The sequence below is a fragment of the Pezoporus occidentalis genome, unplaced genomic scaffold (assembly GCF_034315485.1).
Source record: "Pezoporus occidentalis ecotype Australia unplaced genomic scaffold, CSIRO_AGI_Poc_V1 ctg13, whole genome shotgun sequence".
Lineage (NCBI taxonomy): Eukaryota > Metazoa > Chordata > Aves > Psittaciformes > Psittacidae > Pezoporus > Pezoporus occidentalis.
The window spans coordinates 7,604,423-8,122,521 of record NW_026913103.1 but is presented as its reverse complement, the minus strand read 5'-3'; the positions used below and the strand labels follow the sequence as shown (position 1 = coordinate 8,122,521).

At 39.6% G+C, this 518,099-nt stretch overlaps 6 protein-coding genes and 1 long non-coding RNA gene across 21 annotated transcripts; 4 read left to right on the top strand and 3 right to left on the bottom strand.

Annotated features, from left to right (window-relative positions):
* Positions 1 to 14,564: 14,564 nt before the first annotated feature.
* Positions 14,565 to 17,416, bottom strand: PRSS35 (serine protease 35). The gene has a single exon (XM_062608288.1). The coding sequence runs from the start codon at positions 16,422 to 16,424 to the stop codon at positions 15,183 to 15,185; it is 1,242 nt and encodes a 413-aa protein (XP_062464272.1). The 5' UTR covers positions 16,425 to 17,416; the 3' UTR covers positions 14,565 to 15,182.
* Positions 17,417 to 59,121: 41,705 nt separating this feature from the next.
* ME1 (malic enzyme 1) lies at positions 59,122 to 231,296 on the top strand. Its single transcript, XM_062608286.1, has 14 exons — positions 59,122 to 59,456; positions 99,315 to 99,448; positions 106,074 to 106,223; positions 130,157 to 130,232; positions 131,377 to 131,538; positions 156,487 to 156,590; positions 194,408 to 194,517; positions 203,147 to 203,244; positions 204,878 to 204,991; positions 217,659 to 217,764; positions 220,521 to 220,663; positions 222,449 to 222,622; positions 228,682 to 228,780; positions 230,969 to 231,296. The coding sequence occupies exons 1-14, from the start codon at positions 59,355 to 59,357 to the stop codon at positions 231,119 to 231,121; spliced, it is 1,725 nt and encodes a 574-aa protein (XP_062464270.1). The 5' UTR covers positions 59,122 to 59,354; the 3' UTR covers positions 231,122 to 231,296.
* Positions 231,297 to 234,825: 3,529 nt separating this feature from the next.
* Positions 234,826 to 238,704, bottom strand: RWDD2A (RWD domain containing 2A). Its single transcript, XM_062608287.1, is given in 5 exon segments — positions 234,826 to 236,135; positions 236,138 to 236,237; positions 236,240 to 236,398; positions 238,238 to 238,464; positions 238,636 to 238,704. Coding segments are annotated over 4 exon segments (876 nt in total). The 5' UTR covers positions 238,388 to 238,464; positions 238,636 to 238,704; the 3' UTR covers positions 234,826 to 235,668.
* Positions 238,705 to 239,079: 375 nt separating this feature from the next.
* On the top strand, positions 239,080 to 249,175 carry PGM3 (phosphoglucomutase 3). 2 transcript variants are annotated; one of them, XM_062608284.1, is made up of 13 exons: positions 239,080 to 239,163; positions 240,049 to 240,254; positions 241,292 to 241,476; positions 241,982 to 242,049; positions 242,357 to 242,490; positions 242,647 to 242,842; positions 243,543 to 243,700; positions 244,694 to 244,777; positions 245,458 to 245,556; positions 245,868 to 245,984; positions 246,699 to 246,821; positions 247,606 to 247,779; positions 248,518 to 249,175. In XM_062608284.1, the coding sequence occupies exons 2-13, from the start codon at positions 240,051 to 240,053 to the stop codon at positions 248,602 to 248,604; spliced, it is 1,629 nt and encodes a 542-aa protein (XP_062464268.1). In that variant the 5' UTR covers positions 239,080 to 239,163; positions 240,049 to 240,050; the 3' UTR covers positions 248,605 to 249,175. The 2 variants fall into 2 exon arrangements, with proteins under 2 accessions (XP_062464268.1, XP_062464269.1); XM_062608285.1 differs by having other exon boundaries at positions 239,114 to 239,135.
* On the top strand, positions 239,785 to 249,685 carry LOC134158405 (uncharacterized). The gene is made up of 2 exons (XR_009962754.1): positions 239,785 to 239,911; positions 249,428 to 249,685. It is a non-coding gene; the product is annotated as an uncharacterized LOC134158405 (long non-coding RNA).
* On the bottom strand, positions 249,677 to 312,693 carry DOP1A (DOP1 leucine zipper like protein A). Of its 8 annotated transcripts, none has more exons than XM_062608275.1 (39): positions 312,571 to 312,693; positions 299,467 to 299,658; positions 297,974 to 298,155; positions 296,002 to 296,172; positions 294,220 to 294,409; positions 293,534 to 293,632; positions 292,289 to 292,388; positions 290,899 to 291,008; positions 288,461 to 288,569; positions 286,635 to 286,755; positions 285,881 to 286,000; positions 283,022 to 283,136; positions 282,547 to 282,576; positions 281,908 to 282,141; positions 278,671 to 279,295; positions 277,102 to 277,376; positions 276,339 to 276,491; positions 272,406 to 272,506; positions 270,882 to 271,141; positions 268,208 to 270,215; positions 267,986 to 268,097; positions 266,909 to 267,085; positions 265,154 to 265,279; positions 264,698 to 264,832; positions 264,177 to 264,232; positions 263,571 to 263,675; positions 262,855 to 262,921; positions 262,416 to 262,560; positions 261,885 to 261,964; positions 261,221 to 261,330; positions 260,897 to 261,046; positions 259,715 to 259,776; positions 258,728 to 258,880; positions 257,377 to 257,513; positions 256,550 to 256,605; positions 255,609 to 255,773; positions 254,020 to 254,149; positions 251,974 to 252,033; positions 249,677 to 250,269 (listed from the first exon to the last, which is right to left on the bottom strand). In XM_062608275.1, the coding sequence occupies exons 2-39, from the start codon at positions 299,602 to 299,604 to the stop codon at positions 249,967 to 249,969; spliced, it is 7,470 nt and encodes a 2,489-aa protein (XP_062464259.1). In that variant the 5' UTR covers positions 299,605 to 299,658; positions 312,571 to 312,693; the 3' UTR covers positions 249,677 to 249,966. The 8 variants fall into 8 exon arrangements, with proteins under 8 accessions (XP_062464259.1, XP_062464261.1, XP_062464260.1 ...); XM_062608277.1 differs by having other exon boundaries at positions 290,899 to 290,981; XM_062608276.1 differs by lacking the exon at positions 312,571 to 312,693 and adding an exon at positions 311,841 to 312,047.
* A 4,022-nt stretch (positions 312,694 to 316,715) lies between these two features.
* Positions 316,716 to 402,299, top strand: UBE3D (ubiquitin protein ligase E3D). Of its 7 annotated transcripts, none has more exons than XM_062608274.1 (10): positions 316,716 to 316,858; positions 317,391 to 317,590; positions 319,651 to 319,741; positions 323,535 to 323,766; positions 329,621 to 329,690; positions 332,118 to 332,187; positions 332,990 to 333,098; positions 337,833 to 338,002; positions 369,198 to 369,336; positions 373,514 to 373,775. In XM_062608274.1, the coding sequence occupies exons 1-10, from the start codon at positions 316,797 to 316,799 to the stop codon at positions 373,562 to 373,564; spliced, it is 1,194 nt and encodes a 397-aa protein (XP_062464258.1). In that variant the 5' UTR covers positions 316,716 to 316,796; the 3' UTR covers positions 373,565 to 373,775. The 7 variants fall into 7 exon arrangements, with proteins under 7 accessions (XP_062464258.1, XP_062464252.1, XP_062464254.1 ...); XM_062608268.1 differs by lacking the exon at positions 373,514 to 373,775 and adding an exon at positions 400,638 to 402,299 and having other exon boundaries at positions 316,741 to 316,858; XM_062608270.1 differs by lacking the exon at positions 373,514 to 373,775 and adding an exon at positions 389,668 to 389,871 and having other exon boundaries at positions 316,741 to 316,858.
* The last annotated feature ends 115,800 nt before the right edge of the window (positions 402,300 to 518,099 follow it).

Below are 518,099 nucleotides of genomic sequence, written 5' to 3'. Positions count from 1 at the left end.
AAACAATGTGGGTAGTAAAAGCCTTGCTTTAGCCAACTGAAAGAGCAGCTTCAGAACCTTGACATTTGGCTTTATTTCAAAGAATCAAGGAGGAGGATAGATAATTTCTCTTTTGAAATATGGGAAAAAACAAGTTTAGTAGATCAGCAAGGGAAGAAATGGGGAACAATTAGTAGTATTGAGACCAGTTTACAGGTAGCTTATTATACAAATTCTATCTTAGGTATTAGAGCATCTTTGAATCTATTGATTAATGAACCTGTGCACAAAGTATCTTCTGTTGTTCACAGGGCTTCAGCCACTTGGAGATTTCAGTCTTTCCACTTTCATAGGAGAGCCAAATTGTAGGAGCTATTTCTGTGGGCACACCTTTGGGATAGAGCACACCATTCCCTTTGTGCTTGGAAGAAGATGTTTCCGGCAGTGTATTGAAATCACCACTTCCCAGCTCACCTCTACCCCATCACAACGGTATCTCGTACCTGTCTGGCATCCCTGCTGCTCAGGCATGAACAAACACAATGGGCCTTTCTCAGCCCCGCACTTTGTGGGATTTTAAATATGTATTTAAATATATAAATTTAGCTCTTCTCATTTTAAGTATTTGTTTAAATATACAAATAAGCATATACAATTATACATATATATAAATGTGCAGGCAGCTAGAGACTTTGCCTTGCTGCCTGGGTCCTGTGCCACCACCAGAACAGTTCACTTTGTGTTTCTTCCTGCAAACCTTTGCAGCAGCGTGACTGAAACACTTTCCCATCCCTCCATACACTGCTCTCATTTCAGAAGTGGGATTGATAGAAATCTAGCTGCTTACCTCTTTATGCTCTCTTGAAGATCTGGTTATGCAGAATTTGCTTATAAAGTCCCTGGATCCAAGGCAAGTCATGCAGGAAGTTTGCTTCTTTCTCAAAATATTTGACTGCCTGTGATGTCTGTAGGATTGCTAAAACGATTTACTCTCTAATGGATGGTCCAGGCCCAGACAGGGAGAGAGGCAAGGCAGCATTCATTACAATGTAGCTAATTTTTAATTGACACAAAAGCTGCATGAACTCTAATTGCATGCATACTACCCAACAGTTCTGGTTTTGTGCATGGGCTGTTTTTAAGCATCCTCTTAAACCTATGTGAAATTAAATTAGGCTACTTATTTGGCTAATAATTATTTTTCTCTAAAACTTCCCTTTATATTTTAAAATGCAGATGTAATCACCTTTTTACTACCATAGTTCTTGTACAGACTAGAGTAAGTTGATTCCCATTTATTAACAGAGACCATACAAAAGATACTATTCTTATTCATAATAATGTGAATAAATTGCAGAGTGTCAGTAAGCAGATTTTCTATTTAAATGCTCAGCTATTGTTTAGGATTGTAAAAAGTAATTATAAAACTAACGTGTATGTGTGTAAGTCTGTAATGCTCCCCACACTTTTTAGTCTGAGCTACTACTAGGTAAACTTATTTCTCCTGAGCAGCTCTATAACCATGTTGTTGGAGTACAGCTAATACTAATTTCCTTGTTTGCTTAAGCTTTCCTGGTTTCTCCAGAACCTGTTATGTTCAGTTATCCAGAAAAGATGTGCACCTCATGGTTTCTGAGTGAAGTCTTTATCTTCTGAAGATTTCAAAACATAGCCTCACAGATTATATTCTTGATGGTTAGTAAGGTGTAACATTAGGTTGTGGTACATATATCTTGCACATATGTAATCAGTACAGTTAAATGTAGTTTAGAAAAAGGTTAGACTGTTCTGTCCACCCAAAATACAGTATTTCATGTCCAGGGTTTCAGGATCCTAGCAAACATTTGTTGTAATAAAGTAGCTTATATATCTGTTAAAATATTTTGCTTCTTTTGACGTTTGGCTTCATGACTGATCGTCAAAATTGACTCTAATCCCACTCTGCCATTTCGCCTGGCTTCTGGGTTTTTCAGGCAGCTCCTTTTTTTATTTGTATTTTGCCAGCAGATGTTGATGGCTGGATTTGGGCTGTTTGTGCTTTTAACAGCTTTTAGAAATACCTCAAAGAATTTGCTAATGTATCCCTTACAACCTCCATCTCTCCTTAGATGAGGAGTTTATATTGGTAAATGGGCAAATCATCTATATTTCATTCAAAAGCAATTTTTAGAGAAACGAAGAATAATTACAAGCCCTGGGAGCTGCAGTGATACTTATGCCAGGCTGTATCCCATTGACACGTTCTGTCATTAGGAAGGAAAATCCCCATTTCAAACCCGCAATGTTGTCTTTGCTGTTCCTTTACCCCTTTGGGGCTAACACAGGAACAGCCTTTACCTATCAAGTAAAACAATTCCTACCAATGTAGTATTGCAAGTGGTTGGTCTGGAAATCTTAAAATTAAGTAGCTGCTCTCGTGTCAGGTGTTTACAGTGCAGTTTGCATGAGGAGCCTGTTGTGGATGTGCTTCTTTGACTCACTGGCCTTTAAATTAGCCGCCAGGCTTACAGAATATTCTTTATCTAGCTGTACAGCTCAGCTTCCAGCAGGCTTTGCCATCTGAGACTGAACTTACAGTGGCTGGAAACTAGCTGGTAAGTCCAGTATTCCGATAGATCTGTCAGAGACAGAGGAGAGATGCAACTAAAATAAAATCATTTTCCCCTAGCCAAATTGAAAAGCTAAGCTGGTTCAATCTGTGCTGTACTGGAACAGAGTCTTGTGTGAAATATAATATTTTTCTCTTGGCCAAAGCATTTTATTGGCAATATGAAAGTTCTGTATAAGCATGCACGCTGCTTCACTTAAAATTTGGCTCTCTGCAACAGACAAACAAGACCAACACAGCTTGCTGCACTCCACTGCAAAGGCAATACATTCAGAGCATGTGAAATTTCCACTTTAAGACTACTGGGCAGAGTCAGAAGATAGAAATCACAGAAAATAGAGAGCCATCCATTCTATTCCCCTGCTCCAAAGCCAAAATTGTATAATTCCCAACAGATTTTTCTCAAAGACCTCAATCACAAAGCAGCCTTCCCAAATAACCGATGCAGGACATCACCACCTTCACTCTGAGAAGGCTCCTGTTACTCTATTACCTGATTCCTTTCACTGCGCATTGAACTGTTACTTCTTTTGCCCTTGGGGATACTCCCTTTGTTCTTTGCAGCAGCAAAGATGATATTTGGACAGTTGCCATGGTCATTCTTCTGTTTTATGCCTTCTGTCTTTAATCCATCCTTGCCAGTCAAGTTTTGTAGATGTCTGATCAATCTTCATTTTCTCTGCCCTCTCTTCAATTGGCCCACACTTGTGTGAAGAGCAGCATCCAAAACAGGACACAGCAGGAGAGTGAAGGCACGCTTATGCTGTATGTAACAGAAATACCATGTCCCCGGGCTTGTGAGACAGGCTTCCAGTAACAGATCCAATCATGGCATCTGCACTTTCCCCAGCACGGTTGCATGATTGGGCCATGGTCAGCCTTTGCTTCTCTATGCACTCAAAGCCTCCCTGAAAAGCTGTGGTTTAAGCAATTGCCCTTCAGCATACATTTGTGCATAGAGTGTAGCCATTTGGGGGAAACAGAGAAAAACGGGAATAAAAGTTTTGGCAATTTAAATAATTTCAGTTTTGAGCATTATGGTTTGGCTCTGTAACATTAATAAGATTCAGTGCACTGCTAAATCTTTTCAGCATGGGAATATATTTGGGGAGGATGAGGGAGGCCATGGGCTGAATGTCTCTCCACACCCTTCCTTTCAGGTCGTTGGATATCTGTGTGCATGGGGAGTTTTCCTGGGAGAACATGGTGGAGATGGCAGGAGATGGGACTGTCCATCCTCCCTCAGCCCTTTGAATGCAGGGTCCTCAAATTCTGTTTCTCCCACATGCATCTTGTGCAGGGGCCATGCAGGAGATACAAAAACAAGAAGCAGCTGCAAGTCACGGAGGGATGAGGGAGGAGACAGCGCAGTATGTGGGCATAAATTCAAGTTCCAGACGCTGTGACTGTGTCATTAACTTCTCTTCAGTTACTCTTTGTGCATCCCATTTACAGTCATACTACTATGTCTATGCGGTACATAGCTATATGTAAGTATATTCGCTGACATGCCATATATATGTATGTACATATATATACACACACCTATATATGCTTTTTATATGTGTACACATGTACACATGATACACTAGGCATCCAATTTTCAGCAGGGTCTGTGAAAACTGCAACTGGAAGTTCTTCGTAACACAGCTGCTATGTACGTATTGGAAAACATAAAATACCTTGTTTGGTAACCCTGGCTGTTCTTTGCCTGAACAGTGCTGGTATATCAGCAGTTTATTTGGGTTACAAGTTTGAGTTTGATACAAAAGCACATGGAGCAGCACATTTGGTGTGTGATGACACACTGTACAGGTGGGGGTCAGCAGCAGGGTCCTTGTTTGCAAGGTGGTAAATGTGTCCAACTTGTGGAATCTCCCCATGAATGTAGCTGGAAATAGCAGAAGGGAGAGTTTTAGGTGTCTCTTGAATAAAGGTTGTGGTAACATTAACAGATCCAGAGCACAGGTTTCTTTTCCTTGTTGCCTGTACCACATTCACATGCTGTGGATGTGTAAGGAGCAACAGGGAGAATCAGAATACAGCTACCAGCTGTAATCAGGATGTGATGCAAGTCTGAACTGCTCTTCTCTCATGACAAGTTTTGTGGGTCTTAATGGCTATAATATCTGGATGTTGTTTAAATATCTGCCAAAGACGGACGACAGGATGACCATGAGCCAACACTGTGCCCTTGTGGCTAAGAAGGCCAATGGCATCCTGGGGTGTATTAGAAGGGCGGTGGTTAGTAGGTCTCCTCCTTCCCCTCTACTCTGCCCTGGTGAGACCCCATCTGGAATATTGTGTCCAGTTCTGGGCCCCTCAGTTCTGCTGGAGAGAGTCTGAAGATGATGAAGGGAGTGGAGCATCTCCCTTATGAGGAAAGACTGAGGGAGCTGGGTCTCTATAGTTTGGAGGAGACTGAGGGGTGACCTTATTAGTGTCTATAAATATATAAAGGGGGAGTGTCACGAGGATGAGCCAGGCTCTACTCAGTGGCAAACAATGATAGGACAAGGGGTAATGGGTACAAACTGGAACACAAGAGGTTCCACTCTCTTCTTCTCAGTGAGGGTGACGGAACACTGTGCCCAGGGAGGTTGTGGAGTCTCCTCTGGAGACATTCAAAACCTGCCTGGACACATTCCTGTGTAACATTATCTAGATGCTCCTGCTCCGGCAGGGGGATTGGACTAGGTGATCTTTCGAGGTCCCTTCCAATCTCTAGCATACTGTGATACTGTGATACTGTGACTCTCTCTCAGCAGTAGGTTTATCATCATCACCAATGGGAGCTACTGCCTTTGGATTGCCCCAGGGCATTACCTGCTGAGCCCCTAATTCTGTAATTGGTGGAGCTGCCTAAAAAATCCTCTGGTGAAGGAAGATGACATTGGCATCCCACTAAAATAGCAAAAAAAAACAAAACAACAACCCAAGAAACCTAACTGCTTGAAAGTTTTTTTTCCATGCACTTAGTCAATAGATAGTAGAAGAAAACCATGTCAAGTCTTCTTTTTAGGAATGAAAGTGAATCTTGCAGGTATTTTAGCAATTACCTGCTTCATAGGTAACCTTGTTTCCTACCAGTCTTGTTCCTCTCAGCTTTACCTTTATCATGTTTCTACCAGAACGTGCTTGGTTCCACAGTGACATTTTGCTTTCAAACAAGGGGGAGGGAACAGGCTTCTAGGTCTGGAAATGTGACTTCTTCTGTGTCTAAAAATACAGGCCTTGAAGCTTAGCTTTTGCCAAGGAAAAAAAGCTGCTTTGTGGCCTGGAAAAGTACATGACTGCACGCCTCTGTCCAGGACCATCTAATTTTGGCTCTGTATGTGGGCTCTGAGTGATGTGGCAAGAGACAAGCACATGGCGGCCAGTGTGGGTTCAGCAAATAGGTTGCACTTACAGCCCTGGCTCCACCTGAGACATTATGAAAAGGGCTTGTATAGGGATATAATGAAGCATGGAGTTTCCTAAGCTCTTTCCAGTAGTCTGAGTGGTTTTTATTTATGCTGTTTAATGGTATTGAGGGTGGAAAAGGGCAGGTTCTCTTCTCTGTACATACTGGAATATGAAGGCTTTACCCTTTCTGTAGAGTTGTGATTTTCTCTTTTCAAATGGTATGTGAAGAAATGCTGCAGAATTGCTATCTACATCTATAGCCTTCCTTTTCCAAGCTTAGCCCTTGGATTAGCCCTAGAAGCCTGTGCTGCTACAACAAGACATGGCCTTGGCAGCAGGCTTAAATAACTGATGTGATAAACCTCACCCACAGCCGGCTACCAAGAAGGTCCCTGCCGAATTTCTCCAGATGCTGAGCAGACGTGGCTCCCACACAGGCACATCTCCCTGCCGGGCACCACTGGCTTTTCATTTGAAACTGTTATTTCAGTGGATCTTGCGGGGCTATGGGAGCTGTCTACAGCCCAGTTGGCATAATAATTGTTGTTATTTTTACAGTCAGTTGAATCAGTGGAATTAAATAAAGCTTCCCCTGGAGAGTATGATGTATCTAAGAGATTAAACCCTGTGCTTGCTGCTGGGGTCCAGAGCCTGTGACCTCTCCTTCAGTCAGCATCTGCAGCCCAAGGAACTGTCAGGGCAGCCCAGAGCTATTTTGTAAGGGACGTCACAAGATTGCTTCTTCAACTGGCACGCTGTGTTAACACTGACTCAGAGCTTGTGAAAGCATTTCCTAAGGCTGGCTGCAGATTTGATGCATTGTTTTGGTGCCATGAACACTGATTGGCTTACAGTGATTCTGCCTTAGTTTTCTGTTTGCAGGTGGGTGTTACCTTAAGAGCACTTAGAAGTGGTTTCTCTTGGACAGAAAGCCAGGTTCCTCACTGTATAGCACCAGTGGTTGGGCATTATTTATTTAATTTAATGTTAGGTGGTTGGTGCATAAGTAGAAAATGAGATGAAACCCCAAAGCAGATACAATTAAAAAAAAAAATTAAAAGTGGAATTAACAACAGAGAGAACCTAAGACAGGCAGGGAAGCATGAGATGAAGTTGCACATTAAAAATCGCTGAAGTACAGTGAGAGAGGCCAGCCCCGCTCCAAAGGGCAGAACCCAAAGGTAGCACAGGTACAGTGGGACTGTGAAGATGCTCTGGTCAACTGAGGCACTGAAGGAGAGGTTAGAGCAAGGGGAACCAAGGTGAGCCCTACAGGAAACACCCCCACTGGTGCAGCTCCAGGCTGGGGCCATGGCTGGCACTGAACCATTCAGTCCAGGAGCTTCCTTTCCTGGAGGGAATGGTATTGGATGAGATGAGAGTGTGCGCTATATGATGGGAAAGGCATGGCATGAAATTCACAAGACAAAGGGATATCTGAGCCTCTATATCCAGCGGTGGGGACATTTGGAAGAGAAGTTTGCTTCTCTCTCCCCCCTACCCCCTCTCCCAACTGCATTTCATCTAAGCCATTTCTTTTATGCTTGCAGCTGGAGGCAGCTAATGCAATCTTTGTGGAGCCTTCAAGATGAAGATGAGTTTAAAGCTGCTCCTCCTTGTGTGTGTGTAGTGTACCATGGATTTGTGCAGCAAAATAACTGAGCAAAAGCTGCTTCAAAATTGTAACCCCCTAAAGACAATTCTCTACCAGTTTAAAGGTAATAAAATGTAATTAGTGGCATCTGTATTATTCCTTTTTTATAAGCTTGTGAACACTGTTTTCACAGTATGGACAGAAAACTAATCTCACATTGGTCGTTGCACAGATGCCTGATTTTATTTAGTCCCAACCAGTAAAGAAAAAATCAATAAGCAAGGAGTGAAGGACTCAAGCATGTCAGTCGTATAAGCAGCATTATTGATCACAAGTCACTGTGGTAACAGGTTAATTTCGAAGCAATAAAGTATCGTATCTAGATTGAACATTGTCAAAGCTACTTTCCGTTTTGAGTATTGGCTTCCTTTTTATTTATTTCTAAAAGAAAAACAACTGGTTATAGATCATAAATGTCTAGTGTATAATGCTCTGTAACAAGTAAACACATTTAATATGTGACAGGTCAGGTTTCCCTCTAAGATTCAGCATTGTAAATGAGAGGAATGTGTTGCAATATTTGGTTACTGGTACTTACTGTTTCAACCCACCATTATTAAAAATGACCTCATACATCCTCCATGGATACATACAGAAAAATGTAAAATGTCAGTGGCAAAGTGCTTGGAAACTTTTGTTCATGCCCATCATTTAAATAGACCAGGCCTGAGCCCAAACTCACAGTAAGTAGCACAAGTTTGGTAGCACAATAAATCCCTGTTGTGGGGAGATGGTGGGATAGATAACCAGCAACTCGTTATTCTTTCAACACATAACTCACCACGGCTCTGGAATGTATCCATGTCCTTCACACATGCGCATGGCAGAAAGCCCCATATACCACACGTATCTATAAAGTCTCTGTTGCCTTTATGCATGCACATTTTTGAAAATATCCCTGGTTTACTTATGTAAAAAGATGGCACTTGTCTCAGAGATTAATATTATTTTTTTCTTCCCTTCATATTACTAGTAAATCCCCTTCGGGCTAACTTAGCATTCTCTTTTTGCGTGTGTGTTGGGTGAGGGGAAGCTGCTGGTGGCATTTGAAGGCATGTTGCATCCCCAGCACTGAGCGGGTTGGTTTGTTCCTGTACAAGAGCCAACAATATTTGGCTGACGAGCTAATCACTCAAGAGAAGTCAAGAAGTCAAAGGAGTTTAAAACACTAGGGCTGCCTTCCACTGTAGGAAAAACAGAAATCGTGTTTCCTTCCAAGTCACCGTGCATTTTTGTTGTTGATAGCGGTCTTCCCCTTTGCCTTCTCTTGTACTCTTCTCCCTCTGGGGCCTGCCCTGCTTCAAAATACCCACAGAGAGATGCAGCCAGAAAGGGTCCTTTGCCATGTGCTCTCTCCTGGCTGCTTTTGTCTCTGATTTAGCAAAGCTGAAACCAGCATTTAATCCATAAAGCTGGAAATTTAACTGGAGGGGAAGGGTGGGAGAATGCTGCAACTGCAGCCAAAGGGCAGCTGAGTAATTTGTCTGAAAACCAGCCCAACTTATTTTCATCCCATGTTTTCAAACTCTTTCACACGGAAAAGAAGTAGAGCCATAGCAACTGCAGTAACCATGGTGTGTACGTAATTGCCAAGAGGCACAATCTCTGTAAAATATTTGTGTAGCTTTTCCAGCATATCTGATCTTTTTTCTCTGTAATAACATCTGAAGGGTAAGCTACTGTCAGGGCTTAGAAACATATTCCAAGCAGGAGGAATGAACAGTTCATCAGGAATACCTGCATAACAACTGGCATAAGATGCCACTTCTTTGTTGAAATTGGGTTGCTGTTATTTGGTGATGGCCTTTTGAGCATTTGTTAAAGGTGAAGGGAACTGAAAGTACAACAGAAAAATGCCTGCACAAGGACCTGGCCAGTATTAGGACATTTCTGGGCTGATGAGATGTTTGGACAGGGTGGCAGTCCAAGTACCCCAGGGCCCATGGGAAAGTGAGACCTAAAGCATATCTTGGAATGTATCTTCCATCAGAACAACTACATCCCTTCCAGTGGCTTGGGAGTAGCCTGCAAAGGACTCAGCTGTCACTCCTGTATCTCTGTTGTGTTCCCTGGATTTGGGCTGAGAAATATTTCTCAGTCTCCATGACATTCTCCCAAAAGGTGGCAAAAAATAGACTCCAGCAATAAAAAGATTTAGATGCTGTTACCAGCCCCAAATGGACTTCGGCCCAGGTGACAAAACTGTTGGTCCTATTTATTCCACTGTGGCCCTTACTCCTCCCCTGTGTAAGGACCACCAGATTTGGCGGGGAAGCCCTTGCCAGATCCCTGTCAAATATCGCTTGTATTAGACACACTGTTAATCACTGCTATAATCCTTTCTGAACGTTCCATTAAATATTTCCAGCAGGTCTTGTTCTTGCCAAAAGTCCCTCCTTTTTACTGTCACAGATCAAATCAGCACCAGTTTCAAGGACACAGAGTTAAGATAATGCTGAGAACCTAGATTATGATGTTTTAAGGACTTCTAATTTGGCCTGGTTCAACAGATTTCTGGGTAGAAAATACAATAGCTAAAAGCAGAAACAGAACTAATTACTTATTGCAGAATTAATAAGTTGTGGCATAGTCTGTGAGTCATTTCCTTGCTGAACCAATTTTATTTTCACTCATCAAATTTGCTTAGGGAGTAATTATCTTGGAAGACAGGAGTAGGCAGGGAGGTTTTTTCCCAGACCAAATTTAAAGAGACATTAATATCTTGTAAGACCACATCCCAGATGATTCACTGATAGCTTATTACAAGCATTTACAGAATGGAGTTTGTGTAACACCACCATTGCTAACAAACTACATCATGACAGAGGAAAAGAAAAACAGAAAATATTTATTGACATAGTATGTGTGTTGTATAATATCTTAATATAGCAAAGGTTTGCATTTATTTTCCCAAATAAGTTGTCTTTTTTGCACAGTTAAAAATATTATAAAAACACATTTTTTGAAGTTCACTGTCAGTCTTTAGAAAGTTAGGAACATTAAAGAATCACCAAATCTACCTCTGGAGGTTTTTAACCTAGGTGTTTTCTCACACTTGGAGCAAAACACTGGTGCAACAGGGACTCAAATACACTTCCAAATCCTTTAAGATTAGTGCACAATTTTAAGCTTATAATTTAACAATACTCTTTTTTTTGGTTCTTTTTTCCCATCATTCATTCTTTAATCCAGGAATTTGTAGATGGAAGTATCTGCAGTATTCCATGCTCTAAAATTAGAAGCAGTTGATAAAATTTCCACAAAGATACCAAACACAAACAGAAGGTGAAGGTATTTGAAAGAAATTTATTGGCTAGAATTTGTGGGTACATGCATAAAATGGAGCTAACATTTAAATGCTCTAAGTCTGAGGTTTTTTTGGTTGCGGGGTTTTGTGATTTGTTTGGGTTTTTTTTCCCAATGGGGAACAGCCGTTACAGGAATCCCAATGAAATGTCAGGTTTAAGAAACTTTCAAGTGACAGAAACTCCCTTCCCTCACTATACTCTTGGTGACCCAGTGCTCTGGCAGGTTCATGCTGCCAAGCATTTTGGCCAGAACACGGGTCTGTTGCTTCCCAAGGACCCTGACCAAGCACAGGCATAATCCTATGATTTTGGGCAGTGATTGCAAATCGGGCTCAAGCCCCCTGCCTGCTAGTGGTCCATGCTAGAACCTGAGCCTCTCACAGCCCCTTCCTTGGTGCTGTTGGTTGGGAAGAACAGCCTCATCTTTAACAGCAAAAGGAGATTGTTCATGTAACTTGCTGTTTTTACATCTTGATTTATACTGTTATGCCTTTACCAGCTGCCTACTCTTCCTTACTCCCTCTGCTACCTCACACCCATTTAATCTGTTACTTTTCACACTTTTTTTATCCCTTCCATATCACCTCCATCTTCCTGGTCTTCAGTACCACCTACTTCTCTTGCTCTTTCTTTCTGCATTAATTCCTATCTGCTGCCAGGTCATCCCTTATCAGCAGAATAGGAGGTACTCCCCAGCTGCTCCTCTCCTCCACATGTAGAGGAAATATTTTTTTACTTAAGCCATAATCTGTGCTGATTCATACTCCATAAAGACTCATAAATCTGCAAAATTTGGATGGTAAATTATAAACTGAGTCAAGGAGTTTCTTTAAGCAATTTTTAAACCCTCGGGTACTTTATACTTTGCATAACAGAAATAATTTTGCTATCTAACATTGTGCTTTCCTTTTATTAAGATAATACAAACTTCAGTTTAATTTTTCACATTGCAGATACGACTTCCATCATATGTCTCAGAGCACCAGTCAACGCATGCACAAATGCCTTCCAGAAGCTGGTCTGGGCACATTAACAGTTTGTACATGAGGTTTATCTTCGGCCCAGGAGAAATTTACTGGTTAACTCTGCAAGTTGCCAGAAGCCCCCCAGCAGAAAAGGGATTTGACTGAGTTTCTTTTTAGCTAATGCCATGAAAAGAGTTAGAAAAAGACCTACTCAAGCAACTCTTATGGAAAAGCATTAGTACTGATGAAAACAAATGTTATATAGGCCAGTTCTTGAACGAGGGAAAAATCCTGTGGGGAAACATCACAACCACTCTGTCCCCTTCTGGGCTGGGAACCAAGCTTTGATGCTGGTGTCCTAGACAACAGCAGATCTGATCTGCTAAGAATAGCCCCTCCATGTATTTTCTCATTGGTAACTAGACAGAGACTGCAGGTTTTTTAAGGAAATCTGAGATGATCATGGCTCACATATTCTTGTCCCATTTGCAGTGGCTGCTACCAAGAACTCCACACAGACATTGACTTCCTGGGGTTCTGTGTAAGTACTCGATTCACGAACTATTTCGGAAATCCCTGTAGCAGTCACAATGCCTCCATAAAGCATTTCCCTCTTGGTTAGGCCAGGTAGCAGAACTGAAATGTTGCCTGGTATGCAGATACAACAGGAACAACATTTTGTCCATGTCTTCTTGTGCCTGCATTCCCTTGCCTGAAGGCACTGACATAGTCAAAACAGCACATGCTTTACAAGCCCATGTATTTGCCTGTGTTTGTGCATGTGCACTCAGACAGAGGCTTGAATACAGACACAGACTGTTTATTTTTTATGTTGCTCTGGCCAGCCTCTTTAATAAAATGAGGCACTGAGCAGCTAATATTTATCCTCTGAGGACAAACATTTGTTGTCAGCCTGGTATGAGAACTTCAGGTTGTGTCTGAGGTATTTACCATGGATGATTATTATAAGACAATTTGAAAGCTGACATCAACATTTTTCATTCTTATCTTGTCCCTGATTCCCAAACTAATAAAGAAATATTTCTGCTCCCAAGGAGTACACCCAAATAAGACTCACCAAAACACAGAATTTACTAAGCTACCTTATCAGTTTTGGACCCAAATCAACAATGTAACAAAATCCATGAACCTAGGTTGACTCATATTGGATTAACAATGTGGTACCTTATTTGTCACAGTGACTATGGAAGAAGGCACTTAAGAGACACACTACAGAGCCAACTAATGAATATTGTAGGCCCATTGCATAGAGCAAAAGTATTAAACATTGGACTGAAATGATTTAAAATGACAGTCAGTGAGGCCATATGTCTTCATAGAGATAACAACAATAGAAAGAATTAATCTTAAAATCTTAGACATTAATTTCTAAACTTTAAAAATTATTATTAGTTTTCTGCAAACAAATACAAAATTATTTAAAAAAAAAAGAAAAAAGTTAAGTGTTCCTTCTAAAGGCTGACTTTAAAAGAAATAGCTTCTTTTAAAGTGAGATCTCTTCCAAATAACAAAATATTGTTAGAGTTATGGTATGGAAGCAGGTCTTAAGTTTTTATGCTTTGGAACTAATATGACAAAGTTGCCTGCATATTCAAAGTGTCAGGCTTTATACTTTCAATCACCTACAAAAAAAGTGGCTTATTAAAAATTATCTTATTTCATTAAAAAAACATTACAAGTATATTTTAAAGATACCAACAAACAAATAGTATATTAAAATCTTGTTATTTTTTTTTCTTCTGCACAGGAGGAAAATGCATTTTGGTCAGCAGAAACTTATAATCATAAAATTGAAATATTGTGGTGGTGAATAATCTTAAAGTATTGAAATCCAAAGGATATGATCAGAAATACACAGTATAATTTTATGTTATTAGATTGTCACACCATAACAATCCTGTGTACTTGAAAGTCATGATATAAAAGATATAGACTTCTGTAGCAATCAACAACAATTTCTAAAACGGTGATTTGTGTTTAAAGGTGTGTGAAAGTCAAGCTCACTTTGTGGTTTCATTAAATATATGGTTCAGCAAACATATTGAACGAAATTATTTGCTAACTACTGCTGCTGCTACCTAACAAGATATTTGTTATAATGTACAGGACAGTTCTTCTACCATTCAGAAGGTCATATAACTTAGCTGGGAGAATTTTTTTCTTTAACCTTATAACTCAGGTTGAGGTGGAGTCTGAATATGACATGATTAAAACTACCCAGTTTGCAGAAACTAAAAGACTGCTTTCCAGCTCCCAGTCTAACCCACACCATCCTACCTATGAAGCTGAACTCATATTAAAGTATTTTATAAAAACTGCTAAAACTGTTAGCACCCAAAAAATCCATCACCTGTGGAGCTCTAAATGATTGTCAAGTAGCCACTTCAGAAGTCAGTGACTTTTCCCAGTGGCAAAGCTAAACATTTGCCTAGAAACTAAACCCACAGCTCTCCAAACTCTAATTCGAATATAAATGCATATGCTTAAGACTTCTATAGCTTCTAAAAGGAGATTTAAAAGCATTAAATTATATCCTGACATTTTTCCTTCTTCTTCCAAACATGCAAACTTTTATGTTTATTAATTTCTCGCCACTGTTTATAATGAGCAATGAAGTGAACCCTCAGCTACAGAAGTTTGGGATTTCCATGGAATTGCTCCTGCAGCAACCAGAGGATGAAGTTTCCCAAACAAACAAGCATGAACTAGATTGCTGCTTCCCAACATGGAGCTGTGGTCTTTAGAAAATGCCAAAACAATGGCTTGGTCTCATGCAGTTCTCTGGATCATTCTGCACATATGGTAATGTGCTGTACGTACAGATTGCATTTGAAGAATTGGAACAGAACCCTGAGAAAAGCAAATCCATTGGAAAAAATAGATATTGTTTAATAATGCCAGTTTGAGATGTTTCAATCCTTCCCTTTGGAAAAAAAAAAAATGACAAGCAGGTGTAGTAATTTTTTTTTCTGATGTGAATGATTGGAATTTATCAGAATTCCAAACATAAATACAGTTTGGGATTTTAAGTGCATATCTAGGGTTGATTACAACTAGAAATATTTTGTTTGACAATTCTACCCATCCCCCAGCAATTCAGCGTTCCTCAAGTCACCATAACATTACTTGTGAGCTTTGAGTTCAAAAACATCCTGACATGGAGGGATGTTCTTCCAGTAACTGCTGCAGTAGACATTCATTCTGTAGTAATACGGGTGCTAGCGAGTCAGGCTCAGCTCTCTTCAGCCTTGCGTGCAGTTCTCATCATTCCCATGTATCCAGAAACAAATTTGGGCATATTTGAGAGGAGTAATTCTTACTGCTACATTGTAATCCTGCTGTTCACCATTGACGTCCACCCACTGATGGCCTGAGTAAACAGCGATGATCTTACGTTTCCATTTCTTTTTGTTGGGTTCCTTAAGGCGGAGATAGATGCCAGATCCAGTGGAGCCGGGCTCAGCATCACAATACTGATAAAAGAGATCACTGGACTCATCAGAAATGCTACAAAATCTATAGACCAGCTGCCCAGATCGATCATTGTCAAAACCTGAGAAATGGATCATGCTTCTGGGCATCATTTTGATTGTTGGGCTGATTCCCAGCTCCATGTATTTTCTTTTGTGGGGACGCTTGAGCTCAAGAACAGCATAATCATAATCCAGGGCAATATCCCCAGAAACACCCTTAAACCAGCCTTTAGGGATGTGGGTACTCTTCACCCTGGTCCACTGAAAGGAGGGCATGCTGTCTGAGGTCCCCTGCTTCCTCCCAGATCTCCTCTGCTTTCTCCTGCCACCTTTGGATTGTCGCCTTAGCTCTGCGGCAACTTCAGGATCTTCTTGGGCTGCAGAAACTTCTCTCCTACTCCTTCTAGCACCTTTGCGTTTCCTGCCATCACCTCTGGATTTCGTCTTCATCAGGCCCACCCTCAGTCTTTTGCTGCCCTTAACATAATCCTTGCCATTGTGCAGACAGTGGGCAGCTGTTAGCACGTGCTTGGGGGAAATGAGAATACCACTGCAGCCGGTGGAAATCTTCACAGCTGTGTTGAACGGAAAGTTGGTCATAAACCGCTTGTCATAGATGCTGAACCTACTGTCGGTCCCATAGATCTGCCTCTTCTTTCTCGGAGCCCTTCGTGTGGTGGTGTTTCCAGCTGGGTCAAGCGCTAGTCCGAGGACGTTCACTTCAGTCAGGGTCCGTGTGCCGTTTTCAAAAACAGTCTCATAGGATAGGAGATCCTTCAAGTCAGACAAGCTTGGCACCGGCAATTTTCTTTGACACTCAATTCCACATACACTGTTCAGTTCCAAGTTGGTTTTCGCTTCAAATTTAGGGGTCTCAAGGGAGAAAGTTCTTTCGCTCACAATCTGGGGAATCTTCTTTAAGTGCCAAGTAAAATCTTGTTCAGTTTCTGTTCCATTAGTGAGACCCAATATAGGTATGAAAAGTATGAACAGCAGTAACATGTGCTCCATTTTATCTATTTCCTTTTGTTGTTTGTTTTCTAAAACAAGAAAGAGAGATTTGAAAATACGTTTTGGTAATATACACAGTTATCTTAGTATTTTCAAAGTACAATCATGCAGTATTAGCACTGACACCAGTGGAACAGAATTTAACACTGCTCAGAATGGAAAGGCCTCAGATATTCCCTGTGTTACTTCTGGTGCTTCCAGTGGTCTCTAGCAAGATGGGTGCAGATGAGCCGGCCAGCATCCATGCTGAGCTAACTACTAAAAGCTGGAAACAGGTGACTTTTACCTGCTTTTCCCTAGTGGGGCAGTAGTCTGAGTCATTCTACTCTGTACAGCACCCTGGTTTTATTTATCCCATAGGAATGCGATTATGTTTTATACTACTACTTTTCTTCTCTATAGCTACAGGCTGTAGGTAGAACATGGTTGAAAAACCACCAATGTATTCAAAGGACACATTCAGAATTTGGGATTCAGCAGAGATGGATAGACTACACTCATGAGACTTAGGAACCCACAGGAAATCAGACCAGTTGTGCTCTTTTATGTAATAGCCAGAAAGCAGCACCTTTAAGTGATCTAAGTCACCAACAGTTCTTCATTATCCACCCAGCTAAGACCTGTGAAGCTGCCTGCTATGGAAAATGGCACTTAGTTAATTGCTATCCCAAAGAATCAACTTAGAAACATCTCCTTTCCACATTCAAAGTTTATGTCATCTGGTTGTGAGCAATTTGGATATCTAAACAAGGTGGCATCCACATTTTAGATGCTTTCAGCTTCTGCTGCTCAGAAAGGCAGGGCTCTCCTGCAGATGCTATGTTGTATCTCCCTGGTCACCAAAACCTCATTAATCTCCCATGCATGGGTATCTCAATCTCTCTCAGAATGTCTGAGAATTTCTAATTCCAAGGCTGGAGGAGACAGATGAGTGAGAAGAGTAGAAGTTTGCTGGTCTAGAGGAGTATCCGGGTTATATACATGCAGGAAAGCCCAGCAATCACATGCCTTTTTCCTGTAGGATCCCACAAAGGCTGCAGGAATTGTGTCGTCTGTGCCTTATGGTCACATGTGGAAAGCCACACCTAAATGGGGTGATGGAACACACAGTGTTAATATTTCAAATGGAAAAGACAAAAAGCAGTATTATTCCCATCTGTAGTTGGAAATATGCAGAAATAATGTAAAATTGCTAGAAGCCTGTGGCAGAGCCAGAAACTGAACCCAGGAGTCTTGATTCTGAGCTCAAAACACTGCTGAAAAGAGCATTTTTGTCCTTTGGCAGCAGTGATGTCAGTGGCATTAATCAAATACTGGCTGCTGCCATTGGGGAAGCTGCACTCTGTTCTCATATCCTTCGTTCCAATTATATGGAAACCTCAGCTGTGCAGAAAGAAAGAACCTATGATTAAACTTTTAAAGCCAAGCAATTCAAGGATATGTATGTGGTTAAGCTTTCTGGTTTACATTGTAATTGCAGTGTAAACCAGGGCAAAGATAACCAGTTTCCTTTTGTTGAATTTAGTTTAGAACGAGCACTGCTATCCAGTGAAACAGCCTGGTACAAGCTAGCTAAAGATCTAGCATGGAAAATAGAGGGGAGTGCAACATGGAAAAAGAAGCAGTAACATCACTTTAAAAGCTGTATAATGGACCAATGACTCATGTAATTTTGAGGCATCTCTACCATATAGACATAGTTCTGTCTATAAGAAGTAATAATTATCACTTTTTAGCTAACTAAGCACTATGGTTCAAACAGAGCTTGCTGCTTCTGATGACAGATTCAGAGGGTGGCATTTTTTTAGCACAGATTTCGGTGCTTTTGACCTCCGTCAGCATGGAGCACCATCTCTGACCCAGAGTTTATTTAGTAGGATATACCTAAACAACATTTTACAATACAGTCTAAAGCTTCCCACTCTGTCTTTAAAGTAGCCAACTCAGGTTTTGGAGAAGATGTGTGGGCTTTCATAAGACATCTGGAGATTATAGTGACTCACAGACCCAAGCTCTGGGGTGTATGCAGTCATACTAAAAGATATCGGAAAGTTTTGAAAGCAGAGCAGGGTCATCCCAGGTGCCAGATACAGCGGAGGGACACCAGCTGACCATCAGTCCAGATTACTGGTAGGGCAGAAACGCACATTTTTAAACATCTTCTTTTATATACAAAGTTTCTGACCAAATGTCCACTTCTCCCAAAATCCCATTTCTGACACTGGCTAAATGTGGATGCCTAGGGTACAATACACAAATAGGTATGCATGCCCCTCCCCCATCATAGGATCCTAGCTTACAAACAGTTGCACCTCATGAACTTTAAACCAGAGGTAGTTTCTGCAGTGTGAGGAAACCTCAGTGGATTTCTCTTCCATAGTCGCTCAGTCTTCCTTTGAACCCATACAAAATTTTGTACCCACAATGTTCTGTGCCAAGGAATTCCCAGCTTAACCACATGTTGTATGAGGAAGCATCACCTTTCTTTTATTTTCAGCCTGTCACAAGGTAGTACGGTTTGATGATAAATAAAGTGATGTTGTTATGTGATATGGTTTAATTTGCTTTGCTCTAACATAGCTGTTGAACAGGTACAAGATATTAAGAAACCCAATTCTTCTGTCAGGCTCCAGAATGCCTTTTCTATGTTCTTTCCTAGAATACTCCTCCCTTTCTCAGCCATTCCTCATGGTCTGTGTATTTGACATTCCTCTGTAGCTGAATTTTGTGAGCCCTAAGGAAAGTTCATTCACTAACTGCTACTTCATATAGAAAGTCTTAGAGGTGTCCAGGTTGATGACATTTCACTGCGAGGCTGAAGACTTCCCAGCTGGACCCATAACTAACATCACTTTATAGAAAGCCTTTCTGTAAGCAAATGGGTGTACTACTATGGCTCCCTTCTGCCACTCCTTAGAGAGCAAAAAAACCCCACCAAAATACAGAAGCATCAGTAGATGCATTGGAGCTTCCAATTTGAAATACTAAACTCAAGTGCTCACTACTTACAAAGGCAGTCTTGGATCCCAGGATTTTCATAATTTATAATGACTCACTTGTTATTCATAATGAGCTAACTACAATTCAGCAGAGCTGAAGAAGTCCAAGCTGAGGAACTTGATAAAAATGGTAATTCTCATTACCGACTAGAGCAGTGATCCTAGCAGGCAGCACCATCATTTACAGCCATGTGCCTAAGATCTGTTTACTAACCTGATCTCTACTGTTCAAGCAAGGCCAGCTTCAAGCACAGGCAGCATCAGTGGCTGCCATGGCCTGGTACAGGTAGCCAGCAAGGGGAGAACACAGGGGTTCTTTCTGCCAGAAGATGGGGATAGAAATGTGGATTTCTGCAAAGACAACTTTGCAGGATGAAACAAGGGGAGAGAGGATACAGCCTCCAGAGGAAGGAGCCCTGAGAAGGCTACAAGCTGGATGGAAGAAAAACCCCTCAACATGTTGCTCACACTTTCGGCCACGCTGTTCTCCACTCTTCCTCCAAACCCCAAGCTGCTCTGCCTTCTCCTTTCCCATACAAATTTTGGGTTGGCTTACAGTAATCAGAAGCCTGGAGTCAGCTTTGTCTTTACAGTAGGATGAATTGATTCAGAGAAGACAGAAGATGGAAAATAGAAAGCAAGAGAGAGATTCCCAGGTCCATGAAAATGTTGAAATTCCCCCTTCAGTTTTCAAACCCAGCTGATAACAGTGAAGACTCCCTGTTTGATGGCATTCCAGCTGCCAGGCATATGCATGCAATTAAAAGTGCTTTCAGTTCTCACTTGCTTCCAACATAAAATCTTTCTGTATTCACAGGACAAAACCTACCCGTGTCCTAACTTTTCAGGATATCCTTCAAATATTTTTCAGTATAACCTGTCGTACTTCAGTAAAATGCATCTCAAATGCTCAGGGGAAGGCTTGTGGTCAAGCAGAACTAGAATACCTTTCTCTTCAGAGTACCCCAGAATGAATTTACTTGTCAGTGTAGCTCAGACAGAAGAAAAAGTTGTCTCCAGCCACCTGGCAGTATTTTATCATGGTCTGTTCGGCGTAGCCTCTGCTCTGGGGATTCCTTCTTACTGTAGGAAAGTCAGCACATTTCAAACTAAGCTTCTAAATACAATTTTCAGACCATAAAATATTAGAGGCTGTTACACTAACCAGCTCCATTAACTGCTTTTGGTCTTATTCTTGAAATGGCCTGAAAGCTGGAATTCACAGCTCTACTCTGACAAAGCAAAACAGAGAACAAATTTTGGAAATCTCACGCTCCCTTGGAAGAAACCATCACCCTAACCTTAGCCACCACTGCCCCCTTCACTCCTCCGGGTGTGCTCACTCTGTCGGTGCATAGATCTAGTCCTACACTCTCACTTAAGGAGAAACCCCCACTGCGACTCCTGGCTCCGACAGCATTTCAGCGGGTTCAGTAGCACAAGAAGAACTGATTTTAGACGGCAGGCGTGACAGCCTGTTTCTGAGATCGCACACGCAGGAGGAAACAAGGAAAGTGGGGATGAACGGCAAGGGGACCGGGGCTTCTACACCTCTGCCGGCTCCCGGCTCCCGCCGGCCCCGTCGCGGCCGCGGGGTGGCGCGCCCGGACAGCCACCGGCCCCTCCGCGCCCTCCGTCTGCCGCCTCCTGTCCCCCGTCCCTGGCCGGCCCCGCCGCAGCCCCCGCTCCTCCAGCCCTGCCGCGCCTGCCGCTTCTCCCGCTCCTCCGGGTCGCGGGGCGGCAGAGAAGGGAGTTCGCTTCCCGGCCGCTGCTCCGCCGCTAAGCTGCTCAGGGGGTCGAGCCCTGCCCAGCAGGCTCGGCCCCGGCGGCGGTCCCCGGGTCGGGATCGAGGGATCACCGGTCTGGAAGGAGCGGGAGGAACGAAGGGGACGGGAGGGTTTGCTGGGACGGTCGCTTTCTACAGCCCGCGCCGCTTCTGTCGGCGGCTTCTATACATTAGCATGTTAAAGCCAAAGGGTTAGCCGAGGGTTTGGGAAAGGAGGCTTTTAACTCTAGTTAGCCATACCCTGGTCCTGCTTTCCGCGGAAGCTCTGCTTTTCCGCGTTTAATCCAGAGGGGTTCCCTTTCTCCAGAGCCTGCAAGTTAAATACCCCGCCACAACTTTTTTTATCTGCCATTCCAAGATAACTCTGCTGCCAGCAGCGACGAATCTGGATGAAGTTAGTGTCAATTCCAGAAAAACGCGGGGATGGTAGCGCGAATACTGAGGGGATGAATCAGAATTAAAGGGGAGTTTGTTTTGAAGGGTGAAGAGGCTCCTTGCCTGCTCCCCGCGGAAGACACGGCACGGGCACATCCGTAAAAGCCCAATAAATACACCCCTTGCTTCCCTCCCGTTAGCTGTCTGGTGAAACCAGCTTCGAATAATAAAACAAGAAAAGGTGAGGGAAGGGTAAAGAAACTTGTCACGTTTTAGTCCGATCAAAAGTGCATCTATCAGGCTAAAGAGGCAGGAGCTTTAAACAGAACCCTCCAGCTGCCAAGCCCAAGGTACTGACATTGCTCAGCCCCTTCATTTTTTTAAACGATCCGTGTAGGGAGAACGACTTCGAGAAAAAAGGTTAGCGAAAAAAGTTCTCCTCTACGGACGTTACCTCTGGCTGTCCGATCCCCGACCCCGGGCAGCCCCCCTCAGCCCCAGCCCCAACCGCAGATACCAGCCGGCTCACCCAGCGCTGCCCCTATCAGGTCTCCCGGGGCAGCCCCTTCCCCCGCGGCCGGAGTCGGGGAGGGTTGCTTTCATACCTGGCACCCAGCAGGACGATCAGAGGAGAAGGCGGACACGGTCCCGGGGCGCAGGCTCCCCGCTCCGCTCCGTGTCGCCCGCCGTTCAGCGCCCGCGGCTACTGAGGACGGGGCGGAGGAAGCGGCCAGGTCTTCCCAGGCGGGGGAGGGGATGGAAAAAGGGGGGAAAAAAAGGAAAAGGAGGCGAGAAGGAGGAGGGCTAGAGGGGGAGGGCTGAGAGGAGCGGAGGCAGATCCCGGTGTCTCTTCGGATGGGAAGGCAAGAAGGGGCTCTGCCTGCGAGGCGGGGAGGCGCATCGCCCCGAGAGAGGCTCACTCTCGGCGCCGGACGAAGAGCCGGGGTGACCGGCGCTGGGACGGGCCGGGAGAGGCGGGGACGAGCGGGGGGGGCGGAGGGACCCCGTCCCGGGGGAATGGCGGCTGGGCAGGGCGCTGCACCGCGGCACCTGCGCGGGCCCGGGCTGCCGGGCAGGACCCCGCTCCGCCCTGACCTGACCTGACCCGCCGGAGGGCTCCTGGGGAAGAACGGGGAACGGCTCTGCCTGCTCCACGGGAGGCTCCTCGGGCCGGGATGGGGCTTGCGGCTGCGGGGAGTGGCGTTACCCTGCCCTGCCCGTGCCTCCCTGCAGTGGCCATCAGCGGCAGCCCAGCTTCCCGCTGCCCCGGCCCCGCTCCTTTGGGATGCTGTGCTCCTCAGGGACCTTCCTGACCCTGTTCCTCAAGGATTTCGTACTCCTGCGGACCTCCTGGATCCCGCTACTCAGGGATGCTGTGGTACTCAGGGACCTCCTGGCCAGCGTTCCCCTTGGAGTGCCCTTCTCCTCTCCAGCCCCACTTCTCAGGGCCTCAGAAATCAGATGAGAAGCGCCTCCCTCCTTTTCTTATCACTTTTCACCCCCTCTTTCTGCCTTCTCCTTCCTTTGGTGTTCTTTTTGTCTCCCCTCCCAAGGCAGAGTGCTGTGGGTGCTGGTCTCTGCTCGCTGGATCAGCCTCTTGCACTACCACAGGGTCTTCCTCAAAGCTTTCCACTGCTTTTTACATAGATGTGTGATGTGAAAGGCTTGTTCATTAAGCACTTTTAGAAGTGTTTAACCTATGTACTTTCAATGAGCTCATCGGCTGAAAAATCAGCTCAGATGGGTGCCCAAGGATTTGCCAAAACTGGCAAGAAATCTGTGACATTGGTAGAGATCAGACTGAGATCTCCAAAGTGCTGTTGCGTTGTCTTAATCACAGGCATATAGGCATACCCTTCCTTTAAAATGCCACTACTGAAATACAGTGGGACCAATTATACAAGTTAGGTTTCAAATAAGGCTTTGGCCAGCAACTGCACCCTGCAGTTTCATTTTGAAGGCTGAGGTTGATTTTTTCAAAGTGTGTATTTTGTTTGCAGTTCTGGTTTTGTTGTTGTTTGTACGTACAACTTCAAACCAAAGCATAATCATAATTATACATGTGCCTGAGAAAAAGAGCTGAAGAATTCCCAGTTTAATTAACAAAGCAAGATAGAAATGAATGTAGGGTAGGTAAGTTTTACATGCAATGTCTTGAACATAAGAGCTTCCACACTGAGTCAGACCAAGGGCTTTGCTGGACCAGTATTGTGTTGCATTATTAAAGGACAACGTAATGTAGTAGTCCCCTCCAGCACTTTCCTTGCCACCAATACTTCAAACTCAGAGATTTTCTCAAGCTGATGTAGTTTCTATGACCTTAGTATCCTTCACTGGCTTTCTCCACCAAGCACTTGCCTGTCTTCCCTTAAATCTACATAGGTCTGTAGCATCTACAACCTGCTGTGGTGATAAGTTCCAAAGGTCAGCCAGATTCTGTGCAGAATCAGCCTGGCTACTGATATCTTCGTTTGATGCTCACTAGTTCTTCAGCATATGCCCTGTAGCCCCTGTCCCACACTGAAGGGTCCTAACTTAGCTGTGCTTTACAGTAAAGATGTTCCTATTTTCCATCCTGCTGATGATGTGCAGGGACCACAGTGTTCGAAGGATGATGTGGCCAAACACTTCTTGGCAGTAGCAAGTAGTAAACAATAAACAGCAGCTACTCACACTGAGCAGCTGTGTTGAGCAACAACTGCAGCTTGAGAGGTTCAGACTGGACATTGGGAAAAATTCCTTCACCAAAAGGAACATGCAACACCGGAACAAATTTCCCATTCAGGCTGCGGAATCGCCATCCTTGGTGGTTTCAAACACTCAGCTAGACAAAGCCACGGTTGACCTGACCTAGTGTTGGCAATAGTCCTGCTTCAAGTGGAAGGCCGGCCTGGGTGACCTGCAGAGGTCCCTCTCAACCAATATTTTGTGATTCTTTACCTACATGGAAGATGTAAGCCAAAATACAGATTTCTGTGCAGCAAAAATACATCTATGTTCTGTTCTCTACTGATTTCTTAACACTTCCTAGTATTTTTTATTCTTTGGCAGCTGTTGAGCACCAAGCACTATTGAGCACTGATATTCCCATGAGCATTTTTTATAACTCCAGGCCTGTCTCTCCTGAGAAGTAAAGACCAGATCAGAACTTGTCTTTTCACACCTGAAGTAAGGGCCATTTCCCCCTTGTGTATCACTCTGCATTTATCTACACTGAACGCCATCTGCCATTCTATTGCTCAGTCACACTCTTCCATAAACATGCCTCCAGATCTTCATACTTCTTAACCTAAATAACTTAATGGCCTCATCAGATTTTGTGACCTGACCACTCATCCCTTTTTCAGATCATTTCTGAATACACCAAATAGTGCAGAAGTGCAGAGCACACCATTTTTTCCTCAAATCCTGCTTCTCCTCTAATATTTTATTTTTTGCAATACAAAATTTACATTTTTGATAATATTTCATAAAAATTATAATTTTTAAAAATAATTATCGCATTAAAAATGTCTTCAAAATACAGTTTGCCAAAGGAGGAATACATATTTCAGAGTACTGATTCTTTAAAAACACACTGTATAATACACATGGTAGGGCTGCAAAAATATAATTGTTGGAAAAATTCCAGCATGCTAATTTTATCCTTCAGAAGTAATTTTACCTCATTAGAAGATTAGGAAGCCCATTTGGTATTTCTACATGTTCCAAAAATAAGTCTGACATCACATACCAACTGAGAGATGTTCTCCTGGTGCTGAGCTTTGAAAGACTGATACCTAAAATAATAAATTTAAAAGTCAACACATTCTTGATGTTTCTATTAACATCAAGAATTTGTTGACTTCTACCAAAATTATTCCTGCATATCTACAAAGACAGTAAAGGGGGAAAAAGCAAGTTTTTGCCATCACATTTGTACCCTGGATTTGAGTGAATTCACAGAACTGTGGTGTTTTACCTTAGGATAGATAATCTACAAGATGAGCTATAAAATAATATTCTCCCAGCTTTTTTTCAGATAGAAATTTGAGATAGGAGCTTCAGCTTTCCCTGTGGGTGAGATAAGCTGAGAGTGGGTATACCAGCTGGGCAGCCGCTCCTGGAATGTCTTCTGGCCTTATGACACTACATGAACACACTGCTCTCATGTGGGCCTTGCACACATGCGAAAAACGTTTGATTGTAGCAACGACTTGCCTTGTCTGTGACCTCCAAATTGTATTCCAGAGACTGCCTTATGGGCTATGTAGGTATATATATATAGGTAGATTTAGGGTCGAAACAGCAGGTGACAAGGTGCATTGGAAGTTGCAGCTCCAACCAATTTTTCCAATTGCTCCATTGGAAAATTGCTTCCAATTTCCAGCTCCAGCCTTTCTTCCAATCAGATTTGCCTATCTCACATGCCTTTGGTCATCGTGTTTGTAGTAAGCATGGGTAAAACCCTTCCCAAATCTTCACTTGTGAAGCCAAGCCATCAATCAATCAATCAATACCTACCCACAAGATAGTGTTTCACATACAACTTATGGAAAGGGAAAACAGGCACATATAACTCAGGAAAACCAAAACAAGGTTCATAGATGTCAAAAAGAATGCAAATGCCTATAATAAAGTTGAAACTTCAGTGTCTAGTCTCTAGCCATACCTCACAAGCAGTCAGTATTAATATCTTCCTTTCTTCTCTCAGTCTGTTTTCTACTTATGTATACCTGTGCACGTGTACTTTATTCCAAAACCAGTGATGGCTTGGATAGTGCAGATAAATCCCTTTCCTTTACAAGTTAATTCACAAGCTACCTCTGACTACTCTTTTAGCTCAGCTGATATCATATGTTTCACTTAATTTCTGCTTTTCTTGTCCCAGGAAGACTATTTTTTTATAAGCTTTAACACTTTTCCAGTCCTCAAACACTAAACTTGGGATAACTCATTGGCTCACGATGAATGGACATGAGATAATTCCTAGTGTTTTCAGGACAAAGGGATGTGAAATACAATGGATCTTTCTTACAGGATCAAGAATGGTCTCCATGGTAGTGTCTCTTTTGTGGCAGCTTGCTGCCACAGAAGCCCTTTTGTTCTGTGGACCAGTTAGGGTTGGTTATTGTGCTGTTCAGAGGTTCCTGTGACACAATGCTGACCGGTTAGACTAAACCACTAAATGAAACAGAGCTCTGTTAGAGACCCTGGCTTTGAGGACTTGGAAAAGATGCAAGAACTGCAGTAAATCGCATAATTTTTTAAGAGTGTGCACAGTGAGGACAAAGAGGATGACAAAAGCATCGCTAGCTCAGGAGGATTCTGAATAGACCAATGGCCTGCCACAGTACAGGCTGGCGAGGTAGTTATTCATTTTAAATTGGGTATAGGTGCACGAGGGAGTGTGGTGGCAGAAACAAGGATGTTAGCAATGAGTGCAATGCCATCAACACAAGAACTTACAGATGATGAAAACAAGGAAGGATGTAAAACTTGAGGCATCTAGATGTGACCTGATTTTAACAACCTGAGTTTGTGACCTAGATATAGGGGTAAATAATAGACTTGAAAAACAAAACAAAACAAAACAAACAAACACTTGTTAGTAGTACAAACAGTCTCATTTTAGAGTTAAAGCCATGTCAAGCTTGTGGTCAAGTCAAGAGGGTGCTTTCTTCACTGAGGCAGCAGGGAAAAATAAATGTGGATATGTCTAAGCATATGACCCATAGGAGAGAGGCTCTTCTACCTGTGCAGAATGGAAGTGAGTTAATAGCTCAGCCACCACCCAGCTCCTGGCTTTGGTCAATTTTGTCTCCCTCTAGAACAGCAGCTGAAAATGAAGATGGACAGCCTCGTGGTTCTGACACTCGTGTTTACGCCTACAATTGTTACCTGATGTGCAGCATTATGGAGATTATATACATATAAATGAAGTGAACACTTTTCCTGAAGGAAAATTGCCATAAGGAGAGGTACTTCTGGAGATGTGTCAGATGGCAAATATTTTTATACACACGACGTGTTGGCAGGTTGCAAGCAGGTACTGTTAAGGAAAAAAAAAGAAAACCCCACACCATTTTTGTGAGCATACTACTTTGAAGGAAAGTCCAACTGGCATTCTCATTGTGTTCAGCACACCAAGAGATATACTGGAAAATCTGTGAACTGCAGATGGTAATACAGCATTACTGTGATATGGATAAATGACATTTTGATGTGAGGAGAAAAGAAGTGCATGACCAGAGACTCTGAGAAGCTTTGGAAAAAACCCTGACTTTTCCTAGCTAAAGCTGAATATTCATTCCAATCCCCAAGCCTCTAAATTCCTATAATGGAAACAACATACTGCAGGGGAAAGTTAATAGAGTGGCGTTGACATGTTAGATAAAATACAATTTTAGCTACCATCGGCATGATGGTCCCAACAGAGAGGAAAGTGATACCAGGAAAAGATGAACTGCCGAGGGACATGGTGCCTAATCTCGCTATTCAAACCAGCAGAGAGTCAGTGGCAGTGAAATGCTCATCTTAAGAAGCCTGAGAAATCAGAGGAATTAACAGCCATATATCACTGGAGAAAATGTGACATTGAGCATAAAACTGAGTGCCTGTGGTACTTCCAAACAGAATACGGAAGGGATCTTCCTCTAGAAGTATGGATGAAATGGGAAAAGGTGCAGTAATAGGAATCATATTTTCAAGGTCTCAAAAGAAAAAAAAAGGGGGAGGGTTTACCTGAATCCAAGGGTAGTAAGGAATATTGTCTCTATTGCCAGTGTTAACTGAAGGTGACCATAAACAATTTACTGCCATCACAATCATGCCCAGGGAGTCCAAGACTAATTTTTAAGCACGACTTCCAAGTTGAATACAAACCTGAGGAAAAGACTGCACCTTAAAAGAGCCTTTTACTTAACCACATTCCAGAATAGTATTCCATCAGAAGGCAAATCTTTTTTGTTTATTCTTAGAAAAATGTAGGTATGAAGTCAGATCTGAAGAAAGCCTGGTGATACCCCTTGAAAATTCCATTCACAACCCTGAAATACCTGGATGTTTCTGCTAAGATTACTAACAGTGTAATAGCTACCACTGTTGGAATTTTCACGGTTTTGCTTTAAACTTAATATTCCACCAAAATGAACACAGGCATTTTATACCTGTCAGAGTGATAATTACTATTAGGAAAGCAACATTATAATTATTGCCAAAAACCATGGTGAATTGGGGTTGCCAAGAATGTCTTGTTCTCACCCAGAGCACGTTAAGCATACATTATCTTTGGGTCTTTGAAGGCTGGCAGGAGAAACTAGGACTAAACAACATCCAGGTCACATTTTTAATGCAATCTTTTATCTTCTGTTTTGCACCCCATGTAGCTCTTGCCTGTGTCTTCTGTTCATGTATTCTCACTGACCTCCACTGTGTTAGGCAGGTCTCAGTGATGCTGGGAGCTGAGGGGAAGTACAGCTGTATCTAAAGAAATGAGGGATCTTTTCTGTGGGCGACACAATGCAGGAGATTGAAGTAAACACTCATAACTTTCCTTCTTGGCTTTCAAAGCCTCTGCATATTTCTAATAGTTTTAAAGCTGTCTGTAGGTTTTCAGCTTGCTGCTGGAATCATTTCCACATGCTAACAAACCCAGTTAATAGTTCAACAAGGAGAGGCGAGGCAGAAATGCTTCACCCCCATTAGACACTCCTTTGTACTTTCTCAGTATCAATTTTTGGAGTAGTATTTGCACAGAATCACATCGTCTGTCTGCCAATTTGACTGAGCTAGTGCTCTAAGGATTTCTGATGGGCTAGCTTTGCTCTCAAGAGGTTACATGCAGAAGCATCCTCAGAGAGAACCCATAAACAAACATGGATAGATGTCTTTCTTTTTTGAAAGCCTGACCTAAATTTGACCTTTTTCTTAGTAAAGACATGTTCTAAAAGTATCTCCAGCAACCCATCCTCTTTCACTGTCACTCATTACACCCCCAGGTTCAGGCAAGGTGCATCCTCATGCAGTCACAAAGAGGCTCACTGGGGCCTCTCTCAGAGGAGTACTCTGACAAAGGAAAGACTGAAGGAGCAAGCTGCAGCATGCTTTCTTCCCCTCTGGCAGGCAAATTAACAAAATACATTCATTGCACTGACAAAAAAGAAGATAGAAATTAGAAAACTTGTTCTTGTTGTCTTTTTCAGATGTTGCTTGAGAATACTGTAAATTTGAGGGTAAGCCTGGAGGGGAGTTGGAAAAACGAAAGCTGAGTTAACCGTGATGTGAGCTGAATTTCTGTGAGAGAAAGTTCTGCTTCTGTTCATTCCTGCCTCAAAACTCTCTAGCAGGTTGTCACTTGCAACGAAACATGCAATGCAAGTAGTGCAGAACAGGACACAAGTAACATGTGGAAGCAGTTTATATGACCGACACTTTCAGAAGAGTCATCAAATCAATGGTTTATTTATTATCTCAGAGTATCCACACTTTTCATTTTGAATGACTTTTTGAATTAAACATACTACATCTTTGGTGGCATCTTCCATTCCTTTATAGATTATTTGATACCAATGTAATATTCACTCCTTTGATTTATTTGGTTTGCTTGCTGGTACAACTGATAAAGTATGGGAGACAAACCCAAAGCCCAAGCAAGATTGTATAAGGGGTTTTGGGTTTGGGTTTTTTTTTCACTTCCCAGGCCTTTTTATCAGGTCTCAAAAGAGAAAGAAATGATGGTGGAGATTCAATAACCGCATAAATTCTCTTCCTCTACGCATTATAAATTTTGCTTCTGATTAACAACACTCCAGCCCATCATCTCCTTGCATAGTTTAGCTGTATTAAAGCAAAACAGATGTGAGAAGATTGACTTTAGAATGAATTTCATACTAGTTAAAATAAATGGAAAATTATAGCCCCAACTTGTAATTGAAAACTGATATTCATCTTCAGAATTATCACTCATCCACATACCTCTGCTCAGCCAAGATTTTTAAACTAACAACTGCATGACTCAGTTACCAAATCCTCATTAACAGCATGTTTTGTCAGAACTCCCTGAGGTAGGGTTTACCTGCCTATTGTATTTGTATGAACCTCACTTGGTTTTCAGCAGAGGCAAACATTTAAACACATTCAGGTTATCATCTGAAGTTGTGGAACTACTCACTGGATAATCCTCCCTCTATCACAGCAAGTATATGCTATTTTTCTTCATCTGTGGCTTGTGCTCCCCATTCCATTTTCATTGAGGTGCTGTTTATTGTTACGATGCCAACTTCTCTTCCTGCCCGTAACATCATCCAGTATTTTCCACTCATTATATCAGCAAAACACAGTCACGCTTTGCCTACTTCTGGTGTATGGCTCTTTGCTCTCCATTTTACTTTAAAAGGAGCTTCTATTTTACTTCATTATGTCCCTTCAAATCTTTCTTAAAGCTCTTCCTTTCTGTGACACCTAGAGAATACTTATCATACTTAGGTTATGGATGGGCAAGCACACAGACCATTATCGTTTTATTAGCTCTCTGTAGTTTCCTTTTTGCCTGTATCCCATTTACAATATGCATCAGCAGATGACTGCAGAATCTCAGTTTAGGATGAAGAATTTATAAGCAATAATAAAACAAATAATAAATGGTTTGGGTTTTGGGTATTTTTTTTCATCATGGGATGAAATACTTGTGCACATACATTATTACTTCAGTTGCCACAACACTATCTTTGGAAGAGTTCTAAATAAATGGAGTTTCTCTGAGTGTGTCAGTACCTATTCTGTTTTAATCACAATTACAGACAGTACACTGTTGTAGCAACAGTTCTGCATTTCCACATGAAAATCTTGCTTTTAGCAATTCATGAACTGTGTCTAAAAATACATTCTCATTTGAAAACTGGCATTCAAGCTACAAGTCTAGAGGCAGTTCCTGTTAAAACCTATTGAGTTACTTCAGCAGTTTTATCTAAGATACCTTTGCTGTTCCAGAAAACATTCTTCCATTTTTCCATGCTCAGAACTGACTTTGATGACATTGTTCTGCATTTCAATGATCTCGAATATAAGCTTAAAATATAATATATTAATTTACCATGTATCAGCTTTGTAATTCCTTGCCCTTTGACAGTCAGTGCTGAGTAGCAGCAGGAAGCCACTGGCTTCAGTCACATAGAGTAGAGAAAGAACTATAGAATGCCAAAAAGCACAGGGAAATGCCCGGTCCTTTGATTTACTTTGGCAAATACATGATGTAAACTATATGTCTGATTTACAGACTTGCTACAGAACAAAGTGGCATTGGTCTTCCAAGTTAAACAAGCACCCAGCCAGGAGAAAGGCTTCCCACAATACAAGGGAGTCCTCTAGGAACACGTAAAACCATTCCCAGAGACTGAGGGTTCTAAATCAATGAGATCCTCTCCCAGTTCATTTTCAATTCCTTTTTCAAGTTTGTTACCTTTTTTTCTCAACCCTGGGAAGGCCTTACAATGTGTAGACATTTACTCCAGCCTGTTATTGGCTGCACGAACCTCAGAGTGGCTGAGTGAAGCTACAGAGCTTTTAGCATCTCCATCAACTCTCCTGCACGTTCCCTGCAAGATCTGTCAAATCACAGGGGAGAATTTAAAGAGAAAAGACCCAGGCTGCCTGGCTCAGCATGGATTTAGCACATAAGCAGAGTGCCAGGTGCCAAAATTTTCCATTGTTGGATACATTTAGCTTAGGACTAATATGTTGGTTTTGCTACCTGGAACCTGCTGGAGGTTTGAATGGAGATATGGCAGCTAGCAATATTTAGAAAGGGGTCATTGCTCTCTGTGAATCTCATAAGTTTAATCATTGTTGAGTTTCATTCAGCAATTTATTCAAACTTTCCACACTGTGTTGTTACGCATGCCTAGAACAGCGCAACCACTGTCCTCATGTTGGCATAACTATACATAAATTGGGAGCATTGCATACAATACGTACATGAACATTTGCAAAGAAGGACAGATAGTGCAGGTATATACTATCTGTAGGAATATCAAGTGCATAACTTAATTATTTGATTAACTTGAATATCCTATGGCACAAAAATGCATTATGTACTTGCTAACATAAATGATGTAAAACTAAAGAAGCCAATGTAATAGGTTAAATTTCCAGACAAAATTCACTGCAACCCTCCGATTATTTTCAATTATATGTGCAAGCAGAGCCCTTCGTAAATGCAGATATGTGAGTAAACTGTTTGACTGTAGGTCACACCATTTTCCGCACAGGAAAATTCCCCTGGAGAGACAGACTGCTCGTCTTATTCACTGGGCCACAAAAGCCAAGCTTTTTAAACAAGCATTTAATAATATATGAATATGATTCTGAGGTTAAAAACTAAAGCACATAGAATAAAATCCAAAGGGAATAAGATAAGATGAATGGGAAAATCTAATGTCTTTGAATTTTTCTTACGTACATTAGCACAGTCATGCTTTATTGACACCAGCAAATTGCATTGCTGCTTAGTAGCATCATTATCTAAAATATTCAATTAAGATTTTCCTGAATGGGATTTGTTAGAAAAATATTATGGTATTTCCAAAGTATGATCCTGATTTAATTTTTTTGCTTCTTTATTCTTTCACTTGCCAGAAAGAATTGGAAGAAATACCGGATTCAGTTCCACTGACTCAGCTTTTTTCTAGTAACATACAGGACTGCAACTGGTTAGTTTCTTTATTCTAGTCTCTTAATTCTAGAATGGGTCTTTTTTGAGATGACTCCAGGAAAATTTCTCCTTTTATGAAATGTTCATATTTTGCCTCAATAAAAGATATGTTTTGACTTCTAACATATAATTCTGAAAAGAGATAAAATTAATGAATTACTGCAAGTTTGAAGTACTATTGGATAAAGGTCTTGATCAGTCGAGTGGGCTAAAGTAATGCACCTTAGCTAATTTATCTATTTTTTATTTTTCAAGCCCATTCTGCTATCCAAAAAATATACCAGTTCTAATGTTTGCAAAAAGCAAAGTCTATTGCTTTGTAATAAGCAAACATTAAAAACCTGAAATAGCACTTAGACTTGAAATAATAAAAAATGTGAATACCATATGCAGGAATTAAGATATTTTTTAACATCAAGGTTGAAACTGATATTGAATCAGTGGGTTAAAAATACTACACGGTGAGGTCACCATTTGGCCCGATCACCCAACTTAGAAAAGAGACAATCAAGTCACAGAAGTTAAAGGAACAAAAAAATATTCCTTTATGACCCTGTATTAGATGATTAAAAAAAAATCAAATTGGTTTAATTGAAACCTTCTTATTCCTCCCTCACCCCATTGCTAGAAATAGCTAGCAGGGCGTCCTTCTACCCATGTTGATTTTAGGCCCTAGTTACAGATATTAACTAAAACAGTAAAATCAATTTAGCTAGTCTTATATAGTTTCTTAAATTTCTGATTCAGTGACATTATACAGTTGCAAAATTAAGCTTTGGCCTTGTAGTTGTCTAGTCGATCCAATACATCTTGCGGAATGGAAAACCCATGACGGACCATGCTGGGCTTGCAGCTCCTCTCACTGCAGGCACCTCTTCTCCTTTCTCAGGTACTTTACCTGATGGATCTTGTATTGATGAGCAAGTCTGCATGTTTTAGGCATTGCTGGTTGATAAAGAGAGTATTCAGGTCCTTATTTATGGGCAGAATTATTTCATAAAGGCTGGTTAGAGATTGTCATTTCTCCTGAAGTTAGAAAAGTAGTTAGAGAAAGTCCTGTTGAGGATGACTTCTGTGAGATGGTCACTGCTGCAATCATATGGTGAAAAAGGTGAAGGAGGAAGATCAGGGCTGCCCTCATGGGAAAAGGCCCTTATTTTCAGTAAGTAGGTAACAGCCATATAATCTAATGTGGGCATTTATGCCTGGTTTTGGCCTTCACAAGCTCACAGAAATAGCTACAACCCTGTTTTTTAAGTCATTCATTCACTGAAAAAGCATCTAATGTTCCATAAACATACTGGAAATCAGCTGAACAAACCCACTATCAGCAGCTTCATCACATCATCAGGCATAAAAGCCAAAGGAGAATATATGGAGCCTCACTAATTTTTACACAGTACGGTTTATGTCTAATTAATAAGAAAAAACTAATAGCAAAGACCCACTTTTACATTTTATCAATGTAAGCTCCATATAATATAAAATCATAAAATATATGCCAAGGGAAAAAAAAACTCATTTGAACTATTTCTCTCTTCGCCTCTTGTTACTATAGCTGTCATTTTTCCAGTGCATTCTTTAGAAATGAAATTGCATATGGATTGACATCATAGTAATTTTAGCATCAAAGAATAGGAACCTATAGAATTTATACAGCTACAGTGTGTCATAAATCACAGTTTCCATAAAAAAAGCACTAAAATAACTGAGCCAATACTATCATAATGAATTTCTTAAAAAGAATACAATAAAACGTGACCTGCATTTAAAAATTAATGACAGATATCTCTCCCCATTTTGCTGACTCTTTTCATACCACTTTAATGCATTCAATGTATCAATAGCAGTGCATGGGAATAAGCACTACCAGAATGAGACGCCCCACTGGTATTATTGTTCATTCCAGACGTTGTTATCAGTCAACTACTTCTGTCCATGGTAAATCTTCAGCTTAAACCTGATATGTATCTGTTTGTGTATTTCAGCTATGACAGGACGAGAGTACAAGTAATTATAAACCATTTTTTTCCAGTAGATTCCAGGATTTCTTTCTGAGAGACATAGACAGAAACTACTTCAAAACTGTCAATACCTCTGACACAAGCTTTCTGTATCTTTCCTTAAGTTAATCATCTTCCTCTGGATTTTCTCCAGGAATTGTATTTAGGAATGGAAGAAAAAAGGCATCTCAAACTACAAGCTCACAATATTCTGTAGCTTTGTCTATTGTTTGTTTTAGGGTGAGATTTTTTTTGTCTCTAGGAGCTATCAAAGGAAACTTTGACTAGATTAAAGATGAGGAAGGCTAGTAAAGCATGTGGGACAAAGGAGAAGCATTTAGTAAGACATTCAAAGGTCAGTGCAGGCAATTAGGCTTTTTGGCTCTGAATCTGCAGAAAACTATAGAGGGAGCCTAGAAATATTAGCTCAAATGGCTAAAGTTACGTTTTCGGAATACCTCATAGATGCCAAACCCTCAGGTGGCTAAATTTAGATGAGGTAAATCCCACTCTCAGTGTGGTGTCAATTCAGTGGTGCACTTAATCATGAGCTGTTTTATAGCAACTGTCTCCTACTGATGAAAATTAGAGAAGAATATGACTTTTTTTTTTTTTTCTGGATCTGGGTTATGAAAAAGTATACTTAAGGATAATTTTGAAACATACTTTCTTAATAAAATTACATCAACATTTTTGAATTAGAAGATTTATTAAAGAATAAATATTTTTGACAGATTTATGGAAAATAAAAAGATCCAAGCAGCAAGAAGATAATAATTTTTTTAATTATTGCTCATTTGAGATACTTGTGTTCTTATGGGGAAATGATTGTGAATTCCTAATTAAAGTGTTAATGCCCAGTGACTTTTGGAATAAAGTCTGAAATATCATGTTTTGTGCTCCTAATGTCTCCTTTGGTATTTGTTAGGGTACTGTAACTGCAAGACATTTCTGTAAATGGGACTGTAATCCAGATCTTTATGTAAAGTGGAATCCATCTCTTCACAATTTCCAGAGTTTTGTCTTTTATGGGAAGACCGGATCAACATTGTTCTATCTTTCTCAAAATGCGTAGCAGCGGTTGTATCTTCAGACTAAATCTCACCTAGTATTTTAAACTTCATGATTGTGTTTTCCCATGTCACTGCTTTACATTCTCTGTAAGAAAGAGCAGATTGAAAAGAGAAAAATTCCAGTACTTGAGAGGTGGTTGTTTACACAAATTCCTTTCTCCACTGTATCAGTTACAGAGAAAAGTGAGATATTGGTGTTCTGTGCTGTCATACATTTTATCAAGCCATGTATCCAAATTCATTGTAAGAACACTGAATTTCAAGATTTTCTATTCGTAGCTTAGCAGAAATGACAGGTTTTCTTTCTTTCTTTCTATCTTTTTATCCAATATTTCTCAAGCTAGTTTTATGTTTCTTTTGCTTCCTTCTGGTTCCCACTGTTCTGGAATTCCAGTACACGATAATCCTTGCACAAAAGGAAAACAAAAGTAAGACTGCACATGATCTTGTGCCTTTTGCAAACGTTACTCTGTGAACTGTGAAAGGTCTATATAAACTACAGAAACATCATAACGTTGAGCTGCTAACAGAAAGAAAATTAAACAGCAGTCTCTAGTTTATAGGCCTATCCTGTCACCTCATGATTTTGGAGAATGCAAAATACCCACATGAATGACATTCATGTTTGACCTGTTCTTGCAGAAACAAGTGATGTAAGGACTGAATACAGATATCTGAAACATATCCTACTCCAAATCCTACTCCAGGTTAAAGGACTCTTCTTTTTGCCATTCCAACAACACTAAGACTTGACTCATAACTGTCAGATCTTTGTTCTATAACACATATAACTGAAAACAAGACACAAGATGAACATGCACAGGAAATTTCATGAGCTACTTTAGCCACATGAGTGTTTTACATAGTAAACCATTGTGACTCTTCCTTTAGCTGTCTGTGGGTAAATATTCCCTGTCAAAGCAAGATTTGCAATTTCAGGTTTCAAACGAAATCACCATTAGTTTTGATCTGAATTTGGAACCTTCATATTCTTACTGTATCTGGCTATCAAACTTCTTCTCTTATAATAATAAATTATTTGAAGTTATATGAAATGTTTTCAGAATTAAAGGCAAAAGCAGAATACCATAACATATTTCAGCATTTTTTGTTTTAATGAACTAACCACAGTTCTGTTTATAGCTACAGCAAGTCTGGCAGAGACATCAATTATAGAAAAAAATAAAAAATAATTAAATAGACAAATTACACCAGCAAATTAAAAGCCTTCACAGTTTTGCCAAGAAAACCTGTGGCTAGTGAAATTAAATACTGGATCAAGCACAGCTTGGCAAAAGGGAGACAGGGAAGACTCATGAGTCTGGGAATCTGTGCCTGAGAACATGGACAGGATTAGTAAAGGCTAAAGTGCATGAAGAGAACCAATGCCTGCTTGAGAGGAAGGTGTAAGAAACATCCCTTTGGCTCCTGTCCCCAGAAGTAAAAGGACTTCTAGTATTAGAAATCTTTGTCATACTGTTTAGGGTTAGAGGCTGCAGGGCTCAGTAGATAAGGAAGGAAGAGATGGAAGGAATCAGCTTCTCTGTACAAGGTTAGCCTCAATTCCATGCCAGAAGGGGAGAGGGCTGAAAAGTCTGGTGCACAGGGCAAGTACTGAGTCAGGGAACCTGAATGCCAGATGAGAAAGGCAGCACTCTAGCACCCTCATGCCTGCTTGGGAAAGGGTGTAATTCACAAGGCTAACTGCTGCATTTTGTCATTCATTAAAGAGAACAGCTGAATTCCCATTTAATTTACTGACAGCAAGTTTTAATACATTACCTTTGCCTTTAGCTTTTTGGTTATCTACCTTGAATATTGCATTCTGCATTCTCAAGTCCAAGCATCTGGGGAAATAAATGATTTGTTTTCTCAGGGGATTTTTCTGAAGTTAGATCATAAACTTTCCTGCCAATTTAGCTCACAGAGATAATATATGAAGACTGATGTTTTAGATCTCTGACTGTAGAAGAGATCCGATTACTTAGGGAAGAAATGGAAAAGGTTATCACTGGTGCCTAAGCATCCTCCTCTGAGCTTCAGGAGGTCTTCTGTTTCTAAAAGCAGCCAGAGTCCAGTGTGGAAGGGGAAGGTAGGGGAACATTTGCCTCCCATGAGCCAGAGTTTCTTGAAAATTTTCTCTTTCAGCACACCCTTTTCCTTCAAGCTCTTAAAACAGAAGTTAAATCCAAGAAAGACCTTCAAGAACAAAGTACCATTGACAATGCTTGCAGGTGTATTAACTTACTCACTGAAGTAAATTTAAAAGTATGGTCATTACAAAGAGATGCAAAAGTATATAATAAGTGTGATGTGATTGAAAATCACTACTTGTCCAAGTAATAAAATGCCAGATAAAATCCAGTAGAGATTATCATAAAGTGATATGTATGGGAAGAAACAATTTCAGCTTAACATATACTATGGTGGGCCCAGAGTAGGTGTTTAACATTACGGTCTGAAATCATGTCATATAGTTACTTCAATGAAAATATCACCTCAGTGCTCAGCAGACATAAAGTTAGGAATTATTAGGAAAGAATAAAGAAAAGAAATGGAAAACAGTACTATGCCACAATAAAATAAATTTAAGATGTCCCCACATCTTGACTATCGTGTGCAGTGCTCTTCAGCCATCTCAGAAGTTATATAAATAAAACAATGGAATGGCAACAAAGAGGATGCAAATCAAACAGGTTAAATATGAGCAAATGGAAAACTCATTCTGGAAAAAAGTTCATCTAGAAGAAAAAGATGAAGGTGTATAACATCCATGATTAATCTGTGAATCTCCCTGCCACATGATGTTGTGGATACTAAAAGTTCACTTAAATCAAAAGTGGCTTGGACAAACTCATGGAAGCAAAACCTATTCTAACCTTTTACTGTAAATGCAGCTCCTCTAGATCAAATGCACTCTCTCTATCTCAGTTAGCTTTGAGCCAGAATTCATTCAGGACAGTACTCTGAGGAGTGTCACTACAATGTTTGCTAGTAGCCACTGTTTTGGGTTTTTTTTTAATAGAGTTTGACTTCGCCTGGCTGCAGAAGAGAGACAGAGAGCACAGTTTTCTTTACAGTCAAGATGTCTATTGACATATTTTAGATGCAAAAACAGCTCCCTCAACTGAGACAGGTATCTTAGTGAATCTTCTCAGAAGTGGTGTAAGCTGTGTAAAAAGAGCAGCTCTGGGCATTATAGAAGGAGAGGGAACACCTTTTTTCTACAGAAGGCACATTAGCTGATGGGATATTGTTAATCTTAAGATGCAGCTCCAAGACAAGATACCATTTGTCATATATTTTTTCATATACAAGAAGAAGCCTTTGTGGTTTTTAATGTATGTTATGCCATGAATTTATGGGGAATTGTCTCCAACAGTTCTGGCCTTTTGCCATCAGTTCTCACAAAGTGTGCATCTCTGAGAGGTGCAGGCTAGCATTTCAGTTGAATACCAGCGCTTATTTCTTGTGCTACCTTTTGTTCACCTTTATGAGCTGCAGGATACTATCTGCTTATCAAGTATTCAGTGTGCTCAGTATGCACATTTGGAGACTGTGTTTAGAGTTAAGTGTGTCTTTGGTTTGACTCAGTACAGTTTTCCTAATAGTCTTTACTTATTTAAGGGCTCTCCTATTGTCTTGAATAAAGACTCCTAGAGTCTTGAATAAAGGACTTTGTCCTTGTGCAATTCCACTACAAATTAGTAAAGCCTAGTGAGCTCACCTAATTTTTGGAGTGAGTCTAGATCAAGCTGTAGATGGAAGAATCCTGCCCAGTTAAGGTCTATTTGAGCCCTCTTCTGTGGTACCTAAACTTGAAGGAACACAAAAGTACCCTGCCCTCCCTGGCCTTATTTGCTGCACAGTTTCAGTAGCTCCAGCCCAGCTAGTCAAGTACGCTTGTGAGGCATGGAAGATGTGAAAGACACTATGAAGCCATCAGGCTACATCAGGCTGAAAAAGAAGGTGGGCCAAAGAATCCCAATTACTTGGCAGCTGCTGTAACCACTAGGATATTATGTGGATGGGGAGTATTAGAACCATTCAAAATAGTATCTACAATTACATTTTAGGAGCACCAAAACCTGCAGGTCTGAGTGGACCCAGAAGACTCAGGCACAAGAATGGCTCATTGCATTCTCCCAGACTTCCCCTCACCACCCCCAAGGACAGACAGGTGTAATTCTGGGAGAGGCCAGAAACCACATTGTGCCCTTTTCCTATGTAATGGGGAACTTAATGCCAGTTTAGGCAAAAGTTGGATGTGGGAGGGTAGAGTAAGACTGCAGATTAAGACCTGGGCCTCCCTCAATTCATGTCTGGTCTTGATCATGAGTCTTTGATTAGCTGAAGTCCTCTATCACGTTACCTTTTTTAATAACGAGAAATCTAAGGCAAAGATTAGGGAAAAATAAAAAAAAAAAAACAAAAAAAGAGAAAAGAAAAAGGTACATCTCTCAGGGGAAGTTACATGGCCAGTCTTTAGACACATTCCTAGTAGGCACTGCTCTTTCAACAAAAGATGTTTCCGCTCCTGGTAGGAAACACAGCTCTCAATACAGTCAAGGACTGAGAAGGGAAGTGCTACCTTCTTTAGGGAGCCATAACAAATCCCATCACCAAGCCCCAAGGCCTGCAAAGAAAAGCAGGGATTCAGACCCTGTTTCTGCAGAGTGCCTCACTGATTGAGACCAGCAGCAATGCAGAGACTGCCTATACGGTTTCTATAGCAAAATCATTATTAGTTTATTTGTCAGTTGAGCTGAAGATATTTCCATTTATACTGCCTTTCCCATAATTTGCATGTCTTTCCCATATGCTAAGAAGATGCTTGAAATGATCCTAGATACAGGGGTAACAGCCTCTATACTGAAGCAGTCAATGAAAGATAGAAACAATACAATGTTATCAGCTGTAAGGGTTATCTCTTTGTCTTCCCAATTCAGTGTGGCCAGCAGCCTAGCAATACCTTTTCTGCAAAGTTTAAAAGTTTAACTAACATGCTTAGGACTGCCAAAATATATGAAACACGCACAATTAATATCTATGTGAAATATATAATTAGATATGGAATATATGAATACTTCACAACATTTGAACTCAACAACCTAAGTTAATGAGTATCTACAGACATGAATCTGCACAATTAGACTGTTTGGAATAGTTTGTTTCTTTATATCTGCAATGCAGCACATTATGCTGTTGATCCTGTTGACACAGCAGCAGTCAGCATCTTGTCTCCTTTACTCCTTTTTTCTGTTGCAAAGACTCTTCGTCCAAAAGCTGTGAGAACTAAAAATTACTTTTTCAGGTATTTGAACAATTATTTTTGTTTCAAGTTTAAGGGAAAATCCAGTAAGTTATCATAACATGAAGAAGTGCTTTCACACAGCATCTCTTTTCTTCATGGAATGGTGTCTTAAATGTTTTCCCCTCTCCATACAAAAGAATCAAGTATGGTTAAAGGTTTTATAGCAGCTACTATAGCACAAATGAATGACAATGATCCCCTCGTACAAACCCCAGGCTGGATATCAGAAATCATGCCTTAACTCCCAAGTACAGCATGCCCTTACATCATCCCTACCTGCGGATTCATCAGACTACTGACTGTTACCACTGGGTGGGTCGGTCACAGGAGGGACCCAGCACAACTGTGGAGTGCAGTGAAAGTCATCCCTTGATTCCTGATGACCTAGATCTTAGCTATGCCCCCTGACGTTGTTTTTATGCTTCTCAAACTAATTACTTTCTCCATTGCTTCCGCAAAATATATTATGATCCAGGTGCTGCTACATTCTAAAGTGTTTTAGTAAGTAGCTTTACACTCATTTATCAAATAATTGAACCTGGCACATTCCTTAATACCTTTATTTTTTCTAACTAATTGTAAATCATTCATCCTAGATCAAATGTAATCCTTAATGCTCTGCTGGACTTTAATCAAATAATAAAACTACTGATACAGAAACTACAATAGGATTTCAAATCAGTACAGATTATCAGGATAACATTACAAATGCTTTCATGTCACATGCCCAAAGACTGCACTTACAAAATGCCTTCTTACTGGATGTGGTAGGTTGACTGGCTGCATGCCAAGGTGTCACCAAAGCCACTCTATCATCCCCCTCCTCAGCTGGACAGGGGAAAGAAAATATAGCAAAAGGCTTGTAGGTCAAGATAAGGGCAGGTACATCACTCAGCAATTACTGTTGCAGTCAAAACAGACTCAGCATAAGGAAAACAATTTAATTTATTGCCAATCAATTTAGAGTAGTATAATGAGAAATCAGGACAAATCTAAAAAGGCACTTTCCCCCAGCCCATCCCTTTTTCCCAGGCTGAACTTCACTCCTGCCTTCTCTACCTCCTCCCCCTCCAGTGGCGCAGTGAATGGGGGTTGTGGTCAGTTCACCATGCGCTGCTCCTTTCTCCTCACACTCTTGCCTTATTCCAGTGTGAGGTCCCTCCTGTGTGAGGCAGTCCTGCATGAACTTCTCCTGCTTGAGTCCTGCCCCAGCCTGCAGTTCTTCATGAACTGCTCCAGCTTGGGTCCCTTCCATGGGGTGCAGTCCTTCAGGAACAGACTGATCCAGTGTTGGAGAATAGTTAATAAATAATATGTGCAACCACTTACAATCCCTTCTTAAGAAACAAAACCATTTACAGCATGTTATGCCTTAATAATTTCAGTGCTTTTTGGATGTTTTTGCTGTTCATTCCCATTCCTCTAGCTGGCTGGCATTTCCTCAGGACTTTACAGAGTTAAGAAATCTATTTTTGCAACATACTGTAGCACAAGGTCTTTGCTGACAAAGTGGGACAGCCAGTAAATGCATGATCACCCATGTGCGCAGGCAGGTTCTCTGGCAGAGGGTCAAGTCCTTTTCAGAGTTTGAACTACAAAGCTCTTCTACCTAGAAAGTGTCTTTATAATATCTGTGTTCCATTTACTCTTAAAGCAAGTTCACAGGTTTCCACTGTTTATTCAGGGACAAATGCATCATGCAGTTTTTCAGTGCCACTGCCAAATCAAGTTATTGCTGGTATTCTCCTCTCCCCAGCCTTTTTGCATCCCTTCCACGTGCTTGTGTATAGCTCTATGTGGGTCATACAAAGTGCAGATAATTACTTAGGTTAGCAAAAGATCCAGTGGGAAATTGTCAATTTTAATCAAATTGAGCTGCTGATCCACTTTACTGTGTCACCTCCTTGAACAGCTACAGCAGCACAGAGGTGCTGTGGAAGCGAGTGACTCGGAGTGGCACCCCTGCACATCAAACCATGGCTTTAGTGACTACAGTCGATGCATCTACCTCACACTACTTTGTGTCCATCCTTAATTAAGTATATACTTATTACATAAGCGTTTAATGACAGAAGTGGGTCAATTCTACATGTTACCAACAGGCTGTAACATTCATTTACTCTCTTGGGGCTTGAAAAATGACATAAGAGGTTTGTCTTGTGGTAACAATTTACAAGATGGCATGGCTGTGGACAATAAATTCATTGTCTTGAGAGCAGCAACAGTAATGCAGTGGGTGCTGCAGTGAAACCTGAGATTTTCTGGACCTTCTTAAGAACGTACTTGGAGATCCTGACTAGAGAGAAGGGAGCACAGATAAGAGGTTCCTCTTCCTCTTTGCATCTTGCCTGAAATGGCTCAGGCCTTAAACCTTTATTTCAGTTGCTTGAAGTGAGTCAAGCCTTATGTTTTATGTAAGGGGGGCCCTTATAGATCAACATTTTTAAAAAAGAATGTCACACTTAAAACTTATTTTTCTTTTTCACACTAAAATGCATTGTAAATATGAGTGCCAGTTAGATGATCCAGAAGAACATGCCCCCTGTAAATTAAAGTGTTTGCCTTTCTCCTCTCAGATCATGGATTAAGCTGCTTGCAATTCCTAACTCCAAGTTGAACTGTCTTCCAAAAAAAAGGTTTGCTTTTTATTGTTACCATAGTAACCATATATATGAGTCAATTTTTTCATTGTTTTCCTGTGAATCCATGTACTTCCATGTTTCTAATTAAAAAATAATGTGGGATTTATTAGCTATGTTTTCAGTATACTGGGCCAAACTCACTGTTCATTATTGTTTGATGAAATAATAAAAAATTCAAATGTGTTAGATTCTTTTTGCTATTTATTTTTGTTATTAATTTAACTTTTACGCAAACATGTACAGTTTATCATAACCTTAACATCATTACAGAGAAAAGCAGACGGGATTTTAGGGCCCTCCAGTCTAGTGTAATAGTCTTCCTCCTGCTCGACAACCAAACCAGGAAGAATAGATTGACTTCCTTATTTTGGACCCATCATCTGACAGAAGCAAAGACCAAAAGATCCTTCTTGGAGCAAAGCTTTACCCTTAAAAGTGTTAGACACTGATCTTAGTCCAGCAGCTAAGTACCTAAAGACTTTGATAAATGAGGGCCCTAGCTCTCAGCACCTCGCAGGAGAGAGTTCATAGTGAGGCAGCCTCTGCAGGAGATCACTGCTCTTAGAAATAAGCAGGCTGCTACAATAGGTGGTTCAGTTTACAGGAGAAAGAAAAAAAAAAGCTGAATATAAAGGCAGATTTAAAGTCTTTGCTTCATGCAGAGTCTTTTTAATATAACTTGAACTAAATCTATGGTGCCCAGGAGTCTGGATCACCGTTTGAGAGAAATTAGTTTGAGGTAGAGGTCCCTTCCAATCTCTAGCATACTATGCGCGTGTGTGTGTATCAAACACATTTTGGGCAGTTACAGGGAAGGCTCATCATGCTACAGATTGGTATGAATGCCACCTATAGGTGTAAAGGAGAAGATTCAGGAGCTAAACCTTAACTCCAGTAGACCTATTAAAGAGCTTGTGGTGGGAAGGGAAAGGGAGGACTGAGAGACATTGCGAGACTGGCAAGATCTGTAGAGCGTTCAAGTCTTACGAAGACAGCTGATAACAACTTCAGGACATAATACCTACCATGCCAAGGCCAGTATGAGGAGATCAGTATCAGTCATCAGAAACAAATAATATGGAAATATGACAGTTGTAGTGTGGAATCCATGGACAAGATAAAGAATATATACTTAATTCATATGTTTTTAATAGGCAAGGCATAACATAGCTTCTTAAAAATACATTACAGTATTACAACTGAGGGAAATAATTAATTAGAAAAGGAAGGCATGGCTGAGATAGATAGCACTTCAATTTGATTTCTTTCAAACCTCAAAACTAAATCCTAGTATAAACTGCCTCAGGATTGCTTGAGCACAAACCCCTTTGTTTTCTTTAGAAATCCCTGCCTGAATAGAAAAAGTGCTTCCTGGTTATTAAAGACAGTGGGTCACTGGTTCCTGCATTCAGATACATTAAAATAATGTAGTTTTTTAAAATTTAAACATGTCTCATTGTATATAACCCTTAGTAAGGAATGTGCACTTTGGTGCATATGAAAATATCGGTTGAGACACCAAGACGCTTGATTTACTGCACATACACCATTCATTAATTTTCCCTGACAATTTATATGCATAGCTGTTGGGTTATCCAAATATAAACTTGCACATACCCTGGGAGCTTGGAAGGTTCACACCCTTTTTAAATGCAGGCAACCTTTCTTCTCTGTGAATTCCCATTAGGCCTTGATAATGCACTTGCCAGAATGCTGAAGCTCAGCAGGTGTGGTCTTTCTGTAAATTTTTCCCAGTGGAAGTTTAATGGGAACCTCTCACACATATAAAAATATAATACTAGCACAAATGTTTGCTGGATCAGGACCTCAGTTTTAAAACTCAGGGGGGCAGGGACTCTGTCTTTTAGCATACTAAAAGCACATCGCATCCTGACTTTAGATCAGGGTCCTAAATGCCACAGAATGTGTAACAATAACTGAATAGTTGCTGAAATATTCCCTATGAAAGCTGCAAAATCATTTAAAAGCACAGTTCTAGAAAAGCCATAGGCTCATTCTGGAAACCAAAAGAAATTCAGCACTTTGTATGATGGACACTTATTTACTCTGTATAATGTTTTGCAAAATCAAAGTTAAAGAGTGCAGCTACGTGTTTCCAGATAAGTGCCACAAAGATTATTTACTTGGCCTTTAAAAAATAGTTTGGTGATTAAATGTTGTGCAAAGGCTACGTGTTACTAAAACACACTCTCTCATTGCATCTTTGCACCGTCATGCTTACATTAGGACACAGTAATTATAGTGGTGCTCTTCTGAGATAGAGATTGCGTTTCTGACCGCTTCTGTTCCTTACCCAACCATAAAATGTCCTTATAGCTAAAACTGAACATATCAACATCTGGCCTGAGAGCAAGCACTTTGTACCATTTGAGTTGAAGTACTATTTAAAGAGAAGCTAAAATCAACACCTCGTAATACAGGAAGGTTATCCTTGCCCTTTCAGCTGAACAATCTGTTCAAAGCCCCAAGTCTGGTTTCACTGCATGTCACATGTAGCTGAGTCTTAGAATAAACAATTCCTTTGGGGATTCAAGTCTAAAACACACGCTGGATTCTGGCTCAGTTGGAATAAATGTATTTCTAGCAAGAAAGAAATCAAATTAGCTCAGTTTTGAGGCACACATGATTAGAGAGGGCAAAGCAAGTATGCAGTATAATTTCATTACAAAGGAAAAATCAGAGATAGTTTCAAGAATAAGAATTACAGATAAAGATGCTGCCTTCTCAGCTATCTATTTTATGTGTGGACCATGAACACCATTGCCTTCTGCAAAACTCCTTTCCAGTCCACCTAAATTTCACTAGTTAATGTTGTACCTACATTACACAGTGAAAAAAAATAATAATCTGGGACTCCTGAACTGGTAGTAAATAATTATATTTTTATTAACAGGTATTCTGGTAACAAAAAGAAAAAAAAGCCCACCACCTTTAGATGCTTGTTTTAGGAGGCAAGATCTGTCACCTTATGATGGAGCAGCACTATTTCATGTGATAAAGAATACTGACGTTTCTCTTTAATGTATGTCAGTAGTACTGCCTATATCCCTTTGGGTTTCCTCATGCCCAAATCCACCACCTGCAGTCTGAATTACCAGGGATAAGTACATACTAAACTTTATACTTTTGGTACCTCAGGTACACTATGATTTCTGGGAACATGGACCGCATTTATTGTGCCACACTAACTGGACTTGCTTTGGGATCTGTCTGCATTGCAAGAAGCCTTTTGCCCTTTCTCACCCTTCATGCAGATGTATTTGAAGATATTTGTCAAAACCCTTAAAGTTCAGTTTTCTATTTATATCTTTCAATTTCTACTAGGGTATAAACTAGTAAATGGATGTGATCTATTCTTGTTTATAAACTTAAGGTGGAATAAGCACAAAGTGATATCACAACATACAGGTCTTGAAAATGACAATTATTTCTTCATGGCTGGAGAGCCACAATAAATTCATAACTTCCTTTCTGTAGACCAGTGCAAATCCAACAGAATTAACATAATACAGTGGGATCACTGTTATGCTGACTTTAAATGGCTAGTTGAGTCTGAGCAGCTGATTAGTGCAGAGGTAAGTTGCCACTATAGTTACCAAAGTATAGCTATGTGCAAACCGCGTATGTCTCCTGCAACCCTGATTAGTGTTGGCCAATCAACCATTAAAACATTTGCGACCATGGAGGGTTTGTGATTTGAACAAAGATTATGGGCACAAGAAATAGAAGTTCTGTCTTTCTGTGCTTAAACCACGACGCTTTCAGAGAGTGGGGAGCTCACACTTTGTAGGGAACTTTTGTACGTATTGGAACAGGCTTCCCGGGGAAATGGTTGAATCACCGTCCCTAGAAGCGTTCACAAACTGTATAGATGAGGCCCTTAGTGACATGGTTTAGTGGTGGACTTGGCAGTCTGGGGTAATGGTTGGACCTCATGATCTTAAAGGTCTTTTCCAACCTAGTTGATTCTATGACTTTATGAACAAAGATAATGCTTGCAACCATAGTTACTGAAGTATCACAAATAATGTTACCTGTAGTATTTGTTCACTTTGAGGGCAAGTTCATGAGAACCATTCCAAGAACCACAGAAAAGATGCATGATACCAGGATGTTGAGAAAGTCTTGTCTTTTCTGACTCAAGAAACTGTCTTTATGTCAGAGAGCTTGGCAAAAGAAAGTCTGACAGTACACTTTCAGCTGCAGGAGGGACATGGAGTGAGATGCAGTTTCAAAATCCTTGCAATACCAAGTGAGTGGGTAGTAAACCAGCAGATTACATTTAATCCAAATATTACACACAATGGATTAATTTACTTAAGAGCACTTAGGAAACAGGTCACTGAGCCACTGCAGATTATTCTCTGAAAACTGGCACAGAGTTTTAGAAGCAATAAAAAAAGTGAGTAGCTTCAGAAATTATTTATACACAGAAACTGAAACAAAAGACAGATTATGACCACGATAAAGTCATACATAGCATACTTGCATCTTGGACACTGTTTCAGTTCTAAAGGCTTTAGTGGTCATTTTTACTTCAACAATTTTTAGAAAAACTAGAAAAAGTATAGAGGGTAGTCTGAGGTACAAAAAAGGGTTTTGGATAGTATAAGATTCAGCTTGGGCAAGAAATTACTGCAGTGGGAGAAAACAGAGTTCTCTGTATTTTGATGGTTGTGAAGAGTATAAATAGGTAATGATTATTATGAGAGCTGAGAACACACACCACCACACACTTTGAAACAATACATTGTTAATTATGATTATAATTATCTCACCAGGATATTGTATAAACCAACAGAGAGAGAATGCCAAGGAATGCTGTGTTTCTTATGATCTTTCCCAAAGAAACCACTACCTGCTGCTCTTAAAAAAGCTTATTGTGATAGACAACCCCTTAGTCAGACCAAACATGACAGTTCTCATATCTGCTTGCACATTACTTAAATTGTAGCTAAGATTTTACTGCACACAGAATGATTTGGATACTGATCACAGTGGTTAATACCTTTATATGATTGTGGCACACTAGGCTCTACACCTATGCAAGGCTAATTGCAAGTGGTTTTATATGTTGTGGTTCTGTGGCTGTAGACATAATATTACGGTCCCAGCTAGGCTAAGCCCACGCAGTTAATCATCATAAGATGTCTTCTGTGCTCACATTCAGGTGTTACAGAATAATGGAGGATAATGCAATTCTTTAATGGTGGCATATATATGGGAGCTTAAAAGATACTCTTAAAGCTACTCTGTTTTAGCAACAGTGCCTTCCTTTTGAGTCATGTTGGAGCACAGACTGCATAGCCTGTATAGAGCTGGGATTTACTGAAAATAACACCCTGTTTTTAATGGTGATTTAGAGATTTGTGTAATGACATATGGGAAATCCATACTGTGAACATTCCTTAAAGAGTTATGAGGACTCTACAAGCAGTACTGGCAGCAACAAGTAGTGGTGTGTAGCTTTATTTAGACAGAATGCTCTCTTGTGATAGGATTGAACCATTTTAGGGATTTTTTTTTTTTATAATTTTACATAAACACTCTTAAACATCTTTGGAATAATGTTTTTGCTCAGGAAATCTCTTCTTACTTCTTACAAGTATGAATCAGTAAAACAGCTCACAAACTTCAGCAAGAAGACATCTGATTATTTGCCAGGTAAGATACCTAGAGCTTATGGTGATATTATTTTCAGTCCACTCTGTGTATTCTAACCAGAATTTCCCATTTACTCATATTTCTCCCCAGAGCTTGTTTATAGCCCAAATTTTTTTCATATTTGAGAAATGCTTCCTGAAATAAATAAACTGTGTCCTTTAACTGTCCCTTGCAGTTAATTATGTTAACTGGGACAGCTATTCTTTGGACATTTTATAAAACACTGAAACTCTCATCTGAACTAGGCCACTAACTAATTGCTATGCACAGGCAACAAGGCCACATTATTTCTGAGATCCTGTCATCACTGCCCTGTAAGTGAAAATCCACAGTAATGGTGAATTATCAGAAAATTTGCTGTTTAAACAGTCTCTGTTATTCCTTTCTTGGGTATGACAGAAAATAATACTAGATATTTTTCCAAATTAAGTTTCAGGAGAAATAACATTATAAAAGGACATAATGTTATTTGGAAAATATCAAAACTCAAAATGACCAGGTTAGTTCATCTTCAAAATATTGTCTTAGAAGCATGGCATCCTGTTGGATTTTTAGTATGGCAAATTACTGTTATATGTGTAGGAATAGAGCTTTGTTTATCTTTGTTAAATACTTTTTAGCTCCATGTTAAGAATTTAGCGTATGCATAGCCACTGCATAAAAGCTATAGTAAGCAGACCTCTGAGGGCCTCTATAGAACTGTATAGAAAAGCTCTTCGGACAACAGGGAGAACAGGTCTATCACTGAATAAATTTATGGGACATTGACTGCTACGACCTGATGTCAGACACCTGAATAATCACAAGATTAAGAATGACCTCAAAAGTAGATGGAGAGAAATGCTTTCCTTTATCCTCTACAGAAGTGTGAGCTGAAAAGAATCATCTCTGGGGACTACTCATGAGCCCTTACTCAAGTGCTCTCTTTTAAATGCTAAGCTTGGTAAAATGATAAGCAATATTATTTTCCCCTTATGTTTTGTGCTCATGCTGAAGCTGTCGAGGCCTGTTATGGATATTTACAAACCAGGCATCATAACACCCATTGATGCCTGTGATTCCTTGTAGCTGCTCTACAGACTCCTGTTAAAGCAGAGTGGTAGCAATTCATTATCTCAAAACCTTTTGCTTCATTCTTCTTCCCTGCTGATTTAACTGATTTTAACTTTTAATTGGTCTTGTCTAAATGATTTTTACATAAAAAACCTAAGCACAGCTGGGATTTCATGCACCAAATCTCCTGTGCTTTGGCAAGGGAACTGCATGTAATGGACCCCACACAGCTTCCTTTGCATAAGGGAGGGTTTCTGATGAACTAGGAATAGAGCTTGAGCTTCTGCCAACATTTTTGTCAGAAGGTTTGTTTTTAATGTTGCTAATGATTTGGAAAACAAAATGGAGTTTGTGCACAATCTTCAAAATGTTTATGGTAATTAGCACATGGAAAAGAAGAAGCCCTCAGGCTGCCCAAATCACCTGTCCTTCTACAGGAGAAGAGGTAGTTAAAAGAGGAAAATTTCTGAGCATGCTTTGTCAGTTGCTAAACCATTAAAATTTCTGTGCCAGACATAACCATGGAAGCAAACAATGGAAATTCACTCACTAATACTATTCCAAAATTATCCTAGAGGTGCTGAAGTTGTTTGGAATTATGTCTGTAATTGGCAGAGCTGAAAGAATTGACCCCATTTTTATAAACAAAGGAAAGAGTCTCGCACAGTTAACGATTCTTATTGCTGGAACATACATCTGATACAGTAATTTAAGTAAAAATGCTGTTTGGAGCCTTTTTCCTAAATCTTATTATTCCTAGCAAGACAGTGAACTCCCAGTATTAAGACAAAAATCATTCCATAAAGTCATAGTAATTTAATTTTGGCGCAGAATAATCTTCAGCTCAAAATTCACTGTTAGCGCAACTAAAGTGAAGCCAAGAAAATTTGTTCTGGGACACTTAACCAAACAGTCTAAAAAACTTTAATTCTACTAATCTGAAACATTCTTCTACATATTATCTCTAAAATATCTGAGATGGAGACATGTGTGCACATCTTAACCACTAAAGCGATACGTAGTGTTAAATGAAGGCATTTGCACTAGTGATGAAAGGATAGCACTGTCAAGATTTTGTATCTTTCACATAAGCCTGCTTGGGAATCTAGAAATATTTTACATTCCTCATCACCAGCCAATTCAGGAAATTAATTTAAAAGGATATTTCAAGGAAGATTTGCTTCAAGCATTTTGTGTAGTTTGAAGAGAAGGAATGTGATTTTCCATGCTTTTATGTAGGTCACTTAAGTCACTCCAGAGTGTCTGTATATTCAAAACAGAAGCATTCTAGAGCCCCTTTTCAAATCTATTACTGCTCACATTAGACCTGTTCTTGTGTGATGAGGTGACAACTAAAGCAGCAAATAGTTAGGCCTCTACAGGTTGGGTTGTTGGTTTGGTTTGGTTTGGTTGGGTTTTTTTTTGGTAGAAATAGGAAAATTTTTAGGGAAGTCTGTGCATTAATTAAACTCCTTAAATCATAAATTGGGCCAGAATAATTTTTGCAAGCATGTTGCATGGTAGCATATGTATTTTATTTGCCTTTTGATAGATTTACTACCATAAGAGGGACATGGTCTACAAGTCAGAACAATAAGACTGGGATGCAGAAGAATTAAACAATGGAAGTTGTTAATGGTACCATACATGCATGGATATTTTCTCACAGTGTTTCAACACATACAACAGCATAGGCTGGCCAGGCAAGATTTTTTTTCCTGCAATGGCAACTAATGCAGTGTTAACTAAGAAAAATTGCAACAGGAATTTTCCTGACTTATTATATTTATACATATTTTATGTATATGTTATACCAAAATAATTTTAGTATTTCTATGAATCTGGTGTCAGAATCCACATTTATGGAGTCATAAGGTATTTGCCACCATTGCTGAACAGTTTATTAGATTTAAGGCGTGTGGAATAAAACCATTGCAAGAAATTGGTAATGTGTAAGAGGTACGAAGACAGCGCTGGGTAAAACTCCCACTGGCCAAACAGATATATACGTCTGCGGAAAAAAAGACAGAAATAGAACAGTAAGATCACAAAGTTGGTGTGCCTTCATGAAGAGGAACAGCCTTTCGTGGCTGTGATAAAATTCCTCTAGAGACGCCTGCATGTTCAGGGAATTTGTCATTCTCAGCAGTATTCTACCCACAGAACCATGTAACAGACCAGGTTGGAAAGGATGTCTGAACATTATCCATCTCAACCTCCTGTTCAAAACAAGCCAAACTTCAAAGCCAGACTGTCAAGTTTTGAAAATTTCCAGTCATCAAACTCCTTGACCTCTCTAGACAGCCTGCTCCGGTGCTTACCACCCTTCTGGGGGAAAATGTTGTACTTAAGCCTGACCGGATTCTCTCCACAAGCATCTAGTTGCTACCACCTCTTGGCTGCATTCCTCATCTCTGACAAGAGCCTTGCTCTGCCTTCTCAATAACTATCTGCCATTCCAGGGTGCAGTGGGGGCCAAGGGCCTGGGGGCTCCCTATGTGAGCCACCATGCAGTGCCTCATCCCTTGACTCCCAGTGAAGGAGGAGGGCAGGCTGGGACAGCCAGGGGCAGCTCCCCTGTCAAGGTCTGCTGCAGTGCTGAGGCTGATCTGAGGCTGAGCTGGGAGTGTGAAGCAGGGTCAGGCCCATGGAGGGTAACCAGGGTCAGATACAGCCCGTGACAGCTGCATGGGTCTATAGTGATGAGGCTGCCTGAGGCCAGGCTGGGAAGGCAGCCTGCGGGTGGCCATGGTCCAGGCCAGCAGGACCCATGGCCAGGCACAAGCAGGGCTGTGGTGGAGCTGGGGACCAGCAGTGTCATGCGTCGCTGGGGCAGTGCCCCATGGCCCTAGGAGGTGAAATAGGATCCTGGGTCATGGGCAGGGTGGGGGGAGCCCTGGGAGGGAGGGCAGCCCTGGGAGACAGGCAGGGCTGGTGGTGACCTCAGAGTGCTGGCACTTGGGGTATTTCAAAACTACTGTTAGATTCCTCCCTTAACTTCAGAACTGCATTGTCCAGTTTAAAATTAAAAAAAAATAAATCCACCTTTGTGTTACAAAGAACACTTTCAGATAGTAAAAATCAATTCTGTAAAAAATAATAACCTTTTACTGCATATGCTGTTTAATTTTTGGTTCTCCCTCAGCTTAACTAAAAACATGCTTCCCAACCACCAAGCACTAGTCAGGATTGCTAACACTACTGTAAAATGCTTACAGGACAGACATTAAAGGCTTCAGGTCTGGTTTTATATCATTAAACAATTCCTCTTCTTTAAAGCTAACATTGTGCCTCTGCCAAATTTTACTTGATTTTGCCAACTCAATAAACAAGTTCATTTGCTGACCTGGTGAGTCAGCAAGGGAGCACCTGAAGAGCAGCACAAAGGATTTGCAGCCACTCCAGCCTATAAATTGGCTTTATCTGGGGCCCAATTTAAATGCCTCTGTGCCAGTGCATGTAGCATGGGGACCAAGCAAGAGGAGTTAAGAGATGTGTGCATGTCTGCAGGACCTTACTGGCACTATGGAGATGTGGTGGGATGGCTCCTATGTCTGGAGTGTTGGAAGGGAAGGATCCAGGCTTTTCAGGAAGGATGGGCAGGAGAGACGAGGTGGTGTCACCCTCTATGTCAGTGACTAGCTGGAGTGTGCAGAGCTCTGCCTGGGGATAGACGAGGATCCAAATGGAAGCTTATGGGTCAGGAATAAAGGGAGGGCAGGGACAGGAGACATTATAGTGGGGGTCTGCTATTGGCTACCGGTCATCTGACTAGGAAGGCTGAGTGGATGAGGCCCTCTATAGACAGATAGGTGCAGACTCATGTTCATAAGCCCTGGTCCTCATAGGCGACTTCAACCATCCCAGTTACCTGTTGAGGGACCACACAGCAGGGCACAAGCAATCCAGAAGGTTCCTGGAATGCACAGATGGTAACTTCCTTCTCCAAGTGACAGAGAAACCAATGAGGAGAGGGGCTATGCTGAACCTTGTTCTCACCAACAGGGAGGGGGAATTGTGAGACCCCACCTGGATGACTGTGTTCAGCTCTGGGGCCCCCAACATAAGAAGGATGTGAACCTGTTGGAGTGAGTCCAGAGGAGGCCACAAAGATGCTCGAAGGCTGGGGCACCTCTCCTGTGAAGACAGGCTGAGAGAGCTGAGCTTGTTCAGCCTGGAGAAGAGAAGGCTCCAGCATGTACCTAAAGAGCGCCTACAGGGTTGGGTGGGACTTAGAGCAACCTGATCTAGTAGAAGGTGTGGCAAGGGGGTTTGGAAATAGATGAGCTTTAAAGGTCCCTTCAAGCCAAACCATTCTATGATTCTATGAAATTTAGAATTCAATAAATATTTATAACTCAAAAAACAAATTTATAGAAACAAAGGGTTTTATAAGTAAATTAGCAAGAAAAGGAGGGCTAAGGAGAATCTCCATCCTTAATTAGATGCAGGGGAAACACAATGACAAACTATGAAGAAAAGGCTGAGGTACTCTGTGCCTTCTTTGCCTCAGTCTTTGATAAGACCAGGTGTTCTCTGGGTACTCAGCCCCCTGAGCTGGGGGGCTGGACTTGATGATCTAAAGGCCTTATACAACCTAAAAGATTATGTGGTTCTATGAACTCATTCAGCCTGCATCCCTGCCAGAAAGGGCATGGGGTTATAGCAGATCATGAACACAGCATGAGTTAATGGTGTTGTACTATTGCAAAAAAAGCAAACATTGTGCTGAGAAGCATAAATGGAATCACCATCAGTAGAACACGTGAAGTAAAGCTCTCAGCTGATTCAGGGCTGACAAAGTATTGGCTGGAGTACCATGACCCACAGGAGCACCCAACAGTTACCATCAGTTGGTACTGATCTTGGTGGGCTAAGTCAGAAATGAAATACAAGTGCCATCCTTAAAAAGCTCGATGTTTTTGTAACAATGTAGTAGTTCCCTTTCTCCCAAATCAGCGGTCTTCCTCAGTGACACAGCAGGATATGGAGATCTCAGCGGTCCAAACAATGGTTCGAGGGGGCCCAAATCCTATGATCCACCCACCATAGCCTGAAACAGGGACATTTCTCAAGTTCCATTTGTAAATATTTAAAATCAGTCAGTCCCCTTAATCAACTGCTTCAGCAAGAAGGAAGTATTTTTTTTCTGTACTTAATCTCTCCTTACATTTGGCTTAGAAGGTAAGTTATGAAGTATCATTTGCTGAAGCTTTTTAACACTAAGGTGAAATGTGCTTCTAGTCTAGTTGCAGATGCCCCTGCTCATTGCAGGGGGGATTGGACTAGATGACCTTTGAAGGTGCCTTCCAACCCAAACTATTCTATGATATGAAGGTACGCTAGATGACCAGTGTACCTGGTCATCTAGTCTTTTCTTTTACTAGGACTATTTCAAGTAGACCTTTTCATATATCCATAGTACTTCTGAGGTGATTTGAGAGAGTCAAGAAGCTGCGACTGTCCCATTCCTTGAAGTGTTAAAGGCCAGGCTGGCCAGGGCTTTGGGCAACCTGGTCTAGTGGAAGGGGTCCCTGCCCACGCAAAGGGGTTGGAACCAGATGATCTTTAAAGTCCCTTACAACTCAAACCATCCTGTGATTCTGTGATATGATTCTATAGCGGGTGGGAGGAAACCATAAATACAGGTACTTATAAAAAATTGTGAGTATGAGTTTTAAAAGGATACCATATAGAAACCATTTGAGAAACAGAATTAGGTGCCTTCCAGAAGGGCAGAAACACCTTGATAAAACACCTTATTTTCTGTCAGAAACACCTTGATAATATAGAATGTTCACTAATCATTTATCTGAATGTAGGCTAACATTTGCAAAAAATACCTGTATCATGTACACAGTCATAACAAAATAATTCAGCTACTTACAAAAGCTTTATTTATATTCTTGTAATACAGCTTTATCGTGCAATGCAGACCTCTTTCAGGATATCCACCTCCAACTGCAGATGAACTGCTGAATACTACCCCTTTGGCTCATTTTGAACTATTTTTGCAGTTCAAATATTGTGAGGTCATGGAAGAGTAACTCTAAAATTGGTCTTGCTCAAGGTACTGTGCAAAGGCAATACAAAAATGACAAAAATCGCAGGAGGTTACAAACACTAGCAAGGAAAGCAATCACTAGCAGCAGACTCAGACAAATCTCTGCTAATCCTGTTAAATGCTAAAACATTCCAGGCCTCAGGTGGAAGACTTCTACAGGTGACAGAAGACACCACTTTTTCTTGTTTTTCTGGTCTTGCTTTTGAACTGAAAAGGTCTGTTGCTATCCTTATAAATTAGAGAGACATTTATCCTAGCAGATAGTTATGATTTTGTTTTTATTAGTGCTTGAACATAACAAACAGAAATAGACTCTATTTTTAGGAAGACAGTGAGGAGTAAATTTGTACTTAAAACACAGCAGTTAATGATTTCTAAAGTTTGATTATATATATAAAAAGATCAAATGACTTCACCTGAATCAGCTTTTTCACTGCATACTTTGTATAACTGGGGCAAGGTGAGTGAGCACAAGTTCTTATCAGGGGTCAGATCTCAGCACAGGTACAGTGGCTGAAGTTAACTTTTGGCATCAGTTTTTTTTATAGACAGTGTTGCAACACAAAGATAAAAATTACATCAGTACACACTGCTTTCTCTGGGGCATAAATATTGCATTTAGGCTAGCAGTCTATCAGGATGGTTTCAGTGTTCCCACAAACAAAGGAAAAAGAATATCTCCATATTGCTTTTTATATTTACCATGACTCTATGTTGCTTTTTATTCTTACCATATCTAAGAAAGACCTGAAGTGCTACTGTGATACCTATTGAACGTAATACTCGGGGCTTGGGTAGGTAGATCCTTGGCTATCCAGGCAAATACAAGGAAGGCTGAATAATCAGTCTCAAAGACTCCAGGTTTAAAGTTTGTTCAAATCTTTTTATTAATACTGATTTCCATAATACTTTCTGAGATGGTGGAGCAAGGGAGAAGTTTATTTCCTGAATTGGCTGCTGATTTGCTAATCAAGTTTCCAGAAACAGAGACTTGGAACCCTTCCAATTTTCCTACATTAATTAACCCCAAATTAATTTTTTGGATCTACTTAGCAGGGAATTCTATGAAAGCCTTTTTTTAAAATAAAATATGATGTAGTAGAATGGCTACAAGGCCTACAGATCAAATGTGAAGACATAAGTTTAAAAGAGCTGCAATTGTGATCTGTTTGCTGCTGCTTGACAACAGGTAGCAAAACTCTCTATCCTTAAGTATTTTTATAGCCACATTATTTCAAGCTGTGTCATTTCTGTAGCAAGGCTATGGTACCCATATGCAAATCACTTCTGCTTTTCCATACATGAATTTAGAGGAACAAAGTCACAGTCATGCAGTACACAACAGATTGCATGCAAACAATTTCAGAACATACTGCAAACACTAGGGATACCAGTACAAACCAACTCAACAGCTGCTCTGCCCTAATACCCCGTCCATCCCCATCAGGTGTAACCACAAGCAGCATAGCTGAGGCCAGCACATAGTTACCTCCGCAACCCAGAGCTAATTACATCAAACACATGCTCCCGACTGCACAAAGCTATGCAGCCCATCCCCTCTGGAAAAGGTTGGATTTCACAGTCATTTAATAGTAGAAGTGAAATTTGACTGTTGTTAAAGAACACAGGCCTACTTTGTGCATGTGGCCAGCTCCAGGGGGTATGGCTTGCGTGTGGGATCCCACTCCAGTCCATGAGCTCTATGTATCACATACGTGGAGGTCCCCCAGCGTTAAGTGGCCATGGCTGCTGCACCAGCTACCACCAGGCTCTGGATAAAACCCAGTGTTATAATGGAGAGCCGCTAGTAGGATTCCCCTCAGCAGGTGATTAGAGCTTAGCCTGTTTCTAGCGGGCACAGAGCCAAACGGAGGGGCTCTCTGAAGCGGTAAAAGGGAGGGCGGTCTAACCCTTTAGCAAATGCCGGGCCCGGAGTGATATCACGCCACCGGGGGCTGCCGGGCGCGGGGAGGGTTGCGGGCTCGCACCACCCACGTTTCTCCCCCTCACACCTGGTTGCCCACCCGGCTGTGCGCGGAGCTGCCGGTGACTCAGCGGCAGCAGCGCCCGGTGACACTCCTAAAACACACCCCCCCCGGCGGCGGCGCCTCGCCGCGGCTCTGCCCCCTCCCTCCCGCAGGATCATCCCACCCCGCCGGGCGGTCACCTCAGCAGGAGGAGTCGCCACTTTGCCTCGGCGCCCGCAGCGACCTGACGGCAGTGAGCGGAGCTGAGCCGAGCCGCGTCATGCAAGGAGAGAAGACAGCCGAGTGCCGGGATGCCGGCCGGTCCCGGCAGATCACCATGAAGAGGGGCTACGAGGTGCTCCGCGACCCCCACCTCAACAAGGTAGGGGCAGGTGCGCCCGCTCCCGAGCCCCCGTACGCCCGCCCGCGCGGGACGGAGAGACCTGCCGCGGCTGCCTGCGGGGCCCGGCCCGAGGCGGCGGGGACGCCCGGCGGCCTCTCGTCGTGGCCGCCGCCACCGCCACCTGTCGCAGCGCAGCGCCTGGAGAGCGCCCCGCACAGCTCCGTCCGGTCCGGTGCCGCACAGCGGCTGGCGAGCCGGGGCGGCGGGTGCGGGGCAGCGGTACTTCCTGCGGGCCGGGCGGCGCTTCCTCTTCCTCCGTGGCGGCGGGGGGCCCGTGGGCGGCCGTGTGCGCCCGCGCCCCGCCATCGTCGGCCGGGGGCGCGGAGCTCGTCGTGAGCAGCGGCAACAGCCCCGCTGTATCTTCTGGAGAAGAGAAGCAGCAGCAGCCCAGGGAGGATGCTGCTGAAAGTTACGCAGCTCTGATACGAGATCCCGGTGCCGTGTCTGTGCTTTCCTGGTACCCTCCTTCTTTCCCGTCTCTCTTTCCCACGGACGCCCCAGCTTGTTTCATGCTGACAAGCCTGCCAGTTCGTGCTGTCCCCTGGTAGGTGAGAAAGGCAATTTATCACCACTGTTCCATTTGCAGTTGTGAAATTCAACTCCAGTTTACCCCCCTGCTCTGCATCAGTCAGCTCTTAAGAGATGCCGTAGCATAGTGAAGCCTTTTTGTCACATCTGTAATTTGTTTAAGAATAGTAATTCATCATGTTAAAATTTACTAAACATATTAAACTAATCTGGAAAAAAATTAATCTGGGTGTTTGCACACCTCTGACAAAGATGTGAATTTCAGATAGTAAAATACTTTATTGGTGTGACAGGCCCCTGAATTTGCTGCTAAAATGAAAAATGCGTTAAAAAGGTAGATAATAAGCCTCACCTAGTGCATAAAATCTTGGCCAGCTCCTTAGCCCTAGCTGTGTTCTTGCAAGTTACCTTTAATGGTGCTCTGCCTTGTACAGCCTCTGCATTAGGCTGTATATGCAGTCATTTTAGTTATTGCTGAGTTGGATAAATTGATGCAAACTATGTCTCTAGTTTTATTGGGTAGGTTGACTCATCATTAAAAGCTCCATATATTAGATGAATAGTGCTTTTATTAGCCTTGGTGCTCGACTACAAGGTTTCCTCAGAGGCTGTCTAATGTCTCTGTGTGTAGGCCCACGAAGGTCTTCTGAGGTTAGGTAAAAGGAAAATTAATCAAAACAAAACTCCCAAGAAGAAACCAAGGAGAGGCTGTTTTGCTTGGGATTCCTTTTAAGCAGCTCTAGTATTCATGGAAAAATCTTATTCAGAATAATCAGGAAAGCCAACTCAACAAAAAACCCACCTTGTTTTAAGAAGTAAAATGGGGCTTATTCCAAAATGCATTGAATACAGGGTACTCGGAGGCAAAGCAAGAGCATTGCTACCTTCTTCCTCTGAAATACATGCACCTTGTCTCTGAACAGCCTAGCTGGAGATGAGGTGCTAAAGAGGAAGGGTCTTGCTTGATTTCTTGGCTTTGGCTTTCTTTTTCCCTTCCCCCTCAGCTGTGGTACTTGTACCATAGCAGAGAAGCTGGAAGAAGGAGTTGTTCATTACCAGACACATTTACCCAGCTAACAGAGAGTTCGGTGTTAGAAAATGTCAGTTGAAAAACCTGGTCTTTATGCCCGTGAGAGTCTGGTCCTGCTCTGCTGAAGAATGGGTAATCCAGTTTTCTGACTGAGATAGGTGACTTTTGGTGAGTGTGGGTATATTACACCCTACTGTATACATATATACACACGCATATGCATATGCACAGCCCTTAATATACATATATTTTGTTGCCAGATATATATATGGGCAATAAAATATGTTGAGTACTGCCAACATGATTGCCAGTTTGATAGCTTGAGGCCTGCCCGTGTGTGTGGGAGCTGGTATTCCCAGTTCACTTTCTATTGCCAAGGCTGTTAAACAATCATGAGGTTGCAGAGAATTCAATTTGAAGTTGGGGGGAGGAATATCCTTTAATGATTCTAAAGTACAGGGATTGTTTACAGTTCTGCAGAAGTGCCAGAACTTTCTGCTATCTCCTGGGCCCTGTCTAAGAACCGCAATTCGTCTGTATCAGTGCTTTCTCTTGGGTACAGTGCTGATCCTATTTGCATATACTTGGTAAGAGTAGACTGAAAGTACTGAGTAGTGCTATCTAGCAGTGACTCGTACTAAAACAAGACAAATGATGTTTCAGGGTCTCTTAAGCCAAGACAGCTGGGCTGTCAAGCAGGTAAAGCTGAAGTATGCTACAATATGGGGAAGTGTGGGGCTTGCATCCTCAAATAGTACACTCCTTTTCTCAGACAAGTCAAAATGAAAATTTTACAGGGAACCATTTATACTGGGGTATCTTTAAAAGTAGATGTAAAAAGAAATAGGGAGCTATTTTTTAAAATATTTTTATTAATACCTATCTTCATTTTGTCCCCCACTCATGGAACAATAAAGCTGGATTTCTGCACAGTCAGTGCATACATTACTTTTTATACTTTGGCTGGTGAGAGGTGAGAGAAAGGGCTGTGGAAATGTCAGAGTAAACATCCAGGTTTCTTCTTTTCCACTTGCTTTCTACTTCTGCCTGGATGGCAGAGTTTCCAGAGCATACTAAGCACTGAAGTATGTTGAAGCCCTAGGCAATGTCATTCTTAAATCTTTTATGTTCCCTTTGTAAGTAATTCACAAACGTGTATGGACTTTACTGAGGAAAAGCTTAATAGGTTTTTTTATGCCGGGGCATTTTGCCTGTATGTAAAATCATTGCTGCTTTTACAGCTCCATCTCAGCAGCAATGATGCATCAAAAATTGAGTCATCATGACTTTAATTGCTTGAGGATGCATGTCCAAGTCTGTGGACAGTTACTGTGATTCAGTTTATCTTCTGAGATTTTTAGGTCCATAGTGTTTAAATGTGTATTTAGAACCTTTTTGTTAGTTTTTTTTTTTTCTTTCCCTTAGACAACTAAACACATTGTAAATAGCAATTATAAGGAAAACAAACATAATTTCACTTCTTTTCATTGAAATCGATCACATTTAGAAACCTTTGCCTGGGATTTCTATGCTCTTTAAACTGATGAGCTACAGAAGTGTGAAAGCAATTTGCTCCACTTCTACTATAAATCTCATTTATGCTTTACTCAATGTATGAGCTTACAATTTTAAAGCACACAAATAATTTGACACTAAACCTTCATCTAATTTTTCATTTTTTTAACCATTTAATGTTTAAACAAATGATAGTTTCCCATAAGCTACTTGTTTGCAGAATCTTGATGTGAAGATATGCAAATGCATATTTCAATACTAAACTTTTTCAATAGCCTGTATTAGTTGCCAAATCTAAACACTTGAAAACACTGAGAAACTTTGCCATTGGAGTAGCGCTTTGCTTCTAGGCTGCTTTTGTATTCTTGCAGAGTAGTTCAGCGAGCAGGAAATGAGTGATTCTGTGGAATCTAAGTGCTGGAGGGCTCTTGTCCTTCCCCAGCTGCTTAATTGTTACCCCTCTCCTGACAGTGCTATCATCGTTGCCGAGTGTAGTGTGCATGTAAACTGTTGGTCCCTCTTTTTTATTTTCCTTTTATTCAAGTTGTCCTAAGGCGCTGGAGAATTTCAGAACAGATTGTGATGGGGCTGCTGGACATCCAGGAGCTCCCAATCAACCCCACCTGCCAAGACATTTATGTTTTATCCTTACCACCTCTTGTATGTGATACTGTGGGATCTTAGTAGGTTCTTAACTAAGCAGTGATATTAGTTGTTGGCTGGAGCTGGCTGTCAGACGTGCTATAAGATTTACGAACCATAAGATATGTAAAATGCTCACTATAAGATAAAAGAACCATAATGGAATAGACCAAAGGTCCTTTTATCCCAATGTCTTATTTCAGACAGTGGCCAAACTGAAGATCTCTGGAGAAGTGAAAGACTGAAGGATGCCTCTAGTGACACTTTCTCAGAATAAACAATTCCAGGCTGAGGGAATGAGCAGTTTATCAGGGGGTTATTAAGATATGAATGCTTGTCTTTCCTATCAGATTACACATGCTATCTGTACTAATTTAATATAAAGACAATTGTAAACCTTTTTTTTTTTTGAATTTTAATTCAACTGAAATTATCATCTAGCTAGACAGAAGCATGGACTTCCCATTTTGCCTGTATGTTTCAGAGAGTGGGAGGAGAATGCTTGTGAAAACCAGATATATTTTGTTCTGTATACAGCTAGTTGTTTCACTAAAATCAAATTTGATTTTGAGAAAGTATCATCCTGTGAATGGTGTGGGTGACACATAGAAAAGGTCTTGTGACTGACATTTGTTGGTGACCCTGTAATAGGCCTCAGGAAACCTGACTTCAGTAAAAAAAACAGGAGCATCCCATTTACTGGGTAAAAGAGAAGAAACATTTAAGAAACTCCTCTAAACAAATCTATTCCTTTATCAAATACCAAGCATTGGAAGCCTTTCTCTCCTTGCATTGGTAATGTTTATATTTTCACATCATGTGTACTCTGGATGGGTCCTCTGGAGTGCCCAGTGCTCGCTAGTTGTTGCATTTGTCTTAGCTGTAGATAGATATTCCACAAAGAAAAGTGATGAACCTGGGGATGGGGGAGGAAAACACTCCTTAAAATGGCATATTAGCAGTATCTATACTAACTTGTAAAATAGGTTTTCTGGAGGTTACTTGATATTGCAAAGGATGATTTCATATTAAGTGGTAGTAGGCATGATAGTGTCTTTTAGATTGGAAGATGGTCAGTTCTATATGAAAGTAAAGGTATAATTTGAGGGAGTCTTTTGTGGGTATAGTTGCTGATCACTCTCACTGTCTTCTGCCTCCTTTTTTCCTATGAACATTTTACCCTTTGCAACCTTGTAGTTTTTAACACTAATATTTCCAAGTTCTTATCCCCATCAGGTCACCTCGCATAGAGATAAGCATATGCTCTTTTTCTGGTGTTTGACAAAAGTAAATGGTATGGTGGTTGTTCTAGCACAAAAAGCAAATCAGTCTGGTCTGTCTGAAATCTTTTAGAGTGAACTTGTGTAGATTTTGCCTGTTTTTGGAGGGCATTGCAGTTTTGATGTATTACTGGGTTCTCTGACACTGGAGTTGCTGTTCTGTGGACTGGCAGCCTAAACCAGGAGGTTCTTCACGTATGAGGTTGGTTCATACCAGATGTATTTGCTCTTCAACAGCCAGGACCATAAGCTGCAGACTGGCAGAACTGCAGTCTGCAATTTACTGTGGCAAACATGGTGCCAGTGTTTTCCTTCTTGCAATCACCTTTTTGAGATGCGAGGGAGGGTTGAAATGCAGGATGTTTTTTGTATGGGTACTTTTATTTACAGTATGTGTGAAGGACTTTAAAAATTAATTCTGTGGGTTTTTTCCACCTTTCTTACTTTAAGGCAGGTTTTTACTGCATACTGTTAATGAGGAAAAAGTCTTGGGAAAAGCACAAAGTATTTCAATTGGGTTATTTTGCCACCATCTTCTGTTTCATGTATACAGCTTGCAGCATTCATTGCTTCCACCTGCTTTGTTCCTGACCTAGTAGGTAATTTGCTGTGGTTGGTGTTGATATTATTTTCTTCCTGTTGGCCTCTAGTTCCTTGCTTGCAGTTACGAAAAAGAGTGCTGAGACAGCGAGTTAGGAACAAAGTTCTGTGACATGAATTAAAAGCAAATAAGATGGAGAAGTTGTGTAGTAAGCAATATAGCAGTGTTAGCTGAACAGTGGTATGAGTTGTCACAATTAGAATTATTTTGCTGTGAAGCTGTTTCAGGTATTAAAGATGCTTTTCTGTTGTGCAATTTTCTTGTGAACTTCAGTAATTGAATACAAAATTGACCTTTTTCTTTAGACTGAGGAATTCTTCGCCTACTGGTTCTAAATGCTACTTGAATAGAAACCTTAATCCTGGCACAGAGCGCCTTGCAACAGGATTTGTTTACGTCAAATAAGTTAAATGCACTTTTCTATACTAGATTTTATACAGATGCTAGGCACAGAACTTTGGTGGTGTTTTTTTTAGTCTTACTGATGGATGCTGACACCAAGTAGGATAAGAGCTTACTGAGAAACTGTACGTCTGTTTAGGTAAAATACACTGCAAAGAATACTTATGCTTTCTGCAGAAAGCATATCTCAACATACAGGAGTTCTTATTTTGCATTCTTCACTTTATATATACAGTTCTGCTGAGTCAGTCTCTTGTGTTGAGCTGTCTCTGAAAAAAGTTTTGGCCATAGCAGCCACAAGCTTCTCTCCCCTGTCCCTGCTTCCTCCTCAGAGGAGAGGAGGAAGTGAAATGTGTGACAGAGATGTTTCTTATTAACCCATGACCCCAAGTTAAATGTACCATCTTTGCTTTGTCATACTTTCCTTTCCCCATCTTGCCCGATCAGGTGAGCAGTGTATTTGGTGCATAACTGGCTCATGGCTGCTGTAGCCCAGGCCCACAGGGATTGGTGTTGGACTTCACACCAAAGGTCTCATTGCTCCAGATCCTGGTTAAGGGACCTGTTGCCCCTGTGCCAAATATGTTTCCAGGGAAGTTACGGAGCCACGGGTGGAGGAAGGCTTACCCTTACAGCTTCTGAGCATAAGGGATTGTCTGACTCCAGCTGGGAGGTTTTTCAAGATCCAAAGCTATTCTGCAACTAGGAAAGCTGCCAGTTTTGGTAACATCCCCTGTGATCATCCACAGTGGTAGCTCCTGTAGAAGTGGGTGCAGAGGCTACGTCGCTACTAACACAAACCAAATGGATTAATGCCTAGTGCTGTACGTGTGTGCTGACTGGTAGGGTGATGCATCACCAGGGCTCTGGCTGGTGCTTCTGGGCCTCTTCCTCTCTGTTTTTTTGACTCTCTCCTTTGCCATGATTTAAGCCAGTAATTCAGTTTGGCAGTAGTAGGGTGTTAGTTAAGCTTTGTTTGAACGTCCTTCTCTTTTATGGAGGGGCTTTCTCTTTATTTTGTGCCAGGGCAGTGAGGGCCAGGCCCATGACTTGGAGTAGTTTTACAGTAATTATCTCCATTGTCTGGTTTAACAAAACATGAAAGAGCTAAATCTGATACAGGAAAAAGGCAATAAAATGTTGTAGGATTACCACTTTGTAATACATGGTAGCCAAGGTTTTGGGCAGCAAAGCTGCAGACAAACTTGAAACAGTTGTCATGTGTTTGCAAAACTGGAATGGGTGGGACTTGGCGCTTCCTAATAAAAACAGCAAGATTTTGCATTAATTTGTCAGAGACCAGGCAAAGTCTTCAGTGTTTCCGGTGTTTTACCTGAGACAGGAATTCAGGTCTTCAAATAATGATGCTGACATTTTCTAGTCAGAGGAGGAAGATGAAAGGGGAGGATCTGGTTTGAGACCATCTTAAGAACCTTAATATACACAAGTCCATGGGATCTGATGAAATCCATCCGTGGGTACTGAAGGAACTGGTGAATGAAGTTGCTAAGCCACTGGCCATCATATTTGAAAACTCATGGCAGTCAGGTGAAGTTCCCGATGACTGGAAAAAGGGAAATGTAACCCCCATTTTCAAGAAGGGGGAAAATGGATGATCCAGGAAACTACAGACCAGTCAGTCTCACCTCTGTGCCTGGCAAAATCTTGGAGCAGATTCTCCTGGAAGGCATGCTAAGGCACATGAAAATCAACAAGGTGCTTGGTGACAGCCAGCATGGCTTCACTAAGGGGAAATCCTGACTGACCAATTTGGTGGCCTTCTATGATGGGGCTACAGAACTGATGGACAGGGCTAGAGCAGTTGATGTCATCTACCTGGACTTATGCAAAGCATTTGACACTGTCCCACACGACATCCTTGTCTCTAAATTGGAGAGACATCAATTTGATGGATGGACCACTCGGTGGATAAAGAACTGGCTGGATGGCCGCACGCTAAGAGTTGTGGTGTCCAGCTGGAGACCAGTAACAAGCGGTATCCCTCAGGGGTCGGTGTTGGGACGGGTCATGTTCAACACCTTTGTTGGTGACATAGGCAGTGGGATTGGAGTGCGCCCTCAGCAACTTTGCCGATGACACCAAGCTGTGTGGTTCGGTTGATACCCTGGAGGGAAGGAATGCCATCCAGAGGGACCTTGACACACTTGTGAGGTGGGCTGATGCCAACCTCATGAAGTTTAACCATGCCAAGTGCAAGGTCCTACACCTGGGATGGAGCAATCCCAGGCACAGCTACAGGTTGGGCAGAGAAGAGATTCAGAGCAGCCCTGCGGAGAAGGACTTGGGGGTGTTGGTTGATGAGAAAATGAACATGGGCCAGTAGTGTGTGCTTGCAGCCCAGAAAGCCAACCGTATCCTGGGCTGCATCAAAAGGAGTGTGACCAGCAGGTCGAAGGAGGTGATCCTGCCCCTCTACTCTGCTCTTGTGAGACCTCACTTGGAGTGTTGTGTGCAGTTCTGGTGTCCTCAACATAAAAGGGACATGGAGCTGTTGGAACAAGTCCAGAGGAGGACCACAAGGATGATCAGGGGACTGGAGCACCTCCTGTATGAAGACAGGCTGAGGAAGTTGGGGCTGTTCAGCCTGGAGAAGAGAAGGCTGCGTGGAGACCTCCTAGCAGCCTTCCAGTATCTGAAGGGGGCCTATAGGGATGCTGGGGAGGGTCTCTTCATCGGGGACTGTAGGGATAGGACAAGGGGTAACAGGTTCAAACTTAAACAGGGGAAGTTTAGATCAGATATTTGGGAAGTTTTTTACTGTAAGGGTGGTGAGGCACTGGAATGGGTTGCCCAAGGAAGCTGTGAATGCTGCACCCCTTGCAGTGTTCAAGGCCAGGTTGGACAGAAGCTTGGGTGACATGGTTTAGTGTGAAGTGTCCCTACCCATGGCAGGGGGATTGGAACTAGATAACCTTAAGGTCCTTTCCAACCCTAACTGTTCTGTGATTATATGATTCTATGAATTTGGCTTGACACTGGAATATTCTGGCTTGTCGTTCAGGGAGAAGGGTATCATGCACAGCCAGCAGCCCTGCTTCCTAGCTTCCTTTTTACTGAGAGTAAATTAATGGTAGAGGAATTCAAGAGGAGAAGGTGGTAAAAAACTGGCGTCAAATTAGCACTTAAAAAAAACAAACCCCTTTGTCACTTGGAGAGCTTGAGTGCCTTTAACCTCCACAGACTTCTAGAACATGATTCCTAGCAGACCATTTAGAAGGAAACACTGAAATATTCATTCAGTGTGCAAGATAAATGTTTTTGGCTAGCGGAACCTTTCAGAGACTAGTCTGGTTTGATCTAAAATGATGAACATTATGGTATCTATTTTTTTTTGCTTAATTAAGGTGACCTTAAATAGCCCAAATCTATGGGTAATTTCGGAGAGAAAAAAAAAAAAGGCTGTGAAGAAAGCTAAATGTGATTCTGTTAAAAACATCTCTAACTTTGCATGAGAATTAATTTGTGCGTAGTGCTCAGTATAGATTTTTTTTTTTTTTTTCCTTTGGTAGGAGTTAAAAACATTAAGTGCGTGCATAAGCAAAAAAGTTTTGGCCTTATCAAAGCTTAAGCTTTGCAAGTATAATTTGTTGCATAATTCAGGAAGCAGAAATCCTGACTTAGAAAGAGGAGTTCACAGGGCACCCTGGAGGCGGTTCTTGCAGGCGCTGTGTGCTTTCTGCTGAAATCAGTGTCTGTAGTTTATTTGGATACTGTTAGTGCCTATTTCTGTGTGAAACACAATACTCTGTGCAGGGCTTGAGGTTGTTTACAATGTAGAGGAAGCACAGGAATTATGGAGTAAACACTTTGTACGTACATAAAGAATACATAATGTAGAATTGAAAAAAAAAAACCCAACAAAAGCTTGTATGCTCTGAATACTTGTGTGGCTCCCAGCCAAAGATGTAGAAATATGTCAAGATGTATTTATCTGGTATAAGAGTTCTGAAAGCAAATTATTACTGTTTTGCTCTTTAAATATAAATGAGGCATAGAGCAGCAATGCATTTTCTCATTCCATACATATGCTTGTTCAAGCAGCAACTGTTACTTGTTTCTGGCTTAGAAAAACTGATTGTTTTTTTTTTTTTTGCTCCAATAACCAAGTTTAACATTAAAACTTATGTCAGTGTTCTGCCTATACTTTTTGTGTATTCATAAAATAAATATCGTAATGGTTTGAAAAGTTACAAACATCTTTGGTTCAATGTAACTTTGCTTAAATGCTTCTATCTTGAGTTAGCTCTTTAGATTCATCTGTCTTATTAATGAATTGTGTGTATTTTTGGAACAGAGTAGGTGCTATGAGGCATTAAATGATTTTGGCATCCAGTTCAGATGGGATATCACAGTTTAGCTTTCTTCCTCTTGTGCCCTGTGAGTAATATGCTTTTACGTTTGCTTTTGGCATGGAGATCAGATAGTACAGAATTACTGCTTTGCAAGAGAATTAACAAAAATTGCTATGAAATACATAATTATCTTTTCCACAAAGGCAAAAAAAAAAAAAAAAATTGGCTTTTACTAATGAAGTTAAAAAAAAAAAAAGTCTGTGTCTTAAATCTATCCTGGAGATAAGTGCTTAGTGGTAATTATAAAGCATGTTATAACATTTTCGGTACTAGTGTCTAGCTGACTTATTGGATTTCTTCCTACAGATACCTAACTTTAGAAAGCAGATTTGTGTGTGGAGGTATACTTACAAAAGAGGCAGTAAAGCCTCCTTACTGAAATAGTACAAAAGAGCTCAATAGTTACAGGTAGAAGTCAGAATAGAACAGTGTATTGCTAAAATAAAACGAATGCCCAAGTCTTTGAAGTGCTTAATGTTGGTTTGGTTTGTCTTGAATATTTTATTAAAGTTCTGTATTTATTTTTGGAGGGGTTGAATGGGAGCAGTGCACCTGAAGCAGAGGAAGCCTTTGTATTAGATGGTAGGTAGAGGCCTTTTTGAAGGCACTGATCATGTTCCTGCATCTTTGCTTCTAACATGCTTCTGTGCTCTCTCTTTGCTTATCTGAAGTTATCTGGATGATAAACTTAAGTTAAATGTATGAGGCATCAAAATGCTCTGCTTCACCAGATCATAGCTGATTAAGTGTATGGTACTAAAACTCTTAAAAAGGACTTTGCAAGCTTTTTGTAGGACCTTTTTTGCCATCATTAAACATGTTTAAATTACAACTGTGTTTCTTTTTGTAACATAGAAAAGTAATTTAATAGCAGAAAAAAACTTTAAGATTCCTTTAAGTACAAAATATTGAACCCTGATTTATGTCTCCAGGGCATTCAATTTTTACAGTCTGAGAGCGTAAGAGCAGTGTGGTTATCTTTTTTTGTGTTGTTTTGTTAAGACAACATTTCATGCCAAATTCTCTAAGGTTGAGGCTTATCAATTGCATTGCTTTTCCTAAGTGAAGGCTGGATAAAGCCTTCCTCTTGCTCATGTGACAGGGGATTTGGCATGGCTGTCTATTAGGTCAGTAAAGGTTCAGGTAAAGAAAAAATAAATGGCCCTTAAAATAGCTTTATAATCCTGATTTTTTTGGTTGTTTTGTTGTGGTGATGGTTTTTATTATTATTTTTAAATTTTTTTTAGTTTGAATAGAACATATTTAGAACACTGCAGTAGTTGAATTAAATACACTGATTATAGATGAGGATAAATAAATATATATGAATATGTAAACAGTTACTGGGAGAGGTGTCTTACTGTACAGCTTTTTTTTCTGTATTGAAGGTGGTGTTTGCCACATGCACTCAGCAGCTGCTTGAAAGGAACACATTCATCTAAGCTCAGGAAAAGCAGAACATCTCGCTTTGCATCTTACCTGGAGAAACAAGTCTGGCTCTGGCTCTGTCTTGTAGCCAGTGGCCTTGTGTTTGCCAGAGGAGTGAAAGTGTTCGAGGTCAAGAGTCTGAGTGAAACTGGAGCCTCTGCTCTCCTGCCAGGCTCTCTGACGTACTGAGCATTCGTGCTTCTTAGAGTAACATGGGTAAACTCAAAGTAGAAAATAAAAAGTGAATTCTTCCTTCCGAGGTGTAATTCTTAGGAAAAAAATAAAATCGGTAGGAGAAAGAAACACACCTTTCAAACTAGTATTATTTTCTAAACTTTTTTTTTTTTTTGTAGTTTATGGCAGTATCTACCATCTGGTTCTATAGTTACAGAGTCCTCTAACTTTATTCTGCTGTGGGGATGTAGTGGGTAAAACACAAGTAAGAAGAATAGATGAATATAGTTTAGTTGTCATAATGTTCCACCAGCAATTTAGACAGGGTGTGTGACTGATGCCCTTTCTGGTTTACTTTGAGGTACACTTCACAAATGTTTAAAGGCTTTCTTTGTATTGCTTTGTAACTATGTAATGAGTATGGATACATACATTTCCCTTCCCATAATTAGTGAGCTCTACTTCAGCAAGAGAGACAGAATATTGTAGTAGATTGGGCACTGGACTGGGAACTAGGTCATGCACTTGTGATTATTAAATCTTAGTCATTTAGTTTTCTCACCTGAAAAGGCAAGCAGCATTTGAGAAATGCTGACGATTAAAACTAGGATAAAGTATTTGGTCTTGTATAATTAGTCTTTTTAGATAACATTTTGCTGTGTTGTCTTTTTACAGCTATAATCTAGTTTCTGTATACGCTTTTTTTTTTTTTCCTTGGTGACCCAAATCATCTTCTAGTTTTTGTGGTTATCAGTCTGCAGGCTGCTATTTGTTTTAAAGTCACATCTAACTAAACCCATGTCTACTCTGTATAGTACTGACTTACTTTGTTCATGTTGTTCTACCATATTGTAATTACAAGTATAGAGGGTATTAGTGGATGTGCAGTCTGCTGCACATACACTTTCCTAGATCCATGAAAATCCATTAGACAGGAGTGCAGATCATGGCCAGTGTTGAATTCTGGGAGGGGGGTGGGGTGTGGGGGGTGCAGTGGGGGGCTGAAGGAGTAGTTCTGAATAGGCAGGAAGAAATTGTCCATCTGTGTAGCTAAACCTGCTTCTGGCTTCAGGCCATGCTGTGCCACATGCAGATTAGTTCCAATTAGATGAAGTGGTAGCTGACCCTTGGCTGCCTCCTGTAAGCTTCCTAGGCCTGAGCAGCATTGGTAGAGTTGCATTCCTTCCAGCTGAGTGGGGAGTAGAGGTGAGAAAGCGTTCAGTATTTATCAGCTGAATGGCTGAGGAAGCTCAAGTCAATGCTTCTTGCAAGAAAATGTATTTCAACCTTAAGCTAACCACTACTTGCTAGTTTTTAACTCGGTGAAACTTCATTTCTTCAAGAAGCTAGAATTCATGTCTTCAGGACTAAAATTCATGCAATGATGTCAGTAAAGGCTGACTTTTTAAGGGTATATTTAGCTATGTGAAGGTTTTGCTAACTATTGCATAGGCAGGGTGATATAAATTTGAAATACACTCTTTTCCCACTGTTAATATTCTAGAAAAAATATCCTGCATAGAAGATGTCTAAAGGCTGAATAAAACTTATGCCATACCTTGTGTAGTGGAGCTGCTATTGCCCTCAAAAATATATTTTTAAATATCTTATTATTCTTTTCTTTGATAAATTTGCTAAAAGCAATGCACATGTATGTCCTCTAAACACAAGGAAGTCCATGTATTTTCTCTACATATTAATTATGACATTCTTAGAAATTATGCTTCAGTGGTGTAAATAACCAGCAAATTAGGATTTTCTTTGAAAAATGACTTGCTGAAGGTTTAACAGTGAGCAAAATGAATTAAATTCAATATCTTGTCAAGATACTGAATTTATTTTAATCCTCCCATATTTTTTAATAATTTATTTCAAATTGATTCCTGTTTTCTATTCAGCAGTTACCAGGAAGCCTATGAATTAGTATCTGTGTACCTAATCCTGAAAATAATTATGTAAGTAGCTACAGAAAGGTAATGCTTGTCTGGCTGTGCTCCAGATTGGCATTAGAGCAACTCTCAAATTATATAGTGGTAAGTATTAACCCCCCCCCCCCCCCCCCCCCCAATGCTTACATACATCTATTTGCTTAAACACATAGTAATAATCTTTCAGTTACTATGACGAAACATGGCATGTACGTACAAGCCCTATTTATTTTGTACTGGCCTCTTAACACTTCATTACTTAGGCAAAGCTGTTATGTGGAGAACAGAGCAATAATGCAATAGACATACAGCTGTAGAAAACTGAAGCTGGATCTGTTATGATGAATCCGCTCTGCATTCTGTGAATCTGTTATCTTCAGCAAATCTTAATAATACTAGCCTCGTTAATCTTGTTTTGGTGCTGTGGGTGTTGGAATCCAAGTACTAGCACAGAGCAATTCAGCTTGGGTTGAAGGTGGTATGACTTGAACAGGAATTTACCCTGCCTGTCTTTTCTTCAGCTGACAATATATGTTGTTATAGGCAAATGAATTTCTGTTTGCAACACCAAATACGTATTGGCAGGAGCAGAAGCTGTTCTGGATGCAAACTTTTCTTTTGAGTCACAGCATAAAGAGAGTGGCAGCATCTCTAGATTATGTATGCTGCTATTCCACTCTGCCTTGAAATGAGTAGTTAGAGGAAAATGCAAGTTAATGATTGAGAGGCATTGTCAGGTGGTGCAGCATATGGGACTGAAGTATTTGAAGTAATCACAACAGCAAGTCCTGGGTTTTAACATAATACCTTCTAGACAAAATTACTCCCCCTGCTGTAGTTTTCCATGCTAAGGAAATTGCAAAGAGAGTGTTTTTGTAAGCCTTTTCAATAACTTACCCTACTGAATTTAGTTTGTGCTCTGATGTTTTATCTGCCTCATAGGTTTTGACAAAGCGTGTTTAATTTTGGGGAGCCATTTTTTTTTTTTTTTTGGTGTATGTTTATTGGTCTTAGTAAGGCTTTCCAGTGCTTTGGCCCACATTTAGCTGGTTTATGCAGATGCGTGAAACCCACACGAGTGTGTGTTCATTTCTCTTCCCCTGCTTGACTCAAAGAGTAACACAGAACAATAATACAAACCAATTGAAAATTAAAGTACCTGGCATTCTTCCGCATGAAGTTAGTTATTTCCAGTGTCTGGTGCTAAAAACTGTGATTGAAATGATCCTTTTTTTCCTAAAACTAGAAAGACCAATGTCTGAATGATACTTAGTGGAAGGAGCTTGGAAAATATCCCAGGGAATGCAAGTGGAATATTATTATAAAACCATATCCTATTGGCAAGGATCTCAGGAGGTCTCTAGTTGAACCTTCTACCCAAAGCAGGGTTAGGTATATAGAGAGAACAGGTTTCTCAGAGCAGTAGCCTGTCAGGTCATAAAAACCTCTACGGACAGAGTCTGTACAGCTTCTCTGGGCAACTGTTGCAGTTTTACACTGGCTGGCAACTAAGCACTGCACAGCGTGTTCACTCACTTGCATATTGGGGTGGGGGAGAGAATTGGAAGAGTAAAAATGAGAAAACTCGTGGGTTAAGATAAAAACTGTTTATTAGGTAAAGCAAATGTCATACATGCAAGCAAAGGAAATGAAGGAATTCATTCACTTCCCATCAGCAGGCAGGTGTTCAGCCATCTCCAGGAAAGCAGGGCTGGGCTCCATCATACATAATGGTTATTTGAAAAGATAAACACCATAACTCCGAATGTTCACCCCTTTCTCCTCCTTTCCCCAGCTTTGTATGCTGAGAGTGCTGTCACACAGCATGAAATATCCCTTTTTTCAGTTGGGGTCAGCTGTCCCAACCCTTTCCCCTCCCAGCTTGTTGTGCATCACCAGCCTACTCACTGGTGGAGTGGTGCGAGAAGCAAAAAAGGCCTTGACTCTGTGTAAGCACTGCTCAGCAAGAACTACAACATCCCAGTGTTATCAACTCTGGTTCCAGCACAGATCCAAAACATATCCTCATAGAATCATAGAATAGTTAGGGTTGGAAAGGACCTTAAGATCATTTGTTTTCAACTCCCCTGCCATGGACAGGGACACCTCGCACTAAACCACGTCACCCAGGACTCCATCCAACCTGGCCTTGAACACTGCCAGGGATGGAGCATTCACAACCTCCTTGGGCAACCCATTCCAGTGCCTCACCACCCTCACAGTAAAGAACTTCTTCCTTATATCTAACCTAAATACTAGCTACTATGAAGAAAATTAACTCTCTCCCAGGCAAAACTGGCACAGCAACCTATATATGTGCTTGTGCTCACAGGAAGAGGTATTTTCCCTTATATCCAGTCTGAGCCCCTCGTTTTATCTGGTGCCTGTTGTCTCTTGTCCTTCTGCTGTTTACTGCTCTGGAGAGCTTGGCTGTGTCTTCTAGATGACCTCAGCACAGGTGCTGGAAGGCTGCTGTTAGGTGTCCCCCCAGTCCTTCTCCAGGTTCAAGAAATCCAGTTCCCTAACAGGGGTTGTGCTTCAGCCCATGGTTATCTTGGTGGCCTTTCTCATATTAGGGACCCAAAGTTGGACTCCTATCATAAATGCAGTCTAATGAATGTCAAGTAAAGCATTATGATAATTTTCCTCAATCTGTTATCCTATTAGTATGCTATGCTGCTGCTAATATAGCCTAGGATACTGTTGGCTGCCTTTGTTGCCTGTGCACACTGGTGGTTTCTGCTCAGTTTGCTGTCCACCAGGTCCTTTTTGATAGACCTACTCCTCCTCAGCCAGTCAGTCTGTCACCAGCTTGAATTGTTGTAATCTGTGTTGTTTCCTTTCCATGCTGCAGTATTCTGCATATGTCCTTCTTGAATTTCATAAATTTCCTGTCAGCCATTCCTCCAGGCTAAATTCATTTTGGTGGCAGCCAACCCTGCTCTTGGGTGTATCCACATTACCCCTATTTGTTGTCATCTGCAAACCTAATAAGAATATACTCCATTGCCTTCATAAATAAAGATAAAGGATGGTCCCATTAGAGACTCCTGCAGCACTCCAGTTCTTACTGGCCTGCAGGCAGATTTTAACCCATTAACTGTTTACTTCTGAGACACATCATCCAACACCACTTTTCTTTACACAGATGGTTCTCCACTGATCTAGACTGTAGCATCCCAACTTGTGTGCAAGGATTTTTGGGAGTCAGTTTTGAAAACCTTGCTTAAGGTGAGATAAATGGCCTTCCGTCTCCCCTTGTCCATAAATCCAGTCATTTTACTATAGAAGGCAATCAGATTGGTCGGGGGCTTGTCTTAAATCCAGTCTGTAATGTCCTACTTGCCTTATTCAGTCCCCTTAGAATCTTGAACTGTGCTCTTCCATGACCACTTCACCAGAGGCTGGCATTTATTGTTGTATCCCCAGTCAGGTCTTCTTACTTGTGAAGAGCCAATCCAGCTCTGCATCACCCCTGGCTGGCTCACCCTGCATCTTCTGTATCATTCCTGACATTCTTCAGTAATATCCTGTATTTTTTTGCGTCCTCTTAAATTGCTGTTTGAGCAGAAGTAGAGGAGATTGAAGTCTACCATAAGAACAGGGGCTTGTGATCTGGAGACTCACCTTGGAGGTACTCAAGGACAAGGAAGGTTTTGTTAGCATCTACAGAGATTTCAGTTATTCAGCTATGCATTTATATTCTCCGTATATAAATAGCAGGAGGGGAAGAAATAGCTTCATACACATAGCACATGTGCATGACCTCTCCGTCCAACTCATAAATTCTGTTGAATACAAGTCTCTTGGCAATATCATACAAGTTTTGGAGTACTATAAAAAAAAGAGAAGCCATTGTGTCTCTGGTTCCTCTGCTGCTATCTGGGGAATTTTCAAGGAGCTATCAACGCTTCTGTAAAGGAAATATAGTGCAAATAGAGCACCTCCTTGAGAAGCTGGGAAATATTTATTCAGGCAAACCCAAGGCAGTGCTTCATTTTGTTTGCAATAAGCAGCTGTTGAACGGGAAAGGTCTAGCAGAATCCTGTAGTTCTCATCCCATCCTGTTCTGTCTGGCCTGAGAGAAGGCCATCTGGGTCTGTTTCTAGAGCAAAATTATTAATATTAATTTCAAGGAATTCTCTCTATAACTAAGTGGACAATCCATCATCACTAAAGAAATTTAAATCTTGGGTTAAATCTTCTGGCTGGGTCTACAGAGCAAATCAGCTGTGAGAATTTTATTTTTCTTTTTTTTTTTTTACCCCATTTGTTTCCACTTTCCTCAGCTCATTCATTTCTCTGAGGTTTCTCTGCATGGAAATTAAACTGCAAGCCACAGCCCATGCATGCTGCAGAGGAGATGTGTCAAGTACAGGTTTGAAAAGCCTCCACACCGACTATTTCAAGCTGTCATCTGTTTCAGTTGAGTGAATTGTTAAAGTAGTTCTTACCTCTGTTACTAAATAAACTAATATGAAAGCTGGCAAAAGCAACTTGAAACTTTACTGGCTAGCTACCTACAGGTGGGTTGCTGTAACTGAGAGTTCAAACTGAGTGGAAAAGATGGTGTCTGTCTTGCTGTTGTAGCTGGTTTCGATCACCTGCAAAAGGGGGCAGTTCATCTTGCTAGATTTGTGTTTCCGATGTTTGGAATATTTTGTTCTCCTGTTTTTCCTGACCGTTTTCAGCTATAAGCTGTTCCCATGCCAGTTATTTTTCATAGCTGTTTTACAGTTTTAAGGTTTGTTTGGATTTTCAGTGGTTTCTGGGTGCCTTAATAGTAGCCTAGAAACTGAGACCCAGAATCACAGAATAATTTAGATTGGAAGGGATCCCTAGAGCATATCACAGAATCACAGAATGGTTGAGGTTGGAAGGGACAGCCAGATGTCATCTAGTCCAATCTCCCTGCTTGGGCAGGGTCACCTAGAGCACATGGCTCAGGATTGTGTCCAGACAGCTATTGAGTATCTCCAGGGAAGAATTCTCTACAACGTCTCTGGGAGACCTATTCCAATGCTCAGTCACCCTCACAAGAAAGAATTTATTTTTATGTTCAGGTAGAACTTTGTGTTTTAGTTTATACCTGTTGCTTCTCATACTATTGCTTGTCACCATGGAGAAGAGTCTGGCCTCAGCCTCTTGACACTCTCCCTTTACATAACTTACATGCATTTATGAGATCCCTCCTAAGACTTCTCTAGGCTGAACAGGCCCAGCTCCCTTTTTGTTCAAAGCAGGGACAACTTCATAATACCTCTGTGTGAATGGAACGAAACCAGATCAAATAATCTGGTGGACCTACGGCTTATAGGAAATGGGATGCCTGTGTGCTTTTATCTTTGGTTTCCTGAGAAAAACTTGCCCCACTGCACTGAAACCTTGCTGAATGTGCCATCTGCTTCATAGAAGATTTAAAGCAACTGTCATGGCTAGCTAACTGACCATCTTTCTTATGGTTTCAGACTGATTGCCTTCCTTCTTGTGATCTTACCCTGCTCAGGCAGGCTGAGCTCTACAGGTTCAGTAATCTTGGTGACTGGAGAAGAAACTCATCGTCTAGAACTAGGTCAGTTATGGAGGTCACAAAAGATAAGACCAAATTATAACGTTTGGCTAATGAAAAGAAATCATATTAGGGCTGCAGTTGACCTGGGCAGTGATAGTGGAGTAGAAATAGCACAAACCATTGTGGTGAGTCAGAATCTCCATTGGCCAGGAACCTCTTTTTAGGGAGAAAGCCAAAATCTGCTGCTATTGCTTCTCTTGGAATTACAGGCCTCCAGTTTGCAGTTGTTCCAAATAATGTGTAATTCTTTGACTGCACAATTCAGAATAATTTAACTATATTATTCTTGTTTATGTTACTGTGTCAGTGGAAATGTAACAAGTATACCATAGAAAAGAATGTGACATTTTCCTATATTCTATTGAAGAGAAAAACAGAGCCCTGCTAGCGTTCTGTGCTCATGTTAGAATAGTTTCTTCACCAATGTTTTACATCTTAGTTAATGTGCTTACATGTATAGATTTGCAAACTGTATGCAAGTAGTAAACACTGTGTACTTTATGGCCTGTGTTTTCAATAGGAAATAGTGTTGATCTGTAGACCAGATGCACATGGTATACAGCGTAATTTTTTTTTTTTTTTTAGGAGAGTCTGAGGCTTGGAGCTATTTAAAAGTTTATTTTTAAATTTTTGTGGAAGGTGGAGGGGTTTTTTCCTACTTTTTTTTTTAATCTGTTTTATTTCATTTCATTAGTAGGGAGCAAGAGATTTGGGGTATTTTTTTTTTTAATTTATTTATTTATTTTTCCTTTTGGGCTAACTGTAGTCTGATCCTATTATCCTACAAATACTTTGCTGTAGTTGAGAGAAATATGTTATTTATAGAATGTAATAGTGAAAGAGTGAAAAAATTTACATGTAGACCAACCTATGTATAACGTGCTGTTGTCTTTTTGCACTCGCACGTAGAAATGGCTTGGGGAAAACCACCTTGACTGGGACAAGTGCTTACTCTGTGTGTTTGTGTGGCTACAAAGATAGGGTCTAGTTCTTAATAGCCATCAAAATGTTTTGTGCTCTGCATCAGACTGATGCAGATATATATCCTGCAGTTGCTTTACCTGATACTCTAAAAATTAAGTGGGATCCAGTGCATAGCTACATTGAATCTTAAGAATCCAGAACTGTTTTCAGAGAGCGGTGGTACCAGCAATCCCTCCTGTATTTATTTTCAGCTTCAAGAAAAGCAGAGCTGGCTGTTTTATTCTCTCTCCCTCCTGACAAAAATTTTTGTATGCTTAAACCCTTAGCAAGCATATTTTCAGCTTCCTTTCCTTGGCTCTTATCTAATCACTTTGGATAGATAGTCTTTGGGTCACTGTTATTTTGTGTGTTTACTCCAACCATATTTGAAAGTTAAAAAACAAAGTAGAAGGACATGTAGTAACAAAGTCTAATCTTGAAATTCCTGTGGCTGTCACTACTGTTGGATGGCTACTGCTATCTTCCTATGTAATGTCCTATAAAAGTACTATTTTATATGTGATATTGAAAAGAATAATACAGCAGACTGCCTTTATGTGTTTTAAGGTGTCTCTCACTATTGCTTAGGACCAATTAAGATGCAAACAGTTGCATCTGAACTAGAGTTCAAATGGGGGAGATCTCCAGTCTCACTCACCTGCTGGTGACCTGCTGCCAGGATGCTATTCTGTCAACAGCTCCTCATGCTGGCAGGCACACATCATTTAAATTCCCAGACTCCACTGGCTTTGAAAATAGTTTGCAGCCTCTCCCATTGACACATTTTTTTTCTGCATATTCATTCAAGGCACAAACCCCATAAAATAAATTAATAAAGGCATCAGTAGAACTTGTTTTAGCACAAGGTGAAACTGAAGAACAAAGAACAAGCTTTTTAGGTAAAGCATCTTTTATTAGCCTGTGAGGCCATCCATGAATTCTCTTAGAAAGTTTTGGAAAGTATGTGAGATAATATTTGTATACATTAATATTGGTGATGTATCCCCTGATTTTTATTTTGCTTCACTAATGTGTGTATACCTAGGAGAAAACTCCTTCCAGAGTTAAAAAAATCCTGTATAGGAGTATCACTTGGAAAACTGGTTTTGGATGGTTATGTAAATCTTTCTGATAGCTAGACACAAATCCCTGCCAAAATAAAAGAGGTTTGTTTGTAGAATATAGAGCAGATCTGGATACTGGCTTTGAGGTAGATTTCAAACCTGAGGCAGAATACAAATCGTGTACTTCAGCATTTCTAATGTGTCACAGCCTGAAAGGGTTCCAGAAAGTTTTCTTATTATAAGAGTAGTTATGTTTTCTCTTGTATTTCTAAAAGAGAAAGTTGATGAAGTGCATGCAAGAATCACCTCATTCAAGGAGCTGGAACGCTTCAGGTTTTGTAAATATGTTCTACTTGGAAAGTGTCCTGACTGATGATCTATTTCCCTTTCCCTGCTTCAGTAATGACCTGTGTGACCTCAGTATCTGCTCTCCCTCAGCAAGGAAAATAACAATGCTTTTAATTTCAGTTATGGTACTGCATTAACCATATTATAACTGTATGTAAGCATCTATATTTTAGTTCCATTTCATTTGGTACAAATCTTGTTACAAATGAGCAACTAGATTGAAGCAGATTCTGGTGTTTAGTGTGTGTTTAAAGGGCTGTTTGCACATACTGTTCCGCAGAAACAAGCTACACAGACCAAAATTATTTAACCAGAAATGCGTTTTTCTTCACAGCAATGAAGAGTTGCTCTTGAAGGCTCTCTCGGGGAGGGACGGGCAGTGGTTTTGTGTAGGGATACCACAGACTGCTGATGCAGCTGTGTCAGTAGGGCCCTCTCATGGAGATGGGATGTATGCTGGCAGGAGGAAGCAACTTGTCACTATAGCTTTGGTACTGTCTTCAGTAACATGGCCTGATACTCCAAAAGCATTCTGGCACGTACATCAGGGCTGTTGCTTACGTAACTACCTGGATATAATTTGTGACTTCCCTCCACACGATCCAGCCTGACACAACTGTTGTTGGCTTAATGTGGACTGTTCCTATGTTGGGCAAAAGCAAGCATAGAGGCCCTCCAGGTCTTGGTCTCTGTATAGCTCAAGGAGGAACAATGCGAGAGAGGTTTTCTGTCTTTCTCCCTGTGCTGTACTACCTTCTGAGGTATATGTATTTTTTCTAATTCTGAATTACATTTTTGTATGCACATGAAAAATGATCCCTTCTGCAGGGCATCTTCTCAGTGTACCTTAGAAATACATTAATAAATTAATAGATACTGTAGGCAGTCTTAGTGATCTGTGAAAAATACAGCTGTTTAACATCAGAATATTTACGATCCTCTTAGTTTACTTCAATTTTGCTACAACATCCACTGGCTATTTTTTTTGTTTGTTTTTGCTTCTCTTTTAATAAAAAGTGGCCAAGAATGATAACTGACCTAAAAAATTCCTCCAGCAGTGTCTTTCTTGTCAAGGTGGGACTTCAGATTTTTGTTTCTAAATTTTCAAATAGTGTAAGATGAATAAACACAGTAGAAATAAATATTTGTCTGTCTCTAATTATCTGTCCTGTGCTGAAACAAAAAAAAGTCACATTGATGCTATAAATATTTCTATGATCTAACTTAGAAGCAATATTAACTGCATTTAGGAAAGTGTGAAGAAAAAGAGGGGACTATCTTTCAGCCATTAGGCACTTGAATTCAACTATTGATAACATGAGATTGTTAATTAGAGAAAATGGGTTAGAAAGTATGCCTTAATCTTTGGAACTTTGTTGGTGGACTTCTGCCAGTGCTGTGTATTTTCATGCAATTCATGTTCATCTGAAAGAAAGAAAGAGAAAGAAATGGTTTATTTCTAAAAGACTCTGAATTTCCTGTAATGTAGAATTCTGCTTAGAAGGAGGTGTTTTTCAGTTTTGAACAGGCAGATTTCTTTAACAGTGTTAACTGTCAGCAAAGAATGAAAACTCATTCAAACTTGACACAGTTGTGAATACAAGATCTGCTAGGAAAGAAAATGGAAAGGAGGACAGAGCTATGCGAGGCCAGCTAAGGTAACAGACCTTAAACTAGGCTGTCACTGACACTTCAGAAATGATAAGCATTAGACACCGTAGCATCAGAGGTAGCAACTCAAACAGAAAATTTGGGACTTAATTACTTTTACTTTAGAATTGAGTTTTTCTTTTGTTGTTTGTACTAGAAGATGTTTCTTCTGTGGCAAGTTGTGTAGTCTACAGAGAAAGTTACCTAGTTGGTCAAGAATATGTCTATGTGTAATAGAATAAATGGCATGGATTCTGTACACACAAATCCATATTTTTTTAATTATCCATGTTTATTTGAGTTGTGTATGTACCTTTCACAACTTGTGTCCCTAATTTAGAGTATTAAAGGTTAGAAATCTCTAAATGCTGTTCAGCTCATTCTCCCACATGTGGGAAAAATTACAGTATCTAGTAGGGCTTTTTTTTATTGTTTTCTGTAATACTAATAATAGACTTGTTTAAGCCCTTAAACAAAAACATCCATTTGCAAAGAACTAGTAAATATTTCTGGTTCAGCACAGTAATTTAAAGATTCCAGCTTTAAAAGCTTGCCAAGCTGGGAGATGGTTTCCCAGTAGGTGATGTGTTTTGGGGACCTGCTTTGTTTGAGGGACTTTTGTTATCCCCTCTAAGTGTGTGATTTGTAATTCCCTCTGAAAGCCAACTGGGATTCAAGCTTCATTCTTGTGAACTTCCAGTGGGATAGTGCAACACATGAGAACTGTTTCCCTGGTACCTTTTCAGGAAGTAGTTGCTTTTCCCATATTGATAAATTAAGGATGTTGCTCATGTGCCTGGAGTTACTAGGTGTGCTTTGTGCTGCTCAGTGGTAGGGGATGTCACTAAATTGTTGCTTCAGTTTCTTGTGGCAGAGAGTCATCCTGGAAGGGTGCACATAGGCGTAAAATGAAAGTTGTACACAAATACTTGTACTGTCAAGGTATGTGACAGTAGTTTGGAGATGACTGTACTGGTGAGCTGTGGGCTCAGACTGTGATTACTAGGTGGAAACGGGTAACTTGGCCAAGTCCATTAATTCCAGTGCTCGTAAACGTCCATTCACTGAGTTAGTTTTTCAGTGCCGCTGGAGAGCACTCCCTCACTTTCTAATGCAGTGTCCCCTGTGATCTGGAGGCTGCCCACCCTTGCCTGGGAAACGAATCACCTTTGCAGTGTGATTTAAGCTTTCCATCCAGGCATAATTAGGAGCAAACAGCAAAGTAAGGTGCTTTTGTATGTGCTGTGTGTGAAGCAGACTGCAGCAGCCCAAAGCTCTTCTGGCCCATTACTTGCAGTACCTACTTTTTCATTTTTGTGTTCATCTGAGCTCAGTTTCTTCAGCCTTCACATTTGCATTCACGCATGTTCCCTGATCTTAGTGTTTCCATGCACAGATTGGACTTGCTCGATATTGTCCATGAGTCCTACCTTTGAGCTCTCTTGTAGGTATCCATAGAGAATAAGTCCTCTTACTGTTTTGCTTAGCTGGCTTTTCATTCCCCTCATGCTTGGGCCTTCTGCTTAACTTTTCCATTTCCACTGCTTTCAGTCACATAATTTCAGTTCTGCACTTTTTCTCTGCTTTCTGTTGTGCTCTTTCAGGAGCTCCCAGCAACTTCTTACCGTGCCTTTCCTGTTTTTTCTAGCAAAGTCAGCTACTTCTTTTGGCCATGGTGAAGGGCAGATAGACATACCTAAGTTGGGTCTGTGTCCCCAGGAAGGCTAGTTACTTTGCAGTATTTAAGCTTGCTTCCTCTAGGCAGTGGGTTTTTTAGTATAAGGGAACCATTTTTTCTCATGAATCTTATAAACAGATCCTAAAGTTCAATCTATGTAAATCACATTTGCTACTAGAAAAAGAAGCTGTTGGAAAATTTTGCATATTATAGCTTAGACATATGGTCCTATTTTGAGTGCCAATACTGGTGAAAAAAATCTGTTCCTTTCAAGGATTGCTTTGCTCTGCTGAGAGACTTAAAACTGATGCTACTGTACAACACCAGAAACTACTTTGAGACCAACTCTTGGAGAAAAAGAGCCAGATTGGTCCCTCTTAAAACCAACCATGCTGATTTGGAAGATTGCCATTCCTACCTCACACAGCAAGCAGTGGTCTGCTTGCAAAACAGTCGGGACCAATGGTGAAATAACAAAAGCTTTTTAGGTTGCTTTCAAACTGTGGGTACCCAGTCATCAGAAGTGATTGTGAACATCTGAAAGCTCCCATACCTTCATGTGAAATGGTCTGAATAGTGTCTGGCAGTATTACTACAACGTAGGTAGTCAAGGTGCAGACAGCCACTGTAAATATGGTCCACCTGTCCATTTAAAGTTTCTACCATAAGCTTTCTAACACCCCCAAAAGGTAGTTTAGGTGACAGAAGCTAAAGAGTGGGCTTTTGTGCTCTTAGAAACACTTCTGGTTCAATTTGTTCTGATGTTTGAGTTGAGAAAATAATTGTGTATTTTGTTGTTTAATTTTTTGAGCCTTTTTTATTGTGATCCTTTAATCTTTTTGAGGAAAAAAAAAAACCCCTTGACATTCAGAAAAGGAAAATTTGGCCTTGATGTCAAAACATGTCTATTAGTTGTTTTGTTTTGTTTTTTTTTTTAATTGCTGTTTCTTTTCTTACCTCCCTGTTTCTTGCCCTTGAAGACAGTGCAGATCCTTAACATATGCATATGGGAGTTCCCATAATAGTGTGTGATAGATACATTTGAAGATTATCTATTGACAGATTAGAAATAAGATATATTCTCAAATATGTGTAGAAATAGTAAAACTAGTAAAAAAAAAAATCTCCAGTAATGGTTTCAGCTACATTGAATGCACTAAGTTGAACTACAAGTACTTCTGTATTATGCCCGCCTTTTCTTCATCAGGTGGTCTTCTAACCATTGGGTACCTTGTGAATATTAAACTTTGTTTAATAAGAACAGCAGAGAAGGGGCTGCACTTTTCATATCAAACAAGACATGTCAAAAAGACAAGACATGCTGTCCTGCATGATGGTCTCCAAATTGGAGAGATGGATTTTACGAATGTGCCCCTGTGTGGATAAGGAATTGACTGGATGGCCACACTCAGACAGTTGTGATCAACAGTTTAATGTCCAACTGATGAGTGGTGTAGTTACGTAGCTAGAAAAAGCTTAATTAGATACTAGTAAATGTGAAAAGTGGGAAGGGAGGGGTGACATTTTCTTCAGATTGAATCAGTTATGCTTGTGTTCAGTATTTAATTCCAGGGTATAGTTTTCAATGTCAACACAGAAAATTGTTTTCTTAACATTATTTTTATTCTGGGTTTTTTCTTTTTTCTATTTTGTTTTCATGTTGTTTTAGACTTTAGTTTCTTGCCTATGAGTGGCACAGGTGGATAAAAGGGTGAGTAAATCCTGTTTGCTTTGAAAATGGTAGCAACTCGAAATGAATCGGGTCTACTGGGAGAGGATTCTTGGCATTTATTCACTTTTAGGAATTTTCTTTCAGGTAGAACTCTTGTGTGTCTGATAGCAAATTCAGATGGTTTTATGTTGGCTGGTTTCCTTAAGTACCATTTAGATTTTATTTCCAGCATTTGCTTTGATGAGTCTAGCTCTTTTGGAGAGCAGTCAAATAAAAAGAAAAGCGATATACCCCACTTTATCACAGGTTTTTTCTGTTATTTATGTTAGCCTGACCTTTTCTGTGCAGATTCTAAGCAGATACAATTGATACATAGGTTATACCCTAGCAAAAGCAGAGAAGTATGAATCTGTCTGGTCCAGCAGTTTTAAAAAATGGGATTGTTCTGCCGTTAGTAGAACTTCCTTAAATCAATTAACTTGTTGCATACTCTGGAAGACTTTTTATATGACTGCGTTCTCTCTATAACTGGTTAAATGACAGTTTCTGGTAAGAAAAATCAGGGCCTGCACTAAGATTCTGGGCTGGCTTTATCTTATTTTCCCTGTTGAGTTTATGTTGTAAGAATTTGCTGTCTTAGTCAATCTGGTCCTTGATTTTTTCATTACCTTTTCTCTCCTCTGTCCAACTGAGGAGGGGAGTGGTAGAGTACCTTCAGTGGGCACTTGGCATCCAGCCAGGGTCAACCACACATTAAGTTTTGGTATTGCTGACAATGAAGCATGCAAATGTGATTATCAAATGCCAAAAGAAATATAATAGAGCTTTTTGTTATATGTATGTTGGCTGTATGTGTATAATTAGAAGGATGTCTTGCTTCAAAATAGGAATGTTTCGTTATTGACTTATGCATGGCCAGAATTCTGTGAGGCCCTTGATGGTGCAGCTTTTTAGAGGTGTTAGGGATGTTTCCATTATCTGAAGAGGGTTTTTTTTTCTTAATGTTTGAATTCTTGACTATAAAAGCCATGTGCTTTTATACTTGCACTCTATTCCACTGTGTAAAGGAAAAAGAATAGCCTCAAAACTTCTTAAAGCTCTCAAGGATTCAGTATCTGGCACAGGGTTTATAGTGAAGGTTAGTGTGCTGCTTTTGGTAGTGGGATGTTTTTATATTAAACATGATGAAAACATTCACAATTAATATCCACATAAATTTCTTCTTTTACATTCTTGAATAGCCATCTGCTGTAGTCTGGAAAATAAGAGTTGAGGCCATGGAAATTAAATGACAATTTAGGTAATATAAGTCTATCTAGCGCAGTTTATCAGATAGTAAATTATAATGACCTAGTCATATACTCTTTCACAATATTTTTTATTAATTTTATATTAAGCCTGTTATGTTGTCTAACATTTCTACTTAATGAAGAAAGCAGTGCAATTTAGAGTTTGCACTGGTTATGTGATACTTCCTTTAATAAAAGAGAAATTAATGTCTGCACAATGTTAATCCAAAAATAGATGATTCGATTGTAGACCAGAATTTGTTCTGGAGGTTGCAAGGCCTGGCTAGTTGATTGGACTTAGGATATCAGGGTAATGCAAGTCAACTGTGTTAGAAGAGTGGTTTACTACTGCAACTACATACTATATAATTAATCGCTTACATTCTTGCCATGATTATTCAGTGTGTCATCATATGTGTCTCTCATTTTTGTATGCCTTAATTAGAACAATTTTGGTTTCTATCTTCACAGTTACAATACAAAGCTGGTTTTAGCTGGAGGGGCCTGAGAAGGAGGGAGGAAAAAGTTGCTTTTCAGAGTGGCAGCATTGATAAAGTCTGGGGCCATTGAATGGGAAAGCAAAACTTTGGTGATTACAGTTTCAAGGAAAGGTCTGCAACTCTGCATAAGCACTTTTTTTTTCTTTTTTTTTTTTTTTCTGTAGAAACTGCAATGTTCTTGATAGCCCTGTACATTTCCCAGTACTGATAAACACATACTGTCAGTAAAGGAAGTGCTTCTCTGTGTGGATGGTTCATTTAGAGATTAGGATACTGTGATTACTTACAAGCTATTCCCTGTTGTTTCTAGACATCAGTGACAAGTGGCATCCCTCAGGGGTCTGTATTGGGACCAGTACTGTTTGATATCTTCATCAGCAACATGGACAATGGGATTAAGTGCACCATCAGCAGCTTTGCAGATGATGCCAAGCTGAGTGGTGCAGTTGAGGGACAGGATGCCATCCATAGGGACTTCGACAAGCTTTAGAAGTGAGCCTGTGTGAACCTCATGAGGTTCAACAAGGCCAAGTGGAAGGTTCTGCACCTGTGTGGCTGCATGTTTCAGTACCCTCTGCTCTCAAGTCAAATCTTAGTAGTTCATCAGGCTGGCTAGTCTCCTGATCACACATTGATGCAGTAGGGATCTGCATCAAAAAATGATGCTGGTACTATTGTAGGTGGGGAAGGTACTGTTCCAATGCCATCATCTTTCAGCCTGGGGAGCATGAGGGTAGGAGCTGCTGTGGGTCAAGGAAAACCACCTACCCAGGATGAAACTGGGAAGGAAGGAAAACATAAATGTCAGGCATCTGTGTGTCAGCAGCTGCAAGCCAAGAGGCACTTAGTAGCTTGTTTGTCACAGGAAAGATTCACTTCTTTTTGAGTTGCTATAATTAGGAAGATGCTTAAAAACACAATTTTAAGATATGCCAATCTGTATGGAAAGTTTTTTTTTTTTTTTTAATTGCCCACTAAACAAATTTGAAGTCTGCACCCTATTTGCAGTAGTTCCGCAGAAATGTGTCTTTTACTGTTTATTTCTGCTCAAATCCTTTTGTGTTGCATTATCTTGGGCTGTTTCTTTAGATTTCATTTATAACATTGTAGTATTAGAATCTCAGATCATGGTATTGAGATTGGCCTCTTCATTGCTCTGAGTAAATCTGTGTTACAGTATTTAAATTATTTGTGTTAATTATTTATCATGCTAGTAAAGAGAAATTTGTTGTTGTCTTAGTTGAAATTTGTTGCTGTCAGAATCTGTTTAGTTTCTGTAATCTGTTTAGGCTCTGGAAGGCAACAATAAAATCTGTTAAGCATATCAGGTTTATCAAATCCCCTCAGAATTTAAGGGCTTACTAACCTGTATTTGCTTAAGTACTTTAGACAGATGGAATTTTTGGCAGTCATTGAAATTCCTTTTCTACCTACATGGAAATCATGACTGACCCTCAAATAAGATATATGAATACTGTGTATTGGAGGCTGCATACTGGAGATTGTACTTTATTTGTAAAATTATTAAAGTTAGCATTTATTTGGCATTATATTTGGAGTCATTCTAGTTAGGAGTATATTTCACATCAGCTGTGATACTATGGTCATCTAAATTTCTTTCATAAACAGAGATTCCATATTAGGTATTCCACTGATAGCAACATAGGCATCCTTGATTAGAGTTATTCCAGTATTGACTCACAGCATCTACTGTACAAGTGAATTAATTTATTAAGTAGAATTTCAGATATGGTCTGTTGAAACTTAGTGACATCTTTGTTTGTAAAAGAATGCTATCATGCATTAAGTATTTAATTCCTGTGGCTATAAATTACATATCTCCAAATACAACTGCACATAGATAATCTGTATAAGACCAACAATATTGACTAAGGCAATTAACAAGATTAATTTGGTTGCCATGACTCATCCAGGGGATTAGAGCTTTACAGTGGCCTACAACTGGTGTTTTTAACCTGTAGTATAGGTAAGCTGTGCCAAAAATTCACACCTGTTATGAGAACACACTCAACAAGTTGGAAAGCAATTTTGTAAACTGCTGTTGTTGCTTTCCAGAATGGTTCCCATAGCCAGAGCTTTCCTAAGTAGGCTTCCTTCAGGGTCAGTACATGGCAAGTTTTAAACTAATAAAATTAATTAACTAATAAAACTAATAAACTAAGTAGTTTTAAACTAATAAAAATGGCTCAGAAGTAGCCTGGGACAAAAAAAAACCAACCAACCAACCAAAAAAACCCAACAAAAAACAAACCCCCAAAACCTGAGTATTCCTTCAGCTTCTTTGGCTGTACAGTTTAAGCTGTGTTTCATGCTGCTGTTTGATCTTGTCTGCTAGGAGCAGCCAAGGAGCTGAGACAGGTCATTGTATGCTGGTGTGATGTCCCTGCTATGGGATCGAGTCAGGAGAGATACATCTCAACCAATATTTGTTAGTCTGTTATTAATTTAGCTGTTATTACTAACAGAATCAAGCTGTTACTGTGTTAGCAGATAACTGCCCATTGAGCCAGCTCCCGGTTCATCCACATGTTCGTTGTAGCTCCCAGGTGGGAGCCTCCCTCTTTGCTGGAAAGCAGAGGCTTTTATTAATGCACCTTTGTTCAGAAAGTCCCTCAGGGCCCCTTGTTTTAATCAGGTATCTCTCTGCAGTCCTTGTCTGTACACAGCAGCCACCGCCTTTCTGGAATGTGGTCTGAGTTGTGCAACTTGAGGGGAACGTGTGCCATGCTGAGCTGGTGGCTCTGGGTGTGATGAGTTTATCAGTTCTCTTGGAGTCAGCAACATGACAAGCGTCTGGAGCTCTGCAGGTCGTGGGAGACTTTACGTACTGCCTCTGGGAAGGCACACTGTTGTCTCCTATGTTCCCAAACTGTTTCTCCACCCATGGACCTATGGAGGACATTCACACCAGTTCATGCCTACTAAATACAGAACTGTTGCTCTCACATGAAAAGTAAGAAGCTGAGCGTCTCTGCAGAGCTTACTCTAACACAGCTCTCCCTGAGCATCTTAATCATTTCAACTGCAGGTGCTGTAAGATGTACAGGTCTGTGAGTCTGGGGGCTGAGGTGCTGGGTGTTTCTGTCCCCTTGTGTGTTGCACTTTTAAATTATTTTACGGCTTTAAAATCACATTAAATCTGCTTTTAAGGCAACCAGCTCTGATTGAAGGCGTACAAGTGCTGCTCTAGCAATTTTTTGGTTGCTTTCAGATTAAAAATTTGTGGAATAATATTGAAAGATTCAGGGTAAAATGATTTTTTAATGGCACATGTGTATTGCAAGTCAAAAGGATGATCACGGCAGTGTAGCAGGCTGCATATAGGCAATTAGTTCCCTTTGAGATACAGAGGAGTATTGTACCTGGCTTTCATCTGTGGCAGTGCAAGTTGATTTATTGTAAATGTCATTGCCATAAAGACCTATGCTATGTTGACTTCTTCAGTACCTTCAAGCTTCCCAGTTGGCAGTAGGTGCTTATGTGTGCAAATCTGAATTTGGTCTAAAGTTAATATAGTCACTGAAGCAATTTGGATTACTGACTGCAAGGTGCCTGTTGTAGGGTGAGCTGTATTTATCCTTAGGAATTTTATTTTAATCAATACTATATATCCTATAATTATCATGGGAGGATAGGTGCCTAGATTGCATATGAACTCCTAAATTTGGTGTCTAACTAGACTCAGTCCCATCCTATATTATAACATACTGTGCAATATGGTTTTATGTGATTATCTTGGTGACTTGTTTTACTGTTCAGCTTGTTATTGTCTGCTGTTTTTGTAATACAGCCTTCACAAATTTAAGGTGAAGAGAGTTACTCAATGCAAAAAAAAGCATTTATTTTGTATATAATATGCAAAAAGTGTCTTAAAATAGGGTTGTTTGCTTACTTGCAGATAATAGTTTACAGTAGGTTAAAGGAAGAGTGCTAAAAAAAGAATGCTGTGATGTGACATTTCTGATGTGCTAATCTGAATCGCGCTTATATGCAGTTACTGTAATCAGCTCATTGCAAGGCTGCCAAGCTGCCCACACGTTCCCATGATGAATTTGCCAAGAGAACTCTGAACTCCTTGTGGCCATCTGCATTTGTTTTGAGTCATAAGTCCCTGGGTGTGTTTATTAGCTACTGTATTTATTTGTGCTTTATTTGTTGGAAGCTGGTTTTGACTTTTGCTTCAGTTTCCCCGTTGAATTGACCTTTTCAGTTTGCTTTTGAAACTCTTATGGACGTACAGTTGGGGTGTGAATATACTTCAGGTCTCTTGACTTCCCTGAAAATTAAAAGAAAATAGTGCATTCATCACACTGCAGTACATCTATCACGACTCCAAAAAAACCAGCTTTGAAATTATAACTACCAAATGTTAGGATATAGTTCTTCCACTTAAATACTTGATAAAAAGCTGCATTTAAAAAATGTGCATAGACCAAAACCTGTGACTTTTGGCATTTTATAGCTGAAACTGGGACAGTTCCTTCTTTTCTGGTATGGTCAGTGCTGTGCCCATCAATATAGCATATTATTTTTCATTTCCCTTTAGCTTGCCTTGCAGTTTTACAAGTCCTGTTGCGTATCTGTGCACCAGGTCTTATCAAAAGGAGCACAGGCGCTTTATCTAAACTGAGTTTTGCTATTTATGCTTTACCAGCTCTCCTTTTTTTGCTTTCTCCTTCCTCCTCCCAGCCAGGGTAGTTACCTGTGTGTAATTGGCTTTTCAAACTTCAGTGTGGGTACTTAGTATCAGGATTCTCTGCTATTTTGGAGAGCTCGAATGAAAGCCAAGGTACAAACAAAACGGCAAGGAAAACAAAATGACAGTTCCTCTGCTGAAGAAGGTAATGGATTGCTCATCACCAGTTTGTATACTGATTTTTAAACAATAATCCAAAATGCATAATTCAGAGCTAACCAATGTGCCTCACTAAATGTCCTAATGGAGATCTACGCATAGTTTTGGGGGGAAAATAACAATTTTTTTGGCAAATAGAAGTTCTGTCTCACCACTGAATTTTCTATTTGCAGTCTAATAATGATGTAGGTAATGTTTGCATTGCAAATGGTTACTGATCTTTGTTTCTGAAAATTTGTTGAGCTTTTTTCTCTGTGGGTTGCCAGAAGGTTGCAACAGAAAGCTTGTCTTTTCATATTCACTTTTCATTTCTTAACTCAGTGCTGCCCATCTTCAAACTGTGGTCATCATATCCTTTCCTCTTAGCAACTTGTAATGGTATTTGTCATCTTTCTCCTTTGTCTCCATGAATGCCATGAAAAGGATTATTTTGGTTCTCTAAAATTTTAATAATCCTAATTTTTTTTTCTTAATCAAAATTGGATTCAGCTATTCAAGCCCTTCTGTTGCAGATAATTTTTACCACAGATCATTTCTAAGAAGAAAAATGAAGGTCTAAGTTAATGTAAATTGACAAGTTGCAGGGCATTTTTTTCCTCGGGTCCTAAAGAAGATGCCTGAAGACAAACAGTCTGGCCTATAGGGTATGCTGCAGAAGAGATGTTCATCCAGATAGCTGCATTAGTTGCCTGTGCTTGTAATATTTTTGGCAGTCATGACAAGAATGGGTAGAGAAACCAGCACTAACATCTTTAGCCATATATACTGCTCCAACCCAAGTGCTTTGCCATGAACCACATTTGTTTTTAGCAGAATGAGTTTCTTACACAGTGTGTGCTCTGATTAGTTATTCTAACTATTTCCTGGCATATTGTGCCTTGATACGAGCGTTGGACATGGTGTATTTTTCTGGTTTCTCTGAAGTCATATTCAGATAATAAAAATGCAAAGTGGAGGGGAAATGCTTGTAGAACTTCAGTTTTGCCTGTTCGTAAGGTGATTTTTTTTTTAAAATACAAATTATAGAAAATACCTCAGTGATACTCAGATCACCAAACTCTTAAATGTAGCTTAAAACACTTGAAAATTCACATGTGCCATATTTTTATAAACATTTTGTAAAAATTTGTTTGAACTTATAAGATTTTGCAGGGTTGTCTGGTTGTTGGTTTTGTTTTGTTTTGGGGGGGGGGGGGTGGTGGTGTTTGTTTTTTTGATATTCTGATCTTAAAGAGGCTCATGGTATTTTGGATACCTGAAAATGTTTTCATGTAGCTCATACCTAGCAGGTCTATACATAAGGGTTTTTTTGTTTCCTTAGCCTAAGAAGTTTTTTTTTTTTTGTAAAATAAAGCAAAATTAAATTTTTTAATTAATTTTGACTTGGATTCCTTCTTAACAATATTAGAGTAGTATGAGAAGCCAAAATTACTGAAGCAAAAGCTTGACCAGCAGAAGAATTGCTTGCAAGCAGTTATGCATACGACACAAAGATCATGTTTTCCCAAGGACTGTGTCTGGCTCTGCTGTTGAATTTCTCCTGGAGACAACCGTGTGCATAAAGTGGTGTGAGCAGTATGGAATGATGTGTGACTGGCAAGTGGTAGTGATGCCACTGATTTTTTTCGTTTGGGACATCTTGAGGAAAATATTCCTGTCCAGTAACTGGAGGATGTTTTCAATCTGTCAGCCAAAAGCATTAGTTTGCTTTCCTTTTTTTTTTTAATCTATTTTTTTCTTAGGAATATGGAATTGCAGCCTTCTGTAAGTCTGTTTTTTCAAAGAATTGATTCAGATCTTGAACAGACTTGAATTTCAGGCAGCTGTGGGATCTTCTCTAGCTTTATCTGGCAGAGTGCTCCCTGGCCTCTTTAACTCTGCTCAGGGTTACCAACTGCTGCGGTGGGAGGCTGCAAGAGGTGGCATAGAGCCAACAATCCCATTCCAGTCATGGCAACAGATGTTGTGCATTTCTGAGTCCCTCAGACTGGGTGGTTCCTTCATGGTATCTTTGAAATTGGTTCACTGCACTGCTATGATTTAGATGTACAGAATGAGTTTTTTATTGGAGACTTTTGGGTTTATTTTCTTTTTTCTTAGTTTTTGAATGGTCTCTGAGACAATGAGAAACTTACTTGTCTGTTGTCCCCAGAATATTCTAGGTACTGTGATTTTTCTGTGATAGTATCTTAGATCAGCAGAGATGTCTTTCCTGTAGAATAGACAGTACTTCTAGATATACTTCTGTGCTACACCTTTTTACCTTCCTCTTCACTTCTTCCTTCCTCCCTTCATGGATCCAGTCAGTTCAAATATGTATCTGTAGTACTTGAATTTGGATGTTGGTGTTGATGGTTATCTCCTGAGTCCCAGGGTGGCCTGAAGTCTTACATGCCTTGATCTGCTCCTACCAGAAGCTGGGGGAAGAGTCACACAGAGAACCTTGGATGAGGACATGGTTTCATCTTCTAAGCCAGCCTCCATCTGGATAATGCCAAGCTAATAGCTTTGTGCCATACCTACAGTGAGGTGGACAGAAGGAAATAAGCTTTTTTTCTAAATGAATAGAAGCTTCTAAAAATGGAAATTTTGGCCTAGAGGGCTAGGTCTGGAAAGAAATGGGAGGGGGATCCCTGCAATGAATACTGTTTGGAGATGGTTCTGGCTACCCTTTGAAGCTGAATCTCAGTAGCACATAGATAGGATGCACACGTTACTTTAGTGCACTCTCTTTTTCTTAAGAAGTTTACATAAACTTAGCAATTACATGAGCTTTCAGATATGCTATCTGAGCAAGATCTATGTCATTGCAATCTAATTTGTATTGAGAGATAAGACTTGTCTTTGCTGACTATGAACAATGGCTGAGACAGCTCCTGAAATATTTTGAATGTGCTCTCTGTCTTTTCAATCACTGCTTGAGAATTCAGTTGAAAGCCAGTGCATAAAGGTATCTGATAGAACATTATGTTGTGCTGTTTATTCTGTATTAGGGCTTTTCAGTACTGCCGCTGAAAAGAGAATTGATGCATATTGAGCTACATTAAAACAAACTTGTGTTTGAGGGCTTTTAGGGGAAGAGAGAGGCTGGGCAGAGGGCATATAAGAGGACAGTTAAGAACCGAGTTGATAAACTGATAGTGGTTAAATAATGACAGAATACTGAGCAATGTGCAGTAATAGAAATCACTGCTGCACTTACAAAACTCCACAATATTACAAATGGAGAGATGAATTCTAGATTAAATGTATTTGCAATGAGTTTAACTTCTTGAAATGAAATAAAAAAAAAAAACAGAGAACTTTCTGTACAGTTGATAATATGAGATGGCGTTTGTATATAAGGAGCAATAAAAAACCTCAACCCAACAGTTCAAACAAAAGGTTTGTGAGAAAGGAAGATCATGAAGTGACTGAAGAACAACTTAGTTTTACCAAAACCAGAGCATATAAAGAAGTGTATGAAACACAGTCCTTAAAGAACTGCAAACTCTTACCTGGGAGGCTTAATAATAACTCTAATTTTCATCTCTGTGATGTATATGTTACCTTTTGGTGGCATAAAGCGGTGAATAACTCAAAACAAATTAGGCTTCTGCTTTCAGACTGTTATGTTGTTGTTCGTGGACATTTTCTTTGTAATACAGAGTGCAAAATAAAAATGTCCACATCTTTTATTACAGTTTGGGTGCACTTTAGGCGATTGAAGTCTGTACCATCCAGGTGCACACAAAATCCGGATTTCAGGAAGAGAAAGGATTGGGTAAAGCAAGCTGGACCTAGAGCCCTCTCTGCTGGATGGCTGGGAAACAACATTTCAAACAGGAAAAAAATAAGAATTCTGATGTAGAAAAGAAAATCTGTGAGGCTAGTGCAAGAAATCTAGACATAAACAACAAAAATTATGTAGTTGAGCTCTTCCTGTTATAAGCAGATGAAAGAACATACATTTATTGCATAAAATTGCCTTCTTTTATTGAATCATCAGGAAATCCTTTTTAATGATAACTCTTTTCTTTTGAGCTTGTATTGTATCTGAGGGCTAAAAAGGAACTAACATTCTCTCTTACAAATTAGAAAAAATCATTGTATCTGTGCCAAAGAAGAGTATGCAAGTAAAGAATTTTAAAACCACGTATAGCATAGGAGGGGCAGATGGGTGTGGTATTTTTGTAGTGATGCCCAAAAGAAATTAACACTTACTGTAGAAGCTGTAGCAAGATGTGGAAAATATGCTATCCCAAGACAAAGTACCTTTTTAAAAGGGCACTTGGCAAGATGTATCAGCTTTTCATGTGACTGTTTGAAATATATTTTCCAGTAAGAGGGGAAACCCTATCATAGTAATTCAAGTTCCTATCTTATTCCTGAGGTGAAGGCAAACACAGGCTTTTGAATATTTTTCTTTCAGAAAATTTGACTGAGACTGGGGAAAAGAGAGATGCAGATAAGTGAATTGCCTCTTTATTGCCAGCACTAAGAAATCCACTGAAGCTATGCAGCTCCCTAAGGTCCATCCATTTGGAACTGATGCTGAAGAGTGTGTGTGTGTGTGTGTGTGTGTGTGTGTGTGTGTGTGTGTGTGTGAGCACACATGCACAGCTTTTGCGTGTTTTTTTTTTTTTTTAAGTCAGAAAAAGTTTACTGGAGATGAGAGGGGTCAACACTGAATATACTTGTGGGAAATGTCGACTCTCCCTTCTTCCATGGTCTTTCAAATGTGGTAGCAGCTGAAGACACTCATGACATATCTGGACACAGAAAATTCATGTAGAGACAGGAGAAAACAGGGTTTGTGTATACTTTCTGGAAACCATTGGAATCTGTGTGCATGGAAAACAGTTATTGACCTTTATTAAACTTGGTTTATGTGTGGGAGAAGCATGTTCTGGAAATGTTTGATGTTTGGTAAAGCATTCGTAATGAAATTTCTTTTTCTTATTTTTTTTGTCTACTTTTTTTCAAACAACAGTAATATAAGCATTTGAAAATTGTTTAGATTAAAAATACCTTAAGAAGTATAGCTTAGTAAGAGACAGGAAGATTTGATAGTATGTTTTTCTTGCTTGAAAGTAAGACCTGTGAGGTGAGTGTTCTTTGGGGAAAGGGAGGTAAAAGTAGGGAGAAGCCTGTCCAGTTAAGCAGACTGACTGCTACGAATTTATCATGTATCACCCAATAGGTGTGCAAAAGGCAGTAATGGCATTGGGTAAAGGACTGTGAATTTGTTCTCTTCAAAAGGCAAGAGTAGTTCAAATGTAGGATGATCTGCCAGTACTGCTTCTGATGTGGAAGCAGTGCAGGCGTGATGCCAAAGGAGGGCCGAACATGTCTGTGGAGCCACCAACCAGTGGGTATAATGTGAAACAAATAGATGGAGATTTCATAGGTCATTTATGGAAGAAACTCCTCTGACATTCCTTTTTATCCTCTAAAACTGTCAAATGTCTGATTGTGTCCATCAGTCTTGCCTGGCTGTAGTTACTATCACAAAGTAAAGCTTCAGTAGTCAGAGTACTTGGTACTAGCATGCTAAACCCATGGTAATATTTCTGCTGTTAAGGCATCCTCTTTCTTACAATAGCTTGCATAATTTCTGAAGATCTGTTGGACAAGACAGACCTCGTTAGAGCAGCTATTTAGCAGTCTCTGCCAGTCCACAAGTTGGATTTAGGTATTAAGCATTCTCTGACTCTTCATGTAACATACTAAATACTTTTAAATGTCTTTTCTGGATGTAATAAGGAAATTCAGTAATTCTGTACAGACTTTTCTTACTGTAACTGAATGTGCATTTGAAAAACAGACTAAGTTTACATCAAACTCACTATCACTGTGTTTCTGTTGACTGACTTCATTAGGCTCTTTGACTATAAAATGATACCGATGACTTTATTGTACCACAGAGTTGTGTTAAAAATTTGCATGAAAACTTGAGATATCTTGAAAAATTTCCAAGTATTAAAAGCAAAATTTTTACACTGAAGATGAAAATGCTTTGTGTTTAGAAGATAGCCAGAAAAATGACTGACTGAGAATATACTGCTGCTCTCTTCAGCTGTAACTTAATAATTTTGCAGGTAACAGTTTTGCAGTGTGAGAATACCTTAACTCATTCTTTGCTGGGATGAAGTTTTGTACTATACAGGCCTGTTCTCTTATGACTCAATAAAAACTTTTTCCAAAATCATTGCATAATTAATTATGTTTAATATTAAATATTTTTTCTGATGCTGACTTTACCTGTGCTATATTTTGCTGCAGTATTTTATTAAAAGGGTTATGTCATATATAAGTATATCCGGATTTTATTTTTCTTTTCAGGGCATGGCTTTTACCTTGGAGGAGAGGCAGCAGTTGAATATTCATGGATTATTGCCACCTTGTTTTCTTGGTCAAGATGCCCAGGTTTATAGTATTCTTCAGAATTTTGAAAGGCTGACATGTGACCTAGACAGGTAAAGTATGGCTATGAAACTTTATCCTATTTATCAAACCATAAGTCCCTTATATTTTTCAGTGGTACTACAGATGAAATTTTGTGGTTTTTTTTCTGAGCAATGGTGGTTGATGATTTAGAATCATTAAGCTAACTTTATACTTGTGCTAAAATGCTTTCTTCCAAAAATCAGCCTCTACTTTAAACTGTAATATTCCAGTGCTGTTCATATGAACTTACTATTTTCAATAAGCAAATGATACAAAATTGTATTTTGGGAATACTTTGCAGAAAATTTGCTCCATTGTGTTAAAAGAAAGAAAAGAAAAATCTATCTTGAGAGTTGGGGAGGGAAGGAGCATTTTTAACTTAATCCACATACAATGGAGACAAATAATACAAAGTAAAAGTACATATAAATATGTTTACAAATAAATGTAAATAAAATGCAGACTTTTTCCCCTAAATCTGTCCCTGTTAATGTCTGTATATGATTAATTAAAAACTCAACGTCATTATTTTCCACCTATGAGTCTTCTATTGCCTTTTCTCTTTTCCAAATAAATAGTTGGGTAAGGAAGACATTTGTTTCCTGTGACCAGACTTTTCTAAAATAAAAGTGCAAACATTATATTGCATCCATGTGTCTCGAGCATTAGACTGTAGCTCACCGTTTTATACCATAAAGCCAGTTTGTCGTGTAATGCCTTTTTGAGTATGAAAGTGACGTTGTACTGTGCAGCTTTGCACAGTATGGTATTTTTGTTAGTAGAGTTTTAGTGATGTACTTCAGGTGAGAAAACTAGTCGGCCTTTGGTTCATAGAAATAACTTTTTTTTTCTCACTGATAATATGATCACTAGTCAAAATATTTCAATTAAGAATTCAATAATTAAAATCATAAAATATCTAAAAGCTGTACTTATTTCCCAGTCTTATTCTGTGGCTTGTGGCACTGGTATTTTCTCTACCAAAATTTTTGGTCCAGGTATTTGTATCTTCTCCTTCCCATTTTGTATGAATAAACAGTGTGGCTCCATTTATAATCCTAGATAAACTGGGCTGGAGTCTCCATCCTTGGAGATATTAAAAACCTGATTGAATGTGGTCCTGGACAACCTGCTCTAGTTGACTCTGCTTTGAGTAAGGGATTGGATGAGGGGTCTCCAGAGGTTCCTTCTGACGTCAGCTAGGCTATAATTTCATAACACAGATCTATAACAATTAAGAAATAAGCTTTCAGAGGTAATCTTGGAATAATACAAATTTGGGTAAATTATCAGGCTGGTCCATAAGCATTTATAATTATATAAATCCACACCTCCTTTCTCTCCAAATGAAATTGTTTCTATAAGAAATCATATGTACATTTTGTACAAACAGTCAGCAGGCCTAGATTGAGTATTCACATCATGCTATGCTTTGGTAAAGATATATTTTCCTCTTATGTTAATAGGGCACTATATTGCTGTGTTGTTTTGTCCAGTTTTTAGCAAAATAATTTTTTTTTTGAGTTACATTAAAGACCACTGATGGAAAGGCTTTATAACATTTGCATGCACAAGATACTTCCTTTGAAGACTGTCAATGATGACATCTTGGGCTCCTTTGCAGAGATAAAAACCACTTGTGTGATGAGCGTGCCAAAACTTGCACATGCAAAATGTGATTTTGCAGCTGTGTTTGAAATTGTCAGACCCTTGACTTGCATTGGAGTATGTCAGTAGAAACCCTGCTCTGAGAACACATGCATTACCATGTGTGGGAGCTCAGTCCTTCAAGGCAATAAGCAAACTCTGGTCTCCTGTACTTATACTCGTAGCATAGCACTTTAAAGGGAAGAGTGACTGTGATCCTGCCGCAGTTACTCCTTGAATACCTTTACTGATGGAGAATACTAGAAAACATTGACTATGTAAAGTGCTCCTTTTACAGGCAGGTGCTCAAGAACAGCCTTGCATAAGAGCTTGCATCTGTTGCTTTCTACTGAATGTAAATCTACTAATTCTAAAAAAAAACCCCACATTTCCTCCAGTATGCATCTGGCATAGTCTTTGCTTCCATAGGAACAAGGATTGAAAAGAGATAAAGGGAAGCTGTTTTTTTTTTTGTCCTAGAGCATGGGTTTGATAGTAGGTGTATAGCTGTGTGTTTTATGTCTAAATACAAAAGATTAAGCACAAGCATTTGAATACTGCAGAGGTGGAAGCTGTTAAGTACCTTAGACAAAAAGGTATTGTCTGATGAAACATTAATGCTGTGTATCGCAGCATCTGACACTGGAAGAATTGTAGCTTGCCGTGGTTTTGACTGGCAAGAGGGTGTGTGTAAATTCATAATGCTAAGCTGATAGTACCATGGCATGACATGTTTTGGCACAGATGAAAGTCTTTTGCTGACTTGCAGCATAGAATTGCTGTATTCTGAAGTACCAAGACTTCATACACAAAATAAATGTGAAACAGCAGCAAATACATTGCCTGGTATGCTTGGCAAAAAGCAAGCCAATAACAGGAAATAATTCTGTGCCTCTAACTTAATTTGGAAAAGCTGCAATGGGTTCTGCAAGTAATTGAATTTTCTTTTTTTTCTTTCCCCTGTATGGTCTAAGTTGTCTTTCTTCTTGCTCTATGTTGATTTTGGTCGATGAGAAACTTAACAAGAGCCTGCTTCAGTGTGCGCTCGCGGCCCAGAAAGCCAACCGTATCCTGGGCCGCATCAAAAGGAGCGTGACCAGCAGGTCGAAGGAGGTGATCCTGCCCCTCTACTCTCGTGAGACCTCACCTGGAGTATTGTGTGCAGTTCTGGTGTCCTCAACATAAAAGGGACATGGAGCTGTTGGAACAAGTTCAGGGGAGGGCCACGAGGATGATCAGGGGACTGGAGCACCTCCTGTATGAAGACAGGCTGAGAAAGTTGGGGCTGTTCAGCCTGGAGAAGAGAAGGCTGCGTGGAGACCTCATAGCAGCCTTCCAGTATCTGAAGGGGGCCTGTAGGGATGCTGGGGAGGGCCTCTTCATCGGGGACTGTAGTGATAGGACAAGGGGTAACAGGTTCAAACTTAAACAGGGGAAGTTTAGATTGCATGTTTGGGAAGTTTTTTACTGTAAGGGTGGTGAGGCACTGGAATGGGTTGCCCAAGGAAGTTGTGAATGCTCCATCCCTGGCAGTGTTTAAGGCCAGGTTGGACGAAGCCTTGGGTGGCATGGTTTAGTGTGAAGTGTCCCTACCCATGGCAGGGGGATTGGAGCTAGATGATCTTAAGGTCCTTTCCAACCCTAACTATTCTATGATTCTATGCTTCTATGACACTGAAATTGTTACCCCTCACACAGCCAAATCTTCTGCCTAGTCTTTTCTTTTTTCAAAGAGTCACACTGATAAAATGTTACACTGGATGTGTGAGCATTAGGAGAGGTGCAATCAAATCACTTTTCCTGAGAATGCTGTTATTTTTTTTTCTTGAAGTTTTCTGTCTTTAATAACATTTCTGTATAGATAGTGATGATGCATAGTAATGGAGCTTAATTATCTTAGGTTAAAATTTAGGTTAATTATTATAGGTTAAAAATAATAGCATTTCCTCCCACTTTATTTGCTCTCATGTTTTGCAAGATAAGAGTAAACAAATCTTTTGTATTTTTTGTTGTTGTTGTCTTTTGTTGTTATGTTTTTTTTTTTTTTGTTACTATTCCATTTTGTCTTGTAAAATGAATTGCCAGTGATAGTACAGCCAGTTATCCTAAGGCATTATCAGTAATTTTCTAATAGTTATATTGGTTTTCTTCTGGATTTTGATGATATTTGGTTTATATCCTTTTGTTGCTACTGTACTTCATTCCCTTTGTAATAGCAGACTAACAAGAAAATTTCTTAGGTGAATTAAAGGCAAGGGGGAGAAGTGACATACTGAAATTTGAATGCTTGGCAATCTCCTATGTCTTACTTGCCAGGCCTTGGTTTTTATCCTCAGAAACTATTCCCTGAAATTTCGTTCAAGACTCTTTGTCTGAGGACAGATAATATTCTTCTCCCTTTTTATAGCACAAATGATTGTTCTGAGTGTTTATTGCTTGTTTTCACTATGTTTTCAATTAAGTGTGGGGTTCTGTAAAAGATTCCATTAAATACTTTGTTTTAAAAATATCTTTTTTTTTCTAACACAATGCTGAAAACCACTTCATGCTTTTAGTTGTGTAAATTACTTGCTAAAAGATGCATACTTGTTTAATGCATTATACCCAACACCACATTGAGTGTGAAGCATTTTTGGTTTTCCACTTACGAAAGAATTTTTGGCAAAGTCAGTACCCCTGAGCAAGTTACTGTGCCAAGAAAGAAACGGTATTTTATACCTGCCACTGAAAAGTAGCTTTCTGATCAAAATTATTCTTTTCTAGAAATGTTTTTCACTTTCTTATATTATTTCTTATGCTGATTTGGGTACAGCCAAGTATGTAATAGTTGAAGGTATAAACAGTATGCAGTTATTATTGTTGGATTTTCTTTAGCATATTCTAAATGTAGAAGTGGTATGATAAATGCAGATAAGAAAATAACCCCTCAATTTAATGCTATAGGGCAGTAAAAACAAAATGGGGAATTTTGCCAAATAGCTTTTTGTTTTGAAGCCCTTGAGGATGCCTTTTGCTAAACCTTTAATTACTTCTGTAAAAGAAGCTGTGCCTGACCCATCCCTGGCAGTGTTCAAGGCCAGGTTTGATGGGGCTTTGAGCAACTGGGTCTAGTGGAAGGGGTCCCTGCCTTGTGGCAAAGGGTTGCAACTAGATGATCTTAAAGCCCCCTTCCAATCCAAACCATTCTATGATTATGATTAAAATGCTCCAAGAATTCAAGGATATTGAATGATATGGTATATCGTAATGAAACACTGGAAAAATGAAAGGTTAGTAGGGAAATGCAATAACAGAAAACAAACTTTTGTATGTTTGTATATATTTGTAGCTGAAAACTACAAGTGCAGGGTATAATTTAACCTTGGAGAACAGTAAAATGTGTATGATGGAAGGTAGCTCAGGATATCTTATGGTGATGGTGTTCAGACTCCATCTTCAACTCTTTGGTTTCTAGATCTTTATCTGTTTAGGGTCTAAAGTACCCTTGGTGACACAAAGAGAGGGACACCATTTTGCCTTACTTCTGTCACTTCATTGCAATACAGCTAAATGGACAGTATTAGCTTTGCTTATAGCAATTGCTAAAGGTTTATATAGCAGATCGTGAGAGAAATGCTTCCCTTATACAGGAATAAACAAGCTAAGTGTGAACAAAACAAATGCAGATTTACTAAGCTGTTCATTGTTAGACATTTACCTGAGTATATTTCTGTCTTCCCAAAGCATGAATTAGATTTTATTGATGCATATAATGCATAAGCATCCTGAATGAAAGTTCATGTAAATACTATTTAAGCACACAAACCTCCAGGCTTTTGGAATGAATGTGTTGTATACATTTCCTCAACACTTGTGTAGTAAAATAATAGGAATATCAAACTTTTGGAGTGTAGTAGTAAATCATTGTAAATGAAAAAAAAAACAAACAACCCACAACCCACCAACAAAATCACCCCCCCCCCCCCCCTCCAAGCAACATATGTAAATTGTATGCATAAATTGTATGCATAAATTAAGTTGAAGTTTTTATGGAAGCTTTTTGATATAGAAGACTACTTAATTTCTTAAGTAATACTTAACCTTACTAAAACTAGTGAATAGAGAGGTGAGCTTTAGGATCATCGAATTCCTAAATATTAAGTATTCACAAAGTGACTGGGGTCATACCTGTGTGAACTAATGTAACCTGAAGTCACTCATAGATTTGTATCATCTGTCATCCTCAGCATTGAAATATGGCTTCATGGTTGGGATGTTGGAGCAGTAGTATATTTATTCAAGACTAAAGTGATGGTAGTCAAAAGTAGATCAAGCTAAGCATTGACTCTTTTCACTCTTGTTTCTCTAATTATTTTTTTTTCCTTATTGGTTTTCTTTTTAAATATAGAAATTCTTCAAATGCCGTCAAAACTTGATTTCCATTAAGAGATAAAATATTGCAGATTTCATTACTAACATAGACTTAAGGGATGAAAGGCTGTATGTTTATGCTTTGTTTTTAAAAGCTTTGTCTGCAGTACTCAGGTAGACATTTGAGGTATTTATTTGAGGTATTAGTCTGGATTTAAGAGAAATTTCTGTCAAGGCAAGAGCAGTAAAAGCTAACATTTTGTTTCGTTTTTGGGGGCAAGAAAGTAAGCTTGTTTAAGTTTTACTTAGTGGTGGTCTTATTTCAAGTGGAACAACTGATCTGAATGGATTAGGTTCTGACAGGCCAAATACTCAATTGCAGCATAATGTTTTATACCTTAGAGGGATTATCTTCCTTTATATGTAGTGTTTGTCAACTTTGTGATGGTTTCAGCTTCTCTCTGTCTCAACCAGTTTGTTATCTTTTGTGTCTGAACCATTTTGTGCTAGTAAGACAAGGAAGAGTTCAAATACTCTTAACAAGAAAGAAGCTGTTATAGAACGAACATAGCTTCAGTTAATTATCTAAACACCTATGTATTTTGGAGTTTACGTTATATGTTCACTTGATGTCTAATTATATATAATTCTCCACAGATACATTCTACTAATGAGTCTTCAGGATCGAAATGAAAAGCTTTTCTATAAAGTGCTGACTTCTGATATTGAAAGGTTCATGCCTATTGTTTATACTCCCACCGTGGGACTGGCTTGCCAGCAATACGGTTTAGCATTTCGGAGGCCAAGGTAAGTAAGTGTATACTTCAAATGAAAGTAATTGTATCTTATTTTCCACTTGGCAGATTTCTGTAAGGGTTTTCTAACATAGCTGAATGTAAGACGAAACTGCAATGATAATTAAAATTACGCTTTTGATGTCCATTAAATAATAATTTGTATTGCATTAAGAGGGCAAATAGTTGTTTTAGTTGTATTAAAACATGGGTACATTTTTAATCTTGTTAACGTTTTTGGAATCCTAGTTGCATGTCACAAGACTAGAGAAGAACGGATCTTTAGTCTTAGAATAATTTACTTGCAGACATCTTAAAAATAATCAGCATCATCAAAGTGTCCTTCTCATTGCTTAGAAATGTATTGTTTCATAGGTTGGTTGCTGGAATTCTTTTATTCTGTATACAATATCTGTATTTATAGAGTGATGAGGAAGTAGTATGAAAGAAGGATATGTTTCTCTGCACCTTTGAACATCAGCTCACAGAGCATGAGATTTATGATGGTTACTGTTAGAGAACCTTATGTGTACCAGTGCCTTCAAGTGCAAACTGGAACAACGCTTTGGAGTCTTCTGTACGATTTTCTGGCAAAAGAAGAGATAAATGGGCTGTATGTGCATAGCTCTGTTAACAGAAATGGGTTTTTACAGTCAAGGCATTGATAGAAAATAAGAATCTTGCAAGATGAAAGGGAACAAATGACTGCTCACAAATCTTCAGCAGGAGGTATTTGAGGGAGAAGACTTATGGCTTCAGGGTTTTGTTGTTATTAATGTAAAAATCATTTTGGCCTTGTGACTGACAGAATGAGTCAGGACCATCTGGCCAACTGAAGAAAACAAGAATTCCCACTTCTATGCACATTAAAAAGTTCAAAAAGACCTCAAGAATGCTTACTTAAACTTGTTTAACAATCTGGCTTTCAGGTGCCTCTCCTAGCAAGAGAATTCATCTCCTCCCCCCCACCCCTCCCCTCCCTCAGTATTGAACACCACAGTAATTTTATCGCCCTTGAAGGAAGTGCTAAAATGGAAATTAAGTCTTTGCTTAAGCTGGTCTCATTGCTCCTTGTTTTTGATATCCAGTGCTGTATAAGATATTGCACAAGGACTACCTCTGCACATGCATGTACTTCTCACTTTCCCCCCAGACCTGTGGGAAAAAAAACACACCCCAGTTAAATTAGGCAACAGTTCAGCTGTCAGTCTGCAACTGTTGAGACACAGCTTGCAAAGGCAACTGAAACAATTCACCAGCTCCCCTTAGAGTTTTCAGACTCCTGATCCTCATTCTTCAGTCTGAACCTTAGCACACTCTAGACATGGGGAAAAAAATGATTGGTGAGTTAGGGACAGGGAGAGGGAGAACTTCAGCTTTTTGTCTTCTTTTTTCTTTTATTATTATTTGGTGGAATTTTTATCTGCAGAGGACTTAGAAAAATGCCTTATTTTTTCTCCTGTAGATATTAAGACTGAAGTCCTAGTTTGCATAGCTCTGTCACTAATAAATTTATCTATATAGTTAACTTGAAACAAATTACACTATAGCATCCAGTTAACATATATATTGGGAAACAAGGAATTCTGAATTATCTCATGCAACTAAGCCACTCTATCGTCTCCTGTAATGACAACTGAGTAGACTTTAAAACTTTGTGAATTTGTTTGAATCATTAATATATGTCATCACAAGCTTACACTTTATTTTCCTTTTAGTTTTAGATATGATATAAAAAACTTTCAAAAGCAAGGCATAATAGCAGTAATGCATACATTGTGCAGACTTTGGAATAGCAAGCTGAACTCTCTCAAGTCAGCAAATGACTGCAAAATAAAACTACCAGTGCATATAACAGTGCATGTTCCCTGTGGATTTTCCTTCGTTCTACTTTAAAAATCTTGTTATTCTGGCACACAGGTAGCGGAATTCTGGTGAAATATTTAGCTATTCTGAGCAGTGACAGTGATGATCCAAGTGCTCATTGAGCATCCTTATATTTGTATGTTCGTGAAAGTATGGTTTTATTTACCAGTATTGGAATGAAGACTGATTTTTTTGCTCCCCAAAAAGTGTTCATTTCCTTATAGAAAATGAGCAAATTCAAGGTAGATTATACTACTGAGATGATTTCTGTCCTTTATCATTTAACTTAAAAATTACATAGCTTTATAGGACGTCCCATAATTTAATATTTAATACTGTTTTTCACTGCAGCTGTGCTGCTAATTAATGAATGACATTTTAAACCATATTAAATCATGTTTTAACTGATATGTCTCTTGGTATTCAGTTGTATTCTTGAGCTACTGAAGTCAGCCTTGGCTATATTCATCAGTCTCCTGCTTCCCCAGCTACATTTGTGCTTTCTGTGCGTGACTGTCTGGAGAGATGTACAAGATATTTATAGAAGTCTGGTTTTATTTCTAGTCCTGCTGAATTGCCTCACTACTTTCAAATACGTGCTTTTAATGACTCATTGAAGTAAACATGGCTGAAAAACGTGTACAGTCTTCTGTCTAATGAGGATCTCATATATATATATTTTTACTTACGAGCAAAATGTCATCTGCCAAGTCAGATGCTTATTCCTCCCTGTAAAATTCCCAAGTGTTATGTTCATGTTATCTCACTACCTGCTCTCATTTTTGTCCACCACCCAGCTGATGCCAGTGTTTATCAGAGGTGTTGGAGGAAAGGACTGAAAAGAAGTTTCCTTTTGAGAGACACTTTGCTGCTTAGGAAATACCTCTCCTTTGTGATCTTCCACTGTGGTCTATTACAGAGATCTGTTTTTTTTCTAAGAAAAACCTTTTTTAAGTTATTCCAAAATCAATTGTGCAAAGCGATCAATTTCATTTGGTTTGAAATTATATTCTAGACTGACTCATTTAGTATTTAGCATTATATATTAGCATCCCTCATAAACAGCATCCTCTGTGGGTTGTACTCACAGGGAATTTAACATACAGAAGGAGGAGTAAAAGATAAACTCTTGTTCAATCTATACATTCTCATGTTTTTTATTAATTCATTTTTTCAGTTACAGTTCATGGGAGAGAATTGTAGTTGTTCATCAGTAAGAACTGTGTATCTGTTTTATGCTGACTCATATCTAAATGCTGTCTTTACTGATGTGAATTTTTTCTTTCAGAATGTTTATTTCAAAGTATTTTTCTTACTGTTTCTTCTTACAGCTCAGGAAACATTTGATATTTCATAGTTTAGATATCTTATTAGAAACAGACTCGTTTGCATAGGCAAATAAGTTAATTACCAAAGTGCTACAGCTTATATTTATCACACTGGAAGCTGCAAGGCAGTATCTTCCTATGCAGTTTAAATGTGCAAGGGTTTGTTTTTTCTATTAGTTTTATTTATGTTCTGAAGTGAGTTTCAAGCCTCTGGCTCACAAGTTATGTCTTCAGGCAAGGAATAATGGAAATTAATTTAGGGTTTACAAAATAGGTGTCTCATGGGATCATTAAATGAGATCATCTTCTGCGACTCTCTTACATCTTCTGAGAAGATTATACAGGCTCACATGATGTGGTTACAGTTATAGAAGGACACAGTGGCTCAGGCAAGATGTTTTTCATCCTGAAGCAGTATTTTGCAATTATAGAATAAACATTCATGGCTGACCAGCTGAACATCTGATTAAGAAACATTTCTCAAGAGAGCCAGCTGCAAAGTAATCTGACTCACTGGTTTGAAGCTTGCCTGGGTAATTGACATTAGTTTGTAAAATTCAAACTCAACTCAAGATTGTGTGTACTTGCTCATTCAGCTTAAAAATTCAGCATGTTTAAGCTGAATATTCAGCGTAAAATGCACCAGTTTTCATGAATGAGTGTTCTTCTAGAATTAAACAGTACAGATCTGATAACATACCTGTAACATGCACCTGCCTACACCACATAGTTCCAGAAACATAATTTAGAAGACCAGTATCACTAGTCTTCCTCACAACCTTTGAGGAGGATGAGGGAAGAAAGAGGCTTCTCCAGGGGGTAGGTCAGAAAAGTAATTTGGACCTGTACAGAGAAAAGCTCTAAAGGCTTACACTGGAAATGTGATGGAGTTGTGGTTTTATTGCAGTAATCAGGCTATCTGTACGGGCATTATTTCAGAATTTCTAGCAGGTGGTCACTTTTTGGTGCACAGTTTCTAGCTGTCATTTAAAAACACATTCCTAAGGTAATAAATTCTTCAGTTGCTCAAAGCATGTCCATACGTATGACAACTTTTGCTGACTTACCAAGAAACAATCTATTTCTATAAATGGATTTCTGAAATATCAGTTCTTTCATCCAAAAAGAATAAATATGGGAAAGCTCAATGGAAATTTCCTCTAAGAATCCAAAATTAACTTTATATATTGTAGAGAGAACACCCAGGAGTTTAAGGTTCTTGTGTAAACTCAGCATTCAGAGAGAGGGGGAAAAATTGCCAAGTATTGCTCTGCTAAAGACTTTGGATGTTGTTAAAATGTTAGGTGACTGTTTATGTGTTTCCATTCCTAGAAGGAAAAGCCATTTCAAACAGAATATGAACAGAGCCAGTCCTGGTAACAATTGCAGCCACACAGGCATGGCAGGGTTCCTTCGAAATAACTTCCTCATGCAGTCACACTCTGTCAAGCTGACTAGGAACAATTTTTGAAGTAACTATATTGAATCTGATGCTGCGTACTGAAGATACAGATGTAATCTCTTAAAAGGCAAAGTATGTCAGCCTAAACTTTGAAGCTCTGTTTTTTTTTTCTTTTTTTTTTTTTTTTTTTTTAAACTGTATATAAGCAGATCTTGTCCACCAAACTGTTCTCATGGAAGTTTTCTTCTTAATAAGTCTTTCAACTCTTTCTTGTTTTCCTTCCTCACAAATGACTGGCATATCTAGAGGTCTCTTACCCCGAGGCTAAGCAAGATTACATTTTTGAGCTGACTTTTAACAAGTATTTAAAAATTTTGTTTGGTTTAACTCTGTTAATATTTTTACAGAGCACTTGGAATGTTACTAACAGTCTTTAGTAGCAACTTCTCAGAAGGCAATTTATCATGCTAAATACTAAGTTTACAAATGCTGATATTATACCAGATTGCTGCCTCATTGAAGTGCATGACTGGCTGAGCAGGTACAAATTTGAGACAGGTTCCTTCCTCCATATTCCTCGTAAGGAATGTATTTATTTACATTTATTGTAGGTATTTGTATTTACAGCGGTTCAGATGCACTGTACTAAATGTAACTGCTGCAAGCGCGAGTTCTTTTTTTTGTACCCATAGTAATGTTTACATAGGGAGAGCCAGCTGCAAGATAGCATTTTTTTTTTTATAAAGAAAATTAATTAGAGAATAGAGAAATATTTATTTCCTGTGACAGAACACACAAAGACCTTGGTGGCAGAAGTTGAAGTCTGTTTGCCCATCACAAGGTTGATCCTGTGGTACATTTCACATTTTTTTGTTGTTGTTTCTAATGAGGCTTTCATTGGAGTCTAGATTTTTCTTTTTCTTAATTTCATTGGATGCTTTTGACATCCAAATCTCTTCAGAAATCAGATTCGGTTTAAAGGAGGCCAAAATCTTGTCATGTACTCCTGGATCACATGAACCAGGAAAGTTCAGTTCCTGGTGCTTCTTTCTGAATGTCTCCCCCTGAGATACGTGGCATTTTCTTAATTGAGACCAGAAGGCCAGGATTCATTTGACCTATCTTCTTCACCAGTATAACTGCCCCCTTAGATTTCTTTTTAGCACATCTAGATGTTTTTTCCCAGGCAAAGCAGATACATGTATTTGTGGAGACTGTGTTAATCTGATTGTTATTATGGATAATTGTCTTAGTAGCTTCGTGTAGATAACACTGATTATTGTGTAACATCAAATTATATTAAAATATATAACAGAGCAATAGTTTCAGAGTTATTTTTCCTAACAGTTTTAATCTGAAAACTATGCAGAATTGTCATCTGGCAGCATAAAAAGAAAGTATTTTGATTTTTTTACATGGTCTCTTGTAAGGGCTTGATCCTTATGGCAGTCTCCGAAATGAAAATGTGTTGTAATAAAGACATAAAATACAGCAAAAGGCTTCTTTGAAATAGCCTGTTGGAGTTCCATTCTCCAACAGATACTGGTGTGGTTGTGTACTAACAACATGGCTCAGGTGAATTATTCCAACTGAGAATTAGCATAGCTGTAGCATTTCTTCTAATTTTAGACAATCTTTCTCTTACTGACTTCAAAAGCTTGATGATCTTTGGCAGTTGAACCCCCTCAGCAAGCACTTTTGAAATATGTGTTTGTCATTTTCACTTCTGTCTCTTGTGAACAGTGGTTGACACTTTATAGGCAGCTTTTGTCTTAGTTTTTTGTTGTTTTGTTTGTTGGTTTTCTTTTTTTTTAATAACCTTTCTATTTAGTTCAAACACCATGACATCTCATGACACCCAGTAATTCTGTTCTTTGGCATGCTCCAGTCTGCTCTGTTACCCTCATCAAGCTAAAACGTTTTGCTTCCTTGGTTCGAAAGAAAGGCTAATGGATCCTCCTAGCATAACATGTCCTGCTCTGAGAAGTTGGAGAATTTGCACAGCGTGAGATGTTGAATTTTTCTCCTCTTCTAGACTCTCTTCTGGAAACACACTATGCTGGAATGTGTCCAGCGTGGTCTGTCAGCAGGCAGTAATGCTGGGGAGGTGGAAGGTGTGAGAATCTTGCGTAGAAGATGTCAGTTTGCCTCACTTTGGTCTTGGAGTACTCTGTAAATGTTAAGCCGATTTCTCATTATAAGAAATAATTGAATGAAAAAAAGTTATGTCTTGTTTTTTGAAAATATTAGGACATTCGTTAGGTTATATGTGTATGGTAATCTGTTTTTTTTTTTTCCTGAATTATGTTAAATTCATGGCTTTTGGTAATATTTTGGCAATAGGTTTCACCATTTAGTTACAGTGTCAATTACTCTATTTTCATTAAACATGTGCCTCAGAATAAAATTGTGAGTGATTAGCCTGTGCTGAACTGAGGCTGCATAGTCTTGACCTAGCATTATGAAATACAGCGTCCTACATGCAGTGTTATTTTTTTTTGTATGTACTCAGTGCTTGCATGTAGATATTACCTACAGCATTAGTGGAAGAGGATGGTATTTGAAGAAGTCATGCTTTGAGTTACTCTTTCATTTAGTCTTGTCTGAGTTGGGGCTTTGTGTGTTATTAGTCTCTTCCTACTCTCATGAGCCGTGCACATGATTTCTTATGCAGGTAATCTTCCAGGGGCTTTTCATCATGGTCATAAAAGCTTTGTCCTAAAACACATCACAAGCATGGAATTTTTGGCTCTCAGACCCAAGTTTGTACCTCTTGATGGTGCATTGCTCTGTTTTTTCTGGAGGGAGTACATCTGGGCTGTGAGCAGGAGGAAATGAGGCCATCCCTACTCCAAACATGACTCCCAAAATGTTTGGCAGCCGTCAGTGTTTGGTTTTTTTCTTTCCCTTTTTAGCACAGTCTTCTGAGGAAGACAGCTAGCAAGCCTTAGGGCTCTTCTGCAGATACTCTTGTCAGTTTCTGTGCCAGAGCATCAAAATTAAACTACTGGCCATGCCTGTGTCTGTTGCTTTGTCCATTTTCTTCACACAGTCCTGGATATTTCCAGGGGATTTCTCTCCTCATTTAGTTTGTATTGTTATTTTTTGCACATTTCCAGTATCTTTTTCTCTGAGGTTAAACCAGAAAGTTTTCCCTCCTCCATGGGTTTGGAGGACTCAAATTTATCTCTTCAAGGGTCTACACTCTGAGCCAATGGGAACTTACTTCTGTGGGTTTTAGTTTATGATGATTATCTTCTCATATCCCTGTTGAGAGAGTCTCCAGAAACAAAGACATTTCTTACTGATGCATTTCACCACATGGGAAATACAGTTTGAGTGACATACTAATGCAGTATTAGTATATATTTTATTAGACCCTTCTCATTTGATGTGTTATAACAGTCATCTCGTGGATCTACGTGCAGAGGACTGGACAGAAAGTACATGATCCCATGTTAAATGTCTTTACTCTGACTAATCTTTTCTCTCTAATGCCAATACCACATAAAAGGTAAGCTATATCCTTTTCAGCAAATAAATTGTATGATTGCATCTTTTAAAATAGGGTTTTGTTTGTTTGGTTTTTTTTTTTGCAAGTTTCATATCAATAACTGGGACTTGTACCAATATATATAACAACATCACTCTTCAATGTCTTTTTTGTTTCCTGCATTTTTAGAGAGATTTTGACTCTATGCCAACCCTTCTGGTTGCAGGCTTTCAGATTTCCTAAAGTAGTACACTCATTAATGAAATGTCCTTTAAGGGCAGAGATTTTACTTAGTTTTCACACCTTGACAAGGCCAGAGACTTATGAGTGACACTGAAGTATCAGGTAATACAGTATGGCAGAGGTCTACTCTTTGGCTCTGTCCTACTCTATTCAAGTAATATTTATCTTCCAAAATTTTCCCCTCATGAAACAGCCTCTTTAAACCTGCCAGATTTATACGAGTCCTTAACTGTCAACATCATTTGGCCCCCAAAACAAACCTTTTAAGAGTCACTTGCTTCCTTAAGAGAGCCATGACTTCCCTTAGTTAACACCTTTTCAAGGGCAGACTGTCAAATGCCACTCAGTGTTTGCAGATGGATGGTACTTCATAGAAACATGGTTTGAGTTGGAAAGGACCTTAAGATCACCTAGTTCCAACCCCCTGCCATGGGCAGGGAAATCTCACACTAAACCATGTCACTGATGGCTTTGTCCAGTCTGGCCTTGAACACTGCCAGGGATGGAGCATTCACAACTTCTGTGGGCAACCCATTCCAGTGCCTCACCACCCTCACAGTAAAGAACCTCTTCCTTGTATATAACCTGAACTTCCCCTGTTGAAGTTTTAACCCATTGCTTCTTGTTCTATCACTGCAGTCCCTGATGAAGAGTCCCTGTCCAGCATCCTTGTAGGCCCCCTTCAGGTATTTCCTTCAGGAGTTTGTGCTACCCCTGGACTGTTTATGTGTTTTTCACCTGATTACCCCCACTACTTTGTCAAGCACTGCAGGGCGAACTGCTCCAGATGTGGGGTGTGGGAAGTTTTGGAAATAGCCAACCCTACACCTTGGGGATCCCTGCTGTGTGGCCACCCGCATGCCCTCAAGGACGAGTGAGGCCACTTCTTTACCTCTTGTGCAAAATGATAGCTATAGTTGCCTCCCAGCTGGACTGGGGGGCTTTGAACAGCCCTGAAGTGACCTGCAGTTGACAGTAGTTTGCATACTGCATCCATTCCACTGGGCTGAAATTCTGCACCATCCTTGCACTCATTTGCAGCAATGCAGACAAGTGGCAGCTGGCACCATGTGAATAAGCAGGATGGTCCAGGATTTTTTTCTGGTGTCTTATCAGTCTTTGAAACAGGAACTTGAATTTTCAGCTTTTCTTGTCTAAAGAGTGTGGATGCCTTTGTGGATCCTCTAGGACTGTCCTCAGAGTAAAGTGAGGAATAGAACTGATTCTGGTGGCTCCAGCATAAAGCATGTGATAGTTTTGGTTTTAAGATCTGAATCCCTTGCGTTGGAGACTCAAACTTCTTTGCAGTTAGTGATCTCCAGTACCTTGTTGTCAGCTTTACACCAAAGTGTCTCAAGCCCTAATCATTTGGACTGGCTTTCAGGAGAAGAACAGGTTCATTTTAATCTTTAGGAGCATACTTAGTAATAACAAATATATTTCTGCCATCAGTTTCAATTGACCCATATTTTGCTTCAGGGATCTGGCCATCACATTGCTGCTTATGACATATATGCTAGTTTACTACTGGGCTTCTCTCTAGAACAGTGCAGCTGGTTTGCTGTAGGAGATCAGGTAAATCTTTCAGTGCAGCCAAATACAGCCAGAAACCATAAAGTTATAATCTACTTTATCTGTGGATAATAAATGGTCTAGGTTTTGGTGAAGAGAGGTTAGGAACAGAGGAGAAACCACAAGCTTATTTACTGAGGCTGTTGTACACACCTTCAGTGTCAGACATGCTTTTAGACTGACAATATTGGGTCCTTCTAGAAGACGTATTTTATCTTGCGGTGTGCTGGGACATCTAAAGGACTCTGAAAGAGGGGGACAGGAATTGTACGGAAGCTTTGAAGTAGTTAGAATGAAATCACTTCTTCCCAGTAAGTGGTGTTCATTGCACAATTGGAGTCAGCTGATCTGAACTTCAGCAGCTGTGCCTTCTTTGCTGAGTGTTTCTACACTAGACACCTGTGCTAATGGCTAGTTAATGCTTATGTTGAACTTGCTGTTGCTGGGGCATTAGGAGTTGTTTACATTTTGGATAGCAGTCCTTCGGTTTTCATAAGGGTGCCTATTCTGAAATCCTCCTAGAGGAGGTAACACTCCCCAGGGCAAGCGCTGCAAAGGTTGCTTTGAAGGGTGCACTTACATATGGAGGAGCACTTGACAGAAGAAGAACTGCTACTTTTTTTTAGCTGTTAGCAAGCCTTGGAAATGTGAAGGGTGTGCAGTCACAGGCTATACTCTTACCCTTCTGTGTGCTATTTAAACTTGCAATTCATTGCTTGGGAAGTACTAAGAAAAAAAGGCTTGTTGCTTTATCCCTTCCTAAGGCTAATCTGTGGAAGGGAAAGGGTGTACTTCCAGATACAAATGTGATATAAAGGAAAAAAAAAAAGTTATTATTGCATGTATTTACCAGCAGCAGGGGTGTATCAGTTGGCAGCGTGAGGATGTACCAAACAACTGTTACAGGTGACTGACAAGCATTTAGTGTGGTGGTTTGGTTTGGGTTTTCTGTTTTATACCTGCCTCTCCTTCTAGGTAGAGAGGTTTATCCAAGTCCCTAGTAATTCCCATTTCTGTCTCCTGATACTGCAAAATGAGGCACGAGTATTTTAGATGAGACACCAGTGACTTAGTAACATAACAGTACTTCATTAGCTCATTCTGTATGTATCTCAGCCCATGCCCAGATGATGTTTTCCTTTAGGGGTGTGCTTACACTGGAATTTCTCCAGCTCTCATTTTCTGTACATTTGTTGCACGTTCTTTGGCACCACCCAAATCCCCTGCTTACATATTCAGCGTCTTCGCTGTTCAATAATACTCTCATTACTCAGCAGTCCAACATCATCTCGTTGCCTTTCCGATACAAGATATAGCAGCTTTTAGAAAGCCCCCCAGTTACTCCTGCAGCTGTGTTTGGTGAAGTCCAAAAGAGAAAGGAAGAACTCCAGTGCACTCACTCTAACTTTGCAGTAGTTTGAATATTTTAACATAGCTTTCTGTCTTGGTCTAAAAGCTTTCTAAATAGATAGAGTAAATAATCAGATCTTAAAATGGAAAATTGAAAGTGAAGAGGAGGCATAAAGATTTTTAGCCTTTAAGAGCATTAACAATGGGACAGTTGTGTCTTTTAATATACCTTGTGTTTCTCTGTATGCATGGCTAGATGCTTTTAGTCTGGGAGATTATTACATGCTACTTTTGAGACTCTCATATGCTGCTAGTGTTATGAAGCTTCTGAAAAAGGCAAGAGACAAAAGTTGAGAAATAGTTTATTGTGAGGTGTCCCTGCCCATGGCAGGGAGCTTGGAACTTGATTATCTTAAGATTCTTTCTAAGCCTAACTATTCTATGATTCTATGAACAGGAATGAATCCTTTTATTTCTTGCATGGCATTTTCATCCTTTTTAGCAAGGTTTTTTATCTTTATACACTGTTTTTTTATGTACACTGTTAAATAAGATGTTTCAGCAGTGTGAATTATAATTAACTTAAGAAATACAAACAAACGTAAAAAGACGAGGTCATAGTAACTTTACCAAATCATAGAGTAGCATTAACATAGTGTAATTTGCAGTTGGGTGGAGAAAGGTTAGGTGGGCATTTGTTACCCTGTCCCGTGCCCTCTGAATTAAGTGATGGCATTGAAAGTCAGTTCTGCTTTGTCTAAGCACCTTATTCTGCTAATGAATATTAAATAATTAAACTACATGCAGGAAAAATGGTATTTTTTCAACAACAGCTGAGTGTAAGTGTACAAGAGGCTGCTGGGAGCTTAGATCAAATAGATAAAACAGTAAGAAAGCAGATAAATCAAGTGATTCTTGTAAGAAAAGCCAGAAGCAGATATTGATAGGGAAGGCATATATCAATTGGCAGAAATAAGGGATGGACTCCAGGGAACCATTTCTTGAGAAATATTTATATAAAAAAAGGAAAGCAAGCTTCTGTTTGAGCTGAATGAGAACCTATACCTTTGGCACAAAGATGGTCAAAAGCCAGTTCTCATTTTTGCCTCTTTATTCTGCAGTCAGCTACATCTGGTCTGGATTTCTGCTCAGTCTTAAGGAAAAAGGGAATTTAGGAGACCTCAAAAATTTTTTTTTAGTGTATACTAGAATAAGGAAATTAACTACTGGTTTGGGCTTTTTGATAGAGTATTCCATCTAAGGGAAGAGCTTGCTGTTGCTGAGATGAAGCTTTAATGTATCTTACACAGCAGTGTCTTCAGAGAAGTTCATCATATCGTGGCAGCTTTCTTATAGCAGAGGTTATTTTTTGTTTTAACTTCTGGAGTTCTGTAGATTCATCCTAAGCTCATACTAATGCACAGGTTTGCTGCACTTTATGTGGAGTGGCAGGTTGTTCATGCTGCCTTTTTTGGGCAATGGTATGTTGATGCTGACTTTATGCAATGAAAAACTTTGCATGGGGTCATGACTGGATTTATATAAAAAAGAGGAAAAGTAGAAGACCATTTGCCTGTAATGGATGAGGTTAATTTTTATGACAGTGGGCCAGACACATTCCAGATGTTTAATGCTTAAAATGTTTCCTTGGGGTTCCTTCTAGGATAACTTTTTTCTCAAATTTTACAATAAGGCTTTTATAATTTTAATATATTTTATATATAAATATATATATAATAATTTTATAATAATTTTTGATTGAGTCAGAAAATCACTAGTTTATTCTTAAATATATTCAATTCCATATAATTCAATACACATTATAAGATAACAGAATACACAATTCCTGGGCTTTGCTGGTAAAATTTTAGTACTCATTTTTTTTCTGTGGGTGAATTTCAGAGCACTGGTATGTTAGAACTTTGTTAACATCAGATAATGCAAGTCTTAAAAATAATCATGTATGCCTCTTGGTTTCTCTGTTTGAAATAGAGCTGGACCTGCAGCTTTTTTCCCATGTTAAAAACTGTTGTTGGACATAGTCCTAAAAATTTGTCTGTCTCATGCATTCATGCATGTTGTAAATTGAACAGGAAATAAGAGAAGTAGTGCTGCTGATCAGATCATTTGCATTTTTCTGGTTTTAAACTTATGTTTTTGAAACAGAAAATATAGACATAAAATTAAGGAAATGACCGTGCTTTTGCTATAGATGCAATGGTTGTAACAAATTGGTTAAAACTGAGAGGCCAAAAGAAAACAAAAATTGGGTGTGGGATGGAAGTACAGCTGAACCCTTCTTATGCCAAGGGCTTACTACCACAGCATGTTTTTGGAATTCAAACTAAATTGATCTATGTTTTGACCAGTTCTTGCAACATCCAGTTGAATTTTCTAAAACATTTTAGTTTAAAATCTGTATTTAAAAATTACTCAGATTTTAACTAAGGCTCTGTTGTAGATTTCTGTTATTATATGGTTTTTAAAGATGAGTGCTTCAATAAGTCAAACACTTCAGTTTGGTTTTGTCTGGATTAGTTTGGTTTTTAGAAAGTATTTGTGAATATGTGTAGCTTAATTAAAACATTATTGTTAAAGCTATTATATTTTTTTTTGTAAGAAATTTGTCAAATTATGTTATCAAGCTTTTCAATGATCCCAACCACTAACATAAGAACAAATAGGATATGAACAAAATACCAATTAAAAATCACAATTACTAGCTTCTTAGGGTGAGAATTATACAATATTCCAAATATTTGGAATTTAAGTTTAATACAAAATTAGTCACATTAGTACTAGACAAGGATTTATCTATTTTGCATGTGAATTTGTAAGTAATTTTTTCATTTGGTAAAAAAAAAAGTTGCTGATCTTAAGTGTCAGTTCTGTGATAGGATTATGTGTTAGTAGAGAAACTTTCATTACTTTGAACCTGTAACTCAGACCTAAAATTCCCCATTTGCTGTTAAAGATTATTCTGTTTCCAGGTGGCCACGGAAGCCCAGCTCATTTGTTGTGAAGGTAGAACAACAGAATAAATTATCATGCACAAGTGGAATAGTTTTTGTAGTTGGTGAACATTTAACAGATACCACTTAAATGCCATTTTAAGATGCCAACACTTTAAAACCATGTTGTTTAGGATCAGAAGTAAACTATGCCTGTTCTCTCCACTCTGCTGATTATAGTGGAAGGAAAATGGTTATAGTCAAAGCAGCAGTGTTTATTTGAAAATTAATTTTATCATCTTTTAATAACAAAAGTTTTGCTTTCAAATGCGCATGCTTTGTGCAGATAGCCTTCTAAAAGCTTCATGCTGTGTATCTCACTCAAATTTCCCATTATGTATCGCAGTAAACCAAAAACTGTAGAAGCAGGTGGGCAACCTTGATGAAAGGGGAAGGAAGGGGGGTGTGTGTGTGTGTGTGTATGTGTGTGTGTGTGCGTGTGTGTATGAGTACGCTCTTGCATCCTTCAAAATGGGTGATTTCAGACCCAAGTGGTTCTTGAACAACAATGCAGGTACCCTTTATGCCTCCAGCTGTGTCTCTTGGGCATTATCTTTCTGCCCGGTCTCTGCGCTGTGCTTGCCTGTATAATGATGAGTTGAGACACACAGAAGCCAGCCATATTAATCTCTTCAACAAGTTAACTTTCAGGAATGTTAAAAACAGTGTGGATGTATGAATATCCAATCATATGGATTATTTTGCATCAGCAAGACTTCATGCTTCTCCCTCAGATGACGCTCTGAGAGATGGTGATTGACTGTGAGATCCCAAGGAAGATGCTTATGATCTAGCTGGTGGCAATAAACTGAAGCCCAACTTTTTATTTGTTTGTTTGTTACTGCATCAGATACTAAAAGTTTAAGGAGAAAATTATTTGAATGTAATTTCCGTGAATGGTAGGAGAATAGTCTGTGAAATAACTGAAGCTGAATAATTCTTGCTTTTCAACTCAAATTGCAGTATTTTTAATCTCTTCTACAATTTTAGTAATTGTGGGGCAAACCACTCGTTCTATACCTATAGTCAGCTCTAAAAAAAAAAAAAGTTTCTAAGGAAGAAAAGTCCATTTTGTAAGGGTTTAAAAATGGCTCAAATAGCTTCTTTCCTGTCTCTTTGTTACTTCTCTTGCTCAAAGAGAAGTTACATCAAGCTTGTGGTATAGAAGCTTGTTTGATTTTGTCCTAAGATTGAATAGTTTGAGTTCATCTTAAAATATGCTGGTGGTAAATTGAGATCCGTACTTTTTCAGTGTTATGCCTACTTTATGTGCTAAAATAATTTCTGTCTGCTGAATTTATTTCCACCAAAAGCAGAAATAGCTTTCTGTGTATGTTTGAAGTGGAACACCATCCAAAAAGCATTTGATTTTTAGGAACAGCAAAGCCCACTAGGACAGCTATTTTCTTTTTACTGCTAGCATTCTGTACCAAAAAATTGGGAAAATTCACAGTCTGTACCGAATTTTCACCTCAGGGGAAGCCAAGGCAAAATAACTGCTCTAGCTGACCAGGTTCTGGAAGGTGGCTTGGACCATGTGTTCGCCAGTGGCCCCTTGATGATGCTGTGATTTCTGTGCCCGTGGGATGCGTATCTCAGAGATGTTGACAAATGCTGTATACAGACAGCTCACACGTGGCTGAAGCAGCACTCTTACGGGCCTGGATGCTCACTGGCGACCCAGTTTAACCTATACGCTTTCGCATCAGCTGTCCTGCCTTCCGACTTGTCACCCACCTCTGAGCACTGCAGCTCCTCACATTAGAAACTGCTCTGTCCCTGTGACATGAACTGAGTGGTTTCCTTGGTTCCTTTCCAGCAGATAAGGTCAGCTCTACAAATGGAAGATAGTGTTTCTTTTCAGCAGTGACTTCTTCATTACAGTGGAAGTCGAGTAGGATATGCCGTAAGAAGTGATTTTAATAAGTCTTCACTTTTGTCCTTGTTCATAGTTACTGAGAGCAAATTATGTGATTTAAAGGTCAATAAAAACTGGCTTTAAAGGATGCTATTGTCTAAATACTGGAAATATTCCATGTTTTAATGAGACTGAGCAGCACAAGTTGTTGAAGTAAATGGAGGAACAGTAATTTCCCTTGTTTGAATACTTAACAGTTTAAATAACATTTAAAAGGTTTTTAAAAAAAAACATCATTAGCATTGCAACATTCCTAGTGGATAACATGGTTTATGTTGTTTGTAGATGTTTTTTTTATGCAGTTAATATTACTATAAAATAATACAAACATGATAGCTATTGATGCAGAGCAGTGGGTTATTTTTTGTCATAAATGAATGGATCTGGCTCTGGTAAATGATTCATTCACAGTCTTCAAATAGTTCTGTTTGTGTCTGTTAGAGTGTAAGTAATTAAGTTATTTATTGAGCAATTGTCAGAAGAATTTAAGTAGCTTCTGGAGCAAAACAGCTCTGGGTTTTAAAACACAATATTTCTTAAAGTCTGCCTTTTCCTTTTCAAAAAAACATCCCACGGAATTGCCATTATGTGGTTAAGCAACGGTATGTAAAAGCTGATTGTCTAGATGAATGGTACTTTAGGAATATAGTTAAATGAGCAAATTCATGCTTTAAGAGGTGAATAAAAAGATACTATTTGATCTAATCTATTGCTGTATGAAGAGGATGCATCATTACAGTCTGAATATTTAGGTTGCAAAATGCTGTGCTGTTTGCTTTTGTAAGTAAAGGAGTGAGGCACTAGTTAAACCCCAGTGTTTTCTATGTGTACAATAATGAGTATTTTATATAAATATACAAAGTCCATGCAGTGTTGTTTTTATTATGAAGTATTCTTGATTTTCAATTGAAATTGAGTGCACATTCTAAAATGAAATAGAGACTTTTTCATTATTAGCAAAGTTATAATTGCTTTCTTGTACCATGTAAAATTGGTTTTAAGGTTTTGCTGTGTAAGGCTTATAATATTTTACTTAGACTATTTTAACAATGTAATGGGTTTTTGTGTTGAATGAGAGCAAGTTGTGAAATTACTTCATTAGATAGGTCTTTTATTGTACAAAGGTCTGACTTCTTTGCCCAGTTCTGGAGCCTGATTAGCATTTTGACAAAGTGAAAGAAGAATGTTTCAAGCAAAAAAAGTTCCTTTTGCAAAAGTCTAGAGTTTACATGCTTTGCTAGCAAGAAACAGACTCTTGGAGGGCTGGGAGAGTCAAAACATGTTGGAGAAAAGTAATAGGATGGCACCCAAGTGCAGGACTTTCTATATTTCTTTTTCTTTTACCTTCAGTCTGTACTGCTGTGGTCAACTTGTCCCTTTTTTACTCGCACCCACTCTGTTGTGTTACAATTTATACACTATATACCTGCTGTGGAGCTTGTTTCAAATGAAGAAGGGCAGATGGGGTAATGTCTGTATAATCTGGCTCATGTCAGATGGATTAGGAGGGTTATGGCTTGCTGTGTTGCAAGTTACTGAACAGCAGCCCCTGGTTCCCTACTATCCTAATCCCACATAGGGTGGAAGAGCAAATGTGCTGAGACCTGAAGTTGCAGCTCTGGGCAGATCTGGATGTATCTGAAAATGCACCCAGTGCAACTAGTGACATTTTGCCAGCTAAATTTGCTGGAAGAAAACACAAGCTGTGGGCAAATGGAGTCTATCTGGAAGTTCCTGCTATACCATGGAGCTGTTTGACCCAGCTTTTCTGACCGTAGTGCTACCTGGGTGAGGTTCTTTGAAGCACACAATATCCATCATCAAAGAGTCAAGGCAGAAGTATGTGGGTCTGTTGAAGTTCTTGGGCAGGCCAGAGTATAATGCAGACACTGTGTTTACTTTTGTTCTTGGATGTGCAGCATCTGGAGCATTGTGGCTTGCTGATAATCTTAAAAAAACTACTACCCCAGTAATCTTTTTTTTTTTTAACCATATTTATTTTTTAATATCTTAACATCTACACTAAAAGATCCCCTAATATCTGTCTTTGTGTCACTACAGTTATGTGCCTTTTACTCCTCCAAACCCTATTCTTTTCTGAAACCTCATTCCCCTTAGGTCATATTTTCAAGTGCCAGGTTTACAGTCTTTCAGGTTAATTTCATCACTTTTCTGCTCTATTATATAATCTTGACAAAAAATAGGAGGTAATCTCAACAGGGACTAAGGAAGTAGTTTACCTCTTGCAAAGTGCAGGAGTTTAGGTCAGTCTAGGCTCAGAAATAAACTGGGGCTGTTCACTGAGATTTTATACTGCTGTTTTAATTCAGCTTGCTGATTTAGGCTGCCTGGGAAGTGAAGTCACCTCTACTATAATTGTATGTGCAGTTCAGAATCCAAATAACGGTTCTGAACATGTAGGGTTGTGAGAAAAGTTAGAACTTTTGTTAAAAAATGTTTGGCATTTTCTGAGACATGAAAGATTGCCTCCTGTTATTATAAGAAGAGGAAAGAAAGGATTTTTCTGTTACTGTGACACATTCTTCTAAACTGTTCTTTAATAGATAATAGACAAATACGTTGCTGGTGGACCATTACTTCCTTGAAGCATAATAAACAAATACTCCATTTAATTCTGTTTGCTTTGTTCTCATAGATCAGATTTCTAACAAAACAGAGCCAAACTGTGTGATGTAGAATGACCTCTGCATAATTGGTAAAATGTGCTACAGTGTAGTGAGCTTAGTGACCCAGAATAGAACCATAGAATAATTTGGGTTGGAAGCGACCTTAAAGATCATTTAGATCTGCCCCTTGTTGAGTGAATCCCAGTGTCTTAGCATGGGTTCTCCCCTCACTCTTCAGGGCTCTGGTTTTACTGGTGGTGTGACAAGAAGAAAGGAGGCACAGTTGCTTCTCTGCATAATTATTCCTCCACTGTAATTTTGGGTATTCTCTGGCTATCTGAAATGGTGTTGTGGTTTAAACCCAGCCAGACAGCTTGTTCAATCACTCCCCCCTTCTTTCCCTCCCCTACTGCTGGAGGGACAGAGAGGAGAATCAAAAAGAATGCAACTCCCATGGGTTGAGATAAGAACAGTTTAGTAACTAAGGTATAACACAAATCACTACTGCTACCACCAATAATAATAATGATAATAGAAATAACAAGGGAAGAGAATACAAAACCTCAGCACCAGCTGACCGATAACTCGCCCCCCGCAGCCCAACCAAGCACTGACCCATACCTCCTCCAACCCTGCAGTCTACCAGCCCTTCTGGGTAACTCCCAGTTACATCCTGGGCATGACGTGCTGTGGTATGGAATACTTCTTTGGTCAGTTTGAGTCAGGTGTCCTGTCTCTGCTTCCTCCTGGCTTCCCCTCCTCCCTGGCAGAGCATGAGGCTCACAAGGTCCTTGGCCAGACCAAAACATCATTGTTATCAGCTCTGTTCTCAGGCTGAAAGTCAAAAACACAGCACTGCACCGCACCAGCTACCAAGAAGGAGAAAAATGACTGCTACTGCTGAACCCAGGACAAATGGGCATAGGTAAAAGTGATCCCTTTGGCTAGACTGCTATAAATCAATGCTGAACTGAAGTCTAACTGGGGTCCAAGTGACTGAAGATGAGCCTTTCTGCATATGCACTCAGACAAGTTCTGTGTAGATTTGCATTGTGCCAGGTTCAAAATGAACATGTTCGTTTGAAGACTAATCTGCTGCTGCAAGCTTCAAGTCAGTTTTAAGACACAGTTTTGCTGATTGTCCTTTTAAGCCTCAACAAGTCTCAGTTTGTTGCCTCAAAGGAAAAGATAGTATATATGAGATGTCAGTTTAAATAGAAAAGACTATACTGTATTGTAGTGTCAGTGCTAGCTTTTACAGTGAGGTTGTCAATGTGGGCTGTTCTGAAAGGGCATACAGGAGAGCTTAAGCTTACTTTCCCATGAGAAGCCGTTCTTGCTAGATATGTGTCCTGGGTTCAGCAGTAGCAGTCATTTTTCCCCTTCTTGGTAGCTGGTGCAGTGCAGTGTTTTGACTTTTGGCTTGGGAACAGAGCTGATAACAATGATGTTTTGGTTTGGCCAAGGACTTTGTGAGCCTCATGTTCTGCCAGGGAGGAGGGGAAGCCAGGAGGAAGCAGAGACAGGACACCTGACCCAGGCTAGCCAAAGAGCTATTCCATAGCACAGCACGTCATGCCCGGGGTGGGCGTAACTTGGAGTTACCTGGAAGGACACGGGCTTCTGGGTGGGACTTGTTTCTTGGCTGGTGGTATTCTCTTCCCTTGTTATTTTCTCTTATCATTGTTGTAATTGGTAGTAGCCGTGGTGATTTGTGTTATACCTTAGTTACTAAACTGTTCTTATCTCAACCTGTGGGAGTTGCATTCTTTTCGATTCTCCTCTCCATCCCTCTGGGAGTAGGGGTAGGGAAAGATAGGGGGGAAGTGAGTGAACGAGTTACCTGACTGGCTTTAAACCACGACAATATGTGAAAACACTATTGAAAAACAAGCAGAGTATTTTTCCTCTTTTTTTTTTATTTTTCCTTTTTAACAAACGTTATCTTTAAACATTCTCTTTTTTCCTGTATCTTGCTTCTTTCTCCATGTGTTATTTGTCCATCTACTGTAGCAGCCCCATCCTGAAGTCAGACAGATGCACATCATGTGGGCTGTCTCTTGCTCTGCATCCATCAGAGCAAGGTGTGTGTCACTGACATGACAGCAGTTATCGTCATCATCATCCTCCTCAAATAGATAATTATGTTTTGGGTTTTTTTTTGGACTTGAAATATATGTATAGTTTAATTCAATTTAAACTCTGTAGTTTGCCCCTTTCTTGATTCTTTTTATGGCTGTGCTCTGACAGCCAAAAAACAAATATGTCCACTAGGTAGCCAAATAGTTGGCTACCTTGTCAGCTCGTGTCATCTAGTCCCAGTTGTAACAACCTTATGCAGTTGGTGCTTTTCCTGAACATAGCATAACCTCATGGAAATGAAAAATATGTAGTGCTACCTTTTGGTGGTTGCCTGTCGATAGAATTGCTAGCAAGTTCAGTCCCAGTAATGCAAGCTGAATATTGCTGTGGCAGACACCATTGCAAGCTGGGGTTCCTCTTGCAACCTGGTGTAGCTTCCTAAAGAGGGCACGTTAAAGGAGAAAAGTGCTTTAGCTAGAGAAATGAAGGATGAGATAAATGTATCTAGATAAAAGAATAAAAGATTCTTATGTCTTATTCTGTGCCCTTAAATCTAAGGGTATCTTCTCTGAAAGGGCAGTGTATCTAGAAATGTTTTACTAATCTGCAGAAAGAATGGAGAGAAGAGAAGAAGGAGGGGAGTGAATGCTTTAAACATGACTCTGTTTACACTTCGGCCCTTATTTTCCATTGTTGTTTGAATGTGATCCTGCTTGGACAGATTTCTGAAGTACACTCTCAATACTTATTCAAATGTCTTTACAAATGTTCTAACAAAACTCCTTCTGGAGCAGCCACCCTGCCTTTATTTTCCTCTGGCGGGGAATTTATTCCATGGAGACCTCTCCCCCTAGCTTTCAAGGAGAAGGTCATTTTAACCACACTGGGCTGGTCTCTGGCTCTTTAGAAAACCAACACAAAATCTTGCTTCATTTAACACGAATCTATTAGGTCGGTGTAAATTGGAGTGTGGTGACAAGGAGAGGGGTGGTGCTTAATAGAGCTTTCCTTCTGCACTCTTCATTTCCTTTTGCACACTCATCTCCCACAATTGACTCTCTGAGGCTAGCAATATTGATAAGCTGTATTTTATGATTTAACAGTTTACACAGTGCTTTATAAAATGACTCGCTGTACAATGCATTGAAAGGCAGCATCTGCATTTACTTTGCTGCTTTACTGTGTTTCACTGTTAGAGCCATCTTTTTTTCAGGTATCTGGCTCACAAATAGAAATGCTCATATGCTGTGAATGCCACAACTTCTGAAAAGTGCCATAAATATTAACTGTCCACTAGGGTGGAGGAATTAATCTGCTGACAAGCATTACTTAATAAGAAACCACTGATAGACATAATCATCCAGCATGGTGTGTTTGTTCTGAGGGGAATTAATTGGGAATGCCAGGATCAGAGAAGAAATTCCTAGTTTTAGTGGGAAATATATAAAATGAAATTTAGACAGCTAAAAATCAATAACCAGCAATGGCTGGTTGTTGGTTTTTTTTCCCTTATGTAGTGCATATATATTTTCCTTTCAGAACATGCCAGCTTTCCTTTGATTAGCTACTTGAGGTCATAGTTTCTGTTTCTGAATCATCAGCTTTAAAATTTAGAAATACTTTGGTGAATTGCAATGTGCTTTACACTGCCTTTGTCAATGAACAATTTCAGTTGTATATTTTTGACATCCAAGACAAAAACACATTTAAATATGAGATTAAATGTACAATTCAATATAAAAATATAAATCACGTGGTAATAGAAAAATACATATAATCTAATATGTATGACATATATAAACATTTAATGTTTGGATTAATTTTGGTGTCTTGACTAACATATTTTTTAACACGGCAGGAAATTTTTTGCTTTACTTGGAATACTTGCAGTCATATCTGAGAGGAATTTCCCTGAGTTACCAGTTTTATTTAGACTCACATGGGCGGTCAGCCACTTCTATGAATATAGAGATATTGTAGTACACTTACATTATTTTTCAATACTCTTTTCTAGTTTTTACTTTAGAATTTTTATAATAGGTGTATGAAGTACTTAAGAATAATTCCAGAAGAAAACTCCTTGTAGTTACTAACTATACTTACTAAGTTTAATTATAAGAAGGCATCTTTGGCATGTACTTCTTCATGGATGTTTTCTTCATGGTTTTTGAGAGATGGAATTTAGTTAGATAATTTTTTTCCACTGTCTCACATGAGAAAAGTAGGTAAAGAATGGAATTAAGTCTGAGTGCGCCTGGATGTTTATCTGCATGTCAAGTAAAATAAATAAAGCTTAAAATGCTGAACAGTATGATAAGATACTATATCAATTTTGCTTCTATAATAAATAAAAATATGAAATAAGAATTACACTTTTCTGTCATTTTGTTTTGTACTCTTCTGTATTAGTGTAACTAAAAACCAATTTACAAATATTCTTCAAAATAAAAATTTGGCGTGCTCAGCACTGTAGGATGTGTGATGTGCTTTCAAACTTAAGAGATTTTCATATAGAGAAGATAATTTCCCACTTTTGTAAGTGTCAAAGGGGCAAACTAATTAAATAGGCATAAAGTTTTCTAAACACGCAACTGAATGCATTTTAATTATTTTATGTAATGATGATAAGTGATTTATTTCAGGATTTGTTCATAGATTAAAACTTTGGCCTATTCTTCTCTGTAAATGTTAGGACTGCTGGAGCAGTAGTGATCACTGTCATATGATGAATGTGTTTTGTCATCTGAGACAATTAACAGACACATTTGAACAGATCAAGTGCTCAGTGATCTTTAAAATCAAATTTAGTAATTTTCAGAAATGACTCGGAGGTTCTCACTGCTCACTGAAGCTTTTACTGACTTACATGTTCCCTGACTTCTGTGAAATGGGGACATTTAATTTACTCATTCACAAAATTGAGCACTTATTGAACTGCATCTGTGTATTTTGGAAACTCATTTTCACAGAGGTAATTTATTATTTGATAGATTTATACTGAAGTATTTAATTGCCTGTTTATATAAGAAGGTGGTTTTTTATTTTAATTTTCAGAGGTCTTTTTATTACTATCCATGACCGAGGACACATTGCTACAATGCTTGAATCCTGGCCAGAAAATATCATCAAGGTAAGCTCAGTTTTAGTGGCATGACAAAGCTGACACTATTTTGTATCCAGCTTGACTTGGTTAAGATATTTTTATAAGCTTTTTATCAATTAGATTTCAGTGATTTCTTAGCTCATTTTTTGAAATAGAAACAATGCTGTTACAGCCAAACTTTGAGGCTTTTTAAAAGCCTTACTTGTTCAGCTATAGGCATCCTTTATTGATTAATTGGTCAATCACATTAAATATTATGCCTAAAAAAAACCCAAACAAATCTGAATGCTTTTTCTGAATTTCAGGGTGTCACAGAGTGGTTGAGATAGGAGGGCACTTCTAGAGATCATCCAGTCCATCCTTCTGCTCAAGCAGAGTCAGACAGGGCAGGTTGTTGAGGGCTGTGTCCAGCCTGTGGCTTTTGAGTATTTCCAAAGGTAGAGGCTCCACAAGGTCTTCTGGCATCCTGGGCCAGTGTTTGAGTTAATAGTTCTCCACATAAAATGCCTGATGAGCTCTATCTCAGAAACTTATTAAATTTCAACTAAAATGGCTTGTCAGAGAGTATGGCAATTAAACTGTTGTGTTGCTAGCTATTTTGTGGGGTTTACTGAGTCATTGTATTTTCTGTCAGTGAAAACACATACTTTCTCATATGTTTACGTACAATGGTGTGTTATTTGCTTAAGGGAAGAAATACATTTTTGAAGGGTAATAACCAGGTGGCTGTAGACATCCCTGTCAAAGGAAAGCAGGAGTGTCTGGTTCTGATTCTGCTGAAAACAGCCATAACAAAATTCAGGAGTCTGGGGCTCTTGTTTTTTTGTGGATAACTTCCTTTCCCTTCTTTTTCTGTTTTCATACTGCTGACAGAAAAATGTAAGAGGGAACAATGCCAGTTTTCATGTAATATAATACTAAATATCTCGTGTATTTTAAAAAGTTTTATATGAAAGTCCCATTTATAGTGAAGCAAGATTCTAAAATAATGGAAGAAAACCACAGTGAATTACAATAAACCAGTTCTGGGCTTTTTTTTGTAATATTGATTTGGTTTTACCTGTTAGAATTTATACATGAAAATGAAAAGAATATGGTAAGAAAATAATGGAATACATAGTACATACAAGGAAATAACTGATTTTTACAGTGGTTTTACTTTTACCTCCAGGCTATTGTAGTGACAGATGGAGAGCGTATTCTTGGTCTTGGAGACCTTGGCTGTTATGGAATGGGCATTCCAGTTGGTAAACTGGCACTTTATACGGCATGCGGAGGAGTAAAACCTTATGAATGTCTACCAGTGATGTTGGATGTGGGAACAGATAATAAGGTAAATCCTTTTCTGAGGTCTAGTGAGTATCAGCTGTTTGAAGGGAACTATATGAAAATTTAATTGTGGAAAACTGTTTTTCTTTACTATACTGGCTTTGAATATGTGCAAACTAAGTAGTCCTTTAACCTATGGAAAAAGTCTCATTCTAATACACAATGTACATGCACTCATCCTAATGCACAGTGTAGACTGTTTTACAAGACTCGAGTAGTTCAGGACATTGTTGCCTGTAAAAATGTGCTGCGTACACTGTACATGTTAAAAAGTGGTATAAGAAATCAGATCTCAAGAGCGGAGAGTTAAAAGTACATAGAATTTAAGGCAGCATTCTCTCTCAACTTCTGCTGCAGAATTCCTCTGCAGTGATTTCAGATGTGAGTTCTGATTTTGTCCCTTGTTTTAGTGAACAGCTTGAAGCTACAGCCTGATCTATGCTGGGAATGCACATCTGCGTACTTCAGCTGTACATATACTTTAGCTACAGAAAGCACTGTAATGCTATTAATTTCCCCCAGATGCGGTCCTAGTACTTCAAGTAAGTGGACCTTACCCTCTAAATGATGCCAAATGAAATATCACCAGCAATATCATTATGCTTTAGCAGAAGTAAACTATAGTAAACTATACTATAAGTGATGCAAGTGATAAACTTTATGCCTGATAAATGCATAAGATGTATGTGTACTGTAGCTAAATAAAGCATTTCTGTACCAGTAAATTTAGCTGGGACTTCTAGATTGTTGGGCTGGGTGTGTGCATTTTCAGCTTTATACACACAGCTCTACCCTGCCCCACTGGGATAATTTTAGACAATGCACCATGAAAGCATTACTGAACTGAGAAATAGCCTGCTACCTTCTCTCTCTGTCCCCCAAGAGCCCTCTTCTGAAACTGGACAGACTTACTTGAGAGATGTATCTGACCACTGCAGCACATCGCACACAAGTGTATCAAATCACATACAAGTCTCATTAGCTATAAAATGTTTTTATTCTTGGTTTGGTTTGGGCAGCTGAGCCTGTTATCTAAACTATTATTGGATTTTTCTAGGCAGCTAATTGCTTCAGCTACTGCTGATACTGCAGCAGGCTTTACATTTTGTTTTTATGCTCGAGTTTCATTGTAATTTCTATTTTTTCATAGTGCATTGTTTTCTTTAAAGATGTTTAACATATACATACATACACACACAAATAGCAAAACAAGCTTACCCATGCCAATAGCTCAATTTTTGTGTCACTGCTCTTGTGAATGAACAATGAGTTCAATGCATGTGAAAGACTGGCAAACCTGAAGTATTACAAGGTGTATAAAACTTAGGTGAGCTGGGGCTTGTTAATATTCTGAAATATTAACGTTCTTTTGTTGTTTCACTTTGGAATATGGCTTCTTATTTTGGGATCGTATTATGAAGTGTTACAGTTTGGTCATACAGTGTAATTAGAGGTTAAGCCAGTTTCAGTCCCCAGCCAGCACAGCGTTTAGCAGTATAGAGCAGGACTGCTTCCTCTGGGGTGCTTTTCATTCCTGCCCAGGTGTGTATCAAGTTCAGACATGCATGTGCTGCTCAGTATTCTAAAATCCCCAGCTAAATCTACTGGTACAAGAGACCTTAAACTAAGTTTGAATGAATGGGAGGTTGAGTAAAGAATTATTTTTGGTTTTGGTTTTGTTTTGTTTTTTTTCACCAGTGCTGTAGCAGATGCAGGGAATTATCATTAGTGGACGGATCAGTGCCACATATGCTTATCTGGGTTTTTGCAGTGTGAAGAGACGTCAGCAGCGTGAGAGAAATCAAGGCTGTGAATCATGGTTAGGTTATGGTCACCTCTAGAGGCAGCACAATTGCTCTTTCAGGGTTGTGCTAGACTACACTTCAAATGTAGGTATTTGGTGGCTTTTTCCAGTGGGGACTTGTTGCTTGGACATTTAAGCTTTTATGCAACACCTGTAACTGAGAATGAGACCTCTGAATTTTGCTGTTGGTATATGAACAGGTGAGACTTTATTGATGTACCCCTTGACTGAAGAGATGCATGGGCCTGGTATTTGTTAATGGGAGAATGGGTGTAGTTCTCAGGCTACATCAGTCAGTCACAGATCTTGAAACACCAGCTCCCTGACTTTCTTCCCTCTCACATCTTCCTTCATACCAACCAGCACATCCCTGTTCTCTCCCTAGTGCTGGTATTTGTGTAAACAGTTGGTGAGCCACTGCAGACAACTGAAATGACCAAAAAGCGATCACATTTTGCTGGCTAAGCTGATCATATTAGTCAAGCTGCTGTGAAATTGTACTGCAGTTCCTTATCTTAAAATCTAAACTTCTTGGACAAATAGCTGTACTTTTATGCTATATTTTCATACTCTAGCCAAGGTTTTCCATAATAAGACACAATAGAAATGACTCTCATAACTTGAGCATATATAAATAATAATTACACTGAACATGTTCTTTGAAATGTGCAGATGTTTCCCATTTAGATTAGTTACTTCTCTCATTCTGTGGGGGCCTCACTGCATTAAAATAAGTTCTAAAATACGTATTTTTGGCTACTATAATGCAGTTGTGCACAACCTGCAAATTCTCCAGAAAGATTAAATCTCACTCTAAAGCAGATTGCAAAAAAACCCCAACCAACCAACCCTTCACAAAGTCTCATCCTGTAATGCAGGACCCAAAACAGTAACTGAGAAGCAACTAATTCAATTTCTGATTGTTACTAAAAGCCTTATTACTATTAGTTTTAGCAGAGGCATTTTTAGCTGGGGTATTATCCTGCTACTCATAAAACCAAGGGAAAAGAAGAGAAGCAGAGAAAGCATGTTTATATGATTTCCTAGATAATTATGCAAGAGAAATGGAAACTGCTTATTTATGCATAAAAATTGACCTAGAAGAAAGACTTGTGTGGACAAACTAGTAAATTACTCCATGTAATCAGTGTGGGACCGAGTGTCCAAAAGAAGTGGATTTGGCCACTGCCAAAAATAATATGCCTGTTTTGTAAGTCTTTGCCAAATTGGAGGCAAGTAACTGCTGACAGGACATTTTATCCAAAGCATTTAAAACATTATTTGGACTACTGTTAGTTATTTACTGTGACAATCTCACTGACAGTTGTACCTTACCCAGTAGCTGTGAATTTTTCAGGTGTGAGGATAGTGCTTCTCAGGTGGGATTTCAATCCAAGTAAAGCACACTCGGGCACTAGTCTCTGTATTGTTGGAAATCCTGAGGTGATGTGACCTCTGGATTCTGGGCATTAATCTACTGTTATAGAGATATACATTAATCACCTTGAAATGGTTAAAGAGAGACTGCAGAAAAAAAAGGAATGGTTATCAAAGTACAAGCGATTACAACTTAATGAAGACTTGCCTGAAACACATGTATTCAGCACTATAAATGGAATGGATTAAGGGTGATAGAAATAATAAAGCTGAATCAAGGGAAAACATTTAAACATTAAAATATGAGTGCTTGTTTTCTATTTAAAACCTGTTACTATACTTTTTGCAAAATAAATGATGTCGAGGCAAGCCTGTTGGTTAAAGATCAGCCTGGCTTACAGGGGTGTGAAAACTGGCGGTTAAAAAAAAACCAGCAAACTAACAGCAAACCCCAGTAATATAAACCAAGTTAAAAACCTGGGCTTATAGGCAATAAAAAAGCAAAAGACAGTAAAGAAAGGAAACTTAATCTTTACTAATTATGAACAGTGATAATGAGATTTTCTGTTGCTCCTGATGCTTTACCTTAATGGTTGTACTTGTGGAAGTATTAGATTGTCAGTATAAATATGGTAGATATTTCAGTTTTATCTATCTTGGCGAGAAGTCTTATTTTCTGTTTTATTAACAGCAAATGAATATGTTAAAATCTTTTAAAAATTGTCAAAATCCTCAAATCAGAATGTCCAAATAATGCTTTGGCCAGTTCTTTTCAAAAAAGCTCTGCTAAACACTTTCTGGACCATGCTGAGCAGAGTGGGGAGGGAGTATTGTTTTAATTATATCTGAGATGAATTGAGGAGTTCTGGAAGACTGGATTAAGTTAAGACTGGAAAGTTAAGGCTCCTATTTAAAATATAATGGTCCGGGTTGCTTAAGCTTAGATGAAGAATTGGGTAAAAACAGAAAGTGATTAAGAATTGAGAGTAAAATAACTATTGCTAATTAGCATGGGCTGATTAAAAACAAATTTAGTCTAATGTTAAAGTCAGTTTACAGATTTTTTTGTTGACTCTTACTTTTTACCTTCATTAAATTTATACTCTTCGTTTTAAGAAACTGGACCAATGAAAAAAAACAAAGAGGGTCTCGTGTGTTACTAGAAAAAAAAAGCAGTTTAACACATATATAGCTGTGGGTTTATGGTATTTCAGAGCTGCTTTTGAGCTCTGCACTGTTTAATATCTTTATCAATGAGTTGGAGTCAATGGTTTTAGTGTCCAAGAGGTACAGATGAGACGTGGTTTGATTGAAGTGCTATTACCCAGCCAGAGAAGGAATGAAATCTAGGAAGACTGATGGCTTGTATTATATAAAAGTCAAACCAGTGGTGAAAGGGTTTCTGCTGATCATAAAGCTCTTAATCTAATAATGGATGCTTAACAGAGACATGAGAAGTGTGTTTATTTGGTGCCTTACAAGAGAAGCTCTGACAAGTTCAGGGCTGGGCTTAAACCACGACAGGCTGTCAGAGCAGTCCTGGACTGATGGCATGTGTAAATTCAATACTGGCAATGACCAGCTGTGGGGACTTTGGAAAGACTAATTGTGTGTTAGCATCTGAACATAAACCATTTACCATAAATCACACCTCAGGTAGAAAGCATTCAGCTCTTTTAAATAGTACTTTCATGCAACACTGAAAAGCCAAGACAGCTATTGAAAGGAGTTCTTACACAGGCATTTTCTAGCAGAAGGCGTCTTGGTGCTCTGAGTGCCTCGACAGTGGCCATACTCCTGCCATTGGGGTTGCTAAGGTGGCAGAACTCATTCCAGCTGCAGCCTTAATGGCTTCAGTGAAGCTGGACAAGCAGTCATTCTTTTGCCCTAAGTAGGCATAGTTAAATAGCTGGCTAGTCATATATATATGCTATTAATGTACAGCTGGATCATGATGTTCAGTTCACTTTTTGAAAATGTGTATCTGATACCATTCTTTTCATTTGTGTAAATGTCAAATACAGACATGTAAGTACTGAACAGTGCACAACAGATAAAAGAACAGGTGGGGCAACTGCTAGAGCAGCTACTCCTTCATCTGCCACATTTCAGGGACTTGTACACTACTATTTCAATTTATTTCCTACACGTTTGCTTTGGAATATTTTTCTGCCTTCACTTAATACAAATATTTAAATGCAGGAATGTGACAGTTGCCACAATTGCCCTAAATAGGTCAATGAGCGTGACTTGCCTCGCAGTTCTGATTCCTCTGGAGTAATGACAGGCATCCAGGGTGGACAACTGACTCCACAAAAGCTGAGGTGCAAATTCAAGCTTAGCTCTTCAACTTGCACTAATTAGCTTTTTGCATTTCCCAAAGTTACTTCCAGTTGTCATGAGAACTGGTACCAGCCTTTCAAGATTGTTGTGCTTGAAAAATACCTACCTATGAATGTGGAGATGGAAACTTGAGAAAAAAGAAACAAACCTGCTTTTGTTATTCATACTCCAACCAATATAGAAACTTAGACAGACAAAAGCTGGTATAGAGGAAACCTGTGGTTTCATATCTTATCAATCTAAAGATGTAAACATATCGTGCAAATCGTATAAATAGTGTACAGCTTTAGGGATTTCTAAATAAAAGACAGTCACAATTGTCATTAATATGTAGATGAGTGCAGTTTTACACCATTTTTTAATGGAGTAAATGTATTATGGAATGGTTATACTTTTTTTAATGAGGTAATTTTGCCTTCCCCTTGAATGATGGTTGTTAGAAGTAGGGACAGCATTTCAGTAATAGTTTTACTGTAAAACAGTAGTAGCATTTCCTGAATTGTATGAGTAGAGATGATTCCTGTCAATATAAAAAGGATCTATTTTTGTATCTAATGCATATATGAGAATCTGATTTTTAGGTTACATTCTTCAGTGCATTCTGTGTTAATCTCATTTGTATTTCAGAAATACTCAAAACTGTGAGTAATCAAAACAGGAGGTTTCTAGATAGACAGCTTTTCATTTAGCTACATTAAAATGCCACTGACCAAATTAACCTTGTTGACAAAGAGAGGCTTTTTTCCATGTTCAACAAAGCAGTCAGGCCAGGGAAGGTGCTTGAAGGTAATGATATGGGCCAATGGTGCTGAATTTCAGGCATGCAAATTTGTAAGACTGTTGCTGGAGTAAATCTTAGATTTTTTTTTTTTTGTCATTACTGCCTGTCTGTTCTGTTCTCGTAGGAGATAATTGCCTTCTCCTTCGCCAATTAAGTTTTATTTTACAAGCGGAATTTTTTTCCCCCCATAGATCTTGCTCCTAGATCCTTCCTGGTAGCATGCTGCCAGCACTTGAACAAAGGAGAAAATACATGAATATTCCTTTTTTCTCCACTTTCCATGCTTCCAGTTGGCAAGAAAATATTGTGGTAGGATATTACTTTTCCTAGAGTCAATGTCATGAGTCATATTTTCTTTTCTCTTTTCCATATTCAGAAGTACTGAAAATTAAAATAATTTCTGAATTACAGTTCTGTCTAGCCCATTGTGTAGAAGAAAAAAACCCACTTTTTTTTATTTGTGGGAATTTGTAGTCTCCTTTTAAAGCTATTCAGTTATTTGGAGTGGACTGAATTTTGTTAGAGGAGGGAATGGACAAGTACAGTCTGTTTTTATAGTTGCATCTTCTAAAATGGCAGGGGGGAAGGGTAGGGTAATCGTTCTGTTGTGTTGCAGAAGATTCCACCACTAAAATAAATATGGCATAGTCCATCAGTCCTAAATACGCTTTATTTAAACAGCGGGGACACCTCAGACTTTGCCAGCATCCGTATTACGCTTGCCGACCCAAGGAATGTATTGGGAAAGGGATGGTAGTTACAGGAGCCACCATTTCCCCTCAGTGCAGGGGCTGTTGGGTGATGTGCTTGAATGGACCACAAGTATCTGACAGTTGATGTTTTTCAGTAATTTTTTTTGAGGGCTTTCCTTTTCTTACTCTTCAGTGCTCTTAGTGAAGAGTTACAGTACATCTGGTAATACATTCACAACTTGAAAGTTTCAGAAGTTGTTTTGATTCAGCGTTTTAACTCAGATGCATCAAGAATTTGTAAGTGTAATAACAAATCTAGATTTACCATTTGAATACATTTCTGCAGTATGCTGCTGATTTGTTATTGACACATGTCAAACTCGGTCTTTTGACTAAGTTGTAGCTTGCTTTTTCTGGCTCAAAATATTTCTTTATGTTAGTCTGTTCTGCAAATTCCTAGCCTTCTATTTCTCATGTATTGAGTCTTGTAAGCTTGCCAGGTAAGACTGTCAGTAGAGCACATAGAAAGTAATAAAACAGATGAGGAAGAGAAAATGAAATCACAGACTTTAGGCAACAGACAAGAAATTATATTAAATAAGATTGTTGCAAGGGAAACTTGAAATTAATTGAAAAGTAAAGGTTTATATATGTGATCTTGTGGTGTATTGTATATCTAAAGCAATAGCTTTACGAGCCAAATGTACTCTTAGAAGGAAGCATTGATCAAAACTGTTAAATTTTATCAGAATGAGAGTATAGTTTGCACAGGTTTCTATGCATGCTATTGAAAGTAGTGATTTTAAAATTAGTGTCATGCGGTGACAATTTATCTATCATGAAGCATCTGCTTTTTAATTTAAAAGTTCAATTGCTGCCAAAATTGCTCCAGATTCTGGGTAATAGTTTTTAGGTGGCATATTCAGTGAAGCATCTAATTAATCATGCAGTCATGAAGTATATGTACTGGAAACGTAATTCATGAAAAACTGAAGGAGAACACCTGTATTGTATTTAAATATTTTAATGGAGTGGCATTTCTATCATTGCAGAGGAATTTTTATTTTATTTTTATTGTTACAGAGGCATTTTCGCTAGATACTAGTGCTTTATCTGTTGCACATACATCAGAAGCATATCATTGGTGAATGCTAACATCCCCTCAGGTCTTCTTTGGACTTCTATATGTATCACCATCTTTGCATTTTTTTCATGCATATTGAAATTTCCTGTGCTTTTTAAGCCATATGTTATCATTGCTGGTTTTATCTCGGTATTTTCATGGCCTGAATAGTTTTCTGTTTGTTATAAACATGAGGTGAGTACTTCATGAGATATGATAAACTTTATTTTTTTCATAGTGTAATATGTCTCCTATGTTACAATCCACTCCAAACTTCAGCCCAAACCTCCTGTATTCCAAGTATTCACATCTGTGGGATGTTCTAAAACCACTGATAAATAGGATAGACTAGTTTTGGGTTTTACTTTATATATTTGGTGGAGGGATATTGTCATTTAAAACCTAAAGCTGATTCCAACAGTTTCTTTGTATGGCCTATGCCTTAGTATTTTTTCTCTGTGGATTGTGAATTTCTGCCTGATTATGTTTCCTATGAAGCTTCATGGCCCCCATGTTGCTGAGCTGGTGAGGTACACTCTGATGTGTGAACTGGCACAGAGCCTGACAAACAGGTTACTGTAGTGAGCAAGTAGGGGCATAGGAATATTTAATAACAATTACAATTTTCACACAGATTTTATATGGAAATTTTGTATTTCAAAATACATTATTTGCTCTCAACTGAAGTAATGGGAAAAAAAAACCATACATGCAAATATCCATAAAAATATCAGAATGTTCCCTCAGTTCCAGTTTCCAAAGATGTCTTTAATCAAGCCTCAGTCAGACCTCTGTAATATTTGGTCTCATTATATTCCATCACAAAAAGTTAGGTAGTATTCCTTGAGTAACTTGCCTTGCTGTTTATAACATGATGAGAGGAGGAATGAAGTAATACAGAATTCTACTATATTTATTTTTATTTCAATAATGACAGTAAATTCTACTTACTCCCATCTCAATCTAACCATAGGTGTGTATTTAGACTTTGCATTCATTTCTGTGGAAGTGTTTGTGCACAGATATGTCCATGACATCATACATAGAATTAATATTTCTGGGCTGTTACAAAATTCCATGTTTTCATGGGGCCCTGTCATCAATAAAAATGGCAAATTGTTACTGAATAGGTAGGTCTTTATTGCACAAAATATTCCATGTTTCGGAATACTCTGTTTTATTTGGAAACCACTTTCCTGTTTTGATGTTGTTAAATGTGTCAGTTTGCATGGTAGCTTGCGTCTGTCCTGGGTTCAGCAGTAGCAGTCATTTTTCCCCTTCTTGGTAGCTGGTGCAGTGCAATGTTTTGACTTTCAGCTTGGGAACAGAGCTGATAACAAGCGATGTTTTGGTTTGGCCAAGGACTTTGTGAGCCTCATGCTCTGCCAGGGAGGAGGGGAAGCCAGGAGGAAGCAGGGACAGGACACCTGACCCAAACTGACCAAAGAGGTATTCCATACCACAGCACGTCATGCCCAGGAGGTAACTGGGAGGGAGCCGGAAGGGCTGGGAGACTGCAGGGTTGGAGGAGGTATCGGTCAGAGCTTGGTCGGGCTGGGGGGGCGAGTTATCGGTTGGCTGGTGGTGAGATGATGTATTCTCTTCCCTTGTTATTTCCTTTATCATTATTATCATTGGTGGTAGCAGTAGTGATTTGTGTTATACCTTAGTTACTAAACTGTTCTTATCTCAACCTGTGGGAGTTGCATTCTTTTTGATTCTCCTCTCCGTCCCTCCGGGAGTAGGGGGACGGCAAGAAGGGGGGGAGTGAGTGAACAAGTTACCTGACTGGGTTTAAACCACGACAGTTCTTTTTTGGCGCCCAACGTGGGGCACGAAGGGTTGAGATAACGACAGATCTGACTGGATTAATAGTCACTCGTCACAATGCTGATTTATTGGCTCTCAGAGTTGTTTCGCTTGATCTCACAGCTTCAGAATGTTGTAACTTACGTAGAGCCGGTATTTGCTGTGTTAGTGTTTATCAAGTATGGGGCCTGGGCTAAGGTTCTTGTCTCACTGTGCTTTATGGCAATGGCTTGTAATACGGGCGGGCTCCAGCAGCAGGGCGGGACGGACGTGGCCGTGGACTTGTACCTGGCCGTCCGGCTGCTCTTCACCGCCCTGGCCCTCACCCTACTCTCCATCTTCGTGAGGCTGCGGGGAGCCGAGGGGGAGTGGCCCCGGGAGCCGGCGGCTGCTGAAGCGGCCCGGGAGAGCGGCCCCGGGGACCAAGCGGCGGCGGGAGCGGGGCCGGAGGCCGCGAGGCTGCCGGTGGAGGAGGTCGGGGCGGTCGAGGAGCGGAAGGAAGCGGCTGCTGAGCAGCGGGAGAAGGCGGCGGAGGAGCCGAGCCCCGCGGAGGAGCCGAGCCCCGCGGAGGAGCCGAGCCCCGCGGCGGAGCCGAGCCCCGCGGCCGAGCCGAGCCCCGCGGCCGAGCCCAGCCCCGCGACGGCCGAGAGCGTTTCCCGGAAGCCGCCCGCCGAGCCCCAGGAGGATGCAGGAGACCACGCAGCATTTCCCAGCAAGGCAGAGGAGGAAGAGCTGGACTCGGGAAAAGAGAAGCTGGCGGTGGGAGAGCCGGCAAGCACAGCGGCTACACCAGCCCCAGTGACAAGTACAGCAGCATCAGCTGAGAGTTCTGAAGGGTTTGAATGGCCTTTGGGTACCCTTGGGACCTGCCTGCTGATTGTGATGGGGATCAGCATGTTGGCACACACACAGACTGTGTTCTACCCACAACCATTTTGTCTGATCTCAAAAGTTAAGCAGAGTCAGGTTTGGGTCTTGTCTGGGGTTAGACGACAATATAGGGGGACCAAGAGGTTTTCCCCAAGTCTGGACAGTCATGAGTGGCAGGGTGTGTGGGACACTATGGGCAAGTATCTAGTCCACTGGGCCCCTCCAGTGCTTTGGAAGCATCGGAGATGGAAGGCAGCTGTATGGAGTCCCCAGCAACAAGCTGCAGAAACTGCTTAAGGGGACAGTGAATTAGTTTGAGTCTGGTGGGCCCATGGCACTTCAGGCCATCAGAGCAGAGATGCAACACAGAGATGGACTCATGATCGAGGGGTGGACTTAGCAATGGACACTATTGCCCAGGTTATTCACGAGTGTGAACACTGCACACAGTCTCTCCTGCTCTGGAAGACTGTTACAAGAGATGGAGCCTGACATCATGGACCAGATGGACTCAGCAGCTTTATAGGGACTGGTCCATGCACTAAGTTAAGAGTGCACCGAGATAAGAGTGATGGTATATTGAAAATGTGGGATCTGAGCATGACGTGAATGGTATGGAATAAGGGGTGGATAATGTCCTGGGTTCAGCAGTAGCAGTCATTTTTCCCCTTCTTGGTAGCTGGTGCAGTGCAATGTTTTGACTTTCAGCTTGGGAACAGAGCTGATAACAAGCGATGTTTTGGTTTGGCCAAGGACTTTGTGAGCCTCATGCTCTGCCAGGGAGGAGGGGAAGCCAGGAGGAAGCAGGGACAGGACACCTGACCCAAACTGACCAAAGAGGTATTCCATACCACAGCACGTCATGCCCAGGAGGTAACTGGGAGGGAGCCGGAAGGGCTGGGAGACTGCAGGGTTGGAGGAGGTATCGGTGAGCTTGGTCGGGCTCGAGTTATCGGTTGGCTGGTGGTGAGATGATGTATTCTCTTCCCTTGTTATTTCCTTTATCATTATTATCATTGGTGGTAGCAGTAGTGATTTGTGTTATACCTTAGTTACTAAACTGTTCTTATCTCAACCTGTGGGAGTTGCATTCTTTTTGATTCTCCTCTCCGTCCCTCCGGGAGTAGGGGGACGGCAAGAAGGGGGGGAGTGAGTGAACAAGTTACCTGACTGGGTTTAAACCACGACAGCGTCTGACTTTTGTCTGTTTTTTTTTTTCTCCATATGTTTCTTTACCTTCTGTTCAGATCTATTCTGAGAGCTATAGTCATCACAGACCTTTTTCCAAAAAAACATATGCAATGTGATGTGTGTAAGTATGCTCACTGATAAGATGCATCAAGCAGTGCTCATGGAGAGTAACAGATAATAGCTACAAGAAATAAAAGCAAGAAAAGGACATAAAAGCTTACTGGTGAAACAGTTTCTCTCTTTAGTCTTACAAAAGGAAAACAGCTCATTTGCCACTGTTGGCTTTTCTTCTTGAGCCACTAAGTGCTCAAAGTCCTACTGAGGTGGACCTCAGCTTTGAGCAAATACCAAGGAAACCAGTGTTAATAAACAATCTTATCTGTCAGGTAGCCTTAAAAAAACAATTCAGTAACATTCAAGGAAATCTTTCATCATGATTTTCTTGCAAGAAATCATAAACTAATTGCTGATGGTGTGTTCTATGCAGTTATTTTCATTGGTTTTAATAGTGGATGTTGCTGTATTTCAGAATTCACTTCTGCAAATAAAAATCTAAGAATCAAAGTTATATTTTCAGTGAATACTCAACTAATAAATTTCTTTGTTTATGCTTCTAAGTATATAGTGTTAGTCAGGAAGCTTTTTACCCTCCATGTCCTAAACCCCTTGCCTGAAGGGCAACATGGTGAGATTGGGTTCCAGGAGGGGATCTTGAGAGTCCAGATTTACCCAAGATACTGAGTTTTCCAGTGTGTTTATGTTTTAAAGACTGCCTTGAAGAATTTTTGAGTTTGTCTTCTACTTTGTTCATAGTCTTCTGCAATTTATTATTTTTAATTACTGTTTCTTCTGTATCTTCTGCCTTACTGTGTATTTCCTTGGTTGTATTAAACCTTCAGTAAGAGACTGGATAAACAGCTCTTGCTTCCCAAAGGGTGCATTTTAGTAATCACATATTGAGAGCTGAAATATCAGACACTGCCTGCCTCATTTATGAAGTAATTGCATGCAGAGGGGAACAGCATTTCCCACCATATTTTGAGCCATTAACTGTTTTGACTTATTTGCCACGTAGAATATTGTTTGCTATTCTTTACCATCGTATTCCTAGGGGAAAGCATTACATCACATCCCTTGTTTTCATTTAGATGCTTTTCTCCCATTTCTTAGTCATATCTCAGCAGCTATGACTACCAGCAGTTTTGCCAATAAAAATCAAATATAAACGGGCTTGGCTTTTAAACATTTATTATCTTTAAATATTTTTCTCAGTTTCATAATATGGGCACTACCAGCATTTTGTTTAATGGGCTTTATTCTCTAACAGGAGAAAGAGATTCTCTGTTTACATTACTACTGTTACACTGCTTGTCTCCTTTTAGCCCTAATAGGGGGATGGAAAATACCTTGATTTACATTTCCTTTCAGTAGCAGCAATTCTCACAGTCTTTTTAAAAATACATAGATAAATAAAGAGACCATGGAAAATGTGGCAAAGCCAGGTGGTTCTTCAGATTTTCACATTTACCAAACAACATATTTACAGTGATTTTAAGCCTTGAGAAATTGAAGATGAGAGGGTTTTAGCAGAAAGAACATACATGGTGACATGGGATTTAAGCCTCTGTTTCAGCTGACCTTAGGAAGAACGATCTGTGTGCTTATGTTACCTGCAGTTCCCTCGGTCCATTTAATTTCTTACTTCACTTTTCAACGTAAAGGGATCTATAAAAGAGGGCAGAAATGAATATCTGGAAATGCTTATTTTGGATAGCATGCATGAGTATCCATAGACCAAACTGATGGCAGACTTTATTTCAAGATACGTTAGACGTTTCCAATTCTTCATACTCAGAAGGCAGCAACAGATAGTGTTTGCTTTGGTTGGCTTCCAGTCTTTCTGAAATAGTAACTGCTAGCTGTATGCCTCCTCAGCAATCTGACAGGCAATAAAGAAGACAAGAGAATGAGTGAGCCATAAATATAGCTATTATCACAAAAGGTGGGATAAGATGCATCATTTTTCACTCCACGGAAGTCAGCCTAATGTCTGGGATAAAATGTGTCATCTGTTGACTGATGACCTTGCACTAGTATTTTGTGCACAGAACTACTTTTCCCTTTCTTCTTCTAGTGCTAGGACAGGTTTCTAGTAAACAGCTGAGATGCCAGAGCTGAAGAAATATTGATAGACTTGTTTGATAATCATCAGTCAGTCAGCAGTACATTGTTGATGTGACTTGTTTGTGTAGGAAGAGGCCCAACACATTTGGCTCTAGTAAAGAAGATGGCTGAGTGTCAGCACAGAAGACAGGAATGTTGGGGTTACAGATATTTTGCGAAGGACCGTGTGGGAGTAGCCTATGGGAATAATTGAAATAAACAGACATAAGTTTAACAGAACTGAGAAGAGGCTGAAACAAGTGATGGAGATTTATAGTTGCATGTGAATGGAAGAAAAAACTCAAACCAAAAGATCAGAACTGTTAATATAGAAATGAAATGTACTGATAACAGAACAAGATTTTCAGTTTTGTAAATGGTGTATCTGTTGACATATTAAAAGTCTATTCAATTAACTATGTGATGGATACAAGACACACTATGTGCTGCCAAAATATGTGAGCTGATACAATATTAGCAAAATCCTTTTTATTAATAGAATATTAAACATGAATGAAAAAGAGATCTTTCAAGACCTTTTTTTTTTTGTTGTTATCTTTGTCATTTACCAAATGAAGGAAAATTATTAAGATGGCATTTTTCTGAATGTTATTACTGAATAGCAAAACATTACCGAGGTCTTCAACAGAATAAGGCTTTGCTCTTCTCCGTTTCATTTTGGTAGTGGTGGTTTGTGATTTGATTTCTTTTATTTCCTCCATTTTTTTTCTGGTTTCAAAAGCTTGATGGCTCCTTGCATTCAGACATTTCAGCTGTCTGTATTAAAAAAAAATAAATAAAATTTGGAAACATAACTGTATGAAAATAAAAGGAGTGATGTATGTTTGTTGCTTCACAAAAATGGTGTAGGGAAGTTTGATGTATTCAGAGTGTTTGAACGACCTCAAGCAGCTATATCTTGTAAGATTCTCTTGATTAAGATGAAGAAAATAATTTCTTAAGGTAGCTACACTTCTGATAACTTGGCAAGAAAAATGGAAAAGAAAAATATCTTCAACTTCTGTAAAAAGTTTCACTAAGGCTAGACTTGGGTTCAGGGTACTATGAAGGCTATTGTGGTTACTGTTTTGGCCCTTCTTAACTATTATTGTTTGGCTACCTTCTGTGATTTATCATAAGCACTTACTGCTGGACCCTCAAGGAGGATTCAGCACATCCTCCCTAGTGTTTTTTGTGAGCAATAAACTTTGAAAGTTTGGTTGTGGTAATCTAGCTCTGTAGCTTCCAGTTCCCTTTATCCATCAGCTCTGTTTCAAAATGTAGCATCATGGGTATTGTTAAATGTTTCCTGATGTGTGACAGGACATACAGGTTGGTGTTTTAGCCATGTAGTTGGTGTGATTCAAGAAGAAGAAATGATAGTCATTAACTGCATGGGGGCTGTTGAAGGTCAGTTGTGTAGAGAGCTTAATGATTTTAGTCTGAGCCTTTTCTGAGATTTGGTAAAAGCTTTTATATAAAATAGATGTCAGGGGATTTAGGAGATTTCTTGTTAGGTGGTCTGAAAAATTACGTGAATAAAATACAAGAGACTTCTCAGATTGCTTTGCTTTCTGACTATTATTTGTGTGTTAAAATATTAGTGATTATATGCAGCATAATCTGCTGAAGTCTTAAATGATAACGGATTTTTCAGGACTGTTGTTTTCTCAATAGGCAAATAATTAAGTTTTTCAAGAAATGCCACTGGCATGCAGACAACCGTTCGTTTTCAGTTTTACTGTATAAAAGAGTTATGCATCCTAAAATTGTGTCTGATGAAATGTTGATCTGAAACCTTGGTTCTGAGTGTCTTCCAAGTTCCAGCTCAAATTACAGGCATTTGTGGAACTGGCATCGTCCCTGTCCCTGCAGACGGGTACTAACATCAGGAGAGTTCTCTGAGACTGTTAAACATAATGCTGAGTATTTATTTTACTGTTTATTGTTCTTAAAATACACAAAGAATTAGGTGTCTCTGATCTTTTTACTAACTCTGCTAGATACAGTTTTGGGAGTGAATGCATGCTAGCCTGAATTACTGCAGCAGTACCACCTTAGGCATTGTGGTGATGATCTTTTGTTGCTGAGTATTCAGTGGGACTAATGTGCTATGTCTGAGGAAGATAAGGAAGAGAAAGAAATTTATAGGGAGAGGAGCAGGCTGTTTGTGCTCTATTGGTGGGAAATTGCACTTTTCAGAGATTGTCAGAATTGCCTAGAATGGAATTTTCTCATGACTGGCTGAGACTAGTGGCTCCTCCTAAGGGTTTCCTCAGGGCAGGGCATCCTTCAGCTGCTCTTGACTTTATCTTGCTACATGAGAATGAGGGGGGTTTGCTCTTACTTCATTTATTGAAAGATAATTGTCAAGCTGAGGAGCTGGGAGAGGTTTTGTTTTGGTTTGTTTTTTTATTTTTTGGTTTTTTTTGTTTGTTTGTTTGTTTGTTTTTAGCTTAGTAGCACAACCAAAAAATCTGCATTGAAACAATGCCTGTAGCTATTTATGTGCAATCTCGTTATTTCTGTCTATGGCGAAAAAGACAGGTTATAGCCAGCTGATGATGAGAAGGAAGAAGAGTTAGAAAAACCTCAGGTGAACTTTACTTAAATCTGAAATAGAATACATCAAACAATAAGTAAGTCAGGATAAAATAAAAATTTCAGGAAGGTTTTATGCTGGCTGTCCTGACAAAAATTTCAGGCTTCTGCTACGAGATGTAAATTCAGGCTTTTTTAAAGAGTTTTGCAGTAAAGAGAAAATGACATGTTCACTGAAATATGCTACTGTAGATATGTTGCTTGTGTCCATTTAGTGCTCCTTCCCGGAATACAGCTGCCTCTGCGTTCCGCCCATGGTGGCAGTACCCTGTTTATACAAAGCATGCCATTATATTCAGGTTGGCACAAGTCACACAGAAAATGGATCTTTCTATACTTTTTATAAATCAAGGGAATTCCAAAATTAGAAATTGTTTCCTTTTCCTCCTGGTAATCAAGTGCCTTGGTAATGACCTGCTTGGCACAGCTGCTACTTGGTGTAGAAGTAAAGTGTAGATTTAAGAAGGATCTGATGCATCCTTTTGTGGTAGTACACAAGCTCGATACTAGGAACAGAACTCTAATGCTATAAACCTAAGAAGGACTTTGTGATTTTAGTTTGGAAGCTAACTTACAGTTAACAGATGTTGGCACAACCGTATGTTTATGATTGAGAACTGTTTAGTTTTTAATTTTCTCATCTGAAAAATTGACAAACTAACTTGTTATCTTTGAAGGTGGGTTTTTAATTCAATTACAGTGCTTTCATAGACAACATCTAATCCAGTCCCAAGGAAAAAGCCTGCTTTTCTTCTTCTGAGCAGTGCATGGCTTGTGCTGTAGATTCAGTATTGTGCTTCTATGATATTTGCTTCTAGTCATTTTTAGAGGTTAAGCTTGCTGAAAAGCATCAATGTAAGCTGTTTTACTTTAAAAAGTTCTGATGGCATTTAAATTTCAAGCAAAGACCACTATTTTTTGCTTTTCTGTTAGCTAGGAAAGATGTAGTCTGGGGTGTGCTTCAGTGCTCAGCCACATTCCCAGGTCTTCCCTAATTGCAAACTGCTATAAAGAACAAAGTTCACGATCAGTTTTTGCTAGATTCTCCAATTAATTTTATATCAAGGAACATTTTTAATAGCAATGGAAACTTTCTGGAAAAGCTTTATCACTTTTGTATGAATCTCTTATACTGTGAACCAGGAAGATGAGCAGGTGGAACAAAAGCCTAATTGCTCTTAAAAAAGCTGTAATTCTTCTGATGTGCTACTGCCTTTTAAAAGAAAACATTTTTTAGTATTCAATATAAAGTATGACAAAATATACAGTTAGCATAGCTATACGTTGTATTACTTGTAATTTTCAGAGCCAATCCTAAAGAGAATTTCAGTTGTCCCTACGAATTCTAGATTGTTGAGAATAGAGAAGTCAGTCTAGAAAGGAACTTCTTGGGCATATGCATCTTTGATGAGCTGTAGCTGTGAGATTCAAGTGCTCAGAAATCTTGAATAATGCCTAAAACCATGAGCTAAACTTTGGATTTCTAAAGAATATTTTGGAATTTCCAGTATTTTGGAGGTAAGCTAAGAGAATGGCTCCAATGTGCCTGATGGACACAAACCAGAAGGCAGCATTGCTCCCCATCCCTGTGCCAGCAGCAGCCCTTAAGCTTTTCACCCAGCACTTGATTCCATAAACTGCCTCGTGGATGCTAACACCAGTGCATTGCTTGAATTGAAGAACAGACAGCACAAGAGCCTCTTGAGAAATAAAGTGTATCTTGCTTCTTGCTGCAGCAACTTTTTGCACTTGGTGCTCCCTTGCTACTGATTGGCTCAAATAGGTCTGTACTTATATATGATAGTGAATGTTTACCCTTAGGGCCTGAATGGTTTTTAGCTTTGCATACTCATGCAAGGGAATGAGTTTAACTTCCTAAGAGAGCCCTTCTGGTACCCATAACAAGGAAAGGAGGGATGCAGGCGGAGCGTGCTGTGCAAGAGGGCTGGAGGGGTGGCGCCCACCCGACATGCTGCCTGCCATCTGCCCTCAGCTGTCACACACTGGACCCTTTATTCAGTGCCACATACATGCACCGGAAGCAGCCCACACAATGTCCTTGGCACAGCCTGGCTTTGTGCAGTCTCTTGCTTGGGGACAGGCTGTGGTAATTGCATAGCATGTTACAAGATTCCTTCATGAAGCATTCTTTCCAGCCATTAAACTGATTTTTGTTCTGTTGTTAAATTAAGGTTTGCTGGAGCTGGCAATTTTTCAACTGGGTAAAGCTGTTTGCATGCGTGGGAAATAACTACAATATAAGTAGCAGGGTTTATGCCGTATTCAAAGCTACAACTAGTAATTCCTGAGCAGAAGAAATGAGTAAGCCTCCTGGACAGATAAACAACCTTATGAAAGGAGAGAACAAGTTGGATTGGATACGTAACAAGTTGGATTGGATACGTCAAGGCTGTCTTTAAGGAGAAATAACTGAAAGTATCTAGTGTAGCTGTGCAAAACTATAGTATCACTGTACATATATGGAAGAGAATATATTCTCTGTATTTTTTAGGACAGTCTTAAATTATTTAAAGCAGAATTTGAAATATTGCAACATCTGTTACATTAGGATATTGCTTCATCAGAGTATTAATAAATAGTTATATTTTGAACTGCCTCAAAAATGTATAATATTCTTTGCGATTAATTTTTTTCCCACAGAAATTTTTCCTTTCAAGCACTGACTGACTGATGTTAAAGGAACACTATGAATGCATTACCTTGTAAATTCCTGACTATTTCAGATCTAGAATTCAGGTCTAGAATGTCTGACCAGAAAATGAACAGTTTTCACTGATGTTTTTAAGGTTACAGGTGGGAAAACATTAATTATTGTACGACTGCTGTCTGCATATGCAATATCTTTGTCTCTTAAATACTGGCAGCCACATCGGTTTGGCAAGCCTAGCACAGTTGGGCTCAACTTTTCAAACTCATGTCCAACGTGTGGGTTTTTTCCTCCTTTATTTATACCTAAAATGACCCATCATGATACCCATTTCTTGGCTTCCTATTTTGGGATCTTTTGTGACATCTTGTCCTATGGAGGACCTCTGGAGTGAATTGAAATGCAAAGAGAGGTGATGCTCTGTATGTCAGTACCTGTCTGTTGGGGATATCCAGATAGAGTGTTAGCTGAGACTCTCAAAAGTTCTGGTCTCCTCCTTTTGGAGAGAGACAGAGGATAAGGACCCTTTTTTCTTGTGCAAGAGCCCCTTGCAGTTTGCATATGTGTTGACAAAGGTCTAGTCTTTAGATAGGAGGGGCCATGATCTCTTCTTAAGTATGTCATGGGGCCAGTGTAGGTCAAAGAAATAAAATCAAAAATAATAAATCTTTAGCTTTCAGATTATGAAATTTATTTTTGCAAAGAATTCTACACCCTCAATCCCAATTAGCAGTGTTCAGCACATCCAAAATTCAGTTATCATTTGGGAACACATAATCTGTTACATATTTTGTAGCCATCACCCTGTATTTCAGACTTCAAAATAAGCTTACTCAAAACAAAAAAAGATTCCTAGTCTAATATAAATTGAAATCATATCCATTCTTCCTAATGCCATAAAAAACACTTCCCAGCTCTAAGCAGTTCTTGCAGGATGGAAAATTGTGATTCAGCATGTTGAGTGCTTTCAAACCAGAAATGTAAATGAACACAGATTGATTACTGCATAATTAATATTGATAGAAGCTGAAGTTAAATCCAAAACATTGACGTCATTTCTGACTGGCTAACTCTTTTGTTGGAAAAAGTTTCATATAGAGTGAAATTTCAATCTTGTGAAACCAAAAGAGAAGTTTGAAATATCTGACTTTCCTGGAGAACAGAAATGCCCCTGTGCTCACCAGCCCTTCCCCAACCAGTGAAAACTGACACAAGTTGTTTACAGAAAGAGTTTACAGTCAATCTAAAAAAAGCAGCAGCATTCCGCTGGTTTTCTTGGTAACTGTGTGCCCTGTTAGACCAGTCATACTCTGAAATGCGTTTCATTTCTGGCATGTCTTTGTCCAAAAGTTTCTGATGATACATACAAATGTAGTTCTCCTTTAATTTTATAACTGTGGCTCTAATGCAAATAATTTCCCAGTGTAGAACTCTTGAGGGGCTTTGACATTTTAATGATGTGGGGGGAGTTGCTGCACTGAAGCATTACCATAAATCAGATACTTCCTAGGTGGCACTGAGAGGTTCTGAGTGCTGTCTGCTGCTAGCTTTGTGCATGGAAAGGCTCAGTGTCTTGCAGTTCTTCACCTCCAAATTTCCATAAAGCTGTTCATTAAAATATTTATCTGTTCCAAAGAAATGTCTCAGAGCCAAGCTTGAGAAGAGGTGACGTTTCACCATGTTTTTTCGCGTCTCACGAGATATATGTGTGCAATTTTCTGTTTCTCACTAGTTTGGCTTTTATACCTAAATCAGAGCCAGGTGCACAGCTCAAGCCTTGCTTGAACTTTGATGGTTTGCTGATCTCTTTACTATAAGTGTGCACAAGTAAGATGGTATAAATGGCTTGCCTTTTTCTTAAAACCAGAAAGGTCATTACAGTTTTAATACACTCAGGTGGTGCTTCAAAGAACTCTTTGTTATTTTACACAGCTAATTCTATTTCCAGTAGATATTTCCAGTACCAGAACCTCAATTAAGCCCTTTATTCTTGTAAACCTCATTTCTGTTAAAGCTTGAATGTAGTACATTGCTAAACCTGAATATTTTAGAACTTTTTCTTTTAAACTTTAAAGTGTGTCTAAAAATAAACTGGCATCTACTTTTTCAGTATCATTTAATACGCATAACAAACCCACTAACCTGAAAAAAAAAGGAGAGTTATGTTTTGAAGGAGATTCAGTTTCCAAAAGAACAAAACAAAGTTTAAGCTTTGACAACAAGCTGGGGAACAAAAGAAACCCAAGTCATTGAGGAAAAGTACCTAATCATCATGTCAGCTTGACATACTTGATTGTAGGATAGACCTTTCTTTTCAGTAATCTGTTTTGAAAGCCATGAAATAGTCGATAGCAAATGTTAATCTCTCAAGATGTGTGAACCCTCAAAAAAACCCCAACCACCATGGACCCGTTTTGCATGGTGTTGACCTGAATAAGGGAATAATGTGCTTAAGCAGCTTATTCATTCTTCAGTGCCTTTTGGAAAGAGAGCGGCTCCACAATGATTTGCCACTCAGGTCTCAGACGTGACCACTGTTCTTTTCACTTGCTGAATGTTTCATTCTTTTGTCTCCGCCCCGGGTTTCTCCGTATGTTGTTCCAAACAAGACCATAAAGGAACTTTTGGGGGCTATTTCTTGTCGAACTGTAACGTTTGTGAAGCCGAATGCACTGAGCTGTAAAGGAATTTTGAACTCTGGGTATATAGCTGGCCAAGCTTTTCATCAGAGATGTGTCACTGAATTAATTGTCTCTGCTTGTGAGACTTCCCAGGCTGGAAGTTTAAGCATACCCAGAAACATTTCATTAATTGTTTTAAGTATTCCACGTTATATTTCAGCATCAAAGGTATGTGAATAAATTCATGCCTTATAAATGGAGTTGTTTCAGAGTTCTGAATTTTAGTGTTATTTATAGGTTTAAATGCTCACAGACATGAAAGATGCAAAAGTGCCAAAAGGAGTGTATGATCCTATGTTTCAAGGCAAACCCGTGGCTTGTTTAGCACTTTCCGAACAGCATAATGCCCATTTGTCTTGAACTGTAAGAGAATCATTCCCCAGCTTAAGTTGGCTTCTTGAAGAAATCAGCGTGACTCAGTCTGGCCCTGAACTGTTTTGAAAACGTTATCAGAATTTAAAAAATAGAGGGACCAAAGACATAGATAGATTGAGTGATTTTTAATTTTTTTTTTTTTAAGCATTGTTTTATAAAATGGGAATACAGACATTGTTTAATAAAAAGCTTGTGGAAGTATGTTAAAAGAGCAGATCAGTTTAGTAAGAGTTATGGATGTTCAAAAAGGGATAAGTCACTTATGCTGAGTTTGACTGGAGCATGTGGTATGCTAGCAGAGGATATGGAGCAGCAGAAGCCTACTGGTGTGGAAAGCTGTTGCAATGGGATTTTAGAAATGGGATTTCTCTTTCTGAGTCCTACCTTGATGTTCCTGACAGAAGCTCCTGCCACTTGGCAGTTCTGCTTTCCAACCTTGCATGCTCAGCCTGGTGGGAAGCACATGCATCTCCCACAGAATTTCCAAACTTGTCTTGTTTTCACATTGCTAAACAGTTCATTTGCAATTTGTGTGAATTTAACTCCCAAAGAAGTAAAATTAGCTTTGATTTGTCAGATTTTCCTATGGCAATTTTAAATAACTAGGCAATCTCAAAAGGGAAATGAGAAAATAATTCCATAAATAGCTCTTGAGTGCAAAGTTGGAAATCATTATATTAAAAAAGAAGAACCTACAAAAGGGAAAATTACTTTGGAAGGTATCTGACACCAAGCTCATGCCAGTTTTTCATGCAGTATCTGGAATAGGTACATGATTTTGATTTGCTGCTGGAATATCTAGAATAATGTAAATATACAGGTGAAATTATTTCAGTCAATGAATCTGCTACTTAAACATGAATACTACATAGAATTGGTGAAGGGAATTAATAAAATACAATTTGATGACTTCACCTTCATTTATAAAGAAATTTTAATTTTGAGCTTTAGTCATTCTCCAGTTAAACCAGTTGCACTAACAATTTCTGAAAGTCTGTAAGTAATGTTTTGGAAATTGTTTTGAAATTGTGATGGATTTAGTAACAGCTGTAGAAAAATAATCTTTTTTTTTATCCTGTATGCTTTTTTAAGTATTCATTATAGAGGTGGAGAGAAAAGTGAGGGACAAAGATCTCTAGCTGTAGGTCTGCATCAGAATACTCCCAGGGGAGGCAGAATACCACCAAGGGTTTTCAGTTTCACACTGATTCAGGTCAGTCTTTAACAGGGGCTTGTGATCCAGAGGGTTTTTGCAGTTCTACAACACAGAAGAGCTATGAAGGGAATTTAGACACTTCCTTAAAATAAAGAAATCAGATTTCTGATTTCCAGCCTGAAGCAGGCTGAGCAAGCTGTCCAGCCTTTTTGCATCATGTTGAACATTGAAGGTGACATGGTCTGTATTTTTCTATATGGTGGTTTTCTAGTTAAAGTTGGTAGACACATTTCTGCAGCCGTGTTGGTTTTAGCAAACTGGTTTTGGATGAAAAATGTTTGGTCAAGCTCTTGACCGCTTCTGCAAGCTGTTTGGCATGTGTGGGAGGATTGCATACTAGATACAATGGAGAAATTAGCTTATTCATTTTCAGAGGCCTGTGGAAAAAAATGTCCAAGAGTGTCTTTAAGTGAGAGTTCCTGGAAGAGCCAGTGAAAGTGTTGAGACTGGGGATTTACTGTAGCTGGAGTGAATTGTCAAAAGTGATTGCAAAACACTGTGAACATGTTTAGTAATTTGTATGTTATGGTTCAGAAATGCATCAGGCAAAACCAGGATCTTCTAGTAGTGAAGAAAAGGAATAATATAGGCTTGCCATTTTTGTGGACCTAGAGAAAAGTCTGGATCATAAATCTAGCAGAAGAAAAAGATTTAAACGTAGACAAATTCAGAAATCATGCCCAACCAATGGACCTGGGTATCTGAAAGTGAGAATGCTGGAATATAAAAGTGATAATTTAAGAAGCTTGGAAAGAAAAGGTCAAAGGCTTGACATTTTTGGCATACTGAATTTTAGAAAGCAGCACAGAATATCAGCAGAATATCAGCTCATCAACACAGTTGAAATGATGGACTCTGAGAGAGAGTTGTGAAACATGATTATAAAAGTAAATAAAATGGCTTTTCAAAAATGTCAGAGCATTGTCAGGATGTAAAGGAAAAAGAGAAAAGGACCAACTGAAGCTTTAAAAGATACTTTTGAAACCTGATTTCCCAGAATAAAGTTTTACTTTTTCACTGGGAAACAGTATACTTCCTTTGAGACTAGGGTATCCCTTTTCCTTGATACAAAATGGTGTTTCTTTAATCTCTTTGTTGTGTTTCTTAGGTCTTTATATAGAGATGGATAAATGGGTATGTGCATCATATGCTTGGGTTAATCCTCAAACACTGTGTTGTTGTCCCCTTTTTATTAACTTTGAGTGTACTCATGTAACTTGCTCATGTAATAGTTCAAACTTTTTTTTTCTTTTAACAGATGTTGTTGACAGATCCTTTGTATATTGGGCTGAGACACAAGAGAGTCAGAGGTCAAGCCTATGATGATCTTCTTGATGAATTCATGGAAGCTGTAACTTCAAGGTATGTGAGGTATCTGTGCTATTCATTGGTGAATTCCACTGTGAACTTCATCTTTGGAGAAATAAAGGTCAGTAGCTTATGAAAGGATATGGAGCTGTTAGGTTACTGATCATTTTTATTTTGAGTGTAGCGTTTCGTAAGTTTATAACTGTCTGAACTACATGCCTTTAATATTGCAGTTCTATGAATTCACTGCATGACTGGTAAAACTCATCTTGAGATAAACTATTTTTTCAAACTTCTTTGAGATTTGGATTGTATTTGCCTAGTAATTTTCTATGCCTAGTACTGTGCCTACATGATTGTTTGTGTGATTTCATGTGTGAGATGTCAGTAGCCTGCAAGAAGCTATCAGATCAAGGATCAAGGATGAGGGGGTCATTAAGAGCAGCCAACATGGCTTTACCAAGGGGAAGTCATGTTTGATCAACCTTATAGCCTTCTATGAGGAAGTAACTAGGTGGATGGATGATGATAGAGCGGTTGATGTGGTTTTTCTTGATTTCAGTAAGGCATTTGATACTGCCTCCCACAGCATCCTCGTAGATAAGCTAAGGAAGCGTGGGCTTGATGATCAGATAGTGAGGTGGATCAAGAACTGGTTGGAAGGAAGAAGGCAGAGAGTTGTGGTCAATGGGGCAGAATCTAGCTGGAGGTCTGTGACTAGTGGAGACCCTCAGGGGTCCGTGCTGGGACCAGTGCTGTTTAATATTTTCATCAACGACCTGGATGAGGGAACTGAATGTACCCTCAGCAAGTTTGCTGATGATACTAAACTGGGAGGAGTGGCTGACACACCAGAGGGCTGTGTTGCCATCCAGCGAGACCTGGACAGGCTGGAGAGCTGGCCGGAGAGGAACTTGATGAAATTCAACAAGGGCAAGTGTAGAGTCTTGCATCTGGGGAAGAGCAACCCCATGTACCAGTACAGGTTGGGGGCTGACCTGCTGGACAGTAGTGAAGGGGAAGGGGACCTGGGGGTCCTGGTGGATAGGAGGGTGACCATGAGCCAGCAATGTGCCCTTGTGGCCAAGAAGGCCAATGGCATCCTAGGATGCATTAGAAAGGGTGTGGTTAGTAGGTCAAGAGAGGTTCTCCTCCCCCTCTACTCTGCCCTGGTGAGGCTGCATCTGGAATATTGTGTCCAGTTCTGGGCCCCTCAGTTCAAGAAGGGCAGGGAATTGCTTGCAAGAGTCCAGCACAGAGCTACAAAGATGATTAAGGGAATGGAACATCTCTCTTGGGAGGAGAGGCTGAGGGAGCTGGGTCTCTTTAGCTTGGAGAAGAGGAGACTGAGGGGTGACCTCATGAATGTTTACAAATATGTAAAGGGTGAGTGTCAGGATGATGGAGGCAGGTTTTTTTCAGTGATGTCCAGTGATAGGACAAGGGGCAATGGGTGTAAACTGGAGCATAGGAGGTTCCATGTGAACATCAGGAAAAATTTCTTTACTGTGAGAGTGACAGAGCACTGGAACAGGTTGCCCAGGGGGGTTGCGGAGTCTCCTACCTTGGAGATATTCAAGGCCCACCTGGACAAGTTCCTGTGTGATGTACTCTAGGTTAGCCTGCTCTTGCAGGAGGGTTGGACTAGATGATCTTTTGAGGTCCCTTCCAACCCTTAGGATTCTGTGATTCTGTGACTTGGCAACTGCTGCCTCTGCCCCCACAGAAACCACAACAGGACTTCATGTTCATGTTTTGTTTTTAAATGTCATGGTATGGACCTATACCAAGTCAGATCTTTCTCTTGCCTCTTTATTTCCTATATAGAAAGTAGTTAAATTTATTATTGGACCATGATGCATAAAATAGTCTTCTCACATGTCAAATAACACATTTGCTCGTATTTTCCTTGTTTGTTAAAATATTTGGCGTTCTAGCCCTGCTTTCAATGTAAATACCTAAAATAACCCAAGTGCCAACATCCTTAACAGAATGTATTTTCTGAATCTGCATCGCAGAGCTGGGGCCGAGCTGTGGGACCTGAAAATACTTTCCAGTTCCTCAGTCTTGGTTTGTGCCCCAGCTGCATTTTCACTGCATGTTGTGACCCTGCCTGGACGTGCACAATCTCTGTTCTTCCTGCCCTAGTTTCTGTGCAAAAGAGACTTGTGCAGGCTGTAGTATTAATTTCCATACCTGAAACACATACTCCTTCGTGGATTACTGTACTCTTCCCTGTCAGCCCCAGTTGGTTGATATCCCCTTGTTCATAATCTTGCTATGGAAGTTGCTGGTTTGGCTCCCCTACAATGTATTTATTCCTTTTCTGAGTATTCCCTTTCAGCTGAAATGGATGCATTTTCACCTTCATAATAGAAGTTTTAGAGCATTAGAAATGCTCAGTGGACTGTGTTTTGAGTATCTCTAGCTTAATGCACTCCCTAACTCACCATTTCTTTAAAATGAACCACAGTTGTTCATACTGAGGGAAATAATCAAATAGATCATCTCAGGAATGTCTGAAGGTCTGGTTGACATGGTTTTTATTATTTAAACATCTTTAAAACTATAATTCTGAGCAATTCCTGTTTGCTTGACCTTCTGAAAGATCACTTAGTTCTCAGCTAAATCTGTCGTGGTTTTATAATGGTGTCGTTTCTTGTGTGTTTAAAGTGCAGCACTTACAAATTATAATTCAGACTTTATGCGGTTTGCTTTTGGATTGTTTTGGCTCTGGTGTGACATGTATATTGATTATGATGTTCATTTGATAAGGTGAAGGGAAAAGTGATGGTAAGTCAAACTGAAGTCCATTTGCTCAGTAATTTCCTATGTTCCTAAATACAAATCAGTGTTTGGCATGCTGCTGGCAGACTCGGCACTTGCAGCTGAGTGTGATGGGTCTGACTGTTAAAGATGCAGGTCATGATTCGTTTTATTGTGTATTACTTTCTCTTTCCAGCCATTGTGGTGTTCTAGGTGTTATTATACTCTTGTTAAATGTTAGTTACCTTTTATTTGTGAAAGTTTCTTTTTCTCTTTCCACTTTTCTTAGCCTTCTGCTGGCTGTTGCACAGAGGGAGCATTTGCTTTATTTTTTTTAGATGCATGTTTAGTCAGTTACATTTTAGGTTAGTCCTGTTTATTGTTAGTTATTGCCACAGTAGTCCAGAAGAGGCTTTCTTATTTGATGTTGTGTAATCAATTCTGAGAGTGGGGGCATTTCTGAGGAAATCTGTTGTCATGTTTTCAGTACCATGGAGTATTCATCTGCAACAGATACATAACCACAGACATCATAAAGCACAAGGCTGTCGTGTATTTTTAAAATACAATTTAAAGACAGGCTTTTAAGGTGATGACAAATATTTTCCAGTTGGAAAACTATGTGAAATACCTGTTTTAGATCTTTTTCAGCCTCATAATTCTCCAGAGAAGCCAGCTGCTAATAGAAGTGAGAGCCAGGTTTCAGAGGGACTGCCTGGGAACAAGCAAAAGCACGCAAAAGCAGGCAGCTGTACAAAGCAATGCAGTTTATATGGGCTTTTCATTGGCTTCCATGGAATCTTTCCAGACATGCACATCATCTTGATTGATTGATTGATAACATTTGAAAATCTACATTTTTATAAGCTGATCCAACATCATTTATAGTGTTTCATGTTGAAACATCACTTTTACACAGTAAATGTCATGATGCATGATAAAGAAAATGCTTTATAAAAATGCATGTCATATGAGGGTATAGTTTCATCAACTACAATACTTTTCTCAGGCTGCACTGCTATTCACCCCCAAAAAGTTTTTCCGAAATTGAATTATTTATGAAAGAATCAGTATTTGAAGAAAACCCAAAACAACACAAGCCATTCATTACTGAAAGATTTTGGTACAGTATCCAGTGCGCTATCATGGCAGAATGGAACTAGTACAAAGTGATTTTTCCCAGATGTGGGAAGGCAGAAGCATATGGAAAGTGTCTGGATTTATGCTGACATAAATCCAGTGAACAGCTTGTATTTATTTACATATGTATACATTTATCTGTTTATTTATTATCAGTGCCAGCAGCTGCTCTCTCTGAGGGCAGGTGTTATAATTTCTTTGGACATTATCAGGTGTTTCTTGCTTTTGTGTCAGTGCAGTCATTTATGGGAACAGGAATATTCTAATGGAATTCTAATGGAAGGAATGTTTTATAACATGAGAAAAAAATGGACAGTTATCTTCATCACTGAAGAACGTAAATCAAGTAGAATTGAGAAACGTTTGTTTTTGCCCTATGCAGAAATAGGTCATAAAACATTTTATACAGAGAAGTAAATTTTTCCAAATGACAAGTTGCTCTTTAATATCTATGTTTACAGAGGAAACTCTGAAAGGAGGGATTGCTAAGCAAGACTTTGGTAGGTATGATCAATCCACCAAGGCTTGCTGTGTAACCAGAGGAAATAACTCTTTTTATTCCAGTTCCTATCTCTTCCCTATTTGCTTGTGATGATGCAAAGAGAAATGTATCAGTGTCAAAGAGGTATTCAAGTACAAAAGTGAGGGGATTATGGAAACACTTGAGGCAGAAAAATATGTAGAATGGAGATGGAACAAGAAATGAAGAGGGAGAGGGAAAATGTGCCTTTTTAATAACGAGGATTTGAATTTCCTTGTCTCATGCAGAAAGTAGACTTAAAGGGTCTGGAAACTTTTCCCTTGCTTTGAAGGGCAGTTCATTTTCACAAATCTGGTAAAGATAACTCCACCTTAAACTCATCTCAAAAATGTCAGAGCAGGGAGGAACAGCATCCTACCAGTTTGCTTTCTGCTGCAGACCATCCCCAATGGAAGGTGCAATACACTGTGAAGGGACAATACTAACCTGCACCTCTGGTTTTTGAAAAGATAGAAAACTTTTAGAAAAAGAATCTGGTATAATTCCCATTGGTTATTTCCCTGCCTGTGTACTGCAAGCCCGAAGAGTTTGGCTTGATTATTACGCTGAGCCACATGGATTTGTGATGCATAGAAGCAACCCTATATCACTGAAATTGTCTTTGTGTGTGTGTGATGCTGACTTTTCAATTTCTGTTCAAGATGCAAATAAGAGTGGTGGACCCCCAGAAAGTAATGTCATGTCATTTATGTTCTCTTCTGTAATCATATTTTAATTAAATCCTTCCCCACTCTTTTTATATTCTGTACTTTTCTCATGTTTGTGAACTATAAACCAAGCTGCTGACAATTGTAATTCAGTGTGTTCTGTCCTAAATTACCATGATGTAGTCATTATTCCTTATTTGCCTGATTACATTATTCACAGATGTAGCAGGGTTTTATTTCACATCATGTGTTAGTTTTAAACAGTGTTTTATGGAAAATATGGTTTATCTTACTTTGAAAACAACGATAGAAGTAACGTGTCCACAAAATAAAAATACACAAATATTTTAAGAGATGCTTTCATTTAGCAGATTATATTAGAATATAATTCTATTTATGAATAACTTAATTCAAACAGTCCTTCTGGCAAGAAGTCAACATAAAAATTGCTTATGCTGTGCATCATTAAGGAAATGGTTGGACCGCACAATGGTCCTGACAGTGTGTTCAAGCACAGACTGTGAGTATAAGAACTTTGGTGCCTCTGTCCTCTTTTGCACTATAGTGGTGCAAGACCAAGACTTCTGTTATGCCTATACATTACCATATTGTTCAACTGGCTGTCAGAAAGTGTGCAGGAAGAAATACTGCTGCAACAACTCCCTCCTATGGCAGAGCTGGTGAAGATCTTTCCGTTTAGGGATCTTGTCCCTCAGTGGGACTTAGGCCCTTTGAGCTTAGTTTTTCAAGTCTGTGGCTCTCTTCTCCATCCACTGTTCAGTGAACATTACCTTCCTAGTGAAGAACACTGTGGATAGCAGGATAGGGGAAGGATGGGTTCTTAGGCAGAAGGCCATATACCACCTTGACAACAGGTACAGTTGCTTTTTGAATCTATCCTCAGTTCCATCCTGTGCTTACATCTGAGGTTCATTTCCAGTCATGGGTGGGTTTCTGTTCTTCCTGAAACTGCTTGGTGCCAGGGCTCAGGCTTCTTTGCCAACCTAAGACTCCCAGGTGGACTTTACTTTTATAGTGACTGGCAGAGTAAAACCATTCAGTAAGATCCTTAGCTTGTTTGCCTATGAAAAAAGGCCCTCAAACAATTGAAAAACGTTGTGGTTTTAAAATAGGGACTATTGCTTTGGATATTGGAGAGTGTTACGAAAGAAGAAACCTCAAACAATTTGCTAAGCAGGGTTTATTTTTATTCTAGTTTAGGCAGCTCTAATGGTTTGCCTGAGGAAAATCTTCAAATTTTGTGATTAACTGTTATTGCCTGTAGCATTTCAGTGCTCAACAAATGATGCCACATCCAGGAAGTTTGCTAAGGAAACCCTGAACCCTTCCCGAGACTGTGGTACGTAGTAAGGTACCCTGCTTGGAATCGCCATCACCTGCCTATGTAGAGGAAAAAGAGAAGTAACTTAGCTGTAGTGTGGTTTTTGAGATGGGATGCTTGTGCACATATTTGCTGCTCCTTCACTTGCCAAATCCAGGGGACTCTTTAGATGGATGAAAGAAGACAGGGTAGAAGGCATCTAATTCTGTATATTCCCTTAGGTAAGGTAGAGCAGGTTAATTAATTCTCCCCCAGTACAAATTTCATTATAAACAATGTATCACAGAAAAAAAGAAAAACCTAATGTAAGTAATCTTTCTTTTGGTTATTTGGTGCCTACTACCCCTCTTTTTCTCTTTCCTGCTGGCTCATTTGGTGGTTAAATTATATCTGATTTCTCGATATGTGACAAATATAAGCTCTACAAACTTTTCAGACACAGTAAGTGGCATAAGGAAAAGTGAATCCATCAGTAAAGCAAAATCATAGCAGGATAGACAGACCCTAATCACATCAAGTTTATTTGTAGAAAGAGTCCTATTATTGTTTGTAATGTGAGACTTCAGAGAAATTCTTAGCAAAGATCAGCAGAGGAGCCTTGAGGAAATAAAAACTCATTCATCCCTTAAAGAAAACAAAAAGTAATGAAATCCTCAACCACTGTACTGAGGAGGAAGGTTTGGTTTTGTTTTTGAGAGACAAGATAGAGTGGAATATTTTTTGTATTTTTAATATGCCTTTTATACCAGAACTGATTCCGGAGTGCAGAATTGGATGTATCCATGTTTTAATAATGCTCACCTATGTCCCAGACTTGCTGCTGTCATTCAAAACTCAACAAGTGAAGAACATGCTGTTCTCAGGCTTTTCTTCTCTGAACTATTTAAAGAACAGATTTTTCAAATGGAAAAGGCTTGGGTAATTACAGTTGCTTTCCTTCCTCTTTTATAGCTCCAGTGAATGATGGTCAGAATTCTCAACAAAAGTTAGCTGGTGCAACTGAATTCTAAATGGAGTGACTGTTGATTTATTTGAATAATTTGTGCAAGTGTGATATTTTAGCAAGGTTTGTATTGTTGTTACAGAAGTACAGTAGTTTTCCAGGCTGTCAGAAGCCATTTCTGAATTTACTTTTTTCCTTTGGAAACTCTAGTAAAGTAAAATACAAAATTTTTGGCTGAAGTTCACATCAGAATGTACTAAGATCTCTGTCCATCTTATCCTAGCTCTGCCTCTCTCCCATTACAAGTCAAGAATGTTTCCTACCTAGATTTAACTCTCAGGAAAACTTCAGTTCATTCTCAGTCTGGCTAATGTGATTTGGTACCTCAGTGCTTCATCCCTCCCTGGTCCTTTACCCCTACCAGAGAGTGACACTGCATGCTTTATGCAGAGTATCCCACCCAAACTGCACTTGCTCCCACCTGAGATTCCTGATCCCTGGCAGCGAATCAGCCCTGCCTATGGGTACCCCTGCTGTGGTTCACAGTCTGGATGTCAGCAGCAGTGGGACTTTGGTAGTCTGAGATTAGCTAGTAAAATAAAGCCCTGCTGTGGGAGAGCAGAAGGCAGCAGATACTGTCGACGCCAGAGTCAATGGTACCCTCCTGGACAGACCTGGATGTCTTAGCCTGTACAAACAAATCTTTCCTTGCATGAGAGAGCCTGGACCAACGGAGGGCTGTAGTCATCTGCCACCTACGAAAGACTTCGATCTCCCATTTCTGTGCACCCTCTGAGGCGTATGTGCTAGTTAGAAGGTTTTAACTTGGCTTGTTGACTGTCCTGGATAAATGACATAGATGAAACAGCTGGTAGTCTGAATTTCACGATCTGCATGAGTACCACTTTTAGAGTTGAATCTGTTTCTTACTGTCACAGAATAAGTATCACAGGGGGGAGAAGGAAATTTGGATATTGCTGTCCTGCCCAAACTCCTGACACTGCAAATGTTTTTCTCTGTTGTGCTTCATAATAGAAAGATGTTTCAGGCAGTGCAGTTTCTGTAGCACAAAACATCAGTTTTGTGTCTAGGACAGTTCTTCTTTTAAAGGAAACAGCAATTACCAGGTAAAATGCAAACTATAGAACACAAAATATTTAAGAGGGGGATGGTGGGGCCACTGTCTTTCAGTTAAACATAATTAATCCAGTTCTTAGGAGGGTGCATGGCTTTACCAGACCCAGAATTTAAGAGCTTGATAGGACCATGAGTTTGATAGGATCTAAAAGCCACCACCACCCAAGTGTCAGTTCTTGTCTGGAGCAATGCAGCTGTGGCACGTGTAGAGTGTAATTCCCTTGTTTTATGTCTGCTATGGATTATTGGTGTCTGATTGCATACAAATAGCTATTAATATCACTGACATAACCTATTCATCATTTGAATATTGCTAACTTGTTTTGCTGCTGGCTACTTTTAGTAATAAACCTCAACTTTTATTTTCCGTTGTTAACACATCACTCTTAAATTATTTGACTGGATTAATGTAATTAATTCATACACCTGATAGAGAATTTGGAACAAGTGTATGAGTGTGGTAGAGAGAAGTTATTAGAGGTGACTGGCAGATTAAATGCTTTAAGAAATTGTATCTTCAGGGTCTGTTCTTTTGGCCCCAATTCAGAAGGGAAGTGCTGGAAAACTGTAAATCAGCAGGCACCATTTTGAAAATACAATTTTTATGTAATCTGGGCTATTATCTTTTTTTTTTTTTTAAGAACTTACACAGAGAGTGGTAATATCTATTGTTCTTAGTTATTTTAAGATGATCCCTTATCACTTGCACCTGGGAAAGTAAGTAACAGGCCAACATAGGTTCTGCCAGAATGACTGTCTCGCTTGGTTGTTCCCAGTAGGTAGTCTGTGATACTTTCTCTGTTCCTTTGCTGATTTACTGAGTAAACCTGGGTCTGCGTTGATGAAATAAATATAATCTGCTTGACATTAATGGTGGACAGCATCAATGACCCTAAAAGATTCAGATAATGCAAAAGATGGAAAAAAAGTGTTGCAACACAGTAGATGTTTTGATGCCAATGTCATCCACTATTTTACAAATCTCTAACATGGGTTAGGGAGCTGCAACTGGATACAAGGATCTTTTTTACTAACATCTTGCATCCCAGCTTTATGGAGCTGGGGTAGGAGACAGTGTTCTTGGGCATCAAGTACCTGTCACCAAGGAACTTCATCCCATAGTAGTGTCTGCAGCAGGAGGCGACACTGAGTGGAACTTACTCTGTCCCCAAGCATATGGGCATCCCCAACTCCGCATAGGTCTTTCCCTTAGTTATTTCTGGCCTGAGGTTCACACAAACAGATGATAGTATCAACATCTCATGTTTTTCATATGGTATGCTTTTAGATTTAAGATGCTGCTCAGGTGTTGTGTCACTTGTCTCTGATTGCACTTGTCTCTGATGCACTAATGTATAGTGCATATATGCTCGTATCAAATATTTGTTTCAGTCAAAGTTGCACTCGTTACCTTACCTATCATGGCGCACCATTTGATATGTAAAGATACTTACAAATTGCTGTAAAACCGTATTTTTATAATGTTTTTCACTGCAGTTGTATCCTTTTTAAACAGAAGTTATCATGAGAGGATAGATACATTACCATGGATCCTCAGTGGATATCTGAGAACTTAAGTAAATTTTTTTTTATTTTTTTCATACCTAAGTATAAAAAGTTTTTTCTTGTAAGCATTATCATCACTCTGTGAAAAATCCATAGTGACATTAGACAAACAACTGCATTCCCAGATTAGACAAACCACAATATTCCCAGAATTTAATTATCCATGCTCCTTGAGATTGTTGCAGGTCAGAGCTCTTGCTAGAATCAAGGGTTCACAAACAAGTTTTTGTACAGTCTTCTCAGGAAATTGCACTGGAAACTTCAGTGGCTTCCCTATCCATCCTAGAATCTGCAGTAGTAATCCATATGTGCTTACATAGCAATATAGTTTACTGAACAAGGGTGACATACGACACTTCTGAAAATCAGGATACTTTGCTTTCAGTGTTTAACTGTGGATTTAAATGCTGACTTCTAAAATGCAAGTATTTCACTGTATCCTGAGATTATGGCCATATTAGTCTTTCCACTGTGCAAACCGTGTGAATATGAACTGTCTGGCAGGGGTTTGAGACTAGAAAACTAAAGCATGTCAGGTCTGAATCCTGAAGTTGTATACGTTATCAGTATCACTAAGTATGATCCATTTAAAAATAATGTAGAGTACCTCAAGAAAACCCTACTTAAAGACTTTTTCAGTGTCTTCCAGTATAATAAACATATCCTATTCTGTTACTGCATTCTCCATCAGTCTGGCCTATTTATAGTCCTTAAAGCCGTTTCAGAATAAAATTTTTCCCCTTCAGTTTGTAGGAACTAGAACATTATATTAAATCAGAATTTGATTTAGATGTCTTCTTGGGCACAGTCCAGTTGCCTAAACACAGGGGTCTGGTGTCATAACCTGTCTTGTCAGCTGCTGGTCCATTTACCTTAGTTGCCCCATACATCCTCAGTCATATCTGCCAGTTCTGTGTGGGTGCTGTGGATACCCTTGAGTGTCTTGAGTGGCACTAGATTCCTGTGTTTGAGCATCTATATTAAGTCTCAATGTCTATCTCTAGGTGCCTGAAGGCTTTCAAACACTGAGTGACTGTCCTAGTCAATCAGAGGAAGGTTGCAAAGGAAGACTATAGAAAATAGAGGAGAACCCTAAATTTCCTTTGGAGATTTCCACCTATACAAATATCCCTGACCAACCTCTCATATGGATATAGTTCTGGTAAAATGAGAGATTGCATGCAGGTTTTGCACTTGACTTGTTTTAAATGCTTGGAACTGCCTCTCTCCTGATCCTGCAGTGTCTCTATAGCACTTTCAGACCAGTAAACTACAAGGAGCTAAAGATTGCTGCTTTTAATTGCAAGATTGTGTAATCGATTTATTTTACTGATCTGTTGTATTTTTATTTAATCTGTAAGTAAGGAGAGAGCATTTGATATCTGCAGAATTTTTGACACTTCTTGGAAATTCCAGATACACGTCTTATTTCTGCATTAGCAATCACTGGTGTTTATACACCACTGTAAAAAATATTAGCCTGGAAATAGCTGAAAAATGCAATATGACACTTCAGACCCAGTCCATATGTAAATGTGGTCAACTGATACTTTGTTGACACCCACAGTGGTGCCAGTGCTAACAACAGTTGAATAAATCATGTAATCTGTTTAGTTAATGTGTTTGTTTACAAAATTACTGAAGTTCTGTGTGGTTTTATAAGTGAGTTTATTTGAATACCCAGATTTCTGGAGTTCCAAGGGAGGCTCACTGTGTCCCCAGAAGCAGGTAATAGTTATCTGGTAAGTCATCTTTATATAACTGGGGGTGGATATGAGAGAGAAAAGGAGCACAGTTTGAGAAATAGACTGGATTTCAGTCGTTCAGAGATATTTTTCTCCTAATCCCTCACTCTTTTAGATCTTGCTAGTAATTAGGGGCAAGAATTTCTACTGCTCTCACTGCATTGGCTCTTGCAGAAGGAAATTTTTTACTGTTTTATCTCCAGCATGGCATTACTTTGATATTTCTCCTAAAAAATGGGATTTAACTTAGTACAAAACCAGAAAGTTATCTGTTTCAAACATTATACTTTGGAAACTGCAAGAGAAGTATCACTTAATTGGCTAGCTGTATTTCAAAATTTGGTGGATTTTGCCATCAAAGTTAATCATTCATCTACTTGCTGGTCTGTAGCAAGCCTCAATGGCCACTGGAAAAAGATTACTGGCAGGGTTTGCTGAAAATGAACTATGCAGATTTTAATAAAAATGGAATTAAATACTGCTAGAAAAAGTTAAACCTTATTTCTAGACTCATAGTTATAAAAGATAATATTTCTGCAAATATTTATTTAAATAATACTGTAAAATTAACCTTGTTATAATTGCTTTGTGATTAATTCCTACACTGCTAAAAGTAAAATCCTTCTTTTCTGTTCCTCTATTTTTAAAGACATTAATGGAATAGATATTTGCAGTCATTGCTCTTGTTTGGGATAGAGTGCTGATCTAGAAAACATGCACAGGGGTTATTTTTCCTTTTACAAAACATAGGAGTAGGAGCAAACTTATTTGTGTCTGTTAGATAAATTGAAATGTTGTAATGAAAGTTACTAATATCAGAAGACCCTGCAAATTTTAAAGCTTATTGAGAAAAAATGCAGGAAAAAAAAAATGCTCTTTTAATAAGCCATTAACTGCCAGGTATAATTTATATAGTATTGATTTTAGGTCTTGTATAAGCTTTGAAAATGTCTAACCAGCTTATTCTTTGCCTAGATGTCATCTGTGTCTGTGGTTCCATACTTAAGGATAGAAAACACTTGTGGTGCAAGTCTCTGACTACAGTTCTCACAGTATTCTCTTATCCCAGATACATTAACAATCTATGAGAATCTTCAAATTTAACAATAATATTTAAGTCCACATGCTTACATATACTTGGTCCTGCACTATTAAAATAATGTGTTGTTTGCTTGTGGTTTTGGGGCTTCTTTGTGGTTTTTTGTTTCTTTATTTTTTGGGGGGTGAGTGTGTGTGTTGATTTGCGGGGGGGGGGGGGGAGGGGTTTAGCTTCTTTCAGTAGACGCGGAATAGAATGCCTGCCTTGTTAGAGGTTTTGCATCTGTCAGCCCTGGAGTCATCTGAAAACCTATGGAGTCCGTTTCTGTGGCTGCGTATCATGGTCCAGGCATTTAGAGATCTTTTTACGGTATCAAGTTTTTATTAAAAAGGCTTTGATTAATCTTTTCTTCTGAAAATTTGATTATGATCTGAGCATGTGTTTTACTTATGGAATACTACATTTCTTCAGCTGTAGGACTGCAGAGATTCTAATGAATTTATACTGGAAAAAGAAGTATCATTGATCCTTCACATTTATACCAGCTGATTTAAGAATGTCTTAACAGCTACAGAGAAGTGGTCTATTAAATTTGTTAATGATTCTAAATTTGTATTAAGAAAAGTGACTTTTCAGTGTAAGCCGGACTACACAGCCTTAGGGTTTGTTTTCTTTCCTTTGCCAGAAAAGTATAGAAGCTGTAAATTATATTTTCAGGAAAAGAGAATGGAGTGCAGCTGGTTTTGTATATTTTCCAAATCAGATTTCAAAATGGGAACCAGCTGCTCATCTGTTGCTCTTAGCCAAAATGCCAGCACATGCTGGTTGTTGCACGATGGCCATTTTAGAAATAATATACACGAGAAATATGATTATGGATTTGCTCTCGATGTCAGATTCAGTTGCAAAGTATCCTCACCTGGTTACAGCACCATCTTCAAATGCTTCAGGCCCTATCCTACAGACATTTTTAGTGAGTTGTTTGCAGAGTCCAAAATAAAACTAAGGAGGGAATTGTGGTGTCCACTGGTCATTTTCCACAAGCTTTCCACCTGAATTAATCAGTGACTTGCAGCTGTGCTGTTCGACTGCATTAGCAGACACCACCATCTGCACAGGAGGCTCCTATGCATTGATCTCTGGGCATAAGAACTGCTGTCACTTTGCTTTTGTCCCAGATGCCTTCTCCTTTGAGCTCTATAGGCAGATATGCTTTGATGCTGGTCTTTCGCACAGGAAGGAAAACTGAGGTAGAGGTGTGCTACGTGGCTTTGTGGTTAATTCACTAGGAGTGTGGGATACATGTGTTTTAAATAAGGCATGCCTTTTCAGCAGGCGTGCTGACAAGCAAATTAAGAAATCGACATTGGGCTGTTAATAGGAATCAAACACAGGGCTGCAGTGAACAGCACATTCGTTCCTAAGGCCTTTGATTTAGACTTGGGACCAAGTTTGGCCTCAGTGCAGTTTTTGTGTTCAGTAAGTTTCACAGGGTTTTGTAGAGCTAAATATTATTTCATATTTCTTTCCTGAATATTAAAAACAAGCTTTAATAAACTGGGAGATTTTAAAAGATAGATTTGGTCAATATGAAAACACGCTGTAGCAATTTTTATTTCTAAAAATATATTAAATATTGTAGAGACACTAGATTTTGTGCGTGAAGTACAGGAAGAAATTGCCATTCCTTGTCCTGAAATTATATTCAACAATATTCCTGTTACAGTGACTTTGTAACAAAAAAAATCTTGTCATGCTGTCCTTGGAGCTAATCCATATATGCCAGAATTAAACTCATTCCTTCTGTAAACATTCAGCGTTGATGGAAAACCTCTTCTTCCACAGGATGTGTTGTAGCCATCTTTCTGCTTCTCTGGGCTTTTGTTATATTACAAAATACCAGATTAGTGGAGTTCATAATTGCACATATTGGTATAAAAGCATGTTATTCGGAAAACTTGAGAGTACAAGACAAGGAAAATGGCTGTATTTCCTAGGACTCAAGTATCTGCACAACATACTTTTGTTTTAGAATTAGCTGCTAAAACAGGTTTTCCTATTCTGTGTTTGGGAGCAGGAGGTCAGATGGTTGAGAACAAGGAGCTAATATTCATTTTATGCTTTTAAGCAGTTTGAAAGGTTACTGGAGCTATAGTGTTTTCTCAGTTGAGGCTTGTTGGCAGCAGATTTAGCTTAAGGAGCAGGGACAATGTCAAATAACCAATTCACAGAACATAGGACAAAACAGATTCTTGACAGAGAACATAGTCTGTGCTCCAAGAAAAAACACTAAACTAGTTTCAGCTTCAGTAAGTACTGCCACACTGTACTATATAAAAGTTTCTGAATCTCATTTTTATCACCTTGACTTCTTTCTTTGTGGAAATCCTACTGTGATTAGGAAGAGATGGAAAATCACCTCAGTTACTCTTGTTGGCTGATAAATATAGCTATGTTGCTCGTGGAGCTGGAGGTTTGAAGTAATGCTAGCATGCTACTCACTTGTCAGTTATAAGGCACGACAGTGCTATGAACTAACTTAGGTTTTGAGTGGTGCTGATGGTACTGTACTGTCACCAAAATCATATATTCAGTGAAATACTAATTTAATTCATTATCAGTACCAAAATAGACCTGGATTAGATTGCTTTTATCATTGTGAAATGTTGCACAGTTTATAGTAGTCATAAATTTAACTACCATCTGTGTTAGGGACACTTCATCTGACGCTTGGATTCAGGTAGTGCCAGTGGTTGAAGATGTTGTTTCAATATCACATTTACAGGAACCTGTGTTCCTTCATTTAAATAAGATTAATATTTGTTTTTTCTTATTTAGTTATTAGGTAATTAAGTTCAGGGTTCCACTGCTCAGAAGTGTCACTTTGAGACTCAGTGCAGGCATGACTGTCATATCCTCAGAAGGAGGATGTAATAGGAGATGCTCATCTGCTGGGAAAAATCTGTTGGTTTGGGGGTCTTTTTTGTATGCTTCGCTTTTCTGTGTGCTGTGTGAGAGGACCGCTGGTGCCTTACACTTTTTCTGTTTTTAAATGATAGCTGAGATTCCTGACTATGGGGGCCACTAGGAGTAAGTGAACTACAGCACCACTAAATGACTGCAGTTTCTATCACAGCAATGCTACGAATTACGGATGTAGAAGTCATCCAAAAAAATAAAAAGTAAATTGCCAGATTTTGTGGATTCAAGCATTCCTGATGGAGGAGCTGACGGCAGAATGACCAGTTACCCATTTTTTTCCCCTAATATGGTATAGACCTTAGTTAGGTTTTGAAAGTCATGGCACAATAATTTGTGGTCTGCTTGAATTTTTCCTTACCTGGGGGGTTAGAAGCTCTTAAAGACAATAACCTTGTCTGCTGTGATGTGGCTTGGATGTTCTTTGCTTAACATGACAGCACCCTACCTCACCAGTAAATGGGAAAATGAACCCTCGTGTTGCCTGCAGCAGACTGTCTACTGCAGCTGGTCAGTGCAAGTACTGTCCAACTTTGCAGTCTGAGCAGTGCCTGAGCTTTAGATCAGTGTGGAAATCAGACCTAAAGGTTCTGAAAGGCTTGCTTGCAGGTAATAAGTCTGCAACGTTTCATTGACTCACTCATTCCGCATTTTTTGTCTGTTTATATTTCTGTTTTTGCTTACCTCCTATAGCTGCCTCCTACCAGTGGTATCTCATCCTGCTGCCTTTTTTTCCTGATTGACTTTTATAAGTTCCAACTCTGCCTCCTTCTTTATTGCCCAGTTCTCTCTGGAGAGGTTTGTTCACTCCTAATTCTACCTGTGTTCTTACCCATTTTTGTTCTTACCTATAATTATCTCTAATGCTTCTATGTCACAGCTGTTCCCTCCTTCATATCCTTCTGGATTGCTGATTTGTGATTGTGAATCTAAGGTTTTCTAAAAGTATTGGTTTCGTTATTTAATTACCTCACTTCATTATCTCCTAACTTACTTTGTCTCTGATGCTTTTGCTGGCTGTGGTATGTCCCGCAACCTTGGTTCCATGGCTGCCTCTGTCATAGGTCCCACCCTTTCTAGTCTCTTAAGAAGGGATAAACAGATGATAAGCAGCAACTACTACTCTCCAGCTTTTTTACTAATTCCTTGCTAACACTGTCCCCACTAAAAATAAGAAAAAAATGTCATAATCTAACTAAATTGTGTTCATTCTTTCTCAAACTGATTTGCTTGTATATTCAGTCTTAGGAGGGGCACAGGATGGTTTCTTTTCTTCAGACCAGTAGCCCTTGAAGGCAGAGAGTCTGTCTTCTGCCACCATCCACCATGTAACAGTTCCTTTTGTCAGCCTCAAGACTGTAAATATTTAAATAGTTTTTATGACTGTTTTTATAGTTTACTGAAGCATCTCAAACTTTGCTTCTTAACTTTTGTCCCAGATGGGATGTAAATGAAGTATTTAGTAACCTTGAGCAGTACTTGAGGACTCAGCAAGCCCTCTGCAAGACGTTAGTGTCTTATTTTGAAGTGATTAATACATTGTCTGTAAGAAAGGAGACAGAGTTTCTTTCCACAAACATCTGTTTATGATTTAAACTCTGCAAAATATCCAAGAAAAGATTGTGTGGTGAATACTGACTTAGGACTTTCGCCACGTATCCTACTGTCCCAAGGACTGTTCCTACACTACTATTAATTTTGCTGTTTTAAAATATTTGTAGTCAAATACGGTACTACTAAACAAAACTAAAAAGTGAAAACTTTAATATATTGATAAATATATACATTATTACTTGAACATTGATGCTGCAGTGGTCAAAAGGATCTGGTCATTATCAGTGAGTTGTGCTGTAAATGGCTCAAACACATTCAATGCTGTGAATGTGTTTGAGAAAGTCAGGTTTGCTCCACATGCCTTTTTCCTCTTTTTGTATGTGTAGCTGCTCCTTTCCAGTGACAGATCTCACCTGTTTTCCATGTAACAACCATCTGGTCTCAATGCCTGGGATGCAGCCTCCTTTTCCACAGCTTGCTGGGTCTCTCCCAGTTAGGTCTGCTCTGGTCGAGTAATAACGTAGAGAATTAATGCGTTTAAAGGGATACAAGTAAACATTAAATTTTGTGCAGCTTTACTTTTGCACTAACAAGATTCTTTCTATTTCCCAGCTGTCCTTTGGACAAAAGAAAAATACATTATATCAGTGTTTAAGAAACTTTTGGACAATGCCTTTAATAATACGCCTTGATTTTTGGTCAGCACTGAGTTGGTCAGTTAGACTAGATGACCACTGTAGATCCCTTCCGACTGGTACTATTCTATTCTGTGTGAGCTTTGGCTTTGTTGAGAAAAGTACATATTTTTCACTTTGGATTGTGTAATATGGTGAGGAATTGTTCTCAACGTTAATCTAAATATGGATTCTATAGTTCACAGTGTTGCAGTTTTCAGGTAGTCCTGGTTAGGGTATATTCTGTACTTCTAGAAGAACAAGTTGTCTGTCTCTTGGCATGAAGATAAAGCTATCCCCTATAGCAGCACTATTGGATTGATGTTTAAATTTATATCAAGCAAACACTGCAAGAATATCAGGAAAAAGATGAGATTCCAGCATCTAAAACCAATTTGATCTATTAAGAAGTTATTTAAAGTACTTTGAAACTACTAAAAAAGGCAATAGAGATTTTATTGGACTACAGATTTAAAGCTGAGAGCTAATGAAGGTATTTTTGCAGTGAAAGATACAGCTTCACTCTTCCTTATGGGGAGGAAGTTCCTTTGGAGCTCAGGTCATGGCATGATTGCTCATGACTTCAGCAGTCTTCTTGAATTTTTGTTGGAGACTCAGGCCAAGCTTTGAAAATGTTTAGCTGCTGAGTACTACACTTAAGACCCCATCTCTGGGCATGTTTGCTGAGTGCCTGCTAGCCTTCATGATGCTTCTAGCCTCTGTTGATGCTTGAAGGATAGAAAAGATCGTCTGGAAGTTGACAGATGGACATCCAGAGCTATTATTTAAAGGGATTGTCTGTGTGGGGATTGTTGGTCTTTATACTATGCATTAGCTTGTACTTGCTAGCCATTGTGGACTGACTTTGAGTGCGTAAGCTCTCTTCTCTGTGTTCAAATGTTGTTAACTATTTTCACAGCACTATCCAAGCTCCCAACCAGGAACTTAATGGAGGAATTCCTAGAGACAGTCTCTCCTCACTCTTATGAGTTGTCCCAGGAATGGTATAATATTTATGAATTTACAAAATGTTACTGTGCTTTTTTTGGTGTTTTTTTTTTTGGTTTTTTTTTTTTTTAATTTCTTAATTGCTCAAGCAAATGGAAAGAAACTGAAACTATTTTGGACACATCTATACTTTAAATATTTAGAGGTGGGTGGGGACTTTATTATGTAGCTGAGTTTTGTCAAGATTTGAAGCACTAGCTGTCTGAAATGTAGACATTTTAAAAGGTACACGTGTATTTATAAGTATGAATTTATAAAACAAAAATAATTCCAGGCGTATAACATTGGCTGTAGTCCTAGTTAAAAATAATAGTACTGGAGATACTGAGTGGAATCTTATGGCATTAAAACTGTTTTACCAGATCATTGCTAGATGCTTTTCTTACTTAGTAGACTTTAAACATTTCCAAGAGCTCATTATTCCCGTCTCTAGGGAAGAGACTTTGCAGACAACTACAGTTATTGTACATCTTTCATGGCTTTCTTGAGGGAAGTGGGGGGAGGGAAGCAGTGTAAGGGATATGTGTCTCCTGACCAAAAATCCAATCCCAGTGTCAATGTCTTTTGAGCATTTGGATCAGAAACTGAATAAATTCAACAGAAAGAAACCCTGACTACAGTAGCTAAGGGCTTGGTCTAGCTTCCTAAATCATGCAGGGAAGAGGTGCAGAATAAGGGGGAGGGGAGGCTTTCTTCTGTGAGTTGTCAAATTGTGAGTTTACAGAACTAATCTCGGTTCACCATCTGATCCTAATTTTCAGCTGGGTTCAGTTTATCATTGCCTGTCAGAGCCCAAAGAAAAATGAAAACAAAAAGAAATTGGCTGCGTTCTGTGTAAGAGGAAATTTTCCTGAATTCAGGAGGAGTTTCCTCCAGAATCCTCAGGGGCGATGTTCAACAGTGATGCAATCCCCTACCGACAGCAGTCTCCCTGGTCGGTGGTTGTTCTTTCACTAAGTGGTTAGGGTCAGATGGCAGTTTTCCCCAAACTCATGTAAAATACATTTTGCAGTTTATAATTTGCATTAATATAAATCACATAAATAATAATTCTTGTTGATTATTACAGCTCTTAAAAATAAGTTATGAAAATGCAAGCTGCTTCAATAGTAGGATAGATAGACACTTTTATATTCCTAACCATTTGCTACTATATGACCTTCCTTTTTAATCTATTAAGTGTAACATTGCAACTGTAAGCAAATAGTTTCAAAGCATAACACTTATTCTCTTATGTACCGTACTTACTTTTTAGTCAGCCTCTTTTTTTTGTAGCTTCTTGAAGAGAAGCAATGGTCTTTTCATTACCTTTTGCATTGCTTGAACATATGACTAAATATGATACATGGTTCTGAAACAGTTTTGGTAGAGACATTTGCTGTTTACTTTCTACTTACTTTTTTTTTATTCTTATTTTAATGTACAGATCATGCCAGTATGACAAATCTCTTGATGAAATTGTTCTGTCCCTTTTTATATTTTTTGCTGCTAAAGCCTATCAGCAAATAAAAATATTAATCAAACCAAGTTTTAGCTCTGTCTTGAATTCACAATGGTACGGAATTTGGAGACTTAGGGACCAAGGAGAAATACAGATGCCAAGCTGTAAGCTGTCTTGTGTAAGAAAAAAATGATCAGTAAGCAATTTTTCATTGAGGGAGTCTGGATGAGCTACTTTGACAGTTTACATAAGAGGAACAGCATTTGATAGCATAATTCTGAATATATTCAGTATGTTATTGATCATCTGCATTCACATGGATTGGGGGGGCCATCTCAGATGCCACAGTGAATGCTTGACATGCATGTTTGAATATCTGTCTGATACTGTACAAGTTGGAAGCATTATTTAATCTTCTAAATCACATTTCTTCATAAGACTTCTTCCCATGTAAATATTTCTTCCTAGAATGGTAATATGTGCATATGTGTATTTGTTTCTGCATGACTGGAAGAAAAATTATTGTAGCATCTTCCATTTGCTTACTCCCTGCATTTCTGAAAACAGTAAGTATTTTGAGAGTTATCCAGTGTTACTGCTAAAGATGGAGAAGGGTGAGCAGGTTCACTCATTTACAGGCACCCATTAGGGTGTTGGTCACACAGTGCTTTTGTGGGTGTTCTGTGCTTACTGTCATCCCAGCATGTAATGGGTTGGCAGCCTTTAAAAAGGTCATGTGTATTAGCTGACTGACAGGGAAAATAGATTTCAGACAGATAGTTGGGAAAAATAGATACAGAGTAAGTGTAATTTACCTTTGGTTACTTTTTTACTGTGTAATCTAATACCATGAATACGTTGTCAGACCTCTTTCAGAAAACTCAGTCATAGGAAGTACACAGACGATTCAGTTGTTTTGCTTTATGCTTGGTAGTGATAATTGTTAGTATGCTAGAAAAGCTCAAGCTGGACTTGTTTATTCTCAGGAAGGCGCTGCGGAAAGAAAAAAATCCTTTGATTTTATTTATTATGGGCTCGATTACATGGTGTAGACAATTGCGCAGGAGTAGAATGCCATATTTTTCCCACATCCACACATGTTTTCCTGCAAAACCTATTAAATACAATTTTCTTACTCCAGAAGATGAGTTTCTGTCTGGCTTGAGGTGGCAGGATGATTCATCTATGCAAGCAAGATGCTTTGATTTCTTCTGTGATGTAAGATGCTGCTTTTTTGGGTTGCCAGGTGGCCTTGGGCATCAGGAGAATCCAACTCTATAGTTTTGTGAGTGCGTAACTGTAAAGAAGAGTAAACTATATCAACTGGCATTCTTAAACTGTTCCAGTATGACCAATCTGAGTAGATGCTACACTGTTCCACATATAATGCACTCAAATAATGAGTACTTAAATAGCCTAAGTAATTCTAACTATGAATGTGAACATTTTAATACTGACCAGGACAACCAAGACCAGAAGTCAGGTTGCTGGCTAGTGAGAAAGAGTATTAAGTAATCTTAAAAGACATATGGATCTCTAATCAATGCATCATGAACAGATGACTTAAACTTACTGAAGTAACTAAGATGTCATTTTTAGGCAAGATATCCTGAATACTCCTATTAAAACAATCCAGTTCTCTAAAGTCATTGGAATACATATGGATTAATAACTTTGAATGATTAGACTTAGAATTTACCTCTAATTAGAAGTAATTACAATTAATTACAAATAAATACATTTTTTCTCTTCAAACACCAAAGTAAAAGAATCTGGAATGAGTGTAAATTTCTTTCCTTGTAAATGATTTTCCCCAGAAAGGTGTGGCCTGTGTCTAGTTTCAGAAATACTGTGCAATTTACCAAGTTCACTAAAATATATATATATATATATAGCTTTTTTTGTTAGATTAATATTCAGAAATCCAAGGAATAAGTTAGTTATAGGCAAAAAGGCAAATAACGTAGATAGAAATAAAATTAAAACAAAAAATCAAAATACTCATTTTAACCATTTGGTACATCACACTTTCTCAGTACACTGAAGTTGGTATCTGAGCCAACTAATTTGAAGTGCCTGTATATTCTGCAAAGTTTATATGCTGCAGTCATATCCAAGGATTCTAATGTAGATGTATTGTTAGTTTCTAAACAGCCTGAAATAAAAGCAGAGAAAAACTGCATCTCATTAATGTACTGCCTGTATAATCTAAAATAACATGTTAAACATTAATTTCTTACTTGACTCTGTGCCAGAAATGGGGAGACCATTTAGTATGCATCTGAAGTTCCCAGAGGAAGGCCTTAATAGTACTGTGAAAATGATAGATAGCACTGGGCTTAGCAGAGGATGATAAACAGTTCTAAGGAGTGTGCAGCCACTTCCTTTTCTCACCTAGTCCCCAATTATAAGAGCTATAATTTTAAATATTACTCTTTTGAGATCACTGATATAATCCCCAGAATCTTGAATATTTGAGGAGACCATGAGGAGGAGCCATCTAAAACTTCTAACCACCTGTTCCAAATGTTAAAATAGATTTAGAACACTTCTGGGACCTTCATTTAGTCTCCAATTAACCTTTTTTCCAGTCATTGTTAATAAATATTTGAATATAAGTTTACCAGCGAGACATTTTTTGGACTGAAAAGTTTGACCTTGCTGCAAAGGCAACTTTAAAGAAAGTTAAATTCATGATGGTGAAATGTAACAATGCCCACTAGCACAGGCTGCAGTAGTAAGTCCAGTGTAGGTCAGCTGAAAGCAATGCCAGTTTTTAAATGTAAAATGCAATGTTCATACACCTTCTCTATAGGGATTTTAGAAAGCTCCTGTTTCTGCAATGAAAGCAAGAGGGGCTCTTACTTCTTTATGATGACTTCTGGAAAAAACATTACTCTTATAAATATGCCATTTTATTGAGCTTGAGTATTCCACTTCTATGGCAAAGTTTATAAACATTCCTTGAATTTTTCCCAAGCACAAATCCAATTAAGGGTGATTTTGAGCTTAATATGTAAAGTCTTGACTTCATTGAAATATAAATAGTGGTGGCAACCTTTTTAGTATCAGAGAGGCGTGAAAATGGATTTTGTTAGTCTTTGAAGGTTTATTCTCTGTGGAGCTTTGAACATTGTGATGTATATGAACCATATTACTAAAGTTGTAGAAAAATTAGTTGATAGTAATAAGAGTTTCCCTTAAATTCTGGCTAATATTTCAAAACAGTTAATTACATGATTACTTCAGAGAAGTATTGTTTTCTTTCTTACCTTTAAACATGTAATACTGAATTTCATCAGTACAAAGTTTTGGTTGTGATGTACTTCTGACCTAATTTTCCATGGTCATTGGTGTAAGAATGTTGGGGTTTCTCCCCATCTGAACTCCTTTCCTGGTCCAGAATAACCAGAGTTGTCCATCACATGTGAAATCAGAGAGCAACCAAGCAGTTGCAACCTGGTTTTGTAATGTTGATGTGATTGGTTAGAACACCACATGTACTAAAGGAGATGCATGCAAACTGTTTTATATTTAGGTAGGAAGTGCTCCAGTTCTAGGCCAACCATTACAAGCCTAGGAGAATTTTTCTTAAAGCCAACTATGTAAATGTAAAGCCTGTGGAGCCTTTCTGAACTTTCATGAATTTCTGTGCTCTTTTGAAAGATAATGATTTTACTTTAGCTTGCTGGTGCCAACTTCTGCAGATTACATGTATCTTCACTAAATTGGGTCGCTGTTTCACTTGTGGAGCTGATTGGAAAAGTTTTTTATTAAGACTGAATGGTAATCTTATGGCATGACTCAAAAGTGCCTGATGCATTTATCTCTAGAGGATCTCTGATCCTCTTAGAATAATGCATGGTATGGAAGCTATAATCCAGATTCTTACTGCCCTGGAAAGGTCAGAAAGAAGGAAGAATGCTGTCTAAGGAATGGCAGCTCACTAATCCCATGTACTGAAGAGTTTGGCTGATCACAGACTTAAATTCATTTTTATAATGTTTTTTGGTTTGAGGTATCTTCTATGTGATGCGCACTGCTAGTGTTACCTATCTTTATTGCTGTTTAATTTCTGATGAATAGCACTGAGCTGGAAAATTAAATTGGACTATCAGTGCTACTTAAACAGAACCCACCCAGCTTCTCCCAGGGAAGGAACAGCACGCTCCATCTCACTAGGGGTGTGTAAGGTAAATGTGATGTTTTTCCCGGGGCATAGTTCTTCTCTATGCTTTTATTAGAAAAGATTTCAAATCACTTAGAGTCTTGGGCAATCTCCCTTGTAAATTACAGTAATTTCTGGCCTTCATGATACACACTTGGGTTCCTTCCAGGTGGTCCAAATGCTGCTGCCAAACTATTCTTCCTCTCTGGTGCTTTCTTCACCGCTTCTCTTTACATGATGTTCTTATTTGCTGCACATTGCTTTACTGCACCAAAATAGTTTTGTTTTTTCATGGCTCCACACAGCCTTATTGCTACCTCTGTTTCATCTCTGCTTTAGTTACACAGCTCTTCTACCCAGCGCATCATTGGGTTGGGGTTGGGGGTTTTTTCCCCCATTTTTTTATTAAGAGGATTTTTTTCATCTTTAATGTGGAATGCTTTTCCATTACATCAGCAGCACAACTTTTTTTTGCTTCCTTCAGATTTCTGTTCATAATCTACCTTTTTTAAGTCCTTTCAAACATGTAAATTGCTGAGTGTGTCAACATGATTGAATGTTTGGAGTTGTATGTTATTTAAGCATTCTTCTAACTATGTTCAGTGTATTGCAAGTTTATAAAGCCAGAAAACATTTTTGTAAACTAGTTCAACCTTCTGCATAAAATGGGACATTTGATTAGGATCAAATTGGTTTTGATGTTCAGAAATGGTCAGAGTATTATAGCACTGATTATACTACACCAACTATAAAGGTGAGAGTATGCCATCTGTATTTGGTGATCCCTTATCTGTACAGCCATTGTGCATGTTAACCTTTTTGGCTGTGATATTTGCTGAGCAGTGGTAAATATCCATTCCCTATAGCTTTCTTTGAAATACCTCTTTCGAGTTCTTCACTTTTGGTCTTTGCTTTGTAAATTGAAATAAATATATATTGCCCAGCTTACAAGATAGCACTCTATCTCATAATTTATGACAATCAGTCTTTGTGTCATGTGTAAACTTTATTAGCAATGATTTTATTTTTTCCCCATGTTTTTGTTACTATAAATATTTAGTAACATTGTGTCTTTGGATTAATTCCTATAGGGCTCACCAGAGGGGTAAATGCTGCTTTCTCTTTCTTCCTCCCTATCTCTTTTATATTCATTTGCCCCTGGACCTGTCTTCCCATAATTTTTATATTGTATGTCATGAGGAACAGAGATTTAGTTGTATAGTTTAATTGTCTGAATGATCTTAAGAATGCAAATAATGTGGAATGGAAAGAGATCAAATGCTTAAGATGTATTGCAGAAAAACATCCCACATAGATGGTGTTCTTGGAAAAGAGTCAAAAGAGAAAATGGAATTTGGATGTCCTTTGGGCCTGTATCTGATACAAGATTTAGACTACAGAAGAGTTGTGGCACACTGATCTAGTGTTTTGCAGAGTACTGCCATCCCAAAAGACATGAGATTAACTTCAGGCAATTGTAAATGCCAAGGTTATTTCTTCATATGTAAAATATTTCTGACCAGGATGGTGGCAGAACCTTCATCATTACAGCATGACTATGAAAGTATTTGAAAATTGCATAAGCTGATTTCAGACTGTCTGGGAAGACCTTTTATAATGCAGTGCTGAGCATAAAGCACATAAACTATCTGGATATCAACATAGCAGATGGTCCATGCTTCTTTCTTTCTCTTTTGAGTCAGAGTGGAATGAAGAGTTCCCTTTAATAGGTCATATTCCCTCTGTTTAAGAAAACCTCTAGGGCTCACTGTGCTCAAGAACATACAATTTACTGATTTTTCTTAGGAAGCCTTGAGTCCCAGGTTTCTGGACTCAGTTGATGTGGGTGACCTGCATACTGGGAAAGCTGGCAAGCACAGACATGGAGATTTTGCTGGTTTCCTGAAATTTCGTCCTTCAGCATCTCCTCTAGGTGTGATGACTAGAACCTGAGGTTCTTCTTTGTTGTAAGGCTCTGAGAGTTTAGTCTGTTAAGCAGGCATCCTATAGACTGGCTTTGGAAGAAGAGTGCATCACAGAGACCAGACTGCCATATTTCTGTCCAAAATACAGAAGTCCATACAATCCCAGCTAGTACCTGAAGATACTGCTGATTTTTCCCTCCTGCGTACTGTTGCAAGGGCATTCATTCCACAGCGCATAAGACTTATGGAATACACCCCAGGCATAAGATGCAATTCTGCTTCAGGGTGCTTAAGATAAGATGTGACACTTCCTTTCAACCCTTGTCTATCTACTCCCACTGAAATGTCACTTAGATCTCAACCCATGCATTCACTCATCTAAGAAAATTATTTCATATGCCTGAGCCTCTTTTCATGAGTCAGCAGTACTGGGTTTGACTGAAGGGATTCCAAATTAATTTTGAGCTTTTTCTACTTCCCCAGTTTTGGAATGACTGCATGCTAAAAACTGTTTCTAGCATAAACTATCGTTGCTAGAATATATTATCTACCAGCGGCTGGGGTGAGACATATTACAGCATTCAGTGGTTGCTGGACCACTGAAGTACCAGCTCTCTTTCCTGGATGTTTGAGATAAATTTCTGTTACATGCTTCACTTCCCTCCGACAAAATGCTTAAGGAAAATAGCGATTGAAGGAATATACTGTGCTATCCAGTTAGACCATGGAATAATTTTCATATAAGTAGATGTTGACATCTATATAAGTAGTATAAGTAGTGTTGACACTATGAGATATTTCAGAAAAAAAGCAATGCTGATGTGTCCAAGGTAGACTGCAATTTTTCATGCTATTAACTGTAGAAACTTAAAATCAGTAATTGTAAAACCCACAAAAATATTCTCTTGCAACCTACTTTACCTCAGTCTTCGGGAAATATGAGGAGAGATTTAAAGAACCGGTTTCTTTACCATCAAGCACCATGAGAGTGTGTAGTCCCCAATGGCTTCTCAAATATCCTTGCTGAAGTCCCAGAATCTTGTCTGATCCTGGCAATTCTCCACTGAAGTTGATCCTGGAATAAATGTAATAAAGGTGAATCTTCTCTACATAGTGGAATAATAGCTTCATTGTGAAGTACAGGGGTTTCCAGTTTGAGATTTCATACATAATTGAGATTATAGTGGAAAGGCAGTATAGCATGCCATGTTGACTGTGGAACCACTGTGCAAGAGGAAAGTCTGTTCTTCAGATTCAGCCCTGTGATATGTCAGCTACCTCCAACTTTAAGCATCTGTGGGATCTAAAAGCATGCAACCCCTCACAGTTAGTGTGGTGTAGAGAGGCACCAAAGGTGTAATCCAGAAAGGGGAAACCTTAAGAATGGTTCAGAAATGTAATTGTTCTTATATGTATACAGAAGAAACTCTGTTTCCCCCCTATTTCAACTGATGTTGGGTAAAGACTGTCATCAAGCCTAGACATAATGGAGTTACGGATTTTGTGTACAATAAAGGGCTTCCTTCGTAATTACTGTATGCATCACCTAAATCTAGTTCTAAAGACATTAAAAGTGGAAGAGAGTTTGGCATTTGAAAAGCTGGCTAAATACCATCGTATCCTCATTTTCATTAACTCTCATTACTTATGTATAAATTTTCACACTGCAAAATTTGTCTTGCCTAATTGAATAACAAATAGGTCTTTGTACTATGTCAAATAATTAATCACTACACTAATCATATGATTAGTTAGATTTTTATCATCTGTATTCCCTGGAGTGCTGAATCCATTTTTGCCTTACCCAGTACAGGAGAGATATACTGGGGAGTAACTAGTGAAGGGCCACTAAGAAGGCAGACTAGAGCACCTCTCCTGTGAGGAGAGACTAATTGCTCAGGCTATTTAGCCTGGAGAACAGCAGCTCAGAGAGATCTAATCAGTGTGTAGAAATATTGGAAGGGTTTGTGTAAAGAAGAAGGAGACAGGCTGTTTATAAGTGGTGCCCAGTGGCAGAACAAGAGAGACATAATCATTGTGCTTAAATGTAAGAAAAGTTTAAGCTTAAGAGAAAACTTCTTACTGTGAGGGTGACTGAGCATTGACACAGGTTGCCTAGAGAGATTGTGGAGTCTCCGTCCCAGAAATATCCAAAAGCCATCTGGACGTGATCCTGCACAGCCTGTTTTAGCTGACCCTGCTTGAGCAGGAGGGTGGAAGAGATGAACTCCTGAGGTGCCTGCCAGCCTCAGCCGTTCTGTGATTCTGTGAAACCCTATTGTAATGTTCAAGTCCAACAGCATGCTGTCCAAATAACGCTTTGAAAATAGTAAGCACCTTCTTACTAAAATTCTACCTTCTCCATTTCTTTGGTCTAGCCTCCAGTATGCTTTCTTTTCCACAAGTGTAGTTTGTGTTGCAGGTACCGAAGATATTTTACCGCCTTAAAAACACCATCAAGAATTTGGGGAGGGAGAGGTGTGTTTCATAAATGATCAAACAGTACAAACATTTGTGTATTGGATCAAACAGAGTGTATTGGATCTGTTAGAAATCTGTTAGAAATAATTTAAGTATTCCTGACACCACCTTCCTTTGACATTTCTGGAAGGTCATTACATTACTTCTTTGCCTTTTAACAATCAAGGTGAAGGCTGTCAGTGGTGGAAGTGAGATTTCCATCTGTTCATTATACCTTAAGTAGCAGGGGAAAATAGCAGATGTGTTGCCCCAGGCTTTGTACTAATTTGGCTATCCAACTGAATCCTTTATTTTAGGGAAAATATCCATAAACGCTTACAAATATAATGAAATATGTAAGCAAATACAGGCTTACAGGCTTGTTTTAAGCTCCTAAGGCCACTTAGTAATCTTTAGATTCTTCAGAATCTGGTGAAAGATACAATATCTTTTCCAGAAAGGCATTGTATTTGCTGTAAATCACTCAGGCCTGGTTCAGTAAGGCATCAAAGCAGGCATATAAGTCAAAGCAAAGGAATAATCCTGTTGACCCAAGCTGGAATTCTCATGTGTTTAAGTAAATACCTTAATAAATTAGCCTTTCTTGAAGTACTATTTTTAAATGCTGCTATATACATTAAATAAATGTGATAGAAATATATGATGAAACTTTCTGGTGTAGAATTATCAGCCAAAGATCTATTTTTATTTCTGTTGCTGGAATGCAAACCCTCTCCTTTTTTGGAAAATGGGGAAAATTAGTGTCTGGGCAGTGAATATATGAAGGTTCCTTCTCAAGAAAATAAGATGCAGCTTGTATAACCAAAACGCCACCTTAAAATACATACAGTCAATGCAAATCTTATTTGTACAGCCAGATTGGAACCTTCACATTTTCCAAGTGCAGCTCTCATTTTAATACAAAAATCTGAGAACTTGTCCAGAGAAATATTTCATGTCCAGATTTAGGAACCCAGGCTTCTCAGAATAGATGGTTCCACTACTCACAGTAATTACAAATAGTGAGATATATATCACTATTTATATATATATATATAAGATGTAATATCTTTCCTGTGACAGCCTTATGCTGTTGTTGATCATTGTTCAAGCGCTTCTGTACTTACTGCTTTTTGATAACTTTTGTCAAATTTTAGAGCATTTAAAATCTTACTTATAAAGTGTGCAGGTGTGTGCCAACACAGGGAAAACCTCAGAACTGTGGCTTTTAGATGCTTTTCTTGGCAGTGGCGATCTAAAGCACACACTAATAACCACTGACTTAAACAAATGCTTAAAGATTGCAGTCACAAAGTGACCAGAAGAAAGCACCCATTTGAAATCAGATTCAAATAATTTAAACTGTGTAGGGTGACTTACCATGCAGTGTCATGTATTTTACACACTTTTTTTTTGATAATGGCAGGGTTTTTTTGCTTTAGTATAAAGCTATTCAATTAAAATAAAAATTAAGCTTGAAGGGCTTACTGGGGATCAATATGTATTTTGGAAGGGCAAGATGTGACACAGCTACAGCTGAAGATTCATGAGGAATAAAGCTACTCACTATTTACAGCTGAGATTGATTTCTTTCTTGATTCTCTGTTTTTCTGATTTAGCCAGCTCAGACACTTGACCAATCCATCTGTTCAGTACCCTTCCCTCCCTTAGCCAAAGTGTCACAGTGCCAAGTCTCTAAAGAAGAATTGAAGAGGCTGAAAAGAAAAAAACAAGTATCTCAGATCATCTGTCTCAAATCTGCACCCATCTCTTTTAAGTGAATATAAAACTGAAGGTAATTTGAGATTGTTCTTTGGTCTAAGTCACAGTTAAAGCAGCTAAGCGGTAACACTGGAAAAAGCAGTCAAATAGCTAGGAGAGGTAGAATGACATTTTCAGGCTCCAGGAGTTTTACTTTCCGCTTAGGTGGGGTCGGGATCAGGTAGCAAGTGAACCAATACAAATTCATGAGAAAACATCACAGTAATTCAATTTGCTGTTCAGGTTGAATCCACGTGGAATGATTTGGGATTTTTTGTTGAGTTTTTTTTTTTTTTTCTTTAAGGCGAAAAACTAAAAAATTACAGTATAGTTTTCTACCTCCTCAGATTTAACCTGAGCATCAGCCAAGGCTGCGTGCCTCTGTGTTTGTGCAAGTTTACATAGTATGCTTTTTCAAGGCAGTGATCTAGTCTGCTGGGGCTGATGCTTGTGTTTGTCAGGAACTGAGTGCAAGAGTTTGGCTCATGATTTTGTGAAGTATTAAAAGTATAATTTATTTTTATAACGTGCATTATTCTGTATCTCATCACTGTGTCATCCAGCCACCTTCCTCCTGAGGGGACTGTTTCACAGTGGAGAGGGGGGAACTTGGTGCAGTCCACCACAGGAATTTGACAACACTCAGTGCAAGATCTGGTGGGAGAGAGAGGTTGTTTTATGTTACAAAATGTCTAAACAAGTTGATTTTATTCAGTCAGTATCACACCTGTGTACTCAAAGCATCAGGATGTATGTGTTCCCATGGTCTGTCCGGGATTGCTCATGTGCAACGCTGAAGACAAAAAGGGCCTGGCTGTCAAGTCCTCAATGTTTTTTCTGGGCTTACGGTGATGAGCGGTGGTAAACTTGATTTTATACGGGTCTTTGAAAGCAAGCTGATATAAAAATAAGTTAAAAAAACACCAGACCATCTTTTTTCTGGTAGTAATTGTTTATGTTAATACACCACAAAAGCTTTCAATTTATCTTTTTGTATGTGAGAAGCCATTTATGTAAATAGGACCTGATTGTGGACAGAGAAAATCTGTTTTTTCTTCTCTGCTAACAGGCGATGACTTCAGGACCACCAACTACAAGACCCTTCCCATTCAGCACTGCCCTGCTCCTAAGCCTTGCTATTCCCAAGGCTTGCAAAGTCCACACATGGAGCAGTGCTGCTGGCTGGCAGAAAAAAGAAAGGGGAAATTATGAGCCAACTCCAGCCTGTTGTCCTCGTAACTCCTGGGATAGAAAGGCCATGGAGATGATCACCAAACCTATTCTGGAGAGGGAAGGATCAAGCGGAGGAGTGTTAGCACTGGTACAAAGCAGGGTTGCATTGCAGACACTGTTGTTCCCTGGTTGTGCCAGGGAATAGTAACGTGGAAAGTTTTTGTAGATTTATATTTCCTTAAGGAGAATGTGAATGAAACAAGGGTCTGTTGCTGGTACTAGAGAGGGTGCTAAATGCTGCCATCTTTCCTACACCCATGCCTAGTTTGGATATGTACTGAACTCATTGGGACAAGGCTTGGTTTGGAAACAGAAAATAGTTATGAAACATACTCATAAGAAAGTAAATGCTTTCTGTAGATAAAATAAAAACAATGGCTGTCTGCATCAAAAAAAAATAAACAAAAAAAATAACCAAAAAACCCTGCTTCATTCATGTGGAAAGCAGAGGTGCTGACAGTTCCTATTAAATCTCTTCCTGTGAAGAATGTCTGGTCTCCGACCTGCTGGTCCAATTCAGGACAGACAAAGTTATCTGTAATTTAATGATACCTCTTCTGGGAAGGTATTTGCATTCTAGCACTGGCTAGAGCTCAGTACATCTTGGGCAGATTTCTGTCCTGTGCAGCTGTAGCACATCAGGCTATTAGAGAGCATGAGTAGTAACATCTGCTGCAGAGTGGCTATAGTGCTTGCTGGAGGGTTTCTCATCTTGGCTACCTTTTTCCACAGAACATATATGTAGCAATTATTGTGGTCAAATTTGGTTGAATTTAACCAGCAGGTTAAAATTGTAGTAGAAGAGGTGCTAGGATGGATGTGTGACCTCATTACAGCAGTTTAGTTACTTTATGAAAAGAAGTTAAAGATAGCCTGCGGGAGAGCAGGTAGAGAATGCATCTGGATCGTAAGAGTTGTAAGGAGAGAAGGTGGGAAGGCATCCTTTCATGAAAGCCCTGGCACAAAGAGGAGTTTATAGCAGTAGCCATTGTGGTTTAAATCTGTTTTGAGCAGTGGAATATATGGAAATGAGCTAGCTTACAGTATTTGGAGTGGAGAGGAAGGAGATGATTTCTGCATCGTCCCAATGTACTATAAATGGTTCTGGCTGGTGGAGCAGCTGTGTGACGCACAAGGCAAGGGAGAGAACGCCAATGTTGCTATCATTTTGGTTTTGCTCCTTCTTTGGAATGGGTGACAGCAACCACTTCTGATGGTTTCTAAGGCTTTTTCAGTTCCAGGCCCATATGAACAAAGAAAATAGTCAAATAGGCTTTTGGAACCTCTGAAAACCTAAAAAGCAACTATTTGATCCTTTAGGAAGGTTTCCAAAACAATGGCTGGCAGTAAGAACAAATGATCCAAATATAATTCCAGAAAAAATTTCTTAGCTGTAGAAGTAAGTATGGATTTTACTGATCATATGGTTTGAATTCAAAATTATGCCCAAACTTTTATAGCTCCCACTGGATTACTGAGGGTTTTCCCCGTTTGAGGTTCTTAAGAGCTTTGAGTTGCCAAATGTACTGTATATTTGGGATGGTTAAAGAGCTGTGGACATTTTTCTTCAGCCTGTTACATAAAGATATAATTCTTAGAATGATCTGAAATACTAGCATTGTTGTCAGAGACAATTCAATATAAATTTGTTTATAAATGGGGAAAACTAAGCTAAGACTGTCACATAAAATATGTTGTAAATTGGGAGAATTATTGAAAACTGTTTTCTAGCAACCACACATTATTCAGTGAGGTGGTTCTTTTTAATCCATTGTCCAGCATTTGCCGCCCGTACTTCATGGCAAATCTGATGTTGCATGCTTGCCACCACTGTTGTCTGTATTTTCTGTCCATAACAGAAAAAGGAGAGGTGGCTTTGAACTTCTTTCAGATGGATCCTATTCAGACTGCCTGTGTGACTTGGAGCAGGAGACTAAGATTCAAGTACACAAAAAAGGCGTGGGTGACAAAACAGGATTTACAAGGGGGAACAGTGATCTGGATTATCACTTTCTAGGGATGGTTTATGTATGTTTAATCATCTCCCACAGTGACAGATTCCAAACAGGCAGAAAAGAGGAATTCACAGCTACAAAACACTTGCCTGCAAGAATCCAGTTATTCTAGCCAGGCTACTCAAGCCGAGCTATTGCTGTCAGAGAAATGCTTTCCGGAGCAAAAAAATAGTTAAGAATTCACTAGGTCATTTGTTGTGGCTGCATACTGAGGAGAAATGTTTCCCAGATTTTCATGTATTTTCTTAGTTTGGGAAGTCTAGGAGCAGATCCATCATTTCTTTCACATGTTCTGGTCGAGACAGTTGATGCCCTCTGGATAGGTTCTCTCTTCTGTTTATTTGTACTGCCTTTCAGTATGAAGACGCATGCTAGTTATGTGTTTCTTGATTTCCTCAATTATCCCCTATATATCCCTGGGTTAAGAGTGGTGGTAGCTGGAGAACTGTTGTCTTTTTTGGGCAAGAAATAAGGCGTGATGTTGTATATGACTAATGTTTGCAGCACTGTAACCACATACAACTTCTGCTTGCTCCCAAGACTCTCTTGTTGGTGACATGTTCAAATTAAAAGGATTTTATGTTACAGTTTAAATGTGTATGCCTTAAAATTTCATATAGGAAGGTGAAATACTCCTGAGTTATATGATGATCAAGTTTAACTATGCATCCATCAGAGTGCAACAGAAGTGGAAGGTTACTGCAGAGTGATACAAGAAGGGAAGTGGAACTAGGCTGTTGGCTGTGAACATACTTTTAGGTTTTGGCTCAACTTTCTACTCTAAGAGATTGCAATTGTAAGATGTGGAAGTTGGAGAAGAACTGATGGCTATTTGAGTGTGGTCGTCACTTCCAGAGCTGTGTGGCACCTTTGTAACCAGTTCATTACTGCAAGGGGATTTTCTGGAATGCAAGAGATTAACTATTAACTATCTCTATATCTCATCTCCTAGTGGTTTTGCGAGCATGAATATTCCAAGCAGAGAAACACTGTGTCATTTTCTTGTCTATCATGGGTACCAGGTAACTGGATTCAATTAGATTTTTTTGAGGACATAGACCTCAAACTTCATGAACCTTGTAAGGTTATTACTGGTCATAGGCAGCACTGAAGTGTCAGGTTTTTACCTGGGTGCTGTGTATAGCACTTCCAGTGAATAAGAAGGCTGCTTAGAAATTTTTCTGCTGTAATACCAAAGTCTCAGGGGCCCAGAATTAGGTTGCCTGCATTTTTTCCATATTAATTGAACAGCCATGATCTCTTGCTCAGAGAATTAGTATGGATAGTGTGCCCAGTATAGGATATGTGTTTTCTACAGGGACATTGATTTAATATGATTCACAGGGCGTTTTGATTTGTGTCTACAAAGGCAACGGGTAAGAAAATGGAGAAAAATGAAATGCAGATGAGAAAATGGAATGTTATATATGGTAAAATAAAGAAACAGACATTGGCTTAATGACAACCAAGAAACACTTTTAACCAAGCTTCAGGGTTCCAGAGTGTTAATCTCATTAGGTTAATATTAGTATCTAACTGTCATCTCCTGAACTGCTATGAAATCACAGAAATTTGTGTCAGATACAGAATCAGGTTAGAAATTTAAGTTATTTTTTTAAAAGTAGCTCCAGTTTCTTATTTGAACTTGGTTGTGATTTTCTGTACTGAATTATTGACTTGCCAGATTCTCTTTAAACAGTTGCCTGTCATTTTTCCATAAAACCTGAAGATGTATTTATTTTCAGCAGGGATTACCATTCTTGCCAGTGGAATCCCAGTAGTTCTGGCTAATTGTAAGATGTGTAAATATGTGATTTCCATGGAAATTCATTTAGTCACAGGAATTTTTGTCCTTTTTTTAATATTGATGGCTTTGCTTAACATGGTTGCCGAACACATGTAGGGTTTAAAGAAAAGCTCTACTAAACGTTAGAGAAAATTGTTTATACGGAACTGCTCAGTACATGTGTGTACTGCTTTTATGGATGAAGCAGGAGCTACTTAAACTCTCTCTTGGATTTGTGCTGTTAGCAGATAAGGGAAAGCCTCCTTTAGCTCAAAGAGTTCGTGTTGTGTTAGACCCTACTGATAATAATTTCATAGCAACACCTATGGGGATTTTTTTGTTTTGTTGTTTTAAACCTATATTGTGTTCTAGTTTTTTTTTTCCCCATATGAGCTTATGAGATTGGACAGAGGAAAAACAAAAACAAAACACCCCCCGCCCAAAAAAAAAACAACACAAAAACCACAAAATAAAAAAAACACAAATACCAAACCAAAACCTCCCCAAAACAAAAGATCCCCCAAACAAGCAAACAAGTCCCCAAATGCCAAACCAAAGACCCCATATTTTTTTTCAGTGTGCTGTGAGCTTGAATTCCGTCTTTACATAAATTTTTGTATAGAAATTTTTGTGATTTTGGGGGGGGGGGGTCTGGTGGTGGTGTTCTTGTGCTTCAGGTTTTCTTTGTTTTAAGGAAGTGTTTGAAAATGCCATGTGGGAATGTTAAGCAAGGAATCCAGAGACAGTACCGTTACAAAATGCATCTGGTGACTGGAGTATGCAGAGCACTAATACTGAATTAATTTAACATATTATTAACTTTCATTTTAGGAGTAACCTTATTGGCACACCAGGACAATTTTTTACTTGTTAGTTATTGGCATGTGAGTCTGGTGCCAGGATTCTGGAGTTTCCTTATTAAAAAAAAAAACCCAAACAACAAGCTCCTGCATTCTCTTCAATAATTTTTAGATATATTTGAGATGCTCTATGCCTCTATACTAGAAATGTGCTGTTCTTTCCACCCTGTTGGGTAGTGCAGCCTTGGTACACGATGGGTCCAAGGCAGCAAGGTAACAGTGAATTGTCTCAAAGTAATCTAGTGATTTGCATTGACTTTGAGAGCATTACCAAAAGGTTTGTCAGAAGTTACTGACCCCTGTACCCCTGTTGAGCTGACTTAGTCATATCAGCTAAATGGCAGAAATTGTTCATCCAATGCAACTGCATACTGTACTTTCAAAATATAGTATATAGATTTCAAAGTACTATAGAAAATGTGAATTTTAATTGTTTCATTAGCTACAAGGATGAGAAGATATTCAAGCGGATGATAACATTGATTCTTAGTATACTGTTTAAGAAACATCTACTATTCATATGGAAAATTCAGTTTTGACAATCCAGTGAAACAGTAGACAAAAGAAATGTAACTTGATTTCTGCATATACCCAAAGTTTTAGTATATGTTAGCCAAGTGTAACTCAAATCAAATTTGCAGCTATCAGTTTCTTTCCTTAAGTGTTCTCGCATGGTTATCATCTATTAACCTTGTTTCTGATCTCTGTTATAATAATGGTTGAGCATCATGTTGACAGTGATGTCACTCATTATGCTGCTCACTTGCATAATGACAATAAAATAAAATCCATAATTCTGAATGTGTAACCTTTTTACTACCTTCTTTATGGGGCCAGCTTTGTTTGCTCACTAGCTGATTGCTCAGCGAAGACTGCTGTTGAGGTGTCTGCAGAGAGATGAAGGCCTTTTCTCCCGGTCTTTTATTCTTAACTTAGAACTGAATAAAGCATATTAGCAGTCTAATTATGCCTTGTAAATAATTTATATGAATGCAAAGATACAGAATACAGCAGAAATATATTAGTAGGTATATAAATCACATTACGTTTTTATTCAAAAGCTGACTGCAAATATTAATGGCTTCTTAATGTACAATTATGTATTAATTTTAATGTAATGCACAATATTTTGTCTTTCTAGGTATGGCATGAACTGCCTCATTCAGTTTGAGGATTTTGCTAATGCTAATGCATTCCGCCTCCTGAATAAGTACCGTAACAAGTATTGCACTTTCAATGATGACATTCAAGGTAACAGACCCTTTCTTGTCTCTTCACTCCTGTGATACTTACAAGCCATAAAAAAAAATGAGTCTTAATTGATACACCAGAGGAAAAAAAAATGTATCAGCTTTTCTGTGATGTTTGGTGATGTTCACTACAGGTCACATTTTCCCTCGGGTTTCCTCAGCATGGGCTTCTGGTGAGCTGTCTTTGCTCTTAACCTTTCCCCTCTCATGTATGCCCATGCTTTATTTAGATGTTCACTTTTCAGGTTTTGGGTTTTTAACAGTTTAGTCTGTGAATGGCTATTTCATATAAATTATTAACTTCAGATCTCTGGGCAAATGTCAGAGCTCAAGCCTGGCCTGAACTTCGCTCCATTTTTTTGTCACTGCAATGACAAGTGCTCCACTGTTCCTTCATGTGACGGTGCTTGCTTGATAAATGTCAGATTGTATTTCAGTTCTTAAATTGGCAGCTCAGTTAAATATCTTCCTAGTTTTCCTTGCAGTCTCAGGGCTGCATTCAGTTTTGTAGGGAAATTATCCCGTGACTCTGCTTTCCCATCTGAATCATTTGTAGCAGCTGGCAAAAGAAAAAGATCAAGGATGCAAATGTCAGGAGTGGTCAGTCTAGATGGGCATCTTGTCTCTTCCCTCCCCAGGATAAGGACAAGGAGACCTGAAGTAGCAGACGTTGCTGCTTGCATGGTCCTATTTCTTGTCAGGAATAGAGCACTGAGAAAAATAACTTATTCTAGGGCAGTAAGTGCATATTCTTATAACTTAATAACTTATTCTAGGGCAGTGTAGTGGTTTAAAACCAGTCAGGCAGCTTGTTCACTCACTCCCCCCTTCTTTCCCTCCCCCTACTCCCAGAGAGACAGAGAGGAAATCGAAAAGAATGCAACTCCCATGGGTTGAGATAAGAACAATTTAGTAACTAAGGTATAACACAAATCACTACTGCTACCACCAATGATAATAATGATACAGGAAATAACAAGGGAAGAGAATACAACACCTCACCACCTGCTGACCGATAACTCCCCCCCCAGCCTGACCAAGCACCAACCGATACCTCCTCCAACCCTGCCGTCTCCCAGCCCTTCCGGCTAACTCCCAGTTACCTCCTGGGCATGACGTGCTGTGGTATGGAATACCTCTTTGGTCAGTTTGGGTCAGGTGTCCTGTCTCTGCTTCCTCCCGGCTTCCCCTCCTCCCTGGCAGAGCATGAGGCTCACAAAGTCCTTGGCCAGACCAAACATTTGAGCAGCAACTAAAAACATCGGTGTTATCAGCTCTGTTCCCAGGTCGAAAGTCAAAACACAGCACCGCACCAGCTACTAAGGAGAAACATGACTGCTACTGCTGAACCCAGGACAGGCAGTAAGGCTGCCATCCTTAAGAGAGACTGAAGTCAGACAAACTGCTAGAGAGAGGTACCTAAGGAGGACCCTGGGCACCCAGATGCCTCTTACCCCCTCATTTTTCCTTGGGTAGATGTAGGTCCTCAGCCATGACAGGATCAAAAATGTGAGTTTAACTGTCTTTCTTTCTAACAGTTTGCAGTGACACTTTAAGCCAAGAATTAGGAACTTGAGTTTTCTAGAAATCCTTCTTGAGTCATTCTTGGATCTTAGATCTTACTTCAGGAACTCAGTGCATAGTGGTAGATTGAAATAGCCCTTGTCTTTCTGATGTTAGGGATTTTGCTAGCTACATGGCAGGGGGGGTTGGAACTAGATGAACTTAAGGTTCTTTCCAACCCTAACTATTCTATGATTCTATGAACTATGTTTCTGTTGCAAGCCTGGATGAGTTTTACTCCTGCATCTGAAACAGATTATGGAGTTCAAACTCCTAGATGGGAAATAAACTAACTACAAAATATAATTTCTCTTTGTAAGAAGCATGGTGCTTCTTACCCTGCAGGGTCTGGGTGTAGCCATGGCTATGACAGTCCAATACAGCAGACCAAACAGCATCTGGTAGTTTCCCTAGTTGTTTAGAGACCCAGCTCCCACAGGGGATTATCTTTCCCTTTAGGATGAAAGTCCTTGCCCCAAATCAGAGGGAGGCTCAACTAGAGTGTAGTTTCAAAGAAATAGAGGGGAAGCTTATCAGCAAAAGCATACCAAATATGGGTAAACTAAGCTGAGAAAGTCTTCTGTGTCTCCAGATGCATTTTCAAACCACTGCATTCTCTCTTTTGCTCCTTGGAAGGAGGTGTCTTCACATTCGAAACCGTTTGAAGGTATCTGTTTGGCTTTTGGCTGAACTGCTGTAGTAGCTCTTGGTCTTCCTTAGAAGTGCAGCCATGTGCAGGGTTTTAATTTATTCAGTTTCTGCAATCTGTGTTTCTGGGTCTTTTGATGTTTTCATAAATGATGTCTGGGACTTTTGGGTAACCTTCATCCTTAATGCTTGTATAGCTTCCAAGAGGTGAAATCGGATGTATTTAGTCTGCTCTGATCTTTGTCATTTGTCATCATATCCCCATAAATACCTTTTGTATGTTTTTTTATTTTTTTTTTGTGGGCTGTCAAAATTGTAAAGAAGGTTTGGGGTTTGTTGTTGTGGTTGTGATGGGTACAGGGCTTCCAATTCATTCTCTAACCTAGGATTTGAAGAACATGATGTTGAATGACGTGTTATAGTTCATATGTTGATAGCGTATATCTCAAATCCTGATATTACATGCAAACAGCAGAAAACCTCTTCCATAATATGAAGTGACTTTTGCTTCCAGGTGAACCAGACATTGGGATTTTTAAAAATAAAATAATAAAAAAAAGCCTTTTAAGACATAGGGTTATGTAAAGTTTTGGTTTGGGTTTTTTTTTTTCAGTATATTCAGGATGTCACCTCTCCATTACTCAGTGTAAATTTACATTGAAATCCGTATGCTTTCAAGAAACCCCTGCAATGTATTTTTTTGTATACTTTTCCATGTGTATATACAAGTATGTGTACATACAAGTAGTCTTCCGTTTCATTTATTGCTCATTATCAATTAAAAAAACCCTGTTCTCACCATGTTCCTGGGCAGCCAGCTCCTGCTTGAGCAGGGGGACTTGCATGAGATGACCTCCCAGCCTCAGCCACCCTGAGCTTCTGGGACTCTGTATCCCTTTACAAATATACTAAGTGGTTTCTCTTTTAAGAAGGCTCCCTTTCTCCTTGGCTAGAGCCTTTCTCCCTCTTCATGCTGGCTGCCTGTTGCAGCTGCAGAGCAGGTCAGCATGCATACAAAGCTTTGAAAAGCCAGTTCATGATGGGGAGCAGGAGCACCCATCTCTTAAGAAGGTCCTTTTGAACTACCACAGCCATAGCATCTGCCTTACTAGCAGCTGTTACACCTTTTATGTAGGAAATTTACTCTCACCTTTTTTTCCCAGTAGGTGTAGGAGAGGGGAATGGATTTATTTTTTCCCTGACACTTTATGCAGTGTTACTGACTGGCCATGTTACCATTTGATTTCTATTATGCTGTGTATTGAAAAATATGAATTTTACTTTTACCACTTCCTAATGTTTTAGTTGAGAATCAATACCTCAGATTTTAGGATATGCTGCAGAAATTCCTCCCCTCCTTGTTTGCAAGGTTTTTAAAATGAGGTAGGGAAAATGACAAAAAGGAATTACTACTAGTACTTGATAACAAGTTTTATATTTTGAAATTTTAAATACTGGTCAAATGCTTCCCTGCTGTAAGCCATTTCTTGCTACTTTAAATTAAATAAAACTACATGAAATTAAAGTTAAATGCTTGTTCATCATGTTTTGGGGCTTTTTTTCCACTTTTACTTTAATTGTTGCATCTGCTGAAAGAAGACTCTGTGCTCCAAAGCATTTATAATGTGCCAACCCCAAAAGGCTGTGGTCTCTAGGATTTCCTTTGACATATTCATGCTCAACCATACAGTTTACAGTAAAAAGTAAGGCTAAGGAATCTTGGACAGGAAACAAAGACTTGATAAAGAATAGTGTACTTTAAAATTTCACATCTACCATATTTTTACAAGGTATGACTTGCCTTCCTAGAAAGCTGTAATGAAGTGTTTTCTGTTGCAGCAGCTGCGGTGCATTAGAGAAATAGTCTTCTTTTAAATTTGGTGAAGTTATTCTTCTAGCAATTTGGGGAAAACAGAATCGGTTTTCAAAATCATATCCATCAACAGTGTCTGTCTTATTCTGCACACAGAGGATTTAACGTGTGCTCTGTGAGGGAGAAAGGTGATGCCGTTTCTCTCCTTCCTTTAGCGATGACAGTCGGAAAAGCAGTAAAATTCTGTTTCTGCTTTGTAATGTTTGCGCAAAGTGGTTAGGCTTTGGCAGATGGATGTGAATTGCATTTTGATTCTTTTCAAAAACTCAAGTCAGTATTCAGGGTGAAATTTAAGGTCATGCTGTTAGCCAGAGCAGTTCCGGTTAAACAGATCTGGTATTCATGCTGGCGGTGCCCCCCTTTCAATAGGGAGGAATAAGGGAAGCTGCTGAGGACAAGTGATGACAGGCACTGCCAGCAGCAGTGATAGTAGGCTCAGTAATTTAATAAACTGGGTTATTATACTTTTTAGAGTCAAATGGCTGAATAAAACCAATGTGGAGTGCTTTTAAAATACCATTTTTAGAGCAGTTCTGTGCAAAACATGATTTGTGAGAAATGCAATTTTAAGCCTTTATACATTGTTACAGCCTTTCTTCTAAATCACCCTCATAATGAACATACAGGTAATGGTAACTCACATCCCATGTAAATAACCATCGCAAAATGTTACTGACATTCAATGTAGCATTTTATTCATGTTTCGTATCTCTTTTTCCTTAAAAGAGAAGATAGTATTGTAACAGAGTTTCTAAATGAATCCTAACTGGTAATATGTAACCGTAGTCCATTTTTCTGGCTAACAGCAACTTTACATCATCCATGAAAAGAAGCAGGATCCCAGGATTCCCATTCGTTAGAAATTTATGGTGTTTCACTTTGCCTCTGGCATCAGGAAGTGGCTTGAAGAGCAGCTTTCCCAGCTTTCTGAGAAGTCCTCTGTTGAGGGTAGGGTGCTGTAGTGGGCACAACTTCTGTCTTCAAGGGCTCAAAAGAAAGTGGTCCTTACACTGCTCTGGCTCAGCTTTCCAAGAGACCAGATCAATGGTCTTAGGAATAAGCTATGTTATGTAGGCTTCCTCCTCCCCTGCAAGCACAGCTGTGCAGTATAAAATAGAAGAAAGAATTTGTCATCCAACTAGAGGATAGGATTTATGTTGTTGGGTGTTGGTTTTTTTTTTGCTGGTTATAAGGATTATTTGTTAGAGTACCAAGGGAAATTGAGAGCACATTCTGACTTCTGTCTTTTGCCATTTTTGGTCTTTGCCAATTTGGCACTCACCAGAGGAAGACTTAATTTCATCTGAGAAAGAAACAAGCTAGCTCTTGGATACTGTGGGGTGGAAGTGTCTCAGCCCAATGGATGTTGTTCCCAAACCCGTGCCTCAAAGGAACCTTTTTTTTTTTTTATTTGTTTTTGTTTTGTTTTGTTTTGTTTTTTTTTAATTGAGAAATGAGGGAGAAGGGAGTAAATGATCTCAGCTCTCAGAGCATGTCATAAAAGTCACTAAAGCCTTAAAAATGACAAATCTGTGTGGTCTAAACATTAATTGGGCTGAGAACCAGGTATCCTGTATTTCTCATGTTTTAAGGGAAAAGTCATCATCAAAAGCACTTAACGGACCTAGTTCTGAAGACATGTTTTTGAACTCTTCAGGCAGATTTACTTCAGAAAATGACTTTCTAAAGGACTTCCTAACTTTAACTTTTAGTAACGTTTACCTTTTATTTTTGGAGAAGAGAAGGCTGCGTGGAGACCTCATAGCAGCCTTCCGGTACCTGAAGGGGGCTATAGGGATGCTGGAGAGGGACTCTTCATTAGGGACTGTAGTGATAGGACAAGGGGTAACGGGTTAAAACTTAAACAGGGGAAGTTTAGATTGGATATAAGGAGGAAATTCTTTACTGTGAGGGTGGTGAGGCACTGGAATGGGTTGCCCAAGGAAGTTGTGAATGCTTCATTCCTGGTAGTGTTCAAGGCCAGGTTGGACAGAGCCTTGGGTGGTATGGTTTAGTGTGAGGTGTCCCTACCCATGGCAGGGGGGTTGGAACTAGATGATCTTAAGGTCCTTTCCAACCCTAACTTCTATGATTTTAGTTTTGAAGATGCAACTGTTCATGAAACTAAGATGATCCTACCTATAAACCACATATTCAAACCCAGCCTTCAACACCCAAATGATGTCTTTTAAGGAGAGGTTTACCCAGTACTAGGGTTCTTACTACTTCTATTCTTTTAGCTCCTCAGCTACATGTATTTGAAACTTAACAGTCGGCGTACCTGCAGTATGAATACCTGTTTGAGCATCTCCTTGAGGTTAATATAGAGATAACTGCTATCTCAGCTTTAACTTTTGTGTTGTTTATGTGAAAGTGGACTTGCGAATAGCAAAAGTACATCCTTCAGGTGAGCTGCACATTGAGGGCAAATGTCCAAAGTTCAGATTCTGGACTTTTTCTGAAGGAAAAATAGCACTGTGAATTCTCCCCTCAGAAGGAATCAGGCAGCTTGTAGTCAATTGCACCTAGGACTGTGGTGATCAGGAGCGGAACTGCAGAAACCAGCAGATCTCCTTGCAAGTTCTTTCAGGCTTCTCAAAATCATTTATGGCCTCATCTTTGGTTTCTTCTCATCAGTTAATGGCTCCAGCTGCTGTCTGGAGAAGGAGGATTTCAGTTCCTAGTCCCAGAATGGAACAAGGAGGACATCTCAGGGCCTGTGTCTCTCTGTGGTTCAGCTGTCACTGAATCAGATAGGCGTCAGAACTCTTCAGTGACAGTTGAAACCCATTTTCCCACATTGAATACCTTTTTGTTAGTGGCTGATAGAGCTTTTTCAGCCCTAATGAAATCAGTGCTGTCCACTGTCAATCCTTCAGAATCTTCTCTAAAAAGACACATTGAGCACAACATTTCTGCTGGCATCATCCACCTCACTACCTTATCCCCATTCACAGGATGTCTTTATGGGTTCTCTAAACCTGTTGAAAACTGATGCACTTTCTCAGGGGTTATTATTTTAATATTTGGTGGGTCCAAGTTCCTGGCAGGAATAAGGAGTCTGTCTTTTTTGGTCCACCTTGTGCCTGGGAATTAGTGAAGATGATAATTTGTGAAAAATACAGGCTTGTTACCTGGAGTCAATAATCCGTGAAAGAAGGCCTTCCCTCTCCTGTAGCCTTTGCTGGGGAGAAGGAGCAACTGGTCTTCAGATCAGAAGAACCAGATATCAGACCCTGGTGACTAAATACTACTTCCTTGAGCATGACAGAAGCTGAGAGCTAGACTCAGCAGTGCTGATGATTCAATTGTAGTGTTGTATATAGATTTGGATGCTGCAACTCAAAAAAGATAAGAAACAGATGGATAAAGTGCAGCGGAGAGAGATGAGTGCTAAGTGTTTCAGAAAACATAACTTTCTGAAAGAGCAGAAGAATTGGAATCGTTCCATGTAAGAAAAGCAGGCTGGGACAGCCTTAGTCTTCAAATATGTCTTGTTGCAAGAAGAAAAGAGCAAGTGGTAGATTAAGACAGGAGGCCAAAATAGGAGAACTAAAATCCATTCAAATTTGATTTTTCAACAGAAAGTATACTGAAGCACTGGAATAGCTTTCTGGGTAGATCATAGGAATATTTGAAATAAGATGTTAGGAACAAGTTAAACAAAGGTCTGTCAGAAATCACAGAGGTATGGTTGATCCTGCCATTGTGAACAGGTTTGAGTTAGATGCCTTCTTGAGATCCGTTTATTGCCCTATTTTTTATTAATAGGTGTTTCTCATGATGAGGACCAAAATCTTTCCATTCAAAGACAGACGTTCTTTGTGATTCTGCTTTGGAGAAGAAAGGCCTCCATGGCATAAATCATAAAATTAAATGTTAGCCTTTTTCCCTGTGTGACGTAACTCGAAAATAGATTTAAAAGGTACTTCTAGTGTTTTAGATGCTAGTAAGTTGGAAACCCTTTTACAGTGGACTGGAATCCTGAGGGCTTTCAGATGCAGTAGAACAGTCAATGTCCTAAATAAGCTGCCCTTACTCTTTCAGCTAGTTTAGCTTCTCTGTAAATGTTCACAGTCTGCTTTTCTACTCTGACAACCTCCCCGTGAGAAATAAAGTTTTATTTATCTTGTCTTGTACTGTATTCTAAGTATAACTGCTTGAAGAGTAAGACCAGTATCTTCATTTTTAGTATCTGGAGTCCTTCAAAATACTCTTGTCTGGACTCCCACACCCTTACTTTCTACAAAAGGTCATAACCACAATATTTTGTAATAGCTTGAATGGCCCAGCCATTATGCCCATCCAGCAGAATCAATCAATCAATCGTATTTTGTGTAATGTTACTCTGAAGATATTCCCGCTTACATTTATCTTTGGTGAGAATAAAATAGAGCAAACTCCAACTCCACTGAACTTTTTTGTTACTACCCTAAGTACTTCTATCTTTTAGCCAAAAGATACTGTGGAATTATTTAAAATGCAGTGCTTTCTAATTCTTTCCAAAATAACCAAATGTATTCTTGTTTTATTGTTATTCCTTCAGGAACTGCATCTGTGGCTGTTGCAGGTCTTCTTGCAGCTCTGCGTATCACCAAGAACAGGTTATCGGATCACACAGTGCTGTTTCAGGGAGCTGGAGAGGTAGGTATGAAAAAAGGAACTTAAGCAGGTTACATGTATCCAGTTAACAAGATAAAATGTGTAGAAACATCACTAACATCTGATGAAAGTTGGTTCTTAATTAAAATGTAAACTTACAGAAAAATCTGATCATCTGGTCAAGCCTTGTTTTTTTCAAGAGACATTTTACAGAAATCTCTTCTCTTTTTAACACTTCAGAGTTTAGCTCGCCAGCTGTAAATTACTGAACTGCTCTCATTATAAATAAGCAAACTTTTTGGAAAGATGAGGAAATATATCAGGCCACCGAAAAGATGTGAAATAAAATGCATTTACCAAAGTCAGTGTTATTTAGGAAGAAGCAGTGCCCCTTTGAATTTTCCTGTCATTAAATACAGGTTTTCAGTATTCTGCATGTTGAGATTTTCCATTTATGAAGATTTTTATGCATATATTTTTTTTATACTAATTTTTAAGTATAAATTTCTAATCCACTGACACATAAGTGAATGTTGTACTTATCTGCAGTGTGGGTAGCTGTCATCTCTTGTATGAAGTCTACAACCCCATGAAGGCTTCTGAAAGATATTATTCATGGTCACCAAACCCCCTTGTAGGTGCAGTATACTAATCCAGCTTTGTGGAGTCCAGATATCATTAATCTCATTCAATAATCTGATGCTACTGAGATGAGGTGTGTAGTTTTCAGGACGACTTGCAGCCGTGTCTGACATGTTAACCTTTGTACATCAAGACTGTCTATCTCTTTGAAGTTCTGTCTTCTGTTTTTGCTCCATGTTCAACAGGTGGATGTATCCATGCTCTAATGCTTATTTTTTTCATTAGTATTGTGAGTGTGCCTCTTGCTGCAGAGGCAATTACAGATATCATCCCTGTTGTGGGAGCTCATTCCTAATAAAGCTACTTATTTCTGAACTAAAAAAGGCAAATCTTGCTTGATTCTCACTGAAGCTGAAAAATAAAGAACAAGAAACAGAATCAACTCCATAAAGATGTATATGAGTAATCAGAAACACTGAGTTGTCTGTTGGCTCATTTTGTTGCCTGCTTTTCAATCTGTACCTGTATGACATTTGATCTGCTGGATGAAATATTATAAAATCCAGTAAGAATGATACATGTTTCAGCAAAGTATTGATAAGCTATATTTTTTTCTTGCCCCTGCTTTCACTGGGACCACAGCCAAGTCTAAAGTTACCAAACACATGAATAGTAGGTAAAAGGAGACATGTAAAAAAAAAAAAGTGAAAAGCAAAAAGTCTTTTAGGGCTCCATTTTATTTTCTGGCATGCAGTGCATGGTATCCTTTGGTTTAAATTGCCAAAAATGTGGTGTAAGTTTAAAAAAAAAACTAAAACAAACGAATGGAGAAAAAAGAAATTTCAAAGAAGAAACAATAATTAATGTATTCTGAGATGATTATGTGGAGTAAATAGTAGTTCTAGTATGTTTCATTAGAGTTTAAACATTTATTACACTCTCCACACTGTAAATGCCATCTATGCTAAGCAATATAGTTTTATTGTTAGATAAAATAACAAAACTTACCTAAATAGTGCGTAGAGGAAACAAGTGAGCATGGCATTTCTTTCATTTCCAGTATTGTATGCTACTTTTCTTCTCTCCCCTTCAGGCTGCACTGGGGATAGCAAACCTCATTGTTATGGCCATGGAGAAAGAAGGGGCATCTAAGGATGCAGCTATCAAAAGGATATGGATGGTTGACTCAAAGGGATTAATAGTAAAGGTAATACAAATTTCTTATTCCTTTAAATACCATGATAGTTATTTACAGTCTGTAGATAAAGGCAAGACCATATTGTTTATGAAAGCAACTATAACAATTTATCTTGACATAGCAAGCTGTTTTTCTTTTCTGAAGTGTATTAAATGAATGACAGACTCCCATGTTGCTCTGAGAGGAGTGGGGTGACATGATTATGCTTGGAGTTCCTGCTCTATTTTTATTAGGGATGAGCACATAATGAAGAGATTTTTTTCAGCAGTTCATTAAAATATGTGTAAGGAAAGAAACGTTCAACTTGTGGGTTTAATATTTCCCATGTTAACACAACTCTTGTTAGTGCAGTCTCGCACAAAGATGTACAGATACATTATTAGGATTGCAAGCATGTCATCCTTATGTAAGGAATGAGATATATTGCATCAAATAGCTTCTATGCACAGTGATCTAGCTCATGTTGCAGATGTTGTGGTCTGTACTGCTATCAACGCTGGTCAGAATTTGAAGCTGCTGAGAGACTTCATCTGTCACCCTTACCTCATTCCTTCCATGTGCCAAAATAAAGAAACATATGAATTCCATGTGCCAGAAAAAAGAAACTGGTATGTTTTAAAAGGTGGTTATGTATTTAATGGTTTGTGAGCTACTTAAAAGCAATGGATCAGAGGCTGGTTGGCTTTGCTTTTCCACTGTGCCTGTTGCTTAGCAGTGTTTATAGTCACCCTTGTTGGTACTGCACACTTGTGCGGTGTTCTTTAGCTGTCTAATATCTAAGATCCATTGTAGTTCATGTACCTTTGCTCCTGGAGCATGCGTTCTTCAGTCAGTATCTCTGCTGGTTTATTGAAGAGCATCACGGCACCTTTCACTCATTCTGTTGAAAGGAAAACAAGCAGGATCATAGACATTGAGACAGCAGAGTATTAATTAAGGTCATCTTGAACATCCCTTGCCAGAAAGCACAAAAGTACCCTGATTAGGTACAGAAGAATGCTGGTTTTTCCTACTATATATGATACTTTTTTCTTGGTGTGTGTTTGTTTTAATGAGTGTTTTTAATTGTTTAGGTTTTCATCTAACAATCGTAAAGTGCTTTTGCATTCAAACACAGATGACTGAAGGCCTAAAACCTACAGGTTGCCTAAGGAGAATGTTGTGTGACACATTTCCTCACCATAGAGACTGGGATTATCAACTAATACAGCTGAACTAAAATCACTCCTGGTGGTGTTAAGGAAACAAACTGATGGGGAGAGAAGTATAGGAACTTCACAGCCCTAAAGCAGTAAAACAGGTCTTGGCTGCATGTCTGCCCAGCCAAGGTGGTTAACCAGCCCTTCTCTCCTGCTCATTTCTTCTTCCTGCTCCTTTTACACCTCTCACTGCTAATTTGCTAGTCAGCCGAGAAGCTGGGTTGTTGCTCTTGGAACACAGCAACTCATTCTTTTCACACTTTCTAAATTTTTAGTGACTCGGTGACTATATACTTTCCTCACCATCCTCTAGCTTTAGCACTCTCAAGTAGTGCCAAAACCAATCAGCATCATACACAGCCTCAAAGTTCCTTTCCTCTGCTTATTCTGCTTGGTGAGGATTTAATTTGGGTTTTGTCCAAAAATCAGTCCACTGAATTTCACGTTCTGCTTGGAATGTATTTGTGAACTGTTTGTGATAGCCAGACATAACAGCTCTCTGAGATAGATTAGGGATGAATTTGTGGCCAGATGTTGATACATCAGCAGGAGCTGACGGTGCACATTTCAGGTCACTGCTGGTGTTCCTGGAAGACTTTGGAGTGCAAGTCTTCCCTTCTGGCTCAGGTCCTGTGAGAACTGGTGGGTGCTTATGGCAGTACTGTGTTTGAGTGCAGAGCCTGCTGGACCTACGAGCTGGATATACTTCACTGCAAGTCCTGAGCTGGGTATAAGGAAACCCATCCTTGGTCTAGGGCTCTGCAAATCCTCTCTTGGATTTCTTCTGCAACTAAATGTGCCTCCTAAAAAGTAAAAAATACTAAAAAAATGCCATCCCCCAAAAGAATGAAAATATAACTTAAACCTCTTGAAGCTTGTGATTTAACTGCTGGGAAGTCATGTAAACAATTAAGCTATTCCTAGTTCCTTTTTCTGGCCTGAGAGCGAATGCTGTACTTAAGTCTGCGAGGGAGAATGCTGTACTTAGGTCTGCTTAGGAAATTATTTTGGCTTTAGCTGATTGAAGAAAAGTGCTGCAAGACTTGAAGGGCTTTCCAAATGCTTAGAAATGAAGTGAGAGAAGTAAAATGAGAAAGATTTGTGAGAAAAATATACAATGGGAAGGACTCCGTTTTCAGAAACCTTCATAGAATCATAGAATCGTTAGGGTTGGAAAGGACCTTAAGATCATCTAGTTCCAACCCCCCTGCCGTGGGCAGGGACACCTTACGCTAAATCATAAGGTGTCATTGTTGCAAAGGTAAGATTTGACAAGCAACAGCATAGATCACCAGTTAACCCGCTTTTGCATAAGCTAAACTGACTTTTGTTTCTTACTACAAAGGGGGTGTATCAATGGAAACCTGTTCAATGAGAGTCCCTTAAAATTTTCCTCACCAAAACGTGTTTGATCAAAGGTGTTTTACTTGAAGGAGGGAGACCTTTTCAGTCCTAGAAATATACTGATCTGTTTCTTTAGCAGTATGAGAAATAGCAAAATCTCTGAACACTCAGCAATTTCTTTGTCCAACTAAACATATTTTTACATAATTTTTATACCACGCTGTCCTTTGATCATAAATTTTGCAGTGCATGATCACAGATTTAAACATTGTTTCTCTTTTCATCTATTTTCTGTAGTATTTCAACCACTGCAAACCAAAGAAAAATAAACTTGGAACTTTTGTTGTCTTGACCACAAACATTTTCCACCTTTTTCTTCTTCTCCCACCAAGAGCTGCCACGAAGTCACTTATCAGGCTTTTGTGGCTTTTTTTTCCTTTATGGCTTTTTAATTTCAGTTGAAGTGCAGCTGTGTTTTCATTTCCCTGTTAATATTTCTCTTCTCCTGCTCCCTGAACCATCTTTTTTCATTAAACCAAGTTTGATGACCAACTTTTATGCTATGTTGTGGTGAAATAGTTGGTCATGAAGGTTGTATTTGTTATACTGACTATAGTTGTGTTCTCCATTCTAGAGACTTTATAATGTTGGGAGTTTTGTTTTGATTTATTCAGTATGCTTTCACCTTTTCAAACTATTTTTTCTCCAAGTGTGGATAAAGAAAGTTTCTAGATCCAAATACCCTTGGAATTTTGTCGTTTGAAGTATAAGGCTTTTTGAAACAGATATTACTCCCCTTGAAATGCCTGTCTTAAGTATTCCAGTGCATTCAGATGGACGTTTTAATGTTTAATCAAATGACACTTTTATTTTAAAGTTGCTTTTTCAGTCTTGCATACTTGGATATTATTATGCATAAGCAGTTGGGACTCCTCTTTAAGTCTGAAATTCTGAATTCTGTCACATTGTCACGTTCTGTCTGATGAATATATATTTACTTATATGAACACACTGATGGATATATCTCTCACATTCTTTTTCTTTCCCATAGTTTCAGTTCCCTTTTCTGTTACTCACACAAATATTCATAAATGTGTGATGCGAGGTGAATGCATTTTGTGTCTTTAAAGCTGTCATAGAATCATAGAACCATAGAATAGTTAGGGTCAGAAAGGACCTTAAGATCATCTAGTTACAATCCCCCTGCCATGGTCAGGGACACCTCACACTAAACCATGTCACCCAAGGCTCTGTCCAACCTGGCCTTGAATACCCCCAGGGATGGAGCATTCACAACTTCCCTGGGCAACCCATTCCAGTGCCTCACCACCCTCACAGTAAAAAACTTCTTCCTTATATCCAATCTAAACTTCCCCTGTTTAAGTTTTAACCCATTACCCCTTGTCCTATCACTAAAGTCCCTAATGAAGAGTCCATCCCCAGCACCCCTACAGGCCCCCTTCAGATACTGGAAGGCTGCTATGAGGTCTCCATGCAGCCTTCTCTTCTCCAGGCTGAACAGCCCCAACTTCCTCAGCCTGTCTTCATACGGGAGGTGCTCCAGTCCCCTGATCATCCTCGTGGCCCTTCTCTGGACTTGTTCCAACAGCTCCATGTCCTTTTTATGTTGAGGACACCAGAACTGCACACAACACTCCAAGTGAGGTCTCCCGAGAGCAGAGCAGAGGGGCAGGATCACCTCCTTCGACCTGCTGGTCACGCTCCTTTTGATGCAGCCCAGGATACGGTTGGCTTTCTGGGCTGCGAGTGCACACTGCCGGCTCATGTTAAGTTTCTCATCATGTTAAGTTTCTCATTCATGCTTGGCTGTATTAGTGGCTGTATCTTCACCCATGAACTTGAAAGACAGTAAATTATTTTGTGTCAAGTCGTTGAGAAGAGGCAGAAAATTGTAAGCGGTGTAGGGATGTTCATGAGGTTCACCATTGCTTGAGCATTTCAGTTATGTGCTGCCAGTACTTCTTTTTTTTTCTTCTTCTTCTTTTTTTTTTTTAAGGCAATACAAAGTAGGGAGATAGGCAATACGGTTCTTGGAACTGACCAGGAATATGGTACAAATAATAAGGCATTTTTAATACTTAAGGGGACTTTAGAAACCCCCTGCCCTCTCCCAAGGATGGATGCTTCTCTGCCAAGAGTAGATAGGCTGATCGGAATGTTCCTGTGCTGCCAAACATGCCTCTCTTGCAGTGAAGTTTATCTGTCATTTGCAAGACAGCATTAGATTTTTGTATGACACAATCTCTAGTGCACAAATGATGTTCCCTCACATAGACATGAATGCCATCCTTAATTTTAAAGAGTATGTCAACATAGAGTAATGTTGCTTTTGACAGTTTTGTACTCTGTGCTTTCTAGATCAGCACAGTAATACTTGTATCTAATCATGTGGTTTGTATTTTAGATGTCCCTTAGATGTGTGATAGATGTGTGAGTATATGTCCCCTGTAAGACTGTGGTTCATGTGAGTGAATCCCAAACTGAATGGCAAGCACAAGAACATCAGTTGAGATCTGATAGTTGAAGGTCACGGAATATCAATTTTTCTAAGAGAATCCCCAAATCCCAGTTTCTGTGGTGCTAATTAATTAGAATAGAGATACCCAGTAATCCTTCAGATAATCCTCTAAAATGTTTACATTTTCCATTCTCCCTCGCCCATTTGAATGTCTCTGGCAATCTTATACAGAGAAGTCCCTCACAACCAAATAGCTGGTGGCGGATACTACTTTTATTAGAGTTTATTTTTTCATTAAAAATATACATTCATAGTTCAGTATTTGCCCAGAGAGGAATGGAAGAGAAATTGGGAAATTTGGGACTGATACCAGAATTTCAGTGCCAAATAGGTGTGGTCGCTCCCATTACAGTCAGCAGAGCTCATATAATGTGTGGAAGAGCCTTTAGAGCTCACAATCAAGAATCTTAATATTGAACTGAATCCCCTGAAGACCATCTGATTGTTACTGAATTTTCTCATATTTTAGCAATAATAACTTTCTTCAGAGTTTGGATTTCATTCTAGATACTAATTTGAGAATGATTTTAATGTTAAGTTTCATATACTGCTTGATATTATGTCTGCCTCTTCTGCTAACTTGTAATCATTTCTAACTTTCCTTTTACCAGCAGTCAGTTATTCTAACTCTTTACTGTTGTCCTTCATCAATTCATTATGGCTGACTGCAACTAGCTAGGACTTTTTGAGCCAAAAAAAAATAAAAAATGGTTTGAGTCTTGGGTATCTCCAAGGCTGCCACAGTTACTTAAAGCAGTTTCTGCCATATGTAACTCATGGTCTATCCCAACGAAGCAATCCTTTTTTGCTTTGTCAGTTATTCTGATGTCTGGGGAATTAATCTGTGCAGTTTCATCTTGCATTTATCTTGTTCTGTATGAAGTTCTGTAGAAAGAAAACACATTAATTTGTCTTTGAGTGCTCATTGCATTACTCATACTTGGTCAGAAATGTATGAAAACAAGCGAGGACAAGGCAAAAGGATGATTGGTGGGGTGTGCTCAAGGAATACCCACTTTATTTTCTCTAAACAAGACTCCACCAAAAATTCAGGTGTTAGATTTGCTAGCATGTAACTATTTCCTCTTTGACACTGTGTACTTTTTAGATGTACTGATGAGATGGTAACTTAATTCAGATGGTTGATGATTTCTTTAGCTTACGCTCTGTTTAATCATTGAAATGAGTTACTGTTTTACTCCATTATGTTTCTGTTCTGTTGTTTCCTGACTTGCCCAGCTTCTCAGATTCTCCGAGTAATTGTCTTTATAAATTTTGTCGTGCCTGTTAACTATGTGTGCTTATTTACAGGGGAAGGGTATTTTATAAATTGTGCAGGACTTAAACACCTCTAATCTTTAGCCATGTCTTTTAAAGTCAACACCAGAATTACATTTCTTACCTAAATCATATCTTTTACTGCTAACCATTATGACATTATCACCTCAAAATGTTCTGCTTTTTCACCTAGTTCGCAACAAACTGTTTATTAAATCTGCGTCCAGGTTGCCTCCTCTGGTTTTAATCTGCTCTCTTCACCTTTAATTCTTAGGTGATGGGCCTGATCAAGAGGCACAGTCCCTTTATAATTAGGGCCTCAATGTGGGTATTTGGGTGGGCTTGCGTGTCTCTGGTTTTGTTTCCTAAACAAGGTAGCACAGGAGCGCCTGTCACCTGCAAGCCCTTGTGCTTCAGTAACCCCTGACAGTTATGGACAGGAGTCCGTACTTACACCATCAATACTGCCCTGGAGTTCTGGCTAGGGAGGGCAGCCTGGCCTCCTGGCACACCCTCTGTGCTTCTCCTGTCCCTTCCCTTTCATGTTTCTGGGGGACTCCCCAGGGAGGTCTCTCAGCTCCCAGCACTATCTACAGTCCCTGCCTAGAGCCCTCCAGATGCTTCATCAACAACCTTTAGACCACGGGTTTACTTGTGATGAAAGAAATAAGAAGCCATGTAGAGATCATCTCCCAACAGAGAGATGTTTCACCACCTTCTCCCATGACTCTTAACCACATCCTTTTTTTCCCTTCTTCCTTGATGCTTTTAACAACTGCTTCTTTGTTTGTTTTGCTCTTAACTCTGCAGTAGGGAGAAAAAATCACACAAAAAAATACAAGTAAAACTAAAACAGTTGCAGTTGGAAATTCTCTGCTTATTAATGGACTGCTTTAGCCTACAGTTCTCATGGCTTTTATGGTTCTCATGTCTTCAATATTTAAGGACCTCAAATGAATTCATTAATTTATCTGTGTGCTGATCTCTGTCCTCTTGTTTAAATAAGCCGCATTTGACACAGTCAAATGGAGGCAAGTGTTTATATAAATAGACTTGTGCCTCCCTGGTTGTGAGACGGGACGAGTGCCAGCACCGCCTCTAATGTGGGACAGTGCAGTCATCAGGGTGCTCTGGCTTATTCTCAGCTGCCTCCCAGCTGATGGAGAGAGCAAACCTTGAAGAGCTTCCAGCCCTGCCTCTCTTGCCTTCCTGACATAAATCTGCTCTGCTCTTCAGCCCTGGTTCATGGGGCAGCCCTGGCAGGACCAGCTCAAACAGGCCATGGCATTAGACTTCACATTGGAGGTATTTGTAAGACTTGCCTTCTGTTTTGTAATATCCCACTGTGCAGTCTGGTCTCCTGTTTTTACAGCTGTTTTCTATAAATTTTCTCAGGGTTTTATTGATGGGTGGCTTTTGTTTGTTATCTGAGCCTCAACTTGGTTCTATAATGTGATGATGATATGAGTTATTTTCTGTGGAAACTGTGATGCACATTTGCTTGAAGCCTGATCCCAGTATCTCCTTTGCTACTTCTACTGTTGATCAGCCACTAAAACGAAAAACTGAAGAACCAACCCTGAAGCTATGAGCTGCTTTCAGTTCAAATCCAGAATACAAGAAGTTTTTGATAAAACTGTTAACTACTGAGGCCTGCTACTAACTTTTGCTTCTTGAATGGAAGATCCTGGTGTCCAAATGAGTATGCTTTACTATTTGTAATAATAATACATAATACCAATAACTCCTCCTATAGGGAGTATAGACATTTTAGGATTGCCAAGGTCTTTCATACATAATGTCACCATGAGAGAATGAATGCTACTATTGTTTCTTTATCTCTGTACTTCATCTGCTAACTTAACACAGTCCACATTGTAGCTCATTTGCTAATAAAAAATTTAGCTCACATTACTTTCCATTGGAGACACCACAGTGGCTTCTAATATAGAAATGTATCCGTTTTCAGGTTGTTCTCTTTTGTTCAAACCCAAAGTATCCCATAGGTTTCTTGGTAAAAACTAATACTGTGATAGAGGCAATACTTTTGCCCTCTGAAGTAATTTCTCACATCTTCACTCAGTCTTTGGATTTAAGGTTTATTATTCTGTGTTTTTAATATTCTTCACCTTCATCATTCTAGTGAAGTTGTATTGAATAGTTTATTCAGGCACCCTGAATACACACTGAAGATGCTGTAGTTGTCTTTCTGGTTACCTTAGTACGTAGTTTGTTGGGATTTTTTCTTTTTCGAGCAAACTTATTATAATGCCCCTAGCAAATAACTTATTCCTTGACAGATTAGGAGATAATGTAAGAATACATAGCATTGCAAAAAGTTGTATAATGAAATGTTGGTGCTTTTTTTTTTACTTCTTTCTTGGGATGTTGAATATCTGTGGGAAGTTAAAAGCAAGAAGGACATATAGCCCCTTTTTCTAACTTTACCTTCCTCCTCCTAATGAAAGAATTTGTATCGTCCCCTCTGAACAGCTGCACAGGTATCTGGTCAAGTCTCTTAGTTCATCTGTGGATTTCAGTGTGAAAGAGTTTCTTTTTGGATTTGGAAAAGGTGCTCGTTATACATAATAGCATAAGAACTTCAGACAGCTGCTGTCTGGCCTTGTGTTGATCCTCTACAGCTCATTCTTAGCAGCAGCAGCCACAGTACAAAAGCTACCTAAGTCAGGGCTAGAAATGGAAATGTCAGAAGATGGGTTCTGCACTTCTGGAGGATCTTTTAGTCAGAGCAGTCCTGCACTGACGGATCCATCTGCTTTGCATCTCTCCAGCATCAGGAGAGAGACAAGGCAGAAAACACACAAACGCGGAGCTGAGACTTCTGCATTTCCACTCCATCCTCTTCTCTCTGCTGACAAAAACTCCGTGATTTCTTGTTCTGGCTATAAGCATACAGGGGCGGATGTCTGGAAGCTTGGACTGACAACCCCTTAGTTTGAGGCTAAGCATGCACAAAACTCAGTTGTTTCTTACTGCAAGTCATTGCTTGCCCTGTTGGCAGGGCACAGAGGAAGGATAGCCAGGCTCTTGCTGCCGCCTCTCTACTTTGTGGAGAGCAGAACTTAAGAACTTGCCAATCTGGAGAAAAAAATCAAACAAAATACTATCTAAAGCAAAGTTTTCTAAATCATTGGCATCTTGTAACCAAATCAGCTGGCCGGTCTTGAAATCTTGGACACGTTTTTGAGGGAAGTGTTATGTCGCTCCTTTAGGATCACTGAATTAATTTCAAAATACATTTCTGACCATCTACTTAAAAATATGTGTTAAAAAAAAAACAAACCCTAACTGTGAAATTTCTTTTATAAGCATTTTCCAATCAAAAATCTCTGTTTCCATAGCTGTATTTTTGCTAAGCCACAGAATTTTGTATTTCATTCTTAGTTAATATACTAGAAAAATATTTACTTGGAGACATGATTCATTCTGACTAATGGGATCGAGCTAATTCAGAGCAAAGCTAAATAAAGAAATAAAGTTGTTTGGGGTTTGGATTGGGGATTTTTTGTTTGTTTGTTTGTTAAGACTAGTAGGATGCCTTGTGTGAAATTAAGATACGGCAGAAGTGAATCTCGCCTAAGCTGACCCCATCTGGCTAGCGCTAGTCTCAGTAGCCAGTGGCCCAGAAAGGGTTGCAGTGGATCACATCCATCTTACTGTTTGAGTGCTCCTTTGTAGCTAAATAAATGAGAGAGGATCATCAGTGTCAGTAAGAAATGGGGCTTTGAATCCTTGGTGTTACATCAGTAAGTGTTTTAACAGCTCTGCCATTATCTTAATTAAAAAATGTTGAAGTACCCCCTCAAAAGCCGATCAGGTGTAAAGCTGTATAAAGAAGTAACTCTTTCAAGCAGGATTGTGGTCATTTGTTCTGATTAAAAATGAAAATGAGATTTTTCTCCACCAAGAGGTCAGCCTGGCCTCTTAGCTGTTATGCACTGGGAAAAAATATCAGAGGTCATCTTTCCTGAGAGATCTGCAGATCCTGGAGACACTCAAGGGCTACCAGCCCACCACAGCCTGAAGAGTGAGCTGGTCAGAGCTCTTGGAGGTGATTCCTTTTTCCATTGGTAGCCCAGGGCAGTCTCCTGGAGGCTGGATTTTAAGGCCAGATCAAAAACTGGCTTTCTCAATAGCAGCCTGATAAGCTATTAAGGAACCAACTGAAGCAGCAGTGTGGAATCAGATGGTGGCCCACAGCACCCATTCCCAGCTCCCCGGGAAACCTGCTTCGAAGTTGGGCTCCATTGAGCATTTTGATTTCAACCAACCAGCCGATTAGAATGAAAAGTGGGTTTTATTATAGTCATTCCTAGCAACAAGCTTTTGGCCTGGAAGTCGTAAACGTGTTTTTTTTTTTTCCTTTGGTGACTAGAAAGAGAACTTTGTGTTTTTTCCCTTGAAAATGTTAAGGAAAAGTCCTGCTTTAAAATGAGATGCAGCTAAACCGTGTGTGTAGACTGTGGGGACATCTGCTGGAGTGCTGGGAAACGGCAGACTTCAAAATGCGTCTTGGTGGAATGACTCGAGCTTGAATATGCCAAAAATTGGTAATATTGTGGCATTCTCTCGAGGCTCAGAAATTCACATTTTACCCACATAGGAAACCAAGTTCCTGTATCACAGTATTTCCGTGCTAATTGCTCTAGGAGAACGCTTCAGACCTGCATAAGCCCATTTGGACATAACCCTCTTAATAGAAAAACTCTGTAATTTGGTCATATACGAAAATCTGTAGAAGAGAAGAAATCTCTGGAAATTCCATGTAATCATGGGTGAGGCAGGGTAAGGGGGCATCCTGTGAGGCAGACCAGCTCAGTCAGCCCCAACCACATAACAGCCTTCCGTAGCTTCCTGTAGTAAGTACCCTTGGGATAGAAACGCTTTTTTGCAGCTGGAAATGAAAAATGTCCTTCCCTCCTGTCTACCAGCTCTTGCAGTGGCTGTCCAAAGGACCAGCAGAAGAGCCATTTTTGTTAAAATTAAGCAAAAGTGCTATTAAGAAACTAATCCCACCTTGAATTCGATAGTACGCACAGCCCTAAACTGAGCTAAAATTGTCAAATTCAGAGACTTTGGTGGAATCATAGAATAAATTCTGGTCCTAATATGTGAGTATAGTCTTAATTTAACTTGATAAATTTAAGGAAACTTTCATCTTATCGGTTGGAGAAGATGCAGCTGGGGAGATGATATATATCTGTTCTGGCTATTTGGTCGAAATTACATTTAGTGTTCCATCTTTCATGTGCACTTCCCTATATAGCTGTATAATCTGCTTCTTGCTGTCTGACTCTGTAGGATGTTTGCAGGGCTGGCACTGTCTGAAGAATGCCTTTGCAGTAATGTTTTCTGCAGGCATGATAATAAAATGAGGGGTGAAGGTATATGCATTTTAAACTCTTCAGCTGAAGTTTTCAGGTGCCTGTGTACAGAGAGAAGCCCATGTAGTTAGATAACTAATACAATTTTCACAAATTCTATTCCCTTCTTGCCCTGCACTCCACATTACTTACACTGTTTGTCACACAGTTAATGTCAATGATACTCTATAGTCTTTTTTCCAGCATCTATCATATTCCACTTGGAAACCTTGTTGGGCATCGATGGGTGGAAATTGCCAGTGTAGATCAGGACAAAAGTTTTTTCACAGCTGTGTCAATTTTGTTAATGCAAAAACAGTGAACCAGACATCTGGATAGAATTTATTTTTATTCCATACCTAAGGATGAATAACTTAAATATGAAAAATGCGGAGCACAGTATAGGCTCACCTATAGTCTATATGCTCCTCCTGTATAGTCTCTGTGCTTTCAGACAAGAGAAAAGCCAAAAAAAAATAGGAGAAACTTTTTGTTTTGCTGAGTTACAAATCCCCCTGCTCTGGTGTATACATATTGTTTGCTATATAAATATATTTATACTTTATCATTAGTAGCTTTAAGCATTTGACCTAATGTTTTCACATAAAACAGCATTAAGAATGCTTGAAAGAAGAAATTAATTATGCTTTCATTTCACTGCTAATACAGTGGTGTTCTACAGCTGTTACTCATTCAAAGTAAAAATACTGAATTTAATTTACCTACTGGTTAGAGAAATACATTAGTTCTAAATTATCCTGAATGTGTTAGCTGTACACAGTGTAACTTTGTCCAATATGGTACTTAGTGACAGAAGCAAAAGTAGAAATGAAAATAGGACATGTTAAACCAGATACTTTGTGAACTGTTTATCCCAGGTTATTAGGTTCCATTAAACTTATAATAACTATCTTTTTTTTTCCCTTGCTCAGGGGCGTGCCTCGCTAACATCTGAGAAACAGCATTTCGCCCATGAACATGATGAAATGAAAAATCTAGAAGATATTGTTAGAGATATAAAACCATCCGTGCTAATAGGTAATTCCTTTTACTTTAAAGCAATGACCTTCTTCTTTGTTGGGAAAAAATGGAGATGTGGCTTTGTCTGAAGACAAGATCAAGTTCCTCTGAACAGAGTTTACCTTTGTGTGTTTTTAGAAAACACTAGGTGCATAATGGACTCTATTAAGCAACTGAACAAATGGTAACTATCCAAGCATGTAACACTGCTTTCACTCCAAGCCATCCATTTTACAGGGAGAATAATCCAAGTTGGTTTAAACATCTGATGGAGACCCTTATCACGTTCCTAAATTACTTCTGTGTATGGTGTAATACAAATAACCTCAAACTTAGACTGAGAAAACTGAGCTAAGCACAGATAAAGCTGTGCAAATATGAGCATGCTGTATCCGAATCATTTCCCCTCATATTTAGGTCCTTAGCTGCCAGTCCTTCATGCAGACCAAACCACAGATTTTACAAAGACTTTTTCTTTAGTAAAAGCTTCAGGATTGTGATCTCAGTAAGGAATTGCTGGGCTCTCTGTAGGTTGGTTGTTATTTCAGTGACAGTTTCAGGAACGAACTGCAAGTACTCTGTGGAAGACTTGAAAATTAATCTGTCTAGCTAGTAAAACCATTCATCACAGGCTGGAAAATCTGAAATGCCACAGTGAAAATTATCCTACATTTTAAGAGCTGCCTTTTTGACTATGTCTAGACCACATGGTCCTTGTTCAGTAAAATCTGCTTTTCACAGTGATCATGAATGAGGTAAATGAAGCTTATCTTTTCGTATGCTACATAAATGTATGACTGGAAGACAAAGACCAAGTTATCTATAGAAATCATTTAAAAGAATGCTAGGCTGAAAAAGCTAGTGGAACAGAAGAACAGGTTGATCCATCTGTGATATTTTTCTAGATAAAGGTGTGTGGATACCTATGGAAGATTTGCTGTCATGAAATACAGATGTTACTTTGTATTATTTTTATATAAAACTATGCAGCAGTCCCTCAAGGTAACTTTCTTCTATCCCTACTATATAATGAAGGCTGTTCATTATACATTACAGAAACAGCATCTTAAATTAATACTGTTTTTTGTTTCATTTGGGTGACTTGTCATTCAGTGTCTTCCCCTGGGCAGCAGGAATCATAGGGAAATATGTTAATGTCCTTCTCCCAGTGTTTTACTTAACTCTGTCTTAGGGAATCCTCAGACACATTTCATTGCCTGCAGTGGCTCAAGCAAAAGCCTCAGTTTAGCCTAAAGAAGTCATTAAACATTTGGCAAATGCAGACTTAGCCAGAAACTAAGGTGTATACCAGGCTCTTACACAAGTGGGTCAAAATGGTGACTGCTGTGACTGTTCATCAAACACAGAGTGGCCCAACTGGTCTAGTAGACCTTTTTGCATCTAAGCATCCTTGTCCATTCACAGAAGGTGAATTGACAGAGAGCTCAGATTTGCAAAAATACTATGTGACAGATGATACGCTGCTTTCTACACAAGCAGTCGGAAAATATTCAGAGATACCTTAGAGGAATGTTAGTTCTGAAGCGTGTATGACCTCCTAGCCAGCTCTGCAAGCTCTGCAAGGTGAGGACCCCTTCTTCTCTCCTTAGGTACCTTCTTCTCTCCTTAGGCAGATACCAAGCTGCCCTTTTAAACTGGGCAGTGCTGGGATGCTCATTTGAGCATGAGTGATGAGAGGTTTGAGTACAGACTCAAGAGAGACCCGAGCTCCAGTCACTTCTCTCTCAGCCTGGGTTTTAATCCATTCCAACTCCCCGACGAGAGCGAAAACCAGCTTTTTTCTGCTTTTGAAAGGGGCATGCTGTGTGGAAAGCTGAGCAGGGTGCCAGGCATCAGGGGCAAGAAAGAGGCTACCTTCTCTACAAGCCAGGCGAGAGGGGCCGCCCCCAAAATAAAGATCCTTAGTTTTACTGCAAGGTCTGTTTATTTGTTTTCCACTGAAGGTGTGGGGAGCAAGGACCTGATCCTTGGATTCCCAACTCTTGTAGATTAGGCAGAAATGCAGGTGTACTTAGCATCTCAAAAATATCACACACCTCTTTTTGGTTGTGAAGCATCTAAGGTCCAAGACATGATACTGGCTACATGTCCGCAGTGCGCAGAATCCAACTTAAGATAGTTTCATACTAGATGCTTTCATACTGCAAAACTGACAGTCCCTGTGAAAAGCATTTAGAAGTGTGGACTGTATGGAGAATAGAAAAGCATGTCTGGTGGGATGGAAACGGATGTATTAAAAGGGTTGTTGCTGACAGGTTAGACTCAAAATTGGGATTATTCATCAGCTGAGGCTGGAGATGACAAAATGTTCAGCTGTAGAAGGCAGAGACTTGACTCATCGCATCAGAAAAAAATGAAATCTGACAGACTGGATTTTGGGAGAAACTGTCGAGTCTGTTGCATGAGACTATAGGAGCCAGAGCTGAACCTCTCTATTCCTCATTGAACTTACCTGCAGGTTGGGTGATACACTTCTAAGATATATAAAGGGCCTGAGAAAAAGTGAAGTGATAAATTCACCAGGCCGTACAGGGGTGAATAGGTTCTGCCTTACATTAGGGATAATACTGAAGTTTCACTTCCGCAAAATCTTTTATACAAAACTTTATTTTAACCACATGTTAGAAAACAGGTTGAACTCCATTTTAAAGAGGGAAGCCTGCAGTAAAAGGAGCTCTGTTCTTTTAAAAGTGACACGCATGTCTTACCTGAACTGATTTTATTTGTCTGTTCTGTCTGGTTTTCTTCTTTAGGAGTTGCTGCAATTGGTGGTGCTTTCACTAAGCAAATTCTTCAGGATATGGCTGCTTTAAATGAACGTCCTATTATTTTTGCTCTCAGCAACCCTACCAGCAAGGCAGAATGCACTGCTGAGCAGTGCTACAAATATACAGAGGTAACCAAAGATTAACATCTCTCCAGTGTACATAGTGAAAAGTAAAACTGAAATTAAAACGGGAGGAAGACAGAGGGTGGCATAGCAAGTACTAATCACGTCTCTGTGTGTAGAGAAAATGAGTTAACGTGGTTTTCAGATGTTATCAAGACAATTTCACTGAAGTCAATACATGCTTGCACCCTCGTAAAAACGTTTGATAGCTTTTATTGGTGTCAGGCAAGACTTAAAATCTTTATTATAACCCAAACATCAGTAACTGTCAATCATTAAAGCCTTACGCCTGTTTTTGAGCTGCCCCACTTTGTGTAATATATACACACAGTGGCATGGTTTTAATTTGACATTTTATAAATACTCTTTAGAGTAAGAAAATACTTCAATACATGAAATAGAATCTTTAAAAGAATTCTTTATTAAGAACTGGGGTAATTGACTCCTCCTCACAAAGATTTCTATTATGGAAACACAGGTGAAAATGAAGAGAATTGCACTCATTTATTATTGTATTCAGTCTAGAATTTGAAATGTATGAGTACTTGACTGTATGTGTTTCACAGTGGATTGTGTTTGGATTTCTTGTCAAATACAGGGCAGTTTGAATGACAGTTTCACAGTGTTTAAACGACAGATTTAGCATGCTCATTCCCCACTGCACACAATTACAGCACGATGCAAGAGCCAGGGAAGCGGCCTACATGAAGGGTTGGTTACAGTGTGTAACATCTGGTAGGCAGAGTAGAAGACACACTGAAGTATTTGATCTGTCACCAAAATGTATAATAAGCTGGCCATGATAATACCGTATGACACCAAACCAAACAGAATATTCTTCTGAAGAGCTGAATAGCAACAGTGGCATATTTTAAAATGCACATTTCCAGTTCTCTGAAATAGACATAGATATTTCTGATACAAAGCACCTCTGAAGTATTTAACAGTGACATTTAGCACTTCAGCAGTGCTAGCATAAATAAAGGCTGGCTGTTCTTCCCCACCTAAATTCACAGGGGCCTTTGGGCTGTGGGCATATTGCCTGCACAATGTTATTCCTCTCAGTCCAAACCTGCATTGCCTGCTGTAGAAATTACTTCTCTCTCTATGTAGCAGGAGTGATCTGGGGAGAATCAGTAGTGCTGTAGGTGAGTCACCTCTGAGGTGCCTCTTCTGCCATCCTTGAACAGCCCTTGATGGTTCCAGCATGTGCTCCCATAAGGGTGTTCCTTACTCCAGGGGAACAGTGAGATTCCATCTCCCTGAGAGTCCATCTCTTAGTGCTCTGATGGTATCACAACTCTGATCATGCATACTGCTGAATGACACCAGACCTAATATTCCTCTTAGCTATTGTTAAGCCACTGTTGCTGCTTCTGGGCCACCCCACACCCGTTGTTACCATGACAGTATTGTCCGCTTTGAGTTTTTCAGCTCCACGTGCATACCTTCTTCCCACATACCCTTCTTCAGGTGTAGGTGCACAGAGTGCACAATGAGGGCGAGCTTTCAGTTTCTCCTCTTCTGAACTGTACAGATATCTCTTACCCGAATAAGGCAGTCATTACTCTTTGACATCAGATAGTCACAGAGAATCACTACTGATCTCTAGGATCAGCATCCTGATGTTTTTGAAACATAGTCAAATAGCTCTTAACACCTTCTTGGAAGAGATACAAAATAGATGCAACCCAGCTTCCAAGGTGATAAATATTTAAAACGATGTGTGAAATATTTCAACAGTATCCTCTTAACTAACGTGCTTTCTTCCGCTTTCTTGTTCCAATTTAGGGCCGGGGTATTTTTGCCAGTGGAAGTCCTTTTGATCCTGTCACTCTTCCAAATGGAAAAACTCTCTATCCTGGACAGGGTAACAATTCCTATGTGTTCCCAGGAGTTGCCCTTGGTGTCATTTCGTGTGGACTGAGACATATTAGTGAGGATGTGTTCCTCACAACTGCTGAGGTACTGTTAAAAATGACTTAAATTCCTTAATTTAGTAACTTGGTAAGAATAAGCAATTAAACAGAAAACGCTAAGCATTATCTTCAAAATTGCTAAAATAGTGTTTCCTGTGTTTACAAGGTGTATTGGCTTTTATAAATCCTGTTTGAAGAAGTTACTTTAAAAAAAGTGAATGTGTGTTCCAAAGATCATCTGACAAAAACCACACCTCCTGTTGGCAAGGGAAAAAGAGAAAAACCAGTACTGTATTACCATAGGTGAATGCACATATGTTTGCATACACACGCACATAGGTTTGATTTTTAGATTGAAAGGAATTCTGGTTTGATGTTGGCAGCTTTGGGGTGACTTGTGGGTGTGTTTTGCTTGCAAAAATAGACTGAATTTCTTTTAGCTTTCTGCTGTTTTTAAATAGAGCTGTTGGAGTCATCTTTTGTGGACCTCCCTTGTCAACAGCTGGTGGAAGTGTTTCATTGCCTTGTGGCTCCTTCACCACAGTTTTACACAATTGCCACATTATTCTTGCCATTTTCTTTTCTATCCTTTTCTGCATTAGTTATTTTCTTTCTTCAAGCAACTTTATGACATTCTGCCATTACCCAACATGTGATCTCTCCTCCTTTATCTCCACTCAGTGGGCAAGAGATGAAAAGAGAGCAAATACTGTCTCTTCTGGGAGTTATTCACCACCTACTTCCAGTGAATGTTCAAAATCTAACATCCACTATCTTACATTATGATATCATAAGTGCATAGGATTATATTGTATATATTTATTAATTTAGAATCCCTTATTCAAACAAACTCGATTACGAGCAGTGGTTTAAATCAAATGTTTAACACTTTAGGTTTTTATTTTTTTACCAAAAAAAATATCCCCCCAAACAATAAGTTAATCTGTCTGTAGCTGTTTCTCACTTAACAAAATTGTAACTTTCTTAGATTTTCTGGGTCCAGCATCTTTTTCCTCATCTGCTATAGTGTCATTACACCCTTACCACTCTTGCTTCTCACCTTTCCCTTCTCCTTCTCTTCCTGCTCTGTCCTTGAGTTCCTGCCTCCTTCATTGCCTCTGTTGGTTCTGCTTTTGGCTGGCACCAAGATCAATATAATGAGCCTTGCAAGACTCAGCTTCCTTCTGTCCAGAGTGATGGGGGCTATCCTTGCTGAAGTTCCTGGCTGCTCAGCTCCCAGGAGTATGTCCCCAAGCTCAACCTTCTCAGAGAGAGCTCAGGTTCAGAGACTAGAAGTGCATGAAGATCTCTGACTGTGTCCAGACAAAGTCATTAAAAGCTTGATGCTTTTGGGGGTTTTCTTAAGGGTATTGAAATAAGGAAGAAGTCTAGCCTCAGTTTACCAAATTAACTCTAATTGACCTAGATTCAATTCAGTGGTAATTTCCTTCTGTAGGAGAGAAAACTGCACTGATTAGCAGCAAGTGAGAGAATGCCTAACTCAGCTCTTGCAGCTTCTGTAAGGGGCATTGCATTCCAATTCTTGCTCCTTCTGTCCTCTTCATGGATTAGAGGAAGAAAATGGTCCTTTACTATCACTCAGAGGCAACTGATAGGCAGTGTGATCCTCTGACTGGCAGTATGTCATAGGAAGCTTTTATAAAGAGCAGGCCCTGCATGCTGCCCTTGCTGGATTTTTGAAAGCTTTCTTTAAGGTCCAGGCTATGGCATCTTTAAAGCAGTTTGCCAGCAGCTTGCCCTTTATAAGAAAGAGATTCACAGTTGCCATCTTTAAAATCAGTAAAAAGCCCAGACTGTCTCCACTGGCTTTAACCATCCTAGGAGGGCAATGATCCATCTTGTATGTTTTTGGGTAATTATATCCTCCCTTTACATCCTCCCCTGTAATTTCAGTTGGATACAGTGATCCTCGCTTGCTGGTCTAAAGTGCTGTGTTAAACAGTTGTCTTATTTCGTTCTAGGAGTTGCTTCATTTTGTTTTGAGTGAAATGGTTCCTATATATAGAGTGCTGATGGATGAAAGGTGGCATATGTGTGGATTCAACTGCATTTCAAGTGGCAGTCTACTCAGAAAAAAATCTGTCCAGAACAAAGAAATTTAACTGAACAGAGACATGTAACAGGGAAGTAAAATAGTATCAGAAACTGCAAGGAAGCTTTAAAATTCTCTCTTGAGGTAGAGGTTCTTGCCTGACTTCTTTTTTTTGGTAAAGTTTTTGCTACACAATTGACTTCCTCTAGTAAAATCCCTAGAAATTTTGACCTGTGAAAATGTTGGTGGGGTTTTTTTGCATAGAAGGTCTCTGCTGGTGGCAAGATCAGTGGATGGCTACTGGCCTCACAGCTGGAGCTAAGAGCATTCACATTTGGTCTCCTTACTTTGTGCGAGGCAGTGTGCGAGAGGGACAGGCGGTTACTGAGTAAGGCAACCACGGATGGATTTCAGAGAAGCCTTTGCTAGAAGATGTGTCGGGGTGTGAAGGCTGGGAGGGCTGTGTAGGCCCTCAGCTGAAATTACAGTACATAGCAAAAGCAGAAGTGCTTTTTGTTAGGTTTTCTTGGCTTTTTTAATGGAAGGATAAAATCAAAATAGCTTAATGTGGGTTTTAGAAGAGTGGTTTGTATTCTCCATTTGAGATGGAAGCACCCAAGATGGTGCAAAATTGAAAGCACCAAAACCGTTCATTTTAGACAGAGAGACCTTCTCAGATTGTAGCAGTAGTTTACCTGAAAAAAGCAGTTATAAAAAAGAAGCATCCCAGGCTGCATGCCTGCACCTCCTGTCTTCTTGCTTTGCCACCTCTCCAATTAAATCAAATAAATGTCACAAACAGCTTATTGTAATTACAACAAATTCTACTTGCAGTGTTCTTTTCTTTCTGCCAAGTAAAATAGGATGTAACTTTGATTTTAGACAATAAATATAAGGTGCTGAGAGCTGTAATAACTCTTAATTTTAGGCAATTACTCTGTGATGACAAGGGACATTACCTGTTATTCTAAGTTCTACCAAACACAACAAAGGGACAGAGAATTATGAACTAATGAAATATTCTTGGCATGTATGACCTACAGTTAAGTTACTCCAGAAATAATCCTGTTAAATCCTTTCATTATAGAGAATTTGTCCTCCAAAACCCAAGAAGCCCCACTTGCTTTATGCCATTTGTTGTCTTGATTGCTTTTCATTGAAGTTCTGCAATAAGGCTTAGCTAATTTCTGTATTAAAAACTTGAATTAACTAAAATTTAAAACATGAAAATAGCCAGATAGCCCTACTGGGTTGCATGTAAGGGTGGGTTCTGCTTGGTGTCTTCCTGTGAAAGGAAGCAGTAGCAGAAGCTGAGGAAAAATACAGAAGGGAAGATACAGAATGATCCTTTTGTTGAAATGGCGTCTCAGCTTCTGGCAGCCTGTTCTATATGGCCTTTCTGCACTGGAAATTTTATCCCTGTATGGATTATCTTTCATAAACGAGCCTGGTGGCTTTTTAAACATGTTTATACATTTGAACATCATTTGGCAGTTAGTGTCACAGTCTAATTATGAGTTGTGTGGAAAAAGAAACTCTCATAATTTTCTGCTCTCTGATGAGTTGAGTTCCCTATAGTGCCATGAGAAACATTCATCTTTGATTGTCTGATGTATTTTCTTTCAATAGTCTCTTCTTTTTTTCCTCCCAAGACTCGTTTATCATTTTGTTTGTTTCCTTGTAAAACAAAAATAGCCTTTTGATCATACCCCTCTTGATTCTGTCCCATTCTTATTTGAAGCAGGAGGAGCAAAAATGCACACTGTTCAAGCAGTGGCACATTGAGGATTTATACATTGGTGTAATTACATTTTCTGTGTCACCTCTTATTTTCTTAATAACTCCCAGTGTTAATTCATCATTCTGCCCCCTGCCACTGAACTGGTGTTCTGGAGGAGCATTTTTGAGAGACCACATGAGGAAAGTGTCATTCGCTTTGAAAATGCTTGTTTCTGTGGTTTTGCTTAGTTTCTAATGCTGTTACAGGAGTCTCTCAGAAGGAATAGCCTGGCATCTAAATAGATAAGCTTGCTACCTCTCCTACTTCCGGCAGCACTCAAATGTTTTGTGGCTTGCTTTCCATCAACCCCATCACACAACAGAAGCACTCTACTCCTGACCTTTTTTACAGCACATCACACTAACAGCAACTTGCTGTTGATTTCTTCAGATTTCATCTTTCCTGCTGAGCCCCACTGAACTGCTGACAGCAGAAACCTCATGTTGTAAGCTCCTCATTACACATTCAGGTGCACATCTTGTTTTACCAGAGGGCTGCCGATCAATTTTAACTAACGTAGTTGCTATTGTGGAAAGCACAACCTACAATTTACGTTGTCTTAGCTCCCCCTAGTGTGGTTTTATCTCTGCTGCATTTCTCAGTATTGGATTAAAATGTAAATAAGTAATTTTCCTTTACTTGTTATACTCAGCAAGAGGATAAACTCTTATTGCTCTTGTTACCATTTGCACTCTGAATGGAAAAACTTATTATGCCTACCAGCATGCTGTGTACATTGCAGAAGAGAACTTTGCTGTTTTTCTTTGAACCTGGAGTTACTATAGCATTTGCTATTTAATTCAAACTATTTACCTACTTCTGTCAGAAAGGTTGAATTGATGATAGCCAGGCATCTCTTCTGACACAGGCCTACCATTCAGCAAGCAACATACACAAGGTCCTCTTTCCCACATACAACGGGAACTGTAGGAAGCAGTTTGTGCTCTGTTACTAGTATCTTCCTAGGATGTTCTCTCAAAAGTGCATTTCTTGCTTTCTCTCTGGCCCATGTTAGCAGCTTCATTTCACAGTGTTTCCTGGACTTCCCTGGTGTTTTCAGAACCTCTTGATGGGTCATACATGACAACACCAGATGCTATCCAGACCAGTTTTCCTTCCATCCACAGAGTACCCTTTGCAGGTCACATCACACAGTAGTATCCTTGCGCTCCTGGATCAGTCAGTGATTTGGTTGTAATATTTTATTATCTAAGTTTTATTTCCACAAAAGTATATAATTTCTACTGATGAGAACACAAAGGGTGCCTCTATATCACTCTTCTGTTTTGCATCAGAATGGTCTCCTGGAGCACATCTCCCTGGTGTCCCTATAGACTCTACCTGTGTGCACGGTGTGGCATGGTACTGGGCGGAGAGGGGCACTGGTTTCCTTTTGGATTAAACTAAGTGGAAGGACACACTCCAGGAGCAAGCCCAATGTACTAAATGTCAATGGAAACCGCTTATAAACCATAACAGCTTTAAGTATGAGCTTGCACTGTACAAAGAACTTTGTTTCCTTGTGACTGTTACGTGTTCCCAGCTGTTCAAAGGGCAAGTGACATCCCCTCCCCAGAGTCACTCCTTTCTGTCCCAAAGCAAGGTAGAAAAATTTGAATTCTGCTGATACAAATCTCTCCTAATGTTTTTTACTAGTTTGAGAATTGTAGCAGAGGATAGGATGTTAGTGGAGGTAGCCATTAAAAACTGCATGCAGTCAGACCATTTTTAATATATTGATTTTGTGCTTAGTTTGCTTAGAAGATATTTAGATTTGGTTCTAACTAGCTGTTCCCTAGAAGGTACAAATACGGGCGCTTAAGATATCGAACCTTCAAGTCCACAAATGAGATTACAAGGTAGAAGACAGGTTAGCTAACTGGCATCAGCTGAATCCCAATCTGGATCACCTGAAAGGCTATTTGCTATTTCACATCTCCAAATGACAAACAGATTTTAGCTAATGATAGCATAACTATCATTAGACCCAAAGGCAGCCCCAAGACCCTTCACTTCTTAAAACGGATGTGTTGGACTTGAATAAGTCTTACTGTCTGAGTGAGAAAAGTGCATAACTCCCTAAATTTCTAGCTCTTGTGTAGCTACTCCTATTGATAAGGCTGGCTGTAAACCACACTGCCTAGGTGGATTAAGCAGTATCTGTGTGATTTGAGAAAGCAAAACCATTTCTTTGCCTAAGACTAGATCGCTGTCTCGTAGAGGCAGAGCTGCATCTGCATTTCAAGTTAAACATGTCTGCTTTTTTTTCTAGGTAATAGCTCAGCAAGTTTCGGATGAGAATTTACAGGAGGGTCGTCTGTACCCTCCGTTAGTCGCTATTCAGCAAGTATCGCTGAAAATTGCTGTAAGGGTAAGTCATTTATTTCAGTCTGTTGTGGCTTCTCTTCTCTCACACTCTCTACGTCATTTAGCATTTGATTTGATCAGCTAACACACCTCCACACAAGTTGAAGTTGGTTCACGTCAGTCAGTCTTGGACAAGTAGCAGTTTCAAAATTGAATTTAAATTCATAAATGTAAATGTAACTCAAGTACAAGAAGGAAGGATATGGAACTATAGTAAGTGTTTATGTCTGAGGAGCCCAAACTGAGCCATGCACCAGTTATGAGTGGGTCTTCAGGCTTACAGTTGTGTGAGGTGTACAGCTGAGGGTGTTGGCCCTTTGCGGTGATCAGTTGCCTGTCAAAATGTCACCCTGTGTCCAGGGACTACTCCCTTTTTATCCCGTTCTTATTCTGGCCTACCAAAATAACTAACTCCAAGGGATGCTTTTTGTTTATGGCTCAGATTGGGCCAGCAGTTGTTCATTTGGTTGTTTTTTACTGGTAAATATTGAGCTGATGCAGGTGGATTTTCAGTAACCGACTTAAACCCACAGAGAGAAGAGGAAGTTTTCAAATAATGTCTTTATCCCAGTTCCTCCCTTGTTCTGTTCTTTAGGAAGGGGTTTGGTTTTTTTTTCAGCATTTTAGGAGGTTATTTTGCTACTCTTCCATGACCTTGTTTTCTCAATTACTGTTTTCTCTCTTGGTCACCATGCTGTGAATAATTCCACTTACTGCATATTCTGTGGAAAGAATAACGAGGAGCCCTCATGTGTGAAACAGTTCCCCTAGCTTCACTCATTCTGTGTATTTAACAAAAATCCTTCTCACAGTTCACATCATCTTAGGCAAATAATAACTGTTCTGTAGGTGTGAAAACGTTACCTGGATTCCTCAGGCAAAATCAAACTGCTGGTGTGTTTGGCAGAAACACAGCGACAGAAATTCCTCCTCTGCTTGTGCATGTTACAGCAAATACAAGAAAGGAAAATGTTACCAAACAATTCTGTCTCCCTGATCTTTGTTGAAACTTTATTCTTGCAAGTACCTACTCTGGCTCATACAGCCCAGGAGGTTTAGCAATGGCCTCTGCCTCTTCCAGGGCAGGAATACTCTCTCCATTTTTTTGAATACCAAACATGGGGTGTAAATTCAGAGTGTATTCAGCTACGATAATTATGTGCACAGACCTGAACTCTTACGTCAACACCCAAAGTGCTGCTCAGTCAGATCAGGTTGAGCTTCAGATTAATCCTAGAAGGGAAGTCTAAATACTGTAACTTGAGGTCTTAGCTTCTCACCAAGCCAAAACATTTATGTTTTAAAGAGAGAGCTAGGGCAAGCAGGACGGAGACCATCTTCCTTTTATTCAAAGTAGGAGCATTTGTCTGATTGCGAAATACAGTTTGAAGCCGATCTTTCCAAAGAGTGCTGCTGCATAAAAGCAGTCTTTCAAACTTCTTTGGTTTCATAGCTGAATGTCCAGTCTCAAGATAGACATTTCTGTAGTAAGTGTTCTACGGACGTGAGAGGCTACCTTGATGTGTTGAGTGGGCTCCAACTCCTTCTAAACTTCACTTTTGCTACAGCTATACTTGTGATGCACAATTGAATTCACTTAGGTATGGTCTGGGGGAGGAAAAAGCAAGCAAATACTCGTATTTCCCCCAAACATCTCTAGAACTGAACATACGCATTTTATAGGACTAATTTTTTCTCCTGAGTTTACGTTTAAGAAATATATTATCAAACTGTGGTGAATAATAAACTTCTTTGATATGCAGGGAGTGTGCAGGCTTGGAACAAACTTTTCTTATGTGCTTTGGAGAAGATGGTAAACCACAGTAACCTGATGATGAAAACATATAAATTGTATCTCAGTGCTTGGTGTTTGTGGAATATATTATCCACCGCTGCACAACAAAAGCCAATATATTACTGGATGAGGAAGAGTGCTGTACTTGTAACAGCAATGACACCTAATCTGTTCAAAAGTAGCATGTGTCAGATTCACTTAAATGCAAACATCGTCTTTTACCAGTCTTTCTCACTGTATACTAGCCTAGATTCAGTGTGAATATAGGAGACTGTCAGCACCAGGGAAGATGAAATCTTACCTTGATTTTGAACTAATTCCAACTTTTAAATCCTATTAAAAGTACTCAAATAGTTTATAAATCAGCACTAATTATGATTTTAATGCATCTTTCTAGATCGCAGAAGAAGCCTACAGGAATAAAACTGCTTCCACCTATCCCCAGCCCAAGGACCTAGAAGCCTTCATCCGCTCTCAGGTTTACAGTACCGATTACAACAGCTTTTTGGCCGATTCCTACACCTGGCCTGCAGAAGCCATGAAACTGTAAATATTGAATGAAGAATGAACAAACTAGCAGCAGCTAGAAAGCACTACACTATCCAGAACATCCCTGCCTAGGAAGCCTAAGAATAGCTAATTTTTTAAGATGCAGAAAACTTTTTCTAAATTGTAATATTCAGTTAGAAACTCAGATCAAGAAACCATAACTGCACATCAGAAAATAAAATGTGAAATGTATTTGTGATGTTTGGTTATTTTGTTATTTTAGTTGAGATATCCTACACTGTGTTTTGAGAGATTTTTCTTGTTACCGAAATAAGTGGTTGTATCCTGAAAGTTTTATCACAGATGTCAGTAAGAACTCCAAACTGTCTGACGATCCTCCTGCACAGACTTTCTGACCTATGACAGTGTTGCCTTTCTCATTTCCTTCTGGTTGAAATCTCATTGATAGGGCCTGTTTCTAAACCATCTTGTTTTGCTACTTGTCCTGGGTTCAGCAGTAGCAGTCATTTTTCCCCTTCTTGGTAGCTGGTGCAGTGCAGTGTTTTGACTTTCAGCTTGATAACAAGCGATGTTTTGGTTTGGCCAAGCTTTGTGAGCCTCATGCTCTGCCAAGGAGGAGGGGAAGCCGGGAGGAAGCAGAGACAGGACACCTGACCCAAACTGACCAAAGAAGTATTCCATACCACAGCACGTCATGCCCAGGATGTAACCGGGAGTTAGCGGGAAGGGCTGGGAGACTGCAGGGTTGGAGGAGGTATCGGTCAGAGCTTGGTCGGGCTGGGGGGGGCGAGTTATCGGTCGGCTGGTGGTGAGATGATGTATTCTCTTCCCTTGTTATTTCCTTTATCATTATTATCATTGGTGGTAGCAGTAGTGATTTGTGTTATACCTTAGTTACTAAACTGTTCTTATCTCAACCTGTGGGAGTTGCATTCTTTTTGATTCTCCTCTCCATCCCTCCGAGAGCAGGGGGAGGGCAAGAAGGGGGGGAAGTGAGTGAACGAGTTACCTGACTGGGTTTAAACCACGACAGTTATTTTTGGCGCCCAACGTGGGGCTCGAAGGGTTGAGATAACAACAGATCTGACTGGATTAATAGTCACTCGTCACAATGCTGATTTACTGGCTCTCAGAGTTGTTTCGCTTGATCTCACAGCTTCAGAATGTTGTAACTTACGTAGAGCCGGTATTTGCTGTGATAGTGTTTATCAAGTATGGGGCCTGGGCTAAGGTTCTTGTCTCACTGTGCTTTATGGCAATGGCTTGTAATACAGGCGGGCTCCAGCAGCAGGGCACTCCGTGGACTTGTACACCCTACTCTCCATCTTCGTGAGGCTGCGGGGAGCCGAGGGGGAGCGGCCCCGGGAGCCGGCGGCTGCTGAGCGTGCTCGGCCCCGGGGACCAAGCGGCGGCGGGAGCGGGGCCGGAGGCCGCGGGGGGACGGCTGCCGGTGGAGGAGGTCGGGGCGGTCGAGGAGCAGAAAGAAGGGGCTGCCGAGCAGCGGGAGAAGGCGGCGGAGGAGCCGAGCCCCGCGGAAGAGCCGAGCCCCGCGACTGCCGAGCCCAGCCCCGCGACGGCCGAGAGCGTTTCCCGGAAGCCGCCTGCCGAGCCCCAGGAGGATGCAGGAGAACAATCAGCATTTCCCAGCAAGGCAGAGGAGGAAGAGCTGGACTCGGGAAAGAGAAGCTGGCGGTGGGAGAGCCGGCAAGCACAGCAGCTACACCAGCCCCAGACAAGTACAGCAGCATCGTAGAGAGTTTGAAGGTTTTGAATGGCCTTTGGGTATCCTTGGGACCTGCCTGCTGATTGTTATGTTGGCACACACACAGACTGTGTTCTACCCACAACCATTTTGTCTGATCTCAAAAGTTAAGCAGAGTCAGGTTTGGGTCTTGTCTGGGGTTATGGGGGGACCTGGACAGAGAGTGGCAGGGTGTGTGGGACAGTATGGGCAAGTATCTAGTCACAAGCATTGGAGATGGAAGGCAGCTGTATGGAGTCCCCAGCAGCAAGCTGCAAAGTGCTTAAGGGGACAGTGAATTATTTTGAGCCTGGTCAGCCTATGGCACTTCAGGCCATCAGAACAGAGATGCAACATGGAGATGGACTCATGATCGAGGGGTGGACTTAGCAATGGACACTATTGCCTTATTCACGAGTGTGAACACTGCACACAGTCTCTCCTGCTCTGGAAGACTGTTACAAGAGATTTCATGGACCAGATGGACTCAGCAGCTTTATAGGGACTGGTCCATGCACTGAGATAAGAGTGATGGTATATTGAAAATGTGGGATCCATGACGTGAAATTAAGGGGTGGATGTAGCAGTCATTTTTCCCCTTCTTGGTAGCTGGTGCAGTGCAGTGTTTTGACTTTCAGCTCGGGAACAGAGCTGATAACAAGCGATGTTTTGGTTTGGCCAAGGACTTTGTGAGCCTCATGCTCTGCCAAGGAGGAGGGGAAGCCGGGAGGAAGCAGAGACAGGACACCTGACCCAAACTGACCAAAGAGGTATTCCATACCACAGCACGTCATGCCCAGGATGTAACCGGGAAGACGGCAGGGTTGGAGGAGGTATCGGTCAGAGCTTGGTCGGGCTGGGGGGGGCGAGTTATCGGTCGGCTGGTGGTGAGATCTCTTCCCTTGTTATTTCCTTTATCATTATTATCATTGAGCAGTAGTGATTTGTGTTATACCTTAGTTACTAAACTGTTCTTATCTCAACCTGTGGGAGTTGCATTCTTTTTGATTCTCCTGTATTTTGGGTTTATACTTTAAAGGAAAAAGTTTATAATTGGCAACTTCCCAATAGGACTGGATGCAAATTGACTTATTATTTTTGAGTCCTGGTCATGTGGACTCTGCACTCATGCATCAGTGTTCTAAAAAAAAAAAACCCAAACTGTGAGGAATTATTGCTTGTTACAGAATTACCACTCCAAGACAAATGTAGTGTGCTCTTGGGACAGTTCTGGAAACAAAGTGTACCCGAATTCTTTTCCTGCTATCACGCTAGAGATTATTTCTACAAAATTAACTTCATCTGTCCATCTCCTGAGCTCTGCCACAGCTCAGCCGGCAGGTCCTCAATTCCAAAGAGGAGAGGCACCTTCTCCCACACTGCAAAATGCCTGATTGGAAACATTTTTTCGGTAGTGTGCTTTTGGCCAAAATTATGATCATACGAACAGGGTACTCACCACAGTGAAGGAATGCAGGTTCATCTTCATTCTGGGCAACCAGAAATACTGCCTTCCTCTGTATTTTGATCTATGGCTATTATGAGAGAAGTACTAAAACACTTCCGTGTATTTTAGTTGAAATAAAATAATATCTGGTATTTTTGTAGTCGTCAGCTGGGTGTAATGAAACAGTCTTTAAATAGCTGCTGTCAAACAGGCTGATGTTGGAGTCAAACAGCCAAAGTTCTACAGCTCAACAGTAAGTCTGCTTTTATTGATTGGCACCAATGTCCACAGTATGGTGCTCAAAGACGAAGTGGAAAGCAGTAAGCTAGTGATCCTGTAAGGCCCATTCTTCTTCCACATATTATATTGATGATCTTTAAACATGATAATCTATTATGAATTGGAAGACTGAATTGCAACTCAGTACCTAAATACACACACTCAGCATGCTATCCCTCAGGAAAGCGTTGCCTAACGAGCTGTTAATATCATTTCCTGTTAAAAGCTGCTGGAAAATTTTCTCTCAGTACTAATTTCACAGAGAAAAGATGGGTAAAATTACATGTATTTTTATTTAATATATAAAATATATATAGGGCTTTCATTTTTCCGTATTTTACATGTATTTCCTTATGTAACATAGAGAAAAAACAGAGGAAACAGTAAGTTTTGTCCCATTTTACACATTTTCTTTTCAAAGGTGCTTGACCTAATAATGTAAATAAAAAATGCCATGAGTTGGGCAGCTGAAAAACTACTATTAACGTAACCAGACCGTGTAATGAGATGATAGGAAGAGGACTGCAATAATGCTGGTATTGGCAATATAACTACATAGGTACTACCTAAAGTGTACAAGGAATGGGGTGACATGGGCTTCTTCCTCCTTCCCCCCACCCTTTATTTAAAAAGTAAAACTTGTTCCCGTGCTTGGACATAAGCCTTTGCATTTCATGGATTAGCTGAATGAAGTGAGAGCAGATGCTTTGTGAAGCAGCAAAAGACACTAACCCATGAATGCAGCAGTGAGATTTCCTTGAGCTGTGTGTGCTTTTATATTGGCAACCACGCTCAGCTGTGACTGCAGGCACTTTGGTATCCCACAACTGTATGCAGAAGTTAACTACAGGTCTGCACTGCAACTTAATAACACACAGCACATATGACAAGACAGCAGTGTGTAATTAAGGATACAGTGTGGAATGTTTATCACCTTGCAAGCACTTTGGGGTATGGCTCATAGTGACAAATGCCAATTCTAGGGTCACAGAAAATAAGCAAACACCTCTCAGAGATACGGGGCAAATCTGAAGAGAAGCTAAAATGAACTATTTGACTATTCTTTTTGTATGTTAAACTGTTTCCCTTTTCACAGTAGCTGTAAGGCAGTATTTCAATGTTAGAGTAATCTTTTGCTGTCCAAAATTAGAATTCCTTCCAAAGTTTCTCTTGTCTGAAAGTTTGCCTTCAACATCACATCAAATAAGATGTGAAAAATGTGTCCACTTTGATGCTGTTTCAGGAATTCTAGGATCTGGCCAAGATCTATGTGGTAGTCATTCCTCAGGACATAATCACCATGTGCCTGAAACTGCAGGTCTTCGAAAGCACGAAAGAGCCAAAGATCATTGATGCTTCCCTCCGTTTCTGTGTTCTCCACATGCTTGCATGAAATATGCTTCCAGTTGGGATACCTAACAACCCGCCAGAACTCTTCACAGTGTTCTCACAGTCCCTCCACACAGATGACAAGAGGTTTCCCTGTCAGGCAGAAGCCAGTCAGATTTAATTTCTTTGCACAGTCAAAAATCTTTCTCCTCAGTTCCTGCCTATATATATGATGGCTGTAGATCCACATAGACACAACGTTTCTTTAACTGCCACTTTTTCTGAGGCACTTTTAGAAGAGATCTTGCTGTTTTCCCAGTAAGGCAGGCTGTTGTCTTTCAGCCACTGCACAGCTTCACATATACACACAGCTCACCTGAATCCAAAGAGCTCATGTGAGAAGCGAGATGAGTGTTGAGCTCCAGCTGTTGCTGTCTGTGCAGCGCATCTGATCTTGTGAAAAGCTGAGGAGCTACATGGGGGTACGTACAAGGCAGCAGTACCTGCAGTTCCACTTTTCCCTTAAAAACCAGAACACACTCACAAAAGGAAAATTAATTCTGCAGCTACTGAAAGCCCTGTTAGATTCTTTGACCCTGTCAAAAGCAGGTTACAAGGAGATGTAATTAAGATTGCAGTATCCTTATGACTGGCATTATTTCCACTTTCCTTCTGTCCCCATAACGTATTTTTTGTCTGCTCCTTTTATTGCACCATGCTGTGACTATCCCAATGTACCTAATGATATCAAGGTTGCTCTCTTCTGCTGTTTAGAGGTACTGCTAGAAAGAAGGCACACAGTTACCTTCTAGGGATATTTCTAGCGCATGTATTCAGGATGTGCTCGGTGCTGCTACAGCAATAAACGAGAAGTCTGTCAGTCAAGGGGCAAGCGGCTTCTGAGAACCTTGTCCCTTACCAAACGCACAGCTGCCCAACAAACTCAGCCAACTCCCGGGATCTACACCAGGAAAACAAGGCCAAGAGTTATATGGGAGAGTGTTTATGATTAGAGGCACATGGCAAGGGGCTTGGAATTAGATGAGCTTTAAAATCCTTTCCAACCCAAACCATTCTATGATTCCATGCATTATTACCATTATTTTAAGCAAGTATTCATCCTAACAGAGGAAGCATTCTCATGATTATAGGGGATAAGAAGATTTACATGCATTTTAGCCAGGGAAACCTCTAGATTGGGTAAAATAATCTCCTACAAACCCTGGGCTGTTGAATTTCTCTTGATATTCCTACAGCGCCTTAAAATGGAGCACCTCAGTTCTTTGGCAACCAAGCCCTGCCTCTAGTCCAAGAGCAGGAGAGGATTCACAAGTCCTCAGTGCTTGGGGCACCCGTGTACTACCATTAGGGGACCTTCACTACAGTATACATCATATGATTAGTCCTGCAGAGAGAGAAGTGAATCATGAAATGACCAATTACCTTTCCAAGTTCCTTGACAACCTGCCATGGAAAAAAAATTTGTTCCTGCAGAAGCCCTCCCTGCACAGTTTATAAAACCTCTCTCTGAAGGACGGTAAAAGGGTGTGTTTTAAAGTCACCTAAGCTTGTACCTAAGTTTCCAAATAATCATGAGGTTGCGTCATTACCCAGTAAATTGTTCTAATGTTTAGTTGTCCTTACTCTGAGAAAAATGGCTTCTAGATTGTGTTTGTCTCTTCTCAATTTCCAGTTACTGCAGCATTATGCACTCAGACCTAAGTTCTCTATGCAAGTATTTGCATCACTTCATTGTCATATATGACCTTTTCTTGAAGCAGATAGATTACTGGAACTCCTTTATGCAGTAAGTTTTGTTTCCCTATTCATAGGCTGGCTTTGAGTGTGTGACTCTTCTTAATAGTATTCTGCCATTTGGGGCTATTTTTAACATTACCATATTTCAGATACAGATCAGTGAATTTCAGTACACTTGGCAAGGGGTCAAAGAGAGAACTTACTAGGGCAGTTTTCCTAGGATAATATAAAGTCCAACATATGTATTCCTACAGGGGCAGCATTGCCTTTGTAACACACAACTCTTTGTAAACCAGTAAACCAATAACCCTGATATAAGCACAACCCTAGTTAAATGCTTGTGAATGCTGCGCATACCATTGGTGCTGGTTGTCTATTCCTATCTGTGATTCTATTAGCCTTTCTTGCCCAAAGGAAGTTCGGACTCAAATAAATGATAAAAAACAATACTTTTTTTTTTGTTGTTACTCCTGACTTCTGAAGCAACAAACAGAAATTAGGTGGAGCTTTTTTTTTTTTTTTTTAGGGCAGAGTTTAAGTAAGTGTGTGCACAAGGAGTGAAAATGCAACACACATGGACACATACACATGGAATTTCTCACCTTTGCCTCTCCTACATCAATAGTGACTGAATATTCGAGCTGCGGGGGCAGAACTCCATCATCAGTGTTTCTCAGGTAGCGCTGCACGCTGGGGACAGCGTCCTCATTGAGATTTACTTCCCCTTTTTCGGGAAACATTGAAAGGAGCATTTCCACTTCTATGAGCTTGAGTTCCAGGCAACTCTTTTACTGTGACAGCCATTACGCTGCCCTCCACACACACCTGGAACAAGAGGGATTTAACACACAGTTAAGTTCAGCACCACACCACGCAACCCAACAAGCCGGCCTTCGCTGGGCAACCCCGTTACTTAAGGACAGAGGGCGGTTAAATAGCTAAAAAGCGCTTAGTCCCTTACAGGCATGTTCCACAACCAAGATGGAGATGCCTCCCCTACGCCGCGCGTTTCAACACGCCACGGTATAGCACAGACGCTACCAGGAGCAGAAGCGAGAGAAGGGAAGCGGGCTCCTCCTGCTGCCGCCTTCCTGGCGACGGACGCTGAGGGGACGAAGCGCCATGAACCTTTCAGCTTGGTGCCGCCACCTCAGCGCCACAGACGGGGCGCGCATGCGCAGTCAGCGGAGAGGGGCCGGTCCTGGCCCGACGAGGCCCGGTGTCACGGGGAGTTTTGATCTGTTAAAGACGAAAACACCCAGTCCTGACGTTAACGGCGGGTTTGCAGTTAACGTTTACAGCTCTCCGGAACGGCTGTACCGGGGAACCTGACAGCACGCCCCTTCCCACCTTCCCGACCTCCGCCTCCGCCGCAGGCTGGCGAGCGGCCGGGGCCCAAGTGCCACGTACGAGTACCGTGCCCGCCCTGCGCGCTGCCATTGGCTGGCCGAGGCTTGGGGGCGTGACCAGGCTGACTGGAAGGGGAGAGCGGCAGTGGCGGTAGGACCTGAGGGGAGAGCGGCTCTCGGTGAGACGGCGGAGGAGGGGGATCCGGTCCCTTTGGGCCCGGGTGGCGGTGCTGGGTGCTCCCCGAAGCCCGCAGCCGTGCAGGGAGGTGGCTGCTGGAGCTGTCTGTGTGGTTATGGTGGCCCGTGGCTGGCTGGCTGGCTGGCTGGCTCTCCCCGGTCTCAGGTGGCTGGGGCGGGGTGAAGGCTGTAGTGTTGGCGGGTGGGTTGGTACAGTTACCTTAGCAGAGCTGCGATGCTGGTAAAACATCAGTGTTGGGGGGTTCCCTAAGGGAGGACAGGCTGCTTCGGTACTCAGAAGTTAATTACTATATGGCCAAGTGCACCGAGGGGGCATGTTACAGGGAGAAATGGCCAGCCCTTTGCAATAGGTTTATTAGGATTCCCGGATCCAGCCAATTGGAAATTGTGGCTCTCCTCACCTAAATCACATCATCCCTTCGTGATCTGGTGAAGCTGTGTTTATCTAGTGCTGCACTGGGAATGTAGAGGCTCCTTCAAGGATTGGGTTGGTAGTGGTCCTCCTTTCAGTTCCACCAAGAGATTTGATAGGACAAGGGGCAATGGCTTTAAAATGAAGGAGGGTAGATTCAGATTAGACATTAGGAAGAAATTCTTTGCCCAGAGAAGCTGTGGCTGCCCCATCCCTGGAAGGGTTCAAGGCCAGGTTGGACGGGGCTAAGGGCAATCTGGTCTAGTGGAAGGTGTCCCTGCCCGTGGCAGGGGGGTTAGAACTACATCATCTTTGAGGTCCCTTCCACCCCAAACCATTCTATGATGCGAATGGTTTAAGATACCTATGGGCTTTAAAATAAAATAAATTGCAGAATGTGAAACTAAGTAAGTACGTCTTCACTCATTTGCATCTGTGTTACTTCCTTCTCTAGAAATGGATTGTGAAGCCCTTAAAAAATACTCATCATTACATCCTAAACCTGCTGGACTTACACTGCAGTATGGCACTGCTGGATTTCGCACCAAGGCCGAACAGCTTGATCACGTAATGTTCCGCATGGGTTTGCTGGCAGTTCTCAGGTCCAAAGCTGTGGCATCTACTATTGGCATCATGGTTACAGCATCTCACAATCCTGAAGTAAGAACAACTTTTCCTTTGAAAAGAAGGTAGATGTAATCAATCTGGTGAAGTCAAAGTTCTTCGTGGTACCAGGAGACCAGATCCTGAAGACACTTGGACCCACTTAAAGCATATGCTTGGCCTGCTCCCTGTAAATATCATCTCCAGCATGTTTGAAGTTACTTTTCCCTGTACCTACGGTTGTGGTTTAGACCCAGCCGGTAACACAGCACCATGCAGCTGTTTGCTCATACCCCCCTTTCTCATCTTTGTGGGATGGGGAGGAGAATTGAAAGAATGTAAACTCCAGAGATTGAGATAAGATCAGTTTAATAACTAAAGTACTAACTACTACTATCAGTTTAATAACTAAAGTAGTACTACTACTAAGCAAAATAACAAGGGGAGAGAATCTGAAACTAAAAGTGTAAGGAAAACAAACAATAAACACAAGTGGTGTACAGTACAATTGCTCACCACCCACTGACCAATACCCAGCCTGACCCAAGCAGCGATCTGAGCCTTCTGGGTAGCTTCCCCCCAGTTTGTATACTGGGCATGACATGCTGTGGTATGGAATACCCCTCAGGCTAGTTTGGATCAGGTGTCCTGTGTCTGCTTCCTCCTGGCTTCCTGTGCCCCTCCTCACTGGCAGACCATGAGACTGAAAAGTAGCAGAGTACCCTTGAGAAGAGATGAACCTTTGAGCACAATCTGCAAGTTTAAAAAATAAAGAGATGTAGCAGTTACAAATCAGACATTTAGATTTCTGCTGCTGCTGTGGAGCATTTGAGGTTATTAGAATCTCTATCTCAGATCAATTTCATACCAAAATTATACGGAGGAGAAAGTTGGTATATTAAGTATAATGTGCTGGTTATGTTACTCTGGGGGGCTTGAAGGAGGTTTAAGTAGACAGCTAAGCCATTGGTTCCCAGAAGTGCTCCCCATTTAAAACAGCAATATGATGGAATCACGTGCCGGCTGTCTTCAGAGAGATTTTATCAAGTTTCTCCCTTCTAAGCTTACTATCTTTTGTTCTGTTTTCTTCTAAGGAAGATAATGGTGTAAAGCTGGTTGATCCTCTTGGAGAAATGCTGCACCCTTCCTGGGAAGAGTATGCCACACAGCTAGCAAATGCAGAGGAGCACGAATTACAACAAACAATAACTGCGATCTGCCAAAAAGCAGCAGTGAACCAGCACAAGGATGCTTCAGTTTTTATTGGTAGAGATACCAGGTAATTCAAAATGCTGTGGAGGTATGCTGGTTTTATGGGAGTGCCGACGTTTTGTTCATCGGTGCTTTTGAATGTTCAGCCCTCTGCAGCCAGATTATGCTACTTTTTTTTCTTTATGCTTACTCTGCTACATGTTAATTTATGATTATAGCAAATAGAAAAAAGTTTTCCAATGCTGTTCCTGTATCAGCTTCCCTAATAGTTATGACCTAGCAATGTTTCTGGACAGGATGATTTAGTGTGGGTTTGGGTTATTTTTGATGGGTACGGTGCAACATCCACATCTATTCAGCAGTTTACTTGCCTTTGTAATTTTCTGGGGTGGTGGCTTTCAGGCTTCTATATTGGCAGGTGCCTACAATAGGTAAAAGTATAGAGTTCTTCATATTAAATCTAAGTCTAGTGGCAGGAAGCTTGTAGAGTCTTCTTCCACATGTGCTTCTTCCCCAAGTTCATACATCCGTGTCTCCTGCAGAGGTTAACAGTTCTGTTTGTTGTTTTCCAGGCCAAGCAGCGAGAAACTTTCACAGTCAGTCATAGATGGTATCTTTGTTCTAGGTGGTCAGTACCATGGTATGTTAAGCTTTTGCAATTCTAATCTGATGTAAATTTTATGTAAATGTGACTCTGTTATGCAGACCTAAACCAGTAGCCCAGATGTCGTTTCCATTTTTGCTAGTAATGATCTTCTTTCAGGGCAGTTGTATGGCTTTAATGCAAGGAGTGTGGGGGAGTTATTTTGTCCTAACAGAACCTGAAAACTTTCATATGGTTTTCCTGCACTGCATTTGTCTGTTTATTGAGAATAGCAAATACTGTGCAGCTTTTAAGGAGCAATTAATTTAGTATGCTATTTCTGAATATTGTGCCTTTATGCTAGATTATGGTCTGGTGACAACACCACAGCTACATTACATGGTCTGCTGTCAAAACACTCAAGGGCAGTATGGGAAAGCAACGGTGGAAGGTTACTATGAAAAACTGTCCAAAGCTTTTACAGAACTGATAAAACAGGTGAGTACTGGGTGTTGTCTTCTTCATGCAGATGTTCAAAATCAGTATCTTCTGTCTGTTATCCTGTCTGGATCTGAAGTTTTGAATGCAGCATGCCTCTAGTTGTGGTTTCACTAGGGTATGAATTCACTTTGCCCCTTCGTCCCTTGTGCTAAGTCTTCCAGCTCTGGAGAGAGTCAGAAGCACCTGAAGATTGACTGTGCTAATGGAATAGGAGCCCTGAAACTATCAGAAATGGAGCCCTACTTTCCAAAGGAGGTGCTAATTCAGCTATATAATGATGGAACCAAGGAGAAACTCAATCACTTATGTGGTGCAGATTTTGTGAAGGTTCACCAGAAACCCCCTAGAGGTACATAATCAGCAGTTTCACCTCCTTTCATGTCCTCTCCAGATCTGAAAGTGCAGGGTCTAGTAATGGTGTATCATCTTTGGGTGAGCTGAGCTCCCTGTTTTCATTAAGTGACTGTACGAATGGTTCTGCTTGTGCAATGGAGAGGATCGTACGCCTGGGTTTGACACATCCCTCGACTATGTTAATCTGAATGGTTTGGAGGAGCGGAGTACATCTCTGCCTGGCTTTGTTTGACAATCCGGTCTGAATGTTAAGATGGTGGAGGTGGTGACATGTATCTTGGTGTGCTCTGTGATGACTAAGTGCATGAGAAAAGGGGTGGGAGTTCTGCTGCTGCAAGGTTTTTAACTGACATTCAGCGCTTAGTTCCAAAATCTAGAGCTATGACTACACACAGTAGTTCTGGGACTTATTTTCATACACAGCTAGGGAAAGGTGTAGCATAATAAGTATTTAGAGAACCTGTTTTTTTGTTTTATTAATATTTATATTTTTGATGTGAATATGCACTGTTCAGTTGCATTCAATACAGCATCCCTGTTTTGATTCTCTTAATGAAAGCTATGTCTGTTTCAGAGCATTAGTTTTGTGTGTGCGTCTGCAGAGAGCCGATTTCCACATGAGATCCACACTGGCATTAATTTAAACATTTTGTATCTTTTTTTCTATCTCTTTCATTTGTAACTCTCTACACTAGGGCTGGACATGAAGCCCAATGAGAGATGCTGTTCATTTGATGGTGATGCAGACAGAATTATTTATTACTATCAGGATGCAACTGGCCTTTTCCACCTAATCGATGGAGATAAAATAGCAACTTTAATTAGTATCTTCCTTAAAGAACTTCTTGCCAAGGTAATTCTAACATAGAAAATTAATGTTGACACTTTAATTTGTAAAGTGTAAAATAGTGTAAGGACGTTGTATTAATTTGTACGTATGTGGTCTCTACCTCTGTCTAAAGTGAATGCAGTTTAAAGGGAGATCAGTCCTGAACCTCATTTTTAGGGCCAAATGTTGTTTTTACAAGGAAATGACTTCCATACTCCAAATAAAAATCTGAGCACTGATTTTTTTTCTTTAACCTAGAAGCTTTTCTTAGGGGGAAAGAACTTTTCCAGTTTCAGTGTACTAAGTATTGATATTCCATTCTCTTAGTTTTGGTATCTTTCATGTATTTTGGGTTTAGTCCTTCTCTCAGCATTTTTGTGAAGCTTTCAGTTTTTTTGTGGGCATTCCATTTGCATGAGAACTTGGTTGTGGCAGCCAAAGAGTTTGTATGTCCTCATTCCAAAATCCTTATCTGCCATATAGCATCCTTTCCTCACAGGAGATAGAAAAAGCTTTTCTTTTTCAGAAGTCCTCTTAGACTTGGTGTCTGTGATACCAAACCTACACAAGGTCTCCTGGTTTTGTGCTCTTGGAGACCAGCTTGTTTCTTACCCTGTGGCAGAGAAGCTGGCCAGTGAGGAAAACTTGTGCTTGCCACCAGCCTTTGCTTGCTTTGCACTGGACGCTTCAATATTACTGCTTGTGTGTATGGCCTCATGCAATGCCATGTGTGTGGCCATGCATTGACCTTGCTGAATTTGAAAAGGGGGTTGGAAAGCCTTAAACTGCTTTATGCCATCCACAAAAAAATGTGATATACAAAGACTTGAACAGAATTAATTTGTCTTAAACGTATAGAAGTTATCTGTGAGCTGTTGCCTTCGTCTGGTGCCTAGGAGTTTTACGTGTCAGTAGGAGAACCTGTGTTTAATGATTCTGATTACCTTTCCATTTATCCTGGTCATCTGGCTATGTGCCTATTGGACAGTAAAGCTGTTTGCTGCTCGGTTTGCTCAGGTGGGACAGACTTTAAAGATGGCAGTGGTACAGACAGCGTATGCCAACGGGAGTTCCACACGCTATCTTGAGGAAACACTGAAGGTATTCTCCTTTTTTTCCTGGTAGTTTTCTGCAAAGGTTGTTTACTGCAAATTTGTTTACTCTTAAAATAAATGCTACTATACTATGATTGCTAAGATTTAAAGTAGGCTAAAATAAATGACTCTTTCAAACCTGCGGAAGTGACTAAGTTCATGGTGGTAAAGGAGACACAAGAGAACAGAACTGAAAAAGTTCTGGTCAGCTTTTACTAGTTAAAAAAAAAAGTTTGGCAAAAGCTAAACAGAATCCCTTCTTATTGCTAGAACAAGTTGAGGACTTTGTAGCAAACACATAAAGTGAGCAGTTAAGGGCTCATTGATACTTTGACACTGGTGGTTTAATTTTTTGCAACAGGCTAAATGTGTTTCACTACATAAATTGAAGTAAGGTGGTATTTCAGCTTGCATAGAAAATTGGGTATGTTCCTTGAAACCTTAAAACGAATTAAGTTTTCTTGGCTTGCAGGCTTGTTTATTAAAAAAAATATCAGCCTTGAAGAAATCTTCTTTTTAATTGGGTCTGCAGAACTAGGGGATAGTTCTAGCTGTGGGGAGTCACTACTTGTGAGACACAGGTTGGTTTGTAACAGTCTGTGCTGGGTGGTGCTCAGTTGCCAGCACTTCGCCTGTGGTTCCTGCCTACTGCAGAGAGTCTGTAACATTTACCTTTCTCTGCTGCAGGTACCTGTGCACTGCGTTAAAACAGGAGTGAAACACTTGCATCACAAGGCCCAGGAGTTTGATGTTGGTGTTTATTTTGAGGCAAACGGCCATGGAACGGTGAGTATGAGCATGTAATGCTCTGCCAATACGTACAAAAAGTTAGCTGGATCAGCTAGAGAAGGAGGTCTTTTCACTCTGTGATTACATTTATAAATGAAATGTCCTGTCCTTGTTTGAGAACAGACTTGTTTCCTCGTTCTGTCTTTATCATAGCATTGCCACTAATTCCTCTGTTTTATGTGGGGATTGAAATTCATGGTAGCAAACATTAATGACTGTTATTTTGGCTTAAACAGTAAAAGTATGCTGCACATACCCTAGATTGTGACATAGGCTGATCTTGACATGTTGTTATTGTTTAATTCTAGGTGTTATTTAGCAAAGCTGCTGAAATTAAAATAAGACAACTGGCAAAAGAGGAGAAAGACAATGAAAAGAGAGAAGCGGCGAAGATGCTTGAAAACATGATTGACCTGATTAATCAGGTAAAAACTGAGAGAAACAAATCACCGTGGTCACAGCCATGGGGCTAACACTGTGAGTATCAGTCAGGCTAACGCCGGGGCCTGCTGTGCAGGAAGAGGGTTGCCATCATACAAGGGGCCAGGAAGAAAAGGGCAGGCACAGTCATCTCTCTTTAGAAAGTTGTAATGGTTTCTCAGTGAGTGGATGTAGACTGCTTTCAGCTGGTGCAGGCTTCTGACATCACCACCCAAAGAGGGAACAGGATAACATGGGGTCCCAGTGATAGGATGGGACTTGTTCATGATTCAAGAGCAAGTCATCTTTTGTTTGATGTTTTTCACTGAGGGGGAATGGGAGGCTGGGGGTGTTCCAGCACCCATGCCCACGCAGCCCTGGGAGTGCCTGTCTTAGCACAGATGTTATTCATCTGGGGCAGTGCCAGCTTTAATTGTCATGACCCCAGAACAAAGGTGAGGTGCCAGTCCTCCTTAGGAGAGGCGAGGACTAGCACTTGTCCTTGGCATAGCAGTACAAGTTTGCTGCTGTCCTCCTTCTTACTTTGTGGTAAGGAGGAAAAACCAAAACACTCCCCCAGATGAACCAACCAAAATACCTCAGCTACCCAGATTGGGACAGGTCAGCCTGGCTGCATTTTCACTCTTTTCAGCTGAGAGGCTACTGCCTTCATTTCTTCGCTGTTGCTGCTTCAGTGTCTCTTCCCTTCCTGTTAACAGACTGTTGGAGATGCTGTGTCAGACATGTTGGTTATTGAAGCAATCCTGGCTTTGAAAGGTCTGACTGTGCAACAGTGGGATGCTGTCTACACTGACCTTCCAAATCGGCTGCTCAAAATTCAGGTGAGTTACATACCATGCTGGCTCAAGTGACAGCAGGCTCTTGGGGCCCTGCCCTGAGCACCTCTTGCCTGCATCTATTTAGATAACCTTTAGTTTAAAGCTGGAACAGGGCAGAAGGCCAAACAAGCCATGAAACCACCCAAGGAGGGACCAGAATTTCACTTGGACTAAGATACGAATTGTATGAATGATGAAATAGTGGCCAGCTGTGGTAAATGGAAAAACCTGACCAAAGCTGTTCAAATTTTGACTTAGAATTTTTCTCTTAAATTTCAGATTAGAAAAATCCTGTTTTTCTAAGGCCCCTACTTCATGGCAGCTGGATTTTTCTTGCTGTGCCACTTTGTATAATTCAAGTATTGAAGCTCTTCTTTATCTTTGCAATATTCAGACAAAGAGCATAAGCCAAACGGGTTCCCATGTGGCAGTATTCTGTTGGATGCAGCGAGGGAGCTCTGGGCTCTAAATTAACCAGAGGACAGAGCTTAAGTTTTCTGATCTAGTGGAAGAAGATGCAGTTTCAGCTCAGAGGCTGGCCAAGGGGACATGTTCAGAACTGAGCCCTTTTCGAAACCAAGCAGCTGAGTCCTATCAGGACTTGGTTAATACATGCTGAGCAGAGAGCCTAGGGATCCCAAAGTGTTAGTTTAGCCCCAAATGAGCTCTTCTTCAGGCAGTGCAGTGCATCAATACCTCAAGTTCTGTCTTACCTGTGACCTTTTTCATTCTGCTGTCACTGTACAGCTCCAGCACACAAATAAATTGGCTGCTTCTGATGCTGCAGGTTGCAGACAGGAGAGTCATTGACACAACAGATGCAGAACGGCGAGCAGTTACACCCCCAGGACTGCAGGAGAAAATTGATGCCCTTGTAAAGAAGTACAAATTGTCACGAGCATTTGTCCGTCCATCGGGAACAGAAGATGTGGTTCGAATATACGCTGAAGCAGACACACAGGTCAGAGCCTAAACAACTTGTGTATGAAATGATGTCAAACAATATTCTGCTTAGCACTGGGTGATGGGAGGAAGTAGTATGTTTACATACTCCTCATCTAATCACACTGAACAGGTGCTAAACTTGGAAAGCAACTTAGTGATCACCAGAAGTCTCTTTGGATTTTCTTTTATTTATAAAAATGATATAAAGAAGAAGTTCTTTACTGTGAGGTGGTGAGGCACTGGCACAGGTTGCCCAAAGAGGTGGTAAATGCTCCATCCCTGGCAGTGTTCAAGGCCAGGCTGGACATAGCCTTGGACAACATGTTTTAGTGCAAGGTGTCCCTGCCCATGGCAGGGGGTTTGGAACTGAATGATCTTAAGGGCCTTTCCAAGCCAAACCATTCTGTGAATCTGTGATTCTATATTTAATGTTCTTAGTGTTTATCTTTAAAAGTTAAATGTTTAGAAAGACACATTTGACAGTAGATGCTTTGAAAAGAAAATATGCTTTCTGAGAACTCTTTTTTAGGAGAGTTATGAAAGAAGCCCCAACCACACGATTTTGTAAGAGGCGAAATGGAATAAAAAAAATAAGCAAACTTTGGCTCCTGTTAAGAATTAGTCCACATATGAACTGAAAGTTGGCAGCAAAAGCAGCATTCCAGCACTTGCCTGGAAATGCTGCTGTAATATCACAGATTTGCTCTAAGCTCATGCTGACACCAATGTAACCAGCTTCTAAAATGTTCCACAGGAGAATGCGGATGCCCTGGCCCATGAAGTAAGCCTGGCTGTTTACCACCTCGCTGGTGGAAAAGGAGCACCACCCCAGCCCATATAACGAGTGATACAACTGCAGTTAACATTCATTACTTGACTTATTTTTAAATACTCCTTTCTTTACCATTTGCTAGTGTGGACATACAAAATCCTTCCTGAGAGCAGAAAGAATTGATCAGAACTGAACAGAATATTCTTTACCTCTATAAGCAACTTACCTCTTAATGAGATGCTGAATGTTTCCCTCCTGCCCTGAGTTTGTCTAACTTCTGAAGCTGGTGACTCCCTTCTTGATAGGCAGGGGCCTAGTTGTGCCTGTAAGGAATTCCACCTCCCACCCAGCTTATTTCATAGGTTCTTGTCATGGTGTGCCTGACATCCAACTCCCACACCCTCAGAAAGCTGGCAGCAGCTGCGTTTGACTCTGCTTACAGATCCCCACATTTCCCAGCAACCGAATCATCTAGGAGCAAACTGAGTAAGGCAGAGGCTGGTCCCCAGGTTCAGTTTGCCTCAGCTCAAGAGCCTCAGCTCAACATAATGAAAAAGAGCATTTGCAAATAATAATGTATTACTGCAATAATATCTTCATTAGATACTTTCATGAAATTAAAGTATTGCTTAGAAAGTAATTCATAGTAATAGCATTTATAATCACATTGAAGAGGGAAGGAAGAGACAAGTTTGTCTTCTTTAGGTTAGATGTAATGAAATGGATCTTTACTGTGAGGGTGGTGAGGCCCTGGCACAGGCTGCTCAGAGGAGCTGTGGCTGCCCCATCCCTGGCAGTGTTCAAAGCCAGGTTGGATAGGGCTTTGAGCAACCTGGTCTAGTGGAAGGTGTCCCTGCCCATGGCAGGGGGGTGGAACTATATGATCTTCAAGGTCTGTTCCAACCCAAACAATTCTGTGATTGTGGCCCTTTCTACTTGCCAGCAGTGCAAAGGGCTAGGGCCAAGGGGATGTAATACTTTAAATACACACCTACCCTCTGCATATTTCAGTTCAGGGTATCTACCTCTGACAAACAGATTTTTCAGTGTAGTCCTGTATTAACTCCTGGCATAATGGCATTTTCCTAAGTAAGCACAAGTTCCAATGGGTCAAAAAAGACAAAAATAAACTGGAAACAAATTGAAAAAATGTGCACCTTGTATTTTTTAGGATTTTTTAAAGACAGAACTCAAGACAACAAAACATGTACTGTAAATAGTAGGCACCATAATCAATATGAGCCACCAATATTTAAACTTGATTCAGGCCACATCCAGAACTTCTCTCTTATTTACAAATATTTAACTTAAATACAACATTAAGTATTTCATTACATACAAAGTAAGAAAAGAATACTATACAACTGGGAAAGATACAGTATTTCCTTTAAATAGTTACACTACATATAAGCTGAGCGGTACTGGGTCGGTTCATGTTTTTATGATACCTTCAAGAAAATCCTTCTCCACCATTTCTTCTATCTTCTGTCTTGCTTTGCTGGAGAGCTTAAGGTTCTCCATTTTTATGTCCTTAGTTGGAAAGCAGTTGGGGTAAAGGACAGGGCTCCCTGAGTGTCCAACACATCTGCTTGTGACTTTGCTGTTGAAAACCTGGCTGAGTACATTGAAGAAAGGCAAAAGTTGCTCAATGCTGCGAACAGTGTAGATGGTTAAAAGCAAGTGGCCTGGTTCCCAGCTTAGTGTTTTCCCTGAGCTGTCGTCCTCTGGGTTTTTCTGTAAATACAGATAAATGGGAAATAATACAGGACAAAAAAAGCACTAGTAAAAATAACACTGAGTGCACTGCCTCAGCCTGGGGCTGCCCTTGGCACCTGCCCCACTGCCCCACAGAGATGCTGCCGGTGCAGCTCCTGGTGCTGGCTAATGCCAGCAGGCTGAGCTGGCCATAGCCAGTGGCTATGTGGGGCTGTGGCTGTGGGGGGGAAGTTGTGTCCTCCTGCTGCCGCTTCCCACAGCAGGCTGGTCTCTGATCACTCACACTTCACCCTAGTGCAGCATTTGTGACAATAAACCCCAGAGGAAGTTAAAACAGAAATGAAGGATTTTCACTTTGAAGCTGGAGTTCAGAGTTTTCAGTATCTTTTAGTACCAGAAATAACACACATGGAGGCTCTGAGCAAACACAAGTTGTCCTCAGAGGAAAACGGTTCAGTTGCTCATTGTGTGTTCTCAGATGACCTCAGTTACATACACACCTTCCATTTCATGGAGGAATTTCAAGGGAGAGAATTTCAGGAACCCTACCAGCAAAGGCAGCAGTCACACACCAGATGCTCTCAGGCAGTGTCAGCATTCTGCTGTGACCCTGTTTAGGGTTGCCTTAACTATGTGTGAACTAAAATAACTGAGCACTAACATCCAACTTCTTGTAACTGTAATCTTCATTCATTTCCTTTTCTTCTTTGAATCAAAAAAGATGTTAAAATCTAGACAATAAGATGCTATCACCACCAGAAACACCTTGTTTGGTCTGTTACTGACAAACGACTTGGGAAAGCTGTTACTGTGAACCAGAGTTCTAGCGATACTGGGTTTTATTCCAGGAGGAAGGAGAAAAGAAGCAGAAAGGCCACACCAAGGAGAGCCAAATCCTGATCCACTTCTGCTGAGGAAGGCATCCACGGCCCCTACAGGTCCCAAAGAGCAGGCTTTGTATTAGAGTATTTTAACCTGGTGGTTTGGCTCCCTGTCACAGAAGATTACTATTCTTGTTCTGAGCCCCAGGAAAAGAAAGGCTCACAATGAACTAGAACAAAAGCAAGTCTGAATTCCAACACAGAAAGAGTTCTTGATGCCTCCCACTTTGAATAAAGCTACCAGTTTTCAAAGTTTATCCTTTAAAAACATCATGTATGACTGAGAAGAAAGGCTTTTCAGCACTTCTTCTCTACTACACTTTGTATCACCCAGTGGTGAGCACGGAGTGCCTTCAGCATGCAGCAAGTGTCAGTGTTCCACAGCACCAAGTAAGTGGGCTGCAAATGCAAATACTAATTCTCCATCTGCCCAAGCCATTTCCTCAGGGCAGGATCTGCTAAGCAAACAACACTAACTACTCAGATACTTGACAGTTATTTTGGCAGAGACCTGTTAGGGATTTTGCTTTTCACAACTGCTATTTGGCAAAAATCAGTATTTAATTTTGCAATGATTTGCAATCATAATTCTCCTTAGAACTAACATTAACTTTTTGTAATCTATTTCACATGGGAAACCAACTTAAAATTTTAAGGTTATCTACAAAATTAAGGGCCCTCATAATTCTCTCACTTCAAAAGTCTCTCAACTTTGTCTCCTACTGTAAGTCTGATCCCTCTCAGTTCTTACTGAAAGCTAAATACTGCCCAGGGCCTTGAGGTGATGGTAGTTTTAATGGCAAGCTTGTTTCACAACTCAAGCATCAAAGGCCACCCTCACCTGATGCTTGGCCATCTCCATTCCCTCCAAAACCACCGTCTTAAAGTCCTCCTGTTTGTCCTGTGGAAGGAAAGAGGAGAACTTTCAGACTGCATTTCATATATCAAAATCATACTTTGCCGTGAAGGCCGTGCGGTTGCTTGGTTGGGTGCTGTGCTTCAGATGGGAAAATCACCCGTCCCCAGAAAGTCCATAGCCCAAAAATGGCAGACTCTGGAGCTTGTGTGGCCAAGACACTGTTTGACAATAACAGCGCTGCCAGTTTGTTCCTCTGTTTATTGCCAGTAGTGCTGAAGGAGGTTTTTAAGCATGTTTCCTCCAGACAACAGAGCCTGAGCAACATCATACTGCATGAATCTAAGCATTGGTCAGAGTGCCCTAAAGGAAAACTAAGACCCACTGGAACATTTTGCTCAGAAAGTTATTTCCAAGAAAAACCCACAGCTACATGTAACAGTATTCTCCTCTACACAAAGAAGAAATGGCCTGGAAGTCAATACTCATTACTTCATGTTTACCTCATCATACCCCTAGATACAGTTCACAATGTGCAACTGCTGCCGTGACTAGGGGGTTCCAGGAAATTCTCTGTTATTGAACCATACTGGGAAGTCCTGACTTCAGATATCCATCTCAACACACATTACTTACCAGCATTCATATTTTATACATCATATGTAATTTGTAATTCGTGCAGAGATTGTCTGGAGCATGACAGCTTTCTAACAGGTATGACAGCACACTACAGCAAACGGCAGGGTTAGAGGCTATGCCCGACTAGCAGTCAGTTAAAACTGGTTATTCCTTTATATATGTGAGAAGAGAAATTTAGTCCCATCTTCATGGTTCCAAAACAATTAAATGAGGAATGCAGATGTGCTTCAGATACTTGTTTTATCCCCTATAGTTCTCAGCCTTGCTTGAATAGTTCAGATCTGCCTACAGCTGTTATCCCTAAATTTTATGTAGCCACTTATATGTCAGTAGTTTCTTTAGTCAGTAAAGACATTAGAGATTGTAAATTCAGCAGCTACAGTAAGCTGTCAGTGCTACAGCCCTGAAAATGCAATCTGTTTGGAGGGAAATCCAAGAACGTAGCTTCAAAGCTTTCTCACATACCACTTCAAGCTTCATCCCTGTTTCCCTGCCCACCCAGCAACCTTTCCTGGTAAAGCACATGCCCAGGGGGGCTCTGTTCTCAGAGCGGGAAGAACAAAGTAGCTGACAATGTTCTGTCTCTGTGGCAGCAGAAGAGAACTCCCAGGGACAGGGCTTGGCCAGCTCCTGCCAGGTTCATTACTGCATCAGGTCCCACCTCACAAAAACTAGGGTTTAAAATACCTACCTCATGCACCAACATAACAACTCCAATTCCACTCCCACCCTAGAGACTGCAGCCAAGATCCCCCAGAACCATTTCTACTGCTCTCTGCCTTCACTTCATCATGACTGCTTCAGAGAAGGAACACAGCCCTCCTTGGCCCTGCAGAGTCCCAAAATTCTTGGTTCTGTTATGTTTAGGAATGCAAGTTTTCTGAATGTTTAAATGTGATTATTATTAACAAAATTGCTTTTCTACTTCTAAAGGTTGTTATACTAGTACCTACATATGTGACTGGCTATCTGAAAGTGATTTTGTGTTACATATATTAGACAGTGAAGCATATTTTACTTTTTTCTCAAATAATACTAATAATAATTTTAATTGGGAACTCCAAAGCCACCGATCATAGTCTTTTATTTGACCATAAAAGGTTTGGGGTCTTTTGGTTGGTTTAGGGTTTTTTCAGCTTATGTACTTGGCAGTCCTGAGGCAATGGCTGGATTTCGTGATCTTAAAGGTCTTTTCCAACCTAGCTGATTCTATGATTCTGTGTGATTTTTCCCTGATGCTGACTTGAGATTACTCCAGTGGGAATCCCTCACACCAGATAAACAATGAAGAATGGAAAAGAGTTTAAGAAAATATCCAAAACGAAGCAGTGCTGTAAGTTACTGTACATGAAAGTTTTCAGTGAAAAGCAGAACTGGAAGAAAGCAACGTACCTTTGCTTTTTTGCGCAGCAGTTTTGCTAGACGCACCACATATGGTTTGAATTCCCTCTGATGTGTTCCCTGTCTTCGTACTTCCAAGCCTGAATCATCAGACGCTTCCGGAATAAAAGCCCAACGATACCTGTCATAACACAAGCAGACAGTATCCTTACTGAACATGTAGCTTTTTCTTCCAGATCAAAAAATATCAGTGGATGAGGAAATGTAGTTAAGTATCAAAGAAAAGGCTGGGGCGGGGGGGGGGGGGGGGAAGGTGCCGGGGAAAGACACACACATGAGCAGAACCCATCCCCACAGGAAAATCAGACAAGAAAGAACAGGAGAAGCACATTCTGAAAAGCGGGAGGTGAAACCCCCAAGACACTGTTGATTTCCTTTAGAGTTTCTTTGAAGTATTTAAGGATATTAAGAGTAAGACAAGGCAGTGAAGCTAAAACAAGTAATATTCACATCTTCATTGTGCGCAGGAGAACTGGGGGGCAATTTTGAATTATAAAGTATGTAAGTTACATAGAACGTTTAGCTGTGTATTTGCAATGCTTATGTAGCACAAAAAACTTCCTCAATATACTTTGTTGCTAATAGAAACTCATTTATTTTTACCTATTCATAGACCAACAAGACCAAATGCACCATTCCATCCACTCCCATGCCCTCCAAGGTAGCAATCCACAGTAATGACCTAAATAAAATTAGGTTGCCTAATAATGGGGATTAGGACAGCTTGGAGAACTGAAGGAATTATGAGCCAAATCCCCAGAAAATAAAATAAACAAAGGAACCCTTAAGATTAGCTTTAGATTTAGAAATAATACAGGGCGCAAACAGACACAGTGCATGCAAATCCTTCCACCCTCTAGTGCACAGGGGCATCTCTTAAGTAACAGGATAATCAGAGGTGACCAAAAGCATAGAGAGCTGTGCCAGGGCAGCAGCTCTCACATGGTCACCACTGAAGTGAAAACGAACAGACAAGCCACCTTCTTTTGTCCTTGGTGGTCTCTCATTTCCATGGTCTTCAGCAAATGACAATTGTTTTACACCTTTCTTTTCCCCAACAAAACAGGATTGCAGAGGCACTGAGGAAGCAGTGGGCACACATAAACATGAACTGACCAAGGAAAAACCTATGGGGTCCCCTTCACAAGCAGGTTTGTTGCAACATCTTTGAGACAGATCATGCAGGAGTAATTTAAGTGAGTCATGCTGAGATGACATACAGTCCTCTGATCTCATGCATTAGTCACTGAGACCTGTGGGTGTATTTTGAGTTCTTAGACATTACTGCAACTAAATACTTGAAAAAATAAGATACTTGAATAAATCACTATTACTGATTAGCTAGCAAGTGTGGAGAACCTCTTGCCACATGCTAAATCAAACCAGCCTGAACACGTTTGGTGGGTAGCATCATTTGCTCTGAGGGCCACTTTGACACTGGGAGGGAGTGAACTGTGGGCTGGCCTGGGTGAAGGCCAGAAAAAGAAAGGAAGTAGGAAGACTTTTTATATACTAGAATTTTATTATCAAAAGGCATGGAGAAACATCTAAGAACTTAAATGACAGTATCTTCTACTTACATCTGAAACTGAGGCAGGTTTTCAGATGGTAAAGCCAGGGCCAAGTCCAGAAATTTGCAAGCGGACAAGTAGAGGTTCAGCCATCTCTGACTGTTGTAGGACGTGGAAAAACCATTGCCGCCTGTGTACGTTGTCTCCAGACCAGCAACAGATGGACCAGAAGTTCTAAAATGAATGATAACAGGCAGGTGAGTCACAACAGCCTTCTGCCATTATGGGAACTTCATCTTTCTTACTTGCCTTTATGAACATCCAGCCCTTTATTTACCAACTTAATCCTGAATCCATAAATCAAAGCAGAACTTTAAAATTGAAGTCATGTTGATATTACTTTGTTTTAGGGAAAAAATTCTTTAAAAGAACAAAGAGAATCTAGGAAAAAAAATGAGGAACAAGAGTTGGGCAAATAACTCCTCCTGTCCTTTTGAGAAGTCTGATTCTACTGCTAGCACTGACTGAAATTGGATCTTACTGTGCAGAAGGTAGATAGGATAGAAATGGACAATAAAACAAAAAAAATATCTACCTCATCCTTATGTCTAACACTAGAAGAAACCACATTTTTATTTAGACAAAGAAAAAAGTGCATCAGTCTCATTCTAAATAAGCGTATGATATAGAAAAGCTATGAAGTCATACCATGCATATGCTAATTGCAGAAGCAGTGTCATTTTAGGCAGAAAGACACTGTAAGAACTAACATACCTGTACTGGATAATATATCTTCATGATTTATGAGCAATCTGACAGTGGAATTTTTTTGTTTTGTCCTGAACAGTATGTCTCTGGTACTGCAGCCAGGCTGAACTACCCTTTGTCTTTCTTACTGGAGCTTGCCAATTCTAAGGCAAATTATACTAAAGGATGACCCATCATACCTGCCCATCAGCATGCCAATAGACTGTTATCAAGTTAAACAAGTGGGAAGTTTGTAAGTTTACCTGGAAATGTCTTCATCAGCAGTGAGCTCCTGTTCCATCAGTAAAAACACTTGCACCTAAAGATCAAATGCTACATTTTAATACCATTTTTTATGGACTGTGACTCATGAAAATTCTGCAGGGATGTCTGAGTAATAAACCTTAGAGGAACTGCTTGGAGCTTTATTTCCATTCCTGGATGATGAAATAACCCCCTTAACTTAGTAGACACTGCACCCTAAAGCTCTTTCACATCCTACATATAATCTGAGTAGCACAAGGGACATAAGAAACTGGCTCTTGACTAAGAAAACTCTTGGAGACTTTTCCTCTCCACTACTTGGAAAAAGTTGAGTCGAGCCTTGTATAAATCTAGTTACAAAATTTCAGTCACAATGTGATCTGAATGACCATCAAATGCCAATACAACATGGATTCTGACTCCTCCTTTACCTGGGTTCTCGTCCTCATTGCTGGAGAAAAAAACCTGAATGATCGGGCAAACAGAAACGTGGAAAACTGAACAGATTGTGAGCGTGAATGGTGAAGAAGGCACACATACGTAGGCAGAAACTGAAGTAGGAGTGAGCAAGAAACAATGAGTGCAAATGTAAATTTAATTCAGGAGACATTTGAACAGCTTAATAGCATAAGCCAACAGATACTCTATTTCACTGCAAAAACCAGTCATTAGGACTATGAAAACAAGGCAGCTTTCAACTTGTGTCCATTGTATGTTTACACACACAGTACCTAGAAGGGATTTTCTTGAAAACATTGAGGATGAATAAGATTATGTCTCAAATTTGCACCAGTTCTCCAAATCATGAGTGCTAACTGCAACTCACCAGTTCAGTGATCATAGTTGGCCAAAGCGAAGTAAGGTGCTGTGGAGACATTCGCAAAAGCAATACTCTGAAAAACAGGAACACTTGGGAATGAAGGGTGGGCACCTGTGGCAAACGGAGACTTTCTACCAGCCTTTCTGAAACAAAAAGCCAAGAAGTTTTCCTCAGTTCAGAGTAATTCCAACTCACATTTTCTCCTTCCATCATTTATTCTCCATTTTTACATTATTTTAAGTATCTGCCATGTTACTGTTTCAGTACTTTGCTACAGCTTTACTCTGTCAACATAAAAAATAACCATTTTCACCAAGCAGCGGACAAAAGAAACCTCAAAACAGCGCAGTTGCACATTTTGATTAAAGTTCTCCAAATAAATGGAATGAGACATCTGGGAGTTTTGCTCATCTTACAGAGTTTCATTACAAAAAGTGGAGTTAACAGATTCCAAACAATCTAACAACAGCCTGAACACCAAGGATATATTGTTACTATTAAAGGGCTGCATCATCATAGTACAGTGGGCATTACAGAGGGACAATATGTTCTTATTTAATCATAACCACCTCACCTCTAAGCGTTCAACACATACAGAGGCAGATACATAAGGAAATTTTTCAGTCAAACACATGCAGTTCAGACCAGTAAAACCACCCGATATCCTGAATATAGTAAACTCAGCTACTGACTTAACTGAGGGAAAACCATAAAACTCCAAAGAATAAATCCAAGAACAAATGGAACAAGAAAGATGATGCAACTGTCTTTCCATATGGAGGAAAAGACTAAAGTGTCTGCACTGGTAGCACTAAAAGATAATATAGCTAGAAGCTGCTGCTGCAACTATTTGCATCATCTTGGAATAAAACCAAATGGCTCCCATTCCCAATCTCTTAAAGGTCACCTGAAGTGGTATTCTTCAGTGACAATCAGGACAGATAAACAGAACAGCAAAAAAGAAAAACAGAACCACCAGACAGAGAAGTCAAGAATTCAAAACTTCAAGTTCAGCCCTTCCATTTATTCTGAGTCGGTAGGTGTTTATACATTGGACACTCACGTCAAAACCCATGTTGCAGGTACCCAAGCATATTGATCAAGGTATAAACTGACAGATCAGTGAAATAACCTGGATAAAAATCAACTGGCAATAATGAAGTCTCTGTAGTTCCTAATTGTCTAAGACTGAGAACATTCTAACCAAAACATGCAGAAACTTTGCATCCAGCAATGGGAACAGTACTGCACACTGATATTCCAGGGGAGAAAACTACCTGCTGTTACCCTGTCATACAAATATTCTTTAGTTCACAACAGAGTTCAGAAGTCCACTAAATGATGTATTTTTACTGACCTTGTATGTCTGGAAGGTATTTCTGGTATTGGTCTATCTCACTACTAAAAATTGCAAAAGCCAGCCTCTTCAGTAGCATAGCACGCTGTTCCAGCTCTGCTTCTCGATTAGCGAACAGATTGAGTGAACTGCTCTGAGCCACAGCCACTCGTGCTGAAAGAGAAAACACATAGTATAGAGATGAACTTCAAAATTTCCCTTCTGTTTCACTCTACAGCACAAATGACTCTTACTTCCTTTGCATTAATGCAGCTCAAAAGCAGATACTAAGATGTTGTATGTTCTGCAATTTGTATTTTTAACCACAGTGATTTAAAAATGCATGTTGATTCAGGCTGGGTGGGGGTTAAAAAACTCTTGTGGTAAAATACTGGAACAGGTTGCGCAGAGAGGTGGTGGATGCACCATCCCTGGAGACATTCAAGACCAGAGGCTGGATGTGGTTCTAGGCAACCTGATCTAGCCGAAAAGGTTCCTGCTCATTGCAGGGGGGTTGGACTAGATGACCTTTGAAGGTCCCTTCCAACTCAAATTATTCTATGATTCTAAATCTTGTAAGTATACACAGTAGTGCCTGGGTTTAGGGGTTTTTCAGAGAGAGTTTAGACTTTTTTTTTTTAACACACATTTTGCAGGTACAGGTACTCGGATGTTTAGAATGTACAGAATCAATTTTTCCTTAAGCAGAGCTAGTGTCAGATCTTTAAACAAGCAATCAAATAAAACTTCAATAAAAAATAATCCCACATGGTCTGCTTAGTCAACTTAGCCATACAGGCAAAATTCACTGCGTGCGAGGATGGTCTCAAATTCTCTCACTTCCAGTTATCTTACTTATGGAACTCCAGAGACAAATAGTTGAAGAAAACATGAAAACCACTGAACAAACAGATTGAAATTAATGTTGAACAAATGTTTTCAGGATATTTTTCCCTCTTCTAATGTTTCCCATCAAGAAAAGTCACTACTAGATCAATAAATACTTACTCATCAAATCTCTGAATGTAGTTTTATCATGTGTCATCAAATTATCCATAATTGCTCTCCAACTAAAAGAGGAAGATTGTACACAAATCAGAAGAAAAAAAAAGCACAAACTTAAACAAATATTTACAGAGCTTTTTCTGCTCTTTTAATACAGGCTAAGGCTTCCAATTCAAACTTTCTAACACATACGTAACATTTACTTGGTGCAATCTGATCTGAAACTATAACTACAATTTCAAACCCCCTTCTCAAAGAAAATAATGGATGCTAACCAGAAGGACCTTGACAGGCTTGATATGTGGGCCCAAGTTCAAGATGGCCAAGTGCCATGTCCTGCACCTGGGTCAGGGCAATCCCAAGCATTAATACAGGCTGGGCAGAAAATTAATCGAGAGCAGCCTTGAGGAGAAGGACTGGGGGTATTAATGAATGAAGAAGTGAATACAAGCTGGCAATGTACACTCACAGCCCAGAAAGCCAACTGGGCTGCATCAAAAGAAGCGTGACCAGACGGTTGAAGGAGTTGATTCTTCCCCTCTAACTCCGCTCTCATGAGACCCCACCTGCAGTACTGCATTCAGCTTCCCAGAGCCCCCAACGTAAAAGGACATGGACACGTTGGAGCAAGTCCAGAGGAGAGCCACAAAGATGATCAGCGGGCTGGAGCATCTCTCCTATGAACACTGGCTGAAAGAGTTTGGGTTGTTCAGCCTGGAGAAGAGAAGGCTCTGGGAGACCTTAGAGCAACTTCCAGTACCTAAAAGGGGCCTGCAAGAAAGCTGAAGAGGGACTTTTCACAAGGGCATGTAGCGACAGGATAAGCGGAAATGGCTTTAAATTGAAAGAGGGGAGATTTAGATTAGATATTAGGAAGAAATTCTTCCCTGTGAGGTAGTGAGGCACTGAAACAGGTTGCCCAGAGAAGCTGTAGCTGCCCCAAACCATTATGCGATTCTATAAAATGTCAATCATTTTTTCTCATAGAAAAAGTCCATCTTGAAAGTGAAAAAAATAACTTGTGCATAGAAATACATCTTAGGTAAGCAAGTTTCACATTTCACATGGTAATATAAAACTGAGATCTGCTGGGAAATTTTGTTCTACTTTATACATGCTCTTGTGTAATGGTATACATAAAATTTGTAACAGCTATCCGTATGAGCAGGAAATAGAAAGTCTTACTGGTTAACACACGAAGCATCCATCTGGAAGAAACTGGAATCCATAAAAAGGTCAAATGCTTCCTTTTTCCATGCTCTCCTTGTATACTGATACCCACTAAGACTGCTTAATAACTGGACACAGGCCCGATAGCTGGATGCATTGTGAGCACTGAACAAAACAAACCAACAAAGAAAGTCAACACGAAACAATTTTGAATGGTTACTTTGTAGAAAGACTGACAGATATCTAATACTTGTCATGCCTGTTTCAACTTAAGTGTTACCCACCAAATTTCAACTGGCTGTAGAGATCTACATCAATTCAACAAGTTGTAAAAGATACCTGTGATTGCGGAGGTAGGGAACAACATAGTGCATAATATTTACAAGCAAAGGAATAACCCTCTCTTTTTCATCACTGTAGAAAACCATATCCAAGAGATGAGCCAAAACCTACAAAAAGAGAGAAAAATATGTTATCATGCACTCTCCAATTACTTTTTATCTACCTATTCAGCTTTTTTTTTTTAATAGTATCTTTTACTGAATATTCAAGTTTATGATAGAAGTGATCAAATTTCAGGTACTATACAAAATCCAGAGTATTAAGATCTCATCATTTTTAAAATTAAGGTAAAAACACAGAAGCATAAGCTCCTGCACAAAGGATTCTACAGATTAAGATACAAATATAAAAATGATCAAAGATTGACTGCAATTATCAACATTAAACAACACATAGCACTAACAACACACAAAGGTTGCCACCAAAAAAGTTTCCCATACTACACATCTGGAAGGCAACGCTTTACACCTCATCCATCTCACTGAATCTTTATAACTGGCTTAGTCACAAAGTTTTATATTTGTTACATGCCAGGACCCAGAATCCAGGTCATATCAGTGTTTCCCATAGCATCTTTTTACCTAAGCTTCTAGTCCAAAGCTTTTCACAATACAAAAGTTTATTATAAGGCAGTATTTATTACATCTGAAGAGACATTTACCTCAGAAAGTAAGGTCAATGCATGGACACTATAAACAGATGGAGTAATGTTTGAAGTTTCCATTGCTGGAGACAACATATCTAAATAAAGATAATAAAAAAATGTCCAAAGTTAGTTTTCTTAAGCCAATATTTACCTTACAAGCATATTTTAATAGCATATATTTTGAAGAGGTACAGACTTTGCCAGACACACTGTGTAAGACATGAATGCATGAATGACACAGAAGCATTTTTAATGTATCGAAATACAGCAAAGCTGTCATCTTTGTTCATTTTGGCCTGATAATTAATCACAGAATCCCAAGGGTTGGAAGGGACCTCAAAAGATCATCTAGTCCAACCCCCCTGCAACAGCAGGGTAACCTAGAGTACATCACACAGGAACTTGTCCAGGAGGGCCTTGAATATCTCCAATGTAGGAGACTCCAAAACCCCCCTGGGCAACCTGTTCCAGTGCTCTGTCACTCTTACAGTAAAGAAATTTTTCCAAAAAAATGTTTTGTTTAAAATAAAATTAAAATGAAACTACCTTCAACATCTGATTCTAAGTTGTTTCCATCAACCATAATCTTGGGGGAAGGCTTAACCTCTAAGTTTCGTCTTAGCCAAGTAGTCTGTTCCAAGGAAGAACCAGCAATTGCCCCAATGGCATCCACTATCTTGTGCGTTACATCCTGGTATGAGAAAGAAACCAAGCATTTTAAGGATTTCGTGCAGAAGGACTGTATTTGTTGTCCTGACCCATTCTGTAGCAGTATGGAACTGCTTTCAAATCACTTCTATATTATCAGTGATTAATAACTCCATAGAAAATGAGATCTTTTTTAACAGATTACAAATAGTATTAAGTAGAAGATACTAAAGAGCCATTTCTGACCACAGAACTGATGTATCAGATAATTCTGGTACATTCAAGCATTTATTGTTCAATATTTTCAAAAGTGATACACACAAAATACATTTCTTACCTGGAGATCCCTTTGATCTTTCTTATTCTCCAGGCTTGGGTTTTTCATAATGAACTCATTAAGAACACTGAAAAAAAGTAGATAGATTTTCTTCTCACAGTACATTATTCAGTAACTTTAAGGCCTAGGGCAAATCTAGATATATTTATGTGCACAATACTTATTTATTAAACCTTCAGTCACTGCTATTAACAATATTCTTAAAAACACCTTTCAGTTTTAAGTTAATTTTGATCATACCCTAATACTTTATCAAGAACATATTTTGCTAGACTATACACAAAAGTAACTTTAAAGACACTTTAATAGGGAAGATAAATTCCAGAAATTAAAGAAAATGGTCCTTGTAGCTTTATGCAGAAAACCACAGTTAACATTTATTTCTAACAATCCACAAACAGCTTTCATGCTGAGAATGAACCCTTTCTGTTGGCTGAAAATCTACATATACCTAATAAATAGTCATTGTAGTTATTTTCAAAGAAAAATCAGAAACTTTAGCCTACTGTTTGAAGAGCCTGAATTGCTTAAATAAACCATAAAGTAAGACTGTGGCTTATATTGTATTTTACTGTAAAAATTAATATATGTAAGCATTCCTCAGCTCTACCACTCAAAAATAAGTGCAGAGATTTGAAAACATTAAAATTTCAAGTATGATTTCATATATTTAGATTTGAGCTTATTTTGAAACTGCAAATATCAAGAGCACTTACCCAAGTATGAGAAATTGTCCTGGAGCTGGAAGACCAACCTGGATGGAATCTTTTAATAGAAGCAGCAGTGCTGCCCAGCTATCTACTAAGCTGGTCACTGGAATCCTAAAAAAGAGAGATAGATGCAATGGCAATAAAACCCGCATCTCCCCCAGGTATTCCCCATTTTCTTTCTATCTCACAATTCTCCTGTCAGATATTGTGAAATCCACATTCATATCGACTCTTTGGTTTTCTGTTTAATATTAGGCGCATACATCAAGTCATTAAGAAAAGGAAGAACAGTGTACTCTAAAGACATGCTTTTCAGAACAAGGTTGGAGTGGTACTAATCAGTTACAGCATATTTAAGATCAGCTATCCTTGGGCGGGGGCAGACTTCCTGCAGAATTTTCAGGTGAGGGAACAAAGGTGATGTAAAACGAAGGAAGTCACAAAATAAATTACTTTTTTTCTTTATGACACCTACAGTTCAAAACCATTCTTTCCTCATGGTTTATACTACACAGGTTATTTCTCATCCTAAGGATTATGAAAAGATGTAAAATATTCAAATTGACCATCTGTTTCTTGGTGACAGAAATATAATTTAACTTCTTGTCTTACCTTTGAGTATAGGCATAGAAAAACTGCAACATGCAGACTTCCAGTGAAAGATGTTTCTAGAAAAAGATAGAAAACCTGTGTCAAAAGGAAGAAGAGACTTTTTCTCCTCACTTCCCAGGGCAAAACTGATCATACTATAATGTTACTGCAGTGTCTGAAGATACAGCTTGACTCATTAACAGGATATTACAAGTGTCCATTCAGACATCTCTATAAAAATATATTTTGTTCCCTCTTTTCCCCACTTTTCCTCTTTGAAAAAAAAATAAAATAACCTGCTGCTATGGTAAGCACATGTTTGCTAATATAAGCAGTAAACAGGATTCTGGAATTGTTCAGTAAATGGTAATGACTTAAGGAGGTATGACTTCCCTTCAGAAGTTCATCCATCTATTAGATATTGTGAAAATTTTCCACATTGTACTGCTCAGCTTTGTGAATGAAGTTCCCACATCACCAGTGTTCTAAGCTTCAGTAAGAGGACACTCAATAAATCAATAGCACCTCTATAGTTTTCATACCTTGTCCTTTGCTATGGCTGGAGGCTGCTTCAAAACCTCTTTCACTGTTTGTATAACAGTCTCTGTTCTCATAACACTGATAGAGCGAACTAGCTCAACCAGTAGAAGTTGCTCTTCACCTGCTGTAGGAATAACCTAAAAGAATCAAACGTATGCCACAGATTATCATCATAGATCAAAATTAAAGCAGCTAGCCTCATGGGATTGAAATGTTACTCTCAGATCATCTAGAGACTTGGAATTACTTCTCTTTTTCTGAAGAATTCAGGAATATTATCCCTTCTAAAATTAACTGGTGGCTCCCTACAGTACAGCTGCTAATTAGAAATATAACTACTCTCCAGATTTCATACTATGTATTTTTTCACTGGAATGTCTCAATTTTCTTCTTCCTGCTGCTAAACAACTTGGGAGGTATTACCACTATTTGAAGTGACCATAGTAGTATAAACATACCGTTGTCCTGGAAGTATTTTTATTCTGCCTCCTTTCATTCCATACAAATGCAATAGCAGCCATGAAATGAACACCATGATTCATTGAAATTGGACCCAAAAGTTCAAGAATCTGCTGCCTCAAATTCTGAAATATGGAAGCAGAACACATATACCTTTAGATAACCATCTCAGCATTATGTTCAAAACAGCTAGCTATAAAGCCATACTTAGAAGGCAATTATCACTAGTTTTTTTATAAAAATGGAAGGATACACTCAGAGGGTTTATAAAGCCATAATTTACATCTGATGCTCTTCAATCGTATTATTCATGACTAGGACAAGGGAAGATAAAATACACTTGTTAAATCTGCAAATGATAATGAAGTAGGAAGCAACTGATAGAAAGGTACAGAACTAAAAATAATCTGACAAACTCAAAAAGCATCCTAAAGAAAGATACTGCAATAAAGCCTTGGTCTTTGCACACAAAGGTAAGCATACACATCAGTGATTCAGGATGAGAAACTATTTAGACAGTGGTGCTACAGAAAAAAGTCTTGGGATTATAGTGAATTACAAACTCACCATGATAATTTTGCAAGGAAGGGGAAAAGAGCATTCATAAACAGCAACACCTTATGAAAGGCATTAAATATTTCCCCTGAGGGAAGACACCATATACCATGTCCAATTTGGACACCTTACTTAGGGAAATGTACCACAAACTGCCAGAACTCAAACTACAAAAAGAAAGACAAGTGCTATGGACTATGACCTCCAACAAGGGACAGAAATGGGTTTGTATACAGTCAGGAGAAAATCATTAAGTTGAAATATAATAGTTATCAAATGCGTACATGGTAATTAGGAAGAAGAAAGGAAGATGATGCTTGTGTTTGCCATACACAGTAATGGACTTGCTTTGTGGCAAGCAAGATAAAGATTAAGAAGGAGGTGTGGTGGAGAAATCCTAAAAGAAAGAATATGATGATCTGGGAGACTGTAATATTCACTGCTGGAAATCTCCATAATGGATTTTTTAGGCGTGTCAGACGTTATTTAGGTACACGTAGGTCAGAAAAAGCATTTCCTGAGCATTGTCTTGACCTGTTTTCTGGGATAGGAAGACTTCAGACAAAAATGCACTTTATCTGTTTTCTGAAAGCCATTTTTACCTTGATCAGAGATATTTCAGTAGGAATTGTCTAAGCTTACAGGAAACTGCTATACATGATCCCAGAGCTTGCCTATACACTTTTTGCACCTGCAAAGCCCAGCTGCCAAAGCAACCTAGTTGTAGTGAAGCTTAAAAAGCTTGTTTAGACACACAATGCTATAAAATTCCACAATTTCATGTCCTTTAACCACATCCCTCAACTCCAAGGCAGCTAAAAAAGGCATTACCCGAAAGCAACAAGGTGAAAAAGTAAAGTAACCTATCCTGATACTACATCAAACAAGCTGAATTCAAACTGGACTTTTTAATATATAGGACATGTTGAATGCTTAATGAGCAGCTTTATTTTTTTTTCTAAGACGGATTTCATTTTCTTTATAGAAAGAAAGAGGTGAGACATTGTTGTCTTGAGTTGATATACTCAAATTGAAAAGCAGATTCAATACCCATTTGTAAACCCCTTGGGTTTGATTGGATGAGTAGATGAGGACAAAGGTATTAAAATTCAATTTACATTTAAGGCAATGGAATTTGATTTAGTTTGACAGAGGTTATTAATGAACAACTTAAACGACATTATCCCTGATATTCTGACCTTTGTTGAGCCAAGATTAATAGTGGTAATGGATGCAGCAGCAGCAGTTTTCTCTGAAGAATCTGCAAGGTGAAGGATGCTCCACAGCAAAGTCACAGAAGACATGATCATATGCAAGATAGACAGGATCCCATTTCGTGCTTCAATCAAGTGCTTCTGATCTACGTTAACCAAAAGCTATTGGATTCAAAAGGAAGAGAGGAGTAAAAGCATTAAATATCTCTATAAATAGCATAAATAAAACAGTGTAAATTTAGACTTAATGGTCATGGAAGATTTCAACCCTAACAATTTTGTTAAACATTTTTTCTATAATTCTTACAGTATGTACAGGTCTGAGTCTATTAAAAATAACAGTTACAGAATCTTTTGAATCAATTGTACAATATCAAATGTATTCTGAACATGTGAGCCCTCACGTTTATAGCAATCAATTCTGTATCATCTATCTATACCTTTACAAAAACAATTTCAAAATTTTAAGTGTAAAACTAATACTCTAGGCAAAATTATTTATTTTCACAGATAATAAATACTTTTCAGTTACTTTTGAATGAATGGAACAACAACAAAAAAGTAGATACAAGATTGCAGAGAGAGCAGGCTAAAAATTCTCTTGCAGAATACAGGCCAAATTCTTAACAGAATCTTTGCTAAGAATATCAGATCTAAAAATATTGCTTGACTAAAGACAAATCATGAATATACAGAAGGAACAGAAAGGGAATGTTTTGACATACTGCAAGATGAACACAGTCCCACCAGAAAAGTAACAGGTTATGCATCAGTCTGGGGAGTTTCACGAAATGAAGATAGCTCGCTAGACAGACGGTAGTTATTTCAGGGTAACCAAAAAAAAAAACCCAAATAACAAACCAACCAAGAAAAAAAACCACCAAGTATGTTTAGTAGAAAATAGCTTGTCTGAGCTGCATGTATGATCAATAAAAAAAAAACATACTTATAGCTAAGACAAGCTCTTTATTTGGTATTTCCCTCACCCAGATCTTCATATCTGCTAATATAACCGCAGTCTTTAATTTGACATGTACTACATAGACTCCCAGATAATTTTACCTGATGATACTGAGTTGATGGATCCAAGAGGCAGTAATGAATTATTGTTGTGATCCCTTCTAATAAAGTAAGAACCATGTCTGGGGGAGTGACTGATGCCATCCAAAGAGGCCTAAAACGAGATTAATTTTTTTTTAGAACAAGTTAATCTGGTTGTAAAGTAATTCAACATAATCAAATCTGCTTAAAAAGATTATACACCTCTACATACCATACACATACCTATTATCAGATAATCCTGTTTCATATTTATACTGCTGAATTAAATTATCCAAGTTCCTGCAGAGCTGAAGAGTCACTGAAACAACCACCCTTTGAAGAACTTTTCCCATGTAAGGCAACGTAGAAGTGATAAGGCCAATCCACTGGGGATGCATTTTACAGGCACAGTGCTGGTGTAAAGCTCGTATCACTGCGCAGAGAAACATGCCTTGGCAGGTTATTGGCTGGGAATGTAAATACTGAAGAGAAGTCATCGGCTGCTGGGGACCAATGTGCTCCAAGTCTGTTATGACAAAGTCAAAGCCCGTTTCATTTTCCTCAGGCACAGTCATTACTCTGTGTTCCAGCACAATCAGCCTCTGAAGTACTTTTAAAAGCTGGGACTGCAGAGTACTACCATTGTCAAATTCATCTTCAGAAAAATTTATAAGGCTGTCTTCAGAGTAACCTTCCTCTACAGCCACTATGTTTTTTCCAGCCGTCTTTTCGCTATGCCATTTCTGTGCACTGAAGATAGAAGACAGCAGACAATGCAGGATCACCTTCTGTACCTTGCACTTGGACAACATGTCTGAAATAAAACTTGGAAAGCCCTTTGCAGAGCTTTCTATCACTTTTGCCAACTCAGCAAAGAGAAGTGTCAGAATTTCTATACTCATCATTTGCATATTACGGTTTCCTATTAGATCTTGTGAGGTTACTTTAACATGAGTTGGATAGTGGCTCCGCATATAGTATAAACACAAGGAGATGAGAATTTCTATGTACATAGAACTCCTAAAGTTATGGTTAGAATCAACGGGGATGTGACTATAGAAATCCTTGCCCATAACAGATATCCGATGCCTGGCAAGAAGATTCTGGAGCAATGAAAGCTGAGGCGTGTATGCATTATTGACACTGGTAGTGGAGATAGCACTTACAAAAGCCGAAGGATTTGTTTTCAGAATTGCTTTAATTGCAGAAAAAGCATACAATGTCCTTGAAGAGTCATAGAGCTGGAGATAAAGCAGCACATGTTGATACAATGGATGGATATTAAAGTTGGGAGATTTTCGCACTCCTGGGGACCCCACATCACTTTCTATTTCTGAAATTTCTCCTTCTCCGCAACTGTACCAGTTTTCTAAATCAAGACCATCACTAAAGAAGATGTTTGTTTGTTTAAGCTTTTCTGATTGTGCTTTCTTCTTTTCTTCATCTTTCTTTTTGGCTATTTTCACCTTAGGTTTTGCACCTGGTTGCTTACCAGCTTCTTTTACAATTGTTTCTTTTTCTGACATTTTTTCTGGTAGCTTTCCTTTAAAGCTGAACTGGATACTACTGTGGCTTTGCTTTCTGGACTTTGATTCAGTGGAAGAAAGAGTGAGATCAGAGAGGGACTGCTGGCTTTCTGCAATACAGGGTGAAGAGTTATTTCTAGAAATTTCATCTCCTAAGCTCTCAAGTCCAGTCTCAGTTGAGGCCGATAGCACTTGGGAGCTGTCGTTACTAAGCAAACTACTCTGGCTACTTTGAATATTTTGATCTTCATTTTTTGTCACCTCCACAGAGTTATCCAAAGGATTGAATTTACATGAAGTATCCTCAGAATGCAGCCTATGTTTAACTGGTTCAGCCTCTTCTCCAAGATCACTTACAACTTTGCATATAAGATCTGTAACCACTTGTTGCACAATTTCATCAGGTGAGTCTTCTCTCAGAGTCTGAGAGCTATCTTGAGCACTCAGGCTTTCTGTTTCCACTTCATAACTGATGTTGTCTCCAGTAGATGACTGGGAACAGCCAGAGTCAGAACTCTGCAGTATTTCAACTTGATGGTCAGGAAGGTCAAAGTCAGACACAACCATTGGTATAGTCTCACTGCTGGTACTTAACAAAGAAAGCCTGTCACTCAGAGGGTTGACAGTCAGGCTGAAGTTCTCCATTTCATCCATAGTAAGTTGTTTTTCATTGCCTTCTTTGGGTATAATAAGTTGTTCTTGGCTTACAGGCACATGCGAAAATGCTTAAAGATAAGCAAAAAAAAAAAATTATAAATGTAATACTTTGGTTTTCAGAATTTAGAATTAAAAATTTGAATTTAAACTATTAATAAGACTTCAAATTATAAAGGCATTGTAAACAGTGTCTTTCCACTTCACATCAGAAAAAGAATAATGTTATGGCAACAACACGCATTCACATAACCAAAGCAAGATTACTTTAGCAGTAGACCGTAGCAAAATGATATAGTTCTCCCATAAAACCTTTTGCCATCTTATCTGATTGTGTTTTCATAAAAAAGAATTGTTAGTATGCGACTAAGATTACACAATACATACAAACGCTTTCAAACTTATCAGTATGTTTTCAGTCTGCCCCACATTAGAGGTCCTAATTCATAAAAGCAGTTAATTTCATGATTTTCAAGCCATATTCTTAAGATCTACTGAAATCTAGTTGTGCATTAAAATACTTGCATATCATCTTAATTTGAGAATAATAAAACTTTCAATGATGCTTGGGATATCCAAACTTAGAAAAAACATGCACAAATGCACATATTATAGCAGTAACTATTCCAGCACTTCGTTTTGCCAGTTACACTCAAAAATTCCTACGTTTTTAATGCTGCATGCAAATAACAAAGAAATTAAATAAGGAATTTCCTACAGTCTTCTTATGTACATACCATCAGCACAGCTAAACTTCTGCATAAAATGTTTTTCATTTTCTTCTTCAGGGTGATAGGGAGATTTAGTCCAGTAACATTCAGCCTGTACTCGCTGAACAGAAACTCGCTGAGTTTTTGGATGGAGAAGCAGTAGGAGCAAAGGTTCAAGAACCCTTGCGATATCATGTCTTTGAAGCACCTGATTTAACCAGGCTTGTCCCACTGACCACGTAGAACCATCCAAGCTATTAAGGCTGTCCAGCATGATAAACAAAGATCTAGAACAGAAAGAAGAATGAACCTAGCATAAACTCTAAACTACTCACAGAATAATCCCATTTTTATCTGATATATGATAAATTTCAGCATGTCAGTACCTACTCAAGTGTCTTCTCCGTATTATATAGTATTTTCTTTGGAATTCAAGCTTTTCAACCTGAAATTCTGTATTTTACTCTAGCCTAATGAAGAAAAGGCCAGAAAGAGCTAGTGATAAAGACAGTTAAGACAGCTGCTCTAATAGCAGCAGTTGTATAGTCAGTTCAAGTATTTGTACAGCTACTAATAAAACAAACTGTAGTTGCCAAATAACTGCTAGTTTTAAAGATAAAACTTTAAAAGCCAATTCACACAGATGCATGGGAAAGAGAAGATAACTTATTCAAAGATTTTTCTTCAAGAACAGAGAAGGGAAATATACTTGACAATTCAGCACTCCCTACTGTCATTATTTTCTTCTTTCAATAGTTTTAGCCTTGAAAATCCTTCTGAGACTTGCAGAAAAACCAATATATATTGGACTCTGAATTTATCTGACTGTTTTACATTCTCCAGTAGTAGACATTCATTCGCTCTTTGCTGTATGAACAGAATTTATCACCATGTCTGCAATGAGTGACACTATCAAGCCAAAGAAATTACAATATTTAACTCTGCTTCCTACAGCGAGGAATACATTAGGAAATTTAAATAAGCACTTTTCCACGTGTTAGCTGAGGAAGACAAGTTCAGCATCTGGATCATGCAGTTTTTTTCTAAGAAGGTAGTCTGATACCAGAACATACACCAGAAATCCTCTGCTTCTTGCCATGAATGACATGTTACACAAAACACATGTTAAACAAGGAAACTTCCTTGTTTTAGTGTTCATTTGTAATTTTGCTCTTAAGTGTTCTTAGCTTTACTGTTACATCTGTTTTCGTACAATTCACTTCTAGGTTGACTTCTCTTTCCTGTTTTTGTTTTTACCAAATCACAGCAAGAAATCACATATGTTCAATATGCACTAATATTTTAACCACAGTGATGGTTAATTAATCATGTGACCATTCCTGTCCTACTCTTTACAGCTACCAGAAGAATTTCAGCTTACATAATCATCATTGTGAAAACAATTTTGTCTAACATGAATTAATTTCTTGTCCTCCTTCCTTGCTTTCAGAGTTCCCACTGTAGTTCTCTGAATTCTAAACACTCTATGCTTCCAGTGTAATGCAGTTCAAGCAAACTTATTTTAACTGAATCATGCTTATGATCACTAACCTGTCAAAGGTACGGCCAAAGGAAGACGACTTGTTAACATGAAGGTCACGGGTGAGATGCCATAGCACTGCAAACTTTGCATGAGCTTCCATTCTTATTTTCTGTGGACAAAATTATAAGTTAGATCTATCAGAATACAAAAGCCTCTGAGAAGAGCTGGATAAAAAAATGCATACAGCAGCTTAAAAGAGAAAATGAAATTCTTAAAATTAATTTTGTTGACTATGCATTCAAATCCTATTTTCTAACATTAAAAACAGTAGTGGGCAGCAGTAGGTCTCTGCAAACAATTCAGTAGCATGAAAGGATTCTCCCCCATCTTGATCTTGGCAGCCTTATTTTCAAAGTTTAGCTTGAAAGTTTTAAATACTTAATCTAGTTTACTCTCACAGGTTGCACAGCTCTGTTTTCAGTGAGTTTATCTATCTGTATCAAGGCACTAGAAGAGATAATGAAGAGAGCAGGAAAATACATGTAAGCTCTTCAATATGAAAAGTCAAGCATACAGAGGCAGAAAGAAGAAGCAGAAAAAGAAATTTTTACAGATAGTGTCTGGAATGGTACGATTAAATACAGTATGCATGGAAATAAGGGAAGGAAAATAGGTTGGGTAGAGGGAGACAAGAATTTTCTAAGTAGCTTTGATCTAGATAGAGTTCATCACTAACATGCCAAATTTAGCTCTGGAACTTAGAGTTTTATTTGGACAAATAGGATATGCTTACTGCCCAAAGGACTTCCAATGACTAGCAAAAATATGCAGAATATTTAATGTGAAAGTAGTATTAAAGTAACAATTTTTATACCTTTCTCTCTTTACTGTGACTGATCAAGACAGTGAGTTATTCTAGCAAGGCTGTAAATAATAGCAAATACCATGCTATGGTATGAATATACAGGTACATGTATTAAAACCAACTTTATCCAAAAGACAAGGAAGTTACTAAGCACTTTTAGGGGTAAACAGACAATCAGGATGGTTATACTGAATAAAACATGAAAATTAGTTTCAAATATAATCAGGACTTAAACTAAATTACTAGATGATAAGCACAGATGAGAGGAGGAAGATTTTCACTTTGTTGTTAAATATGTACTGAAAAGGAATGAACAGTAGGTATATTTACCTCTAATCAAAACGAGATCAAACTGTAACCTGTTAATGCCACTGTGACAATCTGGCATACTTCCAGACTTAATTTACAACACACAGCTTAAGTAGCTTTGGACAGCTAATACAAGCAATATCTGCTTTAAGTAAAAGCTAGAAAAACTGAAATTTACAGAAAGGAGACAAGACAGATCACATCAGGCATAAACTAAAGGGGAAAAAAAAAAAAAACAGCAACATTCTGGAAAGTAAAGCAAACACCACGTGTATTTACTAAAAACATGCTTCTCACAGAGAAAAACACCTAAACCCCACACCACTGCTACAAAAAATATACAGTCACACAAAACAGCTCACTAACATCTGCTGAATAAAGAGTGAAAACACCAATTCTCCAACACATAACAGTAAGCCCTTGCAATCCATGCTGGGAAGATGTAAGAAATTACTGTTTTCACAGTAGAGCTGGCAGATATGAGCAATTGCCATATCCACAGTCACAGCAGTTCACAGACCTGCCTAATAAGTAAAACTGTAAATCATCAGCAGTTTTATCAATATGCCAAGCTGTGAAGTGCAGTGACTGACAGACTGGCTCACATTCACTTTTGTTGACCTGGTTACTCTCTGGTAGAAAGACAAAAAGGTAGCTGCTTCTGAAGTCACAACCATGAGCTGGTAGAGCATATGAACAAGTAATTCTCTATTGTTCGTTCTGTTGAGGCTGTAAAAGCAGTTCATATACCTAGAATTTAAAGCATTACAAAGGCCTCGACTCAAATGTCAAATTGACAGCCTCCATCTGAAACAAATTTCTAAGGGACAGAGGGAAAGGAAAAAAACCTCCAAACCCCAAAACAAGCACCCATCATGAAAAGTAGAACTCCTACAAACAATAGTAAAAGCTAAGCATGTGCTTCATATATCAGGAAGCATAGCATAACTTTTGATAAGTGATAACATCTCCTACATAAGTCTGTTGCTAAATGCTGAAAAGCCCCCTTTGTCTAGCATAAAATTCATCACAGACCTAAGAAAAACACCACCTGTCAACAGTCTGAGTACCTGCCAGCTTCAAAAGGTTTTGAAAACATTATTTTATTGAATTGTCTAAACTGATAGCAAAACAGAAGCAAGCAACAGAATAACCATGATCACTTCTGAAAAACAGCCAGCAGTGAGATAAGAGACCTCTGCGTAGCCATAAGGAATGACAGAAATGCACAAAGGTGGGTCATGTGCAAACATTATAACCTGTGGTAGCAGAACAGGAGACAGAACAAGCGGTAAAATAATAACAAGAAGCCAAACTGTGTGGAAAGGCAAACAAGCAGCTCTGGTCACTTGAGAAGTTCTACCAAATTAGAGTCCATGGCTTTTGACATGACTGAGAAACGGAAAGTAAGAAAAGAGTAGCCTCAGTGCCCATGCTGCAGAGAAATGCACAGGCAACTCAGAAACCCAGATCCATGTCAATCAGAGCACAGCAGTCAATCACATTTCCCACAAAGACATGAACAATGGCAATTACTGGTAGACCAGTTCACTAGTTACACTCTAGAACTGGCAAACATGACAGAAACAGAACCCAAATTTTCTAAGGACAAATAACTAGGGAAGAGAGGGGCTACATGAGATTGGAGAAAAATTGTACAGAAGCCTCTTCACAGAAAAGTATCTAGTCATTGGAATTCCCCCACTTCCCAACACGGAGAAAGAATTTCACAGAAACACTTTATCTGGAAATAAATTAACCAAGACAAGCATCAGAACATGAAGCTCAAAACTGTATAGCACAAGTCTCTTTTTTATCTTCTATTTACACTAACTCTTAGAAAAGAACCAGAATCAGGTAATATAGAAACACACGTCAGAAAGACAAAAAAAAAAGAAAAAAAAACCACCCCAACCAACCAACCAACAAACCCCCAAACCCCCACCAGCCAACTAGATTCACTGCTGGTTTAAAAGAGAAAGGAAAGTAAGGCTGAAACAGCAAATTAATAATATCAAATGCAGCAGACTAATATGGATGCATCTTACAGAAAGGGAAAGGAATTGAAAACAGATCTCAAACTGTAAAAATAAGGTGGTGACACAAAAAGAAAGGCAGCAAGAACATCACAGCTGAGAGAGAGAAAAGAAAAAGCAAAATGATAGATAAAGGGAGCCACAGACGACTGTCATAAAGAAGGAATGCAACTCCATTATCAAGAAAAGCAACAGAGACTTGGTGATGACAGTAAGTTGGCTGTTGCTCCTTCTCCCAGTTCTGTGGAGGAAAGGAAGCATAAAGTCTAGATGCTGAAGTAGCAGAAATCATTAGACAAGATGCAAGAATTAGATTAAATAGGAGAGAGCACATCAGAGGACTGAACTGCAGTCAGGATACAGCAAAAAAAAGTGTGCTTAAATTTGATGAAGCTGTACAGGGAAAGAAAAGTGGTAAGGACAACTGGAATGGAATCTAGAAAATCCGTATTAAATTCCTATGATTGCAAACACTTCATAGATCTGTGAAACACCAAGATGTCATGAAAACAGGGCTCAACTACTACAGACATAAGGTTAAGACTTCTTCTGAGTGGGAATATAGGAAAGAAGGTGGCAACGTCAAAGGGTGGACAAATCTGATGTTCTGCATGCAAGTAAAAAATAACCAGTATATTTAATGTTTGAATCAATGTAAGTCAACATTATTTCAATACTGAAGTTATTTCTACCCTCCTCTAAGGTACCAAGTCCTCCTTCTAAACATATTTCTATAGTTACATCCTTAACTCATCTTTCAGTATCTTTTAGTAAACATAGGAACAACTTGCCTTGTCTCTGTGAGTCAGCTGCTGACTAATAACATCTTCACAAATGCTAGAAGATGGAACAAGGTTATGCAGCTGGTAGAAGAGCTCCACACTCTTCTGGTGATGCTGAGGAGTTCCATCACCCAACTGGTCCCAGAGAGTTAAAGCTATACGCTGTGTACATGAGAATAAAAGTGGCAAGAGACACAAGTGAATGAGGATCACGTCTTTTTTAGTTTCAGATGATGTTGAACAATATGCACTGATGGGAGACATCTGACGATAACATATGATCAATAGACAATCCATAGAACTATTACTTTTTGTTTGTATGTTGTATGAATATAAGGAATAGTTTGAAACACCACAGTAATTTACTATATATAAAAAAAAAATAAAAATAAAAATCAGTCAGAACTCTCAGGTATCTCCAGAAATAAATTTTCATCAAAATATAATTAACTATGTAATATGCCCTGCTGCTTGATTATCCTTTGGAAATTTCCTTCCATAAATTATACAAATGCAGAGTTTGTATTTTACCATTTATATTTTAAAAATATTAATTCAAACAAGGTTTTTCACCCAAGCAGTCAGGAAGATAATCACAGTGGGAAAACTTACTGTGTACTTTCATTTAGAGTCTAACAGGTTACAACTCTTACTAAAATACTCAGCAAGAAAATTTGGTTTACCATACCACAAATGGTAAAGTGGCCAAGACTGTCAGTTTCTACCAGGAAGAGAAGTCTAAAGAAAACAGCAATGAGATACTGCATTGTACCTTGAAGATATCTGTCTTTTCAGCCATATATCTCAGATTGCCTTGAGTAAGAGGAGGTCTGATAACCACAGCCACTCTTCCCTGGTTAGGGCTAAGAGGCTGAGCAGCTTCCACACTGTTCAGATTTTCTCCAGTGACAGGAGCAACAGACTGGGTCAATCCAACCAAGTCCATCACAAGGGAAATAGTAACACCCTGAACACTGAAATCACTTGCTTGCTTGCAAGCATTCATTAAAGTCTGTAGCCACAGCGGAGGTTGTACTTGTTCACAGTCTGAAATAAAAATCACAGAAGATACATTCATTTAAAAATGTAAAGTTTCTATTTAGAATTAAGAGGACGATGCAATCTCTAATTTATATCCACAACAGTTAATTCTGCAATGTAAATTGGAGCCTAAATATACCTAACAATTCTATATAATGTTCTACAGTTTACAAATAAAAACATTATTCTGAACTTGAAGCTCAGTTCCTTAATTTCTTCAATTAAAAATAGCACACAATTATCTGAGAAATTAAGCATACAGCAAAATTTAAGCACTATTATGTTCTATCAATATCAGATTAATTTGGCTCAACAGATTGATGACTCTTGCTGTCGATTTAAGGCAGCTGGGTCACATCACTAATGCAAACCATCAAAACCATGTATAGAATTTAGGAACCCTTCAATAAAACCAGCCTCTTTTACAGTACAAAAACATATCAGTAGTTGAAGAAAAGGCTGGTGTGCAAATTATGGCAACTATGCTCTCCATGCCATGTTCCACTGGCATTCTCTGTTATGGGAAGCAGAAGTCACAGACAAGAAATGTAACCAAAATTAGAACTGTAAATTGAAGACTTCACGAACTGATGGAAAGGATTGTCCATCTAAAATGTCCCATTTTACAGTAATCCAGAGCTGTCAACATCTGAATCACATTTCTGTATCTGTATCTGTATCTGTATCACATTTCTGTATTCTGTATCACACTTCATAAACCCCACCATTTTTTTTTGCTTTCTAATGCAACTGTAGCTAGAAGAACTGTTTGCAAGAACTGTTCCTTTAATAGAAGCAAAGTACTATTAATTTCTATCTGGGATGAGTTTTATTGGACAGAAGCTTGTAATTTCAGTGTATTGCACAAAGTGATCAATGTGCACATCAATCCAAAATTGCTAAAATGAAGCCAAAACCATACTTGATGTCAGCTGTAGTTACTACAAAACATGACAAGGAAAATATCAGAGATCCACAGAGAGGAACATCTGAAAACCTAGATCCAACTCTCAGGGTTCAGTTTGCATAATTTATACTTGCTACCCCCATATTAATTAGTATCAAATCCCATGGCAGCAATAGCCTAAAACTCTATAAGAAAATAGCTTAGTTTCAAAAAAGTAAACCAACTGATACATAAGGAAACTTCTATTACTGAGAGTAAGAGCAAAAAGCAATACATGCAAAGCATGAATATTATTTACTACTTTTTTTTTTAGGCAAAAAAAAAAAAAAGAGAAAAAAAAAGCCAACAAACAAACTATTTTAAAAGCATAGAACAAAGAAGAGTGCAGCTTACCAACTTCGGGCTTCCCAGGATGTAATTCCGAAGTACGGTTTCCTTCAGCAATGTAAACAGGGAAGCTTGAACATTCAAGATACAGCTGACAAGCAGCAATAAAGGCAGGAAGGTATTCTTTTGGTGTTTTTTTCTTGTTTGTTTTCTTCACTTTAGCATCACCCTGTGATTCTCTGTCCCATTTTGTGGTCTGTCCTTGCTCTCTAGTGGGGTCTAGCGGAAGCTCTGCCCCTAAGGGCTGAGACAAGGAATTACTCTGAATGATATACAGGTTGATAAATCTGGTTAAAAACTGTTGGACATATTCCAAACAGCACTGCATTGCAGTCTTTTGGATCGTTTTCCCACTTCGAGTTGCTGTCCCCTGTGTCATCATGGAAGAAGGCTGTACAATGGTTTCCTCAGACCCCACAGTTGATGCTGTCTCAGTCTCTGAGGATGTGCTACCAATAATAGGAATGCCAGGCACACCGTGACCTTCATTTAGTGCTCTATCAATGTCATCAGTTGTATCTGCCTGGTACTGTACAAACTCAGTGAATCCACTTTCTGATGATCGACTGCTTGGAGGATTTTCACCATCTTCAAACACATCATTAGGATTTTCAAGTGAAACTGACGGCACCTAAAATAAAAGTTTAACACTTGTTCAAAATGTGTTATTTAGGTTCTAGGGTGAAAACACTTATTTGATTTTCCATCCAAAAGCAACAATTTCATTCCACAGTTTAAAATCTACTCATATAAATACATTTTATGCAAAATGATGTTTTGGTGTTTAGTAAACTTGCCAGACCAAGCTAACTATTATGAGAAAAAGCCTTGTTTATCAAGTAAAATACTTCAAATATTATTACATGAAGACATGTGATAGGCACAGGTATTACTAATTTATACAACATCATAAACCAAAATATTCACATATTAAAGGAAACCCCTGTCTTCCAGGAGGAAGCAGGACATCAAGCTATGTTGCTTATGGTATAAATCATTAAAAGAAAAATTCTTTTAATGATTTACATTTTAACATGTTCTATAAAGGACAAGATATTTATCTGTTAATCAGAAACTGCTGCAGTCACAAAAGAGTGAAAAACACCTGCAGGCAAAGGAGACAAAAAGATGCCAGCCGAGAAGAACGGGAAGCAGTAAGGGATTAGGAAAAAGTATACATTTCTCTGATCACACTTTTCAAGTTTCCACTGCACAAGTAATCAAACACATTAGATATTAAATTATTTTAACCTAGGAACTGCCTAGATATACTACTAATAGAAGAATCACAACTACTAAAGTCTTGTCTCGTTGGGAAGGCAGGATCAGTGTCATTTAACATTACAACTGTAAGCTGACAAAATACCTTAAACAAGTGAACTGTGGAGCTGTAAATGAAGAATAAAATCTTTCATAATCTAAAAAACATTCTTCACCCTTCCACATTTATACTAATAAAGCTAGCCCAATTTCTCAGTAAAATTTATGTTCTCTGACTTAAGAAGTTGTCTGATAAATGCGGATGGAAACGTAATTCATAGATATATATATACCTGGTACAACTTCAACTAGCATCTTTCTTTTAATATACCAATCCTGAGATTTGGAAGTTAGGGATTTCTTTCAAATACAAGGCTATAATTATAAAAGAAGAAATAAACTTTCATGTAAAAACAACTAACCATTTTCAACTATAAAAAAAAAGTAATCTCCTAGAAACAAGAAAGGTTGTTCCAGCAACAGCAGTTCATCCTGACTCATTTCACCTTAATTCCCTATCAGTTTAGAATATGCACAAGTCTGATGAATGAGTTCTACTAAAAAAGAACCCACAGCAGCTTTTTGGGCTGCTTTAACTCCCTGTAGTCTTGTTGGTAACTGGTAGAACAGTCTTTGCTTCCTGGTGAGAATGTGAGGTGAATAGGAAAACTTAAAATAGAAATGCATGAATAAGTGGGAGTAAATGCAGTAAAGAGCACTCCCACACACCCACATCTAGCTACCTTACTGGCAATGACAGATACTGCCTGAGACCTAGCAGGCCTAGAGGTTGTCTTGCTGTCTGACATCCTAATCACTAGATGTCTTACATAAAAAATTTGAGCAGAATCTAAAAATCTGAATAACTTTTATGAATAAATATAAACAGAGACATCATTATATATTGTATTTATTACATCTTGCTTTACCAGAGATGGCATAAGAATAAAAATTTGTTTGGGATAGCTTTCACTGCCTCCTGTGTTAACATGTACAAAAAAAATCTTAGAAATCCATTAAAGACAACTCTGTCTTATAAAACACAACATAAAAAAGCTCAGGAATACGGTAATTAAAAATTTCACTCTATTTATTAACAGAAGCCATGGCCAGATAAGAATTGGTTGTAACTGAAAGAAAAAGGTGGCTGAAAGTTCAAAGGCCAACACCAATTAAGACAGGCTTTATTAAAAAATATATATAAAAAAATAAATAATAATAACAATAACAATAATAATAAAGTGGTGGATTCCCCAACATCAGAGACTTTTAAGATTCAGCTGGACAGGGTGCTGAGCCATCTAGCCTAGGTCATGCTTGCCTAGAAAGGTTGGTCTACATGATCCTTGAGGTACCTTCTAACCTGGTATTCTATGATTCTATGACTCATCCTTGGAGATACTCAAAACTATGCTGGATAGGATCTTAAGTTACCTGACCTAACTTCGAAGTAGAATCTGACTTTGAAATCAGCCCTGCTTTCAGCAGTGACCTGCAACTGTCACTTCCAACCTGAATTATTCTATGATATTCTTCTAGTTTCTTCAGCTGGAGAACACAGATTTCAAGACATGTCATTTAACATACCTGACAGAGCTATGGCTGCAAAGAACAAACATGACAATGTTAAAAGAGAGAAGAGCTGCTAGCTGGTTTGTTTCTTCTGCTTCTCTCTAAATTATTCTAAGAACAGTGACAGTAAAATAACTGATGGGTATTAATCTGATGCACCTAAGTTAGATGAGAGGAAAATACATAACCAAAATAGAGAATTCTTTGAGTCCAGCCTTCTATGTGATCAAACTTCAAACCCTGATTAGGTCATTCTTAGGCCCTGATTCTGAAGTGATTTTCATATGTATGATATTAAATCTAGATAAGCCAAATCTAATCAAAGACTTGTAGGCGGTTCAGCACAGACTTAGCCCATTTTTTCACATAAAAATCATTTTTCCGAGATGCTACAAAACAATAATCAGTTACCTTTTTATTTTCCCATTCTTTCATGGAGCTGCTGTGTCCACTAGGAAGCTGCAGGATACCTTCTGTGCCGGCAGATAACAATGGAGGTTGAACCTTACTAAGGATCTTTGAGCAGAGCCTGAGAGAATCAGTAAGCTCAGACAAGTGCAAAGTATGAAGATGGCTCGTCAATGCAGAAATCATCCTGAGCAACAGCTGAGGCAAGTGCTCTGTCTGTATTTCAATGTAAGTCTCCTAAAAAAGTAATAGTAAAACTCATCAGTTGCAACGTCAAATTGCACCTTGAATGTTATCTTCTAGAACAGTGGCACTGTCAAGCAAATGGTAAGTATTCTAAACGTATGGAACACGGAAAAGGTAAAATTAATATCTTAACATTCAAGAGTAAAAAAATACATGCTTTACTTGAAAAAAAAACAAACCCACAACAAAATTAACTTTCTAGTTAACAAATAGAAGTATTCAGGTCTCTTTCAGAATTTTACATCCTATTCATTACAGAACAAACACATTGCAAAACATAACAATAAGGCTAAAGAATGCTACTACTATTATTTTAATAACCTTAATATAAGAGTTTGAGAATGAAAGACAAACAAGTTATTAAGAACAAAAGCAAAAACAGGCTGATTGCCATACCTGACACAGCACTCTCATACTTCTAGTAGGCTTTGAAATGAGAAAGCAAAGAATTGAGGAAAGACAGGTACAGAAAAAACAGTTCCAACAGTCTTTGCTACATTAAGCAATGCCAACAGAAAAAGAAGGCACATCTTATCATGACACTTAAAAGAGCTTTATAAGAAAGCTGCACATCTAAACTAGCATGTCAAGCTACGAAAGCCTATACTTGTAATTAATACAGTGTAGTTTTAGAGAAAAGAAATCGAGGACAGACCAAAATTTTCAGGTATAAGCATTATAAAAACCACTTTGGTTATATCCAACCTGTCTATTAAGAATCATACATTGAAATCAAAATTTCTTCTAAAGGTATCCACCCCTTTATGGCAATATAATTTCAGGAAAAACTATTTATAGAGTAGATATAGTATTTCTGTAGACTATAAATATACAGAATCCAAGTATTAGCAACAAATAAAGCAATTCTTACCAAAGAAACTATATCCAATAAAAAATCCACTAACAAGCAGAAATTTGTCAGGGGTAACTCAGACTGCTCACTACCACCTCCAGGCCCAGTTTGAAGTCTGGCATGTAAAGTCCTCCTGCAAAATTCAAATAGGGTTTCACAATATTTATCCTTCCCCCTTAACACTGGCCATGTTTCTGTAACTTAATGCAAAGCTGTACACATCCATGATAATACCTATAAACAAATAAGGATTCTGTCATTTGGCTGTTAAATAGCTCATTTGGGCCCTCGCATGCTTTCAGAAAAAAGCAGCAATCAGTCTTGCTGTAAACCAGTTTTCATTCATAAAATTAGGAAATTGAGGCTACAGAAAATTGCATTTGAAACTCTGCCATATACAATACTTGCTAGTATGAGCATGGGCACCAATAAAAGAATTAAGAGATGTGGCTACTGGAAGAACAATAATTTTGAAGAGTTGTAAACCCAAGACATTAAGCACTTGAGATAAAGACAAACAAAAGTGAAATAAAAAGCCCATGAGGCTTTAAAGCTGTGCAAGAGGAAAACAAAACAAGCTCTTCTAAATGTCCACTTCAACTTCAGCTGACTGCATTGTTTTACTAGACAAGAATTCATAATTCTGTTGAGCTCTCTCTCCAATTGAAGATGGAACACAAATCCTCTGTGAAACCAGGCTGCAATCTGAAAATATTACAAGCAAAGGACATGAACAAAGGAATAATATTTTGTTTCTCCAATTCATTTATTCGGCCGGCGGTGGTGGTGGTGGTGATGACCACATTTTCAGCAATAGTTAGTTATGCTAATCATTTCCCTCCATTTTGGAAGGGTTCATGAACATATGTGCCAGGACTAAAAAAAGGATTTTAAACAATAGAAGCATTACAGAAACCACGTCTGAAATAGCGTACTTATCAAAAGTTTTTTTAAATCATATTTAAATTGCATTCTGTCAGTAATCTGTATTTCAGAAGTAGCACACTACTTAGCCCACACCTCCGCTGGGCTACTGTATCTCTCCGACAGATAATTCTCTTCATAAAACTAGCAGCCTGCTTTCCAGTTCAATGAAATGGTCCGTTTGCATAAGACATAACACAGATTTTTCACACTCTGTGCTCCTACCCAGAAATATCTACCATTTCAGAAACTACTCAGATATTTGTTCAACTCTAGTATCTAAGAAAGGATCGCTTGAACTAACTTACTTACCAAAAATAGCTTCAAGAGAAGGCACAATAGCAGTGAACAATACTTAAATGGGAGAAAACATCAGATATAAGAAATCCTATTTTTACTGGGGGGGGGGGGAAGATCATTAGAGAAAGCCCAAGACAAATGCAGAGGGATATCTAAATCGCTTGAAAAGTAATAACTGTGATTCAACAATCAAACTAAATGATACAACAATAACTTAAAAATTCACAGCTTAAAATCAACTGGTTATGTTTTCGTTTAATGGTGTATCTTTTTAAACAAGACAATAGCTTACATAACACATCAGCTGAGGTAGAAAAATCAAAACAAATAACCCAATCAAAACAAAAGAAAACCAACAAAAAACATTCTCCAGATTCTATTTATTTATTAATAAGGCAATCTGGCATCCATGCTTACAGTAACATCCACTTATATGTAGTGAAACTCTCACCTGCTTGTTAGCTCATTGTAAACTGTGTGCTTCAGCAATTCAGTCCAACACAAAAATTAAGCCACAGACATGTTGGAAAGGATTTCATCTAGTTCAATCTCTTACACTGAGCAGGACTACTAGCAACATTAGATTAATTAATCCACAGTTTTGTCTACCAGAGTCTTGGAAATCTCCAATGGAAGCTCCACAACCTTCCTGGGTACCCTGTTCCACTGCTGCACTATGTTCCTAGCAAAGCTTTTCTCAAAGTCCAGCTTGAATCCCCAAGCCAACACTTGTTGCTGTCCCTTGTTTTACCATCAGCCATTACCAAAAGTATGGCTGTATCAGCTTTATAAATGTCCTTCAGGAAGTCACAGGCTGCTATCTAAGCTTCCTCTTTGCAAGGCTAAATCCAACTCACCTACCTCAACCTCCCATGCAGTGTCCTATGACTATCTTAGCAGTCCTTTACTAGAGCCTCTTTACTTTTCTCAAGCAGGGTGCCCAAAGCTGGACATAATGTTCCACATTTGACTTTAGAAACACTAAGTGAAAGGACAATTAACTTCTTTCCACCTACACTGCCACCGAAACAGCCCAAGACACAGTTTTCTTTACTTATAAGAGCATACAGTTGACTCATATGCAACTTAGTGTCCAAAACACACTATTAAGTTAATCCATAAATTAAAAAAAACAAAACAAAAATCCTCCAAACACTTCTCTACAAATTTCATTTGAAATCCCTGCATCATCTATCCCTTGCCACAGCAACAACTTCTGCTTGATCCCGCTTCCCTCCAGTTAATACATGTTCTCCTCATTTGCAGGACTCACACATTTTTTATTTCCCTAAAAGTGTGGGACAAAAGTTAATACATTCTACATGTAACTCTTGGTAAAGCTGACAGGTTTGCTAGACACCTAGTGAGTAATCCTGTGCTGGACGGACATAACAAAACAAACTGGTGGTGAGGGCACTCTGGAGTCTTCATTTCAGCAGAAGTGCTAACTCTGCCTCTTGACACTAAGTTTGTGAGAAGTCACATTGCTGAGACTACCAATCACATTTAATTGAAACTGGCCAGAAGATTAAAGTTAAAAGGATGGGAAAGAAAAAACTTACACACCAAATGACATTAGAATAACTTATTTGAAGAAAAAAAAAGCCTATAAATCAAAAATCAACTTTATGCATACAAAGTATTATAACATACCTACAACATTCTTCAAACCAACGAGCAATATAATCCCACATATAATAAGGCTCAAAGGAATTAAAGAGAAGATTGGCAGTTTTAATCAATTCTGCTGTTTTCTTGTTTTCTCTTAGTTTGCTGTAAGAAAATAAAGAGAACATTTTATATTTTTATACTTCATTTCCAAGTTACATAACTACATAGCACTGTGAGTTTACTGACAAATTATCCTCCCCTCATCCCTACAGTACTCTAGGGCTCAGTATATTGGCAGGCTCCTCACATCAGTGACTTTTCACAGTTGCTAGGTTTCTTCTCTATCCTTTCTTTAATCTATCTTCTAACCCCATTTTTAATACATTTGTTTTCCCATAATAATTCCTACAGTTGTTTCTCTCCACCAGCTCTGAACTTCCCTCTTCTCTCCACCTTTTAAGATATTCAACTCAAACCTTGAAACTCTTTCAATCTCCTGTCTGGCTGTCTTGTAGCAGTGTTTGTTCTTCTCTACAAGAGCACTCAGTCCCCTTTTTTTTTTATTTGTGAACACAGATGTAAAGAACACCAAACTCATCTACACCATTGACATACTGACTTCCAGCTGTATCAGTAAAACCTTCAAACATCTGCACTGAACACAGAAGAGCAATTACTTTCAGTGGATCCTGTATCATGAAGAAACAGGGTCACAGTCCCACAGGCTTCACATTCATTACTTCTGAAACAAAAAGATTTATTATTTAGTACAAAATATATTATACTCATTATTCACCTGCTTAGCTGCGTGTGATCTTTGTTGAAAGAAGGTTCTGCCTGAAGTTCCAGTTCTGCTTTGCACTGTGTATATAATGTTCGAAACACTTCAATCAATACATCCTCTAGGATGGCAGGGCCTAGGGAGAAATACCAGCAATAACAGTCTTAAGCATTGTAGCACCACCAGAAGTCCACATCCAAAAACAATCCAAATCATTAGCTAGCTTTGGTCACTGAAACCACAGAATTCCTTCTGTTCAATTTCATAAATGACATCAATTTCAGAAGTGGTTTTGCATTCCAGAAATACACCGTCAGCTGTACTGCCAGGGAGTATACAGTTATTTTCCCATACAATAGGAATGATGGCTAGATACAAACAAACCTAGTTCAAAAGCTGCACAGTCACATCAGTATAGCCTCTGTTCAAACCAACATAGCGTCTTTGGGGGTTTATTAGCTCAGCAACATGTAAACATGACTACGTGTATTCCTGAACAAAGGTAGCTTTCAAATGGTTTCAAATGCCCACCCATAAACTAGCTTATGCTGTTATATGGAAAATATACTCAACTATTTAAATGCAAATATGAGGTAAAATACTTTGAACATCTTCTATAATACAAGCTGAAATATGTTTAGCATCTTCCCTCCTTTTAATCTGAGGCAGGTTTTCTTTAATTGCAAATATAGTCTGCAAGATACTTTTTTGAAATAGCACCTCCTTCTGATTTGAGCTAAATCTCAAGTTTGAAGAAAGAAAAATAATTTGAAAGGAGTTCACAAAGTAATTCTGCTTGAAATATCCTTTGCTACTCCATGCCTTCTCCTAGCACCACTGTGCTGCTTTAAGTGAAAGTGAACTGGGTTAAGTAGAAATCCTACCAGCTTCTTCCATTTCAGTTTGCTGAAAGAATCCTCATAGCTCTGCTTCCTTCATGAAATCCTAATGAACAGACTGCCTCTGAAAATTTAAACTGACCCCTAGGAATCACAAATTACCAGGAAGATGACAAATTACAACATTTTTTTCTTTGGGGTTTGTCTTAACCATTTCCTTTCACGTACTCTTTCAATTGTTACACTTTTATGCTCTTATTATCCTGCCTCCAAATGTTAGAATAGACTTCAAAAATTATTTTGATTTTTTTAATTCACCTTCAGAACTGTCATTCCAAAGAGAAATGCAAAATATCCAACACTTAACAGCTGCAAATACTTTTGCATCATCTACTTTTATCCCATAGTCCTCTGCACACACCTGCTAAAAAGTGCATTTAAATGCTTTTAGCTATGGAAGGCAGGGAGGGGGAACACCACACAAAAAACAACCCACAACAACAACAAAAAAAAACAAACAAAAACCAGCACATCAAAACCCACAACACAACAACAACCCCTCCCAAACCGCCCACAAAATAATTAAATAAAATCTTCTGAAGATAGTTTTCTGGTTGATATCTCTTATCTCAATGTATATATTAGAAGAAAGAGCAGATTATTCCCCCAAAGCAACAGCTGACATTTAAAATAGTGAAAGCCACTATTCAATTAAAGAAATGGAAAAGATCCAATCTGCATTTCTTAAAACATGCAGTCAGTTCTCCCCATGATTTTAATTTAAAATTTCCTCTGCTGAAAGTAGAAGAAATTGCATTAGGTAAAATCTAATGAATACAGTAACTACAAAACATACACAAAGACTGGAAGATCTAAGAAAACTAGCTAACCTGCTAGTACTAAGAATACAGGTTTTTCAATTTGACCAACAAGACAGAAAAAAAATCTCAAAGCAAAACCATGTAAAACAAGCTAAAGACTAGAAGTTAATATGAAAATTACCTAGTTCAGGCTTATCCAGCAAACTGATAAGAATTCGAAAAGGCTTTAAGTCTTGCATTAATGTGCTTTCTTCTCCATGCCCATTAACTTGTAATATTCCAACCATTGCCTGCAAAGAGCAAAAACATATCAGGAAAGTAAAGCCCAAACCAGAAAACAATTTTTAAAAGAAACATGCAATAAAAGCTATGCATAAAGGGAAAATTCTCAGTGGGGAGACCACTATTTCATCTCACTGCAGCTCATTCCATGCTTAAATATTCTCTCAACTTTGCCTGAGAGTATATTTCATATTTCTGTAGAACAGAACATGACATCACGTATATAGTGAAAGTCAAAATAAGATATAAACAGATACCAACTCAAAGTTTTCTAAGAATAAAAGAGAAGGCATAAAAAGTGATAAAGAAATTGTTTGAGAAGGTAAGGCATGTAGGTATTAAGGGCTTAATAAATAATAACCTGCCCATCTGGGATCTACCAAAGTCTTGGTTTAAGCCCAGTCGGCCACGCAGCCTCTCGCTCACTCCCCATCGCTCCACATCCCTCTCGCTCCTGGAGGGATGGGGAGGAGAATCGAAAGAATGTAACTCCCACGTGTTGAGATAAGAACAGCCCAGTAACTAAGGTATAACACAAATCACTGCTGCTGCCATCAATAATAATAATGATAAGGGAAATAACAAGGGAAGAGAATACAACCGTTCACCACCTGCTGACTGATACGCAGCCCGGCCTGAGCAGTGATCTATGTGGCAGAAAACTTTCTTGACTAAGTTGACTAGATAGTAATGTCAACTTCAAAACAAATAGGAACACTGAGTTTCTACACAGAAGCAGTTTAGGGAATGACCAACAAAATTTAAAAAATGCCAAACAAAACTGCCACAGATTCTGCTTAGCTTTCTCTCTGTGGCTGGCTTCACAAACAAAACTAGTTTGTCTATTTCCCAGCTTCTAAAAAAGTAGGACAAAGAAGAGAGACTGGAAAGAAGGGGCAGGAAAACAGGTTTGACCTTGCTACAAACCAAGTATTATCAGTCAGGATTACCCTGCTTTATTGAATATGCCTGTAGAAGGTCAGAATTTTCAGTACACTGTATCAAATGAGTAAGATAGGTTGGACTGCAGAAAAGAACACACAGACTGATAGAGAAGGCAGAAAGAAGCAATACTTTCAAATCTTCCAAAAGACAGCAAATGATTTTAGAAGGCATATGCAATTTGTAGAGCAAGTCACTGACTTTAATGTCTGTAAAAAATTTGAAAGCAAAAACCAAGTGAATTATCCTTGTTATAAAAGTTGGACACTCTCCATTCTACTGCAGCAGCAGTGCCTGCTACCAAAAAGAGAAAAATAATCAAATGGACTGTATCAACTCTATACCATTGCTAATCTTTCCAGCCAGAAAAGCTCTGACAACACTGATTAAGCTAGAAAGTGCATCAGATTTAAAAAGAAGACTGCAACCTACTAACAAATGTCTAAATTTTCCTAGAAGCTCACCACATTTTGTACAGAAGGTACAGGTAAAATTGTATCCATTCAAGCCTGTCTAGACTTGGATAAGTTCTGAACCATTAGCCACGGGAGGCAGAAGGGTGACAAAACAAGGGTGAGAGTGCACCAAGGAGGTCCTTACTGCACTGGAATTCTGCAGTCTCTTCCTCATCAGCAGAAAAGCAGATCTCATTACCTTAAGATAAAACTGAAAGTGCTAGCTTTGTGCTAGATATCAGCTTTAAGTTGTGATGAGCTAAATATTCTTATGTTAGCTATTAATATTGGAATCCCCATTTATTCCTATATACAGCACCACAATTCTGACTGAATAGCAGAGAAATCCTGACCTTATTAATTTGCCTTAATGATAAAACGTCTTCCTGATTTCAAGGTCAGATTCACAGCATCTTGAAAGGCATCTGTATGCTTTAATTAATGTGAGAGGAGGAGCACAGTTCTTGAGGCCAGGTGATCCCAGCTCACTTAGTAAGGCTTTAGAGGTCAAATAGGATGACTGCCAATCTGCTCAACTATTCTGACTGCCAATGGACAGCAGAAAAGACATTCCCCTTGCCTAGAGGTAAGGAAGATCTTTCTTACTCAGACCTTCTGTTAAATTTTTTCTGAATCCCAAGAGACAGAGGAGTTTCCAGGCTGCAGTGTTCTGGGCTCACAATCAAATATGTTCCTTGTGTGCTACATATTCACTGTGGAAGAGGAGAGAGAGAAGTCTAGTATCTGTCCTGATCATACTATTATTCTAAAGAAATCCCATGTCTCCATTTTTCCTCTGATAAGATTCTAGAAGCGTAGGACATAATACCACAAAAAGACAGAAAATATATGGTCACACTGAAAAGGGAAGTCAAAAGATAAAGATTGACTAGCATCCATTTATGAAGATATATGCCACAATAAAAGATTGTATAGATACCTGGACTAACATCTCCTTAGAGAAGGTGTTGAAATAGTAAGTGGCATGCTCCTCGGGATTGCTGTGCCTTGTACTTCTGGGTCCTATAAGGGCACCATTGTTATCAAAACCTTCAAGCAAAGAACAAGACAAGGCAAATAAATATTTGTCTCTTAATTTTTTGCCAGTTTCTTTAAATTAGAAATCAACATGCTAGAGTTGATAACTTACCAAAAGAAGTCCAAGTAATGTGGGCAAGAGAAAAATGATTTTACAGAGTTTAATACAGGAAACTAAGTGATACCTCCATGAAAACAGTTTGCACACAAATTACAACCTTTAGTTTTATGCAACATTATTAACCTAATTACTATTTATACAAAAGAAATAAATGCTAGCATTGCACAAACCACATAGTCCTAGAGTATCTTTCAAAGAAACCCTGTCCACCAAAAGTATTTCAATATTATGGGAACACAAACTTCAGTACTTTAAAGAGATAATAAGCAAAACACTCTGACATGACTAAGGTGCTTAGAGAGAATATCAGTCATATTACACAAAACAATTTTTTTTTTTTGAAACTAAATGAAGGAGATAGGTCTTTGTTTTGAAAGTTTGTATCTTTTCTTTTACCAACTAAACCTTTTATTCTACAAAAAAAAGAGGCTTAAAGAAAAAAATTAAAAAGAAAAAAAATCAAGAAGTTGGTCAGGATATGACCCGATTCCAAAGAAGTGTTTTCCACAGTTTTTGTCCTGAAGTAACAAAACTTTGAAATAATGTTCTAGTCACATGGAAAACAGAAGAGATTGGCCATTCTTTAATCTGAACATGCAAATCTCTAAGACAGTTTAAAATTTGCATGCTCAAGCCTCCATCAATGTAATATCAACATTTTTCAACATTCTTTTGTGTTCTATTCTGTTGTGTTCCAACTGCCACTTACACTCTATAATGCCTGTTCTCTATTTTTTGCCATTTTAAGTTTCCAGTGAGACAAAGGTTGCTTTTCAATGTCCATTTACACAGGTCTAGTGCACCAGGCCCTAACCCCTGAATGTGGCCCACAATTGCTGCTATAGAAAAAATTTATCAAGATAAATTTATCAAGATAAACCTGGTTTTGGTTGGGACAGAGTTAATTTTCTTCCCAGTAGCTGGTACAGTTCTGTGTTTTGTTTATTTGGGTTTTGGGTGGGTTGTTGTTTTATATTTTTGACATTTATATAACAGGAAAGAGTTAACGTTCTTCATCTTTTACATCCATGGAGAGAGACAGTGCCTCTCTTTATGATACAAATTAAGTATTTTTCCAATAATCTTTCCCTGCAACATGTTAAAATACTGCTAATGAACATACAATACTTCCTCAACTTTTATTGAAAAATGAAATGAAATACAAACCTACCTAGAAGCCATGCATAAAGCCTTCGGTTGAGTGACATATCCCTGCGCAGCACTACATGAAGGGCTGCTGACAAAATTCTTATCATGTCTGGACGTGTTGCCTGAAGATGTTAGAAACACGATTAAATTTGATTATATTTAACTATGAAAAGTAATGTATGCTAGCAGCTATGTTATCTATGCTAGCAGCTTAATGTACACCAAAATGTAGTCAATTTCATGTTCTGACACTTCTGAATCCAGAATAGCACAAGAAAACACGCTTGCTCTTAAGATACCAAAATACAACTATTATTTGGAACAGACACATTGCAATAGCATGCACCTTTTATGAACAGCAAAAAATCCTTGACTCCATTGACAGCTCATTTTCGTTATGACACATTTCATTTTGTTCATTAGGCAAAAGCCTTTGAAGCAAATTCAACTAAAATCCAATGTAAAAAAAAAATCTGAAAATTTTTTAATACCTTTCAATCTGTTATCATTTTAAATGTTTATGTAAATCTTAGTATTAAAAAAATACCTGTGTTGATAATTTCATCATTCTGGCACCTGAACAGAGACATAAATATTGCTATAGTAACTGATAGATGTGAATGAACCACTTTAAAAAGCAGGAACACGGCTCTTTTTACAGGAAAAGGCAGATATTCCATAATTTCTAACAAGACGAGAATCAACTTTATGTAAGTCTTCCTTCAGAAGTAAAACGAAACGTGAATAACTTAGAAACAGGAAGTGGCTACCAATAAATGCAGGGGGAACAAAAAAAACACCTAGAATTTGTGAGGTCTATCTCCCACTACTGCTAGCTGAGAGCTAACTACTTACCTAAAAGCAAGAATAATTTTCAGTTGTCTAGTGTTCTGAATCACTCATGATAAGAGAATTAACTTTTGCTGTTTCGGAACACTGGGAATTTGAAATTTGCACATGAACATGTAATTTGTTTTCTCATCAAATTACAGCAAATTAAAAGCTTATGCATAGATTAAACATCATAATTTATATTGGATTTGTGTATACAGAAGTTAAAGTTAAATCCAAGGTTAACACATTAAGTTAAAAAGCAGAAGGGAAGACATCCTGACATAAGAATAGCCAAATCTATCAGAGAAACTCTTACATGTGACTCTCAATCTTGGAGAAAATCATTAACAAAGACCAACTAATACTGCTACTGACTTAAGAATTGGAGTATATTTAGGAGTTTGCCAATTCATCTCTCATGTTAATAACCTACCTGGCTCATGTGGAAAGGAAAACAAAAAAGGATAAGGTCCAGCGTGCTCCTCTGCACCAAAACACTGGTATCTTGCACTGATGTGCTAACTGCTTCCACCTGAAGTAACAGCAGACACCCCCCCCCCCAAAAAAATATTTAGGTATTGTATTATTTTAAGAAGGTAGATAAAAGAGAACACTCACAAAATAAGAACAGCTGTTTATAAATAGTGATATGTGCAAAATGAAGTTATTCTAAAATTTTGAATAATGAAACAAGATAAAAAAATAAAGTTTCACCACTGAGGAAACATATAATCAACATAAATTCCATGAACTATAAAAACACTGAACTTTTGCTTTTTTTATATTACCAATGAATACCTTAAGTTTAAAAGACAAAGTAACACTTTAAAAAAAAAAAACAAACAAACAAAACATACAACAAAACTGAACCACTTTTAATTGAAGTGTGTCATGAATGGCAAATTTTATACAAAACCTAATCAGCTCTGAAACATTAACTCATCTTTGCAATTTTTATCATGCACAAGTACTTGAGCTTAACTGGAGCTATAATAAATGTGCATTTTTATCTCTTCAAAGGCTATGTTCAAAGATACAGAAAACATAATAATATACTTTAGGGGGGTTTAAATATCAGTAAGTAAGACCCATATCTTCATTGTTCTAACAGAACATTACCATTAATTCAATGTCACTGCCAATTATGTAGAGTTGATCCTCCATTGAAAGCTTCCTGTTCAAATGGGAGAGGACATAGGTGATGCCAGGCAAGCGAACTGCAGGGCTTGTAAGGAGACTACCCCAGAGAGCACTGTAGAATGCTGACTGATCCACAGCAGAGGCAACCTTCTCCAACAGTGTGTTCGTTCTGCAGTAAAATCAAGTCAACTGAATCAGGGCATGTATCGCAGCCCTTGCCCCAGCCTCCAATTTTTATAAGTGTAAAAATTAATTGTTACAGGAAGGTCAAAGCTTTCTTTATGAGAGGCCAAGAGAAGCCTTACTTATAACCTTATAATGTAGCCTGAACAGTATGATCCAACTAAAAAGCCTATGGGACAACCTGGCTTGCAAAATGCCTCCGCCTGCCCACGGTTTCTCCTTATGTACTTCTATTCAAAGAGCCAACTAACTTCCTCATCTGCTACTTAAAGCCAAATGTTGCTACAGACAGAGGTTTCAGAGAGACAGCAGGAAAGCACAGCTACTGAAAAAAAAAAAAGATTCAAGCAAATGACCTTTCATTCTTTGCACTAAGCACCACTGGCAATAACAGGGCACAAAAATACCACAATTCTTTTGGCACAAGCAATCCCTTCCCCTGTTCTTATTTCTTCCCACTCATGTGACAGCACCTCTACATGCTATGGCAGGCCCCAGGAGGCAAGCTGAATAGCCCTTGTTCCCTGCTGCAATGATGCCAACTACACTGCTGTATCTACCTACACAGAAATAGAAAAAGACAACATTAAATTGCTCTTCACATGCAAGTCATGAAAATTCTAGCTTCTGAAGTTGGAAATATCAAGAATATGTAAGTGTGTGAACAATTTCAAAAAATCATAGCCTTGGAGTGTAACTTCATCCTTTAATATGTTAAGATTCTATTCCAGCGCTCCAGATACCACAGACAAGACACCTAGCAAGCCTAAGCCTCAGCTGAGATAAGAGCTAATACCTCCCAGGCCTCTCTGCTAGCAAAGGAGTAATAACCTTTATAGGTGGATTAGATACATGTATTACTGCTGTCTCTTACATACTTAATGATTATTTAGATATCTTAACAAGTAAATCTTAATGACAGAAGTTTTGTTTGCCATCTTAAATTCAGTTAAGGTAAGTATTTTAGACCAGGAATAATACGGCAGCATTTCGAGGAAATCCATGGAAAAGAATCAAAGATGCTTGTTCCTAACACATTATGTATCCCAGTCCGTAACAAGAAAACCCCTTCAGATCATTGAGTCCAACTGTTAACCTAGCACTGCCAAGTCCACCACTAAACCATGTCCCTAGGTATCATATCTACACGTCTTTTAAATACCTGTGGGGTGGTGACTCCACTACTCCCCTGGGCAGCCTGTTCCAATGCTTGACAAAACTTTTTGTCAAGAAATTTTTCCTAATACCTACCTAAACCTCCCCTGGCACAACCTGAGGCCATTTCCTCTTGTCCTATTGCTTGTTACTTGGGAGACCAACATATAACACTAAGTCTACTTAATGTCAATTCCTTTTCAATAGCAAGAACAACTAACAGTTAATTTGTCATTAATGTTAAGAATCTTCTCTCACACTATTCCATTGCAATTAATATATGAAGTTAAACACCAACTATCTTAAAAAATAAAATAAAACCATATACAAGTTTTTGATGAAAAGTTGCAGAAAAGAACCAAACAAAACCAAAAAATCCCCAACAAATCAAGCATATCGCCTTATTAAGTTATCTAACCTTACCTTTCGTAATATTCTGACCCCTCCTCTAACCCAGGCAGAATTCCAGTTAACAGTCCTTGCAGTCCTGGTTTCAATGTTTTCCCCAAAGGGAGGTAATAAATCTCATACAGACTCAATAATGTTGGCTTGACAGACATAGCAGCATTGGCAAGAAGTGGAAATAGTCCAGAACTGTGAAAAATAAAATGTATCTTTTTTAAGAAGCTTCTCATGTGAGACAATTTAATTATACCTTAAGAATGTTGCTGACTTAAATTTAACAAACTAACAATAAACCCACTAGTTATGATGTAGCATTTAAAGGATTGAAAACATGGGACTTATGTTTACAATGTTTGTTGAACATGATATGTTTACCATGAATGTAAGTGAAACTTCATGAAAATTACAAATGTGATCAGCTAAGCAGAAGCTACCTACACACTAAGAACATCTTTGCAATTGTAACTAAATATCATAAACTAGTACAAAGAGTACCAATAACCAAAGACATGTGAACACAACTGTAGATTTCAAAATCACTGAGAAAGCAGGTCAGAAGACTCCAACATATGAAGAAAAATGAAAGAAGAGTAAAAAAAAAAAATAAATAAAAAAAATCAAAGTTTGAGCCCAGGGTCTTAAAATATACACCTACAAATCTGTAACTCACCGAAAAAAAAACAAACCAAAATCTTTGTGGACACATCACAATGTTATCCATGTTGGGGGGGGAGGAAGGGAGGGGATATCGTTTTAAAGTACCAAAATGTTTATAACAACAATTTTTGCTTTTATCTATCCACTATCCAGAACAACTACTGTTTTGTCATTGTCGACGGGTTTCTTTCTTCTGCAGAAAATGTCTTTTTGTTCTGTAACCAGTACACTACCCTACAGTGTTTCTTTGTAAGGCGCTTACTCATCCTTCAAGATTTGATGTTCAGACACTGTCACTCTGCTTTCATGAAAATACTGGAATCTTTGATAACGCCTTAATGTGAATGTCAGTCTTCTTCCAAGCAGCAGTAACAATGGCTTTTAGTTACATTACACTAGGTAGCATTTTGCACTATCCTAGAACTTACTGTTAACAAGATACTGCAGCTACTGAATCACTGCACAAACCAAAAATGTAAGCTACAAATTCATGGTATCTTTCAAAGCACGGAAACACAGAAATTCCCCCTTCCTAAACTGTAACTATATATAAACATCTTGACAGTGCAAGATAGAACAGCTGATGTTAAGGGATACAATTTATCTCCAAGCATTAACACACCCCTTTGCTATCTGAACAGAAAAGCAGAGCTCTATTTTATTCCGCTATTTCTCAAACTGATGAAATTCTCATCTTTAGGGATAGCTAAAGATGAAAAACCATGTGTGACCGCACATATGCACACACCCTTCTATGCATTATATATTAAATAGCCTAAATGTCTTGCCCTCCCCATGAAATCAAAGGTCTTTAGGAATCGGTATATTTTCACTACATTTACCTTTCAAGGTTATCCTTCCTTTTAGTATCATCGGTTCTAGAGGCTGAGAAAAATTTTCTACTTGCACCCCATTCTAGCAAAATAGACAACCTTTTGATTGCTTGGAAGAGAAAGTTTCTTTCAGTAAATTATATTCAAATTCTTTCCAATACCACTTAAAACAGAAAAATGAAATGTGAATACATCTAAATAAGCATTAACACTTCCATTACTTTACATATATGCACAAAACTTCATTTATTTCAATGAAGATATAATAAACTCTGGGTTTTCTAGTTCTAAAATTGGTTCCTAACATAAGTTTAGGGGATATGTTTATCTTCCAATATACAATATTTGTGAGACAAGTACTACACAAGCACCAGTTAACATGAGGGAAGGAAACTGATGGATTCTTGCTGTATAACAAAACAACATTATTAATATAAAATGCATGAAACCAAAAACATCTCAACTATGCATTTGAAATGGATTTGTTTAAATTATTGTACCTGTAGAGGAAAAGATCTTTGGCCAAACGCTTGGGTCCAATGATTTTGAAAATGATCTCGTATGTTTCAAGTGCCTTCCGATGAACCCCTCCCGGTAAAGCTGGATGAAGACATTGTGCCAAGCGCTTGCCTACAGTCAGCTTTTTCGGTACTACCTGGTACTTTGCGTTGTTCTGTAGTACCTAATAAATCAACAAATTAAGAAAAACCACACATTTATAAATTAGCTCCTGAACATGGTCAGTAAGTCACAACATATGCCTAGGTTACAACACAAGAGGAAAAAAAAAAAACAGAACACACACTTTTAAGATGTACCATGCAGATTTCTCTTTGCAATGCCTTTCACTTGCATACTTGCTATAGACGTATTACCAAGCATTTAAAACTTCACTTGCAATAGGCTCCTTACAGCTTGTCCATTTCATTTTACTCATTCATTTTATTCATTATTTTGAAGACAAAAATTATGATCTCCCTTTGTTAAAATCAATTACCAGCAGCTCTCAGAAAACTATAAAACTGTGGGTGGTCAATCTGGGATAACTTTAAGAAGTCATCATAGAGTGAGACAAGAAATGTTACAATAAAAAAAAAATTAAAGAAATGAGAGTTTATTCAAAGCAATTGTGCCACTGGCATTGCCAAATGTACTATCATTCTTGATTTTCCACAACATTTAGAGGGTAGAACTTAAATGCTTCAGAGCTGTAATTTTCTATGCCAAATTCTGCAAAGCTTCACACTGGCAAAATATATGTGGTAAAGCGTACTCTATGACCCTGACTAGAGATCCCTAGAAATACATAGAACTGATTAGAACAAGGTTTTTTCCAGTGGTGAGGCACTGAAACAGGTTGCCCAAAGATGTGAAAGCTCCATCCCTGGCAGCGTTCGAGGCCAGGTTGGAGAGAGCCTTGGGCGACATGATCTAGTGTGAGGTGTTCCTGCCCATGGCAGGGGTGGGTTGAAGCTAGATGATCTTGAGGTTCTTTCCTACCCTAACCATTTTATGATTCTAGGATATCAGGATCTGTATTTATTTGTAAACTGCGCTTAAAGACCACAATGAGATTACACATTCAATTTATTAACTGTTAAAATGAATCAGAACAATAACATTATCTGGTCAATTAATGATTTGAACCCCATTTTATTATTCATGCTTTGTAAAAATATTGCTGAAATTAATCCTGGCTACTATTTTTCACATTATTTCAATAATATTGATTTAGAAGTAAATATTAGTGATGAAAAAGATGCTGCATTTATTTCCACTGAAAATGTAAATACCTTTTCCCTTTACTTACAGTTACAAAGGGTTCAACTGTCTCAGAAAGGCATTTGTTTGCTCCTTAGACATACACAACATTTGATTCACGCTAAAATATCTGCAAGAGTCTTGGACTGCTAGAACCTTGCACTTGGATAATTTTAAACCATTACCCTTTGTCAGTTCCTGAATCTTTTCCAAGAGTACCTGCCAGGCATACCTTGTTTAGCTTTCCAAGTGCCGATATTAGATCTGCCCATTCACTGGAATATTCAAAGTTCTTCAATGCTTTGTCAACAGCTGCTACATAGTTTCTGTACTTGGAATCAGTCAGTAGCTCTAGCTCTTCTGTGTTCATCCTCCCACGGTGTCCCCACTAGAGACCAGCTTGCAATTCATGTACAGACATCACCTATTCAAAATAAGAAATAAAAAAACCTGAAACTGTTGTTTCCAGACACTATTAAAACAATTTTGTATAGAGAGCACCAGATTTTCCTCAAAGCCATGACGAAATACCAATCTGAAATCAGTTTACAGCAAATCCTGAACAAAGCTAACATATTGCACAGATCTCTAACACATCAAAAGTATACTTGTAATCAAGTCCTATTAAAAAAAATTAACTAAAAAAATACAACAAAACCCACACAAACAAAAAAATCCCACAAAACAACAAAACACCCTCGAAAATAATGCCTTGCCCCTCCCCAAAAGCAGTGTTTATTCTAAACAATGCAAAAAAGTGGTATTTTTTGGTTTGTTTTTTTTTTTCCTCCTCCAAGTCCACCACCAGAAGAACCGACTTTTCCACAAATCAGACCTTCTGAAAACAGAAGACACCAATTTTTCTTCCAGGCAGCAGAAAAAAGTGAAGAACACGTACTATTCAAGAGTATTTTCACGCATCAACACTTCCTTTTACAAGACCCGGTATTCTAATTCAGCAATGCAGCTCTACTTTGTTTTTATATTATCATCATCCAGCACAACAAAAGTATATGTTTACTAATGTTTCATAATCAGAGGCTTTTGCAATTTGCTCTATATATTCTCATCACATGGTAGTCTACACCAAGTAATTAAGATAATTCTAATTCCAGAAATACCATCTCATATTTCTATAGACCGTACGCTATTTATTTCATGAAATTCAATCACTATTAAAAAGAAATATGTTTTTAAAGCTACTTTAAGTGCAAGCAGTCATAACCCATAATGGGAAATCCTATTTTAGCATGTCTGTGAAAAAGGCAGCTTCTGCACCCCTTTTAATTGGGGTCTTTTGGGACTTCTCCCTGATGCTCAGCTTCAGAAGAGACTTCGCACTCAGCAGATGCTGCTCTCTTCTGTCTTGATTAAAGAAAAAAGGGAAGAAAATTGCATGCAGTTGCACAGGCTAAAGTATGACAGACCAAAAAAAAAAAAAACCAACCAAAAAACCCAACCAAAATAAACTATGCAACAGGTATAAAGACACTATTCATCAGACTGTCTACCAGGTATGATAGAGTCAAAACAGCAGCTTCAGTGAGCCCTTCCAAAATGACTGGAGGACATGTCTCCTTGACCCCAATTCTCAGCAGCAATGTAATAAAATAGCAGGACGGTTTGAAATGAACATGCCCACAAAACAATAGAGCAGAAGAATTAGCAAAAATAAAAAGTGACATTGTGCTTTCTGGTGGTTCTACATTTGAGGTAGGTAATAAAAGCTCTTATCTTTAAATTCTGTCCAGGAAAAAAGTTGTGTTTTTAGACCAATCAGAAAAGACTAACAATTCAACTTATATTAACTCATGTAATAAACACACTAATTTGTGCAGGCTGCGCCAAAACCATGAACACTTGTCTGCCTTTTAGCATATATGATAAATTTCAGAAGTTTTATATGGATGCATAAAACCTTTATTTGATTTGTAGTGTATCCATCCCTCCCTTCAAACAGTATTCTCCCCCAAATGGCTATAAAGCTGCTGTTCAATAACTTTGTCAACAGCCCTCATAAGGAGTTACCACTGACTAAAGAACATAAAACCCTAAGTCTGGTTACCCAGTATTTTCAGCTACTTTCAGGTCAATTCCTTGCCATGTTCTCGAAACAATGCTAAAAAACTACAAATTATGTCACTACAGTATTAACTGTTGTACATTTTCAGCACTCCAAAACGTAAAATGAAAAAAAGCTGTACTCTGACATTTCCAATATTAAGACAGGCTTAGTACATCAGGCTCAAAATTTCATAATCGTAATCTCATCAAGTTTATCACAAAGTGTCCTGGCAGATTTTTGTGCCCTCCTTTTTGCTCCTTTAATTAGTAGAAGCTTCTAAAGATAAACTGATAAAAACCCAGTTTTAATCCTCCCAAACACTTTTTAAAGTGTTGCTTCAGTCAGAGTACTGTAGAGCACTGTACGCTGCCACCCTGGGTCATGGAAAGGGATCTTCAAGAACCTTCACAGCCATAAGGTGCCAGACAAGCCTCTCTCCTGTCGTCACCACATTTACCTATCTTTTCTTCTACAGAACAACCAAAATTTCACATCAATATTTTCTTTATCCTTATTACTATTGCTCTCCTCATATTGCTCATCTCCTGGTTCCTCAGCACTGTAAGGGAAGTTGCAAGAGAGAATAAAACCAAGAAAAGGGCAGACATAGGGAAAAAAAGAGCTTGGATAGCAGGAGTGAATAAAAAGGCCAAGAATTACAAAACTTGTACACTCCTAATCCTGATGGCAGACTAATAATGACAGATGACTTCCAAGGCAAAACAGAAATGCAAACCATTACTTAAGAACCATATTCTGGGTGCCAAACTGATAGACTTCGTGATACCCCAGGTGAATAAAGCAATTAGATCACACTTTTCATTTAAAGAAGTATTTCATGTGGCTTCATTTTATAATAACCATCTTTCTTTGGATTAAGTCCAGAAAAAAATCAAGTTTGCTTTGAAAAAGCTGTAGAATGCCAACAGGTTTCTGATTCAGAGAAAACTCCAGGAACAAACTCGCCAACAAAGTTCTCAAGTTGACAAGCAGGTATTCTTTTTTGTGGCACCGGGAGACATGGGGGATAGCTCCTCCAAGCGTGTCTCTCCCAGGCATCAACCAGGCTGTGATTATATTGTCCTTAAACATACATATTCATTAGATTATATACATTACATCATACTTCTTTGAGAATGCCTCCTGTATGCATACAAAAATGCAGCAGTGGACTTTCGGACCCATGGTGGTTATTTCTTCACCACTTATATCTTAGGATCATTGACATATCAGTAACCACCAGGTGGTTCTGGCAAAGCTTATCTTAGTAATTTCATTTTCTCTGTAGTTGCTAACAAAGCCTAACATCCTTGAGGTTACTTATTTACAGCCCTATTCTTCAGTCAACCCCACTCCTCATTTCTCAAAAAAAGACAGCTGCACAACTGCAAATGCTGCATCTACAAAAGTAAAGTATTAACACTAAAAAAGAAGAAAAGATCAACATACAAAAGCAGTACAATACTCATTTTTCCAGACATAAGAGATGGAGAAAGAACTTGACACAGCAAATAATACTTTCTGTGAAGAAAGCATCAGCATCCTTTTTTTTTTTTTTTTAATCCGCCTAAAGCATAAGTGTAACCACTTACGGCTGAGTGGAAAACAGGGTTTTGTCTTTCTCAAGTGCCTGAAAAACCTCAAAGTGGACTGATTCAGGATTATCAAAAGTTTGACAAAACTGCTAGGAACACAGAGTTAAAACAAGTAGCTTTTCTTTGGACTTACTAACTGATTAGAATATTCTCTTCCTTTTAAAAACAAATAACTTTGAATAACCTATACTTAGGTCTATCATGGCACAGTGGCTGATACTAATGAACTTACTCTAGTCATGGAGTCATTTACATTTATCCATGTTATTAGTCAATTTAATCATTATGAGGTTTTGTATAGAGAAGAAAAAACATGCTCCATTCTCTTACTACCCTACAGTTATGGTCTCATTTTTCTTAAGAAAAGCTTTATATAGTTTGAGGTTACAGAGAAAGAAAGAATTTATTACATATTTTTTCCGCACAATGAAAAGTGTCTATTTTCAACAACGTATCTTTCAAATCATATCAGTAGCCATAATAAGCCAGGGACACAGAAAAGATACTAAGTAAATATTATGATTATTTTTATAAACCTGCCACTATTTTTATTCTAAGATTACTGAAACTACCGGAATGCCCATTTTTATTGGCTTTCATACATAAAAATAGACTTTCCCTGCAAGGTTTACTTTTTCTTTAGCCTGAAGTTATTAAAAAAAATTTTTTTAATCTTTCCTTGTTTCTATCATGTGTTTTTACTGATACTTTTCTGTTCTCATCTACAATAAAACTGCAGATTTAAAAACATTTAATTTTACAGCATTGTATTTTTATACAATGTTAATTAAAGCTTAGTAATGTCTACCTCTTTATAAGTACCCCATCCTTATTCTTTCATGGTTTATTACTTTGAAAAATTAGATGAGTAATAAAATTTAATAAAGCAAAATGACTGAAAGATAGCAGTTTCTGTCATGCCAAACAGCCCAAAGGATAACTTGCCATTCCACAATCACCATTTGGCATGAGGGACAACTTTCCTTGGCATGTTTTTTATTTATTTCTTTTTTAAACAAAGGTATGAGAGTACCATCCTTTGCTTTAGTTGTTTTCACTTTTTTTTCCCCTTTTGGTATACCTAATGAGAAGACAAGACAAGACATGCTTCTCAGATTGAAGGTTCAGCCACTCATGAGTCTGGATATAGGCAGTCACTGACCTGTTAGGTGACTATGCCTCTTTTTAATGGATAACAAAAAGAAAATGGAGGTGGCTAAGCAGAAAACTATGAGGAAGAAACTATCAAAGAAGTACTATATACTTTCAAACTACTTCATAAAACTGTATTTAAATCACATGTGATTGTAGAAGTAGCTCTTGACAACTGTTACTTTCAACTTCACCTTGTCATGGGGATTCAAGAGCAGAACCACGCAATTCTGGATATACGTGGATGCCTGTAGAGCCTTCAACTATGACTTTGACAGAAAAAGCAGCTACCTAGGGCTGTGGATCTCCTTCTGCTAGGGGTTGTATGTAGTGTATTCACAGAGCAGGCTTCACCAGTGAGGTGGTATTGGTTTTCCCCTAGCTCGTGTTAAAATGGTACTGTTGCAGCTGTGTTTTTCATAGCAAATGCTCATCCTTCACAACTTGTGTGTAAAAGCCTTCTGTCTCACATCAACAACCTGTTTCAGAGCCTCTAAACAGTCTTCACTGAAGCTAAAGAAACTCAATTGAGATGAACAATAGCTCTAATACTTATTCAATAAAGCAGCCTTCATCTAGATTCTGTCTCAATTTAATCACAATGTTGCAAGACTTTTCCAACGATTCACAAGCTCTCCAGTATATGTTGTACCCCAAAGCTCCTTTACAGGTTCGATTTGTTACTGTTCCACTCTTGTGTTTTTCAAGCCTCACAGAATTGCTCTGTCAGCTTCAGACCAATCTGCAATGCTGAAATGGTTGCTTTCTGCTACAGGTCAAGGGGCTGATCACTGTGGAACACAAATTGCATACATCATGTCAGTTCAAGAATTCTCAAGGTGTGTCCCAAGAACTATTAAGAACCTGAGCTCACAAACTTGCTCCCTTTGAATTCCTCAGAGTTTCAGCTTTGCAATAGTTCAAGGCTTTCTAAAATTGTTTATTTTTTCAAGCATGACTATGGAAGGTACAGTAAAAGAACTAATCAATTATTAAAATGAGAAAAAATTCAAATTTCACAGTACCAAGCTATTGCTTTTTATGCTTTGTACAGTGCCCACATATCAAGCTGGTAACTGCAGAAACAGATTTTTATTTAAAGAGACTCAATACAAACACAGATTTGAATACATGGAAAACAGAAGACTTGTCATTTGGTAATTTATTATGTTTTGTTTCCCCTCAGATATATTTAAAAGCATGAACAGCAAAATAAATACTGCAAATCCCAGGCAAGACTTTTAAGACTAAAAATCAAATGTGGAAATATTCTTCTACCATATATCCATCTATCACCAAAGATAAAGATTTTTCCAATTACAGCTAATTATTTCTAAATTGACTTTTTACAAAGTCCTCTTATTTCAGAAATTTTCAAAGAGACTTCTCTAATGTCTTCTGAAGAATAAAAACCACTTGAGCTTGTTATTTTCACCAATTGCTACTCAGTACAGTAATGAAAGCTGCAAAACACACTCATATTACCCAAATAAGCAAAATAGAAAATTCACCAGACTGTATGATTAACTATAATTAGCTATGAGTTCATTAGTATCCTGCCAACAGTATAGAACACTTAAGAACTTCCCAGTACACTTTTCTACCTTGTCAAAAATCCTAAGTGGCAACAGCTTATTACATTTTTTTCCACAGAAAAAAATGACACTGCTTCAGTTGTTCAAATTCCTTTCCATGACAAAATTAAATTAAATCAGTATAACAGCCTGTGCATTACCCATACTGACTACTTCTAAACCAACACAAGATGTTTTTCTGAGAGTGATTCTCATTCAAACAAGAATTAAATAAGACAAAAATCTATGTCTTGTACTACAGAGGTTAGATTAGGTACCCACTGACTTTGCTGCCTCCTGGCTTTAGGATCTACAAAACATGTTTGTTATTTATTACATTTACAATTACAAAGCCCCAAATCATTGATAAAAAGAAACTAAGTTCTTTTGCATCTACAGGAAGTCACTGAAGAAAGATGATCTGGAATAAAACTGTATCTCTACCACTGAACATCATCTGATGGAAATACATACGGTCTGTAAAATATTCTTTTTGCTATTGCTGTTTTATGGAATTCCAAAGTCGGACTTAGACCAAACAGGAGTTCGTGAACAGGAACAAGTAACAAGCTTAAAATGTCATAAGGAACATAGAACAAGCCTTCTCGGTAATCAACTTCTCTACTCAATGTTTAAGAAAACAGATTTATAATTATGAACAATCTCTAAGTGAATGCATTTGGTTTAGAACATAGCATTTCAGCAGAAAAACAAAAAAACAACAAAAAAAGCCAACAACCAAGTCTAAAAAAAAACAAGTCTGTTTATCAGTGGGGAGAAGAAAGTGACCAAAACTTTCCCACTGTCATTGGTAAACATACATCCCTTTCAATCACCTCTTTAAAATCGTTTAGGGTGACATTGTAATCCCTCTACTCACTTTCACTTTATTACATCTTTTCCATATATACTAGGTGAATTACAAAACAGTTTGATATACTAAAGTGAAATTTTGATTTTTATTCCAGGCCTGCCAACAAAACACTACTGATTCCTTTTCTTCCAGCCCCTGTGCACTGTGATTGCATACTACTGTCTTACTGTTTGTCAAAAAGTACAAGGGAAAAAGCAGCCCTGCTCATTACAGTGATCTTCAAGCACTGCTGTAAGAAAGCAATCAAAGTTTTCCTCTTTGACTTAATGTCAAATAATTATTTTAATCACATCTAACAGTTAAAAAGTAATTAAAAAAATCTGAATAAACTAAATACATATTAGCCAATGACAGCAGCGTAGTGGCATACAACAGATGCACAAGCAACAACGTGATACTCAATTGTAACATATCTAAAGTCCTCTTACAGTATATGAATGCTGGAATCTTACACCAAAGTTTCTGCCTTTGAAATATCATATCCTTCTTGAGATCAAATCAACATTCAGATTTCACAGATCTGAACTTAATGTCATTCAGTAGATGAACATGATTTGAATCTTCTTCATTATAACCCAGATCAACCATTAGCTGAAAATACTTTCTTCTTCCTAAAATATTTTCCCATGTTTTTTCTTTTCTAGCCACAAATAATTCCTGAGTTATCTATCTAACCAGCATGCATTTTACATCTAAAAATCAACAAGACTCCAGATACCTGTGCTTCTTACTTTAAATTATGCATCATTTCTAACATGTCTGATTACAAAGCAGATGGCAATTTAAGTCAGCATAACGCAACACAGATAAAAACGGGGAAATGCTCCCCTGAATTTCTGATTATCCTTCAATGCTTACTGTCGTGGTTTAAACCCAGTCAGGCAACTTGTTCACTACTCCCCCTTTCTTTCCCTCCCCGTACTCCCGGAGGGACAGAGAGGAGAATCAAAAAGAATGCAACTCCCATGGGTTGAGATAAGAACAGTTTAGTAACTAAGGTATAACACAAATCACTACTGCTACCACCTATAATAACAATGATAAAGGAAATAACAAGGGAAGAGAATACAACATCTCACCACCACCTGACCGATAACTCATGCCCCCCAGCCCGACCAAGCTCTGACCAATACCTCCTCCAACCCTGCAGTCCCAGCCCTTCCCGGTAACTCTCAGTTACATCCTGGGCATGACGTGCTGTGGTATGGAATACTTCTTTGGTCAGTTTGGGTCAGGTGTCCTGTCTCTGCTTCCTCCTGGCTTTCCCTCCTCCCTGGCAGAGCATGAGGCTCACAAAGTCCTTGGCCAAACCAAAACATCATTGTTATCAGCTCTGTTCCCAGGCCGAAAGTCAAAACATAGCACTGCACCAGCTACCAAGAAGGAGAAAAATGACTGCTACTGCTGAACCCAGGACACTTACTTACAAGTACTTTTCTTGCCCCTTTCTTCCCTTTGTTGACCATTGTATTTGAACAACTAACATTTCAACTTACATCTAGAACTGGTCACTATTTCCTTCTTATTCAATTGCATATTTGAAGGAAAGAAAAGCACACAAAACACCTACCAAGAATTTAACCTGCATCCTTTTGACCTGTTTGTAGAGTTTCCTCCTTAAATTTCATCTAATTTCAACTCACAGTGTCACTATCTTTATTCCAAATTTATATTATAGCAGTAATGTATCCATCAAAGAAACGTAGAAAATCTGGGTAAATTTTTGTTTTGTACTCTTTAAATAATCTTCATTACAATTTCCATGCTGACATCCCAACAGTCCCAAATGCAGAATATAACATTGAAGTTGGGGAGTTGGGGTTGTTTTTTTTCTTTGTCTAATATATGAACTGTAATATATGACTTCCTGCAGTCAATCAGTGTCTTTGACAATGCCAAGCCAAACAGAAACACAAAATTCTTGCTCAGAAATTAAGTACAACATTGCATACAACGTTTCACCTACAGTTCCCCTGACCTAAACAAACTGTTGCCATGCTGAAAAACGTTGGCTTGTGCCCTGTGTTGGTAGGGCCTTTTTCAACTATCCACAGTCAACCCAGCAACAGTTTCCCCACCTCCATGAAAAGATCTGAGACTGCATGCAAGCAGTAAGGCTGTTTGGCTTACTCTAAACAGAATATGGGAGATATTTATCTGACTTAACTAAATTCCTGGTAACCACACAAGTTTGGTGGGTTGGAAAAATGATTAGCAAAGAGAAAATGGGCATGTTCTGGTGTGACTGCAATTGCACCTCCCCATGGATCTGGTATCACCTGTCAGTACACTGAGCTATTCCTGTGCTTTTCCTGTCCCACAACGGAACTGCTCAGCTCTCACACGCACCAGCTGGGCTTTGGGGCTACTGCCCTCTCTGTTGAGCAATGATTGATAAGTAAATACATGATTCCAAATAGTTACCTTCTCTCCAGGTACCTGGAGTACAGTAAGAAGACAAGCTTCCTAAAATAAACTGCAATTTGTTTTCACTTTTACATGTTTCAGCCTCATGCTTGCAAATAGTACTATACCCTCTCTGAAAAGAATTACTTTTTAACTACCTAGCTCTCCTGCTTTTTTCCAAACATTTACTGATGGAAGACTTGACTTGAGATATTCTTTTTCTTTCTTGCTTATTTTTTACTCTCAGCAAACCAGTAAATCCAATTAATACAGTAATACAGTTGAAATAAAGAACTAAACAAACAATAAAAAACATAGTGAACATAATAACGAAAAACAACTTGAACCAGTATGACTACTTTTAAACCTAGATTTGCATCACACTTCATTTTAAAGGAGAGTTTGTCAACTTCCAGACAGTTTTCAGCTTGGAGAAAAAAAAAAAAAAAAAAAAAGAGGACTAACATGAGTTTCACTGTCTTACGTTATGCTTGAAGCCCTCTACTGAGAGAGAAGCCTTGCTTCCAGGCTAACACTGTGCCATCACACTGTGACCTCTCTATAAATATTCTGACACACAGTTTAACACAGTATCTAACAACTTTGAAAAGAAAAAAAAGAAGAAATAAATGGTGGCCTGATAATTTGTTTATGCTTTGTTCACAATAACTTTAAAGTTGAAGATTTAGACAAAACTGTTATTCCTCTATACCCCCTGCTCTAATAATATTTAGCTTCGGTCAAGTTTAACATTCTGCCTCCAAATTTCGCCAGTATTTATTTTCACAAAAACATGACAGAAGTTCTCATATCCTTACCACTGACTTATGTGGCCAACCTTTTAATATAAAACATTTGGGCAAGACTTTGTCCAACTTCCTTTTTGTTATCATACCCTGAGGTCCCAAGACACTACTAATTTATTAATTTCAAATTTCAACTCATTTCTATTATTTTATTCCAAATTTAATTCTGAAATAATGCCATACGCCTTATGTATACCTGCACATTATCTAGACTGTGGGTATATTTTGCAATACATCTTATTTCACATACTCTGCAGATGGATTTCAAATGAATTTGTAAAGCAGAATCCTTTTCTGACTCTTCTGAAAATGGCGGCTGCACCAAACCTGGACCTTCCTCATACTCAGAAGAAAGCCAGAAAATACATAAATATAAGGTTAAATTCCCTTTGATTTTTGCAAATGATACTAGAAACCAAATTAGGCAAAGCACTGTTCCTCAGCTTTACATAGTTTTTTATGCTTATATTGACATGCAAGTTTCTGACAAGAACAGAGATGTGTTGAGTAGTGAAATCATTTACTGAGTCTCTTTGGTGCTTTCATCTCATTTCTTCTTTCAGTTACTGGGGACAAATCGTTGATCCTGCAGTGTTTTTCCTCCCCAAGCTCTGTGAGAGATAAACATATCACTTACTGTTTCTATTTATCACTAAACTTGTTTTCAGCTACAAGTCAGGGCGACATGATTATTAATCTGGAAGACCATGATGTGCATAAAAACAAATTAATTTCATTTTTCTATTCCATGCTTTAGCAGGTACCATTTACTCTAGTCTCTTTTCTATCTCCTATTTTTCTCAACAATTTTCAAAATAGTCTTTTTTACAACATACTTCATACCTCTTCTTGGTTCTCCTCTACACACTGCATATTTAACATGATAGCTCCACCAAAGTAAGAAAAAGAAAAAAAAAAAGTAGAATAGCAATAAGCATTTTCAGTCAGCCCAGCCCAAGCAGTCATTCCAAGCTAAGCGAGAAGTCACTGAAGGTGGACAGCAGTAACTCTGGCCAGTGATGAACATATAGAAGCATCCTCACCTTATTCAAAGGGAGAACAATGGATGTCAGAAGAATACAGGCTGAGCCCACTTACACTCGACAGGCTGTATTCTTACCCAAGTAGCTTGCTGCACATACTATGAGTATTTCTAGTGGTCAGTGTAGCATGCCAGTATTTTTACACAAGAAAAGCACTACCAGTAGTACAAGTATGGCCTAATCTGCGAACATAACCATCTACTCACATGCATGGCCACTCTGCTAATAGAAGATGTAGAATAACTTGTCTTTGCAAGATGCTGTTTAAACATCTACTGTCACAGATGCTACAAACAAGTTCGGAAAGTAAGACATTCACTTAGAAATGCAGTCTCTTCTTCCCCATTTCTCATTTACAGGCTGCTTACTTTCCAAAAGCATCTATTCCCATTTCAATTAAAACAAACCCAGGAATTATACTGCTGATGTTTTGCCTGTTTCCAAACTGACATTTCTCCACATGACATTCATCCATATTAAAGATGACTGGACATTTTGGATAATCACCATATTTAGACATCATAATATTATTAGACCTGCAAAAAGTCTACCGTATTTCAGCCTGGTTTTCAAAAGTTACCAAAATTTCAAACAAAAAAATAGGCAGATCAGACACCCAGGCCAGCATAAGCATTTAACATACAGACCAAGGCTTAGAAACAAAATGAGAGACCTTCAGTCTTACATTATGCCCCCCTATTTCCTGAAAGGATCTACCCCATTACTATTTAGATAGACACTTCCCACCACTTCACACTCCTGTAGTTGGAATTCAAGTATCACATTATGTGGTTAACCTGAGAAGTATAATACACTCACTATTACTGTATACAGAAAGAAGATCCAGGAGTGCAGGGGCTCTTGCTAATCAGCAACAAAAATATAAGGGTTGAGTCACCCAGAGCAAGCCCATCAAACCCTGCAGCTCATATCCAACATATTTTAGGATACTTAAAGAGAGAAATTGTTTATGTTTTTTATGGTTGTTATTATTACGGGTATTTAAATGTTATTTCCAAAAACCCTTTAACACCAGAAGCGGCTGTGTATTTATGCTTTTCAAGAGGGCATCACAAGATTTAAGTCCATACCTGCATCAACAGATGAAAATTAACCCAGCACTACACAAACTATGGACAGCCACATGCCCCTCGTATCCTTCCAAACATCACATGCAACTACTCAAGCAGCCGAGCCAAGCACCGAGGAATCCGACCCAAAAGAGGCCCACGGCCCTTATACGTTCAAGGTCAACGCAAGACGGCTTTGTCAGCCCAGCTCCGAGCTTGCTCCCGGATAGGTTGCGGGCCCGGGGAAGCCCGTCTACGACAGGCGAAGCCAAGGCCCCGCCGGCAGCGCCCGTCGCCGCAGGTGTCGGGATGGGGGTGTGAGGGGAGGCTGGGACGGTGACAATCTACAGCCTCGAAACCCCTCCGGCCGCTTTGCGCTAGGGGGGACAGCACCGGGGAGCAGAGGCCACGGAGCGGCAGCAGAGTGATGCAGGTGCCACAGGTTAATTGATGCCGAGCAATTAACAGGCTAACCGCTTTCCCCAGGCTTCTCGGCACCACCGACACGGCCCAACCTTCGCCCTCCGCGATGATGCCCGCGGCCTGGCACTGTGAGGGAAGAGGAGAAGAGAGGGCCGGCTCCAGGGGCGGACCCCTTTCGGCTGCGGCACCCCTCCCCAACACAGGCGCGGAGACCGGGAGGGAGGAGGGGAGCGGCCACGGTCCAGCCCCGCAGCCTACCCGCAGCGGAGGAAGGAAGAGAAAGAGGAGGAGGAGGGAAGGGACTGAGTGCCGGGCCGAGCGGCGTTACCTGAGCTACCCGAGCCGGAAGAGCCCGACCGCCACCAGCACCCCCGTGCCGCCCTGACAGCTCCCGGCATGCACTGCGCCGCACCTCCTCCGCGCCGCACAACGCCCTCTGGCGGGCCGCCGCCGGAAAGGCGCGCGCGGGAGAGAGAGGGAGGAGCGGTGGCGCAGCCCCGCCTTCGGTGTGGTGGTGGGAACCGGAGTGGGTGACGTGAGGGTGGTCTGCTCGCCGTGACGTGCGCTGGAACGTGGCATTGCGGCTTCATGCTGTTGAAGCGCTACGTACAGGGGAGACGTGGAAGTGGGCACATGTAGACCACATGATGGAAATAAACATAAGAGGCGTATATATGTATATATGTATGTATTTATTTTGCCTGATCTTTACCTAGCTCACCAAATACAGCACATGTAAAAATGTAAGGCAAGGTTAGAAATATTTAGAAAATATTTTCAGTTCTATGAGTAGCGGCTGTATTCAGAATTTTCTAAAATCTACTCTGGTTTATATGCTTGACCATCCTTATGACACAGAAGGGTGAGGGTGGGGTGCTCACCTGGACCACACTGGGTGGAAGTTTTCATTTCAAGAGGATTCTCAAGTGAGCAGTTCCACAGGATGAAGGGGACGCTTCTTAGATTGCAATCTTTGAGTGTCAAAGTCATCGTTTTGGCTCTCAAGTTTAAGCAGGCTTCATAATTGCAAACAGTTATGGTTATAAATTACTTCACTAACCAAAATCAGAAAGTGCATTCAGCTTCTGTAATAAATCTTCTAGACTTTGTCTGAAGACAATACATATTTCTGAAATATTGCCAGGGGAAAAGCTTGTAATATTTATAAATGTTCTACTCAGAGTCTTATGTTATCATCCAATACTTTATGAAATCTAGTTTTATTCTCCAGGCTTGGGATAATCATAAAGAGGGAATGCCATTCCTTTTCTCTAATATTAAACTATTCCACGATTCATTAGGTGAGAAACAGTTACTTTTTGGAAAGCTGACAATTCCCACTGGTTCTGAGGCCAGAGTACAAATCTGCAGGTCATGTATTTCCAATTAAGATGGTGCGTTTACATTTACTTTTCTTTAAAGATACCTACAAATGCATTTGAGATCTAATTCTTTGGGCTGGAACTAAAAGCTGATGCTTTTGGAGCTGTTTAAAAGTGATCTTCACAAAGGCAATGGTACTTTCAGTAACTATATTGTCTCATGCTCCCACACTGTGAAGTGGTTGGAGTCCTAAGCTTTCCTTTCACTGAATTCAGCAGTGGTGGTTACATCTTGGAGGTCTGAAATTGTCTCAACAACTTCATGTGCAGTGGCAATCAAAAAACTCCCACAAAACATATGCTATTGAGAAGAATATTGAGAATGAGATAGAGGTAGTTGTTGGGCTGCTGTTGGGCTGCTGGCAGTGCAGCCTCAGAATGATTGCTGCATCAGTTCTTGTCTTCATAGCTCAAGAAGGATGTGGAGTTTTTAGGGGAGGCACAGAGGAGGAATGGCACTGCTGCCTTACAGTAAGAGCAGTAGCAGCTGCAACTGTTCAGTACAGGGAGAGCAGGCTGAAACAGGCTGAGAGAGTTGGGGTTGGTCAGCCTGGAGAAGAGAAGGCTCCAGGGAAGGCTCTTAGAGCAGCCTTCCAGTGCCTAACTGAGACACTGGAACAGGTTACCCAGAGAAGCTGTGAATGCACATCCCTGGCAGTGTTCAAGACCAGGTTGGGCAGGGCTTGGAGCAACCTGGCCTAGTGGAAGGTGTCCTTGTGCGTGGCAGGGGGGTTGGAACTAGACAATCTTTAAGGTCCCTTCCAACCCAAACCATCCTATGATCCTGTGAAAACAGTGGATGATTGTTTTTGAGATGTGTAAAGGAAACACTTTTCTGCAGTTTGTGAACTTTTAGAACATACTGCTACCAGAGGTGGTCTGCTGTCCGTAAGCTGAAGAAGGCATTATTCATAATGATGGCAAACACATCTGTAAGTTGTCACTGAAGGAAACAGGCATCCCTAATAGAATGAGATGGAGGGGAAGTACTGCGAAGTGACCCCACTGCAGAGCTCTTCCTAAATAGTACATCCTTTTATTGACATAGGAGTCAAAATACTGGACTAAGTGCACCACTGGTGCTAGCTGTGCTCACTCTGTTCGACATTTACCTTCATTTCTGTGTAATTATTTCACTACAGAAATGGTGAGAAACCTATAATAACCTATAGACAATTTCAGATGAAAGAAGCTCACACCCTGTGAATACTTAAGATTATTCATAACTTTGTAGCCTTGTGTAAGCCTTTGTAAAGGCAGGACCTGAGGCCCTTTCAATAAGACTAGGAGCCGATTCTCCTGTAATTACATGGATTTTATATCTGACGTGTGACCTGCTTGCTCAGAACAATTTAACCTGCCATATGTACCTTGCTTTGTGGAGTAATTAGAAATGAAAGCCACCATGTGGACTAAATATTTTTCTTCCTAAAAAGAGCAAGCAAACAATAACAACAAAATCCCCAAAACACCACCCTTAGAATTGCATGTGGAAAGTATGGTCTGCATCTTTGAATACTTAGAATTCCTGCTCTGTAAAACAAACAAAAAATACTGGTTGAGGCAGTTTAGCTGACTTGTCATATTTCTCCTACAAAACCTAACCTTATTCCATCTGCTTTGGGACTCTTCTAAGAGATCTATGTGGCTTTGCCAACTCCATGATTACTTCAAGTGATCTTGTCTTACACAGTAAATTACTATGAAATTGAAGAGTACAAATCTGCCTTTTTGTTTGAAGCTTTGCAGGTCATGTCTTCAAACAGCTCTCTGCAATCACAGAAGGTCTTGTGACATTCATAGAAAGTAAACACTTCACAAAAACTTTGCAAACAACTTAGGTGTTTGGGTTTGTTTTTCAAAGCAAAAGCTTCTTTTCTTGGTGTCCTTGAACACAGACCATCAGCAGCCTCTTATATGCTGTGAGGCAGGCATGCTGCATGAAGTGGGCAGAGGTGACAGTGCTCATGAGTTAAGGGACAGTCATGCAGGGATATCAAGGTGGAGTAACAGCCTCTGGGTACAAGACCTCATGAGAGGCAGTAAGAAGCACCAGAGCAGCAGATGCCTGTGCCAAGGGTGTGTCTGGTATGAGTGCAGCGTGACAGCATTCAAGAGCTGTGTGAACCTGGATCAGGAGGAATTTGGGTGGACTTGGAATATTGCAAGAAAGGATGGAGAGGGGGTTGTTTGCAAGGGCAAGGGTGGGTGGTGTTGCAGTGACATGCCACAGGATGCAGTCCCCACCACTCGGTAGGGAGCCTGCCCCTGGGTTGGCAGAGGCCTCTGCTCAGACATGGTGGTCTGACCTGGGCCAGCTGCTAGCTCACTGCTCTGCAGGAGATCCAGAACAGCAAGAAAAGTTGTGGGTCAGGGTAATAATGGTAAGTGAAGATGAAAATAACCCCCCCAAAAAACACACAATCACTTACCAAATCCCACAAGCAGACTGCTGATGCCCAGCCAAATCTCCAAGCAGTGGCCACTTCGGAAAGACTGCCTCCCCAGTTCTTATTGCTGAGCATATTGCTATGAGCTATGGAATATCTCTCTGCTAAACTCGAGTCAGTTGTCCTACATCTCCCCTACCCCAGCTTCTTCTGTCTCCAGCCTACTTGTTGGGCCAAGCAGAGTGAGACACTGAGGTAGCCTTGGCAGTGTACAGAGGCTGCTCAGGGAACAGCCGAAACACTAGTGTGGTACCAAAGCTGTTCAGTCACAAGTCCTAAGCACAGCATCATACGGAGCGCTGTGAGGAAACTCCATCCCAGCTTAGGGGTGGTGGGACTCACCACAGCTCCCAGTGCCTATGGGGAGGTGCCAGAGAAGCTGAACGATTCTCCTCACAGCGGTGGAGTGGCAGGACAGGCAGAAGTCGACACACAACAGGTTCAGGCTGGGCATAAGAAAACCCCGTGAGGTCAGCCGAGCCCTGTAGCGGCTGCTCGCCCGGACAGTCTGTGCAGGCCTCGCGCTGGACGCTCCGGGACCTGGAGGGACCCAGTCCCGGGCACAGCGACCCGACCCTACAGCGGAGAGCGAAGCGAGCGGGTGGTGCGCGGCAGCCACTCTGGGGGGCCGCCGAGCTGCAGGAGGCGCTGTGGCGGGCGGGCGCTCCCCGCGTGCACAGGGCTGGAGCGTCGCTTCCTGGGCGAGCCGCTTCCGTGCCGGCATGGCGGCGGGGCTGCTGCTGGAGATCAGGCGCGGGACGCAGAGCGCGTTGCTGGTTATCCGGTAGTGCGGGGCGCTGCCCGCCTTCCGCTACTCGGGCCGTGCGAAGCGGCCGGTGCAGGGGGAGTGGAGGGTAGAGGGTGGGACGGCGGGTCTGGCTTTTAGTGTCCCTAGCCTTGAGCGGGAGGTGGTGGTGGTGGTATAACCGGCTTGTGCACCGGAGCCTCCCGCTACTCTTCTCTTCTTGCGCAGCTCGGAAGAGCTTGACTTACTCTGCAAATAAATGCTTCTTGAGAGCGGTGCTTTATTTCTCTCGATTGCTGTTCGCCCCGAGAGGAGACCCCAATTTACCGCGTGGGTCCCGGGCCGCGGCGGAGCTGCAGGCTGACCCAGTGCTCAGTGTACCCGGGCTGCGGGCGAGGCGTCCCGCGACTCCTCTACCTGACGCTGAGGCTGTACAGCGATGCGGGGGCTTAAGCCCAGCTCAGGTCCCTTGGCCCTGGGGTCCTTTCCTCCCTCTTTGTCCTGCCTGCATCAAGCAACAGCTCGCTCTGACACCGCCTCTCAGAGGTAAACCCCTGCTTTGCGTCCCTAGCGAGACGGATCCCCCGAGCTCGCCGGTGGATATCTCGGTGGCCGCGGACCGTGTGGAAGTGAAGAGCGGCGGGAGCTGCGAGGCGGCGATGTTGCCGCCAGAGGTCAGACTAGCCCCGTCCTCCTGCCGGGGCCTCCACCGCCTCCCAGGCGACGGCCTCCACCTGCGCATGCGCCTGCGCTGCCCGCCTCCGGGCGCTGGTAAGGAAGGTGTGCGGAGCGGGCGGGGGACAGTGTAGCCCGTGGCCTAAAGAAGATGCTGCCTGCTTAGGGTTACCTGAGACCTTACAGCTTTAAATCATACAGTCACGGGGTGGTTGGCATTGGAAGGAGACTTAAAGGTCGTCTAGTTCCAATCCCCTGCCACGGACAGGGACCCCTTCCACTAGACCAGGTTGCTCAAAGCCGCACCAAACCTGCCCTTGGACGCTGCCAGGGATGGCGCAGCCACACCTTCTCCGGGCAACCTGTGCCAGCGCCTCACCATCCTAACAATAAAAAACATCTTACGTCTGATCTAAGTCTACCCTCTTTCAGTTTAAGCCATTCCCTCTTGTCCTGTCACTGCATGCCCCTTTAAAGGAACATGCTGTTGCTTTTTCTAAAATGCTCTTTAGCTCTGAATTGAAGATTTAAATAGGAACTGGTAAAATTTAGTAAGACTGTCAGTTTTAGAAAATGAAAATCACAGAAAGTGGCATAATGAAAGGGAAACAGTTGCTGAGTAAGTGTTCTGTGTAGGTGTTTGAGAACTGCTCTCAGTTCCTCCCCCGTGCTTTTCCCAGATTACTTAAAAATTATTTCCTTTCCCTCCTATTTTGTGTTTGGTAGCTGAAAATGCAGTAACATGATTCATCCAGTCTATCGTGCTAAGGTTGTCATAGGCCACTTCATCACAAATGATTGTGATTTTGTGTTGGAGCTTGTTTTCCCTGCCTTAGTTTGCAGAGTTTGTTGTTGCAGGTAACATAGGCAAAGTTACTTTCTTTATTTCCACGATGCTAATTAAGATCTGGCATGTGATTGCATAGTAGCTGGTGTTTTAATTCTACCATCGAAGTTCAATAAGTTTAGATTTATTTAATAGGTCATGATACAGAAAGATATATTAAATAACACAAAATTGTCATTCTGTGGTTTTGAAGTAGATACTACCAATAAAGTATGTGATGTGCAATGATGGCTTCAGCACCAGAAACATGGTGGAATACTTTTTTGATTTTATGGTATGCCAAGGTTGTATCTTTACATTAATCAGTAATTATGCATATACTTTGACAGTTTAATTATATAAAAATTATTTAATGTGTCTTAATTAATGAGGCATGTTTCAAAAGACCGAAGATCAGGTTTTTTAAATTTACCTTTGAAAGTCATTCCAATGAAAAACGTGTATGCAAACCAGATGGTAATTGATACATGCCTTGGATAACCTTAGTTACCTTTAATATTTTGTATTAGTATGGAAAACCAGTTGTCTCTTCCATGAAATTCTTCAGCCTTTTAAAGTACTTTTCGTATGTGCTTTCAATCTGAATCTTAAATACTGAATGTCAGTGCTGAGAATATACTTTGATTCTTAAGCTTGAGAAAGTGGGCAGCTCAAAACATAATCATATATAGATCTAGGCTTACAGTTTTACTTTTCTCCACCTCATGTTATTTGATGATTTGTGGAGGCTTTTATAGCTCCTTTTTAATTTGGAAAAGTTGTCTAAGCTGGCTTTTGTGAGACTGTTTTTGCTTTGCTGGCCTGCAGAGGGTATTGCTCGCTATCTGTTCCTCAGGTGGTCCCACAGTGGTTGGTATCTTACCTGCCTGAATATTTTAAGTTAATGTACTCCTCCCTCCTCCCCCCCTCCAAGCTCTGACTATTTGGGGTTACATATTGTGATGTGTCCTCATACTGCAGAGACACTGATTAGCAGAAATATCATTAAAAACGGTGGCATTGAATTTTAATTTATAGTATAACATATCAATACCTCATCTCCCCCTGTGGAGAGGATTTGCACCTTTAAAATAATTATTCATGTATTCTTAGCAGTATGGGGCATGAGGTGGAGATGGCATGTTTTTCCTAAATCTCAGTACTTGCTTCTACAGGAAAATAAATAAAGGCAGTGTTTAAAATGTCAGCATTTGTTTTGTTTGTTAGATTCTCAGATTTTATTAGTTTGAGGTACTTGGCAGGATTTTTTTTGTACAAGTGTCTGAAAGTTTTACCCAGTTTTTAAGACTAGTATATCTTCTATCTACAGATTTGGTTTCTACTTGGAGGGAAAGCCTTAAACCACAGAAGAATTATGTCTTTTACTGTCAGTCGTGTGGTGACATCATAGTAAAAGACCGGTGAGTACTGCAGTGTCTTGTATTTGTAGTGATAAATGCCATAGTGCTTGATATTCATGTTATTTTGTGTACTTAGAGAGACACCTGAAAGGTATTTAGTTTGAAATTGATAGATGAGAACACTTTTGAAGCGCTATGGATGACTAAAAGCAAAATTACCTGTAACAGTTTTTCACCATTTACTCATTTATTTCTTGATTTCATTCTGTCTGGAAAGTAGAAACACCTTACAAAGGGAGTTGATGCTTTGCCCTGGAACCTGGGAAATCTGGATTCTTTTCCTGCTTGTCTTTGAGTGACAAGCTGGACTTTTGTAGCTGGACTTCCCTAGGTGTAAAATTTCTGCTTTGAGAGCTATGCTTTTTGTTCATACAGAATCTCTTTGCAGTCATCATAATTGCTTCTTGTTTTGTGGTGCAAACAAAAAGCTGTAACATTTTGGCTTGAAAATATTGCAGATGGTCATAGTTTTCATTGATTTAAAAATACATATAGTCTATTAGCAGTTGACATTTTTGGTATGTTGAAGAGAATAAAAGTCAGAAAACTTGAGCCTGGGCTTCTTTCTTTCTCTACACTTTCAGGGATCCTCTTCAGTTCTGCTCAGTCTCTTATAAATTCCCTTCAGTCATCATGCTGTAATTGTAGAATGGTTGCTCAGAATGGGGATGTTGACCACGGTTCCCTTCTATCTCTTAAGCAAAGCCAACCTTCACATAGTTCAGGGATGCTGAATTTGGGAAACACAAGAGCTGTTTCTTAGCTGTGTAACTCAGCTTTACTTCTCTTCCTTACAAAGTCTGCAGAGTGAAAGAGAATTTTAATAAAAAGCTACTGCATTTTCTGGCTCTTCTGATAAACAATTTTGACAGCTTCAGCTGCATATATAAGAACTGTTAGAGATGCACCTGCAGCCTTTATGATGTATGTCACTCCTAATACACATAATGATAACAAAAATGTGGTAAACTCCTGTTACTTTCTTGTCCTATATATGGATTTATGGCTGGCTTGAATGTAACTGAGTGAGGATTTCCTGACTTTCTCCTCTGAAATGTCTCATCAGAAAGTCTAGTAATAAGTCTTATTTTGATACATTTGTAGAGTAATGAAACTTCTAATTTCTAGTCAGTAACATTTGCTTTCAAAACATTTTGTACTTTTGTATTTTTGTCTCTGAGTGGGTGTTTTCCTGAATTTCAGCACATCAAATTCATATGCATGGAGTTTACGTCTTTTGGTTCTGCATCCTATAAAGTGATGCAGTCAGAGTTTTTGATAAAGGAAAAAGGAAGAAGGCATTTTCATGGCTCTTTGCTTGGTATTTCTCCTTGCAGGAAACCTTTGAGCCCCTCAAATGGTATCACTAAAAATTATTAAGACAAAAGAGTGGAGCTGCCAGTGTATCCAGCACCTTCTGTTCCAGCTCTTTCAAAAGGAAGACAGGAGTGTAGTCAGTACTTTTAGCTACAAAATTTGTGTTTGGTCTCCCCAGGGAGAGTGAATATAACAGTGGTAGCACAGGCCCTGTGATTGAAGGGAAGTTACAGAACTGTTTGAGGGGGAACTAACTGAAGTGTGAATTAATAGGAAAGTGTCTATAATAAGAAAAAAACTAGTGTCTAGAAAATTCTACCTTTGGGAAGAAATTGAAATAAATGGGATTTATTTTAGATAAGGCTGTGGAGAAGATGCAAGACTTCCAATGCGTAAAAAGTTGTTGCAAAGAAGGTGGCAGTAGTCTTCAGCTGAAGTGAGAGGAATTTAGCTTAAAAGAAAAAAACAACAAACCAACCCTCAAATGTACTCTAAAGCTTTTTGTTTTTACTGTTAGAGACTGCAGAGGAAGCCATCATTTTAAAGACTGGATTAGAGAAATATGTTAGTAATGGCTTAAATGTAAGTGCTTCTTCCTTGATGCAAGAAAATGGACTCTATACCTGTCTTAAAATCCCCTGGCTTAGTCTATTTCTTTCCATGAATTTGATAGCTCTTCAGAGGCTGAGGTTATGCTGTTGGATTCTTTTCCATTACCCTTACATTACCCCCATTAGAGTGCCCCTTCTCACTGGCAGAGCATGAGAGACTGAAAAGAACTTGATCAGGGTAAGTGCTACTTAGCAACAACTAAAACATCGGTGTGCTATCAGCACTGTTCTCAAGACTAAAACCAAAAGGCAGCACTGCAGCAGGTACTAGGAATAAAAATAACTCTATCTCAGCTGAAACCAGGACAATTATCAATCAAATCAAAGCAGGAAATAAGAAATGAACCCTAAATCTTAAAAACACCTTACCCCAACCCTCCCTTCTTCTGGGCTTCGTTCCTGGATTCTCAACCTCTTCCCATCAGTGGTACAGGTTCAGTCAGTTCATCACATGTCTCTGCCACTCATTCCTCCTCAAGGAGGACTCCTCACATTCCTCCCCTGCTCCAGCATGGAGTCCCTCCCATGGGAAACAGTCCTGCATAAACTTCTCCAGCGTGAGTCCTGCCCCAGACCGCAGTTCTTCACACACTGCTCCGATGTGGGTCCCTTCCATGGGGTACAGTCCTTCAAGAGCTGACTGTTCCAGTGTAGGTTCTGCCCCAGGGTTGCAAGTCCTGTCAACAAACCTGTTTCAGTGTGGGTCCTGCCAGGAGCCTGCTCCAGCACAGGCTTCCTACAGGGTCACAGCCTCTTTTGGGCACATCCCCCTGCTCCAGTGTAGAGTCCACCATGGGCTGCAGGTGGAGATCTGTTTCACCATGGACCTCCGTAGGCTGCAGCGAACAACCTGCCTCACCATGGGCTGGAGGGAAGTCTCTGCTCTGGTGCCTGGGACACCTCTACTCTCCTTCACTGATACTGGTGTCTGCAGAGCTGTTTTTCACACATATTCTCACTCCTCTCTCCAGGCTGCTGTTGCACAGCAGTTTTTTCCCCATCTTAAATATGTTACCACAGAGGCGCTACCACCATCACCGATGGGCTCAGCTTTGGCCAGCAGTGGATCTGTCTTGGAGCCATTTGGCATTGGCTCCATCAGATACTGGGGAAGCTTTCAGCAGCTTCTCACAGAAGCCATCCCTGTAGCCCCCCTCAGCTAACAAAACTTTGCCATGCAAACCCAGTACAACTGATAATGAAAGCAAAGTCTGGTATTGCCTGGAACAGCTTCTTTGGTCTATACAGTCTCAGAAGAAAGGGATTTGAGTTTTATTTTGCATGTGACTTCTGAAAGTTGAATCTTGAATCTAAATCTAAATTAAGATTGTATTATCCTTTTTTTTTTTTTTGATGAAGGTATTCTGTGGTATTTTTGTCAGGATTTAGCTTTTTCCAAGTCTGGTATTTGACTTTGAGGGGCTTCAGAGGACGTGCTTTCCCTTGCTGTTGCAGCAGTCTGTTTCTGTAGTTTTTATATCAACATTTGGTGCAAGGAAACTCTACAAGAAGTAATAATAACTGTAATTGCAAAATATCCATTGTTATATTTTTCATGACTGGCTAGAACTGTTTTATTTCTGCAAGGTGATGCATTTCAAGAGAGTTTATGCCAATTTCTGCCTTACAATCATTGGAGATTCCCCCTTGGGAAATGCTTCATCACAAACGTAGGAGGAAAAATACAGCCATTGCTTTCTCAAAAAGCATACAAGGAAAGTGTTTCTGACTGAAAGGAGGTTCAAGCACTTCCTTTTGAGAAAATGCTGTACTTCCCACTTTTTTGTAAGGAGTCTAAGCTCTCTTTTAGTGTCTTAGAAAATAATGTAATATATCGAAATACATTTTTTCTTCTTCCCTTTTAGGAAATTCCTCAGAGTGCTTCCTCTACCAAGTGAAAACTGGAGTGCTTTAGTTGAAGAGTGGTGTTGTCACCCCAACCCCTTTGCCAGAAGCACTTTGCACCCTCAGCATGGTGACTGTTTTCTTGGTGACACTTTTTTTCTGATGCATTCAGGGAGTGAATCACATGTGCCTGAATCTCCCATGTGCTGCTCAGAGACTGGACACCATACTTCTCAGAGTTGCTCCAACTTGGTAAAGTATTTTGTTTGAATAATTCTTAAGTGAATGTATTTGGACTTTTTTCATTGTAAAACACTTTTTTTGTCATTTGTTTATTTAATTTGTATGTATTATAGAGCTGTTTTGAAGGTCCTAGGAAGTTGTTGACATTCTCTTGTACAGAAACCAGAAAATATTCTAAGCTATGATTTACATTTACTAAAGCATGCACCATGGTCTTGATATTGACCTAGATATGCAAGAAGAACGTCTTCCTATAAACTGAATTAGAAACTATTTAATTATGTAGTTCTAAACCCGAATATTTCCCCAAAAATATATCCCAAGTGAAGGACACCAACATTTAGTGAGATAATAACTGTAATGGGTTAAGCATTTGTCAAAGGATAGTGGAGTGAAGAATGAAGAGGAAACTGGATTAATGCCGCTTCTTCTTAAATTGTGACTGGATGCATAACCATAAATGTGATCAAAGGAAGGTATGATTTTTATTAATATTTTTTTCTTTTTTTGTAGCTCTAGAAAGAAAAATCAGAATGAGTTTTGGGTTCAGATGTGGCTATTTTATACTCTTAGAATATAGTAAGAAAATGGAGTTTGTTTGACTAGCTCTGTCTAGTGAAAGTGACTTGCCACTGCAGATTATAACTCTTCATGTTAATGTTTCTGAGATGTTCTGTGGGGGATAGATCCTAGTGTTGATCCTCTAGGAAGAAGACTGTCATTTGCCTTAGGAATACCAAAATTTATTGTTGCCCAGGAAAAGAAGAATTCGTAGGGATAGTGATGTTTCAATGGCTGGACAAAGCCCACGGAGAAAGAAAATTCAGTGCTTTACTCATCTTGGAAATCTACCAGTTGTATAAAAGGTCAAGAATATGCAGGTAGTTCACCAAAGCCTACATTTCAGTAAAGCCTTTTCTATTAATCTTCTGCTTGTCTGTATTTGTGCTGACAAAGTTTGCACCTGTAGATACCATCTTTTCTTCAAATACCATGTGTTATGCCTAATTACTGAAATCCTTCTGCAGTTGTGGGAATGGTTGCTGCCTTGGCAATTTATGCCTCTTGCAGCTGATTACTAGCTATGTACAGATTCCCAACCTGAAACTTTTAATCTGTTGAGAAGTAACACCAGAGACTCTGATTCCTGCCTGCTGCTTATCATCATTAGGGATTTGTACTGTTCCCCATTAAATCACTGGAATTCTCACAGGTCAGTGGTTGCTGGTGCAATGCATCCCAGCAAGCCATCAGCTTGGGGAACAGTTCTGTCCTACAGTCGCTATCTGCAGGTGTTGCAGCTTTGGTCTTTGGTTTCTCGTTCCATTGTTCTTTGAAAAGCACAATATGTGGGGAGGAAAATAAGAACTGATACCCTGAAAGGATATCAGCATGGGAGAAGCAGATTAATTTGGATTAACTCTGTGGCAGTTGAAGTTATTTTTTCTAAGTACCCTTAAGAAGGGGCCTGAGCAGAAGATTCTGAATTTCCAGGAGGACAATGCTTTCTGCCAGAGATCTCCAAAATTAATTATCTCACATTTCAGTAGTCTTAAAAAAGGTCTTAGAACAATGGGAACAAAGACAGGAAGAAGCGGGGTTCATGGAGTTCATATTGCAGCCCAGAGACAGGGGAGCACTCTGCCCAACACTCTTCTTCAATCAACCAAACAGAATGTTTGCCAGAATAGGGTTGGTTTTGGGGCAGAAACGGGCTAAAAGGATGTGGGACAAAGATGTTACTGACACGTGGGTCAAACCAGGAAAACAGCAGAACTTTTGAATAAGGGAGGAGGCTATTTTCTGTCAGAGGCATACAGTAGTAGTTTAGTGTGATGAATTTTCATGTTTGCTTCCTAAACTTGCATTGAAGTTGAGAATTCTTTCCTTGTTTGTGTTAAACCCCTCTTTCTACATCTCACATTAGCAATGAATTTTCATTTTTGTGTTTGCTTATTTCCAGCATCACTAGTTTGCCATGTAAATGAGAAGAACTGTGAGATCCAGCAGAAACTGGACTAATAAGGAAAATAACTCTCATACTGAAACAGAAAATTCTTCCATAATACGGGTAATAGAAAGTTAGAGGCAAGATAGATTGCTATTGGCATAAATGTTCTCATTTCAGAGAATACTGTTGCAGTCTGCCCCAGTATGAAAGTTCTTTTTTTAATTGCATTGCAGTTCTTTGGAAAGTGTTTGCTTATGACCAAAATAGTAACAAGAATGTACCAGAGATGCTTAAACAATCTTTTCCAGCCTCCAGTGGGACCAAGACAGCATCCGTCCATTGCAAACATATTTTTCACATCTATTAGTCTTCCAGTGTAACGTAGTTTTTAACTGTCACATGGTCTCACAGCATCCTAATAGTATCTCTTGGGGAAAATATTTTTCCTGACACCATATCAGGGATCCTTAGGAATAGAAACAGAAAATACTAGGCTAGTGATCTACCTCCATCTGCAGATTGCCAGCAGCTGCAAGTTGTCAAATAGATATATTGATTTAATTAGTCAGGCTAAAACTATTGCTTTTTCCATTGAAGCATGATACAATGAGTTAGTGGTGGGTTTAGGTACCATACTGCACAATTCTCAGCTAGCACCTGTGACTGTAGTCAGAAAAAAAACCCATACAAGTTGTAGCTTTCAAGGAAGTACTATATCTGTATACTTGTACTGTGAAATACTTTTACCAGCCTCAAATATTGGTTTTCACAAAACCCTGTCTACTTATCCATGCTCAGCAAGTTAAACAAGTTATTTTACTGTGTGTGTTTGAGAGGAGTAGCAAGGTAGGAATTGGGAAAGGATATATGAACCAAATGTCGTTTCTGATATCCATAACAAGGGGTCTATTCTTCCAACATAGGCAGCTCTCTGAAGCTTTAACAGAGGCTGTTAGGCTCTCCTTGGGGCTTTTAGTTTGATTCCTGGCTTGTGAGGAGCAAGCAGGACTTTGTGATTGTAAGTTTACATTCCATGTGGGATGCTTTCCATTTTTTGTGGAGTGGTCCTTTCTGTTCATTTTATTATTTGCATAGTACCGACCAGAGAACTCTGTTAGGTATTTCCAGCATCAAATCCACCAGTTCTGTCTGAGCTATGGCTTTGAGAAAGATGTTCAGTATTGATTTAATACTTCAAATGATGGAAGTTTTATCACATTCTTTCATAAGGTGTTTCAGTGGTTAATTGTATTGACTCTTTCATGCCTTCTTATTAAATTAAGCACACTAAGAATTACAACTCTGTATCTATTTTTATCTCTAAGTGTATCTATTTTCTATAAATTATTTTTGTAGCAGCTTTCCAAACAGTTTTCCAAATTTTTAGCATACTTCATAGATCCATTTTTGCAGTAATCGTCTCACTAATTCCAAAGATGTTATATTTTTCCATTTATCCATTTCGACTATTCAGTTGTTTATGCAGTCAGAGATCATATTTGCCCTTTCATTTGTAGCATTTCATTAGTAACTCTGGCTTGGTTAGCTGCCATCATCTAAATTCTTCTGACTTTTGCTGTCTTCCACTATTCCTTTACTCCTTCCAGTGTTCCTTTATGTTATCATCACAGGCTCTTTTGTCCATGTTGTTCCTCAATATATGATCTGGCATTTGGCTATATTTTAGTGCCAGATTGTTAGACTGTTAGACTAAGCACAACCAACCTACTTAATGGTCCAGACTGGTGTGTGTATCTCCTCTGTCTCCCTTGTTTACTACTTCCCTATCCTTGCAGCAGGAAGTACTTAAACCTTTCCGTACAGAAATTGAAAAAATGGGCCCAGGATGTCTGTTTCACTTGTCTATAATCGCTTTCATCACTTGCCTAATCACAGACCACCTGTACTTCAGGGCACCTGAATTAGACTAAATAAATTAACAATGCATTATTTTTTATTTTATTAGGATGGTTGTGCTTGGAAATCTGCATAGTCTGAAAATCCACAACCCATGTTCTGAAACCTGTGTAATGGATGTATCTTAAAAGTTACCTTTGTAAGATGAGAAGTATAGCTGGTATAGCTAGGGCCGTTGGATTTACTTCATGCTGATTGCTGATGGGGTTGAAGATTTTTTTTATTTTTGTTTGTTTGTTTGTTTTCTTTTAAGAATTTTGTGGTGTAATAAAGCCACAGAGCGCCACTGTTTGTTCTGGACATCAGTCTGGCGCATCAGCATCATACATTTTAAAATTTGAACACTAAGGAGCATGATAGTGGTGAAGAGAAGCCATGCTTCCTGGAGAGCGCATGTGTATTTTGTGCAGTTCATGGAAACTGTCATCATATTTTACAAAGGTTACTGAAAAAGATAAATTTGGAGTTTTTTCCTCTCAACTAGTTTAATTTGTGCTAAATTTGGATACTATTCTTGTAGGCACGTGCTGCAATATGATTTCTCAAGTTGATAATGACTGGTTTGGATTTATAAACCAAGCCAATAAACAGTAGTTGTTTGAGTACACATAGGTATTTTTATGCACTGTATACTGCATGAACAATAACGTTGATTATATGAAGACCACATTTAAAAATCCAATTTAGATGTCTTCTCATTGCATTCTCAGGATTTCTGGCTCCAGAAGGGTTTATTAACCCAGGAGCATCACTGTGATTATATTTACAGACTGTTTCCAGACCAGAGCTGTACTTACTGTGCTACACCCAGGTTAATAAACCAGCATAGATCCAGTTCTGGAGATTAGATTTTGGATTAAAGAAGGAGTTGTTCATACTTGTATCTTTATACTGATGCTGAATTTAAATATTAACAGTGGATCTACTAGGGCAGATCACAGGTTCATTCAGAAATGAGGTCTTTTTCAGTAGGCAGCATTGGATACATAAGCATAAGGCAAGTATTGAATGATGTTTTGGCCAGTGTAGAGACTTCTTGAACCAGATGTTATCCGCAGTCTTTGTTTTTAATAAGCCCTTGATGAACATTGCTTCCCCTGAATTTCTGAAGACTTTTTTGGAACTTGTGTGTACTTTTAATATGAAAAATACTTTCCTGTAGTGAGTACCAAACTGCATTATGTATTGTGTGAAAAATACTTTAATACAAGCCAGGTTATAATTTCATAATATGACCTATGAGAGTAAATGTTTCTTTCCTCTTCAGCTTTTCCTAAATTTTTGTTATTTAATGTATGTCAGTGATACCCTCAGCTTTCTGTCTTTCATGCTTTCTCCCATTATGTGTGTTCTCTTGCCACAAATGAAAACTGTTTTCCACCTCTGATTATTATTCTTTGTCAATACCTTTTCTGGTTTTGCTTGAATTGAGGGAGTGGGGTTGCTCAAGAACAGAATGCGCTACACCTTTCTGGAATATCATGCTATGATGTGTTCTTCAGCTGTTTCTTAGTAATTCAAAATGCTCTGTAGACATTTTCTGCTCTTGGCTGAACAGTGAACTGGTATTCCTGTAAAACTGTTCACAGTGGCTAGAACGTTTTACTAATAGATGCCAGTCACATTGCAGCATTGTATTTTATGGATGTATTTTAGAATACTTCTTTTCATGTGCATTATTTTACCTGTATGATCAAATTTCCATTGTCATTTTATCATCCAGTCACTCAGTATTATGAGATTACCCTTTTAGCTATTACAGGTTGTGCTTTGTGGTCGGCATATATTGCCGGATTTTAAAACTAGTGTGAAACCTGCAAGCAAGTCAAAGTGTAGAAAGCTAAAGTAGTCAGTGCGAATCTGTGTGCACGTAAACATAAAGAGAACAGAAACAAGTACAAAGTTCACTGTCTGCTCTGGAGGGTATGGTAAAATTATGCATTCTTTTTTCAGAATAACTGAGTGACATTTAAATGACATTTCTTTGTCCTACAGAAATCAAAGGAAAATACCAGAGTAGTTTGTAAGCGCTGCAAGACAATGCTGGGAGAAACAGTATCATCAGGTATGGGATGTACAAAACCAAACTAGATGTCACTGTATTAGCCATTGAGCACTGGAGGTTAAAAACTCTGGAAAATAGTTTTATCAGTAAGGTGTAGCGCTGATTCATGTGTTTATCTTATTCCCTTCTGGAACAGATGAGGTTGTTGCTTCCACCATTAGACCTTGAAAGTGAGTTACAGTGGGGTTTTTCCTCATCCTTTTTCCTGTGGTGCATTGGGCTAATTCCAGAGTTTTAGAAGACTCAATGCATGATTCGAGTTTAAGTGAAAAAGGAGACCTGTCAGTCCTACAGAATAATGGAAAGGTTAATTCACAATTTGATAACACAGAACTAGAAGCTAAGGATATGATTGCTGACAACCAGCCTGGTCTTACGGGAAGGAAGCCTTTGTCAAAGAAATAGGTTCTCTCATCATCATTTGGTGATGAGATGATGAGATTATTGGTTTAAAAGCTGTCATTATATTGAATCAGCAGGGTTTACCTGAGGTAGTGTAAAGATGAGTCTCTGGTGGTTTTTAAAAGGCAGTTATTAACAGGAGAGAAGCAATGTTAAGATTGTTACTAGCAGGGTTCATTCTTTTATTCTCTACTCCACTGCATCAGTCAGCATGAGCCTGGCTCAGTTCAAAGATCTGGAGAACATAAAAACTTCTCAGAAAATGCAAGCTTGTTTAAGAAATAAGTCATGAGGAGATGCAAGACAGAAGGGTGTCTGTTACTGAAGGTTCCAATTGTCCTGAACAGAGATTTGAACAGTACAGGCTTTAATAAAACCAAATTGAAGGTAAGATGTATGAAAGCCAGCCAAGCAGGTTGTGACTTTGGGAAAGCAGTATTTGGAAAGAGCTTCACAGATCTTTGTGATTAGTAGAATAGATGCCTTAATCTAGCCTTCAGATAGCTGTAGCAGCCAGTAATTGATATGATCAGTGGGTATGGGAAAAGGAAAATACTGTGTAGGTGTGCAAGGATTTGGTCCTCTGAGCATGGCTGAAGTTAGATAAATATCCATGTTTCTTAAGTACTATAGAAAATCTACATAGAGTTCAAAAAACAGACAGAAAGACTAGACAGAAATATATGGTATAAATCTAGGCAGAACCCTCTTTGTGGCACGAGAATATGGAGCAGACTTGACTGTCATGCTTTGCTGCTTCCTCATGAGCAGATACCAGTGCCAGATAAAACTGGATTAGTGGTGTAGCTGTGGAGGCCAGATTTGCCTTTGAAATGCCCCTGTCAGCCTTTGAAATTCCCCAAATCTATCCCCCTATACTTGTGTGATTTTTATTCTTGGGAAATCCTACCCTTTGTCTCTCACCAGGCAAACATCTTCCTCATTCCCAATGCCCTTGCAGCAGTAGCACAAATGCCTTACCAGGTTAACACCTGGGTAGCTAGGGTGAGTAAATTGGCTTCTTTTCCTCCTGTCTCTGAGAAGTAGGGACAGCATGGAGCAGACTAAAATTACACTCAAAGGTAGCATATAATTTCCCAACAAAGGATAATTAAAAAAGTGTAGTATTTATCTGGAGAAAGGGTGGGATTGTTAAGACTTTGGATTATTTAAAGCAGATCAAGTGTCTTCCTGAAATGCTTGCTTTCATCCAGTTTTAATGGTGTGTGTGGATGGAGATCAGGTAACACAGTCCCTTCAACCCTTAAAATTTATGGAACTGATGAATCTTTACTGTTGTTCACATGCTAAAGCTTAGTGGAATGAAGTTTATTACTGTGTATGTTTAACCTGTTCTGATGGTCCTCTGGTTGGACTGTTTGTAGCATAGACCCAGAGCTTCAATATGATCATCTTTGACCTGACTTTACTGATGGGGATTAAATTCTGTACTCAAACACTTCCATTTAGTGTTAAAGGCACAGTGGAGCTTTTTGGGAACAATTACATTGAAACCCAGAATGTGTGCAGTATTAGTGTAGAGTTAGTGCGGTTTTTGGAAAGAAGTTCTATTCCGCTCTTTGAGCAAAGAAGAAAATTATTCCCCTGTGTGTGCTGTTATTAAAACTGTCTCTTGTGATTCACTGCAGCAGAGGGTACTAAAATACTTATGCAAGCTGTGCTGATCTCGGTACTTTAGGAAAGTCCTTTCGATTCATCTTTCAGGTTTGGCTTGAGCTCTTGCTTTGTTTCAAGATGATTGTTCTCATCATTAAACAAGGATCGATATGAATGATAAATTGCTGATCATGTAATTAGCTCAGAGCAGTTTTCTTCTGGCAATGTATGTTATCTCTTATTGTTTGCTTCTCCTCCCCCAAACCAAAGCAGAATTTGACTACCTGCTGCACCTCTTAATTGAGTGCTGAACAGAAGCTTAATTACTATAGTGATAAAGTGATTTGCAGTCTACTCTTAACAAGTCGGTTATTCTACTGTACTTGAAAAATGTCTTTGTCGTTTTAGATACCATTAAATATTATGTCACTGAGGTGATTATTCAGCCATCTGATGGAAATTTCAGCCCAAAACCCAGGTAATAAACATTGAAAAAAACCCAAGTAATTTGCTCAAGTTAGTGTTTTAGAAGGGATGCTTGAAATACAGTAACATTTTAATTTCTTGAATAATTATATATAATAAAAAAGTGCTGTCACATTTTATGTAATAATCACAGAATTAAGCACTGTAAAGGTAATGTAGTATGAAGTCACTCATGTAAAATTTTGTTTGCTTATGTTTGTGTGTGATGCAGGAAAGAGATTGTGTATAATTTGTTGCAGTTTCTCACTACCTAGGTGATAAGCCAAAATCCAATACTTATTTTTTTTTAACTTAATAGTTTCCATGACTAAATATGGAAATGCAAGGTTAAATTATGTAAAATTAAGTAAAGTTTGAATTGTTTATTTGGAAGTAAGATTTTTGAATTTTCAAGTAATTCAGATCGAAGTTAAGACTAAGATGAAATAGAACATCATCTAGCTGTCTTGTGTCATGTACTATATGTTCTTCTGTGAATTGTATTTGAAATATGTGCATCATTCTGAACTTTATGTTCATATGTGTAAAAGAAAACGGAAAAGCTTTTATTCAGCATTTGACATTTGATATTGGTCAAAATAAAGGATGTGGAGCTATCAAAAAAATTTATCTGCAGGAAATGTTTTGAGGGAGAGAAAGACAAAGAAGCCCCATCTCTCATTAAAAAGTGATTGTAGGATGTAGTGGAATCAATAGTATGGAGATACTCATCTACTTGCACTGTATTTATATGAATGACTTTGCCCATGTAGTTGTTAATGGAAACGTATAATAAGGGGCTCATTTTTAAACAGGTCTCAGTTCATACAGGGTATGGTTGCTCAGTGTCTTGTGGAATTGTCCTCTGCAAAAAGCACATTTAGATTCACCTTGAAAGGGGATAATGGAAAAATCTACATTCTGGTAAGATTTTTTTTTTTTTTTTAAACTTTATCCTGCAGAAAAAAAGATTAACCTATGAATCGTAGCTCCTAAAATGTATTATTTATGCTGTTCATGATTGTATGCTTAATGAAAATTAACAATTTCAAATTCTTGAAGTAGTTCTGAAAAGATATGTTCAAGTAAGAAATTTTCCCCTGGACTTTAATCAAGGTAGATATACATAGAGAAATTTTCTGTATTAATACAGTAATGAAGGTACTACAGATGTACTGCAAGTAGCACAGAAATAACGCTGTGTTTTGTATTCAGAAAATAAAGCTTATTTTTTTACTTCATAATATATATATTCTTGCTCCAGTGCTTCTTATTTTAATCACTAGAAGTTCATCAAATTGTGTCGCATCTTTCACAAATATTGTCTTAAGTCAGCAGAGACTAGTAATGTAGTCATTACATTGCACTGCAAAGTGAAGTGCAACCAAAAATAAAATTGCCTATTATATTTAATGTTCTAATGCTGTTAAACTTGGTTAAGCTTGATACTTAAATAGTGACAGCTGAATTCCTCAAACTTTAAAATGGAAAGGAATTTGGGACTGGAATTATCTCAATACTATATACTTGGTGTAACAAGGGATGTTTTCTTTTGGTCGTGAACTAAATATAGGCAGTAATTTTGGAGTTTGTATGAGTAATTCAAAGACACATAAAAAAATACATGATTATAGATTCCTGCCCTGTGCAGTACAGGTGCACTTTTTTGAGGTAGGAAATCCAGTTAAATAAACCATTTTACATATACATTGTCCAAGTTCTATGATTTCTGAACATCCAGATTCTGAGGTGTCTGTCTATTGTTTTTAAATAAATTTTACTGCATTTACACAGCCACTGAGAAATGCTTCCTCTGTGATGATAAAGTCTCATAACGAGGCCCCAAATTCTCACTGTGTATAATCTAATTGAGAAGTCATTAAAAATTGTTGTGGTTTTCCCCTTGAATAGCTAGGTTACATAATATTCTGATGCTTAAATCTACTGGCTTGTGTAGGACAAGCTGGCTATTTTCTATCAGAAAAATCACCTTATTTAGCAGATTGCAATTAATCTTAGCTAAGTTGCTTTTTTGCCAGTGTATTGATTAGAGGAGCAGGCTGGCTTCTGATTGGCATCCCTTCCTTTTTATTAGTGAGTTATTAATACTTTTTGTGTTTGTTTAACATCAGAAAGCCCTTACTCATGTTCAGGGTAAGGTTCTAGGTACTGTACACACACCCACAGGTGTTCTGGTGTCATTGGTTAAGTCTTAGGACTCAGAGACCTTGTGGAGACAAGTGTAATGTTAAGCACTGCTAATATTAATGATTGCAAACAGCTAAACAGTAAAAAATGTGGGTGTTTGAGGCTGTGAGTGCACAGCCAAGTTAGACAAGTGGTCTAATCACTGGTGCATCATGGACCAGCTGTCCCACTTGTTTGTTTTGACAACGAGCCAAAGATACTCATTCACAGTGTTTGTGCCTGCATATCTGAATGCACACAGCTTAGTCTTTGTATGTGATAATTAAGATTGAGTCTTTTTAATATTTTTTTAAACCACAGATATTATATATACTCATTTTCCTTCTTTCCTCTGCATGTATCACTTAACATTACCAGTAATAATATTTGCATATACCATGAGTTTCTGTTAAGTTGGTCATAACCAACTTCCTGAAAGTTGTATAGGACTTATTTGTTGTTTTTTTTTCTTTAAAAGATGACAGTAAATAAAAGTCTTTGTTTCAGGAAAAGAAAAAAAAAGTGGCATATACAGATTTCCTTATTTATCCTAAATATATATCTGTCCTCTTCACGTTCGCTAAAAGATGAATCACTTGCGTCCTTTCTTTGCTCCACTGTTGAAGGGCTCCCTATCTTGGAGTTGCATGACTTGCAATCTCAGAATAAGATGTGGACCTCAAACAGATAGTGAGAAAATGGTACATTACTGGTCATTATAGCAGCATCTTAATAGATGTAAGGTTTTTTCTGTACTATAAGGATAGGTTTGAAAGAGGTAAATAAATAATTTTGTGGATAGATAAACCCACAGAAGATACACCTGTGAAAATCAAACTGTGTATGGTAGAGTTAGGAATGTTTGAATACTGACTGCAGTCTTCCAGTACTGACTGAAAGATGTTTTTTTTGTAGTGGGATTAATCTGTAAAGTACTTTGAAAGTAAGGTGCAGTTTGTATTTCAGGAGTGAGTGGAGAGGGAGTGGGAAGATATCCTGTTACATAGATAAATATATGATAAATCAGAGAGACCTGATCTGTAAATCAGGTACTGGTTCTTGTACCATGTCTGGGAGGCATGAGCAGAACAAGTTTGCCTTGGTCAAGGTTTGAGGGGTAGATGTTGCAGTGATCAGGATGTGAGATAATGAGTACCTTGTTGAGACTATCCAGCTCTCCTAGAAAGCTTTATTCTTTGTGAAGTATAATGAAACCATCTTTATCTGAACAGTCTGAATGTGAGGACAAAGGAGCTGTCATGAAAGATGTTTACATTACTGAGCTTTTCTCCTAAGAACATCTTTGAAGCCTACTGATAAGGTGATTAAAAAAAAAAATACATCTAACAAACAAACAAAAAAAAAAAAGAAAAAACAGCCGAACACTTTCTCTTGATGTTGTCATTTCAAAAAAGGTCATTAATCTGCACTGTGAATGAATTCTAAACTTTATATATTTATCTTTCTGTAAAGGTTCTTTTCATACTGGAGATAATATCAAAGGAATTTGGTTCTTCAGGCTTTGCTGTACAAAATGGTAGAGAGGAAGGAAAGATTGTACATTGTAGGTAACAGTTGAAAGCACAGTTCAAAAATTGAAACTGTGTTAGCCAGGAATAACATTTATAAAGTGCTTTGAGTCAACACACAGTCTTAGTGAGTGATTGTTCAGACAAAAGCAAGATCAAAAATAATTCATGCATGAGGAAAAGAAAATTACTGCCTGAAGAATCAAATGTAGTTCAGATGTTGATTTTCTAATGGCCAAATGTCCTTCTGCCCGCAGAGATGCATTTACTTTCTCTGTATTGTTTGCTAAATTATTAATGCAGATCTCTTGCATTGCTGTTGAGACAAAGACATACTCTGAACGAGTGGTAGAATGTTACTGTCAGATGCCATGTATCAGATGCCACTTGTGGTAGAAGGAAGTACTTTTCTAATAGGCCATGTTGCAAAATAAATGGTTTGGTTGCTTCTGTAAAGCAAGTTGCAGAAGGATTCTGAATGCAGCAGACAGCCATTGCTACTTTGTTCCCTAAAATAGTTTGAAGGATATTTCTCTTCTGAAAAGCATCCCAGGAGGCTCCTTTACAGGGAAGTTTTGATAATTTCAAAAGGAAGGAACTCTAGTTAAAGGTAAGCATATTAGCAGTTCCCTGTATGTACAGGACACTTCTCTTTTTTCCCCATTTTCTCTGACACATCTTCAACACTTGGCTTAAAGTACCATCTGTAATGGTCCTAGCTAATGAGGTATTTTGCAGTTTAGGCTATGAATGTGTACAGTGAGTTACTGGAGCAAATCTGATGAACAGCCACTTGCTAAGCCAAGTGCAGTTGCTTGTCATCATTTATGTGCGTGTGCTCAAGTGATTCTCCTCCTCCAATCCCTCCCAAGACATCTTTATCAATATATCTCATTCCTCCTTTATGAACCTTCCACTGTAAAGTTCTGATCCTTGGGCTCTGATAAATTGTGACTGTCACATTCAATTACAACATATACTATGTGTCCTACAGGGGATATAATATGTCTGCTACCTAACATCATGTAAGTTGTTTTACTTGAAGCTGATTAGGTCATGAGAAGCAACAGATTATTCTCTAGTGAGCAGCACTGCATAAATCCTGTTTTCTATGATAAATATTTCATATATAAACATCTCACACAGGCTCAGGACTTGTATAAATTTATTTCCACTGGTAAGTCAGATCACTACTTCAGGTTGTGAATAAAGGAAAAGCCTGACTTGTTTTTTATACAGTGCTTATCATGACAGTCCTGAATCACAAGTTGAAACACTTGCACAGAGATTAAATGCACCACATTATGCACGATCGCGTAAAGATTAAAAAAGTTCCATAATGTGGTGCAAAATGGTCAGATTTCTCAAAACACTCCTCTGTGAATACCCAGTGAATTGCAGTGAGCAAGTAGTGCTGAAGAATGCCAGTCCCATAGTCAAATTAAAAATTAGACTTTTTCCTTGAATGTTTAACTCCATCCAGTCATTACTGTCATGTTTTTTCTAAAAATCCTTAATTTTTGGTAGTTCCAGTGGGCTGTCTTTCGGTTCCCTGTGTTTAGCCCTCAGTTGTTGAACGCCATATGCTCAACTAATTCATAAAAAACCACTATGAAATTAGAGAAATAATCTGTTTGATACTGAAACAGATGACTCAGGACTGTTTCTTCTGTTACCACCAAAGGGAATGTGCTACAGTCACAGAAAGAGGCAGCTTCACAGAAATAATGATCTTAAGAGTGACTGTGATAAATCAGGCTTCAGTTTATTGTATTAACCCACTTTTCTCTTTGAGAGGCTGTGCAGACTGTGCTGAATAATAAAATGTCAATTTATGTCTATTAACACTTTGTTAGAAACTTAGTAAGAATGCAGCTTTTGTATCAGCTGATTTAGCATCAGAGTGAAGGAACAGTATAATAAATAATTTCTTCATTTGTAGATATGGCTTTTAAATTCTGACACTTTGCTGGTGGAGTCTTCAGGAAGTTCCTCCTCCCATGATGTTTTTACACCTTTTGGAGATATTTTCATGCCTAGCTCTGGACCAGCAGGAACCTGGAATGCTGTCAAAGTCCTTTACCAGCCATGCATTAAAAGCAGGAATAAGGAGTAAGTACAGCCTTTTCTGACCTCAGGTTCTGATCTTTGCATTTGAGATGTATCTCTTTGAAATAGCATATTTTTTAATTTTTTTTTTATTTTTTAAACACAATGCTGGTAGAATATTACTTGGTTTCTATTACAGCCAAAGAGAATCTAGTTGTTAAATATTTGCATCATAATAATAAAACACAAACCAGAGAGTTATGTTGTTTGTAGTGGCACACTTGGGTTACATGTGTATGTATATGACACAAATAGAAGTTGTTTCTGTTACATGTGAGAGTAATGTCCTTTTCAATTTATGTTTGTTTTTTTTTTTTCCTGCTGTCTTAACTTATAAAACCATAGAATAGTTTGGGTTGGAAAGGAGCATAAGATCTTCTGGTTCCAACCCCCCTGCCATGGGCAGGCAAACCTCCCACTAGACCAGGCTGCTTAAGTCCTCGTCCAGCCTGGCCTAGAACACTAACAGGGATGGAGCATTTGTCACTTCTTTGGGCAACCCATTCCAGTGCCTCACCGCCCTCACAGGAAAGAACTTCTTCCTTGTATCTAACCTAAATCTCCCCTGTTTAAATTTGAATCCATTACCCTTGTTCTGTCACTACAGTCCCTGATGAAGAGTCCCTCTCCAGCATTCTTATAGGCCCCCTTCAGATACTGGAAGGCTGCTCTGAAGTCTCCACACAGCCTTCTCTTCTCCAGGCTGAACAGCCCCAAATTTCTCACCCTGTCTTCATATGGGAGGTGCTCTACAGCCCCCTGATCATCCTTGTGGTCGTCCTCTGGACTTGCTCCAACAGTTCCATCTCCTTCTTTGGACACTTTTAAAGCCTGATAATATTTCCAGCTCTGTTGGCAGAAGCTGGAAGGATAGTGGTGTTGTAAATCCCATGGAGGGTCAGTGAGTTCCATACGGTCTCAGAGCATGCCACTCTGCAGCTGTAGCTCCAGGTGATGTAATTCAAGGAGGAGGCAAAATTGGGGAGAGATAAGGAGTATGGGCTGACTTGTGCATGATGCATGAGTTTAGCCAGATCTCCCTCTTCACCTTCAATTTCTTTGTTTTTTTTGTGAAAATCTGATCTCAGCTGTGAAGTTGTTTATGGGAAAACTCTCTGCGCTCCCACAGTAAAGAATTTGGACCTCTTTAGTACAGCTGAAAACAAGAGGGTAGAAGTGGGTAGTTACTAGTTCAGCAAATTGTACCTGTCTGTTCCATCTTCGTTCTTGACCTTTTTTGCCTTAAAATTGTGCTTTGTTTTGTAAGAGAAATTGCTGTTTACAGGACTGGAATTTGTGTGCTTAAGCCAAGGTATTTTCAGTACTACAGGGGTTGTCTCATGGGTCACAATAAATTAGCAGAAAGATCATGTCTGTATACATGGACAGTGGTGGTATTATTTCAGAAAGAAAGGAGACCCTAAGAGAAGGGGAAAGAGGTGAGGAAGGTGGCTGAGTACAATGCCATATAAGTGATTTTCTTGGATGTGTTCTGATTTTCTTGGATGTGTCTAAGTCTGCTGGAGGCCTCATAAAGGAAACACTTGATTTCAGCAAAGTCTACGTTATGAAAAACACACACTGCCTAACATGTTAAAGCCTTTATTTGTTGGAGAGCAAAGATGAGAGAAAATTGATTCAGCAGTGGCTCCAGTGTTTGCAGGTGACGGAATATGATTTTCGCATAATTTTCTCCTTTTGTTTCTGCAGTGCAAAGAGAAAGTATTGCTTTTGCATAGGTCATACTCAAATAGTGGCTTGGTTTTGTTGGTTTTCCTTTAAACTCTTGGAAACTGGATGACAGATTTAAATAGGTACAACTGTATTTAAAATTTAGGAGACATTCCCTCCAGACTTAGAACACAACTAATTTATAGCCCAAGACCTCGTAAAAGTCCAACAAAAATGTTGTTTCACACAGACAAACAGACATGTGCTTATGAATTTAAATATTTTTCTGAAGAAATACACACCTTACAAGAGTGTATAATTCATCATAGTCTTTATCCTGAATGTGGCCAAGTGCATCCTTTTTATTTTTCAAACAGATCCAATATTGAATAGCTAAAATGAACTCGACATATGGAGAGAATTCAAAATCGCAATATTTAGAGAAAAGGTCATACTACATTATTAATGTTATTAATGTAAGAGAAAAAAATACCTTTATTAATGTAGTAGACTCAGAAGGTGGCATTGGAAAACATCTGTGATCTAAATTGTTATTTGATCCAAACTACATCTTAAGAGTATTATAATTTAAACTGTGTACTCTTAGAATGGGAGATGCCGCAAGAACCACTACCTGCTCTAAAATAAAAGATGCTTCCCTTACCACTCTTAGGTTTTACAGAAGCATAACTTACAGTTTTGCTTTTCAAGTTTTGATTCTTTATCACTGAGAAAATTTAATTACCTTAACATACGTTCAGGTAAAATGACTTTTTATTGAGATAAAATTCATACCTACTTGGTCACTTACCTAGCATTCACAAATGCTTTTCTTGAATGGAGTTCTCAGCAGCGTAATTTTACCATGAGGTTACATTCATTTCTTTCCATTTCCCCAGACAGACTTGTTACAAATCACTTATTTCTGAAGATTACATTGTATTTATCTTTGGGACTTTACAGTGAGCAGAAGGTGCAACTGAGGTTTTAATTCTCCTCTGATGGTAATGGACATCTTCCCTACCCAGTCCCTGGACAAATGCAGTAACAGAAGAGAAAGAACAAAGAGTTCTTTTTAAGGTTCAGAAGCCAAAGTAACTATTGATTTAGTATTGTTTTCCCATTTCTATATTTTTAGTAAAGAACAGTAGAAAGGACATTAGCACTTCAGTCTGTTTCCACTAACTCATTTATCAGTTGGTTTGAAGTACTGCCTGGATGTGTGCAAAGAAACTGAAGTCTTTCTGTATTGAACAGGAAGGTAAACACAGCAGAAACAAAAATATGAAAACCAGTACAACTTATTTAATGCAGTGTATTTGCATTTAGATCTCAAATATGATTTCTGATAAAATTCTGAGCAAAATGTCTGATTTCTTGAACAGTTCAAGTTCCAAATGTTTTAGATGTCCACATTCCGATAATAATTGTAATACTTACCTTGCTTGTTTCTGCACACACACCTGCCTTTGAAATAACAGAAAGGTTCCAGAGCACATGGTTTGCTCCACAGAAGTGGGGAGAGAGCAAGGATACCCCCTGTGTCGGAAGTAGTCAGCAGGAGGTCTGCTTTTGATCTATACCCCAACATTTGCAAAGGATAGGCATGCACTCCAGTATCCTGTTGCAGGTCAGAGAGCCTATTCAGCTGTTGCAAGTCACTGACTACACTTGGGTCCTGTCTGATTCGTGCAGTGACAGAATCTGATCAGTGCAATGGGAGGGGAAGCACCTTTCCTAACTGTGGACACTGTGGAGTCTGTGGTGGGAAGCTTGGCCATAGGTTAAGACAGATTAAGGTAAACTAGAAATAAAGGCATTTATTTGTAATATGTAAAAATAATAGCATAATCACACATTTGTAAAACGTGGATGAAGAAATGAAAGACAATCTCTACTTAGTCTTCTTCCACAAGCATAAATCTTTCTCTGAGATAAGTTCCATGGTAGCATTTTTGGTCTTGGGCTTTGTGAAATTCTCCGCTGGCAAACTGCCTCTGCTAGAGAGAGCCTAACTGGCATTGCACAGTAATTCATGTTCAGGCACCCCCTTTTTGAAGGAACCCTTTGATTCAAATTCCTTGAGATGCACTTGAATGTTTCTCTTGAGGGGAGCATAGTATCTTTTATATGTGACCTTTCTTTTCAGGACTTGTACCATGTCAGCAGAAATTCACGGTCTTACTCCAAACCTCTCTTTATTCTTTCTTTACTCAGAGCAATTTTGCAATTATTCATAATTAGCATAATGCTTATTTCTCTTCCTCAGATGCAGAAATGTTTTTTTTCCCTTAAACTAGGAATTATGTCCTATGAGCAATACTGTGCTTCAGTGAGCAACAGAACTCTCTTTCCTCCAGTAAATCACTGGCGTATCTATCACTGTCCTTATATTCAGTATTATTCTGAACAGTAACAATGCAAAGGAAACAAATGTTTAAGTAGGGTAAATGTTCATGGTTCATTGCTGGCTGTAATTACCGAGTTTGAGATCATCAGGACAGTGAGAAGAGCATGCAGCAAGCTCACTGCCCTGGATTTCAAGAGAGGAGACTTTGGCCTCTTCAGGAACCTGCTTAGTAAGGTTCCATGGGATATAGCCCTAGAGGGCAGGGGGGCCCAAGACTCTTCGTTGATATTCAAGGATCACCTGCTACAAGCTCAGGAGTGTTGCATCCCAACTAGAAGGAAGTGCAGCAGGAGGGCCAGGAGACCTTCTTGGATGGATAAGGAGCGCCTGAGAAAAATTCAAAGTTAAAAAGAGGCTTATAAAAAGTGGAAGCAAGGACAGGCAGCCTGGGAAGAATACAGGGGTGTTGTCTGGGAAGCTGGGGACCAGGTTAGGAAGGCTAAGGCCCAGTTAGCATTAAACTTGGCTGGGGATGTGAAAGATAACAGGAAGGGATTCTGTAGGTGGCTTGGCTTGGCTTTGCGAGCGAAGATTTGGGAAGGGCTTTAAATATGCTTACTACAGGCACGATGACCAAGGGCAAGTGGGATATCCAAATCTGGTTGGAAAAAAAGGCTGCTTAGGCAATCCGGAAGTGTCTGACCATGACTGTCAACTCCTGAGCTAACTAGAGCTACCCATGCTCTGGTCCACCCACATGCAGCGTTGGATCTGCAGCTTCCCATGCACCTTGTCACCTACCATTTAGACCCTTGCCCATCCATATAGACAAGTGAAGTAAGCCCTTCCAGCCTGTGCAGTGGATTTTTTAGGTGAACCTCAGCTTGCGCAGAACTGGCCCCACCCTTTAAACCTGAGGTTTGACTGGCACAAACTAGTTAGCTAGGACGGTAACAGCAAGGTCCACGGGTCATAGGTTTTGTAAGAGTGTCCTTCTCTTTGATGGAAGACCATACAAGGCTAGGCAAGCTCCATCAGCCCGGGTTTGAAGATAGGAGTTTTCCTTCTCCTATGAGGAAGGTCTGTCTTCGCTAACGAAGATTCGGAAAGAGCTTTACCCATGCATTCTGAACAAGACTGCCATCTCCTGGGTCAAACACAAGTGACCAATGACACAATAGCACAACAAGCATCTAGGCGGGTTCTTAGAGGCCGTTCAGTCATAAGCCCGCAGATGGTAGCCTCGCACCAATGGCTCCTCAGCCAAGCGCACGCACCAGGGGTCTGAACCTGCGGTTTCTCTCATAGTGAGCAGGATTACTATTGCAACAGCACATCATCAGTAGAGTAAAACTAACCTGTCTCACGATTCTGTAGGTACATTGCAAATAAAAGACAGACTAGGGACGACGTGGGTCCTATCCGGAAGCTATCAGAACTGGCTACCCTGTATTTGAAGAAGGCTGAGGTTCTTAATGACTTCTTTGCCTCAGTTTTCACTGGCAAATGCTCTGACCACACCACCCAAGTCTTGGAAGGCAGATGCAGGGACTGTGAGAATGAAGACCTTGGACCCACTGTAGGAGAGGATCTGGTTCGAGACCATCTTAAAAACCTGAACTTGCACACAAGTCCATGGGATCTGATGAAATCCATCCGCAGGTCCTGAAGGAGCTGGCAAAATGAAGTTGCTAAGCCACTGATCATGATATTTGAAAAATCATGGCAGTTCAGGTGAAGTTCCTGATGACTGGAAAAAGGGAAATATAACCCCCATTTTCAAGAAGGGGAAAATGGATGACCCAGGGAATTACAGACCAGTCCGTCTCACCTCTGTGCCTGGCAAAATCATGGAGCAGGTTCTCCTGGAAGGCATGCTAAGGTACATGAAAATCAACAAGGTGCTTGGTGACAGCCAGTATGGCTTCACTAAGGGGAAATCCTGCCTGACCAATTTGGTGGCTTTCTATGATGGGGCTATGGAACTGATGGACAGGGGTAGAGCAGTTGATGTCATCTACCTGGAGTTGTGTAAAGCGTTCGACACTGTCCCACACGACATCCTTGTCTCTACATTGGAGAGACATCAATTTGATGGATGGACCACTCGGTGGATAAAGAACTGGCTGGATGGCTGCACACAAAGAGTTGTGGTCAATGGCTCAATGTCCAGCTGGAGACCAGTAACGAGTGGTGTCCCTCAGGGATTGATGTTGAGACCGGTCTTGTTCAACACCCTTGTCGCTGACATGGACAGTGGGATTGAGTGCACCCTCAGCAAGTTTGCCGATGACACCAAGCTATGTGGTTCGGCTGAAATGCTGGAGGGAAGGAATGCCATCCAGAGGGACCTCGACACACTTGTGAGGTGGGCTGATGCCAACCTCATGAAGTTTAACCATGGCAAGTGCAAGGTCCTACACCTGGGTGGGAGCAATCCCAGGCACAGCTACAGGTTGGGCAGAGAAGAGATTCAGAGCAGCCCTGCGGAGAAGGACTTGGGGGTGTTGGTTGATGAGAAAATGAACATGGGCCGGCTTCAGTGTGTGCTTGCAGCCCAGAAAGCCAACCTTATCGTGGGCTGCATCAAAAGGAGTGTGACCAGCAGGTGAAAGGAGGTGATCCTGCCCCTCTACTCTGCTGTTGTGAGACCTCACCTGGAATATTGTGTGCAGTTCTGGTGTCCTCAACATAAAAAGGACATGGAACTGTTGGAACAAGTCCAGAGAAGGGCCACGAGGATGATTAGGGGACTGGAGCACCTCCTGTATGAAGACAGGCTGAGAAAGTTGGGGCTGTTCAGCCTGGAGAAGAGAAGGCTGTGTGGAGACCTCATAGCAGCCTTCCAGTATCTGAAGGGGGCCTATAGGGATGCTGGGGAGGGACTCTTCATTAGAGACTGTAGTGATAGGACAAGGGGTAACGGGTTAAAACTTAAACAGTGGAAGTTTAGATTGGATATAAGGAGGAATTTCTTTCCTGTGAGGGTGGTGAGGTACTGGAATAGGTTGCCCAGGGAGGTTGTGAATGCTCCATCCCTTGCAGTGTTCAAGGCCAGGTTGGACGAGGCCTTGGGTGGTATGGTTTAGCATAAGGTGTTCCTGCCCATGGCAGGGGGGCTGGAACTAGATGATCCTAAGGTCCTTTCCAAACCTAACTGTTCCATAATTCTGTGATCTGTGTTGACCATAGGATCATTTCCAGTAGATTGCAGTCTGATAAGCAGCCTTCCTCTCTGGTTTTGTGCAGTTGTCCTTTGTCAAATTATATCCTACTTTTGTTCTGAACCTTTATCACTGTTGGCCATGGCCCTTTTGTTTTCCAACATGTAGCATACTGATGGCCCTTGCCACCTTTATGTCATCTGTGAATGAAAGAAGCATCTCTCTTGTTCCAGTTTCTGAGAGAGTGGCTGAGCTATGGAATAGGACCAAACTAAGAGCACATTGTGTGGAGCCTCTCTCCATAAACCTTTTTTCAGCAGTGAATTATGAACAGTTTTGCTCTGGGTGTTCTCTGTATGTTAGACTGTTGCTTAAGAATGTTCAGTAGCTTTTAAGGCATAGTGAAGTTAAGACATGCTTTGATGTGTCCAGACTTGCTATTTATAGTTTAGCTCTTGGTGTTCCTCCTAGCAGAGCCCTGTTCCTCTGATCTTCCTGAGGGTAGCCTTTAAGTGTTGTATTGATTTGTATCTATCTTACTCCTTCAGCTGTTAAACAGGGCTAGAAACACTTAGGTGTGTCCTTGCAGGAGCTTTATGAGCAATCCTTCTACAACAAATTAGTTGAAATGATATGCTGTCATTTCTTGTCACTTACAAAAAAAAGTATGTTACGAGTGTAGTTGAGTGCCCCACACGTTTTCTGCTGTGTTCTTATTTAGATGATGTGTATGTGATTATGTTGGTTTCCTCCACTTTTCTCTCAGCAAGGCTCCTTTCTCCACCTACATTCTGTGCAGACAGAAGGGGTCTTCCTTTCGAGTAACAGGTTCTTGGCAAATAACACCTTATGCAAACAACCTTGACTGCTGGGAGTGATAATGGTAAATATTGCTGAAGTGAGAGAGTTGTAAAAATGTATGGAGAAAATTGCAAATACAGTTACATGACAATTTGACCATGACTTGATCTCAGGAAATATATGTGACAGTACAGTTAGAGGAAAATTACACTTTTCTCTTTATATTGCTCAGCAAATCTTGTCAAATAGTCACTGATAGCTTTTTATTCCTCATATGCATCTAGAGTCTCTCTGAATGATTTACAGTTTGTTCAGAAGCCTTCTCCTGTGTAAGAATTTGCTTCTTATCATTTGAGAGTTGAAACATGACTTCCAGGAATTGTTCATTTTATTAGCTTTGGAGGGACAGAATGAGCTAGAAAATTGAGTTTGTGGCTGAAAACCTGGATGTTTTGAGCCCCAATGCTTTTATTATAGTCCATATATAGTGAGCTGTTTATGAAGCTGTTACTGATGTTTTCCAGAATGTTATTTGTCCCAAGAATGACTTTCATTCTGTGTATGACTCTAGAGTAATTCATCTCTTATAAAATCACCAAATTGTGTCCTATTTCACTGATTTTTGTATGTCTGAAATAGAATACCCTTTTCCAGTGTTTCAGTAACTCTTGCCTGTAGAAAACACATGGGAGCACACTGACCAAGAGTTGGCTGACTGAGGAGTGACCTGTGTTTTACTGTTCCATGCTCTTTCTAAGATGATTTCTGTAGTATAATAAACTTCTTATGCTATATTTGGAATGATTAAAGAAGTGAGTGTGATTGTAAATGGAGCATAAAGGACTTGTTTTGTTTCAGATACATTTTTTTTTCTGTTCGCTTCTTGAATTCTTTCAGGTTTCAAATTAAGAGAACTGATAAAACAGGTGGGGTGCGTTGCCTTAAAAGAGCTGACTGAGCAGTCAGGCAAAGACTTTTGAAAGATGCAGTGTGATGCCAGTTAGGGTTTTTGGACAGGAGAGAAAGAAAAATACTTTTCAGAGTTTGATAGACATGTGGAAGGTGTAGGTCTCATGAACTTTGAATGCTCGGGCTGAAGCTTGGAGAAAAAGATGAAAGCTCCATCTGAGAAATATTATTTTTAGCCAAAATTGTTCTTCAGAAGAAAGAACTGTTCTTCAGTACTGGTAACAGCCTTTTCCACCTCTTGGAAAAGATGTATGCAAATTTTAAGTATAACTTTCAGGCAAAATACCCTGACTTCTTAATTGAAACTAGACCTGCCATGTGCAGCATCTTTTTATGGTAGTTACTTAAGAACTTTGTACTTAATCCTAAACACAGATCTGATAGATCTTTTTAACTCTTCAGAGGTGTCATATTTCTTGGTACCTAATATTTTGAATTTTAAATAGTCTTAGAAGTGCTGACTGAAATAGAGAAAAATGCTGGAATAAGCCTTTTGTCTACCAAATAAAGTTTTGTGTATTTTTGCTCAAAAATTTTGCTCATGTTACCATCCTAGCTGAGCTTGTTGCCTTTTTTGCTCATCTTTTGAAATACAGCATTGAAGTCAGTTAACGCTTTAAAAAGTCCTGAATCACTAGCCATTTGTTAATAATCTTGACTAACAGCCTGCCTTTTTTCTTGTGGAGCATGACAGATGCTGGTGTGTCACTACTCATCCGGCAAGGTCCTGCTGTGGTACCCTGCATTAGAAGTGGTAAATGCTATATGCATGCTATTTGGCAATGTAAAAATAAGAAATTTGCTGTAAGTGCTATTGCTTAGCTACTTCTTATGTTCTGATTTTTTAGAAAAAAAAAATTATAAATATGCTGTTAAGATCTCCTATCATATTTAATATGCTTCTTAATTAGTATTTTGTTTGTAGAATGAAAAATACTACTCATGCTTGTATATTTTTTTCCATATTATTCTTCACACTTATTTATGAAACACTGTAATTAAGGTAAACACAATTTTGGTTGTTCTCATCTCTCAGATTGCTCTTTTGTGAATCTTAGGATCGGCAAGGAGAAAAATGTCAAGTTGGGTGGGAAAAAATTGTTAATTAAATGCAGCAAAACTATCTGAAACTAATTTAAAATGTATAGTCTAAACCAGCTGCATTGCTAAGTAGTTTATTCTGCTTTTATAGGATGATAAGAATGTAAAAAATGCCATGCTGGCCCAGAGCAGAGTGCCATCTAGCCCAGTATCCTCCCTCCAACAACCAGAGGTGTTCTTTAGAGCAGCATGTGAGCTTCAGCACTTCCTTGTACTGCTCAGCTTTGTAGCTACTGTATTAAGGATGTTAGGGGGTACAGCCCTGCTTACTTCCTTTACTGTCTGTTAATGCATCTTTTGATCATATGTTTGAATAAACACTTTTTGACCTGTGTTGTCTGCCTCCGCAATCTCTTGTAACAGCAAACTCCAGAAGTTCACTATTGCTCTATAGTACTCTTTTAACCTCGTCTAAACAGATCTGTCGCTGGTTTCAGTACGTTGCCTCTAGGTCTAGGTTTGGGGATTTAGGGAAAAACAATTCTGCATTCATACTGGCAAAATGGACATGGGGTTCCTAAACTACATCATGCAGTGTTCTTGCTGATTACATTTAGGAGTTAGATTTACTGATCAGTTTGCTGGAGGGACAGCAATGCCACATCTATTGAAGTCTTACTATAAGACATACATGGCATATCTATTATATTCATTTTATTTCCTGTAACACTGCTTTTTTGAAAGCCAGATAGCCTGAATGTGATGGTGATGATCCATTGAGGATAATTTTATAATCGTATGTCAGACTGTTGCAGCTTACCACTTAGAGGTGTACAGTTTGTTTCTCATAAACTTACAAAGACTGTTGGGTTCACTTGGGAACTGTAAGTACTCAACTCCTATAATGCCTTTTAAATGACAGCATCCATTTGAGCAGGCAGGAATCCTATAACAAGCCAAGAGTGAAAAAAACAAAACTTAAAAAAGCCTGTTGGGCAGATTGCAGACAAGAACTACTTAAACCTCAGAACTTGATTTACTGAATTCTAAGATCTTGGACTGGTTTAAATTCATTAGCATTAGTTGTTTCTATTGTATTTCTCCATGACAGGCTGCATAAACATGGTTTAGGCTGCTAATTTTACTTGCAATACTTTTTAAATCGGTAAGGCTAAATCAAATTGGGAGTGTGTTTCTTGAGATCAAGGAAGATTAATTTGCGAATTTGTTCAGGATATTTCCATTTGTGTGTGGAAACCATAGGACATTGCTGTTGGTTGCTTATTTTGAATGCTGTAGCATCAAAACGGAACAAGGAATTCTTCTGCTGGTTTCTCTGAATATTTGCTTTAAGCTATAAACAAATAATTTGTATAACTAGTAGGCATAATAAGTGATACTTACATGTATAGGAATGTTTGAGGAAGAAGAGGAGATCTGACTGGAAAGGTAGAAGGTGTTGTTCCGGGGAATAAAATTGCTGCAGAATTTTAGAATTTCAGTCAAATAAATGCCAAAAGGAGGACCATTAGATTTTTTCAGATGTGAGCTGTTGGATTGACCATGCCCATTTACCTTCTGTGTTTGCTTGGTGTGCAGCATTACCATTATACCTTTTAAGCCTTCAAATTTTTCCTTACTTCACAACACTGATGGGATTCTGATGTTAAGGTATTGTCCATAGTCCCAGAGGCAGGAATGAAGAGTGCTCCTGTGGGCCCTGATTTTGCTGGCTTTCCTGAAGAAAGCAAAATTGTACAGTGTCTCATTGAAGATGGTTTTTCAGGCAAATGACTGCAGGCATGTGTGTCGACTGGACATCCATGTTTCCAGTGCTGCACCTGGGGCTTTTCAGCTGGTGCTGATAGGCAGCAGCATTATATCAGTAGCAGTTAGAAGCTGGGTTTTAAACTAAGCACAGTTTTCTTTCCCCTGAGGAGACTGATTTTTCTGAAACCTCCAAAAGTGTTTTATTTTAATATAGACTTGTTGTTGAGGTAACTACACTTGACTGGCTTCCCAGCCATCCTGTGTCTCTCAGAAAGCAATATGGTTGAGCAATAAAATGTGTTTCCTCATTAAGTTGTTATCTTGTGATGGAAACAATTGCATGGCCTACAGAGGACACCACTGAAGTGTTTCTACATATTTTTTACACTATTTTTTTTTCCAGATTTTAAACTTCCTCCAGAAGTTGGTGAGTTGTTTGTTTGTTTTTTTTTAACTGGGAAAATGAAAAAGGAATCCAGCAAAGGTTTGAACAGTTGGAATTAATACTGATAATGTGAAGAATCTGAAAAAGGGACGTAAAGAGGGGTCTAAGCAATCAGGTAATTAATGTTTTAGTGCATTTTTAATCTAACATCATTACCAAATGTAAGCTTTATTGTAGTCATACCTGAAATATCTGTCTGTTGCTATTCTCTACTTCCTTTTTTTCAGCTGTTTGCATATTATTTCTGCAAACTGCTGTTCAGTTGTTTTTCAGACAGAAGTGGCTGCATGTCATTTATTAAGGCCTCTAGTTTTTCAGGTATGTCATAATGATTAAGAAATACAAACTTTTGCCGGAGTTGAGATATTTTATTGAAAACTCTTGTTTTTCTGAAACTGATGAAACTTTCACTGGCTACTGCAAGAATAAATCCGAGGAGCCTGTTTTTGCCCTTTCTACATAACAGTTCTGCACTTTTAGCACCTCTGCAGCTGTCCTTTACCCATAGGATCATTGAATTAATGCAGTTGTCCAGGTGAGTTTCTTATATCGCCAATTACCTCTCAAGTCTAATTTGGCAAATATTTCAAGAACATAGTGTAGTAGTGGCTGCCAGATAACTGTAATGTTCTTTGTTTGCCTTCAGGAGAAATTGGAGAGAACATACAGATAGAGTTAATTATGAAAAAGTTCCAGCTGGGGATTGGAAGCTCTCTGATATCAGAGCAGTGTGGTTCCTGCAGAGCCTTCTAGTAGGAATCATATTGCCAAAAAACACTATTGCTTTTAAGATGAAGTGTGATAAAACTTCAGAAAGCAATGCTTCAACACATTGCCTGTTTTTGCAGGGAGGTGATTTTTTTTTGGCTGGGAGATGCCTTCTAGTTCACTTTTCCAGTTCTGCCACTGACCTGCCAAAACACTTTCCAGTTCACCTTCGCTGTATCTATTTTGCTTTCTGGAATCTCTTCAGAGTGATGTGTTTGAATGTGTGTGGAGAGCCACACTGGTGCCTTGGTCTTGATTGGGCTGCTATTCAGTAATGTAGTAATTATCAAGTGTGGCATTATTTCTTTACCGATGGTGTGTTCTCCTATGTCTGAAGTCCATTCTAACTAACTTTATTTGCAGAGGGTTTATAGTACTTTGTCTGCAGCTGTCTTACTTTCAGTTGTTGCATCTCCTCTTTGAATGGGTCATCTGCTCAAAGGCTTCTTTTCTCATTGAGCTGTTGTCTGTGACTCCATGCCTACTGTACTTTCTTTTCTCAAGAAAAAGGATTTTAGTCTGTATGTAACATCAACTCCTTCATCAGCATTGACTTAACTTGGCTAAATCTAGATTTAATGTTCCACCTAAATTGTTTCTCTCTTCCTTTTTTCTTCTGCTCTTGCAGCTGCCAGGCTGTATGTCTCCCCTTCCTGTTCCTCATATGCTTCTAAACTGAGACTAGCTTTCCTTCTTTCCCTTTCGTAAAATTTTAAGAAAGCTCAGAAAACTAAATTAACGAGCCTAAATAATCTACATTCACTGATCTGACTGTGTCAAGGTGTGTGTGCAGTGCAGCCCCCACAGTGCTATCCTGGGAGAGTGGCTGTTTGCCTGTGTGATTCCTCCAGCTCTGCTTTGTGTCTGCAGCGGGAAGGCAGGACTCCGGACAGCTTCGTAAATGCTGCAGGGAGCTCCATCAGCATTAGCATGGATTATACAGACACTGTTAAATCTCTGTTATAACGAAAGGGGAAAACTTCAGAATAGCTGAAAGGGAAAAGTTGGGAATTAGGTCTGAGGAGGGAAGATGCTAAAACGAGGGACAGTTTTGTGAATGAAGGAGGGGTTATTTATGGGAGAGTATTTCCATGCACAGGAAAAACCTGACCTGTACTGCTGGGACACATACTGGCTGGGGCCAGAGAAAAGGGGCTAGTGGAAAGTTGATCTTTCCAGGTTGGCAGTTAGTCTGCTCTGAGTTTTCATAGTGGACCGTAGGATGTAGTAAAATCAGGTAGTTTGGGCATTTGTGACTTATGTCAAAAATGTTGCTATGCCAATTTGAATTAACTTTATGGGTTTTTTGTTTGTTTTTTTTTCTAGGAAAGGAAGTTGTGTCCTTGATTGATAGCTTTATTTATTTATTTAGGATTTAATTGCTTGTCAAATCTGACTTGTAGCAACATCTGCTATATTAATGCCAATGTTGTACTTGCATAGAGTGAGCATCTACAGATTTTGCACAATCTTATCAGTGAAGAGGGAAAATGAAAATACAAATAAACTGATGCAGGAAAATTATAGTTTCAGTGGGAAAGGGATAATCTGGCATATGTGAAGTTCTAACTTTAGAATTAGACTTTTATTTGGCAATGGTTTGGTTTGAATGAGTGGAAATAATAAATTTTGCTGTCAGCAAATTCTCAGGATCAGCCAATTCTGTAATTTGTGGTGTTTCTTACTTCACTGCAGGTTCATGTAATTACGTCTTAGAATACTGAATTCTCTTCTGAAGTCAGTACATCAGAAAAAAAAACTATCTTTAAAGCTGCAAACAGAGAGCTTTTTGTGAACAGTGATTACAGCTTTTATTTGTACAGCGGGGTAACTTCTGCCTTTGGATTCAAGTGTAACATACCAGAGTGCCTGATATTTGTGAATACCTCTATATGGAATATCAACACCACTGCGGAAATTATTTAGTTTTACCCGAAGGTTTGATAATGTCCTGGGTTCAGCAGTAGCAGTCATGTTTCTCCTTTGTGTTAGCTGGTGCAGTGCTGTGTTTTGACTTCCAGCCTGGGAACAATGTTGGTGAAACCGATGTTTTCGGTTGTTGCTAAGTGATGTTTACCCTGACCAAGGACTTTGTGAGGCTCATGCTCTGCCAGGGAGGAGGGGAAGCCGTGAGGAAGCAGAGACGGGGCACCTGCCCCAGGCTAGCCAAAGAGGTATTCCATACCACAGCATGTCACGCCCGGGGTGGGGGGTAACTGGGAGTTTCCCAGAAGGACACGGGCTTCCGGGTGGGACTCGTTTCTTGGCCGGTGGTATCGTATTCTCTTCCCTTGTTATTTTCTCTTGTCATTGCTGTCATTGGTGGTAGCGGTGGTGATTTGTGTTGTACATTGGTTGCTGGACTGTTCTTGTCTCAACACGTAGGAGTTGCACTCTTTCGGTCCTCCTCCCCGTTCCTCCGGGAGCGGGGAAGGGGAGAGCCCCGGGGGGGGGGACACACACACACAGACCTCGATTGTTGTCAGCTTGGCACCACTCACTGGGAGTGAGTGAACAAGTTGCCTGACTGGGTTTAAACCACAACAAAAAATCAAAGGCCAGAAAACATTTTCATGTTTACATTGTTCTGAAAATCCATTTCAATGTCAGAAATGGCCTCCTGCTTGGTATAATAGGTCTTAAAAAGGGAATTAAAGTTTATGGAGCATATGCAAATCTTCATGTGGCACAGCTGATAGGAATAACCCGCGTGAGAACATCCAGGGTAGGGTTTTATGCTGCGGCCAGGAAACCCAGGGCTTTTAGGTACAGGGCAAGAGAAGCACTGTGTCATCACTGATCATACAGACTACTGGTTCATTCAACATTGACTTGTTTTCGAAAAAATAGTTTTCTTTGCTGCTTGCCTGGTTGATTATACCGAGGAAATAAGTGTTGCTGTTTGTTGCTAGTCTAGGGCCCTGAGACTGCACACCTATTTCAATACTGTTAGGACAGGGTATCAAAGCCACCATCTTTCTGGTACTCTCAGGTGTCAGTGTTGAGGCTGCTGGTTGATCCGACAGCAGTGGTGAGGAGCAGTGGGAGGTAAGCAGTCAGAGAGACCTGGTGGGAAGGTACTGGTATCTAACATGAGTCCAGTTCACATTATTTACCCAGAAGTTTCAGCAGGCAGCTCTGTCCTAGTAAGTGATAGATCAGCTGTGAGCTTTGTGGTTTGTGGGCCATATTTTCTACATTGTGCCTGATGTTGTGCTCCCTTGGCTTGTGTTTAGAGTCTTTACTGGGGACTGTGGTGTGACCACTAGTAGCAAGGCAAGGGGATACAACAGTGCATACTGGATTTGCTGCTTGGCCATGGGGCGTACAACCTCTCTGCTGCTCTCCCTGCACTGCTGAGATGAGGAACTTAGATTGTTTTGCTTAAGCCAACCCTGCTTTTTAGTCATGGTCTTAGCTGAGGTTACTGTACCAACTGTTCCCCCTGCTTTTGAAGCACAGATGCCTAAGCCACTTCACAGTCAAGTTCTCAACTGCTGCAGTTTAGAGCATATGGTTGAAGGTAAATTGTTGCCAATTTTGGTTTGCTTAAAGGCGCTGCACCATGAACCATGGCAGTTTAGAAAATGAGTGATGAGCAGTTTAGATGTCTAGGCAGGATCAACAGCTGGGACCAGTATGTTCATCAGCTATCTCATACCTGATCATCAAGCAGGTCTCTGAGTATCTAAAACTGAGTTAAGTGAGTATCTCCCACTGTGCTCACAGTGCACAGGACCAACAGGTCACACCAGCTCTACAGCATTTAATCATTGGTTCTTCATGTCTTGTATTTTCAGATCTAAGTACAATTTTTTTTAAATGAATCATTATGTAATAAACCTATGCTGATTTATCATAATTGCATTTGTAAATCCATTTCTAATGGCTAAACACGTGTATTTCAACAGTCTGTTCCCTAAGGACACGTTAGTCATCATGATCTCAGTCTGATATGTAGACAGTTATTTTTTTCCAGACTCATAAGGCAGTGTAAAAAATGTATGATGTTGCTTTAACAAGGCCCACTGAGATTTGGGATTATTTATCTAAGACCTTATTAAAGACAAAAACTTTTCTATGTTTAGCCATGCAGAGCAAAGCTGCTCTTCAGACAGTCCAGTGCACTTAAATAATGAAGAACATAGAACTTAAATCGTGGGGAGAAGTATGAAGGATCTTTCCTCTGCAAAGCCAAAGTTACTATTAACCACTAACATAAAAAGAAAAATGGAATGACAGCATCTCTTGAATTTCAAGGCCATTTCACTATACTGGGACTCAGCAGCAGAAAACTTTTATCATTGCTAGAAGGAAACTACTTGTGACACTGAGGAAAAAGAAAAAAAAAAAGCCAGAAGATGAAAAAGATGTGCTTCATTCCCTGGGAGGAGGATTAATTCTTATGTACAATTAGTCTGATTTCTTAACCTCACTCTTCAGCACCCAAATCTCTATTCTTTCTCTGTAAGGTAATTTTTACTCGTGTATATCTCTGTTGAGAGCTCAGTTTAGCATCTCCCTACTGCCTTCTCCCAGGAAGCTCTAGAAGGAGAATTAAATGGAATGTATTTCATGAGATACATTATGTTCAATTCCCTCTTGTTTTCTTTCAGTAATTAGGAAATGAAAGTGTTTCTAAGGGCTTGGAAATTAAAAATCTGACGTAAAATTAGACCATTTAATTAAAGTATGAAAATTGAAGCTAATATTTTAAGGAAAAATATATTTTACAAGATGTCATAGTGTGATTGGTAGAAAGTTTTAAGTTACACACTTTCAAAGCAATAGAGTTGCTTTAGACTTTTTCGCTTTTGTAGATCTGAGCAATTTCTGTATCCAGAAACTTAAATGCATTCTTTGTCTCTCTCAACAAATTAGCCGTTCCTCCTTTTGTGAGAGCTGATAATTGATAAATACCTACACTATTTCATGCAGTTTTCCTTTGGGTGATTTCCTGCCATTTTCATTTTCAGCACTTGCTGTTTAGAATTAAGCTTTGCTTCTGACTTCTTTTTACCGAATCACTAAGAGTGTGCCTCTGCCAGCATTTCAGAGTTAATATATGATTTCCATTCTGTAGATCATTCAGAGACACAGCTGAAGGATCAGACACAGTGATGTTGCTGTCTCATGAAATTGAGTTCACCACTTCTGCTGACATGTCCAGATGCTATTGTATAGGGTATTCCATCCTCAGATTTAAATTCCCACACACTACCAGAAAAAAACATATCACTGCAACATTTGCTGCAATGCCTAAGGGTGTAAGTTACTTAGTGAAGGTTAATTTTATGTTGCCAGTGTCAGAAACCTGACTTGGAACTGTAACTGAGAAAATTTACTTCCTCTTCTTTGCAAAGGTCCCTGTTCATCAAGGCTTTCTGACAACTATCTCTGAAAAGCTGTTCAGTGAGGTTCCTCTGCATTCACTGGCAGTCTACACAGGGCAGTCTGCAGGTAAGCAGGCTGCACCATCCTAAAAAAGCATTGAGGAAAAGCCATGAGCCTGAATGTGTCTGGGACTGGTATTCCCATTTTTGCAAGCAGTGACACTGAATATTGTATGAGAGGATGCAGACACATAAGTGTTCTAGATGACTGATAAAGCTACAAGTGCTGACATTTAAGCAGCATGTGCATGTATTTTTATACTGTCGATACAACAGGAATATGTAATTTCTCCCATGCCCCAGATAATAATTAGGTTTTATTTCAATAAGTAATGGGAATATTGTCTTGGAACATCATTGTATTCACCTTGCTTGTTATAGAATGATTTAGCCTGGACATAAAATTCTGCTTTTTTGGATGCAGATTTGGTAAAATAATCTTCAAATCTGACAAAGCTCCAAGCCATTATCTTTCATCTCTTGAATTGTTTGGGGTTTTTTTGAGATTAGAGATTTTTGTCAATAACGGATATTGAAACTGGGCACACATGACAGTTGCTGCTATTCCGTAGATATTTTAATCATATTTACCGATTTGGAAATCATCTGGTAGCTGTTGTGGGCAAATAAACCAAGTATTTTTGGACTGACTTCAGTAATGTCTTGGTGAGCAAAGGAGGACTTCAAACAGATGAAACTGGAAAACAAGTCAATCATAGTTGACACTAGGAGCTGAAATAAAATAATTCTTTTACTTGCATTTGTGATGCTTAGAACTATTATAGGTGGTCGAGAATGGTAAGTATAGATGTTGTCCTTAAATCTTGGACATTGTATACTAGTTTCTTTTGAAATAGATACACTAATGCCTTGCTACAGTGGTGCACCTTGGTTCACTGCCTCTTTTTTATGAGGTGTTCTGCTCCTCCTTGAAAGCTAAGTTGTCTTTACTGTCTCTAGCTTTAAACTTTTGAATAATTTGCTCATCTGAGAATTGGCTGGGGGAACTGAAGTGAATTAAATGCAATTTCAAATGACATGGGTCTTCTCTTTCTTAAGCCTCTGACCTTCAGTGAGTCTTACCACTCTGCTCAAGGGGTTTTGGAACCTTTCGTACTAAAGTAGTTCAGAAATTTAACTTTGTATTTCATGTTCCTTGCCACTGTTCTGAGTGATGGATTTGGGCTTTTTGATTTACTTTTGATCAACCTTTCACATTTTACATGGTGCTAATTAATTCTCAGATACTGAACATAGTATTTATACTTAGGGAAACTTTATGTTTGAGGTAAAATGCCCTTGTATTTGTGATAAGATACCTGATACCATGTTTCGTGTTCTGCAATTTAACATCTCATTATGATGATTTTTAAATTAAGATTATAATTTCATGAAGAGTTTAAAAGGCTCCTCAGGAGAGTAGTGCTATTGATAGCACCTGGTAATTCAAAACTCAAGACATGCCAGTGTTGGTAAATACGTCATCCTCCTGAGTCTTCCAGTGTTTTCTCCAGTGTTTTCATTGGAGTTTCCAACCTGTGGGAGGGAAATGAGGGAGGAAAGAGTCTGTAAAATCATTCCTGTATGAGAGTTTGGTGGAAGTGTAGCCCAGGAGAAAGCACAATTGTTATAAAACAGGTGGCTGTATAGAGGAGAGCATCCTTGTTAATGTTTCTGATCAGAAAAAAATACAGGTTGAAAACAACAATTACAAGAAGAGGCTGCTGAGGAAGGCAGCAGATCCTCCAGACATCTGTATCCCATAAGCAGATGGAAATGCTTTCTAAAAATTACATGAATCTTTAAAGGGGAGTTATCTGGAATTACTTTGCATTTACTATAGGGTAACCATATTGATGTCACCAGTAGCTGTGAAGGAGCTTTTACATAGTACTTTGTTTTCCTACAGCCCTACTGTGCACTTCTACCCTTCGCAAAGTAAGAGTTACTAAAGGAGGCTTACTCCTATTTGCCAGGGCAGTGGCCCTTATTTTTCTACATACCTGAAGTGTTGGAAGGTTTAAAAGAAAGAGGAAAAAAAAATGTAACCTCAGAATTGGAGTCCTTGGTTGATACATGCTGGGAAGGGAGGCTTTTTAGGTCATTGGTGCTGCTGCTCACATTTGTTATTCCCTATAAGATGGCACCAGTCAGGCTTTTAGCAATAGGTCAGTAGCATGCTGCTCTGTGTCCTCAGCATCTAACCCAAGCACAGTAGTCTACAGTTATTGCCATGCATTAGGGAAATTATGAGCCATCTGTTCTAATTTAGAGTAATACGTATCCAGGAAGGAATCAAGATGTGCTAAAGGTGAAGAAAAGTATTTTAAGGAGCAGGCAAAGCTATTCCTTCATTCTGAGCTGTAGGCATATCCAAGAAAACTGCAGTCTAGAGTCATAGTAGAACTGTTGCTAGTCTAGATGGTGATGACCATCAGCAGTGCCATCATTGCTCCACGATGGTGAATTATCAGCAGTGATCTGGCTACAGCAGTTTGGTCTTTATTGTTTTCAGAAAAATTATTTGACTTCTTTCCACCTGGGATGCTGTAAGACATTCAAAACCTGCAGCTTAAAGCCTTAACACAACGATTAAAGTGAGGAAGCACATTCTAAAGCTTTGACCGTGCAGTTTTTATGAGATTAATTTGCTTCTACTTTTAGTGGGACCATGTTGCTTTGCTGCTGAGAAGTCTGCAATTACATTGTACTTTGAATCTGTGCCAGCGATTCTGCATGGCGTGAATGTTCAAGAGCAGTCAGAGCAAACTTTAGGCAATACCCAGCAACAGCTAAGCTCCTGTGCTTTTCTTGGTTTTGTAGAACTTCTAAATTAGCATGTGAGTTCTGCTCTTGCACCCAGCTAGGCAAAAATGATGTGAGAATTTAAAAACAAGTAGTTTCAAGAAAATACATTGTGAATCTGTTTAGCTCTGGCTACCATGTTTTCTTCCTATTAGGTCTATATATGTTTAAGCATCACAAGCCCAGCAGGAGCTGTTTTCTCTATGAGCTTGTATTCCTCAGTCAGATGTTCTAAAGCATAACTTCATTGTAACTGAAGAGATTTGCTGCCATTTTCTGCTTTTACAGCTTCAGCTTTTGTTAGAAACTCTTTATCTTGTAGATGAGCAGGTTGCCCAGATAAGTTGTGGATTCTCCAAATCTGGAAATGTTCAAGGCCACGTTGGATGGGGCTTTGAGCAGCCTGCTCTAGTGGAAGATGTCCCTGTCCATGGCAGCAGGGTTGGAACTAGATAATCTTTAAGGTCCTTTCCAACCCAAACCATTCTATGGTTCTGTGATTCTATGAATCTGTGATAATATATGAATCTATGATTCTATGAATGAAGAAAGAATTTCTTCCCATAGCAGTTACTATTATGGGGTATGCACTGTTAGTAGGACATATCCTGGGAAGTATCTGGCAGGCTTGGGATTTGATATGCAAGGTCAGTTCCTGCAAAATTAAAATTCCTTTCCCTTCATTCTATGATGAGCCTATTTTTGCTTACCTGGTGCTGAAATGAAATAAATATGATAATGTCTTAGTTATACCACTGACCATCTGTACATGGTTTGATTACTGTCATGAATTTTAAATTCAGTATATTTGGAAGTGTTCATGGTCCCATGAAGTGTTCAGGTGTCCCACTGAACATAAGTCTGCTTTAGACATTGTTGCTTGATTTAGCTTTTCATACATTCATTTTAGATATTATGAATCTTCAACTTAAATGTTGCAGAATAGATGAACACCTAATCCTCCCCTGTGATGTTTAAGCTTTATTTCAGTGTTTCTTGCAGGTGAAATTCTGTTTTATCTTCTGCAGAGACTGTACAGTTGGTGCTTTTTTGCAGTGGAATAAAAATATTTTATGGGTGATATAGGTTGCAACTTAAAATTAATGCTTTTGAAATTGCATAGCAGGCAGCTGGAGGGAGGAAGGAACGTAATATAGCAAAGCAGTCGGTGAACACCCAAAAATCTTTAGTCTGGAGAGTATGTTGAGCATTACTTTGAAATTCTTTTCTCCAAGGCAAAGTCACTTCTGGATGGGATTAAAATCTCAAGATGTATTTCCATGCAAAAGTTGCATTATGTTGAGATAGCTTTCTGTGCTTCGAAGGAATAATCTACTTCTAAACAACCTTGCCTGTCTTGGCACAATATACTAACAGGTTTTGGTTTTCTGTTTTTGCCCTTTACCACTTTCCTGTGTTCAGTTCTGGGCCGCTTGTTACAAGACAAATATTGAGTTACTGGATCAGGTCCAGGGCAACAAAGCTGGTGAAGGGTCTGGAGCACAAGTCTTACGAGGAACGGCTGAGGTAGTTGGGTCTGGAGAAGAAAAGGCTCAGGGAGGACCTCATCTCTCTCTATAACTACCTGAAAGGAGGACAAAGAGAGGAGCTGGCTCATCTCTTTTCCCAAGTAATAAATAGACAGGACAAGCAATAACAGCCTCAAGCTGCACCAGGGGAGGTTTAGATTGGATATTCGGAAAAATTTCTTCACCAAAAGGGTTTTCAAGCACTGGAAAAGGCTTCCCAGGGAGGTGGTGGAATCATCATCCCTGGAAGTTTTCAGAAACCATGTAGATGAGGCCGGGACATCGTTCAGTGGTGGACTTGGCAGTCCTGGGTAACGTTTGGACTTGATCTTAAAGAACTTTTCCAACCTAGTTGATTCTGTGATTCTGTGGGCTATACACAGGCTTCATCTGTGCTAACAGCATATTTTAAATAACTGTCCCAAAACCAATGTCGTTATATGTAAGTTAATATAGGACAGTTGAGTGTAATGAAAATGTTGTTTGGAAGCAAAAGGAAGAGAATTTGGCTTGTGCTTGTACTTGTACTGGGTGAGATAGGCAGCCTTAAATACTATAGACTTCCCTTAAATAGTTTAAATTTTAATCAAAGCTGTGGCCGCCCCATCCCTGGCAGTGTTCAAGGCCAGGTTGGACAGGGCTTTGAGCAACCTGGTCTAGTGGAAGGTGTCTCTGCCCATGACTGGGGGGAGGTTGGAACTGGATGGTCTTTAAGGTCTCTTCCAACCCAAACAATGCTGTGATTATGTGATTTTATAAACATTCATAACAAGAAGTAGTGAAATAATTTTAAATACATGAATTTAGGTAGTTTATATTTGTATGCGTTTGTCTAATGGAAACAAGATCATTTAATCTGCTGCCTTTTAATATATCTTTTAGCATGAGTTGTTTTGTCTGTGCTACATATTGGAGTTAGAAATAAGAAAACTGTATGGGGAGTATCTATCTTAAATCACAAAAGCATTCATTGGAGCAAATAGCATAATTTTACTTAAAAGGACTTTTGAAATACTACAAGAACATTTGATACTTCTTGTGTCAGCCCTTTTGAAAAATGTTATGGTAATGGGCAGACAATACTCTGGTGAGGTTAAATTTGAATTTTCTTTATAAGCCATTTTTATTGGTCTTAAATAACTTGTCCTTTTCAAATAGTGACATATTGAAAGTTCAAGAAGGACTTACATTTTGTAGAATAAGGTATTTTAAACCTGCTGAATTGGTATTTTAGTGGATTTCTAGATAACTTTTTGACCAGACTCCAAAAATACATAGTTTTTCCATTCAAAATATGCATTTTTCAGAAAAAAGACAGAAGACTCATAGTAATGGTTGTGTGTTTGTGTATGAACCTATTATATCTATTTTTAATAATTTATAGAAGTATGCACAATTGTATAATATTAATTGATATGTGTATTTAATATATATATGTTGTATTAAAGTATATGTACTATGTATAATATGTAAATTTATTATAAGAATTATATATCAGCAGCTTTCTGACAAGAATACTTTACAGGAGAGAGTGTTTAAGACTACATGGAAGTGTGGAAGTTTCAGTTAAATAAGCCTTCATCCTCTCTCTGTAATGATGCAGTGAAAAAAAATGAAGGTTTAAATCTTAGAGGTGAGCTTCTGATGCTGGCCACTGTAGTACATTACAATAAATCTAAAAAACACCTCCTCATGTGAGTCCCTGGATCACTGCTCTCTTGTCTTCTAACTTTCCTTGATATGTTCCTCTTCTCTCGCTCATTTCCTTGCAAGGACATCACTGGGTTAAATTTCCATTCTTCACTCTTTTGTCTCCTACAGGAAATTTAGTACCTGTTGATTTGGGATACCATGCGACTAGTAAAGATCTCAGGGAAGATTTGCTCAAAAACCATGCTTGACACTCTCAGCTATTGAGGATGAATAACGAACAGTGTTAGAACAAGACGACAGATGTTTGCTTTAGGAGGGCAGCAGTGATTCTGTAAAGAAAGTTTTCTTTCCAAAGGAAGTTGCTGTAGATTGTGGAAGCACTGCACTTCTTAGTGTTCCATATTATTTAAATTTTGGCAAGAATTCAGTAGCTAATGAGCATGCATTGATTTTTATGTCATTTTTAGATCACTGCAAGGATAATTAAAAGTATAAATAACTTAGCCTTCCAGTATATTAAGTATATAGAGAAATCATCAACCATAATTTAGAATTGTTTATAGAGTAAATCATTTTTTACAAGTAGTTATTTAATTTTGCAGGTTTGTCCTTTGGCTCAGTAAAGTCATCTGTCATTTATATCAGAGCTATAGCTTGCGGAAAGGGCAGCTTTAACAGCATTCAGTGAACTCAGAGAGTTAGGGCTGAGCTTCTGTCAGCTTTTGTATCAGGTTCTTCAGCACAGCCTTGATTGAGCAAAACACCGAAGCCATAGCTAACACAGTAATCTCCTTTAAGGGTTTCACAGCATTTGGAGCCCTGAATGCAGAGCATATTTACCTAAGTCATAACTAAGCATGTGAAGTTAATCCAGTGCCTTGGTAGCAATACTGAGTAGTGCTCTGAGTAAGAGCTTTTTTTGATTTTCCAGTTTTGATCTCTGCAGACTACACTAGGTTTATGTATTTATAGAAATAGCCTTGTAGATTAGAGGTGGTGACGGGGGGTGTTCTGGAAAGGAAAAAAGGGCTTAGCTTTCTCTGTTGCTTTCTCTGTTGCTGACACAGTTCCATTTTGAAGTGCATCTCATGCATGGTGGAAGGTGATTTGTGCTGATAAATGGCCTCGGCACTGGCGGAAACAGCGTCTTTTGAAAGAAATACAGTTGAGTGAGAAGTCTAGTCCAGTTTTTCAAAGCCTTGAGAGAATCTTTAATTTTTTCCTGGTTTTGAAATACAAAGATTTCTCTTGCTTCACTGACATGCTGCGAATATTCTGGTTTTCACAAATTCAGGACTTTATGGGTGGGTACCATGAGCTGATGAATGATTCTGTGTGTTTGCTAGTGTTCAAGTAATTCTGAAGTAAATTTATTTCATGATTTTGGTGTCTTAAACCTTACTCGTTTAAGTAAGTTGGTACATTTACTCATAACTGAAATGTTACTCTGACTTACGTAGGCATTTTAACAATTCATTTGGATCAATTCCATAATGAGCAGTGGAGAAATACCATTCTCTGATGTACACTGTATCAAATGTGCTTATCTGAAAACATTCTGATCAATTACTTCTGCTGGGGGAGTAATTGTCTTAGTCTTATATGAGTAATTGTTTTCAAGTTTTGCTCATCTCTGCTTTCAGAATTAATTGGTTGAATTTCAGATAACATTTGCTTTTTTAATTTTTTTAATAGAAATCCAAATTTCCCTGGATTTCCCATTATCATCAGCTTTGAAAATGCCACTTCATTTTTTAAAACATCTTTCACATATTGCTATAAAAGTTTCACTTACTGATTATGGGAATGTGACAATCATATCATGCTCTAAATTTCAAACAACCTGTTCCATAGAGAAAGCATTGAAAAGGACAGAGGGGAAGATAGTCTCGGCCTTTCATCTTTATTTCTTACTTGTTTTGAGTGTGCCCTTCTGATAGTTTAGCACATAGTGCATAATTATTTCATAATAGCTTCTATCACAGTAGCCAAGTATCTTCCCCCTTGAGTAGAATTTTACTCCGTTCACTTTCTCTACTACTTTAATTCAGTTCTGAAATGTATGCCAGAAATACATTAAGCAGCTTGATTAGCATTCATCATATGTGGTTCTGTCTTTCTCAAAATGAAAGTTATATGAAAGTTTTAATTATATCTTTTAATCTTATGTCTATTTGTTGTCTTTTCATGGATGAGACTGCTGTATATCTCGCAGATGGAACAGAAGGGGGTTGTTGGAGGTGTCACTTTAATCTGCAGAGGCTGCATTTCAAGTTTTGTTAATGCTGAGAAGAGCTCTGACACTTGGTCTTACTGGGGATCAGTTCCATTACCAACCCTTCTTCCTGCCCCCAAACTTAAAAGGTTTTCTTTTCCAGTTGTCCTGAACCCACATAATTAAGTAGAAGCATCAAGTCTTTCAATTGAGCTTATTCATTAGGGAGTACGGTAAGCTGTGAGGAACATGTTTACTTCGCTTATAGTAATTGGTTTTGCTAGATAGAAATGTCGTATTATTGAGTTTATGCTAATATTGTGCTAGGTAAACATCACTTGATGTTTATTCTCATATTGTCACTAGGTAAACATCTGTTGCTGAGCTCTGTCAGCAGTTTCTCAATGTAGTCACTAACGTGGATTTCTCCTCACTACTCGGACACTGATAATCAGGAAAAGATGAAACTTCCTAAGAAATTTTGGTTGAAATAGGTTAAGAGGTTTAAAAGTTCTGAGAAAGGGAGTGGGGTAAAGAAAAGAGGGAGAAAATGGGAAGGATGGAGTGACAGACAGGCTGCTTAGAATGATTTGGGTTTTCCTGTTGGTGAGATCACTGGCAGGAAAAACTGGATGATGATGATTTACAGAGGTGGATTTAATGTGCTGTGAAAAAATTCACTCTGACATGTCCTTTTCCTAACTCAGAGCATACTCCTAGTTTGGACCATTTTACTGAGTATGTTTTACTACATCTTACTGTTTTAATGCCTGGTTTCTAAAGCTGACTCACATCTCCCTCAAACACTGTCAAGGTCAATATGTAGTGGTGAGATTTTACTTGTCATAAACTTAGTCCAAAGTAGATGCAGTTTTATGCCCTTCCGTGACTTAGGGAACCTGTGTAGAATTAATGAATTTTATTTGATACTGAGAGTCATAATTTCTTTGTCAGACTGAGAAGTCCAGAATCTCAAGGCTTCTTTGAAGTGTGGAAAAGTTGAATGTTTGCAGAAGGAAGAACATAAAATAGCATTATTTCTCTTGTTAACCATAACTCCCTCCAGGTAATGTCTCACCTCCCTCTTACTCCTTTCAGCCAGCATGGCAAGCTGTGCTGCGCTCTCTGGGAATTATGCTGACTTCTGCTTTTACTCACAAAAGGAGCCGGTTTGGCCCAGCCTATTTTCTCTTAAGGGAAGGCTAGAAGCGGTAATTCGTTGGTGAGTAAAGGTATTAAGGAGCAGGCGAGGAGGGCAAATGCATGTGAAGTCCTGTTTGCATCCAAAGTTGCCAAGTGCCCATCTGAGTCCTGCTGGTTTCATACCTGTCATTTTTAGCTCAGCCCTCCCAAAAACTCCTTCTGAAAATTTGTCCTATTTTAGTGTCAAATTGGATTTTTCTTTTTTCAAGATCGGGAAAGCAAAACACATTTATTTTCAGGGCTGAGGAACTCTCAGCCAGCTCAGGCTGTTGGCATTTGGGATTGGGCTGAGAGGGAGCACTGAGCTGATGGGCTGAGTTGTCCTCCATGGGTGCTCAGTCTCCTGAGGGGCACTATCAGCCAGTCTGACTCTTTCAGTAAACATAAAGTAGGTAGTCTCCTTACCTGCACTGGAATTGAGGCAACTCTCCCTATGCAAAAAAGTTTTGTGATACTAAGGTGAAAAAACAACGGGGTGTGTGTGTTTTGCCTTTTTTTAAGCGTAGACATTTTTGTCCTTCTACAATGAAGATTATGGAAAAATGCTCCCAAGAGTAATAGGGATAAATAAGAACAAAGAGAAATGATCTAATAAGGCAGTGACTTTCCACAACCACTTGTGTTAAATGCTGTGAAAATGACAAGTTGTAAAGACTAATTCCTAACATGAGTGTTCTTGGAGCAGTAAGTGCTAGGACACACATGGTTTGTTTGTAATAAGAGAATACACTGGCATTGTTTCAGGAAATACTAATAACTAAGCCATTAATAAAGAAGAATTGCTATATAATTCGATGTCTTTAAGCAAACAGTCTTTCCCCAAATAAACAAACAGACACGCACACACAATAAAAGCCTTTGTGCAGTCTCAGGGCTGGAAGGGTTGGACTTGAAAATGAGGAGGCAGCTCCAAAAAACCCTCAAGTCAAAGCACAAGAATAGATTCAGGGTGCTAAAGTAATTTGTGATGTTTTGAATGTTGCTTGGAGTTCTGAAAAGTTTCTTTACAGAGAGGGTGTTAGTCTGCGAAAACAGCTCCCCAGGACCCAGAATCTTAGGATATCACCTCCAATCTCCAAAGTCTCTAGCTGTGTTTGATGCCTGCACACTGCTTTGTTTAGACTTGCCGATCTCTGAAAAATGGAAAGCCTCATTTTTGCTAGCTTTGCCTCAGTTTACCTGTATCACCAGACAAGATTTTAAAAAATGTAGAACAAAGACGTAGTAGGGGGCATATAAAGGTAAGCTTCTAATTATGTGTAGAAATGAAGTTAGCATATGAGACTGAAATATGAACTCAATTCTGGATTACAATTAAGACTCCTTGGTTACTGGCTGCTCAGTGCTCATCATCTAAAGCTAGATGCGCCTCCAGGAGCATTTGCAGAATCTCTGGACCAGCCAGGGCTGTCTCTTCTGGAATTGGCCACTTGCAGTCTTTTTAAAAGAATCCTGCTTCCTTTCAATACAGACAAAATATTTGGGGCTTAACTGTAGTCTTGTACCTTTCAGTAGTGAAAATACTCCATGTATCTTAGAAACTGCTCACCTTTCTATCCTAGTAGATGTTTGTTGTTGGTTTTTTTTTGTGCTAGCTTTAAACAGATTTTCCGAATCCATCTAGTGCAGTATAAGTGTCCAGTGACATACTACGTTTTGTGAAGGCTGTTAGCTGTTAATGTGTGGCAGGTTTTGGTCTCTGTCCTTTGGTATGGTCTCAGCCGTATGTGGAGACCTTAAATGATGCACTGACATTAGAGGGTGCCTAACCTAGACTGCTTTTCTCCTTCTTACCATGTACAGTTTAGACCCCCTTATGTCAAAGTGACCCAGTCACTCTGGTGAGGGCTGAGAAAAGACATGGTACATTTGGTAATTTAGAAGTGATATAATTGTCTTTGATTTTGATTGTGGATAAAAAAAATAAGAGTGAGAGAAAGCACTCTTTGTTTTAGGGAGATGGAAGCCTCTCTGACCTTGTGTGCATTATGGGTCTTGCTTCTGTATGTTGAAGCAGAAATGGATTCTATGGATTCTTACATACCCATAGGTAAATGAGGAAGGAGGAAAAAAATGTAAAGATTAGAAGAAAGCAGTTAAAATTCAAGAGGCCAAATGGAGGTAACAAAGTAAAAATGCACCCATTCTTTGAAGAAAGATGCATAAATCATGCTACGTAGAACGTCTTCTAGAATATGCCAAGAAAGTACTATGAAGAGTCAATAATGGAAGCATATGTACAAAACCTGTGTATGCAAGCCTGTATCTAAGAAGTAGAGCTTTACAGAGAATTGGTGGTTTTGCAAAACTTGAATGAGAACCATCCAGAAGGACCCAAATATTGTGAAGAGAATATTTGCTCAGTTTTCACCATGCTGAATGTTAGAGCGATGCCTGCTCTTCTGGGTGCTTAATAAAAAATGCACCTATTTCTAGATAGGACATTAAACCAAGCTGATACGTTCACAAGCAGCAGTTAAGTCAGATTAATATCTTTCCAGAAGAGCTGGAGGAATTTAAAAGTGAAAGCTGATGCTAAAATTATTTATTGAAATTGTGAAGTCTTGGACATGGAAGGCAAGGACTGTCTTCCAAAGTGATGCTCTCAGATCTGCTGAGAATAATCAGCATCTGTCTTGCTCTGGAGTATCTGATATTAGCTGCTCAGATAAAATAATTAAACTGACTGGATCACTGATCAGTCTGACAGTTTGTGCATTATGGAAGAAACAAGCCTGAACAATAGGAAGTGGAACATTCTTGTGTTTTGAGTTAATCTTGTTTAACTAATCTTGTTTTTCAGCATGTGGTAGCAGGAACAGTTTATAGAAATGTGCTTTCAGAATGTTTTTATGACTAGCTCCAGAAATATTAATTCTTTTTATCTATCTAAAGCAGAAAGCTGTATAAAATGAACTGGGATTGAATTTTTGCTTGGTATAGAATGTTAGTAAGATTCCGGTGAGAGCATCATAAACATCAATTTTGAAAGTCACACCTGACCTTCTGTCTTTTCAGAAGTGAAAGGACATTCTTCTTTCTAGAAACAAAATTAAAAACAGAGGCATTATGTTCTATGTAGAATACTCTGTGTAAAAGCAGTATCTGATGGGAAATTGCTAGTGGTAGATGAAATTTTGTTCAGAAATAATCAAACTCTGAATTAGAAACACAATTGGATTGCTCTAATGCCTTCCTTTTGCATTACATATCTTTTTCTAAGATTGGTGCTATGGATAAGGTACTCTAAATGCATCTGGTGTTTCTGGTAAAACACACCAATCTGTGACTTCCACAAGGAAAATGTGAAAAGACTCTTTTATCACACTATGATCACATGTTCTAATATTTATTTGAAACTTGGGATTTAGATATGTTTTAAGATAATGAAAAAGTTGTTTTTGTTTTTTAAACTTTATAGGCTTGCTGATGCATGGGAAAATGATATTGGAGTTCATCCTTTAAAGTTTCCATCAGAAACATGTTTGGACTTACTGCTGATACTGGGTTTGAGTACCACCTCTCTGCCACCTTCACTTCGATGCATGAACTCTTTTCAGGTGAGGAACAGCTGCTATTTCAATATAAAGGTGTTACTTCCAGGAAAAAGAGAGATCCCTGGAGCCCATAAACCTTTTCAGAGTAAAGGTTTGTCTTCTCTAGTTGCATTACTGTCCATGATATTAAATATAGCAATGGAAAACTTCTTGTAGAGTTCTGTTTCTTTCAATTGTATTAAATGTAGACCGAGGCAGGAAATGTCATTGGATTTTTGAATAGTGAATCACTGTTTAAATTAAATTAGATGTTTAAAGAAATTTCATGAAACTTACTTAGGCTGCAGTAGATAGAATCATTATGCAAAATCTTGTTGGCTTAAAAAAAATCTTCTGCTAAAAATAAAAATTTCCTGTGGCAAAATCCTGTAAAATTAGGAGTGAATCATTCACAATTTTGTCTGGTGTTCTTCTGTGCGTTACTGCTGAAGTTCTCAGCAGTCAGAGAATTTCTCCCAAGAAAACATTGTTGCGCGCATGTTAAATTGTGATTTGTGTTTATTGTGTTTGAAGACATTCGATTTTTACAAATGAAAGACATCTCAATTCATGATGATATGATATAAAAACTCAACCTTTTTATGGTGCTTCTGTCTTCCCTTGTCGTTACATAGTCCATCAGTTGTGTACTGATGTAAATTTAAGGCTGTTGAACCATACACATACCTGAAACTGTGTTTGCTTTGACAGCTACAGAAGAATCATCATCTTAGGGGGACTGAGTGTCCTAAACAGTTAATAGTGCGAAATCTATTAGCTTCTATTTGTCCATACTCCCAGTTAGGACACATTTAATTAGTGTCCCTGAAGTGTATTTACTGAAAAATAATCTTATTGTAGAACTTTGGAGCCAGAAAGAATTTGGTCATAAACCAAAATCAAGTCATTGGTTTTACTAGAGTTACACTGATGTACGACTGCTGAAAAAATGCCAAGGTATTAGTAAAGAAGTACAGACCTGTGTTGTCTGCTGCGTTTGCATCTTGTGAGCTTGGGAACAGCGAATCTGTGGATGGTGAACTCTTGGCAGCGGCCATTGGTCGTGTCGACATGATACATTAATATCCAAGGTCAGAATTGTTACTGGGTTGTACATTCAGAGGCCATAAAATTGAAGATTCACTTGGATGCTGGCAGAATGAGATCACAAGAATTACAGGTTTCAAGGATTAGCCAGTACAAGTTGTCAGCCTTTCCTGTTAAGAAGTGAGCATTTTGGTTGTTTAATCTGGGAGAGTGTACTTGTTAATTACATTGCCAGTTATCTGTGGTAAAGTTTTCTCTTCCTTACCCACAATAGGATAGCACATGCTGAGGCTGTATGTCCTGTCTTGTTTCTGTTCATACTCAGTCCCAAATTGTACAATAAGGCTTTCCTTTGATTTGTTATATCTGGGTAGAGGTAAGAAATTATAAATGACTGTCAACTGCTCAAGATATGAATCTGTACATTCAGGAACCAGTTTGCTTTAGAGTACACAAAACACCAGGCTTTTCTTTTTCCTTGTCATTCTCCCCATGATTGTGCTTGATTGCTCCTGGGTCTTTTTAGCTTCATGAGCCTTCCTCTGGAAACAAGCTGTTGCCATAGAGGCCCACCGTGCATGTCGTGGAAGCAAGTCAGGGGTAGGGTTATGTCATTCGTGGAGCATGAGGTCCCCATGCATCCCCTAGAGATCCTCTGACACAGCCTTTCAAACTCAAATTTCAGTGGAAGAGCTGAAAGGAAACATCACAGTGCTTTGCTAAACTGAAATAGTGTGTGGGACAGCTTCCAGGCTTCCAGCAGTGGCCTGTGCAGGTCTTGGATTGCCGGCCTGTATGGGAAAGTAGGTGATGTGACAGTGTCCACTCCTGGCTGCGAACATGTTTTCAGGCTAAAGAGACTACATTTTGAGCTGATTCCCAGTGTCTGTGCTTTCACAGCAACACAAAAGGCAAAAATTCATTTCTGAAAACACAAGGTCTGAAGCCCACTGTGCTAAGGGAGTGTTATATTTTGCCAAGTGGGAGGTAAGGAAAATGGCTGTTTTGATAAACTTCTGGCTCCAGCTTTCACTCTCCTTGCCAGACAGTCAATATCACAAAGTGTTTGTCCTGGAGGGCAAACACTGTCCAGGAAAATATTGTTTTATTTATTTTCATCCTTACAAGCCTTGTTTGGATCTCAGCATGTGAATTCATGAAGCAGAAACAAAGTTTGCCCAAGCTTTTCACTGATCCTTTACAATGATCTGTCAGCCTTATCAGTTTGTTGTTTGGTTTTTTTTCCTGGCTTATTTCTTTGTACTCATGTTCACTTTCTATACAGCAAATATTAGAATTACATGTCCTAGATTTTCATTATCTTTCTTACAAGAAGTTGTCAAGGTCTGTAGAGAGCCTGAATAATGATATTAAATTGTGCTGTTGCCTGAGCATGAGATCCCTCTGGATCCAAAATACTGAAGATTGTGAGTCAAACAGAGAATAATAAAAGGCCATTAATTGAAAACTGATATTTCATGTGTCTTAATGGAGTAATGGCAAAATGACAAAAACTGGTTTTATTTTGTGGTAGACCTAGACCTGGCAGTGGTCTAGAAAAAAATTAAAACATTTTAATTCTATATTACAATAACGGTTGTATTTGAACTGAAAACAATTGCACAGTTTCCCATTATCCGCATGTGGCAGTCTTATCCAACAGGAGGCCAGGCTCTCAAAGCTGAATGCTTGCATCTGAATGCTAGGGGAATTAGAAGGAAAATGACCCCAGAAAGTGCATAGTTCTCTCCTTTCGTAAGTGTTCCCACTGTTGGACACATGGTGTCAAACTAAACGGACCACTAGATTCCACTGGCACTTTGATTTGTGTTTTGATACAGTATTTGAAAATGCATCTAGCAGCAGCTGTATATGTACCGATCTAAAAATTAAGTTTAACTCCTGATATCATATAACTAAAAATTCCAATTGTTTTTAATTAGGTAGCCAGAAATGATCCTGCCACACCCCTGTGTTTTTTGAGACTGTATTTACCCTCCCTCCGTATTATGCTACAGTATTGCAGATTTGACAAGCCAAAGTTTTAGTTGGTATATGTACGAACTGCATGATGTTTAGGTTGTAAAAAGCACATGAAGGAAATGTGCTTAGTTGCTAATCATCTCTGTAATAAACTCTGTTCTGCTTCGTGATCTAGAAGTGCTCTCTGGGACTAGCTTAGCAGACACTGTATCTGTGCTGAGATATAAATTACATTTTATTTTCCAGCGGTGTGCTACTGCTTAGTAACATAATATTTGAAATCACTTTTCAATTCCGTTTTGACCCTGTGAAAATCTTTCAGCATGATTTATGTTCCTGGAGGAGCCTGGAGGAGAGGAGGTGCAGCTGACTATTACATGGCTCTTCTGATTTTAAGTTGCTCACTGCAGCAAGCTTTTAAGCTTCCCAGGCTGCTGATTATTGGTACTAGATTGTCTTCGGCTCATCTCTCATTTTACCTATGCAGTTACACTGACATTGTTCTGGTGTACTGTAGAGCGTTAAATCTCAGGAAGCCTGAGCCTGGAAACTCTGAGGGACCAAAGTGAATAGACTAATTCTTGCTGGTTGATGGCTGCCCCTGGATTTACTGGAGACCGTCGATTTGCAACTGACTTGCGCCTTCCCAAGCTTGTAATCCTTCACCCCGGACTAAGGGAGTCTCAGATCAAGGGAACAGGATTCACTGAGACACTTGGTGTTTATCCTGTAGCAATGCAGAAAGCTGTAAGAAGGGAGAGAGGAGTTCACTACTAGAAAGAAAAAAAGTATTTTTTAGCTTGCCTTTGCTATGAGCATTGTTTTGTTGCTCTCTCTTCAGGTCCGTTACACTACACAGAAAGCTCTGTTGCCTTATTATGTTCTTCATCTGTCTGGCTGTCCACCCCCCTGAGCTGTCAGTCCTTTGCTTTAGGAACAGTTGGGCTCGACTTTGTGTATTATTCTTAATACTTGCAAGCACTTGTAACTAGCAGCCACTTGACTTATCATGTACTTTATCACTGAACTGTTCAGCTGCTACTCTTCAATGCAGTCTGTTGGTATTTTAAAGCTTACAACACAGAACAGTTAACACAGGGAGATGCTTTAAAGTGACAAGTAATCTCTGCTGTGTTTTGCTAACCTTATCTCTTCTTTCTTTGAATTCAAGCACAGTGAACAGAAAATGTCTTGGATATTGAATTCTTATGATGATATATGAGGCTGTTCTGAACATTCTCTCTCACTGCCGTTACTGTGGGAAACAGCATTTTACTTCCTGTATCAAGGCACTATTCACAAGGCCACAGACTGTAACAAGAGTTCTCAGAGTTAAATAAATAGTGGTTTTATTTTTACTTTTAGAGTTGTATGAAATCAAAAGAAGATTGTGATTGAGAACTGCTGAGCAGTTTCAAAATTTCAGTTGAAATAGTCCTAGTGCTGCACCCAATGCCACTTAGTGCATGCTGTCCACTTTGGTTAAGAGAAGCAGAGCCAGTGTTTAAGAAAAAAAAACAAAAAGTGCTCATTATGTTGCTGCAGTAAGCATTCCTAGAGGTGTCTATGAAGGAAAAACTCATTTGCAGTTACTTTGCTTCCAAAAAAAGGAGGGAAAAAAAGAAGGTTTCTCGTAGAGCAGCATGTCAAGTTCTCTGTCATTCCTAAAAGCAACACGTTTATACATACAGAGTAGCAAGTTGCTCAGAAAACATGAGACTGAATAAATGCAGTATTCATTCTAGTCTAATGGCTCTAGTATGTGTGTCTCAAAAGTATTCGAAAGACTCATGGAAGGCAGAATACAAAATTACTGCTGTCTGTCAGGTCTGTACATGATCCGAGCTGAAGTGTGCCCTGATACTCAGTTTTTTTTAATATTGATACTTTTGGGTTTATGTGTGCATATGTTTTTATATATACACACATATGTATATAAAGTACATTCAAGCTTGTTTATTGTAAAAAGAGGTTAGCGGTAGAGGACACTTGCAGGTGTACATGTGTTTTCTGATAATCCTTTCTGAAGTGCACAGCTGAGTAAAATTTACATAAATCTGCTCAGCTCCTCCTTTTGTTTCTGTTCTGGGCATTTGGAGTGGGAGAAGTCGCACAGGTTATTTTAGGTTGGACTCTGCTCCTTTGGAGCCCTGTCGAACAATAGCAAAGACAAGAGGAAGAGCTACTTTGGTTCAAAATGATTTAAGAAGCAGTGATATAAGAAATGAAAATATCAAGAGGGAAGAAGTGGCTTTCAAAATATTGTGTCTTTTATTAAACTATCTGAGAAAAGAAAAGTAACTGAGTCCATTTATGCAGTAAAATAACTTATGTTTTTTAACGTTTTTTAAGGTGACGCTCTGGATTACTTGCTTACTGAGCATCACAAAACAAATCATACTTTTGAATATGTATATTCTGTAGTATGTTTGAGACAATGGCTGAGATCCATTTAGGATTTTCTTTTTTTTTTTTTCCACAATTAGGGATTTTCTTCAGTATTTCTCTGAAGCTTGTGGACTTCTTAAGTCTCTGAAACTTCTTAATGAACGCTGACAGTAACATGGCGAAACGGCTACAAATACGTTGTGGTCTCTGTTGAAATACAGTCATTTTACGTTTGTTTAATTTCATATTTGTTTCTCTTAACTGACCTATTTTGCAAAATGTAAACTACAGTGAGGAAACCAAGTGCAGTTAGTATCAGCCTCTTTTGGCTACTCCTATTTCCCCCAAACTAAAGGTGTTTTGATTTTTGCAGATTAGTATGAAAGTGCCTGCTATGTGCTTTTTTCTACTTTTAACTAGCATGGATAGGTTGCCAGGATGACATAGGATGGCTTAATTTTCTGGTTTATTGTGATAATTATGTGGAATTTTTTATTTGATTTCAAACAATATACATTAAATAGGAAATAAGTACCCAAGCCTTATATAAGAAAGCAGTTGTAATTTTCTAAACTATGCATACAAATATTTCATTGACTAAAATGAAAGAAGTTGTAACGTGTATATTTTGGAGTCTTGATTGTGTTAGTCTGCATTTACTAAAAGCCATAATAAAACTATTCAAACACTTCAGAATAATGTGGAAAAAAAAATGAGGTTATATTGAACAAATACTGAGAAGAGCAAATGATATTAAGAGAGTTAGTGTTTCAAAGGCAAACCTTAATACTTCTTTGCAGAATGATAGAGATGTCTAGGTTCAGTTAAGAGATTTTCTTATTTTTCTTGTCTGCTACTTAATTCTCCTATATAAGTTGGATTTTTATTATGCCATTCAGGTTATCTTACTTTGTGTTCACTGTAAGCTATTTTCTTTTAAAAGTATCTCTAGAGTGGTTGATTGTATTTCTTGAACAATGAGACTATCCACTTACAGAACCATAGAATCATAGGGTTGTTTAGGTTGGGAAAGAACTTTAAGAGTCCCCTTGAGCCTTCAAGAATGGGAATATTTTTTACTTAATTATAATTAATGTTTTTAAGTCTTTGTTGAATCTGTGCTAAAAATGTTTCATACTACTGATTCAGAAAACTTTATTAAGTTTCCCACGGGGTCACATCCTCCTTCGGGCACATCCCCCTGATGGGGTCCTCCATGGGCTGCAGGGGCACGGCCTGCCTCACCATGGTCTGTGACAGGGCTGCGGGAAAATCTGCTCTGGTGCCTGGAGCACCTCTTCCCTCCTTCTTCACTGATACTGGTGTCTGCAGAGCTGTTTTTCACACATATTCTCACTTCTCTCTCCTGGCTGCTGTTGCACGGAAGTTTTTTCCCCTTCTTAAATATGTTACCACAGAGGCACTACCACCGCTGCTGATGGGCTCATCCTTGGCTGGTGGTGCCTTGGAGCTATTTGGCATTGGCTCCATCAGACATGGGGGAAACTTCCAGCAGCTTCTCACAGAAGCCACCCTTGTAGCCCCCCTGCTACCAAAGCAGTCATTTACTATTAAAACATGAATGTACAATTGAAGGGAGAAATCCAGTTTAGATAGTCTGGTATAGTCCATGTTATTAACCACTTGAAAGAGGTGAAGACAGAATCATAGAATCATAGAATAGTTAGGGTTGGAAAGGACCTTAAGATCATCTAGTTCCAACCACCCTGCCGTGGGAAGGGACACCTCACACTAAACCATGCCACCCAAGGCTTCATCCAGCCTGGCCATGAACAACACCAGGGATGGAGCATTCACAACTTCCCTGGGCAACCCATTCCAGTGCCTCACCACCCTTACAGTAAAGAACTTCCTTATATCCAATCTAAACTTCCCCTGTTTAAGTTTTAACCCGTTACCCCTGTCCTGTTGCTACAGTCCCTAATGAATAGTCCATCCCCAGCATCCCTACAGGTCCCCTTCAGATACTGGAAGGCTGCTAGGAGGTCTCCACACAGCCTTCTCTTCTCCAGGCTGAACAGCTCCAACTTCCTCAGCCTGTCTTCATACAGGAGGTGCTCCAGTCCCCTGATCATCCTTGTGGCCCTTCTCTGGACTTGTTCCAACAGTTCCATGTCCTTTTTATGTTGAGGACACCAGAAATGCACTCAATACTCCAGGTGAGGTCTCATGAGAGCAGAACAGAGGGGCAGGATCACCTCCTTCAACCTGCTGGTCATGCTCCTTTTGATGCAGCCCAATATAAGGTTGGCTTTCTGGGCTGTGAGCGCACACTGCCGGCTCGTATTCATTTTCTCATTGACTAATTAGAACTAATTAGGAATGAAAATGCCTGAGTAATACAACTCATTTTATATCCTTTTTGCTTCTATTGTGAATGTTCTGCTTTTCCTAAGTAATTTTGAAATCTAAAAGTGTAGCTGTTACATCCTAATTATCCAGTACTTGTGTCTATAATGTGCTTTTAAACACAAACTGAGAGTGTGCATTCTTTATCAACAGGCACCACACTGTGAGTCTGTTATGGAAAGAGGCCAGATAAATACCCATGTTTTATTTACCTGAATATATACATAAAGAAGTCTTGAGGCCTGATACACTTTTAGAACATACATTTCTGTTTATTAATTGAGGCTGCTGCCTTTTATGACTAACAGAAGAAATATTTAGCCTTTTGCACAACCAAATTATGCTGTGCATGTTCAAAATGGGTTTTAGGTAATTTATTTAGCAGCTCTTTAGGGCTGCTTCCCTCTGAAACCTTTGTTTCTCTAAGTTAGACTTAGCTCTATCTGGGTAATATTTAATAGATTGACTTATGTAAGCAGTAAGTTTCAACCTTTGAGCCAACAAAGTACAGAAATCTGGTTATCAGCTGCATAAAGCTAGATGTTGCTTTGAAAATAATACTAAGTCATTGGATATCAATGATTCTATAATGGAAATTATTCATTGTCTGCAGTTCTGGTGTCCTCAACATAAAAAGGACATGGAGCTGTTGGAACAAGTCCAGAGAAGGGCCATGAGGATGATCAGGGGACTGGAGCACCTCCTGTATGAAGACAGGCTGAGAAAGTTGGGGCTGTTCAGCCTGGAGAAGAGAAGGCTGCGTGGAGACCTCATAGCAGCCTTCCAGTATCTGAAGGGGGCCTATAGGGATGCTGGGGAAGGACTCTTCATTAGGGGCTGTAGTGATAGGACAAGGGGTAACAGGTTTAAACTTAAACAGGGGAAGTTAGGTTAGATAGAAGAAGGAAATTCTTTCCTGTTAGGGTGGTGAGGCACTGGAATGGGTTGCCCAGGGAGGTTGTGTATGCTCCATCCCTGGCAGTGTTCAAGGCCAGGTTGGACGAGGCCTTGGGTGATATGATTTAGCGTAGGGTGTCCCTGCCCATGGCAGGGGGTTTGAACTAGATGATCTTAAGGTCCTTTCCAACCCTAACGATTCTATGGTTCTGTTGTTATGCTTTGTGCTTTGTGTATGAGTGTTGCTATGGAAAGAAAGCTATGATGCTGTTTATGTCCATTAAGAGCCTGGATGGAAGCTTTGAAGCTACTTAAGTCCAGAAAGCTCTGCAGAAAAAAAGGCCTATTTGTGAGGGTGCTTCTTTGGTTTACAGGTGGTTTAAAAATGGGTGGATTCAACCCTATTGGGTTTCAGCTGTAGGCTGGAGTAGGTATGATGTTATCACAGACTGCAAAATTTTGAGGGATCCTAAAGGAAGATGTCACTGAATTCTAGCACTGTGTTAGCAGATGTGGCAGCTTGCCAAGGCACTTAAAGCAGCTCAGGAGTGTTACGTGTTAAAGAGTTGGAAGCAGTAACGATGTCTTCAAGGAGACAAATGGACAAATATACAGAAGTCTGCAAAGCCAGAGCATAATAACTGAATCGATGGCTTGACTATGATAAAGTACATGGTGGATGAAAAGGAAGAGGGTTATTAAGTTCTCCTTTTTTTATTGTCAGTTGAAAATGAGCCTGGAATGGATCTTTTGGTGAAGTCGTCAGTAATGCCTCCAGTGAGAAACATACAATTTGCCTTCCCTTAGAAATAGAAGTCCATCATTCTGATGCGATGTCACTGAAGAGAGCAGTGTGCTCTAAATCTCTGTGCTTAAATCATAGGTCTTTGATCTGTGAGGGGAATGGCTGATGACGAATGGTAGGGCTTGAAAGCTCTTGCTTGTTAAGGAAGAAAACTTCAGGTTTGGATTTTAGGAAAGATAGAATAGGCAGAAACACTACATGGGGAAACAGGTCAGATCACTGTCTGCCCAGAGGCAGGGAAAGACCTGAAGGGAAGTGTAAAACATAAGGTGGACTAGCTACTCTTGCAATAGGTGGTGCTGTTCCCATTGACAGACACCAGCACAATTGTGACTATAAGAAGGGCAGGATTATTTCCATCATCTGTAAGTTGCTTGCTGCTTTGACCATTAAAAGTAATCACTTGTGTGAATATTTGTACTATAGCTCCACTACTTTTGAATTAAAGGAAACTGTTCTACACATGGGTGTGTGAAGAGGTATTTCAGTGTGTACGTTTTATAGTGCTCCTAAAATAAGATTTGGAATGCTGCTACAAGAAGAAGAAAGAAAGGCAAAAGGGTGTGTAAGCATAAACAAAACCTACCAAAATAAGGCAACCATTTTGCCTTCAACAAAAAAACTGTTATGCCGTGAGGTGAAACCTGGCAACCATTTAACAATATGTAGAAAGACTTGCAGGAATTGGAAGATGCCATAGCCAAGTGAGATCACAGGGAGTGTTGGGTGGGCAGAATGTGATTGCTGTTTGGATTTTTGCCAGGCATTCTGGTTAATGTTTCTTTACCTCCCAGTGGCTTGACAAGTAAAATAGGAAGTGATTCTGCTTATGGAGAAAAAAAAATAAAAGATATTAATCCCATATCGCTAACATAAACTATAAACGCATAGCATATAGAGAAAGAGACTATTTTAAAATGCCACTTCCCAGACTTCATTATTTTTGTGAGCTGTGGCATTGTGAATTGCTGGAATAGATCAGGGAGCTATATTCCTTCTGTTGCTGTTAATGAACTTGAATTTTATAAGGAAAATAGAAGAAAATGGAGTTAAGCACCTTGGGTACATGAAAAAGGATCTTGCCTGCAAACTTGTACAAGTGAAGATGTTATTTAAATCTTACTGACCGTTTTGGCTGATCACTCCACCTCCAGGTTCTTCCAGAATGCCTTTTGTTCCTAAATATGATCCTGAAAAAGACCGAGCATTGTACTGTTCAGATGTTCTCACTTTCTGTGATGGGTACCAATGACTCTAGGTCTGATTCTTATCAATAACTATTTGTCTGTATAATTCGGTTTTAAATAGAATTTTTTCTTGCTGTTGATGCCCCAGTCCTTGACACATTTTCTGTTTTCATTTGTAGATGTCCCACAAAATTAACAAAAAGCTATCATTGCATAATGGGGGGTGACTAGCTAGTACATTCCATTTTTAACTCACCAGAGAGCCTGCTGCTTACTCTTTATTTTGTGTTTTCATACAAAGCCTATGCCATTCATCATCTGACAGTTTTTCAGAAATTAAATTCTAGGACTGTCTTGTTTTCCTCTCTGTTGATCTCTGGATCTCTGGGTTTTTTGCTCTGATAAATTTCTACGTTATGTTCTCTTTTCTATTAGATACCAGTTTACTTTTTACTTTAATTTACTTAATTTTACTTAGTTTAGTACCATGTATGAGCAGATAGCCCTGTAAATCTCTTACACCTTTTCCCTGGTTTGAAACTAACTTTTGGTACTTACAGTTATTTAACTGCATATGCTTCTCTTCAGGTAAGGTGGAAAAACTGAGACAATAGGGGAACAATAGGGCTTTATATCCTTCTTTGTAACAAAGTAGAATTAACTTTACTTCTTGGTTGTTTTTGTAAAAAAGACCAAAAAATCTGCTGAACACACAGAAACCTTCTTATTTCAGGTTACATTCTCTCCTTAGCAGAAAGGAAATGTATTTGCAGTGTATTTTTATAAAGTGGTCAGTAATGATTAGTTTAATTAATATCCTGGGGATATATTCCATTAAGTGGCTGCTTTCCCTATTTTAAGGTGATGTTCAGAATGTGACAAAATACTGTCTGTATAACTTAACTGTATTCTCTTCTGTAAGCTTTTACTTGCCTCTTCCACTTTTTATTTTCTATCAATTTTTGCCCTCTCATGTATGGTTTGTTCTAAAATCTGAACTTAATCCTAGTACTAGTGAGCAAGCTTAAGATTTTTTTTCAGTCTGAAACCTAGAATTCTTTGAGAAGAAATTCAAGAGCAGGTAAACTTAAATCTTGTGACATCCCCTGTTATAGCTAATAAATCCTCACGGATTTAAAATTAACCATTTAAGTAAATATGAATTTTTTAGATTTCTCTGCCTACATGCTGATCCTATTTGAGAGCTGGAATTGGAGAAGTACTCCACTGCTCCAGCAGTGTGCTGCTGCTCTGAATTCTCTTACGAGGAGCTAGGATACTGCTGAGGCCAGAATTTGACAAGATTTGAAATTAAATGGGACTTTGAAGTATGTGAGTAAGAAATGTTGAGCTATATGGCTTAATGGTAACATCAATTTTGGAAGAGCTATTGAATCTTATTCTGTGTTTTTTAAGCCACTCCCATGTGAGGCATCTGGGAGGAGACCGTTATCCCATTTGCCTGGTTTTTGGAGCATCTACTGAAGCCTTTAACGTTCAACAACACCAGATTTAGGTGAAGCAGAGCTCAAATTCCACCTGGAAATTACTGTGCTCCTATGATTTAGTTAAAATGAACTGTCAGAAGTGAGATACTGTTTACATATTAAGTACAGCACAGAAGCTGAAGAAAACCCTGGTGACACTTATTAGCTAATCATTTCATGTCAGACAGGAATGTCAAGGCAAAGCATGCATTCCTAATACAAAACGATGCAGAAGTCAAGCATGGCTCTTTTACAACAGTACTGATAACTGGCTTTTAAAGTGCAGATGCTTACATCTGAGAATGTCACTGTTGGATTACACTCCTTCACCAGCCTACGCTCAGATCATTTACAAAACAGCTGAGTGCCTTATTTAATCTTCCAAAATAATTCTCAGAACAGTACAGAATATGTTTTTACAACAGGGAATCATCTTCAAGAAGATACAACTGACAGGAAAAAGAATTTCATGTAAAGAAATTATCTTAGTCTCACATGCTGCTCTGCTTATGCAAAAGTGACTTGCCAGTCCATTTTTGGCCATTCCAATCAAAATCACCAGTACTTTGGATTACTTGGAGTTCTCATTCAAATGAACAAATATTGGTGGGTTTGAAAGTCAAGCAATCTATTTAGGGTGTCCACCTGAATATTTAGGAGCCTGTTTCTCATCTTGTAAGTTTAAAAATGCTAGAGATGGTCCCTTAGTAGTTTCAGCTTTGCTTTAATTAGTTTGTGTCATATTACAGAAATGCACCTGAGGCGTTTGTGGTGATAGCTCAGCATTGTAGGAAAGGACCTGAACCTGTTGAAGTTAATGTCAAAACTCTCTTTGGCTTCAGTGGTGCAGAACTGGACTGCAGATGAATAAACCAGCCAGATGGATATATTGTAGAGAAATAATTACTGCGGAAAAGTTCTCTGAAAGTTCCTCGTTAACACTGTTGCCTGTGAACTTTGCAAGCAAATGCTTGGGGCTAGTCTCTGATAGCTACTCATTAGGCAAGTGAATTAGTAACTGTGGCTGCTGGTTCATGCAGAGGGTTTTCTGTTATTTTTTGTCATTTCTTTGAAGACTTTGAACAGTATAAATGTTTAAAGCTTCACTAGATGGGGAAAAAGGTGCTTATAGTGTAGTTCTTGCTTACATGCTGCAGTTATTGATATGGTGTAATATTTTTACGCTTGGGTAAGTATAGATTTTGAATAAAAGGATTTAATTAACACTGAATAAATGTTCCTCATAAGGGGAAAATTCTCTGTTTCATTAATGCTTCATGCTTCTAGGAGTTAACTGATTTGTTTTTAGTCCTGGTGTTCAAGGCCTGTGCTTTTCTTTCCTTCTGTTTTTCAGTCTATCTGTCTTTTCAGTGGGCTTTGTTTGTGTTTTGGGAAGAGATTAGCCAGAGAAATAAAAGAAAAGGAGAAGTGCAAGGCTTTTTTTTTTAATTTACTTGGGTTTTGTGTCATGCATGATGGACATGTATCTGTGATTGTGAATAAAATACATATAATGTGAAAAATCACAGAATCATAGAACGGTTGAGGTTGGAAGGGACCACCGGGGCTCATCTAGTCTAACCTGCCTGCTCAAGCAGGGTCATCTTCACAGTTGAGTTAGAAGATTTCATGCAGAAATGTTTAGTGCCTGATTTCAGTCTTTGCTAATTCTTGATGTTTATCTTATAAAGCTGATAAAATTTTGAGCAGCTTCAGGTTATTTCATGCTTAAGGTCATGCTATGATCCTCAACTTTCAATCTTGCACTTTTTTAACTATGTATGTTCTTGGTTGTTGTCTGTCTACATTTCTGCTAACTTGTGCTATTTTTCATTCATTGAATTTTGTGAAGTGCTGGGGCGGGGGGGGTATAATGCATTTAATTAGGTTTTAACAGCATATTTTTTTAGTGGCCTTGGTCTAAGGAAGGAGTTTTAAACAGTATTTCAGAAGTCTTCGAGCAAACCAATGTGCTATAATAATTATACTTCAACAATCGAGTATGATAGCTCAAGGAAGCTATGACACCAGTGTATAATTTGTTCATATATACTTGTCCTTGGTGGTAAAATTGGATTTAAAAAATAAGAAAAAGAATAGAAAGAAAGAAGCCAGAAAATTGGTTCTCTTTGAAGGTCATTAATGTTTTCTAAAATGAAGATAAAAAATGAACATGAAAATCTCATTGCTAAAGAAATTGTGTTAGCTTTGTTTTGAATAATAAGATTTTTATCAGTACAAGGAAAGGTCTCATAATAATAAACCCTAATGGTTATTTTCATCTGAAACTGGAGTGTTTGATGGCTGGAAAGCAGCCAAAGAAAAAAAAGGGAAAAAAAAGAATCTTGAAGAGATTAACATGGATTGCATGGAATTATGAGCTGAAAGACCGATTCATTCTACACTCTAATATAAAGAGGGTGTGAAGGAGGAGGGGAGGAGAAGGCGAGTCAACCAAAACTGCAAGATAATGTTTAATTCAGAAGTGTTTTCTGTCCAGTATTTGACTGAAGTGTCTTTCAAGTGAATGAAAGAAGTTGATATATAAAAAGAAGCTTAGGGAGAAAACTGTGAAATTTTCACTGCGTCTAAACTGTCCAAAAAAGAGTGGAGTGGAAAAGTCCAGTTTGGAGGTTTAACAAAACATGAAATGGTTTGTCTTGAAGGATGCCTTAAGGACAAATCTTTGTAAATGAGTTTGTTAACTTCATAAATCTATGCAACAAAAATATATTTACAGAGTCATTGACTCTGGAAGTGGCCTCTGGATATCATCTAGTCCAGCCCCATGCTAAAGCACAGTCAGCTAGAGCAGGTTGCCAGGGACAATGTCCAGTTAGGTTTTAAACATCTCTGTGGATAAAGAGAGACTCCACAACCTCCGTGGGCAACCTGTGCCAATGTTCTACCATCCTCACTGTAAAAAAAGTATTTTATTGTGTTCGGAAGGAATTCCATGGTCTTTAATTTGTGCTCATTGCCTCTTGTCCTGTTAGCGAGCAATGCTGGGAAGAGTCTTTCTCTCTCATCTTCATTCCCTCCAATCAGGTTTATACACACTGATATGATGCCCCTCAACCTTCTCTTCCCCAGGCTGAGCACTCCCAGTCTTCAGTCTCTCTTCACATGAAAGGTGCTCAATTCCTTAATCATCTCTGTGGCCCCATGTTAGCCTGTTCTTAGCCCTTACCTTACTTCAGCATATCTCTCTTGTACTGGGGACCCCAGACGTGGACCCAGCACTCCAAATGTGACGGTACCACTGCTGAGTTGAGGTGAAGGATCACCTCCCTGAACCTGCTAGCAACACTTTGCCTGATGCAGATATATGTCCACTTTAAAGTGCTCCAGGACCTGGTCCTCCTTCACCAAGGTGAAGTCGCCTTCATCCAGACTTGCCCACTGGTCACAGGGGCCTGTGATTCCTTCAGGCTGGTCGTACATGCGAAGACTGAGGAAAAGAGGGAGTTGAGTAGCTTTGGCCTTTCCGTGTCCTTTGTCAGCAGGGCCCCTGACAACGCACAGGCTAATGCTGTGCTACTTACTGCTTTGTGTCTCACTGAAAATCTGAAAGAACCACCTCCTGACTCACTTAGTTCTCATTCTCTGCTGAAAGTTTGCTGTTCATATCCCACATATCTGTGCATGTACGTGTAGTTGCAGTTAATGTCTTTTACCGGCACCAGTGTTTTAACATCTATTTTATTTTTCAAAATATGATGGGTGGCCTACTTTTGTGGGGATGAAAAGTTATTTTCCTCTTCTTTTGTAACACAGAATCATAGAACAGTTAGGGTTGGAAAGGACCTTAAGATCACCGAGTTCCAACCACCCTGCTGTGGCCAGGGACACCTCACACTAAACCATGTCACCCAAGGCTCTGTCCAACCTGGCCTTGAACACCACCAGCGAGGGGGCATTTACCACTTCTTTGGGCAACCTGTGCCAGTGCCTCACCATCCCCACAGTAAAGAACTTCTTTGTTGTACCTAACCTGAACTTTCCCTGTTTAAGTTTAAACCCATTGCCCATTGTCCTGTCGCTACAATCCCTGATGAAGAGTCTCTCTCCAGCATCCTTGTAGGCCCCCTTCATATACTGGAAGGCTGCTATGATGAGTCTTGTGAACTGTTGTGTAGTCTTTTGGAGTAGGTGGCGTTATTGGATGGATATTAACTATTTTCAGGCTGCTGATACATCTCTGCATGATCTATATTTATCTCTTGTATGTTCCTCATCTCTTGCTAATTATAGGTGGTCTTGAGGGAATAGGCTTTCTAAGTTAAATAGGCTAGTGTAACACACAGAGTGTTTCTGAAGTGTGTTCAAGTGAGAGTTGATTCATGTCACCTACTTGCATGTTCACAACCCCCAGATTTTTCCACAGTTCTGTGGTGGGCATATGCTAGTGTTGCTATACACCCTCCCATCTGGGAGCAAACTTCTCATGTCCCCTTGCCCCGAGAGCATGTAAATTCCTTTCTCTTGTTTCCAGGCGTGTTGAGCAAAGTGTTTATTTTGTTTCTGCTTTAAGAAACATCAATTTTTTATGTCTTTTTTGCTGGCTGTTAATATTTTCCCTCTGTTCTATCCATTACAATTTTTTTAAAACCGGATTTTTAAAAGCAGATTTTGCGGTTACTGTTAAATCAGCCATCTGAAACAGAGAAGGGAATGAGCTTGTACAGGTTTTTTCTGGTTGTCTATTTTGCTTATCTAAAAAAGTCTCTCTCCGTCTTCTTTTTTCTAGTCTTTCTTTTCTCTTCCCCCCACCTGCCAGCCCCTGAAAATTGGAAACATGAGAAGCCTTGTCTGAGCATCAGATTAAGAGCCAGGAAATCCTGACTCTTTCCATGACTCTCTGTGTGTGTCCTTGGACAGTCTGTTACTATTACAGACAAAAGCTGTGCATAGCAGTTGGCTGAAAAATTAAAAGCACGGTGCATGATCCAAGGAGATTATTTGCAAATTTAAATCAAAGCATGGCAAAAATGGACAGGAAAGAGAGGCTGCAGAAAATGAATACTAGAGGAGTAGTTTATTTGTGAGCCACATAAATTGTGAAGGGAGATGGCTCACAGTAATTTCTTTCTTGTTGAGACCTTTGTTTCCATCACAGTGCAAGTATATATTGTGGTAGATGATGAACAGACAGCCCTCAGTTTCAGAGCTGTTTTGTTCTTATTTGAAGTGAAGTAGATAAGTGAGAGTGATGGAAGAAGAGAGGGTGCATCATTGCACAGCTGAATCTGCACTCAACTTCGTAAATCCAACCCTCTGAGGGTTTTCTCGGGAGATGAGTTTGGTGGTTTCTGTTGAATGCATGTAAATGCCTGAGGATTCTCTGTTTGTTTGCTTTTCTTTTTTTACATTTCACATATTAAAATATGTGAACTCTTCCTCATAATTTAGAGGAAGTATCTGAGATCTTTGGAAAGAGCAAAGGTCTGGGGTTTCCAGGTAGTGTCACTTGGATGTCAGGAAGGATGAATAGGATCATTTACCTGTATTTTCCAAGTTAAATCAGACATGAAAATTACTTCCAAAAATAACAGAATATAATATAATAGAGAAAGCTGCCTTCTGTATTGCTTATATGATTTCTTCGGATAAGGCTTAATGACATGAGAAGCTGTCCACCAGACATGCTGCTTTCAGAGTATATTTCCAGATATTTTAATACCATGTCCATTCAGTTTTCATTCACATGACATTGCCTATAGCTTTATTTTGACCATTTTAATGGCCTGTACATTAGCTGTCATTGCTGGACTATCAAGGGCAGTAGTTTTATATTCAGCAGCAACATCTTTGATCTGGTTTAAGGTAGCTCTTTCATCTCCCCTGGCCTCTTATTCATGTGACCTTGTCTCTTCCTTCTGTTCCTTCTGAGTTATCCAGTGACTATGTAGCTGTGCCAGCACAGCAGGGAGAGAAGTTTGCAAGAACATTAGCTTATTGTTTAAACTGCCACCAAAGAAACGCATACTTCTCTGGGGAAATACATTAGTGAAGGCTGTTAGGGTTGTTGCATATCTTTGACATTTCATTTGGAAAGAAAAAGAAGGCTATGCTGGGGTGAGGGGTTTGGTTTTGAATTACTATATGCCTATGTTTGGGGGTTTGATATCGATGGTTTATTGAGAGGAAGGATGTCAGGGTTCTGAGATTCAGGATCTTCTGATGATGCTAGGGTATGTAAAAGGTCATTGTCTCAAAAGGCCAGTCCTGCCCCCACAGTGGAGGTTACTGTCCTGGCGCCGGAGAGAGTGGAGTCCATCTGAGCTCTGCTTGCAGAACGTTAATTTGCATTTCCCACTGTTGCTTCTCTGTTGATAGGCTTGGGTGGGAATCCGATTAAAAGACTCTTTCAGAAAGGGTTTAGTTCTGGATTCTGTGCTGTCAGATGTTTTTGCTAGATTTTGTGATCACTTTTTACCCCATAGACTTGCAGTAATTGGTATGGTTTATAGCCAGGACCACATGGAACTCTTGTGTTTCATTAAATTTAGTCTCTTGCTATTGCAAATAACATGTCGTGTATCATCAATTAGTCAAGCTCTGTCTTAAAATCTCTGGCTCCTTATGCAACCCTTCCTTTTGGAAAGCAAATTCATTTTCTTTCAGTGGCTTCAGAAGTGATCATTAACTGATGTATTCATTAAAATTTTCCAATTCTGTCCCGATAGAGAGTAAGTATTTAGAGTTGTCTGGTGCCTGTCAGGGGCAGGAATCCATAAGCCATTTATGAGTCTAGATTTGATTCCCATAAGCACTTCACCACATGAATAATTGCCTCCTGGGTTAAATGGAGATGCTCAGAGCTGTTTGAATGTGTGTGCAGAATCAATGATACAGGGCCAAGTTCAGCTTCTGAATAACCATGTTCTTGTTGATGAAGTCATTAGAATCAGAAGGATGTGTGAATTTGTCTCAGGTCAGAATTGTTTTCTTCAACATTGTTTTCAAAGAGATAATCCTCTGTCATCAGTCATTTTAAAACCTTCCTTACTGTCTTGCTAATTTAGTAGGCTAATTCTCTTATGGGTGACTACAGATAAGAAATACTTAGAAAGGTTGCACCTTAAATGTACTAAAGTCTAAGATAATTGTATTAAATCTTCTTGAAATACAAAAATCATAATATCAGCAAAACAGAGATCTAGTGTGCAGAAATTACATTACTGCATTCTTCAGTCAGTTGTTCTGCATGCCACAGGAAAGCTTTTCCATAGTGAAAGACATAAGGGACTTCAATATAGTCTTTACAACCATTTTAGTTTCTTAATATATCCTCAGTCCAATTTCTGACTTTTGAGAGTCAACCAGAGCTGAGGACCTGTGCTGCACAGTCTTGCCTGTATCTCTACAGTTGAATTTTTATTTTGTACATTATGTTCTACTTTTATGAGAAACCATAGTGGACTATGGCAATAAACAAAGCATAGACTCATAGAATAGTTAGGGTTGGAAAGGACCTTAAGATCATCCAGTTCCAAGCCTCCTGCCATGGGCAGGGACATCTCAAGTAAACCATAGCACCCAAGGCTCTGTCCAGCCTGGCCTTGAACACCAGCAGGGATGGAGCGTTCACAGCTTCCTTGGACAGCTCATTGCAGTGCTTCACCACCCTCACAGTAAATACATCTTGCAACACCTTTCACCCCATAAACATTTGGTTTTAAAATTCATTGTTTTATTTGCTTTTACTATTGTATGAAATTAATAGTACATCTTGATATGAACAGGTTTATCTTGCAGGACTGAAGCTTAAGCGTAGTCTGCTTTCAAAAAAAAATCCACTTCAAAGCCTTTATCTTCAATTGTCTTATTGTTGAGAGAAAAATAGTCTAAAAATGGTGATTATTTCTTATGAAGTTTCAAGGTCAGTAACTGCTTTTTTTACCAAAAAAATAACTGTTTTCATGAGTTTGAGCCTTGAAGCGGACGGTTTCAGCTTTTCTTCTGGCTGCAGCTGGCAAAAGAATGTTTTTAATCCCTAGAAATAAAAATAAGTTTGACCTAGTAATGGCTGTAAAGTTTTAGAGGCCAGAAACCTACACTGTAAAAATGCCTGTTATAATCTAGGCCTTAAACTCCTCCACCATTTTGAAGCTTTGAAAATGTTTTATTACCGAGCCAGCATTAAGCAGTGAAGCTGTTGTTTACTCAATGCCTGGCCTTTTAACAGACATCATGAGATTGTACAAGAACTGGAGGACCTGGGACCAAAGGACAGCCCTGCTCAGACTGTGTCCCCCTGGGAATGAATCACAGCAAGCTAAGACATTTTCCTAAATATCTCTTAGTTGTTGTGATTTTGCATTTTCTTTTAGGTTTCTCTCTGTTTCATAGGATACAAATGAATGCCATATTTGAATTATTTTTCCCTTCACCATCTTGCTTAGTGCTTTTATTACAGCCATATCATTTTCCAAACACCTGTTCCCATTCTGAGTCAATCCTAATCTCTTGCCAAAAGCAGAACTCAGGGAGGAACACAGTAGTCCCAATAAGGTGTTAAAAATAAAATAGTAGTTGATACTTAAATACCCATTTATATATACAAACAAATTAATCCTTATACCTCATGCAGGGAGGTATTTATTCTCATTCCAGTTTTAACTGCCAGGAAGCAAAGAGAGAACTTAAGCAGCTAATTTTTCAAAGTTACTTTTTTTCCATTAAGTTTTCAAAAGATAATGAAGGCACCTGCTCAAACTCACTAGTTTCAAAGTGTTATTTAGCTACCACATTCTCCTTTTAATCACCTCTACTTCTTGTTCTTTTGAGTTATGGTAGGTGGGCTGTTTGGACCATATTCATTGCATGTAAATGTATAACCAAACAGCTTTCATTAAAAGATGTCATTTATTTCTGTTCTCTAATGCATCCGTTCTATGTCATGCTCCCTCTGCCCCCTCCCCACATCTTCCTGGTATTTCAGATGGTGCTTCAGGTAGCATTTGGGCTTGGTATATTCAGAAATGGACATGCACATGGTGATGGTTGTGTCTTACGCTGTGGCAACATTGCATATGTGACAATATATTCCAGCAGTTTCAACATGTCGTCATGGTGTGCTCTACTTGTGTTGCACTTGTTAAGGGAGACTCTTAGAAACCCAGCTTACATCTGTGTACTGGTTTCTGTGACATCATTAGCTCTAAACATTGCAGGAAATTAAGATAGTAGACCATTTCTTAGCTTTCAGGTTTGGGCAAATTTTCTTTTTATATATAAATGAAATAGAGTTTGGAGAAAAAAGGAAGAATAAACTGGAACTCCCACCAGCCCGCTAGCAGATAGAATATTAACCGGAAGTGGTTGGTTTGTTTCATTGTCGCCTTCTTGTTTTTAAAATACTTTACCACAGTTGTTTTTAATATAGCTTTTCCTGACAGTCCCTTTTAAGGCAGATCAGGTGACCTCTGGTGATGCTCCATAGTTTGTTCTGTGGGTTTTACCTGTCTCTTGTGTTTTCTATAGGGTCTTGGTGTAAGAGATGAGAAGGTTGTCTTATAAGTGGCCTCAAAGAGACTCTTAACAGGCAGCTGAATTTGGACAAAGAGAGAAGGATTAATTTTCATTAAATTAAAATTCAAATGTGCATTGACCTACAACATTAGTATCTAATTGTGTTGGTGTCTTGCCAGTGCTGAATCCTGCAGATAACTGTACTGCTATTACACGGAGAGTTGTGGAGAGCATGAAGGAAACCCAAGTAATTTTTTTAGTTGGTACTCGTAAGATCGCCTTTATAATACACCACACCAATTACTTATCTTTTATTTAGTGGGGATTCTTGTCTACACTGCAGTTTTTAGCAAGAGATAGATACTTTTTTTTCCTCCTTTCTCCTTATGTTTCCAGTTCAGTTCCTTCTACTCTTTGACTTTCCACCATGTTGCTTCAAAATTTAAAATAATCTTAGCTTGCTACTTTTTTTTCTCCTATTAAGGGCAGAGGGGGAAGGAAAAAAAAGACAGGAAACACAAGCAAAAAACAGGCATCTCCAGCCAGGCCCTGAAGGGGATTTTGGCTTGCAGATTTTTACCTGCTGCTGCAGCTGGGGAACAGATAATTATTTTTGTAGTAATCTTGCTTTTCCTGGGGAACAGTTTGAGCAAGGCTGCTTGCAGACTTTGTCTCCTGCTGTAGTATATGAGCCGCAGCACAGGCTGGAGGTAAACCCTGACTGAGGGTGTATTGTGTGGGTTTTAAGGGAGAAGGACTGATTGGTGTGAGGAGAAAAATATTAGAGGTAGTGGTTAAATATAGGAGAAAAAAAACTTGAGTTAATGTGGTGAATGGTTTGGTATTAGAGAATAATAGAAAAAATACTAGTTTGCGGTGAAGGGATCATTTGAGCTGGAAAAATAAGCTGGTAATAGAAGACTATGTTATTCATTTTCCTGGTTTGCGTGATGCAGTACTTGAAAGTCAACTTCTTGTTTTAGAGTTCGCTGTAGGACATCATGGCTCAAGGGAAAGGAGAAGAAAAGGAAGGAAGGAGATGTTTGCCAGCCTAGAATCCAGCTGTGCGTGTTACTGTGCAGTAAAGTTCTAAACCCAGTGCTTCTTTCTCATTTCTCAGTGCTCCCCTCTTTAAGTTGTAGTAGGGTTGGAATACAGTAAGGGGGTATTTTACTGAGATAGAATACTTCCTAAATCACATTGCAGAGAATACCACCAAAGAGCATCTAGTTGAGAGCAACAGCCATGCAAATGGCCAGAACATCTTAAACATCTGTTTAAGCCAGCATCTTATCAAAGAAATAAATGCATAGTATGCTGACTATTCCCATTCTTACACCTGACATACACAATATTTTATCAGCTTACTTTTGAGAGAGGTGATTTGATGATACTGTTAGAGAAATTATGTTGCTGCTTTGTTGGCCCTATTTATTCCCTCCCGAATTAGGGGCAATTTACTTACTTCGTGATCAACGAAATAAATCCATGTATCTTTCTATTTAGACCTTTCTTTTAAAAGACCTCAAACTATTCATAGTGTCTTGTTGGGTGTTTTTTTTTTTATTCTTTTCTTCATTGATGAGATACCTTGACACTGAGACATTGAAATACATTGCTGAAATACTGAAGAGGTGCAATTGCTGCATACTACAGCAGACGCAGTGTGTCACTCCTTTCCCTTTCTGGGGAAGACACAGCCATGCTTGGGTATTGATGATGCTGGTGAGTTAAAACAGATTGCCAAAAGGGCAAAGAAATTGAGTGATACAAGAACTGCAGAAACAGAACAGATCCTTAGACTGACATGACTTTGAGGAAATTGGCCGGGAGCAAATCCTCCTGTGACAGCAGGCTGTGTGTGTGAAAGTGTGAAGCGGTGATCTGTGCGTTGGAATGCAGGTCTTTGGAAGGGTGGCAAACGCAACCTTCTCTAATTCAGCCTTGTGTAACACCTTTCAGCAAGGCTAAAAAGTTTATAGGAGCTGCATCGTATATTCCAGTTTGGTGTGCCGATGATTAATTTCTTCATGTGTCTCTAGCTTTAGGATGCAGCTAGCTTGCCGTAAATTGACACAGCTGCTTGGATTGCTTGATTAGTATAATGTTTGGCATGGTAATTACTACAGTAAAAACCAAACATCATCTCATGTTGACTAAGAAATCCCTAAATTCTGTGGGTTTTGTAGCCTGGTTTGCTTTGGATCAGTAATTGCAATGCAACATTATCAGTAAGTTCCATTCCTCACTGTGGTTTGCATTCAAGAGAGAAACTGTATTTAAGACTACCAAAGGTAAATAATGTTGCTGTTTCTGTGCCTGTCTCCATGATGGGTACCACAAGAAGTAACTTATGCAGTGGAAAGAGAAGTAGTACAGGCTAATGAGAAAGGCTTGGCAAAAAGACAAAGTAAAGACATGAAGTTTTGGAGCTTCTAGTATCTAAATGTAGGGAAACAAAAGATTAATAGCATTCTCAAATTAACCTGCGGAAAAAAAAAAAAACCACCCAAAAACTCCCAGAAAAACTAACTTAAAAAAACCCGTTCATTTTTTTCACAAAGAACTGCTTGATCTAAAATTTAAAAAAAAAAAAAATCCAAAAAAAATGTTTGCCTTCATAATAAATAAAAGCACAGAGAGATATATTTCCTACCTTTTTTCAGCTGCTTGTAGTTTTCCCTTTAAAGCTTTTGCAAGCTTCAGCATGCAACTGTTACATAAGCAAAGAGATAGCTTGCTGTGCATGTGCACAGCCTGGGACTGCAGAGGAATCTCTAGCTTTTTCTCATTTATCTCCATCACATTTTAAATCCTGCTTCATTGTTATAGGAAATTAAAATATTTTTAGGAAAGATCAGTTGAAAGAGTGCATGCTGATTTGTATATTTATTTCGTATAGATTTATAGGCAGGGGGTTGGAACTAGATGATCTTAAGGTCCTTTCCAACCCTAACGATTCTATGATTCTATGATTTTGTTAATCCTGATGGGATATTACCAGATTGAGAAATCATAGTTAAAAAATAAGTCCTCGCTTTGCTTATAATTAATTCCACTAGCAATTGAATGAAAGGAATCTAATTCTTCTTCTGCTTTGTTGTTTTGGTTATATTTTATATCTTCCCCAGCTTGAGCAGAAGACTAAAGTGATTTATCAGAGTAATGTTCTCCTGATTAGTTTCTTCCTGCAATGGAGAATGAAAAGCCCACAGATGTACAGCGCCTTTCATGTTGTACAGGAGAGGGGTTGCCTTTCCCTGGCCTTCTCCTAGAAGTCCTGAGGAATTTGGCTGGTTAGATGATAGGTCTAGTAAACACTAGTTCTCCCCAGCTTTCATTGGCACCTGTGTTTCTCTGCTGCCGTGGTATTACAGCACTGACCAAAAACTGTTTCCTGTTAAGAGTTATTGCTGCTTGAAACTGCTTCTCTTTGAGGCAGAAATTCCTTGCAGTTACATATGCTAAAAAATTACTTTGTTCTTCTGTGGAGTGAGCAAGGTAAGAGTCCTTCCTTCACAAAATGTCCTTTCCTCCACACCCAGCCCCTTAGGGGTTAGTGGGTCAAATTGCAAAGTTGCCATTCCACATACCTTTATTCCCAATTTGGATAATATTCCCAATATGGATAACAACCCAATTTGCAAGGGTTTAGCTTGTCAGGATAACGTAGTTCCACCATTTGTGCTTCTGTTGACTTCATTATTGCCATCACCACATCAGCCTGTCCAGCACAGTGCTGCCATGTTTGGCTGTGAGAGTGTTCTGGATATGTTTTAGTCTCCATTGGGATTCAAGCATGATAGTGATGGTCAAGAAGACTTCTATACTGACCCTAGATTATAGCTTCTTACTTAATTAAATATTTGAAAGTTGGCTTGTCTGACTGTGTCTGTTCAGTCAACATGTAGTATTTTTAGTGATCTTTTCAAGTGGCTCATATTCCTCTAATCACATTTTTGTTTGAAATTGGTTTCCATAGTAAAGAATTTAAGACTTGCCAACCTAGTGGTGTGAAGTTCTGCTGCTGTGAGCACAGGCTGGTGGTTCCTCCAGCCAGGGAGTTTGCAGGCTACCACGAGTCCATCTTAGGGCAAGTAAATCATGTGCCTTCAAGGTAGGTTTGTTTCTGGCTCCTCTCATTCTTCCAAGTAGTGAATATGCTGCCTTACTCTCCAGTTTCCTCTAAAAATGCCTTTGCACTTCCCAGAAGGAGCCTCAGAGGTGTAGGGGTAATATGCAACAGCTTGGTAACATTCAGTCTGGAAAAGACAGCTGCTTTTTTATGGGTCTGTGGATTCAGTGGGAGCAAGTGTAAATATAGCAGTTAATGTTCTCTCACGTCTCTGCTCATCTCATGCCATCTGCTTTGTGTCCGTTCATTCACACTGGTGCCAAAACGTATTTCTGGAACAGGTTATTTGTGCATCAGTGGACTTGGTCCCAGATTGTTAGGTGAGAGCAAGTATGTAAACTGTGCAGTATGGGTAGGCAGGCAAACTCTTGAGCTGTAATGTGTGCCAATAGTTACTAATTCACACCGTAATGGTAACAGCTGTGAGACATTGCTGCTTCTGGTGGTGGTGCAGCAATGGGGAGAGCACTGCTGCACCTCAGAAAAGGCAGTTTTCCTTTGGCTCCTCCATCGCCTCAATCAGCAGCTGTGGGAGCACCAGACTTTGAGTGGAGTTCATCAGAAATTAGATATTTATGGGGCTGGGACCTTGATATGCTGCAGATGCTTTAATCCTCTGACTTCAGGATCTATCTTTGTTTTACAGGGGTGAGAAGTGTATCAGGCAGGACTGTGGCCTTTTCTCTGGATGTTATTGCACATTGTTGCTGTAGTTGTACCAGTGCATTGTTAAATACAGGATGGGGTGGAGGTGTGGAGCGGTGGTGGAGGTGTTGGCCTAGTTATAGTCACAGGAACGTGTTCATATAGTATCACAGAATTATAGAATGGTTTGGGTTGGAAGGGACTTTTAAAGATCATCTAATCCACCCCCCACTGAAATGGTCAGGGATATGTTCAACTGGATCAGGTTGCTCACTTTCTCTGATTTTTTTTCAAGGTAGAGGTGTATACTGTGTACAGGGCATCTTGATTGCACTGTAATTCCAACCACCTAACAGTTGTACTAGCTGTAATTATTAAGGCTGAAAGCATAAGACTTAGCACTAGCCATAGCTTTTGTGGCAGCACAAATCTCTATGTGAATTTGACTTTGGTATGAGGCTATGAGTAAACATTGTCTTCCAAATCCAGCTGTACATATGGAAAAAAAAAAACACTATTCTCAGCTTTTCATTCCTTTTTCCACCAGAGTTTCATCTCTTCCCTTGTTTGTGTGAGCGCTCCCTTTCTCGTTTCTAGGATAAATCAGTCCAGTTAGTGCAGCATGTCGGTCTGATTTCACCACGCAGTTGGTAGAATGCTTGAAATGATGTTTTGTGGGGAGAGAGGAACAGTAACTTGCCCAGAGGGATACTGTTGAGCCTGTGAAGGTAATGTCTTTCACCAGCACAGCTGGATCTAGAAGCAGAGGTCTCCTTACAGCTGTCCATGTCTTTTGGTGGAGGTTACTCTTTTCATGTGCACATGGATGGCATAGCATTGCTTGGTTACCTGTTGGCCTTGGGTGGAAATGAATACAACATTTGATGTTGATTGTAGGCTGCAGCCTTACTGGCATATACTCAATGGTTGATCTGTGGTCGTTCAGTCATGCCAGATTTCACCCTAGCACATGTACAGGTTTAAAGCATGGGTATTTCTTTATGTACAGAATGTCTCCTTGCAGTACATACAATTTAAGATAGGTTTTGTTCTTCTAAAACACAATGTACTCTTAAGAAGTGTTTGTGGTAGTGTTTCAAACTCTTCAAAGAAGGCAACAGTAAAATGTCTTTTATGTATTTAAGTTTCAGTTCAGATCCTGGTGGTGGAGTTTTGTTCTTTGTTGTGGAATGGAAAAGCAAACCCAGGGCAGTCATATTTCAGGAAGCGTTCATAGGTTTAACAGGTTCGTTTTCTTCTGCTGAAACTGAAGCATATGTAACTACTTTCAATCCACTATTTTCCTCTATAATTACACGCAAGTAAACAGAAGTACAATTCCCTAATACTGAAGAAAAAATCTGTAGTACATCTTCTACCTACGTTTGTTTAACTCTTTGAAGAGATGTAGGTATTAGAAAGTCTATGTCCTCAGCTTTGAGACATACATAGAGATCTTTGTTTATGCATGATTCACTTGTTCTCCTTTAAAGAGAATGCAAGCATAAGGACAGTTTAAAAGTTTGTGATAGAGCATGGGAATGCATCTTCTGGCATGCGGGTTGTTTTCCTGTTTTATAGAAATAAGGATCTGGCTTCATTTTAGTTCTTGCAGCTGATTGAAAGGTTGAACTGCTTTTCTTTCCCTTAGCTGAGAAAAGAATTTTCTCTTAGTGCTCTGTTTCCTGCGTGTGTTGTCAGCTTCACAAGACAGATTGTATGCACTGGATTTGCAGATTGCATTTCTTTAAAATGTATTGTTTAGCTGCCTCTAGTCACGCTTCTGCTGCTCTTACAGCAGTCATCCACTCTGCGCGCTCACCCAGTGCTACTGCTTGGGTAGAAAGATTTCTTTCCAGTAGCTTCTGCCATCTGGAACCACCTTCTTTTGTTTTCCTAGTACATTTAGGTTTCCATAGCTTTTAAAATATTTTCTGAAATTGCAACTTTTTTCTTTCACCTGTTCCTCTTCTGTGTTTGACTTTGTGACTGAATGCTTAATTCAGTAGGAAATGTCCTTACCCTGCTGTTTTCTGCAAGATTTTTTTTTTTGTATGAAGCCAGGAAAAATGCTTTGAAGCAGATGAACCCACAGAATGGTTTGGGTTGGAAGGGACCTTAAAGATCATCTAGTTCCAGCGCCCTGTCACGGACAGGGACACTTTCCACTAAACCAGGTTGTTCAAAGCCCCATTCATCCTGGCCTTGAACGCTGCCAGGGATGGGGCAGCTGCAACTTCGCTGGGCAGCCTGTGCCAGTGCCTCACCACCCTCACAGGGAAGAATTTCTTCTTCATGTCTAGCCTATATCTCTCCTGTTTAAGGGGGAGAACTACTTAGTCCCACTTTCCCAACCTATAGTATTTCATCTATTATGTAGAACATAAACAGCTTACGGTTTACATGTGTTGTCCTTTTTTTGTTGGGTATGTCAGTTGTAGAGATGATCTAATGTATTCTTTTCGTTCACATTGTTAGTAAATATAAATACAGACACTGATAAATTATTCCTTTTGATGTTTTTTAATTTATTGGGCAGTAGGGGAGCCTAGCAGTCTAGGAAAATATTGTGTTACAAATAATCCTCTCAAAGGAGTGACGAAGTATATTTCATGCATTATAAAATATAGCAAGGAGTCAAATTAAACAAGTATGTCCACTCCAGTGAGCCCTCAAAACTGTGTATCAAAGGAGCCTGCAATCTCAGGTAGGAAAATCTGCTTGAAATTTTGGCTCTTGTGTATTGAGATGGTTATTGCTCTTCTTGATCTTGTTTTTTCTTCTTTTGCAATACAAGGACAAATTTCTGACCTTGTTACAGTCAGTGTGGGTTTTGTCTTTGATTTAATTGGTGCCAGGATTTCATCCTTAGCCTCTGTTACTTACGACTTCTTCTGCATCTGTAAGATTTTACATTTGCTATTAATTATGCATCTGTCTCTATTCATCTGAGTGACTAAATCGTGAGAGAGGTGACAGGCATATTGATTTTCCTTTCCATTTTATATCTTTGAGGATAGGAATCTTTGGCCTAGTGGGTATATTTCCCGACATGATGAGTAGTCTCTAGCTTTTGCAACACCCCTTGGTTGAGCTGACAGAAATGTTTTTCATGTAGCAACTTACTTTTGGAAAACGCTAGTTGAGCTGAATAAAAACAGTGGGAATATGTCAGTGTGACATTCATGGGAAAGCAGGCAGACTTCTACCCTGGCCAGCCAGCTGTTTGCTGGCCAGCTTTGCCTATAGAAATTTCTAAAAATTTATGTCCTACATGAAAATTCTTTCTGAATTTTAGTTCCATTTGGAAGAAGAAAAGAATGGTTCAGAAACATGAAAGCTTTTGGGGATCTCAGTTGTCTTAGCTGTTATAAACTCTTCCATGTAGTAATGTTGCAGCTTCCTAGTAGGTTCCTGCTGTTAGTCTTTGGAGTAGCAAAAGAGATGTTTAGGAAATAAGATCACTTGATTTTTTTCTGTTCTTAACCAAGAACTGCTATTGTCATGTCCCATTCATTGCCTCATAGTCCTACTATTTTACACATGAATCCTTTGAATGAATATTTTTCTGAGACGCCTCTTAGATATGTTAAAACTTGGTTAATTTTTCACATCCTCCATAGCAAACACATAACTCTCTCTTAAACATTCTTTGGGGATAGGATCCAAAATAAATGTTTTCACTCTGTTTTGCCCTCTGTTCTGAACACTCCTTGATATTTTATGCTTTAATTCAATTCCTTCTGGTTGATCATGCTTCATGCATTCTTTAGTCACAGCCTCAAGCAGAGTGGTGATTGAGGGTCAGCTCTGAAAATCCAAAGTGGTAACTAATGGTAATTTGAGTCTTCACTGAAGTGGCTGTTGGAAGGTCTCGGAGAGAAAACAGAGGAAGTGTATGGTTTTTCTTGTGTGCTTTTTATGGGGTAGGAGAAGCAGGTTATATTTTCAGAAGACTGGCGCTTTTTGTTTTCCCTTTTTGTTTTCCCCTATTTTTTTTTTTAATTGCCCTTCTGTTCATCTTTTTTTTCTGTTCTTGTGATCAGCAAAGTTCTCAATTGAATATCAGAAGTAATCTCTTTGGCAAATGAGAATCTGGACATGTGATAGTGTTTCTAGTCAGCTTACTTAACTTGCTGCGTTACTATCCTGCAGGTTCTAAAGAAAGCTAAACACAAATAAAACCATACAGGAGAAACTGATACATGCATCTGACCAAGAACAAATTAGCTGGGACACCAGATATCCTATAGGTCTCTTGTATTCAATAGATCACCTTCGCTCTAAATAGCTGTTAGACATGACAGCGCACGAAAAAGAAGAGGTACATCATTTGTTGTCTTCTGATCATATATAAGTATTTGTCTTCTCTCCTAGAGTAGGTGTTTTGGTTCCTATTCTTTTTAAAGTATAAGGTATTTTTTCTTGATGATTTTGGACTTTTCATCAGGACTTTTCGTCCTGACTTTGGAATAAGTATTTCACTTATAGTGATAGCATTGTTCAAACAAGCTAATATTCAGGCAAAACGGGGAATGTATCAAAAATTTAATATAAGCTAGTTTCAAAATAGTATCAAATAGCATTTTAAGTTAGACAAGATGAACAACTTGTGCTTTGGTATTCTGGAAAGAAAATAAGGTTTTGATATGTAGTTCAGAAACCTGTGCAGTGCTTGAGCAAAAAGAGTGATCTTGGGACTTTTAGGAGACAAATTAGGTAGAATAGTGGTGGGAAAGTAACACTGCTCTCAAATATAGCCTCCGCTCTCTCATTATGTTAGAGTGTTTTGTTTTTTTTTTAAAGTGAGATGATTATAATATATCAGTTACTGCAATGAAATATATTTGTTTTGCCTGCAGTTTTGCAACTATTCACATTGTTGGGTTTTCTTCCTTTTACAGGTTGCCTTTTTGAAGATGTGAAGAGCACAGATACCTGTGTGGAAAACTATTCTCAAATTCATTTTCAGCAGATAACTTTGAATGGCGTGACTTCTAGAAACAAATCCACTGGTGATAAAAAACAAAATGGGGGTGTGGTATATTATTCTTCATATCTGGATGTGTTTCAAAACCAAAGACAGTCTTAACTTATGCAGCCAGTGCATTCTTATATGCCTTTCTAAGAGAGACTTACCTTTCAGTCCTGTCACATCCAGACTGTGATGGTTTCTTCAATGCCAAAAAGGAATTATCTTAGTACTACCTTTGTCAGACAGTATTTGATGTGACCTATATGTCCTTAGGAAAATTTACAGCTGGTAGCAAAGAGAGGTTTAACTATATTTAACGTCGTAGTTAAATGACGTTAAATATATTAACTAATGTAAGTTTATTACTTTCTTTGCTCTAGTGAAGTTAGAGGTTCAGTGTTAAAACATGAAATCTGTTTTTCGTCACACTTATGTTTATCATATATATTGTTTCCAAATTAAGGTTTACCTTCCTACTTGAGTGTGAATGAAGAGAGTTTCTGTATTCCTACACGTCCTGCAAAATTCTCTTAAATCAGTCCTATTTTGGAGAATCAAAGTTTTATGGTTACTTGGAATAATTTCTTCAACTTAAAAAAAAAGAAAAAAAGTGCATATGTATAAAGGCTGGCCTTGCAGAAACTGCTGGAGGTGAAAACTACTTGTAGCAAGTCAATACAGCTACTCGAAATTGACGTTCTCTCTTGTGGATGCTCAGTTGCCTTCCATGGGAGCAGCAGTGCATTTCTGTGTTACCATTTTTGGTTTCGGAGTTGATTGCTCACTTAGTTGGCAGCAATTTTTGCCTCCTTTGTCCAGAGGAACAGGGTTGTGTAAGTGCATAGTCTAAGGAGCAGAAAAGATGCCTCCTGGCATTTTTGTCTCAGTTCCTTCTTATTGGGATGAACTGCTCTGGATCTACAAGGTGGTGATCCTTTAATATCAACCATCTCTATTGGAGCCCTCATCCCTCCAGGGTCTCATTGCATATCTGCCTTGCTTATCTGTAGTTTTCCTTAAACAACTGCTCTTGGCAAATCAGTAAGATACTGGAATGGCTCATCTGACCTAGTGTGACAATTCTCATGTTCTCAAAATGAGTACAGAAAGGTATCCAAGCAGATTAAAGAAGAAAAAAAAAAAGAAGGAAAGAGCCTGTTTATGTAGCTGACATTTTCAAAGTCCATTGTTAAACTCTTAAGATAAAAAGATGCTACCTTGTTGGAAAAGCAGCTGTATTTTGGGAGAGCGGATTCTGGACGGAATATTCAGGAATCTTTGAAAATTCCTGAATTTCAAGGGAAGTTAACATGCCGTTCACTCATTAAATGATCACAGTGTAGGAAGTGACCCTGCAAAGTGCTGGAGACCTTCTTTGGGTTTTACACATCTAAAGACAAGTAGCCGAGGCTTCCCAGCGTGCAGTGTGGGTATCTTCTTACTTTCTGTTGTTATTTTAGTTGTCAATATTGAAGGAAGAACAAAAATATTCTGAGTTTTCTATTCATGGACTAAATTATCTAGCCTCAAGATGTTTTGTATAGGCATCAATGTTTAGCCATTTTATGAATAAAATATATTTTCTAAACCAGTTTACTGTTTGTTCTGCTTGATTTCTATGGCAGTTTCAGCTTCCCAGAATACGACTGAGCAATTTGCAGATGAAAGACATTTGTATCACACAGAAATACTCCAACTTTAAAATCTTTTCCAATCTATTTAAATGAGCCCTGTTACGGTTTTGCATGTATGGAGAAATCTTAGGCCTGGGAGTATTTATGCTTCTCTGTCATGTCCTGCCTCATTTGGTACTGTGGCCATAAAAAGTTAATCTGCCTCTGGTAATATACATTATTCCAGAGTAATGAGTGCAGACATTTCACTGGGAGTATTTTGTGTGGGGAAAAACCCTTCCAGAGATGAAAGACAAATTGACCCTGTCCTGCTTGGTCTGTCACTCACCTGTAGGAGCTAAAAGGTCCAGTCATTCTGCTACGATATCAGTGCTGCAGGTGGCTCAGGAAACAAATCCTGAGAGTGCTATGACTAGTGTGTACACTTAAAACATTAACATTTTAGGAGCTTTCCCTCTGCCTACACATGCTTAAAGCTTTTCCTTGTTCTTTTTTACTCTATACATTGGTGAACTTGGTTTGGCTGGGGTGGGGTTCACATTCTTTGTAGCATCCTGTATGGTACTGTGGTTTGGATTTGTGGCTCCAACAGTGCTGGTGGCACACCGATGTTTTGACTACAAATGACTCTTATTTTTTATTTCTCACTTTGTCCCTACTTCCCCGCAGTGAATAGGCTGACTGCAGAAGTTAAGAGGGCCAGACACAATGGGGACAGCTGACTTGAATGGGCCAAGGGGATATTCTGTATAATACACCATTATGCACAGCAGTGAAAACTGGAGGTAGAGGAAGAAAGGGGAAGAGGGGTGTCTTCCAAGGTGGTGGTTGCTTGGGAATAGCTGGGTGTAAAACTGTTTGTGGGAGATGACAAGTAACTGCCCTCGCATCACTTAGTTTTGTTTCGGTTTTCATGGGGGTTTTGGTGTGTTTTTTTTTTTTTATTTTGGTTGGTTGGTTGGTTGTTGTTTTCTTTTGTCTTTTGTTTCTTGTTTGGTTTTGGCGGAGAGGGGAGGGTGGTGTTTGTTCTTTTTTTTACTTTCCTTCACTTATTAAACTGTCTTTCTCTTGACCCACAAGTTTTCTTGCTTTTGCTATTCCTGTTCTCTCTGTCATCATGCTGGTGGAGTAATGAGGGTGGGTGAGGGGTGAGTGGGCAGCAGAGTTGGTGCTTCGCTCCTTGCTAGGGTATACCCACCACAACTGGAAACAGAAGTTGTGAAGTCACCAAAAGAAAAAGAATAAATCTTTCTGTTCCAAATGCCCTCCTATTTATGGACATTTTTCTTTCTCAGGTTCCCAATGGCCACAGTTGCCTCGCTGTGCCCATACAAGGAGCAGGACAATTTGACATGCTTAGTTTCATGTTTGCCTTTCCTTGGTTCTAGCTCTGAGACTTCCATTGACTTTTAACCATAATGTCTTATCTGGAAAATATCAGAAAATAACTGAAAATATCAGGGCATATATATATAATAATATATAAATGCCATGGATGGTTTCTATTTGAAAATAGATTTCTTTGGCTGTGTTCAGAAAAAAAAAAAAGTTTTTGGTACTTTTCCAGGTACCAAGCAAAACATTATTCAGAACTCCTTGTTCAGAAGACAACTTCCTTGTTATTCCCCCCCCCCCCCCCCCATTTCTGACATGATCTTTATGACTGAGCCAGAAATGGATTTGAAGTGTCACATCTGCTTGCTCACACATCTGCTTGCTTTGCTTTCGCAAAGCAAAACTTGGCCTGTTTTTCAAGATTATCTCAGCAATGAACCATGGCCTCTCATAAGCAATGGACTTGGGTGCAGAAAACCTGCTGAGATCCCCTCAAGGCTACTTCCTTGACCTTTGCCTATCACTGCTCTTGCCTCCGTTTCTATGTCTGTTCAATCGCATTGAGCAGTTTCAAAAGTGCATGGACAAAGTGTAATTAGTTACTGTATTATTTTCTTAGCATCCAGAGTTAGTGGCACATTTTAGTCTAGTTTAAATACCGTGCTTGGATACATCCATAACAGCAAGCTTGTTTGGTTTGAAGTGTGCAGACTGTGTCTTCATGTAGGTGGAAGAGCAGACACCAAGACAGGAGTTGGCCTAGAAGCTGAGTTGCTAGAAAATGTTTGGTCTTTCTTATCGCTTGCCCTCTCTCCTCAGTACTTTTAATCTGCTTTTTTCACTGCAGAAAGTGTCTTAATTTTTGCTTTCTGTAGTGCCAAACACAGTGTTAGTATTAAAATAATAATAATAAATCAACAAAGACATTAAGGAGTCCCCAACTCACATTAACTGAGATAGATGTGCATCCTTTCCTAATGTGCGGTTTCCGAATAGTGTATGGCAACAAGAAGATCCTAAAAATGTCAGCTTTAGTTCTAATATGCTATTGGGTTACAAAGATGGCTATATGATGTGGAGCAGAAAGCATGCCTAGCTGTCAGACCACTACTGTTCTCTCCATTAGCAACAACAGGTAACAATATTGTTTCTATCATTAGCTGGTCACAGGGTGATTATATTAGTGTAGGGCTTGTTACTTCTAAACTTCTTTTAAGCTTTTATCTGGGATAGTTAAATTGGCATACTAAATTGAGTCTAAATTGTGTTATTTTAATTCCAAAATGAGGGTGGCTTTCTGGTTTAGTTGAAATCCTCACTAGAGTAGGTAAACTAAGTAATAACTCTGCAAGTTGAAGGACAAGTTCTAGCTTTCCCCCATTTTCTGTGTAGAGAAACTCATATATAAAGAGCACTCAGACATTGTGGGTTTAAATGAAATTACTTGACAGTAATTTTATTTCTGGTTTACTGCCTTCATTTTTGTTCCTCCAGAACATCGCTTTGTGGTTTCAATTTTAGGCTTTACATCCCTTCCTTTCTCACCTAGCCAACTGTGCTCCAGTATAAATGACAAGTTGCTTGTTTGAGGTACTGTGTTTACTCATCAGCCTCATTCCTTTTGTTTTTCCTCCACAGGTTTTCTTGCTACCCTTGTATCACCATTCTAGAAGCACTGCAAAATCTGCAGATGGACTAATTGTAGAAATACTGAGCAACTCTGTCTTTACTGGGTATCTTCAGTTTCTTCTTTCAGAGTAATCTGAACAGTCCCATAGCAGAGGTCATGGAGCGTTAGGCACTGCTCACAGGATATCTGGAATTTTGCAGTTCCACATGCTAATGGCTCAGTAGCAGCACATGTTTTGCAATATCTGACTGTGACATTAAAGCATGAAGTTTTCTTACTTGAGGAAATTAATTAACTAACTTAATTGAGGAAAGCAATTGCTGTATTCAGATCCCGTGGTTCTGTGGTTCAGCATGTTGGGATGGTGAACTCTTAAACATGGCAATAATGTTACTGTCTCACTGAAGTATTGTGTCCAGTGGCACGTATTTCATTCCCATCCAATCATCTTAGACATGGATCTTGCAGGTCTGTGTACTGAGTCCTTAGTGATAGATACTTCTCTTCTTCTATCTGCTTCTCCTTTGGTGATATAAAGCATTTTATTTTATTATTTATCCTTTTTTCCTTTTTTTTTTTTTTGCAATAACTGGGGTTTCTCTGGTGCAGGCAGGAAGGCAGAGCTGCAGATGGGCTCTGCCAGGTATGTGTGTCACTGGCAGCTCCACCAGCTAGGGGCTTGTGAAACAGACTTTACACCTTCATTTTAACACCAGTTAATTGCAACCCCCCTTGGCTGGCCATCTTGTCTTTGGCCTATATGTGTTTCCTCACATTTAAAACTATGACGGTATCATAAGGGGTCATGGCTCCCCTATCAGTGAGAAGGTTGTTTGCTCAGCAGTGCAGCTAGGATAAAGGTCCTCTCTTGGCATAAACTGAGTTATGCAGTTGAGGGGCAGACCATTAACTATGATAAAGCTGCTGTAGTTGTTCTGACTTTAATGGAGCCATTGCCAGTTTGCATCAGCCAACAATGTGCAGTGTGCACAGGAGGGAGATGAAGTCTTTCATCTTCCCCTGTCAGTCCCACTTCAGAATATAGAGTTGAGTTGGCACACATGTAGAAATGGGGCTGGCTGTGTCTGAGAAAGGCCCGAGATCATGTCTGGATAGGCATGGAGTCCTTTGTTTTCATTAAGCCATCGTAACAGAGATCACAAGTGGAAATGCAGCAGTAGGACACTGTCTGTAAAACAAGAAGAGGGGAGAAAGAGATTCAGTCAGTGCTCTATCAGCCCTGCATGATGAAGTCCAGATTAACTGGTTTATGGAGTATATCCATGATGTGATGGTTCTGCTCTCAACTTCTTTATAAACTTTGTCAAAAGTTTCTCTCTGTGACTAATGGGAAGTATGACATATAACAATCCATTCATATAGTTAGTGTAGGCTGTTTTCTCAGATTACTAGTCATGCCCTTTACCAGGCTTTGATTTATGTGGACTCAATAAGAGAAGGGCAAGAACAGCCTTTTGATAGAGCTTTGAGAGAAAACAGAGGTAAGGGACAATTTACAGCTTGTCCTTTGTTGCTGGAAAGGGGTTTTGTAAATTTGATGTTATAAATATCCTCAAACACATGAAGCAAAATTAAATGCACTAAATTAAGAGTGCCTTTTAAACTAATGGCTATTGAGACAAAGATAAGAGTTATTGTTTTAGTTCATTCACTGTAATTATTAAGATCATATTTTGTGGCTGAGATGCACAAACACGGTTTGCCTGTTGCAACCTCTTATCTCAAGAGTACAAAGAGCAGTGTCTGCTCTGATCTAGCAAATGCAGCTCTGGCGGTTCTCTGTGTAGGTAAGTAAACAAGACATGAGTGAGCCTAGCAGAAGATAGGGAGCATAGTGTGACAGAGGGCTCTGTAAGATGCTTAGAGAGAAAAATGTATTAACAACATGCCCAAAGGAAACTTTTTCTTGCCCTTAAAAGTGCTTTTTTAGATTGCTGCAGACATGTAAAGAAACATCTTTGTGGTTTGGGGATTTTGAAATTGGTGTCATACTTTGCAAATGAAAACATATCTTCTAGTTTGTTGTGTTTTTCGATGATCACATGGACTCAAAAGAACATCTTGTCGTATCGCAATACTGATTTGTCTTACAAATATTTCTAATTACCTGTGGATTTACTAGGGTATGCGTGACATTCTGTACCTTCCTTGTCTTCTATATTTTGTCACTTGCTCAGAAAGAGTCACCACTTACACAAGAGTATATTAGCTTTCACCATATTTAGAAAAATGTGGTATAATGTACAAAATAGTGGCAATGTTGTTGTTATAGTTACCAGAAGACTAGTAGGTAAAAAAGACCTCACATGGGCTATTTGACCTCTTGTGTACCGTTTCACATTTTAAGGTGGATTTTTCTGTCTTACTTTGCTAGGCAAATGGAACATTTGCCTAATATTACTCATTTTTATTCTGAGTATTTATGAGTATTACTCATTTTTATTCTGGCCATAGAACATAATTTTAAAGCATATTCAAAAGAAGCGGAATTCAGAGCCTGTAAAATTTTTTTCCATCCCTTAAACCCAATCTCCTGTTATGGCTGGCACTCTTCCACATGGTTCTGTCTCATATGACTCCTTTCATACCTTGATCCACCCTAAATTTAATCACTTGGGTTTTTTTTTTGTCCTGCTGTCCTTACTGGAAACATGACACAGAGCCTCACTCTTCTGATAGAGATATTCTTATTTCTGGGATGTATCCTTGGCTAATTTACACCCATTTGTTGTGCAAACAGCATTCTTTAATGCAGGCAGTTAGTTTTCATCCTGGGTTCCTACACCTCATTCTGTGTTTAGGGAACAATCTTATCCCCTCAGTGTTAATTTTATTAGTGAATTCTTTCCCAAAGATAGACTTTGCATTCTACAGATTCTGTGTCTGTCTTATTTTGACTTAATCTCTCTTCTGCAGATGTGAGCACATCGTGCACAAAGTGTGCATCTTAGCAAAGTGACACTAAGGCTTCCTTGTTTCTTCTGGGAAGACCTTGCTTCATACATTAGAAAGGGCTTCTCTTTTTTTCAAGTCTGCAGCACACTGGTGGTTCATAGCAAACACCCCAGCTCTTCTTCCCTTTCATTTCCACCTGTGGAGACTCAAAGAATGCCATTATTCTCTCACAGAAAAATCCAATTATTTTATAAGGGCCTGACCTTGTACATTGCACATTTGATCCTTTCCTTAGTTTTCCTGGATCCTCATCTTTATTTATGATGCTTCTGACTGTCACATCAACAAATGTTCTTGAAACATTTCTAGTGGCCCATGTCACTGTGCTGTGGTCACTACTGAAAATAATAATATTGGCTCATAGGCAGAGCTACTATTCCCTCTGGCCAGTCACTTCTCTTTCTGGTTGAACTGTGGGGGTTCAATTCAGAACTCAGCAGGAATTAGGCTCTCAATGTCATCATCCCAAGCCCTGTGCCAGTCCTGATCTACCAAGTAGAATCAGCCTGTCAGCTGCCATTGACACGCACTGGACCAGGCATGTTCCTCATAGATCATACATGTAAGACAAATGCTCTACTGAATGGAGTCCCGCACCTGCAGGAAACAGGGTTTGGTGCATTGTATGTTTCAACTATTTGGTAAAAATTGCAGGTTATCTTATTTAGAGCTGGGCAATTCATTTCCCCCCCCCCCCCCCCCCCACTGAATTCTGGAGCAGTTCATTAATTTTAATGTTTGGTACAAAGATAATGTCATTCCAGTGACCAAATGCTCCTGTAAAAACATGGTGTTATCTTCCATTCCTTCTGCTACACAGCATGATGATGTTGTACCCAACACAGCCTGATGGTAGACAGAGACCGAACTATAGTAGTAGCACTAAGACACTGGTCAAATTCCAGTAGTTGTTCATAGAAAGTATTGCTGCTCTGAGATCGGACACTGGATGTTTTAGCCTTGATAGCTTTGTGGCTATAGACATGACCTGGGAGATTCAAACTTTTCCTGAGTGTATAAACTTTTAAAGAGACACTTTACAGACCTCTGACAGATGCATGCTGTTGTATTCCATATGTAATGTTATTTATAATCTAGGCTAATAATAATGCACTGTGCCCTGTGTAAGCTTTTTTAAACTATGAGCTCCTCAGAACTGGCATTCTGTGTGGTGTGAGCTTGTCATCACTGTAGTGTCAGAGCAGCTTTGTGCATTCCATAACACAGGTGGCACCTCTCAAGTGTGATTTACCCTTCCTCTCTGCAGAGGGGAGGTGTAACGTGCCTGTTGGGTGAGCGGTGAACAGTCACCTGCTTGTTTTAAATGTATGCCCTGCTTGATGTATCTGTTAGAAGATGCAAGTGACAGAAGTGTACCTTGGAGGGGAGGTGTTGGGTTTGCCAGGGTCCAGAGTTTCTGTGTAAGGTCCCTCTAACTGGAGAGGCCACTGTGAAAAGTTTCTCTCTTGTGGAAAGTATGATAGCTATCCTGAGCCCAGGTTTTGAGGCGTCTTAAAGAGAGGACTTTAGGATCATGGACTTGATACAAAACTCTGTGAGACAGCAGCACAGACAACAATTGCGGGGTCATTGACATATTTTATCAAAACTCAGTTGGAAGGAACTTTTCTGTCATCCAGCTATGTTCAAAAATCTTATCCATTAAGAATACCTTGCATGATTTTCATCCCATTGCTACTAGTGTTTCTAAAATGCATGCTACGTTGATCAGCCAGAAGCTGGTGCTTCACTATGGTGCTCTGCATTCCTCTGCCTACTACTACTAACTAGAAGTGTTTTGTCTTGCTTAAGTCTATTTTAAGTAACAATCCATGTCGAGCATCGTTCAAACATAAGACTACTAATGGTAGTGGCCTGGCTTTATGAGGGGAAGGATTGGATGAATGAGTAGAGTTTCTGCAGGAATCTTCGTCTGATTAGCAATGTGTTTTGTATATTAAAACATATCATGGCCATGTGTACAGCTGCAGAAGATAATCCAGGCTATTATTACTTATTATTTTAAAATATTATTCTCTTCTTAAAGGTGATAGAGTAATACATAAAAAGACACATGCAAATTTACATTTGGTATTTTCTGCCTTGAAATTTTTTGTCACATAATCTAAGCACAGCTTTGAGTTTTGATGATGTGTCTTGAAAAGGCTTTTGATTATGTGGAAGAAAGCATTAAGGAATTCTTACCTTGTATTTAGACACAGTTTCATATACAGCTTCAGGTACTGGGCTCGCTGCTTCAAATGATAATATCTTGTTCATCCAATTTCATGAAGAATTCAATATTAAATGTCACATATGAGTAGTCTTAATACTGACATAGTTTCTTGATAATAAAGCACAATTTTGACTTCTTATCCTAATGAAATGGTGTTGCACTCATTGCAAAACTCTGGTAATTTCATTTTACTGTAATTCATAAAGAGAATAATAGGCAAGCAACAATGCACTGGGGTGTTTTATTAGGAAATTGAGGGCCATCTTCACTAGTTTTTCCAGATAGATTTTCTCCTTCCCTCTGTGTTGTTGTTTTTCAGAATTGTATTGCTCTGGTACTATCTAATTTCTGCAAAAGGCAATTTTGTTAAATGTATTCCTGAATGCACTGATGAAGTTACAACTGTTTGGCAAAGGCTTGGAGGCAATGATGCTGCCATGAAAAATGAGTCTTGTCAACAGAAAACTGATTTGTGATCACAAAATGTGGACAATGGTCAATGTTCTATTATCTGTTTGTCTCCAACTTTCAGGTGTATCCACTATCCTGGGGGAGTTCTTACATGTCAGGAGCATCTATGGACTCTGTCAACCCTTCTTCATTGTCAAATCATATCAGAGTGGAGACTTTTTTCATCTCTCTGTGCTGTGGCTTTTGCCCAGTGTAACTGGATATCCTGGGGGTTTGTGGCTGGCTCTAGGATTTAGGCACCTAGTTATTTTTAGTGCATCTGTACCAGTCTCTAGCTGTTTCTCATCTGTGCTTGTAAAATGGGAGAAAAGCATAGTCTAGTTTTGAAAGAAATGTGTTAAAGACTATCAGTTTTGGGATAAGCAGTGAAGGTTTTAATAGATAAAATATGAATTTGCTGTAGACTGTTTGTAAGAAACGGTGTATCTTGTTCCATATTAATAGTTGTGTGGCACTTTGGCACATATGTGAAAAGCTGTTGCTCTCAGTGTCTGCTAGGAGATCATATTATTTCCTTCCCTTCCCTCATAATGCATTTACCCTGCCTGTGATTTATGTAGCCAGGAACAAGAACTGAAGCAGTTACACAGGGGAGAGGATGGGTTCCTTGTATGCCAGGACTATGAAAAGCTAAATCTTGAGATCTTTAACCTGTAAAACAGTGTTTCTAAAGAGGATGCCTTAAACCTGTTTGTATTTATTTGATTCACTACTGTGTTATTTCTACATTGTTTAACAGCAGCTGATATCTTCCCATGTTTTCCAAGGTCCCAGAGTGTTTACTGTAGTTGCAATCATTCTTTTGTTGAAATCAGCAGAGTAGCTGGGCTTCTACAGCAAACACAGACTGCAGATCTATTTTAGCCAATGAGCCATTAGTTTATGCTAGTCTGGGAAATTCTGCTTTCTATTAAACTGCAGCAGCTTATTTATACTCTCAGAGTTGGCATTAATATACTATCCAGTCTTCTTAAAATGTGTGCTGCTTGTTTTGTTCTAATTCATCTGTTTGAATACCAGAAAGTTAAATGGGTTACACAGTATGTGTGTTGCTTTGATGACGGATTTGGAATTTCCTGCCTCGGATAAAGGAATAAGGATTAGCCTTAAAGATGTAATTCCACTTCTGCTGTCCAGATCTAGTGCCTGCCTCCTAAAAGGGGGGAACAATCCTGTCTTTACAAGGGATTCTAGGAGATGCCTTTTCCAAAGTGGAAAAGCTGTACTCCAGATGGTCAGAAAAATCATCAGGGGTGTCTTTTTTACAAGCAGCTGCTAAGACCCAGCAGAGATGCAGTCTATCCTTGTTACCCTTGACTGAAGGGTAAAAGGTGACTTCCCAAGTATGTGCTATTTTTGTGTAATCTGAGTTTCATTGTATTATCTGGGCTGAATATCCTACAGGTCACCAAGAAGGGTATGTAATACATGCCTTTAACAAAGGTGCACGCAGAGAAATGCCCTGTCCCTCATACAGATAGTATCACACAAATTTTCACCTATTTGCTGAAGTTCCCTTGCTACTTGAGTGCCCCACAAGAGAAACACCCGAAGACTGAGATTCTAAAGCAAATATTGCATTAAACAGGCTAGAAAGCTAAAGTCTGAACTCTTCCAGTGAGCCCTGATAACTGCCTGCATTCTCACTAGAAACCTGCCAGGCAGGTAGATTCCTTTCATGCTATTAATGCTCTTGCAAATACGTCTATGTTTATGCAACCTGTATCTCTTATGTCAGTAGGTACGTAGCCGTCTAAACATTGAAAGCAGGACCAGCTTCCCTGGGTAACTACTTTGGCCCTTTTGTGCTAGAAATGGTCCTTCAGTACTGCCATAACTTTAAAAAAAAAGAGTTTTAAATTACCCCAAAGGAAACTTAAAAGGTAACAAGCAGGGGTGAAGGGGACAAAGAAAGGAGAAATAGAAGAACTGTATTAGGACTTAATCTCTTCATGTTCTGTGCCTAACAGAGCCAAAACAACATAACACCCCCTTTTCTCCATAGCAGAAAACATCCTTCAGGATGGTTCTCCTCTGCAGTCACTGTAAAGGAAGTTAAAATATAGCACAGACTCAATGAAAAGGTTGTGAGTGGGCTCTAATTTCCAGCATCCTTGTTCAACACTGAGGCATCCGGAATTTGCACAAGCCGAAGTCACCGCAGGAGAGTCTGAAGCCGTTTTGATTGTCGCTTGTGTAGGTGTTAGTGCTGAACACTTTCCCACCTCTGAAACGTAGTGGAGGCTTTTGCTTTGCAGTTTCGTGCTGTTGCAGTCTATCTGAGATTGCCCTTGTTGAGGGTTCAGGTGATCAGGGTTGAAGCTGTTGTTCCGGTCCAGCTTGTAGAGGGTACGGAAGTTGTATGCTCCTTGGAGTGCCTTTCTAATTTTTCCTAGTGAGAACATGGATGAGAAAATAAGTAAACATGGCTCCTATTATGTCTTTTTTTTAATGGGAGTTTCAAATGAAGTTAGGAAAGTGTAACAGCTCTATGCAATGCTTAAAACAAGAAATGAATATAAACACTTGCAAAACACTTTCCACAAGCTTTCCAAGTCAGAAAAATGAAAAAGGAAATTACATTAGAAACCTAATTAAAAAAAATAATAATTTCACATAAAGGTAAGGAAATTTGAATTAGAAAAACAGCCAGTGTCAGAGGGGCAGCACTGAATGCTGTAGGATATCTGAGCCCCTAGCTGACAAAGAGTTTCTAATTTAGGGCCAAATTAAGCTCTCATTTGTGCTGGCATGTATCCCCAGGAACTCTTTTCACTTTGTCAGGGTACTTGAGTCTTACTCCTATGGTGTAGCTGAGACCATAAATGAGCCCTTAAGAAGCTTTTTTGCTGCTGTGAATTCTTTCAGAGCCTTATAATTATTTAAGTTCTTTCCTGCATAATGAACAGGCAGAGGCAGTAGGGTGAAAAGTCTGGCAGGCATGAGCTTGCAGCTGTAAAACAATAAAGTGCCCTGAAACTTGAGGATTTTGACTTTGTTACAGACACCACTAGTTAAGTCTCTACTGCTTACCTCTGACCTCTCAATAGGCTAAACATTGGGAATCCAGAAACTCCAGATTATTGAGAGGGTGGTGGACCTGATTACAATATGTAGTACTGTGTTATTCATATGGAAACTTTTTGAAATTGTCTTTCAATAACTTCTTTCGAACCCCAGATCTCTACATCTGGACATTTGTGTAGTGTAGTAGGTATGTTACATATGAGCATGACCTTCGAATACTAGCTTTTATGGGCATGCCTCTTGTGGTTAGTATGATAAATGATGTTACACTGGCTAATTAAATCAATACATCTCATTAGCATCTTGCAGTTTCTGAATTCCGTGTCACTCTTCAGTCCCATGGATCACCTTCCATATCTGCTTTTTTCAGGTCAACATGCAATTTTTTCCCTTTTCTTCCTCTGCAGAGATACAGCAGTTCCAGTAGTCTCCATCTGAAAGGATGTTTGAGAAGTATATTTAGTACATCCAAAAGGAGAATAGTTATCACCTTTGCTTCCCCCTTTAATTTGTTTTCACCATCTCACAAATCAGGGCTCTTCTGTGGCTTTTGGACTTAAGTTATAAACTAAACAATGAAAATAACTTTCTTTGTTGTTTGAACATGCTGTGAACTGTGATAATACAGAGAGAGAATAGGTGCTGCTGAGAAATGTTATATGAAAGAATGTAAAGAATCCTACAAGGATTTTCACTCTCTTGCAGCACTGTCAAGGATCTGCGTTAGGAATATAGCAAGCCTGTCTCTATGGTTCCACATAACAGCCTTTTTCTGTTTCCTTCTTGACTTTTGCCACATATTATATACCTAAAAAAAGAGGTTGAAAATCTTTTCACAAAAATTTTATGTCCCCCCCGAAGTTAATAGCCTAAATATCTCTGAAATATGTTCATTCTCTTGGATAATTTTCACTTTTTTTCCCCAATAAAACGTGTTTTCAATACCACCCCAGAATAAAAAGAAAAATGCTGCTGTTTTGGGAGTTTCTTTGGCTTTTTTTTTTTTTTTTTTGGCTTTTAAGTCCTTGTTTACAAGTTTTTTTTTTCACAGGCAAAGCAAGAGAAGACAAGGGAAGAAATTTCTCTACCGTTAAGCATTTCTCTGAAAAAGCTTTGAAGAAGCAGGTTTCTACAACAGGTACAAAGCAAGATGAGACAAAAGAGCAACCACCAGTGTTTTAGGCAAGCCTAGCAACAGCCCATGTCTGGATAGCTTGTTATGATTCAAGTGTATGTTTTAATAGGGGGAAAACAACGTTGGTTTGAATGCACTGAATACTGGTAATTCCCAAACAGAGAGAGCTTCACGGCTGTAGGCAATCAAGACCTTCGACTTAGATGCTGTGGAATAAACGCATTTGATCATTACACATTACACATGGACCTGCCCCCATCCCTGCAGCATGCCAGGATGTAGGATCACAGCCTGGCTCCTCCCTGGGATTCCTGTCTTGCCTTTCTTGATTTGTAATGAGAGAACAAAAAGATCCTGGAAACAAAACTGGGACAGCAACCCTCTCTGCACCCCTGCAGCCACTAACTCTGGTACCCGAAGCTGTGATTCAAAGGGGAAGAGAAAGGTGAGGAATAAGAAAGCTGACCTGAAGACTTGTTAGGATGGAGTGCTGCTAGGGAAAAAACATTGGGATGATTTCACCCACAGCATCTTGCTCAAAGGCTTGTCCGGGAAGCCTTTTGCAGGTAACTGAAATCTACTTTCTGCTGGGCCTGGAGCTCTTATGCAGGACTTTTCCTGCCTTCTTTGCTGTATGTATAGCAGCTATGTTAATAGAGGCCCTGGGTATGAAAGAAGTCCTTAGGTTGTGTTGCTTCATTTACCACTAGCATGTCACATCACAGCTTGTCTTACAAGAATTTGGGCTGTGTTCAGAAATCCAGCTCATTATCCAGAGGTGATACAGCAGGCTTTTGCCCGTCCTGTTTCTGCAGCTAATAGAGCTGTCAGCTCCACTGTCATTGGCTTGTCATCCTGTCCAGAAACATACCGAAAGCTGTAAAGGAAACAGGTCATCCCTAGAGCAGACTCCTGAAATAAATTTTACCCTTATTCAAATGTGCAGACAAAATAGCTTGGACTGCCCTTTGATTGTAGTTTGTACTGGACTTGCCTTTTGTTCCATCGAGAGTCAATGTGGGTTGAAAATATGACATATTTTCCAGGAAAATATCTGTTATACGTGCCAAAGGCTGTTCTGCTGTCAATGACTTGTGGATTTTCGTAGCATATTTGGAAGAAAGGCTTTCCTCTCTGTCTCCTTCAGTTGCCTTAAGCCCAGAGTTACCATCTCATTCAAGGGATGATAATGGTGGTGCTCACTTGTGGCATTAGATGTTTGTACCAACTGTGTTTATGAATGTTCTAGCTGATTTTAAATACAAACATCAGTGCTGGAGACACCGTCACACTAAAAGCGATTGAGTCACTGTAGCAAGGAAGGAGAGGTTCAGCAGGTAAAGCAGCAGTCAGTCAAGAAGGTGCTTGTTGGCTAGTAAAGTACAGGGGATGACAGCTGGTCTGACAAAGTGACATTTGCATCTCCAGAGAAGTGAGACTTTCTTAATTTAACTGGAGAAGTGTCAAGATCATCTGCTGAGTAAGTTAGAACGAAGTAAGTTTCAAATGGAAAGAAAGAAAGTTTCACGAGGAAAAATTAAATCTGCTCAGAATGCCTGGAAATAAGTTATAGATGCTGGAGTGAAGGAAAGGTTTTTCTCTCACAAATGTAGCCTACAACACATGACATACAGGGCAACAGCATGTCAGGAGAACACATGCAGCGAATAGGTGGGGTCCTAAATAAAAAGGTCCTTTTATACTTTCTCTTGTAAAAAGACTGACTATAGCCTTCTTTCTTATGCCTTAAAGCCCCTTTATTACTGTTGTGTCTATTCTGGATGCTGTAAATAAGTACTCCCTCATGCATTTTTCTTTAACCCAGCTGGAGTTAAAGTACTTGGTTAAAAACAAGATGTTCCTTGCCGAAGGCTGCCTCAGCCCTAATAGGCAAAAAGGGAGGTGGAATTCTAGGGGTGAAGAGGGGGAGTCACCTCTTCCTGCAGTGAGGGATCGCAAAGGAAGCTTTTACCAGGATGCTGGTGAGCATACCTGAATCTCAGTGGTCCCGGGAGAATTTATTACTGGTGCACTTGAGTCATGCTGTGTCTTTATTCCTCTCTGAAAGAATGCATATCTGTGTTAAGGGTGAGCTTATCTTTTCCCATTTCTTTCTTTGTTCATGAGCAGCTTCTGGTTTGCTGGGGATGCAAGTAGTTTAGCAGCACTCATGTCAGAACATTTGCTAGCATCATGCTCCCACTTTTAAGTCATAAAGCAGTAAAGGGAATTATTATTGTCGTCTCTTAAGCAAGGTGACAAAGGCATAGATGTAGTAACGAAAACCCATCAGTATTTACCCAGCTCTTTTCACATTCCTCTTTCTGTTTTCCCAAGCAAAAAGCAGCGCTCCATAGCAACCATTTTAAGGCTGAGGGCACTCTGAAAGCAAGCTTGACAAATGAAAGTGAGGCGCTGTGGCATGTGGGACTGGCGGAGGAGCCTGATGGAATTGCGAAGCCCACGCTGTGCACAGCCCCACTGGGCTGCATCCCCTGGGGTCACAGGGGCAGGAAAAATGCAAGCAGCCACCTAAGCCAGTGAGCTGGAGGTGCTCAGGAGGCAGGCTCTTGTGTCTTAGCAACTCTGAACCCTTTCCTGGAGTTAAGCACTATATTCCTAATAGTCACCACTAAAAGAGTGGGGACTATTAGGCTTCCTTTTTAACAGGAGTGGACAAGTGAAATTCCCAGTTTTAAATGTGACTGAATGGGCAGAGAGCTTACCTGAGCTGTAGAAGGTGCAGATTCAAATCCCACCTTTGCTGTGCCAGCCATATAGTCCTGCCTTTTTCTCCATGCCAGTTCTGATGGCTTTGTGTCCACACAGCACACTGCTATGATTTACTAAGCAGAAGACATTTACCTTGGTTTTGCTGGTTTAGTTTCTTCTGGAAGGGGAGGAAGGGTACCACTTATCATCCCACCTGTCAAGGCTACTCAGCATCTCACAGAACTGTAAATCATTCCCTGAGCTTGAGGAAGGCTATTTAGCCCATAGCTGAGATGCTCATTTAGAAAAGAAGAGATACTGACTTTCTTCTCTTGCCATGCATTTCCCACTGTGATTTTCTCTCCATTTGAAATCATACTGACCTCATTTCAGTTGTATACCTGTCATATATAGTAAGACTGAGATTCTGCAGTCTAAGAGAATTGGCTAGGTCTCTCAAGCAGAGAAACGGAGGATTGATTGTGTTTTGATTCACACTGTATAATCTTTGGTTAGTAAGTAAACTAGAAAAGCTAAGTGTTCTCTTCCAAACTCAGTAACACATTTTTGAAGGACTTCAGCAAATGTTCTGGTTACCTGCCTCTGGCATGGCTCCCTATATTGCTTATGAATACTGAGCTGGATAACTGAAAGTCTTCTTGTTCTCATCTGTCACTTTGTGCTCCAATGCGTTCTGCTCGCAACAAATGCTACTGAAATGGATCAGCCTGTAGAGGAGATGCACAGGAAAATAATAAGCTGAGGTAGGTGCCAGGTGTCTAGGCAAGAAGGTATTGCTACCAATCCCCAATAAATAAAGTGTCAAACCTGACAGTGTGACCATCACTGTCGTAGCTGAGTTTTGGTTATTTTTTTCCAGTTCTTATAAAAACTGGTTGTTATCATTCTTGGGGGTCTTCCTACAAAAAACTAAAGAGGATATATAAACTCTGGATTTTTTCTCCATACATTTTTCTAATGCCACTGAAAACGGTGTTTCCCAAATCCATTAGTGTTGGTACGGGCTGCACATTTGAGAGCCATTTTTTGTCCATCCCCCATGCACTGTTTAGAAACTTAATGAGTGATTCAGAGCATCCACTGTCTAGTGTCTGCAGTCCTGGTTTATTAGACAGGCAATGACTAAAATAATTTGGTGTCCATGACAGGCATCCATAGCAGGGTGTTTGAACTCAACCCTAAACCTCTTTGTTATCTTTGAAATCTCTACAGAACATCCAATTTATTGCTTTTTCAGATTGGGAAAAAAAATATTTTGAAGTTTTATGCAAAGGAAAGTGTGATAGAACTATGAAGGAACATGCTTTTGTTGTCTGATCACCAAGCCCAAAATATTAATATGCACAGGGGTAATAAATGCTACCAACTTAATTTACTTCGAAGATGGTGACTGAGCCCACTGAAAGTTCAGTCCTCTTGTTTCCAGTTACCTTGTTTCTTACACTCACTAGACTTATTCCTACCAAGTTCATCCAAAATTACATGCTAGCACCCAGATATTCTACTTTTTTCTTGACCACAGCTGCCTATTCTCTCTCTATCAAGGCACAGTCCTGTTTTGTTATTAAATCAGTGCTTATTCTATTTCCTTATTGTTCTGTTTCTTTTAAGGTTCTGCAGTAATGCTTCATTAAGGGGAAATTGCCATATCTAAAATGATCAGTTACTGAAACAGTATAAACTCTTTTGCTTCAGGATATTTATCTTGGGTTTCAGCAAATAAGTTGCTCTATAACAGCCAAATTTAGGATTTGGGCAATTTAATTTTGAAATATCTCACTTTGGCTTTCCAAAAAGAGCTCACCCTCCAAATTAAACATTAGCCAAAGAATTTTATGGACTCTGTGTATTTCTTCTCTAGCTTCACTGCGTCTTAGCATATATAAAACTATGCGAAAGTTACATGGTAGGTTTTATTCATATTAGATAGCAGGGCATCAGCTGATAATGCCTGTATATTTAAGTTTAAAGTATGTGTTAGAAATACAGACAGTCTGGAGCATTATACAGTCAAGTTCTGTTTGGTTTTGTTAAGGTGACTCCAAACTGTATTAAGAGCTGGGGAAACATCATCAGCTCCTGAGGCAGTCACAATAATGATAGCTTTATCAGCAGTCATTCACCATTTTAAAGAACAAAGGTTAATAAACAGGAGATAGAATATTTATTCTAATATGGGTCCCTGGGGTACTAAGTTGTCTTTAATGAGAAATGAGGTAATTACAAGATCTGTCACCTTTTGTCTCTCAAATACACTTGAAACTGTTTAATATGAGGCATGTGTTGTTCAATGGAAAATAAAGACTTAGAAATTATTGTAAAGCATTGCAATATCAGCATAGTGAAGACAGTGAAGCCTGAATATCAAAGTGCATATTTAAAGGCCATTTAAACACTTTTCTTAAACTGGAATAGGATGAGGTGTCAGGTCAAGAAAATACATCAGTTGTCCTGGTCTGTATTCATCCTAATCATTATGACTACTCAGGTCCTCAACTAGAGGTGTTGTAGGTTCAAAACAGTGAAACATAGTGAAAGGATTGGACTGTGACAAATTTTTGAAGGACGAATGTCTAAGTTTGTATTGCTTGCTTTATATCCAGCAAACACACGGGGAGTGATATGAGATCAGCTAGGATGATTAAGAAATAAATCACAAAGCTAATGCATGTGAAGAAAGAACAAGGAACAGCTGCTGCAATTAAAGAAAATACACAGGGTCAGTCTTCTGGAAGGCTGTAAGCCCCATTTTACTTTGCTTTACTGTATTTGCTGAATCAAAGATTCTTGAAGTCTATTTAACTGCCTGTCCCTTTTTGCAATGTCAGAGCAGTGTAAAGGAGACACGATGTGGATGAGAACCACGTTCTGCAGAATTAGGTTATAGAAAGATAATTACACAAACAGCCTTCATTCACACGCTGCTCAGCGCCGGCAGGATTTAAATGGTTCATGTTATGGAGGGCAGAATAAATAGTTACTATAAGGTCATTGGTGGGACAGGGACATGGCATTCTGGAGGGCAGTCCCCTTCAACCATTGTTGCACCAGGAGTGCCTCTTGGATGGAACTCAAGGGTCAGTGAGGCATGGTTTTGCCAGCATCTGGCTGCTCTCTGTGGCAGAGCTGGGAGTGGGGCTCCAGCCTGGACTCCAGCTTTGCCTGCAGTCATGGGCTTGCCCTGCAGGTGAGGTGGGTCGGGAGCATGAAGATGACACAAAGGTGGCTGATATGCCAGATGTTTGTAGTGCTGTTTGGAGAAATGAGTTGACAGGAACCTCATGCAGTTCAACACAGGGAAGTGCAAATGCTCCCCCTCTCCCTGGGGAGGAGCAGCCCCAGGCACCAGGATGGGCTGGGGCCACCCGGCTGGAAAATAGCTTGGTAGAAAAGGACCTGGGAGTCCCGGTGGACACCAAGTTACTCATAAGCCAGCAATGTGCCCTTGCTACCAAGAAGGCTAATGGGCTGCATTAGGAAGAGTGTTGCCAGCAGGTTGAGGGAGGTGATCCTTCCACTTAACTCAGCACTGGTAAGGACACACCTGCAGTGTGTGCCTAGTTCTGGGCTCCCCAGCAGAAGTGACATGGAGCTATTGAAGACAGTCCAGCAAAGGGCCACAAAGATCATGAAGGGACCAGAGCATCTCACCGAAGCTGTGAGATGAGAAAAGAAGGCTCAGGGGAATCTTATTAGTGTATATAAATACAAAGGATGCAAATAAGTCAGAGCCAGACTCTTTTCAGTGGTGCCCAGTGACAGGACAAGGGGTGATAGGCACAAACTGAATCAGGAGATTCTGTCTGAACCTCAGGAAATACTTTACTGTGAGGGAGACCAAGCACTGGCTTACCCAGGTTGCCCAGGGAGGTTGTGGAGATATTTATAAGCTGCCTGGAGCACAGTCATGGGCAACAGGCTGTAGGATGAGATGTCCTCCAGTGGTCCCTTCCAACTTCAAGCACTCTGTGATTCTGTGAGGACTGCATATTACCACTGGAGTAACAGCACTGTTGGCATTTACCTCCCAGGCAAAGCAAGGAGAACTCTTCATCTTGTAGACACTGTGCTCTACAGGACAAACCCTTTGTGGCTGTGTTTGCTTAGATTGTAAAATGCCAAAGGCAGAGAGGCCCAAAGCAGGGTGCAGAGGCAAGGGTGCTGGTGGGACAACCAGTGAGTGCAGAGGGCTGAAGAGGAAGGGGAGAAACAGGACACATAACTTCCAGATGAGGAAGGCCTGAGTTCAAGTGGCCATTTGGCTAAAGATCTGGTGAAAAGGCAACTGGCAGGCTCCTGTCTTTGGAAGAGTAAACGTAACAATTGCTAGAAGCTGTTTTGGGTAGCAACAGCAGGAGAAAGGTTTGGTGGACCTGCTGTAGCCTGTCACACTTTTACAAAGGCGTCATGGAGATCAGTGGGTTCCCAGGCCGCCACGTCTACTCCTGGCCCTGAAAGGAGACTTGGAAACAAAGCAATGGGGACAGACAGCACACTGACAAGTCAGGTGTATATTCACAAAGAAGTTGCATTCATTTCCAGCCTCTCCTGCTTTTCTTCATGTAAACATTTATTTAGCTTAAAAAAACCACTGGCAAATGGCTGATGTTCTCAGGTTATAGTCACTAAACCAGCTCCTAGCTTTGCATCTTCTTGTTTGCTATTCAGTAATTGTCCTCTTGAATGAATGTGTCTATTGACCTGAAAAAAAACATAATTGTGTCTCCCTTCAGCTTTCAGTTTTTTAAAAGCATTTCTCTGTTGAACTGACTTTCTCCAGTAATGATTGTATTTTTTTATAGATTTCCCTGGTAACATAACAGTATGGAAATAAGCATTTGTACTACCCTTTCCACTTCTAATATGCAATAGTCATTTTTACAACCACAATCTAGCTTTCCCTTCAGTACAAAGGTGAAAGATCTTCTCAGCATCACTAGTGCAAATGCTGTGTCTCTCAGCTTCTCTGTGTCACAACTTCTCAGTAGCTCCTTGTTCCTATTTACTAACCAGGGATAAATTGCCTCTCCCTTCCTCTGCAGGTGCTGAGGCATCTGCAATGGATTGACATCTACTTTCAGTCTCATCAATAAAGCCAGTTTCCAGAAGCTCTAACACTGATAAACCCACTTAAAGATACCAAGGGCTTGCGGATTCTAATAAATCAACCCACTATTTTTTCTTATTTGAAGTTTGGAAAGCTCCCAAACCATGGAAAGTTTAGAAGTGTATTGCTCCTTCCCTCCTTGGAGCACACTAGCTAGGGAGTAATTGGGGAATTCTCCCCAGTGTAGCCAGGGAACCACCACAGCAAGCTCCCAGCTAACTTGATTTGGTACATTCTCCATACTGAAAGATCAGCTGGTTTATTTAAAACTGCACAGTATAATTCTGCACAGCTAACTACTGTTATCAGTGGCTTTGATCCCCTATGAATACTGCATATAGCACTTCTGAGTGTAATTTGATGTGGTAGTTTTATTACCTTAATAGGCAGGAGAAAATTTTCAAGACCACTCCATGCAAAATTAGCAGTTTTGTTACATTTAATTAATTCAGATTCATGCGATTTTAGTGCAGCGTAAACAGTTAGATGTTGAGAAATGGAGAACATAAAAATAAAACAAAACCCACTTTTTTCTCCAAACTTCATGATTTCAGCTTAGTTTAAAAGGCTGGAAGTAGCTTCTGCTGGGAACAATGAGTCACTAACTTGGCTAAGCACCGCACAGGGTCAAAATATTTTTTAAGCTTTGCAGTATGATCACTTGGTTCAGGAACCTAAATATTTAGTTTAAAATTCCAGCATATGCTTGTTCCACATGAATAGCCACTGCAAACAGTCCCAATTACTGCTAATTGATTTAAACCTCAGAACTCAGTAGGAAATCACAGATGTTAACTGCTCAGCGATGCACTAAAACTTCACGAGTTTCTCACAAATGGTTTGGCATAATTGCAAGATATCTTTTTGAGGCCCGGGGATTATATAAATCTGTTCCAGTGAGAGCTGTTCCATGGAAAGCATTGATGTTCGGCTTGCAAGGCTGTTATGGAAAATATATTTGTTTCAGGAACTTCACCCTGTAGAAGACTGAAGAAAATGTTTAATGTTTTTATACTGCAAAGAAGAGAGAAACTCTCTCCTTTTTGGGCTTCCATGGAGGATTTCAGAACGTTCTAAAAAGAAAGCTGGTTTTCTTGAGAAGCTGAAAAAAGGTGTGGCAGAAAGAAGTCAAAAGAAAATAGATGCCCTGAACTGATATACAACACAGGACAGAGAATTACAGGGAAAATTTTCCAGAAGTCTTTGATTAAAAACGCATAAAGGTTGACTATGGACTCCCTGGGAGCCTGAAGTTAAACAACGCACATAAGCACATAAGAAGGATGCAATAACCACTTAAATGTAAATGAAGACAAGCTTCAGAAACCAAATTGCTTCTAGAATTAAAATGACCCTGTTCCCCTCCTCATCCATAGAAACTACCTACAGACGCTATCTGCTGGCTAATCCTCATCTTCATTTCCTTTCCTGTGGCAGTTATGATGATGTTCTCTCTAGCAGACATGATTTTTTCTGGAAGTGACAGGAATTTATTTTTCTTAATACAGCACTAGTAATATAAATTCTTTAATATCATTAGGAATTCAGTTATACGCCAAGCTGACGGCGAATGTCGCAGCGAGATGAAGTATCACAGATCAGTTACGGGCAGGTTTCCCAGCAGGTGAGTCAGGATCTCAGCTTGTATGGTTTAAGGCTCGAGGTCATCTCTGGACTGCAGATTATTTTTTGCTAGGGCTCCAGGACTTCAAGGGTTGGTGGCTCTGGCACAGCATGGACTAAGAACAATAGCTTGCTGAGGAAAATGAGTTGGATAAAATGTGAATTGGAAAACAGGAGAGTTGGGATCTATGTGACTGCCATTTTCCTGTGCCTCTGCATGCTGTTTGTAAAATAAAAGTATTATTTTCCCCCTGTGAAGCTTTCTGAAATCCCATTAGGATGTGCAGCATGTCAGGAATGTGGTGTTTGCAGTGCTGTTGCAGGTCCCAGCATGGCTCCCAGCCCAGAAGATGACAGAGGGAGAATCCCTTTCCTAGAGAGTGCTCTTTGAAACAGTAATAGCAGCATAATGGGATGAAAATGGCCACTCTTCTGCAGCTGCGGTTATGCTTACATCAGTGCAAGTCGATATGTCTGACAGAGGTATCTGTCCCTAAGTGCACTGGCCAGAAGTTTATGGCCTAACAGGCAGACCAACCATGTGGAAAATGCACTCTGGCCTCAGGTAAAGAGGACACTGCCCAGTTATGCTGGCAGGGTTAGGGGATCATCTGCCTACAACTCACCAGGGCACAAAGCTTACCCTGTCTCTCCTTCCCACCCCATCCTCTCCAAAACCCAATGAGACAGTAACAAAACATCAGTTAGTGATCATCATCCTAGACCTACGGGGTTGCGTAGGTTGGAGAGCACTTTGAGAGTCATCCAGCTTCAAGACCCTGCTCAAGGCTGGACCAACATCCACTAGGTCCCTCAGCCTGCTCTAGGGAAAACCTTTGTACAGCAGGAACACAGGCAGGGTCTATTAGCAATGTCAGGGTCCTTCTCTGACTTGCTCCTTACCATTTGCTCCTTCTTGGCAAGTCTGCTAGTCTTTATGGAAAAGCCCCTGATTTAGCTGTAGCCTTTTCCAAACATGTTGCCTGGATTAGAAGACTCCTTCAGCCACCCTTTGTACTGTGCTCCAGTACATGTGTATGTTTTATAACCGTGGTCTTCTTATATTACAGTTTTAAGTATGCAAACTGAAAGAGATCCAATCTTTATGTTGTCTTCTTATACATCATCTTAAAAATACAGGTGGAAAACCAAAGGTAGACAATATTTACACTGGGAATAACAGCCCAGGAATGAGGAGTAACATATTTCCCTGTGTTATGTGTACGTTTCAGAAATGTTATCCTGCTGTTCATTTAATGAGATTGTACTGGGGAAAGAAGAAGAAGGTTGCAGGCATGGCAAATGTGTCTAACAAATCTTTAAATGCCTGAGTGGTGATGATGATGTGAGCATGGGTTTATTGCTCTGCATTTTAGAAATACATTTTAAAAACTTCCAATTTTGCTAGACATTTATTTGCATACAGGCAATTCTGCCTCTCCTTTCTGTAATTTTATTGCAGCTGTAATAGAGATTTTGGAAATCAAATGCATTCCACTGTATTTCAAGGCTCTGCCTGTGCTATTGGGTGATATCTGGTTTATGAAAAGAAGGCATTATTTGCCCCACTCTCTGTGTACCTGATGGAAAAAATACAGTAAATTGAGATTAATATATCCGTTCCTTGTGTATGTGGGTGGATATAAGGGAGATGCAAATTTCAGTCTCATAGAGGTTTCTCTTCTCACCTTATGTAAGCTTGAAGCATATTATTGTTTGGGGTTTCTCATATTTACTCCTCCAGCCTCATGCTGGATGCTGCTTATGGGATGGCAGTTTTATTGGCATTGAGTCTTCCTTGAGACTGTTGTGATTGCATCTTAGCCCTTTGAACTTGTCTCTCATTCCTGACTTCTTCAAATTAAAACAGGGGATGGTAAGAGAGAAGTTAACCTCTCTTTCTCCACTGAATTGGCTACTGCTTTCTTTTGGACTCCATGCTAGTCCTAGCATCTGTTATTTTAGAAAATTACTTTTCAGTCAGTATCCCATCACTAACTGGAGATATTATTCTTGAAAGCAACTCAAATCCCATTATTTGTATAAGTTACACGTCAATTTTATTTTTAAAGTGGCACTTGAAATCAGATTTCCCTCCTCCTACTCCTTCCTCAACCACCACTCTCTGTAATGGAAGTATTGAGGTGATCTCTATGGAAAATCCTTGGCATTCTGGGTTTAAATAGGTGCATTAAAAGGAAAGGCTTTTGCTCTCCATCCTTGCCAGGCTCCTCTGTTAGCAGCAGTACTAGGTGCTGATCAGCACCCTAAGAGATGAGTCTTAATTTATTTTGGTTACCAGGCAGTATTGGATATACTTTTATTAGGCATTTTCCCTTAAGTCAAACTCTGATTACCTGTTTCAAAATGTGTGTGGTTTCTGAAAGAGTTATTTTTATCAGATCATATTTAAGCATTGGGAATAGAGCTGAACGAGCTGCAAAGAGAATGTTATGTTGCTAAGAAGTTAAGAATGGTGTTGATGGAAGATAATGTTTTACACAAAAACTGGATAGACTGAAATATAGCCTTGTTACATCTGGATACTGCTTTCGTCACGGCATTAGATAGCTATAACAGAAGTGTATGCTGTCTTTCCTGCTGTGAAACAAGAGGTGAGAGAAACAAATTTTTAGCTATTTTTACATTTCATTAACAAATGGTCTTGCTTGAAAATGCAGTTCTCTAGGTCTCGGCAGTAACGAGATGCCTGCAGACAGGATCATAAGTCGCCTCTCAGTAATCTGTGGGGCTGGAGAATAAACCTGCAAAATTCTAAGTGTACCTGTCCATGCACTGTAAGATGAGAGTGCTGATAATGTTACTGCTCAAAATACCCTCCGTGAGAACCATATAATTCCATGGGTGAGTAGCAAACTACAGCTTCCTATCATCAGACTTATTTACTGTCTTCCAGATGAGGCCAGTACTCAAGGAAAAGTAATATCTAGCTTATTTTCAAGCTGCTGTAGCTCCTTAGGCCTTGCAACAATATAGAAATGTTATTCTCAAGCCTGAGAATAATTTTAATCTACCCTTAAGATATCAGAGACTGAAAACAATAATGCAAATGTTATTATACACCTTTCCTTCTTCCAAATTACTTGCAAGGGATACAGTTATTATGGGCAGGGCCTGAGTGCCAGGGTGTTCACGTCCCCTGGTGCACAACCAAGGGTGGGCCAGTGCTGTGCCCTGGGTGCAGCTGCCTGGTGCTGTGGGGGACACGGCGTGTGAGGAGTACACCCTCAGATGCAGCTCTTCTGAAGACATTTCTAATATTATAGTTGTGTTATTGATCTCTGCTCTCCCTGGAGCCAGGAAAAAGCCTATTGAAAGAAGCCAACTAGGGAAGTAAGGCAAAATGTGAAGAACTGGCTTATGTTTGTTGTTAAACAGTTTTGAGAAATGCTTGCTGTGGAGCTTAGACTGTCTGCGAGAGAGTGACGAAAATCATACTAGCATGGGCGTTATGCATCATTTATGTCTCTGCTTTGCTCTTAAAATGAGACAATTGTGGTTATAGAGAAATATATGCCATTCTGAGGCATTGTGCTAACTTAATTTCTCCCCAAATGCTTGCAAGTATAATGGAATATATACTTCGAACAAACTTGCATCATCCAGTGATGAAAAAGTTGAGAAAAGTTCAGATACATTCTGCCAATCCAAAAGCAGAAGTCCATAAAAAGCCACTGAAAGTAGGAATGGTGTTTACCTAAAACATTTCAATTAAACATTAAAAGTTATGCATTAGGCTCGGGTAACCACAGCAGGTTCCTTTGGTGTCACTGGCCCTGCATCAGCATACTGCCATATATAACAGCACACACAAGCAAGCATGCAATGAAACCACAGTGCAGAGTTGCAAGTTCTCAACCTTAGCTGCGTAGTCCAGCGCTTCCAGCCTGGGGGCCAGTGTGAGGATGCAGAGGACAACACAGCTCACATTTTTGTCCAGGCTATTTAAACCCAGCTGCTGCTGGTTACATACAGACAAGGCTGCATGCAAGACCGATGCTGTGTAACATGCACCATAAATCTTGCTTGTTTTAGTGCTAGTGTATCAGAAACCTCTTTGACTTTTGACTAAGCCTTCCTCGTTGTTGATATAATTAGCCTGGAGTCAACTTACAACACCCTCTCTAAAGAGCTCAGGTATGAAGTGAATTAAGCTTTCTGGGACTGTTACAGGATGTGCTTGGACTTTGGGTCCAAGGCTGTGGTTGCATGGTATGGTAAATCTGGCTGCACAGCTCCTGATAGTAGACACAAAATGTGCACTGACATGGTATGAACTCACCCCATGGTTTCAGATTTGTTCCAGAAAAGTTGGATGGGCTAACTCTGAGAAGCTTTACACAAGATCAGGTTTCAGCTGTCCTCTTCAGCCATTGCTCCTCATTACATAAAGCTGGAATAAATTCCTTGCTGGTTGTGGTTGTTCAACAGAAATCTGCCTGTGCCTGCTCTGGATCGTATTTGTACTGTTGAGTAACCTGATAGCACTGATAAGCAGAAGCGATCATGGGACTATGGTCTTACAGGTATGAGCCTGAGATTAAAAAACATCTTGAAATGGTCAGGTTTTTCCCTTAGCAGTAGCTCTAGTACCTATTGTTTCAGATATCCACTTACAAAAAGGCAGCAAGGGGGAAGCACAAACCTAAAGGGAAAGAGTCAACCCAGCTTTCTGCTGCATTATTATCTTGTATATTTGTGAGAAAATGATGCCCTGTACCTTCCTTTCTTCTCCCTGATACAGACCTGAATCGTTAAGACTGCTAATAAATTCTGTTTTGGATTGTCTGCGCTATTTCCTATGTATTTAACAAAGGAATAAATTCAATCAAGTGTCCATCGGTTAGCTGACCAACTTCAGTTGCAAGCAAAAGGAAGCAGCACTGTTCTGCCCAAAAGCAAGCATGGGTTTTAATCCATTGTTGAAAGTGCAGTATTTTACAGTGTTCTTTTATCTGTCCGCTACCAAAGGCATCTTTAACAAGAGCCATAGAGACACTTGTCGCAGTCCTGCTGTCTGTTACCTACCTCTAATTCTTACAGAGCACTGGAATTTATAATGCTACATTAAGCTTGATTCATTACCACTTGGTTCACTCACAGCAGTCCTGTTTGTGTCAACAAAACCGCGTGAAAAGCATTGCCTGTTACCCTGAGGGGGACTGATAGCTGTGTTCCTTGTACCACGGCCCTGTTTTTCTAAATAAGATTTTATCTACAGCTATTTCAGCTCTCCTTCTGCTCCTTTATTCTGACTTAAGTTTAAAACTGTAATAAGAACTTGTCAGTAGCTTTTTCTGTTAGGCTGTTACTAGGACAAAGATAAAATACTCTAATGAATATCCCAGTTTTGTAAATCTTTATGACATGCTTTACTTAATGCCGAGGGGAAGAAAAGGAACTTCACATGATGGGATGCTGCAGGGGACAGGCTCTGCCAGAAACAGCTTTTCACTCACTCAGACACCCCATCAACTGAGACCTGCCCTTCTCACGCCTCCAATGACTTAGTGATACTTGTTCCATCTGGTCCTAGTGGTGAGCTTTGGGCAGTGACTTGAATCCAGAATATAATGGTGACATCTTGGATGCTGCACAGTGTCAGACATGGTGCGACAGTGTTGCCCTTGTCAACAGCCCTGGGGGTCATTATAACCATGTGGCAGAACTGGCTGCCAGTCCCTCTGGGCACGATGACATGCCACTGCACCTCTGTGATGGTTTCAGGTATGCTGTCCTGTCAGGTGTTGGTCCATATTGGTCCCACATAAGGCTCATGCCATGTTTTGCATTGCCCAGTTTTCAGTGACACCATGCTGAAACCATTTGTAACAGCTCAGGTGAGGTGATGACACTCCCATGTCACCTAAAATTGTGGAGAGGAACTTCCTGCAGTTAAGCTTTGCATCTTTTGGGACTCTGGGCCTAAATGTCTCTCTTTTGATTAAATACAGAACTGATGAAACATGCATATATATGTTATTACTGGCTGTTGTATTGCAACACGACAGACCAGAAAACTGACTAATAACAAAGATAAGTAAATAACTCCTTTGTTATTCTTTCCAATGCATTGCCATTTCATGTAATTCCTGTTCGCATTTCCCTTGTCCCAGCTGCAGCTCCCCCTTCTGCTTGGCTGGATGAGTGCAAGGGTCTCATGTTTTCTGGGGGCAGGGACCCATACACCAGCTACCAACGGGGGCAGATTTTGGCTCAGTTGTCCAGTCGGATGCCAGGGCATAATTGTCCATGTGAGTCCTTGTGGGCAGCCCCTGGCATCCACCATCCATCTCTCTAACTTGTGATGTGCAGTTCTGGGAGTCCATAAGACTGGTCTGTTCACTGGCCTAAAAGAGAAAGCACAGGAAACGTGTTTGTGTGAAAAAAAAAAACAAAACAAAGCAGGAGAAACAACTGAGAAAGAGCTTCAGAAACAAATCCCTTTTCTCTGGTGTGTTTGAGGAGCAGCTGGCTGCAAATTGTAATTATCCTCTATTTAGGAGCACTAAATTAAAGCAGAGTGAAATAAAGGCAGTAATATTCCCAAAGACCTAGCTGATAATTTATAAGGGTTTGTAATCACTCTAATTAAATGTATATTAGAAATCTATAGCTACAGTATAAAGCTGATTTAAAATGACAGTTGCTTTCTTGTATCATGTACCTCTTCCTAATGATGACTTGTATTTGACAAAGTTGTATTAACAATGTTTGTATTAAAATAGACTCAGTGCATGCTTGCAATGAACCTATCGGACTCAGTGATGACATCCTTTTCAAAAACATCTCCAGACCTTAAAAGGGCACTGTGGCTTCTGAGTTTGGGAAATACTGAACAAGATCATGTACTGCATGGTAAAAATCTGCAAGTGCAGGATTGTCCACAGCAGAAGCACATAAGGAAATAAAAATCCCATCTCCCTCTCTGTGCTTGCAACGTTAAAAGGCAACTTTCTGAGTTTCAGAGCCAAGGTGATCACATTCCTTTAAGAAGTCATTGCCTGTCATATAGCACACTCCTTTCAAAATTTTGTTACATAGCAAAGCCTGGTTTTCCTTAATGAGATTCCTAATCAGTTGCAGAGTACTGCGTTGAGTTAAAACCTACAAGTGTTTAGAATCAAGGGCTCCAGACTGGAGATCTGAGAGCCCAGATCCCCAAGGACAGCAGCTGTCCCCAGAAGTGCAGCAGTAACATTTCTTGCTCATGAAAACTAGTCTTAAATCTTCCAATAAATGGTTCCCATTAGCAGCTGTTCAGTGGTTAATTAAGTCTCACTGCAGAGTTCTTCTGTGTGCATGTGTGTCTGAGTGCCTTCTTTCCTCCTGCCTTCAGAGATATCTGGGGAAGGTCTAGGAGGACAGTAAGGCAGATACCATTGCCCTCTCAGTGCCCTGTGTCTCACCTGCATGTGTCCCCTAGCATCTGCTTGGATAGGATATGGAGGAGAAGTGGGGAAGTTATACCGTGAACACCCTGACAGCCAAATTAGCCCTCATACCTCAAATATCTCAAAATGAATTGCCAAATTCATGTATGTCACAGCAGCTGGCTGCAGCTGCTAAGGAGCCTAACCCATTCCTCATTCTCTCTTTTGTTATGTGCTCTAAATTGTCTTTTTTTTTGCCTGAAAATAGAAAGTGTATTTTAAATATACATTTGGAATACTTTCTGGACTTGCAGCTTTTAATTGCTCTAAATGTAGTACTATGCTGTGATGGGAAAAAAACAGGCTCTATCATACAAGTCTGATTTTGTTGCAGTGCTTGGATCAGAAGGAATGTGCTGGGATAAAAAGTGCTATGCATTAGTTGGAAATACAGGCCAGTTTAGTGCTCTGAAGAAAAAAGCAAAGTAAGAATAATGTGGCACACTGCTGGAGACCTTCCAGCAACTGGTGGAAAGAGAACTGAATCAGTATTTCAGCTGTGAAAATGAGGAAGGTTTATCATTAATGCCCAAATCCTGCTAAAAAGTTCAAACGCATCTAAATGGATTGCAGAAATGTTTGACCGAACTGGAGTAAGAGGAGAGCAGAGCTCAGGCAGGGCTTGAGTCTTGTTTCTGAAATTCTGGGCTTGATGGAAAGTCTCTTGGGTCTGAGGGATTTAGCACACAAACATCCAAAGACTTTTTGTTGTGGCTTAGCCATGGCTAACAGCCAAACTCCTACCCAGCTGCTCATTTCACTCCCTCCAGTGGGATGGGGGAAGAAAATAGGAAAAAACCCATGAACAAGAGAGCAAGTGGCTTGAGATAAATGATGGGAGATTGCCTACCAATTACTGTTTTGGGCAAAACAGATGGGTGAATATTAGTTTTAATTCATTGCCAGTTAAAATAGATCAGTGAGAAACAAGATGACAAACATTAAAACAGCACCTTTCCTGCCCACTTTTCCATGCTCAGCTTCACTGCGTCACTCCCAATCCTCTCTCCCCAAAGCTGTGCCTGTGGGTGGGGAACAGGGGGATTGCAGTCTGCTCATAACCACTTATCTCTGCCATTCCTCTGCCTGGAAATGTCTGTGCCTGGCATGGGGCAGCCCTTGGCTGTTTCTCACATTCCTGTGCCCCCCCAGTGCCTTTGACACCTGCACTCGATGTAATGCCTTTGCAGTGAAAGGGCAATTCTTGTGCTTTATTGAACTGAGACCAAGGCCAGAAGTCAGCGCTGTTTTGTTCTCTCGTCTCTTGCTGGATGGTCACCCAGAAACTGAATGGAAACCCTTGGAAAATGAAAGGCTCGCTGTGCATGCTTAGAGAAGTGGTGCGTGGCTAGGTAAGATCAGAAATGCCAGCAAATTTCTGATGTGTTACTTCCTGACAGAGGAAAACAATTAGTAATGAAAAGCATGCAAAGATGCCAGTGGACATGAACAAAATGTAAACATGAATCTAAGCAAGCCAGCAAGGGTAAAGATGCAGTGCAGTTAGCAAATGGAAATTTCACATGAGAAATGGGACAAAGAACTTCTGCGATTGCCTTATTTCAACTACCCTGTATATGCCACCACAATGTGCTGGCATTTCTGAGCAGCGTTTTGCCAGATAGCTGCATATTGCAAATACTAAGTATATTTACCCCAATTACATAATTATGTACCATTATACACGTCAAATAACAGCACTAGAATTGACAAAATCCTATATATGTGCTCTCTTTCTAATATAATGCTATCAGAGTAACCTAAACACCCACTGAAAGACAGAAATAGGCACATAAGGGAATATTTTCCTCCATGTATCTATATGCTTCTATGTTTAAATCACTGTTAATTAGGTATAGGTATGTAATTTCTTTATTGCTGTGAGCAAACAGGAAGAGCTCTGTTCATTTTTCAAGGGAAAAAAATTAAAAAGCCATCAGAGTGAAGTGTTTATAGTCTTTTCGTGCAGATGAATAAGGAAAACATTGGTGTCAGTCAAGATTTATATTTGGTGTTTCTCATTTAAACTTGTAATTTTAAAATATGAAGAAGCCTAGAGGTGTAATGGTACAGCTATGACCTAATGCTCTTTTTATCCTTTCTGCCTTTTCAGTGCAAGTGATCATGGTACTGAGGGCACAGATGACTTAAAAGACACACAACCCTCCTCCCTTTCTTTAGGGACAAGTTTTAATAAAATCAGTATAAATCTGGGGATGATAAAGGGTGGGGGCAGGGAGCAGAACTGCTTTCCTTCCCTTTCCTAAGACTTGTTTGTGAAACAGATCTGTGCTCTTGCTCTTTTGGAACACGTCTAAGAGCAAATCCAGAGGGGGGTCCATACCATTTCTCCAGTGTCTGCCCTCCTGCAGCAGAAGGGGCAGCAGCACCTGCTGCAGGGAGCAAGACTTGCCGTCCTTAAGCAAGGCAGGGAGAGGGATGTCCTTTGCTCCTTCTGGAGAAGGGGGAAGAGCAGTATTTAGGCAGGCACACAGCACAATGGAAATGCAGCACACAGCTGCCAGGTCAAGACAATCCCTTGGAGGTACCTGTCCTGTGCTGTGGAGTCACAGGTGTCCTGTCCTAATGAGGAATTTGGAATTTGACCCAGAGCAGATGAGCCTGACACTGAGCCAGTCCATAGAACACTAAAACAAACTTTACTGCGATCACTTCACAGTGATTTAACAGTGAAAGTGAGATTTGGAAAGGTGAAACAGCAGGGGGAAGGGAAAAGAGGAGGGGAAGACCCTGCCTTCTGCTCTTTTTGGGTTTGATCAGAGGAGATGCAGGTGATGGAGCATCAGAGAGCAGTCACTGAGAAGAAGAGAGAGCACAGCAAGCCTTCCTTGATGACGCCAACATTAGACAAGCAGCCTTTGATAATACAGCCTTTGCACTAATAAGAAATATTTTTTATCCCATTACATGTTTAAAGACTAAGCTGCTAAACTGTACATTTCCATGTCTGCAAAATTCAAGACCAAATCAATTCAGAAGTCACTTCAGTGAAGGTTTTTAACATGGACATAAATATTTTTTTAAGCTTTAACATTGAAAGCATAAACTAAAATGTCTTTCCTTTCCCCTTAAATGGCTTGCATTCAGTAGCACGTACCACTAACGATATTCTCTGTGTAGCGTTTTTTTTTTCCTAAATACCTTGGTGTGATAGCAAAACCGCAGGTCTTAAGAGCTGTGTAGACAGTTTGCTACAGTCACTTCTGTTTACCTCAGTGGACAGGGTTTTTCTGGGAATTGGAAGCAGAAGTCAAAGAATGATGAGGTCAGCTGGAGATTCTGAGAACAAGTGGGACAGTCAAAGGTGGTATGAACACAGCACAGGAGCAAAGCAATTTCCTCACTCCATTTTCACCAGAAGATGCCAGAAAAAAGGCTTTCCCAGTCTTTTCTCTTATGTAAAGAACTGACTCACTGTTAGAGATTAAAGATGTCAAGAGAAGATGTGGTTGTCAAACCATAAAATTTGACAGACACTTTCTGCCCTTTTTGTAGACTGTGTTAATCTGTGTAATCCAAGCATACAAGCTTTAAGAGTCTTCCTAGAAGTTTGGTAGAGACTTTAATATTAACCCCAGGGGACTGGAAAATGCCAAATGCTTATTCATCCAAAAAGAAAGCCCATGCCCACCCCCCCCCAAAAAAAAAAGAAAAAGAAAAAAGAATTAATAACAATGGCTTTAGTAATTCTGGACCAGTACTTCTTTCTTTAGGAAATTATAAAACATGTTTGAAACAATAAGAAATTTCACAGGCTGCTCACACATCACTCTTTAAACAAAAATTTTCCTATGTAGAGTAGGAGAGTGCCAGCTCTCAAAGCAGGAGGACTTTCAAAAGGCCTGAGATAGATACATGTACCAAGTGAGGCATGTAGGAGAGCAGTGCACAGTCTTGCTCACCTCTAGTAGCCAATTTCCCTTTAAACACAGAGCTATTGGAGTAAGTTTGTGGGGAGCGCAGGACAGAGAGTACAGCTCTGCCCTGTCATCCTTCCTTTCTGTGCAAGGCCACGTCCACAGATCAGCACTTTTCCTCTTTACACATTGCTCCCAGAGAGTGATAAGGACAGACACCAGGAGTGCAAATTCATCAATGTTTCTGCATGGAAAGATGAAGGCATCTCTGAGGAACCATTCAAAGAGTCTGAACAAGTGCTGAGCCAGCCTCTTGATCCAGACACTATACTTTCTCCTTGATACTAACTGCAGAAACTGAGTTACCTTTAATAAATGGGCCTCAAGAACTTTTTATATGGTGCAAAAAATTTAATAGATGATATTTTGACTTTTTCAAGAAAATACAATAGACCTAACTTTTTCTTAATGCTGTACGTCCTGAATTTACTTTCACATATATTATCAAAGTACTGTAAATAAAGACACTTCTAATAATGGATCAAAGGAAGAACAGAATAACTCTGCTTCACAACCATTTATTATCTCCCTAATTAACTCAATGCTTTGGATGGAAATTTGTTGGAAAAGACAACTCTTTGGGATGTGCAAAGGAACATAAAAGAATGTAAGAGAACCCAAAACCTAAGTACAATTCTGTCTGTTGTTTAGGAAATGGCTGATTAAATCTTCTCTAAAAATCTTACTTTTTCATGGGCCAGTCTGATAACTTTGACTAAACATATTTCAAACTTTTTAAGGTCATTGTGGAAGAATCCAATGGAAAATTAAAGCTTAGGTTGTGTTTGCCAATCTTGACAACATAAACTCTTCTCTTTGCCACCATTGCCTTTACTTTGTATCTATATACCTACCTATATGTATTTATTGTAGCAATAATGTGGGAGAAGAAACCAGTTTCGATGAAAACATCTCTATTATAGCACAGATACAACACCACCCCCTCAAAAAAAAAAAAAAGAGAAAAACAAACGATCTTTCCTCAAACACCTTGAAAATCTTAAGACCCTTCCAATAATTTAAATTACCCTGCTTGGAGAATTGCATTACAATGGCCAAGTTTCACTTATCAGGCAATATCTGTTCACTTTCTGTTTTGGAAGAGTGGTTCATGTTGATGCATGCTACCAAATCATTGCTTCAATCCTATTAGTGCACATGAGTCCTCATGCCTAAAAGACACTTGCTTTAGTTTTTGCAACATCTAAGTATGGCCCATAAAAGAAAATTACTTCCCTAATCTTTGCGAGGAGCATCCAGATGCCTGAGTGGAGGTGGCAGGGAGGAGAGGAGAAGGGCAAGGTAGCCTCTGGAGATAGAACAGCTCCTAGAAACATTTCCCCTCATTCAAATTCTCATTCTCTACCTGAAGAAGAATTAACTTCTCTGCTTGAAAAAGTCAATTCAAAGCAGATTAGAGAAGTAATCTTTGCAGTTTTATTAAATTGGAATATCTCCTAATTTTGCAAAAACCACATTTCTCATAAGTCTCTAACTAAGATATCTTGGGCTTTCTGAGATGAGTCGTACACACATTTCATTTTTAGATCAAATGCATAAGGTAGCTTTGAGAAAAAACTGTTGTAAAAATCAGTTATTAAAAGTGTGCTTTCTGTATGGTACAGAAACCTTTCTAGTGCAGTGACATATTATACCAGTGTGTTGGTTAATTCTTTAGATTCTGCTGCTGAGCAAAAGTTTTGTATAAGTAACTCATCCGTTTTTGCTGCACAGCCAAAATTCAACCCTCTTACTACAGTGAAAAGCTGTGTTTTAATAGAAATTAAAAAAATAATGAAGAAAGTCTTTCAGTAATGCAAGCATGGAATCTAGTTCTATTCTTATGTTCATTTAGGGTGTACATGTGTGCTTTGGTCTATGCACAGCAAACAGTCTGGTGTATGGACTGCTTTTCCATTTAATGGAGGAAGCTTCTGATCATGAAATTCACCCCTTCATGATGAAGTTCTAAACCACAGCTGTAGCATGTCTAGTAATCTAATAATCTCTCTCATAGACCATCTTCTAAGGACCTTTATCACTATTCCAGCATTGAGACTTCTTTAGCTGCACAGTGAAAAATGTGTACATTTGGGAGATAAGTGTTTGTGCTTCTGGGATTCCCTTTCAGCAACCCGTGATCCAAAGCCCTGTGCAATATGAGAGGTTTGTATAATTACGATTCAACTGCAAGCTTTCAATTTCCAGGTATATTTGAGGTGTCTTTCCCACCCATCACTCTAGACCCCGTGAAGATTAGCTTTTCCATCCTTCTAAAACACTTTGTAATGGGCAGTGGACTGCTCCTGTATCCTCCTGTCAGGGTTGTTCCTTTTGCCCAGAGGTTTGTATGCTTTAACTCCTGTTTGGCATCATAAAGGGACTGTTGTATGCTTGAAGTTCTGGAGTTTATGGGCTGTGAATCATGATGGAATGAACTCAGATTGAGTGATAAAAGCAAAAGTGAAACTTATCTTCCTTCCCAGTTTCTGAGTAATTTCTGGTCCACTTTCTCCAGTTGCTCAGGTCCTATTTCAGCACAATTGCAAGTGTGCTTTCCTGCATGCCTCATTGAAGTCATGAGACAGAGCAGCTTTCTAAATCCAAACTTAAATTAATATGGCAGGCAGGAAAGTGGAAGGGATAAATAAAATCGGACTTGCATTTGGTCCTTCACAGCTAGCATGAAGAACCACTCTCCAGAAAACTTCAGTGAAGACAGAACTGCTTCATGAATGTTGTGGATGATTACTAGTGCACCAAAGAGATGTTAATGCACGATGATCTTTCCAAGCTCTCATGTAATGCTGGTGGTATAGAAGAGTTTTTCATGTAGTGTTTTCAGCTTGAAGAAAGCTTCCCTTTAAGCACAAATGTAATAGAATATACATGATGTGCTTATCTCTCAACATTTACATTGGGTTATGATTCCTGTTCATTAGCATGATTACACTTGTTATGTGTTCAGAGATCAGCAGTGTTTGTTTTCTCATGCACATAAAACATCAGAATGATGCTTAGATGCTGCATCCTAAATATCAAGCTAACTGGATATCAAATTCTTACAGAAATTTGTCACTTTCTTAATCTAATAAATACTTAATAGTTTTACAAGTTTGAAAAACCACAGTGCAGAATGTTAGATTTACCAGCACTGGTAGGAGATATTTAAAGCAGACACATTTATAAAAGCAGAACACGTGGGAATCAGCAAGTAACAGCCATTTCACTTGCTGCAGTTTGCTTATTTCTAAACCACTTTCCAGTCCATTCTCCTTCCTGAATAATCCCAAGGTCACCACCTCACAACTTTGAGCAGCAGGTCATTTAACCTGCTTACTGCTATGAGAGATGAAAAGTGATTATTTTAATGCTTACTTTAAATTTATTTTTCCTTAACTTCCATTTGTGTTCTCCTTATCCAATTTCTGCACTGAAGCTAAAAAAGAAGCTTCTGTTATCTCAGTTATTTATGACTTTGGTCACTTCTATTAAATCCCTACTTATGAACATGGTTTTCTAACTTGTTCTCATAACTCATTTCTTTTAATCTTGGGATTACTACTGCCTTTCTTGGTCCTTTCTGATTTTTTTTTCCCAGGAGCTGCACTTGCAATGGTTTCTTGTCAGGGCTTTTGTAATTCAGGGTTGAGTGTGGCTTTTTATTTATTTTTTTTTTATTTTTTTTTTTTTAATAAAATGCTTAATGCTTGCAAGAAAGAAAAGGAAGCCCACAGAAAGAAGTTTACCAAAGAATAATGCCTAGCATAGCATTCATTCATATTTTGTGTCTTGTCAACTAAACAGAAAGATCATGGGGGAGAAACCTTCTTTGGAACACGCAGTTTGAATATTCTTTTTTTCAGATCAAGTACCACTTGTGTTATACTTGTGTTTTTATAGGGAAGCCAGTAGTAGTCGTATATTTAAGGCGAGTATTATGTGCCATTATAAAAAAACTTGGAGCCTTTTTATAAGAAAGTATAACACCCTTTGCCTGTTTGTATCAGCATTTTGAGCCTTTCAGCTGAAGGCAAGTGCTTGGGGTAGATAATGCTTTTTCCTCTCCACTTCTGCCAATGAAAATTCATTTATACTTATCTGAGATACAAGTTGTTCAATTGCTGTTCCTTTCTTTCACTAGTATTCTTCTGGAAAGCCTCCACATCACAACAAACTAATAACAGATGGTCCTTTAGTGCCAGTGTGCAGCTGCTGCCACCAATGCCACCAGGAGCTGTGCAGTTAGGAGAGGGTCAGGCGAGAGCAAACCAAGGAGATTTGGTCTCTGCCCACCTGACCTGGGGCCCCACCAAGGACCTCCCTCCATACCTGCCTGTGAAGGAGAGGTAGGACAGTCTGATTTGGTATAGGAAGCTTCACAGACCCTCTCCAGCCCATGGCGAGATTACCCTGATGGCCAGCTGCCATCTGCAGGGCAGCAGGCATCCATGAAGGGCCAAACACTACTAATTGGAGAGGGTCGATTTACAAATACAATTAACAGTCTTTCATCATCCCTTCTTCACTCCTTCCTTACAAAGAAAGAAAACATGGACTCCTGATGATAAATAAAAAGCCTTTGGTGAACTGAAGTCAGTTATATTGCTGAACTGACTGCTGCGTGCTCCCCAGTTGGCTCCGTGGGACAGCTGGCACTTCTCTTTGCCGTGTTATACAGTACCCATGCTGGGCTCTTCCACCTTTCTCACCTGTGCAAGGTAAAACCCCCACCTGCATCATCCAGAAAGGCTGAGGAAGGATGCCATGAGTCCACTTGCCCACTCCTGGTCACAAGAGAAGTTTCTTCTAATTAAGAGGACATCATTTCCTCTGAAGGAGCTCCAGTTACTAGCACTGTGGGCAGTTTGTTTTATTCTATCCCATCACAGCTTTTTGTCTCTTCTTCACCCCACTGTCACTTGTAGGGTGGTTGGGTGTCTTCCCCCTAATATCTCTCAACCTCCACACTTCACCCTTTCCTTCTGGCTGTAGGAGAGGCTGTCTTACAATAAGCCGCTTCGTGCTGCGCAGCCATGAAAAATAGCCAGCCTTTCAGTCCCAAAGAGGACATGTCACACGAGCATTGTCAAGGAAATCAGCAAATAGCTTAATCTTTTTATTTTTTACCTTGTGAACACTGACTTAAAGTGTGTATAAGTAGTATTTGAATTTATGTTCTGCAGCAACAGATGGGTTTGTTGTTTTAAGTATATTTATTCATAAATGCATACTTGGTTTCATCTGCTTTTAAAATGCCACCACAAAGTCTTCTCAACAATTCCCTCCAGAGAGAAAAGGGAGAGGGAAAGAGGCTGTTTGTAACATCTCCAGCTGTTTGGATGGGCTTGATGTGTCAGGAGGAGTAAAGTGGGGCTGGCAGGCTGCAGTTCAAGACAGCTGTACCAAGCTGTACAACTACCAAGACAGTGCTTAAACCCTGCCATGTGTAGATGCAGCTTTCATAGTCTAGCCAACAGACCTCATATATCTTTCTCTCATGTAATATTTCTGAGTGTTTGTACAGCATTAACCTCATGTCTCGGTTAGGCTTTGACTCCCATTGAGCCATTTTTGCTACTGTCAGTTTTAACTCAGAGCAGTATTGTGCAGTGCATAAATCACACTGTAATATACTGAGACATCCATTTCTTCATCTGCCTTGTTGTGGCTGGAAATGCAAGTCTAAAACCAGAGTTTTCCAGCCTATGTGATTTGGCATGCCTGTCTCTTTTCCAGATCTTTTGAAGGAGATGAATTTTGGGATGATAGGAAAAAAGGCACTGTCAAAGCTGGAAGTCCTAAAGGCTCTTCTTGCTCCTCAATAGTCTTCCGTCCCTGTAACCTTTTCCTGCATCATGGTTGTAGGAGACCTCGCCTTACAACCAGTGTTGATAATGAAAACATGATTTTTATTGATCAGGATGACTTCTTAATACGTATGACCTTGGTTGCTTGGAACCTTGGTGCTTTGGTCAGGAATGGAACAGTTTGAAATAACTGAAATAATATGAAATAACTTTTTCAACATATGAAAACATATATTGTTTTCTGAACTTTCTTGACATTTTTATTTCAAACAAAATATTTTTGTACAACTTCGTCTGTCCCTTTTTCTTCAATTTTTTCTTTTATTCGGGCTATAACTATTCCTGTAATAGTATTTTCCTAAACCTTTAGCTTTTCAAAGGAAGGTCTATAGAATCAGCTTCACCAAGCATTTTGCCAGAGAAAAATGCTTAAGAAGGCCATTGTAATAAGCTTTATTCCCTCTCTTCCAACATGTCAGTGGGGCTAAAACCTGAATACACTGGATACTAGTGCCCTATAAATACCTTTGATAGATAAATTACAGACTGCCACACACTAGAGCAGGTTTTACTTATTCTGTGCACTCAAGGGCAAGGGAACTAACCAAAATAAGAACAGGCTTGCTGGTAGGATAGAATATATCATAAGGACTTGGTTTGCCAACTGTTGTCATCACTATTTTCTTTACCTAAGCACAGGGATAGAAATAAAGTCATTATTGTTGGTAAATGTGACTTCATATTGCTGACTGCTGTACTTTCCAAGGACTCTTGTTACTGTTTAATCATTGCCAGTTTTGACAAATGGCTTTTGATTAAGGAAAGCTGTATTTCTTACGCAGCTTCCCCTCCTGGGAAGTCACCTACTTGGGTAGGGAAGGAGAAGGCTGAAGGAGGATTTCACTGGGGTTTTTTAGAAACATAAGAAATCCCAAGTGTGCTGCCTGTGGCATTGGTAGTCTTCAAATACCCCAACAGGGGCACCGGCTGAAACAAGAACATTTTAAAACAGAAGCAAGAAAGGCTGCTCTGAAAGCAGGCGCTGAGCTTCTGGAAGTTCGCACCACTGGACCTACTTGAGGACATGTCAGCAGGTTGAAAAAGGTGTTATAAAAATGTTTCTGGCCAACAAGTATGTAAACAGATACCAGCAGGAATCTAATAAAACAAAAGTAGGAGAAAGTGTTGAGGCTTGTGTGCTGCTATAAATAACACATTCTATGGCTACTGCTGAGACCACACTGGTCGGGAAGGACTGCTGGTCTACCCCGGCAGCACATTATGTCCTTAAAATATGGAAAACACAAAGCTGCTGTTTCTGACCTAGATGCCAGCACAGAGAGCTTTGGTATATCATCATGGAATAGGGAGTAGAAGGAATAGGATAACCAGCATTACAGCTGAGATTAAAAGAAGTCAGAAAGTACATGTGATAGAAAAACACACTTCCAAAAATGTCGGGGGTTACTCTGACGTTGAGCTCTTTACTTGTACACATTATTTTTACACATATGTTTCTATTGTTGTGAATTACACCATTGAGCTCTTTTCTTAATTTGTTGCTGGTTCTGTTTGGCCTGTATCTTCACATGTTTAGTGAATATGGCTAGTTAAGAAACCCAGTGAAGCAGTTTGAACTTAGGTGCCCAAATTTGTCTGCATTATTTTTCAGCTGCCTTTGTCTATATTTGGATCTGTCCCTCTCTCTTCTCTCTCTTAGAACTCTTTGGAGATTCAACATTGGCCAGAAGACACAAATATAATTGAAAGAACCCTTTTGTTTACAGCTCCCTTCCCTCTGCTAAGAGCTGCTCTCAGTGGGAGGTTTAATCCAGTTATCATTTTTCTGCTGAGGAAAGCACATTTTTAGGTTTTGCTTTAATTTTAAAGGAAGTCTACATCCTCTCCTTGCTGAATCGAGAACACGGTCTTTGTTCCTTGCATGTCATTCATCACAACCTTAACAGGGAGAGACTGAAGACAGGTTCCACTGGGAGACATCTGTGCAGACATCTCTGCTGCATTTCTATCCACCAGGTTTTAATCTGGCCCCCTGCTTTTTTTTCATTTTTTCCTTCAGTCCTGTACAGCAATCTCCAGTTTCTTTATTTATCATAAACTGTCCAGAAGCCACCGTCATTGACCAAGACCCTGTTGTGTGAGGAAACAGACAGCTGCTGTCTCCAGTTATATTTTGGGGGTTGACTTGAAAGCACTTGTGCCTTCAAACCCCTAAGAAAAAAACTCCCATGCAGCTGTCCAGTTCATAAAAAGCATTTCAAGGTATGTTAAAGCTCACTCCATCATCAAGTAGTTGCTGAGGTGAAAATGTAGAACTCTCCTCTCTTGTTGTAGAAAAAAGGGTTAAGTCCAACTGACTGATTATGCTCCATTTATAAAGCCCAGTGGTTTTAGTATTTTATTTAGTATATAACTTATTTTAATACTGATACTAGAGTTCAGAGGCAGAGTTGAGGAGTAGGGCTTACTGTGTTGGTCTTGTCAGTCAAAAACTCGACAAACTGTAGAGATGATGACTTCCCTCAGAAATATCCAGGATTTTTGTGGCAATGTTCAACCACTGAATTTTGTGGAAGCCAAATTGAAAGCTGTATTCCTAAGTACTTGGATTATCAGAAACATTGATGCCCAGAATTTGCATTAACTTCACAAGTAATTTCAACATCTTCCTGAAAAAAGAAAAGGAAAAATAGAATGCTAGTTAGGTGTCTAACTCATCATCCAGATTCATAGACCACATTCCCACTAGAAATTACTTGTGCAGCGAGTAACTCTTGTCAGTTTTTATTGAGAACTTTTTCCCTTCTCTTGCTGACAGTGGTTTTACGATTCTGATTTATTCTGAGCTGTATTCTCTGTACTTTTTAATCTTTAATGGGGTCTTATATTGTAATCACAGCTGAAATCTGCAGATTATGCTGCCACAATAAATTATTCAGATGTGCTACTTAGACTTAATTTTACTAAAATGGTTCCATCTCTATCAGTGACTGACAGTTATTTCTGAGTATTATTTAGCCTTTCACATTACAAATCAGGACTCTTGCTTATTGCCAGCTCCAGCTTCTGGTGCCGGATTCCCATCTGGCATTGTAACAGGGAGCATTTGAGTAAGACACACGGCCTTTTTTTAGTATCAAATCCATAAGGCTCACAAAGGAAAAACAGTTTCTTTTATCTACTGAGCTCAAACTCACGTCTTCTTTACATTATCTTAACTTCTCGAATGTCGAGATGACTTTAATAGCCCTAATTGAATAGAAAATCATTCTTCAACTTACATGTGGAGTTAGAACTCTTGGTAAGGTAAAAAACATCTTTTTTAATAGCTACTCTATTAAAAAAAAAAAAAAAGTTAACCTCTGTGTTATGTAGACATTTCTATCATGTTCCTCCCTGAGCAGTAATTAGTTCTGCTGCCATCTGGCCATCCAGCTGGTTCTCTGGGGAATTAGAGCTTTATCAGCAAGCTACCTGCATCTGCGATACCCTACCAAGACCTCCTGACAGTTGCAGGCTCTCCTTACCTGTCAAAGCTTTTGTGAGGAGCATAGTGTCCACCTGCATGTCTCCCTCTTCCTGCCTCCCGTGCAAGGGGCTCTCTACTGTGCTGGCCAGGTGGATGGCAGGGCTCTTTTGTAGTCTGACGATGAGGTGCCCCCGGTGCCCTTTCATTGTGCCCTTGGCTGGTGGCTTGTTGGCAGCATATGTCTCATGCAAAGCATGCTGTGCCTAAGCAGTGGATCCTGGAAAGGTCTGTGGGATGTGCTTTGGACTGTATGGGAAAGGTATGTCTGAGCAGGGATCTTGCCTCTCAAGTCTAAGATTATTGTGCTAATCCCTCAGCCTTTATTTTTGTCAGACATGTAACAATAAACAACAGAGGCAATCTCAAGAAGTGTTAAAGGATGAGAAACTTTGATGCTAATTTTAAAGTTATTACCTAACAGTCATACTGTTATGACAGTATGTCTAAGATAACCTTTCTGTGCCCAGTTTTTTGTTAACCCAGATTTTATTTTTCACGATTGACAAAATTTACTTTGTCTCATCAATGGCATTTTTTGTCATCACAAAATTATCTCCCACAAAATTTCCCTCTCTTGATACTGAAATGTTTTGACCAGGTTTTTCTCTCTCAGAAGGAGTTTTTCTTGGTAGTCATTTTCCTCAGGAACCACATATCATCTTCTGCTGTCAGAAATTCAACTGCAATGCTTCCAGAGTAAATGCAACACGGCATGGGGCTTTTAAAATGCATTGTGTTAATGTATTTCCTCTTTTTTGATTTGTTTCTAAGATCTGGTGTCACAAATGTAACTGAGAAATCAAAGCTCCAATGTTTCTGTCAAGACTTGTCTCTGCTCCTAATACTTTAACTAAAAGCCAGTGGCAGTGGCAGTCCCTGTTACATCTGTTTAATGGCTGCTTCCTAACTCAGTATTTTGTGTGACAAATGACATGGTCTTTATCAACAAATGACTAATTTGATACACATACAGGGTTAAATTTATACATGGAATGCATGATATCAGGCAGAGTACAGACATTTTATGTGTCATATGTTAACAAGTACCAGTAAAAGCCTGAAGTTGTTGTGAATATTTGATATTAATGGTACTGAATGAACAATAGACTTGAACAACATGAATTTCCATGTAATTAGCAGTGGAAGCAGCAGTTGACAAAGAGCTGGAATCCTGAGGATTAAGACACCTAAATATATTTACATACAAAACATAGCATACATACTTAAGTGGTGTAGAAGTAGGATCGACAGAAAGCTGGAATGATGAGCGAGGAGGAATGGAAAGGAAGTTTCTATATACACAGACGGCATCCCGACTATCTGACGACTGCTGCTTTTAGAAATTTTGGATGTATATGTGTATGTGCTTGTATGTCTATGTGCTTGTATATATCTGTGTAGGTTTATAATAATTTCTACTGCCTGTTCTTGGCTATTAGAAGGATTTGATATAGCTCATTAGAAGGAATCCTGGCTTGTTCTACACAGATTCAGTATCCAACGTGATACAATTTATTAAAATGAACTATACTGCCAACTCCACCATCACAAGCTCTGCAATAACTTCTTTGTATGATTCTTGCTAAGTGAGAACAGCATAGTTGTTTTGTCATATTGTATTCCATTCCTTCTGCAGCCTGGCATAAACAAGCTCATGTTCAGCTTTATCTTAAGCAGACCACAAATTTGCCCTTTGTTCAACCAAGTGTGTTATGTTTGCAGTTCCTAGAGAGCAAATTCTAATTGCAGGATGCAAGTCTTCATGGCTGTAGCATTAAATGGATAGAATAAGAGACCTTATTCTACTAAAATAGGTTTTTAATTTTCAGATTTAAAGCTGTATCAGGTTTCTGACCTAAAAATATATCATTATGAAGGTCACTTGCTGTGCCCCAGGACTTTGTGGTGTGTTTTACCTGATTCTGCAAGAGGGGTATTGAGGCACTGCACAGTGAAAGGGCAACCAAGGGCCTGATTCTTATTCATGTGGGGCCCCATTAATCTGTGAAACAGCATGCAGTTAAATAGATAAGGAAATCATATTTGAAGTTTCCAGAGAAAAAAGATGTGTTATGTTAGAACCATTTTCTCCATGAGTACAGGTTAAAGTCTTTGCAAATCTTGCTGCCTTTTTTAGAATGAAGAAAAGGAAAATCAAGTTTATTTTAAACTAGGGCTCTTTTCTTACTGTTTGACAGCTCATCCTTTTTACCATCTAGAATTTGTACTAATTATCCATGAATATTTCAGTGGCCTTGTTTCACTATCAGATGTTGATGGGTTTTTTTTCTGCACTAGCTATAGTCTTTTTCTGGTTGTTGTGATTTTGGTGAGTAAGGGCCATAGAAAGAAAGCGAGCCCTTTCTAATGAAAGCTGCCTGAGGAATACTGTCACAGGGATGACTCCCACATCTGAAAACAACTCCAGAACTTGCATGTTCCCAGCCAGCACAGCCCTGATTTCTGCCTGTAGATGCTCTCCTACACAAAAAAATAAATTGGGAACTATTTAATCAGTAAATACTATTTGATGAGTGAGCCGAGTCAGTTGTGCAGCTGACTGTAAAGACCTCCTGTACCCTCATTTTCTTGGCTCACCTTTGTTATTGGTAATGTCAGTGAGCCACCCTCCTTCCTTCCCATTTATTCCCTGGCTGTAGGTGCATTTAATGAGGGCAAGAACTCCCTTAATCACCCCCAACCCAAGGAGACCAGTAGAGAAATCAGCTGGCATGTGGGACTGTCCTTGCTGAGTGGTTTCCTGGGGAAAGGTTAGTGCTAAAGATATGTTTCCACATTTTTTATAATAATGTCTGAGTTTAAGCATTTTCTGGCCATCAGAAGATGTGGTGATAAAACTTGGCTGCTGTGGTCAACGCAGGCAGTAGAACTATCAGCCACACACCAAACTTACTGAGCCTTATGTGAGAGAAAAGAAATAGTGCTGGAAGGAAGATGATGCCTTAGGAAAAGTAGGCTTCATTTGAAAATATCTAGAATATGAAGGATTTGGTATTTAATTTGGTTTTTGATGACATCTTGCTTAAAGGTTATGATTTTCTATTCTTTAACTGCTGGTGACACCAAATTACACCAACTTCCCATGCTGTCATCCTCAGAAGTGTGTTTCTGGTGGTAACACTGGCTGCCTCCCTTGGCAAAGTGGAACCCCAGTTGCTCTGAGGCTCACCTTGATTTTTCACAGGAGTGAAGGGATGACTGGTGTCACAGTTATGGGATTTAAACTCCTGTGAAGGCTGATGATGGCAACGTGGAATTCAGTGGGGTTGTTTTGGAGTGAAAATCAGGAAAAAATCCTTTCAGTGAGTGCTGCTCAGCTTGGCTTGAGCTGCAAAGCACCCTTTGGGGCTGGAGCTTTCCCAGACTGTCACCACAGATGACATAAGTGCGTGGTGAATTCAGGTGGTTCAGTCCATCTTGAGTTTTTTCAAGGTACACACAAGAAAGAAACACTCATGCATGGCCAACAAAGAGAGTAGGTGTGGATAAAAACAGATCTCAGTGAACAAGGAAAAGAAAGAATATAAAACCTTCTAATGCATTTATTTCAACCTGAAATTTTTGTAAGTCCAATTACAGAATCACAGAATGGTGGAGGTTAGAAGGGACCACCAGTGATTATTTAGCCCAATCTCCCTACTGAAGGAGGGTCACCTAGAACACATTGCTCAGGATTGTGTCCAGCAGACATTCTGTTCTGTTTCTTCATGATATTAAGAGGCAGCATTAAAAACTTCATTCTTACAACACAATAAAGGAATCCAAAATGTAAAGCACCTCACATAAAGCACTTCTGGTACCTCTGAAAAGCACTGAAGGGTGATTTAATTACATATTTTAAATCTAATTTGCTGTGAATTACCATAATATTCTGAAGACAGTTCTCTTTGGTTGGTTGCTTTTCCAGTTGGAAACTTATGTTCCAGTATTGCTCATTTTTTCTAAAAAAAAAAAAATAAACCAAGCCCTCATTTTTTTTGGTTATGTTTTTCTAGTTTTTTTTCTATTATTATTATTTATGTAGTTTATTCTAACACAAAATAAATGGAAAATGTCACACCTTTCCAATAGAGCACTTTGTCATAACAGAACTCTTCTGGGAATCACTTCGAAAAAGTCAAGGACAGCAGTGAATTGATTATTTGGTGTTACACCAAATAATATACAGTTTAGGTTGGCATCAGGATTTCTGGAATATTTTATCCTCTGATCCCATCTTACCCTTTCAGAAACTTCCTCACAAATAGTAACCTTAACCAATGTCAGCATACATTGTGTTACTGCTTCGTAGTTTTTTCCACCTGTCAATAGGCAAAACACTTAAAACACTTGAGAAATGAAGTGACTGGTGAATTCTAATTTTCATAAACGTATTTCATCTATTTTACTTATTAAATGGTTACATTATTTAAATTAAATACATAGAATCACAGAATGCTTGAGGTTGGAAGAGACCTCTGGAAGTCATCTTATCCAGCCCTCCTTCTCACCGCAGGGGTGACCACAAGAGTCACCTAGAGTAGGCTGCCCAGGACCGTGTCCAGATGGCTTTTGAGTATCTCCAAGGATGGAAACTCCACAACCTCTCTGGGCAGCCTGTGCCAGTGTTTGGTTAACCTCACTGTGAAAAAGTCCTTCCTGATGTTTGGAGGGAATCTCCTGTGTTTCATTTTGAGCCCTTGGCCTTCCTTTGGTCCTGTCATCAAACATCACTGAAAGGCACTACAAAGAGGCTGGCACTTTGTACCCTCCCTTCAGGTATGTATATACATTGCTGAGATCCCTTGCAAGTCGTCTTTTCACCGGGCTAAACTGTCCCAGCTCTCTTATTCTTTCTGCATAGGAAATATTCTCCAGTTTCTTCATAATTTTTGTTACCCTTCACTGGATTCTCTCAAGTAGTTTCATGTCCCCCTTGTAGTGGGGAGCCCAACATCATTATTGTTAGCTAATAATGTTATTATTTAGTGTAACTGTGTGCATGAAGGGACCAACTGTCCATATTTTCTAGGAAACATGCATAGCAAAAACTATTTGAACACGTGTAGAAAAAAATCTCCATGTTTTTGAGGAGCATTCTACTCACAGAAACACAGCTTGTCTTTACTGTTGTGTACCATCCAGATAGATCTAACAACACCGTGTTTCCCAGTCCTGCACTTTGAGTAAATCTGGTCACTGACTGGTGGTCTCCACTGGCCCCAGTCTACATGCATGTAGTTACAGTAGATTAATAGATTCATTGTGTAACATTGAAAAATATTGGTATAATAAATTATATTTTTCTGGCACTGGAGCACCCACACAAATACGTTCAAGATAGCCCTCAAGGAACAGCGGACCCCTAGTCTTTTGGTCTGAAGCTAAGATGAGCAAACATAATAGAGTAAGTAGATGGACTAAGAGCAGTGGCAGAAGCACCGGAAAGTGCTGACGAGTGTAAAGGAAAACGTAATTTCTTGAGGGCATCTGCTCTGGATCTATGTCCTCATTATCCAGGCCTAGGGCTTTTTGACCTGTGTAAGGGCTTTGTATCATGTTTGTTGTAAATGCAAGATAAAAACTAACATTTTTCCCCATAAACATTAAAGCTCTGCCTCATTATACTTAACATATCCAGATGACAGATGATGAAGAGAGGACTAGAACACTGTGTTTTGTTTGTCCTGGCATTAATGAGCTTTTGAAATGCTGATGTGTAGGCAAATCTATTTTTGTTTTCATATTTTGCATATATATTACTTTATAATGCCTTGTGGGGGGAATAGGAATTTAACATCTAAATATTTTAATATTCAACAAATAGTGATACATACAAAATAGAAGGAGGAATGATTTTCCCCTTAAAACATACCAGTGAATATCAGTTTGGCTTCAAGCAAGCTATTACAATGTTTGTACTAATTCGTCCTCTAATTTAGGGTCGATAGATGTTCATGTTTGTCTTCAGGAAATACACAGCTCTTTCCTTGTTCTTTCCATTTACAAGGCCACCTCATCATAGCCCAGAATGATGCACACTGGCAGAAAGGGGTTAGGTTTGGTATCCCTTCATTTTGTCAGTGGAAGATTTCACAAGTGTCTTGAGCTGAATCAGAACTCCAAGCAGAAATAAGATGCTTGTTTTTAACATGCTGTATCAGAGGTACACAGTGTCCTTAGCTTCTGTGGATGGCCACAGCCTGAAGTCTTTAATCAAGCCTGTGTGCCCCTCTGGAAAACACATGATGGCATAGCCTCATGACATTGATAACAGCAACCTAGCAATAATTGGATTACGTTCCACATCCTCATTATGAAGACCAGAATACATAATCACAGAAGTCCCTTCTGTTCTTAAAATATGTCAATTAATTAACTTACTGTTTTACTTAATTTGATTTAGATAAATTATAGAGGTATTTCTATATCCTGAGGGTGGGATGGAAGGAGTGATCTGTCAACTAGTGTTGTGCTAAGTGTTTTTGCCCTTAGCATGTAATAGTGTGCCTATGACATCTTCTTCATTGGGCTTTGTCATCTACTGAAGTTAACTGACTTTCACTGAAGGGCACTCCTGTCCTAGTGACCAGTCATACAAGATTTTTCATGAGCGCAATAGCATTCAATAAGATATTTGCTGGCATGAGATTAGCCAGAGTAGCCCATCAGTATACAGCTCCTCAAGGTCAGAGTGCAAACAATGTATCCAGAATTACAAATAATGCATGATGCAGCCACTATATTCCATCCATACATAAAGTGTCCCTGAAAGCAAGGTTTCCATCTAGCTCTGTGACTACTGCAAAGAGCAATGCATATATGGATAGATCTTTTTCAGATAAATTATATGTATGAATGTGTTTCACAGGTTACAAAAGATTTTTCTTTTTAGCATACAAGGTATGTTCTTAGCTTGTAAGTATTTAAAACACAATACCCACTGAGGTCCTCCTAGATACACTTGTTTTGCTTCTCGCTCATTCTCTCTTCCATTGGAGCAATGATTTATCGTGCAGTCTGCTTCCTCATTAAAGAGATTTTAGTTTAACTCATTGTTACCCTCACACCGCCATATTTTTCTCATAATACCTCTTCATTCATGTAATCCCTTCCTAGAAAGCTGAAACTCTGTGATAACATTTACTGACAATGTTGCAACATTTTTTTCCCTCTAAGTTGATTTAAATCAACGCAGTTCAATTAATTACTTTCTTGATTATCTGTCAGTTGTACCAAGCTGATATCAGAGTTTTGCAGTAGGGTCTATAACGTTGTTTACTGTCTTGGCACAAGGGTTACTGGACCAAATGTTGTGGCCTGCACCCTGTGCAAGGAGAATCAAACTTTCACTAAAAAAGCCAGTCTGCTCCAGCTACTGACTCTTATGCCTTGGATTTGTACTCTGGGCTTTTTTGCCTAAACTGCTAGATGCAAATGTAGAAGAGCTCTCACTTCAATATTTGTAGAAGCCTCCAGGTTTCACGTGGAGTATTTTGGTAAACTGGAACCTGCTTTGACACTTTGGCAGGTGGTTGGAGTACAAGATTATTCATTTGAAAGTAGACTTGCCTCCAAGATGGAGGTTTGGTGGCTGTGCATACAATACACTGACTTCTTCTTCTCCACATCCCACCATATAAACAAATGGATGTTTATATGACTCTTTCCGTTTAGGACTTCTTTTAACAAAAACCAAATTAAAATGAACAATTGAAGGATGACTTCAGAATATTTGTTTCTGTTTATACCTTCTACTGGGATATAGTTCCTCTAGCTCGTGGGAAGCTCATTTGACGATGAAAACAAAGCTTTCCGAGCAATTCTGTAATAGTTTTTATTGTTAAAATTATTTCCATGTGATACTTTTCACCAGATCTGTTAAAAATCAATACCATTTTAATTTCCCTCCATCTCAGCCTGCGCAACTCCCAACTGTGTGTATATTTTTTTCACTGAGTCAATGAATTTGATTCAGAGGGATTTTCCTCTTTCTTTCTTACTTTGTTTTTCAGGTCTTAACTTTTTAAGATTTTGTTGACTTTTGTAAAGTCTTAGCAGAAGAAAGAGAAAAATTAAAGATGGCACTAATTTCCGTTTTAGCAGTCTTGAAACTGATACTCAAGCTTGAGAAAGTTTTCAGAAGTTCAGAGAAACTGGAAAAATAAGAGTGAAATTAGAAAACTGTAGGCATTTGGTGATAAAGGAAACAGGAAAAGAATAAAGAGACACCTCCCTCCCAACTTTGTGTTTCGTTTCCAAGACTTAATACTGAATGAAAACAAAAAATGTGAAGTTAAATGAATTGGAAATGTTTTTCTCTTTTTAAATATTACTGCTGAAAACACCTGATGAATATCAAAATGGACCCAAATCCACCTAAATCACTCCTGATGTGGGAGTTTGCTTACAATTCACATATGTTACTTACAGACATGATTATGGCCAGATGTTTGTCCACCCTTTGCAAAATACCATGTGCACCCTGAGTGAGGCACCTTTTCAGACTCTGGCATTTGGAGCATCACACATCTGGAAATGCACGAGTCAAGGGAGAGGTTCAGAGAAGCAGATGTGAGCAATAATGACAGCTTTTTGGTTAGGGTAGGCAAACAGCTATAGAAAAAATGTATATGCGTTTACATTAGACCATAATTAAAAAGACAAAAAATAGTTCTGAGGCTTCAGACCAAGCTCATCTGACTTAAAGGTATTTCCCCAGATTTTCAGGGGAGAAAAAAGAAAAAGGTCATCACAGGCAATGAGTTTGCCTTCCTGGAGTGGATTGAGGAACTAGACTGAACCAGTCTCCTAGTTAAGGGATCACTTTGAAGTCTAATAAATCTGCACTTGACTGTAAGGCAGAAAGAAAGTGAGCAGCAGCCACACACCAAAGTGCTGCTGGCTGGCCGTTCAAGAGGAGCCTCAGCAGAGGAGACAGGAGTGACACTGTGATCACCCAGCACAGTGCAGCTTATCTCCTCATTCCCTGGGAAGACTTCTGATGACAGAAAGCTCTATAAGTTAGCAAGCCAGGGCATAGAACAAGTAGAAAAATAAACCACCTAGATAACTTCAGATTAGAAATGAGTTGTAGGAATGTAGCTGAGCAGCCAAATGCCCTGAAGTATATGGTGGATCTTGTGCCACTTTAAGTTGGGACTGCACCCTGTGGAGGTGTAGGAGAAATTACCCAAGAGCTCCAGATCCTGGTGCTTCATGTTGCTGTGCCATGGAAGCACAAAATAACCTAAGCAGATTTGAGCACAGAAACTGATGTTTTAGTTAAGAATGAGTGCAATTTTGGTGAAAAGTGACTTTCTTTTATCGCTTTGGCTTTGAGCTCTCTCCCCAGTACTCACTGTATTTGACCAGTCAGTAGCTATTCAGGGTTAATAGCTCACTCTTGGCTTGCTGTATGTATTCATGGTTTCTTCCACCCTCATGTTTTCTTAATAATGCTCTTCCCTGGAGAAGAGCAGAGGCATAGTGCTGCTGGTGATACTCTGAATTAGATTAGATATGAAGGAGCTGTTAAAAACCTTCTCTTTCACTTTGTGTGTATATTATCACAACAGCTCTTCGGAAGATGTAAAATCTGGCAGGTAAATGAGGAGAACTAACGCAGTATTTGAACAGGATGGAGTCCAGGAACAGAGAAACTTATAAGCTACTTGTTTTGTGATGAGCTGTGAGGTGCTGAGAAAGTCTGCAATGTTTGAAAAGTTTTGAAGGACTGAAAATAAACATCATTGTTTCAAACACTTCTTCCTATACTTGCTAAAGAGAAAAGAAAGGAAAAAAAAAAAAAAGGTGTTTGGATCAGTCTTAATGTTTACTTGAATAAATCCCTGACAGAGTGCAAAGCATTTCTGAGAAATCTGAAAAGGGCAGAATGGCAATTTTGGAAACAAAATTGCAGAAAAAGGTAATATAAAAGTAATGCACAATATGGTAATAGTGTGCTAAGTAAGTTATTAGACTGTAGGATTTCAGAGAAAACTTGATGTATTCTCAGGTCTGTTCAGTTTAAAAAGAAACACAAAGGTTCTGTAAAGAGCGTTAATGAGTTGCATGTATTACCTTCTACCTGAAATGGGAATGCTAACGATTTACAAAGAGACTTTTTGTGAGAGTGATTTATTTAAAAGAGCTCTTTGAAGCTGGTACTGTGGGCTGACTTAGAATTTGATTTAGGGTGCGCAACCAGGACAATTGCCTCCAAAGGCAGCAGAGGAGCTTTGCAAGGTTTAAATGGGGAGTATAAAAAGCCGAAGTGCACGGCTGAAGAGACATAATTTAACCTCTGCATACAGACCCTACAAGCCTAATGTCAGTTATGAACAACCTCACAATATTTCTTCTGTTCTGGGGGTGGTGGTGGTGGTGGTGGGTTGGTTGGTTTGTTTCTTTTGTTGTTGTTTTTTTGTTGTTGTTGTTGTTTTTGGTGGTGGTGGATTTTTCTTAATTTATCATAATAGTTATTAAAAATAAAGAACATCTCATGAGTAAAACTTTCACCAGGAAGAAGAGACCATGCAAAACCTGAAGTTGATGCATATCATGGAGAGAACTAACCCTGAAAAATGAGCTGAGGCTAGCAATATAAAATTAATCACATGGCATTAGTTCACATACCAAACCCTTTGGGTCAGATGATTTCAGGGCCCTGAGAAGCTGACACAGGGAGCGCAGTGAAAGAGTAGCGGGGGAATTATCACCTAAAGTTAGGGTAAAATTAAAGGGTAAAACTAAAGGCATGGATGCTCTCCTGAAGCAAAGCACTGTGCCTGAATCCTTGGAGCTCTTGTAAGCAAACGTATGTCATGGTGGCAGTGGCTGGGGTAAGGAAAATGCCTCCCCTTTGCCTGTCTTCATCTTAAGTGCTTTGCTTTGTTTAGGTAAGCTTTGGAATTAGGTGAGTGTGCGCTATTAAGACGTTTGTATTTGCCTCATTTATCATCTTCCAGATGCAGCTGAGAGCTCAGAAGTTGATGCTCCAGTTGTTCCTCCCCTGAAGTCATCTTTGTGCTGGTGGTAGTAACACCAGATGGGAGCTCTTGCCAGCAATCCTGTGCCGGTCCTGATCACACCCGCTTTTGCAGGTTGATGTACACCATGTACACACATACAGATCTGCCCTTGTTATAATCCTGCTTGTTATAATCATGTCTATAAATAAAAGCTAATTCTTCTTATTCATTGGAATAAAGATGCATTTCGTATATATAAATTTTTACTCAATCCTGCTCTTCATTCCTTAAAGCCATAATATTAGACACTGTAATTGTTCCTTTTGTAACCAGCCTGACGAGCCAAAGAGAATTATGACATTAGTAGCCAAAGTACAAGGCTCAAAGCAAACATCTTCAATAAATTTATCTTCATTGATGAAAAGAAATTCAAAATTGCTCACAGTTTTCCTTGAGACTGCATCATGAATTTTAAATTTAGGTGTTCTGGGTTTTTTTTTTTTGTACTTCAAACAGTATATCTCTAAACAAAAAGCTTTGAAATGTAATTTAACTACTGACCATTTCTCTCATATTACAAGCCATCTACAGCTCAGAGTGTTCAGACAAACCTTGCTTTGGTCACCCCTTATGCTATGGTGAATCTCAATTGAAGTTTTCATTGTATTCCTTCAGGTCAGCTATACTGAAAATGAGGGTCCAGATTCCCCTCCCTGGCAGAAGATTTAGTGCTCTGGTGTAGGGGGAAGGTATCAGCTGAGGGAGGAGCTGAGTGAGGATACTTCCCTGAGGGAAGGGCTCAGGTTCGCGATGAACCACCTCCACTGCAAACTGAATAGAACTGAGATGTGATGGTCTGTACAGATCACCTGTCTGTATTTAATTTAGGGGTACAGTTGCTTTGTCACACCACAGAAAATTTCCTGACCAACTTGACGTCATTTCTTCCCTACCATTCCAGGTCCCCTTCCCTCTTGCACCCAGATGCACTTGGAAATTTGCTGTTCTGAAAAAGCAATTGATGCTTCGCAAACACAACCTGATTGAACCCCAGGGGCAAAGCCATTGGATATTTTGGTGATATGTTAGCTTTAAACTTTCCAGCAGATATTTAACAATGACTGCAGTACTAATGTTAACTTTCTAAATCTTCTGCAGACAATGCTGGCAAAGAAAATGTACTGAAAAGCTAGAAAAAGGTGCTGCACTCCCAAGTAACTGCAATGCCCCTGAACTAGCATATGTGTTGAAAACAGAACTGAGCTCTGCTTATTCCTGAGATAGCCATCCATGCTGAAGTATTAAGTTCCACAGATGGGTAAAAGTAAAATGGAAGCTTGCAAAATGAGATTTCAAATACATAAACAGGTTTTTGTCGATAGTAACCTAATAAAGGAGGTAATTCTCTAAACATATTGTTCCCATTTTGTTTCTAATTACAGTGAACTACAAGGTTAGCTCTGCTCTTTAGGTGCACTTTAATTACTCTCTCAATGTTGACTTTCTGCATTATGATTCCTTTAACACTCCATAGGAAATAGACATTTAATTAACCAGATGTCACTCAATAAATCTCAAAATCTACTCTTTGAATCAGAAAAAAACAATGTTAACAGGCACAAAAGGACCAGGATTTTAGACTTAATTTATTTTTTATGTTTCTTTTTTAGGTCTCTGTTATAGTAAAGAAAATGTCTGTAATGAAGGAAAATTAAACTGATGTTTGTAAGCATTTAATTTAATGAAAAATAGCTCCACAAAGTAAAAACAAGGTTCTAAAGTTATGTAAGTGTTGATGTTTTATAACAACAGGAAAGGCGATTGACAATGGTTTGGTTAGCAGTGTGGTATGGCTACAGCCTGATGTAGGCTCACTTTTACTTCATCTTTTATATACTCATCTAGTATCTTCAGCTTGTGGGGATTGTTTTTTTGCATGTACCTCTATAACCTCATAGACCCTGATCATGCCACCATGGTACTCCAGAATCATTAGCTGTAATAGAAATACACAACAGGACATGTAGCAAAGGCAGACTGAGACAAGTGCCCAGCGTGACAGCTAAGAGCATCTCTGGCTGAGGAGGAGGAGGGCAGAGTTTGGCCTCCTGATACTTTGCTGACCCTCCCAGCATACCTGTATAGAGACCTAGTTTGTGCCACACTGAAACCATCATGAAACTGGTGCACTGCATCCCAGTGTACCCACTAATCCTCTGCTTAGAGGTTTCCAAACATTTTCAGCAGCTTTAAGGTCAAATGAACACAGCCAGATACTCAGGTGGCAGCCTGAAATGTTTTTAGTGTTTCAATAGCTGGATGATCTCTTCAGATTTATTACTGTGGTGTACCTAGAAAAGTTGCTGGGGCTCCCCACAGTAACTTGCAGCAGTAAAGTCCCCTTCCTTGACATTATTTCCTTAGGGTCAATGTCTTGTCAGAGACTCCCTCACATCTGACCTCAACCATAGTCCCATTTCTTAAGTATTCTTGCTTTAAATTATAGGAACCTCTTTTCCACAGCCACATCATTCTTCCTTTCTCCATTCCCTCTATGTCAGCAGTACTTTTAGCCTTCCTTTGCAATGTCACTGAATATGGCCAGAGTCCCATAAAAGAATACAACAGGGCATGCTCTTCCATTAATAATTGCAGTGCAAAGCTCCTATTAAAATTAATGGGCACTCCACGTGCATTGGAGTGTAAAAATAACCCCCTTATTCTCACATACTATTTCAGTCTCTTCATTCTTTCTAACCAATATTTCCACTTCCATTACACCTAATGAATGCTGTGGGAATGCAGTCATCCAGCCCCCCGAGCTTAGTGGCATTAAAGTTGTCCCTCAATCTAAGATGTGGCAGACTGTAGACGCCCAGAAGAGTTTCTTCTACAAAATAGAACCAGGCACATGTTCTGCAGCTCAGACCTTGTTTTAGCATTTTCCAAGACTGATAATGTATGATAATAGTACTGAATCTTTTTTGAAACCAACCCAAATGCAAAGGAAGGTAGTGACATCAGGGAATATGCTATTCCTGAAAGGTAACTGTCAAGGATTAATTGCTTTTCCAGTCTTTGACTCTTTTGACGTCCAGCCTACTTTTTGGCAGAACAAGGACAGCTTTTTGCGGTTGGTCTCTCACTGCAAGGTACTTTTCTGCTAATCTGTTAAACCAACTGCCAGTTATCTTCTTGCACCTGCAGAAGAGATTTTTTTTCCATAAGTTCTTTGTGCCCTGCTAGAAACAGCAGCATTCAATACATTTTATAGAGAATACAATTCCATCCAAGTGACCCAAACAAGGAAATAAGAAGCAAAAGAAAGTTAATTTTGCATGTCAGTCCCTAAAGCTAGCGAATTTGATAAAGCTCCCCAAAACTGGTGAGAAAATATTACTCAAATACCTCTTTCAAAGTGTGATTAAAATCTGGTTGTCCTCAAAACATTTCACATGGGCATCTACAGCCCTAACACAGTCCACTTATGAGACAAATCCCCATGCTTCAAAAACTCTTTAAAAAAGAGTTTGTCTAATTCAAGAAAGCATGTTATGAACACTCCCATGCCTCTGCATTTGCTAGCATGGAAGACATGGAGCTTCTCATGTGATCTCCCGTGCTCTGAGTTTTCCAAAGGCAGCAGTGTCTGGAGCAAGGGCTTGGTGAAAGCTGCTCTCTGGAGACCCTGCTGCAGAGCTGTGAGGTTGTGGCTGCCGGTGCACGGAGAGCTAATGCAGTGTGACACTTATGCTGGCTGCCAATGAAACACCGGAAGATGGAAAACAGGGAAAAAAAATCACAGGATTACTGTTGGAACTGTTTTCTGTCTTCATGCAGAAGGATGAATTCCCCTCTCCTATGCAGATGAAGAAGGCATAGCTAGAGCACATGGCATGATTCCCTGCACGTTCCCAGGAACTTTTCCATGCAGAGAGGTGATGGATTGGTTAGGCACAATGTACCAAAGTGAGGTAGGATGAATGTTTGAATTCACAACCCCCTTCTCAACAATGTAACCCAATAATTGACAGGAGGTGTTGCGGGACTTCAGGACAGTCCTGAAGGTCCCTCAGGCAGGCCCTTCCATGCCTAGATCAGTGAGGAACCTGAGTGCCCAAACCTGTGCTCTGGTAAGTGGAGCTTGCCTCTGAAAATTACACTGAAACTTTGGTTTCTGTTCAGCATATAAAAATAAATTACTCCTAACTAACCAGAATTCCTTGCTAATTTTCAGATTAGCATTACCATGTCTGGGCTGGAATTTCCTACCCAAACCATGATTCTTCCACCTGTGCTTAAGCTCTCCTAAAGGAACTATCTCTTTAGTTGCTTAATTGAGCTCTGAGTTTGGGAAGGCATTACCCATTCAGAAAGCCTCCAGTGAATTCCCATTTGTACTAAACAGACCAGGTGACTCATCACAACCTTTTTAAGATAAAAAATTCCCATAATGGTACTACAGTAATAACTTCAGCCAATTAAAGTGAACAGTGTCAGGCAAAATAGCCACTCAGTGAGGAAACTGCATTTTCCAAAATATGTTCTTTTGGGAACTGCACAATACCCTCTTTGTATAAGAATCCATCTTATGGCTGTGCCTTTACTTGCTTCTTGAGAGCTGGACTTTTAGTAGGGGTTCCCTTCTGGTAGGGGTTTAGTAGGGGTTCCCTATAATAATAATAATATATTCCACCTGTGCCATGTCAGTATATGTGGCGTCCATTATAATTACTCTATTTACTTTTCTCACTGAAATCCAGTAATTCTATCTGCAAAACCAGATTCTTAAAGTGGCTGGGCTTTTGTAGCATTCTTTTTACCAGTACATTTCCTACTTCAGAATGGGACCTCCACTTTTCAAAAATGTTCTGTCACATTCCAGTGAAAAGGAAAGTAAAGTAAAGGGCCACCCCAAAGGAGCAAACAAAAGCCGTTGATCCTGGAACAAACAAGGGGAAAAAAGAGATTTTTGGTTCCTCACTCCTGTGTTTCTCTGGTAAGCAGCAATTATCCAAGCCCCAAGAAGGTTTCTGCGTAATATTTTCTTCCATGTGCATACTCAGTTGAGTCACTGGCCGGATGGAGACCTGCACTTCCTTGACTTGTTAAAAGTAGCTCTGCCCATTATCGTAAAATGGTTTATACATTTCAAAAAAAGTTATAACACAAGAACTAATGAATCCAAAGAAGAAAACTATCTTCACTTAACTTGGGAACTGTGCTAAATTTGTGCCTGATAAATGGGAGCGTGGAGCCAGAAAATAATAAATGTAGTGTTGTATTCGGTTTGTGTGGCAAGGTTGTTTAGTGGGGAAGCCACAACCGTGACTTCTTTGAGAAGCTGCTGGAGGCTTCCTTTATGTCCAATAGAGCCTATGCCAGCCGGTTCCAAGGTGGACCTGCTGCTGGTCAAGGCTGAGCCCATCAACAACAATGGCAGTGTCTCTGGGATAACATAGTTAAGAATGTGAGGGAAGGGAGGATGGGGGGGGGGGGAGAATCTGGGCGACAGCAGCTGGAAGAGAAGAGTGAGAATATGTGAGAGAAGCAGCTCTGCAGACAGCAGGGTCAGTGCAGAAGGAGGGAAGAGGTGCTCCATGCACCAGATCAGAGATTCCCCTGCAGCCCCTGCCACAGACCATGGTGAGACAAGCTTTCTCCTGCAGCCCATGGAGGACCTCATGCTGGAGCAGGAGAAGAGTGTGAGGAAGAAGGAGCAACAGAGACAGCATCTGATGAACTGAGCACAACCCACATTCCCTCTCCCCCCCTTGTGCCACTCTAGAGGAGAAAGTGGAGGAACTGGGAGTGAAGTTGAGTCTGGGGAGATGGAAGGAGTGGGAGAAAGGTAGTTTATGGAATGAGACTTCCATGCTTTTTCTTTGCCAATCCCCAAATCTCCTCTGCTTTTGCTGGCTATTTCAACAGGTGTATCTGACCAGTCCAGTACCTTTTCCAACACTGCAGTGCACCTTATGACTAGGACAGGTGCTAAAACCAAAGGTTTTACATGTTCTAGGGTTGACATGAGCTCAGCTGGGCTCAGAAGGAATGACAGGCTGAGTCCTGGGCTTGTCTTCCTCCAGCAGTGCGTCTTCCTCTGGTAAGAGAAACTGTCCAATATGGAGGTGTGGTTTTCTGTCTTTGATGTTGATTTTTCTATTCTTTTATTTTGGGGTTTTGTTTTTTTTTTTTGTTGGTTTTTTTTGTGTTTTTTTTTTTTGTCTTGCTTCATCTTCAAAGAAACAGAACATGTCACAAATGACATTAATAACAGCACCTTCTGTTCATGTCAGCTGTTTCCCATTATCTCCAAAGGAACCTTGCCCCCCCCAAATTTGATACTATATAGAAGACCAGCAGTTTTGGTCTTTAAGTCTTCTCTGTTTTGGGGATAGGGCTTTGTTTTGTTGGGGTTGTTGTTTTTTTGTTTGTTTGTTTGTTTGTTTGTTTTTTAATGTTTTGTGTTTTGTTTGGTTTGGTTGGTTTTTTTTTGGTTTTTTTTTGTTTTGTCTTTTCTTTAACACACCCCCCCCCCCATCTCCATGAGGCATATGGCAGACTTCATGAATGAGGATGTGATTTCATGTTAAATGTATATGATATTTTGATTGCTGCCTAGTAATCAATCAGTTCTTTTCCAGTGGCCTCTCCTAATCATATCACTTAGACTGAGTTTGAAGAGCACATCTTTGCCCCAGTATACAACCAACTAGTACAAGATTCCCCCATATGCAAGTTCAAAAAAATTAAATAGCATTGCCTTGTGCTGTTTTGTGCTTGTTTAAAAAGGGTCTAGTGTTGTTGTGTATTTTAAATAACTTTCCAAGTTCCCCAGGCAGGTGCAGGAGATGGGGAATTTGCCAAGAAGCACAGTCACTCACCTTTTTCACCAAGACCAACTGCAAAAACATCAGCAGTAGTAGCACTGCACCCTTCTGTGTTCCTGAATGACCATGGCAGTCGTTTTCACATTCAGATTATTAATTATCGGTTGCCATTTCAGTCATGCTGAGTAGGAAGCTGCAGCTGTAATTAGTGGCAAATTTTTAATTAACAAGTTGAGTACTTCTTATTAACAGCTGTTTGAGAAATAAGCCAAGAGCATTTAATGTATCCCTTGGATCTATAAAATATTACTTACTTACATTGTCTGTTTTATTATGAATGCTGCCATCACACTTATGCACGTCTACAACTCTATATCTCCATAAAATATGTAAGATCTTATTATAGATATTGGCATTAAGAGTAGGATTTGGTTCATGTGTTTGGTTCATATGAATCATTCTTTTGTTATTTTCCTTATTGAACTCCTATATATTAATACTGGAACCTTAGGAACTGTTTGACCTAAAAGAAATACATGAAGACTTGGGAGGAGAGTAAATAAAGGAATAAGGCAGTGTTTTAGCATAGAAATTTGTCACTGAGGAATTAATGTAGTTTAACTTTATTGCTAATTTTTCTATTTATACAATCTAAAATTTAAAGTATTTTGCTACAGATAATTATTAGTTGTATTTTTTTCTTACAAAGAGTATATACTCTCATGTTACATGTTTGGTGTATCAGCATGGTCCAATGATCATTCCCAACGGGAATGGTAGATGCACCCACCTAGTTTGGAGGTGACAGAGTAGATACAGGCCACGCTATGCCATAGGGCATCAAGAATTGGAAGATGGCACATTGAATTTGGTAGTAAAAATATAGGTTCACTTTCTATTTCCTAGTGATTATTTTTATTAATAATCTTACTTTAAGAATTTTCCAAAGCTATACTGAGGATTTTTGTGTACCTATAAAAACAACTGGCAAAGCCATTGGAATACCCACAGTCTACTTTTCCTTTGCTAATGGACTTTTAAGAAGTTATTAAAGTTATTGCATGGCTCATCTCACTGTTCAAGAAAACCTGATGAATAACTACAATGCATGCATTATTCATTTGAACACTGAGATTTTTAAAATGCCTGGCTGATAAATACCTGTGCAACTTACACATGTGGTTTATGATTCAGGACACCTCAATCTCCACTTTATACATCCAAGAACCACTTTCTCCTTTAGTTGAAAACACATGAATGTTTTCAATGGAAAACAAATTCTGGAAAGCCCTATCTTCCCATGTTTCACAGAGATGGAAAAAAGTTACTCTCATTACCCACCAAAGTGCTGATTACAGTTTCAAGTAGGTCTCAAGTGAGTTTCGTGTCACTTGCCAGAGGTAAAGCTATCTTGCTTGAGATACCTATAGCTTTCCTAATCTCTGCAGAGAATGACCAGGAGTATATAAAGTGCAGGGAACAGAAGAGGTTGTTTAGTGGCCTGGTTAGTTTTGTAAGGGTAGTGAGACTGATACTTAAGGTCATGTCTTTTGCCAGCAGAGGGAAAAAATACATGACGTCAGCTTGTTTTTGAAGATGGTTCATGACACACAAGAAGGCAAATTGTGTTTGTGGTCTGCTGCAGAGTTTGTGGCTCTCTGAGGTACAACATTTAGAGGGACAGTGGTCACTGGGGTGAGCAAAAGGTTTCCCTGCTCTTGGGCTCATTACACATTATGTAAGGTGTTTGCATCCAGGGGCTGAAATGGGACTCGAGAAAAATGGTTTGAGTGTTTTTAAGTATTGATACGTGGGAGATAAAAACATATCATGTCATTCTTCCAGCCCATATTTTACTGTCTATAAACGCTAATCAACATCTTTGCAGAGCGAATATAGTATACTTAATACTATATTATATTACGTCCTCTCTTTCTGTATTGAAAAGGGTGGCTAAATGGATTTCAAGATGAGTAGAACTGAAAGAAAGGAGAAACTGTTATTCTTTCAGGATGGAACTGGTAAGACCCCTGCTGAGTCCTGTGCTCACCAGGTGTCCTGTACAGATCCGACCTTTCAGACTGGTGCTTCTTCAGTCTTCCCAGTCTCCTCCTCTTCTGCTGCTGCCAACATTCCCCATTCTCTTCACATCTGTGCAACTATGAATATGAAACAGCCTGTTGCCTCTCTCTGAAAATGGAATAGTCCTTCCTGTGCTGGTAAGGCCCCAGCTTAGCTCCAAACCCCATGACATCAGGCTAGTCAATAATATCAATTATTTTTATATCCATGCCTTAGGGGCATTCTTTGTCTTGAACAGGACATTTTTCTGATGATCTGGGTAGAAGTTACTCTAATTGTGAACAAGTTTAGACAAGTGTCATCCTCTCAGTTCAGTAAACCAAATCAGCCTGTAGGCAGTCACCTACTGTGTGGAAATATTGTTTGCATTTCCTCTTCATGCACCAATATTCCATTGCTTGATATATTACTAATTGCATGACCTGGAAAATAGTACAGGGCCAATTGTGTTGAACAGGTCATGCTTGTCTGGTTTTGTCAGTATCACAATTAAGGGTGAACAGATGTTTCCAACTAAAATAAAAATAGAGTGAAAACTTTGCCATCTTCTCAGATGAAGCCCACCTTGAGTTTGGGAAGATTTTGTTAACTTTTTCTCATCCGTTTTACTGTTTAGTTTTTTCCTGCGTGCCCTCATTATGGGCAAGAAATGCAAGTAAAAACATTACAACAATTCTAAAGTGGTATAAAGAAAGTCTTTGTAGTCTGGACATGAAAGTATTTAAAAACAAATGTGAAAAGGGAACTTGTTTCTTCCAGACGTAAACTAGGTTAGATGATTGGCTGGTGGATGTAGAGACCCTCTACTATAGGACACCACCTTAGGTTTTGGTTCCTTTTACATAGTTTTTACTAAATCTTTTAAAATTCTTTCCTCTGTTGCTCTTTCCAGGCTTCATTGTGCTTGCAGATACCATTCAAATACTGATTTTCAGAACTGGATAGCTTGTTTGCATAGCCCTAGCCCACCCCAAGCTTTGTGTAACTGCATGCATGGGCCCAGCTCACACCTGTGCTTTCCTGCTTTAGTCCTTTGTTCTTTCAGCTCAGTGCATGCTTTGTAATTTTTTGTATTGCTGCTTTAAGCAATGTATTTTTTTTTCCTAAGTAGATTTCATTTGGTTAATACTTATGCTCTTATCTTTCTAATCCTCATTATATTGTCATCTCAGCGTTGCATGGTTCTGCTAGCCTCCCATCTTAGCACCACCTATACAAGTAGTGCATTTTTTGAATCACCAACAAAAATTCCTTACAAGGCATTAGTAATATTTACAGAAGTGTCCAAGTGAGTACGAAATTAAACTGACTTTCTCTTTTCTCAGAGTCAGCTCTGAACCCATTAGATTGGAAATGTGATTATTACGCCAATGGATTTGAAAGTGTCTCTTGAGATTTTCTTTGGTTTTGCTCCCTAAAGGGGATCAAAATCTAGACTTCTAAAGGACTCGTGTTTTCTTGGAAATATTGTCATACTCTACAGCAATTTCTTCTGTATCTTATCACACAGCTCCTGATACTTTATCATGAAAAATGTTTGTTAACCCTTGTTACAATTTTTCATCTCTTCGCAAACCATTTGTTCATCTTCTATCTAATCCTGGTGTAATCTTTTTATAGATTTCATACCATTTTTTCACATGCTTTGCAAAATCAAAATAATCCATCTACCTTAATCTTATTTTCCATTTATTTTCATAATTCCATCAAGTACAATAGTAATATTTCTGGTATGATTTATTCCTTATAAATTCACTAAATTTTTTTATCACAAATCACATTATCTTCAATATAACTACCTGTGTATTAAACTTGAAATGCAGATCTTGATCATAACTTCTGAATTTCCATCACTGTTAACCTAGTGGATAAATAAGTTTTCAGATAGGAAAAATCTATGCTTTGTATGCATGTATGCACCAGATGCTATTATTTTGGCAATAATATTTTGAGCCTGCTAAAATGATGATAAATTGTCTTTTTTCCTCATGTTTTCTCATTGAGGTTTTGCGCAATGTTTTTCAAAAGCTGCAGCAGAAAAACACAAGCAAACAGTGAAGATACGCCAAGTAGGAGATGCAAATGAAAGGTTAATTTCTACTGGATGGGAATCTACTCTCCCTTTACTGTATAGTGCTCTTGTACCTAGTCAGAAGGATTAAAAAGGTTGGCACTCTTAAGGAAAGGATAACTAGCACAGAGTATTCCAGCTTGGAAAGGGACAGGAGACAGAACTAGAGCCCCTGGGTCCGCATCTGCTGCCTGTCTCTATGCTCAAAAGAGAGCAGACACCTTTAACAAGGAGAAGATGGAAGATGAAACTTGAAGTGGCTAATTTTTAATGGCATACCCTACAGGGTTCTTTTATTTCCTTATCCCTTTTCTTTGTGTTCTTGTTTTTCTTTAGTAATTGTTTCCAATATTCCAGTTAAATGTCTAAGCTTTTCTCCTGGTAGGATAAACATTATTTTGTATCTTTCACTATCATTTGCCAGTAAAGTGTTGTGTGTGCAATCTAAGAAGCACAATCCTCAGATGTTGACTTATCAGCCTGTGTCTACTGGGGAGCTCCTGGAGCAGTCTGGTGCAAACTGCAGCCATTCTCTGGAGCAGGGCACATCTTTGATACCCTTCACCAAAGGCAGGGTGCTAGAACCCAGCTGGGGAGCTTTAACTAGTGCTGCTTTGGCAAAAAGGGTAATGAATACGAAAGTTCATGACTCAACTACAAAGCTATTGTCTCAAGGCTGTTTAAGGGGTTTTCATAAGTGAGTAATAGGTCTGGAGCTTTTAAAAGGAACTGTGCAACTATATCGATCTGCAAAACAGCCTGTATGAGCCAGGTATTCACTTGATCTGCAGTAAGGAAGGGAGGACAAGCATGTACATTGGTTCAGTTCACTTTCAGCACAACAGAAACCATGAATTATGTTTTTCCAGGTCACTTTCTAAATATACACCCTCCCCCTGTAATTCTCATGTGCATTCCCTGGAGATTGTCTGCAAGCTACCCTCTCACTCAGTGACAGAGCAACAATAAGGGCCATGTTCTTCAGTAATGGAAATTAAAATACATTTCTTTATCCCTGTAGACTCCTAACCCAGATCCCATATCCTGCTTCTTCTACTGCCTCTAATTCCCCACCACAGCCTCTCAGATGCAGCTGGGGACATACTTTTTATAAAGTTTCTGAAGGTCTTCTGAGTTGCTAGTCATGCACATGCCAATGTGGCATGGTACACAAAATGAAATAGCATAAACTCTTCAGTTTAAAATCAATTCTGTTAGTGCTTGTAACATGACAGACATACTACCTTAAGAATTTCATATACTACGCCTTTACTGGGTCTCTCTCATGCGTATTTAGCTAAGTATTCCTGCCCACCCATTGAAAAAAATCCAAAATTGCTAATAAATATATGAGATTTTTTAGTGGGAGCAGAGGTGCATGCTAAATTACTAACGGTAGGTGTGAACACGGGCTAAAAGGTGCATCCAACACTTAATGAATAGCTGATTCTTACCACACAGTCAAACGCACTTAGGAAAATTACATTCTGTGGTCATTGACAATTAAAGATTAAGCTATCTTTGGGAAAGCCACAGAGCTGCCTCTCCAGCTGTGTAACACAAGTGGGAAACTGTGAGGTCTTTGGGGGACTCTGACGCACAGGCAGTGCTGGTGCAGAGCCATCTGTACCACATGGGTCAACTTGCCTCTGATTTACCCTGGGCTTGGGGCATATCTGGGAATATTTTTAGTTTTCATACTGCTCGTGTTCAAGTGACTGGGACAAAGAGAGTTCTCTCTTATCTTAAACTGTGTATTGCAAATTAAAGCTGCAGTAAAGCATCCTCAGTAAGAGTTCCTGTTTTGCTCTGATTTCTTGAGTTTTTGCTTCACAAGTATTCCCTGATTGTGGGATGAAGGACAAAACTGACTACAGCTAACAAAGCTGATATGCAAGGTAGCATTAGAGTGCCTGGTTTGGCTGGGGATATCAGCTGGGTGGCCATGGCATGTGGGACTCGCTGTGGGTGTCCCATCCCACTCCTCACCCATGGTGTACCGCAGGCCTTGCATGAGGCTGGGCAGTTGCAGTGCTGTGGGTGTCCAGGACAGATCTCTGCATCCTTGTCCTGTTGCAGGCACAGACTCAATGTGCTCTTAGAGGCTGGGAACTCGGTAGTGGGGAACTGGGTATTGAGACATCTGTTTCTGCAGGGCAGGGAGAGAATTTATGGGCAGGGTGAGGGCAGGCCTTAAATAAAATGTATAGTCCAGAGTAAAACAGATAGCATTATCAATAGAAATTGCAAGGAATATGAGAAACTGAAAGGCTTTGCAAATCCAGAACTCCAGGCTTTTAAGCTGGAGAGTGTTGGTAGAAAGTGGCCCTGGCATTCAAGAAAAAGGAACAAATAGCTTAGCTTCCTTGTTTAGCATCACCAGGATAAACTCAAAGGACAGGAAAAAGTATTCCTGCACAGAACCCATAACTACATGATTTCCATGTTTAGGAAAGTAAATGGTAAACTTCCTACCTTCTCCAAACAAAAGAGTATCTTCAATTACAACCTGTTCACCTAATTCACTATGCCTGTAGCATAAGTAAGATTTAAAACATAGCATAAATTACATCTTTGGGTTCTTTTTTCCTTTTCTTCTGCAAGCCATACATTTCTAAAAGTGTTTCCTATAATACTCTCATTTTGCCTGGAAGTCTTGGAACTCTTTTGCATATATATATATGCAAGGTTATACAACCGGATTTTGGGAGAGCACCTCACATCTGCAGTTTGGAGTTTGGGTTTTCTCTTCTTCAGTTAATTTTGTAGGATCATGGGACCTGAACCCCAAAGAAAGGTCAGCTTATTTTCACGTGCAGCAGCGAGTGCAGTGATAAATGACTCAGATGAATCACTGCAGCAAAGACCTGCAAGTGCTGCAAGCAGAAAGGGAGAGAGGCTTCTGGCAGAGGGAATGCTCAGGCATCCTGCTTTTCATCTCCTCTCTCTGCATTGACAGGCTTACCACAAAAAGCTGATGGCCTTCTCAGGACAGCATCAAGATAAATAAGTGTGTGGTTTGGGGAGGACGAGCACTGGAGGGGTTACAGCCAGTGCATGTGTTTCTTTTTGTTTCAACATCAGGGAAAAGGGCAGCCTTCATGAGGCTCATCATCCAGGTATCCACTTGACACCCTAAACTGCTGGTTTGGGAATCAGAATAAATGACAACTGCATAAGCAGAACAAGGGGAACTATTAGTGTACAAAACAAAAGCTCTTCTTCTGAATGTTCAGACATTTTTAGTTTCACTGTCCCAGAAATGTCAGTGAATTAAAGGAACGTCTTCAGCCGTAGCTCGGCTCCGTTGTCATTTACATGTCAGGTTCTCACACTTTGCTAACTGAAGGCGATGGTGGTGGGTGTGAAACAGATTCTTGGCAAAGGCTTTCAAAAATGGGTGTCTAAAAAGTTAAACACCCCCTCTCCCCAGCTCTGCAGAAGCTGCTGGATGTTCAGAGCCTGGAAAAACTCAACCACTCATGTACATCCAGATGTAGGCATTAGGTACCTTTTAAAAAGAAATAATCTTGTACTATTTGTAAACTGATGGTGTCCAATTCTGCTGATTCTTCACAAATACAAAGGCAGAAATTACTCAATGTCTCGGTAGCTCAATTTTCATTCAAAGGCCAGAATACTTTCCATTGACTCAAGAGCTGGTGAGAACCAACATTACATGTTTTGCCAGCTGTCTGGTCCATTTACACTAAGGTAACACCAGTAATCTCAGAAGAGAGAGAAAAGTTTAGGAAAGCTGGAAAATTGAATTATTTCATTCTGAGGAATTGTTGCTTCAAGTCAGGTCAAAGGCTTGTTGAGATGAATCAAAAAATACATCCTGCAAAACCAAAGACAGCATTTATTGCTGCTGAGATTTATTTCTGGATCTTCCAGTCCAACTCTTTTTATAAGAGCTATATTCATATTTAAATAAAATTACAGATATGAAACTTGAAAAGTGAACAGAGGTTTATGTTCATTTCTGAGCTGATTGCCTCTCTTTTCTTCTGCAAGCACAGAATCAGTGTTGCTCCTGATTTACTTGGCTGTAGTGAAAAGTTTCTTTGCAATTTTAATGGCTTGCAAAATTTGAGATTAAGATTTAATGGATGGTTAGCAAAACACATTTTTGACCTTGTAACATGATTTCATGCTATGATGCCTACATTGACTGGTTAGTTCCAAACCTGCTTCAATTCCCCTCTACCAGTATGTTTCTAATTAACGCAAGTATGGCTGAAATATAGAAAATCTCCTCCTTGATCAAAGAGATGTAGAGCCTATAATTATTCTTCCTGTTTTCCGCCTTCCTCCTCCTTCATTCCCAGAAAGGGATTGTGTGCTCTTTAACACCTCAGAAAACCTCATTCTTTCAGCAGCCTTGAAACCTCCCCTCACTTCCTGAACATTGCCCTCCCCCTGCATGTGGGTGATTTATTAGAGCGCTGAGTCCACGAAATTGCTCATGCAGAGCACTAACACCATCATTCATTTTTTATATAAAATGCTTTACAGGCAGTTTATGGCAGGATGACAACAGGGCACTGCTGCTTACAAGGGCTCAGGGTTTGGCTTGCTTGAACTTCCCATTGTGGCTGAGGAAATGCCATGGTCTTGGTAGAGGGAGCCACTTTGCTTGGCTTCCTGGTAGTCTGACATGGACTTCGGCACCCAGTGCATAGCTGAGAAGAGTGAGTTGCCAGACCTTGGTACAATCAAGGGAAAGAGGTAGCTTTATATTGCCAGAAAAAGACACTTAACTTCTATATGGCCCTGAATAGGAAACCCACTGCAGGCAGCCCTGAACAGTGGGCCTGAATTTCTCTCTGAAGCTTTGAACATCTATGCCATGACTAGTTTCCAGAAAACAGCTGTAAAATCTTTTTCTTATGGTGCATTTTGCATAGGGAAAGCAGGAATGGCTTTGTCAAGAGGCAACTTAGATGCTTCATGAACTCTGGCCTGCATACTGTTAAGCTGCCGAAGTGTGGAAATACTATTTATAGAGCAGTGACTTGAGTCTGAAAGTGCACTGTCCTTAGAAACTGAGCAAGATGGAGTCCTTGCTGCAGCCACATTATCAAGGGCCGACGGTATTTGTGCTAGAAGAAGCAGCACTTCAAGTAGAAAAATCCACTACTTCGCATGCTGTGATTATGGGGACACAACTTGGGGAAAATCACAGGATGGAAGATTTTGAAATGTCTTAAATCACAGCTAGGTTAGAGAGGGGACAAGGAAGGGAGAACAGCACTGTGTGACTATGGTTCACATATGTCTTTACTGTTCTGTGTTGTTCTGATCTCCCCTTCCACCACGTCAGGAGAATTGTAGTAGGTCTGGAAGGGGTTGAGAGGAGGGCGATCCAACACAACTTCTGCATGAAGAGCAGCTAAGTGAGCAAGGACTCATCAACCTGGAAACCAGACAGCTGAAGGGCAACATGACAGAGGTCTTTAAAAATGAAAGAGGCTTGGAGGAGGATGAACGGATAGGGGTGGACTGACTGTTTTCTGCCCCTATAAGGCATGAGGAGGCATCAGATGAAGTTAATAAGAGCTAGGTGCAAGACAAACCTACAAGTTGGTTCTGTGTTAATCAAGCAGTAGGAGAAACAGAAGGAACTTATATTAAAAGTGGAGCAACATCATGAGAGAGATACACCAAGTAAAACCAGTCTGAAAGTCTTGGAGCTTCAAGCAATTGGAGGCTGGGGACAGCTGACAGAACATATTGCATGGGCTTCCTTTCTTTTCGGTACTCTCATATTCCAGGTATTTGCCTCTGCCCACTTCTTGGACACAAGACAACCTGGTGGACTTTTTCTGAGTAAAGCTGTTCCTATAGTCTACGTTTGTTAGACAATCCCTAATTCTCCTGTGAAATCTGATCCACAGCTGAAGAAATTAAATTGCAGGGACTGTCACTATGTATTCAGCCAAAGATTGTGTATCCTCACTGGGACAGGCTGAAGCAAGACTCATCGCTGTATATACATGGAGGACTACAGAGTAGAAGCATCATTTCTGTGCTGTGCGCTACATATACCTTACTATATGTGACAATGACTGTCATTTGCTAGCAGTCCTGTTTCTAACCTGACACTGTGAGTTCAGTGAGAGGTGATAAAGAAAAAAAGCCCTTTGGACATTGCTACATTTAACGTTAAGAATGAGCAGCTGTTACATGAGATGTGTTTTGTCAAGTTTATAACAGTTAATAGAAAGCTGAAGTAAACAATGTCTGCAAGTTCAATATTTTTAAGCCAAAGCTCAAACTCATTCACCATTGAAAACAGAAGACGTAAAGACAGTCAGAATCTGGAACTTTGTTTCTCCATTCTGCTCCATGCAAGAGACCAGATTTTTTTGGCTGGTGCATATTCTGGCTTTGCACTACAGTGCATGCAAACAGAACTGTCAACTTTACAATTAAATGAATATGGATTGAGGAATGCTTGGTGCCATTACTCAATAGGACCATTTTACTGGGTGTTTAAGATTGTAAAAAACCTCCAGTGAATCAACACTTCATCATTCTGTTATCCATCTCCATCACTCTACATCCTGGCAGAGGTAGCATTAGCTCTGCATTTAAATCACTGTGCACAGCTATGAGTTGTGTAAAAAAAAGGAAGGGTAGAAATCCTGCTGTTCCACTTATCAGCCAAACAGAAGTGATTTAGGGTTATGCATTCTCCCTCCTGTTTTGACAGTCTTTGATTTCATATTTTCATTTGTGAAACCTCTGTAGGAATTACTTGATGTTTAAGAAAAAAACAAAACAAAACAACAAAAACCAACCACAGTTCCTGCAGAAGTTTCATCAAAGACCTTCATTTAGACTAGCTTAATGGTCTTCTCTTCAACACTTTCACCACTCTTCTGGGAGCCTCAGACTCAAGCATCCTTTTGTTTTAATGCATGTAGTTCATTTTTAGCTGCCTGTCACTTAGAAAAGAAACTGAAGTTTTGGAAGAGCTGTCAGCATATGAATAGATGCCACTGAATCTTGAGCTTCTTGTATGTCCTGGATCTTGTGGGTCTTTTCATCTGGGTCAAGTGCAGTCACATTTACTTACCCATTGGCACTGAGGAGTAATGGCAATGATCTCACGCCTCCTAGTTGTACAAAACATGATGTGTTGATCCCCACTTCTTTGTGGCCATTCTGTTCATTACAACAAGTCTGAGTGACAGATCTCAACTGCAGCACAGGTAGATATATTTTAAAGGATACCAAAAAAGGCAGAGCAGGGTTGCAGCTATAGCTCCTTAGGTGCTTAATTCAAGAAAAGTAGTATACATATCTGAGTCTTACAGATCAGAAAGAACACTAACATGCCTTGGATTATTTTCTTTGTCCCTCCATCAAATGTGTGTGCTTTACTTGTAATCCCACCCAGCAATGAGCTCCTGTGTTTCTAAGGCAGAGCGTGCACACCAACCTAGTGTTTTTTAATCTGCCTACTGAAAGCATATATGAACTGTTCCTACTGTTTTGGAAAGCTTTTCTAATGATGGCAGACAAAAGGCCAGGAAAACAGACCTCACTTCATGGTGCCAGGGCAGAGGCTGACAATCCTATTCCAGGACAAGTATCTGAAATGCAGATACAGCAAAATGGGAAAAGGGAATCAAGTGGATAATGGAATTAGGGAAAACTACTAGGTAGAAGATGTTGCACAGGAGGTATTGTATAGGAATCAAGTATTTGGATTACTTACTGTTGGTAGAAAGATACAGTTCTTACACAGGAGACTGAAAAGAGTAAAAAGCTGCCAAAAAGCCTGAGAGACCATGGAGAGTAATAGCAACACATACCCTAAAAGGTATGTGTCTTTCATAATGGGAGAGACACAGAAACTCTGAACCTTACAGGAAAGTCCGCTCCCCTTTCTAAACCTGCCATTATAACAGTACTGGTGTGACCATGGCTATGTTCATCTTGGTGTCAGGAAAGCATTCACAGAGGAGCTTGCTTTCTTGAAATTAACACCAAGGAGACAAAGAGGAAGGTTAGGGGCAGAGTATTTGTCTTTACTAGCTTGCAAAGGAATATTCAGTGCTGCAGAATGTAGAAGTCTTATTAGAATGAAATGTTTCCTTGCACCTCCCTTTTCCATATTCTGCTACCATACAACATTTCAGGATGGCAGAAATGGCCCTGGGGTAACTCTTAGTTCATCCTTGCTGTCTGGTGTGTGCCTGCTCTTTGTTCTATTCAAGTTCACTAATCATACAAATAATCTTGTGGCCTTTTGAAAATGGAAACAAAGTAAAGATTAAAAAGGTTAAAATCTGCATCCATACAAATATCACCTGCACCTCAGGGAACAGAACGGCTCGAGCGTCACAGCAGTAACTCAATCCAAATTAGGAAATTGTGGCTGCTGCTCCCTGGGTCAGATGAGGCTCTGCTCCTCCCATGGGCTTCCCCAACCCCTCTGTACAATATCTTCATCTTGCAGAATCGGTCTCACAGTGATGATCAGGATACAGTATGAAGTAAATATTCTTTACCTTCCTTTCTGTCATGTGTCTGCCCACGGATGCTACCTGGCTTAAGGGATTGATCATGCAAGTAGGTCTCCTGATTTTGAGCCACAGATAGAATTATCTAAGGCTGAGAAAGATACACCTAAAACACTGCCCCCAGTGTGAAAGATACACCTAAAACAATGCCCCCTTGTCTCCAGGCTGCATAATTGTACCAGTGCCTTAGTTATGTTGCTCAAAATTCTGCTTCACCACTTCAGGGTCTTGTAGCTTTGGAAAATTTCCATCCCAGCTGAAACTCCCCACACTGTACCTGTGGACTTCAGGCTGATATTCTCAGGAAATTGTGTCATTTTTTACTAATAATAAGCCAGGGAATAAAGGGAAAGTACTATTACCATTAGGACTTACTGAAGTTGGTGGATTTACTTGGCATGCTTCATTTAAGTGAACTTAACTAATTCACTAAGCTTATCTATGAAAGCAAGTGCCTGAATCACTGTAGACTCCAATACACAAGCATGTGCCTGCAGGAACAGCCTCTGTGCGGTTGTGACCATCCCCTGTGGTACAGGAGCAGATGCTGCACAAGCTGAGCAGCCAGACAGGCTACAGCTTCTTCACCTGCCCCTGACAATCTGTGCTTGGTCACCTCTGCTCAGAGAAAGGCAAATACAAGATTGCATTTACAAATACAAGGCATTTCAGACTGTCTGGAGAGAAGGATGCTCCTGAGTGTGGGCTTACACAGGAGCAGCAGAAGCTCGAGCAGCACTGGTGCTGGGATAAAAAACATCAGAGAAGATGGCACAGAGGTTTATCCAGGATGAATCCTGTACCTGGGATGGGTCCTCAAGCCCACAGTTTAAGCAAAAATATGATTGAAATTGTTACAAATCACAGTGCACCAGACACCGTGCACACCAAAATAGTCAGGGGAAAAAGCTGTGAGGAAAAGCTGCAATCATTAAAGAGTGTATTCTCAATAAAAGAAAAGGGGGACGAGATCAATGTTACCCAGTCAAGAAGCTGAGTATTTGACTGCAGCCTTCTCTTCCTTCTAGACCTTTTATCTCTAATGTTAATGGATATTATCTAAACTCCAGATAGTGTCCGTTACCTCCTAGCTTCTTGGAAAGGGTGCCTCCAACATACTTAAGTAGGATAATCTTTATTTTTATGAGTCTATGAGTCCCTGGTGTGTTTCTTCTTTCCCAGAAGAGTGGGAAGAGCATATGATGTAGATATTCCTGGAAAATGTTTGCTTTTTTTTTAAAAACCCTCCATCGTGTTGGTCAGTGTCTTCTGCCTTTGAGTCAGAAATGAGAACTGTCATGACAGGTCTTATGTTTAAACATTTACTTATGTTTAAATATTTCCTATAGACTGCTCCTATAAGGATGCCCTTTTGGCCTTCCACTGCTGTTCTGGCCTTTGCAGAGCATTCTTGCCAAAATCCACATAATAAAAGGATCCATAGTATAATATAAAGAAAAATGTTGGTTTCCACTTTGTCAGTTCTTCTGTGAAGTGTGAAAAGTGCCTGGGGAGTACCCCGGTTCCTGTCAGACTGATGTGCCACAGGCAAAAGCCAGCTTTTCCCTTTAAGTACAACGGAAAAGCCCTCTTGGTGCGGCAGGATTCATGTTGCATGTTCTGTCCCATAAACTAATCCCTCCTTGTCACAGATACATTGCCACAGCATACTGTGAGAGACCAAGGACTGCTGCTGCTTTCACTTATGTCGTGGGTTAAACCCTGTCACCAAGTTAACCACACAGTCCACTCCCCTCCCCCCAAACCCCCCCACCTTTTCTCCCCCCTTTCCCCGCCCCCGGAGGGACAGGGGGGAGAATGGAAAGAATGTAACTCCCATGGGTTGAGATAAGAACAGTCCAGTAACTAAGGTATAACACAAATCACTGCTGCTGCCACCAATAATAATAATAAGGGAAATAACAAGGAAAGAGAATACAATACCACCTGCCGACCGAGCCCTACTGAGCAGTGAGTGCCCTTCCAGCTAACTCCCAGTTACATCCTGGGCATGACATGCTGTGGTATGGAATACCTCTTTGGTCAGTTTGGGTCAGGTGTCCTGTCTCTGCTTCCTCCCGGCTTCCCCTCCTCCCTGGCAGAGCATGAGGCTCACAAAGTCCTTGGTCAGACCAAACATTTGAGCAACAACTAAAAACATCGGTGTTATCAGCGCTGTTCCCAGGCTGAAAGTCAAAAATACAGCACTGCACCAGCTAGAAAGAAGGAATAAAAATGAATGCCACTGCTGAACCCAGGACAACTTATATCCCGTATCAATTTTTTCTCTTCTTTTCTGGTGTTATATTTCATCTATGGGAAAAGAAGACACGATGTGAATTTTCATTTCAAGTATCCTGCTGTCCAAACAGCATTTCGGGTTAACACTATTTTTTTTCCCTTCAGAAGCTACAGTGTGCAATACTATCCCTAACTCTGCACCCCAGGTTTTCTCCCTGCTTGTGTCAGAAGCTGTTATCCAACCACAAGAAGTGCCCATCACTGTCCCAGTAAGGCTCGTAAGCTCCTGGTAAAACAGAAGATCAAGCAGTGATTCTGAGCTGGATGGCTAATAGAGAAAAAACATACACTTTGGAGAAGTAAAAACATCTTTCTTGTCCTTTTCTCATCAGTCAAGTGCTTCAGCAGCTGCTTTTTCCAAAATGAAAATTCATACTACAGCTACCTGAATGACATTACTGTGGTCCTTTTACTTCATTCTTCAGCCATGCTCGTGACTGTCAAACTCCAAACCTGGCCTCTTCTGAGGGGTATCTGTCTGTCTGTCATTGATTTTATGCATTAAAATCTGCTATGCCATGAAAGGCAGGGGCACAGGCAGGTGGTGGTATGCCTGCTGGCTGATGCACTTATGCAGGTATCACTGGGGGTCTGGAAAGGTTCCTGCCTTTCTCAGCCATGCTAGCCCCAGGCATGGTGTGGCATCTCTGGAAGGAATTTTGACTTTGTTGTTCTAGGCAGCAATTATGCAAAGGATAGTAAATATGATGAGACAACTTGAAGCAGTGGATTGCCCTGCTGCAGTGCCTGCTGTTGAGACTCCCTGCATCCTGACTGCAGTGTTTCCAGATGTGAATCATTCAAACTGCAGCAATAGTCCAGCCAGAAGCTTAGACCAGAGCTATGTTGCACTGCCTGCTACTTACCTGCACCAGAGTTTGGATGTCTCTGGGGACAGGTCACGGCTCTGACTTCAGTGGAAGTTAGCAGGGACTGCAAGCTAATGAAGTTTAATGGCTGTCCCTGAGCAAAAGATTAGAGGTCTCACTGTGACTAGGTACAATTCAGTCCAGAGGACTAAACAGGATCCAGTGGCATTAAATCCATGCCTACGTCTTCATTTCTCTAATAACCTTGAGATGGAGAGGAAGGTTGTGAGTACCCATGCTCATCCTGATTGTGGTGGCTGGGAGACAGAGCCCTCAAATCTCAATAAATGTTTGCTAAGCATGTCATTCATACACTGGAAATAAAATAAGCCTGCTCACAGCTGTGTCAGTTGCTATTTCTTCTTCTAGATAAGAGCTGCCTTGTTTTCCCTCTTTCTGTCTCTTGCTGGATATCAGATGCCCTGGGATTTCTCTCCCACTCATCCAGCATACTCTCCTCTGTAGAGTAAATACATGTGGAGCCTGAGTGCTTTAACAGCTAGGAATTTATGGCTGTCTTCAGATCATAGATAGTTTGCAAGCTGCTGTGTAGTTTTAATTAGGAAACAATAGCTTTTGTTTGCCGTTAGCAAAATACAGCAGTTATGAAATGCATACTGTTGCATTTTTTGCTAATATTAATTTGTATATTTTTAAAAAATGTCTCAAATTCCATGCAGAATGCTCACGTGAAAGAAAGCAGTATTTTGCAGAAAGGATTGTGCCCTTAGTGTTGCTGATTTCATCAGGATGTCTGAAATATTACAGGGATTTTAAAACAGATGGAATGAGAATTAAGCAGTTAAGAGCACAAGCAAATTGCAGTGTTCTGTTCAAGTTCGTAGTACTGTGTTGATTAACTACTGTGCATCTTTGTTACAGTTTTTACATGTCTTTTATTTTTTATATGCAAGTATCTCCTTTCTCCAATTTTAATACTGGCATCCTTAATATTTTAAGAAAACAATGGCAAAAAAGGCCTGTCATAACATGTTCCTTGTGCCAAGTAATTTACTTTCCTATCCTGCCTGTGTTGCTCTTCCCTTTCTGTCCTGTGATTTCTCTGGCCTGTGTTTTTGCCTGGAGCAACACACCATGCCTGACTGAGGGGCTCAGAGCAAGCAAGAAAATCTTGCATCTCTCTGCAAGCAGCCGGATCAGGCACTGTGGTTTGTTCACTTTCGATGTCTATTACCTTATTTGTCTTCCCTTGGTCTTGCCTGTTACTTTCTCCAGCTTTCTCCACATGTTTAGTTCTGCGCACTCCACCTAATTCATTTCAAAGACCTTTCTAGGCTCTGCCGAATGCCTTACTGCCTTCTCTTAAGTGTCTCAGAAGAACATGACAGCACTCAGCGGACGAAACATTGCGATCCCAGAGAAGTGCTATGAGGAAACACTGGGATCCCAGAGCACCTCTCAGCCCCTTGGTCTGGGATTGGCAGAGTTTTCATGTCCCAGCTAAGCAGAAACCTCCTGACACCCCAGAGGTTTTGTGTGAGGGAAGTCCAGAGTGATGTGCCCAGGACCCTGGTTTGGACGGGCAGAGCTGTAAACCTGAATTTACAATCCAGGGTCTAAATCTAAAATTTAAATTTAAATCTAAATTTAAACTTAAATCATTCTGTAAGCCTTAATGCATGAAAATGAGCATTTAGAAATATCTTGGGGCCACAATATATGCATAACAAGCTACTACTGAAAGACTAGGAACACTTTAGGCTGTTACTGGACTTATTCAAGTTAAAAAGCTGGAAAAAGTAGAAGCTCAGCTGACTGAAAAATAAAGAATCATAGAAGTCTTGCATGGGCAAAGCCCAGAAAGCCAACTTGTTCACAGCAGCAACAAACGTATATATGAATTCAACTTATGTAGACTAAGACAAACTTGTACTAATTCTATCTGATTACCTTATATAGATTAATATGACTTTTATTACCAGAAAATTTCCTCTCACAGATCTATTTATGAAGCATTGAACCTGGCATATGCAGAGATGCCTTGAGTTCTTGTTTGAAGAAGATTCTCTGCATTTAGAGAAGCCAGGTCAGATTTTTTTCCTAACAGGCTGGCCAACTTATAAGTTTTTATAAAGAAATAAGTAGAAGCAGCCAAAGTCCCTTGAAGATTTGTCCCTGTAGTCTTCAGCAGTGTCATTCCTGTTCTGCAAAGTGTTAGCTCATTGAAGCCCTTCCTGTGGCATAAATGGATGGAGAAAACTTTCTCCTGCCCATTTCAAAGTAATGACACGTAAGACTAATGAACAACACAAGATATTTTGTTCAGTGACATCTCTTGAGTGGATGGAGGTTAGCAGCTGCTCAGAGCTTTGGAAGGACAAAACTACAGTATGAAGGAGTGACTTTGAAGACTGAGAGCCACATATTGCTGCTGTTCAGCAAACTGACAGATTCACATAGAAGAATGATGAGAAAAGTAAAAAAGACATCTTTTTATGTAACTCAAACTTCTCATTTTCACAACCATGGAGCAACCCAGAAGTGGGCTGCATAAAGATGTACTTTTTGGCTCATTACCATAGACCGTGGAGATGCAAGCGCATCTATAGCTTCAAAACCAAAAGCTTTGATCTGCATTACTGCAGAAACCAGAGAGGTGAGAGATATGAAGTGGCTTTCTGCCTTCCCTCTTCTCATCTGCCCTGGTTCTGGCATGATGAGAAGTGTGTAGTGTCAGTACAAGTCTAAATGGTGCATGTTAGAGTGATTACACTCTAACTTCATTATGCTAATCAAATAGCAAGACATGGCAATGTTTCTCTTTTTCATGGGGTCGGGGCACAACCCATTCTAGTTATCTCCTACTCAATGTTTTCTGGCCAGGGTGAAGCCCTCGGGTTCGGAACCAAGTGTTCCAAAAGCCCTCTCTGTAAGAATGATAAAAATGCAATTTAAATTCTAGCAGGTTGGCCTTGAGTAACTTCTCATTAAACAGCCACAATGATCATAATCATGGTTAGGTAAATTAATAAATAATATAAATGCTCTCTAGGATGTATAAAATTATTAATGGATAAAGCATAAACTAGAACTAGATTAGCTGCTTTATTTGAGGATACAGTAGAAGACTAATAAATCCTGCAGGCAGATTAGTTGGAAAAAGCCAATAAAAATTATTTACCTAACCAGCCAGCCCACTTGCTATTTGGTTTGACAGATTCAATTTATTTGCTCCTTTTAAACTCATTTTTTTCTCTCTTTACTGCAGCTGTTTCTTGGTTTTTCAAAACAGCTGAGATGGAGTGTAAAGTTGTGCTTGTATTTCTCACAGGGTCTGTTAGAGGCTGGGGAGCAGTGAGCCGAGACTTTAAGGCTAGATAAGATATACTGAGCAGCTGAACAGCTTACATGTGATCTAGAGGCAGAGAAGCTGAAGTGACATAATCTCAAAACATCACATTTCTCTTTCCATTCACACAATGGGAATATGGAAAATGATTAAATAAATGTTTGTGCCAAACACTGAATCATTTTAATCCTGTAGGAAGCTATGGAATGGGTCACAGGAAAGTCTATTTACAGACTGTCAACTGGTTTTAATAATGACCTGGAATGATCAACCCTCAAGGTTGAGAAAATGGTCTTCTATCCTGAATGTGAAATGCCATTTAAATATGACTGAGTTATTTTCACAGCCACCAAGATCCCCACTGCTTCACAAATAACAGGGCCTCTTGTTTGAGAAACTCACCTACTTCACAGCCAACAGATTTCACTTTCACCTTCTCACCTTGTGAGTGAATAAATTTGCCTAACAAAGACCAAAGTTAATCTGTAGTGCTCCTAGTTGGTGGGGCTGAAGGACTTAAGGGTAAAGATGAGTAGGAATAACAACCTGCTCTAGAAAAGCCAGGCAGGCTTATTAGCCAAAGAAACCTAAGCGGGTATCGGCTTGCAGCTGAGAATCACTGTGATGTGGCACTGAGGTCAGCAGCTGCAGCATTAGGCTGGGGTTTAGCTGGCCCTCCAACCTCAAGGACTGGCACCCAGCATTTGCTCTTGGAGTGTAAAAAATGTCCAAGCCTTTCAGAATTGCAGATCTTCCCATAAATCAAGCCATCAGCAGGGAGAACGCTAAGTGGGAAATTACTGTTCCTGACAGAGAGTGGATGAGACAGACTGTTAAAATCATGATGAACCCGCTAAAATTAGTAACTAAGCATCTATCTTTACCACTTTCAAATGGTTTCTTGAAGCTGTGTGGTTGTGCACTTCAATACAGAATTAAGGTGAGAAAAAATTGCAGTTTGCTTTCCCTGTCTAAATTTGCTCTTCATTAAGACGTCTGGCAAGTTTGATTCCTGTGAGGCATGAAAGAATATGTATTAGATTTCTCTTTTCACTGCACAAGGACCACCCTGCATACCAAGGTAATCTCCCATGCTGCAGCTCAGAGGGGCTGACTGAGAAGGTGGAAAGAGATTCCTGAAACATCATGGCTACTCCATGTGGAAAAGACTGGGATGAGTGACTCATCCCAGTGACAAAAGGCAAGATATTTTTTAGGGGGCTTTATAATTGTTTTGGTCTTGGTCATTTTTCTCTTTCTTGTATCTGTGTGTGACTCATGTAAGGGGGAGAGCAATGATAGTAGGGTAGGGAGTATTGGATAGATATGGGTAGGGAGTAGTGGAAACAAGGCACAGTTACCCCAATTTCTTCCATGTGTAAAAAACAAAGATTATGATAACTGCCCTGGAAATGAGGTTAAAATGAGATTAATAAGTATGTGGTGAGTGGAAGTTAATTATTTCTACTCCAGGTAGAAAGGCCTACATTTATGTGGAAGAGGATCCTAACTGCTCTCAGATGCAGCTTGGGGATACAATAAACACACTATGGTTTTGGTTTAGAAAATTCTTTGCAAGTAAATCTGTAGCAGGGCTATGCAATGTGTCAGGCATTGCTGTGTGAAACTGTGGACTGAAGTTTTAGTAGCAGGCTGGGTAATGGTGACATTTCTGAACAGAAAAACACTCCTGATGTGTAACCACTCATGCTCTCTAACTAAAAAAAAACCCTCTACCCTGCTCTAGCCTAAAGCACAGATATTAAAGACTAAAAACCATAAACTGCTTATTTAAGCTGAGCCACTGAGGCAGTGGAGACCTCGAAACTATTACTGATGGAAACTTATGTACTAGAGAAATAAGATGGAATCAATTACATACAGTATAATTGAGTATTTTAGTTTCAAGCCCCTGGCCAGGTGGACACTTCCTTACCAACTGTCATCCCTGACCACTGCGACAATGTGATAATATTGGCTGTCAAAATAAATTGAATTTAAAAAGGGAAAAATTCTATGTCAAGTGAAGGTAAGTGACTGAACAAGGATAAAGTTTATCTTTTTGAAGAGAACAGATTAGAAATAGATTCTGAAGCAAAAGATTTTGGAGAGACAATGCTGGAATGCAGAATCTGGGGTGCCAGCTGTGGCCAGAGCATGGAGAGGCCAGAGCGGGAGAACTCAGAAGCAAAACCCCATGCTCAGAAGCCCTGAAATGTACTGCTGCACTGAGAAACAATGAAATATTTAGTGAAGGAAGAAACTGAATTACGCAGCTGAAACAGGTGTGTTTAACAACCTGGTATTGGTAGTATTGTAGGATCGGTTGGGGAACAAAGGATACCCTAGTAGTTTGGAAGAGGTGGCCTTGTGTTGCTGTTTTTGCAACAGACTTTGTGACCATTGGGTTTTTCATGCCATTAGAATAGACTGTGAACAAATCTGAGCTTCTAACAACATTTCTACTGCTCTCATAGACTTTCTCTAATGACAGCTACTTTTGATCTACTAATTAACCCAGTCTTAAGCCATTTAACATGGCACTGTTGTTGATACAATGTGCTGCTTATTCTATAAGAATATCTTGTAATACCTTTTCTCAGGAGAAATACAGGTGGAAAATATTGCTACAGATACCTTTATTACATTTTTAATTCTACCAGGGAATTAAATTCCATCTCCAACAGCACTGTGTTTGCTAGCATCAATTAAACTACAATTCTGTCATTCCTCTTTGCTGCATCATGTGTCAGGTACTCTGGGCTGTCACCATGGTCTGATACAACACATGGGTCACCCTCCAAGTTCCCTGAGTAAGGACATTCTCTGCTAACACTCACAGTTGAGTAGTTTAGCCAAGACAGAGCATTGCTCTGGCAGAGCTGTGCCATTTGTATCACTCAGGCAAGGCAGTGGAGAGGTCCCTTGTCTGGCTGTGCACGGCACTGTGCCCCAACTGTTACGTGAGAATTTCCTCATTATTGCACAGAGAAGGAAAATCTTTCCAGCGTGAATTTTCCCAGTCAGGATCCCAGGTGGTCTTTTCTTTGTGCTCTCTGGTTGTCGGCTTGAGTGGCCAGTGTCAGTCCTAACATGGCCAAGGAAATTCACATCAGCCAGACTGGATAGAAGTCTACATCTTCCAGTGTGCTCGTGTGACCTGAGAAACAGCGTGAGCTAAAGTCAGTGGATGCTCCATACCATTTGCCTACATTCTTGAGGACAGAGAAAAGGACTAAAGAGAGTGAAACAGTAAAAAGGTGAAGAAAGCAAAAGAATTTTTTTTTACTCCATTGACTGGCTTTGCTCTACTCTGCAGGATAGGAAATGCATCTTGCTACTCACTTTGGGTTCTGGATTGGAGGATATCTTCAATGCTTCTTTCCAGTGTTAGGGAAAAAGGAAGGCCATTTCCTTGCATGTTTCCAATCAGCAACTTTTCCTGGCTTCAAAATCATGAAATGGCAGAGATGACTTGTAGATTAACAAGATTGAATCAGCCAAAATCAACTCATGTTTAGGTGAGGGATTCTGGGTGAGATGTTTGAAACAGGTTTTTCTAGAATTATGTGGCTATTAAATGCAGAATGCTTTGTAAAAAAAAATTTTGATTGAATATTAGTCTATCAAGGGAAAAAAAAATACCAAACTACATCATTCATTGAAGCTTTGTTTATATTCAGTTTCTTTTGTGGCAATGAGGGAGCCAGAAGGAGATATGCAATAGCTCAAATAGAGCTGCTTTTAAAGCGACAGACCATCTGCTTGAATACTACTTTCTTTGGATGCTCATACCTCTGACTGGATGCCTTTTTGAACAATTTAAGGTTTGTTCAAAGTCTAACCCTTATCTCCTGGCAAAAACACTCCAGCCAGTAAGTAGAAATAGAAGTAGTTACAGGGCACCAATGTTACTCAGTTCTTTGAAGTGTGTCAAGTTCAAAGAATTTGTTTGCCCAATTTAAAGAAAATGGTATTTAAACCTATAAAAACATGCAAAGAATAGCATTTTAGAATACAGACACTTGAACAATAAAATTTAAAAGGTCACTATTCCTAAGAGCTGAAGTCAGCAGCTGCTATAGAAATCTTAATGTTTCCTCATCTGACAAATTAAACATATTGGTAATATTAATGAAGGCTTCAGCACTTACCATGTTTCATTAGTTAAAATACTCATTTTTCTTGTGTCTTGAAGAATAAGAGTAATTACTTTAGCACTGTTTGCATTTCTCATAATAAAAATGTAGAGCAAAATACCCTAGCTAGTGACTGTTGAACTGTACAAGAGTCACTGTGCAATAACAGTGCAGGTGATGCTAATCAAAGATAACTGCTAATTAAGCTGCCAGGTAACTGCTAATTGAAGTTTGCTTTTGGTGCCTCAGTTTTTGTTTGTATGATTGTAAATTTAAAGGTTTCATTTTTCAGCCTGGACTGCTCAGGTAGTGAATAGCACATGAATGAAGCATAAGTGGTATTAAAAACCATCATTATTTCATTTAATTCATGAATTGTGAAAAGGAATTTCTTTCAGCTTTCAGTGACTTCCATTTTTAATCCAGGACTGTATTTTTTTTTTTTCTTAAAGATCTTTGTAGACATTTCATCCTTTTTGTAACAATCATCATTTTTAGAATATTTAACTTTCCAGTGTCTGTGACCAGGTGCCTATTTTAAGCTGGGTCTATAGAGAGCAGTTTTTAGCATGAGTCCAGAGCAAGTTGAATATATGTCCTTGGCATCACAATGCATCACCTTACCTACTTTGCTTCTGTGCAAAAGATGAGTAGTTACCTAAAAATGCAGTTTAGGAAACTCATGAAGGATGAGAACAAAACAGCCCAGATTTATCTTATTGCCTGTTTTTGGAAAATGAACACAGGATTCACATCCCCCTGAAAAGTCTGTTTGCATTGAATGGTAATTTACCTAGCTTTTTGAGAAGTAAATAGTAGGATGAGTAAATGTGAGAACATTTTGTTAGTGAGGTCTCAGTGTATAATTCATGATGGTTTTTGATACTGAATAGTTCTCAAGTGCAGTGGGAAAACATGTACCTACGATAAAAATGGCATGTTGAGAAATAAGGAGCTATTCCAGTCAGTGGTATGATTTGGAAACACTTCCTCCACTCTGGGTGGGAGGTTTTTGTAAGAGAAGAAATAGATCTAGCTAGCAGTTTGCTGAAACAAATGGTGGCTGCCTCTAAAACAAACAGTCTATTATGGGGTGAAAAAACAATGACAATTTTTACCCCAGATCTGAAAAGTCTTTCATTAATTATTATTTTTTTCTTTTTTTCCCAGGAAATGTATATGGTTTACACATTGCAAGGGACTGGGAAACGAATATTTTGATTGGGATTGGGATCACTGTGGTTATTATGATCATTATTTGTGCCACCTTTTGTGCATCCAGCATCCTTTCTCTGTTCTTTCCAAATCCCTTAAACAGGTCCTCTTCTTTGCTATTTTGTTCCCAGGTATTCGTTCTGTGCTGAGTTTTGCGCTGATAAACGATAAAACCACCTCCTCCTTCCAAAACTGAACTGCTGTCCAAGGTGGCTGTTCATTAGGCTGAAGGATCCTCCCGGCCGGAGTCACCCATGAAAGCTGGACCCCCTTGAATGTGCAGCTAAACATGTATAAATTTTGGTAGAGGCAAGTGGCACAGAACTATCCTAAAACCAATCCCTAACGATATGCGTTTGGGAAATATTTCTGTCTGTATCCCAGATAAGTTTTCTGTGTGTGATGCTGCATAAAATAGAAAGACAGTATTAAAAACACTTATTGCACTGCAAATGAGACTCCTTTTCACGTTACATTTTGTACCCTTAAGTGATCTGAGAAATTTTTGCATTTTCTGAAACAAACAACAGCAGCTCTGAAAAATAACAGGATCTAGACTTTTTTTTCTCTCTCTCAATATCACCACAACCACTTGGGTTTTTTTTTTCTTTTTATTAACTTCAGAGGGAAATCTGTATGAAGATATCTTTTTTCTTTTTCCTTCTTGAAATTAGCAGTAACAGAGGCAAAAGAGAGCTCATTCTCATAACTGAAAGCCTTGCTGCTTCACTTCTAGTAATGCTTCTTTTATAGAAAAGCTTATGCGTAAAAATATCTTTTCCCAAAGTTAACATTTCAACAGTAATTTCAGTAGATAGGTGCTGTTTGTAATTAATGCTGCATTTCATACTGACTGCTGTGCCACTGGAATTTTGTGACAATGACTACATTAGTTATGAATGTCTCTCCATGTATAGGCAATCGAGGGGATATATAATGTTGAGAGAAAAGTGCCTCCTGAGGACTTGGGAATGTTACTGTTGAACTACAGGTACAAAGTGATGAAATTGATAAAATCCTCACAGGACATCACCTTGATGAATTAAGCAAACAGGAATGTAGGCTGCTCAAGATGCAGGAAGACAAGAGAGAAAATGGGGAGGAAAAAAGCATTCGTTTGGAAATTTCCAGCTGCAACCTTCTCTTAGACATGTTTTTGTTTTGAATATCCCCCTGGTCATACTACCTATGAAAACATTCACTGCTGTGTGTGCTGCAGTAGCAGATGATCTTTTTGGATTCTTTGTGATATGTACTGAAAGGAATATTTTGACATTGTAATTTTAAAAAGTCCCTTTTCTCTTTTACCATTCATGAGTATCCAGCCTTTTCTCTAAGGGACTGGTTCAGTAAAAGGTGTGGGTAACTTCCACACCACATTGCAGAAGCTTCCAATAAAAAGGACTTGAGGTTTCTTTCATCATTTTCTCATCAGCCACACACAATGATTTCAATCTGCAGTTTCACATTAAACAGAGGTGGAACAAGCTGCTTTCTTTCCCTTATATTCACCAGACTTCAAAGGACTGTTGCAGAATGGAGAGGACACTGGCAAAAACACTGTGTAATTTTTGCCTGGCTATTCCTTTTACTAGGATGTGACCCCCTGAGCACTTGTGTAAGAAACTGTCTCCATCCCCTCTACTCTGCTCCTCCTGCTCCCGGCACTGGCTGAGCTTCTGTCTGCTGGCAACTGACATAGGCACAGAGGTGGCACAAACCAGATCCAAAAGCACTACTGACAGCACAGCTTCAGGGAAGTGAAGCAATTACTGTAACCATAGCACATGTCCATACCCCTTTGGCGCTGAGGTGTTTTATTGTTCCAGCTCAGTGGAAACATAAGGAGAGAATTGCCTGAGCCACAACAGTTATCAGCAGGGAGCCAGCATCTCCCCATGACAACCATGTGTCTCCTGTGTTTCTGATCGTGACAGATTTCTGGTGATACTCAACCTGAGAACTGATCTGCTTTAATAATATGAACACCAGAGGGGAGAGGGGTGGCAAGGTAACTTTCCATGTTTGCTTGTAATGGTGGGAAAGACTTGAGCTTATGATGAATAAGTGGCTGCTTCAGGAGAAAAGTTTGGCATACTAGAGATACGCTCTGTTTCATGTCCAATCTCTTTTCTATGCTTACATATATTTACAAGGATTTTCTATGCTTACATACATTTACAAGGATTTTCTATGCTTGCACACAACTGCCTTCCTGAAGTTAAGGCACATGCCACTGTGGGTATGAGCTGTGCTGTATGAGCCCCTTGTCTGGTTCAGCATCAAGTCATCATATGGTGTCATGTCCTCTTTTTGCTGTGGGCATGTGCAGCTCTTCCCTTTTCAGATCTGCCTAATTCTGGTGGGAGAGCAAAACTGCCTATGTCAATGGCAGACATTGGTATTTGCTGCACAGCCTGGCTGGATTACCCAGCATGTAACAGCATAATTAACTCAGCCAGTTGGAAGATCAACTTTACCCACATGCCTTGGGAAAGTCAAGCAAGTCAGGCAGGAGAGGTATTTGTTCTGAAACTAGAGGCTTTAACTTTAAGGCTGTATGAGCAAAATCAGAGAGCATAGTGGGCTCTGTGTTGGGGAGAATTTTATGTGAATGTGTCTGATCAGCAGGATGCTAGTGTTAGACCAACATATGCTCCCACTGGGAGTGAGGTCTCTCTGTGTTTGTGTAAATAAATAATGAGAAATATGTCCTCTCCAAAGAGCTTTGTGTCTAAATACTGCAGATCAGCTTTAATGGAAATAGGGAGTAGAAGGGATTTACATAAGGCCAGTGAGAGCAGCAGGGAGTGCGCGCTGCTTTTCTGACTCTCCAGACACCACTGTTTGAGCGGTTTTTGTGTTAGTAAGTAGGACCCAGAGAACAGCAATGATGGGGCTTTCAATGAAACAGCTGGCATTGCTCTCCAAGTTGCAGGTGGGTTTTACTCAAATCAACCTCTGGCAATGCTGAACGTGAAGACTAACACAATAAAAAGAGTAACTGAGTGAGTTTTGTGCATAGGTATAGGTTTTTCATGCAAATGTGCATTTGTATGATTATATGCAGGTTTACGTATACACTGTTCAAAAAAGGGGTGCTTTGTCTGGGGGCAATAGGTGTGCCTTTTTGAGATATCTTTGTTCTACTACTGAAACATTAAGGAAAGGACCAGCAGACCTCATGGCTCTCTGCAAAGAACCTCTATAGTTAACACCATATCACCATTTGGACCACCCTGCAAGTGATCACTCAAACGATCACACATAATAACTTTAATTACTTGAGAAAAGTTCCAGAATTTTGCGAGTGTTGAAAACACTACAGAATTGGAAAATCAATTAGGACCTGGTTTGGCACAATCATTTCTAATGGCAACAGCTTGACAACAGTAGAAAATCAGCTCCTTGTTTGATTTCTTAAAGAATGAGGAAGGAAAAACTATTTCTCAAATAGAAAAAGAGTAGAACATTTTTACTACCATCTGTTGAACACATGGTCTGACAATCAGAGGTTTCTTTTTCCACCCACAGTTTTCTGTGCAGATTTTTTCCCCCCATTCAATTTGTTATTCACATTTTAAACAGAAGAGATGAATCTGCTGGGACCTTTCAAATGCATAGGGTAAAAACCAAAAGTTGCCAGCCAGAAAAATGTCAGCTTCATAGATACTGTATTTGGTAGGAAAATAACTGAGGCATGAGGATATTTACTTCAGAATCAGGAGAACCCAGTGAACTGTGAAGGCAACAAGTTCATCACATGAAATCTCCAGGTGTACAACCAAAGCTTGGGTGACCGAAGCTTCAAAAGGTTATGTGCCTGGAGCTGCTAAGCATGGTGATATGTCTGCACATCTTGCTAAAAGACTGAACAAGTTTAGAGAGAGGCAATATGGATGGAGCATTCCCTCTTTGCAACAAGACTATCATGCTCAAAACAGATTCTTATGTACTGTACAAAAATATGTGTAATCTATATTCCACAAGAAAAACATTAGGGTCCAGAAGATCATCCAAGGACAGAGAAGAAAAGGCTCTTAATGGAGAGTGAAATGAAAGTAATGTTTGAGGCTGGGGTTAATTTGTCTCTTTGAGCAATGAGGAAAGAGCTAGGAGAAGTTTTCTGGAAGGGTAGGAGGAGCAGGGTGACAAGGGGCACTTCAGAGTCCTTTTCATATGGAATTTCTTGGGGAATGGGGAGCTACCCACATACAGTTCAAGCTTTTGAAAAATCACCCGTGAGGGTGCCAGCTCCCCTGCTGTGATGGATTGAAGCATGGATAGCTGGAGCAGCCCTGTGCTCCACTCTTCCTGGCAGCAAAGAGCAGGTGAACAGGTCAGGCATCTTCTTCCAGAGTGCCTCCATTTACAGCTCAGCATTTTAGCAGAAACCCTTTGATCTTCATTTTTACATAACACACAGTAAATGGCAGCCATTCAGAAACAGATACCCCACTGATTTATCGTCTCCTGCTGGGGTCTTCCTGCCTCAGGGAAAGCAGCAGTGTGGGATGTTGGTAGCAACAATCATTTCAACTCCTTTCCTTTGTCAGACACTTCCGAGGAACCAACTGCTTCAACTGCACCAAAATGCCTCGTGCTAGGATACCTCCATAATTTGCGTGTCCTGCTGTTTATCACTGAGCTGAGTAGAAGCTGGGAAGTATATTTATTTGATAAACACAGGATCTGCAATACATTGCACCACAATGGAGGCTGCGACAAAAGTGAGAGGACTTTCTTGACTTCCTGGTGCCTACACTGGGTCTCTGAGCATCTTTTAATGTTTTTCCCATTCTGCTTTCAGTGACTTCAGCTACTACTCTGGGAGTGCTGAGCCTCATGCATCATCTGGCACAGGTGTCCTTCCAAAATGCTCCTATATACTCCTAATAAAGAGCCATTCAGGAGAGAGCCTGTGTGCAGCACCTCTGAATACAAACAAGGTTGGATTTTTTTTTAAATAACTAATATCTGAATGAGGTTTCCAAAAAATCCCACCACTACACAAAGCAGACACAACCCATTCCACTTTTCTATAGCACCAGGACATACAAGCTATTGGCTGTAACAGTGCTTCCCTGTGGCTGGACCATGCTCAGCTGTGAACCCTGCTCTGGAATGGGGAGATACCTATCCTCTCTCCACCTGGCTGAACACAGTGACTTAAGGGATAGGTGGCAATGGAGACAAGTTCCTGCTCAGCACAGCAGGCGCTTCTCTTCTGTGACTTCTTCACCTTCCAAGGTGCCCTTGTGTAATAGAACTGAGGCTCTGAAAGTAGAACTGAACTGGGAGCACTCTCTGCTCTTCTGGCTTCTAGGTGTCATTGAGGTTAAGTCAGCCTATGCCTTGTGTCAAAACTGCTTCCACAAAGAATAAAAGATGTGTCTTTGTACTGAGGTGAACAGAAGGCCCAGTATGCATACTGGACCCACATAGGGAAGTCTGCTGCCTCCCTGGGGCTCAGGTTAAAGACATGAAGAAGGTATTTAAAAGACATGCAGGAGTGACATTTAGGGACATGATTTAGAGGTGGACTTGGAAGTGCTGGGTTAACGGTTGTTTTTGATGCTCTTAAAGGCTCTTTCCAACCTAAATGATTCTATGAAATATCAGAAAGATTTTGGTGATGCAAGATCTGATGAAGGTGCCACTCAGCTTGGGATAAGAATTGATGTGTCAGCCTTTGAAGAATCTGTATGGAAGTGTGCTTTTCTGCACTGAGACTTTCTACTTGTGTTGTTAAAAAGAGAGGGTGAGAGGAATTGTCACTGCTGACTCTTCTTTCCAAGAACTTGCTAGCACGAAGGAAGGTGTTTGCCTCAAGCCTACACAAGAAATAGGGAAATGGTATTTTCTTGTGTGGATTTCCCCAGAATTTCCATGTAATTATGGCATTGCATTTATTGTTGCTGGCAGCCCACGTGCCAAGCAAGATTATAGCTATCTGTTCCGAAGGAGGACAGAATTAGGTAGCATGAAAGTGCCTCAAAAGCTGGAGAAAGAGCCTGTAGAGCTGGAGAGAATAACAATAATAACAGGGAGTATTAACGATGACAGCAAAGTAGGTGACTTTTTTCCTAGTCCAGAAACCATGTATTACTCAGGTGAAAATTGTTCTTCAGTGTTAAACGTTTTTTAACTTTTGTTTTACATGCCCTCTGTGTCTATTTTTGCTACAGAGCACATTGCTCAAACAATACAGCAAGTGAAGGACGTGTCTTCAGATCCTCTGGGAATGATTGAGGTGCCTAAACATGCATGTCTAGTGTTGTTTGTGCTGCCCTTGTTTTCCTTCCTGACTTCAAGTGGCTGATGCAGAAGGGCAACTGTTTTCCCACAAGTCTGGTGTCACAGCTGACAGCCCTGCGAGGAGGGTTCAGATACCCTAAGGCACATAAAATGGCATTTGATGGGCAAGTTTCAGCACACCAGTCATTCCCTGTATTTCAGAGTTATTGCTGAAACAGTTCACTCTGTGTTAGCAAGAATAAAGACACCTTTCTGCTCCACAGTAGCCACATGAACAGCTACCAACACCAGGCAGCAATCGCTCTTTGCTCACCCCCGCTGTGTCTGTGGGGGCAGCATCAACTCTGCTAGTGGATGTCAGAGAAGGGTACCCTCCAAGGGTCTCATGGTGATGGAACGATTCAACTGTTCTATGGGTTTCATTATCCATGCAATGCTTTTTCCCAAGTTTTATTAATGGTTTGATCTATCAGGACTTGGTGTCAGACTCTGACCTCCACAGCTCCCCTGAAATTCTTGGAGCCAGTGAAACGCTCCCTAGGTACACAATACAACAGACAGGACAAGCAGGGCACAGCAGATAAGTGGTCATGAAGAATCCTCCTGAGCTGGTCCCCATTTCCACAAGAAAGCCAAGCAGATGCCAACTAATTTGGACTGGCTTTTAAAATCACGTTGCTTTTACCTTTTTTTTCTGGAAATGCTGGCAGAGCAGAGCTGCATAAGCAGGTGTGGGGACCCCAGCTCCCAGCGCAGACAGTGCTGGAAGGCAGCAGCGGGTGGAAGACATCAGTGCTCTGCCAACTGCAAAGCCTGAAAGGAGCAACCAGGGGCATTAAAGGGACTGCTTCCTTTTTAGGAAAATTATTAATGACCATGAGAAGAAAAAGTGATTCAATACTGAAAACTTGCTGTGCACCAGCTGTTGTTTGGGGATGGATTCATCTAAAAAGAGTAACACAAATGGTATAGTGAATTTACCTCACTTGATCCAATGCCCAAGCCAAGATGCAGTGCTATTGCTCTTTGTTGCATTCCAACTATTATTCTACATTGTTCCCTTCACTGACAATGTCCTCTTCCTTGAGAACCATTGTTTTCACTTGAACATAAACAATCTAGAAAATGGGACTGAAATCCCAAAGCAACAACACACATAACTTCAGAGAGGAAATTAATTCAACACAGCTTGAAATACTGCACACGAGCTGCTTTTTATGTAGGGGTAATCAGAAAATGTAAATAGCATGGGCTGTCCTCCACACCTGAATTTGCTGCCTGATTTCCCTCCCTGATGTCAGGATAAGTTTGCTTCTGCTTGTAGGGGGTAGAAGCTCTTTCTGGCTCAGGGAAATCACTGCTAATGGTGAAAAGAGGGTAGAAGCTATAATTTGGTCTGTGCTAGAAATTTGCAATATGCTGGGGAACCTGTCTTATACTAGATAAATGTGGAAAAGATTTTTCATTGTGATTTCTCAACACTGCTTTGAATATGAGCTGCACGGTTCTCATTTTGTGATTTGCAGATACTAGCAGAAAAATCTTTAAATTCACATTCTTCACTTATTTTTCTTCCAATGATAACAGCCTGACTTTCTCAATTCTCCCTCAACTCTGTATGTTAATATGTCAATAATGTAACTCAATTTAAGAGTTGTCACTGTAAAAGGAAGATTTTTATTAGGAATATTGGCTTTGCTTGTTTCTTCTATTTGGCTATGGATTTCAAAACATCCTTAATGTATGAAAACTCACAAATGGAGCAAAGGAAGGAGGAATGCTGTATCTCAGAATCAATTTTGCTCCTTCCAGTGGTAGCTGTGGGTCCCTGTGGAACTTACAATCTCCACAGAAGTTTATTAGTTTTACACATAAATCCTGTTTAAGTCTTCATTGTTTAAAATGGAAAAAAAAAAAAGTTTTCAAAGTTTTGTTTTGTTTTTGTAGAAGTTGTTGCGTTAAATGTTCTATTTGTTATTAAGAATCTATTTTCTCTACAATAATTTTTAATGAGCCACCTAGCATAATTCAGTAACGCCTTTTTTTTAAGATAAAAGGATAACTGTCAGGAAAAAAATATTTTTAAACAAGAATCAGAAGAAAATCCTTCCTCAGACATCCTCCACCCAATATTCTTATTCTATATTATGGAATAATCATAGGAGAGAGCTGGAAGAGCTCTTCAAATTGTCTTCCCACCATATGGGAGTTGATGTAAGCAAATCTACAGAGGAGTTGTTTAATGTTTTTTCTTCTTGGTTTCAGAGATACTTTTAAAGCCTTCACAGCTGCTGTGTAATTAAACTTTACTTTTTTTGTGGCTTCAAGAGCAAAAAGCGAAGTGTTAAAAGTATCATCCTGTCCTCAACACCTGCCTCCTTGCAGCCAGGTTCCTAGTTTATACTCTCTGCTCAGGAGCACAGAGTTGTTCCAGTTTCTGCTGACAAGCCTGATCTTCCTTGCTGCAGTTCCCTGGTGATCTCATTACAGGTTATCTCAGACATATTCTGAACCTCTTTCCTTCCTCCCCACTGTAGATATTGATCACCCTCATGATGTTCAAGGTGTTGCCTATTGACAGATCATTGCCATATACTACTGAAAAATCCTTCTATGATGGGTTTCAAGATCTCGTCACATTTCCGTGTAAGTACCAGTCATTACAAACCCCTTTCTGCTTTGCTGCTTAGTGTAATAATTTTGAAGCAGAAATAGTCTGCATTGATGCTATTGCCTCTCCTCCCCCCCCCCGCCCTTTGGGTGCCTGAACCACCCTTGAAACATTTAAAAGTATGTCTTCAGCATTCTGTATATGGACCTGTGCAGTAGAAGCTGACGCTACTTGCAGTAACCAAGAAAACAAAACAAGTGGATAATCAGCCTCTGTCAGCAAGAAGCAGACCTTTGGCCCACGTGTATGTGAGCAGCACAAGTTGTGGTTCATGGCAGGGAGAGGCACAGCTTCTTGGGCTGCCACTCAGGCACTCCTGTTTGTCTGTACCTTTCTATACCAACTTGGGGGTATCTAAAACGCATGGAAAGTTCCTGGTGGCACTGGATCTGACACGAAGTCATTAGTGTGTTGGGGCTATTGAAATGGACAATGACAGGAATGAACAGACCTGGGAATAGTGCTCAGCAGCTATTTGGGGACCTATCTGGTGACTTTGCTGTGGCAGAGCATAAGACAGCAGTAAGGGAAAGCTGTGTTTAAGCCTTGCCTGCTCAGCTTCCAGGGAGACCAAAATCCTCTGATCTCCAAGCTGGCAATGGGGTGGTTAAGGAAAATTAGACCTTTGTGCAGCTGTGCCATGTCAGACAGCTCCTTTTTTCCCTGTAGGCTGCTCCAGCTGTGTTAAGTCAACAGAAGAAGTAAGGGGTCTCACAGACCCTCCAGGTGTAGGATTGCGGGGTTAGTGCCCAAGGCCTGACTGCTGGTTTGCAAGAGGAGAAAACAGCAGTCCCAGCCTCCATGTCTCTCCCTTTTCTCAAATCACGGTAAATCATGGTCATGGCTTTTCTATTCTTGACAGTACCTAGAGAACAGAAATGAGTATGTAGTGGTACTGTGGCCATCAGCAGTGGTTGTAGTGCTGGTGTGCAGAGGGCCACCTTCAATGCTGTCTGTGTCCACTGAGGCCTTCAGTAAAACCACACAACCACATGATCTATAGCACTCTGGCTTGAGGATGGCTTTTGCTGCCTAGCATCTCACCTTCTGTCAAAGTGAAGACACCAATTTAGGTTAGAAAATTGAACACCTGAAACCACTTTAATGAAAATAAGAAATCACGTCAGACACATCCTGTGCCTGTACAGGCCAGAGAAGCATAGCTGAGACCATCAAGCCAGCATGGTTTCTTCATAGACAATAGACATATTGTTTTTTCATAGCCATAGACAATCTAGAGGCAGCAGCCTGTAGTTTTATTTAGAGCTAACAGGAGATGATGTAGGCCGTCAACTGATTCAGACGCTCTACATCTCACTTCTATCACTCATAAGTATTGTGTTTAAGTTACTCAGTGTTAGGAATAGGCCAATTTTGGTTATACTGTGAAACCTGCATTTCATTAATAAGCTTTGTAGTGAGCTTGGTTTTAAAGGACTTAAACCAAAAAAACCAGAAATGTGTTAGTTCAAATACACAGCATAATGTATATCAAAATTATTTAAGAAAGAAATGGCTGATCCCCAGCCCTGTGTTGAAGAGCACCAGCCCTAAAGGTGATTGGCACATCTGCAGGAAGAGAGGCTGGAGGGGTCGCTCCACTCTATGCAGGAAAAGTGGCAACTTTCCCAGAGCACCTGCTCTGTATCTGCTATTCATCTTAACACAAGGAAAAAGGTTGTTGCTCTAAAAGACTTTCTGAGAGGTGCTTGCCCGAGGTGAGCCATCAAAACCCGTTACTGACGCTCTCATCACAGCTAAGATACTGAAACAGCTGAGGAATGTTGCTACATTTTATGTCTTTAACTTCGGCAACGTGTTTCCTTGTTTTATATTTCTGTAGTTTTGCTTCATTGTCGCACTCTCCTGTGTCTTTATATGAGAGTACTGTATTGTCTTTATGTCCTGCCTGGGAATAAAGCTACCCACAGGTGATCTGGTGAATAGCATGGCATTGTGTTACTGCCAGCTCTGCAATTCTTAAAGGCCAAGCACTCTTTCAGTGCTCAGCATTGTGTTTCTGAGAGTACTGCCCCATGGCATGCAGACGGTATCAGGGTATATTTCCACTGAGCTGCACTGCCCATTGTACTAATTAATAAAGTGGGAGGACCAAAGGGAAGAAGCCTCTGCTGTGGGTTGATATATAGTGACTCCCGCAGGAGAGTAAAAGTACTCTCGTCTCCCTGTGGGAATCCTGCAAGCTCCCATTTCCCACGGTGGTGCCCCTCATCACCCAACATAGCTATTTGGTGCTTATCCTGGCTGTTAATGAAGCTGCTGGAGAAATGAGTGGGAGAAAATAGCATTAGCAAGGAATGGAGGCAGGGAGAGATGCTGTTCAGACTGCTGCATGAGATAACCTGTTAATGGTATGTCTCAGCTCCATCTAATTCTAGTCTGTAATGAGTGATGAGGGAATTGAGGAAGTCTTGCCTATTCAGGTCCCTTTCAGGAAAATAGAGCAGGTATTTGAGAGTATGAATTCTACTCTGGCCACACTTGCAAACGACCCATTTAATGTGGTATTATGCTAAGGAGAGATCCAGGAGAGAGGCCAGATGCTCAATATACTACTTTTGGTCACTCAGACACCAGCCAGGTTGGTCTGGGACCACCTGGAGTTTCTCCCAGCTGAGACTTAATTCAGAGAGCTTCCAAGTTCATCTCTGACTCTAGCTGGGCTGTGAGTGGGGGCAGAGGGTTTAAAAACCCCAGAGAGAGACTAAAAGAAAGGCTTGTTTGAGTCAGGTTGCCTGCGGCTGTCTGAGGTTGCCTGGTTCTTGATGTGTGGGAATGTTGACTGGCCTTTGTTACCCTGGAGAGAGTAGAAGCACATTCACACACAGCACATTCACACATTTGTCCTCAAACCCCAGATGACAGCTAGTTACTGGCTTTGCAAGAACCCATCGCAGATTCTGCTCTGATAGAGAACTTCACATAGATTGAGGAAACTGGGACTGGTGGCCAACACTAGGAACTGACCTCTTTTGGGGCCAGAGAGCTTGCAGGTCCAGGAATGTCTCCTGGGGCTTGTGCTTGGAGAGAAGGATGGAGCTGAGGTGATTCTGCACAGAGTGTATGAAGGGGAGAAGGGAGGCATGGGAAGCTGCCAGCTTCTGCAGGGCTTGCAGGTAGTCTCACCAAGATGTAGGCTCCTAGGATTTCTACAGCTTCTTTAGAAATTGTACCCATCAGCATCAGACTTGGAGACAGATACTATACATGGAGAAGATGGGAACAATCACAAAGGCATTTACTGAGTCTGACTGTAGCCAGCCATGCTGGTTGGATCAGCACCAACACAGATGTTTCCTCAGCAGGGCTTAGCCTATGGTTGTGGCAGGGCTAGTCCAGAGGGATTCCTTCATGGTGTCTGTCAAGGTGGACTTAAAGAGCCCTGGACTTTCACAAGCTGGACATCAGGACAGAAAGTCCTTCCTCAGGATAACTAGACTATGAGGCAGCAGTGCTTGGTTCCGGGATTTCTCTCCAGATACTGGGAAAAGTGATAGGACAAGGGGTAATGGGTACAAACTGGAGCACAAGAGGTTCCACTTAAACTTGAGAAGAAACTTCTTCTCAGTGAGGGTGACAGAACACTGGAACAGGCTGCCTAGGGAGGTTGTGGAGTCTCCTTCTCTGGAGACATTTAAAACCCGCCTGGACACATTCCTGTGTAACCTTATCTAGGTGTTCCTGCTCCGGCAGGGGGATTGGACTAGATGATCTTTTGAGGTCCCTTCCAGTCTCTAGCATACTGTGATACTGTGAAAAGGCAGGGAAGCCACTAGTGGTTCTTCAGTGGCTTTCGTGCCAAAGACCTCATGAAAGTTCTTATAGAAATGACTTCTTGCTGCCATGAAGACAGGATCCTGAACTGCTTTGTGTTGGTTTGGGGAGTTTGGGAGGGGGTGTGTTGGGTTTTTTTTTCGCTATTCAGCTACCTTGTTACATATGTTTCTGTCAGATTTCCACTCTGCTGTATGACACCTGGATAACATTTTTTTTTTCACCTTGAACAATCATGTCAGTGTTGGGTAATCCTTTGCTCATCCTGGGGTTGTAGGCAGATCTTTAAAATACCTGATGCAGTGCTAGAAATGGAGAGCAGCTTTGTAACCTGATAATGATGGATATTGACAAGGGGATGCCAGTGAGAATTTGGTGGTCCAAGGCATTGGACCACCAGATGAAATTGTGAGGCTTGCTGGGGGCTGAGGCAGAGCCAGCTGGGTCCATATAGCTTGTAAGAGTAGGCTTAAACAGAAGCCAGAGTGGAAATCATGAGTAAGCAGCAACTCTGGTCCTGCATACAAACTCAGGGCTGAGCCTAAATAAGCAGATGTGTAATGTATGCCATGCAGGAGCTACTGTGACAGTAAAGGTGTAATTTGTGTCACATAGGATAGATGCTGCGCTCTTCTCATTGCAATGTGCCAGTATTGTGTCAAAAGACATGAATAGGAAAAGCAGTTACAAAGTAGCTCAGGAGTTGAGTCTTTTTATTGATTCAAGCATTTATATCACACATAACAAAGTAGAAAATCCCCATCAGAGAGACAGCTGGTAACATGTGAGCTTTAGATGGGGATGAATCATTTCTTAAAGGTTTGCAACGCATGCTGTGATTTTTCCTGCTTACTAGTCCCTTTGCTCTTGGTGCCTAAGGCACTTTCCCAGAAATGGTTCAAAGGACACATTCCATATCCTTGGATACTATGATAAAGAGAAGTGATTTCTTCTCAGAAGAGTCTTCTATGTGAGGAATTTATAGTCATCACTCTATGCCACTTGATAATCTGCTAGGACTATATATATATATTTATAAGTAAAAAATGTGGTCATAGAAGAGAGAAAAAGAAAAATCCATCAGAGATTTTCCTTGAGATTACCCAATGGAGAAAGGTGTGGGAGGACACTAGAGGGAGAGGAAGAAATTAGGACTACAGAGAGACCCAAATGGAAGACCTAATCCTCCTGGAGACTGCAACTAACTCCATTGGAGTAAATATATGGTCTAAATATTTAGTCAAAGTTTAAAGAAAATAATGGAGATATATTTATAGATGGAGCTTGAATGATTGCAGTCCATTGTGCTCTGTTTCATCAGTGTACAAAACTGAAGCTGTGCCACCTACTTCAATTACTCTGCAAAGGGTTTGGGTTGTTTTTTTTTGTGGGTTGTTTTTTTTTTTTGCCAATAACAATAAAAAGCAGAACTTGGCCTTCAATTCCTTTATGTAAAAATAGCTCTTGCATTAGATTACCCAATCAAAAAGTTGAACACGAAATTTTTTTACAATCTACACCACCTGTGAGCAAAAAGTACTTATTTTATATATATATATATATGTGTGTGTGTGTCCTGGCTTGTTAACAGACATTGCAATAGTCTACACCTTGTTGACACAATTTTTCAGCCAGTGGGGTTTCTTGTGGTAATGGGCAAAAATGCAAAGTGGAATGAAAAACAAAGCAGAGGCCAAAAGTCACAGAAAGAGCAAGGAGAAATCATTCTAACAACCTCAGGGGCTGACTATGGTGTGGTATTAGTGTCATGAAGGGTGCAAAGATCTTCACTGTCTGCCAGAAATCTTCTGATATGCTGCAAAGGAAGAGCTACTTGATTTTGCTCAATTGTAGAGCAGAAATGGCAAGGTCAGTTCTGCAGGGGTAAGAGATGTTGGGGGAAACACTTTGTTTCTCTCTGAGATGCTTTTTTGAAACAAACAAACAAACCAGAACAAAAGAAAGAATTCATCCTTCCAGCTGAAGAACAAGGTAGTTCTGAAATGATAGAAAAGCTGGCACAGTTCTAACTTCTGATTTTGATCATATCCTTACTTCTGTAGGATTTTGGTATGGAAGTTCAGTATGTAGGATGATAACAGAAATTATTATATCAGTAGCTATGGAGTCTCTAATCAATCTGATATAACTTTATTTCTGGAAAATTCCAAATAATCATTCATAACCCCTCCCCTCTGATAAAAATGCAACTCTGCTCATGATCAGAACTGAGGTGTTGCAGGAATAGAAAGAAGCTTGTTTTCTCTTGAAAAATAATTTGAAAGGAGATATTTGCCTGATGCTTATGTTCCATAACCCCATTTTGGTTTAAGACTATGACAAAGGTTACTATGTCTGATTTTTGCGTAGAAAAAGCAGTCAGAAAAGTTACCTTTCAGCAATTCCCAGTGGTAAAATACTTGAAAAATAATCTATCAATTTGAGGAGATTCTAATACTGAGAGAAATTATTTCTCTTCCCTCTCTTCCCCCCCCCCCAAGTTTCCATCTACTCACAAACCCTTTGACCTCTTCCCCTTTTTTTGGGGAATGAGGCAGATCTGAAAAGCCTGTGTTGATCTGGCAAAGTTTGGCAGCCTTAGCTAACTTGGCAGCTTGAGCATTTTTAACTGGAAGTTTGACACCAGATGTGACTTTATTTTTAAATTTGAAGCAGATTGATATCAAGTTTTAATTTAAAAAGACAATGAAAATGTTAACATTTTTCTGTCTCGTGATATCAGTGGCATTATCTCAGTAAGATGTATTTTAAAATGTATTTTAAAAATTTCTTCTTGGATGCAGCTGGTTTTCCTTTCTGCATCCTCCTATGGTATGTATTAAATCCTAAATAATTATCTAGGACCTAAAAGTAGATGTACATATATATATTGTACAAAACTCTTATTTCTTAGAGCACTTTAACTTCAGAGAATGCACACTATTAAGTGTGCAATATAGTGTACTGTCTACATTTTCATAGTGAAATATTCATACTTTGGGTTGATTTTGGTTGATTCTCTATCAGGGATTCAGTGGTGTTGATAGATGTCCTGAAGCCCTAATTCATCCAGTCTTCATTACATTAGCTGAATTTTCACTGAAGAAAGGAATGATGGCTGAATCAGAGTCTGAAAAACTCAGAAAAAATCAGGTAATTCAGGGAGAATGCTGGCTGTCTCATTCTGTTTCCACCATGACCACATTATAGTAGGTTTATAAATAATGTTCACTCATTGGCAAAGTGATGACGGAATTTCAGGTGAGAGTGTTGTCACTGGGTCTACCCTGATGTTTTCCATGCACTGCTCCAGCATAGTTACAATGAGCAATGGAGAGTGCATGGAAGGTGATTCAGGACCTATGAAATCATAATTAATGTATTGCTCCATGCTGGCTATGAGTGCCTGTTAGGCTGGCACCAAGCAGTCTCTCTTCAGCCACAGCAGCTTTTCAGACCATCCCGTGGCCAGAGAGGTGAGGATGCAAAACCAGTGCACACAGAGGCCAACAGCCCAAGACCAGAAGAGGAAGGAAAACCTCTTGTGGGTTTTTTTCCCTTGGTCTCAGCTGGACAAAAATGGTCGTACTGTAGTTTGGGATAATGTTAAAGGACAGATGCTGCTCCTAGTTCCCTGTGTGTGAGTTCCTGCTGCCTGCTCAGTTCACCCAGCTGAATGCTTACTGTCAAAATCTGTTGTTTTGCTTTCCCCCTCCTTTAGCATGAAGTTTGGTTTCTGTGACCAAAGAAAAGACGGTATCAGTTAAATCTGTTTTCCCACAAACAGAGACAAATATGTCCTATAATGAATCCTTCTTTCCCCATGGAAACTGAAGGTTTTTTTCTGACTTTGTGGATTCCCTGTTGACATCATTATACAGATGTTAAAGTCAGGCACTTTCAGAGTGATTAGTGTGAGGGGAAGGAACATAAATCCACACAGAATAAAAGAAATTTCCACTCACATAGCAACAGCAAAGGAAGAAGAGTGTCCATTTCTTGTACGAGAGCAGCAGCCTGATGGCATTTAACAATTCCTTAAGAAAGTCAATGGGCCATAAACCATAAGCCTAGAAATGGAAGGTCAGGATATCAGTACCACCATTCACTACCAGAAGTGTCTCAGCTGAATCAGAAGAAAAAAGAACTTTTTGTATCTGGCACAAAATGTTTGCATCTTCATTGGTGATTGCAATGAAATTACTTATGCGTGCTGAGCTATGGATTACATTACATGGTAACATATTGGAAAGAGCCCCAAATAAGGCATTGTATAGGTAGCACAGTTAAACACAGGTCATGCTTCAGTGAAGAGAAAGTGGAGGTGGAAAATAGATGAATTTATGTCAGTGCTACATTAGGGGTCCATCAGGCTCCTGCAGCAAAGTCCAAAGAATATGTCCTGCTGTTCAACAGGGAATGAAATTTAATGTAGATCACATTGTTTTTCATCCTTATAGTAGAGATTGCCAGCAAGATGATTTCCAGATGAACATGTCCTCTTCCAGTCTCAGTGACTTTTAACAAATGAGAACAAAATTACCCTTAGAAGCAGGATTCCTGCAGCTCTCCTTTTCACAAATGGGAGCTGAGTCTTTGTGTACATGCAGATTTATTCTAGCCCGTGAAAGAGTGTTAACTATTTTGCATATGAAGAGCTCCATCAGGTTCAGGTTTCTGAAACCTTGATGCAAAGTCAAGTATGAATTTATGTATATACAAGGAATGTTTTTATTCAGTGACCAAAATCTTTTATCTAGAGCACCATAATGCAGCCAAAGCATTAGTTTTCAGTATTTGTAGTGAGTGAACAGAGTCAGACTCTGCTGTACTGAGAGAAAGACTCTTGCCAGATTCTATTCTGTCAGACAGGACAGTTGAAATGTAGCCAGTAACTTCAATATCTACAAATGAAAGTATATTACAGACCAAGAACTTACTCTGGCTTTATGTATTTGTTTTTCTACCAGCTGCTTGTCCATGTAGTTTGTAGATTTGTTGTGACAGTCATTCCTTTAAATACATTTTCTCATATGTGTGTGTATATGCATAGAATAATAAAAAAGAATCTTTGCCAGAAAAGTCTCTGGATTAGTAAATGTCCCTGTACTACAGAAGAATGTGGGTCATTGAAACTACTAAGGGCTTAAAAATGCACAGTGCAAATATCTGATTCGGGGAAAAAGGGTAAATCCTAGGAACTGTAGAGTGTCCTTTGAGTCAAGTGCTTTTCACTACATGTATTCAAACAAAGGATACTAGTAAATGACACAGGATAAACCTCATCAAGGGCTAAGATCATTATCACCTGGAATCAGAAATGGATGTTCCCCGGTTGGTAAAGCAGGGAAGGATTGGATGCAGTGCAGGTGTTTTACATCTTCTTGGCAGTGCAACTAAAGCAACACACATTTATTCTGCCTCTACCTTTAAAGAAATTCTTGTTTAAAGGTGAAGGCAAAAGTAAATCTATTCCCTTATTTTCTCTGGTGGTCTATATGCTGTGTATGCTGCTTTGTTGAGTGCTGCTCTACTGGTTGTCTGTCAAATATATACAGCTCTGCTGGGAGAACAGATGAAGGTAGAGGAATAAAAGAAAAGACAGGTGTGTATTAAGGATGATTGACACTGTGTAACAATTGGCAAAAAATGTACACCAAAAGGATTTTTTGCAGATCTTACGGTGAAAGTGTAGCAAAGGAGGAATAGCAAGTACAAGACCATCTTCAGTAGATATTTGTATCTGAGAAGCTTGAAAATGAGGGTAGACAATGTAATGATGTTATTTCATCTACTAAGCAAACATACAGGCCTGTACCAGCAGGGCTGCACTTCTGATGTTTTTAGAGGCTTCCCATGCACGCAAAGGCAGAGATACAGGTCCAGGGCAAGAACCTGCCCATAGGGCCAGGTCCCTTGAGACTATTAATGCTACAAGATCACAGCCTAGATTGGGCTGTGACTCTGCCCTCTGTTAAACCTCTGAGCTGATGGCTTCCAGCTGCAAGTATCAGTACCACAGATGTGTATAAAGCAAAGTCTTGGCAAGACCCCAGGCCAGCTGGCAGAGCTCATGAAGAAAAAAGGAACATGCAAAGCCCTTGCACCATATCTGACAGACAGCTCTGTATATAGCTGTCCACATGGTGACCTCAAAGTTGATCGGGAGCCAGTTGCTTCTCCTTCAAAGCATAAGGTTTGCTTAAATCTGTTTGGAATGAGAATTTAGAAAATGTGAGAGGGAGAAGGAAGTACTCCAGGCCAGCAGCCAAGCTTAAGACTGAAAGAAGGGCAAAGATGCCTATTGTTCTTATGAGAACCATAGACTGACATGCCTCAGTTCTTGAGGAGACACTTCAGCAAATCTCCCCTGGATAATGAGGCTCAAAGTTGCGGATGTTGGAAGGCCCTGGGTTTTTGACAGACTCTACAGTAACAAACACCTTTTGGGGGAAAAACGGTAACAATTACTCCCTGTAAAGGCTGTTCTTTCACCCACAGATCAGAAATATTGCAAATTAAAACTCATTAAAAAGATTGTGTCTGGGTCCTGTTCAAAAGTAGTGCCAACTTTCCCCAAGCATTTGAGCAAACACAACTGCCACCATTAGTACTGCCTTCCTGAGGAAAAATCCTCTGATGCTCGGTAGCTGTGGTAGCCGGGCAGCCAACAACATATATCTGCAGTTTTCCTACTGCTGCCTAGAGGGTACTACCAGGCTGAACAAAGCTGCATGGCTGTGAGCTGAGCTACCACAGGACAAGGACTTCTAACCCTGATGACTTCCCAGCCATTGCACGGCTTCAGGGGTGGGTTATCTAAGTGGGTTGTGGATGTGGTACAGGCTAGCTGTGTAAATGCTAGCACAGAAGCGGAAAATGATCAGCTCAATCACAACAATATTTTATGGCAGCACAGTGTCATTTGGCTTTTCCACCACTGCAGGTGTCCAGTGTTTCTATGAAACTCAGGGAAAGAACAAGACTGCTCATAACGTGATGGAGAGAGGCAAGCTTCCTTGGAGCAGAGTGCCAAAGCTACTAAGTAGAAAAAGGTGGAAGGAAGGAGCAAGTCTGAACTCGTGCTCCTTTTGGGAGTGTAATTGACTCACAGTAGGCTGCAGTGCTGTAGAAATTCCTAACAAAGATTCATAGTCTTCCAACCACCCATGGATTTGGATGCTGAAAGCAATCACAAAGGATGGAGTTAGTGAGTGGTGGCTCTCCCCTCTGCCAGCGCCAATCAGACACCAGTAATTCTGGTGTCAACACCAGAGATGCTTGGGGAAACAGGTAAACGTCAATGTTGTGCCTGCAGATGTCATATGCCTGCAGGATTAGGTGGCCACTGAGCAGGGGGTCGAAGTCAGGTACCTGTAGAAACAGGTAGCATGTAAATGAAACTGCTGCGAGATGGCTTTAATGTGAGAAACACAGGGTTTCTCTGATGGGGAGGTAATGGAAGAATTGAGAGGGACTGTAATTTGGTAGGTCTCCTTTGGGAAGCCATTTGTGCTGTGGGGTATGTTCCAGGCAAACTCCTGCTCACTCCCCAGTGTGCTTCACACCCAGCACTTCTTGCTTCAGGCAGGAGTTTCAGGGCCAGCTCCTTGGACACTGAGTCCACTGTGCTACCATACGACTGGGATCAGGCTTGAGAAGCACTTGCTCCACTTTCTCTACCAACTTACTGTGAGGGGATGAGGGGGCTTTTAATTACTGGCTATTCTTTACTTGGACACCCTTCCTGGCCTCAGTGCTCATAGCTAGCTGAGATATTTGTTTTTTTTTTCCCTAGGAGAAATGGGAGTTTTAAGAGGTCACTTCTGTTCCTTTCACTGGATAAAAGAGAGACTTAACATTTCATATCTGGAAAAGATCTACAAATGTTTACTTTGTTCTTTACCAGGGTTGGATTGCCCATTATTTAATATTACATGGCACTCACGTTGTGCTAGTTAAGGACAAAGTACTGCACAAATATTAATCAACCTACACAAGAGTACGAGAGCTTCAGTTTTCAGAGGGGAAAACCCAGAGGGCAGATATCTTAAGTGAGGTCAAACACACAGCACCACTGTTGTTTTGATATCTTCTGCTTTGGGAGAAGATCCTCAGGAACAGGGGAATAGCCTGAGGAATGGAGACCTAGTTGGGACTGCTGAAATGGCTGATAGGTGAAAAAGGGGAGAAACCTTTTGCTGAGTCAAGCAATGGAGAAATACCTCAGGGATATTGGAGAGCAGAGGTGGGCTGCAGAATGTGCTCAAGGCCAGTAATAGCAGGTGTGCCGATGAGATGAAATTAGAGTGAACTGCCTCCAAAGCAGCCCTGACATGTAGGGATTAAAATAAGTGAAATGTTCCTGAGCCATAGCACCACGTACAAGGTGTTAGGTTTCACCTGAATTGGTCAAATAATTGCTCCAGCAGTGGCACTTCAAAATGTCAGCACTTGCCAATATTTATGACTGGGTGGCTAGCTCAGCTGCGGGTCTGAGATGCAAAATGTTCCTTTGTGATTGAAAGGGAAATATGATGGTAAATATACTGGCACATATAAGTGGGAAATAATTTTAAATGGTGGCAAATATCATATCCCCTTTAAAAACAGATACAGCAGAAGCTAGTTTTAATTTCACTGGCACTCACTGTGTGAAACTACCACACAGAGACTTGCGGTATATTGCAAGATAATACCAAACCCACAGGCTTCTAAAAAAGATGTGAAAAACACGTCTCGAAACAATTATAAAACGTATTCCACAGAATTAACTAGTTTTTTGTTTCCTGGAGAATACATTTAGAAATTAATAATCAAACTCTTGCAGATGTTCTCTCCTGAGACATTGCTTACCTTTGCACATCTGGTAAGACACTTGCAAAGAATTTAGTGCATGTGCCAATTGAAAAAGTCACTTGCAGTCCTGGGATTACTTTTGACTTCCTACTTTCTTTTTAAAGCAAAGGAATAATACAACTTGACAGTATGGTACTACTTAGCTGCCCAGAAAGGCAGTTTTATAAGATTCAGTGCCTAAATGAGTGTTTCAAATAGTTTTTACTACTTTTCTTTGTACCCAGCCCTACAAGTTACTGTGCCATTCTGCAGCAATTTGCTTGTTTCTTTCTAATGTCTCTAAATAGCAACCAACTGCAAATGCAGAGATCAAGTGGAATATATTCATGGCATAAGACTGGCAAACTTTGAGAGTAAGGGAAAGGTGGCCACTTACAAAGTAAAATGACATGGTTTCCTATCAAGGACAGTTGTGGGGTCAGAAGCATAAATTGGACCTTCTGGCTGTAAGACTGGTTCAAAATTAACAAAACAGAATTGCCTTGGAAACAGTATTGCTGTCAAATAAGCTATGTAATTCTGCTACATTTTGTTATCTTTACAAATAGCCACTAAGCACACCAGCAAACTAATATAACTTGGCAGACTATTTTTCTGAAGTGGAGTATATTGATATATCACCCCAATGTATTAATATTGTGATTTATTAGTATAGCAAGCTTCACTACTCGATTTGGCCAGTTCTGGAGCATGATTTCACTGGCTTACTGTATCTTAGTTACTTACAGATTTAGTACAGCAAGCTTCCTTCCTCCTTAAACTACGGTTCTTCAGCAAATCTTTCCATAAATCAAAATGTAAATTTCAATGTCTGCACTCAATAAGGTATTGTTACCTCCATCAAAAATTTCTATCTATCATAATACCATTTGGGAAAACGAAGCCTATTACCAGAAAATTCAGCTGTTTTCAAGTTTCTGGTTTGCACTTGAAAAGTCAGTCATTAAAATAATAGATGAGTGCTGCAGAGCCCACACTCCAAGTATGTGCTACCTATAGGCACATGGGATAACTTAAAAACTGGCATAAAATACTTCATAAAGGAATAGCTATAAGATAAGCAGACTTTCCCAAAATGCTATTTGTGAGGAATTTCTAAGACTGAAGGACCAAAATTAATTTTAAATTATCTTTTGGTAGCTATAAATTACATCTTATTCAAAACCAAAATCAAGAGCAAACACTATTTTGTTGTACCTTGAGCTTATCACTGAAGTTACTGAAGTGTTACAGAGAACATAATTTGGCACATGACGTATTTGTTACGCTTGCATATAGTTCTTGCATGACAGTAATCAGAATGATTGCAACTGTACACCTGCATAATTTTGTTCAGATGAAAGTCTGGGGTGATTGCATTGATTGGGGGATCCTATTCAGCAATAATGTCAGAGCCAAATTTGCCACTTCACTGTTTAGTTCTTCACTATAGTCTGGAACTTCTCAGTGCACTGGAAAATGTTATGAGGTGACTGCTGGGTTATGTGAGTTTGGCACACAGCACTGGGAAAAACACAGGGCTGTAAAAGAGGCTTTAAAAGGACCTTACACAAAAGGGTGACCCTCAGTGATATGGCACTGCTGACACCCATTATAAGCTTCTGAGTCTTTCCAGAACCTAAAGGTTGATTCTGAACCCCAGAACTCCTCCAGTGCCCAGTTGCACAGTGGTATCTGTAGCACAAGAGACAACCTGCAACCCTACTTACCAGGTAGAGACTGAGCACTCTGTTGATGTCTAAAGCACTTGCAGTTTACAACAGTCTTGTAACTTTCAGGCTCCATTTCTCTGTGATCAGTCTGTGCTTGCTCTTTCACCTAAACAGACCTCCTGCCTCCTTGGTGTTTACAGCCATATACCTGTATGCAGCAGACCCCTCTTCTTTCAGCCTTCATCTATCTGGTGTTTTAACATCTTCCCATATGAAGGCTTTCTCCAGTTCCTCATGCTGCAGTAGCTGCTTTTTGTGCCTTTCCCAGATTGAGATCCTCTTTCTGTGGCAGGAATGACCAGCAAGGATAGCTACATTCCTTGCCAGTTCTTGCTTGTTTTTTCAGGTGCACTAATATTATGTGTTCCACTTGTTGCATCAATAGATCTATTCTATATTGCAGATGGCTGCTCAATGTACTGAGAGAGTAACTGTATCAAGGTGGGAGCTCTTAGCCATCCTTTGCTCAACTACTATGTCCTCTGACCTTCTTCATACTCTGGTTTAAAATGGAAGTATTTTTTATTACTTCACCTAATGCCCAGGCACGGGGGAATCGAAAGGAACAAGAAGTAAGGTGACAGCAGAGGCTGTCACATACCCTGCTGAAGTAAACCATGGTGGAGATAAGCTATTACAGTAGCTGTCACATGCTATGCCCCGTAGCTGCGGACTGCTCCTCTTGTGGCAAGAATCCCACTTCAGTCTGGTACCTTAGCTGAAACATCTAAAGTACATCCTAAACTACCAGGCTATAAGCTCTAGTGACTGAACTGAGGATGTGTACCTTTTAGCTGTAATGGAGCAGAAAGGTTTGCTGGAGGAAGGGGAGAACGGCTGGGTGCACTATAAGCTTCAATTGCACCAGCAAGAATCAGCACCGACTTTCTGCTAGAGCCTTCAGTAAGCCTACTTTCAACATCACTGATAAGCTAGGAAGTTAGTCACTCATCTCAAGTGATGGAGGACTCCTTTATGGGAGTAAGACCTCGGTATCCAATTTTAGTCAATAGCCCTGCCAGAGGGAAGAGTAGCCTTGTCTGCAGAGAGCAAGAAGCTCATTTGCCTTTAAAAATCCAATATAATCCTCTCTTGGTGTTATACAAGACAGCAGTGTAATAGAGAGTTACTGATTTATCCTTCAACTTCTGATCTGTCCTTCAGTTTATTAACCTAACTTTATATTACAGGGTTTATCATGGATAGAAAAATATAATTCTATTTCCATTTGCAAGAAATGTTCCTTGTGCCCCTTTCCTTAAAGGAGAAAGTGATCAGTGATACAATCTATGTGTCTTTACCACCATCTATAATCACCTGTATCATCTATAATGTGCTTTTGCTATTCAACCAGAGAATCAGAGCAGTTTAAATAGAAGTGCAGATGTTGAATAGCAAATAACAAACATTACTGATGCTCACACATGAAGAAGAATATTTGTGTGAAGAGCAGCCATACTCCAACTATCTGTTCAGACAAACACTTGTTTTTTTGAATGCTCACAAATAAGAATGATGGTCGAGCTGGACAACAGCTGCTTCAAATATGAACCAACATCATATTTAGCTAGTTCTGTTACTTGCATGAGTTTTCTACCACATTAGATCTGAAACTTTGAGAATATATTGACTAGCTGCCATTTCTCATTTCCTACTTGCTGATGGATTCCTCTCCTGCATGATGGTTTGCTACAGTATACCACTGAAAGATAATGGCACATTTCTTAACTATACTGCATTCTCATAAGATAACAAAATAGAAAAAGAAATACATAGTTTGTACCTATATCCTACTTCTGTTGTCAGTCACTAAGACTGATGGACTGTCTTCTGTTCCTTTCTTTTCATTCATGATTGTGTTTTTGTTCAAATAATTTGTCATGGATCTAATGATTCTTTTCTGGTTTTCAATTTGAAAAATATCCATGCCCCAGCTCATTACAGTAGTATTTGTCATCAGAACACCACCACCAATCATTTTAGGTTCAGGATCAGACTGGGAAGGTGGTGGAAGGTCTGGATGATTTAAAGGCAATGTGCATCTGAAAAACTTTTCTGCTGTAAAGAAAGAATTTACTTAGACAATAATAATAATGCTTTACTGGAATTGAGGTTTCTCTAGGAAATATGTGCTGTGAACTATGGGTGTTGTGAGAACAACACCATGGATGTTTTAATAACTTGAGAACTTTGGAGCTATCTGTCCATGAATTTGGGTATTACACTTCTTCACTATGAGGGTGCTTCTTCACTGTTAGGGTGGTGAGGCCCTGGTACAGGTTTCCCAGAGAAGCTGTGGCTGCCTCATCCCTGGCAGTGTTCAAGGCCAGATTGGACATGGCTTTGACCAACCTGGTCTAGCGGAAGGTGTCCCTGCCCCTGGCAATGGGGTTGGAAGTGGATGACCTTTAGGGTCCTTTCCAACCCAAACCATTCTATTTTTCTGTGAGTCTGTGTATTGCCAAAAAAAATCTCATATCAGCCTTAGCTTTGGTTTTCATGTTTAAACTCAACGCTTATAAGCAGTTGTCAAGTGAAATATTCAACCAAAGACCTTCTAGAAGGAATCAAAACCATGCGTGGAATCAAAACCATGGCTTCTCTCAACACAGGAAGAAGGGAGGAGAGTCATGGCTTGTCACAGCCACAGGGAAACACCACAAAAGAGAGCTTGGCTGTAGGTTGTACCATAGTGGAGACAGGACTGAAGCAGAGGGGTCAAAAGTACAGCTTGCCCATAATGACTGCTGTTCCAGGTCTTTTTGTAATCCCTGTGCTCTGACTGCTGACACATAATATAATTTCTGTCCTGTGGAGGTATCTTTAGAAGACATAAACATACAGAAGTAGGTTGATAACAAGGTGCATTGATTCTCTTTCCAGTTGTCGTGGTTTAAGCTTAGTCAGCCACGCAGCTCCCTCTCTCGATCCCCTCCCTTCCTCCCCCTCAGTTCCCAGAAGGATGAGGAGGAGAATCAAAAGAATGTAACTCCCACGGGTTGAGATAAGAACAGTCCAGTAACTAAGGTATAACACAAATCACTGCTGCTACTACCAATGATAATAATGGTAAGGGAAATAACAGCTGAAGAGAATACAACAGCTCACCACTCGCTGACCAATACCCAGCCTGACCCGAGCAGTGATCTAGCCCTTCCAGGTAACTGCCCCCAGTTTATATAGTGGGCATGACGTGCTGTGGTATGGAATACCTCTTTGGCTAGTTTGGGTCAGGTGTCCTGTCTCTGCTTCCTCCCAGCTTCCCCTCTTCCCTGGCAGAGCATGAGGCTCAGAAAGTCCTTGGTCAGACCAAACATTGCTGAGCATCAACTAAAAACATCAGTGTTATCAGTGCTGTTCCCAGGCTCAAAGTCAAAACCTCAGCACTGCGCCAGCTACTAAGAAGGAGAAAAATGGCTCTGCTGCTGAACCCAGGACACCAGTGAAGTCCAGGCACTTTGGTATCAAGTCTAAATTTAATAGGCATGAAAAACTACCGCATTTATGAATTTTAAAATAGGTGTGATATATATATATATCAAAATGATCTTTCAAATATAAATTTTATATATGCCCAATAACACAATCGATAAAACAACACAAAAGCCATATTGCCTTTTTCATGATAAATAATTTAAGCAATTTTGGTTTCTTTCATTTTAAAAAGGGCAATATATGGCTAAAATACTTAGGTCAAAATTAATCCTTATTATGGCATAATATTTTCCAATAGCACTTCTGTGAGGAATACTTTCTTGGTCTATAAGGATCAGGCGAATACCTGGTCTCCCTCATATCACATGTCCTTAGGGACACTATAATGGTATCACTAAAAACCAAATCTTATACGATCTTGTTAATGTGCCACTTAGCTGGTGTCTAACTTACTGTAAAGTGACATTTATGAGGTTTGGAATAATACTCAAATTCTCAGAAAGGTCTAGAGAAATTCTTCAAATATGTTTTAAAAATTTATTTTACTGACATACTGCCAAAGAGATACACAAGAGAAAAAAATGTTACCAATGCCTTTTTAAATTAAGAATTTTAATTTAATATAATTAAGAAAAAAAAAAACAAAAAAAGATAAAGTCACATCTAGAGTCAAGCTTTCAGATAAAGATGCTCAAGCTGCCTATGGGCTAAGGCTGCCAAATTTTACCAGATCAAATCTGAGCTTAAAAAACAACAGCCCGAGGGAGTAATGGTTTTGATCAGATGAAAATCTAGGAATGTGTACTGACACACAGAAAGGAATTGATGATAACTGCTGTGTGCAGTCTTCATGTCAGCAATATGCCCACAATTCACTTAATATAACAGAAAACGGCCAGCTAGTCCTGTTGAACTGAAGACAACAAGCTGTGTTCCTCTGCCACTAAGCTCAGAAAAAAACACTTCTTGAAAACTGAACTTTTCAAATTACTTGAACTCTTATGTTTTTTTTCCCAAATACTTCCATAAATGACTGACTTGTAATTATGACAGAAATCTTTGAAAGCAGAAGTTTTGAGTTGTGATCAAAAACATAACTGTTCTCAGAATTTATTTTTCAAAGAAGAAAATGTAGCTGATCTTTTAATGTACTGTAAGGTGCAAATAAGGTAACAGAAGATTAACAATTACAATATAATTTTTTTCTTAGTATCTGGGCTATATATTGCTGCTTTGTATCTTGAAAAGTGTTGAGTAGAGCATCATTATTGTAGTAATCAAGTTCTTGTGCTCGGTTACAGTAATGGCATTTGCCATTGTCCTCAAGTAAAGATGGGAAATAAAGACAAAACCATAATTAGGATTCCTGTATCCAAACATATGGAACAGCGTGTCATGGTTTAAACCCAGTCAGGGAACTCGTTCACTCACTCCCCCCTCTTCTTGCCCTCCCCCTGCTCCCAGACGTATGAAGAGGAAAATCAAAAAGAATGCAACTCCCCCAGGTTGAGATAAGAACAGTTTAGTAACTAAGGTATAACACAGATCACTACTGCTACCACCAATGATAATAATGATAAGGGAAATAACAAGGGAAAAGAATATAACACCTCAGCACCAGCTGACTGATAACTCGCCCCCCACGGTGTCTAAGCACCAGCCGATAACTCCTCCAACCCCCAGTGTCCCAGCCCTTCCGGGTAACTCCCAGTTACCTCCTGGGCATGACGTGCTGTGGTATGGAATACTTCTTTGGTCAGTTTGGGTCAGGTGTCCTGTCTCTGCTTCCTCCTGGCTTCCCCTCCTCCCTGGCAAAGCATGAGACTCAGAAAGTCCTTGGCCAGACTAAAACATCAGTGTTATCAGCTTTGTCCCCAGGCTGAAAGTCAAAACACCAGCTACTGCACCAGCTACTAAGAAGGATAAAAAATGACTGCTACTGCTGAACCCAGCACACAGCGTAAAATTGTCTCTTATATGTTGATCCTTTGAGATTCCAAATTTTTTCTGGCTCACCCTCCTATTTAAATTAATTTACCAAATATAAAAAAACAGTCTTATTTGGAAATTTTTTATTAAAAACAAAACAAAAAAAAAACAAGAAACAACAAAACAAACAAACCAGAGAAAGTCCCATCAAACTTCACAGTTTAAGTTCACTTTATACAAAGCTTATGTTATAAAATAGTAAAGGAGCACAGGTATTGCAAGCAGCTTGTGGATGGAAACAAGCTGCCCTTTTAGAAGTCTTTGTCCTCTACACAACTATTATTTCCTTCCTGCAGTGAATCTGTACAAAGGTTTCCTGCACAGGAAATAAATTAATGGATCTATTTAAAAAGGACAAATATTAGACAGCAAGCCATGCTTATGCTATCACAGCCAAACAGATGCTAGAGAAGTAGCATTTGGACATTGTTTTTGCAGGAACAAAAGGTTTATCTCTGGAGCGGTATAACGTTAGCAGAAGTGCTGACCTACTTACACACTGTAACGCTCTGAGGAGTGTCTGGGGAGATAGGAAACCCTGAAGCAGGGCATGTTTTACAAGCCAAGCCATGAAACCATGACCAAGAGCAGAGCTTTCCTTGTAGCAGCTATTTATCATTGACAGAGAAATATTGGGCAAGTTTATTTCCATCTCAGTACAGATATTTAAGGTTTAGTTGTCTAATTCTCCACTGATTGCTCTAGGCTTCCACTACGTTGATTGGAGAGCAACCCACACATGCAACCTCTCTGACTTTAACTGCCTACCTCCAGATGAGATGAACTTCTCCCTGGGTATGCCTGCTTCTCCCAGCTGCCTATAGCGGGAAGCAGGGTAAATAGCTGAGATTTTGACAGCTAACTTTTGAGATCTACATGAGCTAGATCCCACCCAAGGAGACAATCACTGTTTCCATGACATAGAAATACCTGAGCTAAGTCATGTAAAAAAAAAGAGCATGTTCTCATGAGTTTCTTGTGAATATACTAATGAAATGACCATTAGATGAATTGATATGGGGTCTGTCCACACTGCAACACAGTCTCTTCCTGGTGAGCAAATTGATAAACTACCCAGCTTTTCCACTTAGATATTTTCATAGTTCATCTTATGGTGAAGCCTGGACATACCTGGAGTGGAAAACCTGGACAGCATGACATCAGCTCACTGTGTTGACAAAGCAATGGGAAAGGTGTAGCAAGCATAGAGAAAATAAAACAGCTGAACTAATTTTACTGAAAACGGTAAATATCTGTTAAGCAAAGACATCTTCTCTCAGTCATTACCAGCTAACTGCTATTTATTTCCTTCATTTTCTCTAAGGATACAGAGTACATATACCAAACTAGTAAATGTCACTTTGCAGTAGTGTAAAGAGGTTACAAAAACCTGGTTTATTGAAATACATTATTGAAATTATACAAAAATACAGACAAATTTTTTACTAGGCACAGTTGCTTCAGCTCAGGTGATTCTTCTACTGGTGAGTAACAAATGACAGTGACACAGAAGTACCCAGTTAGCAGCATATTATCGCAGGGCAGTAGCACAGCAGTGTACCACACTTTCACATCACTGATGGCATATACAAGACAAGCTGGTTTTTATATCCCTACCATTGAAACAGATAAAATGAGAATGCAATAAACTGAGCTAAATTTTGTGCATTAAAAAAGACTAAA

What these genes read in the sequence shown, in the direction of transcription:
- PRSS35 (XM_062608288.1), bottom strand. Translation starts at nt 16,424, where the DNA reads ATGGAGCACATGTTACTGCTGTTCATACTTTTCATACCTATATTGGGT.
- ME1 (XM_062608286.1), top strand. Translation starts at nt 59,355, where the DNA reads ATGCAAGGAGAGAAGACAGCCGAGTGCCGGGATGCCGGCCGGTCCCGG. An exon ending in TTAGCATTTCGGAGGCCAAG is followed by an intron (nt 106,224 to 130,156) that starts GTAAGTAAGTGT and finishes TTTAATTTTCAG; the next exon opens with AGGTCTTTTTATTACTATCC. An exon ending in TTTCAATGATGACATTCAAG is followed by an intron (nt 194,518 to 203,146) that starts GTAACAGACCCT and finishes TTATTCCTTCAG; the next exon opens with GAACTGCATCTGTGGCTGTT.
- PGM3 (XM_062608284.1), top strand. Translation starts at nt 240,051, where the DNA reads ATGGATTGTGAAGCCCTTAAAAAATACTCATCATTACATCCTAAACCT. An exon ending in CAGCATCTCACAATCCTGAA is followed by an intron (nt 240,255 to 241,291) that starts GTAAGAACAACT and finishes TTTTCTTCTAAG; the next exon opens with GAAGATAATGGTGTAAAGCT. An exon ending in ACGCTGAAGCAGACACACAG is followed by an intron (nt 247,780 to 248,517) that starts GTCAGAGCCTAA and finishes AATGTTCCACAG; the next exon opens with GAGAATGCGGATGCCCTGGC.
- DOP1A (XM_062608275.1), bottom strand. Translation starts at nt 299,604, where the DNA reads ATGAACACAGAAGAGCTAGAGCTACTGACTGATTCCAAGTACAGAAAC. An exon ending in AAGATCAAAGGGATCTCCAG is followed by an intron (nt 262,561 to 262,854) that starts GTAAGAAATGTA and finishes TTCTCATACCAG; the next exon opens with GATGTAACGCACAAGATAGT. An exon ending in CAACTATGATCACTGAACTG is followed by an intron (nt 256,606 to 257,376) that starts GTGAGTTGCAGT and finishes TTTGATCTTTAG; the next exon opens with GTGCAAGTGTTTTTACTGAT.
- UBE3D (XM_062608274.1), top strand. Translation starts at nt 316,797, where the DNA reads ATGGCGGCGGGGCTGCTGCTGGAGATCAGGCGCGGGACGCAGAGCGCG. An exon ending in AGCGCGTTGCTGGTTATCCG is followed by an intron (nt 316,859 to 317,390) that starts GTAGTGCGGGGC and finishes TTGCGTCCCTAG; the next exon opens with CGAGACGGATCCCCCGAGCT. An exon ending in ATTAAAAGCAGGAATAAGGA is followed by an intron (nt 338,003 to 369,197) that starts GTAAGTACAGCC and finishes TAAACTTTATAG; the next exon opens with GCTTGCTGATGCATGGGAAA.